This window comes from Pelecanus crispus, chromosome 11 (genome assembly GCF_030463565.1).
Source record: "Pelecanus crispus isolate bPelCri1 chromosome 11, bPelCri1.pri, whole genome shotgun sequence".
NCBI classification, from domain to species: domain Eukaryota; kingdom Metazoa; phylum Chordata; class Aves; order Pelecaniformes; family Pelecanidae; genus Pelecanus; species Pelecanus crispus.
Genome location: NC_134653.1, coordinates 9,354,215 through 9,841,285, shown reverse-complemented (window position 1 = coordinate 9,841,285; position 487,071 = coordinate 9,354,215). Strand labels below are relative to the sequence as shown.

The 487,071-nt window shown below is 41.6% G+C and overlaps 13 protein-coding genes, 1 non-coding gene and 2 pseudogenes across 26 annotated transcripts; 7 read left to right on the top strand and 9 right to left on the bottom strand.

The window, feature by feature from the left end:
- Positions 1–1,337: 1,337 nt before the first annotated feature.
- On the bottom strand, positions 1,338–9,886 carry KNOP1 (lysine rich nucleolar protein 1). The gene is made up of 4 exons (XM_075719202.1): positions 8,468–9,886; positions 4,627–4,695; positions 4,048–4,125; positions 1,338–1,649 (listed from the first exon to the last, which is right to left on the bottom strand). Exons 1-4 carry the CDS (start codon positions 9,884–9,886, stop codon positions 1,338–1,340), a joined length of 1,878 nt encoding a protein of 625 aa, XP_075575317.1.
- Positions 9,887–11,146: 1,260 nt separating this feature from the next.
- On the top strand, positions 11,147–65,365 carry IQCK (IQ motif containing K). The gene is made up of 10 exons (XM_075718991.1): positions 11,147–11,195; positions 12,701–12,756; positions 14,490–14,625; positions 16,481–16,578; positions 22,675–22,727; positions 22,843–22,920; positions 32,587–32,671; positions 36,874–36,897; positions 38,571–38,682; positions 65,256–65,365. The coding sequence occupies exons 1-10, from the start codon at positions 11,147–11,149 to the stop codon at positions 65,363–65,365; spliced, it is 801 nt and encodes a 266-aa protein (XP_075575106.1).
- Positions 59,647–66,959, bottom strand: GPRC5B (G protein-coupled receptor class C group 5 member B). The gene is made up of 3 exons (XM_009486762.2): positions 65,939–66,959; positions 61,121–61,233; positions 59,647–59,691 (listed from the first exon to the last, which is right to left on the bottom strand). Exons 1-3 carry the CDS (start codon positions 66,942–66,944, stop codon positions 59,647–59,649), a joined length of 1,164 nt encoding a protein of 387 aa, XP_009485037.1. The 5' UTR covers positions 66,945–66,959.
- Positions 66,960–142,155: 75,196 nt separating this feature from the next.
- Positions 142,156–157,374, bottom strand: GPR139 (G protein-coupled receptor 139). The gene is made up of 2 exons (XM_075719161.1): positions 157,254–157,374; positions 142,156–143,090 (listed from the first exon to the last, which is right to left on the bottom strand). Exons 1-2 carry the CDS (start codon positions 157,372–157,374, stop codon positions 142,156–142,158), a joined length of 1,056 nt encoding a protein of 351 aa, XP_075575276.1.
- A 98,111-nt stretch (positions 157,375–255,485) lies between these two features.
- PDILT (protein disulfide isomerase like, testis expressed) lies at positions 255,486–287,428 on the bottom strand. The gene is given in 13 exon segments (XM_075718901.1): positions 255,486–255,557; positions 257,333–257,422; positions 261,244–261,425; positions 262,784–262,904; positions 264,221–264,418; positions 265,376–265,501; positions 266,498–266,608; positions 267,355–267,492; positions 269,752–269,885; positions 273,043–273,085; positions 273,087–273,250; positions 287,077–287,281; positions 287,375–287,428. Coding segments are annotated over 13 exon segments (1,638 nt in total).
- TRNAL-AAG (transfer RNA leucine (anticodon AAG)) lies at positions 281,497–281,578 on the bottom strand. Its single transcript has one exon. It is a non-coding gene; the product is annotated as a tRNA-Leu (tRNA).
- A 3,725-nt stretch (positions 287,429–291,153) lies between the features above and the next one.
- On the top strand, positions 291,154–301,902 carry LOC104036845 (acyl-coenzyme A synthetase ACSM4, mitochondrial-like; annotated as a pseudogene).
- Positions 301,903–305,113: 3,211 nt separating this feature from the next.
- LOC104036844 (acyl-coenzyme A synthetase ACSM4, mitochondrial) lies at positions 305,114–313,868 on the top strand. The gene is made up of 13 exons (XM_009490595.1): positions 305,114–305,311; positions 306,158–306,368; positions 306,787–306,994; positions 307,374–307,517; positions 308,086–308,242; positions 309,042–309,121; positions 309,892–310,015; positions 310,538–310,618; positions 310,731–310,832; positions 311,204–311,331; positions 312,017–312,116; positions 312,842–312,961; positions 313,782–313,868. Exons 1-13 carry the CDS (start codon positions 305,114–305,116, stop codon positions 313,866–313,868), a joined length of 1,740 nt encoding a protein of 579 aa, XP_009488870.1.
- A 13,639-nt stretch (positions 313,869–327,507) lies between these two features.
- Positions 327,508–335,989, top strand: LOC104036847 (acyl-coenzyme A synthetase ACSM4, mitochondrial-like; annotated as a pseudogene).
- A 947-nt stretch (positions 335,990–336,936) lies between these two features.
- THUMPD1 (THUMP domain 1 NAT10 acetyltransferase adaptor) lies at positions 336,937–340,650 on the bottom strand. Its single transcript, XM_075718689.1, has 4 exons — positions 340,435–340,650; positions 339,865–340,045; positions 339,249–339,497; positions 336,937–338,655 (listed from the first exon to the last, which is right to left on the bottom strand). The coding sequence occupies exons 1-4, from the start codon at positions 340,648–340,650 to the stop codon at positions 338,324–338,326; spliced, it is 978 nt and encodes a 325-aa protein (XP_075574804.1). The 3' UTR covers positions 336,937–338,323.
- Positions 340,651–345,174: 4,524 nt separating this feature from the next.
- Positions 345,175–354,515, top strand: LOC104024586 (acyl-coenzyme A synthetase ACSM3, mitochondrial). Its single transcript, XM_009489184.1, has 13 exons — positions 345,175–345,387; positions 346,820–347,030; positions 347,763–347,970; positions 348,208–348,351; positions 349,215–349,371; positions 350,315–350,394; positions 350,755–350,878; positions 351,406–351,486; positions 352,164–352,265; positions 353,334–353,461; positions 353,581–353,680; positions 354,153–354,272; positions 354,429–354,515. Exons 1-13 carry the CDS (start codon positions 345,175–345,177, stop codon positions 354,513–354,515), a joined length of 1,755 nt encoding a protein of 584 aa, XP_009487459.1.
- A 785-nt stretch (positions 354,516–355,300) lies between these two features.
- On the bottom strand, positions 355,301–360,551 carry ERI2 (ERI1 exoribonuclease family member 2). Its single transcript, XM_075719191.1, has 8 exons — positions 360,529–360,551; positions 360,153–360,292; positions 359,724–359,851; positions 359,417–359,573; positions 358,790–358,890; positions 357,597–357,678; positions 356,855–356,943; positions 355,301–356,644 (listed from the first exon to the last, which is right to left on the bottom strand). The coding sequence occupies exons 1-8, from the start codon at positions 360,549–360,551 to the stop codon at positions 355,301–355,303; spliced, it is 2,064 nt and encodes a 687-aa protein (XP_075575306.1).
- Positions 360,552–361,013: 462 nt separating this feature from the next.
- REXO5 (RNA exonuclease 5) lies at positions 361,014–377,036 on the top strand. 3 transcript variants are annotated; one of them, XM_075718465.1, is made up of 19 exons: positions 361,014–361,133; positions 362,777–362,898; positions 363,789–363,915; positions 364,781–364,865; positions 366,199–366,348; positions 366,500–366,588; positions 367,418–367,533; positions 368,360–368,498; positions 369,067–369,161; positions 370,001–370,103; positions 370,712–370,848; positions 371,169–371,277; positions 371,622–371,732; positions 371,856–371,993; positions 372,512–372,604; positions 373,115–373,334; positions 373,872–374,065; positions 374,683–374,792; positions 376,885–377,036. In XM_075718465.1, exons 1-19 carry the CDS (start codon positions 361,014–361,016, stop codon positions 376,952–376,954), a joined length of 2,328 nt encoding a protein of 775 aa, XP_075574580.1. In that variant the 3' UTR covers positions 376,955–377,036. The 3 variants fall into 3 exon arrangements, with proteins under 3 accessions (XP_075574580.1, XP_075574582.1, XP_075574583.1); XM_075718467.1 differs by lacking the exon at positions 361,014–361,133 and adding an exon at positions 362,143–362,448; XM_075718468.1 differs by lacking the exons at positions 361,014–361,133; positions 362,777–362,898; positions 363,789–363,915; positions 364,781–364,865 and adding an exon at positions 365,423–365,506.
- A 1,938-nt stretch (positions 377,037–378,974) lies between these two features.
- On the bottom strand, positions 378,975–405,022 carry DCUN1D3 (defective in cullin neddylation 1 domain containing 3). Of its 5 annotated transcripts, XR_012831493.1 has the most exons (6): positions 404,994–405,022; positions 394,109–394,184; positions 388,787–389,319; positions 386,229–386,761; positions 383,463–383,532; positions 378,975–379,483 (listed from the first exon to the last, which is right to left on the bottom strand). XR_012831493.1 is itself a non-coding variant. In XM_075718552.1 (5 exons), exons 3-4 carry the CDS (start codon positions 389,215–389,217, stop codon positions 386,278–386,280), a joined length of 915 nt encoding a protein of 304 aa, XP_075574667.1. In that variant the 5' UTR covers positions 389,218–389,319; positions 394,109–394,184; positions 404,994–405,022; the 3' UTR covers positions 382,594–383,532; positions 386,229–386,277. The 5 variants fall into 5 exon arrangements, 4 of the variants coding, with proteins under 4 accessions (XP_075574667.1, XP_075574666.1, XP_075574668.1 ...); XM_075718552.1 differs by lacking the exon at positions 378,975–379,483 and having other exon boundaries at positions 382,594–383,532; XM_075718551.1 differs by lacking the exons at positions 378,975–379,483; positions 383,463–383,532 and having other exon boundaries at positions 383,881–386,761.
- Positions 405,023–405,192: 170 nt separating this feature from the next.
- Positions 405,193–422,601, top strand: LYRM1 (LYR motif containing 1). Of its 7 annotated transcripts, none has more exons than XR_012831473.1 (7): positions 405,193–405,240; positions 412,362–412,520; positions 413,555–413,647; positions 415,313–415,564; positions 420,245–420,299; positions 421,626–421,726; positions 422,587–422,601. XR_012831473.1 is itself a non-coding variant. In XM_075718263.1 (5 exons), exons 2-4 carry the CDS (start codon positions 412,362–412,364, stop codon positions 415,427–415,429), a joined length of 369 nt encoding a protein of 122 aa, XP_075574378.1. In that variant the 5' UTR covers positions 405,193–405,240; the 3' UTR covers positions 415,430–415,460; positions 418,757–418,794. The 7 variants fall into 7 exon arrangements, 2 of the variants coding, with proteins under 2 accessions (XP_075574378.1, XP_075574377.1); XR_012831475.1 differs by lacking the exon at positions 422,587–422,601 and adding an exon at positions 422,542–422,573 and having other exon boundaries at positions 415,313–415,460; XR_012831472.1 differs by lacking the exon at positions 422,587–422,601 and adding an exon at positions 422,542–422,573.
- Positions 422,393–486,192, bottom strand: DNAH3 (dynein axonemal heavy chain 3). Its single transcript, XM_075719203.1, has 61 exons — positions 486,160–486,192; positions 484,496–484,597; positions 481,801–482,026; positions 480,193–480,262; positions 478,931–479,120; positions 478,218–478,398; positions 476,283–476,478; positions 475,173–475,298; positions 474,270–474,465; positions 472,812–472,991; positions 472,231–472,367; positions 471,969–472,074; positions 471,202–471,380; positions 469,650–469,834; positions 468,195–468,318; positions 467,464–467,617; positions 465,650–465,794; positions 465,163–465,374; positions 464,748–464,839; positions 464,203–464,317; positions 463,504–463,620; positions 462,019–462,198; positions 460,712–460,848; positions 459,812–460,013; positions 458,454–458,546; positions 458,036–458,146; positions 456,564–456,678; positions 455,946–456,144; positions 454,866–454,974; positions 454,473–454,586; positions 453,123–453,299; positions 452,300–452,391; positions 450,540–450,759; positions 449,576–449,710; positions 448,189–448,300; positions 447,365–447,606; positions 446,663–446,763; positions 446,479–446,584; positions 445,831–445,960; positions 445,117–445,353; positions 444,633–444,736; positions 443,263–443,557; positions 442,639–442,818; positions 441,518–441,641; positions 441,269–441,425; positions 440,187–440,330; positions 438,925–439,591; positions 438,656–438,821; positions 438,099–438,315; positions 436,962–437,144; positions 435,852–436,050; positions 432,796–434,937; positions 431,596–431,821; positions 431,003–431,247; positions 429,439–429,555; positions 428,217–428,371; positions 427,283–427,450; positions 425,668–425,810; positions 424,315–424,519; positions 422,929–423,066; positions 422,393–422,746 (listed from the first exon to the last, which is right to left on the bottom strand). The coding sequence occupies exons 1-61, from the start codon at positions 486,190–486,192 to the stop codon at positions 422,393–422,395; spliced, it is 12,207 nt and encodes a 4,068-aa protein (XP_075575318.1).
- Positions 486,193–487,071: the final 879 nt, after the last annotated feature.

Here is a 487,071-nt window from a genome sequence, read left to right as displayed (position 1 = left end):
GCATCTCCCTCTTCCCAGGTATGGGAATGGAATCATGGCAACCCCTTAAGCTGGAGCCTCTGCATAATTTTCACTTCCCCTCAGGAGTTGCCCAAAATGCACTGGAAACAACTGCTCTTTTGTTAAGTGTATTTTCTGCTGGAGGCAGCTGCTTTCAGGTAGAGCGGTCCACTGGAAAAGACTATTGTGGAAAGTGAGGTTACCTTAAAAAAAGCAAGAAATTTAGTAGTTTGGTTGGCATGAGCTTATCAAAAAGGATAGGTAATTTGGCAGAAAAACAGTGAGCTGGGTAAGTAGAGACAGTAACCTAATTCTGGGGGGCTGGGGTTCCCCTGCAAGTTGGGCACTACTACAGCAGGCATGGACATAAGAGGTGGTCACCTTGTTCTGCTTAAGAACCAGAGCTACACTAGAACTTAACAACACTGTCTCCCATAACAAATGGCACAGCCAGTAATAAAGTACGTGACATCTTTTCACTATCTTTTTGTAACTTCAAGCAAGACACTGACAGACTGCTTTGGACCCTTGAATTCTGAACACAACATACACAAATGCAATCCTCATATTTGTACTCTTACTAAAAAGCCAGTGAAAGTGCAAGTTGTCTGAAAATTCAAAGGTTAGAAATTTCATTCAGATATAATGAACCCAATAAGCACATTATTAAAATTACCTTGCTTGCTATAATTTAGGAAGTCTAGATCCAAGTATTTGGTGCTGCTATCCAGAAAGCGTTTACCTTCATTTACAGGTAACAGCTGCTGCTTGAAAATCCAACTGCCAGCACGTAGTTAAAATATAGAGGACGTTTCATGCTATTCATTATTATAATGAAGATGCTAATATTTAAGCAACTACTTTCTGAGTTAAGTCTCCCCTCATCAAATTTGCAGGCATACCAATAATGTTTCTTCAAAGTAAAACGCCGTCACTTTGTACCACTCACTGAGTGTAAAAATGTAAAGATTTTACAGAACACTAAAATCCTTTTGAATCACTAAGATATAGCTAAAAAGAAGTTTATGAAATCAGCATTTTAAAAAAAAATTAATACGTTTCAACTTGTTGCAGGCATTGCCCACATACCTTCATACTTTGAAGGAGGCTGTCTCTTGCCTTGTAGAAAACATTGTAAAGGTTTCAAAAACTTACTGTTTAGCTGAAGTGAGGACCCAGCTCCACATAATCTGGCATATGCAGTTGCAAACTTGTACTAAAAGTGCCTCATAAATCAAATTTCTTAAACATTTTGTATTTCATGTCAAGTAAAAAGATGTGGAAAGTGAAAAGAAATCTGCCTGCTGAATTTTCATTCCTTTTATTACTTCAGAGTTTTAATCTTCAAATTTTATAGATCTAGATGTATATTTGTCTATGTATACTTTTTTGTTGGCAGCAGGCTGAAATCCAAGACCAATTCCTTTGTGTTGCTTCAAGTCCATTGCTTTATCAAATTCCATCTTCAGAGCCTGCTGTAACTTCTCCTCCCCTTCCCTGTTCAGAGCCATGTTCGGTTTGTTTGTAGTTGCTGAGAGATTTTGGATAGGCACAGAGCCCTTCTTAAAGCCACCCATCAGTCTAAAAAACTTCATTTCTTCCTCAGAACTTTGAAAAGCAGCTGTACTCCACTGGCCAAACTTTGTATCCTGTGAAACAAAACAAGGTTAACACTAAAATTAAATAATACCCAGACCAAGGAAGACAATTTCTGGCTGTGTACTATGAGAACACAACCAGCTACAAAAGCCTGAGAGGGCTGACAAAGCTGGGAAGCAGTCATTCCACGGGTAGTACCTCTTGAAGGACGTGATAAAAAGAATGACATAACCCTGCATGAGTGCATCTTCGTTAGCATTTCCGTTCATTTAACTGGGAGACAGGGTTTAATGCACTTTCAGAATCTCCTTTCCCTCTGTCTTCAGGAAATCTTCACTTTTCTGCTCTCTGGATACTATTTACCTATCTCAAAGATCCAGACATTGCTCAATCATTTCTCTTATTCTAAGACAACTGTCAGACTTAATCCTCTTTCACTCTGTCACTTTGTATGGCTATCTTTTCATTTTCCTACTGCCTAGCTAGTTTCCAGCGGTGTTTTGTTATGTTTGTTTTGGAGACAGTGTTCAATCTGGTTCATACGCTTTAAGTAATATTTGCATTCCCATCCCGCTAATTACCACTAATATTGCAAGGCTGCAAAAACTGAGGGCATACCCTTATCCAACAGGACTAAATACAGTACTCTTCAAGCCTCCCCTCCCTCACAGTTTGCCATTCCTTAACTCTGCCTTTCACTGTCGTCTTTGAACTAGTGCACTCCTTCAGGATTTTTCTTTTGTCTGCAGATACTGGCTCCTTTCTGAGAATGTAAGTATTGTCCAAGTAAAATCAGAATTCAACCATTTGTAGATAACCCAAAATACATCATATGATTTACAAAGTTTACGAACTTTTGGCTTACCTAAGAACAGGCTTCACTGCCTAAGGATCTTATTTGACTCCTGAGCTATAGCTAGGAGCTATGCAATCATTTATAACTATTTTTGGCAGGACTGCCACTCCCAATCTTTGTCTTTAAAATTGGGGGTGATATTAAATGGAAGAATGTTTGATCATTAATTAAATAGACTGAGCTGGCTACATCAAAGGAAAAAAATGTGAATTTAGCGGTGTGTTTATGTAAGCCTGAAATTCTTCCAACTGAACAGTTGTAGCTTGCATAAAACAGTCATTCTCCACTAGACAGCCAACATGACACACAGCATGCTACACAATATTGCAGGCAAGCCATAGCAGGTTTTTCAAGTTAAAAAGATGCAAGGCTGGAGTATCATTCACTATCACAGGCCAGAATAGCTGCTGTCAAAAGAAAGCTCTCTCTTTAGTATTTTTACTTTGCTCAAAGACAAGTGCTGTATAAGCCCAGGTCTGTGACACAGATGCATGCACACATACACATATACATACGTCCTCCCTTTGGAATGGAAGACATCTGCACAGATGCAAAAATAATTATGGCTTGTCAAACCCTGTCATTTTTTTTTAAGTGAATTGCTGGCAGGCACTACACATAGCTTTTGCTGCAGCATTTCCAGCTCACTCTTTGTGAAGCTGATGAATTCGTTTTCATAGCTTCTACTCTTCTGCATACTACTAAACAGAGACAGATCAGCACCAAAGAACTGAGATCCTCTGCCAAGGCTGTCATTTTTCTCAATGACTTCAGAGACAGATAGCTGCAGTTCCAGAGCTATTGCAGTCTGCCTTCCACTATGTAAAAACCTACAGGAGTTGTTTCTGGCATTTGTTTGAGGTATATTCCAACTTTCTAGGCATACTGGCAGTTTCGCGAAACAACTAAGAATCCTGAACTAATAGCAAAGCTTTCTCTCCTCCTGAATCTTATTACCTCTGCTAAACACTACTGCTGCAGTTTCCACTACTGCTACAGTTTCCACTACCTTACTGTAAACCCATCAGGAGGCAGGCTAAGTAGGCTGCAAAAGCAAAGAATAAAGAATCATCTTTCAAAGAGGTAGAGGAAAGATGTAGAAGTTAGAAGACTGACCGTAAATACCACACACATGCATTATCAGTTGTCATCCCTTTTACCTTTCCATGTGCACCTGTTTCTGAACGTCTGCAAAGTCTTCCAGATTACAATTCAGATATAATTCAGTGACTGCTGTATCCATAGCCTAGAATTATTTATATTTCAGTAAGCAGAAAATGCTTCTGTAGCAATTTGTTGTGGCTCATTCTCCAGAGGAACCAGAGAAAATGTTGGGTTTGAGGTCTGATGATGGGAATTAGAGCTCTGTACAATGCCAACTGCTGGTGGAGTTCACTGGTCAGCTCTCAGACTCTCTTGGGATTGTACTAATTTGTTCTATAGCATGACCTTAAATTTACAGTCAGAAGGAAGACTGTTGTGCCAAGCCGTGTACCTGAGCCACATACAAAAAAACCACTGCAGTGCTTTTTTCAGGAACTTGCTCTGGGACACAGTATTTCCATCAGATCAAAGTCTAAATTCATACATACCCGTTCCACTTTGGGACTGAAAACCTTAGTTTTGCCAGATTCTCTGTCAATTTCTTCTTGCAGAGCCTGCCGCCTCACCTAGCATGCAGAAAAAACAGCACGAGACACTATCTTTTGTGTGTTAAATGATGGTTAATTTAATTCACAGTGAAAAGATAAGGGAAGACTAAAATAGTTATCTTCAGAATTTTGCAAGGATAATTAGAAAGTTGCATGTGATCCTTTTACACGCTCAACTTGAGAACTACGTTTTTTCCAGGAGTATTTTAAATGAACATTTTGCTGTATCAGATGTGTTTAATCTAACTGCAGGTAACAGCTACACTGAAACTGCCAACATTGATGAGAAGCAAAGAAACCTGTATTTAACCTAATAAGCTATTTAGAAGCTTCTGACATTGACTGGAGCTGTACATTTTGGACTTAACCCATGGAAGGTAAAGCACATTTTAAGTGGAGCTCTATTTAGAGAACTCTTGGCATAGATGAGCAACCAAGCAGGTTTTTTTTGTTACAAACTCTATGCATACCTTAAACGCTGACCTGCTTTAAATCTTACACAGTTAAGACAAAGCATACCTTGTCTATGTTAACTTCATCACAGTTTCCTTTTTTTTCCTGCACAATAGTTACATCATCCACATGTTCCTGTAAAACAGCAAAAAGCTTGTATGAATATTTGTATCTATTCTGGTTAATTAGAATTTACACAGCTCTGACCATAAAAGTAGCAAAACCACTAAGCAATACAGTAGTACTATTTTGGGGCAAGAAGAAATAGTCAGATCTAAGCTGGAAATGCCAATTAAACCTGTGCATTTCTTTGGAGAGACTTTCTCCCCAAGGTTTGCACAACAGAAATTTAAGGAGATGTTATCCTTTGTTAACAAAGAGTATAAGGGATTTTTTTTTTTTAAATTCACACATTAAAATGGACCTGCCAACATCATTGGTACATACAGTAACATTTGCAGGCAGGGTCATTTCAAATTAAAGTTTCATAACAGTTGAAATTTATACTTGAAATGAGGGACAGAAAGAGTGGAAGTAGAAAAAAAAAAGAAATTTAAAAAATGGTGGCAAGATAATGGTCCCTCTGAATGCACAGGACAAGCTTGAAGCATGTTGATCCCACTAGCCACTTAAAAAAACCAAACAGACAAAAAAAATCAAGAAGCAGCTGCACTGTGCTCCGTCTTGTACAAATGCAGAGTAGATGATGGTCTCCAAGGAGCTTCCAGTCTGGAAAGGGCACAAGAAGAGGCGTGACACATACATAAAGCGTCTCCTACAATGGCAGCAAACAGCACGTTAGTTCCACGTTTGAGCGCGAGGAACAGGGAGCTGATGTGAAGAGACAGAGCAGCTACGGCAGGAGTAGATGGGCAGGATGGCAGGAGGTAAATCAGTGGCAGAGACCACAAGCAGTCAGATACTGATAACTCTTCCAGTCAGATACTGATAACTCTTCCACAAAGTGCAGCCCTTCAGCAGCTTTGGTCTCATTGACTGGCGTTTCTAGATCATTGCCCTCAGACTTTCTTTTCCAAATTTGTAATGAGCATAAGATTTTTGGGCATCCAGTGTAACAGGATAAGTAGTAAGTCCAGGGTAGTGGTAAATTAGAGCCGTAAGTTTTAGACCAGCCTGGAAAAGGTGGCCAAAGGGAAGATCTATTAATACAGCTAACATAATAATCCAAGCATGAAATAGCCAGGGAACGCTAAGACAAGGAAAAGATCTGTAACATACTTCTGTCAGCAGAAGCTGCTGTTACTTTTTTGAGGGTTTACAGTTTTATGTAAAGCCATCAATGATTTACGTCATTTTCTTAAGCTACCTTTTATACATTGATTTCACACACACACAAGTACAGGCACGATTGAAAATGTAAGAAAACTGTCTGCAATAAGGAGAGCTCATTCTCTTGGATGAAAAATAAAAACCAAACACACACACCCCTCCCCCCAATTTACTTCTAGATGGCCTGGTACTGTCTTGTCAGATCTACTGAAACAAGCAGGAAAACTGTTGTGACAGGACTCTGCAAACAGCTGCAACATATTCTTTTTTTTTAGCTGGAAGGTTACGTGGCAGACGACGAAGGAGGAAGGGTGCATCCCCATCCCTGCTAATTCACAGCATGTTGCTGACCTGCTGAAGGCTACTGCGTGGCAAAAATTACACCCTCTGGAGGTGTGCCAGTCTTCCCCCAACTTCATGGAAGGGGAGCACCTTCACACGTGGTAGGATTATGCTATCTACAGGCAAACAATGTCAAAGAAGTTCTCACTCCTCCTCACTCTGCCCAAGTAGACTGCAATGGCATCCAGTGGGAAAAATATCAATCATTGACATTAAGTGGGTATCACTCCACATTGTCTTTAAAAACTTACTCTTTTGCTTGCTGCACAAGCCCAACAGGACTTTTCAAGGCATGCAGCAGTGTGTGTGACACCAGAAAATGGTTGAGGACTATGGCACTGTTAAATGCAAGACCGACGTTATCGGCCATTTACTACAGCAGTGTCTTTTGACCTGGCAGGAACTAGATTTCTCTAGAACTGATTTACCCAGACTTCTCAATCTTCAGGAGAATTTCTCTGAAGTACTTTTTATTATTAAAGGACAGAGGTGATTATGGAAAAGAGAAACAAAACATGCATTGCCCTACACCCTTCTCCTCGATTGTTTGCAAGGTGTTTGCCGTGTTTTCCATTGTAATTGGTCATGCAGGTTTACTTGTCATTATTAGTGATGACTTCATATTATCACTTATCTTTCCTCCACAGAATGTGAGCAGCTGCAAGACTCCAAATAAAGTCCAACAGCCTCAAAAAGGCAATGTCAATTTAATTAGAAAATCCATCCCAGCAATAAAATCACCTTGTCCTTTGAAAGGTCAAAAGGAGAAACTGAAGTAAAAAGCCCCAAACAACTGCTCACCTAATGGCTGATAAGCATATACACTCCAAACACAAACCTTTGTGGAAAAAGCCCATTATCTGGTCCTCCATGAAGGCTGAAGAACCTCCTTATATAAATCTCTATTTAGTTATTAGCACTAGACCCCAAAAAGCTGCCGGGTTTCCACAGCATGTGAAGAAACTGCATACATGAGCGCATAGCAAAGCAAAGCACACCGTAAAGTGTGCTTGAGAGGCAGCTAGTGCTATGGCCTGCTCTATCCCTAGTTTACAAAAATCTTCAGTGATGCTTTATTAACTAGTGCTCGACTTTTAAACAAGCCAAGCATTCAAAGTTCTTGATAAAAAACAACTGGAGTGCAGTTTCCCATTACCTATGAAAATAAAAATAAGTTCCTAATGACTTGGAATGAGCTGTTTTCAAAGTTGTTTAAGCAGCTAAAAATACAGAGACACCTATTGAATTTCTGAGCATCTCACAGCTTAATTCCCAATGATAACAACAGAGGTCAGGCATGTAGGTACTAACTTTAGCACTTAAATTGCTTTAAAATATGACCCTAATCAGATAAAAAAGAAGAAAGTTTAAAAAAAGTTAAAACAATAAAACCAGATCTTAATAGTCTAATTAAAAAAAAAAATCAAAGAAGAAACCTCTATTTCAAATATTTCATCAGTTCCTCTCCATGTTTGTTTCACCTCAGAAACAGCAATGCTGCAAGACTCTGGGATGGGATTTCCTTTAACAGTCAGTCTGGATACAATTCCAGTTGCTTTCAGTTATAATTTACACAGTTCTTATATCTATTTTTTTTTTTTTTGCATAGATTTAGTTTTTAAATTAAGAATTTGTGTTTAGGTTGTTCTCTAGTATTTTTCCATTAGAATTTATACATCAATGCTCTAGGCCTAGTCTACACTTAGGATTCTTAGAATGTTCTCTAAAGTTTTGTCAAAGTTAGACAACAGGTTTTAGCTAAACTTCCCTCTTGTTTCTAAGACTATGCAATTCCAGCAACAACAGCAGCAAAAGCTTGAGGAAAAGTGTAACAAACACAGTTAGATGCACTCATGCCGCCAATATTACCAACCTGCTCAGGTTAAATGATATGGTATTAAAATATTATTCCATAGGAGCGTTGCCACTTTGCTAAGGGCAACTGAAGGAGGGATAGAAGAACATTTATGACTGTACACACTAGTTTTCTTTTTGTGCCAATACTTGCTGTTAGTTGTAATATTTACATTTTCACAAATGAAACACTAGATGACTACAGCAGTAGGCATTAAAAAATACTTTCCTGTGTGTCACGACTGTTACATGCTGAAATCAATACATCAGCTGATCCTGCTTCTCAAAACCCAGAGAAGGCCCCTGTTGACCTAACTGTCTGAACAGGCAGAACAGCCTGCAAAACAGGAAACTGTCTACCTAAAAAGCTTTCCATTCCTTAGCAGGAGGGTGCAAAGATACCCTCTTCTTTACAACTTACCAGTGCCTCATTTCCCATGTCTTCTCTTTTGATCTTTTTCTTTTTTGCATTTGCTTTTGAACCTGGTTCTTCAGCAGAATCCTGTGGTACTTCTTTTTTAATTTTTTTCCTTTTTCTGTTACTGAGCATATGATTACTATTGCGTAACACCCTATCTACAACATCCCCTGTGACACATCCAGCTCCCTTCATTTCGCTCTCTTTGTTCTTTTTACTGCTTTCTCGTAGTGTTATTTTTTGGCTTTTAGATGCACTGTCGTTGTTTAAAGAAACTTTTGAATATGTTGTTTTCTCCTCCTCTTTCTGAATCTTCTTTTTCTTTTTCTTCTTGATTACTTCATTACTATCCTTGATATTCTTCCTGCATTTTTTTCCAGAAAGCTCTTCTTCCTCCGACTCAACTTCTTGCTGTGCAGGGAGATGTTTATCAGGAACTCTGTGACTGTAGTCTTGATCATCTTCACATGTTAAGGAGGAAACATCTTTGCTTCTCCTCTTCTTCCTCTTGGCCTCTCTGCTACTTCCAGGGTTCTCAGTAATGTCCTCTTCCTCTCTACTTGTCAATGTAATTTTCTGGAAACTCTCTCTTTGCCTTTTTCTGAAGTCACTTAATGCAATGGGGCTATCAGGAGCTCCACAGATGATGTCCTTATTATCTGCCAGTGGTGAAAAGGAGTCGGACTTATCTTTCTTTTTCTTCCTCTTCTTTCTTCTCACATCACTCTCCCCATCATTCTGGATAGTATCCATTTCATGGTTTTCGACAGTAAAAGCTTTTTCTTGTGACATGTATTTGTGTGATTTTTTATGAACTTTTTCAGACTGTTTATGTTCACCGTCCTGGATGTCTTCTAATGCTAAAGAAAAAGTGCCTTTCTTCTTTTTTTTCTTAGTTACTTCACCATCCAATTCCAAACTCAAAGCAGTATTCTTTGTGCTTTTTTTCAAAGCAAATTCATTTTCCTTAGTACCGTCTGTATGATGATTTGAAAACTCCGTATCACTACTCTGATTATCCTCCAACGATAAGGAGGAATGACACTGGACTTTTTTTTTCTTCTTTTTGAGAATTTTAATTTGTTCGTCTGATTCTTCTCCAGGTTCTGAATCCAGATGGCCTTCTACATTCACAAAGCTTTCTGAATGTGCTTCTTTCAGTAATTCAGAGACAAGTCTCTTTTTCTTGTTTTTCTTTTTCTTCTTCTTCAGTTCTAATTGGTCTAAACATTCATCTTCTTTTAAGTTTTCCTTTTTCCTTACCTTTGTTTTTGTCTCAAACTGGTCATCACCCTCAGTTTTAATGACAGTTTGAACACCTTTCTCAATTTTAATGACAGTCTGACTCGCACTGCTTTTCACCTTTTTCTTTTTCTGTACAGCTTCCTCATGAACTTCTTTTCTCTTTTTCTTTATTATCATTCTAAAAAATGAAATTAAGATGTTAGTGCAGCACTTCAACAAGATAACCCAAGTCCTAGCCTATTTGATCTTCCTTTATTCTGAAACCATTCCATATCTCTTATTGTCCCCAGCACTCTTTCTCCCATTTCACAATCTGCCTTCTGTGATGGGAGGGAACCGGAACTGCATGCAGCACTGAAAATAGAGTCTGCTGGCATGGTGAAGGGGTGATTTTTTTGTCCTGTTCTTTATTGCTGTCCTAGTTAGTTTGTAACTTTCTGTTTGTTTTTTTGACAGCTACCGAGCATGACATTTGCACAGAAATATCTACCCTCTAAAAATCTTTCCTCAATGACAAGACATATACATATATACAAATCGGTAAGTATAGATCAGGGGGTTTTCCACACACGTATGACTTATTTAACACTGAATTTCACTTTCTCGCCCACTTAGCATTACAAGATCCTTTTAAGGCACCTTAGTCATTACCTTGAATTCGCTTCTGTTTGCGATTTCTCGTCCTTGCCACCCGTCGCCACGTACGCCTATGAGCAGGTTACAGCAGAGAAGCCTTTGGGACCCACCTGGTGACGCTCCCTGTCTTTGCCGGGAAACCTATTTATCCCTACTTGGTTTCCCATCTTTTAATCAGTAACTAATCCACAGGATTTCTTTAAGCGCCTCTCGTCAGGCGCGCTGTCAGAATCCTTTAGGAAAAACTCCGGGCGCACCTGGGCCCCCCCGGGCCCGCCCCCGCACGCTCCTCAGGGCTTCCTCAGCGAGCCAGCAGGCGCGCGTGCCCGCCGCCCTGCGCTCGCGCCGCTGCCGCTCTGGGCCCCCCGCGAGCCGGGCCGACGGCCCCGGGCCCGGCCAGCTCCGCCCACCGCCGACCCCTGCGCCCCGGGCAGGAGCCGGACCCGCCGACCGAGCCCGATTCCAGGGCACCACCCGGCTCCGCGTGCGCGGCGAGGCGAGGCGGAGCCACCCCACATCCCGCTCCACTTCTGCCGCCGCCAGACGGAAGGAGCGGAGCCCAGCGCAGCGGCTGCCCCCTGCTACCGCCCCCGCCCCGCACGGACACGGCTGGGAGCTCCGGGAGCGGCTCCAGCGGGCAGGCCGCCGCCTCGGGCCGCCCCGCCGCCGCCGCTTACCTGCCGCGGCCCACGTGCAGCGCCCGCCGCCGCGCGCCGCCCCGCCGACCCGGAAGGGGAACGCGGCCGCGCCCGCCCCGCGACGGCGACTGGCGGAGCGGTTGCCGCGGCAACGCGGCGCGGCATGGCGGCGGGCGGGCGGCCGCCCAGCCTCTGGGAGCGGGTGTGCGCAGGTGGGAGCGCCTCCCCCGCCGACGCCGGGGCTGCCGGCCGCCGGGGGAAGAGGGCGGCCCGGCCCTGAGCGGGCTGCGGGCCCCGTGAGGGCGGGCCCCGCCCTGACCCGGCTCCGCACCCCCGCGGGGGGAGGCCCCCGGGGAGGGCCGCCGGCGCCGTCCCTCGCTGCCCCGGTCACGCGGGGCTCCTCAGGGCCGCTTCTCGCTGCGGCCGGGGCCGGCGCCGGCGCCGGGCTCCTGCCCCGCCGTTGGTGTTGGGGCGCCCGTTCCCATACCGGTGCTGTGGAGCCGGGGGGCAAAGCCGGCCCTGCGGAGGCGTTGGCCGTACCTGCCGCCAGCAGAGTGCTAAAAACCCGCCCTTCTCACCGCTGAGAGCAAGCCTAAAAGCGTTCCCGCTCATGAGCGTTACGTTACTTTTTATTGTCATCTTCTGACAGAAACAGAGCTTCGCGTGTGTTCCCACTGCCAGCAGGGCCAAAAGTGTCCAGCTTACTGCAATAGCGTCGTGGCCTCTGGTTTACCGTGCAGTAAGCTGCGCCCTGCGTGGATGCAGCTTTGTGGGTTATCCTGGTGAGGGAGTTGGGTTATTGCCTTGGGAAAGCAGAGAGGTGACACCGTTACTGCTGTTATGCAAGTTCAAGGAATACAGAACTTCTGTATTAGAGGCCAGTTCTAATAGCAAAAGTCTTGGTCTTTTCCCCAAAGTCCAAGAGCACTGAGACTGGATCAGGAAGCTGAGACCAGCACCATAGTTCTGCAGTGCCTGAATGGGGTTCTCTTCATTTAGTACTTAGAAGGCCTTAAAGTAGGTATTTTGCATTAAACCATCCATTTTAAATGTGAGAATAAAGTTGCATTTTCTGATGTAACTCAGCTGAGGCCATCGATAGTACACATGGAAGTAGTGATGCCAGTAAATCTCCTAATTATAATGGTAGAAGGGTAAACCTGCTGTTTGGCTGTAAGAATTTTCTGTATTGTGTAATCTGTAATTTTTTTTCATATCAGGTCCTCTATTTTTCTTATGATTCACTCAGTAATCTATGGGGGTCAGGTACTGCTTTTGCTTTGCTTTGCTTTTTTTTTTTTTTTTGCAAGTAGAGACAGTAAAACTTAGCAGTATCCTGGGGATTTAATTGCTTATAAAGGAATTCAAGTTGAAAAGCACTATTATATACTAGTAAAAACAATGGTTAGTCCCGTGCGAGCATCTGCATTTTACTTACGTTAAAGCATTTAAAATTATTTTGGTTAAAAATCTTTTTCCCGATAAAGGGTTCTTTTATCCCTAAGAACCTTGACCTTGACTTAAAGCCAAGACAAGAGGCTCTAAAGCTCTCACTTGTTTTAAAAAATGAGATTTCATGATAAACAAATATTTGTTATATATTAATTTTTATTGTTTCAAACCAGAATAAGTACCTTTAGAAACTAATGTTTGTTTAGGAGAAAAATAACTATGTTTTTAAAGTCTTCTGGATAAATGTTGTACTTTTTACTTTTAGAGTATGAAGCAGAACAGCCTCAATTTCCAGAGGTTCCTGAATCAAAATGTGGATCTGTGAGTATAGTTCAAGTAAAAGAAATCTGCATAGAGCTCTTTTTAAAAGATTTTAAATAACTAAATGGGAAAATTAGGTATCCCCACAGCAGACTCATTCATAAAATGAAAACAAAACTACATTTTGCAAACAACTTCTGTGAATCCACAAATGTAATATTCCAAATCGCTGCTTTTATTTAAAGCAACTTGGGTAGCACTGTCCTAAAATTAGATTAGCAGCTGTGTTTGGTTTGTACATCTCGCTGTCTTTTTTCTGTGACTGTCTGCTTCGTAGGCAGGACTCTGAAGTATGCAAGGATCTCCTTTGGGTGGTGTTGCAAGCAGACGGAGCACTGAAATACGCAGGAGAGGCGAGCAAGTGCAGCGAAGGAGTTATGCCCCAATTTCACATATGTGATAGGCCACTTAGATGTAGCCATTGAAATTAGTGGAAGTAAACCTGATCAAAGTCGTTTGAAGTCGAATTTTGACCAAATAAATTCTGTCTAGCAAGACTTGTTTGGCAGACTTAAAAACTTAAGGCAGGCAAACCACTTTAAATCTTTGTTCCCAGCAGTTCTGGGAGCTGCAAAATTAATTCTTTTGGGCATCACATACAGAGTTAACTTTCATTTAAATTAGGCATCTTTGTAGATCTTTTATCTTATTATTCTGTATTTAGGCTACTTTGTTATTTTAAGACATTGCAGTTTAAATTATTTGACAGTCGGTGTGTTTAGGCCTATCCTGTTTCCCCAAATGAAACTGGCTTCGTTACAGGCTGTTGTTAAATTTGAATAGTGAACTCTGCTTGGAGCATTAGTCTGGGCATACTATATTGATATATTTGAGCATCAGAATGAAATACTATACCTTTTTATGTTGATGCACTTTTTTTTAATTTCCAGAAGCATCTTGCATGTATTAAAGAGGAATCTCTCTGTGGTCATTGACATGCAGTATATTATAAGTGTAGCAGCCTGATCCCACCACCTGCTTTTCAGTAGCTCATAAATCCAACTAAATTTTAAAGTGAAACTGTTCAGACGACATAGTTTTCATAACATGTTTCCATTAGCAAACTGTAATGGCGGTGCATTCTTGGGGATAACAAGAGGTATCTGCCTTTCTATAACAGGTGTAGCTCAGTGTCTGTTAGCAGTATTCTGCTGGCCCACTGTAACAGTTCCTGCGCTTGTAAAAACTATACATAAAATTGTGGACTATTTTTTTCATGGCATCCATAATTGTTTCTGTATGGGGAAACTTAAGATTTGGATTTGCATCTGCTCTGAATTTGTCTGCTTGTGCTTTGTTTAGAAGGAAAGTTTATTTTCTTTAAAAGGTGTCAGGACTTCTGAACAATACAGAAACAAATATATAAGCTTCTGAGTGGAAAAATAATTATTCAGAAAATGTTGCCAATTTTAATTTTCAAAGAATTACTATTTCTTACAATGGCTAAAATATTTTTTAAATTGTGATATATCACCATATTCTCTTAAAAGCAGTCGTATACCTCTGTTAGGTTTGGATGTTTTTATTGTGTTGGAAACTGCGTAATTTTTTAAAGTTTCATTCTTTCTTTTAAAGTATTCAGAAAGTATGGAAATAATTTCATATTTGAATTAGAAATTATAATTCCGTATTTTTTTTTAACTGGCCTTATAATATTTCCTGTTGAATTGGCTTCTGTATTTTTTTACAGTCTGGTTGGGGTGTTTTGTGTATGTTACATTTATCTTGAACAGGTGTCTATGGAAGCGGGAATATTGCAGCCATTACGTATGGAACAATTTTATTCAGCCCCTGCAGCAGATACCGTTGTCCAGCAGTTGCTTCCCATACACGAGGGACCTGATCAGGAACCTCTTGATCCAAAAACATGTAAGTAGGAGTGTATTATCTTGAACCCTGCTGTGATTATTTTTCTTGCATTTGCCAAGGGTTTGTCATGTGTTGAATTTAAAGTGTTAACAGCTACAACACCTTTTCTTAAGTGGAATTTGCATGATTAGTCCCCTGTCTGTAATCAGGGAGCCAGCTTGGCCACTTGGTCACTGGAAGAAAGCTCAAATGGTGCATTACAAATCAGTAGCATTATCTAGCTGTTAAGGTAGTTCTGTTCTCTTCTGAATAAGTGACTTTTTATTTAGCCAGTTAAATCAGAGCAAGGCAAGCATTTCTTCCTCTAATTTAATAATGCAAAGCTAGGATCAATAGACTAAATAGACAATCGAGTTTGAAAACTGCTTTCAAAATATTATCTTTGTCTGATTACAAATTAGAATGGAAACAGCTCTAAGTTTTGTTCTTCCATTTTTATCAATTTGTATACTTTATAAAATTTACTAAGTAGCAATGTATTTTTATCATGCATTTTAGCCCTCCTTTTTGTCTTTTCTTCTCTTCCATTCATTCTTGCTTATTAGGAATTCCTGTTCCCAATCAGAAGCAGTGTTACCCTTGGCTTTTATATATATAGTGTCCTTCCAATTATGAACATTTTCTGGCAGTATATGAACCAATTAAAGGTATAAAGCAGATAATAAAGTCAGTGTTTCAGCTGTGTAGCCAGAAGAGAACACTTCTATGACTTAATCTTTACTGACCACACCAAAGCCTGAATACTTACTGAATGGCAGGCAATCTGACTTCAAATCCAGGACAGCACTTCAGCTGATAAGCCACCCCTGCTTGTCTGGGATCCTGACAGGGTTTTTTTTTTTGTTCACCTTTCTGAGGGAAGTGCTCTTATGGCTTCATACAGGGTCGTGCTCCCTGTTCCCTCTGGGCCAGTGAACTTGAGTTCCTCCTCCATGTGCAGTGACTTCATCAAAAGAGGTAGAAGGCTCCTCCACTTAACGCAGCTTATAAGTTGATGGTGAAAGGTCCTGTTAGGGAAGATGGAGGTGTGGGGAAAAGCTGAGAAGGAAACAGCTTGAGTCTCTCAGTTGAGCAAACATGTAGCCATTAGGCTATACATAGAGCATGGGCAATAGCACCGCTGTTTTTTGGTGATGCTGACTGCGGCTGCTTTCTTCTGCATGGAACTCAGTGATGCCAATGTGCGTGTGCACATGGGAAGTATGGTAGGTAGACCTCATGTAAGGGCAGTGCAGTCAAACATAGGAGAGAGATGCCAACCCAGACAGCACTCTCAAGGTGGAAAAATTTGGTATATGGAGTCATATTCAAATTTCTGAAGGATCTGGCAAGTGGGAAGTGATTATGAGAAAGAAATCACAGCACCAGTGAAATATAACCTTTGTTTTCTCCTCTGTCTAGAAACTTAGTTTTCTGACCAACTCTGTTACTGCAGATTGTAAAGGGCATGAGTATAGATACCAAAAGTGGTCTAGCTGAAACAGCACTGAGTTCGGCGTAGGCTAATTTACTTTTCTTTCTGTCAGGGTAAATTACTCCACATGGCTTTTCATTTCTGTGGCTAAACTGCTTCTGGTGTCTGAGTTTACTCATTTAAAGCTAAGTCTGACATCTCTGAGGCAGACTGTTGTTTGCAGTGTTGGTGCACACTTGCTTTGAAATTTACTCAAGTTTATGTTGTCTTGGCTAAAGAGAAGACAGATCTGTAGCTGTATCTGAACTGAATGGATCTGTTTAGTTCAAGCTGTGATGGTATTGATAAAATGACTGATACCTAGTTTATGATATATAATGTTTGTCTTTTTGTGACATATAAGTGCTTACCTGTAAGTGAAGGCTGTACTGTTTTGCTCAGGTTCTCCTCGTGAATACTTAGAGTATTACATATTTCCAGTACTCTTACCCGGAATGGCTGAACTTCTGCATCGAGCAAAGAAGGAAAAGTGTTTTGAGGTTAGTTTTTCATTTTCAGTTCAAATCATTGGCAGGAAGTTACAGCCTTTTATTTCACAGGCAATATTTCTTTATTTGGTCTTTTGCAAGAAAACCAGTCACAATAATATGAAATAATATATCATGAGTTGTTTTGGATCTGGTCTTGAGTGTTGTTCTCTCCAGTAATTCAGAACAGTTTGCATGCTACACACACTTGATCATTATGACAATCTTCAATTCACAACAAATCCTCCTTAAATGTCCAGTTTTATCTAGCCTAAATAGTGCTGTATTTTAGAGAAACAGGCTTCCTTTCAGATTAATGTGCATCATTCATTGAATTTTACTTCATTACTCAATTATTTTTGCTGGTCTGGCATCCTAATAGAGGTACATTTTGTATTTTAACTTTCTAACATTCTGTGTAAATTCCATTTAATTGGAGAGCAAGGTATTCAGCATTAATGAGCTTATAAGAATTGTACTTTTTAAAAATCATTGTTTGCTACATACATTTTTATAAATTTGTTTTCAGTGTATGTGTGCATAAGCATATCTAGAGAGACATTCCTTATTGTGTATAGGGAATGCTTAAAAAAGTATTAGAACTGGTGCAAAATAAAGCTCATTGCATCACCATAGCCTAACTCACAGACTCCCAGCAATAGATTAGCTACTGGGAATTGTGGCATCTTCCATCATTTCTCCTATTTTCTCCAACCATGGAAGTAATTTTTTTACTATTTCGTTCCTACTTTCTGCCTGTCATCCACACTTTCCAATGTAAAACTTCTCTATATTTTTATGCCTGCAGCTGAGCCTCCTCTTACTTGCAGGTTCATAATATAAAGAGCAATTAGAATAAATGACAATGAAAATACCTCCCTTTTTCGACATGATATATCTCCCTTTTTCTACATGATACACATCTGAGGAATACAGTCTGTGCTCTTGGGGTTATAGATTAAAATGATAGCGAAGTGAGGAGGACTTTGCGTTACTAGTGAGCTGTTAATCATCTTAGGTCTTGATCTACCTCCTCTCCAACTACTGACATTGACTTGCTGTTATAGGCATATGTATATATGATAACAGATGTTGTGGAACAATTTGTAAAAATTACATGTGTGCTATTTGCCACTGACCTATACGTGCCTGGCACAGCCAAAAATATACAAAGGTTACCGTGCTTGAATGGACACCCCAAACTTGCATTTCAAATCCAAATCTGTACATTTAATAACAGTAAGTTATTTCAGTTTTTGCTTAGTCTTTACAAGATATGTGTGTATCTATAAACTGATTGATTTATAGATGTGTGTATATGTATTTATAATCTGTGATTAATACAGGTGAAATAGGAAAATGGTTCATTTACATGTCATTATGGCATGACATCTCTGTACATCATTCCTGCCATCACATTTACATTACCTAGCCAAGAGCAGATTGAACATATATATTATTCATCACACTTTTAATGAAATCTGTATTGATTAGGGTTTTTTTTAAAGGAAGCACATATCCTGTAACAGGAAAAAGGCATGTCTTACAGCTGGCTTAAAATGCAGTCCTTGATAGATGTTACATATTTCTGAAGGCAATAAAACAGCACTTAATACAAAAATATGAGAATTTGTAGAAATATTTCAGTTTCAAACTCAGGACAAATCCTAAGGTTACTTTGTTTTTAACCTGAGAAATTGTGCAGAGCTTCAGTGGTATATAGATTAGAGAGCATCTGTTCTGAAAATTGATTTTGTGTGGGTCTGTGTGTTGCTTTATAGGAAACTAATAAAACCATTTATTTTCTAATGTATAGAAACTTCATAAAAATGAGCACATCTTATCAAAAAGACACTAAGTGATTTTTGTTGTTATATGAAGAGATGTCCTGCTGTTGGGGAACCAAGTTTAGGAAAGCAAGCTTATGTCAGATGATAATTTTCCACTGTGACGTCATTTCTTCCCCCTTTTGAACAATAACTAGTAAAACAATAGCTCTTTATGCTTGCCATATGACTGAATATTTATGTTCTTTTCCATTACTGTCCAGGTGCTTGTACTTGGACGTTCTGTTTCCTTATCTGACTTAAATACATAATTTCTAATTATACTTTTGTTTCAGAAGAAATGTGTTGTTCCATATGGGCTTGGAGAAAAAAAACATGCTATAATTTGTATTAAAATGGTTAGTGCAATAACCAGAACTGTTTTTTAGGATCCAAAACAGAGCCCTTAAAAACACAGAGAAAGTTAAAGACAGGGAGAAAGGATCTTGTGATAAACACAACTGAAGATAGCTTCAAAAAATTGGAGGAGAACAAAGAGTAGAAAGATTCTTGGAATTCATGAGAGAACAGGAGAGGACCAGGATTAATTGTGATTAATCTAACTGAAATCATGACGGATGAGAACAGAATACTGGGTTTGCATTTTGGCTAGACATGAGCCATTAAAGCCTGTAAAGGGCAGCTGTATAGAATAAACCAGTGGAAGATAAATGGGAGAAGCATGGGAAGAAAGGAGGAATAATCGAACTGACTGCAGTCAATGTTGAATGAGCCTGGGAGAAGAGAGGGAATTGCGAGGGAGAATGAAGAGTGGGGTTTTGATGAGAGGGACTAAAGGTTTTCATGTTTTGAAGGGGAATGAAGAAGAATGAGAAGCGAATGAAAAATTAAGTAGCAGAGTTGTTTAGCAATTGAAATTGTGGTAAGGGAGATCAGATCATGGGCCCAACAGAGGAATTCAAGGAATAATGTGTCAGAAAAGACGCATCCACGTCTGGAAAGGAAGAGCTGTAGAATCAGATGGGAAAGTCAGGAAAGGGAGACAGTTATGCTGAAAGCAGTCATTTTTGTAGGAAAGAAATCTGCAAGATCTTGTTTGGAGGGTGGTATAGAAACATAACAACTTAAACATTTAATTTAAAATAGGCTCTTTTGCATTATGTAGTGGATATGAAAAATCTGAAAAGCAAAAACCTAGAAAAACCACCAGCTCCTAGATATATTTGCAGACTTCAAACTGGCAGAAATATGAGAACAGTCTGCAGAAGCTTCGTTTTTAAATTAGAGATGAAAGCAAGCTATTAAGCTGGCCAGTGTATTCCCTTGCTGATTTATTTTTCCCTAGCATAAGTTCTCCTGTGCTTTACCCTATCTGCTGTCAAATGTCTCCAGGGGAAAGACTGTTTTCTTAAATCTTTTCTCTCATGAGAACTGACTAATGCATCCATTTTTCAGCATTAAAACTGAACAATGTTTAAATGTTTTTATTAGCATAACTCTGATTTTTCTTTCTGGTTAGTGATCACAGAAAGATGATGCTGTATCTGACTCTGTAATGGAATATATTATATTTAAAAGTATGATAGATCTGGGAAAGTGAATGGAAGGTTTCCTAATGACTTTGCCATCTCCTGATCACCAGTATTTTTGCATGATTATTACCAAGCACATCATATTTAAACTGAAAAATGGAAAATGAATTCTGAATATAAATAGATTATAAACACATCTGCAGGTTAACAATGCACATTGTGCGGATATTTCCTGTGTTTATCCTGATTCATGTAGCACAGGAGGAATGTGTCAAAGGAAGGTCAATTCATGTAATTTTTTCCCTTCTATAAATGTTGACTGCTGTGCAACTAATGATTTAATTGACTAGCAAAGTGAACCGTTTCCTGGCAAAAAAATAACAAAATAAAAAAATATTCAGCTTGACCAAATTCCTCCCTGATAATTTCACCGGGTCTAACAAGGGTAAAGCAAGATGAATTTGATTCCTTTGGTGATGACTGTTTTGACAACACTGTTCTGATCGTTTTTTCCCATTGCAAAGGAAAAGCAATTTATTTAAAACAGATTAAATTACAGCTGCTAGATTAAATTGAATTTTGTGGTCAAAATATAGAATTTATTCTCTGAAACAATTCACTAAGTAATGGGACTCAGTTTCATACTGTGATTGAGAATAGCTGTACAAAGAAAAGATGATCAGACGCTGCTATTTGTTTTCAGCTTCTGTTCAAGTAAAAATTTGTCCATTTAACATCTAAAATGACCTGTAGAAAGCTCTCCAGTGAAGGTGTTGGTCTCTTAAAGCTTAGGTGTTTGGCTTCTCCAGACAGTATCTGGTATTAGCATGACAAGTGTGAAAATTCCTTAAGGAGATGTGTTTCTTCACAGCCAAGCACTCTAATGGCACCCTACATGAAACCCAAAGCTTTTGTTGTCATGAAACAGATCATAAAGGCACATGGGGTTCAAGACTGATAATTGTTTTGCAATGTTCTCTTTTTCTGTTCTTCTGCGGTTTGGTTTTTTTTTTTTTTTTTTAAAGAAGTTCTCTTTCTTCTCTGTGGGAGTCAGACTGTATGTCTACTGAGGGTAAGATTCACTTAGAAAAGTAAAAGCTTCCTGGGTATCATCTAGGAATGCTGTGCAGTCTAGCTCTAAACTCCACATCTGTCATCCCCTAGCTATATGACTACGCTCTATTCTTCACTGTGCAGTCAGCACCTCACATAACGTTCCTCTTCTACTTCACCTGTGGCTGAAGTAATACACTGACCCTCAAATTATGCCATGTGCTAATACCCCAAAGTGAAAGAATTATGCCCTGTAGAGCAGTTTTTTTCTGCCTCTCTGTTCACATCCCGCAGTCCTTTTTGCATCATATTCTTGTAGCACAGGGAGAAATACAGATGGTGAGGGTAATGCATAGAATAAAGTAATTTGTCATGCATTAAATTTCCAATTACATATTTATTATATTTTTTGTAGCGACTGGTAGTAGTACCTTCATTTCTTACATTTTAATCAAGACTCCAGCCTCTTTCATGACATTTAGTAGTTTCACAAATGTGTTTGACCTGTGTGAATTGTTTTCCTAAAAACTAATAATTGCAGTTGAATCTCCCATTTGACAGGGTAAGTATTACCTTCTGGAGGGGAGCGAGGCTTTCTCTTAGCTAAATGGCTGCTATTTTGATAAAGCACTCAGTGTCTCTGTTCTGCAGGGGCTTAATATTTTTTAGTGTACACTCTCTGGCTGTGTACATCCATAACACATCTCATGTGTAAGAGGGGTTCAGAAGATACTAGTGAAGCTCTTCTGCTATTCCGACCAGAAGTCTACGTTATATTCTCCATGTCATCGTTACTCTGGTTTGTGATAAGCAGAATAAGCACCTGTACTCATTTATACATTCAGTCTGTAGAGATGGAATGTGGAGAGGAAATCTCTAAGAAAAGGAAGGCCCTAATCAATTCTGTATTGATCAAAATTCATGCTTTGAATTTTGAACTCAAAACATGTTTTATAGCATGCAGTGCTGTCCAGCTAAACAGGTACTGGCTGTATCAGTCCCTAAGGATAATCCGCTGCAAAGCATTTTGCAAAATTCTCTTTGGTGGTGAAGAAGTCTTAGAACTGGGAGCAGAGGGCACAAATGTTTTGCTCTGAAGCTCCAGGTTTTGAACTCTTTGCCTGATTCTCTGTAATGTCCGTGGTGTCTGTGGCTGTGGCTGTACACATGCCTTGTTTCTGCCTTCCTTTCTGGACTACCCAACAGACGATTTTGTCTGAGCAGCCATACAATACTCTGCTGTATGTGTGTCTTAAGTGTTCACACCTTCAAGCTGGTTCCATGCAGGAGGAAACAATATTCCATCAATGTTCCTGCTGTCCCTTGGAAGCAATGAAGTATTTTAAGTATGATAAAGAACTTTGAACAAAATGGCAAGTAATTTACAACATATTTGCATATATAACTTCTGCTAATTTCTTTGCAGTGAGATTGCTGCTTAGAAAGAACACCGTTCTGAGATATTTGTTATAGCTATACTGCAGCAAATATCCAGATAGTCTATGTAGAATTTTCTCACTCATTTTTTGACCTGACATGAAAGCATTCCACAAAATTTCTAAAATTTTGGCTGAGCCATTGACTGTTGGCAGTAGCAATATTAAAGTAGACAGAGTAATGTACTGTATATTTTATTAAATAAAAGCAGTCAATTTAGCTTCTGTTCCTCTCCAGTAATAAAAACATGTAACCAATCCAAAGATAATAAATAATTTGAAACTATCTTCTATCTTTAGAGAAAAAGGACCAAATTCATTGCCTGTGATTTCCTAACTGAGTGGTTATACAAGTAAGTTAATTGTGGCTTTTACTATTAATTATGCTCAATGATTCAAAGGCATTAATTTTCAAATAGAATAGCTACAATTTAAATTAATATGAGTTGTTTTCTTTTTTTTTATCAGCAAGAATCCAAAGAGGAAAGATGAGTCATTCACAGAATTCTTTTCCATTCCTTTTGTCAATGACTGGCTAAAGGACCAGTAAGTTACTGCAGTACTCAGAGCAACCTTTTCTCCTTTTATTCTTTTTCCCCTGCTATTCCAAAAAAGTAAGAGCTTTGATGCGCTACAGTTGTGCCCTCTAAATGCCCTTTACTGCATGCAGCAAAGAACTATGTGATGCTTTCTAACTTGGTAGTGTATTAGTTACAAGGTATTTTGTACTAGAATTGTTCACAGAAAAATTAGTTTCGAATTCTTAAACATTTTAATTGTAGAGTGCAGGGCATTAAAATAGTCTGGTAGTATTATGAATATCTTTGTACTAAGGAGCAAAGGGTTTTTTTCAATGATGCTTCCTACTATGGAAATCTTTGAGGATATACAGTCTAGAAATTCTTCCTCTAACTGTAAGCAGCTGTTTTAAAAATACCTGTAATAATCCTTGGCATCAGATTGCATTTCTGCAGACATTTATGACTTTGCATCTCAGAAATGAACACTTGTTTTGGCAGCCTCAGTTGTATATTCCACATCATTCCTGTAGGACCAAGCTACACCGTAGTTTTGAAAGAAATGTTACTGTCCTTGAGACTGCATTTTGTTTTAAAATGTAGCTGTTGTATGAGAAAAGAAGAAAAGTAAAGTAATAGTCAACAATGAGAGAATAAGAAAATTACAGAGGTCAGATTTTAAAGACAATTTTCAATTTGAAAGTTTAATTGGAGGCTAGGTTGATGGTCGGTGAAAACTTAGAGATTAACATCTTTGTAGATGTGGTTACTTCATTACACTATTTAAGTGGAAATTGAGCTTTTTTGAACTCTTGTCATGTGAAACTTAGAACCTTGAGTCACTGATCCAGCAAGAGGAAAGCTCCTTGACATTCACAGGTCTTTGGAGAAAAGCTGGTGATTGTGGTATGAACAGTTAACTTTGACTATTTTAAAGGTAATCACGTAGTCAAAGCTGTGTAGGAAGCTTCTGCGGTAAGAGATGGACATCTTCGGAGAGTGACCCATTTAATCTCAACTCCGATACCTTCAGGTACCTGCTACTGCATCGTACTGCCCAGCCACTTGTTCAAACCTACCACTGGTGGGACACTTCTAACAGTTTCATCCTGTAGATCACTAGGTCTGGTCAACAAGATTCCTGTTTGAGGCAGTGAATTTTGTAGTTTGGAAACTGATTATGAACTGCAGTGAGGCTGTCATACTCATTTCTTAAGTGTACTGAAGAGCCATTGGTTAATAAGGCAGTTTTGATACCACTGAATTGTGAGGATGGATATTTGTACCTAAGATAAGTATCTAAGATCACAGTTTTACAAACGTTTCTCTTGAAAGTAAAGCTGACCTAAATGGTTCCCTGTTCTTTCCTGTTCTTCACCCCAACCTGTTTGTAGGCAACCTAATATCACCCCGTCTGTTTGGTAGGATGCTTGGTTATTCTGATCACGGACCTCCTCTTAGTTAGAAATCTCTCTGCCAAAATGTGTGAGGAGGGTTTGTGTAGCTATTTAAAATATAGATAATTTTGCCGATCTGGTTCACCTGGGAGCCTGACAAACCTTTGTACTGGCACAAATGAAGGGTTAAAATGAAGGGCTCGGGGCAAGGTGAAGAGAACAAATGAGCTGGTAAGATATAGAGGTGGTGGCAGGAATTGCTTAAGTCAGCTTTGCCAACAAGAGAAATACACTGTGGAATCACAGCCTGAATGACTCATAGCTTCTGTTAGTACTTGTGCTCCTAAATAACGTAGTGACAGCTCCACAAGGACACTGAAGTGTCAAAGTCCTACTTAAATTGATACAGTCTTGATCTTAAATCCTATAAACAAGTAGGCCTTTAAAAATAGTAATTATTAAAATTCTTATTAAAACCCAACTTTTTGCAAACTTATCTTAAAATTACAGATTTCTTAACAAATACTGCTTATGAAGTAAGCATTATTAGAGCAAAGTGAAAGATTGCAGTGTTAAATAAGAATAAAAATGAGATAATTTATTCTTATGTCCTTCTGGATATGTCATAAATAGTTTATTATTATATCCTTCCAGATATCACATTTAAAACGTAATTGATTCTATGCTATTTATTGTTATTTCCATTTTTATTTGTAAAGGAGTTTTCATTTTTTAATAGGATTTATGAATATGTAAGAGAAAATATGCTAAAAAGTGCTGGTCAGATTTTGATGGGAAATATCCTTATCCTAACTGTTTAGCTGGTATTAATAAAGAAAAAGAAGTAAAAAGTGTTGCTGCAAATTTAAGGAATAAACTCTTGTGTTGCTTCTTAAGTTACTTTTCTAAATTTGGAAAGCATTCTGAAAGGTCTGTGGAACAGGAATACATTTCTATACTGTGTTAAAATAGGGTTTATCAGTGCAAAGCATCTTCATGCTTTAAAAAAATCCAAAAAAAAAAAAAAAACAACCCACAGAGGGATAGATTTTTGTTCTTTTGGCAATCCGGCTTTTTTAATATATTCCATACCTGAGTATGACTTTTCTGGCCCTCCTCCAGTGCCTCCGTTTTTTTCTTTGAAGCTCAGGTTTTTTTAAGAATAGTCAAAGCCACAGTCTTATGAGCCTCACTCGCTGTATGATGTGTTTCTAAATGAGATCTTGCAGCCTACTTTTCCTTTATAAGAAGACCCAAATGCTGCGTCGGTTTCCAGAATTTTAAATGCAAACATTGTACCTTCAAAAGCTGGTTGCTGTAGGTGAAGGAGCTTGTAAAATTTGAATTTGTCTCCAGCTTTAGTATTTACAGTAATTGCTATGACATCAGTAAATAAAAGTCTCAGTATAGTTACCTTGTCTTCCACAGGGTTCTGTATATTACCAGTAGCACTGACAAAATATTATATCCCTTGGGAATCCTTGATTCCCAAGGCAAATTTCAAAAGCAACAGAAGGAGCAGCCTCAAGACTGACTGGTAATCTACATTTCACATCCAGCAGAACACAAAACATTTCTGTTGTCTTGAAGGACAGCTGTACCTTTCAGAGGACAGGAAACTGGAGTTTTAATAAGAAACTAACAAAAGTTTTTGGAAACTTGCTGAGATACTTACTGATGTCCCTATTCCTACATTCAAGACTGCTGATATAGCCAAGTAATAGAGTTAGAGCCTTGAATGTTTTGTACTCCTATAAATATGCTAATGAGCAACACAGTTGCCTTTTGTCAGCATTTTCCAGTGGTGTTTCTGGTTGAATAGCAGTGAAGCTCAATCGCAAGTAACCGAGCTCTATGTACTGAATCGGGGACAGGAAAAGAGAGTGATCTGTCTTTATGCCCTGATCCCCCTTAAATTTTACTTTTCTGGCATAGATAGGCTGAGTCTTTATTCTGAGTATCATGGGAGTATCATTACCCAACCTTCTTTAGCATATTAATGAAAGAAATGTGAAGAAAACAATAAAAAATAGTTCCACTGCTCTGAAAAATACTGATGTCATAAAAGTCTACTGTCATGTGAATTTGGTAATATGACAGTATTGTTCAAGTTCACCTTCAACCCTTACGTTCAATGAAAGAGAATGGTATATAGACCTAGGTTAGGAATAAGCACAAGTGTTTTCCTGGGTGTTGAAGATCAGTCGTTGTATGCATATTTTACAGGGGTTACAGGAACTGAAGGTATATTTTGTAAATAAACATGCAGTCACAAGAATTTATTTATCTGCGTTTTCACATTTTCTATATAGAGGTATTTACTTGATACTCAGTTCAGAAGGACACGTTTGTGGATTTAATCTATCTGTGTGTACCAAAACAAATGTGCAGATACAGAGAAAATAAATTTGTCATGGCTTTAATGAAGTGGACAGCTAAGATATATCTATATATGTCTATAAATGATTACTAAATCTGAAGTAGTGGCTTTTTGCCAAATATCTGTATATACATAAATATACATTGATTTTTTTTTTCCCCCTCCTTCCCCCCCCCCCCCCAATGTTTTAATTAGGTGAAGTCTGCTGGTCTCAGCTGCCTTTACAGTTGACTTCATTGTCAGTTCTCAGATGGCCAATAGGGGTAATTTTGCACGGGTGACTGATTTCTTTCTTTCCATAATGTGCCCAGTTTCTACAGGCTTTGCTTTCTGCACACTGCTATATTTCACTGGTTTGTCTCTAAGCCAGCCATGTTTAGAGTATATTTAATTTGCATTATGTTTTTTCTTTCATTTTCTTTAATAATTTGAGCTTTAAGTTTGGGGGCGGGTGGTATGATGAGAAACACATTTAATTGTAATAACAGAAAAATCCAACAAATATGTTTGTATGGATGTTATTCTATGTGGATCCAAGTAAAGAACTGCCATTCCAGTAACGTGGCAGAATTCAACTTAACAAAGGAGAAAATTTTGATTTAAAAAACTACAACTGTGTGTTGGAAAATTGTACAAAGTTTATGTATACAGTATTTATATTGTGTAATGGTGTTTTATGATGAGGTTTTATGGCTACAAATCCTGGTGTAGTGTTGAAACTTGCCTGAATTATCTGAAGATTGTCAAAATGGCAGTGAGAAAATTGAAAACATATTACTGGTTCGTGACATCTTCCTAATGTTGCTTGTAGAGCACTAATTGGAGATTATTTTTCCTGCTGTTAATTTTTCATGTTTACAAGATAGAAGGTGCACAAAGATAGAATATTATATTGTAATATTTTGCATCTTTTTTGGTTTTGTTTTGTTAGAATTGTGGCTCAGACAAATGAAACAGGAGATTTAAAAGTGAAATGTTTTGTTTGTTCAGAACCTATAGCCTTTATATTTGGGGATATTCAAAAGACAAAAGTGTATTTAAAAGACCAGCAAAGCAGTGGAAGATGCAGAGAATGGAGGAGGGAAAAAGGGGTCAAAATTTTTTTTTTTTTTTTTTTTTTTTTTTTTATTCTTCATTTAGCTATTGACAGTATCAAGGAGCTTTTATTTGGAGAAAGTGATAGAGAAGAGTTCGGACACCAGGAGTCACACTTCAAAATGTCTGCTCATTTGCACTTTCTTTCTTCAGAAGATTAAATTTGTTTTTTCCCTCATTCACAGTCCTTCAAAAATGTACCCTCCATATAATACACAAAAATGTTTTCTTATATATTGCAAGGATTTTTTTCTCCAAATACTTTTCTCTTATTCTAGAACATTTAGATTACTGCAAAAGAAACCCGGTAGTAATTTCTTTCTGACCTTTGAATAGTTGTATTAATACTAACAATGCTACAAAGAAAGGTCTCAGTTCACACTCAGTTTGACCTGTGAAAATGTTCCAGGGTATTTTTGTCAAGTGTCTGTGAAAATATTTCCCTGTAAACCTGTGAGGCTTATACAGTGATAGTGTAATATGTGATTAATACATCTAATTGGTTTTAAATACCAGGTCAGATAAATCAGTACTTCAGTGTCTGATTGTTATGAACAATCTTTTTCCTGCTTTTTGGCTAAATGATCTTAATAGTATCTATAATCAGATATTTTTGAGACATTTATTGTGAATCAAAACAATACTTTTTCATTGTTGCACGCTTTTGCAACTCTGGATAAGCATGTAAGAAGAAGGACTTAATATGCTGTAATATTTCTAGTATTTCTAGATTCTCTGAGTAGGAATGAAAAATACTGAAAATATAAAAGAAAACTACTTTGAAAAATTTCCAGAACAATTTTTTTGGTTGTTCAGACTGGCACATGAATTTTTGGAGTACTTTCCAAAGACTTTCTCAGAATCCTTTTTTTAAGAGTTACACAGCTCACCATGGTCATTTCCTTGCATGTCTTACATTTATCCCTATTCTTTGGTCTGTTCTTTTGTCTTTTAGATTATGAATTTTGTACTGACTCTGCCATTGCCTGTGTTCATACATGATATAAATAGTCAAAAACAATAACCATCACAGTCAAATTAAAGGTGAAGCGGTTGTGGCTGTTAATATGGCAGTGGCTGTCATATTGAAACTTAGAGGCCTCCAGAAGGCCTGATTCTTTTTGTTAGGGTTGCTTCAACATTTCCAGAGATGAGCTTTCTAAAACCAGAGAAACCTGCATCATTCATTGACTGCACCTGGATATTCCACTGTCACCTGCACACCATCCACCCCAGGCACTGATGCTCTCTGTAGCCAGCACGGTGGTCCTGCAGGCAGCTAGCTGTAAGGCTGATGGTTAAATTTGGTAGCTGTCTGTTACTGTTAGGGAACAGATGTGAATAAAAAGAGCGATTACAAAATCCTGAACTATACGTAGTGAAAACTTTGCTTGATTAAATTTTTTCTTATATTTCCTTTTCAAGGAAGGAACCGGACCTCCTATTTGTAGGACAGATTGGGAACTTAATGACAACTGGGGTTTCTGGATGTTACTGTGTAAAAATACTGACTGTATACAGTGTCCATCAGCGTGACTATGAACCCCCATAGGTTAGCTTGTCTATTTTGGTGACAGGATAATGGACGGCCTTTTCCCCCCCACCCTTGAGAGTTCATTGAGAAACCCAGCTTGTGTCCATGAGGAAATCAGATACACATCTTCAGTAAAAACCTTTTTCAATACCTCATACATTTATTTAATGCAAGTCTGCTTTATATCTTCTGGGTGCCAAATTCCACCTGCATAATGTAATATAATTAGTAAGTATCTCACATAATCAGGATCTGTACAGGTTTGCTCAGAAAGCAAGAAACGTGTTTCTGGAATTTAACTTTCCTTTGGTCAGTGTCTGCTTTATTCAGATTTGGTAAAATACAGTACTTTAGAAAAATCATTTTACTGATGCTCTTTTACAGGTGCAACTTAAGTTAAACAATATATCTGATACATATATCAAAATAGATATCAATATGTTTAACGTGTGGGCTTTTAAGTTTGTGCATAATCAAAGACTAAGTAAGCAGAATATAGTTAGTGTACATTTTACTGTCAGTTTTAATCTTCTTGGAGGCATACAGCTGTCTTCTGCCACAGATGACATATTCCCTCTTTTCCTAGTTCACTGCTGAGGGGTGACTGCCTCTGCTCAATTTCTATTTTTATTTGACCTGAAGCCAATTGCGTATATTCTCTTAGACAAAACTGGACCAGGCATGACTTCTATTCTTTATAGCTGCCCTGCTGAAATGATTGATATTTGCCAGTGACTGTCATTCTGAAAATTAAGTCCCATTTCTTGCTTGATTTTATATTGGTTTCTCAAATTTAGTGTTGGATTATAAACTAGACCTTTTTATAATATGAAAATGAAAGCAAATTAATGCTAAGAGTCAGCCTTGCAGGCTAGGAGAAATCTCAGTTTGTTCTTTAGAGATGTACTCATTCTTAGAGAAAGTTCAATGTCTTTTGATATAACTGCTGTATAATATGTAGGTCTTTCTGTGATTTTCCCACTCGAAGTTTTGGGTTTCAAAAAGATCAAAAATAGAACATAGGATGAAAGCCTATCAGCCAAACCAGCACAGTCAAACTTCGTATTTTTAAATCTGATTATAGGAAGCAGTTTGCTCAGGAAGCCTTGCTTGTCCAGCACTTAGGATTTCCCTTGAGCGGTAGAAACGCTAATTAATGTTCACAGAGCTAAAACTGCTTAGCTTAATGGAGACACTTCTTTTTATTTTTGTCTTATTTCTACTCTTCCAAACAGACCAAGGTTTTCTTTCACATTAAAATAAATGTAGGCCAAAACCCAGCTGACATGATGATGAGACCAATTTAGCTGAGACTCAAACAGTGTAGTCAGTATAGCATTAGATAATAGTTAAGATTGTGCTCTAAGTTGAAATGCTCCTTCAGTGAAAACAAGCCCTAAGAGAGGGACGTCAGAGAGCATAGGAAGCTTACTAGGGCAGAGACTAATATGAATGAAATTAAGTGAAAGGAAAATGTAAGCTGTCAAGCCTCCTAGCTTGAGCTGTAATATATTGTAAAATAAATTTCCAAAAGAAATGGCAGAAGTAATGTGTTAGCCGGAAAATGTAAGACTGCGTAAATATCTTGTTAATCCATGGTCTTTGCAGTATATGTGTCTTTATAGTATAAATACTATAAATAATGTTCCTGCATGGGTTGCATGTGTCTGTAGTTTTGGTAAAATAGGCAGTTTGCAACTGGTATAGACAAAACCACATTTGATGATTAAATCCAAATGATTGCTGCATCCAAATTCATAATGCTGTGGTCTTCCAAGTCAAAGGTGTGTTCGATCTGTGCCCCGTGCAGGGAGAGTGGCTCTTAGCAGCCATTCTAACGCCGTGCCAAGTCTACTGTTTATAACTGGTATTTTCATGAGTTGCAACATTATTGCCCTGTAGTTCATTAGCTTTAAATTACATTTATTATAGAAGAAACTATATAAATAAATCAACATCCATAGAAAATGGCTTTTGGGAAGCAAGATTTGATACAGTGATTTGAGTTTTTGTTAGTGATGGCTGAATTGTAATTACAGTTTAGAGTGTTTCCTGTTAAAATTGGTAGCAACAGTCACCAAAAATGCTTTCTAATTACTGTATATTTTGGCTGAAAATTGTTGACTTCACATATGTATTACTTTCTTTTATCACCAAAAAATGTGTATGTGCTATCAAAAGTAAAATTTCAGCATTTTAAGAACTTGCTTGTACATTTCTAAACATGGATCCATACTTATGCAGATACAACAATCATTACTTTTTTAGTACATTTTACTTTTAAGTGAAATCATAATATAAATTAATGTACTAAAATATATTTACATTCTGTGTATTTAATAATTGTTATGAACATTTATGTCATAAGTCTGTTCATTGCACACACACTAAAACCTCCTGCTTTACAAATGGCACATCTACTTCTCTCGCTCCCCTCCCACTCCCACCACCCCAAACCCTACCATAATGGTAGGAATTTGAAATCCATGTAGAAGAATAAGAAAGATTACTGCGCTTGATGTGTGTCGTGGTTTAACTCCAGCCAGCAACTAAGCACCGGTGGGATGGGGGAGAGAATCGGAAGAATAAGAGTGAGAAACACTCCTTGGTTGAGATAAGAACAGTTTAATAATTGAAATAAAATAAAGTAAAATAGTAGTAATGATAATAACAATATAATAATAACAGTAATAATAATGTACAAAGCAAGTGATGCACAATGCAATTGCCCGCCGACCGACACTCAGCCAGTCCCGGAGCAGAGATCGCTGCCCCCCGGCCAACCCCCCCAGTTCTATACTGAGCATGATGTCATATGGTATGGAATAGCCCTTTGGGCAGTTTGGGTCAGCTGGCCTGGCTGTGCCCCCTCCCAGCTTCTTGTGCACCTGGCAGAGCATGGGAAGCTGAAAAGTCCTTGACTAGCACAAGCACTCCTTAGCAACAACTAAAACCTCAGTGTGTTATCAGCATTATTCTCATCCTAAATTCAAAACACAGCACTATGCCAGCTACTAGGAAGAAAATTAACTCTATCCCAGCCAAAACCAGGACAATGTGCCATTTGTATATTACTGGTTTAAAGAAGAAATTATTGTAGAGTACATAACACAGAATATATTTTAAAATGAGATAGTCTTTGCACATTTTATGTTTGGAGCAATAAGAAATGGTATCTTTCAAGTTCCTGAACAACCTTCCTCTTTTATAAAATATACTGTTAGGGAAGAAAGTATTTTACATTTATAGGTTGTCTGTTTAAAAAAATTTTTTTTTTTTTCTTTTAAGTCCTAGGCCACCAATTCCTCTCTCTCTCCTTCTATCAGAAGAAGCAGCAAGCATAGTAATTCAGTCCTTCTGGAGAGGTTATCGGGTAAGAGTAATCTATAATTATTTTGCTTGACATTGGAAACCGTAGGACTGTGAAGGCCCCAGGGAAAATCCTTACATAAATTTTAAGTAGGGGATACTATAAATAGCTGCTGAGACCCTCATGGTTCATTGGCTTTGGATGTTGCTCTGCCTTATGCCTAGTGACTATGATTTTTTCACAGGCATTTATGCTGATGTAATCTCACTGTTTTCCTCAACAACAGAAAATCTGCAGAAATTCAATTTTCGAAAATACAATTAACATTGAACAATTTTATTTTCTTTTTTTTTAGTTGATCTTTGGCTAGTTGCTAAAGGATGGAGTGTTAGTTTGCTTCGTGCAGAGATGTGTGAGTGAGTGTGGAGATGCACAGGGAGGATTGGTGAGGTCTATTGAGAAATAAAAGCATAGAGAAACAAAGGAGAAAAGAAATGAGATGAAGAATGAGATGGGAGATGTAGGAGAGGCATGGAAGCTGTTATTCAAGGAAAGAGAAAACAAAATGGCAAGCAGATATTGCAAGCCGTACTAGTAATACAACATTAATGCAATCCCCAATTTAAGGGGGAAAAGCAAGGCGCATAAAATAAATACAAAGAAAACTGGCTAATAATATTATTTTGGAGGGTAACAGACATGCTAACCCTAGGGTACAAAATAAATTATTTTGAGAATCCTGAACAGATTCTGTCAAATATTTCTTTGAAAGGCTCTAACAACTTCACACCTTGAAAATAAATGGACTTGAAATTCAGGTGACTTTGGTGACAAAGAAATGTCTTTTACTGCCTTTATCAAAATTTAAGCTTGTAAATAGTCTCCAGATATAGCACTAATTTCATTGCAATGGACGGCGAGACATCTGTGTCTGTATGTCAGGTGTTTAAATAACAATCAGTATAAAATACTCTCTGTTAAGTTCTTTACTTCTTTTAACAAGCATGAATATATGCGTGTCTACTATAATGTGCCATGCAGGCAAAGATGATGAAATACCTTGAAATGATCTTCTTGACTCATAGATTTTTGTGACACTTTATGCTTGTTCGTTTGCCTTTGTTTTTCTTTTTTTAAACAGAGATGGCATTGACACTAACATTAATTAGCACTGACAGTATCACTGCAGGCATCCTTACAGTGGAGTATTGCAAAGGTAACTGTTATCCAATAACAGTTATGTTTGCTGAACAGTGCAAGGTTGCTCAGATACCTTGTGCTTCTACCAAAGATTCTGAAGGGCACTATCCTTCCTTGCTGTATATATTAACTTCAAAATTTCCACAGTAGTATTTATCATTCTAAACCAGTTCCCAGGAATGTGAGAGAAACTGTAGCTATAAAAAGTAGGAGACATCAAAAATAATTCTGACTATAAAGTTAGTTGTTATATGTTTTAGCTTATTAGAGCTCAAAGAACTTGAGTTTATAAAAATTAAAATTTAAATTAAAATCAGAATAGAAAATAAAAATAATTAGTAACAAGTTATTACATAGGGCAATGTGTTATCCTTGGGCTTGTAAATTAAGAGAACACTAAGCTTAAATGGGATTTCATCGCATTAATGATAAAGTGTATTATGAAAATTTACCAAAGAATTCAGATTATTTGCTTTTAAAATAAATAGCTCTGTCAGCTAGCACTGATTTATTGTGGTAATAACTGAATGCTTACAAATAATGCCCTTTTGCATTCTAAGGATATTTGTGTCAGTATTTTAAACTCTTTTGTGATGTTTTTCATTAAATTTTGTTTTATAATTCACAGAATTTGGAACTTTTAAACACTATTATTGAAATAAAAATTTACACATTGCAATGACATTGAATAATTAAACACAAGCACACATACATATTTTACATGGCACTGTGATAAAGGAACAATGTACTTCATCAAGATACACTTTAAAGGACATAAAATCACATGCCATAGGTACTTGTTTGAAACATTGATGGAGAAGGATTCTGCACTCACTGTTGGGTTTCAGAAAAAGTAAAAGACTCAGAAATCTGGGCGGGATAGTTTTGTCTTTAACAACACTATCACAAATGTGAACCTTGTAAGTCTTTATTCTTAAACAGTGCCATATAAAGCGTGAGAAACCATAGCAAGTTATTTTTCTTGGACACATCTTCTAGGGACTCAAACTGTTTTTGAAATATTTCGTTAACCGTATTGATCTAGGCGGTACAGTTTATCTAGTTATATAACTGACTGGGCATCATGTCTTCTCATGACACTTCACTTGTTTCTGCCACATCTAGCTGTCTGAGTGTGCCAGTATCAAAAACACATGAAAATTAGCAAAAATGGATCAGGCAGTAAAGGTTTTTCTATGTAAAGGGGAAAAAAAAGCTATAGATACAGAATATTGAGAACGTTTTGATAATAAAGCATGATCAAAGCAGTACATGCATCCTTATCTGCAGCAAATTTCAGAAAAAATACTTGTTTTGGTAGTAATAATTAATGGCTGCCATCAATAAAGTTCTTTCTACAATCTTTCATACAGAGATGTTGATGAGTACTCTGAAAATTATTTCAAGTTTAATCAAGAATTAAATTCCAGAACAAACAGCAGTGGAAGCTACAACTGCTGAATACTCTAAGGAGGTCAGAAAGTACGATGTCATCTTGAGGGGTCTCTTTGAGGGTAAGGAGGAGCACCCAGATAAGGCTTGAGACAGCTCTGTCACCAGAATGCTTTCTCTTCGCATCTCACTGTACTCTTTTATTGAGGTTCCATTCATCTGTTGTGTGCCGAGGCAGTATTCGGTATCTGATGAAAACCCTTGATTGGTAGGTATCAATTTTCCAGGCACTTTTCCAGTAAAAGAAGATATATTCCTTCACACCTCTACTGCAGAATCCATGTTTAGTGCCATTTGTTTTAAGAAGTCTTTTGAATCTTTACAATTTGCATAACTATTCTAGACTGAAGGGATTTTTCATTAATACACTTTCCTCTAATGTCTCTGGTCAAAGCTTAGTGTTATCCTTCTGCTGTTGTGCAACATGTTCTCACCTAGCATTGAGCAGTTTATTTTGACTAAATCTTGTAATATCATGGAGTTTAAATTGGACAGCATTATGTAAATATTCAATGTTATTTTATACATAAATATTGTTTGAGCAAAAGTTAAATGAGAATTGAGGCAGGTTTATCTTTATATCTTACAAAGTGGTATTGTGCTTTTGCTATCACAATTTATATTCCTTTCCAGCAAGTTGTGGCTACTAGCAAAGGCTCAAACCCAGATGGTCACACAAATATTCACTGTTCTTTACATCAAGCGTAGATTCAATCCAAGTGACTTGGGTAAGAGTGAACTCTCACTTCAAAGTTAAGACTCCTTCAGTGCTTCATGCATTGCTGCTCTGTAGGAGATATATATATCTTGACCCTTTGATTATTTGCCTGGAGATTTTGCTGTGGAGTCATGGCTTTTTAATCATGGTAGAATTGCACTCTGATTACAAAAGAGAGACTACTTTCTGAGAAATTATCACAACTATGCTAAATTACAATCTATTAAGCATATTTGGAACACGTTGATAGTATTTTGTTAGGTTTCTGTTTTACTGCAGGTGATATACCTGTGTTGCTTTTTCTTTTCTTTCACTTTCCTAAAAAATCACTTTGTTCTGGGAGCTCATGTTCACTGCTCGGATTTAATGTTGGACTTTGGAGTATTTGAGTCTATCTGACTATGCCTTAATCTCAGAGCCCTGTATTTTGCTATGTATTTCACTATAGTTGCACTATTTTATTTATCTAGGGAGAGTATACAGAATCTACATACTTGCCTTTTATGTCTTCGTTTTCAGTATGCAGAGATCACTGTGGCCCTGTCACGGGCCAAAATACAGGTCTTGCATAGCTGCAGTTATAAATGGACACTTCATTTTTTCAAAAATTTTATAGTTAGAAATAGATGCAGTAATTTCTCTATCTTCCTGCCTCTTTTCTGCTACTGTCATTTATATGTCCCATAAGCATTCCCTTAACCCTTTCCTGTGCAGATAAGCTGACTCCATGTAATAGGGAATTATGGATTCCATAAAAGCATACGTGACAGTATAAAAGAAAAATGTCTTTTGCAAGCCTAAAGAAACTATCCCATGTTTGGGATTGTATTGTATTTTTGGAAACAGTATTTGATGGATTTAATAGAAAACGGTTTTGATTTTTTTTTTTTTATAGCTGAAAAGAAGATCACTAGTAACAGTAACTTAATTTTTTTTTTAATTTTAAAAATTTCATCTCAACCTTGTAAGAACTTCATATAACTTTTATAGAAGATAATACAGAACTATATTAGTATAATGGGATATTATTAGAGGCCTAAGAGGTATCTGATGTCAAATCACTGAGTAAAAGTCTTGCCTGTCTGTATTGATCATGTAACCTTGTATTGTATTTCTGCTCTGCCAGTGCACTATCTGAAATGTAGCAAGTTATCTTCTCCTAAGTGGATTGAAAAGTGCTGTGGGAGTTCAGCTACTGTCTGTTGCATTCTTAGCTGCATCACAAAGGAGAAATTCTGGGTGGAAAGAATATTTTTGATAAATAATTTATGTTGTTTTCTTTAAATTTTGCCTTTTTTTTTTTAACTACTAGAAAACTGAGTCCTGCTCTTTTGCTCTGTATGTATCTCAGAAAAGTGGGAGAAAGCCAGAGTGTAATGGAGTAGAGTAATAGAGTTCAAATCACAGAGCAAACTCATTACCATATCATGTAAGAATAAAATAAATATAAGAAACTTTCTAGAAAACTAAGTAGTCGGCTTCCTGAAAGCAAAAATGTGCCAGGAAAAAACAAGCTTATTGCTGCTTGTTTCTACCATGTTATTCAACTTCAGCCTGAATTACTAGGACATTAAGTCCTAAAACATAAAGACATTTTATATAGGTGACATTTATAAAAAATAGATACTGCATTTTTAAGAATGTTATTATAATTTGAATATGACTCTAAGAGAATAATTACTTACCAATGTCTAAGCTAATACTAGCATGTCTCCTGCCCGCTATTGTCAGAGGGATGGTATCTGTTCTGGATTTTTGCTCTAGCATTTGGAGGTAGTAATTGTGTGAATGCTGACGTAGAGAACTGACAACATACTACTAATTAATCAAATCCTGCTTAGAACAAGTGCAAGTAGCAGAGTGGTAAAAGCTGTTGATGCAAAGCTAGCTCTTTCTTATATTAGTAGGATCTACACCCATACAAAAACAATAAAGAATTCAACTTAAATCTTAAATGGAGTCAAGGCCTGTGACTATTGTCATTTTATGTGGAAGCAGAATTATGGCCTTCATAGGGGTGATTGACTGACAAAGAATAGATATCATGTAATGCATTCCAATTACTTTAAATAACAGATTAATTGCTCTCCGGTTTGTGACAATTGTATGGCTGGGATTGTCAGTAAGCCTATTTGCAGCTGGTAGCAGGTGTGAATCAGTTTGCTGGAATAAATTTCCTGCTGTATGACCCTTCATGCTCCTCTTCTGCTCTATTATGTTGGTCAATGGGTTGGTTTTATAGTGTTGTGGTTTTCTAAAGGCACTAATACCCTTCAGCATAATGCTTTAAATTTTAATTAACTCAAAGAATAAGCGTTTCACTGCAATCACATTCTCAAGAGTCCTTGGTAATCAAAATGATCCCCTAATTGGCATATTTATGTTTTCAATGTGGTTTGTCAATTATGTGGGGTTTATTTCTAAGTTGAAAACTGTAAACCTTTGGGATTGTGCTTTTATATCAGGCCCTGAAAAAAAGGATGGATGTCATGTATTTGCCCAGCCACAGCCCCACGAAAAAAATTGTCTCATTGTCTTGGGTAACACAAACATATATAATTTTAGTTGCATTTTCTGTTTTCCCTTTCCCAGGTCCGCTGTGACAGTGAAATACAAGAGCTACGTCAGTGGCAAAAGCAGTTGAGAGAGGACAAAAATATTATTAAAAGAGTGAAAGAATTCTGGTCTAAGCAGGAAGCCAAAGGTAGGTGAATTAAATTGTATATTTTAATGGCTTTTCTTTTTACATTAAGTGTTTAATTTTTATATTTCAAGTTGTATTAGGAAATAGGACACACAGTAAGACATGAATCACAAGTGAGAAGAGAAGGCAATGTCTGTTGGAAATGCCTGGCTGTTTCTTTACAGTCACTACTTACTCTAAGTTAGTTGCCTGTATAGCTGAAAGTGGCAATTAAAAATGCAGTACAGGGCCAAAGCTCAATAATTTCAGAGTACTGTGATGATGTGCTGGCGCAGTACTTCCTAGGGCAGGATCAGACCTGTAACAGCTACACAACATGCAAATACTGATTTTTACCAGATGGGTGGTTGTGCAGTTTTTCTGAACTGTGGGATTTCTATTTGGTAAGTGTTCTACTGGCATTTTCCTGTAGTTATTTATAGCAGAAGTTGGCCTGTACAGTTCTAAAAAAAGAAAACAAACCCAAACAGCCCAATATAATTGCCAAGGGAAATGAGGCCAGATTGCTTAAAGAACTGACACTGTAACGTGTTTCCTTTTCGCCCTGATTGTGGATAAGGCTTTACTGACAGGGACATAGTTATCATTCAGTTACTCAGGCACGGTGGTGTAATTATGATTATTCTCCCAGACTCTTTGCCTACTAATTCAGGAGGATTCACTAGCTCCTCAACCAGTCTACATTTTATCAGCCTCTGTGGGCTGGGCTCAAATGTGATACACATAGGGATGTGAACTACATGCCAATAGATGGAGGTGAGAAGAGGTCGTTCAGCTATGTTGTTCACATGTTGAAGAGAGGGAAAATTATATTATACCAGTTATCATTGTGTGGTCCTTCAGTCTGATGGCACTGTTGCAGATGTGTTCTCAGATGGCCGGTCTTTGCCCTGAACTACGTAAGAGCATTCAGGGTACGGTTTCACACAGTCGATTGGATCAAACTGGGACCTGCCAAGAGGGTTGATCCCACTCTGTAGCTCTTGCATTGATTTTAGTGACTGTGTAACTGCACCATGAGTTTGGACCAGTGAAAGTGTTTGGTATGGGGCAGGTTAGTTCTCCACAACATTGTTGCCGCATGATTGCTGTATGCAACACAAAGGAGAAAGTGAACTGGCGAGAGATATAATGCCTTTCAGCAGCCCGCAGCTTGGTTAAATTGAGCAGAATATGAGATGGTTTTCTCATACCTGTTTATTGTTCGTGGCTGAGGAAATGCCAATCTCCAGGTGATTAGCAGGAGTTAAAAGCCAGGGGCAAGTCATGGCTTAGACCTCTTCAGCTCAGTACACAAAAGCACATCTGTCAATGCCCTCATTCTGAGCCTGGTTTTCATGGGACTTCACTGAGAAAGGAAAGACTTACATTTGAATCTGCAGGGCGAGGGAGTTTAGAATCAGGTTTCTGTGAAAGGTTTTAAAATGCTGAGTCCTGGTCAGTTAGATACCTACTATCCAGAAAAATCTACAACTCTGGATTTCAAGTGACAGAAAACTGCTGATGTGCAATCTGGAATTAGGCAGCTTAATGGGAGGCCTCTGTCCTCTGTGTTGCCTAATGACCTAGGCACTCTTCACTCAGTATTGAATATTTGTGGGTCACCAGTTGGAGCTCTTTCTCTTTGCTGCCTCTATAGCCCATGCCATTGTTTCATCGGTTCACCTTCAGGTGCCCAATTTCTACACATCTAAAGTCTAAGCTGGGACATTGAATATGTCCTGCTGGGTCTTCACTGAAATGTTTTTTTTCTCTCCTTATCCTCTAAGCAACTTTACTGTTCTTTTTAATTAAACGGAGTTATTGTACTCATGCACAGATATGAAATAAGGTATTCTGGAATTAAGTGTTTGACATCCTTGCAGTATGCTCTGTTTTAGAAACTACAGTAAGATTGTTCATACATAAACAGTACTTATTAACATCACTGCTGTAGCAATCAGAGCTTGTTGTGACTAGGGCCTTGCAATTTTTCAATAACTCTAGTCATCCAATGTTTTGTGGCTATTGTTAATTTCAAAACTGTCCTGCTTTTTAATAGATGATGCAACTAAAACTTCCCTATGAAGCATTTTAATTATAAAATAGTCCGTGCTCTGTAAATACCAAAGGAATTAACAGCAGTCAGGTCATTAACCTGATGTACTGCAATTATTCTTTCACTTTTTATTGTGCATCCATTCTATCTATCATTAGTTACAAGTAGATCAGGCTAAAAGGATGGCATGAAAGTTCCATACATTTCCCTTTCTGCTTGCAATCTTCTTTTGAAATTTTTGCCTAAAAGGGGAAAGGAGGAGAAGTCTGTCACTAGTAACGATCACTGTAACAACTGGGATTACAAAATAGCCCCTGATTTTCAGTTTTCCTTATTTTGATGGTTTTTTTCCTTCACGCAAAATAAATGTAATAGGTGCTTGAGGCTAATGATAACATTTTAAACAAATGCTAGACTCTTTCTTGTGTGAAATCCCAGCACTTCCAGATGGGCTACTTTTTATAATACCAGCAAGCACAAACTTACATATTGGTAAGTTCTCCATGTTTTCAAGCTCCCCCACTGGCAAACCTTTGATTCCCTAAACTTCTTTTCTATTATTTCCTATTTGTACTTGCATATCTGTTGGATAGCACTAGTTTTTAGGACATCTAGTCAGGGTAATGTTACAGTTACGCTGTGTTAAGTTTGCTGTCAAGCCTTCTGAAGTGTATGTGGAACACCAACTAATTCTGCAATCAGAATTGGATACAGAGGTATTTCCACTGGGTATTTGCTAACAACACAGGGTTCAGTAGTTATAGTACAAATCTTTCCAATAAATATCTTAATACATGGTGCTATTGTAACACAATTTCTCCTCTCTTGTGTGAATTGGAACAGTATTTAAACCCACTCACACAACAGCTGTGCAGAAAACTCCAGGCAGTACTGGGAACAAACATTTTAAATTGTTGCTCTGGATTTCTGAAGTAATCCACATTTTGTCACATAACATGAAGTGAATCAGTGGCAACTCTCATCCTCTACGACGGTGTTCACTGTTAAAAAGCTGCCTCTATGTGCCTCCTCCTTTAATCCTCTGCAGTGCTCACCTGCCAGTCACACACACAAACTGGTACCACAGGGTGATTTAATGTTTGCAGTTGAGAGAATCACATTCAAGTACTGCATCCACCATGTTCCCCAGAGCCTGGACAACCTCAGCAGCACCTCCTGGCTCACCTACACTAGACAAAGCTCTTGCACAGAGGGAGGTCTGTCTCCAGTTTTGCTGCTTTCCCTGTGATGAGATACGGTGACTGCAGCAGCAGCTACTGGATAATTCTGTGGTTTGCAAGTGCAAGCAAAAGCATTTTCCTGTTGGAGGTACTTTTCCTGCCCAAACAGCCATTCTTCGTGATCTCCAGGGAAAATGTGTGAGCTGCATTGAAGCTCCTGCCAGCTAGCTTCAGCTGCATCATGCTGTTTAATAGAATGTGTCCAGTAAAATCTGCTTCCATTGTAATCTTGCAAGATTTATACTATATGTGTTACACCTTGAGTTCATTTGAAAATATCCAGTGGAGAAATCTACTTTTCCAATTCCGATTGTAGAATTAGTTGGTGTTCTGCATACACTTCAAAATGCTTGACATTCTTCCAATGTTCCTTCCCAGTGTTAGGAGTTCTTGTCATAAGAAGGAGTCTGCATTGATACCGGTGCTGTACAAATAGCAGTAGATTTCTTTGAGTAGATATTTAGATACATTGAGAGGCAGGCTTGTAATTAAGAAAGACAGTAATGAATGATAACTTCAAAAGCAGTTCTGCGTGTCTACACCAACAGCAGGACCAGAATGAAAGCTGTTCCTGCAGGTTGTATTTCAGCTGTGAAGGCTTAAGTGGGAATTCAGTCTGCAGAATTCTCAGGGTAGAATTTTTTAAATCCTAGGGACACTTAAGTATCAGCTGATATCAAAGCAGTCATAAAAGAGTAATTTTTCAAAAGGCATTGTTTTCAAAACGTTCCTTTATGTATCACAGCTTCCTCAGTTGCCTTGCTATTATGGTATTATATATTGCAAGGTGCCATGAGCTTACATGCTTTTCTATGTCTGCACTGTGCTATGTGCAGGACCTTTTGATCACTGCTTCACTTAATTATGAAATGTTCAGAACAAAAAGAATTTCCTTCAGGGCAGTATTCATTATAGTACAAATACTGAAACTGGAAGACTGTCATGATTTTTTTTTTGTGTGTGATTGCAGTTTGTTACAAGGGCTGCACAGATTTTCCAAACATTTATTCATATTTATATTGCAGTTTTAATCCACAAAAGGTCAGGTTTTATTTACCAACCCATGCAATTGCCTAAGGAATATTTTATAGCTGAAAAGAATTCATTCTGAGGATCAAAATCATACATCACAACAGGGAAAAACTGCATTTATGTGTGTGTGTGTATATATATATGGGGTGTTTGTATGCAGTAAGTGAAGTAGAATTTTTGGCTTTAGTAGCTTAGAGCTAGGAGATTAAACAAAGTAGTAACATTGTACAAAAATGATGAAAAATAAAATCCATGAGACATAAGTTGTCTTCCAGCAGACCTGGCTGATATGTAAAGAAAACTTTGGCAGAGCAAGTCTTTGTGGGATTTCATAGCCTATTTACTATGGTTTATTAAGAGTTTACTTTGAAAAGAAAAAATGTGGGCTGCTTTTTTTTTTTTAAAGAAGACATAAATAGATCTGTTTATGAAGACCTGGAAACAGTGGATTCACATTTTCTGTGATAAAATTAATCTCATTATAAATTTAAAAAATAAAAGCCAAATTCTTCTCTTTGTAATACATGCTTAATTCTGTCAGTGTTAATTGTTGAATAATTGCATTCCTGAAGATGATGATAGAAGCTGACCTAGCAGGCTTGCCAATTAATTTTAAATGATTGCAGTTTGTTTGTGTGTTGGACTCTGTTTTCAGTTTGTTAGCATTTACATCATCTCATCAAGGCATGTTTTTTCACATGTTCCATTGTCCACCATACCAGTAGGACTTACAAATGCATACGTTTCCCACTTACTTCTAAGAAATAAACCTATATATTTACAACATACCATTGTGAAAAAGGATGTATATGATATTAGATGATTATACAATCATAGTTTGCAGTCTTCATGCATGTAAAATCTTCGGTGAAAGGTGAAAATTACCAGTGCGTTTTCAGAGGACAAGATGAAACCATTTTCAAAATGTTGCAACTAAGAAAAGTAGGGGCTAAGGGTGGAGTGGACTGTGTCATCTGGCAGTTGAATTGATTCAAAAAACTCCGGTCTCTGAAGAAATTTAATCTTTCCATAACCTATATTTATGTTGTTTTGGAGAGTAACGTAGTGATAAGATTTCCTTTGTTGTCTTTGCCAATTGTTTCAAAAGGAAAAACAAATTTCCTTTTAATCACTCTTATAGAGCTTTCCTGTCATCTAATTGATTATTTTAGGACTCTAGGACACACAGCTGTTTTACCACTTCAAAGAAAGTTGTAAAATTGCCCCTTTTCAATTTTTTTCTTAAACCAGTGCGAGTTCATGTTGCTTATATCACATTAGCTTTCAATATTATCACATTGTTTCTGTCTCTTAACTGAGCTCTGCTAAGTTAATTTAAGAGTATCCATATATAAAATAGCCTTGGGGCCCAGATAGATGGCTATTTGGAAACAGCTGTACTAGTTTGAGAAGTTACTGTCCAGGGGTTTTCATTATCAATCTCAGTTGCGATGCCATAATTAATTTTATTAGTGCTCCAGCTGCTCCTATTTCTGCTATTATTATTCTGCTGTTCATTAATGTTATTAAACCCTATTTCTTTTTAAAGTCAGCAAGGTTAAACTGCTTTTACCAGTGATTCAATCTAACCCAGCTGACTTTGCGCTGAAGTGGATTGTGAGCATTCATACAATAATGAATAGCGTAACGCAACTACTTCTTAACCTTGTCTTTCTGCGCATTGGGTTTAACTGAATTAATTAACTCAGATAATTCAATTAATCCCCTTTAATTAAACCATTGAGCTCTTCACATCAAGCAGGACAAAGCATTTATTGTTACTAAAAACTCAGATGTCACAAATAAAGCATTAAGATTCATGATCAAAAGAAAAAGAAGAAAAACATTTTAAAATAGATACAGCAATTTATTACAAAGTTAACTACATTAAGAATAACAATGAAGTATCTCTTAAATTTGTAGATGACTCTAACCCTGTTTATTAGATGCTGTAAACAGTGTTGAATCTAACTGTAGGGGATGAATGGTGAGCTGCCAAACAGCTTTTAGAAAATGCTGACTCGAGCAGTAATGTGATTCTATTGACACTACTAGAAAGATCAGCATGCCTTCCATGAAAATATCAGCCAAAGACTCAGTTAATGTGAGCTAACAGTCAGATTCTGCTTTGTTGTGGCTTTCAGCACAATGTTATGTATACCTTATTTCATAGGTATGTTTTAGGCAAGGATGTATGATTTTATGAAAGCATGTTTGTATAATCTTGGCCAGTGTGATATTTAAAAAGGATATTAAGAGGAAGTTAGAAATGTAAACTGGCTGTAATTAACAAATCCAAAGGCATTCTTAATTTATTTTTCTGCTTTCAGAAAGTGTGTTAAAACATGTTCATTATTATTGAAACAAACAGTCCAATTTTAGTTTTCATTAGAACATAACCAGAATGAAAGACTTTGGTTTTTTTTTTTTCAAGTAGGGACCAAAAGTATGATTTTTATGGGGCAGCTACGGTGATCCAGCAACTTCTCCGTTAGAAAGGCAGTCCTGTCCTTCTTTGACCAAGGTTTCTGCCATCCTTTTCTTCTCTTGGCTCTAGCAATCATGGCTTCATGGTGAGTTGGTTCAGCCGGCAGATCTGACAAAGAACTGCTCTTCAGTTCTGTTCTGCTGCCCCTCGGGTTAGTTTTCTGCTGGATCAGCCTGATAAACTGACTTGCCCAGTAATGACACAAGCCTTACATCCAGTATAAGGGAAATGGTGCAAAGGTAATAGCAGGAAGGAAAACTGCCCATTTTTGATGGTCGCTCACTTTTAGATTAGCTAATCTGTCCTGTGCCTGCTGTGTCATGTGAAACCATACCCTGCATGGTATGTCTGCTTGGTTTGGTAGGCTGGGGTATAATGTAGCCTCATATAAACCGCTGATTCTCCACCCACTTCACAGCACGTTTAAAGCATCTTCTTTTTTTAATTTGTTTATAATTCTTTTTCTTCTTTCACTATGTCTTTTACACTATTTATTACTAGTTTTGAAAAGTGTTCTGAGATAGAAAGTGTGAAAACTTTGCATGAAAATTATTTAATAAATTAATAGCATCTTGCAGGACTGTTGACCTCTGTAATGCATATGCCCGCTATATTTCTTTTTGAGTGCGAAGAAGAAAGTGTGTTTCTTTCAGCCTTTACCTACAATCATAAAGCTACAGCATTCTTCACTGACATTTTGTTTGCTATACTACCAACTGCTGTAACATTACATTCCACAAATTTATCTATATTTAAGGTGTGATAGTCCTTACTCTTAAGTTTCTACTTTCAGACCGAAAATGTGGAGAGAAGCATAGCACTCAAGCCTCAGTTGAGTGGCTCACAGCTTTAGACTTGTAGGGAGAAAGAGAGTTCTCCCAAATATAGCACAGCTTATGGGATAAATTTGTTCCAGAACATTTTACAGAATTTTTAAAAAATATTACCTTCTACAGAAAATACAGCTAATAAAAAAACAACCTCCAGAGGATGTGAGGGTTTGGGGTTTGGTTTTGGTTGGTTGGTTGGGCTGGTTTGGTTTGGTTTGGTTTTTTTGGAAGAGTATGTCCTTTCTGATTTTATTATTCCAATTTGCTGAAATTACTTTAATGTAAATGTATTTAAATAGGTGATTTAATAACCTGCATGTTATTTGAGATCATGTTTGGCAGGATGTGACACAGTGGCACACACATAGCAAGACCTGCTTTTGGTTTCATGAGGCTGATGATCTACCATGAGGTTGTCTGATTGTCTGTTTAGGAGAACTTCTTTTCCCAGTGTGCATTTATCTAGGGCTGCCCATATCACCTTCGTCAATATCTGCAGCCTAAAACATCCGTTTGAAACTGGACATAATTTGCTGCATCTTCTTGTTTTCTACCTGGTATCCCACATAGCTTGTGTTTTTGCTTTAATGTTTCCAAGAAGAAATAGGCCTTTGCTTTTTGGTTAACAACGTGGTTAATTTGATTTGTGCCTCTGTGAGGTGGACAAACACCATCTAGTCATGATTCTGAGCAATGCGTTACGCAGGTGCAGTACTCACGAGACATCACTGTAAATGAAAAAGTGTCTGTCCTACAATGAAAGGAATTTGAAAAGATTTGACCTTTTTTATGAAAATACCTAAATCTTTATTCATCACTTACATGAACAAACCACTCTACTGACACTGTCTGTTACAGTGGTTATTTCTCTGCTTGTGTGCTGTTGGAAAGACAATTGGTTCTGTATACACTCTCTAGTGCTTCCAGCTATTTTATTTCCTAAGGGCTTTCTTTTCTTCTTACCTGTGTAAAATTTTATTTTTAAAAAGTATTGTTCTTAGGGAAAATAGTAAAAGAAATAAATATTCCTGGGTTTATGGCAAAAATAATTGTGACGCTATTAGCTAGCAGCTCTTACAGATCAACCATAGCCTTGGCTTTGCCAAGGTACTTCTGTAACAGTGAATGTACAGTGTGTGGAAAATCTAGTTAAACCAAACTGAGAGAGAAAGTAATCTTCGTAGCAGGTGGGGGGTTGATTTCCAGATACAGGATATTCCTTTACATTCCATTCGATTTTCAAGCTGTATTTCTACTTTGGCAGTAGGAGTTATTACTCACCCATACTGAGAGATTTTAAAAATACTTCCTTCATAGAAAAAATCTTTCCCCTTGGGAAGATGCAACCAGCAACATGGTAAAGAACTCAAAATGTAGGTGTGTGTCACTGGAAAATCCTTGAAACTATGAATGAGATTGCAGATAAAAGGGGAGAACGGGCTGTGTTTTTTAGGAGTGCTAGAGCAGGAACAGATGCATACTGTCAACAAGCAAGGAAATGCAGTCAGTCACTCCTTATACAGCTGTGATATGTCTCCACCTGAATTATGAGGAAGGATTTGAGAGCTAAATATGCTTACCAAGTTAAGTTGAACCGGGGAAATCTAGTCTGCATACTTTTGAAGGATGGCTGTATGTAATCATATCAAAGTAAATAATCATATCACATCAAAGCAGAATGAATTGAGGATGGGAAAAATGTTAAATTCAGTACCCACAAAAAAATGGCTACACTGTGAAAGTTCTTGGAATTCATTCCACAAACAAACAAACACATAAGTAGTCATGTGCTCTAATGGATCCTTATTAATGGGGCCATAAACAATCGCATGCATGTTTGCAGGACTGAGTAGTTTCCCAAGGAAAATACTGAAAATGGGATATATATAAATGGGATGTCTTATACTAGGCTTAAAAAATATTTAAAATGTACTGTAGGTAATAATGCTGGATTAGGAAAAGACATAGTCTGAATAGCTAATGGATTTCTTAAAGACTGCACCTCTGTGGTTTATTTAGGAAAATTAATCTCAGTAAACTGTAAAGAATTCATCCATTTTATGTGAGAGTTTCTTTCTTTATTTATTTTTCTCCATTTTCACCAAAGGGAGTTGAAATGTAGTCAAGTTTTAGGAAGACTTTAAACAAAATAATTTGTTTCTAATTTCATCTGCCCTCCTTTTACTGTAGCTGTAATTCTTTAATTAATCTCATTATGGAGCTCTTGTAAGTGGTGACCTCCCCATTTTCCAAGGTTTTACACCTTCATATATGTGTTATGTCGTATAACATATATATACACACATGCACACACACACATATATGTTAAGATCTGACATGTTGAAGGTATTTCCTCAAATTATTTTGTTTCAAACTGAGCCATATAAACAGGTTTAAAGTGGAAAGCTACTTGCTGTCAGTAGGACACTGCAATTAAAAGAATTTGATTCTGCTTTTTTGTTTAAACATTACTGTGTCTACTGGTACTCGGTTGTTTCTTTCTGAAGACAAAAGTGCTGTAGTCAAAATGGTTTAAAATGGGTTCATATATGTGATTGCTTTTGATTTAAAAGCACATGTATAAGGTTTCAATTACACAAAAGACCTTAATTTTTTTTTTTTAAAAGAAAATCCAAGAACAAAGCAATGCCGATAGCTGAGTATGTGGTGGTTTTCATCAAGCCTAATTCAAGATGCTTGAGATGTTTCTGAAAGTTTAATCTTGGCACTAACAGCTGAGAATGTAGTGATAAAAGTCATAAGACTCATGATGCAGATTCCACTTTATTGGTCCACACCCTGGACTCAGATGTCTTTGAAAAGTTATAAAGATTACAGTAACATTTATTTTCTGAAACTACATTGGGAACGTTTGGGGGGAAAAAAAAAGGGAAAGATGATAATTTAGATAAGCTGCAATATACGTGATCTTCTGAACTGTGCTTACACAGGCACAGCAGTGTATCTGCTAGCACAAGTCTGAACTAATCCTCCAGTACCAAAGCTGTATTTTTACCCATCACTCTGCAGTTGTTAATAATGATTTGTAATGGAAAAAAGACAATTGCAATTTGGTGATTTTTCTGTGATTATATAAACATAATTTTTTGTTTGTTTTTCTGTTTTAAAGGAAAGGAGAAATTCTTCTTGGTTTGCAATCTTTTTTGTTCTTTTCTTTCAACCTTTTTCAAGATAATAGTGAAAAAATGGGAGCATTTTTATTGAAAATTCTGTTGGTGGTTTTTGTTAGTCATTTAGATACACAAAACTAAAATTTGTATTTATAACTATGAGATGTATCAAAAGCCTAGAGAAAAGGCTGTCACTAGCTAAAAAGTAAAACCTCCATATAGTCCTGCAGCAAAACTAGACTTGAGACTCTGGGTTAAAAAAAAAGGGGAGAAGGCAGGGAAAAAAAGACCACGAACTGTTAGTGAAGTCTTAAAATATGATTCAGAGATTAGCAAAGAAGTGGGTGGCAGATTGCCGAACATACAAGCTACTTGCCCCAGACTTCCCTTGAAACCCAGACTGCAGTATCAGTCACTTGGATGTCTTTTTTGATGTAACTGTCTTTTTTTTTTTTTTTTTTTTACCTGATCATTTGTTAGTCCGTGTAAGAGTTTAAATGTGGTGACTTTACAGAACCTATCATATTTTGCAAGTAGGAAACATTTCAGAAATAAGAAGGGCTAATGGGTGTAAATGCAGTTTCCATGAAGCTGCCCACCAAATCTGGCATTCTGGTTTTCTGCCCATGTTGGCTTCTGCCTGTAAATCCCCAAATGCTTTTTTGGTGGGGACCTGCCACTCCGGAATGATTTCTCTCCATTTCTGGTCAGTTCTTTCTATTTTCACCATTCTCTTTTTCTATCTTGACTATTTGCATGGAAAAAAAAAATGGCATTAATGAGATACACTGAAGATGTGCTGGTTGCCTTCATTGTGGACTTTTCTCTCAGTCCAGGGTCATCTTCCCTAAACTGTTGTGTTCCTGTGGGTGTCTCTTCATGAATCTCAGGTCACTGAACGATCTGGAGGGCACTTGGATAATCAGTAGCAATACAGTCTCCAGGATATCTAATTCTGTGTGGTTTGTTCTCTCCTGAACTCAGTTGTTCATCTAGTCTAATGCTTGCATCTTCCAGTATTTCTTTTCTCTTTGTACACCTTCAATTGTAAAAATACCATCCAGATATATCCAAATGAATTCTTAATCTTTCTGTTGAAATATTAGGAAAACATGGTGCATTGCACAAACAAATTCTGCTAGATATCTTTCAGCCCTTTCTTCCCCATCTCCATTACTGGATGTTGGTGTTTAAGAGTCTCCTGTATGTCAGCTCTTGCTTCCCTAATCTAATCCTAAGTGAATTAAAAAATGCCCTGAAATTGTTTGTTCTTTGAAGTCACGGAGGCAAGACTAAGCATTTTACACTCTGTTGCCAATTTGGAGAATTAGGTTTGTCTTGTCAGTTTTATATATCCATTTTGCAGAAGGCTCTTTTGATGAGTGATCCTCTGACAGTTCCATTTCAGATTCATGAGTAGGAGGCATGTCTATGGGCATAATTTCCAGTTTATTTTGGGGGGTTTTTAATTAACATATGTTTTTTCAATGCATCATTTTCCTATCACTAGTGACTGAAGATTTCCTGAAGTGAAAGGTTTCACTAGTAATTACCTACATGTTGACTTCCAGTAGTAAGAGGCTAAAATTATACACACTTTATAAAGAACTGTCTCTTTAAAAGTCAGGTCTTATTTCAGACAGATTTCTGGTGGCTCCAATTTCATGTTCAGGCTTCTTTGGCATTTCATTGGGAGGCTAGGGTGAAACTCCTTTCTATATATATATTTTACTCTAAGCCCCTGCTAATAAGTTGTTCCGATAGATTTTCTTTAATGGATTTTCATCTTCTTATAGTCTGAGTCTATGGTATTTTTCATTACTGTTTTCAACTATTTAAATTACTAAATGTAATTCTCATAGTTCTTGTGATTTAAACAAAGAGTGTGGGTGTGTAAACCTTTCATAAGCTACTGTCACAAACCAGCTGTATTATACAGTAGTGTATAAAGTAGGTCATAGTTTCTTCGCTGTTATGCTGAAACAGCCAAGTCTCGAACCGGAACATCAGTCCTGATTCTGTATTAGTGCATTAAGATGAGGGAAAATTGCCTCTGTTATCCAAAATAGCTGGTAAAGATGTTTGAACTTAATGCATACATAAATAGGACAAAGGCCAATCCTCAGATGTCTGATGGGGGTTTTGCAGATTTTTGAGTATACCACTCCTAGAAGCTGACCAAAACAGTAAATCCAAATGCATTCAAAGCCAGTGCTTCCTTTAGCCATCATCTATGCCTCAGCATTGCCACACATACATGATAAAATACATCAAATGAGCTGCATTTGCAAGGGACGTGGCAAACTAATAGGTAACTTTATTATAGTAGGAGTAGCAAGTCAAAAATAACAGTTGCCAGTTGTGCTAACCTCTTCAGAGCAACCCCCACCTCACTTCCAAGGAGATTAATCACAGTCACCATTAGTGCTTATTATTGTAGTGATGGTTATAGTGTCCTATGATTTAGAACATGCATGTGACTAGAGCATAGTTTAATCAGGTTCGCTATATATTAAAAAATAAAAGTAATGAGACTGAAACATAGTGCTAACAAATTCAACTGTCCTGACAGTAGAAACCGTATGACCTATATAGATACAAACCGTAATACTGGAAATAAGTGAGATGTGAGTTTTTGGTTTGGGTTTTTTTTTAACTTAACACTGTGTTAGCACTTAAAGGCCTTAGCTGCTCTATGTCTTAGGACTTAAAACAGGAGCTGATGTTTTAAAACTGTATGAAATACTGTGATCATGCTACCAATGATTGTGATTGTGTTACTTCTATTTAAATCTTATGTTGCACCTCCTTAAATTAGTGATTATGCATTCTCTGTCAATAATTTTCACACATTCTGTTACACAAACATCTTGGGAGTTAAGGTGTTTGTTATTTTGATGGGAGCTGAATCCAGCCTCCTGTAAGAATGGTTTTCTTGGCACTGCCCTGAGACTGACAGGGCAGTTGCAGTTACAATTGTGACTGCACAACTGCATCTTCGGGCAGTTTGTTCTGCCCGGTTATGTCCATACACCTTTCCCCAGCATGCAGGAATTCTCTGTAAAGAAAAAGAGATGGTCTCCATTGCAGTAAAATCACAGTTCTGCAACGGTAGGAATCTGACAGCGTAACTCCACAGTGACTAGGGATTTAGAGGGATAAAATGGGAACTGTGCTCTTAAAGTTCAACTTTTCTTATTTTTTTAAAATGTAACTGAAAATAGAAATGGGTCTTTCTCTTGCTCTGCTGAACGAATGATAGGACTCCTAAGACTGAACTGGTTAAAATTCAGCATATGAATGGCATGGTTGTAAGCTAGTTGTTCATAGTGACATTTACACTATTCATTGCTTTTAGATACCTGTTGTCTGAAAGAAATGGGCTGGATTATCAGCTAGTGTTAAGTTGTTCTAAACTTCATGGGAGCTATGCTAATATACAAACGAAACATCTTCCTTAGGCGTTTCAAAATATTTTAAGTGAGTTAGTTCAGTTTGAGGTGTCGCAGCCTGAAAAATACATTTTTCCAATGGAAATTTCTAGTGAAAAGACTTAGCCAAGCAGCTTCTTTCTCCATCTTTCCAGCTTATCTGAATCCTGAGGACATCTTACTTTTCTGTCTGCATAGGAAGCAAGTATATGTCGAAAACTATTTAAATAACTGCCTGAAATCCAGATTCATGCTGACAACCTGTGCTTCCTGGTTAGTGTGATGTGATTTGAAATTGTTATGCTTAAGTAACACAGGTTATGATAAGACATGGACACTCCTGACTAAAAGCACTGCTAGCAGCTACCTAAAACACCTGCTCATTTTCACGTGAAACAGTGTGTGAGCCCTGGGGTTTTTGAACTTGTTGCAATTTTTATGAAATATTTGCAAAGGCCAGCCTCATCACATCAAGGAATATTAGATAAAGTCAACACAATAGTTAGTGTTTTGTATATGGGACATTCATAGTCGCATGGGATATTTAATCCACTCTGATTTTTCTTCTTACCAGCTGTACAAACAAAAGCCCTAAAATCCAGAAGGGTCTTGTGCCAGCAAGGCACTGGGCACATATTGCCTTGACCCCTGTAGAACATCAGGCATATCCTGCCACTGCAGTCATATTGTGGGTTTCTATGGTGTTCTCCGTGTTCCTTATCATCATACATCACTTTTCCTGTATGTTTCCTATGAGCTGAGATCTTCCAGGTTGATACCACATTGAGCACCTTAAATTAGCACACGGGCCTGTTGCAGCCCGGTATTCCGGGTACGTACCAAGAGGATTTTGTTTGCTGGTTTTCAGTTGCATGCCTTGGAAGGGTAACTAAGCTCACCTGAAGCTGTATGTACAAAAGGGGATTTTCTGGGCTTATTTGGCCTTCTTTCCCTCTAGCATAACTTTTATATATAAATCTCCCAACAAACTTGCTGAAAGGTGTACAGTACAGATGCATCTTCTGAACTGTAAGAATTAGAAAAACAGATTTTTATCTTTACAAGTTAAAAGGCAGTTTATAAAATATTAAAATCTTAAGAACAGAATATGACAGCTGAAATCACAGATGTTGACTGAGGAACTAGACTGTTGTATCAGCAGAAGAAAAACATTAGGTTAATCTGTATTACAGCACTCTGAAAGAATACAGAGCTTTGAAAACAGCTTTCACTGGGGGGGGGGGTGGGGGGGGGGTGGGACATTTTACTTTTATGTAGAGCTTTTGTTCATTTAGAATTGTTTACTCCAGTGAGCAACCCTGTGCTCTTTGTTTGACTGATTTTTCCCATTTGGCAGACCATTTGCAATCACATGGATAACATTCTTCTTTTCACTGAGACACAGAAAAACTATTCTTTATTGACCTTGATTGTTGTCCTAAATGACAAAAATATATTTATATACTAGGTGAACTGTATGACTTCATCACTGACTTTTAATTGAAAAGTCTTCAAAGCAAAAACCTCAAAGAGCTGCTTTCATTTTTTTTGAACAATCCAGTAACTTCTTACTAGCAAACAACTCTGCCCTCAGCTACACATGCACAACTCCCACAGATGGCACTAAGAACTGTGTACAGCTATCTGACTGCTGAAGCTGTGTCAAAGCAGAAAAATGCCATGCATAGATGAAATCTATGGGTTGGGGGGGATTTTTTTTTTTTATTTATTCAACAACAGAGTATTTGCTGTGGAAGTATGGATGTTTACTTTTTTGTTTCTGTGGATGTTTTGGAAAGTTAAGTATTTAATGTTTTATTTTGTATGGTTGCAGTGGGAAACAAATCAGAAGAATCAGAAGAACATACACAAAATCATTCAATAGCTTGATTTTAGTTTTCTCACCAGTATCACGGAACACAGCGCTCATGGAATAAACTTTGTGGTACTGATTTAGTAACACTCTTAGTATTACAGTTTTACTTTTACATGTGAGGTGGTGTAAATCAAAGGGAGATTATGTAAGAACTCAGCATGCCAACACAAAATTCAGTCCTAGTGTAAGTAAGTAAGTGAGCACAATTCTGTTAAAACAGATGGAATTGTGCACATTTAGCCAAAAATTTTGAGTCTGTGTTTATCTTGTGTTCCTGAATGCTCAGTTGCAATCTTTTCTGATAGGGACAAAGCTCTGGACAAAATAAACAGGGTTACAGCCCCATGTAGGCAAGTGTTAAAACTAAGGCAAAAATCTTTATTTAGCATGAACTAGAGTAGCTTCACTGACTTCTGCAGGGCTGTGACAATTTACACAAATGCAGGCTCTGTTCATAACAGTCTAATTTTCAGAAACACTGTGCCTCTGCAATTCCAACTGAAGGCAGTGAGAGCTAGGGTTGCTCTGCATTTCTGCAGGGGGAAAAGTCAAAGGCCCTTTTGTTACCACTTAGCACATGTGCTGAAAGTGTAAAATTAAGATCACAGTGATAGCATTTTCAGCGATCTTGTGTATGTGTCCTTACTTACATAAGGTGCAAGCAGAATAAAAATCAGATTGGGCCCCCTGCTAAGGAGCCCTCATTATTTTTTAATTCAGTCTTGTCAAGCATAGTCCTACTTAGGCCTTTATAATTTCACAATTCCATACAAGTCAAACAAAGGTCTAGTTGTTTTGAATGAAAGCATGATAAAACATGGATATTCTCTAGCTCTTGCTGTGGTTCAGTTCTTCCATCACTTACACAGACTTTGTCTTCACTGTTATACCAGTACCCACCCCTCATTTTTTTCCTGGTTGGTGATGCTGGTTGTTGCACCAGATCAGGAAAATCAAACCATTTAAAGAAAAAACTCCCAACCTGCATTCTTCAATCCCAGCTGTATGATCCTATCCCCTCCTTTTCACAAGCACTAGCAATTGAGCCAATACAGGAAAACTGCTGAGCCAACTGGAAAAAAAAAAAAATATCACTTGTAGTGTTAAGGGTTTGGCTGCTCAGCTCCTTGACTGGCTTTGGGTTTGATAGGTGCCAGAGCTAAGGGTAAATGTGGGAATGTGGCCAAAGGTGGAAGAATGTGGCCCTAGCCCCTAGAAGCCGGTTTCCGTCAGTTTAACCTAGCTTATGTTGCAGAATTGTACCCACGGTATCACCACAGGACAATGCTGTCTGTAGCACCATCAGTTTACTGTAATGGAAAAATTTTAGGTAGATTTTAACACCAAGTTAACACAAACATTGTAAGTAAATAGTAAAGCCTTTATTCTCGTTAAGAACAGCATTTTGAAAATAAAACATTTGCCCATGCTTTACAACCTTTGTAGTTTTGTATATTTATGTACAGTCATCATGGTACACATTGATTGTCTTGAAAATCCTTTAAAGATGTACTTAATAAGATACCAGTATGCAACAATCAGCGGAAAAAAGGGTACGTTATAAAACACACATTAATACATTTAATAAATATATATTATCTATCAAAAATGAGCTTTAGCTCTCATCAATTAATAAAAAGCACCTGCTTTGTAATCCTGTAAGTTGGTAGAATAGTCCAATTGTTTTATTATAAAAGCTACAATGCTCCCTTTTGCATGGCCTTTGGTTAGACCTAAGGCATCAAGCTCTAACAAAGCCAACCAAGATGCCCGTGTTTAGACTAAAAAGAGAAACATCTAGTTCTATAGTATTTCATGTACCTTGTTTATAGAAACAACTATGTATTGAGAGTGTTCTTCTGAAGATGCTACATATTTTCTGGCAAGTGTCAATCACCCTCAACTCATCTGAAAGCAGGACAGGATTTTTAAAGTATGGCTTTGAACTTTTTTCCAGCCATTAATCAAAAGCCAGTTATTATAAATCTTGTTTCAGTAATAGTTTTTTCAGATGCTTTACAATTTCATTTTTCTGCATGGAAACACCATGAGCACATAACCATCAAGGGACAACATAGTAGCTTTTATAGTATAAAAGCTAATTATAAATAACTGAACTGCGAAAGGCTTGTGCTTACTTACTATGTTGTTCACAGATGCTCTACATTCTAGATAACTTTCATAAAAGGCGAAAAGTAAACAATTTGTTTACTGTAACAAAAATATAAGTTAACATAAAGGTGCCTTTCTTCAATTACAGTTTTATTTGGGGCATTTTACATCACCGACTAGTGAGTTACAAAAACAAAGTTGCTTATTACTACTTGTATAAAGTTGGAAAATAAAGACCCTCCTAATCTATTGCCACACCTTCACCACCACAAATTAAACCCAATCCTGCTAATTTTTAATTTTGTGAATAGTCCACATGACTAACCCAGTGGGACTAGTCCCGTGAGTAGCAGTTTGTAGATCTGGCCATATCTTTGCATAAGGCCTCAAATTCTAAACAACTTCATCAGGAGCAGGATTGGGAACTCTATTTAGTTCAGTCACATCTAGAAAAAGAAAAAAATGTTTCTTAAGATAACTATATCTTGTACAGATTTTGTCAAAGGTCTGTAAAATGTGTATTATAATTCATAAGTCTTGGTTGTAGCATGATAAACTTTTTAAAAGAAAGCTGTCCTACCATTTATGCCATGGTCATCTTATATGTTTTTACAATAGAGTTTTATGAGGGGTTTTTTTTTAATTGTTTTTTAAAAGCAAAATTCTGCAGGCAAGTGATGGTAATAGGTTTTTTATTGTTCCAAATGATGCATCTTCTGGGTAACTACCATTATCTTAAATACTATCTTATTTGATCAAAGCTTTGCTTAAAACAAGCAAAATGTATTTCTAAGTCAATGGATAGCATGCAATATCCACCCCTACCCTACTTGGTTACTAAGGCCATCTAGTTAGTTACAAAATAAAATGAGCAATCCCTAAAACAAGCACATGCTTCCTTTGCCTCAAGGAGGGAAGGGCAGGGGGGAACTAACATACTCCTTTACTCATGCATGACAGAAAAACATTGCTTCTGGCAGAGAAGGGCTTTGAAATAAAACCCCATAAGATGATCATGGCAAGAATGGCAATATATATTTTTTCTATATATATACACGTATATATCTGTGTGCAACACTTAGGGACTGGTCTTGCAGCCTCTGTACCTGTATGTAGACCTACTGGTGTCGACGGGACTACTCGTGGGTGTACAGGTCTGCAGGACTAGGTTCCTAATTCAGTAGAAATGGAGGTACATGAAGAATCAGGAAGACTCTTGAAAAATAAAAAGCTTGTCTTTCTTTTGCAGTATACAGCAAGTAACTTCTTTCCATGAAGCTACTAAGCTATTCAGTTATTTGTACATTATATTTTTTTTAGTTTGAAAATATATATTTTTATTACAGCATATGCAAAGTTTAATTGTTATACGTTTCCTATGCCCTCAAGTAAAAACAATTAGCTTTTAGTATCAAGGAAAGCTAAGATTAACATTGGCCAAACAGTGAGGATACAATAATGTTTTCTATGTCCGATATGTATTAAATGTTAAATAAAGGAATGATTGCTTAAACATAATGAAAAACCATGGCACAAACAATGGGCAATGGGAACCTTTTAAATAACCTGGCGAAAACAAAGATAAAAAGCTTTGAGAAAGTCTGCCTTATATCAACTCAAAAAAGTGCAGGGGAGGGGGAGGAGGAAGGAAGAAACCACCTTAAAAAAGAAAAACAAAACCAACAACAAACCACCTCCAGCACGGAGATTCTACTAGCTAGGCACTAAACGCACAACCACATTTAAATGCACAAACAACTGCAGTCAAGGGGACTACTCATATGAACAGGGATTAGAAAGGAAGGTCTTGACCCTATCTGCTGCTGCGTTTCCCCCGAAAGGTGGTCAGTACTTCTCAGCTGCCACCGCTTTCCTGCTTGAGAAGATCAGCCCAGCAGAACAGGCTGGCTCAGGCAGTACAGCGGGTTGCCTTTAATCCACCATCACAACAAACTCCTTCTGGCACACTCAAGTCACGTTCTCTCCCCAGCTAAGTCTTTGCAGAAGTAGGAGACGGGAGAGCGCACGGCTCTTTGCTCGCGCCCGGGCTTGAGGCTGGAATAACGGGGAATGGATCCCACGCGGCCGAGGAGAGCTGCCTCCGTGCTGGACCTACGCTTTCTCTCTGCCTCGAGAAGCTCCATAACTCGCGTGAAACATGCATAGACCTTTCAACCCTCCAGAACTGCATTTCCTACACCAGCTTTTTAAAGAGAAGAGTATCAGCCTACGGTGTAATGGCAATTTAGTTGCCACCGAGTGACAATGCTTGACTACACGTGATGCTTTGTGACTGTACAGTACAGCTAGGTAATGAAGCAGACAAGGTACTTTTCATGACGTTTGAAATGAGGGGAAAGGGAGCAAAATGGAAAGAAATCCTGCATGTTTTCACACTGTAGTGGCAATCTCTTGTGGCAACATGAATTAAGTTTAGGTGAGGGGGGGGTATTTTGCAAGCAACTGGCAACCAACAAAAACAGGCTTGCCTCGCACACTAGTTACAGACAGAGTATCTTACATTTCAGAATACAAATCCCCCTCTTCCAGTTTAAGGTGTGCCTACTTCTATTTTAAATTAGATTCACCTTCAGTTTTACAATGTTGTTGCAATTATCAGTTCAATGGTGTTCACATTTAGACAAAATCCTCTGTAGGATTTCAAAAGCTCCTAGATGTTTTGTTGCTTTGTTCTGGTACTGCTTATGGATTCCTCCCTCAAAGACACACTGCCAGGGAACAACATCTGCAACAAGGATTCTTATTCTCTACAGCCTATAGCCTTTCACCAGAGGTGTCGTCCAGTGTAACTTGGCGGAGCAGTTGGTATCTGGAAATAAGGATAATAAACCCATAGCTGAGAGATCTAGTCTGTTCAAAAATGAGTGTTATCATGCTACATGTACATGACAGCTTTCCAGACAGTAGTTCCAGAGCAAAGTGACACAAAAAAACCTCATCTTCCACCCATACAGTACATTTACCTCTCTGTAAAAACCATGACTGTATATACACATTAATCTCTCATTTTACTATCTGATGTTCTCCATTAAGCTTTGTATCCACCTCAAAACAAAGCAAAACAAACAAACAAACCCCAAATCAAATTCTCTAGCTTCTCATCCTTAAACTGCCTTTTCCCTGAGCTGCATTTTCTGGTATCAGAAAACAGAGGCATAGATGAATCCAAACATCTGAAGGATGCTTTTCATTACTGACAGCAAAGCACAAGCCTTTTCATTTTATTCAAGTTGATATGTTTCCCATTGTCTTACCCACACAGGAGAATCCTTGTATCTAGTCCCTCTTGTTCACTAAAATCAACCAAAACTTCACTTATTTAAAAACAGAAAGAGACCTGCAATCAGTTCACATTATTTGGTTTTAAATGTAGAGGTTGAGTTATGGAATCAGCTCATGATTCAAAATAAAGAAAACCCAACTCACATGAGTATAAACTGGCTCATGGGTAGATTTTTAAGAAGCATGTAGGTATGCATGAAAAAATATGGGGATGAAAATTCTTCTTTTTCAACAGTATGCCTGCTATATGAAATGCCTTCAAGTGCAAATTACACATCATGTGAAAAACATTTAGAAAGTCTGTTTGGCGTCAGATCACTAAGCCATTCTTACAACAACCAGGCTGCAGAAAAACAGGTCTATCAAAGAATGGCATGCCAAACTATTGTCTAAGAAAGAAAAATCAATGCTCTTAGCATTAAAATATTCTATATTCCTCTTTTAGGAATCCCTTTCCCAGAGATGTACACATCTGTAACTTACAAAGAATTACATACATTTTACAAGAAAATGGAGGATATGTGAGAGACCACCACTATCGGCAACAATGATTCTTATTTAAAGTAATGTACTGGCCTGTAAACGTTTGTGTGACTCACATAATCTTGAAAAAAAAAAATCAGGTTAGAAATTGTGTCACTTAATAGTTTTGTTAAATACCTTAACACAAATTTAATTTGAAAGGGCTACTGAATATGTAGTCTCACAAAAAAACTTGGTTCACTCAAGCTACACTGCAAAATGTGAACAGCCAAGGAAAGAAACGCAAAATACTTTGTAATTACATCTTTTCTAGAGGGAAGGGAAGCATTACATGCATACTTGCTGCCCCAGTTTTGATTTATAGCTTTTCCCCCCTGCTGCAAATAAGCTAAAAGCAGGTTTTTCAATTAGCAGTGGTTCTATATATCAGTGCATATCAAAGATTTCTTAAATCATCACATTTTGATACTTACAGTCCCACCATTTAGCACAACTGCCATCTCAGTTGGCTGATAAACATTGCTTCTAAAAGGAGCACTAGGTCGGCTTCCCAAACTGCCGTTTCGAAATCCTGCCGTTCTTAGCGCTGTGTTTAGAAAAGAGAGATCGTTCTTAGGACCACAATTAATGCTATGCATCTCCTTTGAAATCATTAAAGTGTCTTGCTTCCAGTTTAGTTCTTGGGAACTTTGCCATTCATTTTAACTTTCATGCTGCCATACCAGTTTTCACATTGCTTTTGAAGAGCAGTTTTTCTTATACAGTTGGGGACGGATCTCAGAAGAATCAGTTTTTCATAAAACTAACTGTTTGCTGTGGAACGGGAAAAAAATGTATTGGAACCAACTTTTTGAAGTTGGCGTAGTCTCATTTCAATAGAAGCTAAATGTCTTCACTCACTGAACCTGTGACGTATCTTGCGCAATGTATTTTGCAGAGTGCTTACTGTATTGGTCCGGATACTGTGGGGTTAAGTAAAATGATACTACATTTTGCTTTCTATCGAATTCAGAGGACAGGGATCCAAAACATTGCTCGAGCCAGTAAGCATGCTCACAACCCCCCTGAGGATTACTTCAGCGTGACTAGCGTATAAGGATTTTCCAGATGTTTCAGATTATATTTACTCTGAGAAACTAGAAATATGAAGTAAATATTGCTTTCGAATAGCTTAAACATGGCAAATGACTGAAGCAAAAGAGAAGATACTGATTGTCCTTCTGAATTTTTATACCAGAAATACATCAGTCTCTCCATTAATTTTAGCACAAGTTTGGATTCAAGATGTATATTCTGACTGAGAGATATGCATAGTTAGGGATATGCTTCTTTTCTCTCTAAACCAGTGCGGGGATTGGCACAGACAAACTCTCTTTTTACTTTGGGGGGAAACAACGGCTTCACTGAATTCAGATGTGGCCAGGGAACAGAGCTCATTTATCCATGCGACTTGCGTGGTTACAACGGGCAATACTCCTCTGTGAGCTGGTAAATAGAAACACGCCTAGTTCAGGCACCTGGGGCAAGAATTTCTCTTAGATTTAATTCAAATTACAGTTCTACACTCTCTGGCTGAAATGGTGAATGAGCTGAAGTTCACAAGAATTTCAGCATAGACTTTAATGAAGCCAAGATTTAATATAATTGCGCTGTGTGGAACAAGATTTAAATGGATCCTACTGTCATATGCTGTCCTCTATCCACTGCTACTCCTCTCTTTGGGAGTTGTGCACAGAGATGAAGAACAGTATTGATTTAGCACAGAAATTTAGAAATCCAGCCCTGCAAATGCTCCATTTTTTACTTCAGATACACAAAGACCCTCACTTGCTCTGTATTTAAAATTAGCTACTGTGCAGAACACTAGGAGAACAAAGATGAAAATGCCTGAACTAGAATTACGTATTTTTTATTTTATATTTAACCATCTCGGGGTCAGCAGTAGTCTTTCTTTGTAGTTTGGCTTCTTACTGAGCGTTAAACACAAATGATTGCACTGGTATTTGCTAGTACACATAAAGAAAAAAAAGCTCTTTATAATGCATACTATCATTAAAATATTTACACATTTACGCAAAATATTTACACATAATTTCCATGGTCATTTCAAAGTTATCTTACAGAGCCAGTAAATTCAATTTCATATTGCTAAATTTTCCTTCCCTATTATTACAGTAAGTCTAAAATTCTTTTAACATGAGTATCAGAGGCAAAGCTTGTGGATAAAATACTCATTTTGGAATTTTTTTCTCATACCAGTTTTACCATTTTTCCTTATACTTTTTCCATTACTATTAAATACATCTACTTGTGTAGAGTACGTATAGGTAAAAAAAAAAATAGCACCAAGAAGATTTGAGCAAATGCTGTATCAAAGTCTCCTTTTAACACATACTTTAAATTTTGTTAACTTTGTTTTTAGGCATTGGCTCTGAGGGTGACCCCTTGTAGTACTAAAAGTTATTAAATGAAATTCAGTGAGTACCAGAGCTGCTTAGGCTTGGGTTTCTTGACAGCTGTAGCATTCTACATTTCACATCCAGATTTTTCATACGTGAGCGAATTCCCTTTGCCTTACAGAAGCTGCCCTACTGGTGTGCACTGCACTTCCAGAGAGCACTGAGAACTGATTCAAGTTACCTTTTTCCAGGGTTTCCAAATACTTTACTAACATTTTTACAAAACACAGGTATGAAAATAAGTCTTTTAAGTAGATATTTCAACTTACATATCATATGAATATTAAAATCCCAGATTAGTATGTTGCTTAAATAATGTTTAAGTAACTGAGTTCAAAATACTTTCGCTTTATTAATGTTTGATGATATTCCCAGAACAGTTCTTGCTGTTACATATAACTTGGAGCTACATTTTGCTAAGAAAGAGAGAAACCAGGAGAACATATGCTTGTTTGAACCTATAGTTTAAAGGTTGCTCAGATTCTTAAAATGCTGCTTAAAATCTTAAAAAAAGAAAAGAAAAAAAGAGCAAAATTACTAAATTACCTTATACAAGTATTAATGGAAATAACAAGAACGAATGGAAAATACGTTTATCCAAGCATGTTTTCTATTTAAAGCTAACTATTTACTGAAACAAATATTACAATCAGGGAACTAAGACGTGTTTTCTGGTTATCATGTTTTCCAAAATTTTACAACTAGTAGATCTTATATTCTTAAACATTGTTCTTAAGTATAATTGAAGAAAGTACCCCTCCTTTAGTTTCTAAACTCTTAATGATGAATTCTTGAATTGAGGTTAATTAAATGAATACAAGAAGAGAACATTCTCTACATACCTGCAGAGAGCCAATTGCTAATAGATTCCAGGTGCTTGGCCACTGACAACCATCAGTACAGTGATCTGACTTCAATTAACACTTCAGCAGCCATAATATGTGACTTGAATATTATTACCTGTATTTACTTTAAGTCTCTATCACACTACTAAGTTTTGTCTTCAAACCTTGTTGTCATAAGTCTATACTGAAAGAGCCGCTGCAAAGGAATAATGAATCTGTTTTGATTTATTAAAAAGGTATGTATCCTTCTCCCACATGCCACAGGAATAGGAATGACATGCATTTATTATGGTAAATATTAATAAGGGCATCAGCTAAGGAAATCTATTTTGTATTGTACTGCATAAGATTCAGATTAAAACAGAACATAAATTGCACTGTAATAGACACTAATGATTTTATAGCTATCATACATCTATCCACCTCACTAAAAAACTTAATCACGGAGTGATTAGATCAAAAAGGAGCTTCCAGTTCTTTTTTAAAATGTATGCATGAATGGGAATAATACAGAGTGAAAGATCCAATTTTGTTCTTAGGTCTGCCTTAGACAGAAATAGCTCCACTGAAGAAACTGCAGTTAACCTTACTATGAATTTAACTTAATGGGGGATGGAGGACAGTTTTTAAAAAAAAAAAAAAAAAAAAAAAAGTGCTTTTACAGTCCATCATGAAGCTGCCTCTGGTGCTCTGGAACATCACTAATAAACAACCATTGTTATCCATGTGATTTTTTGTTTGTTTTACCACTGCCCTTCGTACATATTCACAGAACTTAACTCGTTTCTGTTCAAAGCTTCCATACTAGAAGGAGAGCTTTAAAGTTCCTGCTAAAACACTTAGAGGAAAAATGCCTTCCTGACCCAACACTGTGCCAAACAAGAATGCTATTTTCCTCCATGTCTGGTCTACATCCAGAGGAAACATCAAACCCAAAGGAAATCAAAGCTACATAAAGATGAATAGGAAGGTGAAGTGCCTGGACAACGTGCCCCAAGCCTTCTGCTGGGTGCTGCCAAAGCAATGTGGCAACTATTGGCTGGGATACCAAGGTCCTCTTCTCAATCAGAGTGAATAAAAAGCAGCGTGACTAGTACTGAAATCCTTCATCCAACTGTGGGACAGCACCAGACCACAACCCACACTGCAGAACACCACTGGGCTCATGCTTCCCACTGCCAGTCAGATAAGCATCCTTGTGTATTTTCTGATATGGGTTAAACATTCAGCAATCGTTTGGATCTCTTAAGCTAACAGTTGCTGCTGGCCCTTTCAGTCTTAGCTCAAAAACATCTTCAGTGCAGATTTTAATGATGTGTCATCACACATTGTTGTGTATCACCAAACAGCTATGACAAGGAAAGCAACCACTGCCTGGAAACCTCTATCTATGCATGCTCTGTTCAGACGTTAAAGCTGGCAGAACAAAGCCTGTCTGTGAACTTGTCTACACACCACTGCATTTCCTGCCCCCCCCCCAGTGTCACAAAGTGGCACTAAATCCCATTTTAATGGAAATATAATTAATAATAATTATTTTGCTGCTCAGGAGGCTGAGCATTTTGCAACACAGAGCACTTACTTGATTTTTTTCTTGGGGTTTTGGAAAATATTTCATATTAAATGTTGTTAACTGGTAATGACAAAAAATGTCATTTAAACTATTTTAAAATAGAGGCTGTTTTTTCCACAGTGAATTTTTCTGGCTTTCAGTGTTGGCTTTGCATTTGAAATTGTTCAGTTTTGCAATGAAAAAACAACATGCAGAAGAACCATTTTAACCAAAGACATATTTTCTGTATTGCATTTTTTCATTTTTCTCCCCCACTAGATGATATCTTAATGAAAACTGTAAAAGGGAACACTATGTAGTGTGAAAAACGTGGCATTTGTAATGACCCTTGTTTTGAACACCTGAAAAATGTCTCATACAGATGATTTTCTTGGCTACTACAGAAAAATATAGTCCTCTGTAGTAAATTCTTACCTGCATTATGCTCATCCATTGAAAAGGCTTTATTTTCCATGTAGCTCCGAGGAAGCTGTATATCTTCCTCAAAAGCAGTTTCACGCATCCTTGGCTGTGAAGTATCAAAATAATTGGGAGTGTTTTCCTGTTGTGATGGAAGGATGGTACAGTGGACCTCTGGGATGGCGTGAAAAATAACAAACACCCAACCACTGGACACCAGTGCAATAGCAAGAGTGGGATCACTCCATTTGTCTCTTCTCTTTAGCTCAGCATTACCAAAGAGGTACATAGTCATCCAGGCTACCCAAATCAGAATGGAAAAAAAAAGTGTTATAATGAGGCATACTCCGTTTTTCTTCCATTTCTTAAACTTTCCACATAGAGTGAAAAGAGAAAATCCCATGGTAAATACCATCAGGAACATAACATAAATCAAAGCCATAGCAAAATCCATCGGTTCATAGCTGCAGGCCAACTTATTATCTCTGACAATTGTCAGTATTAACCACTCGGTTGCAATAATGACCTGAACGAGCATCAGGCAGATTGCCACACCAGCTAGATGCCAGCCAGATGGACTCTTCCCATGTCGAACTAGTCTACGAAGTCTCCAGGCTTGAGCTAGCAAGCACGAGAAGCACAAAGCAAAGATAACTCCCCACAGAAATCTTCGGGTAGAGCACACCGTTTCATCTTCTTGTATGATGAAAGCAAACGTCAGCCCAAACAGTCCGAGAGTCCCAAAAAGGAAGAGGAAGTGCATTCCCAGGGGGCTCTTCTTCTCCTTGTCCTTGATGAAGGGCAGCCTCACCAGCAAAATCAGCATCAGCAGTAACGTCGTCAGCACGCCTGCCCCCGCCACTGCCTCCACAACTATTCCCCAAATGGCATCCAGGTCGCATAGGTAAACGTACTGAGGGAGAAGATCCAGTCCGCACCCTCTAGATGTACTTGAGTTTTCGGAAGAGCCATAGCTGATCACGAAGAGGAGGAAGAAACCAATGGCTGGGTAGGTTTTCATTTTTCTGTCTGAGACAACAAAATATTTGTTTGTTTAGCTACAGTTCACTTTGGAGGGAGGATTTCACAGCAATTGGAAGCACAGCTTGTTGCAATAGCCCGTGTTTACTGGTTTTTTGCACTGGATCTGCAGCTGGCATAGCCCACCCCTAGTCCCCTTTGCCGCCCTCCCGGAAAGCTGCTTTTGCCTCTTGTACTCAGAACGCAAACTGACTCATTTCTGTGTTTGCACAGATTGAAAACAACATTTCCAAACACAGCCCCTGCAAATATCCTAAAACACAACCAGAAGAAATTGTTTATCCTGTTGCAAAAAAATAACATTATCTACAGTACTTTACTGTTCAAATTCAGGTGCTTAAAGTATGCGTAAATTGCACTGGGCCTGATGCAAGTGCAAGCTGTATCAGAATTAGACTGTTTCACAGCCTTGCTCCTTTTACTGGAATAAAGGCAGAGTCAAAACCACTTGGTTTTTTAAGGATAAAGCAGCCCCAGGAAAATAAACATTGCGCTCTTTTTTAAAAAGGAAAAGCTTGTTTTCATGCTCGGTCAATAGGCAAATTATAATATTCACTCCTTTCATCCTCCTCCAAAGCCCAGGTATTAGATTGCATTTGCAAATGGGAATGGTTCGCTAGAGAAATCCCATGTTCTGTAACAACGGTGCACACATGCAGTGTCATCAATCAACTAATCAAAAATGAATGACTCGTGCTTCTTAGCAAGTCGAAAGCCTTTCAAAGGAAACAACCAACAAAAACCAGAGCATCGCCTTCCCCGATCCAGAGAGTGAACAGTGGTGAACTCTCTAGGAACACACCACATCCCAACTCCACCATCGGGACCAAAAGCCTGGACGAGTTCCAATTCAGTTTTAGGAAGAACACGGGTTCGGTGCTTTAAAAAGATGTATGTTACGGCATTTGCTTTTATTAAGCGAAGCAGGGCAAAGGAAATTTTTAACAATGTAATCTTTAAATGAACAATCTGCCCCAGCGATTGCTGCCCTGTAAGGGCAGCCTGAAGGAAACGCTACATGCGCCAGACACGAAACCTGACGCTGTTAACCTTCGCTTGCACAGTTAGTGCTGCAGGTTCCAGCAGGATTATGTTCATTGATGCGAGCAGCATGCCTAGGTGAAAATGTTCAGAGCAAGACTTCCATTTGCGTGGTATGACCATATGGAAGAAAAGCACCGTATAAACAGGCAATAGCGTTAGTCATGTAGCTTATGTGACGTGTTTAAGATATAAAGCGAGAAGCGGAGAAACTATCGGTAGCTCTTTTGTAAGTTAGACAAACAGCCCTAAATGACTACCCATCTAAAGATACTTCATAAATCAGAAATGCGTTTAATGAGAATATCAAAAACTTTACTGAGAGTTGAAAATGGCTTAACGTAAGGGTGCAATGTTGTATTGAACATGATCAGTCATAACCAATACAAAAACTATTTACATAGACTGTCCGAAACGGCACGGAGTCTCTTACAGCTGAGAACTATGGGTTTTCTTCCTGTGTATTACAGTCCTGTAATGATCAGAGTTCAATCTTGAGGATCTCAATCTTCAAACTAATGTTCATTCCCCTTTCACTGAGTAATGACCAATGCCTGTTTTCGGCCTCTGCCGGGAGACAGATGATGGAAATGATGCTGTTTCCCATTTGAGGCACGAGGACAGCAAATGTGCTAATATAAATGCGTAATGACTTTATGGTCTTCATTCATACAACAGACAAAAAAGCTTATTACAAAACTTTATCTCAGAAGTGGAAGCTGTGACAAATAATGTGATCTGGGATTGGACAAACAGGAAAAGGGTAATCGGTGATCTTTGCCTGCCCATAGAAATTACAGTATCCTTGCACTGTTGAAAGGGCTACTATATTCTAATGATGCAATGACTAATGATTTTTTTTTCCCTACCTAGCTGTAATTTACTTTATGGTGAATTGGTAGAATATTTATTTGTTTATATCAGATTTGTATAACAGGTTTCTCAATGACTCTGTCACAACACTCACATTATAAACACTGGCTTTACAGACAGAAAACTAATCGTCAGTGAAATATATTCATTTTTGTATTGAATATGGTTACACTCAATGAATCTCCTTGTCCTATGAGTACATTATTAACTAGGAGGAAACATTCTGAAGGCAATTTTGCAATTCCTTCTACGCACAGGCAGTTCCTACTTCAACTACTGTATTTACTCTTTAGAATATCCAAAATGTCCTAAAAAGTGTGAAATGGTCAGTGCCTGCTGACACAAAGGGAGGCAATCCACTAGGATCCACTAAGGCAATGCTGCAAACCACTGGTACCAATTCCAAGAAGCAGGAGGTCATGTGGAAAATTATTCAAAATTCATTCTAAATGTCTCCTAAATTGGAAACAATAAACAGCCCTTAAGTGAAGATCATGTTAATTTTCCAGTATCCTATCACTTACAAATTATGATATGCGTGTACTAAATTGGTTTCAATACTAGCTTTGTTTATTAGCTACTCTTCAAAGACCTGGGGGGTAATGAATTAAGTGCAAGTATCTCCAGTTCTAAGATATTTTCCAGTTTTCTGGTTACTTTATTCATGTCATGTAACCCTCATGTGATTGAGCTATTCTAGGACAGTCTGTTTCCATGGAGATTGTGCTGCATGGGTAAGCAGTCATATTGTCAGCCCATCATTTGTTTCCTCTTCCTATTTGGAAGTGTTTGGGAGGGGGGAAGGGAGGGTTAATGAATTTTGAGTACAAAGAAATAGTTTCTTTTGGAAGGGGAAATTAAGCTGTGACAAAATATATTGAGAATTCAGACAAAATACATATTCAGAAATACTGAGATGTTCAACTCAAGAGGAGTCTTCCCAAGTTACTTCCATTTGTGAAATTACTTTTGGGATTGCTGATGGAAATAAACAGTGGTTCTCTTAGAAATCTCCTAGATAGCTGTAGTATTGACCAAGACATCTCTAGGACTGCTGACAGGTATTCTTGGCGTGAAATCATATTCTACCAAATGTCAGTAAGTCTTGCTAAACAGTAGATCCTGCCCACACCAAAGCCTGCAAGCAGGGCTTGAATCTCCAAACAAGGAATCTTTTCCTCACCACTGCTATCAATACAGCCATGTTTGCAACCTGTTTACTATGTATTTCTGCCTGACTAGGTAAAAACTGGCAATGTTAATAACCAACTCCCATGACGCTACCAGCCAAAATCCTCTTTCTAGCACTGGTACTCAGCACTGAGCTCAGACAGCTGTAGAAACAAGGGAAAACACTGCATTACAACATACAGGTTTGGCAAGGGAATACCACAGCTTTAGCTGAAACCATAGATTCAATAAATTTAAGGGAAAACTACAAAGTCTTTTTGTCAGAAAAGTTGTTTTGGAAAAGAGAAGTATATCAATATGGTTTTTTTATTAAAATAGTGTCTTCCTCAAGCCTGTGCTGTAGGTAGAATGGCGGAATCCCATGTCTCTCGACATTTTGTAGTAAAATCTTCTCTCTGCACATTGTCCCCAGTAGTTACCTAAATCAGTAACTGCAGAGGAATAGTATTTTTACCTCTTTATGCCTAGATTAGCTCTTAGCAAAGTTATGCAACCTCATGGTAGTAACAATAACGCTCTATATGACTGGCACTTCACTTCTACTATTACCAGAGAGCTACAGCAACAGTAATAAAGAAATGTCACAGAAACATTCCAGCACAGATATAGTAAGTGGCACCAATATATCCCCCGCATAGCTGAATGGAACTATTCATACAGAAGGAAATCAAGTGGAGATTTTTTTTTTGTTTGTTCCCAGGTCCCGCTCCAAAATTACATTTCATTACAAGTAGTTAAGCCAACGTACCCGAACCCAGAGCAATCACGAGCACTTAAAATCAATCAGTAAGCCTTAGACATTTCAGGCAAAAGCAGCAAACAATTAGCAGGACAGCTTGCAAATCCAAGTCCTCAATTTTTGGTCTACAATCTACTCTCAATGACAACAGTAATAACTCCACTGTTTTCAACAGAGTGAAGTCCCCTACATTATCTGGTGTAGAATCACTACAGAAATGGCAGGCAAAGCTGCCCCAGCGGGTACAAAGTACAATTACAAGCAACTAAGCAGAAACAGAAAATCTCACAGTTGTCATCAAAAACTTGTCACAGTTAAAAATCAATGAGGCTTTCAACAGCTAAAGTATTCTGACCAAAGATTGCAAATATCTCTTATCTGGTCAAAAAGATGCTGCTGTATGCTGCTAGAGAATATATGTAAAGAATAAATCCGTAACCGTGCAAAGATTCAAGGTTAGGCTATTCATGGTTAGATGTATTATCTCTTCCCCTTTCTAGAGTCCTAATGTTAATCAACCGATACAGGGAAATGCATCCAATCACAGAGAAGAAAAACAATCTAGTAAATAAAAGCAATAGTAGCACAAATAGTAACCTGCTCCGCCACACATAGGCAGAAGACTGGTTCACTGCACAATTTCCGAAAGAAAACCGCCCCCACCACAAAGTGTTGTGGAGAGATGCTACTGAGTGAGGAATTAATCACAACACGGGAACTCTGCCAGCTCCTTTTGATCAGATCTGAAGAATGAGCTTCAGGACCGGTAACAGAGCAGCAACAGCCAAGCCGAGATCAGACTACTCAAGAGATGTATTTCCAGAATAATATTTAATAGTGCAATTGTGCTTTGTATGCAAAAAATACAGCAGCGATTTAGACATCCCCTGCATTAGAATAATACACATTATGCTATGTACAGCCTCACAGTTGCAGAAAGCAAGACCCCACTCCAAAAAGGACCCGTAGAAAAAGTACCGTTCTCATTTAGAAATACTTTTGCAATGCTGAATATAATATGAAATGATCTTTGTAATGTTCTAGGTGTTCACAATTCCCTTTGGTCAGATTCTGTATATCGCCTGTGCCTAGGTACTTCTGACTATAATGCCTGATGTTCATTATACTACTGATATAGTAGATATGCTCATATACTACTGATAGCAATCAATGTTTTTCTTTTCTTTGCTAATTCTCAGCCTGTTTCTATTCATGTCACGGCCCATGCCAGATGGGTTTCCTTCACCCGATTTCTTCTGATGCAGCGAGAGAACACCTCAACGCCGATACTCACTGCTGGTCAGTAGCAATATCACCGGCACGCAGAGGCTCAGTGCTACGCGGTGATAACCCACCTAGGTGGTTAGGTTCAGCACGCAGGAAATCTCGTTAGCCCTGGGATAAACGTTAGGTCAGGTGTAAACAAAGGGTTCACATAAGTGCTAAAGCCTATCGCTGCTTGGCTTTGGCGAGAGGCAATACAGAGACAGGGCTTTTCATTAACTAGAGAGAAAACTGCTGGGGCTGCGCGCCCACGGCCCCGGCTGGGGCTCCCGTCTGCCCCCGGCCCGGGGACCGGAGCGGAGCAGCGGCGCCAGCGCAGGGCTCTGCCCCCGGCTCGGCCGCCCGGGAGCTCCCGCCGGGAAGCGAGCGGCAGGGCAGCGCCCGGGAGCTCCCGCCGGGAAGCGAGCGGCAGGGCAGCGCCAAGGTGCCCGGCGCGGGTGCGAAGCCCGGCAGCCCCCTCCCCGCAGGCCGGGACGCAGCTGCCTGCTCTCCGCTCTCCCCCTAATCCGCCTGCAGCCCCCTCCTCCTCCCGCACCATGCCTATCCCGCTCCAGCCTCCTCTCTTTTGTTCCTTCGCTCGCTTCTCTCTTCGCTTTCTTTTTCCAGCCTCCCTCTCCCCCGCCCGCCCCCGCTCTCCTTCCCCATCCCGTCTCCGAACTCCTCTGCCCTCCTCGCCAGGCTTCTCCCCCGCTCCCCGCCGCGGTGCGCAGCCCCCCCGCCCCCGCCCTGCCCTAAATCCCGCCTAATCCCCCTCCCGGGCTCGGAGCCGGCCTCTCGTCTGCTCGCCGCCACCGGGCTAATTCTGCGGGCAGCGCGCTGAGCAGAGCCGGGCGAGCGGCTCCATCGTGCCCCCTCGCCGGCCCGCAGCGCTGCCCCGGGGCAGCCCCGCGGAGCCGGCACCGGGACCGGGACCGGGACCGGGACCGGGGCCGGTCCCCCCCGCCCGGCCGCTCACTCACCCGCTGGCTGCTGCGGCCGGGGGCGGCGGGGCAGCTCTGTCCGCCAGCCCGCCGCAAGTCACATCCCGGCCCCGGCGGCGCGGCGGCTCCGCGGCGGGGAGCGAGCGCAGCGCCGAGCCCCCCCGCGGCGGCTCATGGAGCGCCTGGCCCCGGTGCGGTGCGGTGCGGAGCGGAGCGGAGCCCGGCGGTGCGGTGCGGAGAGGAGCGGTGCCCGCCGCGCTCTGCGCCCGCCGCCCCGCTGCGCTACGGCCCCGCGGCCAGCCCCCTCCCACCGCCCCGCCCCGGCACGGCTCGGCGGGGCCGGGCTCGGCTCGGCTCGGCACGGCTCGGCAGCGCACCCCCGGCGCCGGGGCGTCCGGGCAGCGCGGGGCTGCCCCGCACCCGTGGGGGAAGGAGCGGCGGGCAGCCACACGGCAGGGGCGTGCGGCCGCGGCCGCGCACGGAGCCGCGGGTGCAGCCTGGCACGTATACGCCCCTATAAGCGTAGACTTGCACAGTCGGACAGACGTATGGTCGCAGCTCTACGTGCTCCTACAAGGCGACGTGAATGCGGGACACACCGAAAGGCGTGAGCATGCACACATGCATGCAGGCGCTCCTGCGCTGCACAAGCGAGTGCGAGGGAAGCGCGGGCGGCGTGGGTTAGGAAAACCCCTCCCCGGCACGCTCGCTGCGTGTGCACACCTACGGCCGATTTGGGAATTTCAGAGGTGGGAAGTTTCGCAGCCCCGTGACAGTGGGGATTTTGCAATAGGCTGGATACGTTCACCAAACCTGCCCCAAATGCGTGTGTCCAGCCGGCTGCTAGACAGCAGCTAAACATTTGGAAGAGAAAAACGTGAAGTGCCTCGTTATTGTGCAAGTGACATTTTACGGTCTGCTTAGGCAGCAAAATTTAGGAGCAGGCCCTGTAAGCGCATGAGGCCCTGCAAAGGCGATGCTGGGAACCGTTCGGTATCTGCCTCCCGCCTCCCAACATGCATCTAATTCCTGCTTTCCAGCTTCTCCACGGTTCAATTCGGAGACAGTTGTAACCCTTATGCACAGGACAGGGCTTCCTACAAGCTTCAGGAGGAGTTTCCTGTAGCAGGGGAAGACAGGCGATGATGCTGATGAACAGCAGAAACTTGCTTGCCTTTTCGACTGCTGAGAGTACGCTTGTGCGACGCCTCCGTGGCTGGCAGCCACTCTGCATCGTGCATCTGTGGTTTTATGCTTTCACCCAAACCACTACCGAGAAAACTGAGCAGCTATGGTTGACGTGGCATTATCAGCGGGGAGCAGCGGACACCTGTCCTTCCTGAACACGGGCGGCACGCCGCTCTCCTTGCCAGGTTTCTGTATCCAGAGCCTTCCAAAGGGAAATGTCTGCTCCGAAACGTGCATTCCTCGGCGCGGAAGGACTGTGACCTTTAAACAGACTCATCCTACCCTGCGTGGGCTTATTTAGATGTCACTTATTATGCCTTGGGGGGTTACCTGAACTTCTCAGCGTGACTGACGTGGAGTAAATCAGGTGGTGGGGTTGGGCTGTAGTTGCCTGCGTTTAGGCAGGGCAGCGGGGGGAGAACAGCTGAAGCAGAGGAACAATTTCACATTTCTGCTCTTTTCTCTCTCAATTTTTCTGCCTTGCTGATTCTGGTTTTTAGGCATTGGCTTTATTTGAGTCACACGTAAGCAATAATACCCTGCCCTTGCATCAGCTGCTATCTACGTGCTATTCAAAGTAAAACAGGATAATTTTACAGAACCTGAGATGGTGAGAGGTGAAGCAGCTGTAAACTGCCCAAGGTCACTCTGCAGCCTGGCAGGAGTGTCAAAAATACTGATTCGCCAGATCAGTCTGTAACCTCCCTCCGGCTTGGGAGCCTGAGCCAAGGACCCAAATACGACAGTAACAAGCAAAGACCTTTTTGTGTATAAACAGAGTTCTCTGTACCATGCTGGATACAGAGAGGTAGACCAGAGGGAAGGCTGAATCACAAGAATTCATGGTCTTGGTCTGCTCACAGCGGAGCAATGTACTGAGCCCTTCAGGAAATGCAAATCTGGGTCATTGTTTCCTTCTTTCTCTGTGTCCCTAACACAACCCGTGGTAGTAAAGGAAATGGCCTCCTCCATTTGCCTTTTGCTGATAGAACAGGGAAGATAATGCCCCTCTCAACCGTTACTAGTGGATCATTAGCGAATAAGGCTGATTTCTGTCCTGCTGAAGCAGTTTTTAGTGTTAGCTACCATGAAAATGTGTAGGACAGAGCACAGAATCTGCAAGGAAATTATAGGACGACTTCGTAGAGTAGCTGGACCAAATTACAAGTCCTGTTACATTACTTTTCTTAGTACTTAACTTTGAAAGTATGCTCTGAAAATATGCTTTTATTAAGGGGAAAAGTATTTCCATCAGTCAACCACTAACTCGCCAGCAACTTCAGCATTTCCTCGCCTTGAGAGAGATGGTAGAAGGATGCAGTAGGTGCTATGACGCAGGTAGACCATGTGAATTCCCTGATTTTACGTGGTGCTCCCCGCTCCTACAACAGTTCCTGGGACCCTGCAGCGGCTGCAGCCAGTGACTGCACATGAGCACTGCTCAGAGGAGACTGGCAAAGGGGCGAGGTGTGCAAGGCCAAAGTAAAGGTGAAATTTAGAGAACTCTGCTTACGCCATGCAATACTTAATGACTTAGCCAATGACTTAAAAAGATGTAAGCTCAATGCTGTTGTTCATCTCTGAAAGATCAAAGAATACATATATTATCAATTTGTCTTTATTTTACACTTGGCATATAGTATACTCATTTTAAAAAAAACCCGCCACTTTTCAGTAATTTTCCTCTTTCTGTTTACTACAACACACATTTGATCATTGAACTGATTTTTAGCTTTTTCTTCTCAATATTTGGCTTCACTTGTGACAATAGGTAAACAGAGTGCCTGTGTGGTGCTGCACGTTCACATTTTTTTCTCTTCTGCAGCAGCGCTCCTAGCAGGGTTTGACAGCAGAGAGCGAGCGTTGTTACAGCAGCACTCACCCATCAACAAATGCCAAATCCATATTGCCACAGACTGTCATCCTCATTTCAGAATTTCTTCTGTGTCCCAACCTGAGATAAAGGCAATTTCCATCCTCTGTTCTCTTCTTTCCCTTCAGGGTGCCAGGAAGGTGTCACGTTTACTGCAGGAGCAGGCAGAAAAACTGTCAAACAGTATTTCACCAACGGCTTTCCTATTGAAAAGGAGCTTTTCACTTGGTAGACTGATTTTGCAGCTCCTGCCAGCATGGAACTGTGCTTGTGCCAGTGCAATTTAAATGGAATATTTCATTAAGAGATCAGCAGTAGGCACATGGAAATGACAGCGATCATTAAGTCTGCATTACTATTGTTTGCATTAGGGAGCACGTAGAGGCCCCGGGCAGAGGCAGGACTGCACGGTGCGAGATGAAGCCAGCTCTCCTGCGTGCAGCGCAGTCTATGAACCAGTTTGCTTTCCAGCGGTCTCTGAAAGAATACCCTGAGAGAAACCACGCGCCTTCATCGCAGGGTGACCAGGCTGTGGTATCGCTTCCTGGATGTTCAGCTGTCCCAGTAATCAACGTGACAGAAGAGAATAAAGAGCTACCAGATGGATTTGCCCCAACCAGTGGTGTGGGGTTGATTTACACCGTTTCTGACCCACAAGCAGAGGTACTTTTCATTACACAAATCCCTGCAGCGTGATTAGTTTGCCTAATACTTGCCCTGCTTTTTCTCAGGGCAGGGTACAAATCCTGGTGCTCCCATTGGTTGGCAGCACCAAGGAGACGGTGAGATTTGTGTGACCACCGCAAGATGATTCCTCTGTAACTGCAGAGGGTTTTACACGTTGCTCCTGGCACTGCCAAAGGCAGAGTCCGCTCTCCGCAGCACTCTCTTAAATGGGTCTGAGTGGCCAAATGTGGTTAGTGAGGATAAGGGGAGAAGGGGAAATGAAAGAAGGAAAGAGTCTTGAAATCAATACGAAGCAAAAGATGGATGGCAGGAAGGAGATTGATAGATTGAGTAGAGAGAAAGAAAGAATTATTGAAACATTAAGGAGAAAAGTAGTCAGAAGAAGTTATATCCATGGCACAAAAGAAAGGTGCTCTCAGGATAGATAGTGTGTTGGATGTCACATCCGTGGTCAGATCCAAATTCCACCTGGTTTTCAACCTGCGTTAGACAAACCAAGGTAAGAACCCACCTTTGACAGCATTGGACCTACTAATAGCTCTTTGACTGTTTGGTAATAAATACAATTTGTCCTGTGGTTCACCCCATCACATGTCTTGACATACGCCGTATGGGAAGGCTGTGAGTCTTCTCCGTTTACCAGTCACAGCTCTCAACACCGGGACAAGAGTAGCAATGCAGGCAAGATTTACAATGCAGTCAATGTGATATTTGTTTGTTTTCTCAACACATTTCTTTATCACACTAGTAATGCATAAATGCTTACTTTAAACTGTAGAGAAACGTGGACAAGTTTTAAGATCTGAGGCAGCTGATAGAATTCAATTGAAACACAATTTGGATCAAGATGGTCTGTGCCACCAGGCACATGTGATTAAAATTCTTATGACTGGGAATTTGCACACCGTCAAATCCTCACTTCACAAGGAAAACTGCCAAAGATAGATATTTAAATCAGCATATCTCTGGTTTATTGAATTATTGCTGTACACTCTCTGAGGCTCTAGCTAGCTAGGTATCTCTCAAACTGGCCAAACCATTTCAATTTTAAAGGTCTATACTTGGCCTTTGCTCAGGCAAAGTCCCAACTGGGTGAAAATAAATTTGATCAGGCAAATGATTTGTGGCTTTCTGTTTCTGGCATGAGAACGTTTCCTTAAAACTGCATGTGTTGGGGAGCTAGTGACCCTGTCCAAGACTGGTAACTTCTGCTTGAAAACCTAGAGCTTCTTTCTGGTGATCAGTTGTGGGTGATGGTGGGTGTGTCAGGGTTTCTTAGAGTGACAGCTCTACAGTAGGGAAAACCTCCGTCTACCCACCATGGGTTCTCATTTTTCCCTTAAATCACATGTCCTGGTTCTGAGTCACTCAAGCAGTTCTTGTATTCCTTTAGATTTTAAACAAGATGCAGCCATTCCAGTAAGTAACATGTGTCTAAATGAACAAAGGAGATGTTTTCTTAGCTTTTGCTACAAAGGTCATCTTGGTCATCGCAAGCAGTCATGCTGTAAGCACATGCCTGTGTTCACAGGAGGCGATTGTGCTCCAAGACGTGCACACAGCCCTGTCTAGGGCTGCTGCAAAGAGAACGTTGCAGTCACCTAAAATGCACGTATAGATTTTCTATATCCTGTTCCCTCCTTGAAATGTTAAAGGTATTGGCTGGTGTAACTTTGCCATGCTTGAATATACTTACGTTTCAAATGGGATTGATTTATAAATGCTTTTATTTATATCTGCTAGTTTCACACCTACACTGAGATGCGAAGGGTTTTTTTCTGAATGCTGCCAAGAATTATGCTGGTACCTCTTGAGCACAGTACTATTGCCCTCATCTGTATTATCTCCTCAGGGAGGTAGGAAACCACACTCAGGGACTTTGCTGGCCTTCCTCTTTATTGGCATGTTTGGTGAAAAATATTGCCCCTATGTTGTAGGCTGTCTATGCGTCTAAAAACAAATAAATAACATTTACATCCTGGCAGAACAAACCCACTCTTTATGAGCTGCCCAGGTTTTTCTGTTGCTGAGACTGTCACCTACTGGCCACGGAGCAGCTCGCCAGGATCTCGGGAACAAAGTCTGATGAATTAAATATTCAGCTTTGCCTTTAGAAATTACGCCACTGAGATGTTCCTGTTTTATCTAACTGTAAACAGGGCGGTAATTCTGTAAATGGAGGTAGATCAGGAATCCAGAAAGCTTCCTCATTTATAAAATGTCCAGATTTCATGGAGTTTTAATGCAAAGGAAACCAGGACCTCATCACAGTGGTGATGTGGGGTAAAGTGCTAGTTCCAGTGAACTTAATGGGAGCAAAATAAGCCATAACCGATACTCAATGGAAAGGAAAAAAAAAAGGAAAAAAAAAAAAAAAAAGGACCAGGTATTTTGTCTCTGGTGGATTTTTGTCACGTTAGACCATGGATACAAGATGACCTTAAGAAAGGGCCACATCTTAGTATTGACCAGCAGAGCTCAACAGGAATCAAAGGACCTTTACTGAAGATCTATGCTACAGCTTTTAGAGGAAAGGAGAAGAATTGCTCTAAAAAGCTCTTTTAGGCCTGTCCTTGTCCTGCCTTCACATCTGTTGTCACTGCTAGCTCATTTTCTGCCAGTCTTTGGGCCAGAACCTCAACCAGTGTAAACAAGAGCAAGTCTAAATTCATAGCTACGATATGGGACCCTGGGGTGGTTTATTCTCCCCATTTCGAGGAGTGCCCCCACCCTGTTCCTCCCCAGACCTGAGAGCAGGTTAATGTATTGCCTGAAATGCACTGTTCAGCTGGAATTTTTTCGGCTTAAGCCACAGAAATGAGTTGTTGAGCTGGACAACAGGTGCCGAACTGCAAAACTGCATCTTTACTGGTTATTCCAATGGATCGTCACTCTCTATAGCTCTTCCTAAAATCTGTATTTTTTTCTGATATGTAGCTGAGCTGGATTACTGGGATTCTTCTGCAGGACTGCTGGTAGGAGGGGAAAGCTAATGCCATGAGGCTGTTACATGACAAGTATCCTCAGCTTGCTTGGTGTTACACAAGGGTATTGCTGCCTGAAAGCACGTCTAAAGTAACTCTCAAGCTCACTGCCGTATGTTGTATTGAAACTTTAAAGAGGAGATTTTTTTTTTAATGGATGTTTTTCATATGCGTCTTAGTTCACATCTGTAAAAAATAGATTTCATGTACTTCAGAAATACTTTTTGACCATGTCTGGAGTCAATCCCTAGCACTGAATTTATGCAAAGTGGCCATATTTAGATTTCTTACTAGATTTTTTTGTGAAATGGGTACATTATTTCCATTCACTTCATTTCTGTGCTTGGACACTTACAAGCTTTAATTGTTGTCAGAGAGCACTGGGTGCCTGGATGTCTCTCTTATGAAAGCAAGTGGATGGATAAAAAGAAAACCAGAGAGATTAGAGTCTGCATGAAATTCCACATAAATTTGGTGAAAAGGGTCATTTCAAAGAATTTAGGATCAGATTTCAAATGCATTTCATGAGAGGCTTCAGACTGGTGGATTAATATAGGATGTTGAATCTCAGTCCCTCCGACTGTATGGGAAGGATAATGCTATTTACCTCCTCTATAGGTTACCTCACTCCTGACTTCTTGCTCACTGTTGTAAAAAAGCAGAACACCTCAAAGCCATTTCGTGTCAAAAGGACTTGGAAACCTCTGGCTCACAACCAGGTAGACCCTGGGGTCAGCTCTCACAAACATCAATGGGGAAAAAACACAGCCTTTCCAACTTCATTGGGAATACGAGTCTTTGCCTGAAATGCTCTCTTTTCAAATTTGTGAATGCAAAACTAGAAAAAAATCCCCCTGGCTTCTTTCCGTGCTACCCGCCCACACTTCTCAGTAAGTCATTTCCTTGGAGCTGGTGGGATCTTTATTCAGGCAGAAGATGGTTGGAAAGTGTTGTCTCCATAAGTACTGTGGAGGCTTGGGAGCGTGGGCTCTCCAGGGCCATCAGGCAGCCTCTTCAGTCCTGTCTATCACTTTATTTATCACATGGAGATATTCTGTCACCACTGGAGAATGATTCCCTTTAAAACTGCTCTTTTGCTGGTAGATTTACTTTGAACCGAGACATGAGTTAATACTTTTTTTTTTCAGGGTAAATAAAGGGCAATGAAGATTCTAGTCTAAAAAATGTAGCCTATGAATTTTATCCCTGCACTGCGCATTCATTTTAATGGTCCTTGCTGTGTGTTTTATTGAAGGCTGAGTCATAAGCAGATCTTACTGCTTTGGAAGGAAGGAAATGGAGTTTGGGCAAAAACATTACATGTCTCAAATGGATCCAGCAAAGGGAGACTGCTCAAGCTGTGAAAACATGATGATATATCTCAGCAAAAGGGAGAATTGAAGGTCAAAAAGAAATTCCTTGTGCTGCATTAGAGTTTTCATCACTTGAAGCTTGCCTAGACTCAGGTGATATTTCTGGTGACCGGGCCATCACAGTGAGAAGAGCAGATCCTGCTCTTGTCCCTCCCCTCAAAACACAGTCCTGGAGTTAATAGAACTCCCTCCTGGGTCTCATATTTCAGGGTTATGATGATGAACATTTGCTCACCGCTTGGCGCTGACACACTTGTTGTTGTTGTGACTTGGTCAAGGCAAAGCATTTTTGTCTGAGGTTGTTGAGGAAGGAGACGGAAGCTCTCGTGTTATGGCAGCACCTCTGTGGGATGCAGGATGGTCCCTTTGCAGAAGCCCTTGGGAGTGTTGCCTTTGCCTGGGGAGGAGAGGGGGGAACCACGCAAGCTGAGCTGTGCCGCTTGGAAGAAGGTGCTGTCTGCTGGGCCAAATCAGCCATGCCTAGGAACGTGCAGCAGAGCATCCACCCTGTCGTTAGAAGTCACCTTCATCTCACTTCATGAGTGGGACTGGACTGCAGTGTAGTGCAGGAGAAGTCATGAGATTCAAAGGGGGATCCTTCATGCCCTTTGTCACAAACAGTATCTATTTTTCTTGGTGTTTTACCCCTGTTATATTTGTGTTCCTTAAGGCAGGGACTGGATCAGGTGTTACCCCTGGAAGCAGAGGTAGGCTGCCCTTTCTCTGGGGTGCTACTGAGCACATTCAGGGGGAAGATCTGAGACCTGGGCAGGGGACCGAAGACTGGGAACACAGCCCAGGAGCAGGAACAGCTTGGGCACAGAGATAAAGAAACTGCAGAGCAGTGGGCAGAAAGCAGCCGGGCTCAGGGCTCCCCAGGGATCCACTTGGACAGGCACAGCTGGCTGCAGCTCAGAAAGTCACTGACTTGCAGCCAAGCCTTGAAACAGGGTAGGCAGAGCTGCATGTTCAGTCACTGAGAGTTTGACTTTGAATTTGTTTAGAAACTTAAGCTTCTTGATATTTTTTTCAGGTAAAGCCTGGCTGTTCGAGGTCAGAAGCTTTTTGATCCTCTTCAGGGAGCACACCGCAAGGCAGACGTCTAGGTGTACCTAATTCAAAGCTCTGAACCTTCCACTCCCTTTTTTTTGGCGCAGGATGCCGCTGCTGTCACGCTCTCAGAGGCAGTGAAAGGCCAGAGACATTCGTTTGGCAGGATGTCTTTATAGGAGCCACAGCCCCACTGACAAGAGGCGGCCCAAGAGTGCTCCCTCCTGTCTCCTGGGCAGGACTTCGTGGTCCTTGCTCTGCCTCCCCGGGAGTTATGGTAGGGCAGGCTGTCCTCTGCTGCAGCCAGTCGGTAAAGTGAAGAGTCTGAGGCCTGCAAGGAGACAGCAGCTTCTGAAGGCTCACTTGGTACCACCAGACACGGCCAGACTGGTGAGGCCGTTTATTAAATTATTGTTAGCAAAGCTACCTATCAAATGCAGCTGTGAAAATGTGGCCTTTTTCTTTTCCTCCCACTCCCTTTGGCCAGCTGGTGTTCCTCCTACGTGGTACAGAGGAATTTTATTTTGTTAAGGTTCAGGCTTAGGCTGCAGATCTGGCTAACACTCAAAGGGGCTTTGGAGGACATCTGATGTTTCTGGGAGTCCTGGCCACAGAGGGCCACATTCCTCCAGGTTCCTTCTGGTTTCTAGCCTCCTTTGGGTTTTACATTGCAGTAGGGAAGACTAAAAGGCCCTTTCCATCTTTAGGATGTCAGATGAAGGAACTGAACAGGAAGAAAATTAGAAATTTAGTTTTAGAAATATTAGTGTTGCGTTTCAAGAACTTCTTGGCTTTAAAGAATGATATCCAAATAGGTGGTGCACGTGCAGAAAGTCTCTGGTTTAAATTGGATGTGTGCACACAGACTGTCTCTGTAGCATCGCTGGAAGGGAGGCATTTGTTGGCCGTGTACCCCAAACTCAGACTGCTTTCAGCTGGCAGGCAGGACCGGGAGCTCTGCAGCAGGGCAGGAGATGGGCTGCCACAAACCAGTAGATCAGAATCTTTAAGTGCGTTTGATATATCTTGATTTTGCAAATATTTATACAAGTAGCATTATGTTTAGTCAGAAAGCCCCTTAGGTGTCATAGCGTTTCAAGTATTTTCAAACTCTGACTTTACCTCCTGGTACACTGAATAGTCCCACTTCTGTTTTGAGCAAGGCGCCTCCAGCTAGACCTGTACTACAAATACAGCTCCAGGTGCTGCACGCAGCTATGTGCAGGCATAATATTTATACTTTTCTAATCTGGCAGGTGGATTTGTATACCCATAAAGAAAAAACAACACTGGCTTTAACCATTATTTTGTTTGGGTTTGGGAGGGTATTTTCATTCCCTGTTGTTTGTCATTGTAACCTCCGAAGATAAAGGTCTTCAGCCAGCAGGATGAAGTGTTGCTTTGTTTTACTATTTACAGTGTTACATTTGGCTGGAGACTACGATGCTGTAAGAGTGAAAAAGCATGCAAATAACTTGTTTATCCTCGGAGATGGGTGCTTTGTGCTGTAACAAGCTGTGCTGTTGGCTTGACCCAGCTTTACTTTCCCAGAATTCAGGAAGCTGACAAAGCTTGCTGAGGACGACTTCAAACCAGCCAGCTTTTGATTTCACAAAAGTGCAGCTCCACCAAGCATCGCAATGCTTTGATCTAACGGTATCAATTACACAAGAAAGGAAAGGAAGGTGGGAAATAAAGATATTAAAATAAAATGCCCGAGTGCAGACTTAAAGATCCCGCAGTAACATTTAAGAGCAGGGTTGAGTAAGCAGGTGGGGTTTGTAGGGTAAATGGGGAAGCTGGCGACTGACGACAAAACATGGTTAGTTTGTTTGTTAAAATGATTTTTTTTTGTTCAACCTGAAGAGATTTTTTCATACTGAAACACACAAAAATATTTGATGTGAATTAAACATTTTAACCTAAAACAAAAGCTCAGTACCGTTCTGCCTGCTGCTTGGCAAGCTCCGCACAAGGCATTTTGCACCTCTGTTCCTTGCCTGTCCTTTGTGAAATGAGATTAATGCTGCTCCCCACCAGAGCTGTTTGCGAGCCTTGAGATGGTCTTTATAAACTTCAGTAGCGAAGGTCCCACACGAGCAAGATCATGTTATAAGAATTATTCAGTTGGTTAGAAATTCCTTTTGTGGTGGGGTCAGAAATGAATAAATCTCTTAAACAGCATCCCCTCTGAAAGGAGTCCCCTCTCTGGTAGAAAACAACCTTTGGTGCTTTACTGTGCTAATATGTCACCAGATGTCCCTGGGGAGGACTTAGAGCCGGGTCACTGTCTCCATGGATCTGTGCTGGTGGAGCTCCCCCGTGCAGGCAAGTCCTCTCTGAAGACGGACCCAGATTTGAGACCAGGGCTTGCAGCTCGTGCTTGGTAGGCAAGGTCGTTGTGCCTCAGGAAGAAGTGGGAGGTGAACTCGCTTATATGCTATTTGAAACTAAATGAGCCCAGCTTTCTCTCATGTGAGCAGTTCTATGCATTTTTTTCTGTAAATATGGCAAGGCATTTGCTCTGCTTGTATGGTCCTACCTACCAGCACATTTCAGCCCATGCAGTCTTCATGCATTTATTCCTATGGCAGTCCTGTGCATTTGAGAGCAGATGTGGAGGACCTGTGGGAAGTCAGCAGACTTTCTGATAGAAGCAGGATTTAGTTTGTGCCAAGTTTCGCTTCGTGTGCACTGTGTTGTTCTTCCTGAGCCCTGCCCAATGTTTGCTTTGCTTTAACTGAGAGCTGGTGTGAGCAAATTATGTCTTTGGAAAAATGTAAAAGAAAATTATATGCAGTATCTTCTCTCAGTGTTAACAGTAGAAGAAAATGCTTAGATCAGTGCTTAGCCTGCCAGTCCTTCACAATGAGGAACTCTCTCCAGAGAGTTTAACTTTTTAAGCAAAATAACTTTGTCAGAATTATACTATCAAACTTACTGCTGGGCCTGAGCAATGAGCTTCTAAAGCTTCCAGCAAATTTCTCATCTCAGACCACCAACATGTTGCAGAGATGTCCAGATGAAATACATGCTGGGAATCTCAGCGAGTTTAGAGAAAGCCTGTCTACTTTTCCCAACAGGAGGAAGGTACCAGTCTTATGCAAACTCTAGTGGCCGCATCACCTGTCTCCAAATTCCCCCGCATGTCCAGCTGAGTGCAGACCCACGTTTTCCCGTCATTCCTGCTGGTGTGACTGCCATGGCTTCAGCGAGGTGTTTCAGGTTGCTGCAGCAGGAGCAGATAGTACCCTATGGCCGCCTCCTGCCAGGAGCAGTTCTGCAGCTGGTGTGCAGCCACTGCGTTCCTCTCTGGATGGCTGACTGCGCTTCAGCCATGAGTGAAGTGATCCAGAAATCTCTTACTTACCTCACAGCAAGCATTTGAAGTGTGTGAGAAGCTTAATTAATTAATGCTTGTAAGACAGTGAGCTCTCCTGAGAAAAAAAGCTGGGAGGGGGTGGGGAGATGACAGCCAAGTGCGGCTCGTGGGGATTTCTGATTTTTCTTTATAGCTGGCTGAAAACTTTCTGTCAAAATACTGACTGGTGTGGTTTCTCTCAGAGCCAGGGCTGGGGTTAGGCATTCCTCCTGTCAGCCATTTATTACCCCGAAGAAGTAGATTATTGTCGTGTCCGCATGGTCAGGAGCCAGGGATCGGCCACAGGTGCCAAGCCGGGTATCCGTGTGTCTGAGGTAGGGTGTTGAACACATGGTTGGCTGAATTTTTCCACCAGGAACACAACAGTTTTGCCCAAATGCGGTGGCTTTTCTAGTGTGGACAATCTAAATTAAATATTTTGACTTAGTTCTATCAAATCATATCCATTTAATTTAAAAAGTAAAAATAGCAAAACGAAGTATCTCTGCACAGAACAGTGCATCTCCTGTCTTCAGAGTCCCTGCTCTCCTGGCGTTTCTGCTGAGCTCCACTGGCCCGGCCGGTGTGACCTGCTGGGCACTGCAGCCTCGCTGCTTGTCGAGAGGGAATCATGCCTCAGGGGCTGACACCGAGCTGATGGCCAGGCTTGGCCAAAGCCCAGCTCTACCCAAATCCAGGCAGGAGAAAGCCACTCTCATTTCTGTGCCAGCTGAGTTGCTGGGCTGGAAAAGTCACTCATGTAAGTAAATGATTAGTAAACGATTGGCCTCTATCTGGTGACTTCGTGGTCACCATCAATAACCCTAACAGAATCTGTGATCATAGCCCAAGAGAAAAGTAAAACAATTTCCTTCCAAAAAGACCATCATTAGCTGGACTGATGTCAGCACAGCCTCACAACTCCAAGGCTTTGACATCATCTCATAAATTAGGAAGATCTTCAGGCCAGACAACACTTTAGCAGTCTATGTGGGCATTGAAGGGCTGTTTTAATAAGCCTTGTAAAATAAACTGCTGACTATAAAAAGGAGGAAGTGGTTGCCTTGAGCATTCAGGAGCACATATGAGGGCGGTTAGCCAAAATCAGCTTAACAGATGTATTCAGATCCCAACTCCTTTTAGCATGTACCTGGAGTTAGTACCTTTACAGTTACTGATGGTCGGGGCAAGAAGAGCCACCTGGCTAGGACGCATAGGAAGCGGTACCAGAGTAAGGAGATGAAGAGAAAAAGAAACAAGTATTGCTGTCAGACTGAAGTAAGGTTGCAATGACTAATCAGGTGGAATAGGTGTCTCTTCGCTTTGCAAAAAACCCATGACGTTAGTTATCTATGCCCTTGATGTCGCTTTCCCTGAAGTCAGTGCCAAAGTGCTCCTTGATTTCACCATCGCACAACAGGCTCCAGCTTGTTTTGTCCGTGAGTGATACTCTGTCCCTTGCCAATGATCCATGCGAGCGGAGTGGTGAGCAAGTCAATATGGTTCCCTGTGCCAGTGATAAAGCTGATGTCACGGGAAGTTATTGTGCCAATGCTTTTAGCCAGTAAACTTTTGGGCAGCAGTCATGCAACTGTTCAGATTCATTTAGATATGTAAGTAGCCCAGGAAAATCAATGGAATCACTTAGATGATTAAAATTTCTTTTTCCAAAGTGTTTCTAGCCTCCGTACAGGTCCTTGGTCTGTATGGATGGCTTGTACACAGATCTGTGCACTTGCGAAGATTAGAAAAATACTTTGTCATTAACAGAACTTGCTTTGCTTGAATGCAGAGAAGGTGACTATGAGAAAAACAAGTTATTGTTTTCCCACTGGCATGTGTTGCTTCCATGTCTCTTTGAGCTGTAATATACAGATACTGTCTGTGAGAAGCATGAAAAATGGTTATGCCAAGCTCAGTGAGTCCCTGATGCTTGCAAGTGTGTTTTCTTTATTTTTAGTATTTCCTGGAGAAGGGCTGAATCCATCCATGTGCAAAATATTGCGATTGACAGGGAGGGGAGGCATGCATGTGTTTCAAGACACGTGCCTGGGGTGGCTGTGGTTATGTAAGGGCTCTTTTGACATGGCCAATTACATAAAATTATAATACTGGAAAGGAAGGCGGTAAATGAATGCAAAGAAGGAATCTGCAGAGCCTGTGTCACCGCAGGTGATGGGAATGAAGTGGAAGAAGGGTCACCAGGTTCATCGTGGCTCTGCCTGTCCACTAATCCCCAGGTGCTGCTGACTTTTGGCAAGCGAAGCGGGACTCCTGCTGCTGCAGCCCCTGCGTTGAATGGCCATCGGCAACCATATGGTAATGCCTCTGCAAGCACTGGGGACAAATGAGGTCATGAAGCATCCCAGTGACTAAGATGCAATCTTTGGAAAGCTGTTTCTTTTGTTACATTTTTAACAGAAGGGTCCTCACTGAGCTGCAGGACACATGGCACAGCCAGTTCTGCCACTGCAGCGGTAGGAGGGGGAGAAGTACCTGTGCTTGTTTAATGGTGCAGCGTGTGCGCAGCAGGGAGGGGACGCACGCAGGGATGCCTAGTGAAGCATATGCTCCAGCTGTGGGAGCTCAGCCCCCAGGGTAGGATGCACAGCCCTGAAATCCCTGAAGCTGGCACATGGGATTGAGAAAGGTTTTTCTCAGTAAAAATGAAGTTGAGACTTGTCTGGGGAGGCAGTAGGTGATCTGCCCAAATCCAAACGTGGACTCTTCTCAGCATACAAGGAGAGCCTCACCACTAGAGCGTGCTCACTTTTCTCTACAGGTAACACTCTTGCTCTGGCATCACTGCTGCCTCACTGGTGTAATGGCACCGTGCCTGCTGGCGGGAAGGGAGAGAGGATGCAGGTTTGTGCACTCGGCCTGTCCTACTGTATTGCAGGCAAGAAATCAGAGACCTCCCATGAGAAAGCCATAATGCATCTAAGTCCTGAACTATGACCAACCAAAGGGTCATAAAGAGCTAAATTTTGTCCCTAGAGCAAATATATCATTGTCTGCTGTGCAGTTTCCAGTGAGCCGTGCTGCCTGTGCAGCTTGCAGCATGGGCTCGGGGCATGGTGACCTCTCTGTGACACAGCTCTTCTTCATGAAACTCCTTAGTTTCACAGTTCACTGCTGAGGACCACATTTATGTCTTCATATTGATGCAGTCACCAGGTCCAGCAGCAGGAAGGAACACTCAGGTGTGGGGTGGACGTCAGAGTTGGTGGGGCTTCAGGAGGTTGCCTTCCCCAGGGAAATACACGTTTACCAGCTTTTGGTTGGTAACCACCGGGGTGAACTGGGGCATTGGAGCTTCTGTCCCCAAACTGCCTGCTTACCTGCCTGCTTGTGCATGTAAGCATGATGCTGTCTTTGACTGTCTCAGCATCAGCTGAGACCGTGAAGTGCAGGCTGGCCAATTTTAATGCATTTCCAACAGATGGTGCTGCGATGCCACCGAAAGCTAAATGCATGCATGGAGGAGAGGTTTTAGAGATGGTTCGCTACTCCCCATGCTTTCCCCCCATTTCCCAGTTGAATTGCAGTGTTTTTTGTTTTTCCCACAACAATCTGCACAGACTTTCCCTGGCTTCAGTGTTTACCCCTAACACCCCAACAGGACACTGCCTAGCAGGAGCCAGCCTGCAGATCTTCCACCCTTCTGGTTGCTCCATTTAATCCACCTGTGTTTGCAGATGAGCTGTGACCCATCACAGACCTATGGCGAGCTTGATGTGGACATTGCTGCTGCAGTCTGCATCCAGTGATGTGGGAGCAGCTATGCCACATGCCATCAGCGTGGGGGCTTCAGCCAGCCCCTTGCCACACTGTATGGCTGCGCTTTCACGTTGCTACCCCTCCTTCTGTCTAAATGTTATTTATGTTGTTGAGTCTTTTCGTTCTTGAGATAGTGGCAGGGCTTTTGATGTCCCAGGGCTTTTAGGGTTGGCAGCAGTGGGGTCTTCATGTCAAGCTGTGGTGAGCAGTTATGTTGGCAAGGGAGCCATCCTTGCCTGGATGGTTTGGTTCATGGAGGGATGTTTCTTGTGTCCTTCCTGGCTCCTTTAAATCTTCTGCCTACCTGCTCATACTGGAGGGGTGGTAAGATCCTGTTACATGGACCTTCCAGAGAGAGATATTTCTCTAGCTCTACAGCCACTGGCAAGTAATAAAGGTCCCATACCACCCACAGCCTGGGTGCAGGGGGAAGACTGCCTCTCCTGCCAGCTGCTTATCAGGGCCTGAGCACACTAATAGGTCTTAATTGGCCCTGACCAGCCTCACCTGGGGCCTCCCCTTCCCCCAGCTGTGGGCTGGGAGCTCTATATAAGCTCAACTGAGGGACCTTAGCTTCCCCCTGAGCTATGCTGTAAGGGTGGTAGTCTCCAGCTTAGCCACAGCTATGCCCTGCCTGGTCAAGGAGCTGCTTTGTTGTTATAAACTTGCCTGGTGACCTCAACTCTCGCTGCAACCTGGCTGTGGTCTCTGTGCCTGCCCTGCTCACCGTGCTCAGGTACTGCAGGGTGGTCCCCCTGCCCTGCCGGCTCTTACTGTGCTTGGTCCTGAGGGTGCAGCCAGCCCTTGCTGTGCCCTGCCACTGCTTGTGCTCTATTTCTGAACTCAAGAGCTGTTGCAAATGCTTCAGGCAAGGGAAGAAGCTATTTATGTGGGGAGGATGTGGTTTCATTTTATCAGTGCTTGGGGAAGGGGAGAAAAGTACATCCACAAGTGTGCTGTTAGTACTTACCTGCCTGCTCCATGCTGTCATTACTCATGGGAGCTGTGCTTGAGCAGCTTAGTATCTCCTCGCTGTTGGCCTCATTGGAGGTGCAGGGTGCCTGTCTGCTGCCCCTCTCTGAACCTGCTCCATGACTTTAGAAACTTGGTTTCCCTCTGATGTGATCTGACAGATTTGTGCCAGGGAGCAAAGCTCACAAAGAAATTGTGAGTGGCGGAGATCTTCCCCCTTGACAGTGGGGGAATTGCTTTGGGGATGTGCTCTGGGCCAAGCACCCAGCATTGCACCAGGTAGTTGCTGGGGCCTCACATAAAAGCCTTGATGCAATATCAGCTGTTCACGATTTTGAAAGACTGTTGGGGTCAACATGTATCAGTTTGCTTCTTATCTTCTTCATTTAAAACTGATATCCCTTCCTCTGAAAGATTTGATACTTTTAAAGCACTTCACAAACAAGTCAAATAATCTTTAGGGGCTGCCAAAGAATGATCCTGGGAAATTGAACCAAACCTGAGCTTTTTTGATAAGGGCTGGAGACTGCTTCTTGCCTTGGTCTCAGTGAGAAAACAGGTAAAGCCAGCAGTGCTTTAACACTGCTATGTAATGTTTCTACAGCTTTAGCTAGCAGGAATTTTGTGGCTGCACTGAGAATTGCTGCTGGCTTTAGCGTAAGCAAGTAGGTACCTGTTAATCCCCACAGGTTTGCACAGAGCCTACACTCTCGTGCTTGAACACAGAGACACACAGTCGTTTGAAACGTTATAAATGCTCCGTATCTCACCAGCCCCAGCCTCGGGGCTTGGCTGCAGAAGGGTCTGGGGAAAGCGATCCTGCATGGCAGCAGGCAGAGGGGTTAGTGATGTGCACTTCAGAGGGCTTGGCCCTGAAAGAGGAAGGGCTATTTAAATAACGAAGTCAGTAAACTTTAAGCAACAAGGGTAGGTTTGCTGTGAAGCCTGCAGTGGGGTGTTGCTGTGGGTGCAGGGCAAGGGGGCTGGCGGCCAGGCCCCTGCGGGGCTGCGGAGGGGGCGGTGAGGGCCACCTGGTGCCACATGGCCTCGGTGGCGAGGGGACAACGTGTCTTCAAGAGTGCAATTAAACTGCTCCATCCTGGGGAATATACAGTCACATTGTGTTTAACACTTCAGCACCAAGACTGCAGCACGGCCGGGTAAAGCTGGCTCTGGTCTGGGAAGGGTGCGTGTGCCTTCCTGTCCTTGATCCCTTCAGCCTGCCCTGGCAGCGAGGTGTTCCCTTGGCATGGAGGGAAGGGGACGCCTTTCTCCCTGCACACTGAAATCATGCCTGCTTTTGGCACAGCCTTGCTCAGGAGTGTCTGCAGCCTGGCGATGCTTTGGGGAGGCGGAGGGGAAGGTGTCTGCCCAGGGAGCACGCTGCAGATATGCTGTGTGTGGTTTGGGTGAAGCCTGTGTCTAGCAGGGTCGGGAGCTGCTGGCCTGGGGTGGGCTGTGGCACACTGTGCTGTGACACCCACTTGTCCCTAAGAGTACTTCCGTGTGTGGGTTTGACAGGTCTGTTCCCCCCTCTCTAGCCCCAAACACGTCAGGAACATCCTGGTGTCTTGCTGTGTTGTGATGCTGAGTTATGGTGACATTAATCCTGGCGAGGTGGTAATGCAGAGACGGCAGATGTGGCAGGGGTGGTAAGGGGGTGGTGCTGGGAGCAGCAGCAGAGGGGTGTTTTCTGCCTTGCTCAGGTTGCTGTTTGCCTGAGTGCAGACCTGCACAAACACTCTAAGCTGCTCACATGGCTTCCTCGTGCTCCCTGTGTGCCAGTTTATCTGGGCACTATGTCCTTGCAGTCTGCCTGCATGATGAATTTGCTGTTGTTGAATAGTAATAGTGCTTTAAGAAGACAATAGGGAAAATATGAACATACATCCAAATAAAGAATTGAACATTCAAATTCACTTTACAGTAGTTCATTATGTTGCTACCCAGCCCCTTGCAAAGCTTGCGTGGCTCCTGTCACCAGCAAGCATTGCTAAGATGAGGTGTGCTGGAGACATGAACTCAAAGCATCGATCAAATCCAATTATTAAGAGATCCAAAAAGCAGCTTGGGCTGACAACACTATGCTAGTTGGCCAGCACTTTGATCTAAATGAGCACCCCATCTTTCAGATCCAACTTCATTCTCTTGCCAAAACCTGAAATTGCCCTTTTGTACCTCAAGGCTATGAAATTAAGTGATTCCTTTTCAGGTCATGTGCACCCTTGAAAAGCAGAAGCTGGGTTGATTTTCCAGAAACCCAGGGGAACCCTTGAATAAATGCACAATCAAGTGACTGGTTCCCCTAATTAATGCTGACAGTAACATTTGATCCCCACCTCCATGAAGAGGAAATGATGCCGAGATCAATTCACCCTAATTTAGTCGAAATTACCTGGATGTATGCATGGTTGCACTTTGGAATAGTAAGAACATTTTGGCTGTATTCTCGCATGAATATTTTCCCAGTGGATGCAGTCTCCTTGCATTCAGAAGAAAAGACTTTTGAATACTGTATCCCTTTAAACAAATGTCTGTTAAAATTAACCTTAATTTCTTGAGCTGAAGTACCATCCTGGAGGGAAAGCCCTGGTAGTGGCCATGGTGTTATTGTACTTTTGTGTGACAAGTGAAAAGCTCAGCAAGGCAGGCAGTCTCCTTTCTTCTGTTCTTCTGCCTTTGGCCTTTGAGCTCCAGCTTGCAGCACAATGAGACCAGGGGAAAATATCTGCTCAGCAGGTTATAGAGCAGTAACTTATGCCTAAGCCAGCCTTTGTCACATACCACAGCTTTTGGGAGAAGCAGGCTGCCTCATCTTAACTCGTTACCTGCATCCTGCCCTTACAGCCAGCCATGGCTCTGGTCTCTGTGGGGCTGAGGTTTCATTCTGCCTCCTGGTTTTCAGGATTTTGGCCCCTGCCTGCACAGGGAAACACTGCCATCTGGCAGGTCTCTGCACAGGGTCTTGCTCATGCAAAGCACCAAAGCTATGGGGCTTGCTCGCACACATGGTGCTCTGAGCAGGCTTCAGTGGTTGGGATCTTGGCTAATGCATCCAGGATTGATGTTATTTGCGATCCTGGAGCAACTGCATCATTGTTCATGTGGCTCTGCCACTGCAGTCATCTGAGCAGATGACTCTCCTTGTCACATGTGCACCTCCCACGGATGGGTCCCTTGGAGATTCTCATCTCTGCTGGTGTCACCATGAACTCATCTCCTTTTGGCCCAGCACGTCTGCACTGGCCTTGAAATCCCCGCCCTGCAGCCCCTGTTAGAGATGTTAAACCTCTGATTCAGGCAGGTCTGACAGCTAAATTGCATTCTGCAGGTTTTCAGGCCTGTAAGGTAGGATTTTAGCCTGTTGCTTGTGTCTGATCTGATTTCTGGCTGCTCCTGAGTTGTGATCCTCCTGGAGGGCTGTGAGTGGTGGCTGGCCCTCCTGGGAAAGCGGGGGTCTGTGGGGAGGAAGCTTGGCCGAGTTGTAGTGATGGGACCTGATCCCTTTCTCCTCCCCTGGGAAAAGCATGACGAAGGCAGGTGATGGGAACTCAGGTTACAGTCAGTCCTTGCAGTCAGCAGAAGCACCTTGACAGCTGCCCTCTCCAGAGCATGTCCCGGACTCCCCATACCCCAAAGCTCAGGAGGACTTTTGCTCCTGGTGGCTCCTGCTCTTGAGCACCACCTTCACCAGCATGACAGTGGTGATAAGCCCCATCCCACTGCGGGCGGTCTGCAGAAGAACCACGCTAACAGCTGGCCTGGGCTGGACCCCAGGGAGAAGCCCGTTTGCCCAAGAGGATGCAAGTGAAGCATCACTGTGCAGCGAGACCTGGGCTGTCCCGTGCCAGGGCTGGTGGCACTAGGTGGCACCATTGACTCAGGAGCGAGGAGATGGCACATGCAGGACTCGGGAGCCAGCCATTGTCTCCCAAGGGACCCAGGGAGAGCTGCTCAGGGGTGTCTTCTGCCACAGCTGTAGTCTGTGTGTCTTCCTAGAACTGAGGGTAGGTGCACCGCTCATGCTTGGAATAATTGAGCGCCAGAGCTGCCTTTCGCCCTGGCCTCCCTGTGCTGTTGGCCCGTGGAGCTTCTCCCCTCTTCCCCAGCAAGTAATGTGGGGACAGGTCCCAGCACGGCTGCAGGAGCTGCCTCTTCATCCCTCACCAGTACCCCTACGGTCTTGCTGGGTCATTAGCTCTTCTGTCAGCAACCTGTGGCAGTGGGAAGGAGAGGTTTTTCCTTTTACCTGTTTTACTTTATCATCTTCCCATTTCTGGCCTTTTATCTTGTTCTTATCCAGCATTACAGCATCTTTGCTATAAACTAGTGCTTTGCTCAAAGCCAACCCGTGCTGAGAGAACTTGCTGTGGGCATACCGACAGTGATACAAGCAATAACTGCAGGAAGAGCTAGCTACTCAAAAAATATTTTTTTCCCTACAAGATTTTTATTAAAATATAATTTTAATCAAAGCATTCGCTGGAACATCTAGTTTTTGAAATTGGAAACCAATACTTTCTTGGGGTATTTTGGTTGTAAATATTTAACGTCACACTTTTGCTGTAGAACCGAAGTGTAAAGTAATGGAAAAATAGTGCTGGGAGTAGGAAGAAGTAATAGAGTACATGCAGAAAATTTGAGACTAATTATCAAAACTCACTAAAATAAGAAGCTGCTATAACTTAATAGTGATTGATTAGAATTTGCTATTATGCTATGAGAACAAACATATGGAAAACGTTCTTTTGTTGCAGGAAAAATGATTGTTGCCTACTTGTTCCCCCTTACTAACACTGTGATGATCAGGAGCAAAGCCAGTGGAGTGGGGCTGTGCCAGCCTGCTGCTGGAGGGCAATGGGGCTCATGTTTCTGGAGGATGCTTGTGCAGGGCGCAGGATTAGTTGCAGCTCCTTTGGGAAGTGCACACAGCCTGCAGCAAGTCCTGGGGCTGGTGGTAGCGGCAGTGTGGCCCTGCAGCTCTGCATGTTGAGCATCCTTATTTGGGAGTCAGCTGCAGCATTTGTTGCTGTACACATCTTAAAAATGTTGCTCCAGTGCTGGCTCATCAAAGGTTGTGCTGATGAGGGTCCCATCAGGTGGTGGGGCTCAATGTCCTCTAATTTGTACTGGTGAAAACGAAGAACAACTTTCTAGGCCTGGGTATAATCCCAGCCGAAGAAGGGTGGGAGAGCAGGCAGCTTGTGCTGGGGCTAACAGCTAGTGAGTCTGTCCTGCTCTTGTGCTGTTTGCAGTCAAGCTTGGGAGTGCTCGTGGGCTGATCCAAAGGTAAGTGGTGGCCCCTAAGCTAGTGAGTGCAGAGGAGCTCTACATTGACAACCCAGGTGGAAATGAGCTGCAAAGTTCAGGGCTGAGCTTCTCCCAGTGCCTAGGTTTGTCCAAGCTGGTGTTCTGGTTTGAATAAGAACTAAATCTTCATGCCACGTGGCTATGTTTCAACAAGTATTGCTGTTGACATGTATGGCGTGCTTCACCTAGAAGAGCATGGTGTCTGATATGAAATGCTGATGTCCAGTGTCACAGGACCTGCTAGACTGTCTCAGCTGGGAATAATCTCCTTATGGTGGATATTCAGGGTTTCTAAACCATGGGGAGTCTGCCAGCTGCTCCCAGTGTCCTGGTGGCAGGAGGGACTCCGGCAAAGGGGACCCACTGAGGCCATGTAGCAGACCGGAGTGCAGTGATGGCAGGATTAGGTATTTCCCTGATGGATCTAGAGATCTGTGTTTGTGCCTAGGTACTCTCTGCAGCAGTGCTGAGCGGTCATCAAGCTGGGAAACTCTCTACAATCTTCCCTTTCTATGCTCCTGGCTGCAGCCTGAGCTGGACCAGCCTCAGAGCTGCCCAGGGCAGACCTTGGGCTGACTCAGAGAATGCAGTGTGAACACCCTATAGTTACCGCTAACGTATTACTCAAAGCTTAGGTGGTTATTATATTTATTATATAAATACATTATCCCATTACCCACTATAACACTGTAAGTATATACTAATAATACATCATTATAGGCTTAGGTAAGTTTTTCTACTTCTGATTCAAGCTTGTCTCTCTATGGAAAAACACTCTTGAGCTCTTCCCTCCCGGTCTGCCTGCTGTCTGCTCCTGCCTGCCCAGCACAAACCCCAGACTTGCCTGACTCCCGTCCTGGTTCCTCTCCCTGGGAAGGGCACCAGCTGAAATACAGTGCAAAAATCCCTCATTTCCCACTAAAAATATAAAACATGTCAGTGATTTAGAGCAGTTGCTGCTGTTGATGTCAGTGCATTATTATTTAGGTTAAAATGCATTCAGCTTTTTGACTTCCCATTCAGGAAATGTGTGACAGAGAATAACAATGGATGAGTAAGCACAAGTTTGGCAGTTGGAGTTAAAGATGTTGCCTGAGATTTGGCATCAGGAGCTTTTTTAAAAAACTTATGTTATCTCTTTAATGCCATAAAGTATCAGTTAATGCATTGACTGGGTTGTCATATAGGGTGTCAGGGCCATGACTAGGCAGTTTCTCAGACTTTGTCTGTCAGCAGAAAGATATGCTCTTGGCATCTCTTCCAAAATAGTTCGCTGAGACTTTGTTTCAGGGAGACAGATTAAGTTTTCACTGATTAGATGAGGAGGTTGAGAAACCAAACGGCAGAAGTGATAAAAAGTGATGCATGATGGTGGGGAAAAAAGCTAGAAGCTGCAAAGGATAGAGCTAGAGACTTGGGTGGGGATGGAGAGAATCTGAAATGAGCTGAAAAAATAAGTGGCACTGTTTGTTCATCCTTTCTTCTCATTTTGCTCTTTGCCTAACCCCTAATTGATTAGACAGACTGACCCATCCTTATACCAAAAGGTTATTTCATCTAAAAAGTACAGAAGAGACACTGAAATCGGAACTCTGTTCGTTTTTGCATGCCGGTGGCAGTATTTAGCGCTGTCAGGTGTCAGTGACACTGGCTGGCGAGTCTGTGATCACAACACTGCCTTCTGTAGCTGCTACTTTCCAAGGGAATTTCAGCTTGCTGGGTGTTGCCTCCTTGTCCAAGCTCGCTTGAGCTGTCCTGTCTGCTGTGCAGGTCCTCTCTTCACAAATGCATTGCTGGGTATGAGCCTTAGCTTTAGGGAAAACAGTGTTCAGATGAGGCCCCAGGGGAAAAAACTTGGGACTTTTTGCTGTGTTTGCTGTGAAGCAGGGTGAGCTTCCCAGGGGATGGTCCTGTAACCTGTTGTCCTCCATGCAGGTACCGGTGCTGTGTGCATGCTTATCTTTAGTTTCTGAGCCTTCCAGGCATTAACCTGGCTAACATCAGTCATGGGCCAGTTTCTTTTCATCTGCTCCTCAGGAGGAGCATGGGCAGTGAGTGTCTTGCAATGCTAAGTTGCTGTTGGTTCTTAATGTATAGTCCTTTATCAGCAGAGGCAAAGCCCAGGAAAGCTCCGACTCCTTCGATCCCCTTGAATGAAAAGCTTTCTGCCAAGACCAAGGAAACATATCTCCCCATCTCAGCTTTCATCAAGGAGTGGAAGGTGATCTTTTAGCTTGGTGAGTTATGGGGCATATGAAAGATACTGTTCTTGAATGTCACTCTTAAGAAGCCAGTATATGGTGGCGGACACTGGTTTGTGTTGCTGGAGAGGTGCGCTGCAGTGGTCTGTACAAAAGAGGCTTGAGTTAAATGAGCTGATCCTGAGGTCCCTAGGGACTTGCTTGAAGGTGGCAGGTTTGATAGCGTGTGGTCCTTTACCAAAACCATGCAAAGCACCAGGTGCTTGTCCCAGTGTGGCAGCGGAGGCTCCAAGGAGAGCACAAATGGCTCAGCTTCCCCATGGAGTGCTGGTGTGGGTGTCTGGCAGCTGCATTAGCCTCAGCAGGATGTTGCACAGCACGTATATCCCAGTGTTTCAGGGTAAAAGGAAAAAGAAATAATGGTCTTGTCAAGGCCACTGTCTCAAAAACATCCAGTCTTGCTCCACTTAGGCTCTGATGCACTGAAATCGATAGTTCAGCTGCCACCCTCATCTACCCAGAAACAGCCTGTGCTGCTGAAAGCCTCTCCAATCTCATTTTATGCAAATGTTCCCCATTCTCTGCATTGAGATGCTGTCCCATTTTTACCTCTTTTCCTTTTGAATAGTGCCTGTTTTCAGATCAGAAAGATGGGAAATGGGTGAAAAGACCTTGAGAAGTGTAAATACTGCACTAAGGGCCTGCCAGTCTGGTCTGAACTAGAATGAATGCTCTGTGCTTGGCATGTGAGATGGGCTGCCCGTTTCTGGGAGGACGGTACTTCATTGAGAGGCTGCACCTAATTCTGTTGTTGTCTTATGATTGGCGCCCCCCCTTTTCTAATCTAACTTGGTTAGACTTTCCATTGTCACAGCGCACACCAATTTGCTAAGTATTGTTCTGTGTTGTATGGTCCATCATTAGATTAGCATTAACTGCAGTATTGTCTTCTGATTTTTTTTTTTTATCCACTGAGATATCCTTTATAGGATGCTACAGTGCAAGTGATTTGATTGTGCTTTTTAAAATTCAGCCTTGACCCTCTATTCAGAAGTCAGTGGAAGCTTTGTTGCCCCAAACCAATGTATATATGCAAGAAATATTCTGAATGAGAGCAGTTTTCAATCCTGCTGGGTTTGGTCCCAGTACAGAGACTGCCAGCCTCAGGTGTCTGTACTCTTTTCCTGCTTTGATGCTGGGTCAATAATTAGCAAGTGCAGACAGGCTTCCCAGCTCAGCCTTCCTTGTAGCTGTGTTAACCTGCCCTGTTTCTACAAATCTGGGGCCAAGTGTGGTGCTTCAGGGGTTACCCTGTGCTGCCATGAAATACTTCCAGAGAATGAATGAATGGTGGCTGTTGCAGCCTGACGGGCCTTCCCTTACCGTACCTAGCAAGGGTGTTTTCTTCAAGCTTCATTCAGGTGGGTATTTTATTGAGGGCTAGTAACAAACTATAAACTTACCTAAAGATGACAATGACTAGAAGAGTGGTGAGGAAATGTCTAGAGGGAGGATGGTGAAGGACCTGCAGACAGATGTGTCAAAGACAGTAGGAGGCTTAGCTCTAGGAATGGAGTCTGAGTCCCTCACTCTGAGCTCTCCAGGCCAGGTCTAGCACAGCTATGCAGCCATGTAACCCTACTGATGCTTGCTTCTCTGCTTGTTCTCAAATGGAAGAGCCAAATGGGGAGCTGGCCCCGAGTGGGTGGACAGACCCGTGGCAATGCAACTGCTGGTCCTGAGGCAAATCACTCTCCTGAGGTCTGTGGATGTTGCACCATGGAGCTGGAGGACTGAGCGGGATGTGGGAGTTGGGCTTGGCCTGCTCAGGAGGAAGGCAGAGGGAAGGTGGCCTGTAGAGCCAATCTCAGCTCTGCTGGAGGTGCACGGAGGTGTTCAGCAGCTCTCGCTATTGTGTGCAGGTCACGTCCTTCATGTCTCCACCTCCCTCTGCAGCCTGTAAGCTGCCCTTTAGTGTGTTATCAATCCTGCTCTCTCTGTCCTGGATCAGAGCACTTACCGCTTGTGTTCCCAGGCTGCTGGAGGGCTTTTGGCAGTGGTGCTCCTTGCCCTCCCCTCCGAGGGCTGTGGGACTGCCCCACCAGCTCCGCCTCTTTCTCTATTCAGTTGTGCCATCAAATCACAAAGGGATGAGGGAAGCTGAGTCCTTTGTGCAAGTGGCCCACAAAGCCAGGCCTCCTGAAGTGTTTAAGAAGTGGTTTAGAAGGGGACTAACCTTTAGACAGCAGGTTTGAGCTTTATTAAAACAGCTGGAGCTATTCTGGTAGTTGGCTCCCCTGGGCACTGGCGACGGATGAAACCGGTATGTGCCGCTAATTGCGGATGCTCATCTTGCACTGAGAGCCAATATCTTTTAAGGGATGAAGCCACCCCGCTGCCTTCAATGTGGGCAGGGCATGGCAGGTCACTACAGTATGGGGATGCAACTAAGCAGAAGATTTCTGCATCCCTATTCTCCTTGCTTAGCAAAAAGTGCTGAAGGAGCTTTGGCTGTTGCTAGTTGTGGTGTGGCTTGCTTTATTTTTGTTATAGGAAGAGCTCAGTGCAGATGTAGAGAGGGCTTGGATGCTTCTGGCACTGCGATTGGGAAGTAGGCCACTTGCAGAGCTGCCAGGCAGAAGTTCAGCTCCATGTCCTGATGGTCCTTCTGAAACCCTGGGGAGGTGTAGAGCTGATGGTGCCACATCAGAGAGGTCTGGGTTACCTCGCAGAGGAATAGAAGAAAATGGGGAGTGCAAAAACTGCTGGAGCATTAATGAACTCTGGTGTTTCCTTTGTATTTTCTGGGTGTGTTTTGCTATGCTGAGCCCAAGTGTAAGTACAAATAAAGTATAAATACTTATTTACTACTAATACTTTGTTTTCCCTACCCAAAGTCACCCTGCTGTAGTGTGAACCCTATCATGTTGTTAATTAGGAATGGACTAGTGTGCCTCTTATTAAAATTCTTCCTACTTCTTGCCTTTTAACTAACTACAGTGTCTTTGGGCTTATGCCAGCTTCAGTTTTAAACCTTTGAAAAATCTCTAATCTGCACAGTGCAGACCAGCCAATTATTTTTTCGTTAGAAACAGTAAATATCCATTGAACATAGATCTTTTTTCTGCTGATGGGGATGCCTCTTAAAATAAGATCCATTTTTTCCTGTCTGTATCTTGCTAGGGTGAAAAATACTTAGGAGATGCACTTCCATCAGCCTTGTACTAAGTGAGTGAGGAAAAAAGGTGGTAGAAGAGCAGCTGTTTAAGACAAGCCTTTAGGCTGAATGCATCCAAGCTGGAGATTTATAATGCATTCAAATTAGAATAATTTATCTGGAGAGGTCAAATGCTGTGTGTTGTTTTCCTGTTAATGCATGTTGGAAATACAGAGCAGAGCAGGGTTGTGACTTTTTTGGGATGGGTGCCTTTGTCAGAGCCTGATCCTGGGCTGTGTTGTGTGCCATGACATCTATTGAAAAACAGAACTCTCTGGGGTTACCAAACACTTGCTGCTTTATTGGGTAGGGTTTGGGTTCACTGTAATTTTATAAGAGCTGAGACATTTCAGGTGAAACTTTTCATGTCACCTTTGCATTTTGGGAAAGGTATTAATTTTCTGCATGGAGGAGAAAGAACTGAGATTAAAGTAAAATCATGCCTGTCCTGGATGAACACAACCACCTGATGGTATCTCACATCACCTTAAGCATTCTTTAAACTATAGCAGGTACTACAACTGTGCTTCTAAACATAGTCTTCCAGAACATTATTTTCTTAGCTGAAAAGGCAAGGTTTGTTCTCTTGCATTTTCTTATGTAAGCAGGTCTGTCCTCATTACTGCAGACTTATTCTTATTTTATTCTTGGGGGTTTTGTGCCATAGCAAAATGTTAGTTGGGGAGTAGGTTCATACAGATAAAGAACAGGAAAGCTCAGATGTTAACCCAGGGGAAGGAGCAGTGCTGACCTGTGGAAGGGTATTTTTAAGCCATTCATGTCTGTTCTTGCTTTGTAATATGTACGACTGAGAAGCAATGACCTAGCAAAACTCCTGAGGCTGGAGTCAGAAAAGCTCTGGCAATGCTTCCCAAAACTGGTGCTGGGGCCCTTTATAAAGGTGTGCTAAATGCATCTTCCTACCAAGCTTTGCTTGGCTTTGTTCTTCTCTCTCCGGATGCAACATCACATCAAGAAACAGCGGTCAGTGACTGTCTGACCCATTTAAAGTAAAGCTAAACTCAAGAAAATGCGTTGTCATCTGTTAAATAAGAATTGTAAAGGGGAAGCCAAGGGAGGAATAACATCCCTGCTCTTCTCTACCTGTCTCAAAACTAATGGCACTATATGCTTTTCTCCAGTTCTGCCACAGGACAGTAGCTCTGCACTCGTACAGGGATGTCAATCAAAGTGCTTTGCTGCAATAAACAATAACTCTAATTATCTTGACAGCTGACAGCAAGAGTTAGGAGGCTGAAAACTTTCCCAGAGGAGTAGGTAAGATGAGAGCAAGCAAACAGAGCTAATATGGTCTCCTGTCCTTCTGCCTCGATGAACGGAGAGCTGACACGATGAATCAGGATGGTGGCTCCGAGGGCAAATGAGAAACGGTGCCATTGTGGGACCTGCTGAGGCTGTCACCAGAGGAGCAAGTGCTGCTTGTGCTGTCCTCCCTGACTGGGCTCTGTTGGGGCCAACTAATTTATTGCCAGCAGCATGGCTGCAGCAGCAGAGACCAGGATAAGGTAACTTGTCAGGCATAGGCCCTGCTCTCCGGGTGGGCTTTGCCAGCCTGGCTCCCTCCTGCTCTGGCTGGCTTGTATTAATTCCAGCTTGAGGTAGTTTAAAATTAGCTCAGGTACAATGCTTGACTCTTACACCTGAGTCATGCATTGCGTTTCCCTGGCTGTTAGGGAAGATGGTAAGGAGGTTAAGATGCCATGTTTGCAACATCACCTTGAGCATGTGCTGTTTATTTAGCCTTACTTATCAACACAGGTGCTCACTGAGTCCTGAACCCCAAAACGTATCCCGGCTGATGTTAACACCATGTGTAATAAAGCATCAGGGCTCAGTTTGGAGATGTTTGTTCCGCTCATCTTTTTTTGTGCTGGGTGAATATCCACATAAACAGTCAAATCCCTCCCTGAAGTGAAGTCATCCTCAGCAGTGGTCATCTGAGGAAGCCGAGAAGACACAATTAACAAGGTGACTTTAGTAGACTTAAAAATAGGTCTGTGAAAATGCTTTTAAGGACCTGGAAAGACTTATGTCATCTTGCTGGGGCACTGGGGGCTGTGTAGGGGAGAAAGCTATATGGAAAGGTAAAATGGGAAAGTAAAATGGAGGACAGTTCTTATTTAGCTGTTACTGATTGTTTTAAGTGTTTTGGGGTCAGCAGAGATCCGGGCTTTTCATTGATTATAGCACTGAGCAGGTAGTCAATCACACAAATGAGAACCTTGTGATGCTTTTAAATAAACAATACATACAATTTAATGTTTGTGGCTTGTAAGCACTACAAACTTTGTTACTGTCTTTAGAGCATGGATATGTGGTTTATAGATTGTTGGTCAGTGGTGCTCTTAACTGAATGGGTGTTGCGCTAACGAAATCTGGATGATCCTATGGCATCAGGGCTGTTCTCCCCAAGAACAAATCGTTCTGACTTTCTGGCTCTTCAGAAGCACTCTGTGTGTAAAGCCCCTGGAGAAGTCCAGGTTCATATTTAAAGGTGTGCATGGGGATCCAAATACTTTGAAAATGAGACACTTTAATTAGGTTGTTTCTGAGCACATGCTTTTGACGGAAAGACCTTGTTTCTATAGGCTCAACATGCAGGTGATCACAGTTGGTGTCTCCGGTACAGCACAATTTTCATACAGTTCAAGATATGTAACGTGCAGGTAAAATACAGACATGTAACTTCATTTGTTGTATATTGTATGCGCTCCATGTGCAACCTAAGAGCAAGCGTCTTGTACGTGATTACTAGTTCACCATCACATGGAAAACACTGTATATATTCAACTCAGTGTGTGGGCGTGCATCAGCTCATTAGAAGTGGCCATTTTCAGCTTGGAGAGAGACAAGTAATAGGAGGGGAGAAGCAGAGGGTGGATGTTGGTGGGTGGATCTGCAGGTATCTCTTCGCAATGTTTCCTGTCCTGTGGGCTAGTTGCCCTTGCAACTGGGGGCATCAACAAGGCTTCTGGCCTCACTAAGGCTTTCTGTTGCATGACCTGTGGCCTCCTGTGCCTCCTGTTACCTCCTCTTTCCAATACACATGTTTTTTAGGCCATCAGCAGGAACTGGCTCATGCAGAGATAAGCTGAGACCTCCTTTGCCAAAGACCTGCTTTCTCACCTGACTTTTCCAAACTCAACTGCTGTTCTCTGCAGCTCTCCTGGCTGTCAATTTGATACCCCAAGCTACTTTGTGAAGAGGTGGGCTTTTGTTGCTCTGGCAACTGGAGCCAAAGTACTCTAAGAACTAATTTTTATTTTTGTTTTTTTGTCCCAGGCTTGCCATAGCTCTTGTGTGGGACTGTCTTCCCATCAGTTTCAGTGGCTCTGCAGGTTAAGACTAACTGGTGGTAAGGTCTGTGGGCAGAGGATGAGCTGCAGGGAGCTTGTGCACTTCGCATGGCCAGCATGAAAGGAGGAATTTATGGAGCTGAAGATGGTATCACGCAAAGACTGGGTCCAGTTCTGTCTCTTGGTGGATCCTTGCTCTGCTGAAAACAGAAGGGGCACCTTGTCTGACCTCCTGCACTAACGTGCCCTGTGCTGCTCTTGCCTAGCCTGTGCTGGAACTGCAGCATCTCCTTTAGGCTATTACTGTGAGCTACTGGCTCTGGATGGTCTGGGTGGTGAAGGATTTCTTCTTAAGCCAGTCACTTGTTAATTTTTCTTTGCTGATAGTCAATGATACTCTGCCCTGCCTTTAGCTCGCTGAAGTAACCAGTCTTTCTTGCAGGCCAGATGCTGGTGGTAGGTACATGGCTCAGTAGTCTGAGCACAGACTTTCTTCCTGAGCTCTGTGAGAAACATTGCGAGCAGGAGTAACGTCACTGAATGAGTTGGCTGGAGAGCTGGGCTTGTTGACAGTCATTTCCCAAGACAATAATAGTTAGGCAGCTGCAGCAGAGGTCTAACAAATTAGATGAGTCTCTCCTCTTTCCTTCCCCCCTCAGGCCCTCTAACAGTAGTTTGCAATTTATAGCGAAGACCAGAGCCTTTCACCTTGTGCCTCGTGAGGACGTCTTTGCCCAAGATGTATGGTACCCTGTGCGCTTTGTCATCTGGCTGGTGTTACTGTATGAAACAGACCATGAGAATGGGGAGATATTCCACCACAATATTCAGTTTTCCCAGAGAAATTTGAACTAGCAAATGAGACGATAAAACATGTTTCATACTAGCATAAAGAGAGCAAAATGGAGAGGGAGGAAAAAAAAAAAAGGTGGCAGGGACAAGTAGGAAAGGAAATCAAAAAGCAATTGAAACCCAGGCCCTCCCTAATGATTTAACCTACTGCAGTGTTTATCTAAAGCAGTTAATGGTCTGATGTCTGGGTCCTCATTCCCCTGGGGACAGGCAGTGGGTGGCAAGGGCTCTATGGGAAGGTACAGAGCAGGTCCCAGTATCCCCTAACAGCAGTAGTGTTAGTGATAGGTGTGTAAGCAAGAAACTGAGCTGGGACCAGAAATGGCCCATGACTTCTGTTCCCCCAGCACTGCATGGAGCGAAACCTGTGACCGATGTCCTGGTGTTGCAGGGCAAGCCTTTATCTGGAGGCAACAGTTTGCATCCTATTCCCAGTCCCACAGAGTCACCCAAGCCCCAGTTCTTCACTTTCACCTTGCTCTTGGGGTTAAACACAGCAACAGGAAACAAATTTATAGCCCACGGTCCTAGTGCTGAGGTCCTTCCCCTGCCTTTTGGGTTTTATCCTTTCCTGTTTGTTATGCTTGCTTTAGCCACTTGCCATTGCCAGTAGAGTGTGTGCTGTCAGGGCCTAACTGTGCCAGATGTAGCATTTTATTTCCAAAATTATTTTAAAACCTAGTTTGTTTTATTCTCCATTAAAGAAAATTTTCCTTGGTAAGGAGGACACAATAAATTAGCTAGCCCAGTGCTCTCTGTATTCCTGCTGTGCCATCACAGGACTAGCAGTCAGTCTCAGTAAGTCCCGTGTTACCTTGTTCTCTTGCCTAGACATCAGATCAACGTCGTCTTTTGAGCTAGTTTTGGTTGATCTAGGGTATTTCCCCCACTCTAAACTTTGTGTTTAATGAGATGAGCCTGCAGGACTCCTGGTCTGTACTGTTTCAGGGAGAGCTGTATTCTCCCTGCTGGGCTTAGCTGTCTCTGCCAGGTCCTTTGAGTGGGTTAACAGGTGGGATGGACGATGTTGCCCTGGACCTGCCATCCTGAAAGCTTCCCTGGGCTATGAGATGAGCTCCAGAAGTCTAAATGTGTGAGTCACCCTGACAGATAGCTAAAGATCTAGTGCACTGCTGGGAAACATCACCATGAAGGTGGAAACCTAAGCATTTCACCCCAGGAACACCAGGACAAAAAAACCTTCTGGATTTTTTTTTTCTCCAAGCAACTTGCAAGCACACAACTATTTTACATAGCTGAGAAACAGGCAGAACATGCAAGTAAATCTGAAGCAACCACTGGATTGTTAAACTGTCTTTTAGGGGTTTCCCCCCTCTTTATCGGTCAAATCTTCCACCAAAGTGGTCCTGTCTTATTCAATTAAACTTGTAAGAAATTTGACCATGCATTTCTTCTCCCTAGGAAAGATCTGCAAACTGGGAGCATATGGCTGAATTAACCTCCTGAGTAGAATCACAGGATAACTTTTCATTGGAAAGGGTGGCTTTGGTTGCTCTTTTTTATTCATTTGTTTTTACAAGGCAAGCCCAAGTGCTGGTGTAAGTGAGGCTGACTTGCAGATGAAAACTAATGAAAACTAATAAGTGAAATTACTGTATTAATGAAGAAAATGCTACTAGCAAGTTGTGAAAAGTACTTTAATCATAATTAATAGGACAAAATTAAAACTGAACTTTAACTCTTCTCTGGTGTAGTAATTAATAATGAAGTTTAATATTGGTTATGGCACATCTTTGCATGCTCTGAAGTACCTGTGGCAGGGCAGTCAGGAGAACATAGCAGTTCTAGAAACTTCTGTGATGACACATTCATAAACTTTAAGCTGGAGGGACCTTTATGATCCGCTTGTGCCATCCTGTATAAATAACCAGGCCTGTAAGATCAGTGGACTGAGATGTAACATGGCATGGAGCATTCAGGTGCAGTGTGTTGTTACACAAGCTGTAGTTAACAGTTTGATGGGGCAGATGCTACAGCTGCTTCACAAGCTATTTCTTCTACTGTTTGGGCAATCTGTTTTGTATTGAAAGTGCAAGCTCTTTCTCATAAGTTTCATTTATCATCCCTTTAGAGTACTGCAGACCTCCTGCAAAATACAGGCCAGGGGATGCTGTCTAGTGATTTTTTTTTTTTTTTAATCCACCTTGAGCTACAGGCTAGTTTCCAGAAATATTTGATTGCAAGATAGTGCCACTGCCTGTGGAGGCTGGGTAGTAGCAGGTGTGATTCCCCATGGTCTGCAGTGGCTGTGCTTTTTCCCTAAGCCAAGCTCCCTGATCCCAGGCAGAGCACTTATTTCTCCCAGCTTTCTGCTCCACATGGATAGGTTGAAAGCCCTTTTTGTGGGGGTGCCTGTCTTGTGTTTAAGCTACCTTCAGAATGTACCTGGGTAACAAGAGGACTATGTGAAGATGTACCTAAAGTTGATGGGTGCCCAGAAGTTACAAGCACATGTGTGGCACTGGGTGTTTTAATGACCAAGTTCCATAATACAGTCTGAGGATGGTTGGGAAGCCCATTGGCAAAGCTGATGGCCTGGCAGGTAAAAGCACTTAGAAGATGGCAACCTTTATTTCGAAGGCCTCTGCTCCAAAGCTCTGATGATGCGTTGTTGGGCTGACTGGTATTAGTGACAGTCAAGTATATTTCATGGCTGCTGTCTGTCTGTGACTGCCGATGGATGCCGATATCAGCACCTGGTTCTGCTCACTGTGTTGGAGCCTGTGGGACTGCATGATGGTGGGTGAGAACACTGCTGCCCTGGGGTGACCCTCAGCTCCCAGATCTTCCTTCCTTTAGGGATTAGCTGGCTGCTCCTTGGCACAGACCATGCTATCTCCAAAACATGGGTTAGGGAGTTGGCCAGCTAGCAAGGGATGGTTCTGAAACTGCAGAAGTTGTAGTGGTCTTTGATTTCCTGGCCATGCTGACTTGAAACTTTTCCATGGGAACTTGATTGAGAGGAAGAAAATGTCGTTAAGAAAAGATAAACCAAGAGGAAAAAGATCAGTCTTAGGATGTCTAGAAACTCAGGAGGTGAGGGATGTAGTTCTGGTTGCACAGGGCTGGAAGGAACTGAGGGGGATGGAAACTGGGAGACTTCCTGTGCTGCACTGGAAGAAGCTTACAGGGGAAGGGGGATGTGTTGTCTCCTTTGACCCACAGTGTGATAACCCCGTTCCCAAAATGTAGGCTTAGGTCTAAACAGCTGGGGCGATTGTAGAAATATTCCCGCTTAACTTCACGGGGCTGTCTTCCATATGGAACATGCCTTGCTTAGGTATGTTGTGCTCTCAAATATGTCCACCTTCAAAATGAAACTGGTGCATGCCATGGAGGTTAAAAGATGGGAGATGCGAGGAAGCTGAAGCCCTCATTCAGTGAGCAGTGCACATGTGTGACTTCTCATGGGATTAGTGCTCTTTTGTAACAAGGCCATTCTTATCTATGCAGGAAGATGGCTGTGAGATGAATGGTGCTGAGAACAGTTGTTTTCAGAAGGTCTCTGCCTTTGTCTGCAAGTGCTTGTGAAGTCTCATATTACACTGATCCAGTGGTGAACATATTGTTTGGAAGCATTGCTAGGAATAGCTGACTGTTTCTGGCTTTACAGGAATAGCTTTAAAAATACCAGTAATATCAGGCAATTCCTTACCTCTCCCACCTTTTCTTCCAACCTGCAAGCTTCCTTAATGTTTGCACTGTTTCTGCATTCTTTGAATGGTCTATGAACATGCAGCAAACTGTAAGGAATCACTACAAGTTGGTAGAAAGGGAGCTTTGAGTCTACAAATGCAATTATTCATCCTGGGATGGTGATTGTGATGTTACCTAGTCAGGGAGTAGACCACTACTGAGTTACATGTCAAATCTAAACTGTGCATCAAAGATTTGAATTTCAAATCTCAAAGACTCGCAACACAGTGCTCATAAACAAGTTACGGATCAGAAATTAGTCACCAAAACCATTGTGACTAATTTTAAATAACAAGTTAAATATGGGGGGAGAAAAATCTGCTCAGAGATCATTTGCAAGCTGAAGAAAATAGTCTAAAAATTATTCATCAAGCTTATCAAGCTTTATTCTTGAGTAATGTTGTGTCATCACTAGCAGGTGGTGGGAGAAATGGCACAGCATACCATAATTGGTAATAGCCATGTATTTTTGATACTACTTTATCTGTGTGATTTACATCCACATGGTTTTCAAAATGCAATCAAGATAAAATACAACTTCCTGAATCAGAATTTGCTTTCTGGTTAATGAGTTAATTAAAGCTCATTATTGTTTAAAAAAAAAAAAAATCTAGATTACTAAGGAATAGTATTAAATGTTGGGATCATTCCAGCTTTATCATTGGGTTTCTTTTTTTAGATCAATATATATAACTGCTGACCCTCAAAAGTTACCAATGACTTATAATGAAGAAGACATTTGGCATGACCTGTGATAGGAAGCACTATCAGCCTTGGTTCAAAGGATGCTTAAATAGCTGTTTTCTCATGAAGGATTGTTGGGTAGTGCAGTATTGAGCTGGAAACAGCAGGAAATTCCTCAGATGGGCCCAACCGTCACTTAAAGAAGTAATGCTTATTCATGAAGTATGCTTGCTGGGTCACAGTGTTCTCATTTACATGTCTGTAGCTTTTGCTAATACAATTTTGCTTTCAAGTAGCCTTCAGTTCCAGCAAACATCTCTTCAAGTTGCATCTAAATCTCTTGACCTGGCATACTTGGGCATCTTTTGCAGCAGAAGTGCTCTGTCTTCTAGGAAATCTCCAAGTAATTTCTTCTTTCCTTTTTCAACCACATGAGCAAGACCATAATCTTGCTTGCCTACATCAGTAGCGCTATTTGTAGACAGCTGCAGTGTGAATGTGCAGAATTTAGTCACTGTTCTAGCTGAAGAACAGTGGGTTTCGTATCACCCTAAGTTTAGGCATTTGCTAAGTTTAAGGTAGTTGTCTACACTCCTTCTATGGCCAGTAGAGATAACAGCTCCAGATCCATCATATCCCAAGAGAAGTGTCTGAATTACAGCTGCTTGCTTTGACTGTGATAACTATTTACCACTTAAAAGTTAGATGAGATGAATTTTGACCTAGAATTCCAGGTGACCACAGTTGGTGACTAGTTGGTATCTAAACACAGATATTAAATAACCTGGCTTTGTTTTTGTTAATATACTACAGTGGTGAACTTTGAGTTTATATCAGAACCCAGTGATGCTTTTCTTTTGGGGGAATAAAGGGATGGGAACAGAAATCCTGTGTTATCTGGTGTTCTCTGTTACTTTGTGCCAGCCAGCAAAGGTGAGGAAACCTGCTGTTAGGAGATTTGGGTGTTTGTCATGAAGTGCCTGTTACTGGGAGACAAATCCTCTTTTGGTGCAGCTGAGGAATATCATGTCTCTTCTAACACTAGCAATAAGGAAACACTGAGAAGCACTCTAGATAGATAGGACTCTTCAGACATTGTCCTTGAAAGCAGACTGCTTGTTAGAGTCTGCCTTGACAACTGGAGCTCTGTATTTTCAGAGCGACTCCACACACTTATTTCAGCGATTGTCATCTTAGCTCATCAGGAAATCCCTAGGACTGAAGTGGGCTCCTAGCATGAGAAATGTTTCTGCATTTGCTATGGAAGCTTTTCTTCAGGTAGAATAGGTATTTCAGAAGGATGCTCATATCTATTTCCTGATATATTTGACTCTTAATCCTCCTTTCATGCACCAAATAACCTCAGTTGGCCGCATGGGACAAAGTGCCTCTCACCGAGGAGCGTGCTGTGAGTTGCACTGGCTTGGTTCCTGGTGTTGACCTCCTTTTCTGTGCCGAGACCTACTTTACGGTCAGTCTCAGTGTGCGCAGCACCCAGCTGTACTACCCAAGGTAGCTGGTTCTTTGGAGTAAAATCAGAATAGCAGCATGTATATAAAAAAAAAATATAGAGAGAGGGAGTTGTAATGCAGCTGTATGTGGAGGTTGATACTATGGGCATGTTCTCCTGGAGAAGGGTCATTACAGAAAGAAATAACGTATTACCAAAAATGCAGTTACATTTGGGGTAAGAGTGCTTAAAAACAGTTTAATGAGACAAAAATACCCTTTGGATCTGGCTTAAGCTGCAAAAGGAATCCAGGAAAAAATGTTTTACGGTGAGTGGTCAGATTTGCGTGGGTTGTGAAAGTTAGTATCCTTATTCAGTGAAGGAAGAGAAGGTGGTGCTTCAATTTTGCATCCTTGTAAGATGGTACCTTTGGGCACAGGACCATTCTGGTGCCATCGCTCAGTTCAGAGTGGGAGAAGAGGGACCTGTGCTGAAAGATGTGGTTTTGCAGCCCTTGAGGGTTATCCTTCTGCCTTGAGCTCCCAGAAAAGAGATCAAGTAATGAATGTGTGCCCTTTTCCAAATGAACTCAGTAAAGTTTGTTCACAGGAATTCAAACCTCTGGTGAGTAACGCATTCCTGAGCAGAACAAGAACAAAGCAAAAATAACCTGTGGAAGGTGTCCTCCTGGCATGCAGGCAAGCGAGCAAGTCACTTCCCTGGAAACAATTGCCATTGTAGCTTGTACTGCCTGGTATTTAACAGGGCGAGCAAATGCCTGCTCACAAATCACGTTAGTGGGCAGGGTGAAAAATGCCTCTATCAGATTGAACTGTGGTTGTGTGGATTGGTTTCATCCAGCTACTGTTTCTATTTCCAGAGATTTTGATGAAAGAAAGCTTTCTAGCAGAAGCATGAGTAGATGTGTTTAAACTTGGCAAAATAGGGAGGCTAGAGACAGGAAACCAGGGAGAAGTAAACGACAAGACTTCTTTCTCAGAAAGTGGAGGGTGGGGGAAATCCCCATATCTCTGGACCTGAATTTTGAAAGCCACAACCCTCAGCCCCTCCTAAGCTTTTTCAGTACTTGTTGCTTTCAGCTGAACTGTCTGTCAAAGGTGGGTCCTGGGAAACAGATTAATACAAGTTAAAACAGATAGGGCATAAGTGTCTGTAAAACATCTGCCTTATCTTTACATAATGAATTAATAAAGATGAGCTTGAAAGAAATGTAATAAATTATTCAAAAACTTCCTATGCTTTTGAAATGCTAACAAGCTAAATCCTTTGAGACTGCTTGATCAGATTATGGTGTATCATACAGTAAATCTAATTGGTTATATCCAGTCCTGAATTATCAGATTTACTAGTTTGGCCAAAGTAATTTAAGCACTGCATATAACATGAATGCTGTGTATAGCTGAAATAATGCCAAATGATTTTAATTAATATAAATTCACTTTTACAAAATAAGGAACTCTACCCAAATTCTCTACAGTTTGGGAGCTGGGAAGCATTTGTACTTTTACCAGACCTCTGCTCAGCAGCAGTGCTCATGGCTTCCTTCTCACTTTTTTTGGGTGCCTAGCTTGAGACTAAGTGCCCCAATTTATTGAGTAGGTGCCTGGGGCTTTCTGAGAACCAGACTTATTTTAAGGCAAATATACAACCACAATAAAGACTAAAAATTCAAATGGAGTTTGAATTTAATTTGATTGCTTCTGACCTAAATATTAGCATGATATATACACTAAAGTAGTTGGCTTCAGGACCAGACACACTGTGTATGGGAAAAATAAGCTTGCTGTAGGACCCACACCTCAGCACCTTCTACGTATGTTGGTTAGGACAGATCCTTGAACGCAAGTCACTCACATTTAGGTCTGTGAATCACATTCTTCATAATGACCTAAATCAAGACAGTATTTAGGTGCAGCTTCCAAGTACTTTACCAAATTAAAACCAATAAAAGAAGCAGCAGCAGTTCTTCTCTGCAATACATAGGCTCTATCCTCTCTCTTCAGCAACAGTTTAGGGTGCAGCTTCCAACCAAAGTCCTGCACAAGCGAGAGAGCCATGTCTTATGCTGACTAGGGAAATACACATATCCCTTGAAAACCCATGCTCACTGTGGATGTTACATAGAGCTCACAACAGTATTTGTTTTCACTGGTGTATTTTCCTGGCTGAGAGGGATGTGTAAAATGTGATTGTTTCCAGAGCTGTTCAGCTGCCCAACAGACTTCCTTCAAAGGCTTTAGCTGTGTCTATGGGCTTGAGCTAGCACAGCCTGGCAAAGGGATCCCTGACACTGCTCAGCACTTGGTTCTTTCTCACTTTAATGCTTTCTTGCTTCCCATCTCTTCAAAACCTTGGAGGCAGGCTGACACAGATGAGAGAGCATCCAGGTCTTAGCTGGGATACAAATGTTGGGCGTGTGACCCTGTGCTGGTCCCCTGTCCCTGGTGTGAGCTGAGCAGTGAGCGGGGAGGTGACCTCCTGCTACATGGCCCCACTCTGGGCTGCCAGGGAAGGGAAGGGGGTGCTCAGCAGCACCACTGTCTCTGACAGGATATTTATTACAGCTCACCTTCTGAGGCTCAGAGCATCTCTGGGAGAAACTTTAATTATCGCTTTCCCTTCTAAAGCAAATAGCAGAGAACAGTGCTTAAGAGCCTCTTCTATGCTTTTGAAGACTCTTGATGGGATCCTCTGGCTATCTCTATGTGAAGAAATAATAAGGCTTGAATAGTAAAAGCATTCCCCTTTGGAAATGTGTTTTCCAGTGCTTGACCTGTGCTGATTGGTAATACATTTGCCGAGTAAACAAATTCTTCTTTACCAGCCTTAGCAATCCCAATACTAACTGCATTTGTTATTCAGAAGCACTTGACACTGGGCAGTGCTCTTATGTCACTGCTTGGTGAAGGTGAAGAAAGAATGAATCAATCCCATTTATGGACCATAAATGTTCAGGCTCTGAGCACAAAAACTAGGGAGAAGTTGCTGTCCTTTGCCCAGGCTGGCCACCCAGAGAGACAGAGGTCAGGGCTTTTTTGTGTCTTGGGAGTAGAGGGAGGGGAAAATACTAACCACAGCTACACCCAGAAATGCTGCTTTCCTCCTTCACAACCCTTCATCCAGATCCTTCGGGCAAGTGGTGATGTGCCAGTGTGTTTGGGCAGCAAATCACATTGCTTTTGTCAACTGCAGAATGTAAGAAATTAGGATTAAAAACTGAAGTATAGAGGAGCCCTTGAATGTTCAAAAGGCTTTATGTTCAAATGAGTATTTGGTGCTAAATTCTTAACTCCTTGAAAAGCTCTGATATGAGGAATATGGTATTGGGAGGAAACAGGGTTTTGGTGTAGAGCCAGGTCTCCACTGGCAATGCCCACTTCTGCGGGGAGGTGTGGCAGTCATCTAAATAGCAGACTTACCTAGCTGTGAAGCTTGTGCCAGCCTTGACAGAGACAGGAGAGCCAGGCTGTCCCCTTACCTCCAGTGATCAGCCCTCATCTGGTGATGCAGTAGGGTCACTCCAGGATCATGCTTCTGGACCCTGTTTCTGAGCTCCTGCTGTGGTGGTTTTCCCTGAAGTTAAAACCTTGGGTCTGGTGCAAACCAAGAGTGGTAAATGCTGCTGTGTTGGTGTACAGTTGGTGTGGTAAGAGCATCTTGGCTTGAGTAAGTCCTTCCTTGGCAGACAATAAGGCAGTGCGTGATACTGAATGCAAAAAGGAGAGGCGATATAAACCAAAAGCAGTTCATATGGTATGCCTCAATCCCCAGGGAAGAGGCTCTGGAAAGACAGCACTGAGCAGCACGAAGAACTAACAGCTTGTGTGTAAACAGAATAATGAGACAGCTAGACAGACAGAGGCACAGCCAGTGTGGTTTAAGACAGGCTAGGGTGCTAAAGGCAAATATTGTGATGAGTGCTAACGCAGTACATGGAGTGCTCTGGTACAGTCTGTGCTTAGGAGCAAACACAGACCTGCAGAGGGGTCTGCGATCCCTCCTGCTATTTTGGAGACAGGTCAGACAAGTGACTTGGACAAATAGAGGAGAACAAACCTATTCGTTTGCTGCTCTGAGGTGGGTATGTTCTGAGTATTTATTTTCAAAAGCGTGGTGTAGTCCTCAGACGTCCCTGATAGAACTTGCATCCAGCTCTGCTGCCCAGTGCTATGTGTATTTGGCTGGGGCACTGGGTAAGTATGAAGGGGATGTAGCCTGAACCTGTAATTTGCTCTGCCGATGCCCATGTCAGGGTGAAAGGCTTGTCCTGGGTGCAGCAATGATTCTATGTATGTGTTGTGTTTTTGGCCGCACCATGGCGAGACCTGCCACTTGGGGACCTCCTGCTGCTTCCTCTGCAGCTGTGAACAAGCTAAGATGTGGCCCTGGCTCTGACCTGTAATACACTGGTGTTCAGCATGTGGACAGGTTTGTTGGCCTAAAACAAGCTACTTTTATAATGAGGCTAGGGACAACTTTGGTATTTGGGCACAGCCAGATGACACTACAAAGCTGAGGGTGTGAGCCAGGACCTGCACCCATGGGCACCCCCAGCAAAGCCAGGCAGAGCTGGTGCTGCAGCTGGGTACAGCAGTCGTCTTCCAGTGTGTTTGTCCATTTTGCAATTAACTTTTTAAAAAGCATGAATGCTCATAAGGCTATCTAATGATGCATAGTAGGAGAGAAAACAAGCTTGGGTGTGTTTCAGTAATGTCTTTTAAGTGTCAGCTGAAGAGACAAAGCCGGTCCCCTGCCTTCAGAGCGAGTCATGGTTAAAAGCTGGCCATCTGCAGAGAATTGCAGGCAAGTGGGTGAGCACCTGGCAGATGTTTAATCATTTTGTGGATTCTGCCCTTTCCGCTTAATTAAAAATCTGCCTGGTTGCAAACCTCCACTGGAGAATACAGCTCCTTCTGCACTTCTGTTGGGGAGAGGTTTGGATTTTTGCCATGATGAATGCTCATACTGTACAATAACGCTTCAGCCAGACAGGGGTGTGATGGACTATGGAAGTTTTGACTTACAGTGACTGAATATTACTTCTATACATTAAACTGGCCTAGCAGTGCTGGTTGTCCCCACTCCTTTGGGTGGAGATGTTGGCCAGGAGGGACTACCTGTAGATATGTTATTGCTTTGCCTATGAAAAAGCCTGTGAAATATCCATCTACCTGGACTTCAGTAAAGCGTTTGACACCGTCTCCTACAGCATTCTCCTAGAGAAGCTGGTGGCTTATGGCTTGGACAGGCGTACTCTTTGCTGGGTAAAAAACTGACTGGGTGGCCGAGCCCAGAGTTGTGGTGAATGGAGTTAAGTCCAGTTGGCAACTGGTCACAAGCGATATTCCCCAGTTTTGGGGGCTCAGTTTTGGGTCCAGCCTTGTTTAATATCTTTATCAACGATCTGGATTAGGGGATTGAGTACACCCTCAGTAAGTTTGCAGATGACACCAAACTGGGTGGGAGTGTCTTATCTGCTCAAGGGCAGGATGGCCCTGCAGAGGGATCTGGACAGGCTGGACCAATGGGCCAAGGCCAATTGTATGAGGTTTAGTAAGGCCAAGTGCTGGGTCCTGCACTTGGGTCACAACAACCCCATGCAACACTACAGGCTTGGGGAAGAGTGGCTGGAAAGCTGCCTGGCTGAAAAGGACCAGGGGTTGTTGGTCGACTGCCAGCTGAACATGAGCCAGCAGTGTGCCCAGGTGGCCAAGAAGGGCAACAGCATCCTGGCTTGTATCAGGAACAGTATGGCCAGCAGGAGCAGGGAGGTGATTGTGCACCTGTACTCGGCACTGGTGAGGCCGCACCTGGAATACTGTGTCCAGTTTTGGGCCCCTCAATACAAGAAAGACATCGAGGTGCTGGAGCATGTCCAGAGAAGGGCAAACGAAGCTGGTGAAGGGTCTGGAGCACAGGCCTTATGAGGAGCAGCTGAGGGAACTGGGGTTGTTTAGTCTGGAGAAGAGGAGGCTGAGGGGAGACCATATCACTCTCTACAACTACCTGAAAGGAGGTTGTAGTGAGGTGGGTGTTGGTCTCTTCTCCCAAGTAGCTAGTGATAGGACGAGAGGAAATGGCCTCAAGTTGCATCAGGGGAGGTTTAGATTGGATATTACAAAAATTTCTTTACTGAAAGAGTGGTCAAGCATTGGAACAGGCTGCCCAGAGAGGTGGTGGAGTCACCATCCCTGGAGGTGTTCAAAAAATGGGTAGACGTGGCACTTTGGGACATGGTTTAGTGGGCATGGTGGTTTTGGGTTGATGGTTGGACTGATGATCTTAGAGTTTCTTTCCAACCTTAATGACTCCTAGTTTTTACTTTCATTAAAAAATAATCCAGCCACCAAGCCAGGAAACATGAAATTATTACTCTACCCTTAATTGGTTTAGTGGTGGATTTGGTAGTGTTAGGTTATTGGTTGGACTGGATGATCTTAAAGGTCTTTTCCAACCTAAACGATTCTATGATTCTATGTGCCCAGGTGGCCAAGAAGGCCAACAGCATCCTGGCTTGTATCAGGAATGCTGTGGCCAGCAGGAGCAGGGAGGTGATTGTCCCCCTGTACTCGGCGCTGGTGAGGCCGCACCTGGAATACTGTGTCCAGTTTTGGGCCCCTCAGTACAAGACAGACATTGAGGTGCTGGAGCATGTCCAGAGAAGGGCAACAAGGCTGGTGAAGGGTCTGGAGAACAAGTCTTATGAGGAGCGGCTGAGGGAACTGGGGTTGTTTAGCCTGGAGAAGAGGAGGCTGAGGGGAGACCTTATCGCTCTCTACAACTACCTGAAAGGAGGTTGTAGTGAGGTGGGTGTTGGTCTCTTCTCCCAAGTAGCTAGTGATAGGACGAGAGGAAATGGGCTCAAGCTGCACCAGGGGAGGTTTAGACTGGAAATTAGGAAAAATTTCTTTACGGAAAGGGTGGTCAAGCATTGGAACAGGCTGCCCAGAGAGGTGGTGGAGTCACCATCCCTGGAAGTGTTCAAAAAACGGGTAGATGTGGCACTTCGGGATATGGTTTAGTCTAGTCTACCCTTGATTGGTTTAGGTGGGCTTGGTAGTGTAGGTTAATGGTTGGACTGGATGATCTTAAAGGTCTTTTCCAACCTAGACGATTCTATGATTCTATGTTTGTATCTCGGGGCAAGAGAGACCTCTTGCAGAGGGTTGGAGTGGCTGCAAAAAGCTTGAGGTGATGCAGAAGGGTGTAATGGCTGTTTAATGGTGGAAGGTCTCTCTGATAGTTTTCCTGTGTGGGATGTCTTAGGCTGTCTTTAACCCCCTGTGTGGGCAATGGGATGGATGGTCTCCTTTGAAGATAGACCTGGCAGAACTGCCAGAGATCAGTAGCGAGGTGACACAGTGTGCAGGGAAGGTGTCCCATGGTCTGACTGCATTGTGTAGTCACAGGTGGAAGTGGGTGGCGCACAGAGGGCGTGACACCAGTGCCTGCAGCCCAGGACTTGTGCAAGCTGGCTCTCTTCTCCGAGCTAGCAACGGGTGGCCAGGGGTTCTTGGCTTTCCCATAGCTGTTTCCTTTTGGATAGGAAGCGATAACTGTGCCCATTTCCCAAAATGCTCACTCAAGTCAGTTTGACAGCCTGCATAAAGGAATTAAATGCATCAAAGCTGCTAGCAGAAGCTAGCAAATCCTTAGGCTTTCTCAACCAGTCTCCACAGAGCTATAAAATCCATGGAGAACCGCAGTGGAGAAATGATATACGTATTCCCAGCTTAAAGCTCAAACTGCCAAGGTCCAATTTGCTGGAAATCAGCTGGCCATGACAGAGGTCTAATGTGCTGTCTGCCAGGGTAACCACTGGAAGACAAGACTTGCTAGAGCAAAAGAAAAATAATGTCCTCTGCCTTTTCTATTTTTCTGCCAAAATTACCTTTAGGTAATTGTTTAACCTTTTTATTCAACCCCACAAATGTCTGAGTAGACGAGATTCTCTTCTACACATGTTTTGAACAAGAGTGGTAAAGGCAGAGTTATGTTTTTCTGCTCCACGTGATGGCACAGGGATGCAGGAGGCCCAGAGCTGCTTGATATCTCCTGCCTATCCCAGGCACTGGTGTGAGTGGGAAATACCTATAAAGCCACGGGTTTTCCACTCCATATATGGAGATGGGAAATACTCTCCTGTCCTGCCTGTGTGACTACCACCACCACCGCAGCCCCTGTGCTAAGAAGGGGCACCTGCTTCTGCTCCAAAGGAGAGGTGAGGAAGGAATTGGAGGCAATATTGACTTGCCCTCAATGGATGTGGCTGAAGTGCCAGCTGCAGCATTTCTGAATGCAACTCTCTTAATCAAGAGGCGGTTTCGTTTTACAGCCCTGTGTGGTGTAAGAACCAGGCATTACTGGTGATTTGCTGCTGTGTGGGCTGTAACTACTCAAAATGAACCGCTGCAGATGTCACCAGATCTTGCTTTATAGGTGATGTGAAAAAAATATAAAAGCTTCTTTAGTCTTGTATTGGGGAAAGATGCTGGTCCAAATCTTCAGCTAGTGCAAATTAGTGCAACTCCACTGAAATCCATAAAGATTGATTGACTGGCTGTGTTGGAGGATCTGCACTGCTGGCCTTTACTGAAATCCTGCTAAAGTTACCGGGCACTTCACATGGGCTTTTGCTCTGGGGAAGGACAACTGAGTGGCTTGAAGGCAGTGAAATATGATTTGGAGAGACACCAGTAAGCAGTTTGTCCTAATAATCAATCACGGAACAACATTAGCATGAGTCAGGATTAGAGCCAGGAGCATGTCGTGGTAAAATATGTGCTGCAGACTGTGCTGGTCAAGAGACTCCCAAGATGGGGTGTAGATCTGCAGAGCCAGGAAGGAGTCCTGAGGGGGAGAGAGGGATTGAGGCTTTCGGGTCCAGTATTTGGAGAGGGGGCTTTGAGACACACAGGAAGGTTTTGTTTTAAATTAAGTCCACACCACCAAAGATGATGCAGCAAACTTGCAAGTTTGTGCCTGCGTCCCTCTCCTGCCTTGACATGGGGTGGGTTGAAGGCAGAGCTCTGATTCTGGTTCAGAAGTCTTGATTTGGGCACTGGCTTCCTACCTTCCCTATAGCACTGCCCTCTACCACCCCTCCCTCAACCAGCCAGGCTGTCTGGCTCCTCATCTCCTTTCCACGCTATTTCTGAGACTGAAAGGGGTGAATGCTGTAAACCCTCAGTGTGTCCCGGTGCTGCTCCTGCCGTCAGAGGAGCCCCGGGGCAGCGGTGTGCCTGGCTGGCAGCACCTCTGGGGACCGCATGGAGTAGCTGTAAGGTTGAGGGGGTGTGGATGTGACCTCAGACTACGCTAGAGAACAGTGGTGCATGTTAGAGGAGACATCTTGTTTATGTTTCCTTGCACTGTCCTGACGGAGAAGTCCTCTCCCAGGACAGGAGAGGCTGATGCTGCCCCTCCCTGGAAGGGCTCAGCTCAGGAGGCAGCTTGCTTGCTCTGCTGAGGGCGCAGGAGACTGCTAGTGACACTGCCTGAGAGGTACTAAGTCATGTCTCAGGTGCACTGCACCTTCTCCAGGGCAGGGTCTCCATTTCAGGTGACTTGTACTAGTTTCATGCCTGTTACCTAAGGATTCAGCCTTATTCTTTTCCGATTTCGGGGACTTGAGTTAGTCATTATTTGTCCAAATAACTATATTAACATCACATCAGAACTAGTAGACACGTAGAAATGCAATGTAGTACAACTTTTTACGTGGGCCACTGCTCTAAAATAATTTGTCATTCTAAAATAACATAAGCTCTTAATTCCACCAGAAGTCTTTCTCCACCTTTGAAAGTTGCCCCTAGACAAAAGTTTTGGTTCAAATGTTCAACTGTCTTTAATTAGCTGCATTAGAGCTTCTTCCATAGAGCTGCTGTGATTTGTGCCAGCAAATGAGCTGACATCTCATGTCACAGACCCATCTTTATTGCTAGTTGACTGTGCACAGGCTAACTTACTAGCTGGTACTCTTATTTCAGAGGCATCCACTAGTTCCAACTCTTACTACATTGGAGGTTTTTTTAGCAGCAACTTTATGCTCTAATAAATCCTGTTATATAAAAATCTACTGAATTTTTTGAACTTCATGTAAATGAAATTAGAAACTTGGCAAACGTCTTGCTGTCATTGGCATGGTTTCTGTGAGTGTGTTTGAAGAAGGATGCTCGTTGCTGCACTGACACTATCGATGATGAATAGGCATTACCAGAATGCTTGCTAAACATGCGCCTTGTGCATGGAAATCATATTTGGTATGGGGAAAGCATCCATTAATCCTGTTGCCTCAGTGAACATGTACAACGAAATACAAGGAGTGCACCGTATGCAGTGCAGGCTGTGCCAGCTGATAGCTGTTGGCTTGTAATCTGTACTCTGAGGTGAACAAGACTGCAAAGACTTGAATTTGGTACATGGGTGATTTGGGAATTGTCTGAATAGGAAGGGATTGTTCATGGGATTTCGTGAAGTTGCAATCACTAGAAATGTGGCTATAGAAAGATAGCAAGGTTAGTCTGGTGACTCTTGCAAATGATGGAGTCCTTAGCAATCTGAACTTCACAGAGGAATTATCTTTAGCAGATGACTAATCCATGAACAGAAAGAAACTCTGGCTTTAGTCACTGGCAACGCATTAGTTTGCCAGGGTTCCTTTCCAAACCATATTGCAATCTTTGATAAGATACCCCATCACTTCAGTAAGTTTAACTCAAGCACACAGAGAGAGTAAATGAAACCTTTTGCTTGTTGCTATGACTGGAAGGGCAGGTCTCTCTGAGATGATACCTATAGAAAAGCTGCTGAACCCATTGCAATAAGACATAAAATGCATAGTTCTTTTGTGGTCTAAACTGAACAGTGTTCAAAATGGAATTTCCCTTCCCTCTTCTCCTCTGGCATCTGAGACGTCATCATTAGGTGATTTGAAAGGCAAACTATTGAAATTTGATCCTGTAGACTTGAATCCATGACAGTAGATACCACCGTAAGCACTATAAATCATAGTTGGGTGATTAAGAGGTTATCTTGAATGTGTGTGTGTATCCCTGAAAATCTGTCTGGCCTCATCATGGAGTTGCAATTTTTACTTGTATCCCATTTTTGAAGGGGTTACTGTATTGAAACATACCAGAAGTCCATCTTTTGGCAACCTGTTTCTGTCACTGGATAGTAGGTGATTAAGAGTCATTAGCTGCTGCTTTTGTTACCTGTTATCTGTGTATTTTTGCAAGGAATGGTTTATCAAATCCTGCATTTAGCATTTGAAGTAGACTCAGCAAATGGAGGTAGTGTTTCTCTTCAAAGCCCCATGGTGATTGCTCAGGCATTACTCATTCTGTGCTCTTTGGAAAGGAATGAAACTTTCCATCTTTTATCATGGTTTTTACTGTTTTCCCTTTGAATCCAATGCACTTGTCCTCTCTACACATAACTACAGCCCATTGAAGGAGCTGTGTGAATGTGGAGTGGGAGTTAGTCTTCTGTATCTAAATAGTAAATACATATTTTTCCCCATATCTACTGATTCCACACATACACATACAGCTACCATTTTGCTATTCCATGTTCTAGTTCATTTTTCCCCAGATCCTGGCAATAATTGATTTGGGACTTCTTTTCTCATTTGTTTCCTTCTTCAGACAGTAATTTTCCCTCGTCCCATGATCTATGTTATTGATCTTGTGTGGCCCGCTTCACTCTGGCAAATGTTTCTATTCCAATTCCAGTTGGATTGACTTTGGTTTGCTGGCCAATTTGAGAGCTGGCAAGCTCCTAAGTGACTCCTGGTGTCTGGGTAATACAGTGAAAAGCAAGACTTGGCTGTAATGATTCTGAAGGGGGCTATTTATTAAGGCCACTTGGCGTTCAGAGGATCTTGTACTACTCTCTGACTTTCTAGCCCTCAGGCAAATTAAATTGTTTACTATTGTCAGTCTCCCATAGTTTCCTTTGGCTGGGCTGGGTCCTGGGGACTATTTAAGTAACACAACCTGCCTTGTGTCCTTGGAGCAAGAGCTTAGCCAGAAAATCAGGAAAAACTTCCTGATGGTAACTATATAAAACCATTATGAAATTCTTATGTAAGGCCCATTTGTGCCAATAAAAGATTTCCTACACAAAATATCTGTCCTTTTCTGTTTAAAAAAAAAAAAAAAAAGGTGCTACTGCACTTAGTGGCAGTTGTAGTGATGATGGTGTGGTTGGTCCCTTCCCAGGTTGGCCAGCACTTCAGAGCAGGAATGGGATGAAGCAGTTCTCAGCACACCAGTGAGAACAGCCCTGAGGTTTGGATGAGACACTGAATGGCTCTTGCTTTAACTTCTGCTCCTAAGCTGCCTTTTTGCACCCTGAACTTCCACTTCCTTTTAGTTTACTGGTAGTATGTTCCCCTTACAGACTGGAAAAACTGACTTGGTTTCCCCATCCTGAAGATGTGCGGCTCTGTTAAGGGGAACTGTATCCAATCAACATCATCCCTAAGCAGTTGCAACTTGGGTCCATTGAACTTGTTTGTGTGGGTTTTTTTCAAGGAGAAGCATCAAGATCAAAGTCTGAGAAAAACATTTGATCTTCCAGCTGTAAACAACTACTAAAAGAGAACATATGCTATATTTAATTACCCTCCATTGAGGTGCTTGTATCCGAACTCTGACAAGCTGGTTGAGTTTTTTCCCCTTGTTTGAAGCAATGGGTAGTTAAAGGAGATGGGCGTTGTGAGAAAAGATGTGTGAAGAAGGTAGAGGAGTTGAACAAGTTTCAGTCCTTTAGCCCTTTTTATTTCCTGCTGGAACTACTAGAATGTAGCTGGGACATTGGTTTTGCTTTGGGAGTGTGCCCATAGGTGTTAGGTCTGCCGCTCTTGTACCCACTGGCTGTTCACAAAAACATCATCCAGAAAGCTCTTGTCAGTAAGTCCTTCTTACTGACAGAAGTTTTATTTTATATGTATCCTCTCAACAATAAAACTGACAGATGGTTAAATCTGAACAGTAGCTCTCAATTTTATAGTTAACTATTTATAGTTAATTACCTTGCTTTGCTTCCCTCCATCCCTTCCCCCACACTCATCAAATACTTGAACAAGATGAAAAGGTGACCTGATCACACCAAAACTGCACGGGTTTTGTAGTGAAGATGGAGTCAGGCTGGTCTAGTAGAGCATTTGTGTGTTGAACTATCAGTGCATCAATCCCTGGCCCTAATGGAATTCTCTGTATGCTGAAGTTCACATCTGCTTTTACATTTTAGAGCAGCACCCAGATGTCAAAATTCAGTAGAAAGCAGTGGATTTCTTAGTCATTTGTGTTGAATTATTGAGTCATTACTGTAATGAGGAGTAATTACCTATGTTGCCTTGAAAGGTTGATTCACTGGATAACTGATCAATCTGGAATATTTCCAATATCTAGGCACATTAAAAAAATAGGCAAGCAGATAAAGATCCAACAGAACAAATGTGTTTATCTTTCTCATGAGGAGCCCTGCTGGATTATTCACTGGGTTTGTATGAACCAAATTTACAAGACTCAAGGTCTGACAAATTCTGCCTCAGTGTTTGATACTCTTGAAAAGTGATAGTAAGTAGTTGGGCTAAATTACATCCCTGAAAACCTGTTTTTCTTATTTCCCCCTCTCCCAAGCTTCTTAGGTATGATTTTGTTCCAAAACAATGATGCATAGCCATGAAATGGTTTTGCCCTTTATCACTTCAGCATAGGAGAAGATAAACTGAACAGACCTGTTTATTCATTTTGGAGGAAAAACAAAATTAAAAGGCTTCTGTGTATTGTGGTAATGTAATTCCTAATCAATGACAGTGGGTTTAACAGAGATTTATGGGTTTTTAACTTGTAAGATTAATGGCTACATACATTGATGCTGTCAAAATGACAGTATCATGGTCACGTACTTCATGGAACAGATAGCGACCTCCTGCCAGGCACGTCCTTAAGGAAATGCAATTATTGCTGCCCATTTTACAGTGCTTAACTTTTTTCTCTGGGTAAGCGACAACAGAATGGGTTTTGAGCATAAATTAATCTTTCTAGATGAACTGTTAACCCTTCCTGCCTAGCAGCTAGTTTTATTAAGTCAATGCCTGCATACTGTTTTCTGGGGTGGCCCTGGCAAATAACATAAAGCAGTGCCAGAAGTACCATCTGGAGGCTCTCAGGAGCACCCGGCTCCAACACCCATATGGAGGATCAGATCTGCAATGTGACTGTCTCTTATTGGACTTCACTACTGTAGCGGTCACTGACAGTGCACTTGGCAACACAGCTTTTCCAAATGTATATGTACGCACACAAGCATACACATATATATGCACATATACATACACAAAGCATAGTGGTAAGCTTCTGCATGTGCAACGTACTGCAAGCAGGTAGCTAGCAAATGCAGCTGTGGGGGAATATCTGCTCTAGCTGTGGCTATTCCCAGGACAGCAGAGTTATCATAACTTCTGATTATGTGTGATTACAAGATTATCTGACTGTGTGTGTCCCAAGAGCTGGGTGAGGTGCCAGGTCTGGGATGCAGTCCAGGCTGGGAACTGCCATCAGTGTCACCACTCTGCTGCTGGGCGGCTGAGATGTCCCATGCTTGCTTGTGGATCTCCCACCTTGTACTGGGCTGCCAGACACACCAGTACAGTCTCTTCTTGGGACTGAAAATTTGTTTTTGATAAAATGAATGTGAAATGTGGTGTAGGGACATGCAGAGGTCTTGGTGGAGGCTTAGAAATCCCAACTGACACCTTAAAGGTCAGCAGGAGGACAAGAGGTGTCCAGTGCTGGTCCCAGATCTGGTGCGAACCACCATGCTGTCCTCTGTTTCTGAGCTGGTCTGACCTCATGTTTCTGTTTCTCCTATTGCTGTAACTCCTGAGTACTTAAACTGCAAGTCCATCACTTTGGTTTTAGGCCATTTATTTTGGGGGAATGACCAGGTTCATTTTAGCAGGTGTTAAAGTATTTCCAAATAGCCTGGTAGTGGTTTCAGACAGGCAACAGAAATGTAATGAAAAATAAGACTGTATTAGTCCAGAAGAATTTCCAGCGTGTGTTTCTTGAAACACCTGTAGAACCAATTTTTGAGTATCTGTCTGTATCTCATCAGCAGTCTGTCAATGAGTTCCTATGTTGGGAAGCAGACTCTGCTCCATAGGTAGGTTATCAAAATATTATAACTTACGGGGAAATCTGCTGATAAAACACAGCCAGGTATGTCAGTGATAAGTAACAACACTGGAGTGCATTAAAGGTCCTGAGAAGCCAGGAAACAGTCACTGGTGATTGAGAGACTTAATTCAGCATAATTTCCTGCCTCTTTTTCATGTCTAGGGTACTTATCTCTCAGAAGTTAAATACTTGAGTGTGTGAAGAAAATTGTAGTGTCCTAAAAGGCTTCTGTGGAGGGAAAGAGCTCAAGGGACATGTTCAAGGTTATCTGAGAAGTCTGTGGCAGAGCTGGGAACTGTGACTGGAGACTTAAATCCTGATTGGCACCTTTAAGCTGGTATTCCTTCATCATTTTACATGGAGCAATGCTACAGGGAATTTTCTCCACTGACACTTGCCAAACTTGATGCAGAAAGTGGCTTTTCGCCATGTGAGTTGTTCACACGGTGTAATTACATTACGGTGAAGCATTGGTTCTTGGAATTGAACAAACTTATGTTGTACCCAGTTTGAGTTTTTTCAACAGTAAAAGTGGGAATTGAATACTCTGTCACCTGTTTTTTGATGGTAGGCGGTCCCCTAAGGGCAACTGGTCTTTCTTGTTTGCCTGCCATTTTTACCATTGCTGCGTCTGGCAGGGTGCAGCAGCAGAGGGGGCTACAGCTCTTATTTGATATGAAATAAAGCGCTCTCACATTTTTTTAATGTGTGAGAATTTATAATCACCCTATTAACATTTAGAACTCCAGTTGGTTTCCTTGGCTTTCCTTCTAAGCATAGTGATACTTTAAGATAGCAAGCAACTGTAGGCCTTATTTCTGTGGTTGAATGTTATGTTTGTTCAGGACTTGCAAGGTTGTTCTCCCCCACCACCCCTCCCAGGGATTTCAAGATGGTAGAAACTGCTAAAATGTGTTAATAGCCATGTTGGAAAAGTACACCGTGTCCTGGTCTCCTGGATTTTACAGCCCTGGCTCCATTTTCAGTTGGTAGCCTTCTGTCCATTTGTAACTTCTCTTAGTATTTCATATTCATCTTTCACATGCATTCAGTGCAAAAAGTGTAGCATGAAGTTCTTGGCCTCTCCCTGTTAATGACCTGGTTTGATGTGTATTAAGGCCCTGTCCTCTGGAGCTGGCTGCTTGTTTCAGAGCAGAAGACAGCAACGTAACAAGGCCAGTGTGACCTAAATTGCTGACCTGGATGTTGGTACGTGTTCCCTGGAAATATGCAGATTTCTTGTCCTGAATCTTTAAACCATTGGAAGAAAACCCAGCTTTTCCTCTACAGTTAAGCTACGAAGTCAAGTATTTGCCACAGAAACTTGTCCCACGTGACCAGACGCGGTGCTAGCAGCATCTGGTATTGATGGAGCCACGTTCAACTTGGTACAGCTTTGTCAGTTAACACTGGCTTTAGCACAGCTGTCCCTGCATACAGGGCATACATCATGGTTTCCTGATGGAGGGCAGGGATCTTCTGGAAATCATGCATTGCCTTTAAAGTGGCCGTTTAATGTCAGATCATCTATTTTACAGTAATCCTACAGCAGGTTTCTCCATCAGTGCGGTTCTTAAAGTATTTATAAAAAAAAAAAAATCAAGGTGGTGCTCCTGGGGAGTATCCCCACAGTCCTGGAAAGCAGCTGTCTATCCTAACCCCAGGTCTTGAAGCAAATCTCCATACCTGCTGAGAGGCCAGCCTGGCACGTGAAGCCTTAATAGTGTGCACAGTTCATTATAAACTGTATTCACAAAGCATTAGCGTGCCTGCAGATACCAGCGTGTCCTCTGCCTGACTCTATACTAACTCAGCCTTCAGCTCCTGCTTGTTTATTTATGGGAAGCAAAGCTTGGTTTTAGGAATTTAAAAGGTTTTAGGATTTAAAAAGCTGATCCAGACGAGCTGCTTCCGAAATATCATTTTCATAGAATCATAGAATGCTTTGGGTTGGAAGGGACCTTGAGAGATCATCGAGCCCAACCCCCCTGGATAGATACTCTGATCATCCATTGTTTAGCTGAGAACTCACTGGACATTAGTAGCTCACATTTCTGAGCCCCTGCGTGTTTGAGCTGCGTCACAAACTTCATCAGTGAGCATCGTGTGGCAGGTGGGAATGTGCTAGCACTGACCGAGGAGATGGGGCTTTGCAGGTGCAGGAAACAGCTTTGCTGGGAGGCAAGGTCGGGGTGGTGGCACTTATAACTGGCAAGAGGCTGGTACGCTGGTTTGAGAACCCACGGCAATGTTCATTTCTCCACCTGCTTTCCCCATAATGCGAGAGCTGTGTTTGAGACTGCCAAATTCTCAGGGCTGTGGGTAGGTGTGTGGCTCATGAACTGAAAAGGGTGTCCGATGGCCTGGGGAGGAGGAACGATGGCTGCAAACATGGGAGGAATGTATGGTGGAAACTAGCCACACACTGAGCTTTGCCTGTTAGACAAAGGAAGGCATAGCAAAGTCTTTTAACTCAGAATTTATTAGTTTGTTTTCCAGAAAATTACAAGAAAATGTATGCAATGTATATTTTAAATGCTTGGTCTCTTGTGAGCACGCGAAGATGAGTTTTGTTGAATCTATTTAGTAGTTAATACATTCATCTCCTGGAACATTTAAAGCTTTAAAACCTGGTATCAGACATCGTAAATGCTAGGATAGAAGCAGGAAAACTGGTTTATTTTCAAGCCCAACTTGCAATTTCATCTTGGAAAGGAGTTATTCACCTCAACGTATTCAACACAGAAAAGGAGAAAGATCTGTTCTTAGTGATAATGCAATACAGCCCTAGTTCCCTTGCAAGCATAAAAGCCCAGATGTTAGCAGACATTAAAATAATAATTGGTGTAAACACTGAGCCCTTTCACAGGGAATGTGTAGAGTAAAGGATGGTTTGTCTGAATTTTTTTTCTGCAAGGTCTTGTATTGTCTGTTGTCCAGTGGCAGCTACAAAATTAAGGCCATGATTACCTCCTCACCATGCTGATGCCCTGCAGCAGCGCCTGGGAGGGCCCTGCACCTTCGTGCTTGAGGGTCGCATCAAAGGAGCACCCAGAGATTTGAAGCAGGTCTGGACCCACACCAGTTTGTAGGTTACATGGGTGCATGTGCTGATTCTGAAAAAAAGAGGGGGTTTGGCAGTCTGCTGCACAAAGAAAAAGTGCTGGTGTGTTAGGACAGGGGCATGCATTTCAGAAGCTCATAAACCTGAGGTGAGCAACCTATAAAGGGCAGATAGGGGAGACAATCCATTATATGAAGTTTTTATATACTTTTTGGCATGAAAGAAGCATTAAAATTCTCCAGCTGTCTCTCAGTCTAGCCATTATATATGACTGATTTCCTAGGGGCACCCAACCATGAGTGGGGCTGGAGAAGCAATTTCCCTTCACAATTAGGTTTATGAACGTTTTTGGTAGAGTGGGAGCACCATCACACCCAGACTGGGAGGCAAATCTTTGCTGAGTGAGCAGTATTTCCACCCTGTCTGAACCTGACAGGAGGGAATCTCACCCAGTTTTGGGGTTTTTCTTGAAAAGCCCTGGACATGTGGTACAGATCAAATCTTCCACTGATGTTCCTGAGTCTTTAAGACTTGCTTGGGGAGAAAATGCCAAGAGTTTTCAATTTGCAGTTGGATCGGAAAGCAAACCCATCTTGAGTTGGGCTTGCCTTTGTGGTGAGTGTTAAGTGCAGCACTTTGCCTGGTGGTGCTCACCTGTACAGGGCAACAAACTGCTGCTACAACTGTAGTCCCGCTTAGCTCTGCTGGAGTTTATCCATGGGCTCCGATGGTAACAGAGCTGGTGATGTCTTGGTCTTCAGAAACCTGATCCTGGGTCTCTGCAGGCAGGTCCCATGCTGCTGAAGGGGGCCACAGCGGGGGTGGTGGTGGGCGGCATCTTCCATTATGTGGAGCTTCCTCTCGCTGATATAAATCAAAGAACTCTAAGTGGACACAACTAGGGATGACTCGCTGCAGAGAAAAATAACTTGTCCTCATATATCTCCCCAAGACTTTAACAGGCAGGTAAAGCTGATGACACACCTAGCTGTAAAAAAAAAAAAAGGGGGGGGGGGGGAGTCTGATATTTCTGCCCTGCTTTATGGAGTTCAAAACAATAACTAGTGCAGAGAGGCCTGAGTGGAGAATGGTTTGGTTTTGCTTAATGTACATTAACAGCGCTGATTAGTTGTCATCTCTGCCATTGCCTTTACGTGCTAGATTGTGCCTGAATCTGAGCTCAGGGGGTACCTTGCAGTGTGTCGGCTTGGCGCAATGCAGTAATTGTACCGTTTGGCAGACATGGGGTGGTTACCGAAAGAGTGCTAGTTTCTCTCTCTTTATTAAGTGATGCAGTTAATGTCTGTGATTATACACAGAGCCTTAACGTTAATGTGCCGGTGTGCTTTTCGCGCAGGAGGTGGTGTGCCATGCAGGCAGCTCCCTCTGCTTTGGGAGAGGAGTGGGGAGGGGGGCCACGGCCGCGGGAGGCTGTGCCGCTGGTCATGAGCCTCGGTGGGTGCAGAGGGAGGAGACGTGCTCGTACCGCCTCTCTCGCTCCCCGGCAGGTACGGGCAGTGCTGCTGGTGTGCAGGCTTGGGCTGCCTTTGCTTGGGGCTGGTGGTGTGGGCATGGAGTCCGTTAGCAGCAACGTGCAGAGACAGGGAATCAAGGCACACTCACATGCACCTTTTTGTTATGGTAGTCTCCAAAACTGCTGTCCCTTCCCGAGGTTTCTTCTGGCCTTGAGAAGAGCAAAGCCTTTCCTGGCACATCTCCTGCTGACTGTCACTTCAGGGAGACTTACGGGTGTTTGATCCCAAACATTCTTCTTTTGGCACACGTTTCAGTTCAGATTATTTTTATTTTTATAGTTAATAACACAGAATAGCGAAACACCAAAACTACAAGGGAAGAAAGGGCTTCTTTGAACTGTTGGCTGCAGGGTGCTCCACTATGGGACAGGTTTTGCTGGACAGAAGTAGATGTGCCTCAATGGCTTCCCTGAGCTCCTGCTGCCTATGCTGGCTGAGCGGCTGCGGCACCTGGCGCTGCTGTGGAGGTCCCAGGCCAGGACAACAGAGCTGAGGAGAGTTTTACATTGATTTTTCCCCCTTTTTGGCTGGGTGCTGGGGTTGCTCGCTCAGTGATTGTTCCAGCAGGGACCCCACCCAAATGCATGCCTGACTGATGGCCCTGTCCAATGCCTACTGAACAGCCTTTCCTGGACAGGACAGGTCTGTGGCAGTTGCCAGAAGCTGCCATACACTGTTGCTGGTTGTGGAGCTGTTCCCAAGAGAAAGCTGCTGACAACTCTCAATTCAGACAAACCTCCTGCACAGAGGACACTGAGAAGGGGCTGGTCAGGCACTGAAGGACCATAGCTGTGTGAGTAGAGTACAGACTCTATCGCTCACCTTCCAGAGCTCCAGGTGAGGTGTTTTTAACATACCTGCTCTTCTCTGGGATGTCTGTTTTCCGACACATTTGTGTTGGGCCTTTGGGTCTAGGGCATTTAATGGGCTGACCCCCTGCCAGCCCAGGAGGGACCAGAGGACTTTGTCTCAAGTGGGATGCAGGAAACTGAGCAAGCGTTGGTGCCCCTTCACAGGGGCAGAGCTGGCCGATGTGAACTGGCAAAGTGGAAGGAGCATAGTGGTGAACATGGAGTAGAAATCCCATGGTAACCCTGGGAGGCCCTGTAAAGCGAGAGCTTGAAATCTTGAGTTGTGCGAGGATATTTATTTGATAACAGGTGATGTAACTATTTCCAGCGTTGTCCAAAGCAGAGACTGGCTATGCCTGTGCATACCTGGAGTCTGGGGAGCATGGGCTGGTTCAGACAGAAGGGAAGAAAATGATGCTAAAGTCAGAATAAAGATGAATAAATAAATAAATGAACAGGACACCTGCTTTGCTAAGCAGCAAAAGGAACAGCAGCAGAAAATACCAGACTCCAATCTTAGGACTGTCTGGTTAACTCCAGCAGTTTTATTCATTATAATTACACCTATTGATTCTTCAACTCATTCATTGCTATAGCTACCAACCAGCGGTAGCACAGGTAACGGCCTTGGTGCAGAGGCAGGGCCCTGCTGAGCGCTGTAGCATCCCAGCGGCTTGCAGGGCGCAGCTTGCAGAGGGAGGGAAGCTGCTGAGATGCCTCCAGGTGCTGTGTGGACACATATGGAAGCAGCACTGTCCTTTGTGGTGCTTTTCTACCTGCTCTGGCCCTGGTTAAGAAAATACTCTCCAAGCCGCTCTCTGGCCGAGGCAGGTTGAGGCAGCCCCTGAAGGAGAGCTCCTTCTGCGCAGTCTGCATCGCCCTCAGTCTCTGTGGGGATCTGGTAGGACCCCTCTGAGTTGGTGATCCAGAGGAACACTGGCCTTTCTGCTGCTCTGGACCATGGTGGCCTAATTCTTGCCTTTGTGCCTGGATTTCTCTGATGCTTTTGAGATTTAAATTTCTTTTATTTATATTAATGTACTCCTGTATTAGGTGACAGCATAGCAAAATAGCCACTGCATCTGCCCATGGATTCCCCTGTGCCGTTTCTCAGTTTTCCCCACTTTGATAATTCCTAAGTTGAATTAAACTGCAAATTTCATCCCTTCCCTGTTCATTCTCCTCTCTGAATCACTGGTGCAGTTGCTCACACAGAGCGTGATGGGTTTACATGTTAAGCAGGTCTCTTCTTCAGCTAATCTGCAGATGCGTATCTTCACCCTGCAAGCACTGCTACCCTCTCAGTGCTCGCAGATGCAAGCACAAAGCGCCGTTCTCCTCTTTGGTGTACGCCAGGTTTGGCTGTGAGTGGTGAATTGGCAGGCATGAGCCTTCCCGCATGCAGCTGGCAAGCTTCAGTGCTGTTGATTGCTGGAGTTTTACACGTACGCACTCCTGGAAAAGGTCACACCAGTGCAATATTGGCTTAAATGAAAATTGGTTTATTATGCACGTGGCTCTTCCTGCAGGCAGCTGATTAAGCAGCCAGCTGTGGCCAGATGTCTGCCAGAGATCCTCTGGGATGCATGCAACTTCAGAAGACTGTTTGGATGACTTGTAGTTGAGCTTACTTGTTGGCTCAGTCAGACTTTTTATCGCAGTCGGGCAAAGTGCTTCTCACCAGCGTGTGCAGGGTTGCTTGTCGTTCACGCCGCGGGTGTGCGGAGCATCAGAAGGGGAGGAACCACCTCTGGTTCGCTTGTCTGAGTGCTGGAGTGCATGGGCTGTGCTGGGCGCTGAAGTGGACTCCTATTTCAAATGTTTTTACCTGGATATATTGGAAGCAAAAGCTATGAGAAGTACCTTGGTTCTCTTTACTTAGTCTGTACTTTTCTGGCTTAAGTCAGGTGTAATTTATACAGGGTATAGAATTAGCTTTCAGCTAATTTTTCCCCACATAACCTCTGTTATTCTGATAAATAACAACAGATGCTACTTTCAAGAGACTGTTTGATCAGAAAGATGTAGATGTGATTCATCTGACATCTACAATTTAAAATAAAAATTGTAACATCTTCTGGTCTTGGTTTCTGCAGACCAGGGCTCTGTATGGTGCTCTGTGCTTTCCAGTTTAGAGACAAGCGGGTGCTGCTCATAGCAGCACCTCCCCAGACTTCCCCACTTCTCCCCAACATGAAGACACGTCACGTAGGAAACTCGTGCGGTGTCCCTGCCAGGCGGTGGCCAGACAGGGGGACATGGTGCGTACAAGCCCGGCAGCTCTGCAACCAACGGAGAAGCCCTGCCTGGCTCTGGGCAGGGGGACGGGGTGAGAAGGGAAAGGGGCTGCGAATGGGGTGTACTGGGGCTGTGCGGGCGATGGGAGGAGGAGGAGGAGGAGGGCTGGAGAGCAGGCAGCTGTGGGTGAGCCCAAGGGCCAGCCTGGGACAGGAACAAGGCTGGTAGCTCACAGCAGGAGCTGCTGGGTGAGCCGGAGAATTTTGCATGTTATGGTTCAACATCACCCATGTGGACTTTTTGTCTTAAACACAAGCAAAGCATTTATCTAACGCTGGTCAACCCCTGTTCAGTAGGGTCTGTTTAGGATTCACAGCATGACACGGGAGGTTGGGTTGTTTCTGTTTAAATTGAGCCCCACAGCGATAGAGCTAAAAGATGAGGTAATATGAACTATCCCTCTGCTACTGCGCCTGTGTTATTGGTCATAATTACCCCTTCCTTGAAACTGCCTGCAGTTCAGTTAGGTTGCTTTCTGTGGAACTCCTAAGTAGATAAAAGAAAGAAAAAGGAGGAAAAACTCCACAGTGCTCTTTTTCTTCATTAAAGGATTGGGGGGAGGGGCTGTCCCTTAAGCAGATATAGAAGAAAATTAACGAAAGGAATCTGCTAAGGGCCATTTTAAGCCACATTTGCTAAAATGCATGATTTGGCTTAGTTGCATCCCTGCGTGATTTTAGTGTCATGTGTGGTCCCAAGTTACCTCAATACCCGAGATGTGTGGTAGACAGCCAGAGGCTCTGATGGATTTCCTCAAGAACACAACATCTCAGATTTGGACTTTTATTTTACTTTTTTATCCCAGAAAGACAGCAGCGCTGAAGGTCTGTACCTGCAGGACAGAAACCTGTGAAAGCTCAGTCCAGCAGAATCAGTTACATTTACGAAGATGACTGTGACGAATAGAAGGTACTGCTGGAAACTGCTGCCCATCACCGGGTTTATAGCGACATTTAGTTCACAAGGTTGAATGTTTCTAATCCTGTTGCTGGAAAGCCTGGCTGTCCTGAGGCTGGGCTGCAAACTCCATTATAAAATCCAGCAGGGAAAAGTCTCGACTCATTTAAATTCTGTACCCTTTTTCTAAGCCTTTTTCCAAGTGGGCAGCATGGCTGGTGGAGGCAGGGCTTGTTGGCCCTCACTTGCGCAACGAAGGCAGCGACTTGGGGCCATGGCACGTGGCACTCCTCTGCTGCGCTTCGGGCACTTCCAGCGGCTGAGGTGAATTTCTCTGTGCTGGTCGGGTTGAGTGGCTGTTGGGGAGCTGTCTACACAACAGGCACCTCCATCTCACAAGGTGAACTCCACCTGTGAGGCAGATCTGTGGGGATGGTGAGGGGACTGGGCACTTGTCCTGTGGCTGGGCTGTGAGGGCGGGAGCCACTGGTGTTTTGAGCCACAGAAGCTGATCCATCTTGTGACACTAACGCTTTGCTGCTTTTTGTTTGGGGATGTGAAGGCCATCGTTCATCTGCAGTGCTGTGCCCATAACTGGGGTCGCTGCCCCATTAGGAGTTGGGCTCCAGTGGCAGGACCTGTCCTGGGGTCTCTCTCCTTGCCATGGCGAGGACAGCATTATAGGGTGCCTCTCTCTGCTCCAGGTAATTTTATTGTCTTTCCCATGACCCATTTCCAAGGCTGACCTGCACCTGATGGACCTCCTGGAGCACTAGGCTGTCTGCCTGGATGCCGTATGCCCCTGCAAAGTCCGCAGGCCAGGGGCTGTTTCATTATGCTGCCGTACAGCACCAGCCAACGTGAGGTGCCGCACTCAGCTGAAGGTCTTTGGTACTGCTGTGTTACAGCGAATTAATCATCTGACTATAATATTCAATATCATACTTTTTTGCCTGTGGTTCATCTTGTCCATTTAGTCTGCTAAAAGAAGGTGGTGAGTGAGAAATAGGTGGAGCAGGGTTTCTAGCCTGTTGGTAAGGCAGGAAAACATGAGCGTTTAAATTTTTTTTTGACACAATTTTGTAATTGTAATAAATATTTATGTGACTTTGGTCCAGTATAGCAAGCTAATAGTAAATTCATTTGTGATGCCTATTTATTACAAAAGGCTGGAGCCTTTCAACCCCCTTGTTGTGTCTGGCAACTGCTGGGAATTAATTGCATGCTGTCAGAAAGGCAGATCTGACAAATCCAGCCCCAGCCTGCTAATAGTGGGATTATTATTTAACAGTTCAAGACTGTGAAGCTGCTTTTTATTCTACTCTGCTTGGTGGATTTAAAGAGGTTTTTAAAGAACTGAACAGCTGAGGCAGAAGTCAGTGTGAGTTCAATGGAGAATGCATTAGCAGTGGTCCCCTGTCTGCAGCATCCTCAGCGAGTGCTGCTGAGTTAATTGTGGCTGCACACAGGAATCGCTTTGAACAGCTCATGGCTCTTACGGCTCTCGTGCTGGCCATCTCCCTCGAAGCAGCCCCAGTGGGGTGAACAAATTTGGGGGCCACATCTGCTGTCCTTCAAGCTGAGTTAGGGACCTGCTGAGCTGCCTAGGAGGTGCAGGGGGACAGCGCAGGTTAGGGTTGTGGGACTGCCAGCTCCGAGGATGCACGGTCCCAGTCCGTCTTGCTGCCTGCCTCGTCTCATCATAATCCTGTCCGCTGAGCTCCATTTAAAATCAGTGGAGAGATCTGGGCTGCTGGAAAGGCTGTCACAGAGCCTCCCTGCTTTGGTAGTTAGAGACTGTCTTCTAACTTCCAGGGTAAATTTAGCCAAGGAGAGTTCATAACCACTTATTCTTGTTCCAGCACTGTTTCTTTATCAAGCTCTTCTCTAACTGCTGCTATTTATCCCTTGCGAGAGAGAGAGAGATGCATATGGCACATGAAGTCTTGCAAAATGCAATTAATACTATGCTGTATCTTTAGAAATGTCTATGATTTAATTCTGAAATTTTTCTCAGCTGCTTTCTGTTGGTGACTCATCATCATTCAAGCCCAGCTGGCACAACTGGCTTCTCAGTTGTTTCTGACTACTGAGATTTTATAGCAAATGTATCGTTACAGGCAGACAAGTGGAAGGCCGTGTGTTTTTTACTATTGAATTAATCCCATTTTTATCACTTGAATCTTCAAGGTCATCTGGTTCTTACATGAAATACCTTTCCTTCAGTCCTCCGCCAGCAGCATAATGCTTTTTTTAATAATCTGTACGCTTCATCAGTACTTTTCATGCTGCAGCTGTTAATGAAAGTACTGAGACAGGCAGATCACAGGCTCCCTCCATAAGGAACAACTCTGATAAGCTCCATCAAATCTGACACTGCCCCTTTCAGCAGTGCCCCTTTCCCCCTCATTTGTGTCTCTCTGATGCTGTCCTTTAAGGTCTGTGCCCAAGCCTTTCACACCAGGGAGATCCGAGGAGCAGGTCTGGCATTGCCTGGGTCGCCCTCTCCTCTCGTGTGTTTATCCCTACATTTCTTGACCTCTAAGACACTGGGATTTTCTGATCAGTTCCTTCTCTACTCCACACTCTGCTTTCTTTTAATAATTTTTTAATACTCTTTTAATGTCCCATTACTTCTCCAGAGAAGCTAGGAGCTTGATCCCACAAGGTTTTACATTTGACTAGGGTATGAATTCTGCATAGTGTTAGTATTTTTCATTTGAGGAGATATTGGGCTTCTTCCACGTGCAGTACCCTGAGGTCCTGAATCCACTTTCTATCTGTAGTATTTTGTATTTTCTCATCATAGGTTGGTTTTTTTTTTTTTTTTTTTTGCACTTTCTATTTCTGGCAACAGAATATATTTATCATGTTCCGATATTTAACAATATATAGATCTGTTAATGCAGTGTTTCATGAGGGATCCTTATCTCTGCAACAGAGTGAAATACCCTACAGGAACATGTGAAATCCAAAATGTTTGGGACCAGCTGTTGGAGCTGGAGCTCTGGATGCTCATCTCCAGGCAGGCATTCTGCTGGAATTCTGGTCCCCTTCTGTCTTTGCAAAATGAGAGGACTTGCAAAGACTGAAGGGAACCAGCCTGTAAAACATGCGGACCCTGTGCATCCACAGGGAGAGTGGATTGGGAGGATTTCCTTTTTAATGGCTCATTTTGTTCTCAAATTTGAATCAAACTGCCATTTGTCCCATTTGCCCTGGCTCCTGTGACCGAGTAGAGCCTATTTGCAGGGACGCTTATGCCATTAATTCTGTCATTGATCGATGGTGGGGAATTAGGGTTACATGTTTTGCTCTCCTGGGCCTGACTGTCTGGGTATCTCATCGCTGGCAACGTCCAGGGGAAGCAGCCTGATTTCCTGGCGCCACACCCGCTTTGGACAGATGTAAATTGTCTCAGGTCCAACTTCCCATTGGTATTAGGGATAGGGATTCATTGACTTTAACAGCTAAACTTAACTTGCAACAGCTGGGACTTTGGTTCAAAATGAAGAATTGGGCCAGTAATAATTCATACATCTTATATTTCAGATTTTTTTTTTTCCAACAAATGAATGAACACCCATAATCCAAGGCCATGTTTTACTGAGTAATGGTTGCCAAGGACTGGTCTTATTTGTACTATATCCTAAGTACAAATCAAAAGTATATCCTAAGAATCTATAAATCAAACAATAGCTCCAAACACAGTAGTAAGTTATGCACCATCTCATAATTTATTATAATACAAACAAGTTTGTCAAACACAATATATTGTCTACTTATGAAAATATCAATATTCACAATTTAAATAGGTGATAGGTCCCATAATTTTATATACCAGCAACTCATCTAAAAAGTATTTTGTTCCTAGCTGTGGTCTTCAAGGACATATACCTGTAAGTAATTGTAAAATTGTCCATTCACAGCTTATTTTTTCTAATTGCAGATATTTGAAATATAAATTAAATAGAGTACAAAAGACCATCTCCACAACAAAGATGGTTTTGTCTCCAGAATACTTTTTCCCTAAATAATGACACTATATGTGCTTGGTTAAGTTTTCACTATTGGAAAATTAGGAGGTACAAATAATACAGCAAGACATTGGCTAGTTAGCAACAGTCATTGCAAGATGCTTCACACAACCAAAAATAAGGCAAGTATTATCAACAGCAGCTCCCATATGGCAGACTAAAAAGTCAAGGCTTTATTTTGCAAACTGGACTCTAAGAAGGCTTCAAATGTCTGTTAACAAGATACAGCTTGATCCAAAGCCCTCCTAAACTGATGGGGATTGGAAAAACCAACCACAAAACTCACAGGCAACTTTCCCTTTGACTTCAAGGGGCTTTGGAAGTAAGCTCTTAAAGCCCTATATTATCAGAAATGAAATGACCCATTCACTGTACGTGAAAATTGCACCTTGTCATTTCTAAAATGATATGGAAAAGGGTTGTGAGCTTTTTTCAAATGAAGTTACAACAATTTAATGGGTTATTTTTAGTGGGAAATAAAATACGCAGAAAGATTTTGGTTTTTAAATATGGTAATTTACAAAAATACATCATCAGGACAGGAAAAATCAGATGACACTGCTAGTTTGCAGGATAAACATTGTTACAAAAACTAATAAATCACACCATGTGAATGGCAGCATATGCCATGCACTTAATTGATTTTTTTTTTTAAATAAATAAAAGCCCTAAACACTTACTATTTTCTGTAAGTTTACTATTATATTAAGTAGAATAGTGAATTTCTTGTATAAATAATTCTTTCAATAGATACATTCTCAAAAATGAACTACTTATCTATATAGATATTGCACTTCAGACTCATTCACAGGTAACTCAGACAAGCATTCGTCATAACAAATTTAGAATAAAAATAAGTTATAAATACAGTGTTTTCCCAAAATGAAACATACAGTACCTTTTTCATAAGGTAACTTTGGTTACTATCAACTGACAAAGACCAGAGAGAGGTTTCTGAGAGGAGGGTAGAAGGCATGGCCACAAAACTTAATTTCTGTAAAACACTGGTAAAGGAAGCAGTAATTTTAACCTTGCTGTGACAAATACAGTAAGGCTGAGCATCCCTTTCACGCTTTATTATTGCAAGTAAGTGTGAAGTTTTGTTGAGATCACAAGGACGAACAGCCTACAGGATGAGGGGGCTCTTCATTTTCCTTTGAATCTGGGGAGATTTAGGTGGGTAGCATCCCCTTAGTAGGTGAGGGTGGGAAAGATCAGCTTTCGCTCTCAGCTCCTCCTTTGCCCAGACGTGCCCCTCTCCTTGCTCTAACCAGTATGGTCCATGGGGTGCTCCAGCACCTCATAGAGAAGCGCCCAGCAGCTCTTGCTGCCGGCTAGATCTTGCAGCCCAACAGCTCTGCTGGTGGGAGAGGACCAGGTGGTGCGTGCTCACTGGGCATCCCACCTCTGCTGCTCCTGACCAACCTGAGTAGCCTCAATCTCTCCTGAGAAAGCCCCTCCATGCATGACCAGCCTTTGCCTGGGCTTCTGGTCTTCATGGCTTGTGCCTTCTGCTGCCATTCCCTCCTGGGAAAGGCATGCTCAGATTCGGTGTGGGTTTTGCTCTTGTAGGACACCAGTACGAGTCGGTATGCAAATGCAACCTTTGTGACAGAAGGGAACCAGGCTGTTGTCCTTAGCAGGACTTGTGCAGACTTGGCATTTCTTAGGGGAAATGCACCAAAGCTGAGCCATCCATGGGTTTGAGAGAGATGTTTTCCGCTCTCAGGTCCCACCAAAGCGGGATTGACTGGATGCCTTCTCAGGGGACCTTGCTATGTTAGGTCACCATGAGCTCCCCGCTGGCAATGGAGATGGGCACAGGCACAAACGCAGTGCTAGCACCAGGCTGCTCTTTGTTTGCAGTTACTGAGAAGCCACTGTGTCCGCTGACCACATTGTGCTTGTGTTCGTGTTCGCCATGCAAGGAAGTCTGCTCTCACATTCAGTAAGGCTGCATTAAGTGCCCAATATAGAAGTAAAAATGCTGTGGTACGTGGCTCAGAGACCACATGCCAAGATCTGAAAAGGAGAGAAATTAAAGGAAATGCATTTTCAGCCTTCCTGTAAATCTCTTCTCTCCTTGTTTTCTACACTCGGCGTTGCTGGGATGCTGGTTTTCGAGTGTGAAGGAAGAGAAGTTAAGCTAGTTTAAATAAGGTAAATATTTAAAAGCCTCAGTCCAAGTTGATCTATGTCTTTACTGCTGTTGGATATTTAATGGATTTCTTTCACAAATAGTTTTTTAACAATTAAATGGCAAATCTGCAATAGGATGGCATAATCTGTCAGGAGAAAATCTTAGGCTGAGGTTTTATATGTTAATCCCTAAAGGCCTGGACATGGGGGATAACTGAGAATCTTTATTGGTTAAGAAGGAATCTGAAGGCTGTAATCACTCTAAACCTTGCAGGAGCACCTTCAGTGGGAGCTCTGCATCAGGCAGGACTTGGCCTCACACTTGAAAGTCTTTAGACACCATAACTGAAATAGCTGGGAAAAGATGCTGCTTTTGTTCTTGGCTCTAGAAACCTCCCTCCTTTGCTCCAGCTCCCCTGTCTCAGTCGCGTTCTTAAATAGCAACTTAAAATATATCAATATTGGCAGCTTGCAGGATTGCTTTCCATGCCAAGGCTGCAACAGGTACTATATCGGTCCTTGAGCCTTGTTCAAATGAGCCAAAAAGGGCTTGTCACAGTTCATGTCTCGTGGGCTGCCTCTTGCAACAAGGTCTTGGCAGCAAGACTCTGTGTGGTGGTATTTCATGTCAGAAACAACACGTCATTTTTGGCAAGTGCACACACCAGAAATGGCACCTTCTGCAGTACATAAAAGCATCCGTTTGCTCTGTCGATAGTGAACTGCATGGTCAAGTAAGGTTTTGTTGTGTTTTAAAAGGTTGTAATTAAACACTGTTGTGGCTTCCCCCCTGCAATGACTTCGCACTTCACTGGTGCTGGGATGCAAAACGTTTGGGTGTGACTGAACGCTAAGACTTGAACTCTGAAGCATATTCAAAATGCTATGTAAGAGACGGAGGCGTTTGCCTTCTCACTTTTGCTCCTAAAATCGAGTGCTCCTGTTTCCCTCTGAACAGTCTGATCTGCCCTTGGTCTCCCAGGGAAATGAAATCAAATGACCACTCTTCAAAACAGCCATTTCAGCAAATTACATCCTGAAGATGTAACCACTTGAAAAGAACGTGCACCCAGAAACTCCAACTATTGCCCTTTTCATGGTGATATTTTTATAGGCTTTCCATTCTTATCATACTGGTAAACAAGCATTTTGATGCAGTGAGAGTTGGCCGGGGAAATCCAAGGGCTGCTTGTTATGGAAAAGTTATGGTTTGTATAGAATTGCACAGGTTGCTTCTGACACTTAAAGAAGGCTTTCAGCGTGGCAGCTGCCATTGTGCGAAATCTTTTGCTAATAAAACAGTAGAGGAAGAAATTAATTGCAGTGTTCAGCAGTGCTAGCATATTGGCGATGTCCGACACAATATGTACCACCCAGCTGTTGTTTATAGGCGATACGTAGAGGTGATACAATATCATGATTATTCTTGGTGCCCAAAGTATGGCAAAAATAGAAGTTATAGTAAACAAAATGGCTGTTGTTTTCCCTGTGGAGTACCCTCGCAGTCGGAAATTGCTCTTTCGTCGCAGCTTGTACACAATGATGGAATTCAGGATGAAGAAGATGGAGCAGGGCACTAAGTAAACGGTAAAGCAGTGGATCCAGATGAGGACATGATGCATTGATGTGCTTATGTAGTCTTCAATCCAAATGTTGGGCCACCAGTAGTAGGGGATGCTGGTCAAAAAGCAGGTGATATAGACACTTACAATGACTTTTCGAGTACGAGCAGGGTAGGAGACTGTGTGATACTTCAGCGGATGGCACACAGCTATATACCTATCGATTGTTAGTGGAACCGTAATCCAAATGGAGGTGTGGATGGAAGAAAATTCCAAGACCTCAATTATTTTGTCCAGTACCTGAGGCATCTGTTTATTTAAGATGAAGTCTTCCATGAGGAAGTCAACAAAGACGATGAAGAAGAGAACCAGGATGTCAGCAGCAGCTAGAGCTAGAAGATAGTTATAGGAGGACTTCTGCCTGCGAGCGACGAGCTGGGAAAGGATGATGACTGTCAAGATGTTTGCTGTGGAGACAGAAACACAGAGTTAGGCTATTAAGATGTAACACTAGCTTTTCTGAGCACTTGCTTGGAGCAGTAGCTCTGTTCAAGCACTTAGCAAAATGACCACCTTTATTAAAGACCAAGAAACCAAAAGGGAAATGCTACAGTTGAGTCCCTCAGAGAAGCTGTTGCAATGAGAGGAGCATGTGGCCCTGCTCCCAGCTGTGGGATATGCTGTCACTCAGTGTCCTCACAGACCGGGACCGGGGACAGAGAGAAAGTCTGGACCTTTGCTCCAGACCAAGGCTAGGTGGTGTCTGGCAGCCCTTTGCGATCTCCTTGGAGCAGGCGTAGAGGTAGAGTTACGGCCCTCGCTCTGTCGTTGCTGCTCTCTGGTCAGCTCCACTGCCACTGCAGGCGCAGCAGGAGCATCCTGGCCAAGGGGTGTTGGGACCCCTGCCCATGTGCAGGGAGGCAAGGGTAGCAGGAGGGAGCAGCAGTAGAAAAAATTAGCATCTCACACACACACTCTTATTCCCCCCTTTGCTTTTTTCACAGTTTTTTACAAGTGACAAATGAGAAGGGCAGGGTGGGCATTGCAGAGAGATGCTTTCTTCCTCGTCCCAGCTTGCAGTGCCCGCCTGTTTTTTGTTTTGAACTCCAGCTAAAAAGAGCTGAAATCAAAGCCACCTGGATTAGGTAATTTTCTCTTGCCTGAGTGGGATCCCAGTCGAGAGAAGGACTTCCAGGGAAACGTGTCCTCAGCTCTTCCTGAGAGCTGGAGGTGCTTCACAGCACTCTTGAAGTTTTCAGTTCTTCCCAGAATGAGTCTCCTGTAATTCAGTCCTGCCTGTCTGACCTGATCTCTTACAGATGGGTTCTGGGGGAGCGCCTCCCTTCCCACCACTGAAATGATCTGCTCCACAAAGACCTGCTTGCTTATCCAGAGCTGCTCTTTAGAAGTCCTTCTCCAACTACAAGGCATTTTTCCTCTGGAGTGATGCAGTTGAGCTTTTAAGGAGACCCTGCTGGTCACATCAGATGTGATGGAAGTTCTGATTCAGCCCAAGTGTAAACATCCTTGAGTTTCTGGAAAAAAGCATCTGCTTGCAACTCTTTGGCCACAATACAGACCCATCAACTAAACCATGCCTAGATGTATTGCATGACATTTGATATTGTGGTGAAGTGCTCAAGTATCTTGCCTCTGCTGTTTCACTGTCTGGTTTGCTTTAGTCTTCTAAAGCTGTGATTCAACTTAAAGAATACACTTTAGTAGCTGCTTGAACCAGGGCTACAACAGATGCTATAGGAAAGGCTCCATCCTACAGCCCCTGGCCAGGCAGAGCTCCCCACCGTCGATACAGACAGCCCTTGAGAGCTTTCCTGGAGCACTAAGTACGTGTAGCCAAACTTTAACCACTTGCCTGTGTTTACTAGAACTTACTGTGTGGCCTTGAATTGGAAAAAAAAATCCTAATATTCCTACTAGCGGTATGGCTAGAATGAGGCAGGCGAGATTGTTCGCATCAGAAGTTTATATCGCTTGGCTAGAATACCTGAAGTAGTACTTAAAAATCAGAGATCTGGTTTACTGTATAAGAGACTGCCAAATGTTTATATTTGACATTTTCATAAGCGTCCTATAAATCACCTCTTCTGTGCATTCAGTGCTTCAAACATTTCTGCCAGCTTTGATGGATTTCCCAAAACAAATCAAGAATAATTGTAAGGATTCCTTTAAATCAGAGGGAAAGGAAGTTACTGACATTAAGGTAATGATGACCTAGGACATATGTCCTACAACTGAAAATGCTCTTTTTTTTTTTTTTTTTTTTTTTAACTGTTTTACTTGGCACTGCAGAAAACTTCCTCCTTCATAAATGCCTTGAAAGCCTGCTGTCTGTGAGCAGATTTCTGCCACCAGGGAAATGAACTGCAGCAGAGTGAATGATCTTGAGTAATAGCCCTCATAAGTGTCACCTATTTTTGTATTAATATATTAATTTTGTATCTTGGAACAAAGCTAAACCAAACATGACAATCAACTGACTCCTTCCCTAAAAAAAAAACCCAAAACCAAAACAAAAAAAACCCAACCCATGATCTTTTCAACAGTATTGTCTCAAATCACCTTCAGGGGTTTTCCTATTCTGTCCTCTGTTAACATGGGTGCAACTGCATTGATTTCAGCTCAGAGCAGGCGGGGGGGGGGCATGATATAGTCAGAACTGCTGTGTCATTTTTCACTTACTTGCTTACAAAATGCCTCCATGGTGCCTGCTGATGAGCCCTAAAAATACAGTGAGTGATGTACTGTCAAGGAAATCCTCAAGCCGGAGTGTTTATCATGACTGTGCAGCCACTGTTGGTTTTGGGCAGCCAGGCTGAGTGGCTCGGCTTCGCAGATATTGGATGTGACCCATGGGGTTCATCTTTTTAAATCCTCTGGATTTGACTCACTCCAGCGGCAGCAGCTGGAGCCAGTGTGCGGCAAGGTTGATGCTTGAGGATGTTGGTCCCTGCTGGTAACTCTGGCCTGACTGTCAGAGGAGCTCCTGCAGGGACACTGAAGCCGTGCCACGTCTAGGCACAGCAGCCCTGCTCCGCACCACTTCTGCCCATTGCGGGGGTCCTACTGCTTGGTTCTAACCTCACTCCCATTTTCCTACAGGAACAGATTTACAGAATCATAGAATTGTTCAGGTTGGAAAAGACCTTTAAGATCATCAAGTCCAGCCGTTAACCTGGCACTGCCAAGTCCACCACTAAACCATGTCCCTAAGCACCACATCTAGACATCTTTTAAATACCTTCAGGGATGGTGACTCAACCACTTCCCTGGGCAGCCTGTTCCAATGCTTGACAACCCTTTCCGTGAAGTATGAGCAGTCCTTTCCTCTGTACCCTCTCCCCCCGCCTTTCTCAGGGTTCCCAGCAACGGCAGTAACAGCATGTACTGAAATGCAAGTTATTTGTCTAACACCAGCAAGCTTTGCTTGGTGAGCCGGATTAGAAAACTGATCTGACAAAGTACACGCAAACTGTATCCAATTTTTCTGCAAGGGTTATGGTATCTTGTACTGGAAATGCTTTCCCTGGGATCACATTAGGGCTTTTTCTGGCTGGATGATATGAAATATAGTAATATAATTTACTTTGTGAAAACAGATATATACTGGGGTGCAGTGGAAAGTTGCCAGTATGACAGTGTCTTAGCACAGGGTTCGGGAGTATTTTTCCTGCTGCATGCTCTATAGGGAAAGCAGAGATGGGATGGGTAAGTCTCAGTCCTTCACCCATTTCCTAGCCAGTGTTAAGTCGGTCCTTGGTATGTCCTCAAACACTATCTAAAGCTCAGTAAAATAGGAGATGGGTAGGAACACCACTCTGTGTGAACAACTGTGTCCTTGTGCCAGCATCTCGGTGACTCCTGGGTGCCTACACAGTGCCCTTCAAGCTCTCCTGTGGGCAAAAATTACCTGCTGTGTGTGAAAGGTGATGGAAGAGCATTTGCGACATTTTAACCTTGTTTACTCTAATTTTTGCATTAATATTGTAGTCAGTGATGAGGACTATGGCAGAGATGATGGAGATGTAAAAATACCTGTCTCTACTATAATGTACGTGGAGCTACAGCTGCTGGATAGGTCAGTGCCCCTAAATTGTCCTGGATGGTATACTGCCCATTTCTTGCAGTGTTTTTTCTAGATACTAAGTAGTTAAGATCATCTGAATTTGAAAGAGATTGATCACTGTGCTGAGAGTTGATTAGGGGATGACAGATGGGAATTTATGCCAGCGTCGCTTGCTGCAGTGCAGTATTCTGAATTTATAAATATCTGGTTGAGAACCAGGGCTTGATTAGGGACTAGCTGGCTGAAGCCTTGAGATGCTACTATCAGATGATGAGAAGCAACTGTAAGAAATGGCAGTCTCAATTCTTTCCTTTCAGTCATAAGGATGCCTTTGAGACACAGCATCCGAAGGTCTCTGACACCCAAACAACCATTGGTCCACGCTGCTCAAAATACAGCAACCTTCTAACTCAGCCAGGCTTTGTCATGGGACGCTTACATCTCTCCTTTGACACTTCCTCTGACTTTATCAGCTTCTGAGTACAAATTGTAGCACTGAAATTCATGCAACTGGAGGTCCTACGTATCTGAGAGGGATCATCCTTCAGGAGTGACCTTGGTTCTCGTGTGGATTTGGGTTTGCTTCCTGTACCAAAGCCACGCTGCCTTGCCTGCAGGGCCTGGGCAGTCTTCTGTGCCTCCTCAAAGCAGTGCCTGTGACCTAAAGACACAGGTTTTTTTCTCCAGCTTCTTGTTTTGTGGATTACAGTCATAGCTCAAATAGTCTCTAACCACAGTCTTTGCGGGGGATTCACAGAGCTCCTTCCACTGGCTGTTATCACCGCATGTGATCTTAAGCAGGAGCAATTGTATCTGTCTAAAGAAGAAATAGGTATGTTTCTGGGCTGTGGGTTTGGTGTTTTGGGTTTTTTTTCCCCTTTTTTTATTGAGAGCATTTTGCATGTACATAGTAGCCTGTGCAGTGAAATAGCCTTTACAACACAAGTGGTAGCACAAGTGGTTGGGAATAAGGCCTGCTGTGTGGTTCAGTAGTTCAGCATCGTAACTACCTAAATGAAGTAGCCATAAGCATCGCTTACCGAGCATGATAAACATTAGGTCACTGAATGTAATGGACACCTTTTACCGAATACAGTTGTTGCTAGGATCCCTACAAATTACTGTGCAATGTATGAAACTACTCTGCAGGCCTTGCATTAGTCACCTGACTGGCACAGAGAGAGATGGTTTATGAACTTTTTAAATTTTAAATTGCTTTAAAAAATATGTTAGTAATACCTCCTTCTTAGATTTAGAAGCTCTGAGACTGTAAATACAATATGCTAAAATTATATGGTGAAAAAAAGTGGTGTTTTGGATTAATGGGAATAGGTTATTTCCTTTAAGCTAGGAGGCAATATTAAAATGTAAACAGATACTGTGTCCAGCAGCCAGATCTGACCATGATTACTAACAGTCATTTGCCAGTAGTTACCAGTTGGAGATGAGAATGGCGTTCAGCCCTTACTTTTTGTGGGAGCTCTCTGGAGAAAATGATGACAATAGGTGATTTCTGATGGAGGCTATGTAACAGGAATTATTTTTAAGAAAATGCTGTGGTAAACATGTTTATTACTGATGTTGGCTATAGCTGGTTATGTGGTCTTTTAAAATGACCCCTGGATGCTGTTTTCCCTTAAAGAAGATAGGGCAGTTCCATGTTTTTCTCTTATAGCTGGTATGGGTCAAACTCAACGCTACAGCAGATGGGGACAACCTCTGTGAACAGTGCCTGCTCATGGCTAATGTAATTTTTTCTTCTCTTTTATTATTGTATCCTGAGATGCTTCCTTAAACCATTGTGAAGCGTAAGGAGATACTTTATAGACTATAATTAGTGCAATACAAGTTTTTCCTTCTCTGAGAGTTCCTATGAGGATTGATTTTTAAAATAAATTGATTTATTTGTTGTTCAATTATCTGAGCACCACTGAATGGCATGCACCTACTCACCCTCAGTGGGGGAAGAGCTGTCAGCCCCTTCTGCCAGTGCCTGCATCATCTCCCAGGGGATGGAGAGGGATTTAAGCCAAAAAATGAGCAACACAAAAGCTACGACAGGCGTGGATGCAGGACTGCCACTGGAGGAGGTTTCACACCTTGTAGGAAGGCTCTCATATGGTTTGTTGCTTAGAAATCCTATGTGCAGGTACAGACCATGCTAGCTCTGAGGGTGAAAGTGAACCTGGAGGTAGAGGATGATCAAGCTCCTGCCCAGGACAACCCAAACTCCCCTCCATACATGGGAGACCGGTTAGTGACTGCCAGAGAAAACGCGGAATGGCCTTGTGCTTGCAAGTCACAGGTGAATTAATGAGTTGTTGTCAGAGGCCAGATTCTGATACTGAAATCTGGCCTCCGGGGCTTTTCTTCTCCCTGCCAGCATTTACTAGCTGATGTGGCTCCAGGGAAGGATGCTGTGAACGGGGTACTCTGCTCTGCAGCTGGCACTAGCCGTCAGTGGGTCATGGAGGCCAGAGAAGGATTTTAATCCAGCCAAAAGCACTTCCTCGCCGTTGGAGGGCACAGATGCAGTAATGGTGTGGAGATGCCAATGGCCGGCATTCACTCTGAGCCTTGCCAACCACTCGGACTTAAGTGCAGTAACTTGTCTGGCAGATGTGTAATTACATTGTATTGCTTTTAGCTTTCCTAGACCATTGGAGCAGGCTTTCTTCCCTAGTCTTTATAAAATAGGGCTATTTCTGCAATAGGAGAACAGCCCAGGAGGAATGCTAGGCTAAGGTGCAGGGAGGCCCAGGATGCGCCCACCGGTGACACACGTGTGTAAATGCGACAGGGATCTGGTTCTCCTCTTGCCATCTTCACCCTCCTTGTCCACCTTTCCTGAGCTGGGCCTACAGCGCAGAAAGCTTCTAATGACTCTTGGACACCCCCCCCCCCCCCCCCCCCCCCAAGCCTTTCTTAGAGGCACCCGCACAAGGATAAAAACACCTAAAACTCACATCTCAAAACCTAGCCTTGCATCTTGCTACTAGAGAAAAGCTTTCTAATGGAAATCGGTGCTGGGAGGAGAAAAAGCAATCTGCAAAATAATGCAGAAATCATAAAAGGAATTTGGTTATTCATGCAACGTATCTGGACAGACGGAGATTTTCAAGGCAATTCGGGTGTCTCATTTGGCAGGTGTCTGTGGTTTCTAAATGTAGACTGTCAGTGAAGTTTAAGAGGTCTCAAGCTGAGTAACTTGAGCTCGAGGATGACAAAACCATTCTACCCTTTTGATATCGAACGCCAAAGCACCGAGGCAGGTGCCAAAGGTATTTGATGGGATGACTAGGATGGAGGGAGGACGTGATTTCATAAGGGCACTGGCATGAATTCTTTACTGAACATGAATAATTAAAAGGATTTTACCTTTGATTGTGGTTTTACTAAAAAACCAAAGTCTTTATGTCTTCCTAAGCATTAGCTAATGCAATAGGAGCTCACGCTTGCAAACCCCATGGCCAAGCTTTCTCAGAGACTATGCCAATTTTACACAATATGCAGGAAATTACAGACTATGTAAAACCATCGCAGTTTGGCTTTATTTCCCCCATAGAGAATATACTGCATCCACAGTAGAGATATCACTCTTTGGTGTGCTAGTCTGGATTGAAGAAAACACACCTGGAATGAACAAATGTTTGTGAAATATCCTAGTCTCATGTAACTGACTGACAGGTAATTTGTCTTGAAACCAAAAGCAACCTCTAGTGCACCTATCTGCACAGTCAATGCACCGTATGATTGAAAAGATGGAGAAGTTAAATGACTGTACCTTCCAGGGACTCTGTTTCAGGTGGTAGAAGAGAACAATTTCAGTGAAAAAGATGAATTCAGTGTTTCAATAGGCAGGCTTCTCTCCTCTTCCATGGATAAAGGGATAAAACTCCTGTTGGTCATCTTCTGTACCGCTAATTCTGGTCCTACTTGGTTGCCTCTACTTCATTCCCTCTGCACAACCGTACTGGTGTCCTCGGGGGCAACCCAACACCATCTTCTCCCATCAGGTCACCCCCAGAACAGCACCAACAGCACTCCAGACATCGGGGTTTAGGATCCTTACATACATGCGTATCTTTATTCCACAGAATGAAAACGGAATTGTGTGCAAGGTCTCCTGTGCTCAAGGGGTTAATTTGGGCTTTGTTTCCTTTTCTGGTGTCCCAAAGTTAATGGGAAAAGAGATTAAAGGCTCAAAAAGACCACCTGAAACAGAAGGTGAAAGCTTTTGTGGCCAGGGATTACTTTGCACTTGGTGTGTGAAAGCAGAGAGCACACCACGTCAGGACATCTCCATGTTGTTTGTTTGCCTACAGCAAATTGTTTTGACGTGTGCAGATGAAGGCCTTCTCCTGCTGGCTTGCTTCTGCTGATTCACCCCCATTTTACAGAGGGGAGCAGAAAGAGGAGGAGGAGGAGAGAAATAAGTAAGGGGGTGGATGAAGAACAGCAGGATATTAGACTGCCTAGTGCTTCTGAATGGCTTGACTTCTTAAGAACTGGGGGCTCTGCATTACCCACCTACCGTGAAAACTGGCTGTGCTCTCTCTTTTGTGTCGTTGTCATTTCAAGGAAAAATCTCCTTTGGAGTTTTTCCTTCCCAATCCATTTCAGCAGCCTGCCATGCAAGGTTGTGCACTTCATAGTCTACTGAGCCTCCCAAATATTGCACCTCGTTATCATTACAGCCCTGACAGTGTTGTTTCCTACTGATGTGGTAGAGGAAAGCCAAAGTTAGCAGTTGTACTCTGTAGTGGCATTCAGAGATACGCAATCAAGTCCTCTTCTGCATTAGCATGGATTCAGCCACACGCTGCCTTTCAGGCTGCAAGGCTTTAGTGGCCACCGTCTCCAGACATACTGACCAAACTAAATCGCTCCCATCTGCACGCCTTGCTGTCACTGTTTCTGTAGAGGAACACTGTAATGAATCTATTCTTTTTCATAATGATTCTTCTTTCCTTAAAGAAAAAGCATTCGTTTTACAATAGGAAGTGACTCATTTTAAGCATGTTAGCAGCAGTTTTGTTCCACTCTGTCCAGTAGTGCTGCTGTAATGTGCTGCAGTGCCCTTCGGTTGCTCTGATAGCTGAGCTAAAGTTCTGCCAATTTATTTGTCCTTCTTTAAGCAGGATGCAATGTACTGGTTTTGCGTCCAATTCAGATTTTAAGTCAGAGAAAGTATGGTCTTTGAACAAAAGGGGGGTTGAATCAGGCCTCGGAAGGGTTCAGTTCTTATTCATGGTGTGAACTCTATCTAATGAGCGACAGCTGAAGAGTGCTGTTTTTTCAAGGTCGTAACTCTGCATGTAACAATTCTCCCACTCATATTTTCAGATCTTCCTTTAGCACTTCTATTGTTCAGGTGTGCTGTTATGAGAGAGGCTATTTATTCAGGTGTTGGAAATGCTCTCTTTAATCAGAAGCCTGTACTGTGATTGCAGAAGAATATACTAGGCAGTAGATGGTAGGACTCCAAAACGGGTCAGACACACTTCTGTAATGCTGTGTACCTACCTTCTGCCTGCTTTGGTATTTACTGGGTATTACATGCCATGTGAATCATCAGCAAACATTGCTACCTGTCCCTCTTGCTACTCATGGTACTAACCAGCTCACAGGTGTAAGCACAGAGATGGCAATGCTCTTCAGGTCTCGTTCCCCCTACACCACTGAGGAGTGGAGGGAGCACAGCTGGGCTGTTGCATGGTGGTGGTCACTTAGATCGGGGATGCTCAGCCCACAGCCCACCAGCAGTACCTGCCTTGCCAGGACGATGACCCTGACTTGCACGCCTCCCGAATAGCCTCGTTATTCCAAGGTGCATATGGGGAGAAGACTCCAGAAGGACTGCTTCTCCACTGTTTCACTTTGCCTGTGACTGTACTGCCTTTTGCACAGGTGCAGTGCAAATGACACCTGTGTGTCAATCCAACCCCCTAGGAAGGAGCTGACTTGCTGTGTGGGGACAGCCGGTCTGTTATCTGTTAGGGGAAGGTCCATAACATGCAGGCCCCCCCCGACAGTGTGTTAAAAAGCTTAGGCAGCCCTGCTGAGCTTACACGTTCCTCTAGGTCAGGACTACAGCTTCTCTCCCTCTACACGGAGCCTGCCAAGTGCATTCTGTTCATGACTGGGCTTTAAATGACCTGGGTTGTCCCCATCTCTACAACACCTTATTCAGCAGCAGATCTGACACAAAAGCTACCTGTCTGCACCCTCCAGCTGGGAGCACCCAAGTGCGTCCAGGCTGCTTTCCCAAGCTTGCAAAGTCCTGAATCTGTGTTTAAATCTGCATGATAGGCTTCTGCTTAAAACCCAAAGCATGAATAAAAAAAACATTTATAGACCAGGCTCTCAAAGTTTGGGGTGGCACCTTCCTGGGGCATCGGCATGAGTCTGTTACCTCCTGGAGATGCTGTAAGGGTGCTGGGTATGTGCCTGTACTTTGTGTCACTGGGATGTGATGACCCCTGAAGCTGAGTCACTCCACCGGTAGGTGACTAGCCAGGGAGCAAAGTAGAACTAGCCATCACGCAGTAAGAAAGCCAGATTTTACTCTGCCTCTCCACACTATCAGGAGGAGAAGACCCCTGGAAGCATGGAACAGGCCAGGCCCCGGTCTAGGAAACGCTCCCACTTTGTCCTTTCAGCAGCAGTACGCTATAACCCCAACGGGAGAGGTGATTGCATGCAAGGCAACTCAGTTGCTGCTGCACCTTCTAATGAAGCAGGAATCGGGGTCAAAGCCAGGTATCTGCAGGGAGCATTGCTGCTTCTCTGCCTGACCCTCCTGGTCACGTTTGGTGGCACCACCATAGCAGGAGCTCTTTGGTGTAGCTGCTTTGTGCAGCGCTCGCTGGCAAAGGGATGGACTGAGAATTGGCACCTGTTGCTTTTTGCTTCCTCACCTTACCAGCCCCCTCCTGGATTGAATCAGAGCAATTTCTTCCCTCCCCAACATCCAACACCACCTCTTCTCTGGCATTTTCTCTCACTAAAGCAAGAAATGCTTCCATTAAGCCTTCCTGCAGCCTCTCTCTTGCCTCCTGGCTAACTGGAGGTGTTTCAGAGGTCCTCTCTGACTGACAGACAAGGGGAGTGCAAGGATGGCTCCATAAATGATAACCTCCCCCCTCTAAATGGGCGTATGACCCCACTTCCAGCGCTGCTGCCTCACTCTGCTGGCCACCCTTGCACCAGCAGTTTTGCCCTGTCCCACGCAGCCTGCTCCTGGGGCACCCCTGCTCCTGGCAGTGGGACCACACGCTCATGGGATGCCTTTGCACATCTGCACTCAAAACAAGTTTCAGAAAGCAGTCTCTGTCTTGCCAGCCTCTGCTTAGAGGGAAAAGAAACCTCCTGTCCCAGCTGATCAGAAAGCACAATCACCTCTGGAAGAGGCAGAGCCACCCCGGTGCGTGGTATCTGCTGCGGCAGGGTCAGCGTGCAATGGTGCCTCTGTGGTTGCACCTCTTCGCAGGGCACAGCCGTGCACTCGCCTCTGTGCTACTGCCGTAGCAGGGGTGGAGGGAGTTCACCTTGGTCTCCCTCGTCTGCCTTTTTCAGACTTTCTGGTGCCTGGTTGAACAGGGAGGGAGAAAGAGCCACTGCTGAGGGCAGGATCTGCTGAGATGCCTGGGTTATACAAGGGAGGGAAAAGGATGCTTTCTCTGCATGCACAATCAGGCCTGGCATTGCTTGGCCTCAAAGTGGAGTTGTTGAGTTAGTGAAATTTCCTTCAGACACTAGAGTGGGAAAGGCAGAAACAGTTAACTGGTTTCCCCTCTCATCAGTCTTTCTTCAAGATTTGAGTTAACCATTTCCATTTCAGCATAACACTGCACTAGTGCTGTATCTGAGGACAGATTTTAGACGATGTTTCTCTTAAGTTCTTGGCGCCACACTAAGCTAATTACTCAGATCTCACAGACTTCAGGGTTCTTTTTCTAACAGGTAATAAGTGTGCTACCTTTACAATTTTCTAATATTAGAGAACTGAAGAGCAGCTTCAGATTAAAACATGAAAAGCCCTTTTTAGCACTGCTCTCGCCCTGTACCACATCCCCAAGGAAGCTTGGCCATGTGAGTTTTCCCCTAAACATATCCAGCTTGTTCTCAGCTCTGTGCAGTCTCAGGGTGAGAATCATAAATTTCTCATGCACTGTGCACATACTGTGCATTTACTCAGCATACTGTACATGTGCAGTGTTTTCATGTGTTAGTGCCAATGTTATCCTCAGATAACGTGCACCGAACAATCTGACACATTCATACCTGGTGTAAGTCCACTGAATTCAGCAGTGTTGCACCATCAAATGCTTTGGCTAGTCCTGTTAAGCGCTATCACTGGTGCCACTGCTCTAATCAGCTGATGTCTGATCCCTTGAGAAACGTGTGTCACCATTGCTAATTTGGATCATGCACCTATTTTAACCATGTTCTTAGAATGACAGTGTTAGGTCTGTAATTACAACGCAGTAACCTTAGGGAACCAGTGCAAGTATGTGCAGAACACTCATTAAGTGATTTTTCTTGTCTGTGCATGTAAGACTTTCCCCTGTTTCAGAGACATACAAAGGCCAGCTTAGCCACAGACTGCTTCATAACAACTTCTTCACCTGACAGTCTTGAGAGGGTCTCAGTTCCTAGGGGACAGGCACTGAAATCAGAGCTTGTCATTGCTGTGGAGATCTAAGCAGCCCCTAAGGGATTAATGAAGAGGAAACTACCTCCTCATCCCTGCTGGCTGGGTCTCTTCAGGTCAGGGTTGAGAAGCATCAATGCTGTGGAGCAGAAGCACTTGCCTATGCCCTGCATCCTCTGTAGGTAAATACAGGACTTAACTTTCCAGTTCTATGAACTATTAGTCTGAACTATTAGCCAATCTTCAAATTTTAATTATAAGCGAGTGAGGGGAAAAAAAAAATCCACAACACAAAGAACATCAATTCATATGCAGAGTGGTAATTGCATGTGTGCTGTTCAGAGGGAGGCTTCTCTTCATGTCTGATTAAAAATTTTTCTGTTAATTAATTGCTTGAAGAAGGAATCAAGGCGAATAAAACATTTAGAAATTGTAGACTATTAACTATCATTGCTGCTTGCCATTTTACATGTCACTTTATATGTGTAGCTGTACATAGACACAACCAAACTCTCTCACGTTGCACCCTCAAAATACCGATTCACCTCGGTGCATCACAGTGCTCTAACTTTTCCCCGACTCATTGGGATTGCCGTAAGTTACTCTGAGGCTGGACGTGTTAAGCCAGGGAGCAAGCCGTGATGTTTGCCCACCCAGGTTGTGCTGGGCTGGCAGCTCTGCCTGCTGAAGCCCAGTCTGTAACTGCAGAAGTGGTGCTGCACGAGCAGCTCCCTGCCGTCCTGCGTGCCAAGGCGTCTCGCTGACAGCCTCAGACAGCTCCCTCCGGGAGCAGAAACCTGCTCAGCCCTCCGTCTTGGCTGAGACAGTAATGCCGATGGGATGCTCGTGTGGCATCTGGGCATTTTGAGCTGTAGATACCTGTGTGCTGGCAATGGTGCCTCTCAGGTGTTCATACCCGAGCCTGAAACATCCTTTCCTTCCCCATTTGGGGTCTCTCTTGCTTTGCTCATCCCCAGCATCTCTAGATTGTCGTTATCCCCTTTTTAAGTAGGAAATTTTGGTGAGGGTTATACAGTCTGGAGGCTGCTGCCTCTGAGCTGGGACTTTCTTCTGAGCCCTGTACCTGCAGTCAGGGATCTCAGTGTCAGCCCTGCCATTGCCTTCGCAGGGCACTGACCCTAAGGCTGGACTTTCTATATACCATCCTGCTCCATCAGCTGCAGGGACAGGCTCCTGAGTACGCAACTGTCTGCTAACCTTGTGATACCGTCCTGAGTACGGTAACTGTCTGCTAACCTCCCTCCCCAGCCAAGTTCCCTACCAGCGGCACGTTGCTCTGAGAGCCAGCCCTGCCCCAGGGAGCCAGGCAGAGATTTGCACCAGGAAAACTCGACTGATTTGATTACTGCCGGCCCGGCAAGTGATCGATAGGGGACAGACCCGGCGCCCCCCGCTCCTCAGTACCGCTTTGTCTTCAAATGGCCGCGCCGATTATGGCAGAAACTTCACGACGCGCTGACACTTCGTGAGTCAAGTTCAAAGTCAGAGCGCCCGAGCCCGGGTGGGAAAGCGACGGCAGCGGTGCGAGGGCAGGCAGGGGCAAACCCGGCGAGAGAGGAAGCGCAGGGCCAGCAGCGTGCCAGGCAGCGAAGATGCTCTCTAAGAACCGCCCGCGCCAACCCCCGCCGAGTAAGCAAAGGAGCAGGCTCCCGCTGCCTTTAGCGGCCCGGGGACGCCGCACCGCCCCGCACCGGGCAGCCGGGCAGGGGACGCTCCGGCGGGCGCTGCCGGCAGCTCTGCGGGAACCCCGCAGCCTCGCCCCGCCGCGGCAGCGCCCGGGGCAGCCCGGGCACGGCAGCCCGGGCACGGCAGCCCGGGCACGGCGCCCCGTCCCCGCCGGCTCCCCGCTGGCCGGGGCGCGGCACTCACCCGGCAGCCCGAGGCAGAGCAGCAGGCTGTAGTAGACGACAGGTGCGTATCCCAAGCCGCAGCCATAGCGGTGGTGCGCCAGGAGGGAGCCGTTGTGGAGGTGGAGGTGGTTGTGCTCCATGGACCCGCTCTCCCCGCGGCCGCGCTGCCGGCGCTCGCTCCGCCGCACGGGCCGCCCCGCCCGCCCCTCGCACGCTCGGCGGCGGCGAGCGCGGCCCCCGCGGCGGGCAGCGGCACACGGCGCGGCCCCCGGCGGCGCGGGGCGCGGCGGGGCGGGGCGGGGCGGGACCTGCCGGCTCCCGCCGGTGAGGCGGGGCCGCCCCTCCGCCCCTCTCCGCCGCCGCGGAGCGCGATGGCGCCTGCCCCGGGACCCCCCCGGTCGGCGGAGGCAGGTCCGGGGCGGCCGAGGCGAGGCCGGCGCCTCGAGGAGGAGGGGGAGCCCGGCGGAGAAGGGCCTGAGGAGCCCCCGCCCCGCGGCCGCTCCGCGGCGCCCCGCAGGACCCGCTTCCCTGCCCTCGGCCCCGGGCAGCGCGGCGCTGCCCGGCTCGTACCCGCCGCCGTCGGCCGGGCCCCGGTGGCGGTGAGGGCGAGCTCCGCGGGCCAGCCGCTTGCGGGCGAGCCGCCGCCTTCCCAGCGGGCAGCGGGCGCTTCCCGCAGCGAAGGGCAGGAAAAGGGAAATTTCCTCCAAGTTGGCGCACGGGTCGGTAGGGTACCAGAAGAGCGCGGGCAGGGCCTGTTAGCGGTGAACCTGCCTGCCAGCCCTGGATCGCGCTTTGAAACTGGCTGGGGAGAGTAGGAAATCCAGAAATGCGGGGTTGCAGCTGCAGAAGGGAAACGCAAAGCCGGCGTTAATTCCACTGTCACTCTTCTCCCCGCAGCGCTGCGGGGCGAGAGGCCGGGGTGGCCAGCGGTGAAACGCACCGCGCTGCGTGCCGTGAATGACACCGGCCGTCAGTCCCGTGCAGCAAAGCAGAAGGGAGATCGTATTTTCAGAAACCTTCTCAACCCATTCCTTAATGTTTGTGTGTTTCAGTACGTAGGCTCGGGTGTAACTAATAAATGATTTAGAGTTACGCTTGTTACCTTAAGGTGGTGGAGCCCTGTGTTTTGTGCTGCTGATCAGTGGGCTGGACAGATGACAGCACATTGGTATGTTCAGGAGGGTCACGATTTAGTGATAAAATAGGTGCTTGGTCACAGTGCACTTCCACTGAGCAGAAAACAAGACTCTGTTTCACCAGAAGTGTGTAGGGTTGAGCCCAGAACCTGGCACTGTGCATGGGAAGAATCCCCTGGATTTCTGTGGCTACCAGAGCAGGCCAAGGGGGATGTACGTGTGCAATACACGTGACGTTGGTCAATGAGACCCATCTGTTGGGATATGCACAAGAATATAGTGGGTGGGTTACAAAACTAAATAAAGATGCGGTCCTTGCTCTCCGAAAACACCTGACCATTTAGCATGGATAACACCACAACATAAAAAGTGTGTTACATGTTGGAAGGCACCATTAGGGCAAGTGCTGTAACAGACCCTCATCAGGTTACAAGTAAGGACATCCATATCTTTCGGTTTTCATGATCTTGTTTGAAAAATAGTTTAGCTTCTGTTTGGAAACACAAGGAGCAAGCAACGCTCTGGTCCTACAAGGACTTGAGTAGGTTGCTTTGCTGGGAGCCTCAGTGGGGTTATTCACACGCTTAAATGTTTAATAGAAGAGGTCTTTTTGAACTGTACTGAAACTGCTGTCAACCTTCCCAGGTTAAACATGCTGGAAAAAACATACATTTTCCCTTTGCTTTTTCAACTGGTGTCTGTGTGAATCTAGCCTTAAAGATGGTTAGAGTCTGCTAGTACGACCTTTCAGTGGATGTGTTCCTTTTAGAAAGAAGTCTTTTGAAACCGTTCATTCAAATAACCAACAGAATTGCATAAAGCAGTGGGATGAGTGCGATTATACAGTACAAAGCCCCGTGAATTCAACTCTGCCTGGTTTTTTTCCAGATATTTAACCTACAGGGTTTTCTTCTTGTTACTTTAAAAAGTGTAATTTCTTCTCATGTTTCTGCAACAGAGCTGATGAGGAAAAAGATCTTTTGTTGCCTCCCAAAAGAGATGTGGTGATTCCTGGAACCATTTCTTGGGCGGAGTAAATGCATCAGCAGGGCTGAAAGCATGACTCGCTGTTTCGAAGCTAAGTGAAGTTTATCAGCAAAGCAACACACAAAAGAAGGAGACGGCAGTGGAGCAGTGGCTTGGCAAGCAATGATTAAAAAGTCTCACGTCCAGTTTGCAGCGCCATGGGTCTCTCAACTTCCTGATTAACAACAGTGAAATCCTGCAGAAGCTGGAGGCTAAGGAAGTGCCTCTGCCATCCATTTTCTGTTGTGCTGCTGACACTGTTCTGTCTGGCCTAGTTTTAAACATCCTGAGCAATAGGACTTCCCTGGAGAGGTTTCTATAATAGTAGCATTCATTTCCTCAGAGTTAGAGTTGTCTCCAGGGCGCAGTTCAGTAGCTGCTCGTGTGCTGAGAAGAGCTTTTGGTTGTAACAGAAAGAATCTTTTCCCATCTTCCCACCTGGAGCTCTCACTAGAGCCTCACAGCTGCAAGAGGCTCTGCTGCATCTGCTGTGTTCCTGTTGTAGGAGGGGAAAAACTGGAAAATTTGGTCACGTTCACTAACACTTCCTTTGGCCTGCCCTGCAAATGGGGAGGCCGGAGGAAATGAATCTGCTCCTGGTTACTTCAGTTAGCTTGTTTAAAGCTTGTTGAGGAACTTTTCTGCCTCACTGGATGCAACTCTACACAGAAACAGATGCATTACATGGTGAGCCAAGAGCTTCTAACACAGAATGGACCAAGTTTCCAGGTCTGATTTGCTTTTGCTTCACTGAAGTAAAATTAATGAAATACTTGGTAATATATCAGAATTAAAGGCTCAAAGTAAATGTGAAGATTGCTCACGTCCAGTGTGTAAAAAATGTTTTGAGGGGGTTTTGTCCTTCAAACAACTTCAAATGAGTTTTTGGCCTAAATGAAATGAATTTGGTTATTCTGCTCTCTGAATTGTGCAGTAACAGAACTTTAGACATAAAGAAATTTCAGTAAAGCCAATTCAAAATTAACCGCAATGCTTGCTTCTACTTAAAGCTGTTTATTTTTAAACTTCTCGCTATTTTCTAGCTACTTTCTAAAGGGATGATATTTACGTGTAGCATCAGTGAGAAGAGCACTGGTCTGCTCCTGAATTAACAGTGAAGGCAGAATGCCTCTGGAGCTTTGAGGAGGATGGTTTCTGAATCTCATCTCATAAACAGCCACGTGCTCAGACAATGAATGGCATTTATTCTTTTCCGAAGAGCAGTGTATTCTTTGTATGGCATGCTACGTAAGAGGTGGATGTACTTTGCTTTTAAAATTCCAGAGCCACTTGAACTTGGTTAGCTTTCTGTTTTTAAGAGGAACCGAGCCTTCCTATAAACTGCTAGGCAGTGATCTTGAGGGAAAGAAGATCAAGTGACATGTTAGTCGCATGCACCCCCCACCCACTCGGACCATGGAGCAAAGCAATGGTGACTTCAAGGGAAAAGTCATTGTCTCAAGGAGTCTGGAAGAACTAGATGTTGTGTTGTTGCGAGACACTGGCATGAGTAACATGCCTGGAAGATAGCAAAGAAACTGGAAGAGTAATGTGTGGAGTGTGTATGAGGGATTAGGAGAGGCAGTGTGAAAGGTGGAGAAGTCTCTCAAAGGAAGAGATATGGTTCGGCCAAAAAAAGGGAGTTAACAGTTGCAAGAGGCAAGGGACATTCGCAAGAGAACTGGTTTATGGCCTGATCAAGGTTGTCTTACCTGTGTAGCAGAGCTGGAGGTATTCACCTCAGAGCTGCCGCGGAGAAAATGATACCTGTAGGAGCGACAAGTCTTAGATTATACTTTATTAGATGCTTGTATATAATTTTGCTGCAATGAAACCTTTCTCTTCAAAGCAATATTTTTATCTTTCCTTACTGTTAGCCTGCAGAATAATTGAGAAAAAATTTTACTCCTTCTGAGTTAAAGGACTGTCTTTGTCAATATCCTTCTGCAGGTCTCTCCAGGCTTGCAAGGGGAGGGAGACCTTTCTGCCTTCTCATAAAAGCTGTTAGGAAAAAAATGTGATTATGAAAGTTCTTTACTGGAGCCTCCTCAGTGCCTCTGAATAGGCAGGCTCGAGTTTTAAAAGAGAACAGTGAAGATTTACTCATTTTTAAGTTGAGAAGTTTTTCTTGTGCTGGTGGTGGTTGCTGGGGAGGGCTGCAGATGGGTCATGGCTCCTCAACCTTGTGCTACAGGTTCATAGCCTCCACCCTCAGGCTCCACACCCCGGAGACCTCTCTTCATCTCTTCTTCCTTTGGCCTCATACCACCTTGGAGACCTCATGAAGGTTACAGTAGGTCTCAACCGGTGGCTGTAATGGAGCTTTGCCTATCTGAACCATCTGAAAACATGTTTTAAGCTTTCAAACACCTATTTTTTTCTTCCTAAAATTAAATGTTTATTCCCTGAACTCCCTTTTAGGTTTCAACTGACAAATCTCATTGCAATTCATTTGAGCACTATTGTGAGTATACTTTCCAAGGGAACAGAAAACAGATGTGATAAATGCCTGAACATGAGATTTAACCTAGCATCTGCTGTTTTAAAGAAGCGTTACAAAACAAAGGAGGGCAACCGTGTTTTGTTTGCATTTAACTGGTAGGTGATACACCTGATTTTCTGTAGTAGTCTTTTCAGGTTACATTGAAAACATGTGGTAGAAATGTGCATTGAGATAAACTCATTTGACCTGTCCAGTTTGCAGTGGTTGTGAAAATTTTGTACTGTTTTTGCAAGACTCAGCATAGAGGTGGTGTTTCAGATAAAATTAATCCATTATTCACAATAGAAATTAAACTCTTCCTGCAAGATAAGGAAGTGAAGAGAATCCGTCAGAGCTTGTATGATGTACTTGTATGATGCTTAACTGTAGAGTTAATGGGCTAATTCATATGTTTAGCATAAGCATATGCTTAAGTGCTTTGCTGGATTCAGGCATAAATAAATTAGGATTAAAATGTAACTACTTGACAAATACTTCTAAAGATGGAGGCTAATTTATCCTCTCCCCAAGGTGAAAAGAAAGCACGTGAGATTCATGTCACAGAGATTCTCTGCATTTGCTCTACTGGAATTTTTAAAAGTTGAATAATAAAGTACTTAAATATTTAAGTTTTTGCTTGGGCTGGAAATTCCACATGGTTTAACTGTAGAAAAGGTAGGGTGTGCACAGACCTCGCAGTGGAATGCTGACAAATGGAGGTGAAACTTTCTTACTCCATTACTGAGCAGAAATCAGCCTATGAATGCCAAGAAAAAGGGTGAAAACAGATTAGATTAGCTCTTATTTTAAAATAATTGTGCCAATTATTTGTACTGATTATTGCAAAAATTATTATTATTGCAACATAACAACGCATTCATATTTGTCGTGCTAAACCTCGTTAGACCTCGTCTGAGGATCAAGTCACAAAGTTGCGTACTTTGTTCTGTAGTTTAGGGTTTCCCATGCAAATGCCATGTTTAGCTGGTTTGGTTAAATTCTCCCTGCATATCTCAAGATAAAGCTACATGATTTTCGTTTAGATTTGGAGCTTTTTTTCCACTTTAAGAAAATATATAATCCTTCCCCATATTTACTTGTTGGTGCCTTTGCGTTACTGGAACGTAACGAGTGCCAGCAAAATCAATGCGCCCCTTCATGGGAGCTGGGAATGGTTTCTGTATGGAGCAGTCGTCACTGGCTGGTAACGAGGTGCCTACAGAGAGTGTCTTGTCAGAAGTCGCGGCTCTGCCATTGGCGTGGTTGTCACAGGCATGCACAGCGGCAATCTCTGCAGCTGTGGGAGCCTGAACGCTGAAGGCAGCTTTTCCACCGGCTTGTATGCAGCTTATTTCTGACAGCCTGGTAGAACTGAAGGAAGGTCTTGCAGCATCACCTTCATTTTCCATGGGGAGGGACAGGAGGCATAAAAGAGTGTGGCTCCATGGACGAAAGGATGATGCAGGCTCTGATCTTGTGGCCAGTTAAATAGACTGCAGGGCCCCCTGTTAACTTCTGCCCGTCTACCAAATGATCAGCCAGCCTGAGCAGAATAAGATTACTTTCTCATTTTACATAAGGCATTCACATGCTATCCCCCCTATTAATTAATTAGATTAAAGGTTCTGGCTTCCTTGAACTCCTCTTTTCTTGTCTGATACACTTTGAATTAGATGTAGCCATTATAAAATGTATCAGAAGCAAAATACTAATTTTTTCTCACTTTGTAAGTATTATGAGTATTTTTAGGGTCCACACTTAGCAGATACAGCAAAAATACCTTCCTGCAGGTGGATGTTTTAAGTGCCGTAAAACCCCCTGTCCTTCTGGCTTTATTTCCCTGATGTAAATATTCTTACTTTGAATTTTCAGCAAGAGTAATTTGTCTGTCAGTGGACACGTAAGACAAGCTCCTTTGGGCTTGTCTTTTTTGTTGTTCTTATTGTTCTAGATAAAAAGAGTTAGTGCTTATTCAAAAAGTAGTGCCATTGACAATGCTAATGAGCTTTGTACCCAGTCTTACTCTCATGTTGTTCCACTGACTGTGCCACAATTTCTCTTGATTTACTTTGGCATAAGTGAGGCATAATCAGGATCCAGCTCAGGTTAGCCAGAGCTTTACTGTAATCCATAAGGCCAATGAGAGCACAAAAAGAAGGAAGCTCTACATAATCAGAAATCAAATAATGCAGTCTCCCTACATCTCTGCTTAGTCGCTTGCTGGTGATATCAAACATATGTCCAAGCCTACACTAGAGGCACGACAACCAGTTGTCTAGGGGAAGAGCAACAAGACCAGTCATGTGTCTGAGTCGCAAGACTAGAAATGGTTTTGATTAAATTCATCTCATTTTACAAGCAGGTGCAGCGCTCTGATATCCTTATGTTTATTCCTCAGCTCACCTAGCTCTGTGTATGGCAGGAGGAAAAGATGTTGGAACACATCACTGAAGAAAGAAAAAAAAAAAAAAAAAAAAAAAGAAAGAAAACCGAAAATTGAACTTGTCAGTATTAGCAGGGAGAGGGATGTAACTGCAAACTGACTGATGCAGTTCAACTCAACAGAGACAATCGAGCAATTCTCTGTGCAGCGGCAGAGCTGCAGTAAGCCTGTTTTCTAGGTGGGGACCAGTTTTGTTAACTTCAGTAAGATTGCTTCACTGAGTAGGATGAGCAGGATTTGGCTTTTAGAAAACTGCAGAGAATATTATTGCAGGGTTCTCAGACTTTTTTCCCTGTTTAAATTGGCTCAGCAGGCCTTGCAAAAATCCCTGTGGGTTTGAACAAAAAATGATTTGCAGTTTCCTAGAGGCCGACAACTGTTTCTCCTCTAATCAGATATTGCCCTGAAGGGAGCTTTGGTCTCCCTGTGGATCAGGCAGCGGTAATCTAAAGTTACTTACATGGGGCCAAATCCTGCTTGCCAGCATGTTTTAAAGAGGGTCAGTAGTTTATTTTACACCTAAGTCCACAAAGGCTCTAGATGATATATAGAGTGTGGTAAGATTACATGGCAAAAGTGGCTGTCCTTGATGATATTAGTGCTTGGGCACACTTTTGACAAAGACATATGGCTGTGATTTTCCTACCTTGAACTTGAAAGAGAAGTCAGGATTTGATTTTACGTCAGCACCCGGAGGCTCTTTATTTCTTGCCTTTGCTCTTTATTGCTCCCACACTGCAAAAACATACACCAAACTGAAGTCTCTAATAATACAGTCTATGGAAATCACAAACGCAAGGTCACACAGTGCTTGCTATTGGCCCCTGAAGTCCAACTTGGGCACTGCTGTAAAAGCAGAGACTCTTCTGCCATTGACTGTTCTCTTCCACTGCTGTTGGCCTGGGAACACTAGAGCACTTACTAGGCTACAGAGCTTTTCTTCCAGATGTGTCACGAACAGAATGGTATTTTCCAAAGGGGCCACTGATCTTCACCTGGAGTCAGGGGAAGCTGTCAGTCGTCAACATTTCCAGTATGGGGCCTGAAGTTAATAGTTGTGTGCCTGCTCCTGACTCTCGATGTGCACGGGCTTTGTTGGATCAATGGCAGAATTAAATTTCAGAGTCAGACTTGGCTTTAATTTTTTTCAGTAGGTTTGGGTTTATATGAGAGGAGAAAGGCAAGCCGTCAGGAGGACCTCATCCCTTTCCTTTTCCTTTCTATATACTGGCCAGTGCTCCTGGGCCAGATGATGCAGGTGACTCCCCTCTTAATGTTGTTAAGTTCCTGTGGACGCAGGCAAGCATTGATGGAGTATTGTGCTAGCAACAAGTTGCCTGCAGCCGTGGGTTGGATACTCTCTTGTTAGTCTTTGAATGAACCTGCGTATTTCTGAATTTTACTTCTTTTGCACGATACTGGTGGTAGATCTTAAAATATGCCTCAGATCAGACAGCCGAGTGTTTCCTCATTTTCAGGGGTTTGCTCTGTTTTGTGATGGTTGTACAATGACTGATGAAATAAGCATTTCTTTTTCAGTTTGAGGTAGCTAATGGATTTCAAAGCTATTTGCTGTTGTGATTTTTTGCCTAATTGTTTTCTCTCTGTAACTGTATGCCTTCACTTCCAGGATTTACTCTTGCATTCCCATGTAGTTAGATTGATGCAGATTCTGTGCACTTCCACAAAATGACACTCTGTTCAATAGCAATCAGGGATGCAGACAGAGGAGACAGAGGCTGCAAGAAGATTATTTTCATCTGCTACTCAAAATGTAATTTCTAACCTGCTTTTGGAAAAAATGACACCCCGATCTCAGAACGTGGGTAACGTATCATTTTATGTGGCAATCATTTTAAACTGTTGGGCAGCTGACTAATGAAAGAGACAAACAAGCTGTACATGAGTGAAATTTCTGACTCGGTTTTACAAAGGTGGTTTTTGCGCAGCCATGTGCTTTTTGAAAACCTTGATTTGGTATGGCATGTGGGAAGGTTCTTGTAGGTCAGCACCACGTCTAGTGTTAGGGTGGTATCTAGTTTCTGTAAATTTCTCTTTAAACAGGTTTACTTTAACTTGTTTTTAATTAGTAATGGCAGATGTTCAGCTGGAAGAACATCTAGGGATCATTATTCTTATAATGTCCTATTAACTTTTAAACCTTCCTCTTAATGTAAATCTGTAATTAGAGTGCTCTGTCTATCTGCTGCATCCTACTACATATTCTATCTGTAAGCCAATACACTGGGATGCCAAAAAGCTGCAGGGATTGTAAATTGTGTCTTATGACTCTGTGTTTCGGGTAATTGCACTCTGAGGACAAAGAAGAGTAACGTAGCAGAGCTGCAGCAGCAGCCCCCACCTTCTCCCAGTCCATAGGAAGGATATTCCCTTGGGTGGAGGATGCTTTGGCAGCAAGGGAGGACTGGAGAGTTGGAGCAGTGATTGTAGTCACCGTGTCCCATGGGCACAAACAGAATGCAGATGCAGAACAGCCCTTGGGGTCAATGGCGGTGTGTCCCGCAGGCCTGCCCACTCCTCCCCTGCAAGGGCAAGCTTGGTGATGGTCTGTCCCAGCAGGCCAGGGCAAGGGAATGCCTCTGGCACTGGGGGGAGACCGTTGTCCTCTGAGTTTGGCCAAGGATCTGTGAGAATTAAGACTGCCATGGGTCCCTGGCTACATGACTGAGACAATGTGTGGTGGGTATCTGAGGAGGCTTTCCCTCTGCTGGAAGCTTTTGGCTTTGTGTATATTCAGATGAAGGTTTCTCCCCTAGGTCATTGTTTCACTGCCTCACATGTGTTCAGTTCCCAACACAAGGGCACTGGCTAGGCACTTCCTTAAAGCGATTTTATATCAGCACAGCTCCTCTGACTCTCACCAAGCCAATGCAGCACCAAACTGATATAAACCATCAGTGAATCAGGCCATGAGGTGTGTCTGTAAGCACAAATGTGCAGAATTTAGCTGGTTTAGTTGTCTTATCCTTATAACTTGTCTCTTACAAACAAAAGCCAACCCATTTCATTCACTGCCCTCTGGTGGCATATTCACTTTTCCTCGTATTAAACCTTCTCGTGCAAATATATAACCCATTTCATCTGTGGATCCTAAAGGAGAAGTTAATGTCATTATTTGCACATGGCGCAAACCAGATGTGCATAGACCTTGTTAGCTGCCTACAGTAACGTCAGCAATGTCCAGACCTTCAGCGGCCCTAGGGATTCAGGAGTAGATCCACAGTCCCCTGGCTCCCATCCCGCCTACCGTGAGAAGTGCTCTTCAATGTGTTACTCACAAAACACTAGTCCCATTCACATTTTCTGTTGCAATAGAAAATGCTAGTTCTTGCCATCAGATAGGAGGGCATGTGTGACTGTGTCTATATATTTAATGTTTCCCTTGAGAATGTAGTGTCATTAAACTCCTTTAGTGTTGAGTCTTAGCCGTGTACCCACATTGAAATAAAATGACATTCTAAAAAGCTCATTCCAACTTTCCAGCCTCCTGGACTCAAGCCTATAGTGGCATAAATCTGCCATGCTCTTTGTGAGAGACTTATTTCTAGTCCTGCAGTGACACAGTCTTTTTTACTTATCTGCAAAGATTTCCTTCCTTGCTCTCTTCCCATCCCACTCACCATATCTTTCTTTTCTCTTCCTGCAGGCACAGTGCTTAGCTACTGGTTTAATTTAAAATAAATAAATAATGTTCTAAGGTATCCATCAGACTCTCTTCTGGATCACTCTTGGAAGGTCATTCCATACTTGCATGGCGTGTTGAAGTTACCAGAGCCTGCTGACCTGTTTCTCTTATTTATCCTACAGCCTTCATGCCGTCAGTGTCTGCCTTTAGTAATTAGATAATCTGCACAAAAGGAGTCAACAGGCAGCAGATTTTATGCTGATATAGGACAAAAACCAGATTCCATATCTTTCTTTGCATTTCTTTTACAAGACGAAAATACCTGATACTCTTGAAAGCCAGAAGGCCTGTTGGTAGTGATAGCTTACAAACTGCCATCCTGATATACATGCTGATGTGTCCAGTTTATTTCCTTTAAATCCATACCCTGCTCCCTCCCAGTACGCCGTGTAGTCTTACTCAAAGACTATCCGGTATGTTACCTCTTGCTGTTTTAGGGAAGAAACAATTAGGCTTCTTTTTTTAATTACCTTGTATTTCTCAGTGTTTAACTTCATTCTTTCATTCAGGCTGTGCTTAAAGCATATCCTGCCTGATGTGACTAAGCTGTTGACTCACTTCTTTTATGGGTGTAATAAAACTAGATCTAATGACCAATGTCTGGATATCAACCACCAACAGCATTTGCAAAAAAAAATCCAGATTGTTCCTTCTCAAGGTTGTGTGTCCTGGTATAACATTCACTTAATTTAAAATACCAAGTGAGCATGGCCCAGTGGTAATCACAATTTTGTTTTCTTCTTTTCTAGAGATTATCTGCTTGGCTTTAGCATTATCCCAAACCCTCCATATAGCATTCTTTTGGAATCTCTCCCTGCAACCATTAGAACTGGTAATTGCACTCAAAGACTTAATGTAGAAAATTAGCCTTGCACTGGGTCCTAGGGATTTCATAATTTTATGAATTTACAGCTTCCCTCAATTTTGCCATCCGTCTGGTGTAATTTGGGAACCTCTCGGCCCCTGCTGTCATCTCAGGTGGGCTGTTGCCTGAGATTCCAGTGTGTCTGTGCCACACAGGGATGGGGAAGGGCAAGCGTCTAATTTTTGTTTGCAGGTTGACCCCAGCAAGTTTCCACAATGTAAGGAAGACTGCGATGAGCATCTGCACGAGAATGTGGCCCTTGCACTTCTGCTCATGTCTTTGCTGACTATAAGGTGAATTTCATGCATGGGAACGTGGCATGAGAGAATGTTTCCTCTCTATATATCCTTGGTAGTTTCCTTGCCAGTGGCAAAATAGTGGGCTATTAAATGTAGTACAAGGCATGGACAGGAAGGAGAATCAGGGACCCGGAATTGATTCCCTGGAACCTCCACCATCTGCTGTACTGAGGAAAGCCCACAGTAATTCTACCCTTTCAATCTAGACTCAGGAAATAAGGGGGGTTAGCCCTAGGACATCTGCAATTGCAAGGCTTCCAAATTGAGATTGTATCACAATATTTGATGCTGGAGTCATTCAATTACATAAGATTCTCAGTTTCATTTGAAAGAAAAAATAAGTTTCTGTATTGCACAGCAGCAAAGATTAGCTTGCCCAGATGAGTTGAGGAACTAGGAAGAACTCACAGTCCAGGGCACTGAAGAGTCCAACGCTTCTTGTTAACATCTCATGATTTTAGAATCCATCTCACAATAGAGCCAATCTCATAATGGGAAGTTGCTTTCAGTGAATGCTAAGTTTTATTTTTTAAAAAAGCCCCAAACCCAACAACAGCAGTTTCAGCAAATCTGAAGCCTTCTGTGAATTCAGATGATATTCAGCAAATACTTTGGGAGGGAAACGAGACATTTGCTTTGGAGAAGCTGAATTATTTTTCACAAGCGTTCTAGCTTTTGCTTTGACACAGTGTTTACATTCCAGAATTGAGCTGTTATTAAAAAAGTAAATTAAACAAAGACGATAAACGAAACAATAGGGGATGATTCAAAAAATTTGGAAGGTGCAGACATTTTGATTTGACAAATTATACACCCATTATATGCACAACTCTTAATTTGGAGATCTGGCTGGCAAGCTTTTGGTCTGTTGGCGATGAATGCTGCAGGGAAAGCTGCCCTGGAAAAATAAATTGAGTCTGGACCTTAAACATGCTGCACTGGTTTGTTCCCTTAGTACCAATGGAGAAAAATCCAGCACTTCTCAGAATCTGGCCTCCTCTTTCCTAAAGACAGCAGAAGCTTTTTTGGCATGTGTACAGGTTTTATTGACTTCCTTTCCTTTGGCTTTCTTGTCTTGCCACAAACTGAGTTCACCTGAATGCCTCACCTTCCTGGATGTAATCAGCAGGGCATTAAAATACACATCTAAGCCTTGTTTCAAAAGAAGTTTTTGAGGTTATATTGAAGCACTTTGTCAAGCCCAGCGATGCTGACTTGGAATCCGGCTCCTCTTCTGACTGCTGCTTCTTAGTGCTTCTCATGTGCTTTCCTGTGGGCTGCCAGACCCTGCAGGCTTTAGCCAGGGTTATATTTAGAGTGGGGGGACTGGAACAGGGAGCAGGACTGTGCCCCCCTTCCTGCAGCACAGCTGGTGCTCCCCGGTGTGTGGCAGGGAAGAGCCCACGGCACTGTGCAGCTCTGCCGGCACCACTGTGATGGCATCCACCTTGCCTCACCCAGCCAGCTAGCAGAAGGCGGCACATCTATGGTATTTGCTCTGTGTGTGAGAAAAGCTTTTCTTCTCTTTTTTGCCATGATTTTATAGAGTGGAAGGTCTTTGGGGCAGGGATGATTAGTTTTCTTTTTGTACAGTGCCCGGTACAAGCTGAGGACTTCAGACCTCATAGGTGTCGAGTGGTGGCATCATTTGTGTTAACGAGATAATGGGTGTGTTTCCAATGCCAATACTGGTACATGTTGCTTTAACTGTTATCCCAGGCTTTCTGGAAACGTCTGACTCAAGAGAAAATGATCCATATACTAGACCTGTTTGGAGAAGGACACCTATCCTTTATCTGCATTATTTCATGCAAAGTGCAGGCTCTGAGATTCCTTAAAGAAACAAAATGCAGAAGAGGAAAATAGCCTCTTGAAAGTTTGGGGAAAGAAATAGCACCCTGCTTTCCCCTGATAAAAGCAAGCAATGGTCCCAAGGAGATGTCTGAGGATCTGATCCCATTTAGGGAGTTCTGCCTGGGAAACCTCAGGGTCTGGGCTGACCATTGCATTTCTGCAGCTCTCACAGGGTCCACCTAAGAAAACATGGACTTTTCAGTAGAGCTGAGTGAGAAGTTTTTATGCTTGGCTTTAGGAAAAGCACTGGCTTTTGATAAGTGGTTGAGTGGTTTTAAACAATGAAAAATTAAAATAATCATTCAATTAAATGTGAGCAGATGCCCTGAAGTGAACTGGTGTGGCTAACTTTACAGTTTTATTGATGATAAGGCTTGGAAGTATTTGATCATTCTTATTTCATGACTCTCTCTTGCTTAATATTACCCTTTTTTATAACTGAGGTGGTTTTAAAACCTGAGACAAATTTTTGCAGCAGCAATACATTTTCTAAAAAAAAAAATGCAAATCTCCAGGAACAGCTTATTTAGAATATACTGAGCCAGAGGGGGTCTTACTCAATTTTTACTGAGAGCAAAATTTTAAAAGATATTTAGGTGTCTCTAGAGGAGATTGACAACTGGGATTTTCAGAATCACTTAGGCAATAGCCCCCCATGAATACTTTTTGAAAACAGGCCCTTATTTCATATGGAGACAAAGATCCCTATTAATAAATCAGCCATGGTCTCTTCGCTCCCCTGAGGGCAGGAGATGCTCCATCTTAGCACCTGCAGGGACTAGCATTGCGTGAAAGTAGGATCTAAACCACTTTGAAAGAAAAATGCTCCCTTTTTAAAAAGAAATATTTTATTTGCTTATTCTTTTGTAAAAATTGAAAACTTCCCCCTTAGCAGACTTCATCCCTAACTCCCTTGAATGTCCTATATTAATTGATACCAAAATATTTTTTGAAGGTCTGAGTTTATTATTTTATTTTGTTTTTAAACTCTGTAAGCTTTCTGAGTTACAGGAAAACCGTGGTGAGAAGCCCCAGCCTGGGGATCCTTCATGTTATTGCATTCAGAAGAGGGAAGAGGGAATGTATTTCTGTATTCTGGATCCTAGTATAAAAACAGCTTGGTGAAGAATTCCCAGGTATGGGAAACTGCCCTGTTTCATTCCCCTGTGAAGTGGAAACAACTTCAAAGTCCACATTTTTGTTAATTTAATTTTCACCAGCTCTACTGTAGACCCATTTCACTCTTCCTTCCAGCCTGGCTGCGTTCCTCCCAGGACCGTAGAGCTGTGGTGTTAAGCAGGTTCCGTCCTCCCGAGTTGTCCCTGGAGTACTGCAGCCTTGCACCATGGTGCTAGATGAGCTCTGCCCCAGGAACATCCCCCACCAGCCTCTCCGCGTGGCGCAGAGCTCGCTATGCCCCAGCTTGTGTCGCATGTGCTGGAAATGGTTATGTCAAGTTCAATATGCAAAGTGCACCAGAGACACAGGAGGCTACGGCTGAAGGATCAGAGGGCAGCCAACTGGCCTCTTCACTGCCAAAGCTGGACACTAATGAGGTGGCATGTCTTAAAACCAGTTTGTCGTGTCACTGGATTTGACCCTTTGCTTACCTCTGGTCCACTGTGTTGTTTTCAGGAGCATTTCCTCATCGTTTCTGTATATACTGTATATATATACTGGTTCTGCTGTGTTTCTGAACAAACCAGGCAGTAGCTTCACCCTCACTGCAAATAAAGAAGGTGGTACAAGTACTGAAAAGCAGGAAGAGTGCAAGTAATGACTTCCTCAGAAAGGTGAAACGTGGTTTACCTCATTACAGTAAACTAATTAAAGCCAGACTCAAATCTTATCCTTTGGGCTATGCATTGACACCTGGTGATAATATGGCTAAGTACACATAAGTCAATGGGAAATAAAAGCCCCTATTCGTATTAATATAGCAGAATGAGCTTTATGCCTTCCTTTTGGGTTTCTAAGACTGTCTGTTAACAATTTGTGGGAAAACGATGCTCTAATGCTTCTACCTGACCTTTCACAGTAGCACATGGCAGCATGGAGTCAGGAAGGAAATACAGAGTTCTGGATGAAAATTTAATTTTCTGGAGGCAAAGCCTGCAAAGATACTGCCTGCTAAAGGCCTGCTCAGGCTTTAGTTCTCTCTGAAGCTACCTCACACCCAAAAATGCTCCGCACTGCTTTCTCAAACTAGGTTGTCCTCAAGAGGCTTGCCACTTTCCTTCACCATCAGATGAGATGATGACTCTGGAGGTCCTGGTTGAGAGCTGAAGAGATTTCCCAATCTCTTCCTTGATTTTGTGCCTTCTTTTCCCAAAGCCAATACCACAAATATTTTAGAGGCACTTCAACATGTTCCCTGCAGAAGTCGGACCTGTGTTCTTGGGCAGCAATTACACATTATACCTCCTCCTCTCTTGTCTCTTTATTTCAGTGGATTTTGCATTGAACCAGTCTCTAATTATCTGTGTGTCCATACTGCAGCATTTGTGGCTTTGGATCCCAAAGGGATTTTCTAATCTGGGATGCAATTGCTCATTATTTACTGGTAATAAGCTAGAAATAACTCACCTGTCTGTGTGAGTGTAGGAAAATGAATGAGATGGAGAATGCTGACAAAGCCAACCAGCAGGTTGCATTTTTGAGAATTGCAGGGAGTGTGAAACTCACTTCTACCTGAGCAGAAAGAGCAGCATGAGAAACTCTTACATGCCCAGAAGTGTTGTTTTAAAGGTACCACTGATATTATTGGCTTCTTAGCCATGCTACTGCTTAGCAACTACACATTAAAATGTCCAAAACCTCAGTGTTAAGTTGAAAGAGGAGAAACAGAGATGATAACTTCAAAGTGGGAGGCATCGGTTGGAAAACCCCACGAGAAGGACCATATGTGATACTCCAGTCATCTAGGGCCAGATGATCAACCCAGGAGGCACCTCTCACACCTAAACTGGATTCTTAGCGGATGCAAGAGACAAATCCACCTTCTCATCAGGCTGGAAAACATTTGCAGGGCTAGTCCATGGCAGCTGTGATGCTGTTGTAGTCCCTGATGTGGTGTCAGTGGGGCCTCTGAAAAACTGGCTTCAGTGATGGCAGACCCTGACCAGCTCTGGTCTGTGCCAAGCCAGGAGAAAATTAACCTAGGAAAATGAGGAGCTCTAAAGTCAGTGCAAGGGGGCTGGATGCTGCAGGCTTGCAGGAGGGGTTGCTTAGGCTTTGTGCTGCTCTTCTGAGGGCTATTGAGTTATAGGTGAACTGGAAATCCCTTGCTCCATTCACTAGATGTTCTCCCAAGAGATCTGTTCTGCACAGGTAATTCTTTGGTTAGCATTCCTCATAGAAATGTAATAACATCATAGAGGACATGAAGAATGTCATACTGAGTGGCTGTGTTTGGGGAATTATAGGGAAATGTTTCTTAACATCAGTTGGGATCTGATCCTGCAAGGGACTGAAACACTCCTCTAAGGCAAAATGAAAAATTCAGCATGAGATGTGGAGTCTGAAATTAATTATTCTGATTTGGTTTTGAACTCTTAAATAAGTCCTTTGAAAACATCAATCAGAACTTTGATTTTGACAGAGCATTATTCAGTATAAAACTGTTGAACAAATCCAAGTAGGAGTGTTTTGTTTAAAGAATTCCTTTCGGAGATGCCTGAAGTGGAGGAATACCTACAAGCTCTGCTAAGCGGTACAGTATGATGTTCATGATAGGACTAAGAGATTATGTGTTATAGATTTCAAGTTATTTTCTCAAAAGCTTTTAAAATGTAGGACTATATATTAAAGAAGTAAAGTCTGTGGAACTTGTTCAATTAAAAAAAGCAATATCTGTAAAGTGGAAGTGTGCCTTCATCACAGCAAAGATTAATTATCAAAAAGGGTGGTAGTTATGAATTACATCATGGTAAATTGGAAACGTCTGAAAATACTGTGTGAGGAGGCTGGGTGGTAAAAAACCTGCCAAATGGCAGACAGGGAAAAATTAAGGTGAAGAGAAAGTGAGCATCGCAGAGTGCACAGAGTGTAAACCAGCACTTTTTTCTGATTAGAAATACGCTAGCTAAATAAAATTGAGACATCCCTTGTCTGAGTCAGAATCTGAAAAAGGTTCTAAGAAGAAATCTTTTCAAAATGTTTACAAACCACAAGGGAATGTAAATTCCACTCCAGTTTTACAAGCTCAGAGACACTGGTTTGGACTCATATTTTTGTGAATATCTTTGTACATATTTTTATAGTGTCCCATGGTTTTTTTCCCCTTTTTTGGAATGGTAGCACTGATTTCTGTGTTCAGCAGAACAGATTTTAAAGAGTCTTTCAGTGAATGAGAAACTATAAACATCTACTTGTTGCCACAAAGTTTTTAGTTACTAAAAATTAATCCATATGAGAAGAGGTTCTCTAGCTTAAGCATATGGGAATTTTGCACTGATCTGGATGAATAGATTTTTTTTAGTTCAATTTGGACCATGCTGAAGAGCAACCTGTGTCCATAAGTGATTGCAGCTCTCCTGAAAAACATTCTTTATCAATAAAAGACATGTTACTACAGAAGGGAACACTGTGGTGGCTTGTGAGGAGTCAGAGGACAACTTAAGTCCCAAAACTTTCTAATCTCTGTGATGCATTGCATATAATTAACAGGAATGATGAAGAGAGTGGAGGCAGAATCCTCCTAAGCAGAGCGTAAGGTGCAATGGTCTCTGTGTACTTATTGAATCTAATAATTTACATCTCATTGAATCCAATCAAGTTAGCAGTTTATCACATTAAGATTGCATTAAGTTGGCTCTCTCCAGTGAGGCTGAATTATTGCTGGAGGGGACACTACAGCTCTGTGCTTGAGGCTTTTATATTCCCCAAGTAAAAGGCCCAACTTCAGCTGGGACATGCAGCAAGAAGAAAAAAAGCCTTTGCAGAGGCTACCTTGCCTGATGTAGCTCCATGTCTTACTTGCTAATGATGGAAAAAAGCTGTAGGCCATCAAAAGGAGACAGCTCAACACTCACATCTTGTTCGCACAGTCACTGAAATGTCACTGAAATCAGCAGGTTTGTTTTGAATTTTCTTCCTTGCAGCTGAGGTCGGATCAAGTCCTTTAAATGTGGTTTTATGATAGAAGGCTCTTGTTAGCCAGGTGTGCAGGCAGATGAGAGTAATAGTAGTTGTATAATGCCACTTTATCTTCACCTATTGAGAATATGGAGTGACATGTTTGTTACCAGAATATTTTGAAATTCAGAACCTTAAGCTGATCAGGTGTGATCAGAAAGAAAAAACCTCAAAGTGTCCAGTTTCCAGTTGATTCAGAAATGACCCACTGGCCACAGAAACTTACAGCAAGAGTGAGCGACAGAGTTAATCTTAATGCTGAGAAATGGAAGTTACAAAATGAGATATTTTGTGTAGCCCAGTTACAATATCCCAGATTGTACTAAAAATACCAAGTATTTTTGTAACTAACTCTTGCTTATGAGGCAAAACCAAATTACTGCGCTCTTTTTTTTTTTTATCCGTAAGTACCCAGCTTGTAAACTGGAATGAGCTTGAAGAGAAGAGGGCTCTGTAGAGATGACTTGGATGCCATATAGAATTTATAGAGAATTTGTGTCTGCAGTGGAATGCTGTTGGATGGTTTTACAGTTCTGGGGAAAGATTATTGTTATTTCAAGAGCTTCATATAAATGCCTGGGTCCTGCTGGTGCTGCCTGCCATGGCGCATGCATAGGGTAGAGCTGAGAGCCCTGCCTGTGGGAGGCAGCACCCAAAGGGGTGGCTGGAGGCTGGCCATGCTGGGTGGGTGCAGCTGAGACTTGGAGCAGTGTCTCTTGACTTCCTGGGGTTTTTTGTCTTGTGCAAGGATTGTCTCCTATGCAATCAATACCTTCCGACCTTATGGACCCACTGGTGCTGTCTTGTAAAAATGTTTTTACAAATACATTAACAACAAAAAGAGAGCCAAGGAGAATCTCCATCCTTTATTGGATACAGGGGAGAACATTGCCACCAAGGATGAGGAAAAGGCTGAGGTACTTAATGCCTTCTTTGCATCAGTCTTTAATAGCCAGACCAGTTACCTCCAGGCTATTCAGCCCCCTGAGCTGGAAGACAGGGACAGAGAGCAGAACAAACACCCCATAATCCAGGAGGAAGCTGTTAACAACCTGCTACGCCATATGCACACTCACAAGTCCATGGGGCCAGATGGGATCCACCCGAGAGTACTGAGGGAGCCGGTGGAGGAGTTTGCCAAGCCACTCTCTACCATCTATCAGCAGTCCTGGTTAACAGGGGAGGTCCCTGATGACTGGAGGCTTGCCAATGTGACGCCCATCTACAAGACGGACCAGAAGGAGGATCCGGAGAACTATAGGCCTGTCAGCCTGACCTTGGTGCCGGGGAAGATTATGGAGTGGTTCATCTTGAGTACGCTCAACAGACATGTGCAGGTCAACCAGGGGATCAGGCCCAGCCAGCATGGGTTCATGAAAGGCAGGTCCTGCTTGACCAACCTGATCTCCTTCTATGACCTGGTGACCGGATTGGTGGATGAGGGACAGGCGGTGGATGTCATCTACCTGGACTTTAGTAAAACCTTTGACACCGTCTCCCACAGCATTCTCCTAGAGAAACTGGCAGCTCATGGCTTAGGCACGTGTACTCTTCGCTGGGTAAAAAACTGGCTGGATGGCCAAGCCCAGAGAGTTGTGGTGAATGGAGTTAAATCCAGTTGGCGACCGGTCACAAGTGGTGTTCCCCAGGGCTCAGTGTTGGGTCCAGCCTTGTTTAATATCTTTATCAGTGATCTGGATGAGGGGATTGAGTGCACCCTCAGTAAGTCTGCAGGTGACACCAAACTGGGTGGGAGTGTCGATCTGCTGGAGGGTAGCGTAGCCCTGCAGAGGGACCTGGACAGGCTGGATCGATGGGCCAAGGCCAGTTGTATGAGGTTCAACAAGGCCAAGTGCCAGGTACTGCACTTGGGTCACAACAACCCCATGCAACACTACAGGCTTGGGGAAGAGTGGCTGGAATGCTGCCTGGTGGAAAAGGACACGGGGGTGTTGGTTGACAGCCGGCTGACCATGAGCCAGCAGTGTGCCCAGGTGGCCAAGAAGGCCGACAGCATCCTGGCTTGTATCAGGAACAGTGTGGCCAGCAGGAGCAGGGAGGCGATTGTCCCCCTGTACTCGGCACTGGTGAGGCCGCAGCTGGAATACCATGTCCAGTTTTGGGCCCATCAGTACAAGAAGGACATTGAGGTGCTGGAGCATGTCCAGAGAAGGGCAAACGAAGCTGGTGAAGGGTCTGGAGAACAAGTCTTATGAGGAGCAGCTGAGGGAACTGGGGTTGTTTAGTCTGGAGAAGAGGAGGCTGAGGGGAGACCTTATCGCTCTCTACAACTCCCTGAAAGGAGGTTGTAGTGAGGTGGGTGTTGGTCTCTTCTCCCAAGTAACTAGTGATAGGACGAGAGGAAATGGCCTCAAGTTGCATCAGGGGAGGTTTAGATTGCATACTGGGAGAAATTTCTTTACTGAAAGAGTGGTCAAGCATTGGAACAGGCTGCCCAGAGAGGTGGTGGAGTCCCCATCCCTGGAGGCGTTCAAAAACCAGGTAGTCCCAATGGCACTTTGGGACATGGTTTAGTAGGCATGGTGGTGTTGGATTGATGGTTGGACTGATGATCGTAGAGTTTCTTTCCAACCTTAATGATTCTATTCTAGTTTTACTTTCATTAAAAAATAACCCAGCCCCCAAGCCAGGAAACATGAAATTAATTATTACTCTACACTTAATTGGTTTAGTGGTGGATTTGGTAGTGTTAGGTTAACGGTTGGACTGGATGACCTTAAAGGTCTTTTCCAGCCTAAATGATTCTATGATTCTGTGACCTGATCACTGCAGGTATGGTTATTGCTGGTCCCACTGCCTCAAAGGGAGGCTGAACCATGCCATTCAGAGTCCGCTTCATGGCCACTTTTCCCACACTGTGTCCTACTTTAATTGGGAAAAGTGGATTGAAGGGAGATGTGTTCCTGCTGAACTGAAACCCAAACATTTCAGCCAGAAGAGAAAAAAAAAAAGGAAGAATATAGCAGGAGAAAGCTCGTTACTGTGTATAGCTTACAGGTGTAAAGGCAAATGTTTTCATCGGAAGTAGACTTTTAAATAGCTTTTTCTTCTGGATTGCAGCTGCTGATTGTACAATGTTGCAAAGCTTGCTGGACTGATTCTCCATTTTCTCCCTGCTCTGCAGTTTTACCACTGCTTTGCAGCCCGCTCACATTCTGCTGAGTAGTGTGCAGAGAAGGATTTTAATATTTTTTTAAACAGCTTGTGGGCAATTGATCTGAGATTACCAGTATCCTGCAAATTGGTTGTCATTATTTAAACATCAGATAGAGAATTTTTGCCCTAGGGCCTGGGCCAAATAAATATGGTTTTGCTGGAAAATGGTTTTATAATAATAATTTGAACATGAGCTGAGGAGAGGGGAAGGCCTTCATCTCACTGCCCATATCTCATTACAACGTACCCCAGTGCAGTAATATGGGAATCATTGGGAAAGACAGCTCAATTTCCATCAAAGACTGGGTGTTATTTTTCTTGGGGCTTGCAGTAGCTGTAAACTGATTGGGTTTGTTTTGTAATAAGCTGGATAAAATAGGATTCCAGAGAGGGTAAATAAAAATCCAGGTATTCCTAAATGATAATTCTGGGATTACTGGAAAGGCTTTTAAATATGTACTGAATTTTCAGAAAGGGATGCAGGTTTTTAGTAATTCCCTCTTTCACTTCTGGAACTATTAAAAGTCAGTGGAGTTGCCTTTTAATAGTGACCCAGTGTTCATGTCTGCATTTAGGCCAGCGTGGGTAATTATGCACCATGCTGTATCTGACCTTGTTCTAGAGCCCTCTGGACAACTGGACTGCCTTTCAGGTCCTGCAGTCCTTAAATTAGCTTGACTTTCTTCTCAACTGCCATCTTACTTGTAATCAAGTAACACTTTTAGTCCTTGCAAGGACCTTTCAAGTTTTCGGAAGGGTTCACACCTATTTTAATTCAGCCAGACGTTGGTGCAGAACTGGGGCTGCAGGGAGACGCATATATTGAAGCTTGGCTGGTTTAACAAAGGTGACTTTGAACTACCACTGTGCTCCGGTAATTGTGAGATTGGTGAGCTCTGAAGGAAAACTGGAAGGGAAACTAGATTATATCTGGGCATGATATCTTTTCTTTTCCATCATTTACATGTTTCTGAGACAGGGGCACCGTTAACACTTCCAGCTGATTTTATGTAAAGACTCGTCAAGCCGCTGCTTCTAGCAGCTTCTCACAGAAGCCACCCCTCTAGCCCCCCCCACTACCAAAACCTTGCCCTGCAAACCCAATACAATTAGTCTTGCTATTTTCAGGCCTGACTTTTACCATCACAAAAGAGATTTAATGTGCTAACGAATGGAGTCACTATGCTGAAGATTTGGCCAATGAGCAGCTGGGCAGAAAAGACTTTAAGTAAAGTCATCACATAGGTAAAGATGTTTTTACTCTGCTATTTTTGCTCTTTCACTGGGTTTATACAACAACGAACACAATTAATTTAATGGCTATATTCCAAATCATCTACGCGTTACTCTCAGTGAAATAATACAAAATACTCAAAAGCATTGTTTCAGTGATTTCTCTCGGTGAGCAATTTAAAACGGCTGTTGCATTTGGACTAGATGGAAAATCCAATTTCCAAGGCCGGGAAAATACTTTATTTTTTAAAATCGGGCATGTTTATTAAACTCATAAAAGTTAATGGAAACAACAAAAAGCCAATAAGATCCAGAGAAGAAATAACAAGGTTTCTCTCCTTAATAAAACTACCGTTGCCTGGGATGGCATTTTCTGTTCCTCTCTGCAGGGAGCCGGCCTGTCCCTGGCACGGGGGTGGAAGGCTGAGTCAGTGGCAGGACCCGCAGGTGTCCATCAAGACAGAATCACCCTGAAAAACCTCTCAGAAGCTGTGAACAGCTGCTCGCCCTCAAAGTCAGGCATTTGCAGAGGAGCTTGGGAAAGCAGCCTCTTCCAGGAGGGCACGTAAGCCCACCTCTTAGCCAGACAGGTCCTGAACCTGGGCTTTCCAGTGGGATTTTCAGCAGTGATGGAGCTGCCTTGACTCTGCTCCCAGATGAATCTCTGTGGCTTCGAAGGGAACAGAGTGAGGCCGGTGTGTCCCACCCTGGGGACCTTCTTTGCTGGCCAGGCAGCGAGGGAGCAGTGGGAGCAGGGACCCAGGCCCCCTCCTTTGGGGCCACCTCTGCGGAGATGCTTCCTAGTTCCACCTTCGCTGGAGTCCCTAGCTAAGGATTGGATTAACCCAATGACAATGCAGACCAAAGTTTTAGCCCGTTTCCAAGACTGAAATGGTATTTTATGCAAGCAGACTCTATGATCCTGCTGAAGCACTGGCCTTCAGGAAAGATTATCAAGTACAATTGCCACTTATTTTTGAACTGCAGTAGAGGGAACGGTTTGCTGATAATTTACTCTATGCTGCTTGGGTTTAGGGTTTTCTTTCCAGCAGTCAGTACCTACCACAAACTTGGCAAATGACCCAGAAAACAAAACACATGGAGTTGCTCTCTGGTAGTAATGGAAATGGCAGGGGAAAGACTCAAACAACAAGACTGGAGTCAGGTTATGTTACAGAAACAAGGACTCCTGTAAAGCAGGGGAAGGGTTCTCTCATTTCTCTGCAGAGTAAACATTAGTCTGAATTACAAGGAGGAAGCCCATCTTCTATTAGGCTTATAAAGAAGACATCATTAACCATTTGGATCACAAGAAGCAAGGAAAGGGATGCATTTAGTGACTCTGCATAGAAGATTATTAATAGATTCCTTGGAAATAGCTGGCATTTGGGCTAGAGCATCCTTCAACAAAGAGCCCAGCTGTGACCCCGTTTCTCTGTAGGGCTATTCTCATTGCCAGGTGCCTGCCCCCCCGACAAGAGAGCAGTGACTGCTGGGCTGCCAGTCAGGCTGGATGGCGAGATGCTGAGCGAGCCCCAGTTGTTAGGAGAATGCGCAGCTTTATTCCTTTTCAATTAACGTCATCATGTATAAATCTGCTGTGGGACTCCAGTGATAAAGAAAACTGACATGCACCACTCCAGTGCAATAAATCTTTGGGCTCTGGCTGTGGGGATGCCAAATCCACTCGTCAGTTTGTTATTCTTGAGCCCATCAATTGTGTGGCAGTTGTTGCTGCAGTCTGAACACCATTGTTCTGTGCAGAGGCTGAGCTCTGCTTGGGCAACTGAAAAAATCCGTCAAGTATGAGGCTTGGGTTTTGCTTTTTTACACATTCTCAGTTTTCTATAATAGAATACATCCCCGCAATCATTTTAAGAGCCTGTAATTCACTTCCCTGCCCCATCTTCAGTATTGACAATTTTAGATTTCGGTTTTCAGGACATGCTCATGTATCTGTGTGCACAGTGCATGTATGTGGGGGGGACTGTAGGGATACAATCAGACAACTTCCCAACCTAAATGATTAATTTGTACTGGGATGGTTTTGCAGCAGCATTTCTGGTTTTGGGGTGAATCCAGGCAGAATGGACTCAGGTCTCCCTGCTCTCTGTGTATTGCTGTAGGACCTACTGCACAAAAGATTTGTTCATGGCTGGAGCTCCTGAGTATGCCCAGGCTACAGGTAAGAACAATTTTAATTAATCCACTCATAGACCAAGGTGTAGCTCATAGTGGTGAAGTCTTTCAGCCTTGGGCTCAAAGAGGTCCTCCGCTCTGAAGCTTTCTGACATTAGAGAAGTTGAACATTATCTTTCTTTAAATAAATCACGTTATTTTCCCCGAGACCTAAGTTATTTGTCCAGCTGGTGTCAGGTTTAATCCAGCACGTCAGGCTGGCTGACCAAAGTATTTGTGAAAGCCACGCAGTTCCTAGTGATGGACCATTTGGGGCTTATTCTCATCACAAGCTTTTTTATCATTATTCTTAAAGTAGAAGCCTGCCACAAATAATGTATGTAGTGTCTGGCATGAGCTAACTAATAGCCTGCTGGCAGGGCGGCTATTTTCCTGCCTACAGTACTTTGTACTTGAATATTCTAGTGGGATGGGAACTGTAGTAGTGATGGGCTACCTGCACAAGCCTATGTATATGTCCCAGAAAACTGCTCCCTTTGGTACTCATTTCTTCTTTAAGAACCTTATGTTACATAGGCTATAGCAACACCACAATTTAATATTAGAAAAATTAGGGTGAAATGCAAAAAAAAAATTCCAATGCGTAAAATTGCACATAAATCATATTACTCCATTTTTCAGAACCACCTTTATTTCTTGAAGAGAAGATGAGGGGCTGTGAGAGTTGAAATTTCCTTTCTGAGCAATTCTTATAATTATTTATATCACATCATGGAAGCAGTCCCACTAAGGGATGCTGTCTTTATGGTGGTTGTATAGTAGCATGAAAGATGATGTACCGCTACAGGAGAGCTGTGACAATGTATTATAGTACCTGGAGAGGTAGGGAAGTGAACTGGGTTTTGGGAAGCTTGTGAAAATGGTGTGGAAGGGAAAAGACCCAGGGCAAAATGATTTTAAAAGAAGTGGATTTATTGCATTTCTTTACTGGCTATTTAGATTTTTTTAATATAAGTTGATTGCTCAAAATTTCAACCAAGTCCATGGCTGGGCAAGCAACTCCAAAATGTTCAGTACCATCTGTCATTACAATGTTGGATCTCCACCTTTTCCTCCCTTACTTCTCCATTAGCTATGAAAATGAAAAAAATGCTGTAGAGTCTCTCTTAAAACTTGACAAAATTTGAGCAGCTGCAGGGAAAGAGTTTTGTTGAAGTCACCCATTGCTCTTTCTATATGAGTATCATCAGGTTTCAGAAACTCTTTCTATATGTAAAAGCGAAAGGTTATATGATTTTTGTGTGAGGCTATATGATTGTAACATAATCATATGTTTATGATTACATTTATGTTCTGTACCTGCATTATAATTCACATATTTTAATTTTTTGTGTTGATGAGACAACTGAGTAACTGAATAGCAAGTTATCAGTGCTGATTGTCTTCCTTCTCCCATCTATCAGAGAATAATCTTTTTCTTTCCTTCGATATAGTCCAAAGTAAATATGATTGATCAATTCATATATTTGCACACAGAGTTGGATCTGCTCAAGCTCGTGATGCACAAGCAATGAAAGATCAGGCTCATAAACTTTCTGAAATTTTCTGCTACTTTCTGCATGTATTTAGCCCACTTAACTTGGAATCCACATTAAAAGCTAAATGCTTCAGAAGCTACCATCACTATGTAATGTGTCAGAAGACTGGGGTTGTTAATGCTCTTGCTGTATTAAGATAAAATTGAGCCAACACAGAATTTTTCAATTTTTGTTTAATTACCCGAGTCACTTTTTAATAAATTAGGAAGTTGTTTGACTTCTTGTAAACATGTCTAGTTGCAGTAAGCTCCTTTTAACTCAAGGAAACCTGTCAAACCGTCTTTCCTGCTTGAATTTTGGGTGTCACTTTTTATCACTGTCAAGATGATGGAATTTAAATTGGTGATTAAAAACGACACCCTTAAGGATCTCATTTGCTTTTAAGAACGCTGAAGATACAAGTGGTTCAATTCAGACCTGCCAGTTAAGACAAAGTCGTTACAGTTTCTGGAAATGTGAGAGGCACCACTAATGAGAATAACGCATCCGCTCTCTAATATCATGGAGGTGGGTTTAGCTCTTTGGAAATGCCCTGGAAACACTCTCTTTTTAAGATACTTGGCAGGCAGGAGAGGGAGAGAAAAAGCAGACACCATTTCGGACACATTTTGTTTCCAGTCTTATTTTTGCTTCTTTTCAGTTGCAATTTATTCTCAGCTATTATAATAATTCCATACTTAATAAGCACCTAGATAACCAAATACATACATAAACAGAGATAAATAAAATATTGAAGTTATCTGGACATGCTGTGCTCCTGCAGCAATAAAGTAAACTATTTATACTGCTCTGAATAATAGCATAAATTATGGATCAGATAATTATACCATGTGATTGCAGGAAATAATAGGATGAAACTTAACCAAAACAAACCATATGCGTAGAGGAAGTAGCCTTACACTCTGCACTAGCCTTAGATGGCATTAACTGTGAGCTAAAGGAAAAGGTTCAGGTTTTGTTGATGCCAACTATGCAAATAATATTTGTTGCCTGGGCTGCAGCTAATCATAGCTGGTCATGAGAGCCTGTGGTTTGAATGCTACACAGACTAACAGATTTAAAGAGGGATTTTGGTCCAGGAATTTTAATTCAACCTCCTCCAGATTTCTAGAAAATTTGAAAAAGGCATGTTAGTTTTACGTTTGAGATGTAGAGATTTCACTAACAATTCTCCTTCCATTTTTTTTTTTAACATGGATATGATCTTTCAAAAGAATGAATTGCGTTTTCGTAATACTTTAATGAAAACTTTCTTGTATTTGGTCGGACTATTGGCAGGTTTTAAATGAAGGTGAGCTTCAGAGCTTTGCCAAAGTAGCACATTACTGATTTTTCCTCCTTGTCCTTAAATGGCCAACTCTCCAAAATGCCTGAGAGAAAAGACAGGAGTTACAGCATGCCAAGAAAATCTGGCAGAAAAAGGAGGAAAACATTGTCCTTAGGTGAAGTGTTTTCACTGGTAATGCCTTATCACTTAATATTCTCGACTACATCAAAGCAACTCCTATATGGATCTCGATTGCAGCAATATAGGTGTGCTCCGGTGGCTCCCGAAAGCTGCGTCCTCTGCTGACTTTGTTGGGTCACAGCTGAGCTGCTCTGGAGGAAGGGCCACCTCTCTGCTACCCAGGTTCCAAACCACCGTCAACTCAGGAGCATTGGGGTGGTCATTACCTGCAGATGGGAAGCATCCAGCACCTCAGCTTCTCTGATCCAACGTTTGCCCTAATTTGTACTTCAAGCTTACAACCATCATTTGGTAACTGACAATAATGATCTTGTCCGCAAGATGCCGAGGGAACCGAGAAGCCTGAAAGAGTGAAGCTCTTTGAAGTGGTAACCCAGACGCTCATTAAATGCCCTTGTTGGGTTTTCATCCTTCCTCTGGACCTCTGTCTGCAACTGCTCAATTGTTTCCATTTCTTCCAGACGCGCTATTTCATTACGATGCCTCCTGGATTAGATAGAAGAGCAATAAGAAGTTTAATTGCTTAATCATTGATGAGGTTAGGCTAAATTAGACATGAATTCAGTTATGTAATTCTGAATATAATAGAATATTTCAAGATTGAACAGAGAACAGAGCTGGTCCAAAGCTCGGGCAAGGGAGGCAGGAGCTGGGCCTGGCAGGCTGCAGGGGACACCTCTCCTCATCCAGGGCTGCAGGAAATGGGCCGTAGGGAAGGGTGGGAAGAGCTCAGCCCTGTTCCCAGATTCCACAGTGCTCTGCCAGGGGAGGAGGGAGGAGTGGGAGGCTCTCACCGGTGCTGTCAGCACTGGCTTCATCCCTTTCCCCATCCTCCCTGGCAGCAGGAACAGAAATCTCTGGGTTTTTGTCCCCTCCTGGCTGTGTCCTTTCCCCCAGCCTCACTGCAGAGGGTGCCGGCAGACAGTGCCTGGCCAGGCGTAGGACTACGATGGCAGGAAACGTCCTGTGCCTGGGACAGTGGGGAAGGAAGAGAGGGTGTGGAAACAGGGAAGGGCTACGCCTCACTCATTTCCAAACCCTTCAGCAGCCCCCCTCAAAAATCCCACCCACCCCTCCCAGGCCTCCTCTCCCAACAGCTTCCTAAACCCCCAGCATCTCCCCTCCCACTCTCTCCACGGACACTCACTTCCCTTGCTCATCCCCACTGTCACATCCCAACTTCTCTCCAACCAGACTCTTTGAAAATCATGGATCTCCCAGGGAGACATCTCACCCCACCCACCGCCTGCCATTCTCTTCCTGCCACCAACGCAAAGCTGAATTTTGCTTCCATTGCGTTTGGAGGTGGCATCGATCATGACGTCCAATGGGTGAGTGCTGTGGTGACAAGAGATTGTTGGGACAGGAGTCCAAAATGAAGACAGTGCTCCAGAGTGCCAGCATCACTGCGGCTGCCTGGGTTTAGATTGCAACACTTACCCAAGCAAATCAATAATGCCTGGTGGGGGGTGATACCCTGGTGTGGATACCAATAAGTAACCTGGTGGCATCATAAATGAACAAAAGAAACCTGCATATATCAGCATAACAGTGTAGACATAGATTTACACGAATTTATTAATTTGATTCATAAGAGCCTCCTGTATTCTGCTCCCCATTTTAATTGCCTCTTGTATATACTCATATGCTTGAGTTTGTTTTGCTATGAAGGAAAAATAATAAAAGATGAACCTGCAGGTATTATCATTGTTTATAGCTCTCATATATCTTTGCAAAGCAAAACTGGTTATTAGAAAGCCTAGCTACAGAGGAATGTTATCTGCAGTATATAAGATGCTTTTCCAAACAGTATAGTAAATATAGAGAGTAGTCACACCCCAGCTGTTCTCTGGCATTAATGAACTAACACAAAGCTAAGAATCTGCTCAGTCTCAAATCCAGGGTAGATAACCTTGCTGATTTACAGTGCTACTTTTGAAATAATTGAGTAATGTGCTGGGACATTTTTCTCTGGAGCCTTTTATTCAGCAGTTTTACAGCCATAAGTAACTGCAGTGAGTTGATGCATCAGCTGGTGCAGCTCAGGACAGCTCCACTGAAATCACTGAAATAATTCCTGTATTAGAGATGCCTGGTTATTTGTAGGAATTAATTCTTGATTCATTCTGTGTAGATCTAAGTGTAATTTAAGGGTCTTCCTGTACCATGAAAATACTCTGTTGTTGGTAGGTTAGCACTGACCTAATAACAGAGATTCTTATAGGCATGTTTATGTGTGTATATGTTGATGTATTTACCTTTTCAGTTGCATGGGTGGTGTTAGTTGGATACTAAATATTATTTCAGGAGATCAAGAGGTAAATTGTGTTATCAAATCTTCATGAGAATGAGTAAACCAACCTGTAAATATGGATCTATTCTTCTACCACTAGCTAGGAATGGAGTCTAATTTTAATTGGAAAACCTATCTAGATGAAGAACCCCGACGTGCAATGATGTGAATTGTGATGATTTGCTGGATTAAGGTAGCACCAGAGATTAAATTCAAGATCACTTTGCGCTATACAACAAAGGTGGCTGTGTTTTTTGGAGTTACCTGTATCTGTAGCTCTCAGGTATATTTGTATACACAGCATTAAGAAAAAAACAGAATCACGTATAAAGAAGAACTCTTAGATATATATTCTTTGCTGGGGTTTACGGGGTTGTAGCCTACCGCCTGGGCACAGCATGCTTTGAAGCACACTGCATGTGGTGTTACAGGGAAGGCTGCACTGTGTGCTGTCCCGATAAGGATCACAGCTGTATGAGAGTTGTTCCTATTCCCATGAGTAACAGTTATGAAGACTTTTGCAAATTTGAACTCACTTGTCCTTGCATCACCCCTGTAGTAATATTATATCCATTTTACAAATGGGAAGCTGAAGCGCAGAGAAACTAGATGACTCTCTCTAGCCTCATCCTCAATCAATGTGTATCAAATTAGCTTAATGTTCATCCGAGTGCTCAGATTTGTCTAGAAGAAAGTGTGATCATCACCAGATAATGTCATTCACTTGTCATTATGGTCAAAACGACTAGACAGCGTAAAGATATGTTGCTGCTTGTCCTGAGAGCCAAGTCACTCAAGTTGCGTGTTTCAATGATAAAGTTTCACCCTGCGAGTGGTCAGGTTGCAATCAGGTTCAGCTCTGCAGCTTTCAGCTGAGGACATTATCTGCTAGCTCTGTTCCCCCCGTTAGGTGCTATTAACATAGTTTAATATAAGTATAATAAGACTCTCTTTTGAATGATGAATGCTATTTTCTGTAAAACAGCAGGCAGGCTCCCCAGTTCTTATATCCTGTACAACAGATAGATAAGTAAATGCGGTCACTCCCAGAAGGTCACCTTTGGTGAAAGCATTACTTTGCCTGCTGGGACAAGGAGTAGTGTGTGTCCTAATAAAAGGAATGATGAAATGAGAAGAAAAACTCATTTTCAAATCAGAGATCCTAGCTACAAAGCAATTATTCTACATGCTTATAGAAAAGTAACTCCCTACAGGCTGTGATTTTTTTGCAGGACTTTGGACCATAGGGGCACTGCATACTTCCATGGCCCTGTGCATGGAAAGAAAATATATGTTAGCTAATCTCATTCTAATTATCTAATTAGTTAATCTCATTCTGTGATTTACAGCACATGGGCCCTAGCACCACAGACATACCAAAAAGCACCTGAAAGTACCTACAGCTGCTTTCAACACTGACAAACTGCTTTTGGAAATGTTTGGAGGTAATGATTTCCTTTCACCTCTTATTATTCTCCATGGACTTTCCCAAAGATGACATTTTGAACACTGGACATCAAGAATGATGGGTTAGGTATGTATTTGTGTTAGACTGTAAGCTTTTAGAGACTAATGAAGTTTGTGGAGCTGCCTGTAATACTGCATATTCTGCCTGTAGTATTTGTTACCAAGCTCTTTTTAGAATGACAGCCACGCTGCACATTATGCTGAAGATGGAACAAGCAAACTTCTGTTCAGCAGTGAAGGGAGTTTGTTCCTCTGGAAGGCTTAGCTCTGACTAAGCTGTATTTTGTTGTTGAGCTCATACCTGCAAATGGGAGAGTTTAGGTGAGGGGAAAAAAGGGAACAATGGGTATCTAAGAAACTGCCACAGCAGAGGATGAGACAAAAAATCACCCAGAACCTACTAGGAAGCAGACTGAAACCTAGTTGCCAGTGTGTAGGTGGTTGGATGGCTGCTGGAGAGACAGGCATTCGCTTAGGCTGGCTACAGCAGTCACGATTGTTTGTTCTATGTTGTTTCTGCTATTGCATTTAAACCAGGTTGTTGTTCTTTTTAATTCTGAGTACTCTGAAATGTCAAATGTCATGGTTCCAAATGGGAAAAGCTGGGGCGGCCAAGCCCAACTTGACATATCTGTGTAGCTGAGACCAGGGTAGCAAGAGTCACAGGTAAATGCTAATGAAGAGATTGGAGAGAGGAAGGGTATTACTATCCTTGAAATGTAGACTATAAGTGTCTTTTTAAGAGAGTATTTTAGGACTTTTTCTAGTTGAGGCCTCTGTTCTTTGAAACCTGTGTATGTTACCATCTTTCATAGAGCTGTGTGCTCAATGATCCCTTTGTCAACATCAAGGCATGCCCTATAGTAGACTTGTGATCCCAGTGAAATGAGTGTAAGGCAACCTAACCTACTCACCTCTCTCTTGATGGATCATTTTAAGTTAAATTCTGATAAGGCCCCTTCTCAGTGCTACCTGATGGCTCTGAAATCTGAACTCCTTGGTCAGGTTAAATGTAGGTGCAGAAGTCTACATCTTCTCACCGCTTGTGCTATGTTTCTCTGCATTAGGTTCTCCCCAGCATCCACCTAGGGCAGACAGGTCTCAGTTCACCTTGTTCAGGAGCATTTTATGTTCTCAATTAAGCCCTTGGCATGGTGAAAAGTTTGAATCCTGTTTTGGAGTGTAGTGAATAGACTGTGCAGTAGTCTATTGGAAGAGGAATTTCTGTCTTTCATTAACTACACCACCAGACTGTTACCTCCACTACTTGATGTCTGAAGCCAGATCCAGTGTAGTTCTCAGTCTCCTGAACTCAGCTGCCTTCTTTTTAGTCTGTTGCTGTACTCACTTGCTTTTACCCCAGCACACAGTGTAAACAGTATTGAGTAACACTTAGTGTGCACAGGCACATGGATAGCTGATTGTGCCAGGTTGGTGTAGGATGGACAAGTGGGCTGTGTTTACGCTGTTGCTCTCTCTGGGTTTCGGATGGCTGTGAAACTCCAGCACATGGGGAGTATCACTTCAGCGCTGTAAGCTGTCCCCTGGGAGGCTGTGGGATATCACAGCTATCTCCTGGCTCCACGGGAGGGGACTATGTACTGCTCTCTATCTGTGACCAAAAGGATTGCTTCAATATGTATTCTGGGAGTATGAACAAGACTCAAATCTACAAAGTAAGTTTGAACATGTATGGAAGGAGTCCCTCTCTCCCGAGAAAAGCCCTAGTGCAGAGCAGAAGGGGGAAGTAATTTCACCATCAGCCTTCTCCTGGGCAGAAGCATTTTGTACTTCTCAGATATCAGTCTAATACATATGACAAGCGCGAGGAGACTGTGCCGCTGAGATTAGAGAATCTTTTAACTCTGGGATTCCAGATCAAGGACAGAAGAAATAAAGATCAATACTAAGATGTGAAGTACAAGATTTGAATGAATACCACAAAAGTTCACTAACATAGAAATGAAATCCAACGAAGCAGGGAGCAATATATACCTTGAAATAAATAAAAGACAGTGCATTTTGACAAAGAGTGTCGTTCTGATCTCTGATTGTATTTATTTTGCCAAATCATGTCTAAAGAACACAAACAAACCTGAGACAGAATAACTGAAGAATCTTCAAATGGAATAAGGAGTGCTGCAGATGTGTCTTGTAATTGCTGTTAAGTATTCAGCTTGGGGTTTTCCGCATTGAGGCGTACGTATAAAGATCTGAAAGGGCTGCAATAACATCTGGATGGTGTTTTGGTGGCATAATGTGCTGGAAAATAATGTTATTGAAGTTAGGAATGATGCTCTGCGTATCTTTTTTTTTCCCCCCCCTGTGATTTGACTCTAGCAGTAGTTTTCAAAGAGCGTTAAAACGAAGATGCCTGCTTAATGATCCATCCAGGCTCTTGTGTCAGATTTGCAGTGGGGTTCTCAAGGGTAAAATTCATTAATAAATAATATTTGTTCTATAAAATTTCCTAAACTAAAGTCTGACTGACCTGGTGGAATCCTAAATCCTGAGCAAGAGTGCTGCTACTCTTCAAAGAAATTTTATAGCCTTGATGATATATTACTAGTTGTAAGGGAGACTTTTAAAGCTAGAAAAACGTGAGAAGCAAAAGCAATGGAAGCATCCACTTTATGTAAAGCTGTCTAGTACTAATGAGAAGATGAGAAATCAGTCATCACTAGCCTGCTGTTTGGAAATAGAAGGTGGGGATCCCAACGAGCACCTATCCTGACTTCTATAGCCAGTGTTCCAGTGGTATAAACCAGTACTTTCCACTGCAGCCAGTGGAGTTGTACCAGTTTACAGTAGATGAGAGCTGAGTCCTGTACTTCAGAAACAGAAAATATGGAGCACTGTTGAGATGCAATGCATGATCTTCAGCCCTTAATCTACTTCAAGCAGAAATAATAGAAACTGGCTAATTCTGAGACCTTCACTGTTCCTTTCTTGGGGAGAGTGTTGGCTTTCTCAGAGACCCCTGTACTAATGAATTTTTAGTAATATGACTAAAGGGGAAAAAGCAAATGACAGTGAGTTTGTTATTTGGGCATGTTTTCCTATCGGATAACATGCAGCTAATCCCAGCTATTCCTATAAAGGTACACTCTTGTCTCCAAATGCTTCACTGCATCATTTTATTAGGGTTCCACTGAGGCACATTTCCTATGTAATCCAGGACTACTTTATAGTTACTGACAGTGTAAAGGCTTTTAAAAAAAAAAAAGAAAACAAACCACAAAACTAGATACAAAAACAGTACCATAATCTATTTAGAAAGCAGTGAGTTAAATCAAGTCTTGAATAAAATAAAAGAAACTCCACAGGCTCCATTTAATTTCTTCTGTATGTATTTTCTTCTATTCATTATACCACTGCAATGCAAAGGCTAGCGTTCCTCTCTCTTATAGTTAAGATAGGCCTTGACTATGATATAATTATTTTTCTGCCCTAGCTCAAACACTAACCAAGAGCCAAACACCATAGCTGAGATCCTCCAAATGGAGCTTTGAAGAGATTTTTTTCTTAATTTTTATTTAGTCTCCTTGAAGACACTGACATTGAGGCAAAGGGAAGAGCAGCTTTTTCAGATACTGCAATGTGTGGGCATAGCCTATGGAGTGAACATGCAAAACTTGTCAGAACATGTCTTTGGTCTATGGAGGGAGCTGCGCCTGCAGTATTCACAGGGAGCTTTGGTTAGACAAACCTACAAAAATCATCCTAATTGATGGTGCTGTGACTGAGCTTTTAAAGGGGAAAGGGGCAGAGGGAGGTGGAGAGCTTCCCAGGATGAAGGAAGAGACTGCTGTTTTAGCAGGAACATCCCTAGTTTTCTTTGACCCAGACAGTCCCACAGGAAACTCACATTTTTAGCAAGTTGTATATATCCTATCCTAGAGGTCCTAGTGAAATGTTTCTAAATATGAGTGTTTAGGTTGCATATTCTGATTCAAATGCAGAAGCAGATACAATCAGTGGAAAGTCAGGGTGTACGTCATTAGGGAGCCAATCAGGTAGATTTTATGCAAACACAATTAAGGCTTGCATGACTCGGTCGCTGGCGCTCTTGCTATCTCCTTTCCGCGTTTATTCAGAACCCCCTTTTAGTGCTGCTGAGCACATACCAGATACTGAGGCATTCAAACATTGACTTTGTTTTTATAAAGTCACTTTTTGGCAAATTGGCTTCATAAGCCGTGATTATACATTGATAGTGTTGATGTGGACAGTCAAGCTAATCCCAAAATGTAGAGACAATCCATTTTGAATTAAAAGATTGGTGAGAGAGCTGACATTGTTAAGGGTAAGCATAGTGACATTTCATTAAGAAGGTTTAGATTTTCTTGAAGTTATGAAATGCTGATGTAGCTGCTCTGAAACAGGCAGTAATGAATGATTTCCAATATCAGTTTCAGGACTACAGCATGGTAGGGAGAGAGAAACTTCTTTGGCATGTACCCTGGCAGCATTTCAGAGTTGAGACTTTCTGGAAAGGCAAATGGCTAAAGAGAGAGATCAAGAATTACTCTAATTTGGTAACAAATTGCTGTGCTTAAAGGTTTCTTAAAGTGTATTGTTGATCGTGGTACCTTTCTGCTCCAACAGCACTGCTGCCATGCCGCAGCTCAGGAGAAGTAGCACTGCTGTGTCTGTGTGACTTGGCAATATCCCCTCCTACCTTCACTGCACCTCCAGGTGCAAGTGGCACATCCAGCTCTCTCGCAGCAGTAAAAGCTTAGTTTAGGTCTTGCCCCACTCTATGGATGTCCATGTCCTTCCTGTACCATGGTGGATTCCTTCTGGAGAGCTTGGCTCTCATCTCTGCTGCGCTGTTTGCTGCCCTCATGCATGTATGGATGTCAGAAGAAGAGCTGGGAGACTCTCGGTGCTCCTAGTGCTCCTCGGCTGTGTTACTCAGGAGCTCGGCTGGCTTTGTGGGCAGGGAGGAACTTCTGCTCGGAGCCTGGTATAGCCAGGGTTCTCATATTAATCCTGTGCAAAATGAAGACTTAAGTTCCTTCAGGATACATTCATGTATGAAGCAAGATGAGCAAGTCTTTATGGTTTCAATATATATGCTTCATGATTCTTCCAGACACTTATCTTCCTTGTAGATAAATAGGTTTTGTCTTGTTTGAGCTGTTTTTATTGCCTGATGGGTGTTCAGGTTGCTGTATATTGCCTCTGTTAACCAGGAGACTGGAAAATCCTTGTAATTTGGAAGAGGAGGACAGGACAAGAGAAAACATTGATCATTCTGATTCTCCTGCTAAAATTCTGCAGCCCTGGAAACAGGTTATGAGCCTGAGCTCAGCAGGAGCACTTCAGTTGTTTGGTACTTCTAGGGGGTCAGAGTTGCACCAATATTTCATTTCGGAAAGCAAACCAGATTTGAGAGTGTTTGTACTGTACTAATGGCAATGACAGAGAAAGCAGTGTTAGCGGGGTGTTATGGCACTGCAGGAGGACTTGGCACCTCTGGTTTCAGGTGCCAGATCTGCTCCTGACTCACTGGGGAATTTTAGGCAAATTATTTACTTGCTGGGGACTTTGGGTCTGTCTTGGGAACAGTGGCTAAAATGACGTTTGCTGCCATGTGAGGAAGGATTTTCAGAAAAAGTTATTTTAAAGTTATGTCCAGGTAACTTAAACATGTCACAGGACTTTGTGTCCATTTAAGTGTTAAAAACCAGCAAGTTCTGGCTCAAGTGAGCTGGCCAGGGGTGTGAGAGTTTAGGTGAGCATGAGAATTTATGAGTGCTTGGAGAAACACTGAATGTACATGGGAGGTGGGGAGAAGTAAGGCAAGCAGTGGCAAGGATGAGATAGCCTACTGGGATTCTCCTGTCTTTGTGACCTTTGGAGAACATTAAGTGGGGAGCGGGTGTGCAAGCCAATTCAGGCATGCCAAGCCCAAGAGCTTGTGCACTTTCTGTTGTCGGTTTGCCTTTATGCCTGAGCTTAGGAAGAGCTGAGACTGGGATGTAGCATACACATCTCTGTCTGTGCCTGCTGCTAGATTACAAGATTGAGTGCTTGAGCCTACACAAAGACACCAGAGGTGATCAGACTGGTCCCTCAGAGAGCTCAGGCTGAGTTTGTGTCTCAGTGCATGCTGGTATGTAAAGTGTGGCTGGTAAGTCGCTAGGTTTGAAAGCAGGCTTAGGCTTGAGCTAAAAGGCAGTGAAGTCTTCTTATAGATGCTAGCAAAGGACTGGGGTATAGCTATACAACTATTCCCTCCTTTGGGATTGCTATATATTAGAATCATAGAATCGTTTAGGTTGGAAAAGACCTTTAAGATCATCCAGTCCAACCATTAACCTAACACTACCAAATCCACCACTAAACCAATTAAGGGTAGAGTAGCAACCCCACGCCTCCTGGCTTGATGGCCGGATCATTTATAATGAAAGCAAAAACTAGGAATCATTAAGATTGGAAAGGGCCTCTAAGATCATCAGTCCAACCATCAACCCAAAACCACCATGCCCACTAAACCATGTCCCAAAGTGCCACGTCTACCCGTTTTTTGAACACTTCCAGGCATGGTGACTCCACCACCTCTCTGGGCAGCCTGTTCCAATTCTTGATCACCCTTTCCTTGAAGAAATTTTTCCTAATATCCAATCTAAACCTCCCCTGGCACAGCTTGAGCCCATTTCCTCTCGTCCTATCACTAGTTACTTGGGAGAAGAGACCAACACCCACCTCACTACAACCTCCTTTCAGGGAGTTGTAGAGCGTGAGAAGGTCTCCCCTCAGCCTCCCCTTCTCCAGACTAAACAGTGCCAGTTCCCTCAGCTGCTCTTCATAAGGCCTGTGCTCCAGACCCTTCACCAGCTTCGTTGCCCTTCTCTGGACGTGTTCCAGCACCTCAATGTCCTTCTTGTACTGATGGGCCCAAAACTGGACATGGTATTCCAGGTGCAGCCTCACCAGTGCCGAGTACAGGGGCACAATCACCTCCCTGCTCCTGCTGGCTACACCATTCCTGATACAAGCCAGGATGCTGTTGGCCTTCTTGGCCACTTGGGCACACTGCTGGCTCATGGTCAGCCGGCTGTCAACCAACACCCCCAGATCCTTTTCAGCCAGGCAGCTTTCCAGCCACTCTTCCCCAAGCCTGTAGTGTTGCATGGGGTTGTTGTGACCGAAGTGCAGGACCGGGCACTTGGCCTTGTTGAACCTCATACAGTTGGCCTCGGCCCATCGATCCAGCCTGTACAGGTCCCTCTGCAGGGCCATCCTACCCTCCAGCAGATCGACACTCCCACCCAGTTTGGTGTCATCTGTATTGTCTATAACAATGTGGGATATCCAGGAGCATTTTGGAGCAAGAATCACAGTAGACTCAGCAAGGTTCCTCTGGGTTAACACAGCCCTTGTCGAATTATAAAAATGTGCTTAAAACTGAAGATGATACTGGAGGAGGCAATGGATCAGGAAGCAGGATTTGCATGTTCTTGTGAAGTATTTTGCAAACTATTTTGCAAGGCACAGGTGGGACTGCAGAAAGCCTGGCATATCCTCCCATCAGGCTGGGCTCCTGGGTAACCAGGGTGCTTTTGCTGTTCTGAGCATTGCAGTCTTAAATCTTCAAGTGGGAACTTTCAGTGAGGGATGATCTAAATAGACTGCACTAGATATAAATTAGGTTTTAGGAATATAAAATTTTCTAACTTTATTTAACTAATGTTTTGAAATATGGTATTCCCTGTAAAGGAAGACTCTTAAATTGTATGTATCTAGTGGGCATGCATTGAAACTCAGTTAACTTTTGCATTTACTTTTTTTCCCAGAGTATATTTGGTATAGTATGATATTATTTATACAAAGTGTGCTTGGGCTTAGTGTTTTTCCATTTCCGCACTCTTGGTCTTGTATTCAGTAGCAGGGAAACTGCATCAAATGTATTTACAGCTCGTACAATATGAGTCTTAAAATTGTAATACTTCAAGAAGCAAAGAGATAAGTGACATAATATATGATGAATGAATGAATGAATGCAGCCGGAATGGTTAAACAGCTCCATAGCGATAGGTCTTCACAGAGAGACACAGGAACTATGTCTAAGGTGAAGTATTCATTTTTGCTGGCATTTAGATGGCAAGACTGAGGCGAGATGATAAGATCATGAATTTTTTTTTTTTTAACAGTCTGTTTCTCTAACCCTAGTTTAAGGTCAAAGAGACCTTATGTGTCTTGGCACTAACAGTGGCTGGTGATGCCAGCTGAATATCTTTTAACACTGGTAAAGTTGGTGCTGGCAGTGGCAGCTAAGGAATGGAGTAAAGTGAGGAATGAATGATAAACGCTGGGGTCCTTTCCAAAGGAGGCATGTGGATGTGTCCCAGGCGTTAGCATCTGTGTCCCACAAGATGGACGTAGGGGACTTTTTCTACAAACTGCAGACTTAGCAGTTGGAGACAGTAAATTTGAGCACGTTGGTCAATTGTAAAATAATGATGAGCTGCCAAAGTGTCCAGTCTGAAGAGCTGACATGATTCTCAGTTGCATCAATTAAAATATTCTTGGTGATGACGGGGAAGTGTTTATATTATAGTATAAAAGATTGGCACGTTCTCACTTAGAATAATCACAAACAGAAGAAAAACTATAAATTAGCTCAAGTCTAGAAGTATCAATGTTTTAAATAAACTAAGAAAATGTTGAGTCTGTTAGGCTCTTCAAGGACAAGGTCCATTCCCAGTGAGTGCAGTTCTATCCCCAAAATCCACAATTCTCATTCATTACAGGACATTTCTCAGCTCCAGTGAATTAGCCTCTAATTACAGGTCAAGCTCTTATAAACTAAACATACTTGGGAAAATAAAAAAAGGCAGCCTACAGTAAGTCATCTTGAAAGACAAACTTGGAGGAAAAAAAAAATGTTTCCCTGTGTGCAGAAAATATTACAACAATTTATCTTTTTATGTCATGGTGAACCTCTAGGAAGGATGTAAAGCAAGGAAAAATAATGATGATGCCAGATATTAAGTTTAGAATTGTAGCACTTCATTTATTAGACAGCAGAAATCAAAATGTTCAAAAATGTCTATTTTGTCTGGAGGCAAATGACTTAAAACTGTCCCTGTAATGGTTTATTGCACTGGTAAACATTTTGGGAAGCTCTGTATGGAGAATTTTATAAGGAAATCAGTTAAATTAAATTTTGTGTAAAGAACTCATCACTTAATGACTCTTTAAAGAGCCAACACACTGTAGAATTTTAATAAATATGAAAAATAGATTTTTTTTTTTTTTCATTTCTGCTTAACACTCAGGACCTGATTATTACCTTGTTACTAAGGAAAAGCTATGAAAATGGGAGACCTGCCTTTTCAGGTAAACAGAATAGGCCAGAGAGTCCACTTTTCCTAGGCATATATTACCAGGGAGTAACAGGATGACTGAACCCATACAGAAGGTCCCCAGATCTCTTATTGTTTATGTAAAACCTTGGCCTACCTATACTGTTTGTGCCTGTCAGTTTAGGATTGTTTACAACCATTTGTGTACATGTTTAGAAGTAAAAGTGAGCACAAAGCTGCACTGTCAAATTCTGCATTTGCTTGCATACAGAAATTTCCTGCATGGGAAATTCCTTCTTTTGCATATGTGTACATGAATGCTCTTGGGTGTGAATGTCAAGTATATTAAGTAAAAATATATAGATTCTCCATCTATCAGGTCAAGATTAACTAAGAGTCACATGATACCATGTCTAGTACAACACAGGATGTAAAACCTCATTTACTGGAGAGGAAAATATTTTTCTGTGCCACTTAAAAAAGCACAGGTTGCATGCAACTGAGAACATTTTTTTTTCATATTAGTACAGTTGCACTTAAAAAGATCAGCTCGATGGGCTCTACTTGTTGCGTATGTCCAGTCCTTTGAGCACCAGAACAATTACCAGCCTCTAAGTCAAGAAAGTTTCCTATTCTCGGGCCTAATCATCAACTGGAGCAGATGCAACAAAAATACCATTAAAAAGTCATTTTACATCAAGAGCTGCAAAAGAAATCCATTTACATGCAATTGCACGAATACTTCCAATAAAAAGATGAAGAGAAAGAAGAAGCCAACCAAAACTATTGTAATGGTATAATATGCCATTACCACAGTTCATGGAAATGGCATCATACGCAGCATTGAAACAGAGTAAAGGCATGAGCCATTAAGCTGTATTCAGAGCTATAATTGCAACCTCCAAGTTTAAAACATATTGGGCCTTATCTTCTGCAGGTGTAAATCAGTCTTGCTGTACTGTTGTCAATGGAGCTGTACCTGTTTACAGACGCCAAGGATCTGTCTCATTAGGTTCATCTGACACAATGTGCTGGAAAACATGTCTTTTGCAAGCTCTACAGTTATTGCTGCCAAAAATTTTTCAACCTTGAGGGAGTGAAAGAAATGTGTGACAAAACAATTGCACTTTGGGGATAAAGCATCTCCTAAAAAAATCTGGTTTTCTCTGTCCAGTTGCCAAATGCTTCCTCCCACATAAGCAATTGAAAAGACTCATTTGAGCAACTTCTCATGAATAGTATAACTGTTGCAAAAAATGTATGGTCTGAAAGCCCATCATAAGCATTTAAAACATATTTAAATTTTTTCTCAGACTCAAGGGGAATAGATGCCGACCTTTTCTCACAAGCAAGTTCTGGCTGAATGCAAGGTTGCTGGTAAGACAGGCAGCCACTTGGAAGATAAACTTTTGTCCTTTCCCTTTCTGCAAACTTTTGTCCTTTCTCTTCCCACAAACACCCGCCACACCTGAGCTCTCAGACCAGCTACGAGGCTGATCACCTGCCCATTCCCTTTCTGTGGTCAGTCACAGGAATTTCCCAACAATCTAGAGTGTTTCTCTAGGTCACTAGCAGAATTCCATAAAAAACAAAATACTCATATAATTCATACTGGCACAAAAAAGTGCCTGAGATGTAGCACTATCCTTGTTTAGTGATCTGAGACAAGGAGACATTTAAAGGCCAAAATCTCCAGGAAACATGGGGTAAGGTCAGAGTAGCGGTCATGTCTGCTGCTCCCTGGGAAATCATACCCTTCTGTTACCTCTAGCCTAACTCAGCCAGACGTCATGAAGATAAAATAGTCTGAGAGAAATGCAGGAGGACAACTTGATCAAGCAAGGAGCTATGCTAGGAACTGGCTGGAATCACTGAAAAGCAAGAAGGGAAAAGCAAGAAGGGAAAAGCAAGAAGGGAACAGGTGTAATGTGTGTACAGGAGTAGCAAAGATGCTATTGAAGGACAATGTCTCATGCACCCTGGAGGGAAAAAGTAAATAAGGACATGTCATCAAACAGTGGCATCTAATTTAGCAAAAAGGCCCAGAACAGAGTTGTCACTAAACCACAGTGGTGAACAACGGTAGGTGAGAAACTCCATCAGGAGGGCTGAGTCCTGGGTGCTAACACCTTCCACCCTCTGCAGAGGCATCTGTATGTGTGGGTTGTGGCTCTGGAGTTTGGGCTAATGGCTTACAGGCAGGTGGAAAGCATTTGGAGGTGGCCACAGAAAAGGTTATAAAGTTTGTCAAATGGGTGTTTCTCTGTGCTCCTGGGGCAAGAGTGTCTCCCCCAAGAAGGAGCTGCGCAGTCCTGTGTTGGTACAGCAGAGGCTGAGTGCAATTGTGTGAGGATGATGAGCATCGATAGGACTCTTGGTACTCTAGAAAAATAGTATCTCTGGAAAAGAATATCTCTAGAAAAAAAAGTATACTCTACTGTTCAAAATGTAGAGCAGCAGATAACTGATGGTTTACCTTGCCTTTTAAAATTGAAGTAAAAAGTAAATTTAAACTATTTTTGTCATCTGATGTACAGGATTTTTATGCATTAAAGGCTCTGTTATTGTAACATTTATATAGCTGGAGAAGGCCTAATTTATCCCTATTGATTTTAACTTTGACTTACTTTTACACTCTGGGCAAGCTTCTTCAAAAATCAATATTTTTACGTTTTGACAAATCTGCTGCAAATGCATTGTTTTACCTATCAATCCTTGACTTTTGAGTAGCAATAAAATATGCACCAAAAAAAAGAAAAGCTAGTCAGCATAAAACCTTCCTTATCTTACTTAATGTTGCTCACAGTAAGCCTCATTGAGCATATGTGGTACATGCTCTCTGCTAAGTCATCAGGGTTTGAATTTAAGGTCTCGCTCGAAATTATGGCATTGTGGGATATCTTATACCTCAAATTGGGTAATTTAACAACAACACTAGGGAGAAACTTTCCAAGTGTATTAACTTTAAAAGCACATTAGAAGTACAGATGGCCACTAGCATCCTCATTTTGCAGGCAGAGGAAAAAAAGGTCTGTCAAGGTGATAGGAAGACTGTGTAGCAGATAAGGAATTGTGTCCAAGTGGATGTGCAGCTTCTGCCTCAGGCACTATTTGGTGGAGCACATCTGACTGTATAGGACCAAAATTCCACCCAGTGAAAGTCCTCAAAACTGCAATGTTGCACAGGGCACTTGTAGACAGTCTCTAAAAGTTCTGTTTCGTTGCTTCACTGAAAGCCATGGGATTTTGCCAGTGACTTCAACAGCCGCAAAGACAGCTCCAAAATATTTTTATACTTTTTTTTTTTTTTTTAAATGGGCTGCTTCCATTAAAACTTCCCTTAAGCAACATTAACTTCTGTGACTGGCACTTAGCGGGTCATCTTGGGTCCCACTGACATTGGCAGGATTAAGTGGGGTCTTAATTTTAATAATGAGAAGCTGTCAGATGAATTATTTCTACTGCTGTTTATTCACAAATGTAAATTCCTTTAACAGTCATTGAGGGCTCTGAAGGACACCTGTTGTTGTTTAATTTCTTCCAGCAAATGCATTTATTATGATTATGTGGCTCTCGGAGTCAGGAGCACCTCCCTGCCTTTTGCAGGGAGCTGAGGAGGAAGGATGATGGGCACCTCAAGTCCAGTTAAATCTGCCTTGGGGCAAATATCCGAGAGTGCTGCACACATTGCTCCTCAGGATGGGTATGCTGGCCATTTTAAGGAGAGGTAGAGACCGGGAGCCAGTATTGAAGCTCTAGCTGATTTCAGCTGAAAAATGGCCTTTAACTCACAGCATTCCTCGGACACAGGACCCCACTCCTGCATCCCACCTGGGTGAGGACAAGGTTGAGGAAAGCTCCTGCTGCAGTCCCTGAAGGTGCTTTTGACTGGTCCTGTTCCCCTCCACACTGCAATACGCAGCGGCTGCAGCCCAGGAGCTGCTACGCCCCAGTGCCACCTTCTCTTCAAAACAAGGGAGAGGGTGTCCTCCTCAATGAAACAGCCTTGCTACGTTTAGCAGGAAGCTGTTCTAACGAAGTGTTAATGTCAGGTGAAGTCTCCCATGCCTCCCTCCCGTAGCCCTGCTGGCAGGCTTCTTGCAGGAGTGCACACAAGGAGCATGCAAAGGCAGAAACTGCCTTTCAAACAGAATGAATGCTGATGGCACATAATGCTTATTGCTAAATCCACGCTGCGTCTGATAGCATCACACTAGATGGTTACGCTTAGTTGTCCATTATTCCTCATCCTTAACCAGCAGGAAGAGGAGTGTTCCAGAACGTCATACAGGGTAGCACAAGGTAAGGTACAGGCTTGTTATAAGGAGAGAGTGAATCAAGAGCATGAAATGAGAGGTCTGGAGCCCTGCAAAATGAGGCTCTGAAATACATATTGCTATTATTTAATGATAGTATTAATCTAGCCAGACAGTTTATTGCTTCCTGCTCTTACCTCACCCTGTAAGCCATCATCCATCTGCTGCACAGAGTTGGTTGCTTTGGAAAAGTTTCTCCATCCAACAGAGAAAACAGGAAAAACAGCTAGAGACTACTCTGCAGTTCCTCAAACACCTTGTAGTGTCAGTCACTCCACTGATCTGTCCATCAGGATTCAGGGTCTTACTCTGTAACTGTGGAGGACACAGTCCTGGACCCCTTCCTCCTGCTACCTCTGGAGACAGTGCTGGCTCTGAAGACACCAGGCTGCTAAAATACATGTATTTTCCTTTCAGTTTTGAGGTGCTCTCAATGGTAGTTATAGTGACTTTCTAATAAAGATCCCATTATTCTTCTGCAATTACAGGCCAATGGCTTGATTTCTTGCTTGAGAAGTGTACCCAGGGTGCCCCCAGCCCAGTTTTCAATGCTGTAATCAAAGAGGTCTTGCTTTGACAAGTAAGAATGGGGAGAGCTTTCCCAGTTTCTAGAGGCCAAGGATGCCCCCAGGCATGAGTTATGCATGAAAATCTTGCTTTGTTGTTCCTTGTTGTCATTTCTCCTAATCAGTAGCCTCCATGACCTGGGTATCAACTGCCTCTCTGATATAGGGGATGGGGATCTATTGTCTAATTGTGTAGTATCACCCTTTTGATAGTTACTAGTATTAGTTATATATAAAATGATAACAAGACAGTGATTGGACTGCCTTAGTGTGAGTTATTTATATCTTATTCCTTGTATCCAATCTCATTGCTATTTTATAGGATTTTCTGGACCCTCTTGAAAGCTGTGAACAGTCCTACAGTTTCGCATCAAGCTGTGAAGTGCTATACTGCTGAGACTATGCTATACATCAGATGAAAATTCAGAAATGCTCAGGGCACAAGCACCTCAGTGCTGAACTATGACATCAGGAGTTAAAAAGCGGAGATAGTTAAGAAGGGCGTAACCGCACTTTTGGGTTTATTAACCACTCCAAGGACAGGATGTCATTCGCACTCTTGCCCTTTTTGGTTTTAGATGCAACTCGGAATCAAGCCAAAGAGATCTTGTTTTGCTGAGATGTTAAGCAACTTTTTTTATTTTTTTAAATGAAAGGACTCAGCTAAGTAATTCTGACCATTTAATTGGAAAATACTCTGTACTGTTCTTGCTGACCCCTCTGAACAAGGCAACATTATCACCAGCATGCAGAAAAGTCCCTGACAGAAAGCACACATTCAGAGTATCTTTAATACAGTACAAATAAGGGGGTGGGACTGAACTTTGGGGTGCTCTTGCAGTCATGCCATCTATTCCTCTGAAAGTGCATGCCCTCTGCCTGCTTCCAGGGAAACACCAAATTGCATTATCAGCTGCTCTGAATGCACAGAACTGGTGCAGAGATTAGAGCATCTGACAGCATCAACTGTTTGTTCTGCATTCAAGAATATCATTCTCCACAGATGTCCCTTATCTGTAATATTGTATCTTGGGACAGTACATTCAAGTAATGCACAGAAGTAGAATACCTGGGGTGGAATCCAGACTGGGAAGTACCTAGCTCTGTTGTGATTCAGTCTGTGCCATAAAAAGCCCTTTTCAGCAATGCTACACAGTAAAGCCAGAATACAGCCAGAATACAATTAGCATGATCTAAAATTCACCAGTTTCTGCTCAGTGGTTGGAAACTTACTGTATGCTCTCTTTGGGTTTGCTTGCTAACTCTTTCTCCAGGACCAGAACCTGTTTTCCTCTCCATTTGGGTCAAAAGACTGTCAGTACCTGCAGCCAGCTGGGGAGGGAGAGCCGTGGTGGCATTCTGCTGGTGCCACCTGGGTGCATGGCATGCAGGCACCCCTCTCCCCCTGTGCTCCAGCCAGGCCAAGACCACATCAGCCGACATCGTCAATGCAAACATCGCCATCGCTTTTAAAAATGGTGCAGTACTGAAACATACGCATTCCCACAGAAAAAGGTCTTACCTTTTTTGTCAAAATACTGATTATTGCTTTTAGGTTAACATCTTTCATGAAAAGGGTTTTAATTCCAGAATGTAGAAAACACCTTGAAGGTCGGTAGCTTTGCTTTTTGTTATGAATGTCGTACCTGATAGTTAATACTATAGGCGCTTGCTCTTCTGTCCCCACTGGGGTACGAGGCATCACTTTTGTCATAAATAGGAAGCACACAGTAATTTTCTATGCACAGGGGAAGCACTTTGTTCTCAGAGAAAGATGAATTATGTAGTCCAAACAGGTGACATAGTAGATGTTGTCGCTTTCCATAACCTGAGATGTAACCCAGCTGTGCCCTTTGCTTTTGCAGATGTCAGCCGTACCATCTGCTGATGAAAAAAAAAATACATGCATCGCTGTGGAAACACTGAGCAGTTCTGTGGTCTTTTCTGCACTCTGCTCAGGCTGTGCATTTTTAAATAGCATGACCTTTATTGATTCTTACAAAAATGAACCGTGCAAGATGGAAAACCTGAAAAGTGTACTGTCAGAGTTTCCTTTTAGGACAAAGAATACAATTATATTACAGAAGTGTTAAAACTAGAAGAGATGAGATCAGTTAATTTCCTCTGAAACATTTGGAAGAGCTTCAGAAAAATAGAATGGACAACAACAGGAAACAGAGATCTGATCGGAGAGACAGTGGGATGGGAAAAATACTTGCTCCATTGAAGTCAGAGGTGGTTTTGGCATTGCCTTCAATGGAATAAGGATTTCATCAACTATAATGCTTAATACACCACAATGTTATAGCTGTGTGCCTAAGGAGGATGCTGTGTCCTGAAATCCTTCTCTTTGCCATAGGTGTTAGCTGGCTTCTGGTAGCTGGCTGCTGTCAAGTGCCGGCTGGGAAGTGGTGCAAACAGCCTGGGAAGGGGAAATCTGTGTAGCAGTGTGAGCTTTACTGCCTGGCATTCCTCCTGTTTTCTGCATCCAGGCCAGCTGTTTTCTTCCTCCTCTCATGAAAGCTACAGAGTTGTTTCCTTTCTGTACATGAGGTCCTCCACTCCGGTTTCTCCAAGGATCCCTGGGACAGCTTCTCTCAGCTGGCCCTCCTGAGGGCCCAGACCTGCCAAATCAGCTTTTCTTCCCCTCTTCGTGCCATGTCACTGTCCCCAGGCTCTTCTAACAGTGAGAAGACAGGCCAGAAAACATGAGCCCTTTTGCACCCTGCATCCTTGTTCATGCTTACACCTTGCCGCAGCTGGAGAGCATTAGGCCTTCAGTTGCCATCTTTATTACTAGGCCTCAGTGAGAGAGAACCCTAGATAAAACACTGAAGCAGTTGCTTTGTACTGTAAAGGACTCATCAATGTGGGGTTTTTTCCCCCTCTTCTTCTATTGATCAAATTCTAGACGGCTCTAGAAGGAACACAAGTGTCATGGTTTAGCAGATAACCAAATAGTTACAGTGTGCTGGAGAGTGCAGCACGTAGTTTTAACTCCACGGTCTTGTGCTGTTCTTGGCTACTGCCAGCATGAAGTACCAAAAGAAGCGTGTAAGTACTCAAATGCAATCACTGAAATGTAACTGGAAAATATAACTGTTCTTCCTGGGTTTCAGATTTTCAATGTCTACGTTATTCTGGGACTAAGGCACCAAACTTGTTTCTGCTCATGCATAGCTTTTAGGTGCAAACTCCATTTGAATAAGTACCCAAAAGTCTAGTCTTAACAAACCAGCTTTCCTAATTCAAAAGGGGTGGAAGACAAATTTAGGTAGTCCTGTGCTGCTTTGTGTCACTGCAAAACAGCAGGTATTTTTCAAACAGCCACAAATGATGTCAGGTGGCCCAGACTCCCCTGAAGAAAGATAAGAATGGGAAGATCCTACTGAAAATAGGGACTTGTGCTATTAGACCATTAGTCTGGCTGGTCTGAGAAGGGTTGTCTAGTGGAGGGACTGGCTGCTGTGTTGTTCATCAGCATTGCCTGCAGCCTGCACATTCCTTATAGCTGATGAAGAACCGGGACAATTTCCTACATTTGATATTTCTGAGACTGTTTCTGGGAGATGATTTACCATAATAGTAGGTGAAACTGCAGACTCCTCCAGAAAGGAACATTTGATGTCTAACACAGACAGCTGCTGATGTAAATGTTTATGAAGAGTTTGTTAAGTATGTGACATTGACTGTATGGTAATGCAGAAATTATACTGCTAGTGAAAGATATGTCATGATGTAAAAATCAGTGGATGAGGAATGGATGAGAATGGTGCCAAAACAGGACCACTGCTATGACAAATGTACTGCCAAGCAAGTGCAGCAAGAAGAAAATCTATTAACTACATATATTCACCATTAGTGGCATATCTTGAATTTGTCATTTTAAGATGCTATTAAAATTAATGCTGTCCTGAGAGGTACTCTCGGAACTATGTATAAAATTGCCTAATTAATTAAAAAAAAAAAAGAATTCCAATGAGATGCTAGATTTTGGGAGAGAAACAGTGAGCAGTTAAGTATGCTGCACAAGGCACTCATAAAATGGACTCTCCTTGGTGAAGAACGCTTTGTCTCTCATTTCTGAGAACTGCGTTGCAGCAGGAACTGAAGTAGGAACTGAAGATCACATCTGCAAATCTTTCAATTTTGAAAGGTATTCTTTTACTTATTAAAAGGGCATTTTACTGAATGGATTCATACCACAAATCAGTGGGTTTAATTAAGTGAAATAAATTACCCTCATATTGAAACTCTTTTCATTTATGGATGCAGACCCTGAAATCCCTGGTCACTGGTTTCCATGTCCATTATTTAATCTGACAGTGAAACAGAGAGAATCCCTGATGTTCACCTCTGACAAAACAAATACAAACATTTTTCAGATCTCTTTCTCTTCTTCTCATTCAGTCCACTGTAGGACCCAGAAACATATTTAATGACCTGGCTGTGTGCTGTGGGATCTGTAAAATGATCAGAATAGCTAAACCTTTGTCCTACTGGGCTAACAGCTGATAGGAGAGACCAACATGTTTTAGAAGGCAGAATGGGGTCAGAAATAAAGAAAAAAGCACAGGCAGGCACAGGAGCTGGCACAGAGCATTCTGTGTGCATAGGGAGGGAAGTGTTAGAAATGCCAGAAGACACAGGCAGAGGGATACACGGGAGCAAACAGAGACCTTCCTGGGTTCAAGCTGTGATAACCAGGCCTTTTTCAGGTCGGGTTGTTCTCTGAGCCGCACCGGTTAGGAGTGCTAAGCATGGTTAGTGGTGGGGAGGGACTGAGCTGAGCATTTCTGCAACCCAGACAGAGCCTGCGGTGTCCCTGCACCTTGGTGCTCTGCACATGTCTTTATTCTCCCTACCGTCGGTGTTTATGAGTGTTCGTATTTTCTGGCAGTAAGCACCACAGCAAGGACTATAGGTATAACCTTCTCTACTGTGGCAGTACCCAAGTCAGTAAGTGAAATCACAGCCTTGTATTGATTTTATGTTCCGCTGATAATGAATTTGGTAATCCTCTGGGATCAGGTATATGTGCTGACACAGAGCTATGGGGAGGGCTCCTGTATTCCTGTTTCACAGCAGCTAGCCACTATTGATGCACAGTTTTGTTACAATGATGTATTAAAATTCAATATGTGTGTCTCGTCTTATTTAAAATAAGGGCGGGGGGGGAAATTTGGGGAGGAGGGATGGGATTGGCCTGCTAATCCTAATAAAAGGAAACCCATTCAAATGAGTAATTTTATAAACTACCGAGCACTTGTGCTGAATAAGAAGTGAAGCCTACTGCTATTAGCTTTGGCAATAACAGGCTGCTTCGATTATTAAAGCTACCATGAGGGAATACCTTGCGGCAGATGCTGCTAGTGAACCACATAGACTTTGGGCAGGAGATGCTTTCAATATGTAAGTGCAGGGAAACATTTCCTTTAATATAAAAGAAGAAAATAAAATTCTCCCCACACTCAAAGCAAAACTATTCTGCAAAAAAAATAATGGTACTATTCATGCTCTAACTACATAAATGATCCTTTTTCTATGCTAGTAGGTATACATTGCATGGTATGAGCACACCATTGCACCATCCACTGCTGTGCAATGCTGAAAACACATGCAGCAGAGAGAGATACAAAAGGAGGGGGACATGCACCAGGAAACCTGGAGGCAGCTCCGAGTGTCAGACCCTGCCTCAAGCACACACTGTTACAGCCCTCTCCCTGTGAGTACAGGGAGACATAGAACAGGAGCCTCACATGAACAGCTACAGTAAACATTAGAAACCATTTGAGAACCAACTTTAATAGTTAAAATTTAATTTTGGTACTTGGGTGATTTATATATTCATATTTCCTGATTCTTGCTTATGGAAGGCAGTGCTTGTAACATTTACAAAGCTCCCACAATCCTCAGAATTTGCTTAGATAGTGATTTTGAAGGCATGTGCTGCTAATCAATGTGTTAATGATTTCTTCCATGCTGTAATCCATCACTTTATCACAGCACACAATTTAGCAATTTGCTTATGCTAATTACTACAACAGCCAGAGCAGTTCTGAGCACGGCTCCAGGCTATGGCTAGACAAATGTTTGCCGTGTTATTTACATTTCTTCCGATTACCATGGGGAAGACCCAGAATCCAAAAAACACCAGGAAAAATTTACTTAGATGCCAAAGATATGTTTCTTGCAATCAGCAAGTTTCCCTCAGTGATCATTGCAAACGAGGCTTATGGAAAGCTGCTCTCATCTCCAGAACCCACTGCACTCCTGGGTGCAGATGTGAACATGAGACAGCCAGGAATTAGAGGTAAAATGGGCTTCTTGCACTGCTGCTCGTGCTACAGTATATGTGTTCAGGGGTCAGGGTTGTTAATCACAAGAGCAAAGCAGTCAGAGAGACAGCAGTTTGGCAGATAGAGTACCAAGTGGGCATCACATTCAGGCTTTATTTTCTAGCTTTTGTTGTATTGCCTGTTTAGGCTGCTTTGACCTTCCCGAGGGCAGGAGGCATTGCCAGGGTATCCTGCTTGTGTGAGCGTGTTCCTAACTGAAGGTATTTTGCCATGCAGTCAGCAACACATGTGCATGTGCCCCTGCTGTAGTCTGTCCACATGTGGCTGTTCACTGGGGTGAACAGAGTTCCTCTCCTTCCTATCTGTGCTGTGGACATTTTACCCACCTCTTAAGCACAAGAGGGGGTATCACTGTATCTAACCACTAGTGCAGCCGCCCCGTACAGCCAGCTGATGGCAGCTGCAAGTGAGGAGGAGCCTTCAGGATATCCTGATAAGGGATTTTAGTCAGCAAGGGTCGACGGTGTGTCTGAGGGAGCTGCCAGCCAGGATACGGGCACTGAGACGTTCTCCCTTCCATCGTGGGGGATCCCAGCAAATATCCGAGTTGGCTTGGAAAGCGTCAGACCCTCTCCTGGACAGAGCTCTGCATCTTGGGGAGCGTAATAGAGTCAGTCGCCCAAGAGAGTGGGCACTGGGCGGGTGTTTCAGAGGGCAGATGTGGTTGGAGGGCATTTGAACCTACTGCCATGCCCCTGGCCTTGCTGGGAACCTGAAGGCAATGTTGAAATTGCAGCCTGTCACAGAACAATAGTTTTCAACCTCCGTCATAATTGCCCTCTTAAAAGTAGCACAGAAGACTTTCCTGACAAGGCCATTACTGTTGAAAGGACAAAGGGAAAGTAGTTAGTCGGCTGTGTTCAGAACTGGGTTATCAAATTAGCTTCAGCCACTTTCAATTACAGAATCTCATGGTTTTGAAATGAGCTCTAAATGAGGGGCTATAATTCTTTGTCGGCAGTGAGCAAAAAGAACATAATCATCATTATTTAACAGGGGCCTACAGTCTAGCTAGCTCCAGGATAAGCACATCCAAGAGAAGAAAGGATTCAATTGGCATGAGCAAGGCAAAAGATTATCAGCTGGCCAGGCTTCAGTGCATTTCTCCATCCTGCAGCTATGGAAGTGACCTTGGGACTCAGCCAGGAGGGATTTACTCCCAGAGCCATTCTGAACCACTAGCTAATGAAACTTAAATACCAGAAAAATTAGAGCGGTAGGGGTTGTCCCAGGCATGCATTATTCCACCTTAAGCTGGGGCTTTGTTCTGACTTCCACTCTGCCTGAAGACTGTTGTTGTTGTTATAATGGCGGTGTTAAATCCTACCCATCTGGTGGCTGTTGGGTGTTACTGCTGCTCTGTATCACAGTAACAAGGAGAGAGAGGAGCTGGGCTCATGCCAATAGAAAGAAGGTTCATTTGTAGGATCAGGCAGCCTTCTGGAAGGAGCCGGTGCCTGTCCTACTGCATCTCGTTTTCCCCGATGCAGCAGAGATGGAGCAGCCTTTTGCTATGCCGTGCTGCTACAGCCACTCTGCCCCAGTCAGCCAGAGGGCCTGGGTGCAGTAGACGAACTTGGCTGGGGGCCACTGGACCACCAGCAGTAGGTGCAAAACTTCTAGAAATGCAAGGGCATGATATAGGGTCTGAGGGAAGCTGATGCCATGCCATCACCATTCTGACAGGACACTTCAGGAACCCATACCCAGGTTCAAGAGAATGGCTGTCCCTACACAGTCTCACAACCTCGCACCCCAGTCTGTGGTTAGGTTGCTTGGGGTGGTCAAGTCCTTAGAGTCAAGGCAGTGACTGAGACCTCTGAGGCCATTTTCCAAACACAGTCTTTTAACAATATGCCCAGGCAACATCAATGAAATTGTCCAGGCTTCTTGGTCTCCAAGGGAGCTGCTGATGACACCCAGATTGTTTTTCAGTGCATGGTCCAGAGCAGCTACAGTGACAGAAATTGCAAGGACACCATTGTCATGCAGGCGTTGGTGGGCCACCAAGGGAGATCAACAGATATCTTGGCAGGCTTCATTGCACACTTCATGACATCTATGTTCTCTGTAACTCAGGCTCTGAAACCAGTTTAAATACATTAAAGAGGTTGAATTATGGTCCCTCATTTTCTCAGTGCCTCCATCTGGAAATGAGAGACAGTGGTTCTTCTCTATATCTCAGGATGGCACCTGCAAGGGTAAGTGTGAGAAGATGAGAAACTTCAGGGATGGAGTCATGGTAACCAGCATCGGCTTATCTCCACATGGAAGTGGATAAGCAGTACATGGTGCCACGGAACCATACCACGTGAGCTGCACTGATCCCCCCAACTGCATACTCCTAACACAAAGTAAGTGTGAAGTCATCTGTTACATCTTGAAAGTAAATTCTGATCTGGCCTGTCTCGCACAAAGGCATGTATTTATCCCACCTTTAACTCTAGACTGACACATCTACTTAAGGAGCTTACACTGCCTCTGAGGTAGTGGAGAAAGAGGGTCATGAGATTATGATGAGGTGGGAGTAGGGAAGCAAGTTTTGAGCACAGTCTGATGCATTTTCAGGAAAATTTTACAGAACAGATGGACAATCCAAAGACAATTTTTCTCCTCTTGTTCACTGGATTTCAAAGGTCAGATTTACTACCTTCTGACCACTGCTAAGTTCAGCCCAAATATTGGGGCAAAATTCTGTCTCTGCTGAAATCAAGGGAGTTTTGCCATTTATTTCAACAGGTCATTGATTCTTTAATTTTTGTTCTGCGTTTCTGAATCAACATTGCCCTCAGGCTTGGGAATGCATTTAGATTTACACACAGTCATGAATACACACACAAATGAAAGCAACAGAGAAAGAAACCATTTCTTTTCAAGTCCCACAGCTTTTATTAATTTGTTCAGTGCTTGTTCTGTACATTAATTTTACTTTCAACAAGACTTCTATTCTATACAAGTTACAAAATGGATATCTGGGGAAAACTCATGCCATTTCACACTAGATTTGTTGTTACTGATGCTGTCAGGAATTTAGACATTGACTTTCTTGTTTTCCTTGACAGTTAGTTTAGTGGGGTTTATTCTGTTCTTCACCATAAATGGAGTTTCACTGACAATGCCTAATAGCTGCTGAAATTGCTTTTAAGTTTTCCCTGGGAAACATATAGATATGAAAATTAAATTACTGTAAACAGTGGAGGTCAGTCAGTGAACTTGCTGGTCAAAACAGCAAAGAACTCTCATTTTAAAAAATTAAAGTTGACAGAAAATTAATGTTCCGATTAGCCCTGAAGTGGAAGGATCTCTTTTCTCATCAGAGAGATGGACATTGGGAAGAATAGCATGTAGTTTTGGCACACTGGGGTAGGACCCTGTGAGGACCATCAGAAAAGGAGGTGCTGAATGAGCACGCAGGGCTCAGGTTCACTTCTGGGTTTGTTGCCAGGGTCACGTGCTGCTCCCGTGCCTTGGTTTCACTTCCATGAAATGGAGCTTGACCTTTTGCCTTCCTTGTGCGTTTTTTCTGTGTTGACACTTAAGTTTTAGACACTTTACAGGAAACAGAGAGAGTCTCGGGGCCTTGATTTTCGCCAAGTCCACTTAGTCCTGCTATGAATCAAAGTATTATTATTATTATGTCATGCTCCCAGAGAACCTGTTGTCAACACTGTTAGTGCAAGGAAGATAGTTCCAATTTTTGACCTCTAAACACATTAGCAAGTCAAAACCTTCTCTCAAGGGATCTGTGAAACTCCCTGCAGTTTGTCTTCGGCTTTCAGCAAAGAGAAATCCTGCTACTTCTCCTTGCCTCCACGACCAGGGTACATGCACGCCCTCGTGCATGGAGTGCAGTACACATGCACTCAGTCTGTAAGAGGAATTAGCACTTCAGTGTACAAAACAAAGGGGCAGCTGGTGTGGCTGTGTTGTGTTTACACACCTCATTCACCCAAACCTCTGTTAAATGGTCTAATGAAACAAGGTGCTCTGAGGGAAAAGCCCATTTAACAGAATAACAAATCCCATTAAGCTCAGTGGAGCTGGAAATCTACTGCATAATAAATTAACTCTGAATTCGTGGCTTTGAACATAAATTTCCCGGTCTAGACTGATACATTTTTAGGCTTGCTTGCATGCAACTTGGCTAATAAGCTCAGCATTGGTTTTCCTTTGGATACATTTTACTGACAGTTTTTCTCTCTTCCAGTTTCTGTTAGAGTTTTATTGCTCTGCCCTCTTGCTACAGAAGAAAAAGTTGTCATTACTCAAACTGCAGGAGCACGTGTGCATTCGTGTTCAAGAGCGAGACCACAGATGGGAGGTATCACCCAGACCTGTAAGCAAAGGACTGTCCCTGTCCCAAAGGCCTGGCAATCTAAGGCACTCTGATACAGTCCATGTATCCGTAGATAGGGAGAGGAGAAATGCTGTCTCCGAGTGACACAGTCAGCTGCACACAAGCCATTTTAGGCTGAGAAACAGTATGGCTGTATATGACTTGGTACAGGGCCCACAATAATAAGCCAGGAGACAGTTTTTACTGATCTGGATGTAATTCAGCATGAATGTGGCTATGCAACTTCCATGACAGATCTGGCATGCCCACTGTGCTGTGGGAACCTACTTGGGCCTGTCCAATATCGCAGCTTTGGGCTTTGTCATAGGTCGTCTCCAGTGCAGCATGCATCAACTCTTGTCTTGAAATGGTCTCGCTGGTATGCTACCCAAGAGATACAGAATAGTCAACACAGTAAAATCCTGGTAGAATTAATTTGAGCAACCTCCTTTTCGGTTATTGCTTCTGACTGATCACAGCAGCTACATGGATTAAACAGTGAAGTCACCAAATCAAACTACTTGAATAAAAGCTGAATTTCCATCGTGTGAAGCCAGAATGCATCCTGCAAAGCTCTTCACTGACAAGGCAGCTCAGTCAGGTTATATAATTGCCACCCTCACAAGCTTTTCATCTTTGAGTGGTACTCGAAAGGAGTGAAGTTCTCTCCTACCCTTGAAAATATCGATGAAACGCAAAGAGAGTGCTTACGGCTGAATGTCCCACTGATCACAAGAAGCCAAGGGCACACTGCCTCACTGCCAAGAAGAAAAGAGCTTCTGGAAAGTCAATCTCCCTCCCCCTTAAAAAAAAAAAAAAAAAAGTCAGTGATCCTTAAGAGCGTTTCCACCAAAATTATTTAGATACTTTGGGTCATTAATTCCTACTCTACATGATATAAGAGCTCCAGATCTAATCCAGAAGCTGTTTCTTTACAGCTTGTATTCAGGAATAGCCGAAATGCACTCTCTGTCTTTCTGTGGCAGGCTGGAGGCTTTGCCTAGCCTATCTGGACATGCCATGGTGGTGTACTGAGTCCCTCAACACAGTATTTACAACCTCCCAAGGCATGAGGTGAACTTGGGCACGTGGGCCTGCTCTGCCTGACCGTGGGATCACATTTTGGGGCTTGAGTTTGAGCAAGCAATGAATCTGTCCTTGTGGGCTGACTGTGCATACTCTTTTGAAGGGCAACAGGGATGCAGACAGTGAGCTAAAGTCTCACTGGGGTGAATCAATTCTGATGTAACTTCATGCATGTCAGTAAAATTACACTTGGTCCAGGATCTGTACATGCTGAGTACGTCACTGAATTTATTGCTGTCTCCTATAGAGCAACCAAGACATTTCTGTGAGGGGAACTGTCAAAGCCAGAACACCAGCATCCCCCCAGGTACATCGGAAAGGTTATCTGGATGGTGTCATTAAGTCTCCGTTAGTATTCATGGTCAGCAAACCTTCTGCAGAGTGCCAGTCCGTGAGGAGGCAGAGGAGGCCTCTCTGAGCAGAGCTGTAGCTGCTGCGATCTTCTTATCCTTCTGAGAAAATGACAAGTGCATTGGGGCCTGAAGTTTGGATCAGTATATACCTGTTTCTGCTCCCGTTTTGGTCTGGTTTGGGGGCTAGGGCTATTCATTCAATGACAGGCAGGGCCGCTGGGTAGCACCTCTCAGCAGCGGTGCTGAGGGGATGGTTTGAAGTCAGGAACGCAGAAATGAGGAAAGCAGACAGAACTCTGGGATTTAAGAGGAAATCACTATCTATCACTGTATTTGGTGGGTTGGTCTTTCTTTAACCTTTAGGATAGCCTGACCAGGCTCTTTGTTTGCTTGCTCTTTTTCTCAATTCCCTTCAGCTTGCTGCTTTTTCTGGGCTGCTTGAAACCCAAAAAGGTGTCAACAGGGTAAAGGAGATGTGATGAAGAGGCAAACAGAGGCCATGGCGTGTAAAGGAAACGCTGGGCGGAGGCAGGATCTGCAATGGCCGGCGGGACACCACGGGCACACGCCTCCCCCCGGACGTACAGGCCCGGGGGGCCGCAGCCGCTGCTGCGGGGGCACGGCGGGAAGGGCAGGGCGGGGGGGGGGGACAGGGACCGGTGCTCCCGGTGGCTCCGCCGGGGCCCGGGCCGGCAGCCAGGGCCGCAGCGGCCGCCCCGCGGGCCCCCGCCGGCCACTGGCCAGGAGCGGGGCGGCGGCAGGCGGGCTGCGGGGCCGCGCCGCCCGCGGTGCCTGCCGGGAAGGGCCCGGCCGTGAAGGCGCTGCCCAGGCGCGGGCAGGGCGGCTCGGCAGCGGCGGAGCCGGGGCTCGGCTGCGGGCTTCTGCCGGGCGGGGAGCGGCTGCGAGGCCTCGTGTGGAGGCGGCAGCCGGCTCCGGCTGCTGAACCGAGGGCCCGTCGGCGCCGTGGCGGTAAGGGCGGCCGCGCTCGCGTCTGTGGGCGGTGGCGGCGCGTCGTGGCCGTGGCCGTGGCGCTGCCCTGCGAAAGGCAAGTGCTGTACCTGAGCACCAGCCACCCTGAAACTGGCCTTCTGCGCAAGTTGTTTTCCCCTTTGGCGGTTAATCTCACCTGAGAGGAAAAGCCAAGTGCAGTTTGCCCAACAAATTAACAAGCTTCCGCTGGCACGTGCTCCCTGGGGGATTTCTGTCGGTGGTGAGATCCTTACCGTGACATCCATGGGATATTTGCTGGGGACAGCACTCCATCACGCTCTCCCCCGCTGCAGGGCCCTGCGTGGCGGCTGTGCTGGCAGCCGGGGTGCTGGTGGGGCGAGCCGCGCACAGCTTGGCTGCGTCGGGCGGCCTGTGTCCGCTTCCATCGCCTGGGCGGTAGAGTCTGAAACTTTTCCTTGTTCTGATGTGCATTTTCAGTATGTTAATGTTTGAGGGTAATGTCGTTTAGCTCCTGTTTTACTTCCTAGACTTAGCTGGACTAAGCCAAGAAGCTAGATTTAGAGCAGCTTGTGGGGAAGGGGGGAGTTGCTGGTAGAGCAGTTTTGCAGGTCTATATGGCAGAAAAAAGGAATTAATTATTAAATACTGTGGGGGAAAGAAAAAATCCATGAACAATATTTCTGCTGTGATGCAATTCAGCTTGGTCAAATAATCTGCTGAAGAGATGAGGAGGGACATGCCAGGTGATACTTTAGAGAAAGTGTGTCCCTGGGCCTGTGCATTAGCTCATCTTGCAGATCCGAATACCACATTGGGTGAGTTGCTATCAGAGATGGGAAGCAGAGGGGAGTGGGACTCCAGAAGTCTGTTTTGTGAATTTGAAATGGTAATTAAATAAGGAGAGTTTCTCTTCCACTAGCGCTTTAGGTTCGGGGTGATTCCCGAATATCAGAGCTATGAGCAACTATCAGAGTATGAGCAACTTCTGTCCTTGAGTCACATGAACAGGGTATGATGAACTTGGGTTAACTATCTGTATTGTCATCTTTAGCAAGAGCTAGTCATTGTTGCAGCTGGCCTCAAAGTCACAGCAGAGCACTGATGCTTGTGAATTTTAATATTCCTAAAAATGGCAATCGCCATTGCCCATAAAGTTCACTGCACGCTGTTGTCTGGTGTCTCTGCACTTCTACCACTCTGCAATTTCCCCATTGCCATTTTAAGCAGTAAGTATTATCAATCTCCAAAACAATTAAGATGTATTTTATTGCTTATTGAAGAGATGGAAGATTCATGGAGACTATTTCTTCTTGTGTATGAGAGATTCGCAGACTTCTTTGACCATGGGTATTAAAAGTGGAATTGAACTCGTCCATATTTCTGAATGTATAAAGCAAAGATGAGCTCTCATGGGTTGTACTTACAGCTTTACAGTAAGAGAATCGGCAGCTCTTCATAAGTTTCATAGGAGCATCAGTTGATTATTTTGGGGTTTTAAAAGTATAAAAGCATTGAAATGTGTGCGTATGCTTTAAGAGTTGTTGGTGCTCTGACTTTTTTTTTTTTTTTATAAATAGCACACAGCATTTTTTCTGTTAAGGCAAAGTTCAAATAGAGAAAACCATCTTGCTTTCTTCTGTGTGCATTTTTGTGTAGTAGCTTTTCAAAGGACAACTCCTAAAATAAAACTGTTTACAATAACCTCCTCAGATAAAAACATTTCAGTTCTAAGACTGAGCATAAAATTTTCACTTCTTGCACTTCAGCTCTGAGGTACCTTGCTCTCATTTTGCCCAGAGGCTTGATTATTGTTGCATTACTAATACAAATGGAGGAGCTTTTGTTTCGATTCAAGTTCTTCAAGTAAACTCTCTTCAAGTCATCCAGGTCTAGCCACTGTACTTTTTTAATCTCTAGCTATAACTTTGTTGCTTTTCCACTTACTGTTTAAAATGTGTTTTCTGTTCACCCTTTCATAACTTGAATGTATTTTTCCTCTTTGTCATTGTTCTCCTTGCTTGCCATGTTTCTTGATTTGCCATACCCTTATGACGGTATATATTGCTTGAAGTCTCTGCAGTCCAACTTGAACCCTGGAGACTACACAAGTGTGTTTGAAGAAAGGTGTAAGAGGATAGCATTTCCCAATACCCAAGAGGACAGCATTATTTAGAATACTGGTTAGATTTATTGCTAGGTACTACAAATTAGTGTATGCATTGAATGAGTCCAGTTCCTTGCCTGTCAACTTTGTAATTACTGTAAGCAATTGTTATGGTAGTTCTTCTGCTTGTTTAGTGTTTCAGTACTGCAAGTTCATTGTTCCACAGTTGCCCTAGTGCTCTCCTAAATAAAATGAAGAAATGTCTGTTTCCCTGCGGTGGATGCAAATGAAGAAAGTGCTTCTTCTGACACAAATTTCATAACAGTAACAAAAATGAAATAGTGTTGCATCTTCTTTACAGTAAAGTTTGGCTTTCTCATTGGCATTTCTGTACAATTTTACTGTAGCATACTTGCACAAATTACAGGTCTGATGAACAATCATTGAGGGCATTCAGAACTCAGTGCAGTTGCAGTGTCTTCTTGTTTTTACTTAGAATATGAGTCAGATTAACGACATTGGTATATGTCTGAGTCTGCTGAAGTGAAAGTGTCATTTTCCTAATAGAGTTTTGTTCTATGACTGCATTGCTAATGGCCTGTTCACCCTGCTTCCTAGGAACAGCCTAATTAAAGATTTGACATTGAAAAAGTGATTAAAATTTGCATGAAGATGTATTGAAGGAATTAATTTTTTTTTCTGGTGAGTTGATAAGTAATAACATGCATTTTGGTAAATATTGGAGCTCTGATCCAACAGACTTACTGGACAGAAACATTTATTCAAAGGGTGGTATTTAGTTCTCACTAATTTCTCTGAGACTTAAGCATGTGTTTAAAGTTAAGCAGATATTACAAATGATACATCCTAAATAGGGAGTGAAACCTGTATGCCAGTATTTGGCAGGATCATACCCATAACTCCGCATATGCATTTACTTCTGAGTATACATTTAGCAATTTAGAGGATGGCCCTTCACAAAATTTAATGGGTAAATAACTAATATAGGGTTAGGTTCTTGGTAGCCTTACTTGTACTGAGTACTATACACTTCATACGATAGTCCCACTGAAATAATAGACTATCAAAAACTTATCAGTAATGCTATTGGAATCTGCCCCATTATTGTTGACTGGCTAAGAATATCAATATTCCTCAAGCCTAATCTGAATTGACATATATATGTATTTAAAATGCCCTTGTTTTGGAACAAGCAGGGAAAAGCCCTTTGTATAGACACAATGGCATAATTTTTCCTCCCAATGCAGCTGTACTGGCCTAAGTGAAGTTATAGTAGTCCAAATTAGTCATTGATATATGGAATAGAAGCTGCAGATTACTGGAGGGAACTTTCTTCCTGCTATTACATTGTCAGAGAACTGTTTCATCTACCTCCCCTGCCTTGATATACAATGTTTTCAAAAGGCTTCAAACCTGCAGGCAACTTCTGCGCTCATCTCTAGTGCTTAAAATGCGACATGTAAATCAACTAAGGGCAATTACAAGCATTGCCAGGAGCTCTGCAAGCGCATGACTGAATACTTGTAGGCAAGCACATACTGTGCATTGAATGTCCATGGAGTTCAATAGTGCAAGTACGTCTTTTCTGCTTTAAAGCTGTGTGTGTACATGTGCAAATTTCTTTATTAGTTTTCTCTGCTCAGTGAGGAAGGAAAGACTCTCTAGTCATTGCAAGCTCTGTATCGGGGCCCCTTATGAGTAAAATAAAATGGAAAGTAGCCAATCTTAGTCGGTCATACAATTCTGTGTTAACTGTCTTCGTGTCTGTTCTCTCGAAGTGTGCCTGCAACACATGGTTGTAGTATCTGTAACAAGAATTTATGGTCTAGCATATCAGGAATAAGTAGAGAAGGCTCTTGTTGCTGCCTCACAAATACATTCCATGTTCTGGGGAGATGGCATATTTTGAAGACTTGTATACCAGGTTTCTAGGAATAGAAAATTCAAATGTTTGAGGAGCCACTAGACAGATGAGGCAAGCTGCCAAAAGAAGGGCAAGGGCTCCTGTTATTGTAGAATCAGCAAGGGAAAAATCTGAGTGTACTGTAATTCTGTTGAGAATCCAAACTTCAGCTGAGTAATTCCCTATAGAAACATAAAACCTTCTGTGTGGAGACCTGACCCACTTCGAGCAGTGAAATCTTAGTAATCTCTTAGTTTCACAAAAGGCAAGTAACCAGACTGTTAACAAGAATCATTTGGGAATTAGGTAATTTAATCTTATAAACCCAATGGGGAGAAAGATCTCTCGAGTGAGCTAGGGGGATCTCTAACCATTCCCTGCATTTCCTGGAAACAGTACGTCTGTTCTGTTACTGGCCATCTCAGTCTGACCTCTCTATTGTTCACACACACAATTAACTTAAATATGCTGATATGAACAAAAGAGAGGATCCTGCATCAAGGTAAGCATAGGTCTGTACTAATTTATTCCTGTACCATCGCCCCACAGTTATCTTCAGCGGTAGAGAGCCAGAGCCATGAGAATGTTGTGTGGGACCCTGAGCATGGATTTTTGGTGGGCATGTGGCAGGAAAGCCACTAAGTTTATTTTTCACTGTAGCTATGAAGCTGTCTGTTTTGTAGAGTTGATTATCCTAAGTTGCTTCTCTGCATCCATCTCTGCAAATGGCCCTTAGCTGTGTCCTTCCTCCTGCAGCAGGGACCTTGCATGCCAGTGTATCTGAGCAGAAAACTGAACCTATGCATTCCTACTGGGAAGCTGTTGTACCGTATGTTTATAAGCTACTCAAATAGCCTACCCACCTGCCTTCTACTTCTCCTTTTATGTGCTTTAAAGCAAAAAGCAAATGTGGTTTTGTTTGTTCTTTTTTTAGCACTGAGCTTTCTTTTTCTATGGACTGACATCAGGGTTTTTTTTGATTTGTGCATGCAAAGTACATGGAGGAAAGTAATTCCTGAACCTAATAAGCTTTTTTCCAAAACCAAAGATAAAAAAAGCAGTAAAAACTTCCCTGTAAGATTGGGTTATGAGCTCATTGGCTGGAGATGCTCTTCTTGATCTGTTTGGATACAAAGGCATTGCTTAGTCAATGACAGAGCTTTTAGGACTGCTACAACGCAAATGAATGATGCCATAAACTTCCCCCGCCCGCCCCACGCCCAAATAGAGGTAGCAGTATATCTGCATGGGCAGGGTGCTAGAGTGAATTAATACAATCCTAGGGGGAAAAAAAAAAAAACCAAAACCAACCCAAAAAAACCTGACTTCATTACACCCAGATGCAACTGAACAGGAATGCTCATTTTTTTCAGAGGCTTATTAAACTTTGAAAAAGCATAGTATACAATAGAAGGAGGATGTGCTATGCATATGTAATTATTGGCCTTAAATGCTCTCTCTGGGCACAGCTGAGGAAAAGGAAGAAACCTGCACAACAGAACTACAGTGAGGTGAAATACATAAAACAACAAAGCCCGTCCCAAAGACTCTCACAAAACTGAATATTGTGGGAAGTGTGGAGCCTTTGCAGGTTTTGGGATAAGCAGTGGTTGCAACAATTGAGGACTTGGCAAACGAGCCTTTTAGCCTGGGAAGTAAGTTTGTTTTAGTGGTGGGTAGGCTTATATTCTACTTGCCTGTATTCAGTAGCCATCTTTGCCTGAAAATAATGACAGCTTGAAATTCAAGATGAGCTGCCTGGCTTTGGTACCTCTCTTGCGTGTCACAGCACTGTTTCCCCCAGCTTGCTCCTCAGTGCTGCTGTACATCCAGTCCTCTGTGAGATGCAAGATGCTTTGGGTTGATGTTTGCTGGCTTAACACAATCTCTCCGATGCTTACAGTAAATGAGCAGACATGGGACTCAGGGAGCAAAGGCAACTCATCTGAAATGAATAATGGTAAATGTGTAAATAATTCACAGCCTTTATGCAGCTCTGCATATCCCACACTATACACATGTGAAACCTCCCATGTCCAGTAATTTCAAACATGAATGTGGGAGCCAACCTTGTTCAGTGTTATTCTATCAGGCAAATGTACATATTTTACGAACAAAAAATGCTGGATTTAATGATGCTGCTGAGAATCCATCACTGCTGGTCAGAGCCCAGTGTGCTAGGCACTGTACAAGAGAAAGCAGCCTTGCCTGGAAGAGCTTCCAGTCAAACCATGGATGCCAAATGGATATAGGCAAGGAGAAGAAGTACTATGGTAATAGTTACACTGGGTGCCCTAGCAGCCTGCCTATTAAATGCATCTTGTAGATGTCCCAGGAGAAGGGGGATCTGAAGAAGAGCAAAGCTGATGTTTGCACATGCCAAGTCTCTTTTTGCACAGTTACTGTTAGGTAGAAATGCCCATGTGGGAGGAGAAAATGTCTCTGCTTCTCACTGACATGATGTTGTCTCTGTATACCTATATATATGTGTGTGTAGTTTTTTTTAATAATACATATATATGTTAGTGGTAGTAATTACACTGTGCAAAAGAAGAATCATAAATAATGAAGAAAGAATGAGCTTTAGGCGACCTAATTAAAAACGTGCTCTCTTTATTAGTTAGCAAGGTAATCTAAGTCAACCTCTGGCTCTAAAGATTTTCACTGTACTGCAAAGGAAATTAATCATCTGTTAAAGAGTATTTTCTTTAACTCTTCACCTTGGCAAAGGAGTATTGGCTTGAAGTAGATTTTGGAAGAAAATGAATAGGTTCAGCTGGGATTGTTTTTTGTTTTGTTTTGTTTTTTAATTTGGTGGTACATTCTTTATTAGAAAGAAACACCCTGCATATTGCTTTCTGTATGGGTACCTGCTGGTCTGGAGTGCTTCACACTGAATAACTTGCATCCAGGGCAAACTCTTCACGTGTATACTTCCCCTCATGAGTCCAGTGCTTCTGGACCTTCTCTCAATTTTATCTTCTCTTAACTGGTGAATTGTTTTTCTCTCAGTCTAAGACACTATTACAGGTTTTAAATAGTTAATTTATACTTGTGTTTTGATACTAGTCCTGACTGGGAAATATGGGGAAAGAAGAGAACAGTAATTTTCCAGGAATATTAATGCTTTTAAACATTCCTCTGCTGAATGAAATAGACCTTCATTGAAAGTTACTGTGTGCTAACACACATGAACCAAATGGCACAGATACTGCAATATTTGAAGTCTCTGCTGCGGTGTAGCTGATGACTTGGATTTGGTAAGATCTGTCTAAGGTAGCTTTTTGGGTCCTGTTTCTGTGATGAGAGGACATATAAGAAAGTAAATCTCCTTTTGACTGAGCTGACTCCTCGTGAAAACAGGCATTACTCTTTAAAAGTCTGTAGGATTTTAGTCAAGTTTGCATCAGCTGTAAATCTGTCTCAGGGTGTTTTCTCTGTGTTGAAAGGGGATCACCACTGTGATTTTTTTTTTTCCCCCTTAATGTATTTACATTTCATGAAGTTTCCAGAATAATTTGGGGGTGGGGAGGGCGGGGAGGGAGATTTGGAAGAGAAGGAGAAAGATAATTAGCATTTATGTAGCAATCAGGCATGCCAGGTTCTCTTGAATTATTAAACTAAATTAGTTTCATTTATTATTCCTGCAGGCTACAAATATCTGTATTAAATGCCAATCTAAAGTGTGGTATGTTTGTTCTGGTGGGAACATGGATTTGGTAATATACTACAATGCCACTAAACTTAGAATAAACCCATGATTCTGCTGTGCTCTCATTTTATGAATAGTGTGTGTATTTTCATACAATGCTGGTAGAAAATGAGAGCATCTTAAAATGTACTCAGCATTGTGTGACACGTCAGTAGTCCAGTGGATGCTTCCATCTGTATTTCTGAAGTTATTTAGGTCCTGATTTCACAAAAGCTTGTATGTGTGCAGAATGTTATTCACTGATTGCAAGTACCTGTGCTAAACCTTGCTGTAGATGGTACTTCTCTTGGCAAAACCTGGCTTCTGAAAAGTTAGGTTTTTCTGAAAAGTTCTGTTTTTCTTTGGCTTATGGTTAGTAGCCTCTCAGGGTGTTATGTCTTGGTAAATAATACAGCTACAGCCTAGTGTTGAGAAAATATTTCCTCTCATTTTTATTGTGTGGATGATGATTTGATCCCTGCCCCATGTTAATTATGCTCCTGAAACAGACAAAGGAGAAAACTCTGTAGGCAAGGAATAGCCTATACAGGGAGCAAAAGACTGGCACAGAGCTTGTCGGTTAGTGGAATGAAGAAGTTTTACCTATAAGAATCTGGTCTTGACAAGTGGGGAGATGTCAGGTAGCAATGGAAATCAAAACCTGGCTACAGTGCCTCCAGTCATTACCATGCTATTGGCTGCCAGCTGCAGATTCCTTGTAGACAGATGATCGTGGACACCAGGTCTAACATACCATCACCAGCTTGTTAGTCTGCAACTCCTATGTAAGTCCATGAGCATCCTTCGTGCTCTTGAGAGCTAATGACACTCTGAAATGAAAGCTTTCATTTGGGCAGGATAGAAGAGGGTGTGGAAATAATGTGGTGTATAGTAGGAGTAATTTGTTGCATAGGGTGTTTTTCTACATACTCACTTTTTCAGATAAGACCTTCCAGAATTCTAGGCACTTTTTGCAAGCACTAACATCCAAGATAGCTGTTCCTCCTACTACTTTGGAGGTGTTTTATTGCCTTCTGGAAGTAGCTAAGTACAGGAGTGCAAACTAGAAAGGCAGAACTGTATTGAAGTTGGCCCAACTTAGTCACTTAAAAATCCATTGAAGCCTACAGTTATTTAATTTTGCAAAGAACAGAATCTCCCAGTCCAGCTGACATTTCAGTACTTTATCTTCATTTTGTGGCTGAGGTGAGATTTTTTTTTTTTCCTAACCTTCACAAAACAGTGACTTGATTCAACTTCTTACTTCTGACCAAATCCAGATTAAAATAATGTACTTTTGTAGAGCTCTTGGATCCATTTTACATATTAATTGGTAGTCATGGTTGATTAACAAAGGAAGGGTAATAAAAATTACTCTAAATTGTGGGCCTGTCCCTGGCCATGTCAACTGATCATCATCTTTACTGTTAACTTTTCTTTTTGGCAAGATGGCATGCACTGAATCTTTGTTGTATTCTAGTTGCAAAATAATTAGTCTTGTATATTATTAAAGGCAGTGGAAAAGCAAGAAGGCAATTCTAATACCAAAGGGCTACTGCTAGCTAGAAGAGAATATTCTATTTAGATGGAAAAGAACGTGGATTTTGCCAGAAATTTGATGGAAAAATAAATTGGGAAGAGGGAGAGATGGAAAGGGAAAGAAGATGATGAAATGAATGATGGAGTTTTGCCGCTCTCCAGTTTTTCAGCACAATTAATACCTGCAGCCCCTCTCACCAAGTAATGATTTACAGCCATATCAGCTGGCTTTTAAATTCTTCTCACATTCCAGGGATTTCAATATTCCCATATGATTGCACTGCATTAGTGCTGTAATAATGTTGCTATTTTCTATTAATTACCCGCCCGTACTGTTTCAGTCATGTGATAGATTTAGTTTTAGACTTTAACTGGTCATCCTTTTTCATTATCAATTAGTAATGGTGTATATTTGCCTATTGGTTTTGTTTTCTGATCCCATATTGGAGTATGCCAGAAGGTTATCAACAGGCTGCTTAGTGAGAGATTTTGTCTTTTTAAAAAACAGAGAAGGTGAAAGGATGAATGGGGAACAGTAGCATACTAAAGCAGTAAGAGCTGTGTAATTTATTCATGTTTCTCTCTCCTGAGACATGGGTTTCATGTTCCAAGCAAAGGCTGTCCATCCAGGAAAGACCAGGGCTTTGGAGAAATAATTCTTTTCCAAGCTCTGCACACAAACCAATATCTGCCCCGCCAGTATATCACAACTAGACTTGATTATCAGATTGAATGTGTCTTAAATAGTTGCTGGCATTTTTAGGCCAACAAGAACCTAGTTAGCAATAATGACACTTTAAATTATCAATAACTTCAGTATTGGCACCATGCTAACAGCACTGTTAGCCATGGTGCTTTGATCTGGAGCACCAGCCTGCCTGCAGGCTCACCTATGCATTGCAAAGTTGATCACCCTTAAAGGTTATATCTGTTGCTTCCTGCTCTTAAGAACTATTGACCCTCTGAAATTAAAGCCTTCATGTTTACACCATTTGGATAACTGTATTGTCTTTGGGAACCTGATCTTTACAAAAAAATGATTCGTGCATGGACTGTTGTAGGTCCCATATGTACAAAATATGTATTGCTGTAAAGGTCTATTTAGCAATGACTCATCTGTACTAAAAACCTGTTTCCTTAAATCATCTTCTCACCCCTATTCATACATGGATTTGTGCTACCATCTTTTATAAGGCATGTCAGGATACTTCTCCTGTGGAGGTAAGAGAAGGGAAGAGAAGAATATATGCAGTGTCAGTGTCCCCTTAATGACTTGAGTGGCCCAGGTGGGAGGGTGTCCTTAATACGCAGCATGAAGCACAAAGATGATTTTGCAAGGGATTTTTTGATACAAACTGTGGAGAGGAGAGATGACAGGAAAGTCTCAAGCAACAGCGAAAATTTCACAGTCAGCATAGAAGGCTTTAGGGAAAGTGACTTCTAATGAATTGGAGCTAAATCACTGAGAATTGTACTAAAAACTTATCTCAACAACTTAATTTGTGTCTTGACAAGGAAGTAAATTCTATTATGAAAACAGCTGCATTTAATAGTAATTATCATTTAAATATCATAATAAATATACAAATAAATATAATAATAAATATCATAAATATAATAATATTAATTACAGTATGGGATACTGTAAAATATCCTGAGTCCTTCATCAAAACTGGGCATGATACAGGTTACTGCTAGCAGGCAGCTCCTGCTTTCTCTGAAGTAGTTCCAAACTCCTTAGTGCTAATGCTATACTGATGTTAAGATTCATGTGAAAAAGCCGCTTACAGCAGTTAACTCTGAACATCTTTAGTATTTATGTTAAAGTTAGATCACAAATGCCCAGTCCTGAATGGTTCTGAGTGCCTGTAATACAAATTGATTTAATTTAGGGTTTGATTTTTACTTATTTATTTCCCAGTGGAAACTGGATCTGTATGCTTAGCAGATGCTCAGCTTCTGTCAGGATCTGAACCCTAATTAATACATACAAAAAAGGGAGTATGAATTCTCTGAATATTTTTCCAGTGTGGATGAAGCTCTTGAATTTAAAAACACTTGTAAGAATGAAACATCTGAAAATGTGCTTTTTCAAATTCAGTTTCTATGTGAATCAGCACTAATCTCTGAAAATAAAATTAGATTTTTCAAGAAAAATGCATCTGCGATCATTTGCAAGATTTATGTTCCTTCGCAAATCCACACAGAAATTCAGACATTGGTAGATTGGGTATAACACTACCCAAATCTAGTAAGGAGTTAGATATGCAGTAAACACACAAACTGTTGACAGAAAACATGTTAATCTTCTATTTTGACCTCAGACTAAAAGAATGGCTTAATTGCTTCAAACCATCAGGCAAAATTATTGGAGAAAATTAACACAGGAAACATCCTGGAATATCTCATGGTATTCTTGGAGCCACATTCTGTCATCCAGCATAGCTGTGTCCAGCTGTTACTCCACTGAGATCAGCTTAGTATAAATGACTGTAAAGAGTTTTGATTGAGGGCCCAGACACCCTTACTTAGTTTGAGGTCGAAACAGAACAAGAAGGCTATGCAAGCCCCCGAAGCACTCCGCAGTCAAAAGGCTCGGTGCTACCTTAGTGTAGTTTTGAGGTCTCCTGTTCCTGTTTTCTTAACGCAGACCATTCAGAAGAGTGAGGTTCTGTTTTGGATTGATCAGTGTGTCCTGGCTAGGTGAAATACAGACTTCATAAAATATTTAGCCATGGAAAATGTAACACTTGGCACCTCTTCCTAACTAAATGACACGTGAAGTCACATAAAACACAGAGGCGGAAGGGGGTTGTGCTATACTTGTGAAGAAAAGCGCAAGTGTAGTTGGAATGAACTGAACTTGCGAAAGTAGACCCACTTAAAAATAGTTGTTTAAGTGTCAAAACAAACAAACAAAAAATATCCAAGGGCGGCTGTTTTTCTGATGGACTTGATTTGCTATCCTTTACTGGAGGAAAAACAACCAAATGAGGACAGGCTGTGGGGAAAACGGGCTGGCAAAGAGGGTGACAAATGTGCACACTGTGGTCTAATAATGTTGCTTCTGTCTTATTAAAGGTAATGAGCTTCTATGAGAAATGAGCAACTTCCAGAGAAAATTTTTGGCAGGGGATAGAGAGGAGAGTCCCCAGCCTGCCCTTCTGCTGCAGAGCAGGGGGAAATACCGAATACTACCTGCATACTGAATTCAGAAGTCAACACATGCCTCATCTTTTTATTGAAGTGCTAAACAGATCTCCACCATTTCTATTTGACAAAGCACATTAATACATTGCTTCATATCAGATGATGCAAATGGAATAGTAAATGGTGGATTCAGTGAGAGAGGAGAGTGGTTGTATTATTCTCCAGTGCTGTGCAGTGATTTTCTGAGTTCCTGTAAAACAGGTCCCCCACTAGCAATTAATTTATCTTCTTTTTTCATTTTAAAAGCAGATTTGAAATAGCAAGGAAAATGTGTATTCTGAACCATACAAAATAAGTCAGGCAAGAGCTTTTAGAGCCACTGTATTGGCAGTCGTATTTTTTAAGGGATGCTACTGTTAGCTGTGGAGGTGTTCTTTTTTACAGCACTTAGTCAACAAATGAAGCCAGCTTCCTGTGACTGGCAGTAGTGGGGCCTCTAGAAATGAGTCTGACAGGTGGCTACCTACAGCTGGTACTGTTCAGGATGGGGGGAGAAATGCCATTAGGAAAATGGCAACAAAAGTGGAGCAAAATTCCCATGTAACTTTGCTCTGCGTATTCCAATCTTTGCTAAATATATTAGGTACCAGTCCTGCACTTGTGGAGGGGTTAGACTTTGCAGCCAATGAACAGATAAGTTCCTTTGACTCGTGTATCTAAAGTCAAAATAACCTGGGAACAACATTTGCAGTAGTGGTAAATATTAAATTAGATATGGGAACATTACAACACCTCAGCTTCATGCAGATCTTCAAACTGACCCGTTAGCTTACTTATGTCACAATTTCTGTAGTGAAATAATGAAAGCAGGAGGCGTTTAGTATTTCATAGGGAGTCTACCTGTTCCTCTGTAAGTGAAGTGATTTGCTCTAATGACTTCTCAGAGAAGAGCTTCCTACAATATTTCAGCAAACTTAGTTTATTCACAATAGGCTAAGGACTTAACCTGTTCCTGATACAAAATTAAAAGCCTGAGCTCACCCAGCAAAGAAACGTTTGATCAGTCAGTTGGAGAGGTGTTCTTAAAGCTCATAATTCAATACAGTATAATCAGGGTTGGGGACAGGGAAGCCACTTACCATAATGACATTGACTGCTGTAAGGATTAAAATTGGAAGAAAGGGTTTAAAGCAGTGCAGACATTAATGGACCATTGAAGAGCCGCTATGATCCAGAGCACATCCCAATCTGTTGGTGTGGTCTGATCAGTACCAGGTACTGCAGGAGTGCAGGCAATGCCTTCCTCTCCGACTTAGTTCAATGTTGGCTGGTGACCTGCAGAATGGCAGTTAGTATCTAGCTGTTAAGAGCAAAGTTTGCATTAAATGCTGTGGGGGGGGGAAGTAGGTGTTAATTAAAAAAAAAAACAAACCACACACAACACCAAACAGTATTTAAACTGGCCCAAATTTGCCTGAAATCAGCAGAAGTGTACCCCTTAAACTAAAGGTTTATGCTAAATCCATAAAGGTACAAACATGACAAAAATAATGCTCCCCCCCTGCTTCCCCCTTCAATTTCTCCCAGTGGTGTCTGGAAAGATGCTGTATGTGGCAAACATGCCTGGAAGAAAGGGCATGCTTTCTGCGTCCCGAAAGCATGGAGGTGCTGGCATGTGAGGAAGACTGTGCCACAGAGCTTGCAGTGCTGGAGGTGAGGTGAGGTGGGGTGGGGTGAGCCTCCCCTGTGCCCTGGCGGGACTGTGTGATGTTTTATCCATTGACAAATTCTCCACTTCACTACAATGACTTGTGGCTCTTGTATTGTTTTCCTGGAGCCGCTCTGGGTGTGATACAAAGCTTGCTGTGGTCTTGGCAGTGTGGCAAAACAGCTGTCACCTGCAAGAATCTGTCAGTCCTAAATACTAGAAGTATCTTTTGAAATTGCTTTTGTAATTGCCCTGTTGTTGCATTGAACAGATGTGCAGATTAGAACTACTGAAAAGTCTCTTAAATAAGGTCAATAAATGCACACCCAAAGAAATAGGTTTAAAACCACTGGGACAATCTTTAAAAACATGACAAAATTAGTTTTGAGCCTAATTCTTCGCTGGTGTAGAGAGGCAGCATTCTGCTGATTTCAGTGGAGCTGACCCAGTTTTCACCCATACAAAACCAGAACTAGTGTTTTAATGTAGGTTCACTCTGAACCTTTCAGTAGCACATCTGTGTTTGCAGCAAGTGATGCAACGGAGCCGTGCTGGGGGACCGTAGTTAAACTGGCAGTCCAGGCTCTGCGTGTTCAAGCTGGACCAGGTCTGTGTGTCTTCATGGGAGAGTTGCTTATTGGAGGATTTGGGGTGGAATTTCCATTGCTCTGAAAAGAGATCTCTTACTTTTGAAGTAGGAAAGGAGGTGGTTAGTGAAGCACTTCTAGAAGTGAGTAAAGTTGGTTATTAGGATGATGTTCTGCCTCCACCCTCTGTGGAAATACAGTCCGTGGTAGTGGTGATGGGAATGAGTCAGCTGTGTTGCATCAGATTATCCAGCTGCTCAGAGAGAGAGAAAACATGTGAAAAGGTTTTATATATTGAGTTTCAGTATATGCTTGCAGCATTGCACATTTTATAGTGTTCTCCTTCCTCTAAACGTGCCCTCTAAAGATATTTATCTTCTACATTACCACACAATCTGTTATAAGACTATACATCTTTAAAGTGTCATAGTGCAATATCTTGGGGTATAATACTGTCTTTTTCTTTGGAACACCCTTTGCTATCCAAAATAGACAAGTTAGCAGCTTGACAAAGAGAAGCTTTGGGGTTTTGGTTTTATGAACTCACTGCCTGACACCTCACATGAAGCTGTTAATTTCTTATGGTCATAAAGCAAAGACTGAGGTGCAAAATGGCTTCTGGGCAGATGTTGTGTATAATGAAATCTTAGGTTAGGGATTCATTCTTGGCTCAATATTCAAGGCTTGAGTCTGATTCCTCAGATGTGGAAAATGTTCAGTGTTCCTCTTAAGACCAGTGAAAGGGAACTTCCACATAACAGAGGGTGCGTTGGTTGTCTGCTTGCCCCATTCACAGTTTTGTTACTTTGCAAACACATTCTTTTTTTCTAATTCCAGTTCCCCTGAAATCTATAGCATGAAAATACATGACCTATTGTTTTTGATGCCTACTGTGCTCTGTAAACAGTGGTGGGAGGCAGAGTAGATGTGACCTTTTCAGGCTGCTAAATAACTCTGTATGTTGCAGTATCCTGGAAACTTTAAAATGCTACTTAATGTGAAGATCACAGCTCATTCACATCTCTAATGTGAACGGGAGGTTTTCCGTCTTATTATAATCATTTTGGTCCTCAGCCTGCAAGCTGGGTTACAGCATGTAGCTGAAACACAATGAAACAGCCTGTGAAAATAAGCAGTGATCAGTGGTTCTCCTGGTAGGTCTTGGCCTGTTACGAAACGACTGGACCAAAGCTCCTTCAAGTCACACCATGCTGCACTTGTGTTTTCTTGGGCTTCCCTTAGTTTGTGTGGGCTACAGCACTGCCTTTCCTTGGAGCTTCTAGCATGTTTGAGCCCAATGTCAGTCTGTTATCTCCTCCATGTGGAAGTGGCTCCTAGGATGCATGACTCTTAGCCTGACTTTGTACGTTCTCCTTCTACCAGCACCCATTTTCTAATCCAGTTGGGTTTACAGTTCACATATCAAAGAGCAGAAGATGCTCAAATCATGCAAGGTTTTTAAGGTGTTATCCTGAACTCCTCTATCTGAGCAAACAAGTGGCACCCTTTTGGCACCCTTTGCTATCAGTGCATCAGCTGCAGTCTTGTCTTCTCATGAGACTTCTATCTCTATGTGGAGACCAAAGGGGACAGCAGACAACCAAACTCCATATTGTGTCAAAGTGCAAATTCTGTATTCAGAGTCCCCACACGTTCACAGGCTGCATGGGCAGATCCACCGTTGGAAACCTGTCAAAAATGTACACTCAAGGTGCCCTTGGATCTTTCCATGCTCTGGAATTTGCTGTGCATCCAGCACCATAAAGAGAGGGCTTTGGAGGGATCAGGGGTAAAATGAAGGTGCTTTCAGAGACCCATTGCTAGGATCTGCTGTGGGTCTGGTTCGGGCATCAAACATTACTTTTACTTCTACTGACTGGGAGCCATTTGAGCACAGAAATTGGTGCTGTCCTGAGTTCAGAATCAGTTTCCCTTCCCTGCCCAGTCCTCCTTAACACTTTAAATCTTGCATAAATTCAATATGCTATCAGTGTCCCAGACCAAGCAAAATCTCTGTGGGGAACTTCGGATCAGCAAGAGTAGTAGTCCCATGTCTATGGAGACATCTGAATTTCTGGTTACCTTCCAGTGCATTTCTGCAAATGGCTAATACTCAGCTAAAGCACATAAAAAATTTAAAGAATGACTAAACACTAAGTAAAAAAAAATACAATGGAGTTCTCTGCACTCAGTGAAATTATTGAAGCAATAAAGAATAATGCTTTTGCAGATGAGGCTCCAGACCAAGCAGTGCAGAGCAAATCAATAATGTCATACTTCTTGCCAGAATCAAAATACTTGTGGAAATAGCTGTGGAGTGAAAGGGGAAAAGGTTTGTTTCAATCAATCATTCTTTTTGTATAATGCAATATCACAGACCAAACTAACTCGCTTGCTAGGGACTTTAAGAGCTTGAAAAGCATTTAATCAAAAATGTTGAGGCATTGTTTATCCTGAGGGCTCGTTATAAAGGGAGTATGTGGTGGATACAGGGGAGGCAGGCTGAAGCAGCAAGGTTGCATCAGGTCCTGGACACTTTCCTTGCATGTACTCATGCAAAAAGCAGGTTCCTAAAGCTGCAAGCCTGACTTTCTTTTATTCAGAACATCTCACGGCATGTTCAGCCTGTGACTGCTAGCAAAACAGTGGGAGAAATGCCCAGCTGGGGTGCACTGGCTGGGAGGAACTTGCTTGGTATCTTAATGTTTGTAATGCAATATTGCACTGGAGTCCAGCTGTGACTCGTTCCCTACTTTCTGCCAGCTGTTACAGGTACACAGTCTTAGGTGGTCCTGCTCGTGGGTAATTTACAGCTTAAGCAGTTAGCGTATGCTTAGAGTAGGTGAAAGCTCTAATGAAATTTAATGACCTGCTTAGGAAACTTGTAGCGGAACTGGGAGTTGAAAACGGATCTCATGAATCCTAGTCCCATACCTTTATAGCCAAGCTGTCCTTTATAGCCAGCACCAAGCTAATGCAGACAAGCAAACTTTGCATTAGAATTGCTCCCTGATCCTTGCTGTGACTGAGAGCAGCTCAGGTTAATGTGTTAGGGTCAGAAGACTGTTACAAAGTGATAATCCAGGATACAATAAACATAGAGAAATACCATGGCCATCCCAATAGTATTGCCCAGGGTATGGTTCAAGAGAGACCTTGCAACTGCACAGGAGCTCTTCAGATGTAGAGCATCAGACATTGCTCTGAACTTAGGGCTGGTTTGTTTAAATGCCACCTACTTTGAATTTGTCTGTGGAAACTCAGTTCACCAGGTGTGAGGTAGAAGTATCTTTTGTAGTTTACTTGTTCATTTAAAAAGTCTTCACTTTCTTTTTAAAAAAAGAGAAACATGATCTTTGGCTTCTACTGTACAGAATGATGCAACAGAAATTATTGTTTCTGTAGTACATGCACTCTCTGAAGCAACCTGTATTGATAAGAGGATGTGACAATTTCCTTATTTTTTGATGTCAGTATTTTATTGATGAAAGGGCAGCAATTCCAGTTTCAGCAGCTTTTCAGGTTTTGAAACACATGTTAATTGTGCTGTGGAGCAATATGAACCCTTTTTTTTATTTTTTAATGTGAATGTGGAATTGCCATAACTTATATTTTCAGGATGAAAGTTCAGTTTTCTGTGCGACACAAAGATGCATGTGCTCTCTCGCTTGCCTTCTAACTCACACACAGAGGTTAATGTGCTTAGATCATTTCTCATCCCAGATATCCCTGATGTGGTCAGTACAGAGAATTGCACTGGTATCTCCCTTCATAATGTTGCGGAGAACATTGCCACCAAGGATGAGGAAAAGGCTGAGGTACTTAATGCCTTCTTTGCCTCAGTCTTTAATAGCCAGACCAGTTACCTCCAGGCTATTCAGCCCCCTGAGCTGGAAGACAGGGACGGAGAACAGAATAAACCCCCCATAATCCAGGAGGAAGCTGTTAACAACCTGCTACGCCATATGCACACTCACAAGTCCATGGGGCCAGATGGGATCCACCCGAGAGTACTGAGGGAGCCGGTGGAGGAGTTTGCCAAGCCACTCTCCACCATCTATCAGCAGTCCTGGTTAACAGGGGAGGTCCCAGATGACTGGAGGCTTGCCAATGTGACGCCCATCTACAAGAAGGGCTGGAAGGAGGATCTGGAGAACTACAGGCCTGTCAGCCTGACCTTGGTGCCGGGGAAGATTATGGAGTGGTTCATCTTGAGTACGCTCAACAGACATGTGCAGGTCAACCAGGGGATCGGGCCCAGCCAGCATGGGTTCATGAAAGGCAGGTCCTGCTTGACCAACCTGATCTCCTTCTATGACCTGGTGACCGGATTGGTGGATGAGGGACAGGCTGTGGATGTCATCTACCTGGACTTTAGTAAAACCTTTGACACCGTCTCCCACAGCATTCTCCTAGAGAAACTGGCGGCTCATGGCCTAGGCAGGTGTACTCTTCACTGAGTAAAAAACTGTCTGGATGGCCGAGCCCGGAGAGTTGTGGTGAATGGAGTTAAATCCAGTTGGCGACTGGTCACAAGTGGTGTTCCCCAGGGCTCAGTGTTGGGTCCAGCCTTGTTTAATATCTTTATCAGTGATCTGGATGAGGGGATTGAGTGCACCCTCAGTAAGTTTGCAGGTGACACCAAACTGGGTGGGAGTGTCGATCTGCTGGAGGGTAGCGTAGCCCTGCAGAGGGACCTGGACAGGCTGGATCGATGGGCTGAGGCCAGTTGTATGAGGTTCAACAAGGCCAAGTGCCAGGTACTGCACTTTGGTCACAACAACCCCATGCAACGCTACAGGCTTGGGGAAGAGTGGCTGGAAAGCTGCCTGGTGGAAAAGGACACGGGGGTGTTGGTTGACAGCCAGCTGAACATGAGCCAGCAGTGTGCCCAAGTGGCCAAGAAGGCCGACAGCATCCTGGCTTGTATCAGGAACAGTGTGGCCAGCAGGAGCAGGGAAGTGATCGTCTCCCTGTACTCGGCACTGGTGAGGCCGCAGCTGGAATACTGTGTCCAGTTTTGGGCCCATCAGTACAAGAAGGACATTGAGGTGCTGGAGTGTGTTCAGAGAAGGGCAAACAAAGCTGGTGAAGGGTCTGGAGCACAGGTCTTATGAGGAGCAGCTGAGGGAACTGGGGTTGTTTAGTCTGGAGAAGAGGAGGCTGAGGGGAGACCTTATCGCTCTCTACAACTCCCTGAAAGGAGGTTGTAGTGAGGTGGGTGTTGGTCTCTTCTCCCATGTAGTTAGCGATAGGATGAGAGGAAATGGCCTCAAGTTGCATCAGGGGAGGTTTAGATTGCATACTGGGAGAAATTTCTTTACTGAAAGAGTGGTCAAGCATTGGAACAGGCTGCCCAGAGAGGTGGTGGATTCACCATCCCTGGAGGCGTTCAAAAAACGGGTAGACGTGGCACTTTGGGACGTGGTTTAGTAGGCATGGTGGTGGTGGGTTGATAGTTGGACTGATGATCTTAGAGTTTCTTTCCAACCTTAATGATTCTATTCTAGTTTTATTTCATTAAAAAATAATCCAGCCCCCAAGCCAGGAAACATGAAATTAATTATTACTGTACCCTTAATTGGTTTAGTGGTGGACTCAGTAGTGTTAGGTTAATGGTTGGACTGGATGATCTTAAAGGTCTTTTCCAACCTAAATGATTCTATGATTCTATGATTCATGCTAAGATACAGACATCTCACTCTACATTTATGTTTTTTCAAAAGAAAAGTACAACCTAATTCATTGCCACAAAATATTTGATAAAATAGCACACTTCTACAAGATCGAATTGAACAGAAAAGTTTTGATGACTATAGTCAGACTATCTTGCAGTTCTCTTGAAGGTCATCTAAAGGCTTGAAGCGCTTCGAGTTTTGGAATGAAAGGTGTTGTCTTCATTCATTTTGGATAATAGTGGAAGGAACTAGAATTATAAATTGAGATTCAGTTCTTCGTCCTTCAGCTACTGAATCAAAAAAAAGTTGTATAAAATGAGATCCATCTTCTGATTACTCAGAACAGGATTTTCAGCCTCTCATAAGGCAGGTCAAACAATGCCCAGAAAGTTTCCCCTCCTTTCCTTAGGCCATTAGAGAATTAAATTGATTGCATCATTTTCAGCATCATTTCACAACAGTCAATAGTCCATCTTCCAAATTGTATCAGTGCCTCATACCATAATACCCATCTGGAAAAAGGAGCAGCTGCCCCTTCCTGATACACAAGGCATTTAAAATTCTCCTACAGAAAATTATTCAAACAAAACAGTAAAATGGCAGCAATTTACCAGCTCTTTTCTCCTGCAGATAGATTCTTCTGTAACAATAAAATTATTTGCTGTTGTTCTTTTTTCTTCCCCCGTGAAGTAGCCTAAATTCACCATTATGTAGAGAAGTTTAGATCAAAAGAGAATACGCGTAGTAACTGTGCTGTAATAGTCATAGGCACTAACTGAATAAAGCAAAGTCAAGAAGTCAGCTAGAAGGCTGGGAGGAATCAATTCTGACAGTGTGCTGCTCTGTTGCACTGTTGTGTCTTCTTACCTGGAGGCTTATTTAATGGTGGAAGGGGGAAGGACTGCCAGCCTGCCTGGTGTGTGCCTTGGGAATGAACAGGAAAGACAGTAGGAACTGGAAGATAGTTTCACGCTTCTGGAGGTTTTTTCCTCCCAAGCTATGGTGCATTTTTCATAACTGCTTCATGAAAAATACTCTGTCCCTGGCTGACTCCTTTACAGATGATTCTCCTCCTTAACTTAGTGGTGTAAAAATGAACTACTTGCAGCATCCTCAAGATTATCCTGTAAATATATTCTGCATCAGTAAAAGGGTGCAGCTGTGGTCCAGAGCAAATACTAGCTTTAACCTTCCTGCCCTTGATTCCCAGATATGAACCAAAACAATTTACGTGTATGTTTTTGTTGTTGGATCAGCCTGGGAGGAGAAGACCTGTCAATAGGCTTGCACAAAACATAGCCCAAGTCTTCCTTTCGGCTCCCACCCGAGTGTTTTCCCAGTCTCCTGTTGTCAGCCACTGCCTGTGGCCGTAGGAAGCTGCTGCTGCTGCTGCTGCCTAGGTTAAAAGGGAGAGAAAGCATGTTGTTATGGGCAGCAACAGTTCATCAGTTACTGGCTCGGTGCTACTGCCCATGGGCTAGCAAAAACTGGACATCACACTCTTAAATTGAATAATTTCTGCTTTTTTCCTGAGGCCCAGAGTTCCCAGAATACTCAACCCAAAGTGGGTTGAAGGCCATGAGTAGAAAGCACATCTCTCTGCTTTAACCTTTGTGTTAAGTGAACAAGTTGGAATCTGGACCATAGGTCATTTCAGTTGCTCAGCCCAAACTTCTGTTCTGCAGCCCTGAAAGTGTTGCTGCAGCACTTGGTGCGAACAGTTCAGAGTGAGCCCCTTCTGCTGAGGCTTTTCTGCTTGCTTATGGCTTGAGGGACCCCTGAGCTGGGAATTTGCCTTTCCCAGTAGATCTACAGGATTTTCCAAAGCACTGCAAAAGCAAAACATTTGCTCACCTCTGTTGGCTCAAGGTGGAGATGATCCCTATGGTAAGGTGAAGCTGCTAGCAGTGTGTTTGTCTGCTGAGGAGTGATCGATAGTATTTTAAGACAAATTGAAAGAAAATGCAGAAATTCACAATTTGTGGTTCTGCTTTCAGTAAGGTATTTGTTCCACGTTAAGCCCGAAAAGTCTTGAAGAGTGTATGGCAGAGTTTGCCTGTATCTCTTCTGTTTGATTCCTTTCACTTTGTTGTATTTTTCCCCCAAACAGAAATACTGGTGTTTGTTTCTTTTTCTGTAGCAAGATAGAGGGTGATAGTTGCATGAAAGAGCTCGGCAACCGTAGTTTATATTTTACTTTGATTTGCTGTCATGGTATCATTTGGAACAGCTAGTGAGGCAGTTAAGAAATGTATTCAACATCACTAGTTTGGCTTGAAAATGTGCATCAGTGGTAGCCTGGATAAGTGAGAAAGAGTTCTCCTTTCTTTTTCATCCCAGCTGAAGAGGTATTGAAGCACCTGGGAACCATCTATTTGTTCAGGTCCAAGGTATTCAGGCCTCCAACTCACCTTAGGCAATGGCTTGATCAGGATGTTGCCTGGAGGATAGAGTCTCCTGGTGCCTTGTGGTCAGTGTTCATAATTGCCATGTGGATAGAAGTTAGGAATTGAGTTCATGTTCAAAACTAGAGCTGATGCACTTTTCCCCTCTTCTATCCATCTGTCCATCCTCTTTGTCCTGCAAACCAGTCTCCAGAAAGTGCTTTCTGGACCTCTTTGCTGCTCCCCTGCCCTTACCATAATCCCTCATCTAAAACTTCTGCATTCAGCTTGCATTTTGCCACTAACACCTTGTAGTCCCCAAGGGCTCCCTCAGGAGTTTGCTTCTTGGACATTTTCCAACTGTAAAGGGACTGCTTCCCCATCTTGCTGTGCTGAGGACAGTTGTTATAGGGCTTCTTCTGTAGCATAGACATTACAAGGGCATCTCCGGTCCAGGGATTCTAAATGGGAGGAAAGCCATACTAGCAGTAATATCCAGTGCTGCATCCTGGAGACATCAACTCTAAGTTGTAGGGATAAAGTCTAGCAAGCATTAATCCTCAGCATGGTCTTGCTGCAGGGAAGCCTTTGGCAGGAACAGTTCTTGCATCCTGGGAAGCCTGGTGACCACTGCAGTGCTGCCAAGCAGTCTAGCTTGGAGAAGTGAGGAACCAATCCATCAGTGTCCCCCACCTTGCAAACCAGACTAACTCACAGTGGCTCGAAATGTGGGGGAGTCACAGTGGGTTGTGGTCCTGTGTCCCCTTGCACTGGTTTGGTTAAAATCAGCTGCAATCAGCAGGGCTTAATTTCAGGCCCAGAACCATGCTAATGCCATTGTTTGGCTTCTGGTTTTGGCCCTTGGGTGGTGGCTACTTGTTCAGACCATTGCTGCAGCGTAGTTGGTTTGGGGTATAGATGTGCCCTAAGTGTAACAGAGCTGGAGATAAACCGATGCTAATACTGCTGCTGGCCAACACTAATCTATAGTGTTTTGGTTTGGTTTGTTCTTGATCTCAGCCAATGCATCCTACCCGAAATGCATACATTCAGACAGCACAGTAGCATTCCCTCCTGTGATTGCAATGTGTAAGTGTAGTCCTTGGTCCACAGAAACTGCTGGGTATGCTGATTGAAATCCTCCTGCCAGACCATCTGGCTGCAGTCACCACATTATTTTGATCCAGACCACTGTTAACAGGCTGGTAACAGAAAATCCCCTTTGGGACTGAGATTTGAATAAGGGAAAGTGAAATCCTGATTTAGAAAGGTCTGATAGTGTATTAACCTGCCAGTTTAGGAGGTACCCACCCTACAGTGAATATAAACATGCTTTTAATGAGAGTGCAGGAACTGTCAGGGACCATTTTATAAGTGAAAACAGCTGCTTCTGCTCGCGCTATCATTTGTTAAATTGTAGGATTACCATTTGAGGTGATACAGGAAGGGGAGAGGAGTCCTCTGCTTGTCTAAGAAAGTCATCATTTCAGGTGTGATGGGAGTTATTTCTGATAAGGTTGCTTGAAACAGTTCAATCCACGTAATTTCAGCCTTTCTGGGAGTTAATACAGAGCCAGAAACAATTCTCTGGGGTTTAAGTGGGAGGTAGAAAGCTAGTGATAATATCTGTTTGCCTACAGCTGCTCCACTTGTGCCCTCTCATTTTCCCAGAGGCACATCTAGGCTCACATAGAAGTGTCTCCCTATCATCTGACTGGGACAAATCTGTCATTCCAGATCTTCCCCCACCTTAGATCAGTGGATGATGTTGTGTCCTCTGAGGAAACATCAGACTCTCTTTCCTGCATATTTGACTGAGGCTGACAGTGGCCATTCCCCTGGCTGTATTACACATTTACCAGCAAGTGGAATATATCAAAGGCCAGATATGGGAAATGAGAGGTTAAACATAAATCTGTTCTCCCAGAGCCTGCAGCAGTCTGATATATAAGGTGCCTGGGAAAGCACTGTGTGCCTCTGATAACAGAGCTTCTCTGAGAACATGCTGTTAATAGGGCACTTGCATCTACAGAGTTTTCTCCAAAGACCTACGGAGACTCACTCCATCATAGGCTTTGCATAGTTGAGAGCAGCTGAGGGGGCAAACAAAACATGCCAGGCAAGTGGCGGGGGGGGGGGGGGGGGGGTGGGGGGGGTGGCGGGGAGGGCAGGGCATTTGCTGTACTTGTTTAAGGGATGGCTTGGAGGGAGATCCTTTGCTCCTAGAAGACCTGGAGATCACAGCTGTGTTCACTGTCAGTGGGTGAAGGGATTAATTCAGTCCTTTAATACTCCCCATCCCACAAGTGCAAAGTATTATATGGCTACAGGTTTGGAGGGATTTGGTTTTTCCTGCCGTAGGTGAGTTGTGGGCCAAAGGCAGGCCACGTTTCGATTGGAATAGCCTAGCTGTATCTGTAGGCTTCTGTTTGATGCGACCAGCAACCTGCATGCCTCACTGGGCACTACTGATGGTGGGTTAATACCATGAGCCCTCTGCTCCTAGGCTGTTGTTTTATATTTTAAAAGCAATCTGGACTGTATTCTGTGTGCTGCTGGGGTCTGGTTGCAGAGGGAGTCAGAAACAAATTGGGAAGTGCAAATGACTGCAGCTGTGACGTGATGTTCTGCAAAAACTGCTGTGACCTCAACAAGGGTCTTCATAGCTCACCAGGTGAATTTATCGGCTCCTCCAAAAAAACCCAAAAACAGAGTGAGATTATCTGTCATGCTCAGCTTCCCTAGGAAGCAGGGGGAGGGATTATATCATATATCACTGTCAGCTGTATCATGCCCCTCAGAAGGTGAAAGATTTGCATCTTCTTGCTGTTATTATCAGCTTTTACTTTGACATTAGAACTACCATTATTTCCTCCAAATGTATTTGTATTGACCAGCAGAGACATCTACCATCAGCAGACCTACATATTCAAACATAATTTCTTGCATTTTGTTCCTTTAGTCCAAATGACACTTCCCTCTAATAGCACTCCCACAGTCTCTTTCGGAAATTATAACTGCTGTAGACTGCATGCCCCAGGAGGTGATCTCTGTGAATTGGCAGCTTTGCCTCTGTAAATCTTCTGCCAACTTGCAGAGTTCGTGTGGTTCATCCTTTAGGCTAACAGCTTCTTTATGGTTAAGCACACACATACACTCACCCTCACAGTGAGTTTTTCATCTTAACTCAGAAAAGCACTGCAGCCTTTTTGCTATTTCATTATACTTTTAAATGAAAATTGGTGCTCCCTTTTATAGTATAGCCACATTAGCTGGTCAGCCACTATGCAAACATTTGATCTTTTGGTAACTTTAGCGGGGAAAATGGGATTCTAATTTTGACCTTCTCTGTGCTTATGCTGGGCTCTTTAGGAACAACAGTTAATGTAAATGATAGCTGGTGTGAGGGATGTATATAATCATTGTTATGTCTGTTAAACTATACTGTGCCATAATCACATGTGTGTAGCGTGTCTGCACATGCCACACCCTATACTGTTCTGAAAAACCTATACCAACCAAAAGGGGCAAAGCTATTACTGTTAAAGGATCATCAACAGATGCTCTTAATTAGTCACAGACCTGTTGTATTCCTTGCTTTTAATGCAATTCTTCTATGGCTATTGTCATGTATTGCTCTTGCTTCTTGGAGTCAGTTTTGGCAAGGAAATACTTACCGTACAGTGCCTACATGACATATATATGACAAATATAGCCAGTGCTTGGGAATGTGATATTCAACATTTTGTGTCAGAAAAGAACAGGAATGAGATTTTTGTAAGTTCTTCTGAAACATAATGGATTTATGGATCCACTGCAAAATTCAGTAGCATGAATTTATGCTGAAGACGTTGACCTGAACACCAGTTTGAATTTCTTCATTATTTGCTCATCTGCTCTTTACCCTTTGCCATAATGTAACAGCTTCCTGGGGCCAAATGCTGTTTTAACTCTCGCTCCCCATCCCAAAGTCACAAGAGCTGCTCAGAGCTCGGGGTAGAACTGAAGCTGGGTGTTTTGAGTGTGATGAAAAATGCATTTGCTTTCCCAAGCTGGGAAAGCTCTCTGTCCCCCTGTTGCCATGGTAACACCTCCCATCCACATTCCTTCATCACTGCTCACGATTACCTTGCTTTGCCACTGTCTTGAAGCAATCATTGTCTTTTCCTATTGCTGCACTGAAGCAAGGAGAGAAATTACATAGAAACTGAAGGACCGGCCATAAACACACAAGGGCAGGTTCATTCTGGGTATAAAACCACCAAAGTGATTAGCCCTGAGGACAGGCTAGTCAGAGAATGAAGAACAAATTGTTGATTGGAAAGTGCAGCTCTGGTTCTCATCAAGTAATTCACTGCATGACTTTTATGCTGACAGTTGCACAGATCTTTCCCTGGCATAGCTGCTTTCACTTGTGCCCCTGAAATTTGGGATTGTTTAGGAAAGTGATTGCCTGGGATTTCTCTGCCTGGGTTATGGTTGGCCACCAGGCCAGGCTAAAGGGCATCTGGTGAAGACTTTGTCACAGAAAGCAGGCTGGCTCAAGACCGTAGAAACTATTGTGAAGGGCGTTAAGGTGAAATGCCTGCATTGCCAGTTCCCAGAGGCTCTATTCCTCAAAGTGATGCCCAGTAAATTTGTTGAAATAGGCTTGACCCATGTGGTGGAAGCTTCAGCTATGTAGCTGATCTTTGTAGTCTCTAGATCTCTTTCTACTACTGGAAGAGGCTTGATGGCAACCAGCCTGGCAAACTCTCCTTGTAGATACTACTTATGTCACTCAAATTAACCTGTGTGTGCTAGTTCTGAGTGCAGTAAGTTTTACAAGGGGTATGATCCTGTTCATACAGGTCTGTACCTTCACTTTTGGTATAGCTGGCTAGAGGTGAAATGTTTTTGGTATGCTCTGAACCTACGTGGCTATGCAACAAAAATGAGGAAGTGTGGGCCACGTCTTATTTTGATGCAAAGGTTATCTCGCGTAATTACAAAGTCCTGTACGGTTACCTATCTTTAATTAGAAACACTGATAATTATCTGTTGCAAAGTGGATAATTACAGTACTTCTAACTAAAACTCACTCATCAGTGTCTTCTAGAATGTGAATGAGGGCTGTTCTCCCACTCCTGAAATGTACGTTTTAGCTGTCATGGCTTGAGACGAGGTGAGCACTGTTGTGGGATGTCCTAATCTCTCAGCTGTACTTGGTATTTTCCTGACAACTCAGTAACTGATGTACTTGGAAAAACAACCTGGCACAGCCTGGTGTAACATATCCACAGTGCATACTGCACAATTTTAATGGAATCCTCATGATCAGAAAAATTTCAGGGAACTGGTTTTATATCATGGACAGTTTTCACTTTAGGTTTAGCTGGAATGTTCTCCACTGTCTGGTATTCTTCTGGGGTTCAATAAAACTGCACTAAAACTGTTTCCCCAAAGTAGAGGCTTTGTAAATCAAACCCAAATAATTCCATAGTGGAATCCAAAGGCTCTTCTCAGAAATGGGATGGGGAGACTTGCACTGACGGTTGGTCTTCTGTGTGTGAGGTATCTTAGGTATGATATGGCTGCGTATTTAGGGCTGGATGCAGGAGCAGTCGGCAGCAGAGCTTCTCCTCTCTTATAAAACCAGTTCTTTCTTTTCTTCTTCAGTTCTTCATGCTTATAAGTATATATATCTCATGATCTTTTCTTGGCCTGTCCTACTTACTATTTTTAGGTTTTCTTCCTTTGGGAGTCTCATATTTAGTCAGTGGCTTACTCTCCCACCAGTCCCATGGTATCTCTTCATTTCACAAATCTGCCTCACCTTCCTTGTACTCTGCCCTTTCCTCTGTTTTTTTTGTGACACTAGAACAACAGGGGAGGGGAGGAGGGATACAGCATGATGAAGATAAGAGATTGTGTCATTTGTTATCTGCTTGAGTATGGTGTAGTATATGTAGAAAAGTAGTATCCGCAGAGGGAATAACATGCACAGAACACAAGTCTTCCGTGTTGTCCTCTGAAAGATTCCTGCTGAGAACCCATAAGACTGAAAGGATGGCAGAAATTTTAATCAAATTCATTCTCTTCTCTCTATAAGCAAATGAATTGATAGTATTAAGCTTTGAGAAACACCGGATTCTCTTGAACAAGATGTTCATTGTGTCTTGCTCTGAAGCCTTATCCTACTCCTAATGTTATGTTCAGTCTGCTAAATATAGATAATTTTTCTGATATTCAGACATGGTAATTAGTGGTGTTTGTGTACAGAAAAAGCTGATTTGTGCAGGGAAAACACAAACTCTGCCTCCCTCATTTCCATGACAGAGAGTGAGTGTAAAACTGTAACATACCCTTTTTCCCCTCTTGCCTCCTCAGGGAGAGGGGAAAGGAGAAGAAAACCAGCTTCTTTAGTGAAAAACATACTTGGAGAAATTGGAAGAGTTGATCTAATGCAGCAACTTGAGCAACTTTTAATTGGGTATGTTTAGTAGCTGGACATGTTCATGAGCAAATGAAAATTAGAATGAGGAAAATATCAATCAAATTAACTTTAAATAATGATTTGATCCTCAACGTGTATCAGTCAGCCTGTGTTTGACCCTGTTGTTGTTGTCATCCGGGCTCTTCTACAATGGGAACATTAAAATGAACAAATCAGTAAGATCAAAAAGAACCAGCAGCAGGAACCCCTGCTGCTCCTGAAAGCTACGAAAAGTTTTATGCAGTAGCGCATCCGTATTTGTGTAACAAAGGTAGCTGTGAAATGAGTAAATGAATGATCCAGTAGTGTATAGAGACCTCACAAGTCAGTGCCTGAAAGTACATGAAGGTACCATGTACATATAAAAACATCTTTCAGTGTGAGGGGAATCCATGTCAGGTCTATTGACTTGTGATAGAAAATAGCTTTCTGTTGACTTTCATCAGGTGTAGGCATTGCAGGTATGTGTTGACAATCGGTGGTGTGGTCGGGGGCAGAAATGTAAATGCAGCCATGACAAGCCAGGCAGTTCAAAGTGATGACCATGCTGTGGGCTATGCCACACTTCACTCTCTGCCAGCCTCAGTTTTCACTTCCAACTTTCTGAGACAATGAGGAACTCTGGAGGAATTCTTCTTCATGAAATGTGCGTTGAGATCCACTGGGAACCTAGCTGTCTTTTAAAGCAACTCTCTTTAATTCTTGGAGCTTCCCTAGCAATGTTAGCTACGTGCAAAAAGTTGCTCATAAATAACAAAGCTAATATTGCCAGCATGCAGAGTGCTGATGCATACCCTCCAGATAAGAAGTATTACTCATTTGAGCTTGATAGAAAGGTACTGCCTCTGCTGAGAGGGTCACTAAAATGGTATGTCGTTGAAAATACAGACATTAGAAAGAATAGATAGCATTTTGAATGCATGGCATTTCCCTTATATTTTCAGTCATTATTTGTCATAGTTCATATTTTACTCTGTCATGTCACTTTTCATTTGGCTGTATTTTTAGGGGATTTTGAAATTACTGCTTAGAAAACTGTCTCCATTCCTTTCAGTTACAAAATGCAGATCTCACAAAATACAAGACTGTGGAGACACTTTTCTGTGCTTTAAAATTCTCTTGGATTTGGCTTAGGATGGGAATTCCCTGCAGTTCTACAGCTGTGGTGGCCAGAAAGTGAAGTGCATAAGAAACTGTCATAGCGCAAGCTACGGAAAATAAAAACAGTGAACATACAACAGGCTTAATAGTGTTTATGTAAACTTCTAAAGGTTTTATTTTTAATCAGTTCAAGCAAGTGTTAATTCAAGTACTTGTTGAGTTATGCTCATGGTAGAATGGCTGTGTGTCAGCCTCCTTGGCAAATGTGTAAATGCATTTGAGTGTGACGTTAAAATGACAGTGGTGGCGATGGGAAGCCTCCAGCCTGATACTGAATGCAGATGGTGTTTCAACACTGTCAGTCAATCAGTTGGGAACAAATTCTTACATTTTTTACCTTGCTTTGAAAAGTGGAGAGGTATCAAAATCAACTGTTACTTTGCTGCCTGGACTTGATTTTTCTCTACCTACAAAGAGTTCATTTTGTACAGCAGTGAACTTTGGTCACCTGTAACATACTCTACACTTGCGTGAGTACATCACTGTCTCTGAAGATTACCTTTCTGTAAGCACTAGTGCATAGTCCTTCAGAGACAACAGTTTTAGCCCCAGAAAGAAAGAGGATAAAGTCTTGAGTGGTCTGTATGAATAGAGAGAATTGAAGAAACTAGAACCAGGCTGCTAAAGAAGTATTAGAGGAAATAACAGTAATGAAGATACAGTAAAGAAGAACCGGGCAGATCTTGGAAGTCATCCAAAATAAGAACATCTTGGAGGAATAAGCCAGTGGGATATTAAAAAGAGCTAAAATCAAGACCATGCATAATGGCTGGTTTAGTAGGATCAGGAAGCTATCTTGGGATATTACCCTTGCTGTGAATTTGTTATGCCAGGACCATGGTTCAGTATAGATGGCTGAACTCTATCTTTTCTGTAAACATTACTAACCCCCTTTGTTGTATTTCCAGGGAGAGACTCCTTAAATTGCAGTCTGGTCTCATTATAGACATAGCAATGCTGTGTTTGCAGCTTCTCAATGCATATTAACATGGTAGCTCTGTTGTAGTGATGTTTTTTCACGTGAGGAGTTCAGTTCAACCAATGTTAGAATCAGTTGGCATGTCCCATATATAACACATTTTGATGCATTTAGTTTCAGTCAGTCAGTTGTTTCAAATTTGTAGAATTTGGCAAAATATTTTGATACCCTTGAAAAAGGCATTGCTGTGATTTTATGCATTGACATACAGTGATAACTTTGACAATGTAAGGCTTTGGATGGAGGTTGAGGTATTTTCATTTTAACTTTCTAGGTTGAGCATTTTTCTTGGCTTCAGAAATTCTGCACTTTTTTTTTTTTCCATGATGTTTTGGTTTGCAAAAAAATGTCTGATCTGTCAGGCCAATTCCAACAGGCCGAAGTTATTCCTGTTCTGAATAGCTTGATGTCAGCGTTAATTAACTGGAAGTCCCTGGTTAATTGCATTTATTCAAAAATACACTGGCACTTAGCTGATCTTTCCAGCAGCCCTAGAGCTTGATGAGTGTGTTACATGCAGGTATGAAGGATGTAGTAGCTTTTCATTCAACTGTTCTCTTTCATGAGGATACATGGATGGGTCTGTGACCCTTAGGGTCCCCATAGGCATTGCCCATGAGGTCTTTTCTCTCCCAAATATGATGTTCTTTGGCCCTGTTGGTGCTCTGTGTTCTGGCCCCGAGGTCAGCAAGTCCCCCAAGGAGCCAACACAGAGAATAAGATCTTTTGATTTACCAGCAGGTGGCATTAAGGGAGCAGACAGAGATGTGCTGTGGGCATTGCTAATGAAGAAATTAGCAGTACTGGCTTCCTGGCAAGCTTGGCTTATTCTTGTTATTTTTTTACATGCCAGCTCACCCCCTTAGACTGTGCCTGGGTAGCTTTTCTGACACTTCCAAATCTTGTGCAGAATGATTGCCTTAAGTTTCTGTTGTTTACCACTCACTGTGATTCTCCTAAGTCATATGGACTTATTTCTCATCTCTGACCGTATGATTGAAATACGTTGTCATACTAGGCTTGGATAAATTACTAGGAACAAGGTTGTAGAAGAATAAACATATTTGGAAAAGTATTTTGTGTGCTCCCAATCTAAATGAGAATTTGTTCACTTCAAAACAGCAGTGGCTGTCAGTTGGAAGAGAAGATTTCAGGTTGCAAAATGATATTAATTTCAAAACGAAGGCATTCATTTATACAAAGGGATGTTCTTTTCATGTATCGCAAATTATGGTTCACTTTCACCAATGACTCTTCAATAGAAGGCCATCTTCCTTGTCCTGTATGAAGTCCTCTGGTTGCTGAGGGAGCACATCCTTCACATTTCCACATCAATGTGCTCTCTGAGGAAGTCGTCCAAAGAATTCTTATGCTAACCAGGATCTTAGTGCAAGGGTTTCAAGTGGGAAAATACACAGATGAATTTCCAGCAAAGATTGTCCATTAAGTGCGCACTAAAAAGTGTCCAGTCTCTTCTTTCAGTGAGTCTTTTAAAGGATTACATGGGAAATTATTAAGGACTAGAACAAAAAAAGTTTAGACTAGAGGCATGTATTTAACGCCAGTGGGAAGGTTGTTAAATCCCATACTTAGCTCTTATAAAGGCTGTAATTGCTACCCATAAACTAAGTATTCCTAGAGGCACCTGATGCTCTGCAGCCAGTGTAAAACAGTGATACAGATTTTTGCAATATGCTCACAGTCTTCCAAGCAAATGTGATTTCTGGGCAAATGCCTTGGTCCATTGAAGTTACTAGACTTTGGCAAATTCCTGTTTAAGAAGATGATCAGGGCATGGTGGAAGAGGGTGGATTTTTTCCTGACTCAGCAAATAGCAATGCTTTGGAGGAAAAAGAGAGTGAGGCAGACAGAGACCCATCAGTGTCAAACTAAGTAAAGGGAAATGATAGTTAACCAATATCTATGAACCCTTTCATCCATTACTGGTCTTAAAGAACTATTTTTCTAACAACCATGGATGATGTGACCTGGAATGCAGAGGCTGGAGGGAATGCTCAGGGTGCTGGTTTAGCTCAGGAGCAGTGTCTGAGTCTTTTACCATGTAGTGTGCGTGCTAAGAAATAACCAGCACCTGCTCAAAAATGACAAGACCAGAGAAGGGAAATTTAGGCAGAATTCCCAAATTATTTCAGTCTATTAAAGATGTGCTTTGAAAAGCTCAGGCTTCAGCAGTGATGTTTACACATCTACAGTCCTTAGCCTCTGCTGACTAATTATGATTCTACCTATGTTGTACTTGGCAAGGAGACAGCTTTTATTCAAGGGGACTCTTGCCAGCTGTGCTGGTGAAAGTGCTTTTCAATAAGATTCCAATTAAATGCTTTATTAATATTTCTTATTCACTGGTTGCAGTTGTTGGTAACATGCATTTGCCCAGGAGAGCTCAAATGAAATGCAGCAAGGTGTTACTTACTGGGGAGGGGGGGAAAATGGTACTTCAGTTGTTTGAGTTCACTGCGTGGTGTGTAAGTGCTGATACCGATCCAGCGTGCGAATGGCAAGGGTCCCCATCCAGTAAATTCCCCACCCAGGACCCTGTGTAGCGTGGCTGGCAGGCTCTGCGAAAAGGCAGCCTCTGCATGTTTGTTCAGCAGTGAGAGGGGTGGGCAGCAGGGCTGGCATGGCTTTAGTTCTGTCAATGTTTTACATAAAGCAAATATTTCCAAAGGTGATTCTTAGAAACTGGAAACTGAGGGCACATTGGGCAGTGCGTTTTCCTCTTGGTCCAGTACTGTGCAGTGGCCTCCTCTGAGACTAATGAAAAAGCTGAATTTGGCTTGGCCTTTCAGTCATGGTAGTTCCCAAATGTAGTGAATCAAGTATGAAATGTGAGCAGTGAAATCCACCTGGAAGCCCTCCGAATTGGACACGAACTTGAGTGAATGACTGTCAGCTTGTGTGGGACTCTCGATGCACAGATGCAATAGTGTGGCCACAAGCCCAGGGGACAGATGGGTTTAAAGCATTTCCCGAATCAAAGGTTTTTTTTAAATGAACACAACCTCCTTCCCCCTGTCACAGTTGATTATACCAAGCATGGTTTTCAAACATCTGAGCTGAGTAATTTCCATCAGCCAAACTCCACCTGAGTTAACACAGTAATATGTTTTTATTAAAGTGTGAATTGTTCTTTTTCATTAATATTTCTATATAAAATCATTGTGGCCTTGGAGCAAACTCCCCTCTCTTTGCTATTAGGAGTGAGTGTAAGAGAAAGGCAAGACAGAGTTAAAGGCTTCCTAACGTGAAGTTTGACAGTCCAAGTCTTTGAATTAAATGCCTGAAATGCTGGATTTAGACACCTCCATCTGGCCATCTGATCAGTCTTCAAGCATATAGCATATATATATCTCTACCAAAACCAAACTGACCTGCAAGCCAGACCTTTTGATTTACACCAATTATGCCACTTCCGCACATCAGGGCTTTTTGAACAGTCAATGCATTTGTGCATTTGTATTAATCTCTTTTAATGTACTGTGGTTCTGTTTCTGTTGTTATGCTGATGCCAGCTGAGACTAATACTAGGGGAGTGTAAGCTAGGATGAAGCTGTTCTAAAGACAAAAAGAATTACTGCATTTCTCTTTAGAATTGATTCTTTTTCCTGTGCATCTGAGCATTTATGAATGATTGTCAATTCTGAATCATGTTTTTCTTCCCCAGGATTTAAGAAAAGAACTTAATGAGATGAATTGCTATCTGCAAGGTACTCAAAGGTTGTATTTTAAGGCAGAATAGGCTGCCATTTAGTAAAAAACAAGTCAGCATTTCTTGGGGATGGTTCAGGTTTACCCTCTTTTTTGTATTAAACTTTGCTCTGCTTCACATTTTGTTTATGAGTTCTTTTATAAATAAGATTCCTAGCTAGGAGCGTTGCTTCCATTGCTCCATATTGATAACCAAACCATCTTGACACTGCAGATTAAACCAGCTCTGCAGTTGGTGCACACTGATATCTCTTTACTTAGTCCTGTCGGTCTTAATTGATAGGGCTTATTTATGTGCATGCAGAGATTTTTCATATGATTAAAACCCAGTGATATTGGTGCATTCAAAATTTTGGTATTCATTTACAGGAACAAATTTGACTAATAAACATTGATTTTTTTTTTTTTTTTTTGCATGGATTTAAATAATTTTTAGAATGTCTGAGCACAGTTATAATGATATACTCTTTAAAATTAAACAGATTCACTTCATGTTTAGACTAAAATAAAAGAAGTAGTGTTTGACTTAGCAAAGCTTGAAGAAGTGATTCCATTTCAGACATTTAGGGCTCAATTTAGGAGCCACTACAGAGAGTGTTATGAATTTTGTTTATTGAACTGACAGAAGTTCGCATGATAGGGGAAGTGAGTTGGTGGTGGGTTATCTGAATCTGGTTAAAACACTTTTAAATTTTTGTTCCAGAAAAATATCTGGAACTGACTTGGGTCAAAGGGAAAGTGAGACAATGTGCAAGGCCACTTGGCTGGCATGGAGGGTACATCCTGCCATGGTTGAGGGTTGGAGGAACCCAACCCAACCCAGCCAGTAACAAGGCAGACTTTCAACTACAGGAAGACTTGCCTTTCAGGCAGGCTTTTACCAGTTGTTTTGTACAGTAGATTTGCAACTCTTGTCATGCGTCAGGGCATGGCATGTGAGTCTGCACTTGGCCCCTTGTCTTGACACAACATCTGAGAGTGGCTGGAATAAAAATGAGAACATCATTTGCCAAGATTGCACATGTTTTCATTAATATGTAATCTTGCACCTTATAATAGGATAGATAGCAGTTTCAGGATTGAGCCTCGTATACAGTGGGTAGGCGCAGTGAAAATTAATTTTTTTTTCATTATCTTGAATGGTAAACCCATCTGCCAGATATGGAGTGGTGCTGAACATTGCTTGCTCCATTTTTCTGTGAGGAAACTAATTAAAAGATTATAGCTTCTGTGTTTAATGGTTGTTTAAAATATGTTGGTGGCACTGCTTGCCATTCAAATTTCATCATGTTGCAAGCAGCAAAGGGAAAGCATGCTGACACTTCCCTCTCTTTGGGATTCAGTTCATCTCATTCGCTTTCTAATCTGATCTCCCAGGATATCAAATGGGGCTTCTGTTTGTTAATGAATGCCCAATGTTAAATGAAAGTTAAATGAAACCCAATATCCAGCAGTGATCAGGTTTACTTTATGCAAGGCCCTTCTGGCAGTGTTCCAGAGAACTCATGTTTGATGTCCAAAGGAGAATTGACTTGTGCAGTTGTGTATAAGAGAAACAGTTTTGGCATACTTCAGTGGTTGAATTGACAAGTCATTGTTTCTGTGTGATACTTGTAAATAAAGTCCTCTTAACAAGAGTGCTGAGAAACACTTACTGTTAACTGCATCCCGCACTGTCCAGCTGGAGTGGAAGTTTCCACCCACAGCAAACTTAGGTTGATATCTTTAAATCCAGCACCCTGGTATCTGGGATCCCATGTAGTGAGACTTCGATTTGATTTACACTGTATTGCAGTTCTGTCAAAAATTTGCTCTGTCCTAAAAACATGAGAATTAAACTTTACTTGGCATCTTCAAAGAATGTTGCTTTAAACAATAATAGCTCAGCTGTGGTTCACAATTACAAGTAAAGGAGTGGGCTGCATCTCTCAGATCCTGACTTTTCAGCTACAGTTTTCCTACATAGCTTTAAGCTCCTTTTCCCCTTGTAGGTGATGTCACTGGGACAGAGGAGGGAGCTGCAGCTGGTAGAAACCTGAATGTGAGGAACTGATCTGGTCAGTGGTCTTCACCAATTTTGGACAGTCTGAGTAAACTGCTCAAGAAACTGGGTCCAAGACATACAAAACCCAGGCGGACTGTATTAGGAATGGTGATCTAGCACTGAACATGCTTCCACAAGAATCCTCTTCCATTAAGAGGATTTAATTGCAGTCCCAATGAACGTTAGCCCTAGCAGAGATTAAACTGTGCCCATGAAGTATCAACATAAACTGTTTTACTTTCCCTGTCTTCTTGTTAACTCATCAATGAACACCAACTGACGGCCTCACGAGGTGTGTTGCATGTTGAGTGCTATTTATTTGCAAGAACTGTGAAGTAGGGAAGTTAATATTTCATCTTAAATCTCTAAATGCAGGTATTTAATTACACGTTGCAGCCTGGTAGCAAACAAGCCATCTGTCATGAACTGCACTTTTTAGCAAATAATTGTAAAATATAAGAGGTCCAATGCTTTAAAATTGTCCATCTCTTATTGACTTCTGCAACAGATGAGAGTTAGGAGATCTCCACTGTTCTTTCAGTGCTGTATTCTTCACTGCGGTGATTAATCCTCTTTCCATTCAAACAGGTGTTCCTTCATTTTCTAAGTTTTCACCTTTTTTCCTCTGCTTACATAGGAAAGTAACTTATTAGCATTAACAAGCTGGGAACAAAGACTTTGGAAATTTGCTTTTGAAATGAAATATTAATAAATGATCTTCCTTCTCTAATTCTGTAAGAAAAGGTTTCAAATTTTCAGAATTATTTCTGCTTTATCTGTCCCTTGCAGGAAGAAATTACTATTGTCCAGCAGTTTCACCAGCTGCTCCTTTGTAACATGTGTGGGGTGGTTAGGGGACCTAACGTGACTAAAATGTGATCATACCTGTGACTTTGTGTATTAGGTATGATATTTTTCTTACTGGAATTAAATTATATCTTGATTTCTGCATTTTCAACTGCTTGATAATAAAAAAATCACAAACTGCCCCTTGGTGCCCCTTTGGGCATAGCCCCTAGCTTTATTTGCTTCTTTCAAAGATTACTATAGAAATGCTCTTTGCAATGTTAGTACCATCCTTCTGCGAGCAGTTAATCTCCCTTGAAAAGAATAGGGGTGTCTTAGGGTACATTGGAGAGCAACTGGTTACAAACCTGTTGCAGAGTCTGTTCAGAAAGAATAGTTTTGTATCTTGATCTGTTTGCCATGGCACATATACCTTTCTAAATAAGAGCAGTTTTACTGATAATAAAGGCATTATTTAAGCAAAATTGACAATATTTTAAGAACCCATGACAACTGATCCCAGTAAAACTAGGAGTTAAATTGGATTTAGAAGAGGCGTCATGCATAATGAGCCATTGATACTGAATTCTTTACTTTTATTTTTTGATCCAGCTCTGTGTTCACTTGAGATGATTCATTCTTCCCGTCAGTTCCTTCCAAGAAGGATTCCCCACAATCCTCAGAATTTTGCTCTTTTCCTGTAGTATTAAGGTTCTTCTTTCTCTGTTATTACAGTCTCTTTTTGGCTGAGATCCTCTTTGATTCCCCCCGAAGGATCCTTTTAAAAAAGGAAATGCAAGAACAAAGCTGGTTATTACTGATGTTCACAAAGAGAGTTGCTCTAGTAATTCTTTACTTCCAAAAAAATTTTTAAGTTTATATGAAATGCAGATATTCATCTTTTCAACCAAGGAACTTGAGGGCTTGTCAATGAGGTCAGTAGTAGTGCAGCTGTTGCTAAAATGTGTTTTGTTTTCAAACCTTTACACTGGTTTATAGCAAAGCTTAGATGAGGCTTTGTGTGAAGGATTAATACGAACTTGAAAAACCATGTTTGGCAAGCTAATGGGCACAAGACAGTCTTTCCTAGGCAATCTCAAAAGAAACTACCTTCTTCTTTATCTTGTTTGTGTGTTTGTGAATGCTCTGAGGTGAGGACGAAGAGTTACTCCAACAGGGGACTTCATGCCAAACACTGTACTGCAAATGGTCTAATACTACAGTCTTCTGGGAAAATTTGGTGGGTGTCAGGTAAGGACGGAGAATGTGAACAGAAGAGCAAATGCCAATTACTTATCCCTTTTGCTACACAGACCATGGGTTTGAATGGTGTTTCCTAAACTGGCTTTTTTACTTATTCTTTAATGTGAAATAAAGCATGAAGAAGAGATGGCAGAATATACACAGCTCTAACATTGTGTGTAAAAGACTCTGTAGGACTCAACTGCTCTGCTTCAAACACATCACTAAAGAGCGTGCAACAGAGGCAGACACCAAAAGTAGGCCTTGGGTATTGGAACACAGAATTGTGCAATGACTGCACAAAGCTGGATGTCTGATCCTGCATTGCAGACTTCTGTGTCCCAGTATTAGTTCAGTCATCTCTTTCCATCTGTAACCACCTATTTGAGTGGTGAATTCAGGAGCAAATCAAAACCTCTGGTGGAAATAAGTCTGAAAACTCAAAACTGTTTCTCCACCCACAGGCAGTTTCCCTACTAGTTGAAAAGAGCATTAATGACAACTATTGCTACCCTGTGGATCTGCTTCACTTTCAGGCAGAATGGGCCCATGACTCTTATACTGGGTGGACAGTGTCTCCATCTCTGTGTCAGTTTTTTTCTGTTGCTTGGAGCTGTCTTTGTGAAGCTTGATCACATTCACTTACAGTATGTCTTTTTGCAGGGAAGTGTCTGGGATTAAATAACAGGCTGATCTGGGATAGCTAATATGTATCTGGTCTGATTTACAGTGGAGGAGAAAGGGTTGAGGAATCAGACAATAATTATAACCAGATTGCCAAGAGAGGGGCCATGTCTGCTCTCAGTTGTGCCCTTGCTTTATGAAGAAGAGAAGCCACACTGAATGTAGCAGGATGAGGAGGGCAATGGATATTTGAACGACTCCGGCTATAGCTGAGACTAACTTAGCTGGGGCTTCTTTTTTCCAGCTAAAATCCTGACAAAGTTCTGCTTACACCTGTCAAGGTGCAGGTTCCTTTCTGCCATACAGTACTTACTACCAGAGTGTTAACGTAGTGACTCTGTGGTAACATGAGCAGTGGGAGAAGAGTTTTTGTGTGATGAAAACAAGGATGTGAGTGGGCGTGTGCCTGCCAGGCAGTGCTATATGACTGCAGCTAGCATGGTCATGCCAAGCTAGTCAGCTTGTAACCCGCTAAGAGCCAGTAAGAACCGCTCAGACGTTTATATGAGCAGTGACTGAAGCCTGTATGTGTGGCTATGCTATAACCTGTTCAGGTATGCCTATACAAGGTGTGAACATGCCGTGGATTACACAGCAGATCAGTCAGTGTCTGGATCAAATGCCTACCTTCTCTCCTGCTTCTGCTTTTGTCTTGCTTTGTTCTTCTAAGAATTCAGAAAATGCCTCCAAGGTATGCTCCCTGCCATAGGCCACCTCCTGAAAAGAGTTTTAAGGTTAAGTATTTAACTCTATATGCAGAATGCTGGCAATAACAGCATAATCAGCTAGAGGATTTCAGTTCTTTAGATTGACCAAACTCTAGACTTGTGCTCAGTTTAGAAAGCAAGGGCAGAGGCACAGCAGGTTGCAACGTCATCTGAAACTCAAGTGTAAAGAAGGAATAGATGTATATCCCTAAGAAGAAAAGGATTTGTATAAAAAACCATAACCATTATTATATAATACCAGTCTGGGATCCTGCCAACTACTGACATTAGTGTCTTTTCTGTGTTTAACAATAATAATTTGCAAGATATTTTGAAGAGCAGAGTCTTTTAAGTGTCCAGCCATGATATTCAAAGCTGTCTAAAGATTTTGATGGAAATTCAAATTCTGAAAAAGTTTTGAAATACACAATCCAGAAGTACCAGCTGTTGCACAGCTTGAAAGAACAGGAGGAAGGTGAGCAGTGACATTAATTTTCTTATACTTCACCTTAAGTTGGGGGTTTACTGAGGATTTTCTTCTGAGGAAGTTTAATGGAAGAAGCACTTTCAGTTTAGAGCTTTAAAATTCTGTGAGTAGGTGTAGGCACCATACTGTATTTTAAAGATTTCCCCCCCTCCCCCCATACCTTTGCTCTCTGGAAGTATAAAAGGATCTTGCACAAGTCTTTTAACAAAAAGTAGAAGCTTGTGTGCATGACATTGGGAATTGTCTGCTGTTACCTGAGTATATTTAGAAATAGGCAGATGTCTATGCTCACTTGGGTTAAGCTCACTTACTCCCACTGATCCACATAATGCTGTGTTACTTTACACTAGTTACTCTTATGTCTGATTTGAGTTCAAAGGACTGTAAACAAAATATATCCATTCTCTGGTGAATTCACTAAAAGTATACACAGGTTTGGTATTTCTGTTCAGTAAGGTATTATCTTGTAATAAAAAGTGTGGCAGCCTTGAAGTTATTTTTTTATGTTTGCAAGCTTAAGTTTCTTGAGAGAGATTATTTGATTCCTCCAGAGGCGATTAATATTCTCAGATTAGTCTTGATTTTTATGGACTCTGATGATGGCTGGAACAGCAGTTTCTCAGAGCCCAAAGACCTGTGAGGGCAGAGAAGCAGCTGATGTCTGCACTGGTTACTGAGGATATGTGTCAACACTTCTCAGTAGAGTAATCAGTGCATAAGAGTATGTAAATGTTATTTTTCTCACTTAATCCATAGAAACAAATAGAATAATCTTAAATCTATCTGAAAGGCTGCATGTCGTGCTCTTAAATTTGGAGTGGATGACGCAGTGGATGAGTTGTTCATCAGCTTCACAGATGGAGCTCAGATGATGCCTGGTCACTCCCTCCACGCAATTCATCAGATTCAGTCTCTTGTTCCTTCAGCTCTGGCTATAACTGTTCCCCAGCATAGAAACACTTGGTGCTTTGGAAAACTGGGCACGTGCTTAAACGCCAAGCTATAGATCTAGGTCTCTTAGCTCATCCAACTCCACTTAACTCCAGTTCACCTGAAATGGCTCCCGACTTAAAAATGTTGTCATGCATCTAGTTTTGCATCCACTGAAAGTAAGAGGGTGACTTGTCATTAACTTCAGGAAAAGGTGAACCTGTTCTTAAACAGACTAAAGAGTGACAGTCCACTGGAAAGAAGACAGTTCATAGCCTGGAGACCTAGCAGATACTTCTGTTTGGAGGAGGGTAGTATCTAATACGATCTCATCAGGTGAGAGTGTTCGGAAGGCACTGCATAGTAATGTGTTCTGCCCATGGCTTTGCCTTTAAGCAGGTGCAAGGGTGTCTGTGGTGGCCAGAGAACATGATAACCCAGTTCTAGAAAACAGCTTTGGGTCATGTTATGTTAGCCACATTTCCCTTGGCTTGTCAGGAGCAGGTTCAGACTTCTTTAAATGCATTTTGACATGCTTTCTAGAGTCTCCTTTATGTGTACTTTGATGTGTTTTCCGGAGTCTTCTGACAGTTATTTCATTTTTAGAGTTCCTACTGCTTCTGCAGCACTAGTGTTCAATTTATCCTTAGTCCTTAATGCAAAGGATCGGTAGAGGTAATTAGAAAGCTCATGTGTTTGTGTTTCTAACGCTAGCAAAATACTGAAGGCTAGAAAAGATGTCTGTGTGAAATCAAGGTTGCATCAGGTGTTGTTGTTGGACTGTATATATTTCCTGTTCCTCTTTTCCTTCATTCTGAACATAGCAGTTTCTCTTTACTTCCAAGCCCCTTCTATCACTCTTTTCATGGCCAGAATAAGGAAGTAGGGATCATAATTTTGGGGCAGTGCCTATGCAGTGAAAAATATAGTAGATACTCTGAGCCTTGGCACGTTGTGATACTACATTTGTATCCTGTGCTCTGACCTCAGTTAACTTCTAGAAAAGGACAAGTGTACATGGGAGAATTCCCAGTATAACTGCTGGTTGGGTAGGAAATGACTGAAAGCTGTTGCAATGACTGTGTATTAACGGCTTGAGTGTGTCTCAGATCGTTTATGATTGTCTGTAGTGAGGAGAGATGTCTGTGGCCAGCTGTTCATATAGTGCCATAAGAAAGAAGGCCAGAATATTGGGGTCTGCAAGACTGCAGACATCTACAGGACACCTGCACTGGTAGTCAAGTACCAGTTAATCTCTGAAGCTGAGGGAACTAGTATAAAAACATGGTGCACAAGGAAGAACTTGAGATTTCAAATACTCTTTAATTTCAGGGTATTTGTAAGTATGAAACAATCCCTTAATAGTTAATGGAAGTTGTTACTGATATTTTTTTGACAAACTGACATTTATCATGACCATTTAATGGGTTTCTGCTTTTCTGCCTAAAGACTAAACATGCTGCGAGTGTGCAGGACTGCAGTTCAATTCATTAGAAGCTGTGCATGCACATTCAAGAGGAAAATCTCTCCCTCAAAGATTAAATGAGGACATGGGCAAATGTCTTAGAATTTAATTTAAGTTTAGGACTAAGAAGAAAAATGAAAAGCTTAGTAATGTCTTAATTATAACAGTATCTTAGAATTCAATTTTTTTTTTTTGCTTCAGAGATATTTTCTTTTTAATTAGATTATCTACGTAGACAGAGGAATGTAACTATTTAATATTTTTCTTTGCCTCTTCTTTCAGTAGCATTTTCTGATTATTCTGTAACATAGCTGATGCATTAGGTAGCATATTGTAAAAATCATTGGTCTTGACAACAAATATTTATTCCCAGTTGAGGCTGTGATACTGGAATGAAGTAAAATTACTGGCATAAGTGCATAGAAGAAAGTTTTGGGATTTGGTTTTTGTGAAAACGTAGAGGATATAACAAAAGTAGTACCAGCATTTTAGAGGCTATAGTCATACCTGTCCCAGAAACAACTGGCACAGGGTAGTTCTGTGACAGTACATCTCTTGTCATGGTTTGAAGAAAAAGGCACTGCAATGATTAGGAGGTATCTGTAAGTTCACTCTGAGTTGAGACTATTGCTACAACCCAACAGGCAGATTGGAGGCTGTTAAACAGCAGAATGTAAGCCTGTAATGACTTGTAGGTCCAAGTCGGTAAATGATACATGGGCTCTTGCCACAGTCTAACACATAGGAGATGATGACAGAAGGGTTTCTCCTAGAATTCAGGTTCTTGACAGCAATGAATCCAGTCTTGAGTAGATAAGGACCAACACTTTCTTGCTTAAAGGACTCCTTTCTCACTGTGACAGGCATGCGTGTGTGTACACTCCCCCCCCCCCCCCGCCCCCTTATGTGTGCAGCTGTGTCTCCATATTCTTCCCCGACAGCTTCTCACCTGGTAATCTGGTCCAGCAGGAAAGAGTCTGAAGAACGGATAGCGACCTAATCTAATGGACAGTATGTCGTTTGCTGTGACATCTATCTTCGCAATGATTATGTCTTTGCAACTTTCATATTGCTCTCCTAGCTTATCCCAGATTGGCAGGAGTTTTCTGCAGTCATAGGACCAAGGGGCATCTGCAAATTTAAAAATAAAAGTAGAAGGATGCAGTCTGGCAAAAGAGCATGTGCTGGTGCAATCACTGGGACCCATTTAGTCCTTAGAGTTAACAGGGTTTTGGATTTCAGTTGTGGTCGGTCTCTACTTGAAACCATTCACCGTTCATGAATTTCATGAGTTTTCATGTAGTGATAACTAGCTATTCACTAATGCATTTCTGCTAGCAGTGCTGCTTTAACTCTGTTTAGCCATTTATGACTATTACAAACACACAAAACTCGTCACATGACTTTGCTGGAGAGGTGTGCCAGATAGCCAATGCAACCCAAGTAAGTCTTGCATCATTCCCATGGTGAAATACTTGCCAGAAGCACAAAATGCTTTCTGCGTACTAAAATTAACTGTGCTATATTTACACTAAAAGGAGGAGTTTGAGGTATAGTGGTGTTTTGACCCCAAGCACTGCACTCATGCAGGTTAGCAAAAAGGCAAACCGCTGAGAACCCAGTATCCCCTTAAATGGCATACAACACGGTTTCAATCCTGCAGTCATGCAGACAATGCTCATACACAGTTTAGATGGAATTAAAATTTCTGGGGCACTTTTCTGAATACACTACATCCCATTTACAAGCCTTTCATTTTCAGAGGACTGCTTAGATCAGTTTGTTCATGATACTGAAATGTAAAAATGACTGCGTGAATGAAATGGCTGCAGCCAACAAGGAGCAGGAATGTACTACCTTTAAGAATTTCTGGAATTCAGGGCAGTACAGCTAGTTGTCTGTGTTAATGCTACATGTTTGCTCTACTGAAGTAACTAAGGCAGAAACTAATCCCTGCTGGCTGGTATAGGGATAGGGCAGTGGTCTCTTGCTGGGAAGAGTCAAGCAGGAAAGCCACTTCCCTTGCAGACAGAGGAGGAAGAAAGGAGTTACAGTTTGCTAAACCACAACTCCTCTCTGGGATTTAATCCTAGAGCATTATAACCAGACAACTTCACTTAACTCTCCCTCTGTCCTTGGAAGACAGCCTGACTCATACTGTACAGCACGCTGTAATGTTCCATCATACAACAGATGTTCTAGTGTCATTTTGTCTTTCAACACTGAGATTTGATATGGCCTTGACAAATATTTACTTAAGGGATCCAGTGTTATTCAGGGCAACCCTAAGTCAGCAAAGGTATCACAGTGTTTCCGTAGATATGACACAGAGTTTTCTTCAGTGCTTTCAGTGGAGGACAAAAATTCATTAAGCTTGGCTTCTGTAAAGTGCTAAGATTAGTTTGGTATGTAAGCATGAACTTTTGTTTTTCACTTCCAATTGTTCATGTTAAAGTAACTTAAAATCTGAATACAACAATAACACTTACAAAACAGAACAAACATAGTCATGGACTTATTGAAGACAATCCTGTTGAAATTCTTCCCAGTGAGCACTTTGACAGGCATCTTGTCCCAGTCCTCTGGAATTTCTTCACTAGAGAGATGTAGCTAAGCAGAAACAGAAACACTGCTGTGAAAGTGCAGGGAGCATTGAGGAACTGTACCCCAGCTCAAGTTAATGTGAGACCGATGGGATGTTTCTCTATCTAATGTGCACTTTTACTGTATGTTATTTTTTATATCTCTGCATCCTAACCAGCCTTCATGTGCTACCACCTTCTCTCCCTTCAGCGGGGAGCTGGGGTCTCACACCCCTGCATAGTTGGTAGTGGAATTACTTGTCCCTCTCTTCAATACAGACTCCATAGTAGATTGTCTGAAGATGACCCTCTGGAACACGTTTGCATTCATTGTCCTAAATTCTTGTTGCCCAATGTTCAGAAGCCAGAAAGACTACTGAAAATCTTGTCTATTGTGGGCTCTCCAAAAGTGATGTAAAACACACAAGAAAGTGTGTATTGCAGCTTAAATCTCTGCCTTCACCACCAATCACAGTCCCCATGTGACTCCTAGAATTTACAGTGTATTAGTTGGCAATTTCTTTTCTTTTACACCACAGTGCAGTAGTAGAAAGGCACACATTCCCTATGGAAGCTGTTCCCTGGTGGGAGTGTGCCACTCAAGCAGATCTGGGCGGAGAAGAGAAGGCATCCCCACCTCTTCTGTCCTTCTACTCCCCTCCAACATTGAAATCAGGACCTAGTACTCTCTTAAATTCTGCCTGCTGTCAGACTGACTCCTTCATCTTTTCTCCTTGTGATGGAAGCAAAAGTAACTCATCCTGAAGAGCACTGAATAAGCAAAACATTTTAATGTATTTTTCACGTGTGTGGAGGATGATGCCTCATTATAACAACAAATATTGTATTTACCACTGGGAATGATCCCCCCTGTGAAAATTCACTCTGCTAAACTTGCTTACAATACCAAATTTAGTCCACTCTGAAACTGTCAATTTTCTATTTACTGGACTTCTCTGTAACCTCAAAATCTGTTGCAATCATTGTTTGCATCTCTCCCAACTAAGGGAGTGAAATATCTCCATTATAGTATTGGAAAGATTGAGACCTAGAGAGTTTTTAAACCACTAAAATACATCAGCTAAAATCAACTAAAATATTGGGCCATAAATGATTTGTCCAGTTTTTACGTAGGAGGACTGGAGAACTTTGTAGTCCACCTCAGTTGTTAAATACAGAGGAATGCTCTGTCAACAACTGTAGATGAATGCATCAGAGCAAGAGTAAATTAATAAGCTGATGATTGGAACAGCACACTGCTCTAATTAAAAAAGGGATTTTTTGCAAATTTGTTAGTGTTTTAGCTGGTGTGGTAGAGGGGCGCCTCATTAGTAATAGACATACCTTTGCTTTTCCATTAAGGTAGCTCTGGCAAAATTCTTTTAGGTTCTTCACAGTCACCTTGTGTGCAGGCATTTTGTATTTTGCATCGCTGGTCAGGTTTAGGATTCTCACGGCAGGAACATCAACCTCCCTGATGCGAAAATACTCAAAAACTCACCCATTCCTTGTTTCATTAGTATCCACCAAGACAAGCATTATCTGATAATAGGGAGAGTCATTCTTCCTGCTTTGGTTTAGCCATTTTAGAGAAGTGGACCATGGAGCTTGGCAGTGGGTTGGGATCTAACCTTAAATGCAAAGAATTGTGTAGAACCATTTTTTGGTCTCAGTCCAACAACCAGCAGCTCTGTGGACTTTATCATACCTTGATCCTAGTTAATAACAAATGCTAAAGCAGCCAAAAGGATTGGAGTTTTCCCTCTGTCCTTTCACAGTGGTTTGCTATCACCTATTTTAGTAACACCTCTGAATTATGCCTCAAAGTTCTTATTGCTCTTCCTAATAAATCTTAACAGGACAAAAAGGCTGAAATACCTGTAATCCTCATGTCTTTACCGATACTAGTGTGTGATATTTTATTACATGATGACTTACCATTCTTCAGCGTCTCACGTACTTGGAGCAGGAGTTACCACCACAGTGATTGCCAATGGAAAACTGAAATAATTCTGTGTATGACTGCCTATACCTGTTTATATACGTGGAAACACGTGTGCTGCAAGCAAGGCTATGCAGATACCTTGCAACATTTCTCAGGTTTTGTAGCTGGTTCCAGCTTGTGATTCAGGCAGTACCATGAGATCCTCATGGCATTTTCTGGTGGTGGCAGAAATTGCCAGAACCTTGCTAAAACTGTCTTTGGTTGTAAGTTGTTCCTAGAAAGTCATATTTGTAAAATCAGAAGCAGGTTTATTGGGAGCAGGTGGAATTTGAGTTGGTTTGTGTGATCTTTGCATTTTAAAGAATCATTTTCAAGTGAAGTTTATTTTTCAGCTTGTGTCCTTAACAAATTCAAAGAATAGTTAATGAAACTGTTTTTAAATGGTTTGGCTTAGAAGATGGACTGACAGCAGTGTACTTTTACCAATACTATTGCTGTGTGTTTTTCCATTGATCTTTTGGCATTCATATTTGCAAAGTGGGATTCAGCGTTACCTTTCCTCTAAATTCTGCAGCAGCAGACTTGTAGTTTTCATAAATCGCATTGAATGTCTTTGAGTTTGTTGGGGTGAACAGCAGGATGTAGATTTCAACAGGGACATCAAAAATCTTCACAGATGTCTGGGAAACAAAAGACTCAACATCTGTTCCACTCTTTGTGAGCAGAACAGTGAATCAGAGGCTTAGAGTATCAGTATCATTCAGTTCGGCTATTGCAAATTTTACTTTTAAGACTCAGTTCCCAATCATTTCCATAATCATTGGATTTTTTTCATTGTTTTAAAGAAGCTAGTGAGAAGAATCAGCAGCTGCTGTTTTCTCTGTTCCAGGGAAAACCTCATCATTATTCATAGATTTTTACAGTCAGAAGGGACTGTTATGATCTAGTCTGACCTCCTGTATAACACAGACTGAAGAATTAATGCTAAAGATGTGCTGAAAGTAAAAGGCAGTGTTACCCAAGGAGGCCCAACTGCAGCAGCTGCAGGAGCTAGAGCTGGTTGGGGTACTTCCTTCACTTCTGGGTGGCATCAGCAGCTTACATCCCCTTCCCTGCGCAGAACTGCCCTTTTTCTCATGCCACCCCATGATTACACAAGGATTAGGCAATGGGTTGTCCCCCAGGTAAGCAGGTATTTCCATGTGTTTCCCTTCCTACCTGCACTACCAACAGTTATTGCTGGTTTCTTTCTTCCCTGTCTTGGCCCAGAGGACCTGGTTGCTGCATGGGAGCGGAAGGGTTGGAGCCAGGGTAGGGACTGACCTTCCAGCCTTCCACCCCACCTAGTTTGCTGCAGAAGCAGCCCAGGCCTTTGTGTTGGCTCCCCAGGAGGGAGGTGTTTGCATGTTCAGGCAAGTTCACCGTTTGGCCAGCTGTTCCCTGTCTCCTCTAAGAAACAACATATTGCCAGAGGGAAGCATCCTTTCGCCTGGATTCGACCAAGAGCTGCCTGTTGGGTTCTGCTGGTGTTTCTAGATGTGTTTAGGGCTGGCCTAGTCAAGCAGGCTTCTCAAACACTAAGGAGTAGAGTAGCTCCCCAGATCTCTTTCTGTATGGATTCCTGTCTTTCCTGTCTCTCTCCTGTGGCTTTTGTTAATACAGTGAAATACACGTACCTCAAGATTATATTCAGTTACCAAATCCAAGGTAAAAGTTTTGATTAGCCTTGTTAGATCCAGTTTGTTCTGTCTGCCATCTTCAAGCACTTCATTATGCACAGGTTTTCTCTTGGACAAATAGTGAAGTTTGTGAGGCTGTTGTCCTTATCAACTACAGGAGCAAAGAGACCGTCTTTACTCTAAAATGTTGTTCTCAGCTTTGCTATTCTATGATCCTCAGCAACTGAAATTCCATAGCTTGTAAAATAAATGTCACAGCTAGATTGCAGAACAAGATTATAGGTAAAATTCAAGGTACAGCTGACAGTTTTAATTTGCTCAGTAATCTTAACATACTGAAAGATCTTTTCTATATTTATACACACTATCTGTGACATACGCTCACTCAGGATATCCTTGGTCTGACTACTTCGTAGCCTAAATGTTGGTGCTGCTTCTGTGTATTTTTTTTTCCTGTTGTTGGCCACGTCTTCTGTTGTGGATTGGAAGAAAAGAAGAGTCCTGGCCAAAAGAAACACAAAGGAAAAGAGGTGAACGTCTGTGAAACTCACTGAACCTGGCAGCATGCGTTGATTAGAACATGGGTTGGAAAATCAAACCATTTTATCCAGATCCTTAACTATAAATTAGGAGCCTGAATGTAGGCAGCCAGATTGAAAATATCAGTTGTCCAAAGGTTGCTGATTGCCTCCTGCTTGTCTCTCTTGTCTGTAAATGCAATATTTTTTGTGTTAAGCTGTTTGAATTTCAACTAGGAAATTATTTGACCTGAAAAAATTCCTAAACTGCTTTTCCATAGCCCAAAGCTGTCATGGCAGCTCACTGCACCTTGCCTGCTAGGCTTGCATTCCTACCTTCTTAAACACAACAAGAGTGTTCTTTTGGATGCCGTAGTTAGTGCAGATGTCCTTGCTGGCTGTCATCCCGAAAGGCATCTCTGGCACATCTCTTGCCGTCTCACAGACAACTTCCATACTGTCATTGTGAAGTTCCTAGTCCCAGAAAGAATATTTATTAAGACTGTGTCCTGCATCGTGCTAGGATGTGTAGGAGTGAGAGCTACAGGTGAGACAGGCCCCTAAAGGCTTGTGAGGTAGAGAAGAGAGTGTAATTGTAAAGTGGGTATAGCTTGCCATGATTACCTCCAAGGGGAGATCTTCACAACAGAGGAGATCCTAGGAGTGCTGTGACACCGCTAGTGCATTCACCTTTTCAGCTAGCGTCAGCTGGGCTGGGTCAGTATGGATGGTGTATGGTCCCCTATGTCCTTCCTGCGCTAATCTCGTCTGCTCTGCACTCCCCTGGCATTTCCACACTCTGCAAAGACTTCTGCAGATGGGGAAGGATCATGCCAACAGCTGCTCCCCTGCCACAGCTCGTCTGCACAGCCGGCAGGATGTGATGGATTAGAGAGGAGGGCTCTCTGCTTGCAAGAGGACCTGACTGATATGTTTGGTGCTTTGACTGAGTGCTCTTCAAGGCAGGGACCTTGACTCCTGCATCTGTCAAATAGTCACTGTGCTGTCCACCCTCAAACTAATAGTAAATAAGCATGATGAAAGGCAACAGCGCTTCCAGATTTGATTTAATCAGACAATTATTTCATGCTAGATGAATAGCAATTTATATGCTGACACCTCCCAAAACATCCTGGCACTCACATTTGTGAGCAATCTGTGACTAATAGGAGGCCAAATACAGCTCTTTATTTACTTGGACACTATTTTGTTGGCTTCCACCCATTAAATTTCTGACATGCCCTAGCTCATGCTCATCTATTGTCATTTCAGCCCCCGAGTGAAATCATGGAGCCCAGTCAAACACATCTGCAGGCAGTATCTGCTATCAGTGTGGTTCAGGGAACTCTCCAGCATCACTGGGATAGCAAGGGCTTCTCAATCTGGCCCAGCACTGGAAAACTGCCTTCCTTCAGAAATGGCTGCAAGCAGATTGCTGCAAAGAAAAATTCTGGGCACTCTGAGCATTTTCACAGTTTGTCCTATTATGCTGTGTGTGTTCACCAGCTCTGTTACTATGGGCCATTTTGGTAATGAATCCTGTTTTCCACATCCATAAAACTTGGACTATCCACTGTAGCCAGCACATTTGGGACCTTATCAGTTCAGGTATGAGTCCAGACTGTGCTTTTAACTGGGCAGAGAGATACCAGAATAAAAGTCTCTTTAGACAGAGAAAATCCTTGATTGAATGTTTCAGATATTAAAGATTTCAAGGACACATTGAAAAAGCAGGAAAAAACTATTCCTATTTTACTGACTTCTGACTGCATGCCTTGATGGCTGAAATTTTTTTTTGCGCTATTTGACTGTTGTTCTGTATCGTTCAGCCCCAAATCCTAAGAATCTCATTCAGCTCTGGAAACTAGTAGGAATCTGCTTGAGAAAGGACTACATGAGTTGGATCATATACAGTGTAGTATTTTATGACTTCCGATCCATGCAGGTTTCTTAGCTGGCAGGAGCTAAAACCACAGTTAGTGTGATATTCATGGAGCTGTGCTCTGCCCCCCTGAGTTTCACTGAAGTTGTTTAAATCATCAAATGGAAAGATGAAGAAAAGGCACTCCAGTACAGTAGACAATATTTACTGCTTTTTTAATGGACTTAAGCAGGAAGGGAGTATTCCTTCACCAGATCAGCCTGCAACTGTAAAATCCTGTCTGTGATTTTACACTGTATTTGAATAGAAATGCAGCGATCAAGTAACCCTGGATTTTTACATCAGTTACACCTCTGAGCAGGGACTACAAGTTTTTGCATTTGGGGACTCCAGTAGCAGTATAACCCACACCAGCAGTGGGTTAAGTCTCTCTAAAGAAAAGGATGGAGTTAAGTAAGGATAGGTAGGTCAATAGTTCTGCCCTCTTCCCACCAGCCATCAAATTTGGGATGGTTTGGCAGAAGCCCTTTCTCTGAGGATACAGGAAAGTCTGCTGTGACCAGGGCTGTGCAAACACTGCTGTAGTATCATGCTCTCAGAGTGGTAGGTCTGGGTACTGAGGAAAAGTGCTGTGGTGTGAGATGTTCTTATCTCTGCCTGGGCTGTTTATTTGTAAGTGTGAAAATGTAGATAGAAACAATTAAATTTAAAAAAATGCAGAGAAAACTGAGGACCTGGGTTTTTCAGGCAAGTTCTAGGTCTTTTGGATGTGTGAGATTTGGTGGCAATGGCAAGCAGTATATCCCAAAGTTGGAACAGAAACAAGCCTTTTGAGTTTTTCAGTGAATTACCTTAAAAAAGCCAATCACTGCCAAATTGTCAGCATGTATGATGGCTTCAGCCTGATCAGTAGAGTTGATTAAAACAATGCTAGGTCCTGTTCTTCTTTTCACCCATGTAATAAAGGCTGAGGCCTGTCTGACTGCTGTGGAAGGAAAAGATAGTTAAAGTGACCATCAAAATGAATGACAGAAATTTCTGTGCAATCAAGATAGAGGCAGTGGAGGTGCAGAAGGATGCTGAATACAAATGGACTTGGGTTCCTTAGGACTGAGGTCAAAGCTGATTCAAAGTGGGCTTGGGGCATCCAAATTCAACGGCAGGTTCTAGTCACCATTTAAACTGTTGCTGACTCTAGAAGATCAACAATGGATTGGTATTGTGTTTTCTGGGACCTCTGCAAATGGCTATACGTCCAATTAACTGCTTAATCACAGATAGGAAACAGAGATGAGGAAATTCAGACAAGTAGAAAACCTGTTCTGCAAGGTTTCATGTGTCCCAAAATCACAGTAAGCTATAAAGAGCCATCGACCTGAGGTTTAATCCAAAATGACTTCAAACCGATTGCAGATTTTATTGAACTGCCTGTTCAATTAAATTAGGTGTCAAAATTGTTCCTTCGGTGCTGCAGAAGGGATCTGATAGGCACAGAGACATGTTAAAATTCCTCTGTGGTGCTGTAGCTGCACTTTTCAGTTTAGACATAAGAAACAAAGCTGCAGTGTCAAAGTTGTCCTTAATTCTGGATTGTTCCATCTTTTGGGTTCCAAATTACTGCTAACAGTTTTACTGAGATTACAGTCAGTCTGTTTATTTGGTAAATTCTCTTGAAGCTTTCAGGAGTTTTAGGAATCTTGAGTGTCTAAAAAATACATTTTCTTGCTGTCATGTTTTCAGAGGAATTGGAGCCACAAATTGAGGCTCAGGAGATGAAAATCTCAGCTGTAAAGCTGAGCTCAGCTGTAAAGCCATTTCATCTCTGTGAGAATGACATCCTTGTTGGACCAGACCAAGAGTCCAGCAAAGGGTTAATGAAAATTATATATGGAAAATTCTGTATGCTGTGAAGTTCTGGAGTCAAGATGTACAGTACAAGTGGATTATCAAAGATGCAAGTCCTGGTGCTGTGCATTTTAGCAATATGTCAAGGTCAAAATTTAGTCAGACCATTTTACTGCCATCGAGTCATTTTGCAGCAGGCTGCACTGCAACTAGTTTAAAACACTGGGTTTTTTTAAGGTGAAGCAGGCAGACGTCTGCTCTGGAGTGTATAGGCTGCAGAGCAAAGCACAGAGCACATCTAGTGGCCACATAGTGCTTGACTTCTGCTGTCTGAATGCAGAATTGAGCTCTTGCAGTTTATGCCAGCGATATAACCCCTCAGCAAATTTTTCGTGTGGTTAATCTTTCTACTGGGTTGCTTTAATCAGCCTGTGGAGCTTGTTTCTACTGGCCAAATTCTGGCCTTGAAGTTGTAAATGATGACTTTACAAAGCCTAGGATTTGGCTTTCATGCTATGTCCATTGCCAGGACAACCGTTCAAAAATTCCCTCTTCCATAAAATATTTAAGTTAATTTCTTCATTTAAGTGAGGTCTCCAGTTTCTTTTGTGGTATGAAGTATACCAAGTTCTGTATAAGAGGTCATTGGGTGGTTGCTGCGCATTTTCAGTTGCCAATTCTCAATGGTTTAAAAGTCATAGAATCATAGAATTGTTTAGGTTGGAAAAGACCTTTAAGATCATCAAGTCCAACCATTAACCTAACACTACCAAGTCCACCACTAAACCAATTAAGGATAGAGTAATAATTAATGTCATGTTTCCTGGCTTGGTGGCTGGATTATTTTTTAATGAAAGTAAAACTAGTATAGAATCATTGAGGTTGTAGTCATATGTGATAGGTGAGATTTTACTAGTTGTTGTACATAAGCATTTACCAGTCAACAAAATGTAATTTAAGTCATTACTGGTGGTACGTGTGCTCTGAATAGTTGATGCTATCTTGTAGGAATCACAGAGCAAAAGCCAGTTTCCTAACTTCTTGTGTCTTGCTAGTAAGCGTGTCTTAAATAGCAACTCTCTGCTGAAGGGTTACTATGTGCGTGTTGTGTTATGATATTCTGTATTCACTGGTTCTCACAAGCATACTTGTCAAATAGGTTTACCAGTTTAAAAGAGGTTTTCTTGTCAATGCTATAGATCTAATCAGAGACTGAAGGTAGGTGCTTTTGCTCTCATGTATCAGCACCTCTAATAAAAGTTCAGTATGGCAAATCACGCTTTCAGTGGCATTTGTGCAGAAGCTGCTGTTTGCACAAGTCTAGATGATGGGAACTTGTTAAGAAATTCAATAGCAGGGAAGAGCAAGTTACTAAAAATACTGAAGATCAGCTTTCAGCAGCAGCAGCCACAGGGGGCTCAGCAGTTAAAGAAGTCAGAGCACTCGATTGTGTACAGGCTCAGGAGGCAAAGTTTAGGTTCCTTTTTTTGTTGGTTGTATTAAACTTGTGACTCAACTGTATCTGCTTAGAGTACACTAACAGACGCTTGGCCAAGTTGTGCAATTTTTGTCAACTCTGTAAAAGTTCATCATTTTAGCAAAAAAAAAAAATTTAAGTGTCTTTCTTGTATATACGTTCAGTGAAAGAAAAACTCTAATAAGGCCTGGATTTCCCAGGATTGCGCAAGTCAGTCCTATTCCAATATTGTTGTCTTTGCTTAGTAACTTTCCATCAAAGATTTCACGTTATTCCATGATTTTTGTGAGCCACGTATGAGCTCCCTCTGATGGCTAAATTGCAAAATTCTTTTCCTTGGTTTAGGAAGTGTACCTGTATACTTAGTGTGAACTTAGTAAATTCAGAATGCATTGTTAGGTGCACAGAGTATTGCTCCAGCCTAGTTTTGTAGGTGTGCTACCCATGGAAATTGCAGCAAACTAGAAGAAGTGTGAACGGAGCAGGTTTGGGACCAAATTCTTGTTTGGGGTAACTCATTTATTTATGTTTATTTTAGTAAATGGGATTAAGTCATCTTGTTGGGGTGATTTTCTGTACTCGGTGGAGTTACACCAGCAATGAATTTGTGTGAACTAAAGATACAGTTCAGTCATACACTTGAAAAATGAATTGAAATCCAAGTTCTTGTATTAGTACAGAGGTAACTGTATGTGCAAAACCAGTTTTCTACCTTGCATATTCTTTATCTCAGCATCTATTTTTTTCTTAGCAGCAGATAGTAGATCAGTACATCCTGTCATTACATATAATTATCTTACCAGTGCATAAGACAGTTTACCTTTGCAGTCTATGGGATCTTCCCTGCTGCCATCCACAAAAAAATTTCACAGTAGGAAACTCTCAAATATTAAATTCTTTTCTCAAATCGTGTTGGTGTGTGACATCAATTGTGCCAAATTGGATTCTCAGAGCTTCTTTTTTAAGCTGTCATGCAGCCTCAGCAAATTCCTCAGGCAAATTCTGAGATGTTTGAGATAAAGAAACATCTGGAAAAGGTCAACCAAAAGAGAATGGGTTACCTAGGCCGCAGCGTGAAGCTGTCTAGTGGAGGTTGTTGTGTCAAGTAGTAGCTGCAGGGGTTGCATAAGGTCTTTTATGACTCAGAAATAAATGAGAAATTATCCTTTTACTTCTTTGTGTTGATGATAATTGTTCACCACTCCACATGTCCTTGGACCAGTCACAGTGAAAAACTAGTAGCATTGCAATAGTCTTCTGTTGGGAAGAAAAGACATGGAATTAAGAAGTAGTTTGACTGACTGAGGATGCTGGGAATGAGTTAAACAGAGGTCAAGGGTAGAGTTAGATATTACTCACATTAGGGCTCTTTGATAAGGTACCATTCTTGTAAGCACTTCACTGAGGCAAACCTTTGTAATGCAGAAACTACTTTGCCAGATAAGATACGGAGGAGGAAAGGAAAGCAACAGAATATGGTCTTTTAGAGACTGGTGGTATATTTCTGCATGCCATGCTGTGTGCCAGCCCTTCTCTAGCTCAAATGGCAGTTGTATGTTTGGAGGAAGGAGAAGGGCCATCCTAATCTGGGGCCTGGAGTTACAAGTTCTAGTAACATGAAAAAAGGACAAGCGAAAGAAACTAGTCACACATCGCTGCTCTGTATTGGAAGTCAAATAAGAGGTAAAGGCCTGGAGCTTTACAGTTTTGCAACTTGGGTTGAAAAGAAAATGAATTTGACTTTCTTTTGATAAAATTGAGATACCCTATCTTGTTAGATTTGCTTTATTACAAAGAGTAAAAACTTTTTCTTTAAATTCTGCACAGAAAATTTTCAGTTTCATCAATATGCTTTTCAAATAGGAACAGATGAAAAACATCCAGTTAATCTTGGTCTCATACATTTATATGTGTTCTTGTGTGTAATATGTATGTATTCACATTCAGATCTATACTTACACAAGCACACACACATACATGCCAAAGCATAAATCTAACAAAGTAACTGCCTTTTGTTCTTTCACAAAATTACAAATGTGCTTCTCTACAGGCTACTTGGTGAAGACATTGCCCAACATAATTATAACCAAAAAGTGAACGACAATTTCTGTATGAGTTCTAATAAATGAAAGATAAAACCACTGATCTAACTCAGTGCTAAGTTACATTTCTTGCGTTATTCATCATTATCATTGCTCTGAATCCCAGCCATCAATCATTTTCTTCCACCTAACTGCTACAGCGAGGAGTGTGAAGACTAACATTAAATAATGTTATTTTCTCAAACTATTAACCTGATAGGACCTTCCAAATTCTTCCACATATAAACCCATCTTGGCTTAGGCTCACAGAAACCCCGGCACCGCGACAGCTGCTCCAGCTGCTAACATGCCAAAGGGGGTTCTTGTTAGCAGGACAAAACTTAGTGTCTATTCAGGGGGCACTCAGATACCATGGTGGTGAATAGAAGTTACTTCTCTAAATAAAGTAAATGAGCCTCAAGGCATCAGTCCGAAGCAAATTGTGTTCTAATTGCCTGTAAAATCACCGTTTCATCAAATAAATTTATTTTGATTTTACAGAGAGATTTGATCCTAACTTCAATTTCCTTTTTCCTAATTATAAAACTGGTCTTACGAACCTTTTCCCCAAGTTCATAATGAGTTATCTTGCAGCACAAAAAAAATTGGAGTAGTATCTCCAATTGTATCTCGATATGCTCTAGATGTAATTGCAGAAAACCATATCTATTAGAAGTCCTGAGCTGTCAACATAAGAAGTAGCATGTCTACCCTATAAAAATACTGCTGCTTCTAGGGACAGTGTGTGTTGAGCCTTTATGAAATATCTTTGCTTAAAAAGATTGCAAAGATATGTGGACTTTTAAATAAAACATGGGGTACCTGCTATGCAATTTAAGAGTGCTGATACACAAGACTGCATGTGGCAGGGTTAGCCCGGAACAGTTAGACCGAGTTATTGGGCTTTCCAAGAGGAAGGGCATATTGCTCTGGACAGAGTGCTGTTGGAATAAGGAGCAGGAAGCCACATAGCAATTAGGGATCCAGCACCTTCTAGTTAATTCCAAGGCAATGTTTTACACCAGAGGCAATTTCAATATAATGACTTCTTCCTAATAACCTAAGGTTGCACAGCTGTTTTACTACAGCCGGGAATTTGGAAGATCAAATGCTTATGCACAGTGAAACGGGACTCTCTTGGGAAGGGGCAAGAGAAATTGTTGATGAAGTCTGAAGACACAAAAGCTGAAGCCACTTAGAGGCTTCCCAAATATACAGGGAATAATAAGCTTTATGGACATTAGACCTGTATGTAGATTGTCTGGAGGGGTTTAGGATCCATTTTTCTCTGAACTATTTCAATTCCAGATATTTTAAGAATGATCTCCTATCACTGAATGACCTGAATAGATAGGGTTGCAGGTAACTAGTAATGTAACTAGCATGCTTAGATAGTGAGAGTTGGTAGCAGTTGTTAGCTCCTGGCTGGAGCTAGGAAAAGTGCATGACTCCATCCCGTAAAAAGTAATCACTGCACTCAGAGACCAGGAGAAATGTGAGTACCATTAACCTGATAACTGCGAGACAGAAGTTCAGTGAGTGAACAGCCGTCTCCATCAGACAGATAAAAACTGTTTCCTTGACTACCCAGAAAGCATGTGGAAACATCCATTACGCACCTTTCCCCTGCTTTCCCAAGTGATTAGACTCCTCTTCAGCTTTCCATCAATTCCTTTTCATTCCACTCATTCTCTGTTTGCCTCCCAGGTGCTTTATTTTTCAAGTCGCTTGAGTGTTGCAGGAAATCATCACTCCTTTTATTTGAAGCCTTTTCTTGAGTTTTGTTTCGCTTCCTCTGTTGTAGATTTTTATTGACACCAATCGCTTCAGGCATTGGGGTGAGGAAGCAGCTGCTGAGGCTAACACAGCATCACAGGCTCCAGACTCGAGGAGAGCTGAGCGCCAGCAGAGTGCAAGGGCAGACACAGATGAGACACGTAACAGAGTTGGTGGCAGGGTCACAAGGGAAGACACGCGTGGGTGATAGGATGCCCGTGTAAACCAGTGTGCCGTACCACAGCTGCCTGAAGCGGGAGGCCCTTCAAAGGCTATCAGCTCAGGAACAGCATTGTATTAACAATGGGAGAATGTCTTCATTATCAGTAGTTTTAGTTGTGTTGCAAATAAAAAGGATAATTTAAGGGTTCGTTGAGATTTTAATTTTTTTTTCCCTAGATAGTGTTTTTGATCTGTCCTTTAGAGGTATCACTGAATTCCCTCCCACCCTGTGTCATCGTTGTTTTGTGAAGTGTCCTTTTCAAAACAGATGTGAACCTCCAAAGGAGCATCTTAACAGATTGCCACCATTTGATCATGGGTACAGAAGATCCTGAAAATAAATTATCCAGCGTCTGAGAACAACTCAAGCTCTTAGGCTCAGATAAGGAAGAATTAAAAAGGGCCACAGAATGATGAGACTTAAAAGCACCTGTGCGGTGTCCTCTTGAATTTCTATTCTTTCCTTTTTTTTTTTTTTTTTTATGACAATTGAGCTGCAACCAGTCACCTTTTTAAATTACTTGCAGGGGGAAGACTGTAACACCATTTCTGCAGCCACTTTGCTCAGACAGTATTGGCATGTTGTCTTTGTGAGGAGAAGGCCGCACACTGAAGAACAGCATCACATTCTTCAGCACCTTCCTTGACGACTAAATTTCCCTTATTTTAGAAACTCTGTAAGAATGCCTCCCTCTAAAGGTCATGTAGAGTAAATCTTATACACTCCCTCATTCCCCAAAGGAAGAATGTTGGGTGTGGGAGGATTGCCACATTTTCCATTTCAGGAGCTGTAATAAAGTCTACATATTTGAGGATTTAAATGCATTTTTATATTTTACCTCTCATATGTCAGCAACTCAAATTTTGTTGGTTTTGTTTTCCATGGACAACCATCAAACTAGGTTAATGTGAAATCACATGTACATTGAAAGCAAAGCCTGACAAACTGAAAGGGAATTCAGATTTTTAATCACACCATCAAAAATGCTGATTTGTACAGTTCAAGCCACTAGCAGTCTTGTTCCAGGCAATGTAAAACATTTTGTGAGAAACCAGTCCTGCCTCTTGGAAGAACTTACAGTGTGACTGTGTAAGGATCAAGAGCAAGGTGGGTGTCATCACATGTCATCATCTCTGTCTTAGAGAGTCAGAGTATATTTTGCCCAAAGCCACACCAAATGAATATGGCAAAAGTGGGAAGAGAACCAAAAATCTTGTACTTTGAGAGAGTCTTTCTCCTGAGCACATAAATAACCCAAATAAGCTGCTACTTTTTTTCATAGTGCAGCTCACTGAACTAAAATACGTCGAAATGTGGACAGAGAAAATTTTTGCTGATACATAAATGTGTTTAATGACACTAAAGCATTCTTGAAGTGAGTATACATGAAAGCATGATGAGTTCCTTCTTCTTTATCTAATTGCTGGTAGCCTCCAGTTTCATTCTGCAGTCTATATTAATGGTCCAGTGATTGCTGCAGTCATTGTGAATAAGCCTGTTGTCATGCTAAATACTGATTTCCTTGCTGTTAGTTTCTGGCATGGTCAGAAAGTCATTTTAGCAGTCCCACTTTTCATCTTCTGCGTAGGCTGCTTTTACAGTTTCACTACAGATACATAATTTTCTCTGTAGAAGACTCTTGAGATGAAGGATGGATTCATATTTAACATATCAGAGTGGAATGATGTTAATCTGGTGGCTGTTGCAAACTTTCTTGTGTGACCTTGAATTCTCCCATTCTTTTCTACAGTGAGATACAGCCCATAATGTCCTGTGCTGACCTCTGTACTTTCAAACTGAGCTAATCTAACGTTTGCAGTTCACTTGAGATCTTCTGCTATGCAAACATTGAGGATTATTCTACAGTTTGGATCCTTATTCAAAGCATTCAATAAAATAAGCATGTGTAAGAGACACCTACATAAGTGACCCATGCTAATCAGTAAGTCTCTGCAGGAGGCAACTAGAACATCATCTAGCAACTCTTGTACCTGTCCGACGTGTGTTTCCACTGTCCTGCTCATTTTATATGAATATTTTGCAAACAATTTAAGTGATGCTTTTCAGAAGATGTACTCCTAAAAGACTGACACATATTTCTGATGAAGCCTACAAGAATGGGGCACACACATTCCACTGTCTCTCACACTGCACTAGCTTCCTGTAGGAAGCTCAGTTGTAAGAAATACCTGTTCTGGGTGGTTTTGAACTGTTTGCATTCACCTGCTGCAGTGAGGAGATTGCTGTATGCTGAAATCAGTTCTTGGCACAGGAGCAAGTATGCTTTGGATGTTGGCTTTATGAGTGAGCTGACTATCTGATCTATATAATTGATTTAAAATCACTTATGCCTCCCCTGCTTCCTAGAAATCATAGAATCATAGAATGTTTTGGGTTGGAAGGGACCTTAAGAGGTCATCTAGCCCAACCCCCCTGCAGTGAGCAGGGACAGCTTTCACTAGATCAGGTTGCTCAGAGCCCCATCCAACCTGACCTGGAATGTTTCCAGGGATGGGGCCTCCACTACCTCTCTGGGCAACCTGTTCCAGTGCTTCACCACCCTCACTGTAAAAAATGTCTTTCTTATGTCTAGTCTAAATCTATTCTTCTTTAGTTTAAATCCATTATGCCTTGTTCTGTCACAACGGGCCTTGCTAAAAGGATTCTCCCCATCCTTCCTGTAGGCCCCCTTTAAGTACTGAAAGGCTGCAATAACGTCTCCTCACAGCCTTCTCTTCTCCAGGCTGAACAACCCCAACTCTCTCAGCCTGGCCTCATAGGAGAGGTGCTCCAGCCCTCAGATCATTTTTGTGGCCCTCTTCTGGACCCGCTCCAACAGGTCCATGTCCTTCTTGTGCTGGACGCAGTACTGCAGGCGAGGTCTCACCAGAGCAGAGCAGAGGGGCAGAATCACCTCCCTCAACCTACTGGCTGCGCTTCTTTTGATGCAGCCCAGGATACGGTTGGCTTTCTGGGCTGCAAAGCGTACATTGCCGGCTCACGTCCAGCTTTTCATCCACCAGTACCCCCAAGTCCTTCTCCGCAGGGCTGCTCTCAATCTCTTCATCCCCCAGCCTGTATTGATATCGGGGGTTGCCCCGTCCCAGGTACAGGACCTTGTACTTGGCTTTGTTGAACCTCATGGGGTTCACAGAGGCCCACCTCTCCAGCTTGTCCAGGTCCCTTTGGATGACCTCTTGTCCTTCTGGTGTGTCACCCGCACCACTCAGCTTGGTGTTGTCTGCAAACTTGCTGAGGGTGCACTCGATCCCACTGTCTGTGTCACTGATGAAGATGTTAAATAGCACTGGTCCCAGTACGGACCCCTGAGGGACTCCACTTGTCACCGGTCTCCATGTGGACATTGAGCCATTGACCACGACCCTCTGGATGCAACCATCCAGCCAATTCCTTATCCACCGAACAGTCCACCCATCAAACCCGTATCTCTCCAATTTAGAGAGAAGGATGCTGTGGGGGACTGTGTCGAACGCTTTACAGAAATCCAAGCAGATGACATCCATTGCTTTTCCCTTGTCCACAGATGCAGTCACTCCTTCATAGAAAGCCACTAGGTTGGTCTGGCAGGACTTCCCCTTGGTGAATCCATGCTGGCTGTCTCGAATCACCTCCCTGTCCTCCATGTGCTTGAGCATATCTTCTAGGAGGATCTGTTCATGATCTTGCCAGGCACAGAGGTGAGGCTGACAGGTTGGTAGTTCCCAGGGTCCTCCTTTCTTCCCTTTTTAAAAATGAGCACAACATTCCCCTTTTTCCAGTCACCAGGGACTTCACCTGACTGCCATGACTTTTCAAATATCATGGAGAGTGGCTTGGCAACTACATCAGCCAATTCCCTCAGGACTCTGGGATGCATCTTATCAGGTCCCATAGGCTTGTGTACACTGAGGTTCTTCAGGTGGTCTCGAACCTGATCTTCCCTTACAGTGGGAGGAGCTTTACCCACCTGGTCCCCATCTTTTGGTCCATCGATTTGGGAGGGGTGAGGAGAGAGATTGCCGGTGAAGACCGAGGCAAAGAAGTTGTTGAGTACCTCAGCCTTCTCCTCGTCCGTTGATACAAGTTTGACATTCTTGTTCATTGGGGGGGTACGCTTTCTTTAACCTTCCTTTTCTGGTTGAAATACCTGTAGAAGCCCTTCTTGTTATTCTTTACATCCCTTGCCAAATTCAGCTCCAGCTGTGCCTTGGCCTTCCTGACCCCCTCCCTACACAACCAGGCAGTTTCCCTGTATTCCTCCCAGGACACCTGTCCCTGCTTCCGCTGCCTGTGCAGTTCCCTCTTAACTCTTTAGTTTGACCAGCATGTCTTGACTCAGCCATGCTGTTCTCTTCCCTTTCTTGCCTGATTTTTTACACTTGGGGACTGAGAGCTCTTGTGCTCTATGGAAGGTGTCCTTAAAGATCTGCCAACTCTGTTCCGTTCCCCTGTCCCTGAGGACCGTCTGTCTCCCAGGGGTTCCTTCTGACTAACTCCCTGAAGAGCTGGAAGTTTGCTTTTCTAAAATTTAGGGTCCTGACTGTACTCCTCGCTTTTTCCATGTCCCTCAGGAGCGTGAACTCCACCAACGCGTGATCACTGCAGCCCACGCTGCCTCCAGTCTTGACGTCACCGATGAGCTCACTTGCATTGGTGACCGTCAGGTCCAGTATCGCATCCCCTCGGGTAGGGGTGTCTATTACCTGGCTTAGGAAGTTATCCTCAATGCATTCTAGGAATCTTCTGGATTGTCTACAGCTTGCTGTGTTGCTTTTCCAGCAAACGTCAGGGTGGTTGAAGTCCCCCAGCAGGACAAGAGTCTGCAAGTGCGAAGCCTTCCGGAGCTGGAGGAAGAAGGTTTTGTCAGCAGGCTCCCCTTAATCAGGTGGCCTGTAGTAGACACCAACCACAAGGTTCCCTTTGTTGTCTCTGTCTCTGATTCTTACCCATAAGCTTTTGACCTGCTCATGGCTATTCTTCAGGGACAGCTCTTCACACTGTATCGATTTCTTTATCACCTGTCCCTTCTGAACATCCTGTAGCCATCGATAGCCACATTCCAGTCGTGGGATTCGTCCCACCAAGTTTCGGTTATGGCAACCAGGTCGTAGCTTTCTAGTAGCACAGCAGCTTCCAACTCCTCCTGTTTGTTCCCCATGCTGTGTGTGTTCGTGTAGAGGAAAAAACCCTGTGCTGGCAGCAGTGGGATTCGAACCCACGCCCCCGAAGAGACTGGAGCCTTAATCCAGCGCCTTAGACCGCTCGGCCATGCTACCGCCCTTTTTTATTAACTGTGTGTATACACAGGCAGCAATTTCTTGTTTTTTTCAGTAACATCCCCTTCAGCTTTTGTGCCTTGAAAAGGAGATGTTTGTCTTTAAGAGTAACCCCCATCTTGCCTATTAAATGTCATTATCTCAGCATAGGTTGTCAGTCACAGGCTGCAGGAATCACAGAATCATAGAATCATTTAGGTTGGAAAAGACCTTTAAGATCATCCAGTCCAACCATTAACTTGACATTACCAAGTCCATCACTAAACCAATTCAGGGTAGAGTAGCAATTTCATGTTTCCTGGTTTGGTGGCTGGATCCCACAGCTGACCCAGTGCCTCCCTATATACATATACAAATGTTCTGCTAGAAAAGGTAAACATCACTTTTTCATAAATGAGAGTGCACTTGGCACACAAAGCAGCAGCACAAGGTCTGCACCGCTTATGTGCTTGTCCGTAGGCTATCCCCATGTTTGTCTAGGAACTGAAAACTTTTCACTGGAAAGGACAGGAGCAGGCATTCTCAGAGATCTGAGTTGTCAAACATTCACTGGGATCTGGGCCTTTTCCTGGATTCCTCTGATACGTGGCAGCAAGTGGTGTTTGCATGTGCTCTGCACCCATTTTGTGTTTCCTAAAATATGCCACTAGCCAAGTTAAAGGATTACAGAACTAGAGCTACAAGGAGCTTGGAGAGGTTGTTGGTCTGGCCTAAGGCAAGCTAAACCATGTCTGAACCAATCTTGACAGCTATTTGACTATCTGGCTTTAAATATTGCTATGAATGGAGATACTAGAACTACCCAAGGCATGTTTCAGTGCATCATTAGCCTTCCACCTAAATGGTGGTCTTTATCCCTGACCGTAATGTGTCTGCTGTGTTTAAACCCATTATATTTTCAGTGAAAATAAAGAACAGTTTACTCCTTTGCAGAAACGGTGGATTTGGGTACATTTAACATGTCTCAGTCGCAAGATGGTCAGTTGCTGATGTGGGCTGGTATGGTATATTTTACCCCTGGGCTGGAGCATGTTCTGGGCTATTTCTGCCTCTCTGGCCTGGGAAAGCCTTAAACGTGAATGGTCTTCACCATACTGTTTGGGTGGATCTGAGGACTGTTTTTGCATGGAGAAATATGGGACAGTTGCAAAGTCCTGTGAAAACCATTCTGATGACAGAAAGTTGGAAAGGTTTATGAAAGGCTTTTGAAGAGAAATTAAATAGGAGGTGCATTTACTGTGTTCAGGCAGTTTACTGTGTTGAGACAGTTGCTGTCCTTGGGAAAACTAGAGTAAGCTAATAGATGACTTCAGGTAGTTACAGTTTGCAGTGGTGTGCAGCAGTGCTTGTAGTGTTTGTGCTTATAAGTGTATGAAGTTTATCCTCCCTGCGGTGAGGATTTTTGTCAGAGTGCTTGGGATTTTTTGTTCAAAGTAACAATATCCTACAATGAAAGTCAACACAGGGACTTAAATTCAGGTAACGTATAGTGTAAACAGTAAAACTCTTCCATGTAGGCAACACTGGTGCAAGATCTGCCTTCTGCTGGTGGCAAGTGCTCTATGTACCCTGTGCGAATAGGCATTTGAGTAATATTTAGATCAGTTTAACGCAGATGGGGAGATGCCATGGACTGCAGCAGGAGAGCCCTTTCACATGAGCTTTGAGATCAGGTCCTCCTAACGCATACCGAGCACGTAATTCAGCTGGGCAGGCAGCAGGGCTTGCATCCATGGGAGAGCGGGCACATTGCTGTGTGCTGCTCAACAATGTTTTCAGACATTATTCTCAGCGCCCTTCCCAAAAATCAAAGAGAAGCTGGAACTTCTGTTCCTATGTCCTTCCTCACCCTCATTATGCTGCCCCTTCAATTACTTTCTTGTTGCACAGCACAGTTGGAATGAGGGCAGAAGAGTGCCAGACTTCTGGGTCATTACTTTGTTTCCATGCTGGGTACTTGCCCTGTGTACCTTGCTCAGCTCGCAAGGATAGACTGAAACTGCTTGGCAGAAAGCGTATGTTTTTATAGTAAACCTTGCCTGAAAGAAGGCAGACCTGGGACATGGTGAGGGTGGAACTGAAGGGCATTAGGAGGACTTGGGAGTCGCTGGGCAGAAGACATCAAAGCAGGCCTCTCCTGATAAATACTGTGGGACTGATAAGTAGATAATGGTATGCAACAGGGAAAGTGTTGGGGTTTTCTCATAATAGACAGTCTAAGGCAGATCCTAGCGCATTGAATCAAATTTTAGAGCTCAAACTTTTCCCCGTGTTTGCACAGCAGCAGAACATTGGGGGTGTTGGTCGACAGCCGGCTGAATATGAGCCAGCAGTGTGCCCAGGTGGCCAAGAAGGCCAACAGCATCCTGGCCTGTGTCAGGAATAGTGTGGCCAGCAGGAGCAGGGCCTGTACTCGGTGCTGGTAAGGCCGCACCTGGAATACTGTGTCCAGTTTTGGGCCCCTCAATACAAGAAAGACATTGAGGTGCTGGAGCGTGTTCAGAGAAGGGCAACAAGGCTGGTGAAGGGTCTGGAGCACAGGCCTTATGAGGAGCGGCTGAGGGAACTGGGGTTGTTTAGCCTAGAGAAGAGGAGGCTGAGGGGAGACCTTCTCGCTCTCTACAACTCCCTGAAAGGAGGTTGTAGCGAGGTGGGTGTTGGTCTCTTCTCCCAAGTAGCTAGTGATAGGACGAGAGGAAATGGGCTCAAGCTGCACCAGGGGAGGTTTAGGTTGGAAATTAGGAAAAATTTCTTTACGGAAAGGGTGGTCAAGCATTGGAACAGGCTGCCCAGAGAGGTGGTGGAGTCACCATCCCTGGAAGTGTTCAAAAAACAGGTAGAAGTGGCACTTCGGGACATGGTTTAGTCTAGTCTACCCTTGATTGGTTTAGTGTGGACTTGGTAGTGTAGGTTATGGTTGGACTGGATGATCTTAAAGGTCTTTTCCAACCTAAACGATTCTATGATTCTATGAACAAATCCCATTTTCTGGGAAGCATGGGATTCCTCCCCGTTCTCTGACTATGTCTCCATACTTGAGAATGGATCAAGAAGAGAAAGGTCTCAGGTTTTGCATTCATTTTGAATTTCTGAAGCTAATTCCTGGCAGCCCCACAGATTTCCTGTGTGATATGTGGAATATTATTTTGTCTTTCATTATCTAAGTTCCCTTAATAGTTCCATGTTCACATAGATTGTTTATATAGACAGCCTGTTTTATGGCTTTATGGCATCTCTGTGCAGGTGCATGTGCATGTCCCATCTTTAGCCTCTTTGTGATGTGGCAATGCAAATGATTATGGCAAATGAACCAGCTGGTTCAGCATTGTGGACGCAGGTTTCCTACATCCCGGGGCAGTGCATTGCTGCAGGATGGTTTTTCACTGCCCCAGAGGCTGTTTAGTGGCATGTCTCCAAAGGGAGCTATTGCGATTGAGGCCAGTGATTTCCAGATAATGTATCTGGGCTGTGGAGCTCATTGCTCTCGTGAGTGATTTCATAATTCTCTGTAGGGACTGTAGATGCCTTTATGGTTTGTGGGGGAAAAGGCAATCCATGAGTTTTCAGTCAGCCCTTCAGGCCAACATGGTGACCTTGAATCCAAACCAGAAGGCAGCGAGGATCACTGGAGCAAGGTGTGGCTGAGGAGCAGTGCTTCATCTCTCACTTTTTTGGAAGATGCGGCATGGAATGGAAGAGTGTGTTTGTCCTTCCCTTCTGAAGAACATCAGTTGTGAGGGTGATGGGATATCAGAGAGAGAGGTCTAAGACTCTGCTCTGAAGTAGGGGGAAGAAATCCTGATTTAGATCTCCCACATCCTTTGAGTGCCTAAGTCCCTGGGCTACTGTATCTGAACGATTCTTTCTTCATCTCTCCTTTCTTTATGAAACTTTTCACATGTCTTCTTTCCATTTGGTATTTGGTTAAAATCCTGAAGTGTGTTGCAGTATCTCATTGTTGATCATCTCTGCCTGTACTAAGGAGGTTTGGCTGCAGACTCTTCTCTGACCTGGACATTTAGGTACTGTGCTTTGAATCATCTCTTACAAAGCTGAGAACAGAGCTTGACTAAGGTTTTTCTGATAAATTATTTTTTCACCAAAATAATGCATCTTCAGAGAGATCAAAACAGTTCACAACTGTAGACTGAGTTTGGCAAATAGCTTTAGACCCTCTGCAATTAAAAAATAAAATCTTGCTAAATTTCAACACTTTCTAAAGCGTTTAAAAGTCTTAATGTTTAAGTTTTAAAGAAATTTCTAATGTGATTGTTCTGAAAGTTTTAAAAATATTTAAGTTTCATAACACTGTTTCAGGATTAATGAAATTTTTGGTATGATCCAAACATATTTTTAGTTTTATTAATCTGTTAGTGTTTAGCTTTTGTTGTTGGAAAAATATAAGTGTGTTCATTTCAGATTGACCTACACTACTACTACTTATTATTATCATCATCATCCAGGTTTGGTAGTGAGGCAAAAGAACAAATTACACACATTTCTGCAAAGGTAAGATATTGCCTTAATTTAAAATATCCCTTTCAAATATAAAATAGATTGGGGTTTTCGGCTTGTGCCTGTCTCTAATGCCTGTCTCCAAAGGAGGGCTAGTTTGCAAGGTGTTTGTATAATTTAAGGCTAAGTGGATGTGTGCACTGAGCTCAGTGAGTATGGCACAGTGAAGCAAGGTCAAGCCCAAGCAACAGAGACAAAGCTTTTGCTGTTTTATGCAGACTGAAGAGTTTCTGCTACCAGCAAGCTTCTAGGAAATACAGCTCCGTATTTGTGGAGTGGGAAATTATGCAGCGTCTGAACTTTTCTATGAGTAACGTCACGAGAATATACCATTTGGCTTTTGCTTTTGTGATTTACTTTCTGTAAAGCTCAGATGGCCAGACGTTCTAACAATGTTAGTTACTCGAAAGGTCCCACTAGTTTCCTCCCCAAGAGGAATGAACATGAACCTAATAGAAAAACCAAAAACCAGCCTCCACCTAACCAAGTGCTAATTTCAGGGAAAGAGTCTTGAAGTCTTACATAATGCAATTACAGACACCAAAATTTTGAAAAAAGCCATTCCCTCACAGAGGAGAGATGCCATCCAGCAAAAACCTCATACAAAGCACTGATGAAAATGTAAGCTAGAGAAAAGCCCCCTCTGATTTTTTTTTGAATACCTAGAGTTTCACCCATCACTGCTGTGAAACACATATTTGCAAAATTAGGCTGTGGAAGCAGAGAATGCCAACTCAGCACTGCGTGTGTGAGGACCCATCTTGCTATCATTATCTGTCTTATGTAGCAGACTGGTATTTAACCACACCAAAAAGGAATAAATTACAGTAGTCATGGTCAGAAATAGATACATGGAGAAAAACAAAACAAACAAGGACTACTGGAGGACAAAGCAACAGTGAAACAGGCATACTTGAGTGCCCCAGCATCAGTCATGCTCTGCAGAGCCATCAGGGTAAGATACCGCAGAAATGGATACTCACAGAACTCCACCAGCAGGTACTTAGTTTCCTTCAATGCTCTGTCAAAGTTGCTCTTTCTCAGCATGAGTACGTTGTTCTCCTTTTTTATTTTGGGGAGTTTGGCTTTCTTCGGCTTTGTTTCATTTGAGCTTATGCTGTCTGCTGCCAGGAAGCCTGTGAGAAACAATAATGGCAGAAAGAAAAACTGATGTGTCTTCATCTTGTCCTGTGTTTATCCAGTTACTGAGAAGGAAAGAAGCAAAGGAGCACTGAGCAGCAGGGTTTGCTGCCTAAATGGCTGCTGTTGTATCAGCCAAACTAAGAGGCTGATAAGGTTGATAACAGAGTCTGCCACCAGTGGAGCCAACTGCATCTTTCCACGGGAGGATTAATGTAGTTAATTACTTCCCCATCTTCAGCAGTGTTTAGGAAAAAAGTATCTGTGGGGAAGGTGAGTTTCTGTAAATAATCAGAACCCTGGGGAGAGGGTGAGAGAGCTTGCCTACAGAAGCACTAGTCGATTCATAGTGCACTTCTCTAATTAGACAGCCTGCTCTTGTCACCGTTACCCAGCGCAGAGCTGCAGACAAAACAGTAAGTGAGGTACCTAGGAAAGTATTTGAGAGTGGCTCCTCTGCTTAATATATGGTTGTCTGTTGCACTCACAGAGCTACTTATTATGGATCTGATTCAGAGCATGCTGAAGTCGGGGGAGCTTTGCATATGTAATTTTAACATCTGTATTTCCTCAGTGCCTTGTCTGTGAGGCTCCCATCTCTGCTTAAGTGCGAAGTTGTAGTTCAAGTGAGATACTACTTTGTGGGTTAAACCAGATTTTGCCACTGATTTTCAGTGGTAGCACAATTTCATGCAGGTAATATCCGTACAGTAAACTGAAGGTACAAATGTATTATTTCATCCTTAGAATAGCTATCAACTGTGTCTGTGAACTATGAGGCCTCCCTAGCTAGTCTTTTCAGAATGTGTTAAGAAACATCTTACAAAAAGATTTAAGGCTTTACTAAGAAATGGTTATTTCTGTAAATATCTGCCGGTCTGTAATTGTAACAGAAACATCTTCGACCCTTAAACTGTACTGAAATTTGTGAACTGTACACCCAAAGCTTTGGCCTCACTTAGAGGGGACCAGGTGTTCTGGTGGTTGTTTTGTTGGCACAGGCAAGGACAGAGCTGACCTGAGGACAGATGAGTCCAGATTAGTAGAACCAAACTGATAGTTAAAGAAATGGCCTCCAATAATTACTCTTCCTTCCTCTTGAGGAGCGGTAAGTGCTGCTTTGCTCCTTCACGCCCTTAGACTAAAGGATGAAAAATCTGGTATCAGGAGGGTACTGCTAGAAGGAAAGAGTGTTTGTAATGGTGGTTGATGTGGTAGCCTCCGTTTTCTTGAGGGTGAAGGATCTTGGGTGGCAGATTTAGGTTTTCATGCCTGGTGTGAGTGGGGCTGGGTTTCAAGTGAACTCTTTCCCATCAATCTTGAAGGCTTTGGGTTGTAATGCACCTTAAGAGGTGTTCTGTTAGCACTTGTACAGGGTGCCTAATGAAATCAGAGCTGTGTATTCAGGCTGCTTGCATGGTAAGATCACGTGTAAATACAGATGCAGCAATCAGGTACTAAATTTAAAAAAAAAAAAACAGAAAGAGTAAGTCTCCTGTTTGACTTTATGGTCTTTTTCTCTTCATAACAGGCTCTTTTCCAAAGATGCCTTTCAAGTAACATCCTAGGAGGATTAAAAAGCATCTTTCAGAAGAACAGGGAAAAACTAACAAGGCCTGTTTGATCTGAACAGGCTGTTTTGTAAGCACAGAACACAGCCTAAGGCTCCCAGAGCACAGGTAGGATGACAAAACCATTTGCTTAGAGAGCTGTTTTTCCCCTGTCTCCAACTGAAACAAATAGCATGCAACTCAGATCCCTCCTGAAAACCTCCTACCAGGGAATAGGCACCATTTTGGAAAGGGCTTCTAACCTCTATGTCCTGGAAGGAAACTGGAGTAAGGGTAGGATCATGCAGCAGTCAGTCCTGCCAGGACAGATTTGTGATGAGGAATGGAGTGGGATTTAGCACAACTGAACAGAAAAGTGAAACTGATGGAGGGCAATGTTTTCTCTTAGGCATACAGCAGATTAGGTCACATTTCTGCATGTTTCTTCATCAGTGCTAGCTAGTTCTGGCTCTTTCATTTTGTGCTGTACAGTTTGAGAGCCATGGAAAATCTGCCTTCTGCAGAAGTCACAGGCCAGTCAGCAGGAAAGGTTGGATGCAGGGTAAATACAATTCTTGTGTCCTCTGCTTTGTTACCCCTCACAGCCTGGAAATTATTGTGTGGTCAAGAGCCATTGACACATGCCTCACATGAGCACCTTCTGTTTGCATTTCTCTGTTTTGCTGCACAAATACAGTGATTTTAGTGATGTCAGTTACTGTTATTTATTGATATTGAACACTTTAAGCTGTCATTACATCTACATTTATAATACATAATGCAAAGGTGAAAGTAACTGTGTAGTATGCCTGTGAGATACGTATGTACTGTTGGCCATTAAACAAGGAGAAGGTCATGGCACAGAAAGATTTAAAAGCAAAGCTGGCTCCACTGAATTGAGGGAAAAATTCCCTTAGATTTAATGTGGTGGGTAGATTCTTAAGGACTTGATTACACTCAAAACAAGTTTGTCAGAAGATTCTGCATCTATGAGTAGAGATCCAGTTTTCTTGGCTTCCAAAGCTGGGCTTTAAATAACTGCAGTATCATCCATTCTGTCTCTTCCACATCTACCTGTGTGCTGTGTAGGCATGACTAGGAGAAGCTGGAAGTGCTCGAATTTTCTTTGCAAATTTATTTTACAACATATATCTTTTTCAAAGTTGCACACTTCATCTGAAGTGCAAAGTCTTTGGCATTTCACTTTTGCTTGCCTGGTGTTTATTTTGTGTTTATTCCATGCCCCCAGGAAATAAATCAGAGATTCATCAGTTTTATTGGTGTGTAAGTTCAGTGTGAATCGCCATCTAGTGTATATTTAAGATACAGCATAATTACAGAGACCGTTTAAATCAAAGGTATAAACAAAGTGTCTTCAAAACACTTTCTAACTAGTGGCATTTTATTTCTGTAAGCAGGTTTCCTGGTTTCAGCTGGGATAGAGTTAATTTTCTTCCTAGTAGCTGGCATAGTGCTGTGTTTTGGATTCAGTAGGAGAAGAATGTTGATAACACACTGATGTTTTTAGTTGTTGCTAAGTAGTGCTTATGCCAGTCAAGGACTTTTCAGCTTCCCATGCTCTGCCAGGTGCCCAAGAAACTGGGAGGGGGCACAGCCAGAATAGTTGATCCAAACTGCCCAAAGGGCTATTCCATACCATATGACGTCATGCTCAGTATAGAAACTGGGGGGGGGTTGGCTGGGGAGCAGCGATCGCTGCTCGGGAACTGTCTGGGTATCGGTCGGCAGGTGGTGAGCAATTGCATTGTGCATCACTTGCTTTGTATATTGTTATTATTATTATCATTATTGTATTATCATTATTATTACTATTTTACTTTATTTCAATTATTAAACTGTTCTTATCCCAACCCAGGAGTGTTTCTCACTCTTACTCCTCTGATTCTCTCCCCCATCCCATCAGGGCAGGGGGAGTGAGCGAGCAGCTGCGTGGTGCTTAGTTGCTGGCTGGGGCTAAACCACAACAGCAGGCAAAATATAAAATTTACAGGAATCAAGAGATAGATATTTAGAAAAGGACTGGGAAGTGAAAGTTTAGAGAGGAGATATAAGATTCATTCATGACCTGACAAAGTAGAGGACAAAGATTAAGGGAAAAACAGTCCACAATCTCTTTGCCAGAAAAGGAGGAACACTTTAAGAATCACATCAAATAACGGGGAAAAATGTGGAGGCACACAAACAACCTATTTATTCAAGCTGGTTTGCATTAATATATCCAACATCACAAACTAGACAGCATCCAATACCTGGCTGGTTTTAAATGTATTTTCTTTCATTTCAGATGGCTGATTCCTGTAGGTGTGCATCTGATTGTTTTCCCCACTGTCTGATTAAACATCAGTTATCATGAAAACATTTATTCAATCATGGATTCCTCAGTGTTTGTGTATTCTCAGGTCATCTTGCAGATTATTCCATGGATGCAACAGGCTTCTTACATCTCAGATTATTTCGTATTGTGACTCTATAAATCAATGTAAAAAGGAACTGCCAGAATATTTCAACTTTGCAAGGGATGCCTTGGATGAGTGGTCGCAACTGGAAAAGGTAGTATTTTTGTTTTACTTCATAGACATTGGAACAAATCTCAGATTATACAAATCAGTTTTCCTGATGAATGCTAATATTAATAATATTAGCTGCAGAGTAGAATGCACTATTTTATCTTCTTTGTCAGAAATACAGGTATCGCTTTAAGAGACTAGTTGCCAGGGAAGATTTGCTTAGTCTGGAGTATTTTAGATTGCAATTAAACCTTTTAAGGATTGTCGTCTTATTTTAATATCTTCTGTTGCATTCTAGGATGGAAGATGACCAGCAAATCCAGCTTTTCGGTGGGTAAATGATGAGGGAGAGGAGGTGAAGTGGAGCTTTGAAGAGTTGGGATTTCTGTCTAGGAAAGCAGCTAATAGACTTCCTGAGGCATGTGGTTTGCAGAGAGGAGACAAAGTTACAGCAGTTCTGTCTCATGTTCCTGAATGGTGGCTACTTGTGGTGGGTTCATCCTGAGGCTACTGAATGTAGCCTGTATGCGAACAGGTGAGTAACATTACTGATCTCGTGGATGCAGAAAGAAAATAAATAGAAGATAGGACAAATATGCTAAATTGATTTGAAAAAAGTGTAAACAGGAGTACGCTGCTGTGCCCTGTACAATTCAGCTTTTGTACAGAAGGAGAATTGGCAGCACCCACATATGAACCAAAGCAACATTGTACTAGGTGCTGAACAGACATGGTCCAGTTAAATGACATCCTCAGTTGAAGCCGGTGAAGGTTGAATGATTACAATCTAAGAGCAGATTTGAGCAGATATGTTATCAGTGTAGATAGTTTTAATGCAGTAAATTATATGACTAGACTGGTTAATAATTCAATACAATATTTTTTTGCTCTGCTGTTACAGTTTTGCGAATTCTTAGGAAGAAATTGACCCATTGCATTTTTAGAGTGGTAAACACCCACGATGGAACAATTCAGCATCAACAGGGACATGATCAAGTATTTTTGTTCCACTTTTAACCTCTGTGATTCTTGCAGGTTGTAAATGGGGCTAAGACTCAGAGAATGCAAGTCTATTGTATTGAAGATTTTCTGGACTGTGACATGGGAATATCATTCAGTATCTCAGTGCCTCAGTTTCCCAATTGTAAAATTTGGTAGACACCTCTGAAGGTGCAAGAAGACTGAAATCAATCTGTAGGTCAAGTCTGTTGAAATCCTTGGGAAAAGGAGGTACAGAAATGCACTAAATTGATCCCTCCCCCCCAAAAAAATGTGATTTCAGACACATTGTACTCAGTATCCAAACTTACATTTGTCCACATTACAAAATGAATCCAAGCTTGAGGGATATGTTGACTGAGCAATGTATGTAAGCTTCCTGACCTCAATCTATTTATCCCATATCAGAGGTATTAATTCCATACTGAAATGAATAATGGCTTTATGCCAGATGTAAATATAATCCAAATGCTGGCCTTATTCATATACTTAAGGGGATGATAATCTCAACACCCCCTTCCTGAGTTACAAATCATGAAGTGCTCAAAAACACTTTAAATCTAGATCTTACTCATGATCTAGATACGTTTAATATGGATGACACAAAACGCAATGTCAGTGTTGCAGGGTTTGGAGAGCCAGATGATCCCAGGTCATTCCTAGACCACAAATTCACCCGAGCTCTGCCTTCAAACATGAGTTATACCTGACTCCTGTTTCTCAAAGAATAATTTTTTGGCAAGTAGTTCAGCTTTTCTGTTCCTAGGGTCATGTCCTGTTAACATAATAAAGAGAAGTGGTCAGTTTTCTAAACTGCTTGTTGCTTTTTTCCAGGAATTGTCTTTATTCTGGGAACATCCCAGTTAACAGCCAAAGACATCTTATAGTGACTCCAGGCTTCAAACGCCAAGTGCATCATTACCAATGATACACTGGCACCTTCAGCAGAATCTGTCATGCCTGACTGCCAGTTTCTGAAAAGCAAACTAATTGTATCCAAAGGGAGCAGAGATGGGTGGCTGAACCTCAAAGAACTCTTTGCATGAGTATCCAGCTGTTGTACCATCATCCCTGTGAGGTGAAGGAAGCTGTATCAGTCAGGTGGCATTGCTGAGTTTTCCAAATTTCCAGAATAAAAATGCAAAACTTTTGCATCCCTCTGCCATCTCGCTGTAATCACTGCATTAAGTACAAATCCCTCCAACATGCTTTTTGGGAGCTGTATTCAGGTCTTTCAGCTTCTCCTTCCTCAGCAGCCTGCCAGCTTTTAAAAGCTTTCTGCTTCTACTGTGATCACAGGGCAAGCACACAGAGTATAATCTTGCAGTTGTTTTGTGCTTGTCTTCTGGAGCACAGCCTAACACCTCTTGATTTCAATGGGAAGATACCCATTGCTAGATCTTGGTGCTCAGCTAACGTGGCATCAGTTATTTCTTCCCTTTACTATCTTGGTAGCCCAATATGAATTGTTCATCAGTCTCTTGAACATAAATGGTATAATATGTGTCTAAGACCACCTTACCTGGCATAATAGCTGGAATATGGCCCCCATTGACTTCATACTGGGAGACGGTATGTGTTGAGGCAGAGGTTGGTTTTGCATCTACCTGCTGTTCCATAACAAGCACCTTGAGTGCCCTTGCCAAATAGTTGTAGACAAAGTCACTGTAATATGCTGTAGGTGCTCCCATCTTGAAAGTTATGGCATATGGAATACACTTGTGACTAGCAAAATGTGCTTGCTAACTCTTAACCTGTGGTATGTGGTCCAACTATTTATTTAGTGAGATCATACAGTTTTGGGCCATTTTCCTGTTTATCTCCTAAACCTTAAGAAATACCGCGTCCTTTGTGAAAAACTACATGTAGTAACTATAATACCCTATTTATGCTGAAGGCTGACATCTGCTGACCATAAATGTGTCGAGAAAGGAGTCAAGACCCAATGCTGGTCTGCTTTACCAGTGGAAGTACGGGCTTTCCAAAAACGGTGGTACAGTCCCACAGCAGTTATGGCATTGGATTTGCAAACAGTGGCAGGTGTACCTTGCAGTTCCTCCCAGTGTCCTGATTAAGTGACATGATCACAATTAAATTGAAAATGTGACCATAAAAACTCCAGTAAATGTAGATGTTTCATGAGTGTAAGATCTTGCTGCTTCTTCACCTTTCTCCTCTCCCAATGAAACCCTCGTTATTAAAAGCTTCTTGAAGACTCAGTTGAGATCATCAACCACAGCGTTCTGTTGCTCAGAGGGCTGACTGCAGAGTAACAGTAAGTATAGAGTCCTTATAGAAAAAAACAGATAAAAGTCAAGTGCTTTAGTATTATTTAGATCTTCCTTCAGAACCAAAGCAACCTTGGACCATAGCATTATACCTTAAAAGTTACAGTTCAGTTTGAATCTGCGGCTTGGCACTGATTGGCTTTCATTGAACATCTTTCTTTTATTTATGTTTACCAAGGAGTGAGAAATTTGAATGAAAATCAAAGGATACATTTCCCAAAGCATTCTGAGTTGGAAGTTGGTGGTATAGAGTCCATAGAAGTAATTTGGTTCATTTCCTAGAGAAGTAAGCTATGATTTAGCTGATGTCTCTAATCCACAAGGTGGGGAAAGCCTACTCCAAATGATCTGTTCGGTTTTTGATCTAGATCCAGGTTCTGCAACTCAAGCCAAGGATGTTTTGCACTGTTCAGGAGAAAAGCAAATGCTGGAAATGTTAAAGAGGAATGAAGGGAAATAAGAGAATGTTTAAGGTTCTCTTCAACTCTTACAAACTTTCTAAAGAGCCCCACTTGCTGATACTGAATCTTCTAAAAGAAGCCTCCTGCCATTTCCTTTTATTATGCTGTGACCTGTGCCTGAGTCTCTTGCCCTGTATGAAGCATTTTTTTCATTTTTGCTTTATCATCAGGTACTGGATGAACTTGACTTCTTCAGATATTATGTGGAATACCTCTGATACTGGCTGGGTACAGCTCGGAGCAGTGTTTTTGCACCATGGATCTGTGGATCATGTGTCTTTGTACACAATATACCACAGTTTAAACGAGCCATTATTGCAGAGGTAAGCGTAACATTTTATACTGTGAGTTTTATTTCCATTTTGCATAAATGAAGCAAGCAAGCTGGGCTCCAGTGCATAGGTTCCCACTGCTCTGTAGCAGCAGGGATAATACTTCCCACATGCCAAGCAATCGTCCCTTCCTTTGGTGCCCAGTAAGCTAGAGGAACAAGTGTTTTCCCTCCTGGTTAGGCCATGTGACATGGCTACAGTGTAGAGGATATGTGGTGAAAGATGCAGGATGAAAAGAACTCAGGATCACTGCTGTCTTGTCCCATACTTAGCCTAAAGCTTACTTCAGAAATGGACTTCCAGCTACTTTGGGCTCAGGGTGAGCATGGGTCAGTAATCAGAGTAGGGCATAGACCTGAATCAGGGCCCTGTTATCCTGAATTTTCAGTGAGTTGCCAGAATGTCTATTCCTCCTCTCTGCCATTTGACAAAACCAGTCAGCTGACCTATTCTCCTCAACACTGGCCTCTTGTGTGGAGAGGAGACCCAGACTTCCCCCAGAATAAAATTAGAAAAGCTTTGGTCTAGTTCGCTATTGTCACTTAGCCTTGAGCCTGGGACACTATCGCCTTCAGAAGGAAAAAGCAATCTTAATTGGAACTACTGCTCTTAGTGGTCATTCATTTATGAATGTGCACTTGCAGCCCAGAAGGCCAAGTGTATCCTGGGCTGCATCAAAAGAAGCGTGGCCAGCAGGTCGAGGGAAGTGGTTCTGCCCCTCTACTCTCCTCTGGTGAGACCTCGCCTGCAGTACTGCGTCCAGCTCTGGAGCCCTCAGCACAAGAAGGACATGGAGCTGTTGGAGCGGGTCCAGAGGAGGGCCACCAAAATGATCTGAGGGCTGGAGCACCTCTCCTACGAGGCCAGGCTGAGAGAGTTGGGGTTGTTCAGCCTGGAGAAGAGAAGGCTGCGAGGAGACCTTATTGCAGCCTTTCAGTACTTAAAGAGGGCCTACAGGAAAGATGGGGACAATCTTTTTAGCAAGGCCCGTTGTGACAGAACAAGGCATAATGGATTTAAACTAAAGAAGAATAGATTTAGACTAGACATAAGAAAGAAATTTTTTACAATGAGGGTGGTGAAGCACTGGAACAGGTTGCCCAGAGAGGTAGTGGAGGCCCCATCCCTGGAAACATTCCAGGTCAGGTTGGACGGGGCTGTGAGCAACCTGATCTGGTTAAAGCTGTCCCTGCTCACTGCAGGGGGGTTGGGCTAGATGACCTCTTAAGGTCCCTTCCAACCCAAAGCATTCTATGATGTACACGAGTGATTTTTGTTGGACCAAAAGTACTGTATTTTCTACAGCAGTGGGACTGACTGGTACAGCCACTCTGCAGTCAGGATTAATAGCCACTAATCCATAGTCATTCTCTGTGTTGAATGTATGTTGCATTGTTATGGTTTTCATTTTGCAGACATTTGAGCACATAAGTTTTGTTACTCATCTGCACATTTACAAGGTCAGACCCACCATTACATTTTCTTTTCAACAAAATAACACTCTGTTTTTCTAGGTTCTCTCAAGATACCCCATCACTGCCTTTTGCAGTGCTCCCACTGCCTACCACATGCTGGTCCATTGCAATTTGAGCAGGTACTGCACATCTGTCCGTTGCAGAGGTAGCAGAGAGAGGCTGGGATATAATGCTGTGACATGTTTAGTTCCTTATGTTGCTTAATTTTTTTCAATTAAAGGAAATCTAATTAACAAAATTTGCTCTCAGAAAATAAAGCTGTGTTCTGAAATACAAGAATAACTAGTCACGCCTTAGGCCATTGAGGCTTCAGGAATTGGTCTTTGAAAAGACAGCACAGAGGAAACAAGTGAGATTTTTTTAAGTTGTCACTTCCTCTGAACTTATGGTTCACAGTTAAATTTAAGTCAAGGTTTCAGGCAGCACTGGATCAGGGAATTCACTGGAGTACACTGGAGTTGTTCCCATATACTTGAGAATGAAGTGAGCAGTTAGAGGGCTTTCACATGCTGGGAGTTATTTGGCAGCTGTTCCCACCAGTTTGTTACTCTGTAAAATATTCAGCTTATGACAAGTAGTCAGTGTGATTTGTAAGTTTTCACATCTTCAGTAAGGTTCTTCTTCTCACATAGGTCTTTCATCCTGACAAAAGCCAGCCCTGGTTTAGCAGAGAGCTCAGGCTCTGTGTTTCTATTCAGCCTTCCTTTTGCTCTAGAAAATTCGTAGTGTCTTATTTGATCTTGGATGTTGGCACATAACTCAGCTTTCCACAAACATCTGATGTGCTTGTTCAGATTTCTCCTTTCTTGTCAGCCCTTCCAAGGAAACACCTTTGCTCAATTTTTTTCCAGAAAATAAACCTACTTCAGTGACACAGAGATAAACCACATTATCCTCAGTGGTAACACAAGCAATCTAGGAGTCCAATACAAGACTGTGTAACAGGATGGTTATTGTCATTTCCAAAGTAGCTTGTGAAGTTTTAGGTGTAATTACTTTGAAAGTTGAGGGAGGCTGCTCAGTTAAGACCATTCACTGCTCTTTTCAGAAGTTAAGAAAATTATTTCATTTGCTATTCCTCTCAAGTTCATGAGTCTGAAACACTGTATCTGGAGGGGAACTGCTCAATCCTGAAGTGATGTCAAAGTAGAAAATCCAGACACGGTTGGATACCTATGCAGGTTATGGCCAGACTGAAACAGTACATTTACATTAATTCTTGCAGCATGCCCTTTCAAAGGTAACAACACCAGAGGCACAATGTGCTTGATAAGTCAATGGAAAAGGTGAGAATAATTTAAATGAACTTTTTAAAAAAGAGGCTATAAATAATGATTATATAGCTCCAAAATCAACTAGCTGCATATTTTAATGTTTATAGGAAATAGTGTGACTACAGAGTTCAGCCCCTAGCAAAAACCATGCCAGAGATTACCTCAGATCAAATTACTTGTAGTAGATCCCTTCATCATCTTTACTTAAAAGGCAAAGCTAAAAAAAATAATTTGCTCTGGGTATCAATTTGGCCTGTCTGAGGTTTTAATGAAAAATATTAAATCAGTTCACATCCCAGACTTCTCTGCAAGTGAATGTTAACAAAGCTATTAAGAGTCAGATTTCAGGTATTGTCTCCTCTTACCCTTGATACAGTCCCAAATTAATTGTCCCATTATTGAAATGAGATCTGTAATAATTTCACATCTGCTGTCTCACAAATTCAAGTGTTTGCAGAAGAACGCACTGGCTCAGACTGAGCGTAAGCAACCTTATTCCACAGGGCTGACCTGAAATGACTCTCAGCCCCTCGCTCATGTGCTGGAGAACCACAGTGCTTTAGTCCGATTCAGCCCTTGTCACAACAAAGTCATGAAGAGGTGTCATGCCTAGTGCAAATAATGAAGTCTACAAGATGTTGCACAAATTAAAAAAAAAAAAATCTATTATGCAGGTGACAATATGTGCCGATATGAAAGGAATAGATATTAAACCTGGCTCTTTGGGAAAAGCTGTTCCCCCTTATGATGTGCAGGAATGTTGATACGTCACATCTGAGCTCAGCTGCAGTTGTGGGTACAAGAGTAAAGGAACGCTGTCTGTGTCCCTTCTCTGTCCTGCACTGTGCTATAACAGATATTTCACTGAGCTAATCAAACCAGTAATGATACGTCCTTTCTGCAGATCATAGATGACCATGGGGCTATTCTGCTTGTAGGAGAAGGCGGCAACATTGCTGTCAGCGTTCGGCTGACATGACCATTCTTCTGTTCTCTGAGTACTTGGTAAGTCTGAGTTGTCTGTGCCTGCTGAGAAGCTCAAGAGAGACCCAGGTTCAAGTTCTGTTGACTTACCCAAGAAGCAGAATTTCATCCAGGATCTTCACAAGGTCTCGCTAGGTTGCTTGAGGGCTTTGAGCCTGATCAGTACATTATTCTGCTATTCCAGGAACAGGCTGACTGGCAGAGTATAACTTCAAGGTGCAACATGAATCAGGGGGTACCTTTTTCCAGACCTGTACCTGGCAGTTGGCATGGGTTTCATGTTCAGTGCATCACTCCCTTCCCTTCTGTTCCACTCCTATCCTTGGTTAAGTATAAAAGAAGGAAGCCCATAAAGGCTGCTCTAATACGTCAGAAGTTCAGGGAGGCTTTCCAAAGAGCACAAGTATCTTATTCCCTCATATCACTGTCAGAGGTACCCACAGATTGATCTTTTAAATCTTTAAAAGTTACACATTCCATCATGCACATATCTCTGGTGTCAGAGAAACCCTTTGTACAGTTGCCTGTCACACAGATGACGTGCACAAGATCAACAGCACAAAGACAAGCTACAGCACAAAACCCTCAAGTATAGATGATTATATGGCTTTGTGGAAGTGGAATACATAATCTAGCATTACTATTCAAATGGGAATGCTCTACCCATGGAAAGCAGAACAGGCTTAAAAAAACATGTCAGAAGAATGGCCATTTTGGTTCAGGTCAAAGGTCCATCTAAGGGTTCAGGTCCATCCAAAGGTTCAGGTCCTTTAGTGCAGCTCTGTTTTTTTTAATTGAGACATAAAATAGTATTGAACATACTTATTTTGAGAATAATTTAAAAAATTGTGTTGATCATTTTTAGCACCACTGCAAAGTAAATGCATTACATTTCACTAACAATTGGATACATTTTTTGAAATGTTTGATTGTTGTCAGGATAATCCACAGAAAACTGCTCCCTCTGCCTGTGGAAATTTTTATGTCACTGGGGACAGAGGGATTATGGATGAAGAAGGACATGTCTGGTTTGCTGGAAGAGCTGACGATATAATTAATTCTTCTGGGTAAGTCAGTTGCTTTTAGATTTTCTCATTTGCCTGTTAAAAATTCAATGTGGAAAGACCAACTGAATGGCTAGCTTGCTACAGCTGTCATATCTGCCTTTTCTCCTAGGTACTGTATTGGCCCATTTGAAGTCGAAAGTGCATTAATACAGCACCCTGCAGTCTCAGAGTCAGCTGTTGTCAGCAGTCCTCATCCAGTTTGAGGGGAGGTAAAACAACAAAAAAAAAATAAAGAAATGCACTTTATTCGAAGTATCAAGTTCCCTATATGTACTAGGCTTCCTTGGAATTAAATACGTTGCGGATTTTTTAAATTAAAATGGGTTAAAAAAAATTTAAAACCATACCTTGACAGATCTTAGAATTTCAGAATTATTTCCCTGTTTACAGGGTTTGATATGGGGAAAAAAGTTTGGCTCTTCAGACTTACTGTGGCACCTTTTTGTCTAAGAAATAGAATTGGGATTGTTTCTCTTTTTGTAACTAAGCACATGGTGGCAATGATATCCAGAGTGTTTAATTTTTCTTTTTATATTTTTCAACTTTGTAACATTTCTTTGAGGCCCAGGGTGAGATTTTCAGCTGTCTTTTTTTTTTTCTGTTCTACAACTTTGAAAGTTCAACAGTGTATAAAGTTAAGAAGGAAAAAAAAAGTGCAAAATAGCAAATAATCCTATGCTGTATATAGAATATATATATCCTTCATAACATTGCATTCTGTAATAAACAGCCAATGAAAAGGGAAGTTGAAGAAAAACCTCAAATTTTTGCACTTCTGAATTTTGATACTCACTTGTGGCAACCAATGTATCCCTTTATTCCCACATCTGGAAGTTAACGGAGTCCCTTAACTTTAGTGGCACAGGTAGTCAAAGCCTTCATTGGTTTAGCTCCTGCTTTTGTATAACACTATTCAGAAAAATTAACTCATGAGCTTCAGCAACATATCAAGAAGGTGACCGCACCTTACAAGTATCCAAGGAAGGTAAGTACACCACAGAAAGGCAGGTCTTCTAATTGTATCAAAAATTGAAGGTTTTGTCCTGCCTGGCTTCTTTTCAACTGCATTTTGACAAACACTCCAACCATAGTTAAATAAAATAAAATAAAAGTAAATTACAAGGTCTGTTGCAGCTGTAGCCTTGGGTTCAGTGTATGTGCTGGAAAGGACCCAGAGGGAAGAAATGGTAATGTAACTTATCTTTATCAGGTCCAGTCATCCTTTCATGAAATACTAGGGTTTTCGCAGCAACTCAGATGGGCAAGGCGTTCAGCTCTTACCAATTCCTCCCTTGAGCTCTGTTCAGACTCTCAGCCAAAGCAAAGGGGAAATTCCTCCTGGCATCAGAGGGGTTGGAATCCATCCCTTACAACCAGGAAAGACACCAGTAAATTCCTGTCCTGACAGCTGAAGCACTCATCTCTTCAGGACTGTGGTGCTTGTCCCTGCAAGTAGTGCCTGTCCAGTCAGCTAAGAAGTGTAGTAAGGAATTTCACCGCCCCAACCCCGAGTTGTGTAGCTTCCCATCTTTTTATCTCAGCCATAATAAAAGTGGGTCTTTCGTTGCACCTGGGAGATTAATCAGAATGTGTATGGCTGAAAGTGAGCATTTTTGCCTTTCAGGTGGAGTTTGTTCAGGATCTGCCAAAGATGGCTACTGGGAAAATGGAGAGAAAGGTTCTAAGGAACAAGTAGTGGGGAAGAGTATAACATAATCTGGAAACTGAGGACAGAAAATTTCCATCATCCGTACCAGCCATAGCATATCACACTTGGCATGTGGTCATGACTCAGAGCACTAGGAGAACATATGGAAAAAACAACCTATGGAAAAAAAGGGGATAACACTCATATGACTTGAGGATGTGTGGTATTAGAACCACTTTTGCCATTGACCTACAAATTTTCAGAAGGAGAAGGTGCAAGTAATTAAGAATGAAGAATGGGAGAGAGAAGGGACAGATCTGGGAGCTTACAAAAGTTTAATTTTTTTACTGGAATTAGTAGAAAGAGCTTCCTTTAAAAAAAAAAAAGTGTAACTACAACATTTTGATAATTACAAATAAATGAGAAATTAATAAAAATAATCTTCGTCCTGTAGCGTGTATCAGCAATGAAGTGATAGTCTCTTCAAAAACTATCGCTATAACATTCACAAATTCTTTCTGAGTGGAAGGAGAAAGACACATTCTTTAACTACTTTTCTTCATCTTGACGAATTTGTGATCCACTTAAATGGTTACAGTGGGGGAAAAGAGAAGATACAAAGTGCTTTAGGTTAAGGTGCAAATTACGCACAATTAACAATGGTGTAAATGATTACAAGAAAAAGGTTACTCCGGAGAAAGAATTGTGCTGCTTGGTCTGTTTTGTAATATGTTCTGTTCTCATTACTTCACAAGAAGCAAATTATAAAGTACAACGGGTTTCACTCCAAATCCTTTTGGATAGAGCGTCCAGGTTTCACGTCTCCAGGGAAAGGCTAATCTTTATAGTGCCTTGTTTAGGAAACACATGTCCTGAAAGCTGCATGAACCAAATGAAGAGGATCTACCCCAGCCAGTTCTCAATCTGTACTGTCCACAGCAAACAGGTCAGGAAAACTTTGTCTGAATTCCTAGTGTTGCTGATCACTGAGAAGAAGCAGATGGTACTAAATGAGGAAAAATAATTTCTGATTCTTGCAGCAGTTCGGAGGACTTTGCCATTACTGGATCTTTTCCTTAATTTTCTTACTTCATTTTCACCTCCAAGTCTGCAGGTGAAAAAGTGCTAAAAACCGTCAAAGGCTGTCACAGCAAAACTTTGCAGACATTTTTGTAGACCACTAGGGAATCCTGGATTTAAAATGTTTTTCATCTTGCCAGTCTTGAATAATATTTCCAATCTTGAATACTGTTCCTGAATGTTCCTTCTGTTCTCTCTTCTTTACAGGCTATTGTGTAGAATTTGTCATTGCAATGCTCTGAATTCTGTAGATTATAGCTAAATCATAGAACTAGAGCAGACTAAGAAATGAGAAATATCTTCCTATGTTATTAAAAAGAATAATCAAAATTATTAGTTTTTTCTGTTAAAAGAATGAAAGTGGATTCATTGGGTTTTAGCATTAACAGTGGAGGTTGCAACCTCAATGAGGGTGTATTTAGGGAATGTTTAAAAGACCATTTTTCACCAGTAAAACTTTTTTAGATTAATTTTTTCCACCAGGTCCTGTTAATAGAGTTTTAATTTAAAATGTAAGTATCATCTGAATAAGTTTCTGCTCTATAATCCTGATTCTGAAGTGAGTGGCACTTAGGGACATAATAACACTTAATTTTATATCCATGTCCTATGATTCTTTCTCAGGAGCAAATAATATCCTGTAGGATTATTTACAGCTGGTCAGTATTTCTCTACCACAGTTTCCATGTAGCATGGAGAACATCGTGAATTACTGTTGGTTTTGACAAAGTATCTGTTCTGGGGGGAAAATCTGCATCCAGATTTTTTATGCTGCAAGATATCCCTGAAAAGATTAAGTTGTGCAAGTTCTAGGTATTTGAGTTCATTTGCCTGATAGGCAGGTTAAATATTACTGTAAAAGCTTGCTAAGGAATAAGGAAATAATTCCACTGTTAAATAAGTTACTTTTTCTTGGGGAATAAAATTTGAACAAGCCTGAGATCCATGCATCAGAGATGTAAGGATAAGTGGTTACGGTTGAAGACACAGGACAAGAGGTAAATGAATGCAAAACAAACTTAAAAACCTAGGACAAAGGGCAAAAGTTTGTAGCTTTGCTCAGGCCACTGAAATTCCACATGGAAAAGAATTTAATCAAGAGTTTACCTATGATTTTATTCCTAGTTTGTGGATAGCTTCATCCTTTGTAAGAACAGAAAAGAAGTTCAGCCTGTATTTCAACAGTCACTCACCTAACCTTGTATTGTGTTTAGTAACTTGTGTTTAGTGGTTGAAAAAGGAAAATCAATAGATGGACCCAGGTTTTAGAATCATCATAGGCCTCCAGGACTCCCATGGCTCCTGCTCTGACTGTGGGCTCTTCCAGACATGAGCCAGTTTTGTTGGGGTTTTTTTTTTCATGTCTGATAATCTTCATGTGCACTTATGAGAAGCCTCTAAATAGCATTAAAATTTTTAGAGTTCAAAAGTTCTGAAGCAATCTTCTAGACTGCTGAAAATAATAATAATTTTAAAAAGAGAGAAAGAAAAAGAGTAGCAGCAATGGAAAGGAAGAAAGTAATTGGACTTGAGAGCTTTTAGGATCATTATGGTGAGTACAGATGGAAGAGGGCATTTATATTGAGCAAATGTAGAAGTGTCTAAATCAAGTTTGGGGACCTATGTAAGTGAGTACTGAAGTGAAGGTTCTTGGGGTAGATGTGATGAATGGATATATCAGTCAGCAACTCTTCAAGCTAAAGCAGTGAGAATCTTGATGGAAGTAGTCTGGAAACAGCCTTGAGCTCCATGTGAAGGAAAAAGATTAGAGAATCAGCTACTGAACGCTTTGGTGTAAGAACCAGTAACCTTCTTATAATGCAAACAATAACATCTGATGTTGTGTTTGACTAAGGAGCGTTGTGGGCAATTAGCAGTCCCAAAGAACATATCAAGAATCTATAAGGGTCAGCTGAGCTACAGACAAGATGCCAGATCAATGAAGTCCTTAAAAAGCTGGTGGTAAAAAATGCAAGAAGGAAGGATGGGGAACTTCATATTTAATTGAACTGTCAAAAATATCAGTTTGGCTGTGACTAGCCTAAGTAACTTCAATTAATAACTCATCAATTCATAACTGAGTTGTCTTTGGATAATTTCAATTTCTTTTTTTGTTGTTGTTGCAGGATTCATAGCAACAATTTTGCAAGTTTTCTTATATAGTGTACAGCATCTACGTCCATCATCTTCTGCCATGAAGTTGTTTAAATTACAGACTCTCAAATCCTTGTGGACTCTGAAGCCTCCTAATAGGACTTTCCATGGACACCCCAGGCTGCTTGCCTCTGATGTACATTCACAGTATGAGTCCATCAGGCGGGGCGAACAGGAAATACCAAAGTACTTTAACTTTGCAAGTGATGTACTGGACAAATGGTCTGAGATTGAAAAGGTAGATGACCTTTTGTTGTGCAGATGCGATACTTCAATTTGAAATAAGTTGGGGTTTTTTCCTTATCAAAAAAATCAGTTGCCAGAACCAATTTGCATTAGGAAATTATACAAAATCTCATTCTTTCTTGCTTCATTTTAAAAGTGTCTCTGACCCTTGGTGCTCCCTATGTAGGTAGGAAAAGCAATACTAAGTCCCTTTTGTCTTTGATTCAACTTCGGAATGGCTGTGCTTATTCCTTATGCCTACTATAATGTTAGATATTCACATCATAAAAATACAGGTAACGTAACAATAACATTGCATGCTAGGGAAAGTTTTCCCACAAATGTTTAATTGCCTTGCTCCAAAGTGGATTCTGTATTAGTCCAGAGGCACTGTAGTTAGAGACCACTTAACTCGCCTCTTCCTGAGCAATCAGACTAGAAGTTGTGTTGTTCTCTTGTTTTATTTTGTCCTCTGCCTGTGCTGCTTCTGTTTAATAGTATTGAACAACTCCATCCAGAATATCAGGAGTATTACGCTAAGTATTTAATGTTATCTGTTATTTTGTGGGATCGTTAATGCTCAGCATAAGGCTTAAACTGAAATAGGATCCAGACTAGGACTTGAGTCTGGAGACAATTGGGCTGGTAAACATTTCACACTCAGAAAAGGAGAATTTATTGGGAATACCTGAGCTTCATCTATAGTAAATCTTGATCCATTAAGGACAAGGGAAAAATAATAGCTTATATGCCAGTTGTGAAATAGTCAGATCTTCTATAATTTGCAGTTATTTGTGCATTATAATTTCATGGTTTTTCAGAAGAAAATGTTTTGGTTTTGAATCCCTATGTTTTATAGGCTGGAAAGAGACCATCAAACCCTGCCTTTTGGTGGATAAATGGAAAAGGAGAAGAAGTGAAGTGGAGCTTTGAGGAGCTGGGGTTCCTGTCTCGGAAAGTGGCCAATGTGCTGACTGAAGTATGTGGACTGCAGAAGGGGGACAGAATTGCTGTGATCCTGCCACGAGTCCCAGAATGGTGGCTGGTGAATGTGGCTTGCATGAGAGCAGGTCAGTGAGCCTGTCTGAGACTGGTAAGACTGGCTAATGCACATCAGTTGAGAGGATCAAGAATTTCTATGGTTTATAAAGGAAAAGTAATGTAATAATCTAGTGAGTGGGCTAGCTACCAATTACGCAGGCAGTCCTGAAGGATTTGCACTAGGTGCCATAGGACAGGTGGCCTGCACAGCAGGCTTGGAGATGACAGAAGGCAGGGAAAAGCCATGAAAGTCACCAGATGGGTCCACATTTCATTCCTTACAGAAGAGCACAAGCAGCTGCATTACTCCACTATAACTGTTTGGCTTGGGAATACCAGGGCAAATTCATCTCGGAGGTCAGTTTGGGAATAGTTAATAGTTCAGGTTCTTAGAAAAGAATCAGATGTAAAAAACGCCATCCCAAACTAACCTTATTGCTTTTCCAGGAATTGTCTTAATTCCAGGAATATCCCAATTGTCAGCCAAAGACATACTGTATCGACTCCAGGCGTCAAAGGCCACGTGCATCATTACCGATGACACACTGGCTCCTGCCGTGGACTCAGTGGCATCTGAATGTCAGTTTCTGAAAACCAAACTAATCGTGTCCAAAGGCAGTAGGGAGGGATGGCTGAACTTCACTGACCTGTACAAGTGAGTATGAGTTAGTGACACTGCAGTCATGATGCAGAAAGCAGACCTGTTCTCCAGGTGCTCATTTACGAGTATTCATCGACTACAAATACTCATCAAATGCCAACACTAAGGTGTTAATCATGACTGCTTGATTGCTGATCCACATCAGAGTTGTTTACTAACAGTGGTCTCATTCTGGGAAGTTTCTACCCTGTTCTTCTTAAGGGGAAGTCTGTCTTTGAGGAAGTGTAACCCCGCATTATTTTAGTCTAATCTGGTGAAAAGCTTCTGTGAAGCTTATTTGGGGTAGGAGTACTGCAATATGCAATACTTCATTACATTCTGAAGCCTGTGTAAAATAACCATTGAAGTCATGATTGCATTCTCTGTTTTAAAGAAACCAATCTGCTGACCATTCCTGCGTCAAAACAAGGATTCAAGACCCAGTGAGTATCTTCTTTACCAGTGGAACCACAGGCTCTCCAAAGATGACTGAACATTCCCAGGGTAGTCTTGGTTTCAGACCCCTTTTATGTGAAAGGTATGAAAGGTTTGAGCCTGGTTGAACATGGGATAATTGAAGCTGCATATTACAACTGATGAAAAATTACTAAATAAGAAATACCAATGTACAGCCTCAGTCCTTCTCCCTCTGAAACTGGACTAGAAACTCCAGCAGATTTCTAGTGGAGTAGGATCACCCCCAATGTTTCCATTTTTCAATTAATATATTTTACCCTTTCTTTAGAGTGGTTCAAAGGCCAGCCATCAGCTGGGAATACTTCAGCACAAAGAACCAAGAGATACCATGCTGTTTGGGCTGCAAAAAACTTTGTGACGTGTAGATGAGCAGAGGCAGAGTTTATGTTGGTTGCACAGATCACCCTGGTCCCTCAGCAGCCTTAGAACTGAAACACCTGATGTCCAACACAGCATCTATGAATGCTGCTGCTTCAGCCCTATCTTCCTACCTAGTGGAAAGTCACTTTATTGAAATTCAAACTCCTCTCTTTCCCTTACTCTATCCTATGTTATGACTGACATTATATATGTATGACAAAGCAAAAATTTTTCATTATCTTTTCATTCATTTTTTTCTGCTCTATCAGGTACTGGTTGGATTTGACTCCCTCAGACATGATATGGAATACAGCAGACACAGGATGGATATTAGCTTCATTGGGATCTGTTTTTGATCCCTGGGCTTTTGGATCATGCATCTTTATACATAAGCTACCACAGATTGAATCAGCAACCATTCTAAATGTAAGGAAAAACTCATGAGATGTGTTAATATGCAGAAGGGGCACAAAAAAAAAAAATTCTTAACAGCACCCATAGATTTCATGAGGCTTGTGTCCATAGTTGTGTTCGAGATGCTGTACCCGTTGCGTAAAGCCCCTATTTGCATTTTTAATGTACACAGAAGGGGCCAAACTTGCAGTTCATTCATACATTTTGCTTGTAGCTGGTGAGCACATGAATGAAAATCATCCAAAAGCAGCACTAATTGCTCACCTTTTGTTCTAATGACTATGGAAGTAGTATCAGCTGGTATTAATGCAGACTGAAACTGAAGCATTTCTTTGCCCACACTGGCCAAGATGAAAGTGAAAACCTCCCTGTAATGTGGACAGAAACAGGCTTATTCTGCCCATGCTTCAAGCTGTGTGGTCTGGGTGTCATGTAGACATGAGAGGTAGTGGAGGCCCCATCCCTAGAAACATTCAAAGCCAGGTTGGACCGGGCTCTGAGCACCCTGATCTAGTTAAAGCTGTCCCTGCTCGCTGAAGGGGGGTTGGGCTAGATGACCTCTTAAGATCCCTTTCAACCCAAAGCATTCTATGATTCTATGTTAGCATGGGGTTTTGTCCGAGTAAATATACTGTGAATCTCTGCATATTACACCAATTGTAGGAGGGTTTCTTACCCAACAGAGAGTGTATGGTGCTTTTACATAGAAAGGAGAGCTACATTTGCCCCCTATATCACCTGTTTACTGTACATCCACAAGGCAGTTTTTTGTCTGAACTTCATATGTCCATCTTGTTCTTTAACTCACTAGACTCTCTGCAGATTCCCCATTGACACACTGATTGGTGCTCCAACATTGTTCCGCATGCTGGTGCAAAATGATCTCTCCAAGTACGTCAAGAAATTATTTATTAATGTTTAATTTACCCTAGCTAAACTGTAGTGATCTCCCAGATCTAGCTGCTTGACCCAAAACAGGGTAGTAACTTAGTTTAAAATATCCTTCATGAAAAGACCATCATACAAAGTTTTGCTGATTTTTATGATCAAACATAAAGAAACTTGATGTTTTCCCTCAGAAATCTGAGACTTTCACCACTGAACTTGCGAGCATATCCCTGAGGGTATGAAACAGCGCCTGTTAAATTCTTTATCATAATTTTCAATTACCACATTAATTGTCCATGCTTTGGGAAGGACTGTCATCCTAGAAAGTCAGTGGCAACATAACTGTGAGGGACTGACTTGTTGTGGCAGTTGTACATCATCCCCTGCTCCAGTTCTCGCTGCCTGCCACCGTTCCTTCCTCCCCTCTTGCGCTTTCTCACTTGGGCTGTTGCAGAGGGTCAGCAATCAGGGCCCTGGCTCAGCAAATCACTCTGTGGTTAATTATAGGCATGTCTTTAAATCCCAGCTGACTTCAGCAAAAATTGTACTTCGTTTTTCATGCATGTTTAACTCTGACTACTACTACTCATATGTGTAGTGTAGAGCACAGACTGATATCCTTGCTGGATCAGGAATCCTCTGATTTCCCCACTTCGTGGGACTAACTCTCCCAGTAAACAGCTCTCCAGTATTATTTGTTTATAGTTGCATGCTCCTTGTCTTGCCCAATAGATTTAAGTACTGCCTCTCTTGTTTTTTAATTCACTGTGAAGCTACAAATTCATGAAACTGAAGCACTGCATGAGTGGAGGGGAGCCACTCAACCCAGAAGTCATGGAGCAATGGAAAAGCAAGACTGGGCTGGACATCTATGAAGTATATGGCCAGACTGAAACGGTACATCTGTAGGGTCAATATTCTATTAAATCTTTGTAATTCCTTTTTGCTTTACAATGTTTTAATGGTTGTTTTCAAAAAACAAAGCCTGTTTCTTCCTTCACGTTTCTGTGCATGTTTCAGTAATCTCTTCCCCTGATAACCTCTGAAAGAACAGCCTTTCATGGCTCTCCTCACAGAACCTGCCAGAAACATGGATTGTTGGGAGGAGATGTGCTCTAATACTTCCATAGATGTCCTTAAGCAAATTCCAGGTGACAGTGACAGGCAAGAGGGCAGAGTTTGAATCTAAGGAAAAAGACTGGTTAGCAGAAGGCATGAATTCTTCACAGATAATGGAACAGGATTCTTTCAGGGAGTTTCTTGGTTTTGCTTATCTGTAATCATACAACACTGACATATAGGATCCTATGAATCTTAATTCCTTACTTTGGAATTACTCTAGAAAATACATTTAATTAATTGGATGTGTATGTAGCAGTTTTCTATTGCAAAACTTTATTTTGATTTTGATTTTTACAGGGAGTAATCTGCTCTGTTTTTAAAGGAATGAAGATTAAACCTGGATCAATGGGGAAGGCAGCTCCCCATTATGATGTGCAGGTTTGTTGACTGCTCTTTAGATCCTTTCATGGGGTGTTTTTTGTTTGGTTGATTTTGGGTTTGTTTTTTTTTTTCCCCATTGGACTAAAATACACGTTGTTTTTCATTCTAGATCATAGACAAAAATGCTAATATTCTGCCTCCAGGACAACAGGGGGAAATTGGTGTCAGAAGCAAACCTATAAGACCACTTGGTTTATTCTCTGAATATATAGTAAGGACTTTATTTTATTCCTCACCACCACCAATCTCCCCAAAATCTGTCCAATTGCACAGTGATTCAAAAGGCTGAATATTTTTCACCAGTCTATTATTTATTACCTGAGCCATTTGTTTGCTTGGATTGGTGCCTGTTAGAAAATGGAAGAATTTGCTCAAGATTGGGTTAAAATTTTTTTTAAAGAATCAAAATATTTTTGTTTTTTAAACCTGTTTAATTGTATTTTATAGCAATGTCAGTACAATTCTTGAACAACCATGACTGAAAAACTAAGTTCCAGTGCATTTAACATTATGTGTGTTATAGCAACGTGTATAGCTAATGCATGCTCATAATCTGAACTATTGTTTGTAAACCACTTTGAGGATAACCCTAAGAAAACTGCAGAAAGTGAACGTGGGGATTTTTATGTTACTGGAGACAGAGGAATTATGGATGAAGATGGATATTTTCAGTTTATTGCAAGAGACGATGACATCATCATTTCTTCAGGGTCAGTTTGCATGCTTCCTTTCTAAATCTGCCATTGTATAATCTTACATGTTGTGTTCCTGGTGAGCTTCTGACATGATAGTCTTGTGATGAATGTATTGACCTCTTGACTTAGGAATACTTGCTTTTATTACTAGCTTTTCATAGACCTGCATTATCATCTTGGTGATGTCAGTGGCATCTCTGTATCCATTTCCCCTGCAACATCTCACCTGTTTCAACAAAGGGTAAAGACTTCCACTGGCAGGGGAGAGATTTTAATCTAGCTTGTTTTTTGACTAAAATTGAAGGACATCTCTATCGGACTCAAAGAACATTGAAACATTTTTAACATGTTGAAATGAAACAATTTGATATTGTATGATGTGATGCCATAATGTGGCATCAGTTGGTACTGCAGACCCCAGCTATCAGGGTGGGATGGAGCTCCAGCTTAGGAGCCACAAGGAAAGGGGAGAGATGGAGAGGTATCCACAGCCCCAGCAGTCCTCTACCACATGACAACCACAAAATGCTCCTACCTTCTAACACAGCCAACTTTCCCATTCTGCCTAGTTTCTATAGTTGGCTGTTGGTTTGGTTTGTTTTTTTCTTTTTTTTCTTCAACATGACAATTAAAAAACATTTGGTACTGGTTTTCCAGCTCATAAACCCAAATTTTTCTACATTTTTCTTTCCTTACCTAGATATCGCATTGGGCCATTTGAAGTAGAGAGTGCCCTGATAGAGCACCCAGCAGTAGCAGAAGCAGCTGTTGTCAGCAGCCCAGATCCCCTCAGAGGAGAGGTAATGATGCTGAACAGTGGTGGGGGAAGCAATATGTGTTTTTAAATAAATAACTATATAAAGCAGTTCCTACTTTACTGAATAATGTACAGCTCTAAGGCAGTCATGTCATTGTGGATAATCCTACTTGGGGTGACAGGCAAAACCCCTTCCCATTTACATGCCTTTGCTCTTCTTAGTTTCTTTTCATCCCAAGAAGGTCTTCTCTGTGGAGAACATTACAGTGACATTTACTTTCCCCTTGTTGTTAAGCACTTGTCTATGCATTGAAATTGTCTTTTCTGGCGGTGTTGGCATAGCCAATGTTATACAATAATTGCCCTAGCATTAGACTTGGGCTATACATATGGAGAAAGCACAGTCCTGTGCTGGGATGATATGGACCTACTGTCCTCAGTGTGAACTTCAGAGAGAAACAAAATGTCCCTCAGCTTCAGGGAGAGCTCTGCAGAGACATCTCTCATTACTCCTTCTTCTTGACCCCTGCTGAGAGGATAGAGCAAATGCTCTTGCTTTGTAATGAGTGCAGGAAAACTGTGCTTTCAGCTTTCTCTTCTGTACATACATGTGCAGAAGCTGGGCACAACCATTTCTTACATTGTGCTGGTTTCTCTGTCCTCCCTTTTGCATGTCATGACTCTGAGCAGTACTGCTTACTGGTAACCTGTATATCAGCTCTTACAAATGGATGGTGTTGGATCACTTTTCTTGACCTTACCTTATAGGTTGTGAAAGCATTTGTGATCCTGTCCCCGACCTTTTCATCCAGTAACCTGAAGAGCTTAACCTGTGACTTGCAGGAGCATGTCAAGAAAACTACTGCTCCATACAAATACCCTAGAAAGGTAAACGCTTCTGAGGAGAAATTTTAAATGAGGGAACCCTTCCATAAATCTCAGGAGAATTACTATTTGGATTTTCATGATTCACCTGAAAGAGACAGTGGTAAAGATTCAGCTAGAGTACTGGCTCCAGAAAATCTTTCCTAAATAACATTGGTTTACATTGGTTTTTCATGCATTTGAGTAAAGTTTTTATTTCTAGGCTTTGTATGATATTCTAGTTAGATCTGCATGTTCTAAGTCAGGCTCACAATCATAATTCTCCATTTTGTATTTAATCTTCAACCAAGCACTCTCCGGTGACTTTAGGGTAGTACCTGATGAATCTGAATAAGTTTTTATCTACTCATCCTCACAGTTAATAAATAAGGGAAAGCCCAGGAGGATACAGTTGGTGTTTCTCAGTAATCCCAGCACTACAGGAATAGAGCTACAAGCAGCGCCTTAGTTCACTTGTGCAGAACTCATAGGAACTAAGGACCATTAAAGACTCTGTGCCAAGAAAATCCCTTTTTTCTTCCTTTTGTCATTCACCTCTCACCTCTGATACCATTTACATATTCATCCATTACATTACTCATGTTACAGTACTGTTTGGTTAGCTGTGAGGCACTTACACAGGTGTTTGGCTATCTAGACAGCCAAAGAAACTGTGCCACAAGTGGCACAATGTGCTGCCTTGATTTGGCTTGGACTTGATCCTTTAGGCAAGCAGTTCTTACTGATGGGAGTCCTCTTAGTTTTCCACATATGCTGAGAGCCAGTCTTGGAAAACCAACTCTGTTGAATGTGCTACATTGTTTTCCATCGTTTTTTTATTTAGGTGGAATTTGTCCAAGAGCTGCCAAAGACAGTCACTGGGAAGATCAAGAGGAATGAATTAAGAAACAAAGAGTGGGGACGGATATAGTATTGTTTGGAATTTAACATAACTTTTTTTCATTCCATTAACACTATATACATTTCTCTGATATAATTGCCCTCCTTGTGATCTATTTTTGTTAAATGCCTGAGCATTAAAAACTATAGACAACACCAAGATGTGATGCTTGCGCCTGCTTGCAAAGCTTCTAATGTCAGTAGCATGGTTTCAGTTCCTGAAGCACTGCTGGGAAAGCGAACAAACCATACAACTCCATTCTAGTCCTGAATGTCCACAGGTTCACCAGAATTTGGCTGGTGACACATCTCTTTTAGATAGCAACCAAGATCAGTGAAGAGATATTGCTGATATTGATTGTCTAGCTCCAAGCTGCAGAAAAGGCAGACATGGATTTGAGTGGTTCAAATGCTCTGTCCTTAAATGCAGCACATTTAAACTGAATGCAGCCCTCCTATCATTTACTGAAGATGGAAAGACTCCTCTTTATTGATACCACCATATGACCTTCATAAACCTTTCTTGTTTAATAATACATGTGTTCATGACAAGCAGTGATCCGATTTGGATGATCACATCTCTGTTTAACATTTAGCTCTTAGCTTTATGAAGAAGTAGTGTACTGTAGTGTACACACCCTTACTTCTTACAGTTGCACATGCAATAGTGGGCCAAACTTTAAGGCTATATCAGTTCTTAGCTGTTCATCCTCAGGTTTTTTTAATTTTATGTACTCAAAGAAGATTTCATTTTCTGGCATGAATTTTCATTATTTGACAAAAACATCACCAGCCTTGGAGTCCTTGAGAGTAAACACTTTGCTTATGTCAGTGAAACAATTTCTGTACTAGCAACTGCTGAAATGAAAACAATTGTCAATAAATACAATGTTTACCTCATTCTTTTTTGACAGTAGCTTCATTTTTTGTAATGCTGCTTAGTATTTCACAGAGATTTCAAAACACTTTTCACTATTTCACTCCTAAGGTTTCTAGGAGCATTAGATTACATGATTATAAAACTAATCACTAGTTTCTTGAATGCATTTGTTTGGGCATGTCACTTGTCACAGCCTCAAGCTCTTTGCTGTACCAAGTTCAGTTTCCTTTAAAAGCCATGTATTCCTGGGCCTTCCAGGGACTCTACATCTTCTAGATCTTTCTGCCTGGTTTCAAACAAGTGTTTAAAAACAACAAAAAGTGGACAAAACAACAAAAAGTCTGCAAAAAGTGGAATGATAAACAAGTGTACAAACTGGAATTCAGAGCCCCTGGAAACTATGCTTGTCTCTGCAGTTAGCTGTTTGGGCAGTAGTGTCTGAGGATTGGGAGGTTGATTGTTTTGGTTTTGGTTTTGTTTTGGTTTTTTTTTCCTCGTCACCAAATTTAAGGACCTAAAATCAAGCAACTAAATTTGGAGTTGGGAAAGTTCAGAGCCTTAAAAAATGAGTGAATGAATGAAACTACCACACTGAAGGCAAGAGTATAGCACTGATTTCAGTGGGGTCATGACTCTGGACTCTCTGAATTCTAGTATGGTTCATTAGAGTAATTTGCTCCAGGTTTCAATGCTAGCACTGTCGTCTACGGTGATCCCTTGCTTAGCTGACCTTAGAAACTGGGTTTCTGTTGTGCTCTAGTACCCAGTTTTTTGCATGAATGGGCTGGGATCAAAGTCAAGCAGACTGCCAGGTTATTCATGCCACGTGCTGTGGCTGTAGTCTATGAGGTGCTCTGCTCCATGCTGCAGCAACCTCTTACCGTTGATATTCAATACACTTTTCTGTCTGTGTTCAGGGTAGATGGTTTGTTTAATTCTCCTCCTCTGCCCAAGATCAGAGAATCGCCAACATGTTTCCTCTGATCCATGCAGAATGATTTCAGAGACCCAGGCCTGCCGCTACAAGCAGTTGAAAGCAAAATGCATCTCTCTAGCACGTGGCTTGCTTTTGGAGCCACAAAGTTTGAAACTTGACTAATTGTATCATTCTGGCTGAAAAATATAATTTTCAATAGATCAGCCTTTCCCTTTGAGACCTCCTCTCCATCCCTCTTACAGCCCAGCTTTAATTTGATGTTATTCTCAGAGACAATAGAAAAGGTAGTAGCTGCATCAGAAAAGGCATTCTGTATTGAATATATTTTGATGCATTATTTCCTGAGAGTTTAGCCTCTCATCCAAAGCCTATGGAAGGGACATGGTGACTTTGGTCTCTATAGGGATTATGGAAGTGCAACATTATGATGAGGTTGCAAAACAACCTCACCCAGGTGTTAATGCTGCCAGTGCCTCTGCACGTTTTGCCTAATGTCTGCAAAGACAATGCTGTTCTCCCGTGTTGTATAAGGATGACAAGGAAACAGAAATGGATCACAAGGAGGAAGTTGTGTTCTTGAGACTTTCTGGTCTTCAGCTTCATGCTTCAGAAGATAATTAGCCCTTTCTTTTGGTGTTTTATGTGTGTTTAGAATGGGCAACACAGCTGTTCTAAGGACAGCAAACAAGTAAAATGACTGATTATAGTTGTTTTAGAGGACTTGTTTCTTTCTTTTGAAGCTTTACAAAGTAGAGAGGAATCTTCAGTTTCAGCTGGGGACAGGGAATATCTTTCCTCTTCAGTGTTTCCCCCGTAGTGGTCATATACATTTTTTCTGGTTTGGGATAGTGGCAGTGCAAGTCCTGAAAATGTATCACTACAGCTGAAGTACTAGCAGTTTTATTGCAGCAAGATACAAAATCGACATTTTTGGTGGCAGGATGAGAACCATGTCATAGAATCATATCATAGAATCATAGAATGCTTTGAGTTGGAAGGGACCTTAAGAGGTCACCTAGCCCAAGCCCCCTGCAGTGAGCAGGGACAGCTTTAACCAGATCAGGGTGCTCAGAGCCCCGTCCAACCTGACCTGGAATGTTTCCAGGGATGGGGCCTCCACTACCTCTCTGGGCAACCTGTTCCAGTGCTTCACCACCCTCACTGTAAAAAATGTCTTTCTTATGTCTAGTCTAAATCTATTCTTCTTTAGTTTAAATCCATTATGCCTTGTCCTGTCACAACAGGCCTTGCTAAAAAGATTGTCCCCATCCTTCCTATAGGCCCTCTTTAAGTACTGAAAGGCTGCAATAAGGTCTCCTCGCAGCCTTCTCTTCTCCAGGCTGAACAACCCCAACTCTCTCAGCCTGGCCTCATAGGAGAGGTGCTCCAGCCCTCGGATCATTTTGGTGGCCCTCCTCTGGACCCGCTCCAGCAGGTCCATGTCCTTCTTGTGCTGAGGGCCCCAGAGCTGGATGCAGTACTCCAGGCGAGGTCTCACCAGAGCAGAGTAGAGGGGCAGAATCACCTCCCTCGACCTGCTGGCCACGCTTCTTTTGATGCAGCCCAGGATACGGCTGTCGCCTTCTTTTGATGGCGTGTCTCTTGTCTTCCAACCACTAGCCAGGAGTGGAATTCTCAGTGCAAGGTTGGGAGTATTTGGTGTGTTTTTAAACTGTGAGGCATTATTATACATAGTATGAGACTACTAAATTGTACAAGCAACATGTATTTATACCAAAGAGTATTTTGAAACAGATATGAACATAAGAGCCCATCTTTTGCTTTAACAACCATCTTTGCTTTAAAAACATTTTAAGTGATCTACAACTTCATCTCCTTTCCCACAATACAAAAAGTTGGAATAAAGCTGTAATAAAAAACAGAGCAGCCATTAGGTAAATTTGATTTTAGTTATTCATAAAGCTTTTCAGATTGTTAATGTAAAACCAATCATTATGCTAATACTTGATCTGAGTCTTAATAGTCCCCCTGTAAGAATAAAAAAGAACACAATTTGGAATGGATGTAAGCATATCTGTGTGGGAAGGTTCGTTATTGAAAAGATCAATTAGAGAAGGGGTAATTTGCCAAGCATTCAAGTGTTAGATTTAAGAGGTAGACCAGAACTCGCCACCAGTGTCTAAGCTTCCATCAGCTGTGGCAGAGCAACAGAGTCCAGCAACTGCTTTTTTCCTAATGCTCTTTTTCCTTTCCAGTCCTAAAATCCAAAAAAAAGTTATCTTCAGGCACAATCTCACAGGCTTCTAGTGAGTATAGAATATGAAATCCCCCATGAGAGCAAGAAGTTTGTTTAATGTGATTCTACCAGAAGAAAAGTGAACAAAATAAGGCTGTGGTCAAATCCGTCTGCAGCAGGGTCTGTCTGCCAAGGAGTCCATGCTCCACACAGCCCTGTGCTCTCAAGTCAGGTTCCCCTTGAGAGAGGGAGGCTGCGGGCACCACAGTCCCCTGCTTTTTAAGGCCTCTGTGAGTACCACACATTTCCAATAAATGGGCTCAATTGGAGAAGGTAACAGACTTTGCCTCTTTAATTTGGATATTTACACTTACTTTCAGTGGGTGATACAGCATATGGATACATTGCCAAAAAAATGTTTATTTCAGCCTTTTATGATGCTTTCATAAAGATCAGTATTTGTTTTCCTGTGATACTTCCTAGGCAATCAGGTGCAGAGGTGAGGGTATTTGCCAGGTAAGCGGTCAGGCATTCACAGCTAGTCTTTAAACCTCATTGTCTATTATTATTATGCTCAGACTGATGATGGCTAGTTCTGGATAGAAAGCATTATTTTCTTAGTAAATGAAGTAACAGAAATTTGAAGGAAGCAGAGAGGACTTTGTGCACTTCCCTTAATCAGATTAGATACTTCCACAGTCTTTTTTCCCTTACCATGCTTATGATCTGCAGCAAAACAACACTAAAGGTAAACACCTTCTACTAGGTGACATGAAGCTACACTCCTGAGAGATTCCTTGAAGGAATCAGGGCTGTTAATGAATGGAAAGAGGATTGTGTAAACTCACTACATCTGCTTAACCCCATTTCTAAATTCCTTTTTCCTATTAAATGCTTCCTTTGTAATTTTTTTTTCTTGTCATTACCAAGCTTTGGATGAATTTGAATTCCTCTGATACACTATGGGGTCTGTCTGATAGAGGCTGGATAAAATTTGACTATTCCACCTCCTTTTCTTCATGGATTCAGGGACCTTGTATCTTTTCACATGGCAAGCTACAGTATGATGCAGCAACTACTTTAAATAGCAAAAGCTGTTGCATTAGTGGGTTGTTAATGCAAGGCATGAGGGGAGACAGTGCTCTAGTAGAGTGGAAAATCAAAAACATAGATTCAATTTTTGTACCACCCACAGACATATGGATTGATCTAGGGCAAGTCATAGCTCTTTGTAATATCACAGATTCTTTCCACTGTAAACCATCCTGAGGCATGCTCTGTTCCCACCAATAATGGTGTCACTGTGTCCTTGATTTTTGCTTGGTGTTTCCTTGTTGGAGTGCCCATGACAAGAAGTTTCAGCAAGTTCACAGCAACTAGAACTCTTTTTTTTTTTTTTTTTTTTTTTTTTTAACACCCAGAGTCTGTCTACGTTTCCTATCACCCACTATTTATTGCATGATGTTGCAGCATGATCTTACCAGGTATCCATTCCACCAGAGCCACGTTGCAGGCTGGACCTTTCCGCCTTAGTCCCATCCCACACAGAGTGTGTCGTGTGCTGTCGGAGTGTAGTAATTTCAGAAGCTGGGATCCTCATGGATGGAAACCTGCAAAATTGCCATTTCTGCTTGTATGCAGCTGGATCCTAGATTCAAACCATGTTCTTTCCTCCAGTGATTCTAATGCATTTATTTCTTGGTTTTTTTCCCCCGACTTATATGAAGTTACAAATTCAAAAGCCTGCAATACGGCATGGTGGAGGGGAGCGGAGGGGAGTCAAACCACCCTGCCATGATGGCAGAGTAGAAAAATAAGACAGGGTTAGATAACTATGAATATTATGGCCAGACTGAATGAGAATGTTTGCAGTCACTCGCATACAGTGTATATTGTGTGGAAATATTATTACAAATGTCTAGGGTAGAAGTTCCCTGGAGAAAGTTTTTAACTTGGACCAGACTCGTCCATGGTGCCACTTCACTGTTTCAGATGAGGAGAAACTCCAAGTCCCATAAATCCAAGTTTGTGGACTTGCTCATCCCCCTACAAGAAATATCAGTAGAATGCTGACACTAATGACAGTGTAGCCAAGAACACTGCTCTGCTGTTTTGCTCACACTGATATAAATCAGAGGACATTTCTGAGAAGTAAATGGAGCCAAATTACTGTAAGGCAAATCTAAATCAGAAGTTTTTCAAGCCCAGTTGATTTAATCTGGAACACCACTGAATGAAAACCAGAATTTTCCCACTGAGTAGGTTCTTTCACTGATACAGGTCAATGCTGTTGTATGGATTTCTCTCAGCTGTGCTGATTTACACCATTACATAAATGAGTAGTGGACTTTAAAATCACAGTGAGAAAACATGTTTTTAAATTAACATCTTTTCTTTCTTCTAGAATTGTAGATCATTTAGTGAGTCGGCTGCAAAATTATCCATTTGTATAGAATAACAAACCACATAAACTCAGTTTTCTTTTACAGGGTATTGCACGTGCATCGTGGGGGGATGCAAATGAAGCCTGGTGCATTAGGAAAAGCAGTTCCACCATACAATGTTCAGGTACTTTGATGAGTGTAAAGCATTCTGGTTATTTCAATCTGAAATAAGATAAGGTCATGGCAGGCCTGTTCTGTGTTCAGCAGCATATCACCTAACTCCTCATGAGCAAGCTTTCTTTCATTTTAGGTAATAGATGAAAATGGTAACATTCTGCCTCTGGGAGAAGGCGGCAACCTTGCCATCCAGATCAAACCAGCAAGGCCTTTCTGTCTTTATACTAGATATGTGGTAAAGAATCAACATGTTTTGGGGAATATTTTCAGTTCATTGGTGACTTCTGAAGTGCCTCCCTCCAAATATGCACGCTTAGCTTACAAAAACCTGGGGTATTCACACAGCTCTGAATGCATCATAACTGATCTCAGAAGCACTGGGTTTGGTTTACCACTGAACCAAAGATTTCAGAATTATTTGCCCAGCTCTGCTTCTTAATACTAAATTCTTATTTCCTCTCTAGGTATTGCATTGGGCTGCTTGAAGTAGAGAGGGAGTGCCCTGATAAAGCATCCAGCAGGAGCTGAAACAGCTCCTGTCAGCAGCTCAGACCACATCAGAGGAGAGGTAAGGACACTGATATGAGGAGCTACCTAAAATATCTAATGTATGTGTATTTTGAGAAGTAGCTATGCCTGTGAGTGAAATCTTGTCGTGTATTAACATTGTAAAGATGCAGACCAGTGTTTTCAAATACATTTGAGGAGACGAAGAGGCATCTAACTTCCTTTTGGTTTCAGAAAAATTAGGGGCACCTAGGTCAATTTGAAACTCTGGCAATGGCTTCTCTGAATCCCAATGAGATCTGTACCTTGAAGCAACATCCCCTACCTATTCTGCTTAGGAAGGCCATTAAGCAAATGTGGCCTACCTAAGTCACCCCTCTCCTCACTGTGAGGACATGACGTGGCTGCCCAGACACCAGTGAAGAATTCCTGTCTGCTGGGAACTCCACTATGCTCACTACAAGTAGTTTTAAGGGCCATTTGTGGAGATCAATAAGCAATAAAAACCAAAAAGTTGTCCAGCATCTGGCTTGGAAATTTGTATTTCCACTGGCTTGAAAGAAATTTGATTGTAGAAAATTGCATTATTCATCTTAGTTTTTCTATTGAACATTATTCATCAAGTTAGTGATTGCTGAGCGTTGCCTTACTCTAGTTCTCTCCTTTAGGTGGTAAAAGCTTTTATTGTTCTGTCTCCTGAATTTACATCTCATGATCCTGAAAAATTAATTCTTCAGCATGTGAAAAAAGTTACTGCACCTTGCAAATACCTGAGAAAGGCAAGTATCGCTGAGTTCTGAATATACAAATAGTTCCTGGCAATGTACCCTAAAATTAAAACTCCTCCAATCAAACCTAATAATCAGATTGGAAATACAATCAGGTTATATTTTGGAACAGTAGAATTTTGCTTTTTTCTCCTGGAACTTCTTTTAATCAGGTTTTGAAATGTAACATTGAAAAGCTGACCCATCCTAGCTACATAAGTAAACACTGCTTAGCTGAACATCATAGGCCTATCCTGATAGGATCTGATGTTGTCATCTTACATTGAAACCACAGATGAACCTGTATTTGATTTCACTGTGATTATGTAGAGGGAAATTAAATGTTCCTTCACCTAATCAAATTGTGTCTATGAGCATAAATTTATCCTAATTATCTTAAACAAAAGAATCAGATTTTACAAATTAAATACAGTTATAAAATATTAAATGTATTTCTAGACATTTTGAATGACTAACTGAACAGAGAAAGATAATGTGTGGATGTTAACAGTAACAGGGGGGTTGAATACTATAGTGTGGGTGAAAGCCTCAGCTGACAGCAATCAATAGCCCGTCAAGTTCCTCAGCAGAGTTATCACAGTTTGCACTGGTCATAGATTATCACGCTCAAAGGGTACTGCAGGTCTGGGGGAATCTCAGCATGATTTTCACAGCTCATTACTGGTGGCAGTGGGCTGTGCAGAGGTAAACAGTAGAACAGCCTTTCCAGGTGAGGCAGGAATCAAACTCCCCTAGCAGAGTATCTAGAGTGGTTGAAAAGAATCCCAGGGTGTCCATGTTCAGAGTTAAACATGAATAGTTTGTCAGGAGTAGCAGGATAAGCCCCACCTGGCTAACCAATGGTGCTCCAGCTCCCACCAGAAGTCTTCAAAGACGACATCCCTGTCTGTCTTTGGCTTCCCTCGGTTTCTGCACGGTGTTCCGACAACAGTGATGCAGCGTTTTAAACTTCCCTTCCCTTTTCCTGAGCAACGGTTCTGGGAGATTAATTTTTCTCTCCTTGATTCAGTCAGAACAGAGAGAAAACATGCTGGATATTTTAAATGTAATCTCATTTTTGAAGCAGAATAGCTAGAAATAGCATTAGATTTTTAAGTGCAATCATGAAAACATGTTGAAAAAAGTAATCTGGTCACACTTGCAGAATCTGATTCTTTTGTAAGCACATTCAAGTTTCAAATGTGAGTAAGTACTTTTAGGCAAAGTAATCCACTTTGAAGTGATCAGATTGTTCATGCAATCCATTTATTCTATGTCAGTAATAAGTTTTTTTACATAATCTAATTATGACCTTGGGAAGTAATTGTTTTTAAAGCATTCTTAAAAATATAATCCTGGAACAGGTTCTTGGGGTTTGGTACTGGTCTATGTTGGGCTTTAAACAGATCTGGCTAGATTTTCTCCTGCACCCTGTATTAGTGGTATAAATTGCTCATTATAGCAGGGAAGGTCTCGCTCAGGAGGTTTCCTCTCTGCTGGCATCACAGACTTCTCAATCTATACATTGGGTCAGTCAGATTCACCAACATGTTAGTGCAGTTTTGTAATGATACAAAACCTGCACTTGACCAGGAAAAAATGAATTAACAAACAGGTGAATCAAAACATTTCTGTTCAGTGTGTGGGCAGGAGTCCTAGCTCTGCCTCATCAGCCAGGGTTTCACATACCAAGTAAAGCCCCTTAGTTGCTCCCTTTGAAGTCCAAGTTGTGCTCAAATTCAGTGGCGTGTGATTGTCCCACACTACTGATCTGAGGAACTACTGAGTCACCCAACTGACTCTGTTTCTCTAAAACATAACTCATTCTTTTTTTGGGGCACTGGGATTGATGTGCTGCCTGCCTGCTTCATCGTCAAAAGAGCCCATAGCTTTTAAAATCACAGTCTTGCCACAGAAAAGGAACACCGCTTGGCATCAAGCCGTATCAAAGTGCTTAGTATTGTTGTTATTTCTCTTTACAGATGAGTTGGAGTTTGTTCAACAACTACCAAAGACGATCTCTGGGAAAATCCAAAGGAAGAGACTAAGGAACAAATTGTGGGGAAGAGCTTAGCTTTGCTGCTGAGCTCCTGATCAGAACATGCTCATCCTGGACTGTTTTCTGCCTTCTGGCATCCTGTTCCCTATCAGTCTTAAGAGGTGCTGGACAACATTAACATTCTGAGTAAGAGTAGAAAATGCCAATTTTTGTTCTGGTGCTTTGGGGTGTTTCTAAAGCAATATATTCCCTGTAATTTTAAATGTATGTGGGAGAAACTGTTTTGAAAATAATTATAAAAGAGGGGAAATCAGACTTGCCTTTAGCTTTTGCCTTTATTTTTGTATGTGCATTGTTACTGCTGAGAGCCACAAAGTATGCAACTATATGTCAAATATATTTTGTGAGAATGTTTTTTAATAATTGTTGATGACCAGACTTCCAGCTTTAGTTGGTGCTGCGTCACATAATAGTTTCAGGATTAAATATAATCAAGGATTTCCTGGACTGAGTAGTAAGTTCAGACTGTGAGATATTTCCATAACAGTCAAGCACAGTTACGTGGGTATGGGTGCAGCAGAGGTTTAGATCATCCCTGTTAGGTCACATCTCACATTTCTTGTTACCCCTCTGTAGCACTTGCACCTCACACAGTGCTGGTGCAGCACAGCCTGTGTACTCTTTATCCTTGCTTCAGAAGATATAAGTAGTAGTTGAACTCTGTGACCAAGGCTGTATTTACTGGGAGCACAAAAACACCAGTGAACCAAAAAAACCCCAGGGTTATTTATCTCAAAATTTCCTGGTTCTGCTGTAAACCCACCATGCAGTACCCATGAGCACATCTGCTGTTGTACCAAGAGCCTGGGAAAATAGCAAACGTGCTGTGTAGTAAAGCTGTTGATGACCTTTCAGGACAACTAATTGAGTTATTAACTGGCAAACAAACACAAGTCCCAGGAGAGTCTGTGCCAGGAGGGTTCTGCAGGTGGATCTCTCCTCTTTCATACCCTTAAGCTCTGAAATAGATATTGCTTTGCTTTCCAGCTACAAAGCATGTAATTGCCCAAGGTCAAAAACAAAGAGAAAACAAATGCACAAAATTCTTTGTCCATGTAAATTACATCAATCTAAATGGATCTAAGCTTGCACTACTGAAACCAGGGGATAGGTGAATATGTATTTCTTTAGGAGCAGAATTAAACCTCAAATGAAAAATAAACCCCACTCCCTGGAGTATTTGCATCCTGAGAGCATTACATTTTTTAAGGAAATTACAAAAGTGACTGAAAGGAGGTGGATTTGTTTTTTTTAATTAATCAGTCCTTTGGAGATTCATTCCACAGAGAAAGTCTTTAGGCCACCTCCTGTCCCAAGTGTTGCACTTGAAGTAAGCAACAGGCATGCCAGAGATGAACTGCATCATTTGCCTTGGGTGGTTCTCTACTACATTTGCATCACCAGCTGCTCTGAATTCTACTTTCTGGGAGCAGGTAGTTACGTTTTGGTGAACAAATGAGAAACTTCTCTGGATTTCATTGCTACTACCATGAAAATCACTGGTCAACTGTTCCTTTTCCATGTGCGCTGGTGGAAGGCTGCTATAGTACGCTCTCTGTTTGGGGGTTGTCATACTTCTTATTTGTTTGTTCTAGGACTTTGAGAACAAATTAGGCTGACCCATCTGTGTGTGTATCGCCCATCATTATTGCACTGAATAATGGGTAATGACATTTCCAAACAGTAGCAGCTGTGTCTTAAAATGTATTTACATGGCACAGGCAGCCAGGGAGATGTCACTAGAGTTGTTCCTGTAAACCCCTGAGTGCTCTTAGGAATTTACCCTGTTTTACCCTGGGAAAAGGGCCAAATCTGGATGCCTTGCAAACTTGTGAGCAAACTCACTCATTGATTTCAGTCCCTCCATGTTGGGTTGAAGATGTGCTTCATGCCTTCTTGTGTATGTATGCTAGAAACACCATGTGTTCAGAATGGCTCTTTGTGTGTGTGTGTATTACACAGCTTGAAAGCCACTTAACAGCCATGGTAAAGTGAGGAATGAGAGAAGTCATTTGCAACATGGGGAGAGCAGATGGACGATATTGTGCCCTGTTACAGTGGCGTGAAGTTCCTCAAACCCCAACCCAAACGTTCTTGCTCTGAATCTCACTGTATGTGCTCCTGAAGTGTAAATTCAGTGAACTGAGCACTGCACTGTGTTTTTTCTCCAGGTTTCACTGAGAATTTCATGCAGTTGTCATTGCCCTGTCCATTTTAGTTTCTCTGACTGAGTACATGGGCTTTCAGGCACCTTAAGACATAGTCATCCTTGCTCCCAATCTTGATTGGAAAATGGGCAGAGGAGAAGCAGAACCAGTTAAATAGCAGTCAGATCAGAAAAATGGGGTACTTCTCCTTTCAGATCACCTTAACATCAGTGAACAGTGTCACTTCAGGCAGTCTGCTGCATGCCCTTTTTAAAAAGTGTTAAAGTGAGACAGGTAGCCTATAATTGCTTTGAGTATCTGCTTTTTCAGAATATCATATGTGATTTACCAAGCTGGGGAGGGTCATCTCCTAACAGTGAACTCTACAGCAGTAGGTCAGGGGAGCTGGCTCTGAGTCCACAACAAGACAAAGAAGACAGGGGGAGAGAGAGAGAGAGAGGTTGTACATCACTTGTGCAAAGACACTGATGCCAAATTAGATCATTTACTTCTAAGTAATTTCAGAGCTTACATTCAGTTTGCAAAAGTGACTTGAAAGCTTTCAGATACCCCCAATACGTAGCAATTCAGTGGTTTTCCTGGAAGATTGGCCATACATTGATGCTTGCAGAGATTCCACACCTGGGCTCTAACAGCCTGGTTCTGCCTCTCCATAGCCCATTACTTCCATGGCTACTATCTGTGCTTGTTGTCTCTAGCAGCATCTCTGACTGTTTTCTGACTCTGATCCTTAATTATACCCTGTATTGCCTCTATACAGAATCACAAAATCATAGAATCATTTAGGTTGGAAAAGACCTTTAAGCTCATCGAGTCCAACCGTAAGCCTAACACTGCCAAGTCCGCCACTAAACCATGTCCCTAAGTGCCACATCTACACATCTTTTAAATGCCTATATTTATATACAGTCTATACATATTATGTAGTCTATGCATATGCTTATGTGTAGCCTTTATTTATCTAGGTCTTAGTTTCAAAATATTTTCCCCTTGCAGGGCTTATTGCTACCCCTTGCGGTAGCAATACTAGCAGACTGTACTGTGACTGTAGTAGATTCACCTAAACCAAGTGTCTCACAATGGAATAGCTGGAGTTCCTGCATCACGTTGCTGCCTTCCAGAGCATGGATTTTGTGTCTCAGCCCATTTTGTCACCCTGTTTCATAGCAATGACTCTGTAGTTCAAGTTTGCATTGTCCTCCTCAGAGCTGATGGCCCACGTCCAAACTGCATGTATTGTCTCCACAGAAGTGTCCATCAGATATTACAGGTGATATTTATTGGCACCAGGCTTATGCAAATCTTCATATCTTTATCATACTAATTCTCATACTATGTTTACCTCCAGAATCTGAAAATGAAGCCCCACTGTTGCCATTTCCAAAGTCATTGGTGCCATAGAATAGAGTTACATATTAATGTATGGTGGATTATCCATTCTCCAAAGGCAGTGAACCAGAAATGCAGTCATTCATACTCGGCGCTCTTTCCATCTTCTCTCAGCTTTTTCAGTGATTGTGCCTTTCTTCAGAAGGTAATTGGAGAAATTAAATCTGTGCTCTTGGGGGGGAAATAACACCCAACATGGAACACGATGTGTGATACTAATGAAGGGCTACAAGCGCTCAGAGAACTAGAGTGAGCCAAGGGGAGGCAATACTTGCCAATTAAGTACTAGGCAAGGTACATGAGGGGAAGTTGAAAGAAGTCTCACCTGATCACAAATAACATCTCCAGGTAAGCACAACCTATTTCAACACCCTGAGAAATTAGTTTTTATTTAGTAATTGTTCAAATACTTAGTCTTCTCAAAAATGAAATATGCCATCTGCTAATGTTAGAAAAAAAAAATCTATAATGCCATGTTTTATTCCTCTTTGTTCACATGATTCTCACTTTTATGAAGGAGGGTGGACTACCAGAGAGCAGTTATACTCTTCTGGTTTGTATCAAGCAGACTGAAGAAGTAGCTTCTTTCTGCAAGAACATCTTCTAGGTCTGAGTCTGCCATCGCTGGCTTAGAGCTAAGGGGAAAAACAGCAGCCAATTCTACAAAGATTTCACTGATTAACCATGAGTTCTGGAATCAGGGTTTTTTTAATGACCTGTTAAGGATAGATATAAGAAGCAATATGTTATAAGCAGACTATGTGAAAAAAGAAAAGGCTCCATCTGTATCTTTTAGTCTCTGAAGCTGGATGTATCTTGAGCACCATGTTCCCGTACATATGGCTCTAATTCACTTCACTCTTTTGCAAAGTGTTTTGAGGGTAATACACAACTGCAAATGGTATTTTGTGAAACCAAATGCAACTCTGCGTATTTAAGGACAAGTGCCAATGTGGCAAAAGCATTAGTCTGGTAAACAAATCAATAACAGAATGTGGAAAAACCACCTCTGAGTTATTTATGATACTTTCCTATCCAACTAATACAAGGTCAGTGCTGGGGGCGGGGGGGGGGGTGTGAGGCACAGTCTTTTCTCTGCACAAAAGGAAGGCAGAGCAAATGGTGCAATGTGGAACATATTTCCGGTTAACATTTATTGCTTTAGCAACAGTAAGGAAATATCCTTATCATATCTCTTCCATATTGGCTAAATGCACAGACCCCCCCTCACCTCTGCTTGCCAGAGACTAGCCTGGTCTTTGAGTAGTTGTGTGTGATGGTTATATCCTAGATTCTGAGGCAAAAACCAGGAACAGAAGATGGCATCCATCCTGCAAACAAACCTGTGTTTGCCATTAGTAGCCTTGTAGGGCTGGGTGAGACTGCTGTGGTGCTTAAAATGTGGGAATAGTGGGTACAAGTCCTGACAAGTACTTGTTCTTTCTTTTTTTTTTTTTTTTTAACCACCCAGCCGTTCAGTTTCAAGCCCCTACTTGGGTTGGACAGAATAGGAATTGTCAGCCTTAAGGGCAATTCTCTGAGAAACCTGTGGACAGATGAAAAAGCAGGAGACTTAAAAGGGTTACCAGAGCTGTAGCTTACCCATAAGGAGAGGTGGGATAAAATGTCTTAAAGAGATGGACTTGCTGCTCTGTATACATCTGTTCCATTTGGAGCCAACAGCTCATCAGGGAATGTGCACATCATAATACTATTATTGATTTTTCTGTCTCTTGTAGGAGGGAAATAATCATCAAAAATAGTTCTGATGGTTGTCGTCTCCAAAAGCCCCCATATATCTGCTTTTGTGCCAGGAAGACTTTACTTGAATTGCAAGTGTTGCGGTCCCCGTGGAGCATCCAGACACTCCACAGATTGTTCCACCAATCTTGCAAGACTTTTGCACCTTTGAATTTCTCAGATTATGAAACTGTCAGTTGTTGTGAACAGGAAGTGCCTGAGTACTTTAATTCTGCAAGTGATGTGCTGGACAAGTGGTCTCAAATAGAAAATGTAGCATTTCTGACCCTGTAGATTCAGTATTTTCAGTGAAACCGTGCCCGTATCCCCAAAGTCAAGTCTAAAACCATCAGTGGTGTCAGTGGGACCAGAATTTCCGCCCCTATTTCTATTTTAACATACTCTTACATTGCAGAGAAAGGAGAGGCAATTTGCTTTAGCATCAGAAGGGACATGGTGCTTTGTCTCTGTGACTCTGATTCAGCAGTATGTGCAGCGCTGGGTTCATAAAAGCCTCTGAGTAATTTATGAGCATTGCAAATCAGGTAAATACACACACCAACTTATACGGGCATTGCAAAAGGGCTCTTTTAAACAAAACATGCTTAATATCCCTGCCCTAGAATACGTAACACTATGAGATTCCACTACCTGGAGCATCCCAAAAACTCTGCAAGGAGCTACAGGAGCCTCAGAAGTAACCAGCATACTATTTACCCTTGCGTTGTGTATAGGAACAAAATGGACTATCAAGCTCTATGGTGGATAAATGGAAAAGGAAATGAAATGGAGCTATGAAGAGCTGGGCTTCCTGTCCCAAAAAGTGGCCAACGTGCTCTCTGGGGTATGCAGTCTGCGAAGAGGAGACTGACTTCTAGTGATTCTACCCCAAATCCCAGAGTGGTGGCTGCTGAATGTGGCTTGTATGTGAACAGGTGAATTGTATCATTCCTAGTGGTCTGTAGATTGCTTGTTACCTTCTATGCCAAAAGTTGGTTAACAATTCGTTTAACAATTACATTTCTTATTTGATTTTGTAGCTTGAACATAGGACAATCAAAGGAGCTGACAGGGGTAGTCTCTTAGGACCGATTCTTCTCATTTCTGGATTGAATGGCACTGGTATTCAACAAATCAGGAGAAGCTATGCAGTGATCAGGACTGAAAGTGAAAAATACCTAATAAATTTCCCATTCTATTACACTTTCAGGTGTTATCATCATCCCAGGGACAACACAACTGACAGCACAAGACCTTTGCTATAGATTGCTGGCTTCCAAGGCTAAGTGCCCTATTACCACTGATGTGCTTGCTCCTGCGGTGGACTCAGTTGCATCCAAGTGCCAGTTTCTGAAAATAAAGCTAATGGTATCTGAAAGCAGCAGGGCCGAGTGGCTGAACTTCAGTGATTTGCTCAAGTAAGTGCCTTCTACGTTAGCTCCATCATAGTTGTTATCTCTAGTGGAAAATTTCTCGTTTTCTTAAACACACTTGTGCACTTGAGTCTCATTAATGAACTAGGTACCTTTGAGGGGGTGGGAGAAAAGGCAATTTAGTCTCTTTTCTATGAAGAAAGGGTATATTTGGGAATAGCCAAATTGTTAATTAAGTACAGTCTTATGAAGCCTGGGTTTGTTACATATGACTATGAAATAATATGGAAAAATGGATAGGAAAGCCTCTTCTATTGACAGCTGTGGCCTATTTACTCTCTAAAGCTCAAAGAAAAATATTCTATACAAATTTTTCCAACCCACATTCCTAAAACTTGATGATAAGGCAGCTAATGTGAATAGCTTTTCACTATGAAAGGCTAAAAAAGCACACCGCAAAATGAACCTAATGTGTTTAGGGATCCACCTGCCTCAGTACTGAAAAGCAGCTACTAAAATGGCACCCAACAGACAGCTCTTCACTGCAGTGCATGGGACTGTAGAAGGGGTGGAGAAGCAGAGTGGGGAATGGAAGCAAATACCCTGCTGCAATCTGCTCAAGGCCCTAGGTGTGATTTTACCAGCTGGTATTTTGTTAAAAGCATCTATGTAGCTAAAATCATTCTTTCAAGGTGGGATCCAAGCTCTTCAGTCACTTTAAGAGCTTTATAAGATGTACCGTATGTTCTCACAACCACAGGTGTCTGAACGAGCATTACCTGTGCAGCTCACTGTACAGTCACACTGCATTTCCATCTGCTCCTTTGAACAATTGCTCACTTCAGTGTCACTAAACCAGGAGATGGAGGAAGCAGTAACACTGCATTCTCAAACCTCCTAGAGCTACTAAAACATTGTCAAGTTGATTTGATAAATCCTCTTTCATGCTGGGCTAATATTCCATGGCTCAGTTCCATGGCAGAAGGTAAAATTGATTTGATAAAAACCTAAATATTGTCCGGAACTGCATCAGTCCTGCAGAGGCTGTCACTGGCGGGCAGGCAGGTATGCTGTCTGGTTTCCCCGGATGGCTGCCTTGCAAAGTGCTGGCTGGCTCCAGGGTTGCTCAGCTGTCAGGTTCCCAGTCTTCCCAGAGTGTTGGGCTGCTGTCCTGCCTGGCTCCTTGTCCCGCCAGATCACTGGCAACATGCCTACCTAGTGGGCTAATTGCCCAGACCTCCCAGCTCCCCGTGTCCTCGGCTGCCTTAGCCGGCTGCTAAACTGGCCAGGAGGCTGCGGAGCTCTGGAGCGAGGGCTCCCGGTAGCCTGCCTGCCTGCCAGCCAGCACAGGGAGATGGCTGGCCGGTGGAGACGGACTTCCCACACCTAGCCTTGCAGGCACGGGCAATGTTTGCGTGCCAAGCAAAACCTTTTTGAACATCAGTCCTGGCAGAGAAAAAGCAGCGGTTTTGCTTTCTCATCCCAGTATGAGATGAGAAATATTTTCCTCCCATGTGCCAGATGACCAGGAGTTTGAGCCTCCCCACACACGGCAAGGATAATTAACTGGTGGAACCACCTACCAAAAGAAATGGTGGGTCCTCCTCCCTCAGCTAATCACGCTGAGGCTGGAAGACACGCTTTCTGGAGGGCACTTTGGTCAGACACAAGATGCTGGGCCTTTTGGTGGTAGTTAAAGGAGGCAAATAAAAGACAGCCAGTTGGCGTTTTCACTCTGGAGAAGGTGGACATGGAGACTTGTTAAAGAGCAAGATGAGCAACACTTTAATACAGAAGTAGCAGTGCAAGAGTGAGGGGATCTCAGTAGTTTCTTAGCCCTCACATCTCACTGTACAAACAATACTGCATGTGCTGGGCACAAAGGATCCAAGCTAAGTGTGCTGAATAACACCAGCCACTGTTTCATATAACCTTTCATTTTTTATTAAGGGCTGCCCTGACTGTCCATGACTGCGTGACGACAAAAAGCCGGGATCCAATAGCAATCTATTTTACCAGTGGCACCACAGGCTCCCCCAAAATGGTTGAACATTCCTCTGGAAGCTTTGGTCTGGGTTTTTTTCTCTGTGAAAGGTGAAGTATTCAGCTAATTATGCCTTTACAGCGCTGAAATGTGAAGCAAACAGAAGAGGTTTTTTTTGTACGTGATAAAACTATGATAGATGATGAGGCTCCCACAATACTGTATGTGTCATTTCTTCTGGTCTCCTCAGCTAAATTGTACCCAGTAAGCAAGGATCTTGTTCGATATGGTATATGGCTCCATTTTAAAAACTACTTGCCTGTTAATCCAGGCTATATAACATATTTCAATAAATGAGCTAGGATACTGTTTGATTTTCTTTATCTTTGCCATCAGTATAAAGGCTAGGCAAAAGGCATTTATTTGAGCTCTTGAGTTTCGGATCAAATTCACCATCTCTTTCTAAGCAAAGAAGAAAAAAAAACCAAACTCATGTTTTCTTAATTTCCACTTGCAGACTCCGTTATACTGGCCACCTTTGTCTTCAGCAGATGCTGGATGAATTTGACTCCCTCAGCCATCATGTGGAACATGTCAGACACTGCTTGGGTAAAGGCAGCTATTGGGAGCATTTTTGGCCCATGGTTCCAGGGCACCAGGTGTGTTTTTGTACATGCCACGCCACAGTTTGATCCAAGAGCAATCTTAAACGTAAGAACACCATGCTTACAATGAACAGTTACTCATATTTCATGTTGTTTTCCAGGCAGGCCACAAAACTAAGCCTCTTAGGTTTATGAGATTAGCTGTTTTAAAATGGCATAACAAGATGATTGTTCTTTGAATAGGAATAGAATACAGGAAGGATTTTGCAGCATGACTGTTTTGGGCACAGGGTGTCACCAGCTGCTTCTGATCAGTAGGAGTTACTGGTATTACTTAAACTTCTCCCTTACTGTATTTCACTATTGAAATTATATATGAGCTGAATTACATGTAAATTAATATTTTTAACTATGCTGCTGTGACCCTTAAGAAAGGCAAGTCAGTACTGGAAAACACTGACGCCGTGAGATTGGCTTGTTCTTAAAAGAAAATATTTTTCAAGTTTCTCAAGCCAATCTGCATTTTAATCTAACACAAAGGGAAAAGTGCTGTTCCCAAATGGCTCAAAGCACCTACATCAAAAGCGTACATTCCTAACATGTGGGGGGTTATTTGGAGATTTTAATCCTGTTTCATTTCCTTTCTAAAATGGTGGTTGCTAGTTTGGTTTTCTTTTTTGTATAAATTTCTTGGCCTTGCAAACACCTGCTTGCAATGTGCATGGGGTTTCACATCTCTGCACAAAAATGAAGTTTGATAGTAGAGGCTGCTTTACCCACGGTGTGGCTGAAGTGAAGGCTGGTGAATGAGAGGTCTTCCCCTTGCTTTTATTTATCGCTACTTGTCCCCCTCTCTGAGCAAATTTTCATTGCAGGCAGGAGTCAAGTTTAAAAAAAAAGAAAAAAAGTAAGGCTTAGGTCTACCTGAGTGACTGTGAATCATCTGCTGGTGTTACAGGTGAGAAATAAAGATGTGTCAGAAAACGGAGGTTCAGCTGAGATCTTTATTTTTCTAGCAAGGCACGCATGTCCTGTGTTCTGTTCCAGCTAAAGGAAGATACATAAATTTGGCAGCCCAAAACAACTTCAATACTCAACTCAGCCACAGCTCATGGAGACTTGGCTCTGCGCATGTCAGGCCCTTTGTCAGGACAGCTGAGGGAATTGTAGCATGTGTAAAGCTTTGCAATAGTCCATTTCAGAAAGTGTGGGGCCAGATAAAACGCTGACACAGGCAAAATGTTCAAAAGAAACCTCTAATTTTAGATGCCTCCATTTTGAGGTGCCTGACTTTCTCCTAGGGTGAGATGTGGGCTTTACTGAAGTCCCCTACAAAACCTCGTTGCACCTCCAGGGCCAGGGTTTCATACCAAGGGATGGTCCTTGTGCTTCAAGTGAGCAACAGGACAGATTAGGTACACCAGTGATTTACCACAGTCAGTGTATCACCTCTTCAGCTGATGTTTGGGCACTGTAACATCTTTCCTGAACACTGACAGTGACGGCAATTACTTTGCTTTCCATGTAAGTGAGGTTACAATCAGGTCTTGTAATTTCTGCCCTAGTACAGAATAGAAAGGAATAGTTAGCAGCAAGTTTTTTCCCCAAAAACATTGTTTAACCCTCTTTTTTTTTTTGTCAGACCTTGTGCAGATATCCAGTGACCGCTCTGTGCAGCACCCCAACTGCCTACTGCATGTTGGTGCAGCATGACCTCACCAGGTATTGCGTATCTGTTACAAGTGACCATGCCGTGTCTGTTCAAGCTATTGCCTGGCTCTTTAACAATGATTTCTATGGCCCTTATAGCCACTTAAACTCTCAGAGTAGTGGAAATTCTGTGTTGGAGGCAGGGGCTGTGAGAAGGCAGAGCCCTTTCCTTAGCACTGCAGAGACAAGTGACAAAATCCACCCCTCAGGCACCTCCAACCCAAAGCAAAATTTTGCCCTGAGGCATTACAGGCAGTAAATACAGAGGCTGGTATTCAGCCCGTGAAGGCACACGTGTGGCTGCATCAGTCCTGTGCATCTTCGTAGCTCACCGCTTTGGCAGCCCCTTTCCAGCCCCACTCCAACTGGAGCTCTCGGCTTTCTCTCAACCCCAACCTTAAGTCCCGTGTGTCCTGAAGTCACGGGGTTGGATATACGGATGTCAGGGAGACCAGAATTTGTCCCTTTCTATTCCCTGATACTCAGCAATGTCCTCTGTCTCTGAAGGTATACATTCAAGACACTGAAGCACTGTTTGACCGGAGGGGAACCACTCAGCTCAGAAGTGATGGCACAAGCTTTCATCCTCATTTTAAATTTGCTTACACAAAAGCAAATTTTGCTCTACAGTGCAGCTGTGATACAGCAAGCCTGTACTGCAGGCAATACTCACTTGTGGTCAATTAACTGCCTCATTTGTTAGGTTGCGGGAGTTTAATTAATGCTGTATTTTTAATTTATTTTCCCTTTGTAGGTGGTAAAAGCTTTTGTGTCTTGTCTCCTTCCTTTAAGTCACAAGATGCAAGGAAACTGGCCTGTGAATTGCAAGACCATGTCAAGAAAGTCACTGCTCCATACAAATACCCCAGAAAGGCAAGTAAACATGAGTGTATTAAAAAAAAAGAAAAATCTCAAACACATATTTTAACCATGGAGAGGCTAGAAACAGAAAGATTAGACTCAGTTCAAACTCAGTAACAAAAAAAGCCCAAATATGTACTGTGCAAGAAAAATGACAAACACTATTTTAAAGATGATTTGGATACAACATGATCTAAAACCAAATTGGAGTTATTTCCCCAGTCACCAAATTCCTATTTAAATTAAGTAGGATGGAGACCTATGCTGTTCTGAAAAAGATTTCTAAATGAAATCTGCTCGTTTTACTTTTTTCCTGTTTTGAATCAGATTGAATTTGTCCAGCAGCTGCCAAAGACGATCACTGGGAAAATCAGATGGAATGAACTGAGGAACAAGGAGTGGGGACAGATTTAGTTTTGATAAGCAATCTAAAAAAGCCTATCCCTCTCAATTTCATTCACAATGGAGCTTTTTCTATTACAAATGTAAGCACCAACATAAGATTATATTTCACCCGTTAGGCAGTGATTGTGTAATAATACACAAGGTTTAAAAACTCCAACTGTATGGTTATTAAATGCTTGTGTTCTCGCTTAACAAAAATCACGCCTACTTAGCAAGGCATATGCAAATATATCTTCTGGCCACCTAATGCTTTTCAGAATTATGGCACAAGTAGAAGTGAGTGATTACCAGGTGAAGGAGCAGTGTATTCATTCTTTAAGACCAGATATTTAAACTCACAACAGGCTTATTAATGAAGAAATCATGATAGTATGTAATGAAGTTCCCAGAAATGGCCATAGATCTTGCATGCATCCAAATTAACCACCCTGCTTGTATGAATCTTGAAAGCCTCTAGACTAAGGAATTAGTGCATTAACAATGAATGTTCAGGAAGTGCAAATTAAGAAAAATCAGAAGAATGTGGACATCTTTAAGACTGCAGCATAGGCAGCATCTAAATGTCAGACATAGGCTTGACAAATGAATGGTAGCTATCCAGCAGTTTCTTCTGAAGACCTGTAGGTCCTGTAGACACACAGATGAGTCAGAGAGAGAAGGGGGGGGGGGAAACCCAAAACAAAACAAAAAAAAAACCCCAAACGCACAAACTATCTGTGAGTCTATCTCTGTCCTTAGTAATATAAGTAGGCTGTCTTTAATCGTGATCACTAACATCAGCCACCAATAAACATTCACGCCACCAATAAACATTCACGCCACCAATAAACATTCACTGTTGGCCTTTTTGTCTGCTCTCAAATGGTTCGTTCCTATGTGTGACCTAGACATTGCTGGTTTTAATCCACACACAAAAAGCTTTAAAATTTAAAGAAAACACCGATGGAGGTAAGAAAGCCAAGTTTTAATAAATGGGTGGTAAGGGAGACAGGACTAGGGAATAAAGTCGTCTTAATTTTCCAACTTCTGAAACAATTTTGAGAGAAGAGGAAAATATAAATTAAACACTGTTGAGAGACTTGAACACATCCTTTTCACTAAACCAAGACAAGTAACAGTGGTGTTCTTCAAGATGAGTCTTTTCCCATTAGCAACCCACAGCCTTTTATGCTAGAAATTAAATACTAAAGCTAGACAGTTGTACAGGAAGCATACTCAAAAACCCTACTGGAAAGCAGGTTATAGCTGCACTGGTTTTGGTTGTTTTTTAAAAGTCACTGGAATATCAAAAAAGCTGCTGTGACAAATGGACAACAGAAAGACTCACTAACATTACTTTCCATCTGAAACAAAATTCATACTGTAAAGCTAAAACTGTACCAAAAATTAAACTTAATTCCCCTTATCCAGTATGGTAATGGAGAGCTTCCTTCATAAGAAGTTTCCAAGCAGTATTTAAATTCAAATTTTGAGATCGAAGAAAAAAAAAAAAAACCCCAAAAAACAAAAAAAGACTTTATAAAACCCCCCAAGGATTTGGAAAGAGCAGCAAAAGGCTATTTTCAGGAAATTACTCAAAAGCATTCTGTTCAGTGACTATAGCATTTCCTATAAACCAGTAACTGCTGTATACACAGCTAATGTAAACACACAGGTAGTTTTTGCTAAACCATCTGCAATGCCTGCACTGTACTTCTACTGTTCTAGAACAGTCAAAACTATTACTCTAAATCGTCTCACAGTATTCAAGTATTTTGATCATAGCAGTTCTTCCCATTCACCTTCAAGACTTAGCATATCCTTGTAGAGCAATGCATGTGTATATATATATAACCCTCCATCACACAGGAAATTATCAGGATTTTATCATTTTTTTGCATCCAAGTTCTGCAGCCACACAAGTTGTCAGATCGCTTCCTTAAAAACCCTCTGCAAGCAATTGTCTTTTTCAGATCTCTCACTTCTGTCAATACTTCCTGATAGAGCTGATTCTGCACTGCCTTTTGATTTCTGTAGCTATCAGATATAACAAAGGAGAGTCAGTATGTGTCAGGATGGCCACATTTACATATGCATGCACTCACACTGTGCTTTTTGTGCTAGGTAAAGGCAATGCAGAACAAAGTAGAAGAATGACAGCAAGCTTCACCAGAAAGGTGACGCACTCTTACATCTGCTGTAATGTCAGCTCCACCTGCAACGAGCATTAAAATTCTTACACGTGGATTTTAAAAACAAGATTTCAAAGCAAAACCCACTCTCCTCTTCAAAATGCCCTTTCAGAACTCTAGGGCAATTTTTTTTAATAGGTTTTATGTTTATCTTTGCCTTCTACCACATTTTCTACACTGTCACTGCATCATTCCCCTTGGGTTCAGCTTCTATTTCACCTTGATTCTTGTTCTCTTGTTTTACTTCTTTTGAGCTCTTCTCCTCCTCCTTCTCGGTTTCCGGTTTTACTACCTTCGAGTTCTGGTCTTCTGTCAGACTTGATGGGTTTTGTTGTGTGTTGTCTTTGTTGCTCTTCACCACCTCCTGTAGATTGTATTTTCTGAACAGAACATAGTCTCTCACCACACTCAAACAACAGACGTTTTTTATTATTTCCACCACAATTGTATATTGTGGGTTATTAAGATCGACTTTGTTTTCTGGATTGAGGCTGCCCACAATTCCTGTAAAACAAGATGTAATTTAAAAGATGCTGGAAAAACTGTTTCAGAGCATAAGCATGCCCTATTAAAAGGATAAAAGTTCAGAGAGAGAAGGCAACATCCCCCTTAGTTGTAACCAATTACTTGTTTTTATAATTGCTTAAAACAGCAGAACACAGCAGGACTCTTAGAATATACCACCAGTAGGACTGAGGCAACTGAAAAACTATCCCACCAAGAAACAAAATCCTCAAGTAAGGTGGAGCTATTTTCTGAGTCATACATTCAATGGAAATAGTAACACATTATTTCAGTATAGCATCCAGAGAGAAAGCCTGATAGCAGTCATTTCAAAGCACATATAACTGACACTCCAAATTATATTCAATGCTGTACTCTCTTCTGCTTGTTGTCTCTGAAGACATCAACACCAAGGAATATTGATGTCAAGCTTTTTTAAGTCTTAGAGAAGCTTTTGTAATTCAACATACAGATTTTAAGCAACAAATATGTATGCCCATTAAGATCACTTTTAATAATCTGACCTATGTTATGCATGCAGGTCTGGGCTGCTTATATACTTGCTCTTAGTTCTGTGTGAAATCCATACATACCTGCCAATTCCTTAATTACTTCTTCTCTACTCATATGACTGTTATTACGAGCTTTGTAAACAATCTGAAAAGTACCCTTATTAGGGGCTTTAAACCAAGGCTCAAAAAACGTTTCCGTGTATTTTTTCATATCCTCCATAAAAGCCTTGCAAGTTCCAGAAATGGGCAGCATGCGCAGAATGACTCTTGTCTTCTTCTTTTTAGTGGCATGCATATCCTTTAATATATGGTGCACCAGGTTCTCAGGTTCTACAAGAAAAACAGCCAGGTATGAGAAACAAATTGAAGGCATTTTCTTCCTTCTTCCCCCCTCTATATAATAAGCTGCGGAAATGCACGCTTCGCTGCACTGCTGTCAACCTCAAATCCTTTTCTGTTTAGAGTTGGTTTACTATACCAAAACTGGTTATCACAGATTATTTTGTCAAAGCAGATTCCTCTACCTTTAGCGACTCCGGTAATGACAAAATTCAGTAGCAATGCCAAAGGGAAGGGGAAACCCTGTATTTGTTTGGTATACACGAGTTTCTTGGAAGTCACATTCTGTGGCCTGTTACTAACACTGTTCAGAGCACTTTATCCCCACAGCATTACACAGCATCGTTCGACATCCCACCTATGCCCCGGGTTCTGATGAAGACCACGTTGTTGGCGCCGCTCTCCACCGACTGGAACCGCCGCAGCTTCTGCTCTGTCGAGGCGCGGATCTGGCCGACCTCCTTCTTCAGGGCAGCCTCAACATCGTCCTCATCCTCCTCCCTCTCGCTTCCAGACAGCCGGTCCTCGTGATCTGAAAACTTCAGACAAGGCACGTCTCTCGTTTGGTCAGCACCGAGCGACAGCACCCACAACGCAAACAGCGGCAGCAAGTCAGCACCTCGCCCAGGGGCCTGGAGGTGACCGCCAAGGGCCTTTTCTCCAGCCAACCCGCGGGGCTGCGCCGGGGTTTGGTTACAGAAACCGTGATTTTCGTGTGTGCGGTGACCGCAGGCAGGTTTTTTTACAAACAGAAAGGGAGAGGAGGCCTCACGGCGCTGCCCTCCCCGCCCCGCCGGCGTCAGCGCTGCCGGGGAGCGGGAGGCAGGAGCTGAGGGGGGCGGCCGGGCCCGCGCAGGGCCGCGCTCCCCGGCCTCAAGGCCGCCTCCCACCCAGCACCGAGCGACCGGCCGGGCCCGCCCGCACGCACCTGCTCGGGCCCGTAGAGCAGGTCCCCGTACTCGCCGAGGAGGCTGTAGGCCTCCCCCACGCACTTGCGCTCGTTCATGTTGCAGGTGATGAGGATGCCGCGCATGCCGGCCTCCAGCTGCCGCCCGCCGCCGCGGGGCCGCTTGGCCCGCCCCGCCGCCGCCGCGAAGTGCCCCTTGGGCCGCCGCTTCCGCGCCGCCGGCTCCGCCGCGGCCATCGACCGCCACCCGCTGCCGCCGCCGCCGCCGCGCGCCGCGATGGCGTCAGCGCCGCGCCCGGCCCTAGCGCCCGCCCGGCCGTTGCAGCGCCGCCCCGCGGCCCCTCACGGCCCTGCCGGCGAGCGCCGAGGGGGCCGGAGCGCTGCCGCGCTGCGCCGGACAGGGCCGCGGCCGGCTCCCGGGCTCCGAGCCCAGCCGGTGCTGTGCCTTTGGAGGTTAAAAAGAAAAAAAAAAACCCAAACGAAAACGCGCCCTTGACACTTAACAGTGCACCTCAGGCTTGACACGTGCCGGGGGGAGGCTGAACGTTTCCCCAGGCACAGTACGCTGGACTCGGCCCGCTCAGCTGCGGTCAAACTCGGTCACTCGTGGCCCTTGGTGCTTTCTCTTCCCCCAAACTCCAGCTCCAGGATTAAAGTCTGGGTTTGTGTTAATGATTCCAGAATTGAGAGGAACCATGGGCCGGGGCGAGGAGAGGACGGGCGCTCGCCGAAGCGCGGAGGAGCCCGCAGAGCTCGGCCCGGCTCCGCGCTGGGGCGTCGAGCACCGGGCCGTGCACCCCAGCAGGGAGGGAGCCGGGCTTCGGCCGCTTCCCCAGCTTCCTAGCTAACTCCCGAAGGTGTCACGGTTTAGAGGGACCAGCTGAAACACAAACTCTTTGTACAGGGAAACGTAGGCCTGAGATACCAGAGAATATGCGTTGGAAGAAAAAACGTGGCCCGTAGCGTAGTTTCTGAAGGAAGGCGTCTCTGTGCTCCCCTGTCCGTAAGAACCTCCTCTCCCTGCAGCAACTCTTGAGCTGCTTGGACAATCAAGGGGAGAAAAAATTAAGTTCCTCAACAGTTTGTGAAAACGGGTAGAGGAGACACCTAAGGAAGCCTCACTAGGGGCAGGACTATCATATTATTTACATCCAGAGATTCCAGTCGAGCTAAAGTAGGAAAAAAGGAAACTTCATGAATTGATGGAAGTATTTACCAGTTACAACCACAACAGGAGGTGGCGTTTGCATCTTATCTGAAGCTTTGTTCCTGCAAAGCCTTTGAGGCTCATATAATTCTACAGCAATTGTTAGACATCGGTGGCATTATGGGCCACACATAAATTAAAAGTCCCTAAATCTTTGCAGGGCTGGGGTTGTGTGAAAGACTCAAAGTTCTGGTGAATTATAGTGATAGTCTCTGGAGCTGGGCATGTCAAGACATGTTTGAAACACGAGGAAGAATTTCTTCAGGCAGCTGTGAGTGGTGCAGAGGAAACACAATTAACCCCTCAGAACATAACTAGGATGCTTCTGTGGTGAAAACTGCTGGAGGACTTGGAAATACCCATTGGTACTCTGGAAATTAGTTATATGCCCTACCAAAAGAATACGTTACAGGTTAGGTCACTGTGGAATTTACAGTCTTCTTCCTAAACTGGAAACCTTCTTGCCTACATATTCCTGGCATATTCACTGACTCTTACCACAAGCCATTGCTGTCATTTTCTCTTAATATTCGTGCCTCCTCTGGGGTGATGTGGTCTTCTGGGTAGGGAATCCATTAAAGCTCTGCCTTTCCTCTGGGAGGATTTTGTTGCATGCGTTTCAAAGAGCTGTTTAAAATGTCACTACTGCAGACTGACTGTAGGTTTTGGGCCACTCAATACAAGAAGGACATTGAGGTGCTGGAGTATGTCCAGAGAAGGGCAACGAAGCTGGTGAAGGGTCTGGAGCACAGGCCTTATGAGGAGCGGCTGAGGGAACTGGGGTTGTTTAGCCTGGAGAAGAGGAGGCTGAGGGGAGGCCTTCTCGCTCTCTACAACTACCTGAAAGGAGGTTGTAGTGAGGTGGGGGTTGGGCTCTTCTCCCAAGTAGCTAGCGATAGGACAAGAGGAAATGGGCTCAAGCTGCACCAGGGGAGGTTTAGATTGGATATTAGAAAAAATTCTTCGCGGAAAGAGTAGTCAAGCATTGGAACAGGCTGCCCAGAGAGGTGGTGGAGTCCCCATCCCTGGAGGTGTTCAAAAAATGGGTAGACGTGGCACTTCGGGACATGGTTTAGTGGGCATAGTGGTGTTGGGTTGATGGTTGGACTGATGATCTTAGAGGCCCTTTCCAATCTTAATGATTCCTAGTTTTTACTTTCATTATAAATGATCCAGCCATCAAGCCAGGAGGCGTGGGGTTGCTACTCTACCCTTAATTGGTTTAGTGGTGGACTTGGTAATGTTAGGTTAACGGTTGGACTGGATGATCTTAAAGGCCTTTTCCAACCTAAACGGTTCTATGATTCTATGATTTTAGGTCTCCCTTTACCGCTAAGCAGAGAGCAGCTTTGTTGTTTGGGGGAATCTGCTTTGAATCAGTTTCTTTATGCTGCAGTGAACATTTCAGGGAGTTTGTTAACATCTCCTTTGAGTGTTTACAAACAGACGTGGGCAGAACCCCAGGAGGGAGTTCTTGGAAAAGTACAGGACCTACGCGCCAGGAAAGACTGCAGCATCACCCTCACTGATCAGCACCCAGAGGACTGTTCTGCTCCAAAGATGTAGATGGGTGCTAGCAATCTCTCTGCTGACCTTAGAGCCACAGTTTGAGGATGGAGATACAGCAGGAGATACTTAGGGCTCTGGCAGCCAAACTCATGAATCTGGGTGCCCCAATTTAAGCTACAGCTGTCACTAGCTCCGTAGCGAGTGACATCCTCACAGGAGAGGCTGAAGGTAGAGGCACGCACCAATGCCACAGCCTTGCGCACAGTGATGCTGGGCTGTGGCCTGGGTGGCAGAGAGGATGGCACGCGTTCCCTCCTGCCTCTCCCATGGGAACGGAGCAGAGGAGGCAGCAATGCTGGAGCACCACGTAACTATGTGCTCTCTGAAAATGAGGCAGAGCCCTTACAAAACCTCACAAGTCACCAGGTATTAACAAAGCTGGTCCAGGCGCCAGCTGCAGCATCCCAGGAATCGATACTCACTGCTGTCATGGCTGAACTGCTGTGGTTACCTGAGGAGACCCAAGCTACCCGCTGAGCGGTGTCATCAAAAAGCCAGTTGCAAGCCTGTTGCTCCTGTGTTGCCCCAGCCAGAGCGTAACAGACATGATTTGGCTGTAGCAAGGTCTTATGACTGTGTTCCTCCATGGGCTGGTGGGTGGGAAGAGGGAAGAAAAAGGAAACAGGATGGGTTTGGGACTCACGCTTTCTACCTCCACTCTGAGCTGTGGAGCTGTTAGCTCTTCTCACTGTGCTGGACTTGGCTGCCCCTTGTGTGAGTCCAAAGTACGTGTAAGGAACACAGGAGTCAGTCACAGGACACAGTAGTGGTGCAAGAGCCGGCACGCGGCCAGGAGTCTGAAATCTGTGTAAGGAGTCAAAGCTGTGACTCACGCAGGCACTGGGAGGGCCACACTTCAGTGCAAGGTGGAGAGGCAGTAAGCTGGGATTGACAGCCTTTTGACAAGGTAACTGACCCACCACCCACCCCTGCAAGCTGCTGGCCAGTTCATTTTCTGGCACTGGAGCAGTGCTGACTTGCCTCTTGTCTGTCCACATTCCCTCTTCTGTCACTCTCTGTCTTTCATTTGGCTGGGTTTCTCTCCTGTGTTTGTCATACGCAGACTGAATGTTACAGATCCAAAAAATGTCTCTTTGCTTTACTAAATCACTAAAATCACATGATTTTACAGCTGGACGGTTATTAATTCCATAAGGAGCTAGCAGTGTTTATATTATTTTGTAAATAACAGACAGTTGACAATGCATGAAAATAATGACTTCAGAGTTTTCAGACCTCCTGCTAAGTTGACTATTTTTGAGAAGTAAGGCTGCATTTTGGATCCTTTTTCAGGGAGTCTTTTAATGTTTCCCTGTCTCATAAAGTGAAGCTTTTTGCTGACCACACATCAAAATAATGTTTAAAACATCAATACTTAGAATCTTCTCAGGGCTTTCCTATATTCATTTCATTCCTGGAAACAAATATATCCCCAATGCTGATAAACTAGGAAAACTGGAAATATCTTTGTACCAAGCGACGCTGTGGTCAGCCAGTAATTAACGCATGATTGCTGGATTATCTCTGCAACATCTTGGTCCACGCTGTTACTTCTGTATCATCAGTCAGTACCAGACATTTCATTTACAGAAGTCAGAGTTGAAGTGCTTGGGTAACGTTCAATGCCTCTCTGCTGTATAAGGCAACTGAAATGTGATCTCCAAGATTAGCGGGGCTTGTAGGAAGGAAAGGAACGTGAGTTATAGGAAAGCTACTACACTGACAAGGCTGAGTGCTGCTGGTTGAATGCAGGGTGAGGATCTTAGCTGCATGATGGTCACTGGAGAGCAGGGGCCAGGCAATGGCCGAACTGGAACTGTCCCCAGCAGTTACTCCAATAACAGTGGGGATTGTTGTTCCAGTGTATTCCATGGTCTAGTACTAAAAGGTGTTCTGAAACCACATGGCTAATACCAGGTTTGTATCTGTATCACTAGCATTTCTTGGAGAGATAACCAGTAAGGAATAACCTTGACGAGACTATTATGGCTCTTGCTGCTGTGCATTTTTTACTGAAGATCCCAAGTGCTATGTTCCTGCGGGCTCCCCTGAGAAGATCTCTCCAACTTGGCAGCCGGTGCTACCCAGTTTACGCCTCTTTGAGTTACGAGGCCATAAAACAACAGTACAGACCAGAGGTGCCAGAGTACTTCAACTTTGCAAGAGATGTGCTGGACAGATGGACTGGTGTGGAAAAGGTAACAGTTACTTGGCTTCTCTGATGCTGAAGTATTTAATGCTGGTCATTAATGCTGAGTATATGACAAATCCCATCATCAAGACACTGGGGTTATGTTCTGATTATAATCTGGTGATCATCTCATGCAGTTTGAACCTGTAGATCCTTAGGCCACACGCTGTCCTGTCCATGAATCCCAATAGTTCTTTCCTTTAATTAGTAACTCCAGTGAGATTGTGAGTAAATAGGTGCCTCGTAAACAAGACTGTGAACTGAACCACTCTAACCTTGCATCAATTCCCCCATCAGCCATGACGTGCACCCTGCCTGGATGTGCCAGGGAAATCGCTTGACCTCTGTGTGTTTCATTGCCTGCCCGTAAAATGAATAATAAATACAGTGTAATGTCAAACCTCACCCATCTACCCCAAATGTCAAATCTTTTGCATCAAGGACTTGGAATCTACAAAACTGAACAACTTTGAACCCCAAACCAGACATAAGCTCTATGCAAGGAAAGGGAATATAGAAAAAACCCATGAAGTATAGCTCTATCACCTTTCTTATTACATAGCTCTGGTCTCTATGGATGTGGAACTGGTTTTGCAGGCTCAGGCCATTCATGATGAGGGGCTAAACGCCGTTATCCCAGCCTGGCAGCAAGAACAGAGCAGAGGTATCACCTGTCTGACACAATTGTTCCTTTTGCAGGAAAACCAGGTTTTTGGCAGGCTGTGAACAGAGCAAGGAACAGCCTCTCTGCAGAAGAGGTTTTGCCCTCTGAAGTGCACAGATAAAATCTGCTCCCCTGAAAATGAACCTTAGTGTTGTTGTACCTTGAAATAGATAATGCTCTTGCTGCCCCAGTGAATTTTTTCCCCGGGAGGTGACTTACTACACTGCTACTGCTAAATGCATTGGCCCGCTTTTAAAGCACATCTTGTGTATACATTTCAAATCATTTCACACATCAGTTAGGTGAGACGTTGATTAAAGGTCACACTGTGTGGGCCTATGCTTTTGAAACTTTGATTTAATTTTCAGAAGTACCAGACAGGCCCAATTCCAGATGAAGTTGAAAATGAGCTCTGAGGGCTCAGGAGACTCTGGGGCACAACCCAGAGGTCCCCACGTTCATCAGCTGCTTTGTTGGCGTGACCTGAACCAAAAAGATTCTCCTTTCTCTGTGCTGATTACTGTACAACCTCTTCAGAGTGTAAGATGAAGAACTCAGGAAAGGAATACAAATTGAATTTCCTAAATGACATTTATAGGCTGTTCTTTCTAAGGGAGAGTTCTCTGCCTCATTTGGAATGAGTGGCAAATTTCTGTTGCATCCCCAGGTTTTTCCAGCACCGAGTACGTGAGGAATGCTTTTCTTCCTCAAACTTATGGTAAAGGCAATGTCTTTCTAAAATGAAGCATTTGTACTGTACTCTGTTGCTCTATAGGAGGGAAAAAAGTCTAAAAACCCTGCATTATGGTGGGTAGATGGTGCCGGAGAAGAGGTGAGGTGGAGCTTTGAGGAGCTGGGAGAGCTGTCCAGAAAAGTGGCAAATGTACTCTCTGATGCCTGCGGTCTGCAACAGGGAGACAGAGTTATTCTGATTCTGCCCCGGATCCCAGAGTGGTGGCTGGTGAATGTGGCTTGCATGAGAACAGGTTAGTAAAAGGATAGAAATGGTATATAGGTACAGAAATTGTGACTTAAACCAATCCTTGCTATTTAATGCACTCAGAGCTACCAGCATGCTAATGAGGATGAACGAGTGTCATGCTGGTCAAAAACACTCTTCATGCCAAGTTTTTTCTTTGTGGTGCTTTTAGGACTTGCGCATGCTCTAGCTGTTCAGGAAGCCCTGTGAGTCCATGTGCCTCTTGTCATTCTTCCCTTTCCAGCACTTGTGACATATCACAAATGCACTCTCTTGCTAACTTGCAGTGAAATTAGCCCACACTTAATGAAGTGTTTCACATGGTCCCCTGTGGGATCTGTTAGATACTCAGCTTCCCAGTATTTACAACCCAGAATGTCTTGGTGCCTCACAAGCACTAGCAGCATACCTCATGAGGCAATGGCTGTGTTTACCAGTAAAGAAGTTAAGTCCAGAGAGATGGCATGTTCCAGGGGCAGTGTTTTCAGAACAAGAGAAGTTATTTTGTTGATTTCTTTTGCTGTCCCACGATCAATATAGGATTTGCTAACTTGTGCTAATCCTCACATAGCATTTAATCCATCAAAGAAATCAGTATATTTACAAATGCGGGGCCAAGTCCTGCTTTTGGTACAGCTCTGTCCCACTCAAAAGAACAAAGTAAGCTGAAGTCTGCTTGTCGGCACAGATATTATTCTTAAATGTTGACACTTTTTCCATTCTCCTTTCTTCCCTTTAGGAACTGTCCTGATTCCTGGCACACAGCAGTTGACAGCGAAAGACATTCTTCATCGACTTCAGAAATCCCAGGCAAAGTGTATCATCACTGATGATTCTGTGGCACCAGCTGTAGACTCAGTTGGGGCTGAATGCCAGTCTCTGAAATGCAAGTTGCTTGTGTCAGAGGGCCACAGAGAAGGATGGCTGAACTTTAAAGATCTCATGAAGTGAGTAAATACCACTGTGAAAGCACCGCAGCAAGAATGAAAGAAAAGCACAACGGTTTGTTTTGAATAGGAAATTTTGGCACACACAATGTATTTTCACCCTTTTAGGACTGTACAGTGGAAAAATACCAATGTTTATGATGTTTCTGATTGCTGCAGTTATTTTGGTTAAGTATTTTCAAAAATGTGTAAGTCACACTTTCAAATCACTTTATTAATAATTTTGCTTGTTTTAAGAAATGCTCCTTCTGATCACCACTGTGTGACCACAAAGTGTCAGGATCCAATGGCTATCTATTTTACCAGTGGAACTACAGGATCTCCAAAAATGACTGAACATTCCCACAGCAGCTATGGTATTGGCCTCACAGTAAGTGGAAGGTACAGATACCACTTTAAATCAGACATATTTCTGTAGCTGGTCACATAGCAGAAGGAAGAGAAACAAGATTTTTACCAGAACCTTTTGTTTTGTTTCAATAGTTCAAAAACCAGCAGTTGTTTTACATCCCAAAAAGTGTTGCGTTTGGGTTTTTTTTTTTCCATAAACAGGCCAGTTTGAGTCCAGCTGCCTTAGTTCATAGAGAATGTAGCAGTCATACAGTCACTAACTTCTTTTTAACATCTTCTTTAACTTTTGGTAAATTCTTCATTGTGTATAGTTAATAGATTGCCCATGAACTGAACATCAGCACAAGTTTACGAAGGCTGTACCATAAAAGGGAAAAAAAACATGGGTCTGTTAGGCTTCTGAATTCATGTGTGTCTGGATTAGACACAGCTCCTACAGGAATGAAATTCTGATAGTTCAGAACCTTTACATTTATAAAGCAATGTTGTTTATAAAATTGAGATGGCAGTGCACTTCACTGTAAGAGGCAAAGAATAACAAATCAGAAAATACCAAACTAGAAGTAAACCAAAAAAATTCCTTGTCCCTAAAAATGAGTTCAACAAAACCCCAGCAATCTCATACATATTCATACAACACCGTGTTCTGAGGTGGTGTTTGCTTGTCTGTCAGTATAATTTTTGCCTTAGAAAAATGCAGCATCGGTCTATCCTGATGACATCCTCAGTATGCTGTGACTTAGTCCTGCTCAGAAATTCAGCCTTTTCTAATTGCCAGTTTCCCAAGATGATCAGTGATGGATTTGCTTCACTGGCACATCTCTTGTTGATATTTTAATATTTGCCCTTTTCCTGCCAAATGGAGACTGTGGACCGTTTCCTTGTGTTACTAGGTACTGGCTGGACTTGACGTCCTCAGATATATTTTGGAATACATCAGACACGGGCTGGGCAAAGTCAGCTTGGAGCAGCATTTTTTCACCATGGATTCAAGGGGCATGTGTATTTGTGCATAAGATGCCACACTTCAACCCACGCATTGTCCTTGAGGTAAGTGAGGAGAGCCCAGCAACACACAGCCCTATTCTCTCTGGCTGGTCTTGCCCAGGTTTTCATTTCTCCTGGTGTTGCACAGGGGCAGCACAGTTATAACTTTCACCAGGCAGTAACCAACTGATTAGTTAAGTAGTGAGTGCTGCAAATATGTACCCCAAAACAAGAGTATATTTGACATCCAAAGAGTTTCATCATATACTCTGCTCTGGATTTGACTGCACAAACCTGCAAACATCCATTATTAGGCCTAAAAGTGAAGTACGCAAGAAATTGTTCTGGGATTTGTGGAGCACTTTGGTGTTGTTATTAAAATAAGTGACAATAACAGATGAATGAGAATTTCAGTTGCCTGCACCATGTAATTCAAAGTTAAGGAGTGAAGAGGCAGCAAGGTTGAATTTCTTTAACAAAAGGCACGGCCATTATATTCTCTTACATCCTCCACACACAACTCTTCTTCATTTGAAAAAGACTACCATGTTTCATTTTACATGGAATGACTTTATCATTATAGCTGTATTAATTAGATGGCTGGAAATTGCTAGTTAATATTAGGATATGTTGAAGAACACTCTCAGTTGTACACCTACAGAGCATCTTAAAAAGTAGCCTTATGGTTTCACTTGTTTTCTACTTAAACTGCAATTATGAAGAAATTCTGCAAGAGAAACTGTAAAGTTTTCAAGAGCAAAAAACTTTGGTGTGTTGAACTAATTGTAAAATGATGCAGATTCTGCTTTGAAGAAGAAACTAGTTAAATGTAACTGCTGTGTGTTGGCAAGTACAGAGCTAACTGCTTTTATGGCAGTTGATGTTTTGTTCATGTGTTTCATAAGCTGGATGCAGAGATAGTTACATTATCTCTTACAATGAAGATGAGACCTCACAGGTGTCAGTATTTTGGCAAATTTTACTTTTTTTATTCTAAATTCTCTAGAGCCTGTCAAGATTTCCCATAACTGTCTTCTGTTCTCCTCCAACTGCCTATCGAATGTTTGTGCAACATAAACTGTCCAGGTAAGCAAAAGCAGAGTATCCTTGTTGGTGTATTTGATCAAAACAGTAGACCAAATGCTCATCTCACCTTGATTTTATTCCAAATTTACAATGGCATAACAGTAACTCAGATCATGTATTTCTCAATGTTTTGAATCTTAAGTATTAGGAACAAAGTCAGAATAAAGATTTAGGGGTAGCTTAACCTTTTTTTTTTCCGATTTGTTTTTGTTTAACACTGTACAGTTCAAATGGAATGAATAGGACTCAGTAAAAATGTTGTGCTTATGTACAAAGAACCCCACAATACAGGAATACAGTAGTGAATGGGGCATAGCAGATAGATGACTGCCGATTACTTGTTTTCTCTTGCCCCCTAAGCTATACATTCAAAAGCCTGCGGCACTGCGTGAGTGCTGGGGAGCCAATAAACCCTGATGTGATAGAGGAATGGAAAGCGCAGACTGGGCTGGATATTCATGAAGGCTATGGACAGACAGAAACAGTATGTTCTGCTTTACAAATGTAAAAATGTATGCTTTACAGATACAGCAAGAAATTCTATTCAGGTTTCCAAGAAAAAATGATTCAAATGATTATACACAGTTATGACTTTTAGGGGAAAAGTCAATTGCAATAAGCAACACTGGAAAAATGTAGGTTTTGTAAGTCATAAAACCATCATAGCAGCTTCACCGAAAATCCAAGGACTGTTTTTAATTCCTCTGGGCTTCAGATTGGGAACTAACACAAAAGGGGTATATTCCTCATTTCTGCATTCGAAATTGTGCTTTAGAATCTATCTTTAGAGCACGCACTCATATTATTCGGAGCTGCGGGCATGATTCTGAGGGCATAGTTTATTTCTAGAAGTTTAATCATTGGATATATGATTAAAATGAAGGCAATTAGTATTTCTTACAGAAATACACAATATTAGCCAAGTATTTTAAACCTAAGCTAAAGATTGAATATACAAGCCACAGTTTAATTAAAAAAAAACCCAACCAACCCCAACAACACTTGTTACAGGTGCTGATCTGTGGAAATTTTAAGGGAATGAAAATCAAACCTGGCTCTATGGGAAAGCCATCTCCAGGGTATGATGTCAAGGTATCGTACCTCTGATGACTCAGTCTCTCTCTCTTCCATAATCACTTTCCATTAAAGAGGTTTGAAACCTCTGACACGGAGTTGTACCATCATTCAGCAGTGAATGAAAGAGTGAAGAAATGCATGTTACTGCCCTAAACTGAGTGTGCAAAATAAACAATTGGACTTCCCTGTTGCACCATCGTCACCAACATAGATGACAACCCACTGCTAACTGACAGCTATCAAACATTAAGGCAATGATAGAAATTAAATTGCTGAGTTAAGGAAGAGTGGGAGTGAATGTTGTTTCCTGGTGATAACAAAACTGCTGAAGCAGATTCTAGCACCAGATCAATTTGCAATATGGGTTAAGATTTTTAGTATCTTCCGTTCAGTTCTTAAGTTTTCCCACCCCATTACTCATGATCCTTCCTGGGGTCTTACTAACTTCATTATGTGTTTGCGTAGTGCTTGGCATTCCTCAGATAAAAGACACAGTGCAGAGTACAGTGGATTAGTAATAATCTTAACACGTCAGTTTTCAGAGTAAGACCCTCTACTGCTCCAAATCATTTCCCAATAAAAAAAATACTTTATGTATTTTAAATGTGCACCAAGATTCTATAATCTTAACATAATGCTTTTTAATTTGTCTCCCAGATAATAAAACTGTTTGGGTTTTTTTTTTTTTTTAGATTATAGATGAAAACAGTAATATTCTGCCTCCTGGAAAAGAAGGAGATATTGCCATCAGAGTAAAACCTACGAGATCGCCTTTTCTTTTTACTTGTTATGCTGTAAGAATATCCTGTTAAATCTCTGTCACAAGGAATCTGATGCCCCATTTCATTTACATATACTCTGCTTACCGGTCTGAAAAACCTGTAGGGAGGAAAGAGGGATTTCCATTTTTTTTCCTGCAGATGCTTGGTCTACTTATGCAAACAATTACATGTTCGATGAGATTGTCCTGCCTAGCAAGTTAAAATCCACTTTCTTTTGATTGTTATTTCCTTAATAAAAAGGGAAGTGTTTGACAGACCCCCTAATCCCAAAATACTCTTTGGCCTAAGGGCTAAAGCCCCCATCTGAGAAGCACCACACTGTTCAAATCCCTTCCCTCCAGATTTAAGCTCCACGGAGTCTTTCATGCACAGCAACATTTTTTAGTTTTTTTTTCCACGTTGGTTAGAATTTTCAGCCCAACAACCAGTAGAACAAATGCATAGTGCTTTCAGTTCTGACACCAGGAAACCTTATTAAATTTTATGGATAGTAGCAGCCTATAATCAGGTCTTCTGAGCAGTACTGAGCATGTGGGAAAGGAACACCATGCATACTGCCTAGAAAAATTATTGCTGAAGTCAGTTGCATTGGCTGTAGAAAGAGCGCTTATTAAATTGCACTGTACTGAGCCAAAACTTTTCTGGGGGTGAAAAAAAAAAAATCTCAGTATAGGAGATGCTAGAAACACAAAGGAAAAAATATAATTAAAGGATAATCACCTAAAAGCAAATTCTCAGTTCCATAAGCGCACATATTTTTGCAACCTTCAGTGGTTCCAAAAGCTGTGGAGGATAATATATCATGATTAAAATTTTAAGTCAGTTGCAAGTAGTAAAACTACTGCAATTTACAAATTTTGTATCTAGTTTTGTAGCTTAGTAATGGTGAATTAATAATCCTTTATTATTAATGACCCACTTGAATCTGATGCACATGACCACAGTATGGACCAGTCTGAAAAGCTGAAATTTTTGAATATTTGACTGTACCATAACTTAGATGCTAAATATGTTGTTAGAATGCAATTTCATGTATTTTTAAGGCAGTTTTCATGTAAAATGCAATTTAATATCTCCTAGGATGATCCACAGAAGACAGAGGCAACAATACGTGGGGATTTTTATGTCACTGGAGATAGGGGGATTATGGATGAGGATGGATACTTCTGGTTTGTTGGAAGAGCTGATGATGTCATTAATTCTGCTGGGTAATTTAAGACTGATTAACAATAAATCAGTAAACTTGAATAACACAGATGATTCAGTTGTGAAATTATGTGTATGTTTTATCAAATACAACTAAAAGCCCTTTCCTCCATTTTAAAAGGTACCGTATTGGACCATTTGAAGTAGAAAGTGCCCTGGTAGAGCATCCTGCAGTGGTGGAATCAGCAGTTGTCAGCAGTCCAGACCCCATCAGAGGAGAGGTAAACAAGTTCAACAAGCTTATATCTTTAAACAGCTTTGTGCTATCAGAGCTAATAAAGCCCAACTTCCAAGGAATTTGTCTATCCAGGGATTTTTTGGGTTTTTTTCTTTTTTAAATTAAAACTGAATAAATTCAAGTCAGCATTTCTACTCTATCAGACACTGGAGAATCCACACAGGAAAAAAAACTGACCAAGGCACTTGCCCCAAATCCAATATAACAAAAGCACCATTGGAAGCTTTTCCTGTCATTCAAATACTTACAGTTTTTCATCTTTATTAAATGTATTATATTTGCCTGCACAGTCCAAACCAATAGGAGCACCCACAGACTTTAGCAAAGCTTTCCGGACCTGCCCTATACATTACTCTGCAGTTTGTCAGCAGATGTTTGGTTAAAGTTTCACGTCTTACTGTTGTGTAATAACTATTTCATAGGCATTTAAACCATTGCTGCCATAACTTCTTTAGGTAGTGAAAGCCTTTGTTGTTTTAACATCTGACTATGCTTCGCATGACCCAGAAAAAATGATGAAAGAGCTACAAGACCATGTTAAGAAAGTTACTGCTCCATACAAGTATCCAAGGAAGGTGAGCCCTCAAATACCCAAATAATTTTCACTACCGTAAGACAGCGGATGTTAACTGTTATGTGGCTTATAAGCCTATCCCACTGAGGTTAAGAAAAAGTAAAAATGTAGGTAAACTGTCTTATTTTGTATTGCAATTTCCTCCCTTTTCCAATAGATGGAGTTTGTTCAACAGTTGCCAAAAACTATTAGTGGGAAGATCAGAAGAAATGAACTGCGCCAGAAGGAGTGGAGAAAAGATTAGAAGAACGTGTTGCTTTTTTATAGGATTTTTTTACAAAGAAAGACATTGTAGATTTACACAGTAACGTAGAGTAAAAGACATTCTACTGTAGCCTTCTTAGTTAAGGTTTGAATAAATTCTTACCTGATTCCCAGCATTTGGCTGTCCCAGGTGCTACGCTAATAGTTAATTGTACAAAAGCAGGCAGACTGACACAAATGAAATGGGAAACTCATGTAGTCAAGAGTGCAATAGGTGATGTGTGTTAAATAAAGTATTTAATGAAGCATTACCAGCATTTTATCTTTATTTTTATTTAAAGTATAAAAAAAAAATTAAGAGTTTAAGAGAACACTTGCTTCAAGAATCACTTTTGAGAAGTGCGACACTAAATGAACTTTTAAAAGTTAGTTATCATTACAAGTATATGTAGAAAAAAAGTGTAACTAAAATCTGTATAATTAAAATGTTCTTTAAGGACTGGAAAAGGAAAGAATTTAAAATACATGATAAAAGCAGAAATTTAAGATTTGTAGCAACAACTGCTCATACTTTAATTTCAGCACTTAATAGTTTTATCTGTTCTCTCACACTTCATTAATGAGATACTTTACAATATATTGATATTTTTGTATGCTTGAGCAATTCCCATTTTGATCTATGTTAACCAAGCAGTGTCATTTTTGTCCCATTCTCAGAACATGTATCTGACATCATTGGACTGTCCTGAATATATTAAGCATCATCAACTTACTGAGTTTAAGATTCAGACAAAAAAAAAAAAAAAAAAAAAAAAAAATCACTTTTCAAGTTCTCATAGAGGGTCTAAGACACAAATATTTTTTGTTGGAAGAATTTCCTAAATTACTGGCATAAGTTCCAGGAGAGGTCAAAGCATCTGCATTCGGGGTGAGACTATTAGATTTCTCTTTCAGAAGCACATATTCCCACTTGAAGTATCCACAACCTTTCTTATTACCTTCATGTTTGCCAACAGGACAACAAAAAAATGCTTTGCCGTGATTTGGACCAGCATTTGACACATACAGTTTTTTAGCTCTTCGACCGCAGTTACACAGAGGGGGAGTTGGTTTTCCATTTTTCACAGCTCTTACAGACTGATTCAAATTGACTGTGGAGTTCAGAATGGCAGGAGACACTTTGGACAAATTGGAACTTCTTAAAGGTAAGGAATGATCAAAAGATGCAGTTTTCTCTTTATATATAGCAAAAGACTTTTTTTTTGCTGGTGGGAACATTTTTGGACTAGTTGGCTTTCTTTTAGGAACCTCTGAAGGAGCAGAATAATTTCCAGTTAATGCCGATTGTGCAGAAATAGCATCTACCTTTGCAGATGGTAACTTAAAGGCTGAAAAATTTGAAGTCTGCCTTTGTACTATTCCTACGTTATAGATAGTAGTATCAGGACTTTTGTAAATGATAGATTTCAGAGGTTCCACAGGTATTACAGTTTTCTCCAAACTTTGATTATCCGAACTCATCGCCACTGATTGTTTTGAAATTGTTTTCTCTTCAAACACTGTTAAAATATCTGTACTTGAGTCATCTTTGAATTGAGTGCAGTCTGAATTTTGTTCATATTGAGATTCTGGTATTAAAGCAACATCCTCCCAGTCAGTCAACAGAGATAAGCAATCAGAACTAGTACTGATATCCTCACTGGAGATATTAACTGAGGGGATAGTAGTGGAGACAAGCACTAGTCCTGATCCATGTACTGGGGGGCTGTATCCGGTTGTACTCAGAGGTTGCCCATTGCTCAATCCTTGCCGAATGTGTGTTGATACACTACTGTGAGATTGCTGTGCCTGCTCAAGAGGAGCAGGAAATCTGTCAGTAGATGCTGCTAAAGAGCTTTGGACTTGAGCATGTAACTCAGTCCTTGAGCTGCTGCTAGGTGCAATGTGGACATCTGCAGAGGAATCGCTGCAAGTGGTCTGTTGTTCTTCAGTTTGTACATTAGAATTTATCTTAATTCCAGCAATACCATTGTGGTTTTTCTCAGCCAGAGAGTTTGTTTCAAAAGTTCCATCTCTAGATGTTTCAGGTCTGCTATTACTTCCCAGTGGAGTCTTGTCAGTGAAGTTTATACTCAGTGTTCTGGAAATTAAATTATTCTTCGGATGTGCCTAGGGAGTCCGTAAACAAAAGGAGATTTTGGAAAGTGAATACCCAGAAGTTTTAGGAATCAATGCACAAAATTAATAAGCATATCAGCCTAGGGATGTTCTGTTCAATTCATAGTCAAGATGCTGGGTTTATTATTTGAATAGCTTACCTTTCATCTGTATTCCAGGCTACAAGGCAAGTAGAAGGGAAGATATGAAGTAGTTACTAACCTTATCCAAAGATTTAGTAACCTTCAGCACACATCCATCACAAATCAGCCTCCAAGCAAGACGGGCAGTATTCCGAGAATCGTCCAACCCTTTAAAAGTATGGTTATATTAATGTCGTATTTTTAAACTACTACTGGGGATAGTTCTTTTTGGAGGAAAAATGTCATCTAGGTATGTCTTACATAAATGACAGGGATTCACAGAACTCTGACACATAGTTATCTAGTTCAAAAAAGGGCAGAAGTAAAAAATTCCCTGTGCTGAAACATCTGAAGGATGAATCCATAGAGCTGAATATATATCCACAAATTTTAAAATCCTTGCTCTGTTTTATTAATCATGTAAAAAAATTTCATATTGTGCTGGTATTCTCTTATACTAATATGCTGTCCAGAGCTATCAGGTAAAATCAATTTTCCTTATCCTTCCTCCGCCTCTTTTGCACCCTAGCAGTTCAGAGATTGATCTGGTTGAACACGCACTCAATAGCACTAGGAGAGATTTCAGATATAAAGCCTGAGGTTAGAAATGACAAACTCTGATCTTTGAAGCATCTAACCTTTCTTGTTTTGACATTTTTGTAGAACAGAACATTGCAAAACCTGGAAATAATAGTTACTATTTAGAGTACTGACTAGCTGTTACTAGCTGCTTTAGTTTAGCTAACTAAAGCTAAATAGTTGCTATTTAGCTTTATAAAAATATATCTATATTAAAATGAGGATCATCATATCATGCTTACCAGAATGTTCCCGTCCTGCAAAAGCTATCCCCAAATCCTGCAAAGCACCATTTAGCCCTTTAGGCTTCCTATTATAGAAGGCCTAAAGAAAAAAAAATGCAGGTGCTTAACATAAAGCATTTCAAATATGCTTCATGGTGAAGCGAAAACCATTTCAGAAATATCACCTTATGAATAATAAATCTCACAGGGCAATTGTGCAAGTCAGGTATCTTCATTTTACAGTTGGGATAAATAAGCATAAGACAGTAAGTGACTTACCCTGTAACAAATTGGAATGGAAAGAACCATGAATCCCTTCTCTCAGTCTTAAACTAATCAATTCTGTCCGAGCTCTGGAGTCATTCATTTGCACTTTATGGCTTTGATGAAGGTCTTAACAGAGCAGCATTGAAGAATACAACTATAAATAATATCTTGAGATGTCTAAACTGTTGCAAAGGCATGGGCATGAATATATTTGGCGTAGGTATAAATAATTTTTAAATGAGAAAAAGTGAGTATTGCTACTCACTCCCAGTATCTCATTTGATCACAAGAAAGGGGGGAATATTCACGCTGTTTATCTTTAGAGACCTAATTCTGCTACCTGGGTTAAGAGCCAAGTGTCAGGAAAGGTAGACTCCTGGATCACCCTTTGCAAGTTTCCTTGACTACACAGGCAAAGGTACACGTAGGTGCTGTTAGCCCCCAAGTTAGAACTCTATTGCAGCGTAGACTGTGTAATAAAAAATATATTAATTTTTTCAGTATTATTCATGCTGCTCAGAATATACTTTCTGGTCCAAGTACAGTTCACATGCTAGACCTTTAAGTACTCTAAACAGATGGTGACGGCCGTTTTCTACGCAGCAATGTAAGACAGCAGTAAGAGCACACAAAACCAGGGAAGTTAGGAAGAAAGCAGAGCAAAAGATGTCAGGAAAGGAAAGGCAGCTCAAAAAATTCTCCTAGGATTATCATTCATTTATCAACAATAACACCAGGTTGTTTTCCTAGCATTAAGACTTCTATTAAAATTCACACAGTTCTAGGGCATGCAATTTGTTATTGAGCGATAACAACATGGAAAGAAAACAAATAGTTTACTCTAGTCACTGAAACATACAGTATTGGTTTGTAACCTCAGACACAGTTAGCCTTTGAGATGATAATATGGGTATAAAAGTTTCACAGTCTATCGATCTTCTCACCCTGTATGTTGCTTTGAGATCAATCCAGGAATTTAAAATGTCAGGTTTTTGCAGCTGCTTCCTTTTACACTCATACTGCAAACACACACCGAGGTCCCAGTCTGCACAGGAAAAAAACCACAAATAATCTATCACTAAAGAACTGGCCTAAAATCTACATAAACAGGGCTTAAGATCTACATAAAAGGGGTATACCATTGACATACTAGTAGCATCCTGTACTGCTGGGCAAGGAAGCATAGGCTAACAGGCTTCCTTAGCACAGGCTAACAAAGTCTTTGTACTCGAAAAGCACTAGGGTTGCTGTGATGGGACATCAGGGTAAGTGAATGCCTACTGTTAGCAAAGAATTACTTCATCAGGAGTAAAGATCTCAAAGACCTCATTAAATCATGTAGACACATTAAGAGTGGTGACGCAGTTCACTAAACATAAAGCAGAAAACGTAACACATCAGGATTCAACAGATTTCATCTTTTCAGTCTTATCCCAATAGTGCACATCTTTAATACCTAATAACAGGATTTTGGCTCCCTAGAAGTGAAGACGCAATCTCACGAGCGCCACCAAACGTTCATTTGTTATGTGTATTATTCCATAGAAAAAGCCAATTAAAATGTTATTTACCTGTCCAAGTAACAAAGGTACATGGTTTTGCCTCTGAAGTAGAATGGCTTGGAATATCTGAACTGAATATAATTTTCTTCTCCTTTTGTATCTTTTGAATCCATTTCAAAAACTGTGATAAACAAATCTTTAGAGGGACCCCTTCATCAACTTGATTCTTTGTGAAACAGAACAAGAGGTATGTATGTGTTAGTACGCACCGAAATTCATTTGAGATTTGTTTCTCTTTAGCTCTGTAAAGGCACATTTTAAAAAATAGTAAATAGCAATTTTAACGGTGTAAAACCATGCTGAATTGCAATTATACCTGTGTTATGCCAGTTAGTTCTGTACAAAACTCAGAGAGAATAGGGTGCTCCTGGGGCTGGACGTATGTGTGGAATTCAGATTCAATCTCTCCCGTTGAAGTGTTTAACAGGACTGCTGGAAATTCAACTGCGACAGAAACAAAACGAGAAAAACCAACCAAAAAAAAACCACAAAGCACAAAGCTCGTAAGGTTAAAGCTGTTCACAGGAACGATGCCATTTGCTTTAAGCGGGGGCTGACACGCCAGGAATTGGAGGGGACATCACGTAACGAAGACGCGACATTCACAGCGGCCTCCCCAAAACGCCAGACCGCCCCCCGGCCGCCCCCTCCTCCCCGCAGCCGGGCTGCTGCCTTTCGGCGTCCGGCCGCCGCCCCGCCGGGCCCGGGGCCGTGCCGCCCCCCCCCGCCCCCGGGCCGCACTCACTGATCTCGGCGCCGCCCCGCCGCGCGTCCCGCCAGCACGTGGCCTCGAAGTCGACGACGATCAGGTACCGGAACCGCTGCCCCGCCGCCGCCCGCGCGCTGCTCCGCGCCCGCGCGCTGCTCCGCGCCAGCCCCAGCCGCCTGCGGAGCGCAGCGGCGCCCGCACCGCCTCAGCACCCCCGTGCTCTGGGGGCCTGCCCTCAGCCCGCCCCTCCGCGCCCGCGGCGGGCCGCCGCCCCCCCCCCCCCCGCTCAGCGCCCCGGCCCCCACCCTCAGGGCCTCGCCCGCCACCACCCCCCCACCTCCCCCCAGCCCCTTCAGGGGCCTCAGTGGGAGGGATCCCCCGCCCCCGCGGCGCCTGGCCCCGCCGCTCGCACCTGGCCAGGCGCTTGGTGGCCATCTCCGCCCTCAGCCCCGGGCGGGTGGGCAGCGACCGCCCCGGAGCGGCCTCGGCGCCGCGGCGGCCATTTCAAACCTCCCGCCGGCGCCGGTGGCCCCGCCCCCCATCCGCGCTGTCGGCGGATCGGCTGCTCTGGCCTTGCCCGCAGGCAGGCGCGGGTAGCTGCGTGCTGAGGCGGCGTGCTCCCTCGCGGCCGGAGAGCCCGGCGTGGCTGAGGTGGGACCCGCGGCCGAGGTCCCTCCTCGGGGACCGGGGGAGGAGGGAGCGGGCGGGGATGGGCCCCGCGGCGTCAGGGCTGCGGGCCATCGCCCGCTCCCGATGCTGCGCGGGGAGCCCCGGCGGTGGGCAGGCGCCGGGGCCTGGCCCGGGGCTGGCCGGCAGCCCGCGCTGTCGCCACGCGGTGGGGGGCCGTGGCGGCATCGCCCCGCGCCGCCCTGACCCCGCGGTGCTTTCTTTTAGGCCATGGCGAAGGCTGGCTGCGTAAACGGGTACAAAAGGCCCGCCGGGGCCGGTGAGGACGCGGGGTGGCGGCAGGCGGCTCGGAAGAGGAGGAAGACGGATGGCGGCGGCCGGGGCCCTGAGGTGAGCAGCAGAGCGCTCCCGCGCCCGTCGCACGGTGTTGGGAGGAGAACGCCGCAGGCCCGTGGCACTGCGGTGTTTCTCTCTTGCAGCCACCTTTTGGGGGGGTTTGTTGCATCACACGTTGGGATGCAGGAAACTCAGCAAAAACGGGGCTTACTGGCAGTCCGGCTGGAGGCTTGGCTAAAGACCATGCCTACAGATAATGGCTTAGTTTCTGCTCCAAGAAATACGGAAACAAACTGATTTTGAGTGTTAGGCATTTACATTTAAGGCATTTTGTCAAAAAATAAATACACTCTCCAATATAATTTTGTCCTAAACAAAGTAGGTCTTGAAAGGAGCATTATGTCTGCACAGCACGTTCACACCTGAAGGATGCAAATCAACCCAAAGTTTCAGCCTTCATGGTAATGCTTTACTCACTCAGGTTACAACTTACTTAGTGCCCAGTATGGATCACGGGTAAGTGTGTCTTGACCTGTGAGGTCAGTTGTATTGGTACCTGATTAGAGACTGAAATTCCTGTGGTTGGCAGGTAGCCTTTGCTTGGTGAAATGAAACTGCTGCTGTTTGGTTGGGGCTTTTTTGCAAAGCTCTAATTAGGCTGCATTGAAAACAATGGTGTCATTACTTATTTGCCTAACTTAGCATGAGAGATGAGGGACTAGCAGTTACACAACCCCATGTTATTATTACCAGATGATTCTTAACCATTTGAAGCTCAAAGGTTGTCACCTCTGTTTAGCCTTCTTACCCAATAACAAATGACTTTAAAAGTGCACCAGCTCAATCCCACGTGGGTAGGATCTGTCAAAATGAATGAGCACAAGGCTTGTTAGTGTGGTGGGGAAAACACAACTTCTGGTAGTTGTTTACCCTGTGGGATTTGATGTTGTGTAGTGGTCTTTTTTCTTTTCCCCTGTATGCCGTGATGTCTTTTCATCACATTAAAGAGTATTTTTAACATACAGATCAAAGGAGCTCCACTGGAACAGGCCATATGGTCAGTGGAGGTCTCCAAAATCATCCATTTACTTACTGATTAGCTTTGAGGAGAATTTGTGCATTTAGGCTTAAGGAACTGTTGTGTTGAACTGTGCAGTACAGTCTCCACTCCATCTCATCTACTCGATGCTTTCTTCCTGCAGTTTCCTTGGATTTTACTGAAATGTTTTTTTTTTCCTGCAGGGGTCAGCAAACCCATCTGCCAGAACACATCACATAATGTAAATGAAGTAAATGGGTTTCAGCAAAACCTTACATGAAGTGGCTACATATAACACTTGTATAAATGCCCAAAGCTCTACAGCAGCAAGTGGGTGAATGGGTTGAGAGAACAGAACATCGTGTTTGCAAATCAAATAACTTAGTCTCCTTACTACGCACATCTACTTACATTGATCTTTATTAAATAAATCTCTGAAGTTAGAGTACCTGGGTTACTGAAATATTGATAGTAAATTTAATATTAAAGTGTGATCTGAAAGGAAACTTTTGCCCGTAATGAGTGGAAGAGTTATTTTAAATGTAGTTGTTGTATCCAAATAGTAAATAGTTTCCTTTTACCATATAATTCACTTAATTTTCCATGAACCTGTGTGATTACATAAAACCATTCTTTACTAGCATTTCCCTTTTTACAGGAAAAGTCATCTCGCTTGTCAGCAGCTTTATTTGGCGAGGACTGCGAAGTCAGCCATGACCAGCTATATGAGTTGTTAAAGTATGCAGCTTTGGGAAAATGCCACAATGCAACACAACCCAGGTATAACACATTCGTATTTGGGAATCAACCCTGTCTTGTGTCTTCATGTGTGGTGAAAACGTACCTAAAGGCATATTGGCCATGCTGGTTTTGGAATCCTTGCAACGCAGTTACCATAATGACAGCCTGTATTATGTAGATACAGTTGTTGATGTGGCCAGAGGTCAGAATTCCTCTTCTGACAAGAATTCTACCATTTCATAGTTTAGTTTCATGTAGTTATCAAAACCTGAACGATTTTGTGGAACAGAAGAAGCTTCAGACACTGAGAAATGAAATACCATGCTAAAAATAGTAACACAACACAAAAAAATATTAACAGGTTTCATGTCAGAAGTAATTGAAACCGCGTTCTAGAGTGTTTTGTGAAAAACATTTTAATCACTTTGCCGTTTTTCAGGGCAACTTCTCAGCAATGGACGGGAAAGGCTGAGGAGGGTATATAACCTCAGATGGCAAAAATATGGTGAAATGTAATGAAACTTGAAAGGAAACTCAAGGCAAAAATGATCCCACTTTAGATTTTTAGTAGTATATAGAAAATGATTTTGTGAAACTCTCGATGCATTAATTCACTAGACTGCATCACTACAGCTGAAGTTATTAACATGCATTCACATTCTGATGCATATAAATGAGATATAAATGTCTTCAAATGGTATTGCAGCAGAATTTTGCTGTAACTCATTCTTTCTCTGTGCCATATTAGGTTGCTTCCAGGAATATGTGTCTGTTTGAGATAAGCTATAAAGCCTCTTCTCATTGAAGTAATTTGGCACTTTGCCATTCACTGACTTAAAAGCTGGCCTGGTTCCAAATTTGTTTTTAAGAGTGCTTGATAATTGTTTTGCTTTGATTTTTTTTTTTAATTTTTTTTTTTTTAACTGCAGCTGGTGCCGTATTTATCACCAAAGCCACCTGGCTGGGGTTGTGGTTATTGTTCTACATGAAATGAGCCAACTCCATTTCTACAAATTCTATTTGCAGTTCAAACACCTCAGAAAAGTGTTCCGGCATGTAAGTCCCCAAACTGTATTGCTGTCTTCTAAACTTCCGCCAGTCCTGAAACCATGTCCCAAGGATTAATCACTGCAGTGAACTTATGCCTTTTCCAATAGGAAATGGCCATCTTTGACTCTCAAAGCACGCTAAAGAGAGGATCTATTTGTAGCCATTGTCAGCCCAGAACAAAGGCCGCGGCTTTAATATTAGAAACAGGTTTTCAAGGCTTACATCTTTGAAACCTTACCAGGTGAAACATGTATTGATGTTTCAGTCCTTTGACTGTTATGCTTCCTGCATCTTCAGGATGCCAATGAGATTAAAAATATCTCAGTTAATTTGGAATTTACTCTGAGTGAGTGAGGAGACTCTCATTATTGAGTTATGCTATTCCTACTGGTTGAAAAATCTCACTTACCATTTCCACTTTATGTAGTTTCTCCCGTTTCCCAAAAAGATTATTAAAGGGATTGTTTTAATTTTCTGAGTTACAAGCAACATTTTTGAAGGAAGAAAGAAGCACTTCAATTCAGACTTCTAGAGAATTCTCCCTGAACTGCAGCAAATGCAAATCACAACTTAACTGGAAAGTCTGGAGCTTGCTTTAGTTTCTATCAAAGAAAGTCTTGATATTTGCCTTCTTGATCGTATCAGGCAAGGCAAATCTGTCCCTTACACAAAGAACCCTATATCGTCTGTCATTAAAACAGGTTTGGTTTGTGTTGGGGTTTTTTTCTTCCTTGGGAAAACACCAAACATATTTCCACTGCTTCTTTATCCATCCTCCTCTAAATTTGATTGGTCTGGGGATCGACAAACATCTCATTTGCTTGATATCTCTGCTTCTGTTTTGAAGTCTCTAACACATCTCTCTCTTCAGAGATTCACATTAACACCTTCCGCCAACTTCCTAGCCAGCCTATATGGAGAAGGAGCAAACCTGAAGCCTGAAAACACTGCACAAGGTATCTTGCTTGGTTTTGCATCATCTCTTTCAATCAGAGTGATTCACTTTCACCAGTAATTTATGACTTTGCATCCTGTGCAATCCCAATGTGCTGCTGTGGTAAACTTGTTTACAAAGGGAAACATACAATGGCTTAAAGCATGAGACTAGTTACCCTAACTAGTTCAGTAACTCTCTGTTGGGCTTATTGTCACAAGTAAATGCAAAAAGCAAAAAGAAAGTTTTTAACATGATTAATCCAAAATTTTGATGCTTCGTTACCCATTTTGTGATTATTTTATTCTAAGATGTATCTAATAAAAGTTACAGAGATATAAATTAGATTCAACCTAAGTAGTTACTCAGTTCTTAGTTTTCTTTGTTATACTGAGCAGCAAATCAAGGTAAAGAACAGGTATGTTGACAAATGATTTCCTATTTTTACACTCTTTATAGAGTTGATTGTAATCCGACAGGCTTGTACAAAACCTACAAGAGACTACAATGCGAACTTCACTGAAATTGTTAGAAGTGTAACAAAGAATCTTGAATTCAAGTCCTAAATGGGAGAATGAACAGCTGTTACTTTCAGTGTATTGACAAAGCCCTCTAGCATCCTGACTGTAAACCTACTGCACAATTACAGATCTGAGATGTCAGGTATATTTTTCTTTTAAGTGCAATCTGCAGAGAATCACCTACAGGATAATTTAACTTTATACAGCTGTGGATTCTGGTGTCAGTTCAGCGCTTGCTTCTTTGTGAGCCACACTTAGAGCACATTTTCTCCTGATAATACTTACGGGAAAGAATTTCACAGAAAAGGTAGAAAAAAAAAAAAGAACTACTTCTACAGCTTACATGAAGTAACAGGTGATTATGTTGTCATGCTTATGAGGCAAGTTTGTTCTCTGTTTCTGAAAGGAATGTGAGACAGAGACTTGTGATGTGACTTGCTTCTGAATCAGCCAGCAGTGTCAGTAGCTGAACTGGGAAAAGATTCATGTATCCCGAATATCAAAGATATATATATTTTTTTATTATTTTTATATATGTGTATATTTATATATAAAAAATAGAGACTATATACATTATATATAGTATTGTGTATATATAATTATGTATATATATTTAGTGTGTGTATAGATATGCACACAATAAATGAGATATAAACTGGAGATAGATAGATAGACAGACAGACCTATCTGTATCTATCTGTCTATCTGTCTGTTTCTCCAGCCTATTGTTTTCCTTTGAAACGGTGTAGCCTCTTAGTGTGCATACTAATGCAGAAAACTGACTGCAAGTAGGGAGTGCTATCTGAGCTTGACAGATGCTTCTGTATTTTACAGGTTTGACTTCCACTAACAGTGAATGTATTCCTAAAAGTTCAGACTTGCAATGTGATCCCATCATTCAGAAGTACGGAGAAAAAAAACAAGGCCTTACTAGCTATACTCTAACTTTAGAAGAACAGAAAAATAATTACTATCCCATACAAGGTCAGTTTTTGAGGGCTTTTGTTTGGTTGTTTTGTTGGGTGGTTTTTTTTGTTGTTTTGACAGTTAGTGATATGTTTGGTCATATGAGATATGTGATGAGTTTTAGAAGAGAGAGGTCTCTTTCTTATTCATGGGTATCTTTTCATTCTAGGCTCCCCTGGATGTAAAGGCTATATATATACAGAGTGTGATCAGCAGAGGACAGACAGCAGCCCCCTTTATGGTTTGGATTGTGAAATGGTAAAAAAAAGTGTGTGGCCTTACAAAATATAGTCAAGCAACCAAACTCCTGACAGCTGTTCCGAAGTGAGCCAAGCACCCTGTGTATTTGCTAAACCACTTCTGCTATACTAATATCTGCTGCCAGTCCCTTCACTGATGTACCAGTGCTAATGCAGACATGGGAGGGACTCAGGACGTGGTTCTGGTGACAAGACAGAAATATTATGTTGAGCAGTGCAGCAGAGAGCTCAGTTCTGCGTTGGCTGTCAGAGCAGCAGCTGGGTCTGCCAAGGCCATTGGCAGTGCTGCAGTAACCCATGAGACTGCTGTGGAATTCCTCCTCCCAGCCCTCCCCAAGGTTTGGGAAAGGGAAGTTACTTCCCTATCACACATCTTTCCTTTAGCCATCCCAGTTCTTCTGGCAGCATGCTGGGGTGAAGATTCTTCTTTTAGTGCAGTTTTGACCTTGCAGAGACGCCTATTGGCATCAGCATTGAATAACTAAGGACGCAACCTGCTTTTAAATTGTACATCTTCTCTGGTGAAGATGCTGTCAGTGATGGCTCTGCAGTGCAGAGCACAGACTTGATTCTGTGAAATCAGCACTTCTTTATAATGGTTTTCTTTGTCTTGCGCTTGCCTGTTTGTTTGCTGTGCTTATGGTGGGCATTTAACAATTAAAATGAAGCATCCTACAGTATAAAACAACTAGCTATGAGTGGTAGATCTCTTATGTTGAGTAACTCCTTAGTAGTGATGCTGGCTGCAGCCAAAACAGATGTTAGCTAAGGTTTTTGAGTGGCAGCATCGTGATGATTCAACAACTGCCTCTGCTTCTTCCTGACAGTGCCTGACTGCAAAAGGGAATGAAGTCACTCGTGTCTCTTTGGTGGATGCACAGGGTCAATGCCTCTTGAATGAACTAGTGAAACCTGAAGGCGCAGTAGTGAACTACCGCACCAGGTGACTTGCACATAAGTTTCTTATCTCTTCATCTTTAAGAGCTGCAACCCTTTCAAATTAAACCTGTTTCACAGGACCTTTCAGAAGGCTTTGGACTGCACAGATGTCTACTGCATTTTACTCAGTGTGAAGAATACAGTTCTTGCTACGTGATTAGAATAACCGACATTATGTAGACACTCTCTGCTATGTAGTGCCCATGTGGCTGGCTAGAAGCATTATCTTTGTGCAGTGTTCTAGGAAAAGTTCTGTTAGAGGTTAATGATACCCAGTACAAGTTACTCTTTACTGCTGGCTCTAAAATAGGATACAGGGTAAGAGTGCAGGATTGCAGTCTGCGTCTCTCTGCTCCATGGCTAAGTTTGCTCATCTGTGAAAAAATGAATAGAGCAGCTTATCAGCCTTCATGCACCTCTAGGACTGGGCTCAGGATTATAACAAAAGCAGGCAAAACTCAAGCCTTGTCTTCTCCAAAACTTTGCCCAGCTTTATCCAGGAGGTGATGTGCCAATCGCCTCAGGCTACTTGGAAGCATCTCCTTCTACCATCAGTCCTGCATTATTTCCTTTCCTGTGCTATCTGATGCTAAGAACTGCATCCCTTAAGTTATACTTGAGAGAGATAAACTTTTGAAACAGATGTGGTAGCACTCATAGCAGTTTAATATACCTGCAGTATATCCTCTTATGTTGGAACAGAAAGCAGTAAATAGCATTCTGTCATTAATTACACTGAGTTCGTATATTACATGCCCTGCTTGTAATATTCTCCAGTAGGTGCTGTTGCTACTGTGTTGATTTTGCCTCATCTGACTTTTGTTTTGAAGATTCTCAGGAATCACAAAGAAAATGCTTCTTCCGGTGAAAACAAGACTGCCAGACATCCAAACCAGACTAAAAAAATTGCTTCCCCGCGATGCAGTATTGGTGGGTCATTCTCTAAATGCTGATCTTCAAGCTTTGGAAGTGAGTATGCCCTTAAGATTTTTTTTCCCAACCCTGTAATACTCATTTCAGACCTGAAAACTCTAAACAATTCCTCTTTTTATTAGTGAACACTTGTTAATTGCTTTTTATTATGAATAGCCTTACGTCTGTAAGGATTTAAAAGAGAAAGAGTCTCCTTACATTTATAAAACTTGCAAGGGGCTGCAGAACCCAGAAGGAAGGGAGGGGTCTGTCCAGACATAGATATCATTGCAACAGCTTTACCTCTCTGTTTCAGCCAGGTGGTTTTGATGGCTCTGTCACAGGAAGAACTGAAGTGCTTCATGTATTTAATTTAACCAACCTAAATTGCTTGCATCATAATGAATCTTTCTAACCCAATCTAGATCTTCCCAACAGTGTTAGAAAGGAGAGATCGGCTTGTTTCATTATTTCCATCTGCTCTCTTTTTGTGGACCAGTTTTCTATTAGTGAGAAACTGGCAACCAAAATGAAAAGGCGGAGGCACAGATAAGAGTGGAGTTACTGCCCAATGCTATATGACTGCTGTTCTTAAATTAAACTGGTGATGATTTCTCTCCTCCAGATGATCCACCCCAGTGTTATTGATACTTCATTGCTTTTTGCCAGAAATGAAGGTCGAAGATTTAAGCTAAAATTTCTAGCCAAAGCTGTTTTAGGGTAAGATTATTACTGTATTACTGTCACGGGAAATATTAGAAACTGTCATGGGGGGTCATAAGGTCTTGCTCTTCTACTAGTAGCATCAGAATTTTTTTTTTTTTTTCACTAAAATTCAAAAGGAAGCAGCAGGCTGTGCAAATAGACATGGTAAAGAAGAATTTACTGCCTGCTTGAAACATCAAGCAGCATAATAAATTGGCTTGTCTTTGAGCAAGCAGGGACACTGTGACCCAACCAGATTTGAGTCCTCACAAAACTAGCTTTTCTGCAGGTCTGTAGCAGTACCAGTGTATTGAATTGTAGAGCAACAAAGACGCTCTGTCTCACACAAGTGAGATCTGTTGCAGCTAGCAAGAAAGAAAGGCTAACGTATGAAAGTATGATTTACTGACTTAAATCATATTCCTCAGTGTACTAGCTACCACTGGAGAGCATGTCATAGCGATACAGTTCTCACCATTCACATAGTGAATATTAATACTCTGCAGCGCCAGACTTCACTGAGTTGGAGGTTGCCTCCCTGTCTGTGTGCAAATTGCGAGTTGAGTCATTGGTCAAGGAAGAAGTAAAATTAAAAATAGTCATGCATCAGAGTACCAAGTATTAGCACTGCTGCTGTCAAACCTGGTAAACAGTGTTTTGCTCAACATTGCAAAAACATTTCTTGCAGTCACTTTTGGGAGTATTTCACAAGAATGCTGCTGCATAGAACTGAAATCCCTTTTGGAGAGGGGAAAGCTATTTTGCCCAAAAAGAATCCAGTTTAGAAAAGACAGGATGCTGGTCAGTGTGGAAAAGCAGATAACCTGCCTGTACACCTCATTTTGATGCCCTAGGAAGGAGATTCAGTGTGAACAGAAGCTTGGGCATGATCCTGCAGAAGATGCTAGAGCTGCATTGGAATTGGCTCAATTCTTTATTGAGCAAGGACCAGCAAAGGTAGCTATATCTAATTAAGATTTCTGTCCTTAGTCACAGAACGTACAAGTTGTGCTTATGAAGGAAAAAAGAAACATTCCTGCCCATCTTCTTGTTAATTTAAAAGAGAAAATGGAGCTGTGATAGAGGCCTCAATTTTGACAGCTTGTTACGTTCAGCCTATATCCAGGTATCTTAATAACCTGGAGCATTACCAGTGTTTCAGTACTCAAATGCTGACATGAATCAGCATTGCTGCTGATCTTGAAGAGAGGCATTGGGTAAAGAAGGATTGAGACACTTCCAGCCTACAGGAATGCCTGTCATTTTTCCAGATGAAAGAAGTGAGAGACCTTGTATATTGTGGTAGTGATTCAGCTGGTTTTATCAGTCTCTTGCTTGTGTCGTTGATTTCTGAGAGAACTTTTTTGGAGATGATTGCTGGTTGATGCTGTGAGTGCTGTGTGCTTGAAAATGACAACAGAAAATAAGAAGGCAAGAAACTAATGCCTGCGTTTCTTCTCTACTGTGGAGTGTGTCTAGCTGACTCATAGAGAAAGCACATGCTTTTTGGTTAGCTACAATTAGCTGAGATGAAATCCAACTACTAATCTTTGTCCTTCCCCAAGGTAGCAGAACTAAACTTGGAGAAGCTTCTGACAACTGAAAAACTGGCTGAGGTCTCACAGAATAAAGCTGCGTTACAGCCACAAGGATGTAGGGCCAGGAAACGGCTGAATGAGCTTCCACGTTTATCCAAACCATGGTAAGAAGATTCTCAAATAGACATGTTTTTCCTTCAGTTGAATCCTCAGTAAAATCAAAGAAGTGTGTTATGTTTTTCAGAAACCATCAGGATCTTCAGAGAGACATAAATAATCGTAGCATAGCACCACAAAACTTTCAGAAGCTGCATCTTAAATTTCACAAAGCATTTTCTAGGCTGCTTTTGATGTTGAGGACAAGAATATTCTTTCACATTTCTTTAATGAACTGTATCATTTTTGTCTGACAAGCACTTCTTGAAAGCTTTTAATTCACCATATTGATAAGTACTATGATTCACAGCTTTCTTCTCTCTGCCAGTTTTTTAGACTGCTTGCAGGTGACTGGCCAAAAGCCCCTCCTTTTGGGCAGACAGGAACTAGACTCTTCTGGCCTGCGTCAGAGTAACCTGAGCACTTCAAACAAACAGGTGAATGGACTTAGAGTGGGTTGGCCTAAGCAAGCATCAAAGTAGTTCAAAGTTGTTCTTGTTCTGGGGGTGGGTAGATGAGTCCTATTTTAAAAAGCTGACTGACAGTATTGTTAGCAATAGTGTTAATACCAGGTTAGCTAAATCCATTTTAACATTTCGGAAATAAGCTTTGATCCTTTACATCCTCTTATGACTCAGTAAAGAAGAATTTCTGCCTGAGGGCTTCCTTGGACAATAATGAAAATTAAACTTGGGAATTAAGTTCAATAGCTTTGTTTCTGATCCTTTGCAGTACAATTGTCTTGTACCTCTTTGAGCCTTGTATGCTGTTTTCCCTCCAGATTCTTCAGAGAGCCTTAGAAGATGTTCCCCTGTCCACATTCAGTATCATTCAGTTCAGTTTGGATCCAGAGTATATTGCATCTCACCTTCTTGCTGGACTTTGTGAAAAGGTACTATTTTTTTGAGAATAGTCTCCATTGCTGAGCTTGGAAAGAGACATTATTTATCTGGAGGCACTGAGTAGTTAGTTCCTTTGCTTTGTGAAGTTCCTTCTCTAATCTGTGTTCCTACAGGTGAGAAGCAAGCTGACTGACATGCTGACAATTTATGCAGGTCCTTTTGAAGAAAGCTTTTGCCTGAAGTCTGTGAAAAAAGAATTTGGGAGGTGTGGACCAATCCAGTCTCTTACAGTGGTAACTGAAACATGCCAGGTGAGGAGCACTCAAAAGCATTAAGCTTGCTGACAGGCATGGAAGGCCTGAGTAATCCCTTGGAAAGATAGGATTAGAACCACTGAAATTCCAGTTATTTTGCTTGGGTTTTTTCCTGGTGGTTTAGTCATCAGCTACAACAATTCAGGGTATCTAAAAGCTGCTCCACACAGTGACAAGAATAAACACAGCTCATGTGGCTTAACCGTGCTGTTCAAGCTAGAGGACTTCAAGCATTAGAGAAGCCGAGATGATTTTTGTCCCTGTCAAGAAAACTGATATACTAAGACCTTTATTGGCAAAAAAAAAAAAAAAAAGTTGTTATTAATTGACAAGCTAATTGAAGGTTGTTTTTAACAGCTACAGTATATGGAGTGTTACATATATTACCCCCAAACCTTTTTATATTCTATTTTTAAAAGAAAACACAACTTTAGTGAGATGTGACTTAAAAGGGCGGGGGGAAATCTAATGTGTCTTATTGATAAGCCTGAAGTATCTTATCGTTCTGTTTCAAGCCCTATGTCTGTATCCAATACGAAGTGCTGGAAGCTGCCCAGCTTGCTGTGGAAAGCCTAAATGGAGCTGAGGTAGCAGGATCCTGCATTAAGGTAAAACATGCAAATAGCAAAAGCCTAAGCTGTGTTGAGCACAGGAACAGCATCCAATGTGTCTCTTTTAACATCTAGTCACAGCACAGCGTCTGGGCAAATGCTGGCTTATTGTGCTGTTGCCATCTCCCTGTCCCTGGATGATTTAGGGCCACTGGCAGAAAGGAAGTGGTTATAGCCCTCTTTTTTTCCTTTCTGCCTGTCAGCAGAAGGGGGTTAGAAAGCATTCTGACCTCCAACTGCAGCTTTAAAAGGAAGAGCCAAGTAACGGTGTTAAAATGCCATATACAAAGTATGGGGTTCTTAATTTTAGTGTTTCTGCATTACAGACATGATCTCTCTTCCTTTTTCGTGACTAATTGTTAGCCTTCATTAGTCATATTTTTTACAAGGGAGGGAAAATAGCTTGTCAACTTTTGGTAATGGGAGAAGATAATTTAAAATAGAAGCTCAGAACACAAAGTTGCTTGGGCTGACGTGCTGTGTTTGTTCCTGCTGAATCCACCCCAGGTTCAGAGACCTGTCACTGCAGCAATGCTGGACTGTGATGTTTTGATAAAGGAACTAGAACTGGATGTAGAAAATGAAGGTGTGATTTATGTGGCGGGTCTAAAGAAGTCATTAACAGAGACGGACTTGCAAGAAGAATTCAGCCAGTTGAAAGACCTGGAAACACTGTTCCTGCCAAAGGATCTTCAGAGTGGAAAGCACAGGAACTGCTGTTTCCTCAGTAAGTAGCTTCACATATGGCCTGCGTACTTCCTTCAGGTAAGCTCATTCAGCAGCCCTTGGGACTTTGCACAGACACAGCAAGAGCTACTGAAACTCATGTATGTGCAGAGTGATGGGATTTAAAATACTCCACTGAAAGCACATATTGTTTGGAGGAGCAGTTTACAGCTAAATATTTAAAAGGAAAAAAACCCCACAAACCTGCTTAAAAAAAGATGATCTTTACTTAGAAAAGTTCCAGGATAGTTCGTTGGCTCCAGTACCTCAATGTGAGGGCTGGCTACTATGCAGCTTCACACAGACAAGTAATCACCTCTAAAAAGGTGAGGAGGACAGCTGGATGAGTGCTGTTGCAGTTAACTGGCATTTCTATAGTCTGATGTTTACCGGTAGCAAGATGAGGATCTGCTTGCTGCGGTGATTTCAGTTTCTTGTCTCTCTCCTGCTCCACACCTTTATCGCTGCCCTACAGGTGCGAAGGAACAGGGCAGCAGCATCACTGCCAAAGCATGTTCCCCTTCTCTTTGTGTTCCAGAATTCCAGAAATCAGAGAGTGCTGTGAATGCCCTTGAAGTTATAAATGGATGGACTGTGAAGGGTAGCAGACTAAGAAGTAGGAACGCTCTTGCTTCAGGTCACCTCTGGAGATGGATTTGGCAAATGAATTGCAGCAATGGGAAGCAAGGAGGAAACATCTTACATGAGAAAATGGAGCAACTGTCTGACTCTGTGAGTTTAAGGCTATGCTGATGTTTGTTGCAGTTAGTTCAGGAGGTACTGCCCTGGGAACCAGAAGTGATAACTGAGGAGACTTAGGTGCAGAGCTGCATGTAACAGAAGGGTCTCCCTGTGCTGGAGCAGAGAGGCTGCCAAGGATCAGTTCCCACAAGGCAGTTTGGAGAGGGAATAGCACGTGAGATCATGTGATGTTTGCAGGATACTGAATAACCTTAAAAAAAACCCCAGACAAACCAGCACAGCTGCTCGGGGCAGTGAGTGATGCTACACAGGAACTGAAGCCTACCACTTGAGAGCAGACAGAGCAATGTACAGGTGTAGCAAGGTATGGGAGTCAGAGGGAGAAGTTGTGTAGCCCTACAGGAAAGAACAGCTCTAGTTGCAGCTCTCATTTTTACTGGAGGAAGCTGTAGTGCCATTTGAGTAGGGCATGCGGTTCTCCCTGCTGTTGAGGCATTGCACTGCCAAATGCCAGCCAGTAATAGAATCACTGCTGTCCTCACCCTGACACTGCCTGAGGGCCACTCTTGCTACACATACTTTTAAGTGTGATGGCTACAGATCTGCACATGAATTGGGGATTTTAATACTTACATTCTGTTATGCAGGAGCAGGATCTAAGGAAAAAGGTGAAGAAGTTAGACCAGCATATCAAAAAGCTTTATAGAAGTCTGCAGAGTAACACCCTGTGCGTTGTTCTCTTTCCTGGCGTGAACAGGTAACTTGCCACCTATTTTGCAAAGAGCCAAGGAAAATACATAGCCAAATATTTTTATCTTAATCTATTAAAAATTAAAACCCTGCACAAGGAAGTGAAAGCCTGAGAGAAGGCCTGAAGAAGCTGTTGTACTTACTCAGTCTGACTTTCGTGTTAGGCCAATAAAACCTGCACAGTCAGTTCTGCCCATAATCCATGCCTGATTCAGAACAGGCACAAGTGCTGAAACCACTTACGTAGCTGATGGTCCAGATTAGCAAGGCTGAAATAGAGTGTTGATTGATTAAACAGGTATGCTCAGTTCACCTGCCTTCCCCTGTTGGACGTTTCGTCTCTATGGGCAGCAAGGTACGCTTTATCTGCCCATGAGAGAAGTGAGCAGAGTTTCCGCAGCAGCCAGTTTTTGGGTGGTTTTTTTTGTTTGTTCGTGTTTTTAAAACCATGCTTCAGCCATGGTTAATCAAGGAGGTGGTTCATGCCCTCATTCTTACGTGAGGGACATGACTGGAAAAAAAAAAAAGAAACTTTCACTGAGTGCTTAAGCTTTCATAGGAAAGGGCAAGTTCTGGAGTTGAGTTGGGCTTCAGTGCTAATATCACGGACGCTTCCAGATGGAGTGGGCTTCCTGCATTTCAGGCCCTGGGGTCTGAACTGCCCCTGTCATTCGCTGCTTAATTATTAACTGGAAAGGTTAAATCTTTCCCAGGCAAAGCCCTAGTTACAGAGTACATACTTATTTCAGCAGTCTTCTTTCTGTTCTCTCACTGTGTCACTGTTCAGACAGTCAAAGAAAGGTCACAGCTACCCATGCTTTACTTCACTTTCCTTTCAACAGAAAGGGTACCTACCGTTTCTTGTGGAGACAGAAGACATGCCCCAAAATAGAAGCAGGGAGACAGAGCTGCTCAGCAGCATCTCTTCTGCCTGGCTAGGCAGCCAGGCCAGGTTCCCCTCGCTTACTTGCAAAGCTTCCTGAGAAGTATCATGATTGCTGTACTATCCTCGGCACCAAACAGCGTCCCTAGAAGGGAGATGCAGCCCAAGCCAAGAGTGTATTTAGGCTTCATGCCAGTGACAAACTGTTTCAGCAAGGTTGCATGCCAAGGGCTGCTCTTGGCATGAACTGCTCTAATTGTTCATTTTCTAATGACTGTTTTTAAAAAGAACAATTTTTTTTTTTTAAATAATTCATCATCTTAAGTAAAGCTGTTTCCCCACCCCAAAGAATAGCATGTATTCTTTAAATAATTTTTTTAAACAAAATGAGACAGCAGCAATTCCTACTTTATTAGCAACGTGCTGATTGCCTGTATCTGTGTGTAAATGGTTTCTCACACAAGTTCTGTATCAACCACTGCCTTGGTTTAAATCAGCTGTTGGGGAGGCCTGAACTGAGGGCTAACCTCTGCAGGCAGTTTAATAGCACATGCGGTCCTTTGATCAGCTGCTGCCTTCTTCTGGGCTCTGAGTCAGTTTCTACATTTCTGAGCAATCATGTGCCTCTTCTCTACACCACTGTGTCACCTCAGGTACTTTGTATATACTAGCCTGTTAGCCCCACTGGAAGGGTTTGTGGAGAGGATGGCTGTGGAGTTACTGGCCACACCATGCGTCTGCTGCAGCAGATTCACTAGTCTCAGCAGGTCCAAATTTACTTTTCAAGGGTCATCTCAAAGTAGCCTCACTTAGCACAAGCTTGCCTGTTGTCTCACATCACCAAGGGGTATGAATGCCACTAGCAGAACAGGTGGATTCAGGAGTTTGCATCCACAAGGAGCCTCCGGAAGCCCAGAAAACCTGGGCTCACATCTCTCTCAGGCTGTTGAGTGGGTTGGAACGGCACGCTGTCCCAGGCTTGGAAAAGGTTTCTTGCCAAGTGAGGGTCCTGTATTACTGTTTCCCAGAGGACTAACAGTCCAGAGGAGGCTTCTTGATTAAAAAGAATGCCAAATAATTTTGGGGCGGGGGGGGAAATTACAGTTTTTCAATCTGCTGACCTGAGGGTTGCAGGTTTCTCCTTACTAGATCAGCAAGGTTATGTGCATCAAGGCTACCCTTAGCAGAACTAACACACCTCTTGTTTATGTTGCAGCACGCATGGATCACAATCTGGCCTTGGTCTGATGGGAATAAAAGATGATGGAGGGAGGAGTGCTTGTTAAAGTGCCAAGTTTTTAAGCAAAGTCTTTTGTTAAGATATTTTTAATTACTTAAATATTGATGTCTTTGTGAAGATCTCTTACCATAAGAACAATAGGCTTTCACTCTGTATCTTTTAGAAAGTCTAAAAATAAAAGCTGTTCAAAACATCTTAAAGCACAATACCTTTTCCATTAACCCCTCTTGCTGTGGCAGTTTTCCTTGGCGGTGGGTGAGCTAGGCAAGTGCTTAGGAAGAGCTGGGGGCAAACCAGGGGAGTGTTGCATAGAAGCCAATCAGTGTTGACCTGGAAGGTGTAACTCAGCAAGTTGTTCATTGCCGGAGACCAACGTACTAGCTGAGCTGTCTTCACTGAAACATTGCAGGCTGTAAACCAGCGAGCCAAGTCAATGTAGTACCTGCAGCAGCTGCTCAGCGGTTAAAAGCTATTCTCGGGAATTGTGTGGATTTCTGGAAATGTGCCATACCAGATCTGAAGCAGAGTTGCTGCCTCCTTTCCGGGAAAGTACTGTACTTAGTCCATGGAAAGGAGGAATTGGTGATTCATACTTCTTGGACAATCTCCACTTTCTCCTCCCTCCCTGATCACTCCCCACACCTCTCACACACAAAAAAGAAGGAAAAAGAGAAGTTACAGTGTGGCTGTGGGAGGGGCAAGGGCCATTTTAAGGAAAGCGCACGTCTGTGCGAACTTCACACATCAGGGCTTTCAGCTGGGACCTGGAAGCGCAGAGTTGCAGTAAGACTCCGTGCATTACCAGCAGCAGGATGAGGTGATTTGCAACCTGACAGCTTCAGTCCTGCACTTTGCAGCTGTTGCCACCTCAAATAAAGGCTGCTTGAGCATCTCCTGTTAACACACTGAATTTCCAAGCACGAGGATGCCTAGGAGAGCTTGTGGCACTCAAAAAAGAAAAATGGAAAAAATGAAATGTTTGTTACAAGGTTTGAACGTGAGCTGAAGGATTTCTTGATATGAATTAGAATAGGCTGAGATAAAGTTGAAATAGTTGTTATTCCAGAAATTATTAAATACAGCTGATGGAATATTTACACCCTCCTACTTTCCAACCCCAAATTCATTTTGCTGGGCTCGTGAGCAAAGAGCAGCTTATGGAGTAGAAGTTGGGAGTTGCTGCGTGGAGGAGCAGGCAAAAAAAAAAAAAGGCGAGGGAGAGAAAGGCAAATGCAGCACTAGCCCAGAGGCAGCACTAGTGAGTGGGTAGTAGGTGCTCACATCTGTCATTCATACCTAAATTTAAAGCCTCCAAAAGTCCTGAAATGAAATCTATTATTAAGCAATATGAATGCAGCCAATTTTTTTCTTTTAAAAAGGTACTTCATCCACTCCAAGTGAACCTGGCATCATTTGGCTGTAGCTATTGCAAACTGGGATAAGCATCAGCATCAGTGCTAGTACAAAACGTGACAGGGAGCGGGTCCCTTCGCCAGTCCCTGCTGCTGACCCCAGCCCAGCAGAGACCACAGGGCCAGGCAGCTCAGGGGAAGGGGGAGAATGGCAGACTGACCTCAGCAATCGTCCCTTGCTAAGAATATGCTCCTGTTAAGACTGTTCCCATCCAGCATCTCCTTGTTGTAGATGCCTGCACTGCAAAGTTGGAAAAAACCAGCTAGTTTTCATTCCATGCACTTAAAAATGATGTGGTCACCTCCCTGCAAGGACTAGGCAGGATTTAGTAAGCATCCAGGATTCCTGCTTGAGAAACTCCGGAGATGACAAATAAAGCTAGCAAGAGTCCTATTTATAGGCATGAAAAAATAATTAATTTGTCCCCTTTTAATTGAAAATGTAAAAAGGACTTCGGCTTTAAATAGACATTGTGTACAAAGCTTGAGCACCAACGTGCCATTATGTAAACACCACAAATGTTACTCATTTGTTCAGTAATGCACAGAACAGCGTGCAAGTTCCCTTTCCAGTGGATTAGATTTCTGTAGCTGTTCGCCTCCCTCCCCTCAGACCTTACTGGAACACAGGAAACCCAGAAGCTTTGGAACATTTACAAAGCTACAGTAGTCAGGATACATTGTGACTAAAGGATTTTTTTTTTCTTTAAGGGATTGGTCATTTAAATATACAGAAGTACAATAATCTCACAGGTAAATGAATGGCAGCTTGGATTAGAAAAAGCACCAAAATATTTAATTACATCTGGCACAAATTCCACAAGAAGTCAGTAATGGACAAACCAATGCTTTGCTTATAAGGAAAGAAAAACCTCAGACTCCACTTAATGCTCTTCTTCCAAAAGGGACACGACAAAAACATTGCACTCAGGATTGCTATCAAGTACAGGACAACCTTCTTACTACAACCTATTTGCATTGTGCCTTAGATTGCACATTATCTAAGATGCTGTTTCCATTCTGTTCCAGACAACAATGGTGAGCAAAATTTGATACAAGAAAAGTAATTGTAAAACTACAAATCAAATAGGACTCAGCAGATGCATCATCTTGAACTTCTCCCACTTTTCCTCCAGATCATGGTTTCAAATTTGGCCACATCCCTTTGAAAAAAAAAAAGATCCTACATGAAACAGAATTTACTCCAGCCGTTTTCAAGCATTACATTTACACAGCACTTCTGATACTGTTGTCTGAAAGAGGAAGCACGGGTCTGCCCCACGACACACAATACATTCATCGTTTCCCAGAGTGAGAAAATCAGATCATATGTGGTTATCTCTTGGGGAAGTCCAAAAAGGCAAAAACCACTCCCGACGCGAAGAACGGCAGATTTGATCCTATCCACCCTTGCTGGTTTACTGAGGAATTGAGAGATCGATCAGCTAGTTGTATTCACATGCGATTCAACGAAAGCTGCAAGAAGGTGTGCTCTCCTTACTTCCTTACTTAGAATTAGTTACTTCTCCGGGAGCAAACACACCATCAGAATGCATTGCTTCCCTAAAGAGTGACTTGAGGCTAAATTGGGGCCGAGAGCCACAAGCAAGTGCTCCAAGAAATCCAGCTGCATCAACTAGCTCTCCCAGGCTGACCCTTCTCCTCCATGCAGCCTGTCGAGGACTTGCGGTTGCTTCATGCCCTCAAGACCAGCCAGTACAAATGCCAGTCGCGTTGGGTCAGGACCTAGTCCTGCCAGTTGCATCCATGTCTCTTGGAACTCGAGTTACTCAACAACTAACAGCACGAGGCCCTCCAACTGCTCCTGCCAGCCCATCTCCTTTCTTAAAAGACTGTTTTAAACTTAAGAAAGCAAGCATATTTTTAAGATAACTATGTTTAACGTGACTTAAAAAGTCACAACTTCAAAATATTAAGCACTATTTTGTGAAGTCCTCTAACATTTAATACATATGGGAGTATAAAAACAGCAGCCAGCCTTCAGCTCCACTGATCCTCTGTGCGGGTTTGCCACCTCTGGTCACACGATCTCCCCTCTCATGGGCCCAGAGAAGAGCAAGAGTCAGCAGTTATAACTGCATAAAATGGCAACATTCAAGTAAACACACTGATTCAACAGTAGGCAACCTTTAGCCCAAATATAATTTACACAGAAAAAAACCCCGAAACTTTACAGCAAGAACATTGGAGACGGATGGTTTTTTCTGTGTGTGAAATGACATGTTATCCAGAAAGGGCTTATCTGAAGAGTGCAATTATGCAAAGATAGAAGCTTTTTAAAAACAAAATAAAGTTGTACAACCTCCAGGACCTCCAGGATTTTAAAACCTAACTACAGAAAGAATGAGGATTGCAATAGTAGCGAGGAACCGCTGTAATTTCAGTGATTTAAGGCAAGCTGTTAGCAGGACTAGTACGTTCATGTCCCTGTTACCTATCGCCTCACACATCCCCCCGCTCTCTTGAAGTATGTGTCTGTGCAGATAGTGCAAGAGGTCACACCCCAAAAGCAGCCCTCAAACTGGAAGAATCTTGTAGCAACAGTTGCTACAGCATAGCATCTATTCGGGATTTGCAACGACAGTAATCGTGTTGTGGTTTTCTTTGGGGGATGAAAGCAAGGGACACAGATGTGCTGCATGAAAAAGGGACACCACCTAAATGCATTCATGAATACGACCGAGCACTGAAGCCACTCTGGCATCTCCAGTACACTCGAAACTCTCCAGCTTTGCTCAAGCATAAGGGTTTTATCCTGAGCAAGATTCTGACCTCAGGGAGGAAATGGATGCGTGCAGCCCTTACACTTTTGCAGCTCCCATCTTTACTAAGTGTTACAGGTCCAGCCCAATGGAACAAAACGCAGTATTTTTCATCAAAAGAAAGATACGCTCACAGCACTGCATCAGGTGGGTCCCTAAAGTTTTTCAAGGGCAAATGAAAAGGCTGATGGCTCCCTCTTGGGGAGCAGCTGCTCCATCTTCAATTTATTGTCAGTACAGGTATCCTGACCAGGGAAGAAGATGTGTGATGATAAAAGCCGCTGAGCCACACAGGATGAGGCTCGAGTCGGTCACTCTATTGCACTCCAAAACTAGCATCCGGGAGGACTGCCACTTTCGTTTGCAGCTTGACTTGGCTCCCTTTCAAAGGGTCAACTGCAGTATACCAAAAAGTATGGCAAATAGACAATACTTAACTTGGGTCAATTAAAAAAAATAGATTACTCATCCAGGCATAAAATCCTGGGAGCAAAGGATGGTAACCTTAAAGTATTCAAGTCTAAGAACAAGAGGTAGAGATACCTATGTACTTCATGGTGAAGGAGTTACAGCCTTCTGTCTTACAGTCTCATGTATTTCACTTCAGTTGGCAATATAAAACCAAAGATTCAATCTTCAACAGTCCAGAGAGAAAATTTTAACACTGGTGGTTTTGTTTGCACAAACCAAAATTTTGTTTGCACAAACCAAAATTTAAGCAGACACTTAGCTTCGATACTTATTTGAAAAAATATTTATGTTTTGCTGTATATTGAAACACTACCCTGAAGAATTTTGAGTTTCAGGTTAAGCATCTTCCTTTTTAACAAGAAAGGCTACATTCACATGCACACATTTTGAGCAGTGAGCTCAAAGGAAGAAGTGGGTGCCCAATTTACTGAGGAACTTCTAAAAAAGGATCACGCTGCAGAACACAAGGCTGCAAGACCCAGACACTCACAATGACTATCATTTTCCGATGAATGGGAATGATGTAACCTCAGCCAACAAATTACATCATGACTGAGGTGGCTTTTAACTATGTGGTGTTTCTTTAGCTTTGCTGGGGTTTTTTTGGAAACAAGGCTTAGAACTGTAAGGAAGATACTTATGTTGACTGTCATGAGAACACTAAGGTCACTGGTCGGTGCATAGCCATGTCTGGGAACCACAGGTGACAGGCTAGTACCTGTCCTGGGATCCATGGGTTCTTCAGGCTCTGACGGACACGCAAGGAATGAAATAAAAGTCACACAGACAAAGCTGCTGCTGCCCCCAGCGCTCTGAAGCCCCCCCGACAGCCACCCTGCCCTCAGGAAGAGGGGCTGCATCTATTTGCAACCAGCCCCGAGTCACTCACTCGTCAGCGGAGCAGGGTGACCTCGTTTCACGTGCTTGGCTGAAAAGCTACAGGGGTTCGGAGGCAATTCATGAGCAGATCTGCCCTGCCAGCCTGGGGAAGCCAGTGCTCGCCCACGGGAGGGCCAAACTGCCACAGGCTTCAGCTATCTGATTTTACACCACCTGCTACACCTTCATTTATTATTCCTGTGGTTCTTTCATTACAATTGCACAGTATTAAAAAGCTGTAATTCTCCATATAGAATAGCACCAGCAGCAAGTAAACTCACAATTCAGCGTTCAATTTCAATTAATTTCCTCGGTCATATTTTACAGCCAACTATGGGCGGCATCCTTCAAATCCTTACTTGTAGTCTTTGACCTCACAAACACACTCGTACAAGTAAAAATTAGCACAACTGAGCCTCTAGTTAATCTGGGAGCCAAATTTTAAAGGTGTTGCAAACTATAATCTGGTGCAGGTGGTCAGTGTTTCATTACTCAGGGGTAAAGTTTACAGGAGTTGTATTTCTTTGCATGTAAGGGAAGGCAGTAAAACACCACAGAGTGTGGATGTCAGACCAGTTTTCCAGTATATTACTAAAACTATCGATATAGTTATCTCTAGTTATTTAACCCAAGTTGCAGTAAATTCACTACATGTATCAAGTTTTCTAATGCATACTCTAATTAAAAAAAAAAAAAATTAAATAGTTGCAATGGTTTCAAGGATCCCAGCAGCATCACTGCTCACTACAGTCCTGTGCCCTACACAATAAAGGTTTAAATTATATAAAAATGAAGAGTGAATGTATTTGGCCTGTTCCACAGATATTCACAGTTTAACCATTAAACAAGCATATTTTCAAAGGCTCCAATATTGTTAAAGACTTCTCAGAAACATGTACAAAACCCCACTCCCACACAGGTACACCAGCATTACAGAGTACAGTCTACTCTCGTTTAGGATCATAAAGTCACCAGGCAATCCAAGGGAAGGTCTGATGCCTTCTCTTACTTTCAGCAAAGAGTTGCACCTTCAGCTCTTGGTTCAGGAGTTTAAAACTGATACAGGTCTTGCTTGCATTCTGTAAATGGTAATTAAAAAACTGAAGTTAGGCTAAAAATAAACGGGAGAGATCATTTGGCTATTTTTGCAAGTATTCTACCCAACAGGTGGCGTTGCTCCTGCTAGGCTGAAAGCAGCAGAACAAGAGCAAGGCTGTCCTCTCCTACTGAAAGCATGGGACTGAATCCACTGAGAATTTTATGTCCTTTCCCCAAGAGGAAATAAGATTTTTCCCTTCCTGTATATTCACCACCACTACCTTTAAAAAGAAGCTGTATTACATTCGATGCACTAAAATGGGCTAAGCCTGGATGTGCTACAAATTGATTTCCTTACTGCAATCCACATTCAGACCACAAGATCTTAAAGAGCTCTGTCCCTCATCCTTTGGAGCTGCTGGAGTTTGGTGTGTAAATCAGTAGCAGCTGCTGCCACGACTTTGCATGTGCATGCACTGGCTATCCATTTGAATAGTTACGTTCTCACACTCTGGATGTTTTACACTCCCTTTCGGGGGAGGGAAAAAAAAATTATGTGAGGAACAAATAGTTTAATAGCTGAATAAATGAGTAGTCTCAAACTTGTAAATACAGTCTTCATTTACTATCAAATCAAGTCTGCATTTGGAACTTTTGCTAACAAAGTAGCCTCTGTTGGGGAATTTTTTTTTTTCCTTTTTTAAAATAACAGCACCGGCAAAAGTCTCACCATAAATTCAGTTATACCAGCACAAATGCTTTGGCCTGCTTTGCTCACAAAATCAGAATAAGGTTTTGCTGCCAAACAGTGCTTGTGCCATGTTAGCTTGGAAGGTTATAGTAGCAAGGACAAAGCTTTGGGTACATTTCCCTATAATACAGCAAGTTCAGGGCTCTCCTGCAAAGGGACAGACTTAGCTGCATCTGGAACAACTACAATTGTTTTCCACAGCTTAGCACGTCTGCAGAAGCAGCATGGACCAAACTCTCCTTTTATTAGATGAAAGAGATGCTATCTGTGGCTTGTGGGTTTGTTTTTTAACAGTTTTCAATACCCACATTTTGTTAGTGATTTATGATCTCAGAGCCAAGCTATTGCATAGGCTGCACACCAGCAAAGCCAGTGAAAGAATTCAGGCAGATCCTCCTCCTTCCTCTGCTTAGCCCTCTGGGGCACAGCGGATGTGCAAAGCTCACCATCCTGGATCCAGTGACAAGCTCGCCACTTAAAATCTGTTTCCCTTTAGCTTTAAAACCCTTATATCACAAAAGCCAGTAGATGCTATGGATGACAGTCCAGGGTTTTTTTGTTTTGGTTTGTTGTTTTAATTGAAGCCGTTTTATGACCCTGAAATGCAGCTCTGAAAATGAAAGGTGTGTAATGGAAGTGTATCAAATTCATTAAGCCAGTACTTAGCTCTATAGAAAGCCTTGGCAATCATCCCTTTTACCAAAAGGTGTAAAAAAGTTGACATACTAAAAATAAAAAAGGTAGCATCAATAACCAAAAAAGTTTCAACCAGTGTTAATAAAACTCCCTTTAAGTCACAACAGTTTCAAGAGGCAAATAGTCCCAATACAGGCATTGTAAAATAATAAATTGACTCCTATCCAAATATTATCAAATCAGTCTAAAAATGACTCATCTACACTGTTGTCATTAAGAACACATTAAGAATTCGCTTTGTCATCAGATGCCGATATCATTGCTCCAGAAAGTGTGGAGTATTAACTGCGATGTAGCAATTAAACATAGGCTTTAAAAAATTTGTTTGCCAATATTAATGCAAAAGATAGTTCCTTACATGGAAGTACTGTGCTTGCCAGACAAGTAAGATAATACTTTAGGTATAAATCAAGCAAATTAAAGCAGAATTATACCACAGTTTTCCTTGAGGACTTAGGGTTTGTGTGTTGCTTCTGTCAACGTTTAACAAACTTAAGAAGCAGAACCTTTGGTTCTCTTAGTCAAGTAAAAATATTCTCATGTAACCACAAAAATACAACTTCCAGAGAAAATGGAAGTCCATCAAGAAGTCCACTTTCAATAAAACTGAGGTAGCACTGCTCTTTTATTACAAGATGTGTAAGAGATTTAGATATAAATTGTCATCTACCACTCAGTTGACTGACAGGTACAGTAATTTTATAAAACAATCCCAACATTTAGTTTGAAACTCCAAAAAAAGGAATGATCTGGACTCATTCTCGAGGAGTTAGCTTAAAATGGGAATTAGCCATATTACAAAAAGCTGTTGCTTATGTTGTTTTTTTAGAGCCTTATCACCGGGGGATTAATGCATTTATAGTTAACACTGCTGTTCATCTTGGTATAAAACCTTAAAATTATTACAGCCTAAAATTTCAACAATGTAAACAGCACTACACACAGTACAGACCTGCCCTGACAGATGTAGTATGAAAAACTCAATCTGGCACTGTATAATTTAGCAATGTTAATTTAACCTAACTAAAAAGATCTACATTGTGCAAGAAATATCAGACTTACTTATACTAATCTGAAGTCTTAAAAAAAAAAAAAAAAAACAACCCAAAAACGCTTAACTTGTAGCCAGGGTCAAATATTTCAGGGCAAGAGTAAAAGGAATAACCAAAATCAAGAAAGTGCCTAAAACATGATACAGCATTTTAGAGCCCTTTCAAAGACAAGGCAGAAAAAGGTGTAAAGTAGAAAAATCTGGAGTCTCAGTAATTTGCAGAAACATCCAGAGTTTACATTTCATGAAGGGCAACAGGTTGCTTTCGTCACTGCTGCTTCGCCGCCGCTAAGTCTGTTCCTCCGCACACAGGCCCTCTGTGTCCGAAGATGTAATACATTTGGTTTCCTCTTCCTTTTTCCTTCGCTCCATTTCCCACTCCACAAAGGTATCGAAGAGACTCGGCCAGGCCTCGTCCTCGCTGTAGTTGCTAAGGTCCGGTCCAATCACCTGAGTAAAATTTAGAAACATGTTCCACGTGTCCCGGGAGATTCCCTTGATTCCTGAGGGGTTCTCGATTAGGAAGTGTAACCACTGGTCCAAAATGGGGGGCTTGTTTTGGGTGAAGACTAATTGCCAAAGGGCAATGGCTATTTCCCGATGTAGTGACCTCTGTCCTTCTTCAGAGTCCAGGCCGAACTGGAAGGTGAAACGATAGAGATCCTTGAATTTATCTTCCTGCTTGGCTTCATTTAAGAGGCTGGGGAACCTTGCACAAATGCTGTCAATGCTGTCCGCGTTTATTGCTTTGCAGCCTTCAAAAAACTCCTTCCTATTAAGCAAGAGAACAGAAATTAGTGCGAGCGCTTCCCATCAACCTCACGTGCTGAACGCTTCCCATCTCCATTCAGCTAGGCCAAATTGAAGAGGGTTATCTGGACAAGAACAGGTGTGCTCTCAGCCCAAGTGGCACAAAAATCTTGGCAATGGGAGCTATTGGAAGGGGAGACATTTCCAAGAAATTTCTCATGGCTTGGGGAACCACAGGCACCACTCAGATCTGCTGGGGCACTGTTAGCATTTGAAAGAGATTTTGCTGTCTGGCTTTCTGACTACTTGGTAATACCACATCCAGTGCCTTTCACAATAAAAAGTGAATAAAATTTACCACAGAAGAAATGCCAAATGTTTGAAAACACCACATTTGTGCACTGAAGCACCATATATAAACCAGCTTGATTCAATATTGCCCATGTCTAAACACCCATGCTCTGGGCAAGCTGTTCTCAAAAGACAGAGCAGTTCACTGGTGGCTTTTCTGTGGTTTTTGGTTGCTCTTCCAGCCTGCAAAATAAAAAGGGTGCCAGCGGCGACGGTCAGCAAGGCACCTGCTGAGAGAGTGGAGGAGAGCACAGCATCACACAACACAGGCTACAACGCAACACATAAACACTGCTCGAAGCACCAGTCCTATAGTAATTAGCCTGCTAATAATCTTGCCAAGTGGGTAGATGGTTAGTTCTGATTTCTGTAATGTTCATGAGCAAGTATAATAACCGGCCAATATTAACCAAAGCCAGCAGACTCTGAGGCGGGACGGGCTGGAGGGAAGACAGGAGACGGGGCAGCACTCAGGAGGACAGAAGACCACGCTGCTTTCCTTGATGGAAGAAGTCGATCAGCACCCATATCATGGAGCATGCCGTTAAACAAAGGTAACCTCTCACCACTACGCTTGCCCTCTCTCCAAGAAAATCAAAACGATGTTAATAAAACCCATGGTGGTTGTGCAGAATCGTAGACACTACTTGCAATTCCTTTACCATGTTAGCAAATACCTGTGCCATCAGCCTCTAGTAAATCCACATTTGCATTCCAGAGTAACTCATCCATTTGTCACACAACCACATCCACAAAGACTCAGAAGATGCTGGAGAAGCTATCTGTGTTCAGTGCACAGCAGAGGCTTGGTTCAAGGTCAGAACACCAAAATAATTTTGAAAGTTACAAGCTGAGTGAAAATAAGTAGCATTACTGAAATCAATCTAGATAGACAAAAAAAAAAAAATCATTCTCTCTCAGCAAGTCCCTGTAGGAAGTCTTTACTTGCTTTTACCTGGACACTGATAATCAAGCTGGGGGGGGCTGTTGTAGTTTTGGGGTTGGTGGTTTTTTTTTTTTTCCTTCTTTCTCATGGTAAGTTTTAGCAGTTCTGTCATTTCCTGTAGCATCACACATGCTATAAGCCTGCTGACTGACCCCCTTGTCCAGAAGGACAGACAGCACTTTAAATACCAATCACTTGTCAAACAGTATGAAACAGTTACCAGTGTTAAAACCCCTGCGTTTCCTTCCCTCTCTATGCTTTAATGTCTTTTTCCAAGAGTAATCCTGTTAAGTGTAACACTGGTTGGGCAGGAACAATTCCTAGGAAGCAGTCTGTCATTCTTTCACAGAACGATAACACAGTTGGTAGCAATTACTAAGGAATCTCACATTACTTTAAAGCAAAAATTAATTTCAGTGTCCAATCTCATCACCAAGACAATGCTGGATACAAGTAAACTGCTTTTGGTAAATCAAGAATAAATTAATGTCTACAGAATCTCACTACACTGTTCATCATTAGCAGCATAATGTCCAAAACCACATTTTCGGTTCCAAAACCCACTGTGAGGGGAAGGGGAAAAGAGGATAATACAAAGCTTACCTTCTGCAGTGGTAGGAATTAATTTGATCAAAATGCAAGTGTTAGAAGAAATAAGTAAGTGAAGCTAACGAGGCTGTCTCTCCAACATAAAGATGACAGGATATACTTTAACATATGAAAATAATTACATGTTCTACAAGAACTAACCTTGTAAATTTGCACATGGTAGCAGCCTGGAATTTCCAAGCCAAAACTAGCACTTTAAATTCAGTGGGATCAACACAGAGGTCATTGCAAAATCGTTCCATTCCTTCTTCCAGTATGGCATCTTCCCGTTCATCCTTATACCTCCTAAATAACTCCCCGATCCTTTGGAGCGAAGATTCTTCTGTGCTGGAAACAGAGTCTTTCTTTGTATCTCCAGAAAACGTTGGAGGCTGACTAGACTCTACAGCAGCGTCCGTTTTCTTTGTCCCATTCGCAAGTATATCTCCTGAAGACTTCCCGCAAGCTGAACCATGGTCATCTTTGTGGACCGCACTTCTCTTACTATGTGACTTGCTGCCGGATTCCCTTTCCCCATTTTTGCTGCCAAGGGTGGAAGAGGGATTCTTGCACTTTGTGACACACTGGCCCATGATGTTGCAAGCCCAGCTTCTAGAGCAGTCCCCTTGCCGTCGGACACCCTTGCAGCTGCTCTTCAACACATCTCACCATGCCATTAGCGGCAGTCAACTAACCTGAAAAACAGTTTCAGAGTCAAATTGCTGTTTCTCCACAAAGAATACTGTAAGTATTAAATGTGGGATAACATTCGCCAGTAAGAGACCAGCTTCAGGATATTTAAGTTTTGCATACTGAAAAGGAGTAGTGTACAGAAGGTTGGCATATGCCATAAATTTCAGGCAATTTCAGGCTGTTTTACCTAGAAATCAATGCAGCTCACTCAGTGGCTGCAGTATACTAACGGGTCCTAATAAAGGAAATTCCTAAAATTCTTACTGTAACATAGGTTACAAAGAGGTTGATTCATGTACAGGCTTCATCAAGACAGACTACTCTAACCCAGAAATATTTTAAAGGAAATGGTTTTTAAAAGTATACCCACATTTTATATATAGAATATAAAACACTGAAACAAAGCAGTGTTGGGGCGGGGGGGGGGGGGGGGGGGGAGCAGGACACTGATGGGAAAACCTGGCAGAGACTTAAGCAGTAGATTTAGACTGTACCTTCAGCAAATGGGCAAAGGGGATTTTTGGGGGTGTTTGTTGTTTTGCCTTTTTTTTTTTTTCCAGGGGGGAGTTGTGGGTTTGGGTTTGTTTTTTTTTAACAGAGTTTGGAATCTAGATTTTTGTTCTTAAAACATACACAGAGCATGTTTGCAGAAAGCAGGCAACACTCACTTTTCATGCAAGATAGTGTTTAGGAATTATTCATTGTTTCAAGAGGGCTCCTCCCTCCAGGTAACGAGACAGACAGGGGGAGGGGGCCTTTTTAATTAAACTTTTTCAGACAGACACACATGCAGATAAGAAGCAGTAGTTCCAGTTCAGGTTTTAAAAAAAAATCAAAATTAAAATGCCAAAATTATTTCATCATACTCTGTTTTTATAAATCACAATGTTAAAGCCTAGAATATTTAGAAAAGCTATTTTACCCACATAAAAGGTTTCTTAAATTTTCCCTATTAAAACCAAACACTCTGACGCTATCCTATCAGCATGCAGCCACGCCGTGGACAGTCCATTTCTCAGAAACATCAACTCCAAGAAAGCAACTGCTTATCATATTCCTCCTTTACCCACTTATTTGCTTTTCATCTCCATTAGGCAAATGCCTCAAACATAAAAATTGGGTTTGCCTTGTCTTTGTTTACTGCTTCCAGGTTACAGAATTAGAAGAAAGGAGATAAAAATTAAAAATGAAGAAATTAAATAGATGTCATGTCAGTTTTTCTGCATTCTTTCTTGGGTAAAGCTCTTCTGAGACTGAACCCCTGTTTTTAAGCTGTAAACCAACTTGGAACAGCAGCACCAAGCACAGATGAATTCTCCAGATATTAGGTTTACAAACATACATCTCCTCTCAGCCATTATACCTGTTTTGGCAAAACAGCACATATGCATTTTCATGAGCAAAAAAAATATTTTTACCAATTCAACCACAACAGCCAAGATGCTGGTTTCAACTACCAGGCTTCCCTTCCCCAGTCCCTTTTCTTAAGCCCATAACCCACAAACAAAATTAACAAAAACCTATTTTTAAGCAGCAGAAGGAAGAAACATCTGGTACATCCATCAGACTGCTTTAAAGATGAACTTTGTAGCATCATTTTTATAGGCAAATAAAGTTCAATTTAATGTATTCAAGAATAATGTCTTATTCATTTGTATTTTAAAGGATTCATTAAAATACGTATTTCCACAGAAACAATCCAAAAGACAATTTCACTGGTCCTTAGTACTTCACAGCTCTTTGTGAACTGCAGAGTACAGCCTGGCACTGGTTCCTGTGCTGCCACGCATCTGAGCAACATCGTCTTCTCTGGTCTATACCAGTCATTTTCTTCATTACATCAAAACAAACAGGATATGATCAGGCAGTGTAAATTACTCCCAGATACCAGCCTTCCTTTCCCCCCACCCCCTTTAAATTAATCAGAATTCAAATGCTCAGTCTACACTAATTCTTGTTCTTCCAACAGTTTCTCAAAGGAAGCTAGCACTACTTTGGCTAAGCTTTTCTTTAGAGAGAAGCAGGCAAGTAAAGGAACAGAATAAAAAAAATCCTGAGTAAAAACTAGTATTAAGAGTTTAAAGTAGAGTTTAGCTAGTTTATAAAACTTTCTGCTCAAACACATAACAGCAATTATTAGCTGTTGGAGATTTGGAACAGCTTTTCCCTATGGGCAAGTTAAAGAATAGCTGCCTACTAGTGAATGGTACTTCTCTCAAGTAGCTGGTAGCAGTCAAATCACATGCAGCATAATGGACAGAGATGAATCCAATTCACTTTAGGAACCCCAATTTAAAGTAAAAAAAAAAAAAAGAAAAAAGAAAAACAACAGTTTGCAAGACTAACTTACATACTCTGTCCATAAATTTTCCTAATGGAAGTGATTCATGCTGCCATGCTTCCTAAGCAACAGCTTGTATTAATGATGATAACAATCTAATATTCAAGTCTACAAAGTGACATCATCAGTATGATGAAACAGACGGGGTTTATTGTCATTTGCTGTCATGAAAAGGCAGCATTACAGTACATAGAGGGAAGGTCAGCCAGCATTATTAAACACCTGTATGTGAGGAAGTGTCCCAACAGCTGTTTCTGAAAACCACCGGAGAGCACAGTAACATTAACCCACAGAGTGCAAGTTAACCGCGTCCCGCACAGCGCACCCCTCTAACACGCACGTTTTCTGCACTGCAACCTACTTGCCTTATACAAGGAACTGACTGCTGCTCCTGACCAGCCACTGCCTGGGCTCTGCTAGCACTGCTCTTCCCTGCAGTATCGGAGTTCTTCCTTCCTCCTCCCTGCCAAGGAGGTTTTCAGACGCACAGTCCTACTTGTTACGAACAAACACTAGAAGATACTGAAGTACAGTTGCTGCAATTCCCCACTTTTCTACTACATGAAACTTGATGCCACGTGCCAGATACTTTGAAGCATTCTACCCCAAAAATAGCAAAACCAGTTTGGAAAAAAAAAAAGTCAGACTGCATCCACTGGCAGTTTGTGCATGTATCTGGTTTTGTAAGAGAAAAGTCTTTTGGCGCTCCATCAGTTACCCTTTTATAAAATGCCTTCACTGAGCTGGATCTGCTTCACTTACTAGTCACCTCCGCTTCCTACATGACTCAGGTTTCAAGCCATGAAAGGCACAGGAGCCTCGGAAGGAGATAGAAACAAGTGGGAGAACTCGGCCCTTTTGTTAAGGAAGGCTGGAGAGAGGATCCAGTTGCAGCATCAGGAGCTGCACTGAACTCGGTGTTCAAGCAGTATGAAAAAGCACTCAGGAGAGCGAACAGAGCTACTCGTTTAACTGTAGAGCAAAGCAAATGTCACATCTGGGTCATGCCGATTACAGTTAAGTGAACACAAGGACATGCAGAGATATTTCTCCCAGCTGGATTGGGAACTACAAGTATAAAGTTCTCATGTAGCCAAACGTTATCCTGGATTGGTGGCAAAGCACCAATTCCCAAAAGGATCAGTTCCCAAGAGCAAAATTACTGTCACAGGCTTGTACAATGTAACAGTGAGACACAGAAGGCAACACTGACCACTAGTTTTGCTATTCTACTGAAAAAGATCAAAATTCAGGGCTAAGGCTGGAACATACTCAGCGCTACAGGATGCGGTACTCCCAAAGAAGTTTGATTACTCAGACCAGTATTGAGCAATGACCTACAGTAAATATGAATCACCAAGATGCCCATGAGGCCATCTTCCACATAACAGGAACTGCAAAGCAAAGATCGACAATGATGTTCTCTGCGCCTTTCTAGAAGGGAGTAAGCAACTGGAAACACAGGAAGACCAGTGCTGGTGAATACAGCCAGTTAAAGGAAAGCCACCCTCTAAGAACAAAGGATGTGTAGAACCATCGTGCCCAATATATTAAACAGAAAACCTAGAGAAGACTGGAAAGGCCTTGCTAATGCTTGGTGGGGTGTTTTGTTTGGGGAGGGGGGGTTGGGTTTTTAAGTGCTGTAAAGAAATTAGTTTTTCTCCATTTTCAAGTGACCAAATCACACGTAACCCAAAATTTGAAGGGAGCAAAACAACAAAGTGACTCAGTAATAATTCTCTATCATACAAGCACACTATGGCACAATTGAAAACAGCAGCACTGAAGTGGGGGAGAACTGGCAGGAGGAGAGAAGACGCAAAGGAGATATTTAAGTAACCCTGTATTTTTCTTTAATGACCAACTTTATTGTAGTAATAGAAATTATTGGATACATCCAGAGAATAACAAAACACAGCCAAGCATTATGCTGTTTAATAAAGTGTTGCATCAGAAGGTGTTTACAATGAGTTTCAAAACACAGAAAGTATCAAGAGAGAAGAGGAAAAAACCCTCCATGCATTCAAGAACACCTCAAAGACAAATTTAGGAAATCTCATAACAAAAGGGGACACAGCTCAGCCAACCATTAAATCCTTTCCCAAGGAGCAGTTCACTAGCTAAGGCAAAGACAACATTGCTAGACCTTAACTAAGCCTCAACCCAGCCTCAACTTTTCGCAAACACTTGAGCACAGTCTGTAAGAATTTTACAGAATTTCACTATGCATTATCCACCTTTTAGTGGACAGGGATACATGACTTCTAAAACAGCTGAGAGTAGGGAACAGCATCATGGGTGCCCCATCTTTTTCCAGCTCTGAACAGATACACACAGCTTTCCATTGGGGAGGCACAAGAGGATCATTGCAACTGCTGAACCAGAAGCAATTGCAGCTCTAGTGGTTGATGCTGGGCAAGTGATCTTGTAAGCAAACATCTAATACTTACATATTTTCAGCTACACAGGGAATCATTCCACTAGCTTCACAGCCTCCTTCAGGCTCCCTGGGTTCCACGTGGAACGCTGTAAGACAAAAGACCACACGAATCTTTACATTTAGAAGAGGCTATGAAAACCAGAAAATGCATCCAATCGTTCGGAATCAACTATGTATTTAATAAAACCCTTCATAGCCAAAATCCATTTATCAAAAGAGTAATTTTATAAAACTGTTTCACTTTTTGACTTACAAAGTAGTGTTAACACCATTAACTCTGCACTGTAGTATAAAGCATAGATCAGGTACTGAATACAACACACAAGTTCAAATGTTTGTTGGGAGTAAACACACACTTCCGGATACTTTTATGGCTTTCAGCATGGGAGAGTTAATTCCTCATTTCATGCACTCAAAGCAAAACAGAGGACATACTATCATTGTCAATGCATGTTAGCTAAGCAGCTGTTTAATCTGTGAATGCCAGACAGCTGCTACCTAGCAAAGCATAATTTGGGTCTAGAAAGTAATTTTCTTCTTTCATTCTCTAGCCCATTCTTTTCCATGTTTGTTTTCCCATGTTCAGTTGAACTGGCTCAACTGCACTTCTCTTAAATTCCCAGCTCTACTATGTAACTACGAAGCTCTGAAGAGAAGATGACAGACAAAGGTATGTCTGGTTTGTGTAGCAAGAGCTACATCTGGAGCACCTAGTCAACACCTCTGTTTGTATCTGATCTGGAAAAAAAAAAAAGCACAAGAAGAAAGCTCTGGCAAAGCTCCCCTGCTCTACCATACTAACAGAAACACTAAAACACCTTGTTTTTACAGCTCTTAGTACATCTAGGGAGCAGACAGGTGATCAAAAGCTGCCTTTCTGCATACTTACTTTTTACATGAGACCTGCTTCTTAGGAAACAAGTGGGAACATTAGCTTGTTCAGTGCTTTTTTCAGTAGAAAGTAGGGAATGGACGTGAAAGACAACCATGAAACAAGTTCTTATCGCACATACCAATCTCCACATAAGTTGAGTTTTCTCCAAACTTAAGTCCTACACGTGAATTAGGACAAATTTGACCAACAAATAAACCCTAGTTCAGATCAAAGCTTTTAAAAAAAAGCTTTTAAAAGCCCAGGGAAACAGGCATCCAAAATGCTTCAAAACCCCTAGAAACTGTGGAGTGGTACTTTTGCCCGTAATACACACAGAGCAAAAATGTATCTCCGCTGAACCATTTTTAAGCATTTACTTTTGAGATGGATAGTCCAAAAAGCCTACTTCACCCTGGATTTATATTCCCCACTTCCAAACCTCATCTTCCACACAACCACCCACCCTTTTGCCCCCCCCAAGAGCCTCACAGCTCTTTTAGCATGCGCTCCTGCTGAAAGGGCCACCCTGTGAGGGTGCACAGCCACCAGCCAGTTTAAATGCGTACAGGAATAGAGGAGTTCCTGCCTCTCTCATGGTGGAAGTACTACCTTGGATTTTTTTCTATTTGACCATAGCATCCCATGAATTTAAAGAATTTAAGAAAATGTATCATCTGGCATTTCTATGTTAATTAATTTTGACCCCCTGCAACTAAATAATTCCTTTTATAAATCATCGAGGGAGACAAGAAGAGATGGGAGGGACACAGGGCGCTGTGCCGCCTCATTCCCCCAGGAGCCTGCTTAAATAGAGGAGAGTCAACACCTTACACTTCACATTTTAAAAGCCATTGTCATGGCAACTTTATGCAACAAGCTACTTTTCAAACAGATCTGTATTTCTTTGGAAGAAATCTATGATCCACCAAATGTACACTTCCAGTTGACTACACCACATACCGGAAGCAAACACCTACTTAAAGTTCAAAAGACGCTGAATCTGATGGAGTTCAGCCCTACCCAGCAAAAGCCAAACTTTTTCAGGTTGTTTGAAGTAGTTTCCATGTTGGCTGACCTGTACGCACACACTGTCTGGAGCCAGGAGCCAGAAATTTTAACATCTCTTAGAACTGCCAGCTATAATTCTTCTGCCATTCTTACTATTTTTATTGTACGAAGTTGCCCATTTCACCTTTTTGTTCATTTTTAATATAGTAGCAAGTGTAAGCTTCTGTGACAACACAATTATGGGATGTGGAATAAAAAGCTAGTATGAGTTAGCAGTTAAAAAAACAAGCTCTTCAAGTCTGTGCTTAAAGGCTATCATAGCACAGCAATGCATTGCGGCTGACTTCATCCTAAATCACACAAGGTAACTGCAGCGGGGGCGGAAAGAAGCATCAACACCTTTGTGGCACAGGTTTTAATCCAGTCCTTGGGTCAGGGTTGCAAGGTATAGCCGTATGCTACCACCACCACGCATCCCCCCTGTGCTGGCGCAGGAGAAGCATCACACTACAGTAACTCAGAAAACAGCCTGGATCGTCATTAGCAATCCCCTTCAGCAGTCCACTGGGAAAATAAATAAGCAAATGGTGCGCACCCTCAGGATTATGCAGACCTTTGTTTTGCTCACCTGCCTCTTTTTGCACCTGTGTCTGACTCCCCCCTGTGACTTTGGCTCCCCTGAGCACTGGCGCACGGAGGATCACGCTGCAGAACACGGCAGCGCCAAAGCTGCTATCACCCCCGACACTTGTCCTCAGCAGGGGTAAGAGCTGATAGCATTCTCACAAAAGTCCACAACTTTCTTTGCTTTTCTGTGCTGAATCAGTGAAGAATTAGTAATATCACTTCCCTCTTCAGCAGGCAGAAATTGAGAGGATCAACTCTGCACGTGGAAGATTTTACTGTGTGCAGTTAAAAGTTTTATACTACAGCACCAAAGCCCTTGGTGCATAAGTGTTAAAGCATAAACGAAGCTTCAGTTAGCAAAGCCATCACGTTATGGAAATTGCTTATTTCAAGTCATAACCTGCCATGAAACTTTCTCAGCAAAAGCACTCTGACTCCAGCACAACAGGCACATTATGGGCTTTTATTAGCCCAGAAGACACCTCACCACATCCCTAACCAAGCGCCGTGCTAGCACCTGTCTGTCACACAGATCTGCTCCGCACCTCTACTGCAGAAATACATTTATGCAAACTTACTTAAGAGGAAGTCTAAAAGCAGGAAAGTCCTGCTGCAATTAGTTAAAATGAATTATTAGTTTGTCAGGCTTTCTGCAGTTCAAGCACCTTTCAATGAACTACAGCCAGGTTATGATTTTGGGGGCATACAGACACGAACTTTGTCAATCTGTTCCAAACCAGGATAACAAACTATTTCTGATTAACCTCGCTTTGAGTTTTGGAAACAAATCGGATTTACAAACATCAAACTGGGTTCGTCTCTACAGAACATACCTGTATCAGAGCAGAAGCTAGTTACATGGATGCATGAAAAGGGACCATGCAGAGCTTTGGCTGCCACTTGGCAGAAGACTAAATGGCAGTCAATGGGAAAACCAAGCCTGACAACACGTTACGTTGGAAGCCTGAATACTTTCTCAAATGAGATGTGAACTTCTTTGAGAAAGACCATACTGGAAAGGCTTAACTAGTTTGGAAGGGAAGAGAGAGGCAGGTACAAAAATACCTAAAAAATAATTCAAGTAACAATAGATTCAGAAACTGCTTCACCATGTCTACAGTCCATAATGCTGGGCCAGCTCTCAGTGCCAAGCACCAGAGCTATCACCAAACCTCTTCCTAGAAGCCCCACAGTCACGAGGAAGCAGGCAAAAATCTCTTAAAGAACCGCACCTCAGCGTGGTGTGCTGTCACTTCAAGTCCAGGGCTGGGACGTCAAGGGAGATTTTTCCATTCAAGACTCTGGGCAGAAGAAACCTACTTTCTGCACTCTTGAAGAGCACCCTACTAAGACACGGGGCATGACACCACATTTCATGTTCAAACTCCAACAAGTAGCCTTAAGAAAAAAATGCAATAGATGTTCGGATCTGTAGTTCACTGTGTGCAGCTAATTATACAAGGTTAGCTTAAGAAAAAATGAATAATAATGTGAAAAATTATAGGGAAAGAGAGAGTAAAGGCACTTTACTACTTTTTCTCATGGAAGACACATTCCTTAAGCAGCTTTTTCAGCAGACACACATGCATGATCCTCGAATCCCTCCCTTTCTTTTACACTCTCTAACCACACAATACCTTACCGATTACTTCTCATTGTTTTTCCACCTGGTCCCATTAAGAAGTTTTAAATCCTTTCCTATTATGTGCTTCATCCTACTTTATTAGGTGGGTAGAATGATTTGTTAGGATTATTGTATTTTCACAGAGCAAATCCTAGTCCAGTTAGCTAAATAGCATATAATCTTAGAAGGGTGCCTTCAGGTGCTTCAAATAAATTAATGAACTAATTCAAGCAGCAGCAGTACTTGTTTTGCGAAGTCTATTTAGGCTATGAGCAAGACAACGGGCAGAGGGGAAATCAAGACGGCCAAACGGCACGGCTGTTCGATTGCACCATCAGTTTTCAGTAAAGCTGAAACCAGGACCCCAGCCAGATTCCATCCGATTCCCTACCTCGTACATACTTAGACATGAACAAACTTGTTCATTTCACTGCACATTAACTCAAACCCTGGATGAGTTTGAATCTACCACCTTCAAAAAACAAAGATTCGGTCACTGAGCAATTCATCTCCATCCATTTAAAAGCTACCAATCTTCCCCCTCTCCCCTGAGATCCTTGTCAAAGGCCATACAACCCTCAAGGTCCAGCACTTACAAAAAAGGCAATCATCTAATGAGGGTTTGTGGGGTTTTTTCCCTTTAACATGCAAAGGATTGTAAAAGAACAATCCTTCAGTATTCTTCTAGGGTACACTAACTTTTGCACAGCATGATAGACTTTTACCACCTCGGTATGTATTATGAATAATTAAAGCAGCACATGCCAGGGGAAGAGCTACTCTGTGCTCAGACACAAGCAGTTCACATCTCTACAGCAAAAGTGCAGACTATGGGACCAACAGAAACCATGACCCTCAGATATTTGACACAGATGCATCCCGCTGTAACCATCTGAAAGTAGCTGTGCTACAAATATTTACCTTACTCTGTCTCAGTCAATTCCGTAAATTAATCTACGGAAAACTGCAACTATCCTGTAGCCAAACCAGAATAACTTTGAAAAACCACCTCGGTCTGCAATCTGCTCTGCAATGGAAAAAAACATTTACTTTGAAACTGAGCTAAGTGTGTACAGGTTTTCTTTTGCACCAAGTTCAGCTAGCAGACTTCACCTTGAAGTGGCCGAGGCACCTTCATCCATTATGTTCAGCTGAATATAATTCAGGTATATATCAAGTGATTCCTGTAATAATAAGATATGCTTTAAACTAACTGTAGTAAGTGAATAACTATATTTCTTACCGCTCTCAACAATAAAGAAAACACACCAATCACAGAAAAAAAAAAAGGAAGCCCTTCCAGCAGCTCTGGTTAACGGTGTTCCATCTCCAGCACAAACAGCTGTGAGAACCATGACCCATAGAGCCACCTACCAGGGCAGCGAAGGGACAAGCCTAAAGACAAGAGCCAGACCACCTCACAAGACCACTTCTGGCAGCAGATGCTCATAAGGAGTTTACAGAAGGCCCGCTAGCCATCTCGGTAAGTGTAACATAGTTTACAGGCTGCCAGCCAAAAGAATCACTCATTTCATGCAGATGTGTAGGAACTTCATTACCAGCTGACCACGTAAACACTGGAATCGTATTTAAATTATGTATATACAAAGAATTGTTCTAAGTGAAAGGACTGACATCTGAAAGTGCTTTAAGAGCATATGCTTGGATTTCTGAACTGAGTTTTTAAAGCAGAAAATACACAAAGCCACCTGCAGAGACCCAAGTTCTCTCTACTGACTTGAGTCCTGACTTCCCTATTACAGTGGATGACGCTAACACTTCACAGTGTACAAGGGATGCTGCAGTATTTAGATATTAACTGTAGCAACAGCTAGGTCATCAGCTGTAACAAAGACTCTCAGCTCTCCTTGAGAAATCTGGTGGCAGCTTCAACCAACACACACATGTTGTAATAAGTTTTCACGTACCCTTGATTTCACTTGATGTCCTGTGTCTCACAAGAGACAAAGTGTATAGGTATCTATCCTGTGCTTCACGAGACATAATCACTAACTCCAAGCACAGGTAACCGTGCTTGAAGCTGGTATACATCAAACCTTTGGCACTTGCAGACTGCCCATTTATGTGCTGATCCAGAGCACTCGAGGCTTTCTGTACAGACACATTTGCAATGAAAATATTGAACAGTCAGCATGTGACCAAAACCAAGTTCTAGGACATTTGTGTTTGTCAGTCTATTACTAAGCTACACACGCCTCCCATAATCATAGGCGTTAAGACGATTTTTCTCCCTCCCTTTCAATTTTAAACCAAAAGGATAAGACTGACTGCATTAGATGTTTCAAAGTCGCAGAAGAAAAAGTTGTATTACACTAAAAAATGTCAGAGTAAGAACTAAAAACTGTCACTTCCTGCTACTACGTGGATGCAAAAATAAGACTGGTGTTTTTCAGGAGCACATAATCCTTTTAGTTTAAAAAGAACACTTATGTTCACTAAATAGGAAAAGTGAGACAACAAGTAACCATGACTGTCATACTGTCTTTGGCAGTCTGACTTTCTGGCAATAACAAACTGTGACAGGAGGTCAGTAACAGCATTCTCACATTTTGCTAAGTAAGTTTTGTCTTTCACAAAACAGATGTCCCAGACAGAACAGCATTTATAACTATTCTTTCTGAGACACCAGAAGATTACACTAGCTCATTCTCTTTACTGGAATCCTGTCTCACCACCTATGCTTTTGTTGGTTTCTTTACAGTATTCCTGCTTCTGTGAAAGAGTTCTTTAATACTTACAGCTAAGTAGTCCCCTAACCATCACTCTTCTAGTAGCAAAACACTGCAATTAAAGAACCTTTACCTAAAATCCAGATTTTCTGCTTCCTTCAAGATGCAGATCATTGGACTGGAGAGCTACCCCCCAAGACACATAAAATGGAGACATAACAAGTCTAAATGGGTTAGTTCTCAGATTATCTTTTAGGCAAGAAGCTTTGATTCACTTTCTCTTCCCCTATTTGCTCTGTTCTGGTTAACACAGAGATCAGAATGTAGAAACATCACCAAACTGTCACCCCAAAGCCACGTGACAAGGAGAACCTCCTTATGTCACCGTAAAGAACACTGGCATTTGTGCAAGGGAAAGCAGAGTTCCCCTTCAGTCTGCCAACCACCACTGCCCCTGGGGCTCTCACATTTGCTCACTGACAGCCAGTTACCGATAGCAGCTCCACAAAACCTCCTCATGAAAGGGTGAAGTCAAGGTACAAGCGAATGATGGGAATACATCTGCAAGTCTTGGCTCTTCCGATCACTCCCTGGGAAGGCTTCAACGCAGATCTGTAATTACCTGACTCAAAGGGGGGGGGGGGGGAGGGGGGGAAGAGAGATACCCGACTGTTTCAAAAGACGCACTTGAGACAACTTACTGTATAGAAGATACCGAGAAAACTAGCACAGACAGTTTACTCGTGTCTTATGTTTACAGGGGGTAAATTGCAGGTGGCTTTTTACCAGAAGGCAACATTTGCCTTGAACGTTTGCCATGAAATTACCATTGTTTCGAGCCAAGTTACTATGTCATTACTGCTGAATAACTTAGAGTCAAGTATACAATTAATCCATGTCACCAACGCAGATAATCTGCAAAACATTACAGCCATTTAATCTCGTATTTTTAAAAGGAAGAAGGGGGAAGAGACAGAAGAAATTATTAGACTTCCAGTAACCAGAAGACAAAGTCTATTAGTCAGAGGCAAACAGAGGAAAGGAAGCCAGTGAGATAAGATGCAGACCCCTAGGGAGAAGCAGCCAGAGAGAGCCCAGTCAGGGAATTCTGATGAAGGCTGTTAAGGGGGTTCCCTCTTATCTTCTTGTGACTACCAGGTCCCTCAAGTGTTTACAGATTGCTCTTTCAGTCTCCAAGAATTCTGGCTACCAATCTTCAGCTCCTCCTTTATTTTTAAGAATGAGGATGAAAGAAAGGACTTTTTCCTAACATCCCATGCCCTTACTTCTACAGTCTCCTCTTAATCGCCGCACAGTTTTTCCTGTTACATTCGCTGCTACAGACCTATGTGCCCCACGGAACAATAACATTGTTGCTGCACTTTGCAATCACAAACTGCCAAAACCCCACCACGATGGATTTTATAGTGATCCAAGGTTCTACATTAATCAACACTTCCCCAGCACCAATAAAGAAAACTGAGTGCTGAGCAGTACTGGGGGACTCACACTCCTGCCGAGTTGCAGCTGTGCATCTCTTTATATCCAAACCACCTTTACATCCTTTTCTGCTGTCAGGAAATGCAAGTTTAGAAGAGTCACGTCTATCCCCCATTCTTCCACCCTCTTTCCACCTACTTTATGTTCCCCTGCCCCAATACACATACACACAACATACAGGATTTTTTCTGTTCCTTATGCTGAACCAAAGAAAGCAGCAGAACCAAACCTCTTCCTCATCCACACACAAATTTGTCAGAACAACTGCCTTCGCCTTAGAAGTCTGTCAAACTGTCTGGCAGCCCCTCTTGCTCAATATATACTACTTTAACTAATTTCAGTGACGGTCCTCCAAAAGATCTGTTCTTAGTTTTGTCTCAAGGCCACCCCTCCAGTTCATCTGATCACCTTTTTTTAATACAATTCACGCTAAGTGGAAGCAAGATGTAATTATGAATGAATTTCCAAGATCAACAAATTATAAGAACTACGATACAAATCAGTTCAAATTTGCTATGAACACAACTCCAAAATAAAGCAAGAAACTGTGCAGAGAAGGCACCTAACCCAGCATTAAAGATCCAGCAGCTGATTACAGATCATATTCCAGGCTATCAGTCTCAAGATGAAAGCAATTTCAAAAGCATCACATTGAGCAGCCAAGTAGTATCAAAGCTGTAGATTCCCCTATTAATAGTTTTGTGAAATTTTTTAAGGATAATAATCATTCATGCCTGCATATAACTTGCTATTAGGAAATAATCAGAATTTTAGAAATCATTACAAAAGCTGATACTTGCAGTAAGTTTGTAAAGCCAGTTGTACTTTGCAAATCTGAACTAATTCAACACAGATCACAAGCTCTCCCTTTTCTGCTGATGTGCAGGAAATCTTTGCTTCAGACTGCGTGCTGCCTTTCACGTAAAGGGCTATGAAGGTTTTCCACAGACCACTAACACACACCTGTGTCGGGAAGATTTTAAAGACAAACTACAGAGCTGACAAGAACACACAGTCAGATCTCTTCGCTTTCACATGCAATCTTAACCAAGGGACTGTGTTTCCTTTTCTAGGGATTATCTTTTACCAGGGAAACACGTAGCAGTGTTCAGGGGCGTGTGAGAAACACCAGTACTCAGACACTCTTTCTTCCCATTGCTAGCCCAAATAAAACACTAATGCCATAGTTAGACATTAACTGTTTAACAAAGAGGCTCTTAGACAGATAATAAGAGTTTAGAAGTGTTTAGAAGCAATGTCATTTGATCAACTGTTCTCCCCCCCCCAAAAAAGACCATACAGCACAACTGCAACTGCCAGTGAGGCCTGTCTGTAATTTTCAGAAAGGGAAGGCAGTTCTCTGCTTTTTGTTTGTCCAGCTATACCCCTTTTTTCAGAGCACTTAACCTATTACCCCTTTAAATTACGCGGCAGACATTACCATTTAAAAAAAAAGTTACCAGCTGTGGATCAATGCTGTATTCCAATACTTGGCATCAGACCGTTCAGTTATCCATGTAACATTTTGAAGGACAGCCTATCAGCAGTGTTAACTATTTAAAAGGTAGTCAATGATTCTTTCCGGCAACCACAGCACTAATAGGAAAGGCATATCCTTTCAAACAATATTTGCTTGAAACGCGGAGTATGAAAGTCACAATTTAAGTCGTTACAAGTGGCTTATTAGTACCATAGCCCCAAAGAGTAAGAGCAATTAACACGGATTGCAGCTTTCACAGGAAGGGTAAACATACTCAGGAGAGCGAGCGAAAGCTAAAGGAAGAAAAGTGGCTGCGCAAAGGTGGTACGTTCAGATTACGAGAACTAGCTTGGAAATGAATTGCTCTACGTGTTATCTCTCTGTCTTTTTCGTGCAAACGCTACGAATAAACACCTTCTAGCGTTACACGTGTGAAGGCTGGGCACGAAGAGCATTGGAACAAAGCAGCTGATCTCAGCCCTGGAGGGGATGCGGTGCCGCACGCAGAGGTGGTTCGTCAAGGAACGTTTTAGGATCCTGAAGATGGCACACAGCAAAATAATAAAATAAGGGGGTAAAAAAAAAAAAAAAAGCCCGGAGCGAGGCAGCACCATCACTTGGGGCACGCGGGTTCGTGCCGGGCGGGCTCGGCTCGGCGGCACCGGCACCCAGCGCTGCACCGGCCTGCGCGGAGCGAGACCCAGCGCGCACCAACCGGAGCGGCGCCCGGCCGGGACCGCCCCGCGCCGCGCCAGCGGGGGAGGCTCCCGGCCGGGCACAGCGGTACCGGCGGGCCGTCCCGGCGGCTGCCAGCCCCGGGGCCCGGCCGGGCTGCGGCTCCAGGGGGCCCCGCCGTGAGGGGGCGGCGGCGGCGGCGCGGGGCCCCCAGCGCCCAGCCGGCCCTGGCGGGGCTGAGGGGCAGAGCGGCGGTCCCCGCCGCCGCCGAGGCTGCCGGCCGAGCCCCGCCGCCGGCCCGGCCCGGCCCAGCCCGGCCGGGCCGAGCCGAGCCCCACGCCGCTCCCGCCGCGTCCCCCCGCCCGCAGCGCCCGCAGCCCGGCGCGGACGGGAAGAGACATGGTCCAATTCACTCACCTCCGCGGCTCCCTGCGAGACTGCCTCCCCCGCCCTGCATCACTTCCGGGGGTGAGCAGTCAGCTGGCGGCGCCGCGCGCCGCGCCGTGACGTAAGGTGGCGTGCCCGACGCCGCACGCACGGTGAGGGCACAGAGGGCAACGGGTCGCCGCCTCCCTCGCCCACCGAAGCGGGTGGACGGGGCTCGGCGGGGCGGAACCGCCGCACGAAGGCGGGGAGCGGGGCCTCGGCGCGCTTCTTCCCGAAGGTAAAGCGAGGGGGTGGAGGGCGGACAAGCCGACGCGCGGGGAAGATGGAGGGGAGGGGAGGGGAGGGGAGGGAAGAGGCTGGAGGTTTGGGGGATGGTCCAACCCCCTCCGCCTCACGCGTTGGTTCCTCCCGGCTGCGGGGGCAGTGCCGTCCCGGCCGCCAGGGGGCAGAAGGGCGCCCGCGCCTGCAGCGCCCCCCGGCGGTCGGGCGGCTCGGGGGAATGGCGGTGGGGCGGCCAGCGCCATCTTAGCACGGGCAGCAGCCCTGTGCGGTGCCCAGGGTGCGCAGGACTGCCGAGCCCCACAGCCGCGCTGCGCCCACCTGCGGTGCCACTGCCTGCCCTGTGCTGCGTGGCCCTGGCCTTTGCCGGGCTAGGCCTGACCCCCAGAGCGAGGAACGCGGCGGCCTTGTTGCCTAGCCAGTCCCTGTACCTGCCTGATTACACCAGGCTGCAGGAATGGCTCCCAGGTGGTGTGGAGAAGGTTCTGTGCGTAATGAGTCCTGAACCTCTCACCTGGGCCTGCAGTTGCTGCCGACCTGGAGCTCGTGTCAGGGAGCCTCGAGCATCCTCCCAGCCCATCACCACCAGGCCCGAGGGTCCTCTCCCCACAGAAACTGGGGGAAGACTCTGGGACAGATAGAGTGGCGCTTTCCCCGGTCCCTGTGTTCCTCTGCCCTTGCGCTGTGAGGCAGAAGGCCCCAAAGGCCATACACTGTTCAGGAGAGTCTAGTGCAAACACTCTGTGAGGCTTTGTTCCGAAACTCCCAAATTTGAATGGGATTCACACACTTGATTTCCAAAAAACAAACTTTTTTTCGGTATATGCCCTGCTATAGTTCTCAAATAGTGACTAAAAATCGTATCTGTCAATGTCCTGGGACCCGAAGCTTTTGGAAACTGAGGTGGGGGTTCATGCAATGAGTTTTATTAAATGACCCACAGAATGAAGTAAGAAAGGGGGTAGGGAGGATTGTTTCTCTGCTAGCATTAATATTTATACCTGTTCTCAAGTTTGGGAGCGGTTCCAATGCTGGGAAATATTTCTATTCATGCACTCAGTTGCATTTAGCTCGAAGCCAAGGTATGAATAAGGTGCATAAATCCATACTGGGGTTTGTGTCCATGTTGTTACATTTCTGTATGCTTCTATATAATATAAGTAAGGCCATGCAATGATAGCTGAGACTTCATTTCCTCTGCTAAATTTGTTGCACTGCATTAAAACATCTTTCTCTGCTTGTAAATAATAGAGAACTAAACACAGGAGAAAATGGTTCTAAATGTATGAAAGCATGAGCGTCAGGGTTGCACAAGATTAGACACAAGTTCATATTGCTTTAGAGTCTATTTGGACACTGCGTGCTTTTCAGGAGAAAGCTAAGAAATATGTAAGGCAATTTTTTTTGTTTCCCCTCCCCCTCTCCACAGTCTAAGTCAGCGTTTCTGTTCTTCCTGAGACTATTGTGGCACAGGAGGTACTCCCAGAGCAAGAGTCTGTATATCCCACTAAAAACAGATAATGCCTTGACCACCTCCGACTAAGAAAATTAAAACTTTGTGATCAAAATGGACTAGTTAAGGTTTTCCACTTTCAGTTATTCAAATGGAGAGAATGTTGTAGAACCCTAATTTTCTGCAATTTCACTTTTTTGAAATCACACAGGAAAACCAGTGATAAAATCCAAGTCCTTGCTTTTACTATTTAATTATATTCTCTTTGCGTGCAGTTTCCTTTTTCTGATCAAAAGACCGCTCCATATGTAAGAGAAAGCTTAAAAGAGATCCAAGTTGAGTCAGTTCATGTGAAAGCCACCTTGCTTTCAGATATCATTACTGAATAACTTGATTCAGTAAGTTGGTTCTTTTTCACCAAATCTGCATAGGTTTATGATCACAGCTTGTAAATGGAAACAGTGAGAAATACTCAGGAGTCAAATTAATCCTTGATGGCAGTGTCTTGATATTTACAGGCTTGTGTGACTGGAAGAAATGAGGATGTAACACCATCATGGAAGAATAGGATCTTTCATTTTAGTTTGTTTTTCACAATGTGGCGATGGAATATTTTAGCTGTGACTGAAGTTTTGCTCTGGCTGCATCTTAAAAAAAAAAAAATTCAATCAAGAATGAAAATCAAATGAAGTTTTCACTTTGCTAGGTACATACTGCAGCCACACGTGGTCGATGTTTGCAGGTTACTAGCTGCCATAGGCCACCAAGTCGTTGATTTGAGTAAAAGAAGATAAGATTACTTTTGTGAAAACTGGATTTTGAAATTTAGTATCACTGGAAGGCATGTGACCTGCCCAGCTATCACAGGAATCTGTGACCCCTTGTCTTCTCCCTGTGCCACAGGAACTCATTGTTTCAGTTGTCCCTTAAGGAAATGATAGAACAAATTCATTGCTGCCTTAAGAACCACAGACTCATTTTGGCCGACTTGCATGAAGGATGAATATGGATTACTGACCTCTAGTTGGTGTGGATAGCTGTGAAAGGAATGATTGATTATCTGTCGCATTAGCAGCAGGAGAGAGACTGCAGGTCACTCTTTAGCTAAGCAGTATAATTTAGCTTTTTTTAAAAAAAAAGGCAGATACGCGCAGTTTTTTTGCATCTCTTCAAATAAATGTTAGCCAAAGAGTGCATTTGAAAATACGAGATACAGATTGTCATACAGGCTATAGCTGATGATGTTCCATACTATAATGTTGATACACCGTGCTTTTGAATTGTGTCATTTATTTCCATAACAGAAATGTGATCATAGCTTGATTCAGAAGGCAATCAGCCCAGCAGTTTGTCATTGTGTCTTTAGGACTCCTTGCCAGTAGCAAACCAGCTGTCAAATAGAAGTTGTGTTGCTCCTAAATAAAACATTTTACATCTGAGAAGTTCAAAGACACTTTTTCAAATAATTTCACGCAGAGTTCTGTTCCCCACCATCTCCTCCCCTGACCAAATATGGTTTCAGCATCAGCGCTAAGTGTGTGTTAGTAATGCATGCCCTAGTTAGCTGGGATGTAAAAGAAGAGATCTATTGTTTTAAAATAGCCTTTTTTTCCCCCATGGGCTAATACTTTAACCCTTTGTTTCCTAAAATCCTCTATGTACTCACTGCTGGCAGATTGCTATGTTTAAAGTGAGTAGCTAATGCTTGACTTGAAAAGAAAGGATGAAATAAAATAGACTTACAACTTCAGCAAAGGAGCTGTGCAGATAGGAGGAGAGTGCCGGATACGCATTCTCAGCCAAGCATCCCTCGCTGGGAAGCAGCTGTAATTTAGCTGCTCGTATGTAAGTAGTCAGTCTCCGCCCAGCTTGCCTTATGTCCTAACTTTGCTTTGACAGTGCACTACTGGGGTCACTTTATGGTGCAGTTGACAGATTACTTTCCTTATTTTTATATAAACTTTTAATTTAAATTCTAAACAAACCTGCAAATAGCAAAAGAAGACGGGTGTTTCACTGATTATTCAGATTATTGAACTTTTGGGTCAACCATCTAAAAATCCAAAGGAATGTGTACTTGTTTCCTTAAAGAAAAACTTGTTATTACCTTTTGTATCTAAAGGATTATTTGTTTTAATTAACAATGAAAAAAGTTTGCATCTTCATCATGCAGTAATTCATTAACTGCTCAAGCCTCCTTTGCAAGTTTGGATACAATGGGATATTTCATGTGCTTGATCTGCATGTTGATAAAGGGGTTTGCCCGTAGATCAAAAGAACGATACAACCCTGTATTGTCAGAACTCTGCCACAGCATCCAGCAAATGCTTATTTGGAAGGCAATGCTTGGCTTCCCTCCAAAGGCTTAATTCTAACAATCAGCTCAAAACCAGCCTGCAGCCTACCGCTTCTCCCATTGATACGTTTGTGCGTACAGACCTACCTTTGACCTCTCCCAGTTTGTTTTGTTGCAGTAAACACCTGAAATTTGCTCAGCTAATACAATAGCCCTGTACTTTTTGACAAAAACGCCTGTGGTTAACCTCTGTGGGCTGCATTCTGCAATGAAATGAAGGGTGGTAGAAGTTAAACAATGGGTGTGACTACCACAAGATGAGTGTTAGTGGGAAAGTGGTGTAACATCCACTTAGCATTCCAGAGATGTGAAATATAATTATGATTTAAATGCCAAAGATGTAAGTTGCGAGATGAGTAACTACAAGGACATGAAAGCCTGCCTTATCTTCCTTTCTGTCCCACTCAGAATCATTCTGCACACCCACAAAACTAATACAAGTAGTGTCACTTGACGAAATTACACCTGATACATGACTTGTACCATCACTGATTTCTGTCAGTGTGGGCTCGGTTTATACCAAAGAAAAAAATTCCAATCTCATTTGCAACATTTTAAGTTAGAAGTAATTTTCCTCTCAGTGGAATTATTCTCTATTTACACTCCCACTCAGATCAGAATCTGACCCAGGCTTTGAATTTTGGCCTCTTTGCTCTCATCCTTTCCTGTGATAGACAGGGGTCCTCTATCTGTCAAGGGCTCCTCACACCTTCATTTATGTATCTTTGCAGAAATGGTTTATGAGCAGGTCTGTAATGTTAGAAATTGCTGACTAAATGAGCCACGGGAGCAGCTGGTTGCTGAGTATATATGAAAAGCTGCTTAATGTCTTTTACATCATCTAGTATATGTGGGAAGGAAAGCAATAATGCAAAAGTGCAACCCGTGCCTAGATGAGGGGCTACACAGTTCTGTATCAATTCCAACACTGAGAAATTAAAGAAAAAATGAGTTCTAGGTGGGGGAGCAGAAGCAATTAGTGGGGGGAAAAACTGTTCATACTAAACTTTTAAACAAAATCTTTATAAGCAGATTCTCGGTATGTTTAAAATCCAAAAGCGACAGGTGTGATTACAGCTCTGAGCAAAGGGCATGCACTATCCCAAGTTGTGGCCTTGGAAATTGTCTGAGGCATAGATCAGAATTTAAACCTGTATTTTAAACATCTTTTTCCCCTGACATTATTCCTCTTATTTTCTTTATGGATTACATGAAAACCTAAGGTGAAAGTTTCTAGTGCAGTAGTACCTTTTATTAGCTGTCAGCAGGGAACAAAGAACATTACCAGCTCTGCAAGCAGTGACACCTTAAATAAAAGCAGAGGGGTGAGGCCAGGAGGGGCTCTAGGTGAGGACATTATTTGGGACTCAGCTTGTGCTAGGTCAGCCCTTGTAATTGAATTGTTTGTTTTCTGTACAAACTATGCACTTGACAGAGGGAAGCAATGATTTTTCAGATACACGTACATGCGTATGACTAATTTTATTGCCTGAAATGGAGCTGTAGAGTGGATAAAGTGAAGCAGTTATTCCCAAGTGTTTGACAAGCTGGAACTACCTAGCTATTTTATTGTGGATATTTGTTTCCTAGAAATACCATAAACATTTACTAGAAATGCTTTCTGCTGGGTAGGAAGAATCATTTTTATATCTGGGGGGAAAATATATGATTGGTTAAACATTTTAAAATACAAATAGCAAAATAAAAATGTTCTCTCTTAAGAATCAGAGAAAAAGTTTTATGTCTGTACTTCTTAAGATCCCTAACAGAGTTCATGAAACAACAAAGTCTTTAGATCACAGCAACAGTTAAGACAAAAAAGGCTAGGATTTAATAGTTTGGGATTTTTTTAGCAAAAAGAACTACGAGCTAAATCCTGTCTTCAGGTTAGCATCTGTAATTCTGACTTTGGTGAGGAAAAGACGGTGTGACTGTCCGAAGCCACAGGAGGAGCACACTGAACTATTAGTGGAGGTCAGCTGCTGGCGTGGAGGCAGCCACTTGAGAACTGTATGGCCTGAGAATACTTTGGTTCAAAGCCCTCTTCTGCTACCCCCAGTAATAGGAATTGCCACAGACTGCAAGATGAGCGACGGCCACATTGCCAAACTTTCCGCAGCAGTTTGGGTGCACGCATTAGGAAGCAGCTTTTCCTCTCTCGCCGAGGGCAAAGAGTGCTCCCTCGAGGGGCAGTTCAGGCTGTCTGAACTGCCCTGTCTGAACAACCCAAGCTCCAGAGGAGCTATTCCCAGCGCACAGGTCTGATTTCAGGGTAGATTCAGACGCAGTAACTAGAGCTCCAGGTTGGCAAATGGATCCTGAGACAGTCAGATAATGCCCTGTCCCTGACACTTGTTCCTCATTGCATCCATATACTTACTTTGCAGTGCTGCTGCATCTTCCTTTTGGACAGTAAGGTACCTTTGCCAGTTGCAGTGTCCCTACAGTAGAAGTCATTGCTTCTGTGAATCTAATCCATGTCAGGAGTGCTGTTATTCCAGCAGTGGATTTGTCTCGGGGGCAGTTGTGGTCTGGGATGAAACAGTGGCACCACTTACATGATAAAATACTCATTTACATAGAATAAGACTAGGATTTCATTCTTGATTTCTGACAAAGATTCTTATCGCACCTGGAGGCTGATTCAGTGGGCTCAGCAGGTACACAGCTCTCTGAAAATCAAGACATTCAGGACTTTCCAAAATCCAAAGTTAGTCTGCCTCTCCTGCAATGCTTAGATAAAATAGCTTTCATCACCTTTTCATCACATCAAACTCCAGCTGAATCATTACTACATATTGTTGTGGTATCACAAATAAGCTGCTCAGCCTCTGAAACCTCTACTGGTTTTCAGTAACATCGTGGTGGTTTTATCATATTCACAGATTTCAAGGTCCTTTGCAAAGATAGGGTCAGCATTGGTATGACAATTTCACAGGAAGGGGGACGCTCAGAGTTTCGGTGACTTGCCCAATGTCTGTTGCAAAATAGCAGTGAAACACAACCCGGGCATTCTTGTACCAGGCTTGTGATTCAGCAAAGCACTAAAACAAGTGTTTAACTTTGAGCAAGTTTGAATGGAGACAGATTTAAGTATCAGTTTCAAGACTTTGCTGGACTGGGTCTTCAGCTTTCAACACCTAATTATTGTTTACAGCTATTTCAGTTCTTTTCATATAGCTCAGCATATCTTTAGATGGTGGAAATATTTTTAAACTAATTCAATTGTGTGAAAAACTGTACTGCTTGCTGGCCTTCTAGCAACTCAAACATTCATGTGTATGTTTGGGGGTTTGTGTTGGTTTTTTAGATGACACCAGTTACTCGACAAGAAGTTCTTGGCCTTTACCGCAAGATATTCCGAATAGCCAAAAAATGGCAATCGGCATCAGGACAGATAGCAGAAACTATTAAAGAGAAAGAGTACATTAAAAATGAAGCCAAAACATTATTCCGAAAAAACAAAAACGTAAGTGGGTGTCCTTACAGTTTTGAATTTCTGAATGATTCTCCTCTTGCTCTTTGCACTGTCACAGTGATTGGATGCTAAGATGGGAATATAAGAGTTGATTTCCCAAAATTGCATTCACCTTAAATGCTGGTGTACTCAGGTTACAGTTTAAATTTCACCCCGAAATAGTAATAAGAAAACTCAAACCATTTCAGCTCTTCATTAACTACTGTAGAAGTCTAAAAGGTCTAGAGCTTTCACTAAAAAAATGCCAAGAAAAAATTAAATTCTAAAGATATTGCCTATGTAATTGAAGCAGCTTTTATCTTTTAGAAAGCTAGCTAAGTGTATCATTACTCATGCAATGGCAAAGAGCTCAGTAGCTTCTTATACTTCTCTTTTTCTTTTCAAAGCGACAATTATTGGCACTTCTTTTAAAAGAAGCAATTTCATTTTCTTCTTAAGGAAGAAATTTCAACCCCCTTTTCAAAGGGGCAATACAGACTCCATGGTAATCAAAGGTCCTACTTGTAATTCAAGATCACAATACTTATTTATATACCATTTTGGTCTGAGGTAATGCAAAATCAAAAAATGAATTTAAGTCACAGTTTACACCACGTTTCTGACTTCAAAGGGAGTTTCTGGATAGGATGATAACAGAATGTAGACCAAGGGGTCTCTTCCCTTTCTCCTCTAGTTACCTTGCAGAGTCACGAATGGGTGACTGTGGTTTTTTCATGGATGTCTTAGTAGTTTACATGTGTATTGTCTTTTTACAGAGAAAATACCATGTTTGGGTAAAAACCTCCTTCTGTAGCATCAGTCGTGACAGCCTCTGGGCCTTAATATCCAGCACCATCAAGCCCAGAACTGTTAAGTCAGGGCATATACTAATGCTACCTTTTATGGACGTGAAAAAATACAATCATTGTATCCTTGGGATTGCCAAAAAACGCTAAAGAAAGTCATGTGGCTGTGCATCATTTATGCTTGAGCTTCCAATTGCTAATTTCTGTACTTGTACAAAACATTTGTTTGTATGATCTTAGGTAACAGATCCAAAGTTGATTAAGCAGTGTATAGAAGAATGTGAGGCAAGAATAGAAATTGGACTTCACTATAACATCCCCTACCCAAGACCTGTGAGTATAAATCTAGTTGCAAAGTCTTCAGCTATACCCACTTAGCTCTCACGAGGCAATAAAACCATAAGTTCACATCACTGTCACCGCACTGCATTTTTAGATAAGCCGGTATTTAAATGTTATGCTGAATCAGAGCCAAATAAACCAAATATATATTGAAATGTTCTCCATCTTATTTCACTGTAAATTGGCTAATTTCTTCTCAAACTAAGGAGTCAAAGACTAAATGGAGTTGCATGAGCTAAAATCCCAAGGCCTATGAATATTTAGACAGTCTTGACTGACCAATGAATCATACTATGTAGAAAAAGACGGTAATGGAATCAAATCTGTTAATCTTTCCACATAATAGAAGAGAACGAGAGAATAAAAATACTTAATTACATCTGCCATAGATACAATAATTTTCATAGTCTACATTACTGGTAACTGTTCTCCTGGTCATAAATCAGGTCTTATAAAACACTTGCCTATGCTGCTGCTTCTTTTCCCCTGTTCCTAGAGAAAAACATGTCCAAGATTACCGAAATGCTGGAAGTTGCAGCAATGTCTTCTATTGCACCATTCAATATAGTTTCCTCACTGCCCAGTCACTTCTGTCTGTAGTACTTTATGCTGCCTCCCATAGAGACTTCCTCTCTACTCCTGTTGATTAGTTTACATTTTCACATCTATCGTTTCCTTATCAAGGCAGTCATGGTCAGAACTATATTGTATCTTCATCAGATACTTGCCTAGAGTATGGGCATTGTTAGCGTATGTTTCACAGACAGCTTTTTCTCCAGTATACAGAATAACAATATGCATCTGGCAAGCAGTGCTCCTAGAAATGGGCTTAAAATGTATGCTCTGTAGTGGCTTCGGAATCCACAAGGATCAGTCCTAGATCAGCCTTCTCACAAAAACTGGATGATCATTATTTTTCAGATTCTAGAAATTTCTATTGCTGCTTTAGTCAGTGCTTTTACTACTATTTGCACCTAAACAGCTATCTTACAGGATGACAGCCTCAGCAACAGTAACATCTGACTGCTAACACCTACATCTTTCAGTCGCTTAGGGGGGGATATAGCTGCATGACTCCCACTAACAGTCTTATGACATAGAAAGACTTTGTCAGTCAAAGGGACAGTCTGTCACCTATTTTTCCTTCTACTTGTGGAGTCAATGACATTGATGGTGCATTTTAATATGGTATATATAATCATGACAATAAGAAGGCAGTCTTTCAATACATACAGTTTGGGGTTATTTTGTGACTTGTTAGCTAGGTATGAATAAAGCACACATTGCTTTAAGACATCTACTCAGGAATTTTTAGGGTTTTCTAGCTCTTACTGTTCTGGAACATTGTCAGCAGTCCTATTTCAACAAGTATTTTATCATTACAGTCTGATATCAAGCTACAGAACAAGGTTACTAAAGCCTAAAATATATGGGATTTTAATGAACACAGCATTTAGGGCCTGAAAGCTACACCGCTAATCACTTCTCAGAATGCACTCCTCCTAGAAATCTAATAACCTGGTTTGAGATGTACAGTTGCCCTCTCCAAAGTGTGAAGAAATTATTTAAAACTCAGTGAAACCTAGTCCGTATATATGCCTTCTTTTTCTTGTAGTTTCTCAATTTGTACCTAACTGGTGGGATTTTCTTTTCCAGATCCATCTGCCTCCTATGGGTCTTGCCCATAAACAAGGCCGTATGTTGCGACACCAGGAAAAGTTAAGGAAGATTTCTAAGCCGATATACCTGAAATCCCATGATGAAGTTTCATAACCCATCATTTAAGCTGTGGACTGTAATCCAGGTGATTTGTGTGCACAATTGTGAATGAAGCTGTTCTGGTCACTTGCTCACACGTTTCCTGAGGCCAAAAAGCTAATGATTGATACATTGCGTATGATGGATAAGGTTGGTCTAGTATTTATTACATTTCAACCACTGACTCGTCAATAAAAATAACACTTTCAAGGAATGAGTTGTGATACAAAGATTACTTTGACATCAGGACAAATTACAGCAGGTTTTCAAACTCTGTTAATGTATAGCAGGGTTCTCTGGTGGTCTGAGGATTACACATGCTCAGTTGTGGTTCAAGGCAGTGCCTTGAGTAAGGGTAAGCAAAAATCAAGAAAGTCCAGGAGAATCAAGGTGACACAGTGCCTCCAGAGCTTCCAAACGCAAGTGGGAATGCAGAGACTGCATCATGCAGCTGCACTCCTTCCTCTCCTGTCCCTGCTCTGCCTGTTGTCCCTGGAGAAACGTTCCAGTTTCATAGTATCCTTATGGTGAATTATTGTTTCTAAACAGACAGCAGCAAAGATACAGCAGAAATGCCACCACTCCTTTTTCCTTTTTGCAAACTGTAGAGGAGTGGCCTCTATGTCAGCTTTTTTTTTCCCTTCTTTAGAGAGGGCGTGGATGTGAAATGCAAAGTTTGGAATGCCATTACACAACTCAGAGTAAAACATTCCAGTGTTGGGTTCCTCAGGTTCCCATGTGGACTGACTGAAAACTCTCCCTTCAGGGCATCACTATGGGAGCAAGCTTAAGATGCTTTGGGTGTCTTCATTGTGCATTTTTACATGGTTAGCTTTTCAACATGATCAGCACACTGACTTTCTCAACAATTATTTTAGTGTTAGGTTTTAACGCTTACATTATGGACAGAACCCCAACTTTATTAAAGAAAGTATCTACAACTATCTCTTCAGTCTTTCAAGTTCAAGGGGTATTTCTGTTTCGCAGGTGCCTCATGAATGGAAGTGAAAAACAATTAATTTCCCCCTCACTGGCCACCAATTGTTTTGGCTCCTTTTGAGTCCTCTGACTTTACCAGGCTGTTCACAAATTCTCATCATGGAAGTTAGTGGAGCCTCCTGTCCTTTAGGCTAGAAGTACCAATGAGACCAAGCTGTGGACAAGAGCCACACTGTACTAGGAGATTACATAAGCACAGCTCACAGCTGCTTTAAGGACAAAGGGTATAAGCAGCGACCTATTCCAGCCAGAAGTTAATGATGGCAGAAAAGCAAATTTGAAAAATGCAGTGTATATTATTGCCTATTGAAGTGGGCAAAACCAATGAAATCTCATTTTCTGAGCTCTGCAGCTCATCCTAAACTCTCCAAGCCCTAATAGCCAATAACAAAGAAATATTCTTGTCTACCTTAAAAATACGTTCAAACTTGTCACGTGCAGAACAGAATGACAGTTTGTCCCCCAAGAATGTACTTTTAAGACTGAAAAAAATATGAGCGGATGGGAAAGTACAAGGAAACAATGAGAACAGCAAGTCAGCATGACAGGTACTGGCTAGCCCAATTTCTCACTACCCTTTATGGCTCCAGTCCACAAAGGTATTTATTCCCATATAATTATTTCCTGGGAATGCCTCATGTGGGAAGTAACATGTGAAATGCCATTGTTCTGCCTGTCAGTGGGAGCTTTGCAAATTTACTGCTGCCAGGAAGACACAAAACAAAACTCCTTTAGCCTGAGGAAAGGGGGATGGAATAAAGACAGTAAAAAATAACGTGATTATACACACTGCTTAATCCTTCATTGAAATAAGTCCAAATACAGTCTTTTCCTATCCTCATTCTGATACACCAGTGTAGAGTTGTGTCAGCTGAGCCAACCCAAAATGTGCAGAGACAAGGGTTTTGAATGGAAGCTTAGGCTCATTCTTTGTCATTAAACTATCATTTGAATCTTTTTAATTGTTAAAATTCATGTGACTAATGAAGGTACTGATGCTGTGACTCATCAGGTGAATAAACAGCTATGTAAATGAGCAGTCTAAATTTGCTGTCTGTATTAATAGTCAGAAGTCTTTCCTGAGCACATACCGTAAGATGTAGATTATTTCAAAAGAACATCCCTAAAATTCTAGAAGATTTACAGCAAATTGAAATAACAATATAAGTTTGAGTTTATTTCTGAGGGGAAATATAACTACGCAATTTTAAAAAGGCTCAAGTAGCCCTAAGTAACTCAGATGAGTATCCACTTGCTTAACTGAAAAGACAGTAAGTTGAACCGCAGCAACAGCATCACATTATTTGAGATGCTTTAAACACCCATTAATTTTTCAAAGTAAGTGTTTGAAAAATTATTAACTAGTGCCTGATTCTCATTACTTTCCAGCACCAGAAGGCAAAGACTGAAATTTGTTAAAACCTCAGGCTGTTCAGCTAAAGGAAGGATTAGATCAGCTCTTTTGTCAAGTCTGGAGAGCAAACCCCTTCTTTCACAGCTTAAGTTAAACTCTGTATGAAAAAGAGAATCTGCCTTAAATAGAGTCCTTTGGTTTTGGAGGTCAAACTGGCAAACTACCATTTTGAGGGAGTTTCATGAAAAAAAAAAAAATCCATCTGCAACTCAGTGCAGCAGCTAGGCAGATGTCTCAGCTGGTACTCATTGTATTAAATTCCAAGGACCGTATAACTTCTGTCAAGAAGTATCCCATGGTGCAACATGTCATTCCTACACATTAATTTTACTTGCAAAAAGATGTCCAAAAATGCCTCTGAGTTCTCGAGAGTTTGTAATGCACTGGATTCGATCAGTCAATATGCATTCTGTCCTGTACTTCCTTAACTTTCTCTTACTCCCCTTCCAGTAAATACTGTCTCTTTCCAATTTATCACACTAGTCAGGAGATGCTTTAGAATACTTTAGAATAAAAAGATGACATAAATTTTATATTGTCTAGAAATAAAAATCCTGAGTCAGTTGCATAAACTCTCCTGCAAGCTAACTGGTAGGCAATGCAGTAGTAATTTGTTGTCATGATATCTGGCATTGAATATCTAAATAACACCTCCTCTTTGGAAATTCTGTCCCTCACTCCATCATTAGTAAGGCTGTAATTTCTGAAGCCATGTGCTTACTGAATGAATAGACTTCGACGTTCACTTCGACGACCCTTGGAATAGAGTGAATGAACTTCGACGTTGTCTAGGGGTGAGGAAATGCTCATTAAGTTGCAGCAGTGACCCACTCTATTCCAAGGGAAGTATCACAGAACAGGCTAAGATGGATTAGGTTACCTGATCTATCTTCCTACTAATATAACTTTGTTCTTGTAATACCTTTTAGATCTGGAGAAAAAAAGGCAACCTGGACCTCACTCTCTTGGGGCCCTACTACGTGTCCATCAGAAATGATATCAGTAACGTCCATCTTTTGTCCACAGATGTAAAGGTCATTTATTTGATCATACCTATAAATTAATTTTCAAGAATGCTAATTACAGGAGAGACCTGCACCTTTCACTAATTTTTCTAGTCCTATTAGGCAAAACATTCTAGGTTTAGGAGCTCCTAAGTAGAAAAATTTGGGGCCTTCGTATTGTCTTTCGCTTTTTCATTGTCTAATTTTCCCTTTACCAGCCCAACAGTGTTAAAATCAACAGAGACAGTACTTCCTGTTTCTGAAATGGATTTTTGTACAGATGAGATAAGAGAAAGGTTTCCATCTCCTAAGAAAATGCACTAACCCCATGTGTCTCACAGCAACCCTAGCTGACAATCTGTCTCTACTATTTCTAAGGAAGAAAAAAAAAAAAAAAAATCTCTTGCTCTGTAATGTCTGTATACGGCATTTTTTTCATCTGCTTTGAGTTATTAGCAAGGCAGTGAATCTATGATTTGCAGTAATTACAGGTGTTTTCTGTGGTTTGTTTAATGAGAGTTTCTAATTAAGACATGGAAATACTAAACCTGTAAAGCCTAGAATTCTAATACTACTATTAGAAGGTACTTCATTTGCCCAAAATTTTTTCACATTTTTATCATGTCCAACTAACAGCTGAGTTGCCTTTTTCTTTTTTTAATGCATCTCAGCCAAGAAAGGTTGTGAATTCTAATGTTTAGGCAGCTTGTCATTCTTCAGGAAGGTCTAAACAATGCTCAGGAAATAAGGTTGGGAAGCTCATTTCAAAGAACCACAGAAAAAACATCTCTAAGACAGATATCCCTCAACAGTAAATTCCATTACTTTTTCTCTAATAGTAAGGGCAGCTCAGGAAATCACGTACTTCAGTAATCATCAACTAAAGCAACTGAGCCATGCCTGATCCCTGGCAAAGGGGGTATAGCAACCGGCAGATGCACGAACCCTCTTTTATAGACTCCTCTCTTATCTATATATTTTGGTCACATCTACAAAAGCTTGAAATACATCTTTAATTAAATTCTAAGAGATGCCTTCGTCTCAAATCTAAACATTAACACAGAAGAAGCATTTAGAAAATCCACACAGTAACAAGGACATTGCACACAGTGTAGTAGCAAAGCCACTATATATTCACAAGAACCACAACTGTGTCATTTAATAAACTATCCATTAGTGTTTGTTCACAAAAAGGCATTAACAAGAAACCCACATGGCAAGTTATCCCACAGTATTTCCAACAGTTTAAAAGTAGTTTATCTCTATAAAATGTAATTTAGCTAGCATATACTAGTGAATCTGGCTTTTAATTTAAAATGGCTTAATGTAGAGGAATGTGTTTGCAAGATTAGCATTTATCTGAAGAAGGACGGAGAAACCCAATCCTCAAATTTCAACTTCTCTTCTTTTTAGTGTTTTAAGAATGATCACTCTATTGTTGCCCCAGCTTCCCTTTCAGCAGTGACAGGTAAGCTGTCATCAGTCACCTGCATGCATAAGCTCTCATCCTAATAGAAAGATCCTTTTGAGAGCAGCAACTGAACTGATCAATCCATAGGGAAGGATCTAACAGCCAGGTCCAGCCTCTTTGCCCTGCATGCAAAGCACTTACAAGAGGAGGCTTGTGACTGGTTTGTTATCTCTGATGCCACAGTGACCTAATTAGTCATCTGAATTGTTGATGTGATAACAACAATTAGATGCAGCCATTTGAAAATATGGTAATTACTACAATTTTTTTTAAATATGTAGTAAACTTCAGTTAATTTTAATTATATGAAAAGTACAAAGTATCTGTGTTACTCTTACGAAGCCTAAGAAAATACAATTTTTTTTAAATGACCAATTTTAATTAATCTTAATTTATTTATAGATCTCTGAAACATGACTCTCAAAAACTTGTCAATTTGGATGACTCTGCTGTAACATTCATAAACAAGTTTTATTTTTGCTAGAGGTGCCAAATATCATTTAGTCTAAATTGTTGAGTCATTTCTTCCTATCAGTAAGTTGAAACACCTGCACATTTCTGTCCCCTTTATTAAAATAAATGTCCATTAAGTGTCCTGGCCTGACATCGTTGCCCTAGTCGCCACATAACAATAATGATGCACCAAATGCCTGCATACTGTACTGTTAATGAGGCACCAAATATGGTACATATGTTACAAGAAGATACTGTACTAATTACCTATGTATATCTTTGTGCAGAGCAGCACTGTACAACGTACCTGTAACACTTCTTGCTTACCTGTATGTTACCATTCTTAAAAGTTACTATTTTATGAATATCTATATAAAAGAAACCAGTGGTTAATAAAACAATAATGAACACTGTTTTCACCTATAACAGCTAAGCACAACACAACAGATAAATTCCTATGACAAAAACCATATGTTTTAATGAACTGTAGCAGCATCACTTAATGATTGTAGCAGGATACTGGGAATTGCTGAATTATAGCTGCATCTCTGACTCTGTGAGGCCTCAAGTCATTAAAATGCTGCAACTTGGGCAATGAAAAAAAAAAATACAAGACCCCAAATTAGTGGATGTTTATGCAGTGTTTTTTTTTTTTTTTAAAATGTTTGCCTTGGATCTTTGTGCTTCTCTTGTACTGCGTACACAACAAGTGTAGTGATACATCTTTAGTACCTTCTTGGCATGCTGTGGGGATTAGTTAATGACTGCATAGCTCTTTGAAGATGTTCAGGCTATTTTATTTTTAATTAATGTTTGCAAGCTACTTTGAGCTTCTCTGATGAAAGGGCTTAAACAAGTATGAAATTTCAGGTGGTTATTAGTCCAACATGCAAGAGGGCAAGACAAGGAAGTAAAATGAGACTATGGGAGAAAGGAAACAGCTCCATTTATCAGGCACCTGGGATGTGTAGGTAAGTAATACTGAAATAAAAAAAAAAGTTAAAAAATTATGAGGCAAGCATACTGCTCTGAGAAATGGCAGGCTCCCAATGCATGTGCTGTCTAGAAGTTTTCCATGGAAATTCTGAGGCACATCTTCAAGGAGTGTCAGTTACTATAGTTTTATAATACAGCTCTGGCAGTTCATTCTAGCTGAGGATTGGGTTTACATGTTGACAACAGACTATTCCCATCTCCTCCCTCCTTGCCCTACATACTCCTGGGACACAGAAGTGGCAGGCAAATCCACAGAGTCCTATTTGCAAGAGTTGTGGATTAGATTCCCATTAAAATCAGCAGCAAAACTCTTTGGGCTCAATTTAATTAAAAACAAGCAGCCCTATGATAGCAGCTAGATGGTAATATTTGTAATGATGTGGGTGGCACACAGTTTGATGGGAGTTCTGTTCATTCTGATCTATTGCAAGATAAAGCCCAGGCCTTTGAAATAAGTTTCTGTTTGTAGTGTTCTATTTTCACTCACTCTTGCTCAGTGGCTGATAATAGCTAAAAACCAACGGAAATTGGGAGCTGCTTGGAAGTCATCAGAAAATCCCAATATAAAAAAAAATTGCATCCACTGTGGAGTAAAATATATCTTTTAATAACAAAATGTGAGTGTTTTGACTTGCATACTCTCAGTCATCTAACTGGCATAGTGCTGCCACACCTCGATTTATCCAGTGTTTCTGGGGCTTGTCTGAAGGGAGTTCAATTGAGAGAACGTAGTTGGTTGAGTGGCCAGTAGTGGATAAGACACCTCTTCTTGCACTTGTCTTGTATACAGGGCATGAATAGATGTTCATGTGAAGAAATCTGGAACTTTCTCCAGGTTTCAGCCAAATTATGGGCAAACAATCATAAAGGATTTTTGGAAGTGATTCTCCAATTACCGAGGATTCTCTATCCCATCGTGCACCTTCCAAAAAAAGGCCTCTCACATAAGCCCCATCTTCTGGCATTTTCTCCATCGTGTGCTCCTGTTTCATCACCTAGAATGATTAAACCATTGCTTGATTTTATTTTTATCTGGAGTGTATCAAATCCTGTAAGTGATAGTCTGAAATTACTCCTTTAAATAAAATTTATTTTCATTTGAAAACTCTGTTCCTTGCTGCACCAGAACATGTTTCAAGCTGTTCAAGAAAAACAAAATTCCGCTGCATTTTCTTACCTCAAATTCAAATCCAATATGGTCGATTGGGATGGTGTGTTTTCTGGCATAGTTTTGTAAAACACCGGTCAAAAAAGACTGAGTGAAGAAGAATCCTGAGAGCCAAAAGACTGTGGGTGGCCCATTGATGACCCAATCCTGAATATGAAGAGAAAAAACAAATGTAAGAAAAATACATTCTGTGGCTTCACTGTACCAATTCACTAGAAAAAGGGTGTCTTTTCAGGTACACTCAAATAGCACAATGAGATCTAAATCTTGATGGGACCCTCTGGATACTACCATTAGGTCTGTATTTTTCAGAGACAACAAATCACAGAAGTCATTTATGATGACAACAAAAAATAATCACTCATTCTGAAACAACCAGAACTTGGTGCTACTAAGAAAGAAATTTCAGAAAGTAGCATAAACATCTTTTGGTAAGTCTAGATACTAGCCAGCAAAAAAAAAAGAAAAATTATTGAATTTGGACACTTTTGTCAATATACCCTCTTTTACAGTCTTGTAAACACCAATCTCCTAACATGAAAAAAGGCCAAATTTTCTTACATAGCATCTTCACTGATCACTATGAGGGCATGCGCTACAGCCAACACATCAGATCCTAGTAGAGGAAATCATTCCAGTACAAAGATGCCAGACAAGGAGATCTTTGTTTGATATCACAAAGGCAGTAGGAAAAACAAGGCAAGGGCAGAATGTCCCCACGCTGCTTTAAGCCATTTAGAGTCAAAAGAAGCCCATATGGTACTCTGATCCAGCAAACAGGAAACTCTGCTGCTTAAACAAATCTTTCAGACACTTCTTGTTAGCTTTCTCCTCCTCTTACTTGTATGGATTCCACTACATCTCAGTACCTCAGCTATTTAAGGTACATCGGAAATTTTAAGTAATTTAAAGAGAGTGCTAAAAGTGCAAGGGAAATAATGGAAGGGTGAGTAAAGAATAAAATAACTTGTTCAAAAAGTGTGTGGAAGTGGTGTCACTTTTTATTAAACTTGAAAGAGATTTACAGTCACCTATATAAAATTTAATAGTGCCTGTTATGCCTCTCACAGCTGGTTCAGTGTCCTTTGAGCAGGGAAGTCATTAAAGCATCAATGCAAAATAAAATGCATCTTTTAGAAATAGAAAAATGGAAACTACCAAATGCAGCACTGGATTAACACCAAAGTATTATACTCCCAACTCACCCTGCTGAGCAATTGCCCAGCTAATTCCAATGCTGTTAATGCAGTATATATTTGCTCATGAGTATGTGCGAGTAGTTCAGAGTCTGGAGCTACAAGGGTACTGCTGAGTGAGGACAGTACTGATATGCGTTTTACCCATTCAGCTTTCAACTACAGAGTCCTTAGACCTGTCAGTCTCAGTTTAACGTACCTGGAAGAAGACCAAACGACAGAGGAGATCGGACACATAACCTCCCAGTGGCTTCAGTGATGGATAGGATTTGGTAGCCCACATTGATGGTACTTTTCCCATTAGCATGCTGTTGAAAACATCTTCAAGTTCAGATGACATCAACACTTGGCCTTTAATGGCTTTGCCTAAATTAATGAGGCTGCTCCGAACAACTTCAGTAAGCCTTAAAATTAAAAAAAAAAAAAAAAAAAAAATTGTCATCTCATTATTTACTTCTTACTATCTGGCTAAAGACCTCTGAGTCCAACTTGAATGAAGGGCTGATCAAAGCTGGTAAATGTAGGTTTTGATAACCTGTAGTTATAAAACGCTTACTTAACTTAGGAAGAGCAATGTTGTGGTTTAACCCCAGTGGGATGGAAGAGAGAATCGAAAGGGTAAATGTGAGAAAACTCATGGGTTGAGATAAAGATGGTTTAATAAAAGACAGTTTAATAAAGCAAAAGCCACACACACAAGCAGAGCAAAACAAGGAATTCATTCATTACTTCCCATCGGCAGGCAGGTGTTCAGCCACCTCCAGTAAAGCAGGGCTCCATCACGCGTAACAGTTACTCAGGAAGACAAATGCCATCACTCTGAACGTCCCCCACTTCGTTCTTGCCCCAGCTTTATATGCTGAGCATGACGTCATATGGTCTGGGATATCCCTTGGGTCACTTGGGGTCAGCTGTCCTGGCTGTGTCCCTACCCAGCCTCTTGTGCACCCCCAGCCTGCTCGCTGGTGGGGTGGGGTGAGAGGCAGAAAAGGTCTTGACTCTGTGTAAGCACTGCTCAGCAATAATGAAAACATCTCTGTACTATCAACACTGTTTTCAGCACAAATCCAAAACATAGCCCCATACTAGCTACTATGAAGAAAATTAACTCTACCCCAGCCAAAACCAGCACAAGCAAAGAAAGAAAAAAACACACACAGAGAAATGAAGGATAGTGAAAATTCCCATTCTAGACAAGGGAAATCAAGTGACAAGACCTTTAAAGATTGTAACACTAATTAACATAGTATGCTGTGAATATTGGGGCCTGGGTATGGCTTAAAAAGAATAAAGTAGGCTGCCCTACCTCAACACAACAAACGCAAATCTGATTTAAGTTCATACTCCAAGAATATAGGTACTATTTCGATATTCAAATAGTCATCTGCAGCTTTCAAGTAATTTTAAAAGGTTCATCCAAAGCAGAATCTATCATGTTAAGAACAATGTATTGTAAAAGGCTTAAAACTGTTTAAGGCTTGCGAGTGGCTAGCACCGATGAACACCAGCATATTTCAGTATTAGCAGTGCTACACAAAACACTGAGCCATACCTGTTAAATCGAATTAATTCTTGCCTAAGAACTGTATTCATGGACTCTTCATAAAGTACTGGGTATACCTTCATAACCTCTTTAACATCAAAGCCACTTGGTAATTTGGATAGGATGTCCTGCGCCAAATCTTCAACAGTTTCCTGAAATCACAAGTTTGCAGTGAATGAGGAATTTCCCTTTTTTTCACCTATTTTTATTCAATAAATTCCACAAAACACTATAAATTTTATATTTTTTTTCTGTATAACCACATAGGTATTTTAGTCCATTTTCTCAAAAGAAATCATGCTTACATGCTCTTACTCTGTGCATCATCCTGTCTGTCTCTGCATGTGCCTGCTTGCTCCTTTTCCCTTCTCAATAATTTTAAATTTGTTAGTAGTTTCAGTTTAATTTGCAAAAAGGTTTTAGGCAACTTCTAAGTAAACAGGCAGCAGGGCAGACAAGCATAATCCTACTACTGCCACAATGAAGGAAAAGACAAAGTATGCAGCATGGGGAAAATAATGGGAAGACCATATGAATACCCCAGCCATGAGAGAAGCTTTACTTACAGCATATGGAAATAGGTATGATAGGGTATTACAGTATCTTCCATCAGAGACTACGACCACTAGACAACCCCGCAGGAAATAAGGCTCCATCAATTCTACTTTTCAAGAATCCACTTGTGTATACAAAATATAGGATGTCAAATCTGAGGGGTTTGAAAGATCATTTATCCATGTCTCAAAAGGATTTGGCCTGAGTAACCTGTGCTGCCAGGACAGGATGAAGGAAAGAAATTCCTGGAATCTTCACAACCAGGTCCCATGGAGGGCTAGATGACAGTGAGGTCTGTGTCTAAGTGATTCCATTCTGCCAAACTGCCCCCTTTCTTTGTGCCACCCAAGTCACAAACAGTTACACATTTGGGACCGTAGATACTGAAGCAGCCAAGGGGAAGCAAAAAATCGTATTTCAAAACCCAAGCATTCAATGAGTAATAACAGACTGGAAGTGCCACTATAGCACAGACTTCACCAGGAAGACAACTTTGGCCTCTAATGCACTTATATTGGTTGCCTGATGGCTGAATGACTTGATACAATTTCCTGGCACTCTGGAGTCTGTCCCCTAGGGAGAACGGCAGGGATGCTCATACAACCACTGCTGGATGAAGACCGGCCAGTGCACGAATCTCCATCATTGGAATGTGCAGATTGGAATTAAAGTCGTACTTTAAAATTGCCTAGGGATGGATGTGATTTGAGGTGCTTTACCAGCTGTGATTGTTAACTGTGCTTTAACTACAATTCATGACTGAAGTGAAGCACTTCACTGTTATTTTAAAACATGAAATAGGAAAGAAACATTCCTATTCAAATTGCATGTTCTACTCAACCAGGTGGGGTTGTGTGGTATTAATCTACTTGAATTCAAAGTCATTAGGGTATCTTCCATCTTTAAAGGTTCTTCTATGCGAAAGCTGCCTGCTTCTCTACAGGGACATTCACATCTACTCCCAACGCCACAGTCATGTGATGAGAAGTTTTGGATTACTCTAACACCTAGGGCATGACAGGAAAGGGCAGCTTTCCAGAGTGCAAGGTGATCTTTCTTCCCCAGTTACCTGAGGGGACTTCCCACCTCCCCCTGCTTCTCTAGGTAAAGTCAGCAGCACTCCACTGAAAAGCTGGTTAGTCTCCTGGTTATCCTTGGTGATGTCTGCGTTTTCATGAAGTCCAAACACTTCAGGGTGTGTTGTAATTGGTAAACTTCGTAGGTATTCAATGTAAGACTAAAAGAAACATGTAGAGACCGGAAATCATGCAATGATATATTCATAAATGATCAGTAAAACCAACTTGGACAGAACATTCCCATTTACAATCAAACACATAAGTTCCCAGTTAAATGCATCCAGGAATTGACCTGGTCCACAGAGATAAATATAAAAGTTTTGAATGGTTCGAAGACTCACTGAGTTGTTATTCTTACCACCCTCACGTAAGTAGCAAGAGAAAGGAATGTACATTAGAAATACACAAGGAACACTGGTAGGAGTCACAGAAAAGGGTGGGATGCTGTATGTGTCACCCCTACAACTGCAGGCTACACAAATAGGTGGGATTTCAGCACATCCATTATCTCTATGCAGCTGGTAGAAGGGAAAAAGGGGATGAAAACTGAGTATATACCTGCTATTCTACCTCTTCATCCTGACCATTGCTTTCAAGGCAAAAACGGTTGCAAGAGGGTGCAGAAGTACCGTGTAAATTCCTGAAGCCTGACTCCTATTGGCTTTCTAGAACTGTACTGGAAACTTGCACAGGGGTGGCCCTTTGCATCAACAAACATCAGAATATTGGATGATCACTACATCTCCATTGGGGTGTGTTAGATATTAAGTACCAGATTCATTTTTCATACATAAGATATATTCTGGCATGGCTTTGTGATCTTACATTTTTTATTTTCTATTTGTTTTATTCCGCATATCAAAGTACAGTGTAGATAACGTTTTTCCCAATAACTCGGAGAGAATTTACACATTATCTTCTTACCTCATACGGACCATGTGGTGGTATGTAGTAGTCATCTCCAGGTGCAAGCATGTACTTGTCCTGCTCTATATCCTTGCTATAGACTATGGAAAGAAGGGACAGGAGAAGACGCCTGTCTTTATCATCTGTTACTCTACCTCCATAGTTACATTCCCCTGGGAAAGGACAAAGAAAACCAGGATGAAAAATTGAAAGTTAATGAACAAATAAAAATTGTTTTGCAATAATGTATAGCTCCAGTAAGCTGAAGTTCTGAAGCTCCAGATCTTCAGAAGTTTTTAGGCCCTACACTTCAATTGATGCAATGGAAATTAGGCACTTAAAACATTTTTGGAACTATGGGCCAAATTTGTGTGCCTTGATGATGAAAGGTTTAAGGAACACTATGAGTTGGTCTGCAAAACTGCTACTCATGCCACAGTAAATAATCTCATGTTTTAAATGACAGCTCTTCTGCTTGAAATTCTCATTAGTAAGAAATTTTACAACTGTCAAAATCTGAACAGTGCTATATAGCTGATCCTTGTCTTGTTCCTTTCATGCAAACTTAACCTGATTATGTATGTATACAGTAGAAGAAAAGAGATCACCAATATGCAATACCCCTGTGCAGAAGGGGCTGGAGAGATTTAAGTAATGGGCAAGCAATGAGGGGAGATTTACACTGACATAAAGTACAGAAAACAGCTAAAAGCTCACAGTGATTACTTTCATCCTAACTCCCGAAATTCTTTTTCAAAAAGCTAATCATAATATTAGCAAAAATCAGGAATTATCTTTATAAGGTTGACAAAGGAGGTTCCAAGAAACAGCTATCTGAGAAAGAGAACTGAATAGCCACAGCAACCAGGTTATTTACACAGGTCAACACCTCCTGCTTTAAACTGATGAGCATTATCACACCCTCTGGTAAACTGCCAAATGCTTACTGTGTCAGGATCATATTGATCAGCTAAGGTGAAACACAGGCCATTGATGTTTTTATTTGACATATATGAAGCAAAGACTAGGAGGTTTGCTGGACCACTAGTAATTCTAGCTATATGTGAGCCAAGACAGCAACGACATCTGAGGGTTTGGGATCCAACTTGTCTGTATGTGGAAGGCCAAGAAAGTAAACTTGATGGAATCCACTCGATTTGTCAAGAACTCATCAGTTTATCACTGTACCAGCTGAAAGTGCCTAGCAAAGTCAACACATTAGAGGGTGCAATGCCTGTACCTGTTAGATATGTCAGAGCTTCAAATGGGATTTCTTCATATTCATTCAGAAACATCTGGATCTGTCGCATACTGATTCTGAGGTCAGATTCGTTGAACTCATATGGAATATTCCAACCTGTTCGATTCAGAAAAGATATACAGGGCAATGGTGTGCTGTACAGATCTACCCATGCTCAGGAAATGATGGTATTGGTACTATACTGCTACTACGCAGCTGAAGATAACAGCTGCCAGACAGTACCTAGAAGCTCCAGAATTTACCAGGCTGTTTATTGCACAAGGGAGCATATGACTCCGTAACAATATTGTATCCTAAGGCACTATTACCATCATTCCATATAATTAAAACATAAGCACAGGCATTTTGGCATCACACACTCCTGAAAAATGATGTTTTACCTGAAGCAGAACACAGACCTGCTCAGTACTTTCAGCTAATCTGTTGCTATCTGGAGATGATGAGAACAGGAGTTTTAATTCACTGATTAATTTTAATTTTTAATCAATCTGCCCATCTATTAATGCTGTTTGTGTATGACATTCAGAGTAATGATACAATAAAAAACAACCAGGAGAACGCTTCAAATGAGAGAATCCTTCAGAAAACCTACACCCCTAGCACAAACCAAAAACTAGGGTTATTGCTGCAACTATCCTTCTTCCCCCAGACAGCTGGTCACATTAAGCAGTAGCCATCACTTTTGAAAATGACCTCTTTGTCACCTACAAAAATTATATTTTTACTTCAAAGCAATAAATTAGTATCTTCATTCTGACATTCTAGTGTTTATTCAAGCAGCTGCCTATTAAAATAAGGAGAATGGCTTTCAGTGAAAGTACAACATTTCATAACAGTTACTGTTATGAGAAAGGCATACTCGGTTGGAATGGAAGGCTTCACGTACACCAATGGAGAGTTTAAGCTCTACATAGTTATAAAAATGGAAACTGTAATTCCATACATTTCTGTGTTTTATGAAAAACTTCAGATTTCTATATACATTTTTTTTTATATATATACATATATTTAGAAAAAAATATTTTAAGATTCTAGAAAAAGCTCAACCACAAATCTTACTGATACATATCTTTTCATTGCTGTGTTATGAACAACACACTGCAGCTACATAAATTTCCATTTCACACCAGGTAAACACATGCATTAGCTTTGCTAAAACAAAGTATACACGTAAAAAATAAAAGCAGAATTGAAGAAGACATCTTTAATCATGAAAATTTAAAATGGAACTAGACTTGATGGATAAATTACTGTAAGAATAAATTAATAATTTAGCAAGCTGTAATTTAATGTAACTACTGTATATTTACTTGTAAAACTGGTACTTTCTAGTTCTCCCCCAGAGTAATACTTTTAGTAACTTCAAGAGTAGCTTTTCCTAAATACAAATCCCTGTAAATAACAACTTTTAAACTTTATTGTGTTCTGTGCACTCTTGTAATATGGCTAACAATAATACTGCCTTTTTACAGAGAGGCTCCAATAATGCATTTCAAAACTACTAATCTTTTTGAAACAGCCTGCAAAATAATCTCAGCCTTACCCAGTGCGCCAAAGTTTCTCCTTTCCTGCACAATAGCATGAAAGAAGCAAAGGCCAAACAGCAGTTTTTGCCACACTTCTGGCTTTTGGCAACTGCTAAAGAACACAGGGTCAGAGATGGGGTCATTAAGATATGATCGAAGAATGTTCGCTCTAACTCCTTTTGGAGGCTCATTCGTCATTTTGATCCCATTCTGGAGGATACTAACAGGAAACTTTTCTGATGGATAACTAGTTAACCACAACCTGAAAAGAATTTTTAAAAGCACATCATCAAACAATCATCAAGATTGACAAATCCTCAATGTTGATCTGCAGAAGACTAAGTTTTATTACGTGCTTAACTACAATGATAACATCTAAATTTGTTCTAAAATGGAGGTATAAGAAATGGAGGTATAAGTAGATTATATTGGACAGGTAGAAAAGATGACATCCTAATTAGGTATCTTTATTTTACCACTGCACATAAATGGTATGAATGTTATACTTAGTTGTTCACACAAAAGACATTTCATTTCATTTCTTTTTACTAGTGTCTTCAGCAAACAAGAAATACTCCCATCAAAAAGAGCAAAATATTAAAACTCCTACCTGAACTTATCATTGGTATTCTCAGGCACTATAACTTCCTCACAGATTTTTTCCAAAGCAGGCATCCAGCTAGTTGCAAGGTGGCAGTTTTGTAACACTACCCAGGTTCCATCAGTAATAGCCTGATAAATCATTTTTGCTGCTATTGGGCCCTGGCCCTGTCCAAGTGAAATAGTTTGAATGCTTGCGCCTCCCATGCCAACATCATCAGCAAATTTTAGCAAACCTATGATGGCAAGTTTCACACATGCAAACAAAGACAAAGTCTATCAGAAAGTAGATCTATGTTATATTCATCTTTTTTACAATGTAAAAAGTAATTAAAGGGGAAAAAGTCAACAAATATTTTACTCAATTGAAAAAAAAACCCAAAAACCACCCCACCTCAACAACCCAGAAGTAGTATCGAATGCTGTATCAGTCACTGTTTCTCTGAGGCATATGCTAAAATTTAGGTGTATAAAGTAATACTTTAAAAAAAAAAAACCAAAACAAACCCACAAACCACTAGCCAGGTTAAATGCCTGTCCTCTCCTTTAGCCCCAAGTGCTCAGTTCCAGCCTGTACTACAGCACTCTACTCTCTCTGTTGCATGGGTACAATTGTTCATGGGGGTTGAGCTGTAAATTGGATCTTTAGATCTGGTTAAAAACAACCCTCCAGCTTTGCCATCAAAACCAGTACCTCCTGGAAATACATCCTTGTGGTATGGCTCCATATTACAATTCTTTGGCAGAAAACCAGGTTTAAAAATAATCTGGGTGGTTATTTTTTAAAGGGCATTTAACAGATGTGTTTCTAAGTGTGGTCATATACACCATTTAATTAGTAACTGAGAGGGAGGAAACTTTCCGGAGGAGGGGTTGTAACAAAGACTGGGGCAAGTCCCAAACACCCACTGAAAGAATTGTAATGCAAGCATAAATTATAAACTGGTCTGGATATTACAAGCTGTTAGATCCCTAAATTGCTGCTCAGAGACCTAGACATTTCATCACCACTACATTCACTCCACCCTCTAGCAATTTTACTATCATTGTATATATATGGGCAGATGCAAATGTTTGATATTCCATCATTGCTGTATTGTACTCTAAAGACACTTTAAAGATCAAATGGAGGGGCCTACACTATTATCATTTTAGTCACACTCAGTGACATTTAACCAGATAAAAAAAGATTTTTTAATACCAATCTCACCTGCCATAGGATCAGCACCTGGTGATAATACAAAAATCAAAGGGGCACAACAATTTGAATCACTGTAACTTCTTCCAAGATCAAAAGTAGGTGGTTCAATAAATGTTCTTCCCATATTTTCCACAATGAACTCCTGCACTGCCGGAATAATTTTGTCAGGTCTCAAACATCTGAGAATAACCATGCGATCTAACCCCACCAGTGTGCTCCATGGATCTGGGAAGGCTTCTTCATGGGGTCTGACAGAGTCATATATTAGTTTCCACTTTGAAAAATTCTCTCTTACGTGTTCCATTAGTCCATGGAGGTTTGTCAGACTAGATGCACGTACAAGCTCAGCCCACGATTTGTCAGATAGCCAATCTGAAGCTGGATTGGGGTGAGGATTATCAATTGCAACACCTCCTGTCAGTAGGAAACGCCAAACCTCATCATCTATTTGGTCTTTTCCCTTCATAATGCCTACTGTCAGAAGGAAGGAGAATAACAGCTTATCCTTTTCAAACAGTGAACGACAGACATTATTATAGATGCTTATTGTGAAATGCTCAGTTATATTTTTAATTCTCTCTTCTAGATCTTCACTCTTCTTGCTTTTAGCAATAGATTGAACATACAAGTTAATGAACCAAATCAATGAATACTGGTACATAGGTTCAATGTTTGCCAGATCAGAGATGCAGAAGAAGACAACAGCTGAATGAATAGCAACTGGCTTATACCCCATTCGAGTAGAATCTATTTGCATCTCAGTTACAGAGGCAATTTTTTGCTTTTCAGAGATGTCTTCAGATAACTCTTTGGATGAAGACAAAATATTAATTGCTGTTTCATCTTCTAAGATGTTTCCTTCTGAACTGGAAAGGATCTCCAGGATTTTATCTTCTATTTCCTTTAGTTGTTTCTTGTTGGCTGCACTTTCTATTATCAGTTTATTTTTCTTTTCTTCTAGCTCAGGCTTTTCCTCTGCAGCTACAATTCCAAGAAGTTGGTCCTGAAGACCCAAAGGTGTAATCATGAAGTTGAGTAGACAAACTTTCACAGCCACTTCAGGAAGATAATGAGGATTTCTTAAGCGGGTTGTTATGTAAAACCTGAAATCTCTTGAATATTCAATTATGTTTTCCCCTAATTTCATGTATTCTACTCCTTGTTGTTTGAATGTTAGCTTTAATAAAATGGGTTCTATGAAAGCATCTAGTTCTTCACCAATATTTTCTAGCAAGACTGGTGTTCCAAGCTGAATGGCATTTTCTAATGTCCTCACATAATGTGTGTCAGACAATTTGATAACTGACAGCCTGTTAGTTTTCTCCATATTTCTTACCCACTTGTTAGCTTGCCTTTGAGGATCTATCATTAAAGCCCATTTTCTTGAGTTAGAAACAATTATGCCATTGTCAATGGAAAAAGAATCAATTGGCAATCCAGCAATCTGCCATGCACGGATTTTGACTGGATCCCCTAATGTATTACTTAAGCTAAAATCACTGGAGCACGGTATGTTCTTTTCATTGCACAGGACCTGCCATTGCTTTTGACATTTTAGGCGGTAATCTACAGTAAAGGCTCCCAAATAAGCCACAGTTCCTGATGATAACAACACATCTCCTATAAGGTCTACGTACCGGATTCCTAATAATCTTGCAGCTTCTGTCCACCTATCTTTCTCTCCACCAAGACCACTAATTAGCTGTTCAGCTCTCACAAGCTTTTGTGAACAGAGTTCAATATTATTTTCTAATTCTCTCTTCCGGTCATTCATGCTGTTGAACTCATCATTCAAAGCTTGGAGGCGATCAACTACCTCCTTAAGTTCTGCTTGTTTTGTTTTTAGCTTCTGCATTTGAACGTCCAATAATGCTTCTGCAGCTCTCAAACGTTCACGCTTTGGGGCAACCACTTTTGCAACACGGTCATATACCTCCATGGCTCGCACCCACTTGCATAGTCCTTCACAGGCCGATGAGACATTTTTTATGACAGCTGGCTGAAAATCTGGGTGATCAATAAACCTCTCTCTAATTCTCTTCATTATAGCAGGAGGAATATTATCCTTGTCATACATCTTCAAGCTCTCAAGGAATTTCAGATCTCCAAGAATTTTTCTAGATGGCCCCCAGTAGTCTTCTAGCATTTTACCTATATTGCAAGTAATACTAAAATCAGACTTAAAATATGCATGTTCGAACTGAAAAAAATACTTGAAACATAATATGAAGAATTAACATCAATGATGTTGCAACAGAATTTTACTATGCAACCACTGTTAACTAGTTTGGGAAAGCCATTACCTAAAGAAATTCAGACAGGAACTTCAGCATGACTAACCTATATTATATTTATTAATTACATATTAATTCTAAATCAACCAAGCAAAAAAAGGGAAACAAATTGCTATATAGTAATCTTTCTTAGCATAGTTTATTAGATAAATCAGTAACTATGTGAAAGCATTCCTTCCTAATCTGGGTAAGACAGTTTTGGATGAAAGACATTTATAGAATTCTTATTTTCAGTTATGAAGGGTTGAACTGTGGGGGTATGAGGTAGAAGAAAAGTGAAAGAAAAAGGTCTCTTTCCTTTCCTACCTCTCAAGTCCTGTGCAATCCCACCATAACAACATAACCCACACAGGAACAGCTTGTTAATCACTTATGTCAGGGGTATAGCTAGAATTCTATCTCCCAGTATAACTGGGTAGAGTTTGGTAGCAGGGATTAGAGGAGAAAATACACGTGAATGGTGCACCTCCAGCTCCCAGAGTTCCTCAAGGCAATGCAAATCTCAAGAGTGGGTCAAAGGAAGTTGAAGAGATGACTTTGTGCTGGTGGCTGGGATCATGTTTACAAAGCTTGTACAACAGTGTCAAGCAAGTGCAACATGTTAAAATGGTAAAAGAGGCTTGTAGCTATTCAGTGTAGTTAAAAGTCATTGCTAGCAAAATGCACTTTTAGTGCACATGGCTGCAGTCATGCCAAAAGCACTTCACTAAGTACAACACAGCAGTACCCCAAGCATTCCTAGGGCAGGGATAACAAATACCGCATCATTACCACTGCCACTTGGATCAGGCTTTCTCTCCGGTTTAGTTCCCTTCATGACACAGATACTCTCCATGACAAGCTTAACAGGACCAGGTGGATTCTGCATGGATTTCACAAGAGAGATGTCTGAAGGATTCAGGGTATCAAGAGCTGCAAGTGCTGCCTCCAAAGCTGGCATGGCCTCAGTAAGGTCTCCTTCACATTCATCCTGTTAAGACATTGGGCAGAGGTCTGTAAACCTTCATACAACACCAGGTCTGCAACCTGACTACCCCACTCTAGCACAGCCTCAGAGAACCTTCTCTGCTTCTAAGTACCTACTAAAAAGACACTTCACAACACTGTGTTTCTTGGAGACAAAACTTCTTTCACAATTTGTCTGCACAGTTTAAAGAGGCAAGATTTGTAGAGAAATTAGTAACTTCCATAAGCTGAACTGATAGCTGAAAAAGCTAGACAAGATTTCAAGATCAAAGTCTCTCTGGTCTGACAAGGAGAATTAAAATACAGGTTAGATACAGTTGTTCTTAGTTAAATCTTACAGTGCTGATCAGGTAAAAATAAATGCCGTGTAGCTTAAATTCTTTATCATGTACTCAGATCTCAGCAATTACCTATCTTATCTATCACTGACATTTCCAACTAGTTACGGAAAAAAAAAAAAAATAAAAATTGAGGAATCCTGCAGCTTCCCAAGGCAAATTCATGCTACAGATGTCTGGCTATGGCAGTATCTCTTAGGTTATGCCTAATGGGGTTCCATGCAGAGCTATGCCAAATTACCTCAGCTAACTCTAAACAAACTGTCTTTGGGCCTGGAAATAGTATAACCTCATTACTCAACCTGTTGAGAAGGAGAATATATTAGTACAGAAATAAGAGCTATACAGCTTTTGGGATGTGAACTAGAAAGGGAAGCTATGCAGTACTGTGAGATACAGTCATACTCTAAACAGCAAAAATTTACCTTGTTTACATTAGGAACATCTCATTCATCATCTCTTGCAACTTTGTTACTTTAAGAGCTTGGACCATACCATTAACACATCATCACAACTCCCATTTACTTGGAAAGACTTGGAATCCATGAGGCTCCAGGCTCAAGTCCTTGTACACTACCTTAATAGCTTTAGCAACAGCTGCTGCTTCATTAGCCTCTTTTTCATCTGCTGACACTAGTTCCTTCTTTGCATCTACTTCAGTTGTTTCCTTTTCAATCTGAATCATCATTTTTTCTGTTTCTGCAGAAGTTCGAATCAGTTCAGGCTGAAGGGCAGTCAGTTCCTTCTGCATCTCTGCAACCTGATGAACGTAACAGACACCAAGAAGTTGTTTGTGTAAACATTGCATGCATTTCACATCTTGATGTCTTAGGAAGAAAGATCAGAAGACACTATATTAATACAATCTAAACAGGGACATTTGATCTAAATAATTATTAAAATAGTTCTCTAGCCTATTTTTACTAAAAGCTGTTTTATTTAACTGAATAGATTTTTTTAAAAGGATTTTTTTTATCATCCATGCAATACGTTTGCTTTTTTATGATCCACTTAATTTCAATAATGAGAAATAAATTGATTAATCTTATTTTTTTCCTCACAGTCAGTTTCAGTTTATGGAACCCCAAATAATCCTTTATTGCACAGGTGGAAAACAAAATCCAAAACCAACTTGGAAAAAACACAGAATTAGTGACAGCAACAGATGCAAACTGTATGTTCTTCATCCAGCAAGTATCTGGAAGCCCCTTTACTTTGCATCTTGGAAAGATCAATCCCTGGATCGCATGGGTTGAAAAAGGGGGTTATTTACCTGGAACCTGATCAATTTCCTACCGGGAATCTGCTCAGGAATAAACATTTATCATTGTTTTTTTAGAATATTCTTCAACTTCTCCCATATTTTGAAAAGGGTAATAGGTACTAGGATGCTGAGGCATCGATTCTCCATGTAAAGTTTTGAGAAAATAATGACATTTGTAAGGTTTATTCCTTCAACATTTAATGAGTACCATCAATTTCATTTAGCTTTCTATTAAGTGCTGTAATCCAAACTTACATACCACAATTTCTTAAAATGACTAAGCAGTAATCTAACTTTTCCTGCTGGCTTTCTATAGAAAATTATCAATAGCATCATGAATATAGTGCAGAGGGAATTTAGTAAGTTTTGTTTCTATAAGTTTTAATCAGCTTATACAGACACCATACTAAAGTATGCATGACACATTCAGTATTTCAATCTGAAACTTACTTGTGAAGATGCAAAGTCAAGTTTTTGAAGTCCCATAAGATAACGAGTTCTCATCATGTCAACTTCTTGCCTTTTGCTATTCAGCAGAGTCTTAAAGGTAAGAATCAATTCTAGGTATGAAGTTGGTGTCACATAGTTGTGTCTTCGCAGTATAGTGTAATAGCTGATAGAGAGCTCTCTCACACTTTCTTGGAAATATTTGCACATTGACACAACCCTAGAGAAAATTTTTGCACATTACTATGAAAATACAATCTGTCTTTCTGTTAATTATGAGGAAATTACTCTAAGGTCAGGAAATTATATTAGTGTTAGTGAAGGCAGAATTGTTTTTTTCCCCATTATAATAAATACTTTAGACTCCTTTTGAAGAGTGGCCTGATACTCAGAAACATCAGATACATATATCTAGGTATCTTTTGACTTGCACTGAAATCACACAGTTGGCTTAGCTTTGTCAATTTATAAGGACAGTTTCCTGATCACGTATGTTGGGACTGTGAGGGGGAGGGGAACAAACATTTGCTTCATATGTTTCTTGACAGATAAACTCATACTCTTTTCTAATGTCATCTTCGAGTTCAACATCCTCTAAAAATTTGTTAGCAACCATTTCCAAAGCATCAGTAGGCCAGGTTTGGAACCAATCAATGGTGCAGCAGTTTATCAGTGAAGGGAACATCCGTAATCGATTCCGAAATGCATCTCCAATAGGACTCATGGCTAGAAAAGAAAAAATCATGACTGTTACCTAAATTTGTTTGCAGTTAGGAAGCAGAAAAAACTAAGAAAAAACATTCCAAGAAATAACACATTGTATACAGACCTAAGACAATATGCAAATTTTTCTTCACCCTTTCAATAAAGAAATTGTACATAGCAAGGGGAGTGGCTTCAATTTTCCTGTTCTCCATCCTTGCTGCACTTTGCATTTTCTCAACAACTGCAGCTTTCTCATCTGTTGCAAAGATATTAGGCACATCACCAGTATTTAAAAGCATGTTGATATCTTCTACAAATGCTTCATCCTTTATTTGATTATCACAGAACAAAAAGGACACATTCTTGTTACCAACACCTGCTTTCAGCATGACTCGTTTAACATCTTCTTTCCATTCATTGATTCCATAGGACTTTGTAATTTCAATTTGAGAGAGTTCAAAGGTATTCATGTAGGTGGCTAGCTTGGTAGCACTTTGTCTACCACTCCCACCAACCCCCACCAGCAACAGATGTCCATTATCCTGCTTCAATACTCTGCATATCCTTGAGATATGCTCAATAGCAAACTTGAACATGACTAAGGACATGGGTGCTTTGCTGATATCGTTGTATTCCTCAAGGTAGTATTCCATCACAGTTGTCAGTTGCTTTAAGTCTGTGATTTCATCATATACTTTTACAGTACTGTCTGGCTTCAAATAGTCTCCAAAGAACAGGCTGCGAATATTATCATCAGAGATTTCTCCAGTAGGTGACAGATGACTCAGTAGCTAGAGAAAAGACAAGAATCAACAGATAATTCAAACTATTAAGAGAATTATTTTCCTTAAAGTCATAATCATTCTTATCTACATAATAATAATCCTGTGGGAAACACTGTTTTCCAGCTATTCTACTTATTACCTTAGTCTGGGAAAAAAACCCACAAAAAAACACCTAAATGGTGTAGAGTGACATGCAAGTTTCCACATATACATACTTCACAGAGAGATTTTGCTGTCAAGTATGGGACAAGTTCCCAAAAGCCTTCTCAGAAAAGTACCCACTACTCCCATTGGCTCATCCAAATATTAACTTAAGCAAAAGCCCAGATAAATCCTGTGCAAGACATTTATTCCAGATAGTCCTCTGTACCAACACAGAATCCTTTTGAAGTTATGAATCATTCTGATATGAAGTAATTTGTATTAACTTGACTAAGAATATGTATAATACTCAATACTGAATAGAAAACCATCCATACTTTTTGAATGCACTGATTGAAATAATTCAAAATGTGTCCAATACTAATGTAATATCACTGTCTAAGTATTTCTGAAAATGCATCAGTCTCATTCTTGGTCCCAGCACATTACCCGAAAATACCTTATTAAAGCTCTGCTTGAAGCTATTTGATGTTGTCTCTTGTACCATCTGAAAGAATAAATTCCTGTCCTCCTCATCAACTAAGCGATCATAGAAAACTCGGTAAACCTCATGAATCCAAAGTCTGATCAGTTTATCTCCATCCTGAATGTAAATACAAGAAAAAGGGTAAATATAGCACAGGCAGGATTTGTTTAAAAACAAAAGGATAGAAATGTCCATCTGGACCCTGCTATCTCTTGTACTAAACTCAGTGGGAATCTTTCAATTCCAAGCCATTCAGCACATGGCTCAGCATCTGCTAACTTAACCGGCTTCCTCACCTAGTTACCATCTTGTCCTTCCTGCCAATAAAAACTGGGACTCTTACGTCAAAGCATTTTTCTCTACTGTATCAAATCTCCCCTCCCTTCCAACACAAAGTGAAGAATAAATCTTTCAAAGATATGGCTCACGGGCTCTAACCCAAGCCTTGCCCAAAACTGTTGCTGGCTAAGATTTCCCCTGAATAGCTTGTAGCTGTTTTGTTCTGTTTCTGCACCAAAAAAATTCCCCCAACAGAAACAAAACTTTTAATACTCCTTTAACCTGACTTTTTACTGAAAATGGATGAAAAAAGTAGAAGGATGAAAATCATATACATCTATCGGTATTCATCCGTAGTTTGTGACAACAGGCACACTCGGGACTAATCTTGTTCATCTTGTTCACTGATGAGCTTGCCATTTGTAAGAGAGAGATATGGAGTCTTTTCCCACATTTGTTTCTTTTGTATATTTAGTTTGCAAGTTCAAGAGAAGGGACTGTCTGACTTCATGTACAGGGCTTAACAGGTGGGCCCTGGACCTCTGGGCCCAACTGTAATACATGTAAAGAATATTAACAAAAATGACAGCTGTCTCCTTCAGAGACAGACAGAAAATATATAGCAAGTTATTCAGGGACTATCCTGATTTTAAACCTTATAAATCTATTGAAATCACAGTTCATGTATTTTGAGATGTTTACTTACTGATACTATAAAAATAATTTACTTTTTCCATTGCTCTTTCTTACAGCAACATAATTAAACTACAACTTACTTGCAAATGAGTGTGTGGACAGAGCAGCACACCTTTAATAACCCTGGAAAAATCCCGTAGATTGAAGACATAGTGGGATTTTGAAGGAGTTGGGAGAAAATTATCAACTGCCATTTTATAAATCACCATTGTCGCTTGGACCATCATCTTACCCAGCCTTAAGAAGGAAAAGAGATACAATTTTAGCTTCTGCAGATAAAACGCAGGAGAAAAGATGACAAAGGTGTTACAGGAAATATATCACATTACCTTAGAAACAAAGGCTCAAAGCCTTTGCTGAAGTGCCAATCAGTAACTGCAGTAAAAATATTGGTTAATATGTCATCATCAAAAGAACATATAGATACAACATTCAAGTGCCGTGTGAAGCGTCCTGTAACACACACAAAAAGATGCAGAAAGATTTAGGAATGTCCAAACATTTTTCCACCTTTCAGCTAGCATATTCTAGGACTGACTGTCACTCAACATTTGAATCTGGCCCTAGCTCCATGATTTTGTTTCTGGCACATTTCTGCCCCAGCAGTGATGCAAAAGAAATATAAACTGGTTTATATTTTATATCAGTATTTCACTTAGAATAACTGTTTTTAATATGAAAAACATGAATCTCCATTACAACAAGGCCACTATTACCCAAATTTAAATTTCAGCTCACATTAGCCCTGTTGATGTGATATGACACAGTAAAACTCTACAAAATCAGGTATTTTGTTACTGGCTTTCATCTAAAAAAATTCAGTCTATACACTAGTAAATCTTACAAATCTAGCTGTATCAGAATAGTTATTTTAATAAAGCCTCCTCAGAGTACATACAGTTATACCTGTATTAGAGTATTTATATGAAGCGAAGTAGCATAAAGTGCCTTATAATGGTGCAGCTGTAGCTACACTAGGGCTTTTACTGACATAACTTTTTCATTAGAAAATATAACCTCCCTTATGGTGATATGACAGGAATTGGGGACTTGCAAGCAACATGCTTGGAAGTAAATGTAGGCAGCCTATGTTAGCAACAGGAGATACAATTTCAGAAGAGAACTGCCAGAAAGACTTGGCAAGATGTATTCCCTCCCTTTTCCAAAGAACAGAAAATGGAAAAAGTGTCCAATTCTCTAATTTTAGAATTATTTTCATCATTCATAGTTTAATCAACATTAAAAACATTGTTTCTAATGTTGATTAAACTCCCCCTGGAAAAGGTACAGATTTGAGTTTGAGCAGACAGACCTCTATTTGGAATGACCCAGCCAGTGAATGTATCTGTAGGTTTACAAGTAATAGATAAATGTAGAATTTGTCATCAGCAAAACTGAGCCTGCCTCTTAACTTCAGTCAGTTAGATAACTACAGTAATATATTTCCTACCTGTAATATCATTCCTGCCTCCCCCAGGTGGACCCATAGCTGAAACAAGCAGCACATCTATGATACTAATCTTGGATGTATCTTTCTTGTCATACCAGTGACCATGATCAATCCATTGTCTCAGAAGCTCAATAGGTGGCTGGGCTCCATAAACTTCCTTTGCAGGCATGTTTAGGTCATCTATGGAGAACATAGACATGGAATAAAAAAACCTCAGCATTTAGGAATTACAGTTTTCTCTCAAAGCTAGAAACAAAAAAATAACTGAACTAGAAGAAGAAAAAGGCTGTGTTTTGTTATTCTTGCTTCCCATTAAACTAACCAGAATGAAATGACATTATACTTCGCAGGCATACTTAGAGGTGATGGTTTAGCTTAGTGTGGTTGGGGATTTTGTTTTATTTTATTTCTTGTCACACTGCAACACTATGAACTATTCTGAAGACAACCACCACTTATACAGGTAGAAACCTTTCAGCAGGGGGCAGTGCTAATTCTTCTTTGGATGCCTGAAAAAAGCTGAAGAGCACTGAGGCGATCCAAAATTACTAGTCTCAACGAATCACTTTCCTTTGCCTAAAGCCAGAATTAAAATGATACAAAACCCCTGAAAAACTCTCTTACCCACAAATATTATAGCTTTTTTCCCCGAAGGAGGTCCAAATAATCCTTTTCTTCTTCTGTCCAGCTTGGACATAATAATATCCTGGGTTTGGTTAGCAGAGGTTCTTGCTGAGAAGTTGATGAAGCTTGGGATGTATTTTTGCTTTGGAAGTTGTAGTAGAAAATTGTTTGTTATAGCTGATTTTCCAGTGCCAGTGGGACCCACAAAAAGCAAAGGGACATTATGCTCCACATATATTTTAAGAAAAAACATTTGTCTGGCTGTTTCCATTGTTGGAATGATCATCTCAGATACCTGTTACACAGGAAAGTAAAATAGCACATGAAAATCAAACATCTAATACCTTAATCAACATGAATATTTGCAAGCAACTACAGGAAGCCTGTAGCACAAATGCCTTTTTTTTTTTTCCCCAAAATTCTTTTCTCTGAAAACCTAGGCTATGACAAGGTTCTGGTACGTAGTAAGGCCCCACCTCTTGTTCAGTATTTATACAGTAAATAGCACAATTAGTATTACCTATATTATGGTTCACAGACACTATATAAAGTCAGAAATGAGAACTACAGGGTTAAGTATGGCTTAATTTTGTTCCCCTACTGTGCAAAGGGAAAGGAACAGTGCTATGGACATTTTTTTTCCTCTTCCTCATCTTCCACTGAGCATTAGCAGCTGTACACTAGGTTATCAAGAAAAGATTTTAGACAGCAGAATGACATGTAATCTTACATCTCTCTTGTACTTAACAAACAAGACAGTTGGAACTACAATGGAATGAAAAGCTCAACAAACATCACTTAAATGTTATCTTGAAATTTCATCTGCAGAATAGGTACTTTCTGCAGATCTCTGCTGTGCTACACTTCCCTTGAGTTCACAGCTGCCATCAAAATCTGAGTGCCCCTGTTTGGAAGTAGAGGGGATCCAGGACTCTCAGTACTGCTCTCCATATCCCAAAGAAACAGTAAGTCTCTTTGCTTGCTTTCTCTGATTAGGTCATACTGTAATATCATATCATCAACCACAGAAAACAAAAATGAAGGAACGGAAATTCAGGCTTTGGCTTTTTCCTACCATGATTTCCCCAATATCAGATGCTATTACAGAGACAGAACGAAAACTAAAACTTTTAACCACTAGTCAACCTCAGGGCTCCATGTTCACCTGCAACACTGAATTTTCAATATTTATGGTTCCAAAATTAAGACATAAGCATGAAAAGGAGCCTACAGAGATTAATGAAATGTTGCAGATCAAACATTAAACAGCCTAATATAGTAGAATCAGAGCTAGCTAAGGTACTTGATTTATACCTCTACATCATTTAGTCAAGTAATTATTTTCTATAATGAAAGATATCAATCTGAACCTTAGCCCCTGGAGAGATAACTTGCTCTTCTTTTGTGATATAGTCCGTCCACATGTTCCACTGCCCACTGCCATGCTTGTAAAAATAGAAGTCATAAACACTCCCTGTTAATTGAAAAACACAACATAAGAAAACCCACTGATTAGAGAATAAAAATAAACTTCAATAATTTTATTGTGAGACGTTCAACACTGTGAGATAACAAAGGCTTTCTAGTACACAAGATACCCTCCCCCCCACTGCCATTATCATCACAAAATTATTTTATTTCAGATTCAGCTACATTGTTTGAGTACAACATGAGGCATATGCTACTCTTGGTTAAGAGAGCCAGGAAAGAGCACCCAACTGTGCAGCCCAAGGCTTGGCAGATGGTCGCTCCGCTGCAGACTTAACATCTGCCAGGCACTCCATTCTCCCTTAAAGTGCTGAGTTTTCTTACTGCTTTATAAAAGGCCAGGCAAGTACAGTTACAAAGAAGCACCTTTTTCTGGGAAGATATTGTTTCTGGTAAGCTTCACACTTTTAGGGCGTGGGTTTTCATCATCCATTCCCAGTAGCAAGTTGCGGTAAAACACATCAAATTTCTTTCTGCTGTCTGCATCAATGATCCCACCAACCGTCCAAACCAAAGCAAAAAGGAAAAGCCCCTGCAGCCACAAGATGATCTGCTGACTAGACATGCTTTCCTTCTCCTCTTCCTTAGATTGCTTTATTTCATCTAAAACATATTGAATTTTAGTTAAATGCCAGTAATAACCACAAATCCCAATTCAAAATGCATTTTTGCAAAAGTATTCTGAGACAAACTTAGAGCATTGTCTTCAGTGGAACAAAGCCAATACATAGAATGAGGATCTTGTCTGTGTAAAATACTGTTTACAAATAAAAATAAGTGAGAAGAAAAAATATTTGCTTTTCTTTGGGTGCTAGCAAACAGCAAGCAAAACATGGCATACGCTCACAAGATCATGTTCAGTTTTGTAATGACACCAGCATCCAAATGTGAAAGCTCTGTATGCTAGTCAAAGCACTATTATTAGCACTGGTCAGTGAGAAAGGACTTTGTCGTATGACCTCAACAGTAAAGGAATTCCTTTGGTATTTCCTTGCATCTGGTAACATGCATCTTATTATGGGACACAGCAGAAGAAGAAAGAAAAATTGAAATAAAAAGAATAAGGCTTAGGGTACTTACCAAGCAGACAAGTAAAGAGTTTCATCAAGCTATAACTCAGATGAATAAAGGATGTTTGTACAATGGCTTTGCAGTGAAGGTGAATAAATTCTAAACAGGGCTGGACAAGCCACATAAACATGTCATTGACCTGCCAGGAGAAAAGGAAACAGCTTTAAAACAATGCAGGAGTTGCCACATTTCCCACTGTCCCTCAATTCCCTCTCAATAAAACATAAGGCACCAGAAATTCTCCAAGTTGGCAGAGGGAAGATCATGAAAGGACCTGTGTGAGCCGATCACAAAGTCACACCGTCACTATCTGATAGTGAACACAAGTTGCTGCTTCCATAGAGCATTTCTCACGCTAAAGTCTAGATGTCTTAAGACAGAAGGATGAGTTCCAAACATTTTGAGCCTTCCAGTATTTCCCACACTGCATTTCTAGTACTCATGGCATCTCCAGCTCTCATGCACTTTCCTTGCAGCAAGATTTGACATTCATCACTATAAAATAATTTACAACAGCTTCTAGGAGATCTAGGACCCTCCAAATCATGACAGTACTCCAAAAAGTTTGATTCTGCATGCCTGCCTTCAAGTTAGCAAACTGTGAACATCACCTTAATCTTCTAAATTAGATCTATGTAAAAAAATTAAGTCTCGCACCAGCTCTCGGTGTTCTTCCTGCAGGTTTGGAGGCAGTGTATTCATGTAGGAATCCTTCAGTGGCTTCCAACCTAACTGTTGCGGGTCCATATAGATCATACCACACCTAGGAAGAACAAACAACTATGGTACAGGAATAGATGTGCAAGGTGGGACAGTTCAAGTCTGAATGCTTTCACATTACCTGCTGACAGTTGCTGGAGATGCCTCCTCTAAGTCTGCTGGCTCAAAGATTAAACTCATTTTTGAATTCATCTGAATTATTTCACCACTCATTAAGCATAGCTAGAAGAAAAGCATCACATAAACACGATCTAGTCATGTCAGTTCTGATCATCCAGTCAAAGCAATGCCTGTCATAAAATCACTGAACATTCTACTTACTGTCACTCCTCATTCACTCATTCATGTTCTCGTAACACATGACATTTTCTGACCTTGTCTCAACTTTTCCACATGTTACTCTAATGGCTTGCAGAGACACAGAGAACAATGCTCTATCTTTAAAAAACTCTGCAAGGAAAAGCAGTTACGACCTGCAGCTTTTTTTTTAGTTAATTTATTCACTAAGTAATTTAAGCAAGTTCCGTTTTCAGTTACAGAACTGAGTTTACGTATTTTTGTTTCCTAAAAGGGTCAATAAAAAAGCCTCGGTGAGCAACCTCATTACAATAAAGTAGGAGCAAGACAAGGCTTCTAGGGAGAAGTAACAGCTTAATATCATCTACTAAACCAACTCATACAATCGGGGAAAAAAGCAATGCTTTTAAGCACATCAGTTTTCCTGAGTCTCACACCTCTTTTGACTACCATGGTAACAATATTGCTACTACTAAAATAAAGTATGTATATTCAAGGACAAGGCTACTGGCAAAAATTAGGCTACCTTTTTATTATCATCCAGCACAGTGTTCATGTTCTCTATCCAAACTGCATCCACTGGGCCATCAAAAATAATCCACTTCCGATCATCTGTGGTAGAAGATGCTTGTTCCCTGAAGGCATTTGCAAGAACACCATCCATCCACTCATGGCTTACAGGATCAAAACTGCCATACAACTGTCCCATAGTAATTGCTTTGGGATTAATAACTTTGTATTCAACAGCAAATTCATCCATGGATTTTGCTGTGTAAAAAGACAAATAGATGAGCTTGAGAATTTGATAGGTTAGTTTCATTACAGAACAAGATACCTGAGTATCCTACTTTAGCTGCCCAAGGCAAAAAAACTGCCAGACATTTGGCAGATAGGTAGCAATAAATAAGAAGTTCCGTTACTTGTACAAGGAAAGTACAAAGTCCTATGTGCAAAAGCACATAAAAAAAAAAAAAGCAGAGCAGAATAGGTTTTATATGTTTATGAGAGCTACTTAAAAAAAAAGCAGAGCAGAATAGATTTTGTATGTTTATGAGCTACTTACAATCTCCCTATCAGCTATTTTTTTCAAGAGTATTATGCACAAATACAATGCTTAACAAAATTCATAAAAGCATAAGCACATTAGTATGTTTCACTATTCCAGTAAATGCAGACAAAAATACTTCCAAACAAATATACCACACAAAACCAGTTCAACGAATAGAAACTTTCCAGATGAGAAAGCAGAATATAGGACAATTAACAACCTGTGCATATCTCTGCAAAGGAAAAACATTAGTCATAGAATTAACTTCATTTAATGAGAAGTTTGTGGCTGAACAACATTACCTGCGCACAAATCACCAAGGGCTCCAGCTAGCACTTTGTACGCACAGGTCTTCCCACTCAAAGGATGTCCAACAATCATGAAACCATGGCGCACGAGCATCATTTCGTATATCTGTATCAGTGACAGGAGATTGACTCTTTAACATAGCATAAAAGCAAGAATTATGTGTATGAAACTAGAGGTATCTCTTCTGCAGACACAACAGAACAAAATATCAGCCAAGTATCTGCACTCTATTAAGGCTGACCGAAGTGTTAACCCAAATCAGAAGCCATTCATATTATTACAGCAATTCTCACCGATATAATTTAAGAAGTCATTGCCCCCAGACATCCTCCCTTTCTCCTTCCTAAATGTCATCCCTCAGCTGTAACAGCATCACTATACAGGGTGTGAGCGCACTAACCAGACACTGCAGATCACAGCCCAGTGTAAAAGCCTAAACTGAACTCAGTGGTTACCAATGAAGCTAACACAAAGGGATTGAAATTACAGTTCTGAGGATCTGTCATATGACTGGTCCCCCAGAGGCTGACTTTGGACTGCAAGAGTAGTAACTTCTTCAGTCACCCCACAAGATCTTGCCAGAACTCAAGTCAAAGCCTTCAAACAGCACACCTTCACATAGACCTTCTTCTTACGAAGAACCCTTAAGAACACTTTTTTTTTTTTAAATCTCAGGTTAAGGCTGGTATTTTCCGGTTTAGCTTAAATTCCTAACTAGCTAATACTGCCCCTATTTAAATGAAAGATAAAGCATGGTTTGCAAAGCAGCATAAGCCAAGTCTGAACATAAGCCATAAAGTTTGAACTGCTGGAGGGGCCTTTCATGATCCTGCCCCAGGCCACGTATTTTTGCCTTTGCCATTACACTGTCACTAGGCTACACTACCCACAAGAAAGAAAAAAAAAAAATGATAAGCATTCTTTAAAAGGTAGCTAATACTAATAAATGGGAGACAATGGGAACACAGAGCTGGAGGTGAAGCATAACCAAGAGCGAGAAACGTCACCTCCTTCAAGACTTCTCAAGGAGACTGTGAGCAGAACTGGGAACAGTAACTGACTCCCAGTCCAGAGTTCTGTTCACTAGGCTACACCACCTCAGCTAGTAACAGATTCAGTTTCATTTTCTATCCTGAACCAGAAGACCTTACGATGTGGCTGCACACTTTAGCTCCTTCACAGACTGGCTGAATTAGAAAATCACTATGAGGAAAGCAGGCTTTTACTCCATGATTTTTACTCGGCAGAAATACAGTGTTTGTAATATTCTATTAATTGATCATGGAAACTATTAGCTATTCATTCATGACACAGACAGTGAATGAAGACTGTTTCTGCTCTCACGCTTTTCTTCCCTAGAATTAATATGTGAAAATAAACCTGAATAATTTTTCCAATGAACCATGGAACTGGTTGAAGATTCATTTTTTTTATATTTTCAGTTAGTGCCTTGACAAACAGGTCATAGTCTGGTGTAGGAAGAACCACTCCAGGAAAGAGGTCAGATATGATGCCCTGTTAAGGAAAGACAGAATAGAACACTATTTAAACACATATTACAAAAAGGGAAAACTCCCAAAGCATAAAAATCCACAAGTAAACCAATATTCATACAGATTACAGGAGCATAAGAGGAAATGTCCTCAGCTGGACAAAACAAACTTCTAGGCAAACTGTAGCCATGAAAGCATTCTGTATGCATGAGACAGAAACAAGTGCCTGCGCTTTTCATACACATGCTGATACTTTGTGAAGCTTAACCTTCTGCAAATTTGCCCCAAAAAGTATTACAGGAAAGGATGCGAAAGTGGTTGAAAGAATTCAGTGATTAAATAGAAGGGTATGTGTTCTGAAATTTCAGATCAATGACACTGTGTGTGCTTGTATCCTAGCTTTTAGGTCTTTCATATTGATTGCTTTGTAGCTTAACATAGTCTTTACTTTCTATTAAAGCAGCACGCAAACAGAAACTTTGTTTTCATTCTGACTTCAAATTTCTAATTGACCATAATTTAGTTGTCCTCATCTCTTTTGCAGCACAAAGCCAGAATGCAAACTTCAAAGAATGGTTTCCACAAATGAAACAGCACAAAGTGACTTTTAGCAAGATATCTTATAAAACATTTTATAGAATAACCTAAAAGGCACTACTGAAAGTTTGTTTTTCAAAATAATACTAACAGAACCAAAGACTGCATCCAGATCAGTGGACTGAAATAACTCTACACTAATATGGCAGCATCTAGATCAAACTGTTCTAAATTAAGATAATGACTTGTTTCTGTAGGTTCTTATAACGGACCTCATCATCACAAAACTTAAACACACTGGCCTGATAGCTTACCTGAAACAATGGCACATCCTGTGCCAAGAATTTGGCCAAGTTAACATCCAGCAAAGCCCGAAGTAACAATACGCTTTCATTTTCAGTTGGGTACTTCAGTTTTAAGTTTCCTGCTGCTGTCAGGACAGATTTAACAGCACGCATTCCATAATCATAGTGATGCTGAGATGACAGCTGCTCAGAGCACAAACGGTAAGTGGCAACAATTTTCTGGGCAAGACTGTGGATATTAAAATATCACACGTAGAATGAAAATATCTCAACACGCAAGGAAAATAATTTAAGTACTTATACACACAAAGTAACTGCAGTGATTATCAGACATATCAGCTGATGTATTGGGTTTGCGTGGCAAGGTTTTGGGAGCTGGGGGGCTACAGGGGTGGCTTCTGTGAGAAGCTGCTAGAAGCTTCCCCTATGTCCAATAAAGCCAATGCCAGCCAGCTCCAAGACAGACCTGCCGCTGGCCAAGGCTGAGCCCATCAGCGGCAGTGGTAGCACCTCTGGGATAACATATTTAAGAAAGGGAAAAAAAAAACCATTGGGGACACAAACTGCAGATGAAGAGAGGAGTGAGAATATGACAGAGGAACGACTCTGCAGACACCAAGGTCAGTGAAGAAGGAGGGGGAGGAGGTGCTCCAGGCACCAGAGCAGAGATTCCCCTGCAGCCCATGGTGAAGCCCACGGTGAGGCAGCTGTGCCCCTGCAGCCCATGGAGGTCCACAGTGGAGCAGATCTCCACCTGCAGCCCGGGGAGGACCCCACACCGGAACAGGTGGATGTCTGAAGGAGGCTGTGACCCCATGGGGAGCCCATGCTGGAGCAGGTTTGCTGGCAGGACTTGTGACCCCACGGGGGACCCACACTGGAGCAGTCTGCTCCTGAAGGGCTGCACCCCATGGCAGGGACCCATGCTGGAGCAGTTTGTGAAGAACTGTAGCCCATGGGAAGGACCCACATTGGAGAAGTTCATGGAGGACTGTCTCCCATGGGAGGGACCCCATGTTGGAGCAGGAGAAGAGTGTGAGGAGTCCTTCCCTTGAGGAAGAAGGAGCAGCAGAGACAACATGTGATGAACTGACTGCAACCCCCATTCCCCATCCCCCTGTGCCTCTCGGGGGGAGGAGGTAGAGAAAATCAGGAGTGAAGTTGAGCCCAGGAAGAAGGGAGGTGTTGGGGGAAGGTGTTTTAAGATTTGGGTTTATTTCTCATTTCCCTACACATGTTCTCACTCCTCTGAACTACTCAGTTCTGGTTGGCAATAAATTAAACTGATTTTCCCCAAGTCGAGTCTGTTTTGCCCTTGGTGGTAATTGCTGAGTGATCTCCCTGTCCTTGTCTCGACCCACGAGCTTTTCGTTATATTTTCTCCCCCCTGTCCAGTTGAGAAGGGGAGTGATAGAGCAGCTTTGGTGGGCACTTGGCATCCAGCCAGGGTCAAACCACCACAGCTGATAAGGTGATCACCTAGGAAGCAAAACTGTAGATTATGTCATGCCAGAGAATGTGTGTGCCATTTAGGAATTCTGTTTGATATTATGATACATTTTCCAAGTGATCCTGTGTAGAGGTGCACATCCATCAACATGAGGTGGTAAATGAGAACTGATGATAAAGCAGGAGATTAAGAAGTACTTTCTAGACAAACAGAACATGGACAGCCTTCCAGAATTATACGCCTCAAACACACATATATGCCTTATAGAGGAATGAGGTATATCAGACTCAATCAAGGTGGAAAATTCACCATGTCTTACCTCCGAGAATCCAAAAATCCCATTGAATATAGTGAAATTTCTCCAATCAAAGCATAATCTGGAACCATCATGGCAACTGTTCGGAACAGTGCCTGTAAGGAAAAAAAGTAAGATATTAGCTTAGACTATGGAATATGGAACTTGCACTTGTTTTGTAAGACTAGTATCTCTCCATAAATTCATGAACTTCTATACTCTGTATTCCATTTTCATGACTTTAGGAATCATGTGAAATCTATGAGATTGCATTAGAATTGTTACTAGAATTGTGATCTTATCAAGAGGTTCAAGAGGTCTGTGCTAAGCACTGTAGGAACAAATGTTTAGAAAGAGTCACAATTCTAAAAAGCTATTAATGGAGGAAAAGGGAGGTGTCATTCATCTCACTTGCATAATAGACAAACTAGCACACCGTTCCCTACGTGGTTAATGTCTTGTAAAATGTCGTGCAAAAGATTGCGGCTAAGCTACTAAAAGGACTGGGACCGCATCAGTCTCTCTGCAGTGTCTCAGCAACTTGCAAAGTTATAATAAATTTAAATTGGTATTTGGACAGCCAAGCCATTCTAAACCAGCTGGATTTCCACTTAGACAGCACAGTTAAAGCTGTGAACTGGTATCAGTACGATTGGACTGAGACCTTTCATCTGTGCATTTTGTACAATCCTAAACATTTATGAAAGCTTAGCAAAAAGCACAGCAGAATATACTTGAATGGGTTATCAATGTATTATTTGATTGCTGCCTTCCTTTTCTTATTACAATAGACCAGAAGTTGCAAATTCTGCTTAATTTCTACAAGAAATCAGGATTACAGATTTACCTTCAGATTATCAGGCAGCTCTGCCCGTCCAGCATACCCAGGGTTCATTGTGATAAACACAGCACAAGTAGGATTAAGAGAGATCTCCGTCCCTTCAAAGATGAATGTTTTGAGTTTGCGAATAATAGCTTGCTGTATGCTAAGTATTTGTTGGGCAACTACAGATAACACTTCAACCTAATACAGACAGAACAGATTGGAAAACATAAGACACTTGGAGACAATACAAAATGTTTTATATTTTTTGATGGCTATATTTGCATTCCTCCAGGTGAAAATCACCCTCTGTCTGATAACTGAGCCTAAATATTAGCTGTCTATTGAAGTGACCCTCTGAAAGTTAGTGCCACCATTCCCTATTCATCCATCCCCATCCCCATTCAACCAATGCAGACAGATCAACAGAAGTTTCTAAAAGCCTCCAAATGGAAATATCATCTGCCTGAATGTAGACATCTAAGTTAGATGGACAGGAACTCCCTCTGGAGGCCTCCAAAAGCACTTCCCTTTCACCTCAGACAACAAATAGTTTAGGCTCTTCAGAAAGACTGATTCACTCAATGCCCCAAATTGAGGGTAAATGTAAAGAATGGGTAAGGCAGCCTAGGGCCAATCTTCAGTGCTTTAAGGTATCAAGGCAACAGAATATTGCAAAATGAGAATGCTAGCACTTGAATTCATTAAAAAACAAGTTACAGCAGACAAATGGAGAAATTAAGGTGCTAAGGATACTAAAACATACAAAATAGATCTTCATGGAATCTCCACATTTACTAGTAATTACTTAAATCTTAACTCCATCAAAATAGCAATAAAACTTATCCAAAGTCATTAGTTACCAAATTTAAAAAAAACCCCAAAACCAAAAAAAATCAGAGTAAGACCAAGGAGCAGATCAGATGTGTCTGGTTACACAGCTAGTTAACCAGGTCACTCAGGTAGTGACACTCAGCTAGTCTTCACAGAAATTCCTCCACTGGGACTTGTCTATCTTGTGCTGAACATAGGTAAATGCAGCCCCACAGCTGTAGCTTGATTTCTCAAGGAGAAGAGAAGGACAGTTCTTTGCCAACAAGTGAGTGTCACATACAAAAGAGGAAATTGTACAGGAACATTTTTTTCATCTAAAATAACCCAGAACACAAGACTTCTGCAACACAGCACAGGCGGGCATGTGCTTCTACAGCAGGCAGCCAAGTACCTATTTCTGTGTCAGTGATTATCAAAACAAAGAGGCTATACCACAAATAAAAGTAGAAAATTGACAATAATGCTCTCATGTCTACATCTAAAACTTCTTGTGTCTTAAATTAAAGCTCTATCATTTTATTTGTCCAAGTTAAAACATACCTCAATTCTATTGAACTCGTCAAAGCAGGACCATGCACCAGATTGTGCCAGCCCCTTAAAGAACTTGCCCATTGCCTTGTAATCGAGACCATCGGAGCAATTAAAGACCACACACTACAATAAAAACACAGAGAGACCATCTCTCAGTATTAACAGAAAGTCCACTACAAACTTCTTAGCATCTAAAATAGGAAGGGATTATTATTGCTATTTTTGGATTACCACACTAAGATGCCATATAGACACAGTCCTAAATGTGTGCTTCTTACCAACTATTTCTGTGAATAAAGAATAGGTACAGAACAAGCAGTACTTGCTTAAGAATGGCATTTTCAGAAATATCTACATATCCAAACATAAACAATACAAAGAAAAAAGTTTGTATTTTGGTACCTGCTTAGCTAGCGCTTTTGCTAGATCTTTTGTTGTTTCTGTTTTGCCAGTCCCAGCAGGTCCTTCTGGAGCACCACCAAGATTTAATTTCAAGGCACCCATCAATGTCCTACATAAACAAGAACACAGGCATTAGAAACAGTAATATTTAATGGCAGCTTGTTTCTGAAGGGATCGTTAAGTATTTTCCTATACAGGTTACCCTGGAAACAATTTGCAGTTGTTAAATTATGCTGAATAGAGTCTGCTTGCTCATTGCTTGCACTGAAACTACATCTGGCACAGCTGACTACGCAGTCTTAGTTTAGATTGAGCTAATGCTAATGACAACAGCGCCAGTTTACAGCTAATGCACCAGCCACATGGCTCTTTCAACACCACTGTGAATGCCAGAAGATTAAGCATTTTCCAGCATAGGCATTAACATAGGCACCTTACTAGAAGTGCCTTCTACACGATGGTGAGTTCACAGCTCAGTGCTGAAGTAAAATCTTTACATCCTCACCATATATTTGCCTGGAAATACTATAAAGAAAGTTCTTTAAACCTTAGACCTAAAATTACCTGCTGAGATGACCTGTGTCTCCAGGGTTCACCAGAAGTGAAATACCAAATGCCCTTGAATACCTCAGCCTTGGGGGATGAAGTATTTCCCTTTCAACCTCTTGCAAGCATGTGGAGGAACAGGAAGCTAACTGCATTCAAACCTCTGTGAAGGGCTCTATAATTACCTCATTTATTTTACAGCCAGGCATACCCTACCTTTATGTCTTATTTCAAAGAAATTAATTGACCAGTGCTACTGTAGAGTTCTTTACAGTTCAAGCACCATGAGCTGCCAGCTTTATTCAGAAGCACATTCTTGGATACAACATAGACTATTACTCTACTGGTGTAGAAACCTATACATTGTAAATATTTTACCATATTTGGGCAAAGACAATAGATAAGATTTGCCTCCAAAACCTGCAAGAAAATCTTAGCTGCTGAGATTTCTGCTATTATTAACTATAACAAATGAAAATAAATATAGATCAATCCAAAAAATGAAAACGTTATTCATAGACAACATGACTTTACCTATAACATCGATCTGTTAGCGGGGTTATAACCAGACGTAGAGAATTGCCCAGATACTCATAACCATATTTGGCTTCTGTTGTAATCATTCGCACTATTACATCCTTCTCTTCCCAGTAGTATCTGAGCTGAGAAATCCACTGGAAGTCATTCAGATCTGTGATTTTGTCTTCAGCCAGTTTTGCAACCACATCACGAGCTGCAGAGTACAAGACAGATTATTTGAAAAATCTAAACACTTCTATTATGTTACTTAAAATAATGTATAATAATAATAAAATAATGTATAAGTAAAATAACACTTACTTATAGCTATGTAACAGTAAATCGACATTTAAAGTAGTAGGCTGGCTTTCATGTTAGAAAGGAATCTGCATCTGTTTTGCATAGGGAATCAGCTTAATTTGGTCTAGATTCCACTGCCCCTTCTACGTAGATGGGAGATAGTTGTGCAGGACTGAACAATCTCCATTTGCCCAAAGACACCATACAATAACTCCGTAAAGGTGGTTTAAAGTTAGAGAAAGCATTTTAGCTGCCTTTTTCAAATAGTTCACCCAACTAATGATAGCAGCACTGCCCCAGATGTAACAACAGTACCAGCAGCCGCACATTTACCATGCACATCAATGACAGTAAGAGCTCCAAGTGTCAGCCGGGCTCCACTGGACAGCTTTCCTCTCACTAACTCAACAATGTCCCCAATTTGTAGATTGCTCTTCTCCAAGAAATCCTGTCACAGAAGCAGAACACAGGCATTAACACAATGCGGTAGCTAGCAGTTCCTAAGCTCCCATGGGTGCAGTCATTGGAGACAGCCCTTCCAACAAAACATAACAATGGAAGTCCTGACACGACACAAACGTTCATATACTGGCATTTTATTTTATGACGAACACCTCAAAAAGCTTTATGGTCTGAAAACAGTGTAAGCAGAAGTCTTATCTTTCTTCGTAATAGAAATGACCGAATTCTATGATACAAGATGAGCAGATTCTCTCTGAATCTGAATCTCTCTGAATTGATTAGATTTCTTCTGTAAATTAGTAGTAAATTGTAAATTAATAAAATTAATAGAAATCTAAGATTCTCATGACTTTACTACAAACATTTTAAATTATTTTCTCATTATTAAATGAGAAAGTTTAATGAAATGAAAGATTAACGAAGTTCTCATTAATGACCTAGACAACGGGACAGAGTGCACCTTCAGCAAGTCTGCAGACAACAGAAAACTGGGAGGAGTGCTTGATAGACTAGATTGGTGTGCTGCCATTCAGAGGTACCTCAACAGACTGGAGAAATAGGCAGACAGGACCTTGTGAAGTTCAACAAAGGGGAAAGTCCTGTATCTGGGAAGGAATAAACCCATGTGCCAGCACACCCTGGTGGCCAACCAGCTGGAAAGCAGGTCTGCAGAACAGGACCTGGATGCTGGTAGATGCTAAGCCTAAGCCTAACATAAGACATCAATGTGCCCTTAAGCAAAGAGCAACAGCATCCTTGGCTGCATTAGGAAGAACATTACCAACAGGTCAAGGGAGGTGATCCTTCCCCTCTAGCCTGCACTGCTGACCCCACATCTGGAGTGCTGTGTCAGTTTTCATCTCCCCCACAGAAGACAGGCAGATAAGGAAAGTCTCCTGTATGAAATAACAAATTTGGCTGCTGCACCTTTATCACCAGGAGAATCTAGCAATAACCAGACAAATAACTGCGCCATTCTATAAGGAGAGATTTCTCCCTGCACGTTTCCCTGGGGCTTCACATGTAAAGACAGGAGTTAAAAATAAAAATACATAGTGTTTAACAATAGTCTATCACTTCTTGTTTGGTACTTTTATTTACACCGTATCACTTGTAGAAAAAAGTAATAAAATTCCCCTCAGTGGGACTTCTCCTGACACACAAAGTAAACAAGAACAAGCCCCCGTTAAGACACAAGAAAAAAGGAAACAGACAAAAAATAAAGCACATTGCATGAGTAAACTGTAATATGTTGTTGACTGAGGATCTTCTTTGCTAGAAGCAGCTTTTTATTACTAAGCACTAAACTGATTAATTAATAGAAAGGTAGAAGAAAATCTTACTACTAAAGTTCCTTTCCTTATAGCCTCAGACACCTCTTCTGTCCAGTAAATGGATGAAACGCAAATAACCACCTGTCCAGGCCACTGAAGTACCCACGTTTTTCGAGGAACCTTAAACAAAAAGATCCATTCCAGACACAGAAAGACACATAAACATGTTAGATTATGGCACTGATAACAATTCCTTTCCCCAAATTTCTTTTGTTTCATACTGTAAATAAATGAGAAATAGCATGGAAAGCTTTGATACTTTTTCTCCAAGAAATTCAAAGTTAAAACTTCAAACTGGTACTATTGAACAAGGAGAGCTGGATTCCACTTAGCTTCAAATATGTTTCCCTGGTTAAGAATTTGAGCAACCTGTGCATGTACAGTTGCTTGTGAAATCTATTTTATACTATAACTTAGGAACAATTACCTTGATATATCCTCTTATGCCATCTTGAAGAACTTGTCTTACACTGGCCAGCATCATTTCCTCTACTTGCAAAAGCCATTTTTCTACCATGCCCTTTGAACAAGAAAAACAGTTAAGAGTCAATACACGTTTCCTGATTATGCTTTCTTCTGATCTAGATGTGGTATATAGGAGAAAAAAAGCTTGAAATTTGCCAAATTCTGACAGCCACTACTGCAGTTTAACACTGTCTGAAGGCAGATAAATCAAGCTAACTCTAAAGACAATCCAGCTGAAGAAACAGATGGATACGTTTCATATAAGCATAAAAAAAAAAAGCAGATCACAGCTTGCATGGTCAGAGCATGTTTTGTTCCTGGAGGATTAAGGGAAGAAGGGTATCTGTAACTTACAACATGCCCTACCTTTCATCTCTTCTTGGTTACCATGCAGCAATTCAGCTCCATACCTTCACATTCAGAATAGCAGAAAAAACTGGAACTGAGATACTTTCCAAAACTTATAAACTTGAAGACCATAACAGTGGAATTGTGCTGACCTAATTTTAATTTAAATGATCTTGTAATTATCTAATATTCACAGTGTACCATTATACCTTAAAGTTCATTTTTTATTGTGAACCACTACTAGTTTTAGCAACAGCCAAAACAGTGTGAGTTACTCCTTGCATATACCAATGGGAGGCATTAGTAGTGCAGTAGAGTAACAGAGATCCTGTAGTTTAAGATCAATCATGCCTTCCCTTTGTCTTCCTGCCATTCTCTACACTGGCCCTGCTCCTCTCCTGCTTTCTACAGCCACTGAATAATGCAGGTCTAATAAGCCTAATAAAACAGTATTCAAATGGTGCTCTTGCTCTTGTAGGACCTTGTGTGCAAAGAAGGCAGACTGTTTCTTTACTTGCCTAGATGCTACTATTTCTACTCCGCCACCTTTTGAACTAATGCTCTGACTCTTCACTGCCAGTCATTCATCTTTTCCCTCATTCTTCTGTTTCAGCCATGCTGTGCAATGTTATATACACATGTATATAGAGAGCTTGGGGGTTTTTGTGTGTGTGCACGCACGTACCTCTCTCTCTCTCTCTCTCTCTGTGTTATCTATCTATCTACATCTTAAAAGTAGTAGGTGCATAAAGCTGCACAAAAGTGCCTAGAGGAATTTACCCAAAAAGTTGTGTGTCTTACTCCTTTTTGTAGGAAATCCTTTTTGTTCTAGAGTACCAGTCTGCACTCTCACTTTCTAAACACCCTGCATGATCTCATCCTAAATGTTTTAAACCTCATTCCCCAAAAAACGTACATTTTAGGCAAAGTATTAATCTAATATCATCTAGTTAAAAAAAAAGAAAAAATTACTTTTGCATTCACTGGATAGATTTTGTCGATGAAAGGAACAATTTCTTTCTCTGAACTGATCATGCCTATGATCTCCAGATCTTCTGCGAACTCCAGTTTAGCAATTCCTTCAAAACACTTCTTTAAGTGTGGTTGTACTCGAAGGGGATCCTTTGTTTCAGACAGTATTTCAAGCAGCTCATCATTAGACAGGAAAAAGAATCTGTTAGAAAAATACAATTAATAAACATGCACTTTCCAAACATGAAAACTGTCATTAATAATCTACTATATGCAAGATAAATTGAATTGGTTTTATTGTTGCTTAGGACACTAGCATAACAGAGAGGAAATTATTATCTCAAATCCCTTTTCTTAAACAATTTTTAACATAAAACTCATGACACGTGTTTTTTTCAGAATTTCAATATGACCATCCTTTTATGCAGAGGAAGAAAGAAGGGTTCTCCAACTCACACAGGAAAGACCAGATATATCTTTGCAGCCAATAAAGACCTTGTAAAAACGTATGTGATTACGAGGAACAGGATTCTATAACTCCTATGTATCACACACCTCTACACAACTAAAGAGGGTAGGGCAGAGACGTAATTGCAAATCAGCCGTGGGAAGGTAGCAAGTTCCTTCAAAAATGCCCTGTAAGTGACAACGTGTTTCTAACCATAAGTTTACACTGTGCTAGACAGATTTTGCCTCCCCACCTCTGCCTGTCCCTGGCATTGCAAATTTAAACTTGAGCTGAGGAAAATGAATGATGTCTGGAAAAAAGAACAAGTTTTTTATTGTTACATGTGACTGTCCCACGTGTGTTTATAAAATGAGACTTTTCAGTTCAGTAGAAATGGTTTGAAAGAGCTTATGGCTTTTTGTCTCTAACTTAGGCCTGTTTAATTAATTTACCTTGGGAAAAACAATCTTTTCTTCTCCAAGTAAGTATTCAACCCTTTTTGAATATCTTCTAGGAGAGTATTTGCTTCCTGAAGTCTGTCCAACATCATGGGTTGTTCAGTTGCTACAAGTACCTTTGTGTCTTTCACCTTTATAAAAACAAATACACAGCAGAAACTGCTAAAAGTTGCAATATGTTTGTACATTAAAATTGTTATCATCAATCACATACATTGCAGGAGGCTAAAAAGCTAGATATTCTTCTATGTAGTGTGCCTTAATGTTATTAAATATGTATGTATTATTTCATAGTTCTGCTTTTTCAGACTGTCAGTTTTACTAATTTGAGCTTTACAGACAATAATGCAACAAGGAAATATCCACAGGAATTAAAATCTTTGGCACTTGCTCCTGTGTCTGGGCTTGCTACATTTTTTTCCATTCACAAATAAGTTCTGTCAAACAGAGCCACAGTACATGAAAATTATTCTCTGTTCTTGCCATCTAGGTTGCATTTTTTCTTTCTGATAACATTCCTCTTAACTTGAAAAGATACACCTATTTCAGAACAGGCTTGCATCATTCACAGAGTCTGAGCTGTTAGACAGGTCTCAACTTCTATTTTGTTACACTGATTATTTCAACATCTTTATCACACAATCACACACTCCCAAAGTTTTTGACAAACATCTCAGCTCACACTACTGCTAAGTATCTGGCTTCTTACCCAATTTCTTAGTTATAGGGAACTGAACAGGATACCCAATTGCATTTACTATCCCCATTATCTTATCCTGACTCACTACCATCTCAGTACATACTCACCAAAGTTTTGAATAACCATGCCACCACATATTAGAGAACAATCATATGCAAAAAAAAGCCATTTAGTTGCTCTAATAATGTGTAAGCCTTAAAAGCCTAATCCAAAGTCTAACTGTATCCAGAGAAGGCTTTCTACAGATTGTCAGTGAACTCTGAAGCAGATCCTGAAAGCACAAATCATTCCTATTTCTACCTAATTCTGATCATTTAACCATACAAAAGCCAGAAAATTTACAATTAAAATGTTACAAGCTCTAATTCATCCTCAATATCCAGCCTTTACAGACATCTCAAAGCAATAATGACATAATTACCACTTTTACTGCAAGACTAGATTTTGGTGGGCTTTAGTAAAGGATTTTCCACTCTGTATTATACCTTCTTGTGACTTAAATACAAATATCTAACTCCAGAAAAGCTAGTATATCTTCATGATAGTAATAATCATGTTAACAGATGTGCATAAAAATACGCAATTTATTAAATGCACTTACCACTTGTGCCATAATGTCCTTCCAGTATGTATCCACAACCCCAAACTTTCTGCCCTCTTCAGGTATTTGAGCTATAATGTCTTCTGAGCTAAAAATTGGTTCCAAATACAACCATGTTGCCTGACATTTTAACCAGCTATCCAGAATATCTTGCATTAAACACAGCTTATCTTCCCAAGCCTGTAATGAAAACATTTAATGTTTAAGCACAATTATATCAAGAATTAATCTACACTGAGGAATCAAAGAACACGAGTTGCTTGGCTTCAAAGAAAAAAAAAAAAGAAGAAAAAAAAAACCCCAACCCTGCAACTGAGCAATTTTAAAAGAGGGAGAAACTTTATTTTAAAAAAACCAAACACTAATAAACATCTGAATATTTCTTATAAACAATAGATGTATTCATTCACTAGCACTTTTTACAGCAAGCTGTGGAAGAACTGCCTAAGAAGTGCAGAGATGACTAGCATGCCAATCCAGAATCTCTTCTTTTAATTCTACTTGTGTACTCTCTATCTTATCATCAATGAATGGATAAAAGCTTAGAAGGTATTCAGCAGACTAAGTAAATGTCAATTCACAGGCCCTATATACAGTGGGTTCAATCTTTGCCCCCCCCAAAAAGGCTATTTCATGCAACTCTAGCAGTACAAGTTGGTTTTAAAACCAGAGAGAGATTTTTTTGTATCAAGAATTTCAGATAGCACTGCTTCTGTGACTTTGACAGTCTACAGCGTAAGGGATATGCAAGGAAATGTATTGCAGGGAGAAAACACAGCCAGTCTGTATGGCTCATTATTCTGCAAGAGGTACATGGCGATTGTTAAAATAGCTCTGTATTAATCGTTCCCTTTCATTCCACCACCTATACTGGAAAGCAGAACTCAGTTACCTATGATTTGGCTAAAGTCCATAGGAATTGAGAGAATTTAGGTCTTAGCATTGCTTACAAATCATCACTATTAGGCCAGAAAAAGTGATATTAAATACTGATAGGAAAGAAGCCTCTGCTTTCTGCATAATCTTCCTATTAGAAATTCATCATCTTTAACAAAGATCACATCTTCACAAAATAGCAGGACACCTAACAAAAAACACTTTGAAACCCTTACAGATCATGCCAATACCAGAACATTACAAATAAATTATCTCTCTCAACTGACAGACCTGAGTCTTTTTACACAATGCAGCAGGATTTGTTTAAATCAACTGACCCATTCCCAAGACATTCAACCCCATGGTTATAATGACTAGATTAGCAATGCAATTACAATTTTGTTAGCTGTAAAGCAAGCTTTGCATACCTTTCTCTGGAAACCATCAGTGCAAAGCTCTTGAGGAGAAGTATGAATGTGTGTTCTATGAATGTGTGTTCTTAGAAACGGTTAAAAACTATGTAACTTCTTATCATGCCAAAATACCTTAAAGCACTTAGGGAAAGCATATTATGAGACACCAAGTTCAGTCAAACCAGCTTTTCCTTACCCGGCATTCAGCTTCTATTGGTTTGATGAAGGGAGAGCCACACATTGTCTGAGTCTTAACAATGTGATCATCCAGCAAAAGCTGGATGTCATCAATTGCTGTCAGAATGCTGGTGTTCTGTAAATACATCATATTTTGATAAGGCAAATTGCAGTTGCTTTATTTCACTGCTCTTCAACCTCACCCTCATTCAGCTTCCTGTTTCCCCCTTCTCTATGATGGTTGAAGGTAAGAAAGTAGCAAAGCAATGAGAAAGCCTGCAACATGTTTGAAGATATGAAATGGTACCTCCACTGTACACTTCTGTTTCAACGGTCAAGAGATAGATTTGTTTGTGAATGGGAAGCTAGCCAGGGATGCTAGGGAATTCTGAATTTTTGGACTGCATGTGATCTCTTGTTTCTTCTGGGAAAGTTAAAGTTGCACTACTGTCCAGCTTTCCATACAACACTGCAGAAGCTCTCAGGCTTACAGATTTGTTAGGATGAATACGTTGAGATCACAAGTTATCCAGATACAAAGGTCCAAATATAAGGATATACAGTAATGGAGACATTTGCCCAGGCTCCATGCTAAGACACCACTTTCCATCATGCCACAATGAATCAGCAGTAACTTCCCTCTAACATTTCTCAACTGGGATTCAGAATCAAAGTAATTCTTCTCAACAATATATATATCGATTTGGTGTTTACTCACAGTATCCCTGTATTTCACCAAACTGAACTGCACGTTGACCCACTCTAATTTCATTTTCTCTATTGACTTCTCTAAGGAATACTCCTTACTTGCAGCTGCTCCAATAGGTTCCAGCCTAAATTGAAATGAAACATATCTTTGAAATGTTTTTGCAACACAGCTGAAGAGTAAAAAAAAAAGCCGCTGTAGGTAGAGTTGCATAGCAGACTACCTTTCATATGGATTTGTTAATAATATCATAGACTATTATTTCAGGGAATATTTTTGCAATTTCAGGCTCATCAAGTTACAGATATTAATTTGGAGATAAATACAGACAGAAAATTCTGAGTGTGCAAATTAAGTGGTTTAGGAATATGAGTCTGTTTTTTGGTGCATTTGTGCTACAAGAACAACTGACAGTTCCATTCGTAGCTTGATAAAATACAGCTGATTTTACAGCAGGGTCTAATGGCACAGAAAAAAAACCCAAACAAACTAATATTTGGCATCTGACATGAAATACAGTGATTGTCTAAAAAAAGGGAATAGTGTAAGCTTCTTACTGATCAATATATTTTGAGAGTCCAAATTCCAGCATGTTTTTAAGAGTAGTAGTTTCATCAGGTCTGATCTCACATCCTACAATTTCACTAATCTGAAAATAAAGTAAGAAATAAAATCTACTATCAAGATGCATGTTTGTAACAGACTTCTCAAACAGCAAGAAATAAATGCTAAAGAAGTATTAATGCAACCCTCCAATTTGCTTTTCCACCATAAATTATTAATTCAAAGAAGCTCCTGCCTGTACCATAACAAATTTCAAAATTGGATCTGTCATGTGACAGAATAAAGGATCCTCTTATTGTGAAATACAGAACTATTACTGTATTTCACAGTATGGAATATATGGAGTAGTATATTGAACTGTCACTTTCTGCAGTAGAATACTCCCAGTTAAAGCAGAGTTTAAAGTACCTGCTCCCAATGTCTCTCCTTCATTCCATGGTTGCAGGCAACTGACAGGACAGGAAGATGCTGTTTAAATTTATCAACCTTATATTTCATAGTTTCTGCTAAGCGCCTAGGCCCAGCCAAATCTGGAAAACTCTTACTGAGCTTGTACATAGTCCTCCACATATTTCCAATTTCTTCAGTAATTTCATCAGCATTCAACTTCTGGAGAGATCCTGGATACAACAGTATCAAAAAAAGCACAGCAGGCACGTCAGCACAAGAAGATTGTCAGGGTGGTTTATTTACAGGTATTTATAGTCATTCTCCTTTAACTGGAAATCAATTGTGTTACAAAAAATTATCTTAATGCAAAATCCATGTCAACAACTGTATTTCACACTGCTTAACAGCATTTATTTCTTCAAAATTATTTCCTCACAATTAATCAACCCTTCTACTTAACTAACTGAAAATGACACGTTTCATCAAATGAACACCAAAGCCTCACCATTCATCCATTCCTCAGATTTGGTATGGAAATTATATGCTGTTATCCAAAGTTGCTCAAAGGGTTGTTTGTTTGCAATTATAGTTTGTAGTAGAGGAAACTGACTCTTCTCCCGCTCAAGTAACTCCTCCTCTTTATTAATAGCCTTTAAGGGAAAGAAAAGGGGGGGGGGGAGAAATCTTATTTCCATCAAAAATTCCTACTGTTGTTTAAACTTTTAAATAGGTAATATTGAATACAGTTTTTTTACATGTCATAAAGCCAGACAGATTTATAGATTTAGGCCTGTGGATTTTAGGTAAATAAGGGAACCGTGTTCTTGAAAATCCCCTAGTTATTTGTTGGTAACTTTTACTACTCAACTAATTTTAAAAAATTTGTATCTATTTTAGAAATAGTGCACCATGGCATTCAGTGAAACCAAGGCTCACAAGTTACCAACCCACTCTGAAACCTGGATTTAAGCTCCTCAGTCACATAGGCTTATAGGAATTCCTTTTCACTAGTGATTTTTTTTTTTCCTATTACAGAAACATCTGGGAGCTCCAACTAAAACAGATATTAATTGCTGTGATTATTCATGGTAAGATATTGGTTTTGTCCAAAAGACATTACAGTATAAATCAATGTGCAAAGTTTTAGATTAAAAAAAAAAATATTGCCTTCCTCATTTTACAGGTAGGGAGGTGAAGCACAGAGAAATGCTGTCTGAAATGCAGACACTGAATTCAGATTTAGTTCCAAGTCTGTGCTTTTACAATGCAGAGAGACCTTTCATAAAACTTTTAGTCATTCAATGCGAGATGCAGGCAGAGAAACTTAAAGATCCACATTCCAAGATAATTTTTAACTTCATGTATTCACTAAGCTGATTGTCATGTCTTTTAAATTGTGTGGATACACTCCTCATTGTGATCATGTGTTAAGAAACTTAAACTTAATTACTTATTCCAATCTACCTATAACAACATATCAGTGCTGTTAACTCACACTAATTAAATATCCTAGATGCCTTTAAATCAGAGTGTTGATATGTAGGACTAGCAATTTATCTAAATCCTAAACATTTAATTGGTTCAATTTTCTCTTTTGAGCAGGACTTAATTAAAATCTTGATCCTTAAGGCTCCATATATGCAGAAATCTCATTGTCTCACTGTGATTTAGAAGATTAATTAAGCCTCACAATGCCTCTGAGATCTCTCAAAGGTAACCATTCTCATTTCCCAGCAGAGGCACAGCTAAGGCAAACTATTCAAGTTAGAACCACACAGAAAGCTCTGAACAGAATCTAGGAATCTTGGCCTTCAGTTTCCTTCTAGCATCTGAAACTTCCCTTTCTGTGATATAACACATATTTAATGCCTATAGGCAACTTCTGGAAATGATACAAACAGATTAAAAGCATTTGGTTTTAATCAGAGGACAAGCAGAGGGACTGAAAACACAACTCCAGCAGCACAAACCACAGTTTAGGGAAAAAGCCACCTCCCTAACATTCTGCTCCTGCCAACTCTGCCAGAATTATTCTGTTTTCCATGGATAGCATCCTGCCACTACTGACTGCTTGGAAAGACTGAAATTCAGTATTTCAATTTAAAAAAATGCCCTAAACTTTTTTTCCCCAAAAAATATGCTCAACAACTCAGCATACAGGGACAAGAAGGTATTTGCCACATGTTTATGAATTTGGAAATTTTAAAGCCATCTTGACAATATATGGCCAGAACCCTGAAAAAAAACAGGGACAGGAACCAAACTTTTGCTCATCCAGCACATTGCAACCCACTCCATAATTGACTAATAAATACTAACCTCAAATTCTGTTAGTGCATTATCTAGATTCTTATTTAATTCTTTAAATTTCTCAGCGTTGTTCTTCATTTCTTCTATGGTCATGACATCCCGCTTTTTGTAGCTTTCTACTTCTCTATTATAACCTTCAAGAGTTTCCTTAAACTGAGAACACCTGAGGTAAAGATAGCTAAGGTAATATGATGTTCTGTTTCATTCCTTTTCAGGTTTCCATTATTTTATTAATTATAACAGGTACTGTCAAATGAAATCTGATCTCAGTACTAGTGTAAAGTAAATACAGATGCCAGTGAAAACCCATTAGTCAGTTATATCAATACTATGCAGTTCACAGGATTAGAATTCAAGGTACATTTTTAAACCTCCCAATTAATTTAGTTCACTTACATTTTCTACCTTTACTACCTGGAGGAAATAAAGGAAGAGTGAAAACAATGTAACAAAATTATGTGTAATGCTGTACTAAGCAATATAGCAAGATAAAATTATGAATATTCTAGCAACGGCCTTCATTCCTCCTTTCAGAGCTATTTAAGCATAGGAATATCCTAATCCACCCTCATCAACAGAATTTTTCTGAAATCTCCGTAATACTATAAACCAGGTTTCTTCCTTACTTTCTCAGCTCCCTTCCAAGTTTTACTTCTTTGATGTTATCTCCCTTTTACTGATAATGAGGTTTTTCTTTTCTCTAAAAATACCCAGTGAAAGAAAATGTCTTAACACCATACCTTTCAAGCAAAACCATCTCTGCATGATTCCTCCTGTTACACAACTGGTATCTACCGTTTTCAAAGATTATCTCAATCTGAACAGGCCAATGGAAAACTGTGCTATTCAGGTTTATGTCATCATCTAAAATAAAAAATAGAGATGTCTTTAAGAAAATACCTTTTAACCAATGATCTAATAGAATGGCTGTTGCAAAGAGTACGCAAAATAGCTAAAACTACATTTAGGAATAAGCTGTCTAAGAAGCTACATATTTCAAGCTGCTGGCTGCATTATCTTCACTGCAAAGAGAACTGTTCCCTAAAACAAGTTAGATTGATAGCAAATCTCTAAAATCAAGTTAAGAATGTGAAATTCTCTGCTTAAGACCTTAGCTAGGCAGAGAAAATTAGTAAGAACAGCTACTCCAGAATATCAATTCCATTCAACTACACACAGAGACAGACCACTCCTAACTAAATATATATAATATACCTACATAAGGTGGATAAAAGTAAAGTTTAAATAATTTTTAGTCCACAATGTGTAAATGCTGAATTATTCACAAAAGCTAGAGCATAATAACTACAATGAACAGACATCTCCATCTTCTTATTTGTCTATTTGTTCAGTGCACTTAGCTCATTATAACTAACTGCAGGACATGTGCTTATAAACCCAGCTACAAAGAATTTGCAGTTATGAAATACTGCGCATGCAAACACTCCAGTCCAAAATGTAACAGAAAAATGTCCTGGGTTCCACAGGCATCCTAATCTTTATCAGAAATAAATTCTAATAAACATGGCATACCCTACTTATTTCTATCACTGTCTGATCTGAGAGTGTATTCTGCTTAAGGAGAAAGGATCGTCCTGCCACTAAAATGGGTATGCATTCATATAACTGCTCTTCATTTTTATGTACAGCAAATAACATACAGGATCTGTGAATGGCACATTTTTGCTTTGAATAGAAGTGCAAACTAAAAGCAACTTCTACAGTCGTTTCCTCCACCTTGGAGAACAGCCTTTATATTAATTAAGAGCAACATGACAAGAAGCCTCCACTGATCTAACACTCCACTGCAGAGATGCAAGTTCTCACACTTTCTAAAAGCTGTCATAAAGCCTTCGAGACATTGCTTTTTAGATGGTTTTTCACTGAAGACATTTTACTGAGTAACACAGAGGTGTAACACCATTTGGCCAGATTACATGACATTAATCTGATAATGCCTAAGATTCTCTAAAACACAGAAAAAAGGACTGTCTGTGCTGTATGCCATTTCTTTAACCATTCCTTTCGGCATTGGTACATTTTGGCCTCTACTAAATTCTTTTGATTTCCTTTCTGTCACTTTTGGGGCTTTCCATTAGCATTCTAGAAGTTGCAACATTTATCCATGCAGAGCCCAATATCTATATATAAATATTTTCATATGGAGACTTTTATATTCTGTAATTGAGACATACAAGAAAGATCAGCATAGTCCATGAGGAATTCCAGTCTGTGTGCTGCTTCAGCGACCTCCTGTCTCAGTTTAAAAACAGTAACTTCACTGGATTTCTTTAAGTATGCATCAAATTCCACTAGCTCTTCAGTGTTCAGAGGCACCTCACTTACTCTCTTTGCAATTAAGTTATATTCATTGCAAATTCTACAACAAAAAGAAAACAGACATATCACCGGGATCTTAAGTGCAGAGAGATGCAAGATCTTGTTAATGGAGTTTGTCTTTTAAACAAGAATATTAAATTTCTTCATAAATTAAGTATTCAGATTGAATACACACAGCAGATAGGCATTTATTAAGGATGCCATTTTACTCTGTACAATCAGTTCTATTGTCCCACTATGTTTCCAAGAATTGATATATAATAGAATGATTGCTAAATTGGTTCCAAATTACAATTAACAATTTCCTTCCTATAGGTTTAGAATTTCCTTTTCAAGACCCAATCTGCTGCAGAAAGAAATGTTTGAATGCAGTAAGCAAGAGCTCACTTAATCATCCCACAAAACTAAAATCAAGTGCATGGTATGAAAAAGTTATAAAGAGAAAAATTACTAAACAATCAAATTTATTCTATACCGTATCTGGGAACAGAAAATACAGAAAGGAAAAAATCTTGTTTCTTTCTTTCTTTCCAGTGATACATTTTCTTGATCCAGATTCCAGTTTAGTACTGCAAATAGCTATACAGACAGCAGGCACGTAAACAGCAGCCATACACAAAGGATAGGTTCATTTAAACGAACTCAAGCCTTCGAAACGTTAGGTGTTCAGCGTAAGCTCATCGTCTAGATCCCCTCCACAGTAAGTGGAGGCAGAGAGGCCCCTCTAGACTGTGGTTCATCTCCACCTGGAGATGCTTTTTAGGTAAGTGGGTTGAACCATTTCTTTACAGTGACTGTCTCTCTCCATTCACTGTGGAAGTATTCTTTAATTGCCAGGGTTTTTTTCTGTTGGAGATTTTTCATGTTTGTTGGGGGTGGGATGGGGGTGTCTTTAATTCACAGAACCAGGATTATCCCATTACATTGTAGTCAAATTATATTTTCAAGGGTTTGGGTTTGGTTTTTTTTCCCCATCTTTACACTTGCCAAGATATGAAATCAGGACCATTACTTCCCTAGGTGGGGGGGGAGGGGGAACCACAACCCCCCCAAAAAAAGTCAGGGACGAGACAAATGCAGAGCTGCATAGTACATTCTTCATGTTACTTCAGATGGACACCAGCAGGGGAAGCAAGAACCTCAACACAAATCCTAGAAAGTCAGTAAAGGAGGAAAGAACAATGGCGTACTTCCAGTCTAATCTCTATGTACACCCTATACAGTCTAAGTTAGATATTTATTTACAAGTATTTCTGTTCCTGTTAATTTTAAATACCCACTTTGGTGTCCTTGCACATGTCTGGTCAGCAATGGAAAACCCAGCAGATGAATAAAGTTATCTCATCCACAGATACATGGCATCAGCTCACACAGACAGCAAGAACCATGCATGCTAACAACATGTACCTTTTATTTAACTCTCTGTTTTCCATCACTTCAAATTCAACCAATCTGTCTTTAAGATTTTGGGTCCGACTGCAGAGTTCCTCATTCAGTTGTACAGCATCCAGACAGAACATGGCGAGAGGGACAGTAACATGCATGGAAGCAATCTCTCTTTTCAGTTTTGTTAAGCTGTCAATCTTCTACAAATGGAAAATAATGCATCTGTTATTTTTCCCTAAAGTCTATAGATGAAAAATGCTCAACAACAACTAATTAGTCCTCATACAGCAAATGGATAATATATTCCAAATAGAAGAAGGAACAACTATTTTTCATCTTTCCAGAGCTCAGCTCCTATCCACAGATTCCAGGGCCGAAAGCTTTGCACAGGAGTATGCCATATTAAGGAACACCACAAGTTACCTAAAGAAGTATTTAGCCAGAGGCTAACTCAGGAATGCAGAGAGAAAAGTAGACAGGGCTGACTAAGGACAAGGCCATCAAAAGACCAGCAAGATGCAGATTCACCAAATACTCTGGGCAGCCTTCCACTGGACTTCTACTAAGACTCAAGAAAACCCATAGAAGGTAGCCATAAAGAAACCTCCTTCTACATTTGCACAGCAGCCCTATGGTAAGGGGCTATGCAAATTGAGATGGCTTCCCTAGTATTCCCAAGGGTAAAACAAGTGATTTGGATGAGAGTTCTTTAGGCAACACATTAGGAAGTCAAGTGTGATGTGATAACTGCTGTATGAACATGTAGCAGTTGTCAAGTTACATATTACCTCTGTTAAAGCTTCTAAAGAATGACCTTCTTTCAAGAAATCCGTGACATCTTGCTGTGCATTGTTGTTCAAAAGATTGCTGTATTTCCTGTACATGTTTAAATACCTTAAACACAGAAGGTCATAAAAACAAAGGTAAGATTCCAATGTGAAGATTCTTTATAATAAGAAACAAATTAACTCAAACTGTTTGTTTGAGTCAAATGGATAGTGTTAAGAATCTGAGGGTTTGGATGGGCAAGAGTTAACAGCCAAAACTTACTTCTGTGGACCAAGTATGTTGCTCTCAAAGATCTTTTCAAGTTTGTTCACACACTCTGAAAACAATGATTCATCTGGTTTGACTGTACTGAGACTGAGATCATCTCTTTTTAATTCTGGAAACAGAAATCTTTCTACCTAAAGGCAACCATTGCAAATACTGTAACAACACATACAATAGAAGAAATAAGGTATTCTATTACCCATTCACCCACCATTTCAAAAGAAATGTATCATTTGGTAAAAACACTGCAATGTGAAAAGAATCTGATTCATAATTAACACTTGGTTACATACGTAGTTTGCTTGCAAAAACTGTATGAAAATCAAACCAGGGCTTTAATATAACTTGAATCTGCAAAAGAACAATTCCTATGAATATGCAAAAGAACAATTCCTATGCTATCTTCTATAATCACAAAAGTTCATGATACACACATGGTATCACACAAAAGGTTCACGATACACAACCCTCATCTTTATCTTCTGTTTGTCAGTTTTCTGCCTCATTCATAACTTTTTACATCATAGACAGTTTTTATTCATATTGCATTTTGTATGCAGCTATAACTTATCCAGTACCTTTGGAAGTTCCTCAGCACTTTGCAGGATCTCCTTGAAGCAATGACTGATTAAATCCCAACATTCTTTCAAAGGTGGCTCAAAGACAATCTTGGGTTCTTCCACACTGAGTTTGACTGTTAGTATCTGAGGTACAAAGAACAGCATTTCTTGATATGGTTCTGTAAAATCATTTCCATCCTTAGGGAAAAGAATGAAAATCGTACATGTATAAAGAAATCAGCTATAACTATAATAATTTTTAAAAGATTCAAACTCCCCCAAATCTCTTAACTACACAGCACCAATGGGATCTTCGTCCCTGATTTTTACTCAAAACACTGATGCCCCGATACCACAAGATTTTAAGGTGCCAACTCCTAAATGAAGTTGGAATTAGGGATTAGGAGACTGGATTTAAGCCTAATTGCCTTGATTTTCCCTTAAGTAACAGAAGTAAAGCACTAATTACTGTACAGAACAAAAGCTCTAAAAAAACATCCATAATGCCTATCAGAAATCAAATCCAGAATCAAATACAAGATCCTGGTTTTTTAATTGCGTTGTATGGTTAGTAAGAACTCCCCTACCCCCAAATTGCCTTTACAGTAATGGAGTCCTAATCCGTGACTAGACTCCTAATGCAGATGCTACAATGATTTAAAAGAAAAACCCAAACAAAAAACCACACACAAAACCAAACCCAAACCAACCAACAAGACAAAACAAACCTGAAAAAAACCCCAACCATCAGCAACACCATCATCACCCAGATGCAAGGCTTAGTGTAAATTTGACAGCATATTGTATTAAGTGTGATCCTCTGGCTGCAATGTGGTATTTAATCTGCCACATTTACTCTGTTTAAGTATGTTTCATTTTGTCTTACCATGGCAGATCCTGGGTGATCTGATATTTAAAGAACCTATTTCCACTAAGAGGCAACTTTATCATAGCCAAAACAGTGGTAGAAACTGTCATGGTATAATGTTTATTATAATTATGTGCATTGCGTGAAAAAATACAGGGCAGTCATTCAGTACGGACAGAGACACGGCATACATAAATTACCTCTGCAAAGGACTACATGCATGACTAGGCACACTTTTGACTTCAAAGGGGATTATTCACGTGCTTTCAGAAAAACATGTTTAAGTGTTTTGCCTGGTTAAGGCCAAGAAAAATAAAACTAAAAATTAAAAAAAAAAATGCACACTAACTCAAGACAGAGTTGAAAACTACTATAAACTGCTAGTTGTAACCCTAGGCCTGCAAAATGATTATTCAAGTGAGTGGTTCTTGACCATGCAAAGAAAATTCCACTCAGTATGCACAACTGTTTGAAGGATCCAGCCATTTTTATGGAGGCAGGAGTTATTTGGGATATTTTAGCCTTCAAAGAGCATTACATTTTATGGCTATATGAATTATTATCTCTATGTAACACTGAAAACTGTAGATACGCTTCACAGCATATACCTTGTGGATCATAAAAAATGCAAGAAGATCTTCTAAGGAGTTAAGAACCATCTCACGTAATTGTAATGACATTAGAGTTGCCACCGAACGAAAATAGCTTTCAACTTGCTGAGAGGAATCACAGTCATTTTCAGGAGCAAAATGAAGCCATTTCCTTTTTTGATCAAGAAAAATGGATGCACAAGTTGGGATCCACCTACAATGAAATAATATGGAGACAAAGTTTTTAAAACCTTATTAGTCTTACTTTGCTCCTTGCAATGAAATCTAAGCTCAGAAGTTACCCAAAGAATGAGCAAAATTCAAAGGGCTAGCAGAGAATTGTTAACTAGATGTCAAACAAAACTGTACCTACCAGGACTTAGAGGAAACCTGAATTTTTAAGCTAAGGATTCTTTTTATAATGGGCCCCTACTATTAGTTTAAATTAATATTAATACATAAAATACTAGTGACTATGAAATTATTAGCACTAAATGGGAAACTTGAGTCTAGAAGAGATCTCAGGTGGCAGAATGCAGTCACCTAATATAATGGGCTATTACCTCATATAATCTCTTTCTTGAATTGATCAATTTCCATAATTAAAAGAGTTAGGTTTTCTATCACCATTTTTATAGATTTAGACTGCACTCCTCCCATGGTTAGAAACCTAATTTCCAGTCTACACTTACTCATAGTCAGTTTATTCCCATTTGCTCTTGTGCAAGCACTCTTGCAGTTTCAAAAGCTCTTTCAGCATCCAGATGTTTATCCCTCTCTGCTATTTTCCCCTTTGTTTTGGCAGCCTTGTGGTTGGGACTAGTGTCAGCTCAGTCTAAGATCTGTTTTAAAAAGGGAGCTTCAAGTAAATCAGACCCTAAGATACTCTATTTATCTACTGTTACTACAGTTGGCACTGACTCGTTCTGAAGAATATTGTGAGCTTCCACACAGTGTCTTCGAACGATCTCCTCAAATTCAGTAGGCAACAGTGGCAGGTCTCTACAAAGTATTTCTGCAGTGCGAACAAATCTTAGATGACTATACCTATGGAAGTAAACCAAATAGTAGATATTTTATGAAATTCTGTTCTAAAAAAAAATGTGAAATAGAGTCAGGAAGGTCTCATATGTATTTACGAACACTAATAACATAATTTCATTGATGCATATCATTTCATTCCTAAGCTGTCTACCAAGCGCACTTCTAACAGGTTTTTTGCTACTGGCAAACAAAAAAGGCTTTGCAAATTTCACTTTGCACTTGTTATATTTAAAATTGTGTTAAATTTTTTTGCTAAAATGGTCAGAATAATTTCTTGTCCTTTTCCTAGATTCATTAGTGTATCCAGGCATTAAAGAACATACAGAATGACACCTACTGCTTCTATTCTGTATTAATAGTAATAAGTATCTATCCTGGCCACCCTGAGGGGAAAAAAAATAAAATTTCATCAGCATGGCGTATATCACAGCCTGTACCATACAAGAGCTTAAATTCCTGGCAATGTTACTTAAATACAAAACCAGTTCTTAGGATTACTAACTACCATATTTAAGTTCGTAAGAAAATATATTTCAATTTTCAAAAGTCCCCAGAACAACTTCCAATTAAGACATCTGAAAGAGACTCAATTTTAAGAGTTAATTTTGTTAATTTCAGGAATCAAGATGAGAATTCCAAATCACTATTTACTTGAGCATTGAATCTTAATTTAGGGATAACGTCTTTTAACAAAGGGGATGATCTTTTCATAGCACAAAGTTATCCACTCTTCACTGTGGACACATAAAACATGTTCATGTTTGCATTCAGAGTCTGCAGGAAACAATCATTTTATATTGAAATTCTTACAGGCTCAGAAAAAAAAGTTTCTTCAGAAAACAGAACAGATTTTGCCACTTTCTCTCTACTGGCTCCCCCAGGATCTCCATCGCATATGTAGAGGAATCAGCAGATGCACTCTCTAACCAAGCCATAAAATAAAAACATTCTCAATTTAATTAAGATCCTATGAACGAGACATCTTACTGAGAAAGCCAGAGCTGTTGCAAAATGGGCATCAACGGATTCGCTATGAATAGATTTCCTTCATTCCAGCTTTTCACTTCTTTGTAAGAGCTGTGCCATGGGACTGGTGCACGGACTACTCTCTGGGGAAAAGGGCGCGGTGTACTTCCAATAAACAGTCTCTCTCTCTCAGCTGGATCCATCAAGATGTAATCGACTAGAATAAATCACATCTATCATGGTGAGACTGCATGTATGATCAAAACCTATATAGGAAAACACAGTAACTCCATAGTTCAGGAAGTCGTAGAATTCTGCACATTTAAAACATATACACTGTCATATAGTTATTTGCATGTTTTTAGGATGAAATACAGCACAATGATCAAATTACCAGTTTGATATATAAATGATATGTAAAATTATTTCAGAAAAAGAAAACAAGAATTGGTCCTGGTTCTAAAAACAGGAGGCAGGAGAAACGGTTTTTCCTTCTGTCTTTCCAGGTGAAGCACATTTATTTCATGCTTCAATTCTTCGTCCATAAACCAGAGATGAAAATATCTCTCTTTCAAGGATTATTTTAGAAGGCTTCTTCAATGTTTGTGAAACACAGGAATGTTATGAATCATCTGTTGCATCTAGGAAGGATATGACATTCAAAGGGCTTGTCTGTGATCTGCGAAATGCCAAAACTCATGTGCCACCAGTTCCAACCAATGGCCCATTATATATGAGATTAATAAAGGCTGGGAAGCAGACTCACTACCCCTTGTTGGCACTGGCATTACCACAAAAAGGGACTGCAAGCACTGAAATTGTGACATTGATAAAAGGTAAATTAAAAGGGTAATTAGAAAGATATCAGAGACTATAGAAGGCAGAGTGAAAAAACTGTTCAATCTCTCCTTTTTATGTTGTCATGAATGAGAGGCCACACCTACTTACTGGTCAATATAGTGAAGGAAATTGAAAGGAATTATTTCACAAATCCAAGAAAACTGTAAGACTACTGGAAAGCAAATAGAAGAAATGTCATGTTCTACAGAACTGTCTCTTTCACATTCATTTTCAGATGGGCATTACCGAATTTCAAGGATTATGACATTCTTTTGTATTTATTTATATATGATGATCTTCTATTTGTTGAACATCAGCAGTGTAATCATGCACATTAATGTATCATCTAATTTTCCTTAATCCTGGAATGCCTTAAATGAAATTCTTTGAACTTGTGACATGATCCCAGTGTAACATCTGACTTCACTGGAGTTATGAGACAGATGAATTTGGCTGTTAACAGGTATCACTGACTTACTGCAGAATAACAAAAAAGTTAGTCTGGGAAGTATCTGTTAAAACAGCCTAGTTTACCCTCTCCCCCCATCAGCATCAAATATACTTGGACTGCTGTTGACAGATACTTTTCTATCATGCACTTCAAAGCATCATTCATCAATGAATCAAAGCACATTCATAATGAATAATCTGCTGCAGTGCTTCATGATCTTTATAGTCACAACGTCACAATTAGAAAAGTTCTTATCCAATTTCTTTTGCTAGAAATCAAGGTGATTACTCCTTGTCCACCATCATTTGATCAAGCCCCTCTTTATACATTTGACGAGATGATGCAGAACTATGCATTTTGAATGAGATTTGGATTAGGAATGTGAAATTGTGTAAGTATGGACCAAACGATTCTATGCACCCAGAGCTACTGAACTTGGAAATGACTATGTTTAAGTGACGGGATGTAGGGTTTAGTAAATAGATATTTGTTGAAACTGGAATGTTATGTAGCATGATCACAGACTATATTCTCTCAGATATCTATTGCAGTTCTACTGACCCCAAAGGAATTCTCCATGGGTGCTAAGAATAGAACGCAGACTTGCTGTCAAAGTGCAATAAATGTTTACATACTCTGAATTGCTAAGAGATTTTGAGTCTTACCAATGGCTTTCATGAGGCTGATACGATAGTCTGCCTTAATCTCTTCTTTTAAACTTGCAAGTAAATCTGGGTTAGCAAGAATGTGAGTTGGAATATGCTTTAAAATTACATTCATCACTTCCTTATCCTGAGGTGCCAGCATGTCTTCCCGCACTCCATTATATATGTAGTAACAGTACCGCTAAAAAAATGTTAAAAAATTATGCTTATTGTATGAATTTTCTGACAGATAATGAATTACTACAAAATATTTTTAGCTTTTCTATCACTCATCCCTTTTCCACAATTGAAAGGTGTTTGAATATAATGGATTTTGGCTACCTTTTGGTTCTTTTTAAAGCACTGCCAATGCCTGACATTTTTACAGTACTTCCATCTGTTTTGATGTAAGCATATATACCAATAGAACTGAGTGCAGCATATTAAATTACTGATCTCTGAAGTACTAGCCAACAATGTGAGAGGTTAAGAATTTGGGAAGATAATTCTGCTTGCAAACCCATCAGAACAAAAATCAGACTGAGTAGTTAGAGAAACAAATGGGAAAGGAGTTAACAATATTTAACAACAGTTTGCTATATTGAATATTTACATCTTCTAAACCTCATGCACTGCCTTCTTTTCTCAACTACTTTTAAGTAAAAAGCTTACAGACCCATAATGCAGATAATTACTGCTGCTACTCTTATCTTAAAAAGTAATTATATAAATACCTCTATATCATTTCTTGAAGGTGGCTTTTCTCGCTTACTTATCTCCTTCTCATGTAAGTGCATGATAACAAATTGTTCTTCTGGGGTCAATGGTTGGTTGTCTGTATAATGCATGACATGTAATTCTGGCATATGAGCAGGTGCACGCAGTGGAATGGGATCCAAACTGTTTAACAAAGTTGGTGTACTTCTGAAAAAAAAAAGAATAGAAGATTAGTGAATAAAGAAGCAGTAATGGATTCTCAAATCAATATGGACAAATGACAAGCATTATATAAACCACTTACACTCACTGAGGACAAGTATGACCTATGAATTTAACTACTCATTAAAAAAACCTTAGTAAAATTGTATAACATAGCATATGACTTTAAGAGAAAGAATACAATCATGTAAACCTTACAACTGCACAGTATCACTCAGACAGGCAGTGTCTTATAAGCAATTCTATCAGAGCCGGACCTACTAGCACTGTTATTTAGGTTGCCCAAGATCTCCACCTATTTTCAGGTGATTATCTTACCAAAATCTTAACAGTCTGAGCCAAAAATTCAAATTGGCTCATTTGCATAAACGTTACACTACAGACTTCATTTTCATGATTATATGCTGTTTTCTATAGGGCCTTTGTCCACACTGTTCAGGATGAACAAGACTCAGCCAACAAGCTGTCACTCCATACTTGATTTACTTCACATTATCAAGTCCTTATATGAAGAGAATTTAAACATCCCTTTTCTTTTTTTATGGAACTCATCACCATGTTATCTTAACATGGAGTAAGAAAGTTACTGTCATAGCACTTACAGAGAGGACTATTTCCTTATTTTACAGAACACAAGTACAAATAAGATAAAAAGAAATATTGACTACAGCAGAGCACCCAACTTGACACAACTCTAGTATCATTACAGAGCATTTAAACACTCACAGCAAAACTGAGAGAACTCATTTCTACAGTCTGCATCTCTATTAACTAAACTCTGGGTTCTCAAGACAGTAATCATGAAAGGAAGACCTTTCCTTTAGCATGCCTAAGACTGAAATTTGTCCTGCCACAAAGAAGCAGTTAAAGGTGCTTGCTTAACATGCCATGGAACTGCAGTCTTGATGCACATATATATATTTTTTTAGAGACTTAACATTTCACGCTTGGATGCTTAACATAGCATCCAAGTAAAAAGAAATATTAAATCACAACTCAGATATCTAGACTGGTTGTAATAATCTGTATCTTTATAACATTACAGTACATTCATTACCTATCAGAATTCCATTGACTTCTTTGCGTACGTTTGAGCTTTTTCCTAGAAGGATCAAATTCTTTTGAAGCTTTAAGCACCAGTTAAGAAAACCACATACAGGAGTATTTTTCAAGTAAGATATTATTTCAGATTAGTGAAAAACAGAGCTAAGTCAATTATTTGGATAATGAAATAACAGAAAACAACAATGCCACAAAGAAGCCTTTAGTTTCGACTTAGCATTTAGCAAGACATAAAAATTATGTGTTAAATAATCTTGCTGATTCTGGGACTACAAACTAGCTTCAGAAGGGCATTCAGCTCATGCTTAAGACTTCAGTGCTTACTTATCTCCCTGCACAAACCGTATTTTCTGCACTGGGACTTTCTATTTTGAATATAAAAGCACTTCTATAAGATGTATAGTTCCAATAGTGCACACGAAAAATATGAGAAGTACGAACTATTACCATGTGCTTTTCAGAGTACAAGTAAGCAGGTCTTTTAACAAAATTAATACATCATGCCTTTTCACCAAGAAAAGTACCATGACCTGCTTCCCACATCCAACCCATGTACTGGAGAAGTACATGGAGTAGAAGAATCAGGTGTATGATAAAGAAACTGTCAAAGAGACTCAATGAACAAAACCAAACCCTTCTTACATAGCATACCAGGGGACTAAGTAGATATTGAAGCTATTATGTCTCATCTATCCCAGGGAAATGAAACAATTTCTAACACTTCAGGGAAGCCAAGCAACAATGTAGGATGAGTATATTCACAGACAGACTGACAGTATGTAGAAAACTATGGTTTATGAATGTCTTACCCTTGATACAGAGGACATTTAACTGATAATTAGGAAATAAAATTCATTAATAACCTACTCGCTTCGGAATTTTCAGAGTAAGTAATGGAGTTAATTTGACACCTGCAACTGGTAAGATACTTAAAAGCCTAAACAACTTGTTTTCATAAAATGTTTGACATATACATATTGGTAAACTTAAATAGCAAGAGTATTACAACTCAACCTTATTTGGTTTATATCATAATGTCATGTTGAATCAACAGCATATCATATCTGATATTGTAAGATTTACATAGGTATGCACAGTTTACTAACAAACACATCAATTACATGGTTTAGATGTAAACAGTGTATTAAGCAACATTACTTGGATTTGATCCTCAAGTAAACATTTTAATGCCTGTTGCCCATCTTGTTTTGCTATGCAAGACTCATGAACATGAGCATAACAAGGGTGCACACTGTATTTGTTTCTGTTTCCCTGTTGGTACTAACTTTTACTTCTAGCAATAATAAGAGCTAACTTCTATTTTGTTCATTTTCTGCTTTGCAAACAATTCCCTCCAAATAATTGCATGTGATTATTTGGAGGGCTGAACCTAACTAATTAATCAGAAACTGGCCTTACCTTTATTAAAGTTATGCATACTTTTGGAAATTTGTCTATACTGACCATGAGGTGACAAGCTCATAAGTGTTTATTAGGGATAAGTGATTTTTCCAGGGATGACGCCTTAACAGATAAGCAATTAGAGATAAAAATATATAGAACAAGCAAGGCTAAACTTATAAACACATTCAAATACGGATACGCGGTGAGGCTGTTCTCTGCTCCGCTGAACCCAGTGATGTCCCTGTCATTGAAGAGGACTTTAATTTGTGCACATTTTTCAATTTTAAATCCCGTGCAGTAAGAGTATAGTTATTAGCTATGGAGTCACTTGGGCTTCGGTAGTAACTCTGTTCTTTGAATGGAGCTGCCAAAGTCCATGATGCTCGTTGCATCAAGGGAGGATAACAGCTGCTCTTAAGGACAAGCTGAAATTGGAAAAAAAAGCAATAGGTTTGCACAGCACAATAATTTAAAGAGTCTTCTTAGAGCTAGAACAGGGTTAAAGATCAATTAGTATAAAGAGCAAATACATAGCTCTGACTCAGAGTCATTTGACCACCAATCTATTTTTAGATCCCAATACTCCACACATGTGTAAGAATAATTCTACACAACGCTTCAGTAGGAGTACTCGTGCATTTTTTTACATAATCAAATAAGAGAAGGCATTAGTACATTATCTACTAATGTCTACTCCCCCACATCTCCATCTTGCTTCTTTCCTTCTTCCCCTTACATTTACTTAAATTTAGAAAATTCTTACTCCTCAAGCCTTTGTTAATGACCTGTCTACTTTTAACACTCAATCCTTGTAATAGTTGAATAATACAAGTTAACAAATTCAGCTCTCATCTTTCTCTCTCTCCCACATCAGTACAGGATTTGTAATAGACTTCTGTCTGTTCATTCCATGTTTTCTCAGGTGACCTGGTATCTATTGATTGGCTTGTCATCAGTCCTGATGTCTAAACTTTAATGAGATAACTCACAGGCATAAGGGTCGTGGGACTGAGAAGTATGTTTCTGATCAAGATACCCTCAGAGAGGAAACATACATAAGATAGAATCATGAATGTACTTCATACCATGGTTCCTAAAGCTCTTAGCCTAAATTCATATTTAGCTTGTTTCTGTATTACATCTTGTTTAATGATTTTTTACTTCATTGGAGTAACACAGCCATATCCCTATTACCCATTTCTTCCTCTTTACAATGCAGCACTACCGTCATCAGTTTTAGACCATTCTTTAAAAAAACTTCTAAATACGTTCATGACATCCCATCTTTGGTTCCCTCATTTCACTTGCCTTTCCCTCAGGAGCTGTAGTTAAGCTCATCTTCTCAGCATTTTATGACCTCTGAGAGGACAGCATACTAAAGCATAAAACAGCTTCTTTTCATCTAACCTATAGGCAGCTATGAATTATTTTTTTCTAGTTTATCATGAGCTTTAGTGAGAACAACAATACAGTTTGTCAATCTGAAATACAGGCTAAGGCAAGATTATTACATCTGCCTTGCATTTTTCTTGTGACTTGACAGGGCTAATCTTATCAGCAAAGAAAAAGGCATTCACACTACTGCTGCAATCATACTCCCTTAAATTAGCTTCTGAAAGTTCATAGAATCTTTTCAATTCAATTTCTTCCACTGCACGCACTAGACAGGTGGGTAGGTTTCTGAATTACAGTTTTGGGAGACAAACCGATACAAGAATTAAAAATAATTCAGAGATATGGAGATTTTCCCCAGAAAGTCACTCGGTATCTTCAGGAAATGCTGAAGTCAGCATAAGCTCTGAATTCTCATCTCCTCTCTTAATTAGGCCTGCTTTGTAAACTATATTCTTTCTTCCCCACTAGGTAGAACAACTTTCTGGGTGCAGAGCAGGTGCCTTCCTAATGGTGATACTCATGAGGACCCCTTGGGCAAAACATTGGTCAGAGAGGAACAGCTGTTTCTGGAGAAGTCAGTCACCTGGCAAAAATCTACTGCTTATGTGACACAAAAATTTCAGGACTGGCTAAATCAGCTCCCATGTCTTATATAAACCCTTAACACATCCCCAGAAGACCAACTGATTTTTGGATGAAAATAAAAGATTTTTATGTAAACCTTCAATGAATAATTTTCACTTTTTTACCATTATTCTAGAGTATGTTTCACTTAAAATTTCCTATTTTCAAACAAAGTCCAAAATAACCCATTTTCCATCAGAAACTAGTTCAATTTCTTCACAAACAGTATCTTTCTAAAGAAAAATATCTCACATGAACTGAAGTGCTGACACAAATGAGCCAAATGAGCATTTGTGAGGCACTTACGGTGAGGAAAGCCAGTTTTCTCTTCTTCCTCCCTCTAAGTGCTGTCACACATAACTTTTATTTGTGTCACACAGCATAGGTTGTAGTTGTGCAGCTGTACAAGCTATCCATTCTGATCAATGCTGCACCTGTCAAACTCTCAGCTGGTTTTGGAACAGCAGTACAACTTTTTTTTGGGCTCTGCCATAAAGTATTGGGGGCGAGGCGGAAATCACAATTTGTTTCGAAGAAAAATATTTTTACTATTTGTTTCCTTCCCCAGAAACTTAAACTCAAAATATTTAATCCAAAATTTATCAGCAAATAATTTAACTATAAATTTAAAGAACAGATTTAAACTGCCAAGGTTTAACATCCAAATCATAACAGAAGTTGTAACAACACTTTTCTAAATAAGAGCAGCTCTAATGAAGTACCTGACAATCTGCTTAGTACTTTAACTTAACAATTTAAATAGTTTTTCCTATCTTTACTTCATCTGCCTAAGGTCTGGTAATATATGATGCCTAAAATCGTGCTAGCACATGTAATTTAATGCGTATCCTGACACGAGGGGGGAGAGCACATACCTGATACAATTCTGAAGGCGCAGCTGAAGCAGAAGCAGGTAGGGGCGGTAACTCTGGTAACCGTTTTGCATGACTCATGTTATAGACAGAATCGGTTTGTGCCTAGAGACAAATGAAAAACAACTTCAAACACATTTATGAAATACACTGTTTTGAAAAAGATTCATTCCGAAAGAGCAGAGACTTTCGGTTTTCATTGAAAATGACGTATTGCAACTTTTCTAATTTCAAGTAAATGGACATTCCGTGGAGTGGGTTCCTCAGCAAAACAGGTTTTCAGACTGCACTGTTTTATGTAGTAATTTAATAAACCTTCTAATCACAATAAATATCAGATTAAAAAAAAACATTTTTATATCACTGAAAGCAATTGAAATTGTTTTAAATATTTTTAGTTATACTAAAAACTCCACATGTTGTGCAGAGTTTGTAATGGTATAAACACTGGATATTAAAATATTAAAGCCTATCAGACTGCCAAATTGACAGTGAAACAGTCCAAGTTGTGTGAACTGCAGAACAGAAATGCAGGGCATCACTGGGGAGAAAAAAACCACTAGATTTTCTTCATCTCTGTAATGACCCAGTTCCAGAAGAAGCTATATTGCCAGGATGCCACCAGAAGAACAGATTGCTGACAAGGACTCTGCAAAGTATTTTAATACAAATGTCAGAATACCTAATACGTCTTAGGACTATGTTCCACATCCTCAAGGTGACAATACTTTGAGGTGGCCTTCCAGGACTCCATACAAAGTTCTCTAAGGATATGTTCTCAGAATTATTTAGCCTCACAGTGTTTTAAGGTTTTTTGAGTGGCAACTTTCCTTAGTACAGGCCAAAACCTCACCCCTAGTTGGCTCCGAGTTTCAAATTTGTTTAGGAGATTCATGAGGAACAAATTCCCAAATACACAGTGACACTATCAGAAAAAGGAGGTGGACGTATGTGGTATCTGAACACCAGTAAATTAAATCACCATGAAAGAGTAAGTTATTACCCAATAAAATTATGTTTGCCTAATGTATAATCATTTTTCACATAATTTTTAATATATTTTTGGCAAGTGGTTATTGTTTTCTGATATATGACTAGAAAACTAGGCCGCCAGAACCTAGTTTTCCAGCAGACAAAATAGTGCCCTCCTCAATATCAAAGTAGAGCCCACTTAGAAATAAAATTTGAGAAAGGACTGATCTGATTTACCTCCTTGGTATTCCCCAGCATGTCCCTGCACAGACACATAGAAATCAAGACATTATCACTGACAGACATATTTCACTAAAGACAGCATGAATTGTTCTTGATTAATGACTAAAGGACTGGGCCTTAGGGTACTTTAAAAATGAATAAACCATGCAGTTTATTAGGAGATTTGTTCATTCTTAAAGGTACAAGAGTTATTAAGAAAGCCATTACTCATTCTAAAGCAAGTCTTGATTTACATGCCACCTAACCTTTCAAAAAGTTAAATACTTGAGCAAAGGAATTCTTAATAAGAAGTATATTATAAAGGCTTAGGTCCAAAGAATATTCAACAAGAATGAGTGTCTTTAAATAAGAGTTCTTCCAATGTCAAACCACTAGCCAACAGTAATGGCCAATTTCATCTGAAGTTTTGAAAAAGTTGTCGATCTTTCACAGTCACTGCAGAAAGAACTTACCCTCAGGAGCCCTGGGCTCTGTGTTGGCTTCATTTTGCTTTGTTTTTTGTTTGCTTAGAAGTTTTTGGTCCTCCCCTTTATAAGCATCCTTGTCGTTACACACACTGGAAAAGAATGAGAGACTCATTTCAAGTACTACACAAGGTGTGAAAACAATCAGTTTCCTATCCCAACTGCCAGGAAGAAGGAAAATCTCTCCCCCAGCTCCCTTCTTCCTCGTTTACAACGCTAAGCTTTCTCCCTCCAAACCACACGCCCCCTTTTTCTCCATTCCTCTTTAAGCTCATTTTTCACCTTAATCTTTCTGTCTCCAGACATCTTTCAAGCAAGACTTTTTCCACCCTGCTCTTTTCACTTTCTCCAAAACCAGTTTCCTTCCCACTGCCTGTTCTCTTCTCATGTCCCAGGGGCTCCGGGCCCTTAATTGTGGTTTACAGCAGATGGAGCCACGCATTACTTGCCATGAGAAATAAGCACACATCAAAAGGAATGGGAAAAGAGAGAGACGCCCTGCGTGCCTTACACATCCACAGAGTGTGCGAGTGAGCAGGGTAAGAACAGGTACGACCTGCAGACACCCTTGTTACCAGTCCCTCTGCCTGTTCCAGCTTGGTGAACTTCTCTGACGCTTTGCCTTTCAGTCCTCAGCTTCGTTGCCCCAGTTACAGCATAGCTGGTGCTTGGAGACAGCAATTCCCTCCTCCCTCGCCTCCCCAGCAGAGAAAAACCAGCCCCTTTCAGCGCAGTGTTGCACCAAGCTGTGGTCAGGGAGATTCAGTTCTGGAACCAATGAGCACTGTACAGTTCATTTTACCCCTGAAACCTACTAAAAACGTAGTCCTAAGACATCTGAGATATTCTGACATTTGTACAAAAACACTGCACACAGCAAGGGAGCTTAGGAAGAACTAG

What these genes read in the sequence shown, in the direction of transcription:
- KNOP1 (XM_075719202.1), bottom strand. Translation starts at nt 9,886, where the DNA reads ATGATAATAAAGAAAAAGAGAAAAGAAGTTCATGAGGAAGCTGTACAG. An exon ending in ACATGGGAAATGAGGCACTG is followed by an intron (nt 4,696 to 8,467) that starts GTAAGTTGTAAA and finishes GCTGTTTTACAG; the next exon opens with GAACATGTGGATGATGTAAC. An exon ending in TCAGTCCCAAAGTGGAACGG is followed by an intron (nt 1,650 to 4,047) that starts GTATGTATGAAT and finishes TTTGTTTCACAG; the next exon opens with GATACAAAGTTTGGCCAGTG.
- IQCK (XM_075718991.1), top strand. Translation starts at nt 11,147, where the DNA reads ATGGCGGCGGGCGGGCGGCCGCCCAGCCTCTGGGAGCGGGTGTGCGCA. An exon ending in AGAAGGAAAAGTGTTTTGAG is followed by an intron (nt 16,579 to 22,674) that starts GTTAGTTTTTCA and finishes TTCTATCTTTAG; the next exon opens with AGAAAAAGGACCAAATTCAT. An exon ending in GTCTAAGCAGGAAGCCAAAG is followed by an intron (nt 38,683 to 65,255) that starts GTAGGTGAATTA and finishes TCTTCAGTGCAG; the next exon opens with ATTTTAATGATGTGTCATCA.
- GPRC5B (XM_009486762.2), bottom strand. Translation starts at nt 66,944, where the DNA reads ATGAAAACCTACCCAGCCATTGGTTTCTTCCTCCTCTTCGTGATCAGC. An exon ending in AATGGATGAGCATAATGCAG is followed by an intron (nt 61,234 to 65,938) that starts GTAAGAATTTAC and finishes TTCTAAACACAG; the next exon opens with CGCTAAGAACGGCAGGATTT. An exon ending in TTGTGCTAAATGGTGGGACT is followed by an intron (nt 59,692 to 61,120) that starts GTAAGTATCAAA and finishes CCTTATTTCCAG; the next exon opens with ATACCAACTGCTCCGCCAAG.
- GPR139 (XM_075719161.1), bottom strand. Translation starts at nt 157,374, where the DNA reads ATGGAGCACAACCACCTCCACCTCCACAACGGCTCCCTCCTGGCGCAC. An exon ending in GCTCTGCCTCGGGCTGCCGG is followed by an intron (nt 143,091 to 157,253) that starts GTGAGTGCCGCG and finishes CTGTCTCCACAG; the next exon opens with CAAACATCTTGACAGTCATC.
- LOC104036844 (XM_009490595.1), top strand. Translation starts at nt 305,114, where the DNA reads ATGAAGTTGTTTAAATTACAGACTCTCAAATCCTTGTGGACTCTGAAG. An exon ending in AATGGTCTGAGATTGAAAAG is followed by an intron (nt 305,312 to 306,157) that starts GTAGATGACCTT and finishes TATGTTTTATAG; the next exon opens with GCTGGAAAGAGACCATCAAA. An exon ending in AGACCCCTTTTATGTGAAAG is followed by an intron (nt 307,518 to 308,085) that starts GTATGAAAGGTT and finishes CTGCTCTATCAG; the next exon opens with GTACTGGTTGGATTTGACTC.
- THUMPD1 (XM_075718689.1), bottom strand. Translation starts at nt 340,650, where the DNA reads ATGGCCGCGGCGGAGCCGGCGGCGCGGAAGCGGCGGCCCAAGGGGCAC. An exon ending in TGCTCTACGGGCCCGAGCAG is followed by an intron (nt 340,046 to 340,434) that starts GTGCGTGCGGGC and finishes CCTTGTCTGAAG; the next exon opens with TTTTCAGATCACGAGGACCG. An exon ending in CATCAGAACCCGGGGCATAG is followed by an intron (nt 339,498 to 339,864) that starts GTGGGATGTCGA and finishes TTTTTCTTGTAG; the next exon opens with AACCTGAGAACCTGGTGCAC.
- LOC104024586 (XM_009489184.1), top strand. Translation starts at nt 345,175, where the DNA reads ATGGCTCTTGCTGCTGTGCATTTTTTACTGAAGATCCCAAGTGCTATG. An exon ending in CTCCAGGGTATGATGTCAAG is followed by an intron (nt 351,487 to 352,163) that starts GTATCGTACCTC and finishes TTTTTTTTTTAG; the next exon opens with ATTATAGATGAAAACAGTAA. An exon ending in CAGACCCCATCAGAGGAGAG is followed by an intron (nt 353,681 to 354,152) that starts GTAAACAAGTTC and finishes TAACTTCTTTAG; the next exon opens with GTAGTGAAAGCCTTTGTTGT.
- ERI2 (XM_075719191.1), bottom strand. Translation starts at nt 360,551, where the DNA reads ATGGCCACCAAGCGCCTGGCCAG. An exon ending in AACTAACTGGCATAACACAG is followed by an intron (nt 359,574 to 359,723) that starts GTATAATTGCAA and finishes TGTTTCACAAAG; the next exon opens with AATCAAGTTGATGAAGGGGT. An exon ending in TACCTTTGTTACTTGGACAG is followed by an intron (nt 358,891 to 359,416) that starts GTAAATAACATT and finishes TTTCCTGTGCAG; the next exon opens with ACTGGGACCTCGGTGTGTGT.
- REXO5 (XM_075718465.1), top strand. Translation starts at nt 361,014, where the DNA reads ATGGCGAAGGCTGGCTGCGTAAACGGGTACAAAAGGCCCGCCGGGGCC. An exon ending in TTGCTGGACTTTGTGAAAAG is followed by an intron (nt 371,733 to 371,855) that starts GTACTATTTTTT and finishes GTGTTCCTACAG; the next exon opens with GTGAGAAGCAAGCTGACTGA. An exon ending in CAGGAACTGCTGTTTCCTCA is followed by an intron (nt 373,335 to 373,871) that starts GTAAGTAGCTTC and finishes TTTGTGTTCCAG; the next exon opens with AATTCCAGAAATCAGAGAGT.
- DCUN1D3 (XM_075718552.1), bottom strand. Translation starts at nt 389,217, where the DNA reads ATGGGCCAGTGTGTCACAAAGTGCAAGAATCCCTCTTCCACCCTTGGC. An exon ending in ACCATGTGCAAATTTACAAG is followed by an intron (nt 386,762 to 388,786) that starts GTTAGTTCTTGT and finishes CTTGCTTAATAG; the next exon opens with GAAGGAGTTTTTTGAAGGCT.
- LYRM1 (XM_075718263.1), top strand. Translation starts at nt 412,362, where the DNA reads ATGACACCAGTTACTCGACAAGAAGTTCTTGGCCTTTACCGCAAGATA. An exon ending in TATTCCGAAAAAACAAAAAC is followed by an intron (nt 412,521 to 413,554) that starts GTAAGTGGGTGT and finishes GTATGATCTTAG; the next exon opens with GTAACAGATCCAAAGTTGAT. An exon ending in ACATCCCCTACCCAAGACCT is followed by an intron (nt 413,648 to 415,312) that starts GTGAGTATAAAT and finishes TTTCTTTTCCAG; the next exon opens with ATCCATCTGCCTCCTATGGG.
- DNAH3 (XM_075719203.1), bottom strand. Translation starts at nt 486,192, where the DNA reads ATGAAGCCAACACAGAGCCCAGGGCTCCTGAGG. An exon ending in AGCTGCCTGATAATCTGAAG is followed by an intron (nt 452,392 to 453,122) that starts GTAAATCTGTAA and finishes TTTTCCTTACAG; the next exon opens with GCACTGTTCCGAACAGTTGC. An exon ending in TTATCTCTCCAGGGGCTAAG is followed by an intron (nt 443,558 to 444,632) that starts GTTCAGATTGAT and finishes CCTGTGTAACAG; the next exon opens with GTATCTGAGATGATCATTCC.